Source organism: Alligator mississippiensis, chromosome 1, assembly GCF_030867095.1.
Source record: "Alligator mississippiensis isolate rAllMis1 chromosome 1, rAllMis1, whole genome shotgun sequence".
NCBI lineage: Eukaryota > Metazoa > Chordata > Crocodylia > Alligatoridae > Alligator > Alligator mississippiensis.
The window spans coordinates 165944374-166507232 of NC_081824.1; the positions used below are offsets into that span (position 1 = coordinate 165944374).

The 562859-nt window shown below is 43.2% G+C and overlaps 9 protein-coding genes and 1 long non-coding RNA gene across 20 annotated transcripts; 5 read left to right on the top strand and 5 right to left on the bottom strand.

Annotated features, from left to right (window-relative positions):
• Positions 1 to 4736: 4736 nt before the first annotated feature.
• On the bottom strand, positions 4737 to 14841 carry LOC132244608 (uncharacterized). Its single transcript, XR_009456216.1, has 3 exons — positions 14737 to 14841; positions 11792 to 11902; positions 4737 to 5270 (listed from the first exon to the last, which is right to left on the bottom strand). It is a non-coding gene; the product is annotated as an uncharacterized LOC132244608 (long non-coding RNA).
• Positions 14842 to 35207: 20366 nt separating this feature from the next.
• Positions 35208 to 60689, top strand: LOC102576815 (rhodopsin, G0-coupled). The gene is made up of 4 exons (XM_059724203.1): positions 35208 to 35256; positions 36351 to 36556; positions 52949 to 53048; positions 60517 to 60689. Exons 1-4 carry the CDS (start codon positions 35208 to 35210, stop codon positions 60687 to 60689), a joined length of 528 nt encoding a protein of 175 aa, XP_059580186.1.
• Positions 60690 to 63065: 2376 nt separating this feature from the next.
• LOC132244612 (visual pigment-like receptor peropsin) lies at positions 63066 to 69996 on the top strand. Its single transcript, XM_059716342.1, has 2 exons — positions 63066 to 63292; positions 68066 to 69996. The coding sequence occupies exons 1-2, from the start codon at positions 63074 to 63076 to the stop codon at positions 68504 to 68506; spliced, it is 660 nt and encodes a 219-aa protein (XP_059572325.1). The 5' UTR covers positions 63066 to 63073; the 3' UTR covers positions 68507 to 69996.
• A 45188-nt stretch (positions 69997 to 115184) lies between these two features.
• Positions 115185 to 228342, top strand: VIT (vitrin). Of its 6 annotated transcripts, none has more exons than XM_059716378.1 (19): positions 115186 to 115458; positions 163469 to 163539; positions 167891 to 167956; positions 168836 to 168992; positions 172125 to 172258; positions 177575 to 177652; positions 184352 to 184432; positions 186547 to 186753; positions 188205 to 188255; positions 195138 to 195176; positions 195279 to 195335; positions 196344 to 196406; positions 203371 to 203418; positions 213594 to 213656; positions 216466 to 216613; positions 217085 to 217188; positions 219184 to 219410; positions 222771 to 223308; positions 224931 to 228342. In XM_059716378.1, exons 2-19 carry the CDS (start codon positions 163509 to 163511, stop codon positions 225107 to 225109), a joined length of 2271 nt encoding a protein of 756 aa, XP_059572361.1. In that variant the 5' UTR covers positions 115186 to 115458; positions 163469 to 163508; the 3' UTR covers positions 225110 to 228342. The 6 variants fall into 6 exon arrangements, with proteins under 6 accessions (XP_059572362.1, XP_059572363.1, XP_059572361.1 ...); XM_006272877.3 differs by having other exon boundaries at positions 222771 to 223284; XM_059716379.1 differs by lacking the exon at positions 203371 to 203418 and having other exon boundaries at positions 115185 to 115458.
• Positions 228343 to 234683: 6341 nt separating this feature from the next.
• STRN (striatin) lies at positions 234684 to 333053 on the bottom strand. 3 transcript variants are annotated; one of them, XM_059716367.1, is made up of 19 exons: positions 332702 to 333053; positions 315631 to 315734; positions 301278 to 301351; positions 297425 to 297503; positions 295692 to 295859; positions 287174 to 287309; positions 280560 to 280695; positions 275460 to 275570; positions 273065 to 273151; positions 272349 to 272492; positions 267543 to 267679; positions 260941 to 261116; positions 259403 to 259450; positions 258401 to 258522; positions 257376 to 257543; positions 254031 to 254171; positions 245999 to 246103; positions 244419 to 244505; positions 234684 to 244327 (listed from the first exon to the last, which is right to left on the bottom strand). In XM_059716367.1, the coding sequence occupies exons 1-19, from the start codon at positions 332969 to 332971 to the stop codon at positions 244158 to 244160; spliced, it is 2463 nt and encodes an 820-aa protein (XP_059572350.1). In that variant the 5' UTR covers positions 332972 to 333053; the 3' UTR covers positions 234684 to 244157. The 3 variants fall into 3 exon arrangements, with proteins under 3 accessions (XP_059572350.1, XP_019356098.2, XP_059572358.1); XM_019500553.2 differs by having other exon boundaries at positions 245999 to 246106; XM_059716375.1 differs by lacking the exon at positions 273065 to 273151 and having other exon boundaries at positions 245999 to 246106; positions 332702 to 333052.
• A 3266-nt stretch (positions 333054 to 336319) lies between these two features.
• Positions 336320 to 418553, bottom strand: HEATR5B (HEAT repeat containing 5B). Of its 4 annotated transcripts, none has more exons than XM_019500601.2 (37): positions 418451 to 418553; positions 415147 to 415272; positions 414837 to 415005; positions 413046 to 413257; positions 409856 to 409964; positions 408369 to 408518; positions 406574 to 406745; positions 404100 to 404257; positions 402226 to 402475; positions 399837 to 399992; positions 397687 to 397937; positions 397117 to 397228; positions 395708 to 395860; positions 395284 to 395383; positions 394617 to 394726; positions 391951 to 392114; positions 390920 to 391095; positions 386815 to 386920; positions 385535 to 385725; positions 382940 to 383099; positions 381554 to 381743; positions 380219 to 380388; positions 376843 to 376987; positions 375751 to 375990; positions 375258 to 375509; positions 373649 to 373830; positions 368773 to 368841; positions 364457 to 364633; positions 362070 to 362307; positions 359770 to 360030; positions 357716 to 357843; positions 354963 to 355107; positions 352398 to 352682; positions 349261 to 349485; positions 344792 to 344943; positions 339962 to 340175; positions 336320 to 338108 (listed from the first exon to the last, which is right to left on the bottom strand). In XM_019500601.2, exons 3-37 carry the CDS (start codon positions 414960 to 414962, stop codon positions 337804 to 337806), a joined length of 6234 nt encoding a protein of 2077 aa, XP_019356146.1. In that variant the 5' UTR covers positions 414963 to 415005; positions 415147 to 415272; positions 418451 to 418553; the 3' UTR covers positions 336320 to 337803. The 4 variants fall into 4 exon arrangements, with proteins under 4 accessions (XP_019356146.1, XP_014455530.1, XP_019356145.1 ...); XM_014600044.3 differs by having other exon boundaries at positions 352398 to 352667; positions 414837 to 415024; XM_019500600.2 differs by having other exon boundaries at positions 414837 to 415024.
• A 107-nt stretch (positions 418554 to 418660) lies between these two features.
• GPATCH11 (G-patch domain containing 11) lies at positions 418661 to 429689 on the top strand. Its single transcript, XM_006272875.4, has 9 exons — positions 418661 to 418881; positions 419735 to 419821; positions 420508 to 420734; positions 422217 to 422258; positions 422339 to 422459; positions 423049 to 423139; positions 423885 to 423995; positions 424713 to 424794; positions 428467 to 429689. The coding sequence occupies exons 2-9, from the start codon at positions 419769 to 419771 to the stop codon at positions 428520 to 428522; spliced, it is 783 nt and encodes a 260-aa protein (XP_006272937.1). The 5' UTR covers positions 418661 to 418881; positions 419735 to 419768; the 3' UTR covers positions 428523 to 429689.
• Positions 429690 to 431284: 1595 nt separating this feature from the next.
• EIF2AK2 (eukaryotic translation initiation factor 2 alpha kinase 2) lies at positions 431285 to 482113 on the bottom strand. The gene is made up of 17 exons (XM_059716395.1): positions 481855 to 482113; positions 481488 to 481690; positions 479510 to 479618; positions 471801 to 471921; positions 466652 to 466842; positions 453831 to 453957; positions 452469 to 452539; positions 451144 to 451207; positions 450073 to 450107; positions 449852 to 449923; positions 449286 to 449405; positions 444786 to 444896; positions 444500 to 444692; positions 441719 to 441844; positions 440984 to 441082; positions 436697 to 436759; positions 431285 to 436588 (listed from the first exon to the last, which is right to left on the bottom strand). Exons 1-17 carry the CDS (start codon positions 482088 to 482090, stop codon positions 436469 to 436471), a joined length of 2061 nt encoding a protein of 686 aa, XP_059572378.1. The 5' UTR covers positions 482091 to 482113; the 3' UTR covers positions 431285 to 436468.
• Positions 482114 to 491593: 9480 nt separating this feature from the next.
• On the bottom strand, positions 491594 to 511110 carry LOC102560705 (sulfotransferase 6B1). The gene is made up of 7 exons (XM_019500569.2): positions 510582 to 511110; positions 503025 to 503137; positions 502536 to 502625; positions 501757 to 501883; positions 498634 to 498728; positions 494321 to 494477; positions 491594 to 493840 (listed from the first exon to the last, which is right to left on the bottom strand). The coding sequence occupies exons 1-7, from the start codon at positions 510772 to 510774 to the stop codon at positions 493710 to 493712; spliced, it is 906 nt and encodes a 301-aa protein (XP_019356114.1). The 5' UTR covers positions 510775 to 511110; the 3' UTR covers positions 491594 to 493709.
• Positions 511111 to 521170: 10060 nt separating this feature from the next.
• On the top strand, positions 521171 to 526117 carry NANP (N-acetylneuraminic acid phosphatase). Its single transcript, XM_006270049.4, has 2 exons — positions 521171 to 521382; positions 522346 to 526117. The coding sequence occupies exons 1-2, from the start codon at positions 521293 to 521295 to the stop codon at positions 523066 to 523068; spliced, it is 813 nt and encodes a 270-aa protein (XP_006270111.1). The 5' UTR covers positions 521171 to 521292; the 3' UTR covers positions 523069 to 526117.
• The last annotated feature ends 36742 nt before the right edge of the window (positions 526118 to 562859 follow it).

The following is a 562859-nucleotide window of genomic DNA, read 5'->3' on the forward strand; positions in this document are numbered from 1 at the left end:
TAGGAACTAGAGAACAAAATACAAGGGATCTAGTAGGGTAAAGAGAGGCCTTCTTTATAATGCCATCCAATAATGCTGATACCACAGAGTCCTCCACCGTCTCCATCCAAAAAAGGTATAGGGCTAACCTAACTCCTATGAGGAAGAATGTGGAGGAACAGGTGATGCTGAATATGATATGTTATAAAGCATGTTAAGAACTAAAAGGTAAATGGTGCCCAGAAGCAAAACTGAAAATAATAGATGGTCCTTGAAGCACAGGAGAGGGCTATGAATTCTCAGTCCCAATGAGAAAAAAAACCTCCAATTACCTGGGTATTTCCAAGGGGAATGACATTGCTGTGGTGTCACTAATCATTTTTGCATATGCTAGAGAACACTACCCACAGTACAAGATAGAAAGAAGCTGAAAACTTAAACACAAGGCTGCTGTCCCCAAGAAAGTATAAACTGAGAATACAGATGGTAAATATTTGCCCTAATAATTCTGGTTTGAAGAGTTGCACAAATGACTAGGTAAGAGAAAAGGGCGATGATTGGACCTGATACAGACTAGAACTTTAAGAAGATGCTCAAAGAGAAAAATACATGGGAAAGGAGGGGCAAGAATCCCAGGATATCCATGCAGTTGAATCTGATGGTAGGATAAAGGTCTGCTTTCCAAAGTCACAGATAAAACACATGTAAAGATAGTTCGGACACAAGAGAAGACTTTCATGAATAACCAGGAAATTCCCTAGACAGGCTGTCAAGAAGCCCCCGGCTCAAAATATTTTGTGGGTAGGAAGATAAATATGTTCGGAACCTTCCTAATGGGAAGTGAAAGAGATGAAAATAGGGCTCTGGCCCAGAAAAATAGAAGCAGAATGTCTCCCAACTTTGTTTAGGAGTTACCAGTAAGAGGCAGCATAGGATTCAAAAGAAGGCTTTTGTCAGAAGTAGAAAGTTCTCCATCTTCTTCACAGAAGGTGAAAGTACACTGAGGTTTCAGGAAGCAAAACCACTATGACTTGCCTGAAGCAGGACCACCAGGGAATTTTTAAGTACTTCTTGATCTAATTCATTTCTCCAGGTCTGTCATCACTGAGTAGTTCATGAGGTTCCAAAGGGAAAGGACGGAGACCAAAACTAATTAATGCTTCCAAAACATTTTAGAGGATGAAAAAATGGGTATCTTTAAAACCTATGAAAAAGTCATTGCACTAATGCAAAATGTAAAGTTACACTTATTTTTCGCTTCATCTGCCTTGTTCTAAATGAGTCCAAGTTCCTTGTTTTTAATAAATAAAAGGCTAATGGGTTCAAAGTTTCTTCTGTAAAATCCCACTATTTATATATGTGTATGACTATTTGCTCTCTAATACAGAGGGTATACTTTTACTTTGGTTATAAAATACTATATTTACAGTATATTGGCAGAAAGCTGGTTGCTATAAAATATCAACCTAAATTCTGTGCCAGAATGCAGTTTCTACACAAAATGCTTGTATTCTGTGACATAACGATGCTTCTGTTAAGACTGTTCATGTGATGAAATAATGTCTGTGATGAAATTCATATTCTTTACCACATGGCGCAAATACCTGGGTTTTATAAACAATTCTTTTGGCAGCTACACAAAAGAACCAGTAGCTACCTAATGTTAGTCCAAACCTCAGTTTGCTTTCCCAGAAATTGCATCCTTGATGCCTTTCCCAGATTTGGAAGAGAAAGTAAGGTGGCTTGTCCAAAAATAGCATTCCCACTACCTTTCCAGAATGTGGACATTCAGGTTATATTCATATATCCTGTTCAACAAGGGAATTCTACCATTATGTAAATCAAGTGTAGGGTGTTTTTTTTAATCTACTTCTTAACAGATGGAAAAGTACTATTCAGAAGTAAACCAGTTCATATAACATAATAGGGAGGAGTTTTGCATTTTCCTTCTCCTCTAGCAATTTTGAGGTAAGAGATTGCGGACTGTGATGTTTTAATATATGGGGTAACAGAAAACAAAAAGGTATGCTTCTGATATCTTATAATAAAAAAACAGTTTTGGGAGGTGGAGAACAGGCTTACAAATATGGATGCTTATTCATAAAATGTTCACACTTATGTTTTGATTAGACTTAGTTGTGTGCTTTGTGGAAAGTTCTCGGGCCACTTGCAATTACATTTTTCTGGTAGCATTCATAATGTAGTAAACACTTTCCAAGCATAAACCACAATTAAGTGGTGCCCAACACATTGTCATGTCCACAGGAAATGTCATCTGTTTTCCCACTAGTCCAGGAAGACCATGCTAAGCTGAGAAGCATGAGTTAGGGTCTAGGACAAAATGCCTTTGCTTTTGATGATCTGAGGATCATGCCCCAACCTAAATGTGGCTTTATCTGTAAGACCAACAAGAAGGGCTGCACTAGACAGGGGGCTTTTATTGTTTATTTATTTATTCATTTTTCACCTCTAACACTTTGGTTTGAGTGCAAACTGATCATAAAACACAACACTTTCAGAAGTGTTGAATTCTCTAGCTGTGTCCAGATGAGCAGGGGCATACAATCTGTGATGCCACAAACCTCTTTGTGCCACCACAATGGTCTGGCTGCTGGCCTGGCCTCCATGCTGCCCCTGCTGCTCCAGCACACCACCAGGACACCAGGTAAGACTGCTGGGGCCAGCACAGATGCTGGCCCCAGCCTCCAGATTTCCCTGGCTAAGGAGCTGATAGGTGCTGGGCAACAGCAGTTTACCCATTTGCAGTTTGTCCTGTAACAAAGCACATATGCAAGGGCATGCGCTGAGGCAATTTGTGCTGCTGCAAGCATACCCCCCTGCTCATCTGGACACAGCCTCTTTGTGAAGATATAGAGGTCAGTACATAGTGTTAAACAGAGAGAACCTGTTTATGAATAATACCTTTAAAGGTTTTAGAAGAAAAATATTATTATGTAATAAAAGATACCACACTCAATATGTTATGCATGGTACCTGTTTGTGGTGAAGGACTTGTTTTTTTATTTGCTAATATGTAAAAGTATTTATTTCACTTTCATACAATCTGTATTCTGCTCATTTACTTTTTGTTTCTGCAGTTCACTCAGTTTGAGATATCCATATACCCTGTAGAAGTCAACTATGGGTGTGTCTACACAAGACGCGTTAATGCTCATTAGCCTAATTCAGTGCGCATTAAGGGAACATGTCTACATGTGTGCATCCTTAATGAACATAAAAAATGGTGAATTTAGGCTAATCACACCTAAGTTTGATACCTGCAAAGGCAAGTATCAAATTTAGGCGCGATTAGTTAAAGCTCATTAGCACATCTTTAGACACAACCCAGCACTAACTTTAGTGCCAGCTCTCTCCAGCCACTCGGGAGCCAGCCTGAGCCCAGCCCCAGGGCTCCTGGATGACTGCTTGTCCTCCTCCAGGACTGGGCTGCTCTCTGGCAACCCCTAGCTACAGGCTAAAAAAGCCTGCAGCCATTTTGTGCCCTGGGGCACACACACCAGAAGCCTGAATGAGCCTGTTATCTGTACAAGAGCCCAGCAGGCCCCGTGTGCCCCCATGCACAAGCCACAGACTGCCTCTGCCTGGCCTGTCCCCCTCCACAGCTGCTGCTTGGCCACAGGTGAGTGTTACAAAGGGCTGCAGCTTGCTGTGCCCCTTGCCCAGCCCTAAGATCCCCCCAGGGCTGCTTCCTGGCTTTCTCTGGCAGCAGGGGCAGCACCTGCTCCCTGCTGCTGCTCACCCCCAACTGTTTCCTGTGCTTGCAGGTGCTGTAATGAGGTGCTTCTGCTGTGTGGCTCCCAGTCCCTGGTCATGCCCCTGCACCAGGCACTGGTCACAGCTGTCCAGGGCTGCCTATGCAGGGACAGCCATGGAGGGACCCAGAGAGCTGGCTCGGGATTACCATGTCATCGTCCTCCTCCCCATTGAGCCCTGGCCCTGCCCATGTGCACGCACCTGTGCCATCCACCAGGGTCCCCAACTGGCCCCAGAAGGAGGTGTGCTACCTCATGGCACTCTGGGGCCATGCTGAAGTGCAGAGGCAGTTCAAGTGGGGCAGGTGCTTGAATGCCCACATTTATGAAGCCCTGTTGGGTGGAATGCAGGATCACAGGCATTCTTGGTTGGTGCTGCAATGCCACATAAAGGGCAAGGTCTTGTGGGCACAGTGGATGGCTATGACCGACTTCAGTTATCAGTCTGGTGGTGCCCAAAAGATCATGTTTTTTATGCAGCAGCTGACCAGCATTTTGGCACCCTGGGAGTCAGACCACACCCCCGTGAGTGCGACCAGCACAGGTAGCTTTCCTGAGTCCCTCAACCCACCCTGACACCTCCGGTGACATGTCACCTTAGGAGTTGACCTGGGACCCTCAGAGTCCTGCCCCATCCTCCTCCCCGGTTGCTGCATCCACTGGGAGTGTGGGGGAGCCCTGTCTAGTGGCTGCCTCACCTTCAGCACAGCCCCAAACTGGCACAAGAAGCAGCCAGCTACAACACTACCAGCCACCAGCAGTGTCAGCTCCTCCCCAAGCAGGGGATAGGGCCTGGCAGGGTGCTGACCCACCATGCACTGCGGGCTGTGGACATGAGGCACAGCTGGATGCCATCACCAATGGGGAGGCCCATACTGAGCCACCAGCCTCACCAGCCCCAGACACAAGGTAAGTCCCCACCCCTGGCCCCTGCCCCCACTCCCTGCCTGGCCCACCTGCATACCCCTGGCCCTGAGTTCCCCCCCTCCCCTCAGCACACAGAGAGGTGCAACACCATTCAGAACTTTTTTCAGCAGCCCATATCCCTGCAGATGGGTGGGCACAGGCCTGTCACATGCTGAGGAAGGTGTCGATGCCAACAGCAATGCCCTCCTTGGTGCAGGGGGCAGGGATGTGTAGCATGGTGACAAACAGCCCTCCAGGTGGTAGCGGAGGTTGCAGGACAGCCTATGATTGCCCCAACGCCACTGTAGCTCAAGGTCCCAAACCAGGAGACCAGGTGTGCCTGGTGCACCAGAAGGATCATCATTAGCAGGACATACTGACTCAGGCACCCCTCCATCTGCACAAACAGCTCATCATGCGCCACCCAAGGAACACACAGCAGGGGCAAGCTTGGGGCACAGCAGCAGTGCAGGAAGGGGAAGGGTGGCTCTGGGGTGCCTCCCCAGAGAGGCCCCTGTGGAGGGCAGAGGCACAACCACAGTTGTCTGGGAGCCCTGCATGCACTGAGCCCAGGGGATGTGGGATGGGTCGCAGCACATCAGAGCAGTTGACCTGCAGAGAGAGAGGCAGGGAGTGAGGTCTGGAGCCACGGTAACAGATACTGCCAGCAGCCTGGTCAGGCTCACCCTGAGAAGGGGCTGGGGGAGGCAGGCTGCCTGGGGCCGGCACCCAGCAGCCCACTGGCCCTAGGGGAACAAGGTGGGATAGGGGTCTTATCCAGTGGCTGCCAGGGCCCAAGCAAGCCAGGCCTACCTGGCTGACTTACTATGGTCCCTGGGCACCTGTGCATGGTGAAACCCTGATCTGAGGCCAGGCAGCACATCGCCCCTGATGCAGAGCATCTTATCTCTAAAATGTTGCAAACACTCACAAAAAGCTTCTGTCTCTTGCCTCTGCAGGGCCAACATCTGGATGCAGGAGAGAGCCCACCAGTCTCTGCAGGAAGGCCACCTCAGGGCCACTGCGACCCACTGCTGGAGAGGTCTGGGATGCACTGGCTGCACCAGCGGTGCACCAGGGACTGTACCCTGCTGCTTCAGCAGCTGATGGTGGAGGAAGCACAGGAGCAGGCCTGGTGGGTGGAGGATATTGCCAGGGTGGAGGCATGAGACCTGGTGCAGCAGAAACACTGGGCCCGCATGAAGGCCCTGGAGCAGAAGCACCTGGAATAGCTTCAGCAGCAGAGGGACACTGACTGCCAGGCCTTGGAAACCCCCCCCGGCCCTGGCACCCATATACATATCCCCTGCTGCCTGGTCCCTGCCTATGGCCATGCAGGGCCCCTGGGTCCCATGCGCTGCCCTACAGCAGGCCCCCACCTTGCCCTGGGAGGCGGTCCTAAGGCACTTCCATCCTGCCAGACCCCTAGCTCAGGCTTCACCCTGGACTTCCCGCCACCTACCTGGGCCTGGCCCCACCACTCTCTCCCACACAATGCAGCCGAAGACCCGGACCCACATGAGGCCCCCCACATGCTGTTGTCACCATTGCCCCTGGACCTGCAGGGGAACATCCAGGGTCTGGGGTGCTGGGCACCTGCCCTGTGGTTCTGCCCCCTAGGCCTGGAAGTGTAGGCCGCCCATGAACCCCCTCCACTCTGGTCTTGAACAGTGAAAATATTGTAAATAGTTTTTAATATGTATATAGTTTGCCTCATGTATATAGTTCATCTCTTGTAAGTGGGTTTTTTATTATTGGTGGGTGGGGAAGGTAGTGGAGGGGCACTGCTTGTTAAGGGGGGAAGGATGGGAGTGTGGGTTGTGAGGGCAATCCTTTTTTTTTGTTTGTTTCACCCATGTGCTGAGGGTGGGCAGAGGGTAGGGGGGGTGTGGGTAGCAGGGCAAGTGGGCTGGAGCAGGGAGTGCAGGAGGAGGGAGTTGGGCAGGGCCTCCTGCAGCATGTGCCCTGGCCCCTGCTGATGGGTGCACAGCTCTCTTGGGGTCTGTGTAGGATGGGAGGGGGGCTGCTGGGGCCAGCAGGACCAGCACCATGGCAGCAGGGGGCACTGGTCATCACTGGCAGGATCTGGGCTGGAGCAGTGGGGCACTGGGTGCTACTGGCAGGGGCAGAGGCAGGGGTAAACCAGTTTGAGATGCTGTAAGAGGCACACTGAGAATGAAATAATGTTCCCCATGCTGCACATTTGCAGCTCAGGCTCAGTATTTGATACCTGGATTTCCAGGTATCAAATAAAAACACTGCAGAGAAAAGCAGTGCAGAGCACAGTTCTCCACCATGCCCAGAGACAAGCAGGGGCTCGGGCCTCCACATGGGGCCTGTAGAGGCAGGACCTGGCCTGACATAAAATGTGGTCCCTGCAAGCAGTGCTGGCCTTCAGGTGACAGCCCGAACAGCTGCAGGGCTGCCTGAAGCTGCACAGCCCTGTGCAGCCCTGCACTGAGCCAGGTCAGTCCCACAACAGGTGGCACAAGTGGGGCCGGCTCTGAGGTGATCAAAGCCATGCCACACCACTGGGGGCTCTGGCCTCAGTGGGCCCTGAGCACCCCATGGCTGCTATTGCTGCAGGGGTAAGCTGTGGGCCTTGCAGTGGGGGAGGGGGCCTGCGGGGGAGCTGAGACCCTGTGGGGGTGCATGTGTGCCATGCAGGGGGGGATGTGTACCCTGTGGGGGGAAGCTGTGGCCCTGTAGTGGGGAATCCGTGGGCCCTGCAGGGGGGGCAGTCCGTGTGCTGTGCAGGGGGGCTGCACCCTGTGGGGGGCAGGGGACCCACCCATCCTGAGCAGCCCCCCCTACACAGCTCCCCACACCCACAGGCCCCCCACAATCCACCTACAACACCCACATCCCCAAGCCACCCTACAAACCTCTCACCCACATACCTAGCCACAAACCCCCACACAAGCCCCTTCCCCTCCCAAACCTCACCTCCACAAACCCTATACCCACCTGCAAATTCTCCCCCCACATTGTTTTACACTTGCAAATATATCAATAAAACATTGCCCTCTCTATATATAGTGGTGCTTAATTTTAATAGTGGAAGAACACTATTTGGGGTATTTTTATAAGAGAATTTGGGTTTCTTACCAGAGAATTTGCAATTCATAAACAGGGAACACCAGGATCTCTACTAGTGAGACAAGTGGTGTGACCCATGCAGAGGAGCCTGCCCAGGGCCAGCACTGGGGACCCAGCTGGAGGACAGACCAGGTGGCTGACCACTTGGCCATTTGGGGCCAAAAGGACCTGCTATGACAGTTCAAATTGGGCCACTGCAAGAAGCACCTCTTTTGGGCAATAGCTGCCCAGATGGCAGAATGGAGGCACCCCATCCAGGTCTGGCAGGGGAGCAGCCTTGGGGCCGCAGGTCCAAGGGGGCAGATGCTGTCGCAAGTGGCAGCAGGTCACAACCAGGTAGCAGCCCCCATTGCAAGACTGCTGCAGTGGGTAGAGGGTGCATGGGCCACTCCAGGTTCGGGCTGCTTCAGCAGTTCAGCTGGCACCAGGGGTAGTGTCCCCAGATACTAAGTGGCACAAGCTCTGGCCCCAGATCCAGGAGTAGCTAGGCAAGGTTATTTTGCCCCAAGTGGCACAACTTGCCCCACACCAAAGTGCATGTCTGGGCATGTGCACTGAGGCACAAATCCCTGGCTCAAATTTGTGTTACTCCTGTTTGAGCTGCTGCAAGCACATGTGCCTACGTGTGTGGACATGCCCCAAGAGTCCAGATTGCTTGCCATTTTCAAAGCAGAAATTTCAATTAAAAAATTGGACAAATTTCCAAGAAGCAGAATTGGATGAAATAAAAAATATTTTAAAATATATATTAATGGTGTAAGTAATTTCCTAAGACATTGTGGTATGTAATCAGTTAATGTATGTTGATTCATAGTTGGAAAAAAAAAGTGTCAAATTTGGAAAAAACTCCACAAACTTTCCCACAGGTTTCCTAAGGCCTTGTCTGTGATAAATTTCATATTTAGGTCAGTACTGAAGAATATAGTAGCTTTTACATGATTTTAAGAATTTCATGTGTGTCAGTATTTTTTCTCTTTAATCTACCTGTGACAGGTGCTATTAGTGTGCAACATTGGAGGCCCTAGGCAATTTTCTTGGCAAATCGCTTTCTTTGGCAGCTTCCTAACTTTTCTGTGCACGTCAGGGAAACCAGGTGCTTGTTAGACACATAACATCATAAACTCCCTGTCCCACATAAATCACGGTTTTTATGGTTCTTCATTACGCTGTACTGGAAACACCAATAAGTTAAGTTCTAATGTAAGACTGTCTCATAGGCCAGTGCATACTGCAATGGTATTTGGCTCATTTTGCTGGTCAGTAAAACAGTTGGATAGTGATTAAATAGTTCTTGCACATTTTAGCATCTTAAATGGAAGCTACCTACTGGAGTACATCCATCATAAATCACATTTGCATGCCACCTGAGAGATCTCTGGCTGATCTATGGATTTTAGAATACCCATGAAAAGTACTTTATGAGCCTGTCATATCCCAATCCTGTCATTTTGTTACTCACTTCAATCAGCTATCTTGATGTATTGATGGTTTCAGAGGGAAGCTGTCTCTAATACTATTCTAGCAATATATGAATTAACCCTTAAGAACCATCAGGCAGATTAATTATTTAGGAATACCTGTAGGCTACATATAACATCCAAGTGGTCAATTTCTCATAGATTCTCTAAGATGTTGCTTGTTCACAGACTTAATGGTCTGAATGGCACTTTTCACTTGCACCAGTGTAAATTTGCAGTTGCTTAAATAAAGTCAGTGCAGTTACTAAAGATTTACATTAACGCCACTGAAAGTAATGTTAATCCCATGTGTCTATGACAGTGATTCTTAACTAGGGTGCCAAGGCACCCTGGGATGCTTTGAGATCCTTTTCATGATGTTGTGTAGTATTTTCACTGTTGGTATGCAAACACCTACACCTGATTCACAAGACAAACCCATGGGCTAGGTACAAATATTTGGGGATGTTAAGGGGAGGTTAGATCATGTTACAAATAGCAACCTGATCTAAGGTGAATCAGGATGGGGGGGGATAATGGGGAGATTGTCAGGATGGCAGCAAGCAAGCTGGGGGGACCAGGGGCCTGTGGGGGGGGGGGGATCAGGTATAGGCACAATCCATTGAGGGGTGGGGAGTAGGTACAATCTGTGGGGGGATGGGGGAGCAGGCATGATCTGGAGGATTGATGGGGCAGCAGGCAATCTGCAGGGGATAGAAGGGTCAGATGCAATCCACGGGGGCAATACAAGGGACAGATGTGATCCACAGGGAACTGGAGGGTGATCAAGGGTCCACAGGAGGGATAGGGAGCCAGGTGGGATCCACAGGGGGAGTGGGAGGGGCAGGTGGGATCCATAGAAGTTGCTGTCATTCAGGAGGATTTGATGGGATATGGGAGGCTCATGTTGTCTGTGGAGGGGCTTGGGGGAGATCAAGGACTATTTTTAGCCCTTCAACTCCACCCCCCCTCCCCCAGTGAATGTATAGCCCCAGCCCTCCTGCCCCTTCCCCCACTGGGACTTACTTGCTCAGCTCCTGGCAGTGGTGAAAGCTGATATGGCAATGGCACCCAGAGTGGCCTGAGGGTTGGGATGTGGTGGCTGACTGGTTTACCAGGGAGGGCTGGAGTGAGGGGTGGGGGCTAGTCTGGTGTCAGAGGCAAGGATAGAAAAAGTGCAGCCCTGGGGCTTGGGATGGTGACTGGGCTTTCCCAGTCCTGGGGTTGCACATGTAACTGTACAGAAGTTCCATGCCCCGGTCTAAGCTAGATCAATTAAGTTTGAGTGTACGTTGATCCAGGTCTATCTTATACTGGGTTCAGCCATTTTTAGACCAGTCTGTGTGCATGGAACTGCTGTGCTCTTAGACTGGATTTCTTATCCGGGTCTAAGTGTAATATCTGCAATGGGAGCAAGCTAAGTTAGATTGGGTGGCCATTTTGAACCTGATCTAACCTCCCCTAGACCCTGCAAATGTCTGTACCTAGCCATGGATTTAAAATAAGAATGAATAATGTCAAAAACATTTTGACCTGCTATGGTTTTTCAGTTCTTTGCAACAGAAGAGTTGCTCTATTATTTTTCTTTAGTAAAGAAAAGAGTGAAAATGAAGAGCTCTCATTTTCCCAGTGGTACCTTGAGGCTAAGAAGAGGTGTCTCAAGTTTAAAAAAGTTGAAAACCACTGGTCTATAGTATGTGCATTTCAGGGTCAGATTCTGTCCCTCTTAGTGTGTGTTGGACCTCTCTCAGACAAGTAGCCCTAAGAAGGTCTTTTTGCATCGTGTCTGAAAACAGCAGATGAACTCTGTTTTCATAATGCCAGAATATTTTCAGAGTAAGGTCCTGTTCATCATGAGTAAGGGCAGCAACATTTATATGAATTGGCAACCACATTCATTGTTTTAAAAGACCATCAATTTTTATGACATTGTACTTGCTGTCCTGCACTGTACTGGGGAAAGGTAGGCAAGGTTGTTTGAGTATATGCGATATCTTTTTTTAGACCGAGTAGTTGGAAAAAATAACGAGACTGAGAAGGATGTGTTTGGGCAGTTGACACCCTACTCACGGCAGATACCTCCATTGTCTGGACACTGAGATGTTTATAGTAGGACAAGAGAAGCAGGTAGACAGCAGGAAGCAAGACTTAGAATTAAGATCAACGTGAAATCTTTCCTTACACTCCCTGTAGGATTAATGTCTAGGCTATTACAACTAGGGCAGTTGGATTCCCTTCATTGGAAATTAAGGGGCCACATGCCTTCAGAATCTGGCTTCCAGGGAGGATTTACCTGTAATCCATTCTGCTTCCTTACTGCCCTGTTGTCTGAAAGTAATTGGCTGAGGAATTAAGGGCACAGCCAGAAATACAGTGAAAATAATTCAATAGGATGTAGAAAAAATCTTGTAAAACCATTTGTACTGAAATTCTCCCACTCAGTATCTGAGAGGTACATCCTCTGAGGTGTTTCAACAAAGCCCCACAGCACTTCAACACCCCTATGCTCAGTTACTGTTAAACATTTAGACTATCATATCAGGCTGAAGATATCTTTGCCTTGTAATAAATCCTTACATTCTGAAACACTTTGTACCAACTTCTTTGGAGTCACAGTAATAATCCCTCCTAGACTTTTCTGTAGAAATTCAGAAAGTTCAGCAACATTATGGCCTGAAGCACCATCAGCTGAAATAAAAAGAGAATAAAACACACTCACAGACTCAGAGACAAAAACATTTCAAATTTAGGTGCCATGCATCAAATACTTCAAAGGTATATCACTAAACTTGGAAATAGCACTTTAGTGTTTGGACTTTCAGTTAAAAGGGATTTCCCAGGGAATCTAAAGAAGTTCTATATTGAAGGATAATCGCTAGAAATTAGATCTATTTAAATCCTGTGCTATCATTATTACGATTGCTATTAATAATCATTACAATCAATAACTAAGTTTAATAATTAATAAATAACACTGACAGCATTATTTAATATAATTAATAATTATATAATTTAATGTAATGAAACAATGTATATATCAATATCATTATATAAAATTACATTAATTCATATATAATTAACATGCTGCATATTAACATGTTATCGTTGATGTTATAATATGAAATTAATGAATTATGTTAAATTGATGTTAGTATTAGTAGTAATGAACTGACAATGACTCAATTGTATCAATACTGCCTCTGTCAGCATAGGGCTAAATCTACTGAGGTACTTAAGCTGTGTCTACATGTGACAAAACAGTGCTATGCTGTCTGGGACTGGAAACGATATAATTACACTCATTGTATGGACAAGACATTCATCTGCCTAGGCTACTATCTGCTGTTTCTCAGCAGGACTAATTGCTTGAGCTGAAACACTATGCTAATATAGCTATACTACTTCCAGTACCTGAGTTAGCTTATTCCCTCACCCATCAGGATGTAAAGTTATTCTTATTCTTTCCTTTGTCCAATGAACATTTAAGAATTTTATACAAGTCAGATCAGTCTCCCAGGGGTTGGGAGTTCAGGTCTATGATCCAGTATATCCAGAGGGTTTCTAACATCCCAATAAGCATTCCAATCTGCATCCAGCTGGAGGGTCTGATGGCAACAAGGTGAGGTTACTTGTGGCAGAGTAGCTCCTACAAATATGACAATGTTGCAACCTCCACAGTACAGTGAGCATAGGATACCTCCAAACCCTAGTCCCCACTGCCTTGTGGGTACTCCTGGGTTGGAGGAAGGCTAGGGGACATTACCCTGGCAGAAACATGTTCTCACTTAGGTGTTAGGCAGTCAGCAGCAGTTCTTATCTGTTACTGTTTGGCAGAAGCTACAGCCATGGAGGCACTGAACATCTGGACTTGGTCTGGCCTTTGGATTCTGCCTCAGTGGTCTAAAGCAGGGAATCTTGGTCAGCTTCCACTCCTCCATACTCTTGCCTAGGCATATGCAAAGGTCTTGGAGTAACGGTCACAGGACTCTTTACAAGCAGATTCATCAGGCATCTGATGATCTCTTATGTGTACATCATGATCCAGAGGGGGGATGGTTGCCTACTAAATGTGTATTACAAAAAAAAGGTGGGGGCTGAACTGGCTTTGATTGAGGACTAGGTTTAGAATCAAGATCTGCTGCCTACCTACAGGATAGTGCTTATGGCTGTGAATTGTAATTAGAGGAAAGCACCTCTCTGAACCTAATTTTCTAGAGGGCAGAGGGAGTGTGGGGAGGAGAGGGGAAGGGAAGGAGGCTTAGCTCCCACTGCTTTCCTTTCCAGGCAGGGGCAACACGTAGGGTATGCACAGGGGTGCATGTGCACCCCCTGACTGGCCATGCTCCCTGTTTAGCCAGCGGGCAGGGAGGCAGGTGGAAGCACCAGTGCCCCCACCTGCACTTGCTGGCCAGGAAGCAAGGCCATGTCACTCCGAGAAGTGCCCATGGGAGTCCTGGAAGTGGCACAGCTGCTTTTACGGTGAGTGAGATTGGCCTCCAGGGGGACCCAGGCACCAGACACCCACATTTCCAGGTAACTTTTGTGGCTTACCAGTATGCACTCCGGCATGAATGCCACATGCCTCCAGAGGCTGCGGGGGGACACAGCAAGCTCTGCAGCACTGTGCTCCATGGCAAGCTCCGTGGTGAGATGCCACAGCAGCTGCCAGTGGTGATTTTGGATTGCCCACAGACGCCGCTGGTGATGTCAGTGGCAAGTGGGGGGGGGGGGTGGCAAGCGGTGACCACCTGCAGGCACTGCCATCAGTGTCAGTGGCGCCTTTTCTCAGGGGTTGGACTGCCACGCTCAGGGAGTGCACATGCATCCCCTACACATCTCCAATGCACTCTGGCTTTGATGAATCCCATTCTCAGGTTCCCGAGTATTGCTATGCATTTTATGGGAGTCTGGGTTACTAATGCAGGGAACTTAAAAGTTCAGCATTGCAAGGCTGAGTCATTGTCACCTTTATGGATTTATGCCATAGTTACTAAAAACTCCAGGAAATGCCACTGTAACAGGAGGGATGGCAGGGTCGCCGTGCTGGCCCCTGTCGCCTCCTCTACTGTGCCAAGCTTCAGACTTGCACCCTCTTAATCTCGCCCGCCACGACTTTGATGATATCTGTGTTTTTATAGGGAGGCTACCTCTCTTTCACTTGACCACAGTTCTCCTGCTCCGGGTGTTCTGTATCTCTAACCCTTATGGGCCTTCTCTGTATGCCGCCCTTCTCACTAGGGCGGTCTCTGTACTGCTGCCCCTCTCACTGGGGCTCTCCACACCCACACTGGGGCTTCTCCATAATGCTGCCTCCACACCAGGCTCTTTCCTGCAGTGCTACCCCCACACCAGGCTCTCCTCTGGAGCTGGGGTCCTCACTCTACCGTGAGTCCCCTATGAGGCCTCCTCCATCCCCTTATAGCCTCACCCAAACCACCAGTGTAAACAAACTGCAACATAAACACAAGCCCCTGGGCTACAAAGCAAACATAAGCCTCCAATTAAACTGTACTCAGGCCTACCAGGGTTCTCTGTCACCTAGTGGTGACCAGCTCTGCTTCTCTTTTCTTTTCTTTCTGGCAGGGCAGTTCCTTCTGCCTTGGCTGCTAGTAGGGGACCCCCTAGCCTCAGCTCCTGGCCTTTATAAAAGCCAGGCCTTGCCCCTTACAGCCAGCTGACTGCTGGCAGGTGTGGGTCGTTTGCCGCCTCCGGTTGCCCTGGCAACCCACAGCTGTGCTCCTTATTCCCTGCTAGGGCTCTTTCTCTAGCAGTTTCCACCCTCTAGGAGCAGGGCACCTCAGTGCTCTGCGACAGCCACCATTGATGCCCACATCATTTTCAACTCTTACATGTTTCCTCCCAAACATTCTAATATCCAAATGTACTCAGATCTCCCTGCCCCTCATTGGTAGTTTTACTTTTCCTCTCCTTTTTATCAAATTGCCTCATTGCTGCATCCCTTACTCCTCTCATTTCCCAGGTCTTTTTGTAAACTTACCAATTAAGCATTATAGTCTTGGTGTCATTGGTAAATGGATCACCACTGAAGCACTCAAGGAGAGAGATAAAACAAGATAACTGCATTGAAAGCACCAGAAGGAGACTTGTGTTCCCTCAAAAGAATACAATTTGGGAACTATGAAACACACCAGGAGAACTTGCCAGAGTTCTAGGTTACAGTGAATATGACCGCAGGAAGAACAGAGGAATGAAAAGTACATTCTCTCACAGGGACAATCTGAAGACCAGAAAAAACAAAAGCAGTAATGGTAAACCAGGGAGAACAGTATACATAGGTATGTGGCTTTATCTCTCTGTTGCATACAAGTACTGGTAAATTATCATATAGCTTAGATGGAAATTGTTCCTGAAATTGTAACATCTCTGATTCCAAAAAAGGCTTTGTAGCAAGTTTCCTTGAGGTGCTTTTGACTCTAACAGTGTATAATAAAAGACAGAGGGACCATGAAGTTGTTAGGAAAAGCTGAGGTTCAAAAAGAATTCCAAGGCCAAAATATACTCTGTACTACACTGTAAGCAAGAAGAGAAGGGCAATACCTGCTTAAAGTATTTAACAGTCAAGTGGTCTCAGATAAATAAGTACCTAGTGTCCTGGAACAGTGTATGTGAAAAATATTGTCAAATTGCCTCTGGACTGTGTAAAAGATCTCTGGGTTGAATTCTGTGTAGCTACAGATGCCAAAACAACATTTGCAAAGCCAAACTTGTACAACTGGCCCTAGAGAAAATTGATCAAAAAACAGGAACTGGTTAACCAGCGTGTTCTATCACCAGTGGCATTGTTTGGAAATGACATTGCCCATTTTATGTGTTCTGAAACAGATTGGCACTGTATTTGTTACTCTGGTATAAGGGATAGCCCCTCATTACCTGGGACCAATATCCACTTCTAAAATTCTAAATTTTTTTGCACAGCAGGAGATCATTTATAACCTTAAGTTTGTCTCAAGCTGATCAGAGTGGTAAAATGAGAAATAATCTTAAATATACCTGGCTGTTAATACTCAAAAGGGTTTGTTCTGGTATAATTCTGACAGGTGGTCAGCTGTAATAGATTTGGTATTACTGGTGCAAATTGATTGATTAGTTAATGGGATGGAATAATCGTTTTAAGTGCAAATGAAGTATTTCTTTGCACTGAGCTTTGGAATAGCTACAGCACTATGGTACTCTTGGATGCCTATGCATGTGCTTGGGGTTGGGGAGAGGCATGTTTTAATTAGAGCAGTTCCTGGAGAGTTGCTCTAATTAAAACACTGCAGTCTCATGTGAAGCAAGCCGCCACGCAGTGAAAAATGGCTGTGGGACACTTTAAAGCTAATTTGGAGATCTTTAGTTAAAGTGTTCCAGTGGCTATTTCTAAACCTGCAGGGGCTCATACATATGACGCTGCAGTGATGTTGGAGTGTTCTAATAAGAACATGTCAGAACACGTGTATAGGCTTTGTTTCTATGCTCTTACATTGTGTCTAAGCTTCTATATCCCCCCTAGAAAGGCTTTTAGAAGTCTGTAGCACAAGTGGTAAGATTCATGCAATTCCTCGTTATACGTATGTGCAAGCTTTCTGCTATGAAAGTATTTCTATGCTGTGAGAATTACCACAGACAACTCTTGGTATCCTGAAGTCATGAGCTAAATGGATAAGAGTGAATCCAACCCATGTTTTCCCTGGTATCTAGCAAATTCAAGTAATGCAGGTTTTAGTGATTCCATATGGCAAACTTCAAATCTAGGTATCGTATCCAGCTTCCAGTGAAATAAATGACAAACATTACTATTCATTTCATTGGGAGCAGTGTCAGCATGACTGATGGTAAACTTTATTGCTTTGCTGAGGCACTGGTTTGATTCTAAAGTTGAAATCTAAGGATGCCTGTACGTGAGCTCAGAGCCTCCTCTGACGAGCTTAATTAATTGAGTCTGTGTGAGCGTGGCAATTACCACGTTCTTGCCAGCCTCCACATCTCACATATCAGTGTCTCCACTCTTCAAAATGGCAGTGGGGGCACATGAACTAAAGCTTGTTGGATGACCTTTAGTTCAAGTGCCCCCGCTGCCATTTTCAAGCATGCAAAAACTGATACACGAGACACTGTGGCACTTTAATTAGAGAGGCTCTTGGAAGTGGCTTAATTAAAGCGCTGACTCACCCCCTGCATCCCAGCATGTGTAAAGGTGCCTGAAGCAATTAGATTTGCCAATCAAATACCTGTAGTTCACATAGTCAAGCTTATGTATTTCTGAACAAATCAAACCTTAGTCTGTAAGGTTGAGGAGGACCGGATTAGAGTGCTTCTGGAGGGGCTGGGTGTGTTCAAGTCAGCAGGTCCAGATGCTCTCCACCCCAGGGTGTTGAGGGAGCTAGCAGGGGTTATTGTAGGGCCCTTGGCATGGCTTTACAAGCACTCATAGTGCTCGGGCCAGGTGCCAGATGATTGGAAGATAGCCAATGTGGTCCCCATCTTTAAGAAAGGGAGGAGGGAGGACCCAGGCAACTATAGGCCCGTCAATCTTGCCTCAATCCTGGGGAAACTCTTTGAGAAGATCTTCAAAGAGCACATCTGTGATGTGCTGGCATCGGAGATGATGCTCAGGGGCAACCAGCACGGTTTCATTAGGGGCAGGTCATGTCAGACCAACCTGATTGCCTTTTACGATCAGGTCACAAAAGCATTGGATGCAGGTGTCGCCGTGGATGTAGTCTTTCTGGACTTCAGCAAGGCCTTTGACACTGTCGACCACCCCATCCTCATTAAAAAACTAGGCGACTATGGCATCAATGCCTACGCAGTCAGATGGATTGCTAATTGGCTGAAGGGTCGTACTCAGAGGTGGGTGGTGGACGGGTCATATTCGACCTGGGGGGAAGTGGGCAGTGGGGTCCCCCAGGGCTTGGTCCTTGGGCCCGCACTGTTCAATTTCTTTATCAGCGATTTGGACAATGGGGTGAAAAGCAACCTGTTCAAATTTGCTGATGATACCAAAATTTGGGGTGAGGTGGGCACGCTAGTAGGGAGGGAAAGACTGCAGAAAGACCTGGATAGGTTGCAGGGATGGGCTAACAAAAACAGGATGCGTTTCAATACAGACAAGTGCAGGGTGCTGCACTTGGGCAGTAGTAACCGGCAACACACTTATAAGATGGGAAACTCCCTTCTTGAGACCACGGAGGCAGAAAGGGATCTTGGAGTCATCATTGACTCCAAGAGGAACATGGGCCGACAATGCGAGGTCACGGTCGGCAGGGCTAACCGGACCCTATCGTGCATCCGCAGGTACATCTCAAGTAGGACCAAGGAGGTGATCCTCCCCCTCTATGTGACACTGGTCAGGCCACAGCTGGAGTACTGTGTCCAGTTCTGGGCACGCCACTTCAAGAGGGATGTGGACAACATTGAGAGGGTCCAGAGGAGGGCCACCCGCATGATCCGGGGACAGCAGGGCAGACCCTACAACAACAGGTTATGGGACCTGAACCTGTTCAGCCTTCACAAGAGAAGGCTGAGGGGGGACCTGGTGACCATTTATAAACTCACTAGGGGGGACCAGAAGGGTTTGGGGGAGACCTTGTTTCCCCTAGCGCCCCCTGGGATAACAAGGAATAACAGCCACAAGTTGTTGGAGAGTAGGTTTATATTAGACATCCATAGGAACTACTTCACAGTTAGGGTGGCTAGAATCTGGAATTAACTTCCAAGGGAAGTGGTGCTGGCTCCTACCCTGGGGATCTTTAAGAAGCGGCTCGATGCCTCCCTGGCTGGGGTCACTTGAGCCCAGTTTCCCTCCTGCCCAGGCAGGGGGTCGGACTTGAAGATCTACAAAGTCCCTTCTGACCCTACTTCTATGATTCTATGATTCTATGGAGATACCATCTATTCAATCTATAGTCAACATTGGAATGGCATTCAATGGCATTCATTTAATGTAGACAAATGCAGGGTGCTGCACCTTGGGAGAAGGAACCCACAGCATACATGCAGGCTGGGGAGTTCCCCTCTTGAAAGCACAGAGGCGGAAAGGGATCAATAATGACTCCAAGATGAACATGAGCCGCCAATGCCAGACCGCAGCCAGCAAGGCCAGCCATACCTTGTCATGCATCCAAAGGTGCATCTCAAGCCGGTCCAGAGATGTGATACTCCCCCTCTATGCGACATTGGTCAGACCGCAGTTGGAGTACTGTGTCCAGTACTGGGCGCCTCACTTCAAAAGGGATGTGGCCAGCCTGGAGAGGGTTCAGAGGAGGGCCACCCGCTTGGTGAGAGGGCAGCAGGACAGGCCCTACGAGGAGAGACTGAGGGACCTGAACCTGTTTAGCCTCGGCAAGAGGAGGCTGAGGGGGGACCTGGTGGCTGCCTACAAGCTCATCAGGGGAGATCATCAGCAAATAGGAAGAGCCCTTTTCTCCCCAGCACCACCTGAGGTGATGAGGAACAATGGTAATAAGCTGATGGAGAATAGGTTTAGGTTAGAGATCAGAAGGCAATACTTTACAGTTAGGGTGGCCAAAATCTGGAACCAACTTCCTAGGGAAGTGGTCCTCACCCCTACCTTGGGCAAATTCAAAAAGAGGTTAGATGATCACCTGTCTGGGGTCTTGTGAACCCAGCATTCATTCCTGCCTGTGGCAGGGGGTCAGGCTAGATGATCTGTTCAGGTCCCTCCTGACCCTAGCTACTATGAAATTATTATGAAGGATAACTCTTTTCTGAATCTAGGGAGCATTGACTTACTAATTTTAACACTAGGGTATTTTCAGGTCAGCTTTGTCTTGGACAGTATTTCTCAGAGTATGAACCTTATATCTTGAATCATCAGTTTATTAATTATTATTAATCATGTAAATGTAAAAACATCAGTTCGTTGATCAAATTTATCTACAGCAAATATTCTAGTTAGGAACTGAACACACAAATGCAGACTTGTAAGTAATGTTCATAAATAATATTGAGATCAAGTAATTATATTAGAGTGCTACAGATTACCCAAAATTCTTATTTAATTCATTTATAATCATCAGTTAGCTATTCCTTAGTTCATCAAATCTATTTATCATATTTCCAGTAATTCTTCAAGATGTAAGAATGCAATTGTCTTAAGGAGTATGGTCCCTGCTATTTAATCTATTGGATGTTAAAGGGACCGGTATATCTTATCAAAAGAATTTGCTTAAAGCTATATTTTGAGGTTTTCTTAGCTATTATTTTTATTCGGGCTTACAAAGAGAAGCATGCATTTAGCAGGAATTAAAAAGAAACTCTGTATTTATTATAAAATCAAGTGTAGTTATTTGAGGTCAAATTTTTAAAAAGTGTGAACTCAACAAACTAACTTGTAGCTACCTATATTAAAGAGCATAAATAGCAATAACATCTCTGAAATGAAAGCTCAATTCTCCTTCTCCTTACTCCTGATACTAGGGGAAGAGGGAAGCATTTTCCACAAGCTGGTCCAAGTGTTAATTGGCATTTCTGACTGGTGTTTCTTTCATGGGTTCAGCAACACTAACATCCCACATAATGACCTCAATGTTATACCATATTTTATTGCAGACAACACACCCCAACGTATAATACAAACCTTATTTTTCAAAAGCAGAATGTAGTCAAAAAATCTTTTAAGAGTTGTGGAGGCATACAGCAGGGACAAAGCCTTATCTTCAGTGGACTCACCCTCCTTTTCTTGCTTAGGCTGGGAAACTAGAACAGAAAGACCAGAAGCAGCAAGCAGACAGCAATATTGCCCTGAGAAAGATTAACTTGATTAGTGGAACATCAAGACCATTACAAAGAAGAGAAAGTCATTAACACCTGTGGAGAAGAGAACAATGAGCCATTAAGTCAATTGATTCCCTTGGTTCCTCAATAGTTATACTAAAGCTACTGCACTGTGGAGCAGGAATCAAAGCAAGATGCTTCTATACCCAGTTTGGGAGGATTGAGGTGGACCAAGGTATATGCTGTATGCATGAACATATGGTATATCTTAATTCTAAGACGCATAGAAGACTCCACACTTTGATTTCTATTGACTGTTTGCAAATTGTTCCCAACTTCCATCTTTCCTATGATCACCTCTTACCAAAACTGGTCAACTGCAGCCTCAGCTTCACGACAATCCACTGGCTTGGGAATTGGCTCTGTGGTCAGACCCTAAGGGGTGGTGGTTGATGGAAGTCAATCGTTGTGGTGCACTGTGACCAGTCAGGTCCCTCAAGGCTCTGTCCTTGGGCCTATACTATTCAACATCTTCATTAATGATGTGGACATTGGTGTCAGAAACAGACTGGCCAAGTTTGCTGACAACACCAAACTGTGGGGTAAAGTGTCCACACCTGAGGACAGGACGGCGATCCAGGCTGACCTTGAGAGGCTCAGCAAATGGGCAGAAGAGAACCTGATTGTGTTTAACACTGAAAAATGCAAGGTTCTCCACCTTGGGAAGAAAAACCCGCAGCATGTTTATAGGTTCGGCAGTGCTACACTGGCTAGCACTATGGACGTAAGGGACTTGGGGGTCATGATTGACCACAAGATGAACATGAGCCATCAATGTGATGCTGCAGCTAGTAAATCAAGCAAAACACTGGTTTGCATCCATAGATACTTCTCAAGCAAATCCCAGGAAGTCATTCTCCCGTTGTACTCGGCCTTGGTGAGGCTGCAGCTGGAGTACTGCATCCAGTTTTGGGCTCCACAATTCAAAAAAGACCGTTTCAGGCTGGACATAAGGAAGAACTTATTTTCTGTCCAAGCCCCCAAGGTTTGGAATAGACTGCCTCCAGAGGTGGTTCAAGCACCTACTTTGAACACCTTCAGGAGACATTTGGATGTTTATCTTGCTGGGATCCTATGACCCCTGCTGATTTCCTGCCCTTGGGGCAGGGGCTGGACTTGAAGATGTTCCAAGGTCCCTTCCAGCCCTAATGTCTATGAAATCTATGAAATTTATTCTTAAATCTCCCTGCTACCATATTTACCCAAATCCAGGACAACTTCAAATTTAAGATTTTCCCTCAATAATTAGATTCTATATATAAGGGCTGTGAGAAGCTTTGGGTGCTGATTTGACTTGGAGGAGTTTTGGCCTGATTCAGCGAATCAGGAGACCAATAAAAGGGTCCAAATTAATTCGGAAAAGATTCGGAGAATTTCAGAGATTTGGGCAGTCCCCGCTCACTGCTGCAGAGAGCTGGACCTGGAATCTGCGCTGATAAGTAGGGGGTGGGGGAGGGGGGGACCATGGGGGGACCCCGCCAGGCCCCATCTCCTGCCTGCTCCCCCAACCTTTCTGAGCACCCCTTGACCCCCACCCGCTCTCCCAGCCCCCCCCCCATGGTTGCCCCACCCAGCACCAGCTCCTGGCTCTTTAAAAAAAAAAAACTCACTCACTTGTTGCTGCCAGGTAGGGTGGGCAATCCCTGCTGCCTGCTGCTGCCTACTTCCCCACACTACATGGGGGGCTCTGCCATGAGCCCCCATCCCCCACCTGCTCTTCCAGCCCCATCCCTCCATGTCTGCCCTGCCCGGCCCCAGCTCCCAGTTCTTAAAAAAAAAAAAATAAAAAAAAGCCCCACACTCACTGGATGCTGCAGCAGCCATCAGGGCTTCCGGGGATCTCCAAATCAGATTCAGCCAAATTGATTCGGGACAGTGATTCGAATCACCAAATGGAATCACTGTTCCCCGAATCAGCTGAATGCGAATCCAAAACAAATACTAGCTGTTTCACACAGGCCTACTATATGTGGAAAATTATAAATTTATTATAATTTTCTATTTACAGAAACTAACTATTGGAGCATCATTTTATATTCATCCCCACCCCTGCAGTGGGGAAAGCAGTGGAAGGGGAGCAGGCAGCCTAGCGTCTGCCCTGCCCTACCACTTGTTCCCCCTTCCATATTGCCTTCCCCCTCATACCACTTGTCCCCCTATCGCTTATCCTATCCGGTGGGTCTGGCTCTGGCCCAGGGTACTGAAAAACATGATAGCTCTAGTCCCTTCCAGGCAGTAGCAGCAGGGGCAGTCTTAGACCCAGGCTCAGCCCCAGCCTTGTATCAGAGCTGGAGCCAAAGACACAGCAGCTCCCTGCTGCTGTGCAGTATCCCCTGTACTTCCCCTTCTACCCCCCACCATGCAATCTCCCCTGTGCTTCCTCCTAGCCCCACACTGCCCTTCCCTGTACTACACAGTCTCCCCTGGGTTAGGACTAGAACTGGAGTCTGAGCTACAGCAGCTGCCTGCCCCGTGCTGTACTCAAACCCAAGATCAGGTTTCTTTTTCTCCATCTTTCATTGTTAAGAAAGAGGAAGAGTTCATGTTCAACCAGAATGGTGACTCTTAGATGCTTAGTGGGTTGAATACAATCTTACTATGTTTCAAATGGTGTCTAATTGGTAGCTCTGTGGCAGTCGTAATGAGTCTATATGAGTCAGGTCCAAATTCGTTTTCTGAAGTGCTTCCCTTATTGTGTTTGAGGCTTTTTTATAGGATTTTCCTCTGCTAACTAGAGTTGGAAAGAGCACTCCTCCCTGCCCCGCCCCCCAAAAAAAAGAAAGAAAAGAAACTTAGGTAGCTTAACTTAAAAGGTGGAAATGGACTGATGACCTTTACATGGGGATTCTCAGCTTCACAAAATCTTGGCCCAGAGTTTGAAGTCATCTCAGAGAAGTGCATTAAAGAGCAAGTGAGAGTAGCACTTGCCTAGGTGCTCCTATCAGTTTTTAGTTCTGTAGAAAGTGTTTCTACTGTCCTGTGAGAGGGAACTGCATGAAGGGAGTGTGTTGGGGGTCATTCCCTCTGCATTAGCACCTACAGTACTTTGATAGCTGTGTATTTTGAAATAATGAGGATGTTTTCCCCTTCTTCCTGTTCTAAAGTGCTGGCAGTACCTTTTGTTATTAAAATTTTGGTTTTCTTTTCCTCTCTCAGGATGATGGCCATCTTAACACATGAAGGAAAAGCCTGAAGAAATGTATTCATCTGCAACAGAATAGATAACATCAAACCATTGATTTATAATTAAATTATTTTCTTCCTCTGGCCAAGTACAGGAGCCTGAGGCTGGCTGGCTGCCTCGCACTGTGACATGCAAGAACAGGTGCTCCTGCCCTGGGAAAGAGGGGAGGTGGAGTAGCAGGATAGAGGCACTGAGAGGTAATAAAACTCTGGCCTACTCATTTGAATTCGGGTTTTCTTTTCAGCACTCCAGTTGCTATTACAGGAGGGGTTCAAATATGCATATAATGCCAAATCTGGGTGTTGCTTTACAATCTATAAAGGGTCTGACTCGATGCATTTATGTGATGTACAAGGTTAATAGGCCTGAGAAGAAAGCCCGTTAGCCCTTTAAGAAGCAAAGGAGGCTGGGATTACCTGCCAATACATGCTGAGCAAGGACTCTTTTCATCAGTTCAGGCTGGGGACACTAGGAGTAGGACCTAGATAATTTTTTACTAAAGGAGGCTGGGAAAACCTCACTCAAGGCTAGGAGAAACTGCTGGTTTTTTGTGGTGTTAGCCTGCTCTAGTGACTGAATGTAACTTTCTAAAAAGCTGTCACTAGACTGTATTCTTTTCTCTCTGGTGCTCATCACCTCAATGATCTTCCTGTTCCATAATTTTCAAAACTGAGGACCAATAAAGCAAAAACTTTGCTCTGTTACTAGAAGCAGGCCAGTTGAGCAGATTCTGTCATCATTGATCATTGCTACAGACTATATCATTAACTAACTCCGGGATTGGCAGGGGTGCAGCACCCCCAAAATCAAATATATGTTATTTAATATCATCTCTGAGGCAAAATGAAAATGTTGATTTTTCTAATTAACAAGAGCCCTTCCTGAGAAACAATTTCACTTGGATAGAAACAAACATTTCCTCTGCTGTGTTTGATTGTAAAGTCACAGTATTACTCAGTGACACTTTTCTAAACACTGTGCGGTTGAGTATAGGAAACTCACTTCTTAAATAAATGGCTCCACAAAACCTCATTCAAAGTCAGTTAAAGTTTTAATTGTCTTCAATAAGGCCCAGAGCAGGGTTTTTATAGTATGTTTATAGTGTGCACACACATGCACATATGTATCGCTCAGACATGTATATTATGTATGTATATCAAAGAGTTTATCAGGCAAAAAGACTATTGTTCCTTCAAATAAAATGATAAATCATTGTGGTAATACATGTGAGTATGCTTCCATGTCAGTATATGTTTGTGTGTATATGTATATTTGTGTGTCTGTACACATGTACATGTGTACACATGTGTACACACTGACATGGAGGCATACACACATGGATTTCTACAATGATATATCACTTTATTTGAAGGAACAATCATCTTTTATATGCTCTTCCAGTCACTAAAGGCTTTTTCATGTAGCACCAGGGATATAAGGAAATCTGTTCCCTGTGTCTGGTAACAGATTCACTAGCTGTATTAATAGATAGGATTAGCAAATAAGAACAGGTCAGAGGACTCAAAGCTCTTTCTTGTCTCTTCAGATTTCCTTCTTTAGTTTATCAGTCTCAGTGCACAGCTTCCTAGAAGACAGGGAGCAGAAGTTTAAGGCAAAAGCCATTTTCATTTTAGTGGCCATTTGATACTTACTACGGGCGAAACGGGCAAGTTCTGGGTCACAGGCTTGGCTGAAAATGTCTCTCCAGTTTTCTCCACAGGCACCTTGGAGGAACAACAACATCACCTCTCCAAACAGAGAGGCTGCTGTATCAGAACAAGGAGAGACTATTATAGGCTCCTACCTATTGGCTTTAGGTATGTACTATATCTAAGATGCCTGGTGAATTTAAACTCCTTTAAAAGTTTCGTTTAAAGTTTAAAGGGGTTGCCTTTGGAGTTTATTGATAAAGAAGCAAGATAACATAAGCTGCAGCTTTTTTCTTCAGCTGTTTCAACACCAAGGAGTAGCACTGTTTCTTTAGGAATATAATAAATGATCAGTGCAGCAACATGTTTACTGGTGGCAAAAGGGTAAGATCTTGTAGGCCAAGATATTCTTTTAATGTTCAGGAAGCATGTAAAAAGAAAAACCTTGTGGAGAAAAAATAGAGCATTTCCTTATCTCCTCAAAATGCCTCAGTACAAGTGAAATAGTGTTCTGTTATTTCCAGAGTTTTAGCTTCTGCTAATTGAAGTTTCCTCTTTCATAAACTGATTGACCTTCATTCTAAAAGTAAGTACTAAGGTTTTTTGCTCCTATTTGTGCCTGTTGGATACTGTTCTAAAACCTCAGTCCACTGATAGTTAAAAAGCTTCTTCTAATTCTACTTATTTTTTCTAATATCTTATGCACATTGAAAGAGCTTATTTTGATCAGATTCTGTTAAGCAGAATACTAGACTATTTTTAATAAACAATAATCTTAAAGTCTAAATATATGATATGCAAGTTACCTAGCAAGATCATATTATAACGTCATATTAAGACTTTGAAAATAAAATATTATATGACCTCATTTTGTTTCTGAGGCAACTTCTGAAATATTTATATTAGATTCAGGGCAGAATGATGAATAGTTACAGCATCTGTTATTGGATAAGCAAACTTTATGGAATTTCAAAGACTGTAGATGTACCAAATAACACTCATCTCATATCATATGGAAATGCAGAAAAGGTCACTTTTTCCAGAGGATTATTTGCAATGACTTAGGCTTATTTTTATCAATAGTGATGTGTTTTAAAAAATAAATGAAACTACATATTAAAGATGTGTATAAGGAGATCTTAGTAACAACAGAGAAGTACATATGTATAAAAATTCAGAAACAGGTTTGTAAATCAGTCAAGCTCAGTAGACTTTTCTTTTTCTGAGCTTATCATATATTCCCCAAGTACCACCAAGACCTTGCAAACCATCAGCTGATGCTAGGAGAAGAAACCACGTAGCCATCATGAAGAGGTTGTTCAGCTTAGGGTGCATAAGCCAAATTCATGTATAATCACCTGTAACATTAGTCCAACTAAGACACATTATGGATGTGGGAAAAATGTATTGAGGTGAAAATTTTTGCATTTGGAACTTTGCTAAAAATTCTCTTGACATTACATCAACCAAAAGAGTCCCCTTCTCACTTTCCCATTGCCATATTGGCTCTGCTTTGCAGTAAGGCTGTGCAAAACAGCACCATTCTGCTTCGACTTCCATTTCGATGGAACAGTGTTTCATTTCAGTTTTGTTTTGTTTTGAAAGCACTGTTCCATTTCGTTTTATCAAAACTTTCGCAGTTTGGATGCTGTTTTGATGCTTCACCCATAGGCTATTCTGCACCCAGTCAGGAAGATCGGTGCTGCTGCTGGCCCCAGCCCATACCCAGCACCGGAAAGATCAGTGGTGGGGGTGGTAGTGAGCAGCCAGATGCGAAGCCGACGGCAGCAACGCAGAGTAGCCACGGCCACTCTGCCTGGCTCCTTAGGGCCCCCCAGTGCGCGGGGCCTGCAGCAGGCACCCAATTTACCTCCACTAGGGATGGCCCTGGCTGCCACTGGCCCCAAGAAGCAGAACCAGCTTCCTGTCATCTGGCAGGCAGATCAAGGGCCTGCACCCCCAAAAGGAGTCCAGCACAGCCCCGCAACCCTCCTGGGGGTGTGGGCGGGCCCCCAATCTGCCTGCTGGATGACAGGAGGCTGCTGCTGCTGGTGGGACTGGTGCTGAAGCCAACTAAGCCTGGCTTCAAAACTCAAAACATTTAGAAACTTTTGAAACGTTTCAAGAGTCCTTGTTTCATTTTGAAGCTGTTCTGAAGGCTTTTGTTTCATTTTGATTTTGTTCTTTTAAGCTCAAAACTCATCAAAACAGTTTCAAAATGAAACACCAGGCAAAATTTCATACATCCCTACTTTGCAGTGCTAAAAGTAAAAACATATTTATACCATTAAGTCAACTAATATGATTTTAAAAGCCCAAGGAAGCAGTACCCTGGCATTAGAAGATCTTGTTTTTCACACTTGCACTCTTCTGATAGTGGAGTCAGTCAAAGACCTCTAGGGCTACAGTGCTAAATTACTGCTGCTGCTGCTGCTCTTTGGAGCCTAATTGCTACTCAGAGAATATAGCTTGCTTTGGAAGGACAATCGTTCAGTGCATAAATATTATATTCAGGTCTCTGGATTTCTCTAGGGCATCTTAAAAGACTACCTGCTTAGGAAGTACCCTGAATTTTTATATTTAATATCTAGCAGTTATGGTACAGCACGGTATTTGCTAATGGAGGTGCCCTTACTCTCTTGGAATCAAAGATTTCAATTAAGCTGCTGGCTTGTTATAAAATAAATCTTCTACCCCACATGTATCTGAGGGATGTTAGCACTCCAAAGCTGTACCCAGGACTCAGTCTTACTCCCAAAAGATATCAGGACACCTAATAATCTGTACACCTCCACAGAACAAAATGCAAAAAGCTATTTTTTGGGTAGGCCTAACCAAACAAACAAATCAAGCAAGCAAATATAAGTCCCTTCTTCTTACAGGAAGAGAGATAATATATTTGTATATGTTCAACTTTTGGAGGTCCTTGGACATCATGATGATGAATGTCATATATAGAATCAAAGAATCGAAGGCCATGAAGAAATGGGACTGGCAAGATCATCAAGTCTGGTCCCCTGCCATGGGCAGGAAGTTATTGGGCTTAAATGAGCTCAACAAGGTGCTTGTCCAGTTTCATCTTGAACACCTCCAAGGATGGCGAATGCACCACCTCTGCTGGGAGTATGTTCTAGATTCTGGTAATCCTTACAGAAAAAAGTTTTTTCTTATGTCCAGCCTAAATTTTCCCTCTATTAACTTGTGCCCGTTGGTCCTCATCCTCCCTTGAGGTGCCTTCCTGAAGAGTTTCTCCTCTAGATCTTGATGCTCACACCTAATGTACCTGTAGGCAGTTACCAAGTCATCTCTCAGTCTTCTCTTACTCAGACTGAACAGGCCCAGTTCCCAGAGTCTCTCTTCATAGGGCCTATCCTCCAGGCAACTAACTATATGGGTGACCCTTCTTTGTACCCTCTCAAGCTTATCCATATCTTTATTGAAATGTGGTGACCAGAACTGAGCACAGTACTCCAGCTGTGGCCTCACCAATGCCGAATAGATGGAGAGAAACACCACTCTGGATCTATTGGCCACACATCAGCTGATGCACACCAGAGTTCTGTTTGCCTTTCTGGCAACCTCATCGCACTGTTAACTCAAGTTCATCTCCCCGTCAGTTGTAACCCCCAGGTCCTGTGCCAGCCAGTGGACCACCACTCATCATGTAGTTATCGTGAAGATTCTTCCTACCCAGATGAAGAACTCTGTACTTCTCCCTGTTAAGCCTCATCTGATTCCCTTCCACCCATAAAGCCGGTCTGTGAAGGTCATCCTGGATCTTTACCCTAGCCCCTGATGTGCCCATGTTTCCCCACAGCTTTGTACCACCCGCAAATTTAATCATTGAGTTTTCTACTCTCTTATCCAAGTTGTTAATAAATATATTAAAGAGCACAGGTCCAAGCACAGGTCCCTGGGGGACACCACTGGAGATGGCCCTCCAGAATGAGGCCATCCCATCAATTAGGACTTTCTAGGATCAGCCTCTAAGCCAGTTGTCCACCCACCTCACTGTAGACTGGTCCAACCCAGTACTCTCCAATTTAGTTGAGAGAATTTGTTGGGAAATGGAATCAAAAGCTTTACTGAAGTCCAAGTAAATGACATGAACCTCATGTCCTTTGTCCAGATGGTTAGTTACCTGGTCATAGAAGGACACCAGGTTTGTCAGGCATGATCTACCCTCAACAAAACTGTTCTGGTTACTTCTTAATACCCCACTAGTTACCAGTTTGTAATTGATGGCCTCCTTAACAAATTTTTCAAAAATTTTTCCCAGGACTGAAGCCAGACTGACTGGTCTGTAGTTTGCAGGGTCATCTCTCTTCTCTTTTTTGAAGATAAGTACCACGTTGGCTCTCTTCCAGTCATCCAGGATCACTCCCGAGTTCCATAACTCTTCGAACAGCTTCACCAGTGGCCCTGCTATAAGCTCAGCCAGTTCTTTCAGGGCTCTCAGATGCAGGTCCTTTGGCCCATGTGTGAAGGTACATGGACAAAAACTGGGTTTTTCTTAAATTATATTAAGTCCAGACTGTGAACTCCTCTTGTTGCCACCCAGAAACCTTTAGACTACAGTGCCACTTGTAATGGGAATCACAAGCCAAGGTTATGAGCAAATAAGAGTAAAAAAGCCAGATCATCTGCACATATGATAATGCTGTTTATATCTATCAAATGATTTTTGGCATGCCAGCCACTATTCTCAACTTTCACATTTAAGTAACACTTCATTTACAGGGCTACCAGAGTGGAAAAGTATGAGGTGACTATTCTATAGCAATTTACCATTTGCAGAAATCCTTGCAGTTCTTTAGTATGGATTAGGTATTTGTGTTAGCTATGTAACTTTGGTATTTTCTTTCATTGGGTTAATTTTTTCAGCATCTCACATTAGACTCAGTCTTGAAAAAGTGAAACATTTTGTCTGCATTATCTTTCTAAATTCTCGTAGTTGGCTTAGCCCTACTTCCGAAAGATGAATGGGTACTTTTCCATTGCTAAAATGTCATTCAAAGGATGTGTGCCCCGCCACCTCATCCTTGCATTAGCTGGTCTACACACCCTTGAAAAAAATAATTCTACTCATTTGTACTAGAGAAGAATTAGAAGAATCATTTTTAAGTTTAAATCACAGAGCACTATTTAGATTTGCTACCCAGACATACTTGCTAATAGATCTGTCAAATGTAGAGGTGGACAAATTCTGCAATATATTTTCCACATATATTAATTTGGATTGTTAAACAAATTTCTCTGTTGACCTCCTCTGGTGACCTCTTGAGGTTCCCTCTGGCCATGGTTTTTCTATGATTCTATGTACTGGGTTTAGAAACAATATGATCTTATCCATTGTAGTGTAGGGTAAGAACCAGGCTATGGACCCTTCATATTTGGACTACCTTAGTACTTTAACTCCAATTTTTAATTTACGTTTTTGCAAATCTCTTAAGTGCTCCTCTATGCATCCCAAGTGTTAGAGATGGCAGAGCAAACTGTCTACTTGCCCTCGTAAAAAGAACTCCCTATGCCTCTGAGAGTGCCAGATACAAGGTTTTTCTGTAATTTTGCCACCTAAAATGCCTGCATTCATTCTAATGTGATCCATAACCACTGTTCTCTTTGTTTCCCTCATTCTTCAGGTCCAAGATTTTTTTTCTTGTAGTTTGAAATCTGAGAGATATTTGTGTTGTTCATGGGAGTAAGTCTCCTCTTCTTTCTTATTTATCCTTTAACCTTTTAACTGAAAAATTCTTGTCATGCTACATGCTACAAAAAAGCATTCCATGTATTTCCAGCAAATGTAGTGTGCTCACATGAAATGTAGATATTGGTAGAGTTCTAATAGAAAACCTCCTATACCTTACATGGTCAGAGCCCTGTACACTAAGGTATTTGTAAACTTAGTGCTCCCTGATGCTGTGCCTGCCATTTTAACAGTCTCTTGATGCTGATAAATAATTTCCCTTTCCCACTCCCTTGACAACTATCTTTCAGGGAGCAGAGCAGACATATGCAAACAAGCTGTACATGCTTTACAAACTACCTTGATATATCTGCAAAGCAACCAGCCTTCCAACCACCTGCTGTGTTTGCTTATAATAGACTAAACCAGAGGAAAATGCTGGATGCTAAAATACTTCCTGATTGTTACTGAAGTCACCACATTCATGTAGCCACAGGAAACTGTATACTCATTTCAGCAATTGTATACCCATGTCACCTAGTGACCAAGATAAAGATGTATTGTTGTTGTTGTTGTAATTTACTTACAACTGTTAGTATTTTGGAATAAACTGTTTTCCATTTATTATTATAGAATGCCCTGCAATTATCATTTCTCACTTAGAAAAAACATTGGTATTGTAACTGGCAATGGTTTCACTAGGTAGCAAGTCACTAGTCAAAGCTTCTTTACACTTAGAAGTTAATTTGGGGTAAGGTGGGTGTGAATTTAAAGTTCTTAATTAATCCCATGTGTTGACACTCTTATTATAGAAAACCTCCTGTCCATCACAGCGCTTCAGCCAACTTTAATCATTTGCAACGCAAACACCAATTTACTGAACATAAGAATGTAAGAACATACACATTGCCATTTACTGAATCAGGCCAGGGGTCCATCTTGCCCAGTATTTTGTGTCACACAATGACAGAGTTACACATACTCAAGAATATTAGAACAATAGTTGTTCTGTAGAAGCAGAACACGTGAATAACAGAGATTATCTGATAGTTTATATTCCTTCCCAACTGTCAACTGCATAAACCAACTTAACCCAACCCATCATTCCCTATGTCCAGGGAACAAGAGCATCAGTTTCTTGGCTACAGTTTCTGTGGTTATAACCATGATGGCTCTGCCAGTGCTGAGGCAATTTAAGATCCTCGTCTTTCTTGGCTGTTGAAGGCCATCAGAGAAGTATTGGGTTCTTTACTGGCAGAGATTCTTTGGAAAAGGCTGGTTGCATATTATTTGAAGGAAGTTTGAATGCAGCTTTTACATAAAGAATCATCAGTCAGCATTAAGTACCATCTAATGCTGCATTTTCCCTTTTTGAGTAAGATTGTGGAAAAGATTGCAATGAGGCACAACCTCTGATTTAGTTTCACTGAGCTGTGTCAATCTGGCTTTGGGAGAGAGTATGTGTTGGCTTATGAGCTTTTCTTTTGATGAATGAAGATCTTTGATACCACCCATCACAAGGCACTGAGTCACATGACCTGCTGGAAGCAAACTATACTTCTTCAGTAGTTTCATTGCTTTCTTTCAGAGACTTTACCTAATTCATCTGTGTGCTTAACTCCTCTTCCTGAAGAACTTTCAAATGTGGGATAGTACAGAGTGTCACTTCTCCTATCAGTGTACCTTTGAGACTGTTAAGGAGGTTGAGTAGAGGCCTGATGTGTAGCGTTTTCAGTAAATTTTGACATACGATCCGATGTCTTCCTTGTCTGAGATGTAGTTCAGCATCTCAGCCAGTGTCTAGCTGAGATTGGGACATCGATAAGAGCAAGCCATCTGAAGCTCATCCATGATGACATTATTTTGGGCTAGAGGAAGCAGCCACTGAAAATGGTGGAGGCAGTATGAGTCCTTTGATTGTGGGACTATGTCCACCATTAGTTACTATCATTCGCAACACAGGGATTATTTTATCTGCTCTTCAGTAATTACATTATGGCAGTAAACCCAGGCACCTTTTTATTATACCCTCCTGGCTAGGAATTTAAGACCTTTCCTTTGGGATACAGACTTTGCTACAATTTGCTTTGTTTTTCTTACCACAAGATTAGACTATTCTAATTTATTTTGCATAGGGATAAACCTTTAAAACTATTCTGAGTCTGAAGCTGGTGCAGAACTCACTGCACCACTTGCTGAGGAAAGCACTTCAATTGGAGCACATAGTGCTTTGGGGTCTACACTAGCTACCTGTTGATCTCTGGGAAGAACTATTTGTTGTAGTCTAGAACTCACTTAATTCTGGGCCTGGACTTACTAAATAACCACCTTCTTCCCCATGTCATACTGCCACAGCAGAGAGGAACTTGATCATCTTCTTAACAAAGAGAGGCTGTAGACAGATAGTGCTAGTGAAGGCTCACAGGCTGTGGAACTCCCTCTACTGCCTACTCTGAAAGAGCCCATATTTGGTGACTGTCCAGGGACACAGCAGAAGATACCTGCTTGAAAGAGGTTTTGAAGAAGACTGAGGCCATGCTTCCTGGAATGGTGATGGGATGAAAAGGAGCTTTTGTATGTGCTTGATTGGCTGAGATCCTATTAAGGTAATTTTGAAGTGGTAATCACATCCTGAAGTGGTAATTTTCATACTGCTGTGCTTTTATTATATCATTAATGATGTGATAGAGTGCCTAGAGCCTTGGACAGCTATCTTTTGTTGTTGTTTTAATCTACACAAATAAGGTAAATATTATTTTATATAATAGACTATCCATTGCAGTTTTGGCTACCCTTAAACACAGTCTGGCAGCTCTAGATGTAGAGTAGTGAGCAACCTAGGGTCAGATAGCTATTTGAAGACCACCTTTCCAGACTTTGTGATCATTTGCCTGGGGGAACCTCTGTTCTTTAACTTTTAAACAGATTTCTCAATAAACAGGTATTGTTAATGTAGTACTTCATTATAAAGTCAAGGGAAAATTCTGCTCTTAAACTTGTGAAAGTCTGAAATAATGTCATTGACCCACTCAGGTTCTTAGCTGCTTGATCACCTAAGCTGTTTTAGACTACTAGTTAATTTTGTCCTTTAGGAGTTGATTCTCATGATTCTGCCCTGCTATTTCCATTATCTCAGGTATCAAGTTTTTATCCTGGTAAGTACTATTCAGGTTGATTTATCTTGGCAGTAAATTGTGCAGGCTATTATTGACCTTGCATATTTAGTACTGTATAACTGGACAGATTTCTGAAACCTTTCTGTTCTCTTATGCTCTGAGTGGTTTGAGCAAGGCCATTCAGGGATATTCTGCAGTATCCTCTGTCCAAAAATTTCTGTTAGCACACTACTTAGCATAAAGTCTTCTAGTAAGTAGATGGTTTCCACCTACAGCCTGAATTGGAGACTGAAGGCTCTTTTTCAGATAGCAAATGACTGTGCTCATCAGGTTTCTGAGATGGCAGCCCTTGCTAATAGAACCCATTTTTCATATACTACAAAGTCAATGATATGCTATATACTGTGTACTTTGGATCTGACCCATAGCTCATAGATGTTAATGAAAAGAGTCTCTTTGGCCCAGTTTTTAAGAGATGTGTAGGTGTTGCTTTGCTCACTACTGCAAGACTTAAGTGATTTATGATATGTCTACACTGGGGTCACAGAAGTGATTTGGCATGGTAGACCCAAGCCGCTTCAGTGAGACGGCTAGTGGTCCCCAACTGAGTAATGTAAAGCTGGCTTAGGTATCTCCACACCATAGGTGACTGGTAGGGAGGACACGGGGGGCACGTTTCCCCCCTGAGACTGGCCACCACTGCCAGCTTCTGTGGACGGTTGCCACTTGCCACCCCACCACTGCTGCCACCGGCTTCTGTGGGCAGTTGCTGCTCACCACCCCACCACCGATGCTGCCACCCACAAACTATGCCCCCTCAGTCTCAGAAGGCACGAATCACCCATGTTCCACACAATGTTCTGACTAATACCCTAAAATACCTGATACAAGTGCCAGACTGGTTGTCAGCAAATTCAAATATCCTTCTTTTACGTCCTTGTCTTTAAATTGTGGAATGTCAGACATCTCTATATTGTGACTGTCTGAAAGGACACAGCATTCTATCTAAATAAAAAATCAAGCTTTCCAGTTTCCAAAGGTTTGTTCACTTAGTCTGGGAACCCAAGACATTAGACTCATAAGGATGTTCTAATCAAATGGATTAAAATGTGTGTTGTTGAAGAATATTCCTATTGAGTGATTGTCTCAGGGAGATCACAGACTGTTCTGTAGAAAGCAACTTCATCTTTCTGGCTGAAACAAGCAATGCTTCCCTTTTGGGTGGTCACTTGAACACACGGTTAATATGCATTATAGAGTGATTGTATATGACATGCTTTTTGGAGGCTGATGCTTTTTCGGCAGAGTAGTTCTGGTCTCTGTTCTCTCCAATCCTGCCTCCCCCCATTTTTACTCAGAAGTACTTCCTACATCCCATCTCTTGAGAGACTGTGCAGTCAGCAAGGGCAATTCTCCATACTTGGAAATAATGGTTATTACCATAGTAGACAGCTCCAGCTCCAGTTCTTTCTGGCTGTCTACTTTATTGTCAAAGTAACTCACTTGTTAATTTCCTACTTCTGATATATCTCATTATCTAGCTACTTAAGGGGCATATCCAACTGGAATAAAAGCATCTGGTATTCTTTGTTTTTAATTAAATAAAACTTCCATCAGTGTATGGGCATCATGCATTTATGTACCCTGCTATTTCTTGACTATTTTCCCCCCTTTAACATGCGTATACTTTTTTTCTTTTCAGGATGGCTGTCTTGGCTTGGAAACAGTGTTGTGATTTTTGTTCTCTGTAAACAGAGAGCAGTCCTGCAACCCACGGATTATCTTACATTTAACCTGGCTGTCTCAGATGCTAGTATTTCCTTGTTTGGTTATTCTCGAGGGATCATTGAAATCTTCAATGTCTTCAGAGATGATGGATTCATTATCACATCAATATGGACTTGCCAAGTAAGGATAAAATAGTGGATGAGTTAAGTAGAAAAAATAAGTACTAATATTTCCATATGTATGCTATGTATAATAACCACTCGGGGTTACAAGAGGGAAAACAAATGATGAATGATTCTCCCAAAGTTCAGCGTTCTGATTGTTTCAGATAAAAAAAGGGTTAAGCAGACCTTTTGACTCCAACAGCCCATCAGATTAATGTGATTAAGCATATACCATTTCCTGTAGCCAACAACACACAAGGGATTGATGTGCCTAGTATCACTTCTAGCCATCTTTGATGTCCTAGTCTGAATGACCAGGTTCTCATTTATAGCAGAGTTGACTGGGGGCTATTTTTATTCTGAGTCTGGAATGAGTTTTTTAGCTCATGCTTTCTTGAGCCATAAGAGGATGCTTTGAATGCTCTTACACTATACTCCAGCTTGTTTCAGATGTGCACTCAGATTTTTGGAAGCTTATCTAGATTTACTTGTTTCCAGTCATGATCTCTCCACAGAAATCCCTCATCCAATGGGCTTCTAATGCTTCACTTAACATTGCCTTGTCCCGATGGAAAAACTTCATAAATCAGATGTTGTTTATATTGCAGTTGTAATGCCCAGTGCCTCAGTTTGGGTTCAAGACCAAAAAAGTGGTTCCTCAGAAGAAGTTACTGTTCTTATACATTCTTACCCAACATCTTCAGAATAATTAAGTGGGCTGCATTGTATCAGTTCAGTCCAACAAATAGCACACCAATAGTCTTCATGGTGGATTGGCTCTATAATTCTAAAATTTCACCTCCCAGAATATTTAAGTTGGAGTCCAGAGGTAAACAATAAATTGGAGAGATTGAAAATATCTAAATCAGTTTTCTCGTCCTTGAGGAGAAAAATAAGCATGTATTTATGTATTTAATTATCAGCATGCACTTTTGACTAACAGATTATTTCACTGTCATGCTTATACTTGTGAGAATTTGCACAATGTTTTACATACTTAAGCTAAATACATGAAAATGTGAGCTGATAGGAAAAAGGGTTTCCCCCAAACCTGACTTTACACAGTTCTCCACAGCATCCTTGGTTGTTGGGAATATTTGAGCATCCCATGGTTTCTTTTAACATGCAATGCCAAGTTTAGTGAACAGATTGGATAGGAGCTGCTCCAGTTGCAACTTGATTTCCCAGACATCTTTGTCCCCTTCCAGTCTGACATTCTCCATGTATGTTTAGTACAGAGAGAGTCTTGTTAGCTCTCTTCTAAAGATGGACATTGGAACAGCAATTCTGTTAAATCTATTTAACTATGGAGTTTTGTTGACTTACGTGTGCAGTTTTCCAGGAGTGAATAGAATAACCTTTTACTGTGTCTGTTATTCTCTGAGACATGCCACTTAGTGGTAAGGAGTACTCACTCTTCTCCTTAGGGCTCAAATTTCCATCTGTTTGGGGAAAGAGTAAATCATTTTGCGTGTGATGATCACAATTTTGTCTGCTACCAGGTCCTTACAATGCCAAAAGTATAAGACTCTAAAGCTTGAGCTAAAGAGTAAGCTTCCTAGCAGAGGGCTATAACAGAGGGTGTGGACAAATGTAACATACATACTGGCATCTGTATAAGCTGTTATGAAGAAACTGTTATATCTGCATAGTCCTGTGAGAGTACAAGTGGAACAAAACCATTGTAACTTACCCCTGTTTCATTCAAGGCTACTGTAGGAGCATGCAGATGTAACAGTTAAATTGGAATAGCTGACGTGATCTCCTGAGTGGCAGCTTCTCCTCCCCCTTTAGAAGTGGTTGAAATAAACATCACGTAACATTGTGATCATGAATACAAGCAGACCAATAACAACTCTGGCTAATAAGTTACTAGACCAATGTTATTACATGTAAATAGCACTCTGGTCTTTATTTGCTTTTCACTAATACTAGGTACTTAGGCCTATTTGCTTTCTAAAAGAGGTTCTGATATAGGTTCATAGAAAAGTAAGGCTGGAAGGGACCTCACAAGGTCATCTAGTCCTGCCCCCTGCTTAGGGCAAGATATGACCATTCCGTCTTATTTAATACGTTCTTGCACTTAAAGCTAACCACAGGGGCTTGTCACTGTACCTGGAATCTCTGCTTTTGTAACCTTTTTGCTGTATTGCTTGACTTTGGGTGATCCTGGAAAAACATCCAGAAACTTCAGCCAGGGCTCAATACATACCTGGAGTGGTCAAACTGTTTTCTTCTTCTTCTTCTGACTTCCCCTCTCTGTATCTCCCCCAGGTAGAGGAAGACCACTTCTTCAGGTCCTGAGAGTGTAGTGTGTGATTCATGGGTATTTTGGTTAACATTTGTGAGAAGAATTATCTTTATAAGAGCCCTAACCTGACAGGGACACCTCTGAGGAGATAACATGGAACAAGATAGTGATTTCCAATAAGAAGGCATATATCTGAAGTAATGCCTTTGAAATCAATGGAGTTATATTGGCAAAAATGTTAAAAGAATCTGGCCTCTCATAAATAATGTTTATGGACCAGAGGTTGACCTTTCTTCTACTTTTACACTTGAATGGAATTGCTCCAGTATGTTTTAATGTTAAATAGCAGTAGCAGTAACATTAATAACATATACTATTACATTTTTTTTAGTCTAAAGGGCAAGGAAAATTAAGATAAAAACCATTCTACAAGAATTTTCAGCCTATGGTATATTGATTAAAACATGTATTTCCCTACAGCATGTAATTGGCTACAATCTTAGTAAATGGTTTAAATATTTACGCATAATTATAGTTAGATGGAAAAGTACAGGTAGGGCATCATTTCTGTTTCTCACATATAAAATAGCAATTCTAACACAGGAGCAATTCAACTCATGGTCACTGTAAGAAGGGGAATATTTGTGTGTTACTGGATGAAACACTGACCTCCATTACTCCAGTATAATCAACCTGGAGAGATTCCACCAATGGCACTGAAGTTATAGCAGTATTATGCCCAGGTGCAACAAAAATCACAATTTGGCCCATCTTCTTGGCAGGACAAGTAAACACATGGCTTGATGTCAAAGTTAGGTGAGAGATTGTGTAAATATTTCCTTGCAATTAGTTCATGTAAATAACTGAACTAAACAGAATGTATCACACACGATTCTTTTTTCCTGTTTATCAAAGAGCTCAGTCAACTTTTCATTTAGAAGTGGAAAATCAGAGAAGCCTCTGATAAAAATTCCTTTGCTTCATAGACACAGCTTGAATTAACTATCATTTCTTGAGTGATAAGCAGGATGCATCGGATGACAGAATGTATGCCTTTTCCTGCCAAGGTTTCACTCTGTGTCATCAAAAGACAAGATCTTATCCACACCCACATTCCTTTTTCTTAAATTTGACAAAACAGAATGCAGGGACAAGAAGGAAACACATGTTAACACGTTAAAAAATTTACAGCCATAGTATGCCATCAGTTTATATGCAGAATCCCCACTGAAAGCAATGGGGGTTTTGTGCAAAAAGCTAATGATACAACTTGAGCCTCTGTGGACACATCTACATGTGCATTAATGCATTTTTCCTAATGCGCATTAAATTTAGTACCTCCAATGTGAGGTACTAAATTAATGCACATTAGGCCACCCAAATGCGCAGTAGAGCAAGTGCACGATTTTGATGCTTAGTACATAGTAGTGTATTAGCATAATAGCATGGTTTTTTATGTGATGCTTTAATGCACAGTAAAATAAGCTACTGCACATTAAACACATGTAGATGCGCCCAGTGTACTTTAAGGCATGCAAAGTGATTTGGATTTGTTTGTTTACTTTTCTTTATTTTGGGGGGAGAGAGGGGACTTGCTTTGCATTAAGCTCATTCTAGAACAATTCAACACCTCATTAAAATAATAATACTCTTGCAACATGATGCCCAAACGTGATGTGCCTATTACCAGTATATTTTGAACAATATTAGAATGAACCCCCCTTGTTCAGCCTTGCGGGGAATATGTGCCTCTCAGTCAGCAGCCACTTGAGGTCAGATCCCGCTTCCACTCCCTCTGAAGTTCCTCTACCTCTGTTTCTTTCCTGCTTCTCCCAAAGGTCTCCTACTGTTTCTCCTTACACTAATAAGCTACTAAGACCCTTAATCCCCAACAAGTGCATGTAGTCAAATCACTCTTAGCATTCACAAGCTGAGACCAGGCCACAGTGGAAAATACATTTGCAGTCACTGATACTACTATGTTAGTAGGTCCTTTCAGCCCAAGTCAGTTTTGGTGCCACTAATCTGTCAGTTGTTCTTTTTTGTCATTTCTCTATCAAGTCAGGCTCTGACATATTATTCTATGTGTTCCTAGCCTCACTAGCAGCTATGGTTGCCATTGGTCCTGTTCTATACTGGACTGTCCTGTTTTTAAATCCTTTGTCCCCTGCCTGTTTCTGAATGAGGACTGGACTGCAAAAAGCCCTTTTTTCCAGTTCATTGTTGGAAAAATATATCAATCATTTGTCCTCATGGTTCTTTTGGCTGTGCCTATAGAGGTAGGATGGTGCACAGCCAGGAGGAGCAGGGTTCCAAGCCAGGACGAGAAGGAGGGAGGTGGAGGATCCCATGGGGCTGCTTCTATGTTATGTGTCCAGTGCAGAGCCTTGCTGCTGATTGGCCGAGGGGCCTGGTCTCCCTATCCTTCACTGTTGATTGGCTGAGGAAGAGGCAGCCCCATCCCTCACTGCTGATTGGTAAGGAGGCTGGTGGTCCCACCCCTCCCCAAGGGGATGACGTCCTGTGGGAATTCTAAGGCTGCAGCAGTGGCCACCTTGCTAGCAGCCAGTCTTGATTCTTCCCATCTGAAGCTTTCTGGGATTGCTATTTGGGCAGTGTTGTATACATGCATACAGGTGTATCATCAGGCCCCTGTCCCAGCTGCCTGCAGTGGGTTTGTTTGGGATTGAGAGAGTGGTCGGGGTAAAAAGGTAAGAAAAGTTTATTGATCTAACAAACACTAATTACACAAAGCTTAACAACACAACAAAGACAGACAGTAAATCTCTGAGTCAGCAACTTATCGGCAGTCCCTTTTTATGCCTGGTATACGACAAACCTCCCAAAATCCAGTGAAGTCAGGCATCCCCAATCTACGCTGTCCAAAGGGGTACCAGGAAGAACTGTGGCAATCAGTCTTCGGGCTTCTCAGGACCCACAGCCCCGCCAATTTCCAGGTCTGCAGCTTCTCTTTCACAATGATAGCTTCCTTTGCCACGCCACTTTCCTTCAGCCAATTTCCGGACATGCCAGCAAATTTATAGATCTTTTTGAGCTAGCTGTTGGCTTGCAGCCAATTATAGTTCTATACTACAAACTTTCCTTATATGACTAAGCAATAGTAGTACAAGCCTTTGCGTTTTCCTTATATGATTAATTTTAGCTGCGCCATTGCTAATGAACCTGGCTTTAAGCTATGGCAAAATACATTAACAAAATACAGGAAATGCTTAACCACAACGGCTTCCTTTTATACTCTTTCTTCTATCTATAAGCATTCCACAATACATAAATAAGCAGCAGAAAAACAGGTTTAACCCTCAGAAAGCTGGTTTAGCTGTCACAGGATGCCTCAGCAAGCACTCTTTTAAGCAGACAGTATTTTGCTGTCAAGAGACATGACCAAGTCACTGCCACAGGCCCCTTTTTGTTTTTCCTCACTTGGCCACTGTCACTGGGCCAGCTGCTTGATTTACTTTGGCTTTCCACCACAGTCTGTTTAACTAATTTTGGGGGTCTTGTTCTGATTAGGCAGTTTTCACTAGCAGGCACATTTAAGGTAGCTTTCCTTGGTTAATGTAGTCAAGGATACATACAGGTCTAATATTATGTATATTATAGATATGTGTGTACACACACATGCATGCACATGCACAGATATATGTTTTATCATTCCTGACATTTGTAAAAGATGAAAATAACCCAAAGTCAAATCATAAAACTGGCACTAACAGCATGAACAGATATAGCTCATTTAGCTACACCCAAGCTATTTTTAAACTAGAATATTGCTTTCTTTGGGGCAGGAGGCAAAAGGAGAAGCATGGGCAGAAACTTTGGCATCATAGATGATTGTTTGGAGTCAGATCACCTGCTGGTGGTAACTGGAGTTTTGCCAGTTTATATCAATGAAGGGTTTTTTCTATTTCTTTTTAATTAGAAACTGTAGCCTCTATTGTCACTGTGACAGTGAAGCTATATATTTGTGCCTAAGAACTGTAAATAATTTGAGAGCTCTGCTTGGTTGCGGTACAAGGTTGCCCTCACATCATAATGATCATCACAGTGTAAGCAACAAGAAGAAGAAAGGGGGAAAATCAGTGGGCATCTTTACACGGACTCCAGGAGTGGGGCAGGCATTTTAATGAGAGTGGCTTTCAGAAGCTACAATAATTAAAGCGCCTGCAATGTCACGTGTATTCAGCATCCCATGCTTTTAAATTTTAAATATAATGAGCTTTAGTTAAAGCACCCCACTGTAATTTTGAAGCGCAGGGACGCTGAATATATGAGACACTGAGGCTGCTGAAATGTGCTAATTAGCACGCTCCATTAGACTTGATTCATTGCGTCTGCTTCAATATGCTGTAGTTTCATGTCTACAGGCACCCAGTGTGCGCACAGCACCAGAACTGTCTAATTTGAATGCTTGTTCTAGTATTAAATCTCTTGGGTTTATAAGCTCTTCACACAACTTTTCTGTTCCCATTTTCATGTTTGTGAGATGGAACTAATGCTGAACTATGTCATTTCTATATGGTTATACTTAATTTAGAACCTGTTAGTGTGTTAGAGTATTCTAATTTGTTCCTTTCCCTGTGCATCAGCTACATTTTGTTGCCAAAGCGTTATATTTACAGCCATGTTCTCTAATCTGCTAGTGCTGAGCTGCAACACATCACTGATTTTTAAGCAGCACTTCCTATTCAAATCAGAAAATCAGTGTGATGATGTAGTTCCCCACAATTTGTACTAAACTAGATTAGCCCAAATAGTGCATTACCATCTTCCAGTTTTGCCACCTCACATTCTCTCCTCTTCCAGCTCGTTAACAATTATATTCGATGATAACAGTTGTAATAAATTGGTAATTTATTCCTTTTCTTTATTTTCTCCCAGTTTAGATCTGATGAATTCTGTAACACCTTTCTGTAAATTTAAATTGTTACTGAGCCTTTTTCCCATGAACATTGTCAAGATTTGAAAGTATTTTCAAGGGACAGTTATCCTAATTGAAATGCATATTTACTCAAAAAAAATTTTTCAAATTCGGGGTCTCATCCATAGACAACTGATGCCAGTGAAAAGGTATCTGTTGGTTCCAATGGGTTTCGGATCAGGGTGTCTACAAGATTTGCCCCATTGTCTCCACATGATTTTTTCCACAGAAAAGGATGATCCCTCACCTCCAAAAAGAACAGGGGATACAATCCTCTGACAGACCACAGCTTCTCAAGTGGGTACCAGAGGCCCAAAGTAATCAGTACAACTTTGCACTTTAGGATCCTCCCAGAATTCTGTGATGGCTGCATAGCTTCACAGTACACAAGCAACAAATGAGGGGGGTGTCATCTTTGACTATACAATGTGATTGTGAGTCACTTGCTGTCCTATTCATTCCATGTTTTCCTAGTGACATTTACATTATTTCTCCTCTTCTCCAAGTATTTCAACCTAGTGTGAGGAACAGCCAGCCATATTAATATAACAGAAAAGCTTCAAATCAGACATCCCAGCCAATCAGACAGTCACACACCCTGGTTCGAAATTGCTTGTAGCTGATCTGCATCTTAACTCTGCTGCCCACTCTTATGTCTGAAAGCCACATTAGCAGCTTACCAAAAGAGCCACCTCAGCTGTAGGCATTCAGCCAGCAGTAAGAAGTGACCTTTTGTTAACCCTGCTGGTGGCAGTGTGGACAGCTTCCCTCCTGCCAAGAATCAAGCCAGGGAGCTGACAACCACACGCTTTGTAGAACTCAAAGTGGTGGCCACGCTCTGAACGCCAGCCAGGTTCTGAGCAGCTGGATCAGCGAGGCTGCTGCCCTGGGTGGCTCCTAGGACTACAGGTAAGGCTGCTGGCCCCAGCTTCCTCTACCCACCCAGGTCACTGTGCCACACTCCAAGGCACGTGCAGGGGTGTGCCTGGGGACAAACAGCAGCGGCACACATATGTGCCACTGCTACTTTTCCAACAAAGCTGTGTGCCTCTGCACATGTGCATGCAGCAGGACATACCCAGTGGGTCTGATTTAACACCCTTTGAGGTCAGTAGAAGTCTTGGACAAACCTTATGGGAAGAGTGCTGTGAGAGCAGAAGTTGCCAAGGGAAGACCTTTTAGTTCTTTATTTGGTACATTTCTTATTTCTCTCTACAGCCATCCAAATGGGCCAGATGCTTTGGCAGTGCTTCACTCTGGGTCAGGAACATTTCCAGTGTGTCTGGTTCAAGGATGGCAAAGGCTACTCCTTGTTGTTGTTAAATCTCCAAATGACCGTACTCTGATTTTTCTCAAAGTTTTGTATGCCCTGTAAAGGCCCCTTTACTTCTTTTTGACTTTGTGAGCAACAACTTTAAATTGCAGTGGTATAACTGACTTAGCAATTGTATATATCAAGGAGGCATACCCCAGTCATATTGTAAGAATACAAAGGGTCATAGTTCTCTCTGACAAATATTTCCTCAATATTTGCCATTGCAGCAGCACCTCATAGAAAATACGTGTCAATCAATAGCTCATCCAGATATGTCCTTTATTTTATGAGTATGTATTAGTGATGTTATGCTTTGTGGGGAAAAAATAAGCCCTCATCCTGCTCTCAGAATGTATCACAATAGTAGTTATTGTCTAAAGTGCATTGTCTACTTGTGGAAGTATAAAAGTGTCTCTCAACCAAGTGTCTCTCAAATCATTAAATATGCCAGTTTTCTTATAAAATACATTTTTGTCATGCAACACGTTCTTCATTGCTGTGCAGATTCAAAATTGTTGTCAGTTCCATTGAGGACAAAGAATAATGCTTTGATTTCACTCAATTTTCTGTATAAGTGTTGTAATGTTAGATAGCCAACATGGCTTCGTTGCGGGTAGCTCTTGCCTGACCAACCTCATTTCCTTCTATGACCAAGTGGCGCATCACCTGGACATAGGGGGAGAGGTTGATGTCATATATTCGGATTTCAAAAAAGCCTTTGACTTGGTCTCCCATGATGTCCTCATGGTAAAATTGGGGAACTGAGGCCTCAACAACCTCACAGTCTGATGGCTGGGGAACTGGCTCCATGGTCAGACTCAGAGAGTAATAGTCGATGAAAACAAGTCAACGTGGTGCATAGTGACCAGTGGCATCCCCCAGGGTTCAGTACTCGGACCAGTACTCTTTAACATATTCGTAAATGATCTGAATTTGGGTATCAGAAGCGAACTAGCTAAGTTCACAGATGACACCAAATTATCATAGAATCATAGAAGTAGGGTCGGAAGGGACCTTGAAGATCTTCAGGTCTGACCCCCTGCCTGGGCAGGAAGAAAACTGGGCTCAAATGACCCCAGCCAGGTAGGCATCAAGCCGCTTCTTAAAGACCCCCAGGGTAGGAGCCAGCACCACTTCCCTTGGAAGTTGGTTCCAGATCCTAGCTGCCCTGACTGTGAAGTAGTTCCTATGGATGTCTAATATAAACCTACTCTCCAACAACTTGTGGCTGTTATTCCTTGTTATCCCAGGGGGCGCTAGGGGAAACAAGGTCTCCCCCAAACCCTTCTGGTCCCCCCTAGTGAGTTTATAAATGGTCACGAGGTCCTCCCCTTAGTCTTCTCTTGTGAAGGCTGAACAGGTTCAGGTCCCGTAGCCTCTCATTGTAGGGTCTGCCCTGCAGTCCCCGGATCATGCGGGTGGCCCTCCTCTGGACCCTCTCAATGTTGTCCACATCCCTCTTGAAGTGGGGTGCCCAGAACTGGACACAGTACTGCAGCTGTGGCCTGACCAGTGTTGCGTAGAGGGGGAGGACCACCTCCTTGGCCCTACTTGAGATGCACCTGTGGATGCACGATAAGGTCCGGTTAGCCCTGCCGACAGTGACCTCGCATTGTCGGCCCATGTTCATCTTGGAGTCAATAATGACTCCAAGATCCCTTTCTGCCTCCGTGCTCTCAAGAAGGGAGTTTCCCATCTTATAAGTGTGTTGCTAGCTACTACTGCCCAAGTGCAGCACCCTGCACTTGTCCGTATTGAAACGCATCCTGTTTTTGTTAGCCCACCCTTGCAACCTGTCCAGGTCTTTCTGCAGTCTTTCCCTCCCTGCTAACGTACCCACCTCTCCCCATATTTTGGTATCATCAGCAAATTTGAACAGATTGCTTTTCACCCCGTCATCCAAATTGCTGATAAAGAAATTGAACAGTGTAGGCCCAAGGACCGAGCCCTGGGGGACCCCACTGCCCACTTCCCCCCAGGTCGAGTATGACCCGTCCACCACCAACCTCCGAGTATGACCCTTCAGCCAATTCACAATCCATCTGACCATGTAGGCATCGGGGCCACAGTCACCTAGTTTTTTAATGAGGATGGGGTGGTCGACAGTGTTAAAGGCCTTGCTGAAGTCCAGAAAGACTACATCCACAGCAACACCTGCATCCAATGCTTTTGTGACCTGATCGTAAAAGGCAATCAGGTTTGTCTGACATGACCTGCCCCTAATGAAACCGTGCTGGTTGCCCCTGAGCATCATTCCCGATGCCAGCCCATCACAGATGTGCTCCTTGATGATCTTCTCAAAGAGTTTCCCCAGGATTGAGGTAAGACTGATGGGCCTATAGTTGCCCGGGTCCTCCCTCCTTCCTTTTTTAAAGATGGGGACCGCATTGGCTATCTTCCAATCATCTGGCACCTGGCCCAAGCACCACGAGCGCTCGTAAAGTCGTGCCAAGGGCCCTGCAATAACCCCTGCTAGCTCCCTCAACACCCTGGGGTGGAGAGCATCTGGACCTGCTGATTTAAACACGTCCAGCCCCTCCAATAGCACTCTAACCTGGTTCTCCTCAACCTTAGGTCTTGAGGCATTCCCCTCGAGTCCATCTTGAATCATGGTGGGGGAGTCCCCGTCCCTGCACAAGAAAACAGAGGTGAAGAAGGGGGAAGTACGGTTGTACTAGAGGGTAGGCTGGGGATTCAGGCCAACCTGGACAGGCTCACGAGGTGGGCAGATCAAAACCTGATGACATTCAACACAGAGAAATGCAAGGTGCTTTACCTTGGGAGTAAGAACCCACATCATACTTATAGGCCCGGCAGTGTCCAGCATCCCTTGAGGTGCCCAAAGTCACACTCCACCAGGGTGTAGATCTGGCCCAGGCACCAGTTGAAGTGGGCCTGGCAGGGGTCCAGCTGGGTGGTGTAGGGCCACATAAGTCAGGGCAGGAGTGAGTAGGCACTTAAATTTAAATTTTCTAATCTTGTAGCCCAGGGGTCAGCAACCTACAGCTCATGGAGTGAGCCAGACTGAGGAGTGAGGATGGGGAAAAAGTCATGTATGTATTGAAGCATGTTTTCAAACATGTATTGAACACAACAATTTGCAAAGCACGCAACAAAGTGCAACCAAAAATCTTCATCTAAGCTAAGATACAGCCCAGTAAAATACAGCATACACAACTTATTCTAACTCAGGGGTAGTCAACTGGGGTACACTGCTCCACGTCCAGCCACATTTAGTACTTGTATAAATGTATTTTTAACATGTTTCCCTTTAATCTTAGTGAGAACTTCGAAAGGAATAACACTCAAAGAAAATAGCACCGTGCCACAACCCCATCCACTGATATAGCAACCCCCTTTGGAGTTGTGACCCACCGCTGCCCTACATCCATAGGCCAAATCCAAAGGTTCCATGAGCTGTAGGTTGCCGACCCCTGGGCTACAAGATTAGAAAGTTTAAATCACTAAGTAAGAAAAGATGTGATTCATGATCTTGTCTTCCCCAAATAGATGGATCCTGTTACCTGAAACCCATTTTTTCCACATTTCCCCTTCATCTTAGTGAGAGCTTCAAAAGAAATAGCACTCAAAGAAAATAGTCAATATTTTTAAAGTCAGGAGTATGTTCCATTGTTTAGTACTTGTATAAACAAACACTAAATGACTGTAGTAACTGCAGTTACTGCACAGTAGCACTGCCAAACAGCTTTTAGGTGGCACTGACTGTACAATAGCTCGTTACAACTGTGCAGCAGCATCGCATTATGCTTCCTGCCATGCAACACTACTGCGCAGTAGTAACAAGCAACTGTGCAGTCAGCATCTCATGTAGATGCGGCCACTATAAATATATCTGTCTTAGAGATGGGTAACAAATATTTTCATTAGATTTGACTGGAATTTGTTTTACATTTAATACAAAAAAGCCAGAGTTTGTTCAGTTCTTAGACATACTCTAAGGACTCTCTTTTAGTTCCAATTTATTTATTTATTCATTTAGAATATTAGCAAACTGATTTATTTGGTTTTATTTATTCAGCTCTGAGAACCATTATCTCTTACTTATATGTCAATTGGGTGTCATATTAAATTTTTTAAAAATATTAACAGCTGGCCTCTTCTGACGAGTTTACCACGTACATCAAAATCTTCACCCCAAGTCTAGTTTTCCTTGATCATAGATATATTCATTACATTTTGCTGGAGTAAACTGAAAGGACAAGTAGGTCAATGGAGAAGTAAATGCAATTCAAGAAACCACAAGAGATTAACACAATCTGATTTGTGTTGTCTGTCCTGAGCACTGAGCAATGCAGTTTTACTGGCTGATAATGGAAAGATTAGTGTTTCAGCCTAAACTGATGCATAGTAACTACTTAGGCAATCTGGTTTCATGCCATTCTCACTCTATGAAGCTAAGTTTAGAAACACTGAGCTATATTTAGCTCTTTATCTTGTTCAAATCCAGGGTAATGCAGTGAAATCAACAGGGATATACCCTATAATTGAAGTAACTAAGAAGAAAATTAAGCTCATTGCTAAAATTGTTTGTACATAGAAGATTCCTGAGACTTATTTCCTGACAGCAAAATTTAAGCTGAGACTTGGAGTGCATTGTGAGCATTGTACATTTTAAATAATGTAGCTGAATGTTAATGCAATTTAAAATAAGGCATGGGAACAATAAAGGAAAATAAATACATTTTTCTTTTGTTCACATCTTAGCTTGCAGGCAACCAATAAAATAACAAGCGCAAAATGGAAATGTCTGCATAGCAGGGGGAACATTTTTTGTGCATTGCTGAAAAGCTTTTAAGCATGCTAATCTGTTAGCAAATTTGAAAAAAAACTGTTGGAAGCAAAGTTAAAATTTGATAAATGTCCTGATACTGTCTGAATTAATTCATTATCTAAAAGGCCTACAGTTCTTTAATTCCACTCTGAACAACAGGAATCACTAGGTTACATTTTGAGGACATTTTGTACTACACTGAAATAGGAAAAAGTGTTATGATAAGGGAAGGTAAGAATGTACTAGAGGTAGAAGAAAAGGAAAAAGGAATAAAGAAATGAAGGAGAGGAAAAGCATGCATTTTAGCTTTGCAAAATTTTACTTGTACTCCTGTTTATTTTAAGTATTTCTCTGGGGTATCTTAAATATCCTTTATATTTGGAGAAAATTAGGAATTAATTTCTTTACTCTGAATCCTTATATTAGTACCTCTGGCTATCAACTCAAGATCCTGTCAGCATCTTCTGAGCTGCTAGCTACTTTGGTGCTCTTGTACTGTCCAAGATGCTACCTGTGCTGTCTTTTTTAAGTGTAAAATGGAGTTGTTTTTTCCACCCCTTCACCACTTTGGCATGTTTCTTAAGTAGATGGGCTATGGCTAGTGCCTTATCGCTCCTTTTCTTCTTCAGAAACACCTCTTCGTTCCTCCCCCAGGGACCCTACTAGAGAACACAAGCCTTCATTCTGTTCTCAGTAACATCATTGGAAACCTATGGTAAAGTCTATGGAGTTGCTCTTAACTGACATAAGTGTAACCAACTTCATGATCTAATCCACTTTCCAGCTCATAGAACGTGATAAAGCCTATTTGGGAATCTTTCTACTAGTGCAGGAATGTCCCCTATTGTACATATCTTTATATTTTTTCCAGTTTAGTTTTATATGTCCCAAGTGATGGGGCACCCATCACTTCTCTTGTTTAATTTCATAGCTCTATTCTAATAATGCCCTGGTGCATTATCTTAAATGTTTTATTTCCCTCCTTGTTGTTTTGGCCTCTTGGCTTTTATTAAATCCAAGGAAAGATGGTCCAGTAATTAGGACACTACTCTATAACTAGATTTTCTTGGTCAATTGCCTGCTCTGCCATATGCTTACTGTCTGGCCTGGTCTAAGCCACTCGGGTTTATATCCAAAAGCAAAGGCAAAGCATTTAATATGATCATAATGATCAACCTTAACATTCTCAAAATGAAAAAAATGCTGAAATGTACAGAGTCTTATGAAACATTGATTTTTCTGAAAATCCATTTTTCAAAGAAAGCTAGTTTATTGACAATTTTGCTATCAGCTCTGGTTATGATAATACAGTATTATTCTTTAGATAAGAAAATGATAAATACATTCCTGATTTCCTGATAAAATGAGTTTAATCATTTAGTGATTAAATACTTAATCACTTTGTTATTGAACTCCATCATCTGGTCATTGAGAAATGATGGTCTAACAGTGAGGAAATGAGGAGAAGGGAATGACAGTCATCTCTGGAAGGAGAGAAATGTATATAGTCAGATCTTCAATAGACACATATCAGCAGAATAGTGATTAACATCCAGTGAGGACTGAGGCCTGGCACTTTGTTCTGTATTTAGTTTTAAATCTTACTGCTGTTTTTCAAACTTAGTTGTGGGAAGGTGGGGGTTACCATTCACTTTGTAGGTAAGATAAAACAATAACTCATCCTATTCCTTAACCCCATGCTGTATGGATTTACAGTGGCTCTTGGCTGTGGGTTTGTACACTACTGGTATAGCATGGGGGAAAGTGATAGCTGTTTTGCCTCCTTAAGCCAAATGAGATACATGAAATATACAGAACATTTGCATTTCCAGGTATTTAACTAATCCTGGGAACAGACAAAGGGCCAAATTCAGACAAATGCAGCCTGGAGTAAGTGGGTGCAACATCCATGGAAATCTGTGGGCCAAATTCCTTTGTGATGTAAACCATGGTTAAAGTTACATGTTGAGTTTAAATTGATCATAACTTAAATGTGTTAGTCAAAATAGCACATCCTGCACAGGCTCAGTACTTACTGGCCTACAAAATGAATATAAAAATACAGTGAAACTTTTAGTAAGAAAAAAATTAGCACAAATATGCATGATAAAGTACCTTTGCATGCCACTCTCCCCACTCCAATACATTTTCATTTATATCTACACCATCCATGGTGTTTTCAGAGCCACAGTGAGGCTTGGCATAAATGGGCCAACACAGAGTTGTGCCTATTCACTCAAGGACTGAATTTTCCCCCCAGCATAATGAACTTGCCTCCTTACAATCATTTTGGTTTTGGCAACCATCGATCCTTATGGATCATGGTGTATGCATGAGAGGTCACCCAGACCTTCAACACATTCATTCAGTGTTTTACACCTTTTCGTTTAATTCTCTTTTGTTTCTGCCAGTCGGGGGTTTTTGGAACGTGCCCTTACATGTCTGACTGCTTCTTTAGTGTACATACATTACCTACATGACACAGCACATCTCTAATTTTGGAATGTCTCAATTGTTTGCTGACCATAAAGATGCTAATGCTTCATGACATTTTTTATTTCACTGGTATTTGGTCTTTTTGAAAGACTTGTGAGAGCCTTAATAAGCAATGATTGGAGCAGCGCCAATCCATCAAAGACAGAAACACCCAATTACCGGTGGGGGCACATTTCTCACAGGAGGGCCACTCTCTCTCCAACCTCTCAGTCCTGATCCTCAAGGGAAATTTACACAACACATCCCAGAGACGAGCCTATGAGCTCCATTTCATCAACCTGCTGGATACTAGAGATCAGGGACTAAACACAGACATTGGATTTTTGATACATTACAATCTGCCTGGCAACTGACTCCCCAGCCCAGCCCAGCCCCTGGCTTCTTTACTTTTCATTCCATCCAGGAAGAGCACACACCAACTGCTGCAGCTTCCTTAGCCTGATGAAGGGTTTTTGAACCCGAAAGCTTGCTTAATAACTATTCTCCAACCATTTGGGTTGGTCTAATAAAAGATATCAAATTCACCCAAGGAACCTTGTCTGCCTTTTCCCCCCCCCGGGGCATTCTGCATGTGACTGTGGTAACAAGGGCCCTGTACTATTTGTTTTTTTCCAGATTGATGGATTCCTGACACTTCTTTTTGGCCTGGCTAGCATTAACACTCTTACAGTGATCAGTGTGACACGCTACATAAAAGGCTGCCATCCTGACAGAGGTAAGGTCTTTACACCATACACACTTTTAGAGGAATGACAAGAAGTGTTCGCCAAATTCTGCCTTTTTTTTTTACCTTCATATAAGCCTTGAGTGACTTCCTTGAACTTGTGGAGGTTTCACTAATGCCAAATGCATGCACAAAAATTCAAAATCAGACTAGATGTGTATGCCAACAGGGTGCCAGGCAACGGTGTACTGAAATATGCCTTGCCAACTCCATGCATGCTAGCTCCTGAACTGGAAGCAGTATAGCCCTGTTAGTGCGGTTTCTTCATCTCCACACAGCATTATACTAACACAGCTGCCCTGCTTCCAATTCAGAAACAGAGGGAATGTGGACGTGCCTTGTATAGTGCAGACATACCCAATAATGCCTGGTAGAATCCTGTTTCCATCAAAGCTTTCACAGTCTGGGTATCCGTTAAGCCTTTCAAAGTAGGGTACTTAACTGATGCATACATTTATCTATCTTGAATTATATGAAATTTAGGACAGTTGTCAACTGTTGGTAATATCCTCAGCATAGATTACTGCCTTCTGGAAACACATTTTTGCCCTTAGTGGTGTTTTGCCAGCTTCTGCCTGCTAATGGGACTTTTACCTGCTCACTGCAGGCACTGTGAACTGGCTTAGCTGCCTAATGGGACTCTCGGGCCTAATTCTCTCCCCACAACCTCTCCACTCCTATCCGGTCTTGAATTTCAAGATGCCTCTCTGAAATTGTGTCTGCAATGTACCAGCACTATCTCAAGATCAGTAGACCTCATTCTGATCAGCCAATGAAAAAGGATACGATGTGAGATCAGAATCAAGCCCAGTACCTTTCAGGCTAAATTTATCTTTAGAGATAGACTTTTCTCTGTGGCTGTAGGGAACAGGACTGGGAGCAGTGGTTTTAAACTACAGCAGTGGAAATTTAGGTTTGAGATTAGGAAGAACTTTCTAACTGTGGGGGTAGCCAAGCATCGGACCTGGCTCCCTAGAGAAGTTGTGGAATTTCCATCCCTGGAAATTTGCAAGAGCAGGTTGGACAGACACTGTAGTGGGATGACTTTAGTCAGGGATAATCCTGCTCTGATCATGAGGCTGGACTAGATGACCTCAAGGGCCAAGTATAGACATTACACTTTTATTTGTATAAGTGATCTGAAACTGGTCTGTACCCATAACAGAACAGAAGTTCAACACACAAAACTGGTCTATAATCATAACTGAACAGAAGTTCGGCACACATAGACTGATTTGAAAATGGTGGAACCTGGCCTAAGATTTGCCCCCTGCACCAAACGGCAAATATGTGTTTTGTTCACTGCCGATTTAAACTACACCGATTACAGAAAACGGCGTAACTTAGATTGATTCAACCTTGGGCTTTTGGAATGTCTGTACCTAGCTAAGAGGTCCTTTCCAGCCCTAGTTTTCTATTATCCTATGACCCTATGATTTTTCATCCTAGTCTTTCATTCCATTCCCTCATCTACCTCCACTGACAAAACAACTCTCCTTTTTCCCCCCTCAGCTTCAAATCTTCCTGTCACCTTTGCCTCTCCTTGTCACCCCTCCCTTCTCTAGTCCCCTGTCTAAATCTTGTCACTTCTTCCCTTTAACCTCTCAAAAGGTCTTCATGATTCCTAGTGGTTAAGCCCTCTGTCAAATACTGACTCTTTATTTTCTAATAAACCATGCATTTTTGTAACTTCCATATACTCTGGCTTTGCTGAATTGCCACGGTTAAGTATCTCCCTTTACTACTGTTGAACATCCCTTTGCAGACCTACGTTTATTTCCCGTCCCTTAATCTGTTAAATGCATATACTACTTGTCCTCACCAAGTCCTACATGAACATGCCACCATCACCCATTCTGTTCTCATGCCTGTATATGTTCCACTGATGCCTGTCAATCATCCAACAACACCTGATCATTGATGCCCTTCTCCCACCATTTATTCTGTACTGCCTGTTCTGCTGAAAATTTTCTTCCTCTAAAAATACTCACTCCTCTGCTTCAAATCTCTCTTATAACCCTGTTCTCCCAACCCTCCTTCAGTCATCAATAATCCCCGCACTATCTCGTAACTCAGCTGTTTTCCAAATTCTTATCTTCATCATGTGTGCAGAGCCAACCCCAAGGGTGTGCAGGGCTTGGGGCATATCAGCCTGTGCAGGGCCTGTGTGTGTGAGGGGAGGGGGTGGCGAACAGTTGAAGCACAAAGCCAGCGGCATGTGGTGGCTGTGCAGAGTGGTGGCGCAGGGCCCCCCAAAGTGCAGGGCCCGGGGTGGTCATCCTGATTCACACCCCCCCACCCCAAGGAACAGCTCTGCGTGTGTGGATTGGGCCCCACAGGGTGCATCTAGATGTGCATGGATGTTTGGTTCCCCGGGGACAAATAGATATTCAGGGGTCAAAAAAACCCACAGAAAAAAAATCTAGCATAGAGCGTGCTTGACCAGCAGGCCCTTGTAGCATGGAGAACACTGGACTGTGCGGTATGTGGTGCCGCATACCTCATGACTCTGGACATCTCCACGCGCCCACAGGGGCTTAGGTGCAGTTTGTGAATCTTGCATAGGTTTACTTGCCTAAATACTCAGCACAGCCAAGAGAACTGATCATACACAGTGGCAGTGGTTTTCTGGCAAAAACGTAGGCACCTAGGAGTCTTTGGCCACCTAATGGAGTTAAGTGAGTTTCTGCAAATCACTCTTGACTTCAGTGTTTCAGTTCCTTTATGAGCCTTACCTTAAGTAACTGGCACTTTAATAATGTCTTGTGCTTTGAAGCAAATTAGTATTTTTTGTCACGTCTTCTTTAGGGACTACCTTACCGCTGGCACCTTGAGAGCCAAATTAATAGCATCTAGGGTAGCAGGATCATACACATGTGGGTTAGAAACAGACATTACATATAAACCAGTGTATGTGATCAGAAACCGGTTTAAACCTGTAATAGAACGTAAGTTCAGTGCACATAAACCAGTTTCAAAATGGCTGAAACTGGTTTAAGATAAACCTAGTTGAATGTAGTATCAGACTTAACTGATTTGGGTCAAACCAAGTTATGCAGTTCTATCCCAGACCCCTTCCTGGTTTAAGTTAAATGAGAGTCCCCCATATCCCAGATGTTTTGCAGCTCTGGGCTGGGCTAGGCTGTGCTCTATGGTGCAAGGAACAGGTTGGCCCTGCTCCTCTCCTCCCTAGCCAAAGCTTTGGGGCAGACTGCAGGCACAGCAGAGTCTGCCTGGCTTCCCTTGCTGCTGAAGCAGGAATTTCCCACTCCCTCCCTTCCACAGCAGGGACTGTAGCCCCACAGACCCAAGGCATGTGGTATGCTAGCTAATGCTGAAAAGTGTCTGTGTGTGTGTCTCCAGTTTCACTGGGACAGGCAGACAATACACTGTCCCCTTAGGGCTTTTTGGAGCTAATCAACAGGTGAGCTGGTACTATCCCTCCATTCCTTTCTTGGAAAAAGCTGTTTAAGAACAGCTTGAACTAATGAGAGAGGCTTTGTTTTGCTGATGAACTGATAATACAGTGGTTTGCTGATGGGCTGATAACACTATGGTTTTATCAGCCCCTCATGCTGGTTTACAGCCCTGTCAGGTTTACAGACAGGGAGAGGGAGATTGAAGAGCTAAGTACCATTAACAGATGCATGCACTGCACCCCCTCAACCCTCACTTGCTTTGCCTCAGAGTGCTAGCTGGGGGCTGGGGGCTGGCAACACTCCCAACCCTTAAGCAGTGAGCCAGGAAAAGCCTGCGATGGTGCAGGCCAGGGAGGAGGTTTAAACCCCTCCCTAATCCTAGCATCCTGCCCAGGCCTATGGAAGGGAAAGGAGGGCTGCTCTAGCACCCCCTGGCTTCTAGCCTGAGCCACTGCAGGCATGTGCATGCATTTCTAGAATGAAAAAGGAATGTCTATCCACCTCCAAATTGATTCAAGCTTTGCAGATTAGACTAATCTTCAAAGATTGAATCAATTTAGGCTCAGGCTTTTTGAATGTCTGTCCCTGGCCCTAGGGCCAAGCTTCCAAGGCCCCTGCAGTGCAGATGAAGTAGGGTTACCATATGTCTGGGTTTTCCCAGACATGTCCTCTTTTTTGGACACCTGTCCTTGTGTCCAGGTGGGTTTTTAAAATGCGAGGAAATGTCTGGGTTTTTGCTCTTCCTCTGCTTTCCCAGGCTGGCTGCTTGGGACTGGGAGCCACAGGCAAGGTGATTGACAGTTGGGGGTCACGTGCTCTATGCGCAGGCCCTGGCAAGTGTGTGTGTGTGTGCCCAGAGCTGTGTGGGCAGTAGGGCTGGGGGGACAGGGGACTCTGGGTCAGGAGTGAGGAGCACCAGCAGAGCTGGGGTGGGGAGCTGCGGGTCAGGAGTGGGGTGTGTGGCAGAAGGCCACCTCTGTTTCTCCCAAAAAACTCTGCTCTGTGGCAATTTGGTTAGGATGGGCCCTGCAGAGGGTACACACCTTACCCTATCTCTTTAGGTAACCTGAGCTGGATACATTCCTGAGGGAGCGAGGAAACCTGCTCCCTCTGCCTATGTGACTGGCATCACATACCTGGGTGAGGGGCTTACTCCCTGGGGAGCTAGGAACTGCCAGTCTGCCCAGGAACTAGTGCTGCATTTTAAATTGGTTGGCTGGCAGCCAACAGGTGCTGGCCTCCATTGGACCAGGTAAATGAGGTCATAAGGGCTATATAAATTAAGGACCACCCAGGAGGATGGGGCAGCAGCCATGAGGAAGACTCAGAGAGAGAGAAGAGCTGGACCATCTGAACCTTGTTCTCTCTCTCTCAAAACTCATGATCAAAGAACTGCCTGCCTCTAGAGGGAATCTCCACCTGCCTCTGGATGCTTGTGAGTAAGCTACCTGAGATCTAACTAGATATGTAGCTTGCAGTAACTCAGATGCGTGATCAAAGATTACCCAGCCATGCCAGTTTGCTCTATGGGATTTCTCTGATATTGCTGTACCATGTACCTTATTCCAACCCTACCCCTTGTAACCAATAAAGTTCTCCTTTGTACCTAGCATGGGAGACTTATTGGGAGTGGGTCTAGATTATGCCTTGGGGTCCCCTTGGTTCGGCTGACTAAGGGAGACCATTGCTTGTGCTTCCAACTGAGAGAAGCACCTCCAAGTGATTGAAGTGAGTCAAGTACCCTCAAGGGCTACTAGGCCTGTGTTACCCAGGGGCCACAGAGCCAGAATCAAGCCCAGCCCTGGGTGGTGGCAGTTTTAACCCCAGGCTAGTGGGTGTGCTCCAGGAATGGGGTCAGCCAGATGTGAAGTGCCCCCAGGGAGACACTCAGAGCCTGGAATGTAGTCGGGTGCAGTGAGGTGGGTGGCTCAATGCAGGAACACTCCCTACTGGCCCACCACAAGGTACACTGGCAGGACTGGGGGGAAGGGGTTTAGGAGTGTGGGGCAGAGGCAGGGCACAGGCATATCACTGCCCCTTCACAATCATATGCCCCTTCCCCTCTCCACCCCCCCCCCATGAGTCCTCTTTTTTGATCCTGGAAATATGGTAACCCTAAAATGAGGGTACTTAAAATATCTACTGTAATGATAAAAGTGAATATTAAAAATAGAAGTCATGCTTATATTTAATGGAAGACTTCTTATTCCGCTCCAGGAATGTAACAGGGTATAAATATATTTATTTTTGCTTTAAGGCTGTTGTACACAAATGAATGGTGTAAAGGGTCAGACTCTTCCTCATATAGCTTATTATTTCCCTTTCTTGATGCTCCTAACTGCAACAACATTTAGGGCCAGTGATATAGATGAGCAGTGGCAGAAGCATTAGATACTTTGTCACAGGCAAACTCAGAAACTAGCCATGGAAATGATGCTCCGTCATCCCTAATGGTGCAGGGAGCAGGGGGTGATTTGGAGAAACTGAAGAGTAAGGGAGGACAAAGTGGAGGGTAGAGAGGTGCAGTGAAAGCAGTTTTTGTATTTAGCAGATAGCATTATCCAAATGTTCCTTTCTGTCCAGTGGCAGCAGGTCTCTAAAATGTGTGAATAAAAAATGTTTTTGTCTTTTCTGCACCACAACTCACAAAATACCATAAAAAATAAGAATGGGAAATCAATAGCTTTATTGATATAAATATCCAAGATGAGGTTTCCTGTGCAAAGCTTAAAACATAATGGTCACTGCAGAGGTATTCACAGTGTCCTCATGGGCTGCACTTAATGACACTGGGCTGATTTAGAATCAGTCCCAAACCTGCAACTCCAGAGAAAACAGTGAAATAGAAACTGACTATTGTTACCACTGTCCTCCCTGCTGTATGGAAAGCAAAGATTTAAAAAAAAAATTAATACTATATTTTCTTGCACACAACATGCACCTTTACCCCAGAAGACAGCTGCTGGAAATTGAGGTTCACATTATATACGAGGCAATAAATAATAACAGTTTCTACCTGTGCCAAGGAAAATTAAAGTAATGCTGCAGTTCTGGAAATGGGGCTCCCTAGCTGCTGGCTGTGGAGCCTTTCTCTTTTTACCCAACAGAAGCTACAGAAGCTGCTACGCAGTTACTTACTGCTACTTACCAATATTTGCAAGGAAAAATTATTTTCTTCATTCTGACCTTCAAAAACAAGGTGCATGTCTTATTAGGGGGCATTCTGTCCTCCTCATCTCTGCTTTAAAATTGTAATTTATTCTAAATGTATTCTTAAGTGTGAACTCATAGAATTTTACTTCAGTGTTCAAAAACATTTCTCAAATTTTTTGGTTTGAAGGCAGGCAAGAGAAGACCCTTTGTTAGCAAATTCCACAAATTTCCACCAGATTTCCAAGTAAGCATCTTTTTGCCTTCTCCCCTGTAGAACACTGACTTGATAGGACAACTTTTTCCATTACTAAAACTTCCAAAACTTTTTAAAACCAGTCCATGATTTTAGGGGATTTCACTTCTCTTCCAGGCTTTTGCAATTGTATTTTTTTTTCCCTTTTCAAGTTAGACTTATACTTTCCTTTCTTCTCCAAAAAAGGCAAATAGATGGATTGTTTTTATAGTCTTATCACTGAATTTCCTAATTCTCTTATTCGCTCCTCTAATTCAGAACACACCTAATATATTCTATTTTATTGTATCTCCAATACTGAATATTCAAGTCACTGATATATTTTCATAGATTTCATAGACGTTAGGAAGGGACCTCACAAGATCATCAAGTCCAGCCCCCTGCCATAGGCAGGAAGTCTGCGGGGATCAAATGAACCCAGCAAGATAAACATACAAACGCCTTTTAAGTGAGTCCAGAGTAGGTGACTCCAGTTTACAAGCATTTTTTTTTTGAGAATTATTGAAAGTAACTTAATTTTCCCAACTAGTTCTCCCTGCTTGTAAAGTCTTTACAGTCGTTTGATGTTCATCGATTTTGTCAGAAAAGGTGCAGTCATCTAACCATTGTTTCCGCACTATGCTGTGTATTTCAGGTAACTATATCAGCAACAGCAATATTACTGTGACACTTTTTCTCATTTGGATGGCAGCTTTCTTCTGGTCAGTGGCTCCGCTACTTGGATGGGGAAGTTACATAGGTAATGGATTTTTTGCACTCATGCCCTCTCCATATGCCGACACAGTCAGCATGTATTTGCATAACTGAAGCTGCTTTCCTTTCTTTCTTGCTGTTTTTTGTATAGCAGATTATTTATTAATTGGGCCAGGAGTATAATTCACAAACAATAGTTTATTCTAGGAATGTTGCCTTTTATGACTGTGTTGTGGATATATCTTAGAGTTCAACTATCTTCTGCTAATCACTGCCTTTGTTAGATGGATTGCAGAACTGATGTGGGGCTATTATGTCCAGCTTTATATATTCTTTCCAATATTTATTGCTAAGATCTAACTGGGCATATCTACACATGCAATTCATTTGTAGCAATAAACTCTGGCCCATATTGAGCCAGAGTTTATTGCTCCTGTGCATGCCATTTGAACATGCACCCAGGACCACAGCACATTGAACTGGGTCAGAGCAGCCCTGGCTGGCAACAGGTCAGGAGGGTGTGCTTCAACCCAGCTCAGCATGCTGCAAAGGGGCTGGTTGGGGCATGAGGGTACTCCAGTGTGGGCCCAGATGGCAGGCAGCCCCCACACTAGAGCACCTTCATGCCCCAGCTAGCCCCATCAGCATCTACATGTGCTGCACATGAAAAAACTCCACAGCTCAGGGCAACACAGAGTAGTACTTGTAAATACTTGTAAAAAAACTCCACAGCAGGGTAGTTACAAGTACTACCCTGCTGTGGAGTTTATTAGTTTCCTGTGGCCTAACAGGGCTGTACATGTAGATGCCAAGACATTTACTGAGGAGCTAGTTAGGAAACTCCACAATAAATGTCTCACATAGTTGTGTCTACTGAGTATGCTTCCAAAGTCACTTTCTGATCGGGACTGCCAGACATGTTGACCACCCCAGAGCATCCTTCTCTCCCCACCATGCTAGGGCTTCCAGGTTTCCTCTGTGGACCCAGGACCCTGAAAGTGCTGGAAATCCTACTGTAGCCAGGAATCAGCTACCTGCCACAGGGAGCTGGGAACCTGGAAGTTCTGGGAGCCCTGATAATGTGAACTGCTTCAGACAGGCGACTCCTCTGCTTCCAAATCCTCAGGCCAGTTGGCTCCCCATGCTTCCTACTTGCCAAGCAATGAACCTGAGGGGCTGGCTGGCCTGGGATCAGGAGGCCCGTAATTCCCCAGTCTTGAGGCATTCTGTACAAGGGCAGTTAGGTATCTAAAGATCTTGGTTGTCTCTGATTTTTAAAAAATCCCCAATTTTTGGTTAAAAAAAAGTAACCCCAAATCCACATATATTAGTGGTGTTTCATTTAAATCATGGAAAAATGTGGATTTGGGGTTTCTTTTTTTAAACTGAAAATTGGGGATTTTTTTTAAATCAGGGAAAACCAGGTTCCCTGCTAAAGATGCAGGTAGGTGCTAGTGAGATTTAACAAAGTGCCTAAACATGTCAAGCATCTAGCTCCCATTGACTTTCCATTGCATACCTATCTGCTCATATACCTCTGTAAACCCAATGAGACATCTAGATACATCTTTGGCTTCTAAATACCTTTGTTTGAACCAGTTTGTTACCCAAGGATCTGTAGCTCTTCAGGAACTGCAAAATGTGTGTATGTTTTGGTTTAAATCTGTCCCATGTCCTATTGGTACCTGGGTCTTTCCATGTCTTCTTCCATGTACTGTATTGACTTGTTTGCTTGTGTGTGGCCAGTGGAGTCAAATTCCTTCCTGTGTAGAATTGTCATGACTGACTCACTTCTTTTTTAAAAGAAAGCACAATGATTTAATTCCAGCCATTTCTATTTTTGCAACATGTCGATGAACATGACAATTGATATTTTTAAAATAAATTGGAGTTTTGACTTTGTTTATTATTATTTATTTATTATGTTATTATTACCATGGAGCAAAAGATAGCAAGTGGAAGAACATAACTCTTAGCATTATCAAACCTAAAAACTTAATAACTTTTTCTAAAACTGGAAATTACAGTATCCCAACTTACAGCAGCTTCTTCATCATAGATTTGTAGTGAAGATCTATATCAAAGGCAGGTTGGGAGCCAGCATCAAGTCCTGTTGCCACCTATGATGTCTTGGAAAATAGCAGGTGTAGGGAATTATGTCCTACTTCATTAAATTACCATAATCACTAAGGGCAGAATTCTATTTCTTTTCTACCTCGCTGGTCACATACCTGCCCAGTCAATGCATAGCTTACTGACCATGTTCAGTGGCTATGGAGATGCTTGCATGTCCATACTGCATGGGGTAGTAGATTCACTAACTGGGCACAAGAGCCAAAAATGTCACTTATGTGGCTAGAAAATTGTCCTTTGGGGATGTGAAGTGAAATAGAATTCTGCCCTAAGTTGTCCAATTTCTAAAAAGAAAAAGTACATGTTTTAAACCAATAAATCAAATACACTAGAAACCTAACCAAATATTCTGTTTCCTAGATCGCATGTATGGAACATGTGAGATAGACTGGGCAAAAGCCAGTTTCTCTACTATCTACAAGTCCTACATTGTGTCCATTTTTATCTGTTGTTTCTTCTTACCTGTGACCATCATGCTCTTCTCTTATGTGTCCATCATCAACACTGTAAAGTCAAACCACACGCTGAGTGGAATGACTGACCCAACAGACAGGCAGAGGCGACTAGAGCGAAATGTCACTAGGGTAAGTTGCAATGTTTACTCTATTTGTAGTACACAAGAAAAGAAAATAGATCTGGCACTCAATGTTCCTGTGTGGTTTAAGAAATGGTTAATATTCAGTGAAGGAAATAAAAACTTGCTATTAAATTGGAATAAAATGAAAGAGGGAAAAATGACATGCTGTCCAATGAAAATATGGAGAAAGGGAAACTGAAATACCATATTTGTAGGTTGCCAAAACTATGCGGGCCTCACTTTGCTAGTATTTGAAGTTCCTTACTTGGTCCCTTCATCAGGCCCCAGAGCAGGGGGCCTGATGCCCTCCACCCACGGGTGTTGAGGGAGCTGGCGGGGGTCATTGTTGTGCCCCTGGCCTGGCTGTATGAGCGATCGTGGTCCACGGGCCAGGTGCCTGGAAATTGGAAACTAGCTAATGTGGTCCCCATCTATAAGAAAGGGAGGAAGGAGGACCCAGGAAACTATAGGCCCATAAGCCTCACATCGGTCTTGGGGAAAATCCTTGAAAAAATCATTAAGGAGCACATCTGTGAGGGGCCAGCAGGGGAGATCATGCCCAGAGGAAATCAACATGGGTTCATCAAAGGCAGGTCCTGCCAGACCAACCTGATGGCCTTTTATAACCAGGTAACTAAATCCCTGGATGATGGTGTCACCATGGATGTAGTCTTTCTGGACTTTAAGAAGGCCTTTGACACTGTCTCTCACCCCATTCTCATTAATAAACTGAGCAACTGTGGCATTGATGCCTACACAGTTGGATGGGTCAAAAATTGGCTGATGGGGCACACCCAGAGAGTGATGGTGGACAGGTCGTACTCGACCTGGTGGGATATGAAGAGTGGGGCCCCCAGGGCTCGGTCCTGGGGCCTACACTGTTCAACATCTTCATCAGTGACTTGGACGAGGGGGTGGAAAACACATTGTCCAAGTTTGCCAATGACACCAAGATGTGGGGAGAGGTAGGCACGCTCGAAGGGAGAGAGAGGCTGCAATTAGACTTAGACTACAGAGGTGGGCGGATGGTAATAGGATGGGATTCAATGTAGATAAATGCAGGGTGCTGCACCTTGGGAGAAGGAATCCACAGCATACATACAAGCTGGGGAGTTCCCCCTTTGTGAGCACAGAGGTGGAAAGGGATCTTGGAGTCATTATTGACTCCAAGATGAATATGAGCCGCCAATGCCAGACTGCAGCCAGCAAAGCCAACCACACCTTGTCATGAATCCAAAGATGTATCTCAAGCTGGTCCAGAGAGGTGATACTCCCCCTCTATGCGACATTGGTCCAGCCTCAACTGGAGTACTGCGTCCAGTTCTGGACACTGCACTTTAAAACTTTGTGGCCTGCCTTGAGAGGGTTCGGAGGAGGGCCACCCACTTGGTTGGAAGGCAAAAGGGCAGGCCCTATGAGGAAAGGCTGAGGAACCTGAACCTGTTCAGCCTCAGCAAGCAGAGGCTGAGGGGGGATTTGGTGGCTGCCTACAAACTCGTTAGGGGAGATCAGCAGCAAATAGGAAGAGCCCTATTCTCCCCAGCAGCACCTGGGGTGACGAGGAACAATGGCCAGAAGCGGCTAGAGAATAGGTTCAGGTTAGAGATTAGGAGGCACTATTTCACTGTCAGGGTAGCTAGGATCTGGAACCCACTTCCTAGGGAGGTGGTCCTCGCTCCTACCTTGGGTAAATTCAAAAAGAGTTTGGATGAACACCTGTCTGGGGTCATGTGATCCCAGCATGTGCTCCAACCAGTGGCAGGGGGTGAGACTAGATAATCTATTCAGGTCCCTTCTGACCCCTAATTACCATGAAACTATGAATCTGAGAGGCAATTTGGTAAAGTAAAGCTAAATATAACAAGACCTGTCCTGAACAAATCAAAAGAAAACATTGCAGTGTGTTCTTTTCAGAGGCACCCTAATGGCACGATTTAAAAAAAAATGTTCAGAATTAACCTAACTCCAGTTTAATTTATGTTAGTAATTTTACTAAAAGCTGAGGGCTTTCAAAATCCCCTTATTAATTGTGTTAAACCAAGACAAAGTAAGAACCAGGGGTGGATCCAGATGTGGTACAGTGATCGCACCCTTTTTTCAGACTGTGCTATTGGAGCAGCAGCCAGAGACTTTTTAAGTCCCCAAATCAGGTAAGACTCTTCCCTCCTCTCCTTCCTGCTTTGCTCAACAGCAGGATCCCCTCCCCTGTGCACAGCTGCCATTTTCTCTCACTGACCCAGTGACCTGGGGGTACTCCAGAGCTGCGCCTGCCCCGCTCCAGCCAGATTGTGCAGGGACCCAGGCTCAGCCCAGAACAACAACAATAAGAGCAGGCAGGCAGGTTCCTCTAACCTGCCTGGTCTTCCTGAGTGTTCCCCACCAACCCAAGAGCAGGTTGAGGAGGGGGAACCTGCTCGCTGCCATCACCACAGTCAGTGCTGCTGCTGAGGCTGGCTCCCCATGCAGCCCAGCTGGAGTGGGGCAGGAGCAATGCTGGAGCCCCTCCTGCCCCTGAATCAGCTGGAGACAGTGGCTGTGGCAGGTGAGCAAGTGGGGAATGGGAGAGAAGGGGGCATGCTGCTGAGCATGGTGGGGGTGGGATAACTAGAGTTGTGGAGGGGAGCTGGGAGTCTCACCTGATTTGGAGACTTTAAAATCAAAAGCTGGGAGCTGAGCAGCACCGGAACCTGGGAGCTCTCTGCTTTCCCATGCAGCTGGGGGCTGGCTGGGAGCTGTCCCCTTTCTGGGGCAGCTCCTGGTGAGCACTCAGCTGGTCAGGGAAGTCCCGGTGTAGCCTGGAGCTGGCCAGGAGCTGTCCCACTTCTGGGGCAACTCTCCACTAGCTCCTGGCTAGCAAGGGGTTTTCCTAGTTGCAGGGGAAAACCACTTTTCTATCAGGGGGTAGTACTCTGGCTCATGTAATGCCTCCCACTTTCACTTCCAATGGGAAGATCTTGGCTATATGCCGACTTTATGGAAATAGGAGATTCTTCCCTAGCTTGCTCCTGTGGACATACAGGTGAGGGCAAGTGAAACTCGGGGGCATCCAAACCCCAAGCCTTTGGGCTGGGGCCTACACGTAGGATACCTGTCAAAGGACTTGGAAACATCTGAAGCCCCAGGGAGGGGTGGAGGATGTTTGCTGGTAGTAGGGCCATGTATGGTTCTTGAATGACTCACAGATTTGGAATTGATTTAGCTGATTTGACTTGGGACATGAAAATTTTTCCTTAAAAAACAAGAAAGAAAAAAGGACAGGTCTGGGCCAGCCCTTGGCTGCTCAGGGATTTCCCATTCCAGCGAGGGAGCTGTCCTTGAAGTAGGACAGCTCCTGGCAAGTCCCCAGCTGTGCAAGGGAACTCCTGCTGGACACGGGGCTTGTCTCCATGTGCACAGGGTTGGGAGGGCTCTGCAGTGGCAGCTGTCTCCCAGTCCCAGGCACATCAGGACCCCACCCCAGGAGACAGCTGCCGCTGCAGCCAGCAGAGCTCTCCTGGCCCTGTATGCATTGGGACCATGCCCTGTGCTCCTTGCCAGCCTCTGGGCTAGCACCCTGGAGGAGCCTGGAGTTCCCCCTGGCTGCTGCAGGAGGCCAGAGCAGGTTAGGAGCAGTCCTGTACCAGTCTGCACCCAGTGGGAGCAGATTTGTTCCCAACAGGAGCACATGTACATGTGCTTGCAGGGAAAGCTTACTGCACAATATTTATAGCATTAATAGCACATGTAGATGCTCCCTGTGTATACTAATAACTATACAATAACATGGCAAGGAATACATAAATGCATTGCCTTTGCTAACAAGGTTCTTTGGGTAAATCTGATATCTTTTATTAGACCAACTAAATAGTTGGAGAGCAATATTTAAGCAAGCTTTCGGGGTCAAAAAAACCTTCGTCGGGCTAAGGAAGTTTCAGCACTTGGTGTGTGCTCTTCCTGGATGAAATGAAAGGTAAAGAAGCCAGAGGCTGGGCTGGTCTGCATACAAGATAAGCAGTCAGTGAAAATGACTTTGCCTTTGCTAAAACATTCTGTTCACATTTTCTGTAGAAAAAACGTGATTTTTAGTTGTGGTTAGTAGAGGTGGTCAGGAATTTTCCATGAGAATGATATTCTCATGAAAAATTTGTTTTCAGCAAAAGCAGAATTTTCTCCAGGAAAATTTCAGTTTGGCTAAAAATTTTCAATTTCCTGTTAGAAAATCATTATCAGAGCCATAATTCATCCACTTGGCAGCAGATGGCAGTCCAGGGCTTCCAGGCTTCATAGCTCGCCCATAGCCCAGTAACCAGAAAACTGGGAAGTTTGTTTCATGTTTGAAACACTGACATATTCCCACTGTGAGAATATGACACCATTTCAGTTCTCAGAAAAAAAAAATCAAGTTTTTCACTTTCCATCCCAATTTGGAATTACACTTTTTCTGAAAAACTGAAATTCTTTTCACAACTAAAATTCCATTTCCTAGCAAGAATCATTTTTTGGCAATATTGTTTGTATTCCAGTAGCCACTAGAGGATTCAGCTGAGACCAGGGATATGTTATCCTAGGCACTGTACAAACAAAGGTTGGGAAAAGAAGCAGAGGCATAAAGAGGTGAAAAATGATCTGTCTAAAATCATAGAGAGTATTAGCCAGTGGTATAGCTGGGAGCACAACTCGTTTTTCACTCCCTTCCCCATGAAACTGCACCACATGCTTACTCTGCCTTACTCTTCACTGCAACCTAGCATCCTATACTGTGGGAAAGTAATTAAAGATTTTTTTTTATTCTGTCTCCTAGATTTCTATTGTCATTTGCACAGCCTTTATCATAGCCTGGTCACCATACGCTGTTATCTCCATGTGGTCTGCCTGTGGCTATCCTGTGCCCAATCTCACAGGCATCCTTGCCAGTCTTTTTGCTAAGTCTGCCAGCTTCTACAACCCCCTGATCTACTTTGGCATGAGCTCCAAGTTCCGGAAGGACATTTTCACCTTGTTGGGCTGCACCAAGGAAATCAAGGACCCAGTGAAGCTCAAGCGCTTCAAAGACCTCAAGCAGAAGCAAGAGCTTTCTCAGAGACGAGAGAAATATGCTGCGGATGTCCAGCCAGTCCCAAGTCCTGATTCGGGGGTGGGGAGTCCAAGCCAGACCCCACCACTGGAAAACCGAGAAGCAAATTTTGGTACCTTAGATTCAACATCTAATAATAACCCTGATGTTGAATGTGACAGGCTATAAGTGCTGTGGCCCTTTAACGGGTGCACACATTCTGCATACAGAGAGAAGGGAAACACCTCACTGCTTGGGAGCAGCTCCCGATTTCCCATTCCATCTGGCCCTTAACATAGGTCTAATGACAACTCCTCCAAGACCTGCAGTAACTTAAGATGTATGTTAATAACCAGATATAATTCTTAATTACATGTAGATTATATAATACCATGCCACAAACTGCAGTGGTGGGCAGCCACAGGGATATCCTTTTCTTCTGTAGCTACAGTAAAGCACATGCGATTTCTCTATTTAGAAACATTGTTAGGTGGCAAAAATCATTAATATTTCATATCCGGATCATATTAATTAGGGAATTGCAGTTCTAAAAGCATATTTTCCCATCCCTTTTACCTGAAAATAGTCCCAGCTTTATCCCATTGCTCTGGCCCCACAGCGCTGCATTGACTCAGTGGCTAGAAGGAAACAGCTCCTACCACTATTGCTGTAATGCTGCCTGGGGAGCTGGCCACTAGAGGGCATACAAAAACTATGTGCTTTCTACAAGAAACTAATTAAATGTTACCTCCATGATTATCCCAGACTACTCCAGGGCAGGGAAATGGGAGTAAGAGTCCTAAAATCTCACTGCAAATGAATGTGCTTGCAGCCAAGTCAGTGAAGGCTAACAGACAAGTTGCTTGTAATATTGGCATCTTCTGGTTTCTTGCTGTACTACAAACATTAGCTTCACACCTTTCCTTATTAACCTGCTAAATTATAGGAATCTTTCTTGATTTCTATGGTGAACAGAGCATGAGCATAACATTCAGACTTATAGAAACCAGCCTTAATTTTGTTCATGCATCTCCAAATTATTTTTTTGTTTAATTTGGCTATTATAGCAGAGTAAAAAATATTGCACAGACAATGAAACTAGTGATTATGTTCTTCTTACAAAAGGCATAAATAAAATATGGTTTGAAAAACCATTTAAAAGACCCCACCTTTATTGAATCAAAGAAAATCCCATTATAAATACAAGGGATACAAAACCAATAATTAGGTAGGCTACTGTATTAAGTTCTAGTTAGAGGCAGTATTTTAAAAAGCAAACACGGGCTTCTATCAGTGAGAAGGCTGTTGCATGCTTTTGGCAAACTCTGCCTATTTTTTCAGGCAATTATAGAAAATGAAAATGAGCAGAGACATGTCTATGTTTCCCATTGTTACAGCTACCTCCTATTCAAAGACTTGCACAAAAATAACTTATCTATCAATTTGTGAATGCTTACAGTAAACACATTCCCTTTGTAACATTTTATATTCACACATTCATTGGCAGCTGACTGTTCCACATTAAAGAAGAAAAAATAATTAGCAAACCTCATTGCAAGTTATGAATCTGTGGAATCTCTCACTGTCCAAATATATTATAAAAATAAGTTTATTTTGTAGAAGTATGTTTTTCCATATGTGTTTCTTGGGAAAATTACAAAAAAATAGTCCACCTTAATTTCCTCCAACAGTATATTTATTTTGAGATTTTTAATCTCTGATTTGTGTTTAAAAACAAATTTACTTTATAAGCAATAATAATGAACTAAGATGGCTTTCATGGCCACAGATCTGAACTGAAAGTGTATTCATTTTTGCGGAAAAGTTTTTAGATTTGGGCTCTTTTTTTTCTATTTTATTACCATAAATAATTAAAAGCAAATAGGGGAAGTGTTTGCTTCTTGAGAAAGATGCATGCCACAACTGCTGAAGCGAAGACAACCAACAACATATTTACAGCAAAACTCCACTCTGATTTGATGGACCCATGCAGGGAGAAGTGGAATGGGTGAAAGGCCCCATCCTAACAGCACACCAAAGACTCATACTATGCAATGTGCTGCTGCTTTCAAATTAAGCATCAAATGTTCCAGCTGTTGCATATTGCTTTCTCAAGTATCCACATTAGCTGTTCTGTTGATGGGCCTGACATATCCCATTAGGACCTGGCCGACATTTAAGGCACTGGCCGACATCATTGCAGAGCCACTGGCAGGAATATTCGAATGCTAGTGGCGCACGGGCTAAGTCCCGGAGGACTGGAAAAGGGCCAACGTGGTCCCCATTTTCAAAAAGGGGAGGAAGGAGGACCCGGGCAACTATAGGCCAGTCAGTCTCACCTCCATCCTTTGTAAAGTCTTTGAAAAAATTATCAAGGCTCACATTTGTGAGAGCCCGGCAGGACAAATTATGCTGAGGGGAAACCAGCACGGGTTTGTGGCGGGCAGATCGTGCCTGACCAATCTAGTCTCTTTCTATGACCAGGTTACGAAACGCCTGGACACAGGAGGAGGGGTGGATGTCGTATACTTAGACTTCAGGAAGGCCTTCGATACGGTATCCCACCCCATACTGGTGAACAAGTTAAGAGGCTGTGATGTGGATGACTACACAGTCCGGTGGGTGGTGAATTGGCTAGAGGGTCGCACCCAGAGAGTCATGGTGGATGGGTCGGTCTCAACCTGGAAGGGTGTGGGCAGTGGGGTCCCGTAGGGCTCGGTCCTTGGACCGATGCTCTTTAATGTCTTCATCAGTGACTTGGATGAGGGAGTCAAATGTACTCTGTCCAAGTTTGCAGATGACACAAAGCTATGGGGAGAAGTGGACACGCCGGAGGGCAGGGAACAGCTGCAGGCAGACCTGGATAGGTTGGACAAGTGGGCAGAAAACAACAGGATGCAGTTCAACAAGGAGAAATGCAAAGTGCTGCACCTAGGGAGGAAAAATGTCCAGCACACCTATAGCTTAGGGAATGACCTGCTGGGTGGCACAGAGGTGGAAAGGGATCTTGGAGTCCTAGTGGACTCCAAGATGAACATGAGCCGGCAGTGTGACGAAGCCATCAGAAAAGCCAATGGCACTTTATCGTGCATCAGCAGATGCATGACGAATAGGTCCAGGGAGGTGATACTTCCCCTCTATAGGGCACTGGTCAGACCTCAGTTGGAGTATTGCGTGCAATTCTGGGCGCCGCACTTCAAGAGGGATGCGGATAACCTGGAGAGGGTCCAGAGAAGGGCCACTCATATGGTCAAGGGCCTGCAGACCAAGCCCTACGAGGAGAGACTAGAGAAACTGGACCTTTTCAGCCTCTGCAAGAGAAGGTTGAGAGGCGACCTTGTGGCTGCCTTTAAGTTCATCACGGGGGCACAGAAAGGAATTGGTGAGTATTTATTCACCAAGGCGCCCCCAGGAGTTACAAGAAACAATGGCCACAAGCTAGCAGAGAGCAGATTTAGACTGGACATTAGGAAGAACTTCTTCACAGTTCGAGTGGCCAAGGTCTGGAACGGGCTCCCAAGGGAGGTGGTGCTCTCCCCTACCCTGGGGGTCTTCAAGAGGAGGTTAGATGAGTATCTAGCTGGGGTCATCTAGACCCAGCACTCTTTCCTGCTTATGCAGGGGGTTGGACTCGATGATCTATTGAGGTCCCTTCCGACCCTAACATCTATGAATCTATGACCCTCATGGGCACCCAATACCAACCAGCCACCCAACCTGGCATCTTCCTAGTGGGTTGTTGGGTAGCAAACAGTTTTGCTCCACTGTACACCTGTGACTGAGAAAGGAGATGAATAGACTCTAGGTCCCTATATTCCTTTTCCCTGGTGCACTCACATGGTAAGAGCGAGCCCATCACATACAAAGGACTGATGTGGCAAATCATTGTCACTCCAAGTGACAGAGCCTTTCATATTCAAAAGTCAGTTACAGGAACATCTTCTGACTCCACTAACAAGAAAGCTGTATTTCAAGCTAGTACGTGTGCATTGGTAACCACTGTACAAAGCACACAAGCATTCACATGAACAAACAAACAGCAAAATGAAATGATAAAAGTGGGAAAAGGAGTGCTGGAGAGGAAGGTGACAGAAAAGGAATGGAGAAGGGGAAGAAGTAAGGGAGGAAAACAGGCAAGAGAAGCAGTGGCAGCAGCCAGCAGAAGATGTGTTCTCAAAGTCTTGGCCAGGCTGCAATAGCAGCCCCTCTTGCAAGTCTGTGTGAGGCATGTCATGAATGTACAAGGCTTCCAAGGAATAAGGCCGCCATATAGGGGAGTTGGGCAGATGGAAGGAGGCGGGGATGCCAATACATTCACCACCCCGGACTGCAGGTTGGCAGCAGCAATGCCGTGTTTGTCGCTGAAGAGTTGCCCAAACAAAAAGATTCCAGACCTAGATGCATTGAACAGAAGCAGCAATTCTCGTCCTTGCAACTTCACACAGACCTCAGTGCATGACACAGTATGGAAAAAATGTTCAGAATTTGTGACCCTGCTTCAGGGCATGTAAAATGTACTTCATGACTTAAAATATGTGGATTAATAAAATTAAATTTAAAAAACACTTTCCACAAATCCAGCTTTGTGTGTGTGTGTGTGTGTGTGTGTGTGTGCACGCACGCACATGCTCTCTAGTTTCATTTCCCTGTCCTTTATTCTTTTTTTTCTCCAAAAAAAGAAACACACTTATGACTAAAGCAGCAGCCAAGGACACAGAAGAACTAGACTTTATTTCTGGCTCAGCCGCAGACTTTCTGTGAGATGCTGGGCAAGTCAAACATGCCAGAACGTTCAGAGAATTTGCAGCAATGTCTGTGTTCCTCTCTCTGTGGAAACATTGCTGCATTTATTTTCACAATTTCTGCATGAAAAAGGAAAATATTATCTTCTTTTTTACATATGGAGAATTGACACACAAAGGGATAAATTTCCAAAAGTGTTTAGGGCACATATAATGAGAAATTAAAATATATCACTCTTTCATTCTTGTTTGCTCAGGTGTGCAGGGTCATCTATAAGGGTGAGAGTGTCCCCAGTCAGACCATGTTATAGCCTGGTGTTTAAGGTACTGTCATTGTAAGTGGGAGATGAGGAGTTGGCAACCTCCAGCATGTGTGGCATGTGAAGCTATTTTGCTTGGCATGCCACAGCTGGCTCAGGCTCTGAGCAGGCCCCTACTGCTAGCCACGGAGTCCAGGCTTCTTGCACCAAGTGACAGGGAGGCTGCAAGCAACTGCACCAGGGTCTGTGGAGCCCTGGATGGGCTCATTGCCACCAGTGGGTGCACATACACCTTAGGTTAGACAGCGGGGAAGGGGTTGGGGATGCACTGCCACAAGGATTAGACCCCTAGTGGTTCCCCCGCCATCTACCCCTGGCACACCAGCCTCTTACAAGTGGAGGTTTGGTGGGGGGGTTGGCATTCTGCTCAAAAATGTTGCTGACCCTTGCTTTACACCTAAGTGGGAATCCATCCACTTCCATGGTAAGTGCACTAACCAGTAGGCTCTTCAGTACCACAACAGCTGGCATTTTTGAGCTGAGTGATGTGAACATGCCTAGTGAATTGGCACGTCTCCAGCACCTACCTGGCTAGCAATGAAGTGGAGGCAGGAATAAGCGGCTAGGCTGTCAAATTGAATTGTTTCGGCACATACTAAGAAGCCTAGTGTGGGGACCTTGGGAATTTTGCAAACCAAAATGGAGGCGCTGCCAGGACTTTGGCAGCTTCTGGGATTTCTGGCTTGTAGAGCAGGGCCAGTCTGGATAACTTGTTGGAACTTAAGCACCTATCTTCATTAAGCCCCATTCAGGCACTTAAGGAACCAGGTTGGATCTGGCTCTGGGGTTATTTTTGGATCTGGGCCTGGGTTTATTTCTGCATCTTCTGGTCTGTAGGCTAGATCCACAAAGAGAATTAAGCACCTAAGTCCTATGCTAGAAACTTTTACTGATCTCTTCAGAATTCCCAGCTCAACTGGTGCTTAAAGATTTAAGTACCTGAAGTCCAGAGGTTCCTAAATTCCTGCTAGACTTGTGGAGAGTGTATTTCAAATTACAGTGAGATAACTAAGACAGGGTCAACTATTGAATGATGAAGATAAAAGAACTATTGGACAACTACCTGATTCTTTGAGCACCAAATCCCCTGTTCACTGAATAAGACAGGCTTCCTTTGAGGAAGAACATATGGGATAACATAACAGAAAACCACTGAAAAATATACTATTTGTACACATGTAAATGGGATGAACTCAAGATGCACAGGCATGTTGGCTTCATCTGTGCTAAAGCCTTTGATGATACTCACTTTCTCACTTAGCATGCCTATTGACGTGCTTGTTCACGTTCTAATTGAATGCTCCAGCATCACCTCAATGTCATGTGTATTAAGCCCCCATACATTTCAAAATGGCCATAGGGGCTCTTTATCTACACCTTGTTGAATGAGCTTTAGATAAAGCATCCCATGGCCATTTTGAAATGCACCAGGGCTTAATGCACGTGATGGTGAGCTGTTATAATTACAGTGTTTTTCTGGGAGCCACTCTAATTAAAATGCCCCTCCCATACACCCCAGAGCACATGTATAGGCTGCCTTAGATCTGTAATGGTTGGCCTCTGGCTCCATTATGAAGAGATACATGAAATGGATCTGTGTCTTTAACAGCCAGGCTGTGCTGTCTGGAAGGGGTGGTCCCTTAGGCTATATAAGCCTAGCTCCTACCAGAGCATGGCAGAAGGGTTGTGTTAGTGGACAGAAGAACTTCAGACTAACACTGAAGAAAGATACATCCTGGAGACTGTTGGTGAGTAGGCCTGCAGAAAGCCCACCAGTGATAGAGGAAGCCTGTGGAAAGACCAGGACTGGAATAAGTCCAGCAAAGACTGGCTAAGTTTGGAAGCACCCCAGTAATGGGAGCCTTGGCTGAAAGGCAAGGGAGCAGCTGTAAGGGGAGCAGGGAAGTGATAGTAGGAAGCTCCACAGGAGTGACAGGTCTCTTTAAGGAGTTTTGCTATTTATCTTATTTGGGGGTATTTTCTTATTTGGCAGAGTGAGCTGTTTTGGGGCAATCCTGGCCTTTCAGACTGTTTGGGTAAGCTAGCCAGGTGGACTATTTTGATGAGCATGCTATTTGGACTATTCTGGTGAGTTGTTTAAACTCTTTGCAGGGTGGACAAAGTCCAGTGTGCTGCCCTCCACAGGGACCCTCTCAACTATATGTGTGTTTTCTTAATGGGACAGTCATAATGCTCTTGGGCCTTACAATATCAGGAGTTCAAGAGAGAAAGCAGAAGCTAGTGACAGCCAAGAGCCCTTTGATGTAAAAGAGGAGTGGCACCCAGACTGATTGCCTCTGACCAAACTGAGGGCCTATACTAAGCCATGACATCAGGGTATGCAAGGTGAGTACACTAGGCACTTGTGTGGTCAGGTGGGCAGGCGGGCAGAAATTGACCTCTCAGGGAGAAAGATGCATGCCACAACTGCTGAAGTGAAGGCAACCAACAGCACACACTCAGGGGAAGTAGTGAGCCCTAGCACCTCGAGCCACACACTGTCATGTGGTTCCCATGGTCTAAAGAGATCCTGGCTAGGACAGTGGTGTCCCACCTTCACAGTTCTAATATTTCATGTCCCAAATTTTATTTGTGCAATATGTTTTATTACTACATGCTGCTGAATTTCAGATCATACCTGATATAATTTTGACTTCTATGTCCTACCAAAAGGTAATATGGCTGATTTCTTGATAGTAGGAGATGAGAGCTGTAATAAGCAAACAGCATACTACCAAGTTGGAATCTCAGCTTAAAGTATTGTCTTCTAAGAATGTAAACCTTACTTAGAAGAGGCCACAGAGCTCTGTTGTAAGTGATGAAACTGGTGCACCTCTAAGTTTCAAAGTAGATGTTTGATGCTATGTATCAAAATACGAGAAATACTTCAAATTCCTCATGGGCTAACAGTTCTGACAGTCAAAAAAGGGCATGAATTTTGCCAAAAGGGCCATTCAGCGCTTTTTCCCCCCAACCCAAGCATAACTTAAATGGGCTCCTGAGCCCATCTGAACAGTGGCACAGTTCTGGAGCATAAAGTTTGGGGTTTGGGATGGAGAGCCAAGTCCCTGTTTCCAGGCCTTACTTCAATCTGAGTGGCTGGAGTGCCTAAGTCTATGAGTATCTGGGTCTAGCCAAAATCTGGTCAGGTCACCAAGCAACATTCAAGGTTTGGCTCATTCTCCTGCATGTTGCTAGCCCAGCAAAGCTGCGTGTAAAGTGGATTGAAGAGTGTGAAGTCATAGGCTGTTAGCCAGCTTGTTGGACTCTTAATCCTCAGCTTCTTGGTTCAAAAACCATGGCTGCCCTCCACAGGGACCCTCTCAACTATATGTGTTTTTTCTTAATGGGGCAGTCATAATGCTCTTGGGCCTTACAATATCAGGAGTTCAAGAGAAAAGAGTGCCTAGCCCTGGTGCTCTGTAGCTCAGGGGCTAAGTGTTGTGTTGGGGAGAGCAAAGGATGTGATCATCCCCTTCTTGCTGGACAGAGGGCCTGCTCAGCTGCACCCTTTTGTTTTTCCATATTTGCAGTGACTGCAGTCCTTCAAGCCATACTACGTAAGGAGCCCAGGAGAGAAATGTGTGCAGCCTGGGTGCTCAGTAGCCCAGGGGTGGTTTTGCAGCTGGTAAGAGACAGAACATTAGGTAAAGGCTGACTTTGTCCCTTTCTTTTTGGGCATAGCAGCCTGCTATTCTCTTCAGCAGCTTTGCCACCAGGGCTACTGGGACTTTTTGGTTTTATTATTTCCCCCCTGATTCAAGCATAACTCATATAGGCTCCTGAGCCCACCTCATCAGTGTCCCATCTCCAGGGCTGTATGTGTCTTCAAAATGCCAAGCATCTATATGACTCCATAAAAACCATGGATAATGAATATGATTGTTGACAGCAAACTACAAGGTGCTTCTGTGATCAGTCTTTATTTCATTGCAAGTGGAAAAACAAAACAGGGTCTTGGTCCTGTTTATGTTAGAAATTATTTCCTGCCATTTATATTCCAGTTAAGTGAGTTGCAGGTAAACTGAATTTATAAAATTAAAGCTTTGAGAAATGTTTGAAATATCGCTTTTCTGCTTTCTTTTATACTATTGGCTTTGGTCTATATTTAATTTTCAGTGTTAAAGCATTTCTCCTGTGGTAAGTACGGACAAAAAGCCTGAGGCTGAATTGATTCAATCTTCGCAGGTTAGTCCAAACTGTGTAGATTAAACTGATAAACAAGTAAACAGACATTCACTTTTGATTCTGGAAATGCAACCATATGCCTTCGGTGGTCCAAGCCAGAAGCTGGGGGGTACTAGAGCATGCCTTCCTGCTGGGATGGAGCAGACAGCCTGGGCCAAGGCTAGCCCATCCACCCTGCAAAATATCCAGGGATGCTGGGGGACTGTGAGTTAACTTAAATCTGAAGGGGACCTGGGCCAAAAATTCAATAAACTGATTTAACTTAAATCAGTTAAGTCATACTACATCCACCCAGGTTTATCTTAAACCAGTTTGGGCCATTTTGAAAACGATTTATGTGCACTGAATTTCTCTTGTGTTACAGAATTGAACCAGTTTCCAATCACTTATACTGGTTTATATATAATTTCTGTCCCTAGCCCTGGTGAGAAAAGGTATCTATGGTGTAATACACTACTATGACCAATCCATGAAAAGCAGAATTTATATTCAAAAGTGGCCTAACTCTAGGGCTCATCATAGTTTCACTGAAGCCAATGGGAAGTTTGCTGTTGACTTCAAGACAGTCCAGTAGGAACCATGTCTACTGAAATTGTAACAGTAAAGTGTTCTTGGAATACATGGAAAGATGAAATTTCAACAGCATGTGCACTTGGTCTGTTGGAGTATGTTGTGGTATGCTGCTCTTCGGATAGCTATAACACATCAGAAACAGGTGGATATGGTAAACCAACTGATCCAATTTTTCAGATCAGAAAAGCAGAGTCCTATTGCTATATATTCAATTGCAGATCCAGTAGAAAATGCTGCAGGGTTCCTATTTTAAACTAGCAAATTTTCCTACCTCATTTATGTTGACTTAAAGATTGTTAATACCTGTAAGGGTAGGGTTCAGGTTTCCTAGCATGAGGGCATTACAGAGAGGTCATCTTTTCCTAGATCTTTACAAGGAAACTTAGTTAATCTGAATCAATCTATAAATTCCGATAGTAGCCCAGGAAAAAAAGGACCATCAAGGAAGTTGTGGACACATTATTTTAACCTATGGTTACCATTCAAGACTTTCCCTGACATCTGGATAAACTCAGCATGAATTAAGTATTCACAGCAGGCTCAGGAAACCAGACAGGTCTGTATGCCTGGGCTCACCCTTTAAAAACCACTTTGAACTAGTCACAATTATTTCAGGCTTTGTTAGGCAGGCATGGGACAATCTGACTCACTCAGCAACAAGCTCAAAAACAAATAATCCAATTAATGAAAGAAGCAGAGTGTAAAAGCATTTGGAAATGTTTGGGACCAGCACAGATAAGCAGCCAGTACCTCCCTCGTGCAAAGTTTCCCTGGAACAATGGCTCAATGAGGCCCCTTGTTAATTCAATGGGGACAGAGGCATGGCCGCTCTTTGAACTCCATGATACTTGAGCTGTGACATTTCACTGGCACTCACCAAACAAGTGGGGAAAAAACTGAAGAATGGCACACAAGGCAAACATGTCAGGGTGCAATGAAACTAATTCCAGGGCCAAATGGCAACATTTGCAATTGCTGCCTACTTCAGAGTCTACAATGAAATCCAAGCAACTCACAAATTACATAACATTTTCCTAGCTGTTCAAACCAGTCCTTGTTAGACACGGATGAAGGAATGTCAGAAATTATATTTAAAAAAAATATTTCCCTTTGACATGTTAGGGGAAACAACCTCATTTATTCGTAAGATCATATAAACGGGGACAGTCTTTCAGATATCATTTTGAAACATGATTTTTGAAAATATCAAACCTGTTTTACCCTAGTTACTATGCTGATAACATTCAGCAGTAAGTATCTTTGGATATGTTTGGAAGGCTCACACACTCGCCCCCACCTGCCTGAACAAAGAAAACTCAAGGCATCAGCTCAAATTCCTTAACAGCATTGCTCTATGCTTGATCCTCGGTGCATAAGCCCTTGCAGCTAAGAAGGCTTGTGACTGTTACAGGCTTCCCTTAATCACAGTTTTCACTTAAAAAAAAATCATTCGCTAGCCTTTTTCCTGGCAAACACAGGACCAAATTCTGTCAGACTTACATAATGGCACATTTTGTATGTTTATGATCATGCTACAGCTCCTAAATGTGCCCAGATTGGCACGGTTCCCCTGACAACTTCTCTTCCCGGCTTCATTCTTTCCTGCCATACACTACCACCCAAGGATCTTAGCCTGTAGTCATGTTCCCACCAGTCATCACCTGCCTCTTTCCTCTACCTCCTCCAGGACCAGGGGGATATTTAGGTGGCAGCAGTCCTCCATATTGTCAATGCAGACATTGGTACTTAGGTTTTGCATGCCTACCAGTAGTACAAATCAAACATATTTAGCCAGAGCAGATTTTCATCACGTTTACCTGAAGCTATAGAGTGAAATCCAGACCTTACTGAAGTCAGTGGCAAACATCTATTTACTGTAGCCAAGATCTTACACGTGGAGTCTCATGGTGGCAATGAATGACTAGATATTTCCTACAGTCAATGCTGCATGCTGATGAGACCCCTGGAGACACACTCTTCCTTTGCAACAGAGAATGGATGTTCAGAATAATGTGATGTCACCCACATGGCTACTTAGCTCTCAGGAATGTCTGTAGGACATGTCTGTACTTGGGCAAAGTGTGTGAGACACTGATTGTGAGACACGAGGATTTATTGACGTTATATCTTCTGTTGAACCAATTGCACAGTTGGAATAAAGTTAGACAAGCTTTCAAATGCAAGACATTCTTCATCAGCTTCCTAAGATATTGAGATACTTGATATTCTCAGGTCTGAGATGCTGATTGTAATAGTAAACCATGAATCAGTGAATACTGACTTTATCATGTCACCATGATATTCATGCTAAAATAGAGAGTTTCTTGAGCAAATTGGCAGATGACACAAAACTGGGAAGGATTAAGAATACAGCACAGGAATGCAATTCAGAAAGATCTTGGAAATTTAGGCTTGAGCTAATGGGATGTAGTTCAGTGCTGACAAATGTGAGGTGCTATGTCTTGGGAATAATCAAAATCATACATGTAAAATGGGTGACAACTGACAGGATGGCAGCAGTTAGTAGTCTTGGTGGATCACAGACTCAATACGAGCATTGACAATGGGTAAGTTTTGACAGTGGGGGAGCAGAACTCTGAGCCACTGCTGCCCCCATTGCTACTGGGTGCTGGCTTTGACTGGGCTGCAGACCCGCACCCTGCAGTCAGTGCAGAAATCACACCACTGACCCCACTGCTTTCAGGCCCTGGCTCTGGCTGGGCCAAAGCCCTGTGCTTGTGTCCCACCAGAAATCTGGGGCACAGAACTCTGGGGGTGCATGTGCCCCCCATGCCCTCCCTGATGCATCACCAATGAATATGAATCTGCAGTGTGATGCAGCTACACAAATGGCAAATATCATTTTCAGATGTATCAATATATGCATTAGGTGCAAGACATGGGAGGTGATAGTACTTGGTGCTAGTTAGGCCTCATCTAGAATATTATGTTCAGTTTTGAGCTCCACATTTTAAAAAGGACACAGAGAAGTTAGAGCGGGTCCAAAGGCAGGCAACAAAAATGATTAATGGGTTGGAAGGAAACCCATATGAAGAAATGTTGAAAGAAATAGGTATATTCAGCTCACAGAAAAGGCGCTTAAGAGGGGACATGAAAATGGTCTTCACATATCTGAAGGGCTGCAATAAGAAAGAAGGACAGTACCTTTTCTTTCCTGCTGCAGAACGAAGGACATGGACCAATGGCTTGAAGTTGCAATAAAGTTGGATATCAGTAAAAACTTCTTCACTGTTAGAAGAGTGAGGCAGTGGAATAGACTGCCTAGGGAAGTGGTGAAATCACCATCATTACAGGGGTTTAAGAAGAGGTTGGGCAAGCAATGGTCAGGGATGATCTAGGAGTATCTTTATCCATGATATGTTATGGGTATTTCCTACTATTCTGGGTTTTGCTGGTTGCCCTATGGGGCTGGGAAGGAATTTTTTTACATCTTGTTGCTACAGGTGTGAGGGGTTCATTTCCACCTTTCTCAGAAGCAATGAATGTTGGCTGCAGCCAGGGCTGGGGACTTTGAATGAGGTGTGCCAGTGCACCTATGTGGATGAAAACCTGGAGGTTCCTGGCTAGAGGGTCTTGCCTCTCTGCTCAGGGTCAACCTGATCACCACATTTGGGACTGATTGCATAGTTTTAGTAATAGGTTGACAAGGATTTGAATGGGATGGTTTGGATAAGGACGATCTTGCCTCTGGTAAAGGGTTGGATTAGATGACCTGCAGAGTTCTCATCCAGCCTTACTTTTGCATGATTCTATAATTCTATGCAAAGTAGACTCATTAATAGAGAATTTGCCATAATACTGGAGCTATGATGGTCCAGGAAATATGCAAAAGGCAAGGATTTTTATGGGTGATGGATTTTATGGAACCAACTACATGGCTGGGAGAGATTTAGACAAACTTTTAGTTACAAGACATCCTTTTTCACGTCTGAGCTGAGGACTTGCATTTTAAAAAGGAAAATGTACCGTGGGTCCATCTACACATGGCACAGTGTTACTGCACTGTCATTTAGTACTTGTTTTAGGAAATACTAAGTGACAGCACAGTAACATCTGTTACTGCACCGTCCCAACAGTGCAGTTATTTTTAGCAACTGCATCACCGTAGCGACATGCTATAGTGAGGTAGCTCATCGCTATGGTGATGTATCGTCAGCATCATGGTTTGTGCTCACTGACGCCACGTCACCATAGCGATGAACTTTAGAATCACAGAAGTTATTAGGCTCAAACGAGCTCAAGGAGGTGCTTGTCCAGCTTCCTCTTGAACACCTCCAAGGATGGTGACTGCACCACCTCTGCTGGGAGTGTGCTTCAGATTCTAGTTACCCTTATGGAAAATAAGTTTTTCCTTATGTCCAGCCTAAATTTTCCCTCAATTAGCTTGTACCCATTGGTCCTCATCCTCCCAGGGTGTGCCTTCCTGAAAAGTTGCTCCCCTAGATCTTGGTGCTCACCCCTGAACAGGCACACTTCTGGGAGTCACTCCTCATAAGGCATATCCTCCAGGCCCCTAATCATATGGGTGGCCTTTCTCTGCACTCTTTCGAGCTTATCCACATCCTTCCTGAAATGCGGTGCCCAGAAGTGGACACAGTACTCCAGCTGTGGCCTCACCAATGCCAAATAGAGAGGGAAAAACACCTCCCTGGGTCTATTGGCAACACGTTGGCTGATACATGCCAGAGGTCTGTTTGCCCTTCTGGCAACTTCATTGCACTGTTGGCTCATATTCATCTTCTGGTTGATTGTGACCCCCAGGGCCTGTTCAGGTGCTGTGCCAGCCAGTGGACCACCATCCATTGTATAGTTAGCACAGTGTCTCATGTGGATGTGCCCAGTGGCTATCAAAAGAAAAATTCCCTAGCAATGAAATCTGTTGGACTGATTAAAAGTCTTCCAACAGAGCTGGAAAAAAGTTTTTCAATACAAGGTGCATGCAATATTTCTTCTTACATTTACAAAGTGCCAATACTGAAGTATATGGGTACCAAGAACATCACTCATATCTATAATTTAATCATAGGTCACCTCAGTTTACCCATGCATCTCAGTATAACATCAGTGAAGGAAACTAGAGTTCCAGTAATCAAAAACTCATTTCAGAGCTGATCAATCATAACACAAGTGCATGTTTACATTTCTACATTATGGCTATGGTAAAAACACCAAGATTTCTGATCTGCCATCATGTTTATGAAGTCCAGGCTTAAAAGTTTTGCTTTATGTAGTGACCATACTAATAAACATAGACTGCCTTTAGTTAATAATAGATCTGAAGATTTCTCACTTCATGGTTTTCAACTCTTCAGTAGATAAGACCAGTTTGATTTGAAGCAATTAGTCTGCTTCTGTGGATGCAGTTAGAAACATGAGGGATCAAATATACACTAAGTTTTCCAGGGAAATGTAATACAATTTCAGTGGTCATGGACAAACTAAGGTAAGATAAGAGGCTATAATCATGATGATTCTTTAACATACAAATTCTGGAAAATAAACTGCATCCCACAAGATAAAAATCCTCTTCTGATCTTATGTTTTACAGCACAGCAACATGCTTTAACTAGAACTGGGTGAAATTTCTCAGAGAAATAATTTATTGACAAGAAAAATACACTTTCAGAGCAACCAGATATAACCATGAATACTTTTTGGCTGGAAAAACTGAGGTGATGCCCAGATCCTGACTTGCACTGCCCATATGCCCTGATCCTGCCTCACACCACCTGGATTGGGCCTTATGCACTCAGGCCTAGAGTGGCTAGATCAGGCTCTGCACTGTGCCAGCCCAATCTAATACTCAGGGCCACATTGCCCATTTGCCAGGCTCCCCACGGGTCTGGAATTTTGGCAGCTGGGGAGGGGTAGTTAATGTTGCCACCACTCCCCGCAACCAAATTTTTGAGTCCATGGGGAGCCCTGCAAACTGGATGACACAGCTCTGTGGGCCAGATCTGGCCTTCAGGCTAAGGGTTGAACATCCCTGCCCTCATAGAAAAGAAGGTAGTGAGTAGTGGAAAGGGAAGCAGTAAAAGTACTATGTACACTTGCAATATATTTGACCTTTCTTTTGAACAGATTTGAATGTTGTATAGTTCCATAATGAATCTTTTCAGTAAGCTAGCACTGTTCAGTTGTGTTGATGTATCACGGAATCATAGAAAATTAGGGTTGGAAGGGACCCTAGTCCAAGAGGTCATCTAGTCTAACCTCCTGCCCAAAGCAGGACCATCCCCAACTAGATCATGCCACTCAAGGCTTTGTCTATCCAAGTCTCAAAAACCTCCAAGGATGGAGCTTCCACCACCTCTCTGGGTAACCTGTTCCAGTGTTTTACTACCCTCCTAGTGAGAAAATTCTTCCTAATATCTAACCTAAACTTCCCTCACTGCAACTTGAAACTAGCTGAAGGCTGCTATTAAATCTCCACTCAGTCTTCTCTTTTCTTGACTAAATAAGTCCAGTTCCCTTAGCCTCTCCTCAGAAGTCATGTGCCCCAGCCCCCTAAACATTTTTGTTGCCTTCCACTGGGCTCTCTCCAATCTGTCCACATCCTTTCTGTAGTGGGGAGGCCCAAAACAGATATGGCCTCACCAGTGCTGAACAGGGGGGAAGAATCATTTCCTTTGATCTGCTGGCAACACACCTACCAAGGCAACCCAGTATGCCATTAGCTTTCCTGGCAACAAGGACACACTGTTGGCTCATATTCAGCTTATTGTCCACTGTAACCCCCAGGTCCTTTTCTACAGAGCTGCTGCCCAGCCAGTCAGCCCCCAGTCTGTACCAATGTGTCGGATTGTTCTGTCCTAAGTGCAGCACTTTGCACTTGTCCATATTGAACCTCAAGAGATTTCTTTTTGCCCAATTCTTCAATTTCTTCTCTCTGACTCTTAACCTACTCTCCAGCATATTTACTACTCCCCCCAGCTTGGTGTCATCTGCAGACTTGCTGAGGGTGCACTCTATGCCATCTTCCAGGTCATTGATGAAGACATTGAACAAAACCAGTCCCAGGACTGATCCCATGGGCACTCCACTTGATACTGGCTGCCAACTAGACATCAAGCCATTGACTACTACCCTCTGCACCTGATGGTTTCACCAGTTTTTTATCCACCTTACAGTCCATTCATCCAACCCATACTTCTGTATTCTGCTGCCTATTCAAGCATACCAAAGCCAGTTGTGCCCAATCTCAGGCAAGTGCTGAAGAACTAACTAAAGAGAAGCTACCATAGCATAATTTCAACCACAGTGACAGAAAATATAGTTAAACTCTTCAAATAAAATTCTGGCTCCCCTGAGGTCAGCAACAAAATTTCTTTTGACTACAACTAGAACCCATGTCTCCTGTTTCTTGGGCAAATGACCTAACCATTCAGCTACTGGAAATAAAACATGGGAATATTGTCTTCCTCTGGCATCTAAAACCTGGGTTTCTGACTGTCTGTGTTTTTGTGGCTTAAGACACAGATACACGTCCAAAACAGATGTGCCTGGCTAGCGTGTAGCCTATTGTGCATTCTCAGTCTAGGCATACATGCTTACAGTACAAGGGAAATAGATTGGTCACCTGTGTGTCAGTGCCAAAAATGCCACTGGCATGGCTAGAAAACCACCATATAGGTGCACAAAGGGAAATAGAAGTCTGCCTGTTATGTCTAAGTAGACATGTATGAGAAAACTTGAGCAGCAGACAGAGCACCTGAGTTTAAAGCGCAATTGTGGCAGTGTCAGGTTCTGCAGAGATGGAAAAAAGCTTAGGTGCATTTTCAGCTTATGCAGAGAAACCCTCCCCAGCCTTTCTGGTTTGTTTACAGTCTTTTTTGTCACCCAAATAAACCAGATGAAGCAAACCTCTGGTATGTTCCCTTCATACATGTGAAATCTTTTAAAGCAAAGAAGATCCCCCTTCTACAGGATTTTGGATGTAACTCTTGCATTTCCAGTTTGCTAGGTTTTTTTTGATTGGCAGTCAATCCTCTTCTGTTTCTTCCTTGAATGAATCCAAGCTTTTGGCAAAGAGAAGCGACAGAAGAGCCTAGATTTTTGGAACGTTCTATCTCAAACTTGGCAGATAGCAGGCACCTGACATCAGGAAACAGTAGATTTTTACAACTACCCAGAAAAACATCTGAAGCACTAATAAGAAGTGACAGAAAAAGGCATCCGTGAGAAGACTCTTTTTTATTAGTTCCGCTGAAAAGCCGCCTCAATCAGCAGAGGAGCAGTGTTTGATGGAGGGGAAGCCACTTGTGGTTGAAGCCGGGGGAGGCTGGATTCCACGAGTTCTTCTCCTGCCACACCTGAGCTGTGGTGGGATATCAGCAGCTGTAGCCACAGCAGCTCCAGGGGAGTATCCTGCTTCATGGAGTCTCCCCTGAAAACAGCTTGGGCCACCAAAGAAAAGCTAAGGGGTCAAACATGTGTTTCATCTTCTTGTAGGCCTTCTGTTCTGTGAATGTCAAATCATGGAACAGGAACTAAGTAAGATGTGGGTATGCAAAGCCAATTTCAAAGGCAGTCCTAAATAAAGGAAATAGCATGCAAACAGGGGCTCTTTGGGAATCCTACAGAAGAGAAGTAGACTGCACACACCTGGAATTATGCACAGGGAACAGATTTGGATGCATCACACCAAGAATCTTCTCTAATCATTAAAACAAAGACAAAACTACACATTGCCCCTGCAGGGCCAAGTACAGCACAGTTACTTTCCAAGCAGTTGATTGAACTAAACACTGATAAAAGCTAGCAGGAGAGAACAGCATAGTGCCACTGTCTGCAGTACAGCTATCATTCACTTATAAATGGGGACCAAGAGACTCCAGACAGAACAGGAGCAGATTATAATGACTTTCATAGGCTGTTAATCACATAATCCAATACTGTTTTATTGTTGTGTCATATTCCCGCCATATTCTACTTGGATTGTGAGTTCTTTGGGCAGGGAATCTTCTTTTTTGTTTTGTACAGCACTGAGCACAAAGGGCCATAGTCCAGGGTGAGAGTGCCTAGGCAGTGTGGTATAGCTTAGTGCTGAGAACCCCTTTCTATTAAAAGGTTGGCTCTTCTAGGTCCTCTAAACTGCATGTGCTTTCTCAGATCACTCTGGAATGTTTATACATTTGGGGATATTTGAGTAAGATGTTCCCTTAAATGCTCCCCCAACCTCCAAACAGGTCTGAGCTTACCCAAGTGGTCTCAATTGCCCAATAGCAGGGATCCAGGCTTTCCAGTAGCCAAAGAAAAAAATGCAGTAAAACCCAGATTTTCTAATTTTAAGGCAAAAAACCTGGAGTTTCTTCTTTAAAAGAGAAAAATGCAGGAAACGGAAGATTGAGGCCCCCAGAGTGAGGGAGGGAAGGAGTTGGGCAGGGCTGGGGCTGCTGCCCAGCCCAGGCGGTGCGTGCGGCTTGGGGTCCAAACCTAGAATGCACAGCCACAGGCCTAGGTGGGGAGTGGGACGGAGCTGCAAGTGGCTCATCTGGGGGGCTGTATGCCCAGGGCGGGGGTAGGCTGCCTGCTATGGGCTTGGGGCTCCCCACCCTACTGTCCTCCTCCTGGGCACCTCTGCAGCCCAGCGGGTGAGACCCAGCACAACAGGATAGAGTGGGGTGGGGAAGTTTGGTGCTGCTGTCGCAAGCCCTACACCACCATGGCAAGGCACCCCTGCCCACCTGGCAGCAGGGGGTTGGTGGTATAGAGTTGTGTCCCTCGCTACTGCTGGGCAGGCAGGGCGCACCTCCTTATGGTGGTGCAGAACTCCCTGCAGCAGCACCAAGCATCCCTGCCCATCCCCACTCTGCTCTGATGTGCCAGGCCTTGCAATTTATACTTTATTTTTCTTATGAACTATTATTTTGTTATAGGTTCTATGAAATCTTCCTTTCAAAATCATCTAGTAATATTTCCTTTGATTGTGAAAGAACCCAGGTTTGACTGGCATAAGTTATACATGGCCTGATTATGGTTCGATAAACTTGAAGCTTTGTTTTCTTTGGGATGAGCATGGGTGACAGGACCTTGTGCAATGCAACATAGGCTCTATTTCCTGCTTCCATACATCCTTTAATTTCTTCCTTTATATTACTATCCTGTGATATGATAGAACTTACATACTTGAAGTGGGTTGCTTGCTTAAAATTTGTGTTGTCTATTGTTACATGAGGTCCCTGATTTACTGCTGTCCTATTTGCCAGCAGATACTAGGTTTTATCCAGGTTCACTTCTACTCTAATTTTCTTTACTTCATTTGTTAGTTGAATATACAGAGCTTCAATCTCATTCCCATTTTCACTTATAAGAGCTACAGCATCAGCATATGTGAGGACTTTATGCTCTCCATTCATTTAAACTCCTCCCCTCATGCTGTTTATGCTCCTGATTATTTTTTCCAGTGCCATTTGAATAGGCAAGGATTTTTTAGGATAATATCTTTCATTGGACCAACTATGTAGTTAGGATAAAATTAGACAAGCTTTCAGATGTAAGACGTTCTTCCCCCAGTAAGCTTAATTTCAAATTGGGATAGTGTGTTTTGCAATAGGTTGATGGAGTTCATGCTTGGAGTGCTGCTATTTTGATTCCTTCCTGTGCTGCTGGTGTGCTGCCTGTGAGGTGGCTCTTGCGATAGCTGACTCCACTTTTTCTTCTTATCTTGGATGCCTGTCATCAAATATCTTTGGTAGTATGTTTGGGTCTGCTGCATAGTAGGTATGTCTCCAGGTTAATGCTTCTCAGTTTAGTAGCGTGAGTATCTCTTGTTTCATCTGATCTCTTCTGGAGTAGGTTAGGTAAAGGAGACGGTTTCTCAGACTTTCTCCAAAATTCTCCTGAATAGTTGTGTTGCATACAGGGAGTTGTGTGTGTTAGCTAGAGGACTGCAGGTGATGAGTCCTTGGGATTATGTTATTTTTCTTGCACAGACTGAATAAGATGTCTCTGTGAAGTCTGGCTTCTTGTTTCTTTAGGATATGAATTTCCAGTTATAGACACTGGATTTCAATATCATCCATGTTACAATAGTGTAAGAGTGATGTTGTAGCTATGATGGTACATAAATTATGCGAGAGGCAAGGATTTCTTAGGGTAATACCTTCTATTGGACCAACTATGTAGTTAGAATAAAGTTAGACAAGCTTTCTAGAAAAGAATGTCTTACATTCGAAATTTTGTTTAACTTCATCCCATCTACATAGTTGACCCAATAAAAGATATCACCCTAACAAATCCTTGCCTCGTGCGTAATTTCTGGACCAACATGGCTACAACATCACTCTTACGCTACTGTAGTTTGAATAGGATCAGGGATAGACCATCTCCCTGTCTCAGTCTGGTTCTAATTGGGAAGGAGTTTGATTTTCTTCCATAGGCACCAATTCTGTTTCTTGATTCATGCATACAAACTTTAATGAATTCAATCAGTTTGTTGAGAATTCTTAATTCATCTGGTATTTCCCACAGACTTTCTCTGCTTAGCTTATCATAGGTTTTCTGGAAGTCTATGCATTGAATGCGTACACTTAGATTAAATTCCTATTTTTTTCAGCTATTTGTCATGGGCTAGGTACAGACATTTGGGGAGGTTAGATCACATTTAAAATGGCCACCTGATCTAACTTAGTTTGTCCAGGTGCAGTCCTTATACTAGTTAGGTGCATCTTTGTGCCACCTGTACAGAAGTTCAGGATAGTTAAATTGATCTAAAAATAGCCAACCTGATCCAAGTTAACTCCTACCTCCAAAGTACACCTAACTTAGGTTAGGTTGGCCATTTTTAGACTACTCTGTCCCAAACTTCTGTACAGTTCCAGGTGCAGCCCCAGCCCTGAGGCTGAGCTTTTCCTACCCCCTCCCTGGCACCAGGTTATTTTTAGCCCTAGCCCCTACCTGCACCCCCAGAAAGACAATGCCCTTCCATGGACCAGCCAGACCCACCCCCTAAACCCCCCAAACTCCCCATTCCATAAGCTGCTCCTGGTGCCAGTTTTACAAGTGTTCACCAGTGCCAGGAGCTGAGCAAGTAAGTCAGGGCTTGGGAGGCTGGTCCCAGGGGGCATGGGGGAGGCAAACCCGCATCCCCTGACAGACTCCATGAGCCCCCTTGATGCCCCCCAATCCCTCTCAGACCACAGCAACCCTCCTCTGCCCCATCTGCCCCACCATCTGTCCACAGACCTTGCTTACCCTCCCAATTCCCCGATCCCCCCCAGATGCTGCCTGCCCCCCATCCCCCGGTTCCCCCCTGCAGACCCTGCTTGCCCCCTGATTCCTCTGATCCCCCCCACAGACCCCACCTGCCCCCAATCTCCCTGAAAGCACTGCATGTCCCCTAATCACCGCTATGGGTCCCGCCTGCCCCTCAATCTTCCCAAGACCCCCTGCCTGCTAGTCCCCCCATTACCATTTACCTTAGATCAGGTGGTCATTTTTAACTCAATCCAACCCCCCCCCCCAAATATATGTACACACCCTTAGTGAGAAGACTTAGTCCATTGTCAATCTATTATTGTGGAATCCACACTGGTATTCTCCCAGAATTTTTTCTGTGTAAGATAGTAAGTGTTGCAAGGTGTTAGAAAATACTTTGTAAATAGTTATTAATAGGGTGATAGCTCTGTAATTTTGACACTCCAGTTTGCTGCCTTTTTTGAAGATGGGACATATTAAGGCTTCTCCCCATTCATCAAATAGAATTGATGCCTTCCAGATAAGAAGAACTTATGTATGGATTTGTTTATAAAGCTCTTCCCCTCCATATTTTATCATTTCAGCTAAAATACCATCACTTCCTAGTACTTTTTTGTTCTTTGGTTTTACTATAGCTGTTTTTATTCTGCAAAAGATGGTTCTTCTATTTTTGATTCAGCCGATGAATACTTTTCTTGTTCTACTGGCACTGTAGATGTTGGACAGTTTAATAGTTCTGCAAAATAATCTCTTCATTTCTCTACAATTGCTGTCTTGTCAGCTAGAAGGTTTGCACTGATGGCTAATGTAGGTGCTTAATGTCCTTGTTTGTAGTTCCCAACTACTTTATAGAAATTTATTACATTATTTTTCTGTATTGTCCCTTGATTATCCTAGAGCTGGTTTACCAAGTGCTGACTTTTTTTTGTTTCTTGAAGCTTTTTTTGTTTCTTGGATGATTTCTTTATATTCTTCTAAACTTGAGCTCATGTCCTAGTTTGAGTTTCACTAAAAGAGCTTTTGCCTTACAACTTCATTTGATTTGTTGCTTGCATACCTTTACTATCATACCATCCATTTCTTCTGATTTTCTCTTATATCCCTACTGTTTTTTTCTGTACTCTCTTTGATGACAGTCTTTATGTAGTTCCATTGATCATTGGTACTTAGAAACTCATTGTTATTTTTGCTCATGTTTTCATTCATTTCAGAGAGTTCTTAACAGGCCAGAAACCTGTTTTTAATTTCTACTTGACATCGTTCAGTCACCTTTGTCTAAGTTGTTCTATGTCAAATGTATCTGTGTTCTGCAGGATCCTATGTCTGCTGCCCACTTTCAATCTCATTTCTATTCTTCCTTTTATAAGAAAATGATCTGTGTCTAGAGTTGCACCTCTGAAACTTCTTTTATTTCTCAAGCTGTTTCTGTGTTGTTTTCTTTAAGTATAGGATCAATCTGGTTTGCTGTTCTTCTGTCTCAAGATACCCATGTTTATTTGTGTATGTTTCTGTGTGGAAAAGGTTGGTTTGCTAATAATCATATTTTTGCTTGAGGCAAAGTTGATAAGTCTTATCCTATTTCCATTGGAGGTTTCATGCAGGTTTTCTTTACCAGCCATTTGTTTGTGTATCTGTTCTGTACTGGCTTTTGCATTGCAGTCTCCTTGTACAATCTTGAAATCATTTTTGATATATTCTAAATATAGGTGTGACTCTAATGCGCATGAACATAGAACACAAGAGATGCAATACAGGGTCAGACCAGAGGGGTCTGTTTAGCCCAGTATTCTGTATCTCAGAGTGGCAGACTAGACACCAAGTGAAAAGTATTTATGCAGTGTATATGCAAACTGACCTGTCCCCTGCCACTATTCACTGACAGCTTCCAGCATTTAGAGGCCTAGGACGTCCTAATGTGGAGGTTGCAACGCTATGTTTCCACCTGGAGTAGTCAAAGTCCCTCTCCCTACTTTCCCATGGAGCTGGGATTTGGAGAGTCCCACCTGTTAGGGTGTGCCTGGGTCCATCTACCTTGCCTCTCTACATTTTCCAGGATCTGAAGGAACCCTACTCATTTAAGCAGATGTGAGTTCTTCTCCCTGAAACTCTGCCCCCTTTCCCCCCCCCCCCCCAAAGAGCCTTGATCTGGTCTTCTCATCCCTGTAGGTGTGTCAGAGTCACTCTACCAGCTCCATGATACAATTTGGGGTTGAGAGAGCCCAGACTGAGTAGGTCATAGCATTTGAGGGAGATCTGGACCCTCTACCTGGCTCCTGTTGCTGTATGAAGTCCTTTCCCTAACTTCCATGAGCACCAGCTTTAGGGAAACTCCTGCATAATGCAAGCTCTCAAGCATTGACCTAAGTAGGGAGAAAGGAAAGCAACCACCAAAATGAATGCTTCATGGGTCTCAAAGCTGTTCTTTCAGCTGTATTCAGCTTGTTCATTGCTTGCAACTGAGACAAATGGACTTTGTTCCTCTCTGAAAATCTGAAGGTTGGCTCTTCCCAGTATTCTAAAATCCATTTGCTTACTCAGACTGTAATTTGTCAGGAGGAAGGGTAGAGTTATTGACACAGGTTTGGACCCTTTGAGTTAGGAGTTCTAAGACACAGTTCCTCCATATTAAAGCACATTACTCAAGCATGCAAGTGTTGTTTGAGATTTACCTTGACTTCAGCCAGGCTTTTGACACTGTCTCCCACAATATTCTCATTAACTAGTTAAAGAAATGGAGACTAGGTGAAATTTAATGTAAGGTGGACACATAACTGATTAGATAATCATATCAGTGAGAAGTTATCAGTGGATCAGTGTGTATCAAGTGGGATTCCCAAGGAATCTGTCTGGGTCCAGTATTATCAACAAGGACAAGTGCCAAGTCCTGCACTTGGAATGAAATCAGTGCATGCACAAATATAGACTGGTGAACAAATTGTTAGTTTGTACTACTGCAGAAAAGGACCTGGGAGTTACAGTAGACCATAAGCTGAATATGAGCCAATAGTGTGCTCTTCTTGCAAAAAATGCCAACAGCATTGTATTACAACGCCAACAGATGATATTAACAGGAGTGTCACTTGCAATTCAAAGGTAGTGATTCTTCCCTTTTCTTCAGCACCAGTGAGGCCTCATTAGGAGTACAGTGTCCCGTTTTGGGCCCTACACATCAAGACAGATCTGGGCAATTTGGAAAGAGTCCAGTGCAGAGCAACAAAAAATTGTTAGGAGCGTGGGAGGCAAGACTTATGAAGAAAGGCTAAAAGAACTAAATTATTCAGCCTGCAGAAGAGAAGACTGATGGGGGATTTGAAAACAGTCTTCAAATATGTGGGAGGATGGAGATGAGCTTTACTTTTTGGGAAAGGACTAGGTGGGAATGCTCCTCTTGATCCAGTGGGTTTTGTGGAACCTAGGGATTCCCCCACTGATGCTTAATTATCAGGACTGGGGACTCTGTAAGCCAGTTCCTGTGGTCAGGTTGCTTGGGGTAGGGACTGCTAGAGCAGGCCAAGCTAGGGTTAGTATTAGGTTTAAGTTTAGAGTTTGAGAATGGGCAAAGTTTGGAAGATGTGCTACCAGAACTATGTTTAAGGCACAGGTAGTTAGGGAAGTACAGGTTAGGGAAGTACAGCAGGGAAGCAAGATGGAGCCTGAACACCACCCTCCCAGAGTTGGGGTTGGGAGAGCTCCTGGTGTTGTTAAGGTAGCTTTTCCCATTTATGCTTAAGGTTGCACCTGCTTGAGTGGTGAATGAGTGGAGTGCTTGAGTGGAGTATTATTTAAACTTTTCTTTTATATTTAGCCTTATTTAACCATTGCTTAAGTTTTGTATAGCTTCATTATTATTTTAACTATTTATTTTGCTGGTGTTTGCAATATCAGCTGGCCTTGAGATGTTCTCACAACTTATAGCCTCTCACAGGCAGCTTATGGCCTTGAGCTTGCTTGTATATTGTTTCTTTCCTTTTTTATCACTGTGAGAAGTTTTTCTAACATAACATAGTAATAGCTTTGTTGCCAGCTCATATTAACTAAACTTGGCATTAACTACCTGAATCAAAGGGATTAAATGATTGGCTATGTTAATGAAAGGTGATAAGAGGAAACCAATGGATAATGCGCAGATTAAGACACTGGAAAAAGGGCCATATTAGGAGGTGTGCATGTGATGAGTCTGTTGAGCAAAGGAATATGCTGACAGGATAAAATATGGACAGTATGCTAATTGCAGGAATACCAATCAATGGTACTCAGAAGCAAAGAGTCATCAGAGGAGTGAAGTTGAAAAATAGCATAAAAGCATGCAGCAGGAAAGTTAAGTGTGTGTTGTCATAAATCCAGCCTTCAACACCTGTCTGGATTTTGCCAGTCATAAAGATTATCCACTGATTGCACCTTCTGCTTTCGGGGACTGGTTGGCCACCATTTCTATGAAGCAGTGAATCACCTGGAATTATTGGGTGAGATCATTGTACTAAATGTTTTTTTTTCTCTCTGTATATAAAAACTGCTAAGATAACATTTGTTGTATCAGTAAAGCTAGGTTTTAGCTGAACTGATATGTGTTTTTTGTATTTCACATCCATTTAAGTGTTAATCATGCTTTAATGATCCCTTAGTGCTATCTGGTGGACAGTGATGCTAACAGTGCTAGGGTCAGGCTCTGGGGTTGGAAGGCTACCCTTGCTCCAGTGGATTTTGGAGCAAAGGGAGCCCCCTTGACCCAGTAGATATTGGAGCAAGGCTCCCCTTGCTCCTTACTCAGGGTCCAAGCTACTGGAGCAGCCTATGCTAGCTTGCCAGGCTGCCTCATATCACCTTCATAACTCAAAAAGTTTACCTCAGTTAATCCCCATGCCATGCAACACAACTACACTTGACTTAGTGATCATGTTTAGAATATTTTTGCAGAAAATTGCTAACAGCTATTGCTAGTCCTCGGGGAGAAGGGGGTTGCATCAGCTTGTCAAAGGATATACCTTACTACTTTTATTTCCTGATTTTCATAACTTTGAGTTTTTGCTGAACTCAGTGTGGTGGAAGGACACAAGATATCACTAGGTCACGTGAACTTGGTATCAATGAAGGCTCTTGGCACTGAATAAGAACATCAGATGTGATCTAAACAGAATCCATAATTAACCCTGAAGGCACTGACAGAAGAAGCTAAAGGATAGAAGCAATGTGATGGCAGATAAGACACAATGAAACAAAATGACAGCTAACTAGTTAATTGCTATCCACACATCACAGCGCAATACAGAGGCATGACTTGGATTAAGACAGGACTGAATATAGAACTCCTGTGTAAGGTACTATAGGTACTCAAAAAATTGTATACCTTATGATTTTACTAATGCACTATAATTACTATCTCTGTGTCAGATCACGGAAACAAAGCAAATGATTGAACACTAAGCTTCACCCCAAAGAAAAATTAGTGCATGGTGTAAGGGATATGGTGCAATGTCATCTGTCTGGCACATACTTATTAGTTTATTTAGAAGGGTCCTATAATTCGAGGGGCCCTATTTTCTCTTACCCCAGTATAAATCGACTAATTCCACTGAAATCAGTGGTTAGAACTCTAGCAGCAGAGGCACAATAACATGCATATTTTTCACTGGCCATGTATGTCTTTACTGCAAATGTAGGGGATCCATATTGAATACACCAACAGAATTGTTTAAAGAATAATGAATTTTCCCTGAATAGTTGAAACAAACAGTAAACAGGATCCTTTCCAGTGGTCAAGAAACAGACCAAAAGTCAGCACAGTTTTTAGTTTTATTAATAACTCAACAAATGTTAACACAACAGAAACCTTAAGCTTCTTCCTTGAAGTTACTGTTCCTAAGGCTTCCCTCTAGAACTAGAGAGACCTTGCCCCCTCCCTCATGGAAATGATAAGCCACTATTGCCACCATGAGAAAGCAAGGTCCTGTCAGCATTTCTTTGCAATAACCCATCGCTTGGAAATACTATGGATAAAAGGCAAAACTGGCCCTATTCCACTGATCTATAGTATTTTTTAGCAGGGATATAATTTTACATTAAAAACCCTGTTGATTTCATGCCTTCTGAATTCCATAGGGCTTTTCTATGAAGAGAAGCAGACAAGTGGGCTCCTTTCAAGCAGTAACATGTGAGGAAATGGCTGCACTTTTAGTAGAGGTGGGTGAATAATTCATAATCATCTACCTGTTAGCCTGTTTTGCTAGTCTAGAATCACCATGAGCCAACCCTGATTTCTTCTAATTTATATGGCTACTTGAATTTTATTTCACAAATATTTTTTTAAAATGTGTCATAAGGATCATAAATATTTGAAATGCAGCCTGAGCTGCTATTTATCTGTAAGAAGTCACATCACTCACTGATGTGATAAAACACCTGATCCTTGCCTGGATTAGTGACCAGAGCTCCTGGTAGCAAGGACAAATTTTGCTTTGAAATGAGCTGTTCACAAGCTGTGCACCAGTAATGGGGCCTGTGTAAGTCATCCCAGAAAGTAGTGAGCACAGAAGAGTGACCTTTAAAAAATCATATGGACATTTGCAGAATGTATCTTTCCTACTATTCATCTTTCCCAAATTTTGAATCCTTTCAGCAAAGTCACACTGTCAAACTGTGGTTTTGCTGGCAGAGCTCTGTGTGTGTCCCCACTCACAGCTCCCCCAAGGCAGCAAACTCTTTTTTACTGGTACAGCAACACCAGCTCTGTGAGCAACAGAAGGCTTCTGCCACCACAGGGACTGTATCCAGCATTGCCAAATCTCATGAGAAAAAAAGCGGCACTACTTTTAAAAACAAGCCCAACCTATTTCAAAGAGAGGGGAATGGCAATGCTTATACAAATTCCATATTTTTTTAGTAGTTCTAGTTTTGTTGCATATAATATTAAAGTACACATTAAAATATTAAAATAGATTTGTGTGTACTTATATTATTTAAAAAGGTCATCTTCGCTTTCTTCACGCTCCATGGTCTCCATTGTCATCAGATGCATTCCATTGCCATCAGATACATATTCTTGCTTCGGAGAAATTGTGCAGCAAATACCTAGTCTTCGTAACCGGGGCATGCAAGCTGCAGATCATGGCTCTGCCCCAGCTTCTTGCAGCAGTGACAGCATGGTCCGGAGTTGGGGCAGAGCTGCTATCTGTTGCCTGCACGCCCCTGCCCGGGGCATGCAGGCTGCAGGTCACAGCTCTGCCTTGGCTCTGGACCATGCTGTCACCATCACAATCTCAGCCCAGCCCTGGAGCAACTCCCTGCCCTGCAGCACACCTTGCCAAAGCTGCTGGGGCCTGTCTCCACAGAAACCCCAGCCCTGCTTTATCACAGCATGACTGCTGCTGGGGTCTCCATGTAAACCAGCCCTAGCCATGCCCAAAATAAGTGAGCTCCAAATAAAACAAGCCCCAAAAACTACAACCCATGACTCTCAAAAAATGTAAAGCAACTTTTTGAAAAATCAAGCCCAATTCTGCTTATTATAAGCAGACTTGGCAACACTGACTGTATCCAGCACCTGCACTTTCTTCCCAGGATGCACTGCACTCCCTGTAAGCACAGCTGTTCGAGCTGTGTAGTTGTACACAGCTGTGCAGTTCTGGCAGGAGCTGCAGGAAGCCATTTGAGGCCATACAGGTAGGGATGAGCTCTGGTGACTTCCCAGTGGCAGATGCTGTCTGCTGGCAGAACCCTACTGACAGAAGGCTTGGAATGGAGACAAGCCCTTCTGCACCTAAATCCAGGAGAGGGCTTTATGGTTGTGAATTCAAGCAGAGTGAAACACTTCCTTGCAGTGCAGAGTTAGGTGCCTAAATCCCTAGGATGAGCTCCCTGCACTAGCTCTAGGCACCTCCCTGCTTGGCGACCTGGCTTTTGTGAATACCATTCTTTGGCATGTAAGTCTCCCCGTGCAACTCAGAGCTGTGGAATCTACTAAGCAGCTGCAGCACTGTCTTTATGGGGCTCTAGCCTCTGGCAATTAGGCTCTCAGATATACTTGCATCCTAAGGAGCCTAAATAATGTTATAATTTTTGGTCCTTAACCCTGTGCTGAATTTCACCAGCAAAACACAATTCTTGCTTTTCCTTCTTGTAGGTTTTTTTTTTTTTTAATTGAAGATATGACAAGAACATCCTTGAATTTCTCCTTCACTTTTCATATTTTTGCATGCTGTTATAGCTTGTTCTTCTTTGTAAAGTGCTTTGAGAGCCTCATATGGAAATTACTACATGTTATTACCCTAGTTTAAAATCAGCGACAAGTTTTTCCGTGATATAAAAAATCTTCAGACTAGGAGTCAGTGGCCATATCTACATGTGTACCCCACTGCACAGTTGGTACTACGTAGTAAGGCTGTATGAAGCTCTGGGTGCTGATTCGATTAAGAGGAGATTTGGCCCAATTCAGTGGCCTAATCTCCAAATCCGAATTGAACCAGGGGACCAGTAAAAAGGTCTGAATTGATTCAAAGCTCTCCAAATCCTTGGAAAAGATTCAGAGAGCTTCAATGATTCGGGCAGTTCCCAGTGGCTGCAGCAGGGAGCTACAGCTGGACTCAGAGCTGGTAAGAAGTGGGCGGGAGAGGGGGGCTGGAAGAGGGAGGAGGGGACCATGGGGGCATGCCTGCCAGGCCCCATTCTCTGGCTGCCCTGCCTGCCCCAGTTCCTTGCGCTTTACAAAAAAGCCCCACTCACCAAGTGCTCCTGGGTGGGGGGGGGGGGGAGGGGCAGTCCCTGCTGCTCTCCAATGCCCTAAGCTGCATGGGGGGGGCTCTGCATGAGGCCCCCGACCCCTCCCTGCTGTCCCAGCCCCCCCATGACCCCAGCTCTGGCCCTTTAAGAAAAAAACAAAACAATAAAAGACTTAGGACTCACCAGCTCCTGCAGTAGCCTCAGGGCTTCGGGGGGCTTGGGCAGAGCCCCCACCCCCCAGGGTGGGGCAGTGGGGATCACCCCCTGCCGGGCAGGAACCAGTGAGTGCAGGGTGAGGTTTCCTTAAAGGGCCAGAGCTGGGGCAGGCGGGGCAGCCATGGGGAGGCTGGGACAGTGGCGGGGAGTCAGAGGGCTCATGCAGCTCCCCCAATGCAACATGGAGCAGTGGGGGGCAGCGGGGATCGTCCTCCCACCCGGCAACACCCGGTGAGTCAGGGCTTTTTTTTTTCAAAGTGCCGGGAGCTGGGGCAGGTGGGGCAGCCATTGCCAGGGCTGGGAGAGCGGGTGGGGGAATGGGCCTGTGTGATTCAGATCAGAATCAGATTCGGCCTAATTGATTTGGGACAGTGTTTTGAATCACCGAATCAAATCACTGTCCCCCAAACTGGCTGAATCCAAAGCGAAAAGTAGCTGCTTCGCACAGGCCTACTACATAGTCATTTCAGTACCTGCCAGAACTGTGCAGTCCTGGCAGCACATGGGTTGTTTCCGAACATACTGTGCAGTAACAACAGGCTACTGCACAGTTGCAGCAGCATCACAGTTAGTACCCGCCAGTGCTACGGTGACATAGCATCTTGTGTAGATGTGCTTAGTAGGCATAAAATACAGTTTTCTCCTTGGGATTTCTTATGGAGCTTTCATGTTTTCACTTACACATGTGTGCAGGGTATTTCCCATGGCCCATGCCCCCAGCGGTAGCAGGAGTATGGCGGTGATGGCGGGAACACAGCGGTGGTAAGCAGGGGAGCATCCGCAGATGCTACCGATGCTGTCAGCATTGGGAGGCAGCGGGTGGCGAGCTCTGACTGGGGTCAGCAACCACCCGCAGCTGCCGCCAGCAGCATTGAAGGCAGCCAGTAGGGATCATGGACTGCCCGCAGATGCTGCCAGCAGTATTGGCAGCAGGATGGTGAGCGGCAACTGCCCACAGGTGTTGCTGACAGTGTCGGTGGTGCCTTTTTGCAGGGGATGCACTGTCACGCTCAGGGGGTGCACGTACACCCACGTGCAACCCCTATGCATCACCCCTGGTGTTTCCAGCTTAACTGTGCATGTGATTAGGCAATTTATTGAAAGTCATTTTCTTAACTTAGGGATCAGAAGGCATAGCACATCTTGCAAAATAATGCATGGACCACAGGATTTATGCATCTAACAAGATGTGTTGAGCTAAGTTCTCCTTTTTAGATCTAACAAAAAAGCCAGGTTTCTTTCTCTTCTTTTGCTTTCAAAGTTGGATTTTAAAGGCTTTCAAACTGTATTTGATCTTTCTGTGGAATTTACAGGAAATTTAAGACCAAGGACAAATGAGTCTTCTTTGCTAATATCTCTCTGCATTACTAACTTGAAAGCAAATACAACTCAACTCCCGTGATACATAGCAATGTTTAACAATAGTCTCTGTTCTTAAAGTTTATAAAAAATGAGTGAGTGAGACTTGTACTCTGCAAAAGACTGCAGAAACTCATGTCTAACGGCCTTCTGCTCCACATATACACAATGACAAAATGCACAAAAGCCAGAAACACATGTGGCTCCTACAGTCAAATGGCATGTGGCTAGGAAGACCACTTTTTCCAAACTGAAAGGTGGGGTGCATGCATGGGCAACTGGTGCCTTCTGAGTCTGGGGGGGCACCCGCAGAAGCTGCCAGCAGTGTCAGCAGTGGGGACAGAGCTGGCGAGCAACTGCAGACACTGCTAGTGGCATTGGTGGCAAGAATGGCCCTGTCGGGGGCGGAAAACGTGCTCCCTCATACCCTCCCTACCAGTTGCCTATGGATGCCCACCTCCCATGGCACAGCTGCAGCAGAACCAAGTGGAGTCTGTGGGGGGCAGGGGCAGATGTGGGCTGCCTGCTGTGGGCTTGGGGCTCCCCACCCTGCTGTCCTGCCCCTTGGAGCCTCGCAGTAACCATGTTGCCACGGCAAGGTCCCCCCCAGCCACCTGTCAGCAGCGAAGGGCACAACACTGAGCTGCTGCAGCTGGGCAGGCAGGGAGCGCCTTGTCATGGTGACGTGGCCAGCGCAAGGTTCCCAGGGGCAGGACAGCAGGGCGGAAACCCCTGAGCCTGCATCCTCCCCTGCCCCATGCATAAGTCTGGGCGGCATGTACACTGGGGAGTGCACACAGCAGTGCAGAGCTGCCTCCCCACCCCCTGGACAAGTCACCTTGGCTCCCCACCACTCCCCAGCTGGGCCCTGTGGATGCACATTTCTACCCCAAGCTCCATGCATCACCTCAGCTGGGCAGTGCCTCCAGCCCCAGCTACCAACCCTACCCAACTCCCTCCCTCACTGTGGGGGCCTCAATCTGCACCCCGCATCCATAGACTCTCCTGCAGGCAGCTGGGGATGCTGCTCTCCACCACTGCCTGGGGCTGTATTCCTGGCCATGCACATGTGTGCGTGCACACACATGAATGTGGCACCTTCTGTGTCCCATGCCCCTGCAAGGGGCAACCTGCCATTTCCTGCATTTTTCCATGGTGAATGGAGAGCCTGGATCCCTGCACAACACTGCGAATCCGGGACAAATGCTGTCCCAGAGTCATGCAGCCTGGGATTGGGACTTGATGTTCCCATTTCAGGACTGTCCCATACAATTAGGGATGGGTAGTCACCCTACATGTGGCCCAGTGTCTTCAGGCTCTGATAACATGGGAAAGTGCAGAGCAAGGAAAAGAGGCCATTTGTAGGTAGGGACAAGGCAGAACCAAATATGTTCATCCTGACTTTTTAGCCTCGCTGGGCATACAGCATGTGTAATAAATATTTTCTATAAAATGCCTGCTTCCCCACCCTCCTGCCCCCACCATGTAGCCCTTTCACTGACAGTGCACTGAGTGTATTTGTTTAGTAAGGATTTTTTTTTTGTTTGGGAAAATTCTAGTTGCGGTCTCAAAACACCCTACAACCTACTGGCACTTTGGGGTGTGTTTGTACTGCTGCCCTGGAACGCTTGATGGCTCTGCTGGGAGGTCTGCCCTGCCTACCCATTCCCACTCTGAATAGGCCAAGCCTGGACATGAGGCAGTGATGCTGGTTTGGGGGTCTCTCCCTGCTGTCATTCCTGGTCATAGAGCAGCAGCGAGCCATAGTCACTCCAGAAAGCAGGGCAGATATGCACCGTTATAGACTAATTGAACCAGATATATTTAGAGGGATGACATGAGTGTTGGTTCACAAAAACTTATGTTCTTTCTCTATATCTTATTGGTTAGTCTGTAAAGGTGCATCTCTACCCTGCAATCTCAAGTATGCCAGAGACAGAAGGCTTGAGAACTGTGGCAGGGGCACCTGCAAAAGCAGCTTCACTGCCTCATTTCCATGCTTGTCTTGGGCAGAGTTGGAGTGGATGAGTAAACACTCTCTTAGCAGCATTATCCAGCACCATAGAGGTGGTACAGCTATGCCCTTTGGACTAGATCTTATTTCACTTTATGCCCCCGAATGGCACTGTCCCAACCATCACTAATGATCACTAATTGGCTGGAGGGCCACACCCAGAGAGTGGTGGTGGACGGGTCTTACTCGACCTGGAGGGATGTGGGCAGTGGGGGTCCCCAGGGCTTGGTCCTCAGGCCCGCACTGTTCAATATCTTCATTGGCGACTTGGACAAGGGGGTAAAAAGCACCTTGTTCAAATTTGCAAGATGACACTAAGATGTGGGGAGAAGTGGGCACACTAGAAAGGAGGAACAGGCTGCAATTGAACCTAAACAGGTTACAGGGGTGGGGGGATGAGAACAGGATGGGTTTCAACACTGACAAGTCCAAGGTACTGCACCTGGGGAAGAAGAACCAGCAGTATACCGACAGGCTAGGGAACTCCCTTCTCATCAGCACAGAGGTAGAAAAGGATCTTGGAGTCATTATGGATGCCAAAATGAACATGGGCCACCAATGTGAGGACACGGTCAGCAAGGCTAACCGCACCTTGTCATGCATCCACAGATGCATCTCAAGCAGGTCCAAGGAAGTGATCCTCCCCCTCTATGCAACATTGGTCAGGCCTTAGTTGGAGTCCTGCGTCCAGTTCTGGGCACCGCACTTCAGGAGGGATGTGGCTAGCATCGAGAGGGTCGAGAGAAGGGCCACTCGCATGATCAGGAGTCAGCAGGGCAGGCCTTACGAGGAGAGGCTAAGGGACCTGAACCTGTTCAGCCTCCACAAGAGAAGGCTGAGGGGGAATCTAGTGGCCATTTACAAACTAGTCAGAGGGGACCAACAGGCATTGGGGGAGTCCCTGTTCCCCCGAGGACTTCCAAAAGTGACAAGAAATAACGGTCACAAGCTGGCAGAGGGCGCTACTTCACTGTCAGGGCGGCTAGGATCTGGAACCAACTTCCAAGAGAAGTGGTGCTGGCTCCTACCCTGGGGCTCTTTAAGAGGAAGTTAGACGAAGACCTTGCTGGGGTCTTTTGACCCCAGTACTCTTTCCTGCCATGGCAGGGGGTTGGACTTGATGATCTGCTCAGGTCCCTTCTGACCCTATCAACTATGAAACTATGAAATCATGGCAGTGCCATTTTTTGGCACTTAAATGCAGTTTGCAATTCCATTTTACCCTCTGGTGAAACAGAATCACCCTGGACACCGCTGTACATGCCTGGAACAAAATACAGAAGGGAGTGGTCCTGTGTTTTACCTCAATAGCCTCACCTGGCAAGCAGGGGGCCCAGGTTTTAGGACTTTGCCCCCACCCCATTTACTGAGAGGAGGTTTGAACCTACATCTCTTGATTATCAGGACACTACTGTATGCACAGGCTAGGTATTATCCTGGCTTCCTCACAGAGCTGTCCCTCTGGGAGGCCAGGAAGACAGCTAGCCAGATGATGTGTGGCTTGGTGAGAATGATGCTGTTCTGGCAGAGAGCCTGGGGCCTTGCTCCTCAATAGGGAAAAATTTTCCCCACCCTACTGTGATCTGTTTAGGAGACGGGGGGGATGACATGAATAGGACTATTGTTATACATGGGAGGCTTTTACTGGTGCCCTTAATCAGTTGGCAGAAGCAAAAGTGCCTCAAGCTGTGGCTGTGCCATAAAGGTGACAGGGCTCCATCCCCCATTTTCACCAGTTTTATGATTTTACTCCAGGTCAGTAGGGGTCTGACCACTAATACCTAGAACGCTCCTTAAGATCAGCCAGGCCTGACGGGGTGCACCATTCACAAGTTACTGTGTATCTCGGGGATTTGGGGGATCCTGCATGAGGTTATGAAATGGCTGCTGGGATCTGTGCAGGGCCAAGTACTATGTTTTTCAATGTGTAGCACCTTCCCTTCCTTGTAGCCTTTCCATCTCCCCGTGTTGGCAAGAATACCAAAGTGTGACAGCCCAGAAAGAGAGGTTCATAAAACAGAGAGGGTGGTCTCCCCATAGGTAACACTCAGCCTGGAGAGTAAGCATGCTCCCACCATGAAGTGAGGTTACCTTGGCAAGACTTACCTGACCAGGCTATGATCTCCTGATGAGATTGATTTGAAAGGTCACCTGACAGAGGGACGGAAAGTTTATAAAACCCACTGAAATTAGTAGAAGACAGGTTTAAAACTAACAAGACAAAGTACTTTTTTATGCACTGTACAGTTAACTTCATTCATTGGGACTGGAGGTGGTGGAGGTAGTGAATTCATTGTGGAATTCATTGGGACAGGAGGTGGTGGAGGCAGATAGCATAGCCAGGCTCAAAAAGGGACTAGACAAATGCATCAGTGGTAGATCTACTACCAGCTGTTGAATAGAATAGTTAGACATATTTCCTCTAGCATCTCTAAGCCAATAACGGTGGGTGTCAGGGAGGGTATTGAATAAGGGCTCAATCCAGTTTAGTGCTCTCCCTCCAAAGCATCCACTCCTGCCACTACCAGAGACAGGATACTGGGCAAGATGGACCATTGGTCTGATCTGGTATGGCACTTTTTATGATCTTATGTTGTTAGGAGACTGGCTCATTATCTTCAGTGAGGTCCTGGGAAAGGGGATTTTGTAGGAGTCTGAGGAGTCAATACTGGACCCTGGGAACAGGCCATGGGTTCCCACTGTCCAGCAGCCTGTACCCTAGGATTGTGTCTGCAGACCCCAACAGAGGAGCAGTGCTTAAACTCCAGAAAGTTAAAAAGCCGGGGGATCTAGGGCCTGCATTTCCTGGTGAGCTTCCAAGGGGCAGGCAAATGCAGAAATGCTGTCAAGTTGAATGAAGGGCCTTGGCAAGCTGGGGCAAAGAGTCACAAACACCAAAGCTACTCTGCTCCTGCTCTAATGGTAGAGCCTCCCAAGGGGCAGCAGGCTGCCAGCCACACCACGCTGATGAGTTCTGGTCAGAATGAAACTCTTGTTGACCCACAGTTTGCTGCCCATTATTCCAGACAGATGCTGGGACATTAAGCTGATTCCTCGATCAGCAATTTGGCTGAGAGCTTGTTATATCGGCAGCTGTCTATGTTTTCAACACTGTTTCTATGATCATTGTGGATGAGGACCAGTTATCCCCTGTGCTAAAAAACTGTGCTGTAAAACAGGCCTAGATGAAAAGAGGAGCAGCCTGTAGTACAACAGGAAAATTGGAAGACGTCCCTACTTGCCTTCACCCGGGAAAGTGTAGGAGCATGGTTTGAGTGGGAGAGGGGATCGGCCCTTAATTTTAACTAGGATGTGGTGAGTCTTTGTAAAGGATTGCCTGCAAGTAGGGTCCTTATGAACTCTTGCAGCTATCCTTTATAAGATGCAAACTAGTAAAGAAAATAAATTAACCTCCCTATTAAACACACTGGCAGTTCTGGCCCTAGAGTTTGTTTGGAAACTTGTAGGTGCCAGCACGGCACTATGATTCCAACTTGTTGCCTCCAGAAAAATCCACATTTTGGACAGACTTCAGTCCCTAGAGCCAAGGTTAGAGAAGACATGGATAAGGGCACCACAGAGAGGATGTGTTCAGTTTCAGGGAGGCAGGCACTAGCCTACCACTATGAAGTGGCTTTTACTGGCATCCCCTCCTCACTTTGACACCTGATGCCCTACAGAGAGTAAACAGTAAACACACAGAGAAAATGGTCAGGAAAAACAGACAGACGACTGTTTTTGGATTCATATTTTACAGGCCTGATTTACAGTGAATACATGAACCTTATCCACAGGGTAATGGGCATCGTGAGCCAGAATGAGTCCTAGTATGCATGGGGAAATGAATTAACAGTGACAACTCTAGCACATGGCCTACACTGAAAGCACTCACTTGAGTAGAGAAAACAAATTGTATAAAAGTCACTTGGATTCTCTTGAAACCAGAAATTTGTCAGCTTCCCCATTGAATTTGACACTGCTGAAACATTAGATTGACAACCTGCTCAGTAGGTAAGTTTTCTCAGAAATTGCTTGTGTCAATGTCTTGATATGTATAAAAGGGAACATCCCTGAAAGTGAATCATACCAATCCTCAAAAGACCCCTTCTCCGCACAACTCTGGGCTCAAGATGATCAAAATCTACCCCATTTTGGGGGGCTTGGTTTGGTTTTGTTCCTAGACTGAAACTTGTTCAGTCTCTACACATTATTATTTGCGGTAATTAGGAGTTCTGCCAAAACAGTGTTTCTCAAAATAGGATTTGGTTGTGGTGACTCTTTTACTTCTGATGGCAGACTGGTAAGGTGCAGACATCACAACCCACCTCTATAATGTAGCAGCTTCTAAAGCCACTGCACCAATTTTAGTTTCAGATGTTTTAACAACAGGCTCAAGGTCCATAATTAATGCAGATTTCCTCCCAGACAAAAACCCCTGGAATTTCCTGGTTCCAAATATAGTGGGCACCATTCAAGCCTTGACATTTACTGGTCACTTAAAAAAATACAGCACAGAATTTGACATTCTCTTTTCTAAATATGGTATAGGCAGCATTATGAGCATATGGGACAAGTAAATGCAGCTCCCTGGTAAAAGTCAAGCTTTTTGACACTAACTGTGTAAGATTGAACTTTTTTTGGTTAACGCCCAGAATTCAGCACTTTTACGGACAAAAATGAAGTACGTATTTTGGAAAAAACCAAAACAAAATAAAACAATATCTGAGCGTAACTTCACTCTGCTTGGGTCAAAAGCTCTAGAAAAAGAACCAACTGCTAACTGCCCCGTGCCCTGCCTGTCTGTGGCCAAAGCACTGCATGTTAAGTCATTTTAAATTACTTTCAATATATGCATACTCTACGGTGGATAACAGTAACTTCTTGGTTTGTTCACATGCCTTTTTATACGCAGAAGTCCAAACCAAAATATATTCTCCATGGAGCCATTTGACTTGTTATATAGAAAGATTAGGTGAAAAAAATTCTATAAAAATTTACCAGAGTTAGGAAAAAAACCCAATCAAATTAGTGATACCTAGACAGTTAAACTGGAAACTGGTTAGCTGTCCTTTGGAGACACTCAAGCTTTCTACATCAGTCATATGACTTGTAGCTGAATAAAGCATGTTTCTTCTTTTTCATCCCTAATTCAGGTTTTTTGAGCTGTTTCAGGAAAGATTCCAGGGCTCTCAAAACACTTTCCACATTTTCACCTGAAATGAGTATATCACCTGGGCAGGTCACTGAAATGAAATATCGGACTAATGTTTCCTGTAAGCAATATACTTTTATAGCTGAAACACTAGCCATCAAAGAGGAAAGATTTCCCCTTCCATATATCATTGTGGATATTTAAGGCAATGTATTTACAAGACTCTTACTTGAGCGCCACCTGCTGGTAAATTTGAGAAATCTAATTTGGCTAATGAGTCCCCTTGATAACTTTACAAACACAACTAGGTTTTCAGATTTATATCCAAGACTACATCCAACCCAGTGTAGTCAATTAGTTGGTAGTCTCTGGATATATTGCTGTCACCATCCTGCTTAAGAAAACACACCATAGGTCAAATTCAATCCTTGGGTAAGTGTGCAGCTCTGTTAAGGTGATTGGACGATAACTTTATGATTTTCTTTGGCCCAAAGGGTGCTGGTCACTCAGAAAAATCTACAGATGATAAAGCAGCTTTTCAAAGAAACCTTCTATGTTCGCATAGCAACTACAGCTGTTCATAATTCAGTCTTCATTTAGCCTTCTCAAACACAGTGTTGTATTTAATGTAAGCTTCCCAGGACATTGGTTACTTTATTTGCCCTGGGTCAATCTAGAGGTACGTGCTTTAACCAGTTAAAGCCAAACAATGATGGACAGAACACTTAGTTACCATGTGGTACAAATTATAGCTTTTTCATTTTACTGTGATTTCCTTGCCCCCCACCCCCACTAAATTTCCTTTATGTATAGGGACGGTAATCAAGGCAATGTGTATTCATACCACACTTACAGTTTGAGAACACATTGCCTTGATTAGCACATACCTTTTTTTTCATATGTTCTCAGAAACCAAAGAAACTACAGGCCACTTATTTACATGAGGCAGTCATTTATCAGCATTTAAATGCAAAGAAAAAAAATTCTTTGTGCTGAACCAGGCTGTTTACCCACAACTCTTGTGCCTACTTAGTTTTGCTCAAAATGTTCTTCTTGAGTTCCCTGTTAGTGGAATCTGGAGTAAAAGGCTTGAAACTAGATCTGATGACATCAGAAAGTCCTAGGACTATGATATTGAAGTATGTCTTGAGATATGAGTTCAGTTTTTGGGTTCAGAGATATGTGTGACCTTGAAGAAGTTTCTTAATTTTTCTGCATTTGCCTCTGTGTAAAATGAGGTCTGCAATTCTTGTTTACCCCCCAGGGCTACTGTGATGCCTATGTAAATGCTTCCAGTTCACTGAGCTTGGACATGGTTTAACTTGCTTCCTTGGTTTTAAATTTCCCACTTGCAAGCTGTTAAATAATTCTTTTCATTACTTCCAAAGTGTAGCCCTCCACTCCCCTCCAGCAGAGCGGCACTGTTTGCAAACTGAACACAGAGCTGGGAGTCAGCAGACTTGGGTTCTTCTAGTTTAAATATTGACTTGCTGTGCCATCTCAAGCAACTAGTACTGGGATAAACTTTCTCTGCCACATTTTCCCCATTTGTAAAAGAAAGATTATTGTCCCTTCCTTGTCCTTTGCAGAGCGTAGATTGAGATCCGTGGATGAAAAGCACTGCAGAAATGAAACACATTATAGTAGGTTTAAAAGATTAAGAGACAGATCTAATAAAAGACTTAAGCTGAATTTGGACACCTGAATCCAAAACTCCTAGCTCTGATAACTCCCATTCAACTGCCACCAAACTATGGAGATACTTGAGCTCCATAGGCACCTTACTTTATTTTAGTTCCTTAGGTCCTTTAGGTACCCAAAGCTGTGCTGTTAAATCTGCCCAGAACTATTACACTCTTGACCTCATTGCAACTCTGAGTAATATACCTAAACTCCAGGGAAAAGCAGGATTTAGGAGTAGGATTTGCTTCTCAACTCAGCAGTTCTCTGTCGGGTAGCTCTAGGCAGCTCCTAGCTCAGCAACTCATTTTGGATCCTGGTCTGACTCTCCCCATGTACTGCGTGGCGTGCTTGGATACTTAGGGTGCCTGTACACGAGCAAGGAGGCTGCTCCGACATGCTGCAATTCCAGCACTTCAGAGCACACTTGATTGAGTCCATTGTAGCGTGGCAATTACCACCCTCCAGTGGCCTCCTGTGTCTCATGTATCAGCATCCCTGCGCATCAAAATGGCAGTGGGGGCACTTTATCTAAAGCTTACTTGATGCCTCAGCCTACTTCAGCCTGAGGACAAGAAGGCTGAGAGGGGACTAGGTAGCAGCTTACCGCTGCACTAGGGGAGTACATCAAGGGCTCGGTGAGCAACTGTTCGCCAGGGCACCTGAGGGGAAAACCAGGAGTAATGGCCACAAACTCCTGGAAGATCAGTTCAGGCTCAACATTAGGGAAAACTTCTTCACAGTCAGGGTGTCCAGACTGTGGAATAAGCTCCCTCCAGAGGTGCTGCAATCATCTACCCAGGAAACCTTCAAGAGTAAACTAGATGGTCACCTTGCTGGGGTCACCTGACCCCCAGTTGTCTTTTGTGCTTGGTGCAGGGGGTTGGACCCGATGATCTTCCGAGTTCTCTTCTGGTCTTACCATCTATGAATCTATGAATTTATAATCTATGCTCCAGGTGCTTTTATTAGAGTGGCTTCTACCCCCCTCCCCGCCACTCCCAGAACACATGTTTCAATGCCCTTAGAGATCTGGAGTCCACATGAAGAGTCAGGTGCCTAAAAGTTAGGCATCCAGATGAGTGTGCATGTGTGTTTCCCCGGGGTCAAATAGCAGCATCACTGGGGACAAATAGTTGTGCCACTGCTATATTTCCCTAGGGATAAATAGTTGTGCCACTGCTACTTGTCCCTGGTGTATGTCTGTGCACTTGTGCTCTGGCATGTGGCAAATTGCCCCAGGTGGAATAGGGGAGGCTGGGGCTAGCAACTAGGCTGGCTCCAACAGCCTTACTTGGGGTCCTGAGGGCCCCTCAGGGCTGCAGCAGCAGCAATCCAGGCACGCCAATCCTGGCCAGCAGCCGGAGTGTGGCTCTGGCTGGCCAGGTTCTGGTTTCAGGGGGCACACATTGCAGTCACATGGGCTGCCCTGCTTTTTTTTAAACTTTTTTTTTTTTTTTTTTTTATAGATACTAGGATTTTCTGATATCTAATTTTGGCTCCACACTGCAAATATGCAATGTGGAAAACCTTTTCACATGTGCTGCATGTGTTTTGTAGCACCTCAAAAGCCTTGATCACACTGATTATAATATCCAAGGTTCATTCACCTGCTCCTCTACCAATGTTATATATGCCATCACTTGCTTACAGTGCCTCTCTGCTGTCTACATTGGACAGGTGGGGCAATCCCTACATGTAAGAGTGAATGAACATTGATCTGACATCAATTCCAGAAAGACTCAAGCCTGTGGCAGAACATTTTAACCTCCCTGAACATCCCATTGCTGACCTCAGAGTAGCTGTTCTTAAATGAACTAGAACAGGAAATTGGAGAACATGAAATCATCCACAGGCTGGATTGTGATAAGTATGGTCTAAACCAAGATTACAGATTCTTATCCCATTACCTGGATTAACTTTTAGAACCCCTATGTTCCTCAGTGGGTTAACTGCTTTGTTTTTCTCTCTCCTACCCACCTTGGCTCTCCTAGTAGTGCCTCCTGCTATATCCTCCCCCTTCCTTATACTTTGTATTCTAAACACTGCTTTCTATCTAGAAGCTCTACTTTCTGCAATCTCTTCATTCATCTGATGAAATAACTTGCTGCATATGAAAGCTCATGCAGTTCATGATTTACTTAGTCTACAAGGTGCTAATCTATTCTGCCCTTATTCTTTTTGTCCATGAATATTTGAATAAGTTAACCTAATAATGCAGTATGAGACTACACGAGGGGATTCAATATAGTATAATGGTTTTTGATGCATTGTGAAATGTCAAAAAAAGTAGAGTAATGGTTAACTATTAAAAGACATTGTTTCTCATTTTAAACAATATAAGCTTACACCATGTTTGGAACAAGGGCAATCAGGAAACACACGTTTTCTTTTGAATTCAGTTTTGTTGGAGGCAAAGTCAGATCTGAGACCATGGCACTGTCACCTAGCTCCACCTGTGCAGAACATGCAGATGCATAGCCTAAGTAGGTCATGCATTGATCTTTGGGTGACCTCCTACTTGGGAGCATGCTCAGTTAGCTCTGAAGGTGCCAGAGAAGATTACCTAGTGCACAAAGATGTACCATGTGCAGAGCCCTGGCATGCTGGGTGCACTATCCCTATAAAGGGCTTTGATTGATAGGAACTACACACGTGATTGGAGGAGTGTGAGTGGGCATGTGTGTGGTGTGACTGATTGGTTTGTTGGTTTTTTGGTTGGTTTTGTTGATCAATATCTGTGAGAGAGAGAGAGAGAGAGACTGTCAGTGTGGTTAATGAATCAAGTGGAAGTGGCTTTGCGGTGTACTGGTGCATTGGTGTGGGTGCTCGTTGTGTGGTGTTATGTATTAGGCTATGCTGTGACTGTGGAGGTCTGACAAGTTGTGCACACCCTTGGTGGCGAGGCTGCTATAGAGCCAACATTCATCCCAAACGACCGCTACCTTTGAGACTCCACCTGTCCTCACGGCTGCTGGTCTTCTGATTGTGATCTCCCAGTGAGAGTGGGCAGGGCTGCCTCCCTGGACTCTTTCTCCTCTGGTGCACATAGTGCATAAGTAGCAGCTCTGCACCCTTAATGTAAGTGTCACCTGTTCTTCCTCCTTCTCTTCCCTCGTTCCAGTCACTTCTCTTCCCTAAAGTGGAAGGAAAGCTGCTATCGGATCATCACCTCGGCATGATCTACATCCACTGTGTTCCGGCCTGGCGGAGATCCAGTGTTGATTGAAGTTTTCCCCTCATTTAATACATTTCATACCCATCCCTGAATTAATAATGATTCTAAGGTTCTAGTGTCTGTGGGGGTTGAATTGTAAAATAGATATTGTATCAGTTAGGTCTAGGTTTTTAGGAATTATAAGGATAATTTTACTGGGTGTGTATTTTGTAGTGTTGTTACCTGCTGTACTTGTTCTCTGAATCATTTATACTTACCTGTCATCATCAATAAACCAATTAATTTGTTCCGCTTACATCTCAGTGTATGTGAGTTTCCTTACTTAGTCATAGTACAAGCCGGATTGATTGGGTGGTGATAGATACGCTCTGGTCAGTTTGTTAGCCAGTGAGGTGGGGGGAGGGGGACCAAAAATCACCCCACTTGGAACCAGACTATTGGGCCAGCCATTAATTGGGTGGTGCTAATTAGGCACTAATTACGTCCGGGTTCAACAGTTTCCTGTACTTATGGGGATTCCTTATCTTAGATGGTAGCATTCATACTTAGCTAAAATATAATATCTGAGGCTCTTTTCACATAACTTTGAATATTTAAATGGGCATTGTGAATTATGATTTGCATTCCTAACTTTCTGGCCCATGACATTATGAAGTGATAACCTTTAAAAAGGGCTCCCTTTAAATGATGTTGATGGACCTCCTGAAGTCTCTTCCAACCCTAATTTTCTATGATTTCCCTATAAGATTTTACCTGTGAAGGAACCTACTTTTTGTTTGCCTTTCAGATAGAAATGCTCAGTCGAGCTCTTTGGACCATTTGTGGGTTTTCTTTGACTTTGTCATTTCATTATGAAAATGAGTGATCATCAGGGATCCAGGTTTTCCATTTCCCACAGGAAAATGGAGAAGAACACAAGTTTCCCCCTTTACCAGAGGAAAATGTGGATTTCTCATTTCAACAAAGAAACATAAGGATTTTGCATGTTTGCAATGAGCACTCTGCAGGCTGGCAGTGTTTCAGCCTGCAAGGGGTTGGGGGGGAGCGGTCAGGCAGGGGGCACCATGTGCATGTATATGCACATGGCCACCAGGCAGCCTGGAGAGCAGCTCCTGCATAAGTCAGAGGCAGATTGAGGCTCCCATAGGAAAGAAGGGAGGGAGTTGGGCAGGGCTGGGGGCTTGGGGCCCGGGGCCTGGAATATGCAGCTGCTGGGCTCTGGCAGGGAGTAAGATGGGGCTGTGGGCGGCTCATCCAGGGAGCAGTTGGGGGGCTGGCTCCCTGCCGCAGTGTGCACTCCCAGGGGGGCAGGGAGCCAGGGAGCTGTGTGCAGCACAGTGGTGAGCCCAAGCCCGCAGCGGGCAACCTGCACCCACTGCTGCCATGGGCTCTGCTCCAGCCGTGCTGCCCGGGGAGGGAACTGGGCTCTGTGCTCTGCTTTGCTGCAGCAGCTACTGCCTCCCACAGGTGGCAGCCAGGACTTGGGCACTGCTGCAGGGGGCAAGGGGATGCACACCTGCATCCCTGGCCCAGTAGAGTGGGGGGCACCAGCAGAGCCAGGGGGCTGCAGTCTGGGAGTGAGGGTTCTGGACCTGCATTCTGTGAACTAAGGGGGCAGGGGGGGCTCTGATTTTCCATGATAAAAAACCCAAAATTAAATACCAAAATGTATAGGTATTTAGAATTTATTTTATTATAGTGACTGAGGCACTGGTAGGCTTCCAAACTGCTTTAAAACTGTAAATATATCAATAAAACATTGTGTTCAACTAATACCTGTAAATATAGCAGCCTTTCATTTTAATCATGGATTTGGGGGGTTTAATCGGAGCATTTGTGATTTTTTTTATCAGAATATTTGCAATTTTTTGTCAGGATAAACCAGGATCCCTGGTAATCAAAGCATATATATATATTTACTTGGTGCATTAAAAGATCACTTGCACAAAGCTAAAAATGATTGGCCAAATAAATAGGGGGAAAGAATTTAAACAGGATAATGTGAATGACCATTGGGAGCGGCTTAAAAAAGAATCCAGCCACAATCCCAAATTAGTTTTCGTTTCCTATCTTTACTTCTTTATGGTCAGATCCTAACAACCTTTCTCTGTCGCTGTCAGCCAACCATTCCTGGAGTAAGATGCTACATGGTCTGAGTAAGGAATTAGCATCTGGCTGTAAAAAGCAAGCTTTTTTCCTTTTAAATCTAGCTCACTGTTGGCCTATCTGATATTCGAGTAGATTTGAGGATTACAATGTATCTCAATCTAGTTAACTGTAGTCCTTTTACTACAGATGCTTAAATTTTAACTTCTGTGTAGCTGAAGTGGACAGAGAAACTAAAGAAAATGGAACCAAAACATCAAACAAGTGAGTCTTCACTTTTAAAAAAGCAAAACTTGACAGGTCTGACAAGTGGGAACACAGGGAATACAGAAATCCCTGCAGAAAAAAAAAGTGGGAGGGAGCATAGATTTAAAAGAGGACCGCCTAATTCAGCAGCTAAATCAATGTAAGGAGCTCTGTATGTCTGTGTGTGAGAGAGGGGGAGATAGAGAAAGAGTGTGAGTGAGTGTAATGTGCCTTTTAAAGTGCTGGGAGCTTGATGGGAATGTTTGATTAGCTCCTCAGAAAGAGAAAAGGTGTCCAGGCCTCCTTTTTTTTTTGTCTGCCTCTGATTCTTTAGAATAATGTTGACTGAAGTTTGTGTTGCAGAAAAGCTTGGAAAAAAATAACACATTCATACTGTGTGGAGAAAAGGAATAAAAAGTTACATACCTCAAGCAAGGTAATTCTGATGCTATCCTCTATTCTATTGCTCTGTTTACTTGGGGGAGGGGGGGGGAGCTGTTTTTGGTCACTGTTAAATATTTTTTCATCCTTAAGAAAGTTGTGGAGGGTTTTTCTCACCCCCCCCCTTAACATTAGGCTGTGCATGTTATGAGAGGTCCTGAGGGAAAAGTGTCTATGCTGTGAAACTGTATTCTAAATCATTTATACTTCAGAAATAATTTATGAAAGCATTAAGCTCTCACTATAAAAGTGTGTACACACACACCTCCTTAAGAATGAGGGTTTAACTGAATCAATAATTGGGGCTGTACTCTAATTTCTGTACTACTTTTAAAAGATATTCCCCTTCAGGGCTCTCTTTTCCCCCTTGTTGCTCAATAACTTGTGAACAAGTTGTTTAAAGGAAGCATGAATGGCATCATTAATTAACCCTAAGGTAGCACTTAGGCATACAAATCACTGTGATATGGTAGTGAAAAATTATTTCTATCAGAGACAGATTATGAAATCCCCTGGTGGATGGATAGATATGGATGTACGAACAGTATAGCAGCTCCATTTGACATGTCCTTTTATGCTGAATGCTTGTTCTGCTGGTGAGACTCGAAAATGAATAGCGTTATCAAGCCTGCCACAGCTGCTCTGCTCTCCACAGAGAGATTGGATTCTTGATAAGTCTTTAAAATGTGATTTGTGTCAGACTAGTACAAACATGAACCGAATGCCCCGAGCAAACATTTCACACAGTGAGTTCTGAAGTTAGTCAGTATTTTGCTCCTGGAAGTTTATAATAACTGTGCCACTTTCAGAGCAAGAAAGGAATTGCAAATTACAGTGACATATCTTTTCCTTTAACATAACTTCAGAAATTAAAATGATCACCCAAAGCAAAAAAATCCTCCAGCTAAAATAAAGGAGAGGATATAGCTGAAAGTATGCTTCACAGCTGTAGTTGTCAACCAATTGCAATGAAACCCTAAACTTTGGGGCTGTAATTTTACAATATTGGCCTGGATTTAAAAGTATCCAAAATCTGACTCTGGTCAAACAGCTTGTATGTTCATATTTTCTACAGACAACCAGGTCCTGCAGCCCTCCCTAAGGCAACATTGTCACTGTTTTTTCAACTAAGGGGTATGAGATTTAGCCCTTAAGAAGATGCAAACAGCTGAAGGCAGAAATATCTGCATTACAATCCTATGATGATTTCTCAGTATTAATTTAGTATCTGATTTTGAAGAGACTCATTTCTCTTCCATCTTTATCTGATCTATCAAATTGCTTGCCAAGGCTTATACCTGATATGAGGAAAAATATACATTCTACCTTTTTCTTGTTCAAAGGAAGTAGCAATGCTAAATTAAAACAAAAATCTTAGTTCCCCTTTCAACATAGTGTAAAAATGTATCTTATTTACATCTTGTATATTAATTTTTTTTCTTATCTTTTTAATTATAATTATTTCTATGCTTCACTTATGAAGATCCATTGATAAAGCTGGACCTGGAATTTAAGTAACATTAGTATTAAAACTTCAGTTATATCTGACCTTACACTGGGAGTTAAAGGACCCTTTTTATAGCCCTCTATGCCACAAAAGCACCACCATAGGGAAAGCAAGGTCTAGTGGTTTTGGGGAGTAGTCTGGGACTCTCCAGATCTGTATAGAAGTTCCTGCTCAGCTACAGACTGTGTGTGACTTGTCTAAGTCACTTAGAATGAAACCTTAATCTCATTGAAGTTGGAATCAAAACAAGTCTTTCTGTTTCTCAGTTTCTTATCTGCCAAATAGAGATCCCATCTGGGTGTCTGGAGACTGTGCGCAGTTTTTTTTTAATTGTATAATGTAAAGAGAGTGTAAAGTTGGCTAGGGTCTGTAGGTCACAGTGGCTGTGTCCAGACAAGTGCAGCCGTGTGGTATGTGGCGCCGTAGACACATCTGCAGCACCACATGCCACACATTCAGCTGGACTCTGTGCTGCAAGGTAGCAGCATGGGGGCAGGTTTTGGCCTCCGGAGATCCCGGGATCAAAAAAACCTGCACAAAAATAAAAGTGGCATGATGCATGAGAGAACAGTACACACTGCCCAAAACTGGAGCCTGCCATTCAGAGACACACCCCAGCTGCCGACCAGGCTCTGAGTGGCAGGATTGCTGCTGCTACATCCCCTGGAGACCCCCAGGGCCCGAGGTAAGGCTGCTGGGGCCAGCCTAGTGCTGGCCTCACCTGGGGTAACCTGCCATGCGCCACAGGGCACATGACACAGGCGTTCCCTGGGGACAAGTAGCTTGTTTGTTTCTTGTCCTCAGGGAAACAAACATCAACACTTGTGTGGACGTGCCCAGTGGGCATGTCTACACATGACACTAAATGTGTAGTAGACTAATTCCACTGTGCATTACTGTGTCACAGCAAAAGCTGTGCTAATGTGCTAATGCACAGTAGAATTAGTCTCCTGCACATTAGTATCACTAACAAGGCCTGTGCTGGTGCTCCTGCGCATTAGCACCAGTTACTGTGCATTGAGTTAGTACCTATTATTACAGACACTAAACTTAATCCACAATAGCTACGGCACATTAATGCACACGGAGACATGCTCAGTGAATGCTGTCTGGTCCATTGTGATGGAATTGTATATTGCAAGCTTTGGAAAAGGGGTGGGCAAAATATGGCCCATGGACTGGATTCAGCCTGCAGAGGGGCTTTGTCCAGCTCACAGTGGGTCCCTTGGTCCTGCCTGGCCCAGGCGCTGTCTGACCCTGGCACATCCTTCCACCCCTGGGCATGCATGGCTGGACTGCCTTTTTAGGCAGCCCAGGTGGTGGCAGCTCCTTCCAGCTGCCACCACCATTGGTCACAGCCCTGCGATACCGGTGGAGGCCCGCACAAGCAGCCCTGACCCAGCGCACCCTTCACCTGCTCTGGACTCACACATCCAGGCTGAGTTGCAGCTGTGGTGGCAGCTGCCAACCAGAAACTGTTGCTCGGCATGAGGGAAAGGAAGCTCCTCCCCCTTACTGCTGCTGGGCCCTTCTTGTTGCAGCTACCCAAAACCCACACCGCACTGCACCAGGCTGCCCTGAATCTCTGCTGCCATCACTACCACCTCTGGGCTTCCCATTGGGGCATCAGTGGCAGTACAGAGCAGCTGCAGGGCAGCCTGGGTGGTGGTGACAGTGGTGGAAATGCAGGGCAGCCCAGCACAGTGCAGGCTCTGGGAGACTGCAACAGGAAGGGCCTAGCAGCGGCAAGGAAAAGGGGTTGCTTTTCACCCATGCTCAACAACAGTTTCTGCTTGGCAGTTGCTGCTGCTGCTGCTCAGCCTGGATGAGTGAGTCCAGAGCAGGCATGGGGCACACTGGGTCAGGGCTGCATGCACAGGTCTCCACCGGTACTGTAGGGCTGGAGCCAGCAGTTGCAGCAGCCAAAAGGAGCAGCCACCACCTGGGCTTCCTAGAAAGGCAGTCCAGCCACAGAGCTGCCCCAGCCCCGCTGTGTGCCCAGGGGGTAAGAGTACATGCCATGGCTAGGCAGTGCAGAGCAGGCATGGGGCAGACTGGGGCTGCGTGGTGTGGGCAGTGGCGGGGAGGTACCACAGGGTACATAGGCTCTGGGCTGTTGTGGGGTGGGGACGGATGCTGTCTAGCTCAGGGGGCATGCATGGGGGCATTGGCAACATGTAGGGGTGCACACAGGTGCACGTGCACCCCCTGAGCGTGGCAGTGCACCCCCTACAAAAAGGTGCCACCGACACTGCCAGCAGCATCTGCAGGCAGTCAGTGATTGCCACCAGGAACCGCCAATGCTACCAGTGGCATCGGCAGGTGGTCGCTGACCCTTGGTTGACACTTGCCACCACCACCCCCCTGCCACCAACAGCGCCAGTGGGAGGTCCCTGGTTACCGCTGCTGTGCTTCTGCCGCCGCTGCGCTCCCACCACCACCAGTGCTGCCATGCCCCACCAGCTGCCAAGGGCCTGTGTCATTCATGCATGGGGGACTCCTATGCACACCCTACCATACCTACAAACTCTGCTGAACAAACCCCACAACCACACCCTCCCCCATACATAATCAAACATGCCACAAACACTGCACCCACCCACACCCTATACCCCCCACACCTCCCACACACACCCACACACCTCTGGGGGGAGGCCCACTCGCTGTTAGGTGCACACACCCCACTATACACACACAACCACAGACACCCCCAGCCACCCTCCCCATCCACACACCCCACAGCCCCCCACAAACCCCATACCCACCCACACACACCCACACATCCCCACAAACCCCCCATACCCTCCCACCCACATCCATGCATACCCCCACACCCTACATTCACATCCACACACACAGCCCCCCTACAAAACCCATACCCACCCACCCATACTCCCCCACACCCCTCCATCCCCCAGTATACAAGAGTAAGAGTTCATTTAAAGCTATTATGCAATCACCTGTATATACACAATGCACACACACACAAATCTGTACAAAACTATTTAAAAAAATAAAATTAAAATATGTTATTGTGGATGTTTGATTTTTAGAATATAATCTGCTTGTTTTTTTCTGGTTCCAAAATGGAAAATTCCCTTCCCAAGAGGAGTACTTCCTGGGACAAGGGGAGGCACTTCCAGTGGCAAAAGCCAGGGGCTAGGGGAGGTGGGACTTCTGGTCCCAAAATGGTGACCAGGGGGCGGGGTGCCTGTCAAGGGGCAGGGCCACCCTTGAGGCCCTCAACAGCTCACCAAAACTCATTAAGTAGCCTTCCAGCCAAAATAATGGCCTGCCCATGCTTTGGAAAGATAGCGATGCTGCAATTCCAGGAGATTGGTTGTAAGAGCCCAAGGAACCATTTTGTCTCTGTGGGAACCCTGACCCAATCAAGAACTCATTCTAGGGCTCTTATAGCTTGGGCTGTAGTTTAAAAATCATGGTTCAAGTCTCAGAAAGTGTGTCTAATGAGCTGTAATTAGGGCACATTAAAAGTTGAGTTACCTGTAATACAGGTACTACCATAATGCACCATCATCAATGCTACTGTGCATTAGCAACATGATTTTTGGTGATGCTAATGCACAGTAGACTAATTCCAGTGTGCATTAGCACATTAGCACAAGTTTTGCCCACCACGCTAATGCTCAATAGAAGTACTCTACTGTACTCAAAGGGTCTCCTGTAGACACACCCAGAATGTAGTATTTCATTGCTAGGTAGGAGCAACTAACTGGCTACTTCATTTTTTTTCTCCTCAAATGAAAAGCAGATTACCTCTGTGTCCATCATCAATATATATCTGCCTCATATAGTGGGGAAGAGAAGCTGTGAAGCCAATTGAATCCTTTTATTATTATACAAAATGAAGAGGGGAAAAGGGCTTTTTGAGGAGATAAACTTGACTCAGCGATTCTAGAAAGAACAATAGTGCCATAAATTATAAATATAGGATAATACATGCAGCAACTAAAACTATTGGGCTAAATTTGGCCATGCTTACTCATGCTGAGTAGTAACTTATTCGATAAGGAATCCCATTGTCAGTAAGCGCGTCTAAGCATGAGTAAGTGTGATAAAATTCAGATGGGACTGTGGACAATGTATTCACTGTTCTCGCAGCAATTATGACAGAGAGACTATAATTATTTCTCTAATGACCAGCCAAGCAAGATAACACTGATTTTGACTATGTTTAGAAAACAATTTCTTACTAAAGATTTCCAGCCTGTTCCCTTATAAAGGAGATCGCCATCAACTTTGGACCAAAGTGCAGTCAGTGGGTCCTTTGTATCCAGTTTCCTTTATTTATTGTCTATATCTCAGTGGGAAATCTTGTTTGCATGTCTCTCCCCCATTCCTATTCCTTCACACCACATAAGAGGGCCAGAGTGGCATAAAAGGTTCCTAAAATCCCTGTAATCATCTGGGAAAGGATTCAAGGCCTGCCCCCCCCCCGGCCCTCCCCCTCCTCACAGGTATACATTATGAAAGATGCCACAAAACTGACTCCCAGGGACTTCCTTATAACCCCCAATAACAGGGCCCCTGCTGGGGGCAGGGACAAGATGTGAGGAACATGCTGGGGATAGGACCACAGCTTGGAGCACGGCCTGGAATCTCCAGCGCTGTGGTCCACAAGGCAACCTGTGCTAATTATACAGGCCCCCAAGTGCAGAAAAGACCCATGTATATACTGTTATCCAAAGGTGTAATTTCAGACTGGGTAGACCAGCCGAACTGCCCAGCTTGGGTTCTGAAATCAGCATAGGCTATCTGACAAAGTATTTATCTAGATTGCATTACATTTAGTGTTGATAATTGTAGCTACACTGCTGGTGGCATGTGAACTAGTCAGTTTAAAACTAGTTTAGGTATGTTTATATAAACTGAAATCCCAACTTTGGATTGCAGTGTAGCTAGACCCTGAATTACACCTGGTTTCTCTCAGGTCCTCAAAGCAGGCTAGAATTGGGAAAACACAACAGTGGCTTAAAGCTATTGTATTCCTCCCCCACCCCCATTCCCGCCCCCCCCCCCCCCCCCCCCGCACACATGCGCACACACACACTGGGATGTAGGTTGAAGCTAAGCACAGACTCATCTCTCTTCTTTGCAATGGTGGCATTTCTGACAGGCCAGAAACACAGGCCTATCAGTTTCCTGGCTTTCTCAAAAGGAAAAGGGTGAGATAGTTATTAGAACAAAATGTGAAGAACCAAAAATTTTTTGCCAAAAAGGCAGTATCAGTGGTAACTTTTCAATAAAAATGAGAAGTATTTTTCTTTAAAATATGTTGGTGAAATAACTTTACTAGTTGCTGTTTTTGTTTGCTCAATTCAGTCCTACTTGCCACCAACTCAACCCATGTGTGAAGCTAAAAACTCACTTAAAATCTAGTTAAACCAGCTTCAGTTTCAAAAGTTTCAGTACCCAAATCCTTAATCTGCAGGTCTTATCATCATGATCCTCTTGTTAACTGACTCAGTTCTTATCTGCATTTCTTCCCTTATTTTTATCATTTCTCTCAGGGCTCATGGATGTTCATATGCCACATGTGGCTTTGAGGGGCCATTGTGATCTTTGTCAGTGTGTGTGGTGCTACGTGTGTAGCTCATTCTCTTGAACATCTGACATTCTTTTAAAATGTTTTTCACACCTTCTGCAGTAGAAAACCTGCTCTTCTGTTTGATTATCTCATTTACACACTGGGGCCTTAGCTCTGCTTAGTAACTCTGGAATGTCATGGCAAATCTAGCAACTCATTTCTTATGGAAAAAAATGCTGCAAGATGTAATCGTGCACAGATAAATGTATCCTGGAAATTTCTGAATGGTTTTGTTTAGCTGCTTGTGATCCTTGCGTGCTCCAACCAGAGTGTACCATAGATTTCCAATACCTCTGGGCTTTCATACATAGTAACATGGAGAATTTCATGCTCTCCAAAATCACTTGTTTACAGGAAAATTTGAAGTGCTGCAGCCGCCTCCACAGTGTCTCTGCCAGGCTCCGTTAGGAAGTCAGGAGGCTTCATTTGTTCTATTTTTGCCAAAGATGGAGTCAGAAACAAATAACATGTAAGAAGGGTGTGGCATGCAGGACAGCTGGCAAGAGCGCTGTGTCCCCTAGCTGCAGTCACGTCACGTGAGTTAGTTACCTAAGGGTTAATACTCTGTGACTCCAGTGGTATTTTTACAGTTACTAAAACAGCTGAGGGCATCCTATGTGTGTCTTGTCCTCAACCACCTTATTAACCTTCCCACAATGTACCTGCAGCTCTCACGCATAGTCACTCCTATGGACTTGGTGGGAGAAATATTGTAAGAAAGGAATGTCTGAAAGAAGAGAAAGCCCGCTTGGAGATTAAGCTGACTATGAAGAAGGGGAGAGGTGCAAAAAATGAGTGGGAGATGGTTCGATCTCTTCCATTACAACCAAAATGAGGTGAAACAGCTGTTGACTGCTCCAAACGTGCATGTGAAACGAAGTGTCACTGCAGCTTTTTGGGGGCACATGGATCCATTATGAACTGAAAACAGACAGTTAACTTTATCCCAAAACACAAGGTGACAAGGAACAATTTTTTTCTGTCCTGGTCAGCCAGATCCCTTTATATACAGACTTTGGGAAAATCATCCCACCAGCTTTCATCTCAATGGGTGCATCCAGACGAGCATGCACATGTGTTTCCCCTGGGGACAAATAGCAGCGGCACAAATATGTGCCACTGCTACTTGTCTCTGGGGAACACTCATGCACGCATGCTCTGGCACACAGCAAGTTGCCCTGGGTGGGGTAGGGGAGGCTGGGGCCAGCACCTCGGCTAGTGCCACCAGCATTACCTGGGGGGCCTGGGGGTTTCCTGGGGCTCCAGCTGTGGCAATGTGGTGCACAGAGCCTGGCTGGCAGCCGAAGCGTGACTCCAGCTTCAGGCTCCGGTTTCAGGTGGTGCCACCATGAGTGGCCTGCTTTTTTCTGGCACATATATTTTTGACACCAGGATTTCCTAGTGTCAAAGAAACCCACTGCACTGCAAATTAGCAGTATGGCACACACGTGTGTGTGTGGCACACGCAGTATGCAGTGCTGGAGATGGGTCTGCAGCGCTGCATACCGCAAGCGTATGCTCATCTGGACATGCCCAATATGTTTTGCTCTGAGGCATGGCATTTAGGACTGTGATGTTCCAGACTCGTATGGTCTACACCTGCTATTCAGACTGTTGTCATGTACAGGAAGAAAATAAAGCCAAATATCAGAATTTCAACAGATGTTCGTTGAGTTATCTACTAAAACCAAATTTCAGAACAAACTGCACCCAGATAAGCAAAAACATTACAACATTCAGTTCTATAGTGTGGGGTTGGTTTCAGTTTGCAATTTTCCAATAGAAATTGCATACTATATGGCCCATAATCGCCTGCCCCCATTCATTCATTGTGGTAAATACAGTTTCAGGCTTTCCTTTAGGTTTCCACATGGGAAAGATGCTTCTAGCAGCATTCTAATTTATCCCTACAAAGAAGTCAGAACTCTTGGTAGAGGTGATATCTTTTATTTCATGATATCTTTCATCCAAGCATCAGCAAGTACATTCCAAACATGAACTAACTAATGCTGAAGTGACTGTCAAAGGCAAAAGAAAAAAATCCCATCCTTCTACACTGTCAGTTTTTGACTCAATGACTTTAGGAACTGTTGCTGAAAAGAGACAAACACTCAGACCTATGTAACTGTAAACTGAAGTTACCATTATCAAGATGATAACAGTTTACTGATTTCACACACTAAAAGGCTTTTTAGTTCTATTACTTATTTGTAGGGAGAACTCTTGGTAGAGGTGACATCTTTTATTAGACTACCTAGATAGTTGCAAAAATGTTTTCTTTATTTGCAAGCTTTCGGGCTCAGACACCCTTCCTCAGGTGAAGGAGAATGCAAAGATTGTAAAATTTCTCCCAGGTAGAAATGAAACTTCATATTGCACAGGAGAAATGAGGGATGTTATAAGTTCCCATGGGTAGAAAAGTTCATTTTATGCAAACAAGGCTTAAATAAAAGTTGGGGCAGTCTATTTACCTAAAAGGTGTCTGAAGGCAAGCAGGATGTTGAATTTTGCTTCTTTCTTGCTAAGATGTTTTATATCACACAGGAGTTGGTTGAAGGAATGTTTCTCCTGGCTAAGGCAGTTCTGTTGTGTAGACGTTGTTTTGCAAGTATGTAAATTCAGCTCAAACTAAAGGCTGCTAGAGTAGGGTTGTTAGCCTCCAGGTCTCAGGGTGTGGAATTTTGTTTCTTTTTTGTAAAAATTATGAAGTTTTCATTTCAAAGTGGCTAATTATTATATCTTCCATGTTTCAGGGACATAGGTTGTAGCTGTGTTGGTCTACAGGCAAAAGCAGTCAGAACTCTTGGTAGAGGCAATATCTTTTATCAGACCAACTAGATAGCTGCAAAAAAAAAAAAAGTCTTTATTTGCAAGCTTTTGGGCTCATGCACCCTTCCTTCATGTGAAGGAGACTGCAAAGATTGTATTTTTTTTCCCAGGGAGAAATGAAACTTCATATTGCACAGGAGAAATGAAGGATGTTATAAGCAGGGTTTTCTCTCATTAAAAAAAATCCCCAATTTTCAGTTAAAAAAAAAAAGTAACCCCAAATCCACATGTTTTGAGATTAGAACGAAATACCACTAATATATATATAGATGACGCTGGACACAGATATAACAATGGTATTTTTTTGGATATTGTTCATTTTTTCAAAACTCAAAATAGTTGATTTAATAAGGAGGGGATAGCATGAACAGCAGCAAGAACAAACTCCCTTTAGGGAAATTGCAGAGTCATTTATCAGAATAATACAATACTGTTGAGCTATCTAGGCCAGGGCCAAATGTTCACCACTCTGTTGCCATGATGGTTTGTAGGTCCAGCCCAGATAAAAGACTCTATATATATTTCATTTTTTTTCAGAACATTAGTATGGTACTGTGCACACTGCTGTAAGGCTGAGTTAATTAACCTGGGCATAGAGCCCTGGGAACACAATTACCCTTCTTCTGGTTCAGGAGGTAGCATATGCCACCTGGCACGGCAAGTCAGTGATATCAAAATTCCCATAATGTTTTGTGTTCTGCTTCAGTGCCAGCAGGGAGCATTGGCTAATGATGAATAAACCTCCTTCCTAGAGCTCCTACATGGTGCATTTGAAATAGTGTTGCATAAACAAAAATGAAAACTGGGAAGGAGGGAAATCCCACAATGTTTGCCAAATGGAAATAATACAGTTATTCTGAAAGGAAATGTTGTTTCTGGATTCACAAAACATAAAGGGTAATGTTCTGTGCTATACAAGTATATAGCCATCTTTTTATTTGAAATAAGCTACGATGTAAAAGTAAGATTAAATTTTGTGCTGTGTTTCTATTTTGTGTAGTCATGCAGCACAGAAATAGACTTAAACTTGTGTGTGTCGGGGGGGGGGGGGGTGTTACCTTCTATACATTCCCTCTGCTTTCTGGTTTGCTAAAGGCATTTAAAAAAGAAATCTCCATGCTCAGTAACCCATTTCTTGGTATTAATGACATTGTCAATTACTGTTTTATCTGAAATTACTGGTGATCGACTTCCAGCCCGCTGCCCAGAACCAGCCAGTGGGGCCCAGTGGGTCTCCCCACAGGTCTGAACATTTGGTGGCAGAGGAGTGGTAGCAGCGTTAATTGCTACTTCCCTTCTGCCAGATTTCCAGACCTGTGGGGAGCCCCTCAGACTGGATAACCTGGCCCTGCATACTAGATCATGCTAGTATACAATGGGACCAGTGCATCAGGTTACTCTGTAGCCAGGGATGGTGCATGGGATAGGGCCAGCATCTGCCCAATCAGACTGGCCCCACACTTGACTTAGCTCACAGACTGACCCCAGATCAGTCATCCAGCCCATAGGGCCAGAAGGTTCAGCACCACTGTCTCAAACCACTCTCGCATACATCGGGGTGGCGGGGAGGGGGGAGGGGACAGTATTTTGAATCAAGTTTCTGATCAGAGTTGGGAGATAGCATCATTAGTAATACCAACTACAAGAGATTCTGGTTTAATCAGAACTTCAGCTTTTGGGTTCGTTCTTTTATAAACTTATCAACACACTTAAGGATCTCTTCTGCTTTTGATCTCACATGTGCCATTATAGGACATATATACTTATATCAAGCAAAGAATAAACATCCTAAATCTTCTCTGAACTTTTCCTTCTGAGCTTCTATAAAGAAATGTCAAGTTTTGTTTGAACATGTAAGAAAAATTCATAAACTATCCTTAGGGTGATGTGCAATTTCTTCATGGAATTGGATCTCTTAACATAAATTCTTTACTCTTAAATCAAATATGTGCCTTCAGGGAAAAATCTGACATAGTGCAGTAGTTCCTAGGTCACTGGCAGTACAAAAGTGTGTGTACTCATTGTGTTTTTATTTTGTATCCAGCCTCAGAAAACATACATTGCATTTAAAAAGTCCAATTTGACTTGTTAAAACTGGCTTTTGGGGTAAAAATAGAAAATGGTGCATTTTCTAGAAAGAAGAAAACAGAATCAGAGAGAGTATGGATTTCACATACTGAACCTAGCATGGCCCTTAGGTCTAGGCATATTGCAGGTGCTTTCAGTTTTCTTATTTAGCCCTTTCACCTTCAATTTCTTTCAATCTGTATTGAGTAGCAGTTGTGGTAGAGACATTAGTGACCTCTGTCAAGTTCTTATGTTGAGGCATGTTGGATATGTAGTAGAACTGGTTTAAGATAAGGGGGAGGGGAACCTCCACATCTTTTATTAAGAGATAGGAACATTTTCAACAAGCTCCAGTGTGCACTGGCAGAAGGGGTTGGTTCACAGGCAACAAGGATGGAGCCAACATACTGTGGAAGGAACAGGCAAGGTGGACAGAGTTACAGAATAAGTCTGACACCTGAGTAAGAAGTGTGAGGAAGAAGACACATAGGGGTTGCTCACTGGCAAATGACTGGCAGTGGCAGGTATGTCTGGGTAGAGTATCTGCATTGCCTCCATGGGGCACTTGTACATATAACAGAGGCTTAATCCCCAAGGTTTTATTCTATGCCCCCTAAATTGAAATGGTGGGGTATAAAATAAAACCAAGGGGACTAAACCATTTAAATTTTTCTGTCATGTTATGGCAAGGGGCCTGATCCTTTTTTTTCCCTGTTGGATCCAGAGTCTGCCCATGGCCAGAGGATGAACTGCTGGTGGGCCAAGTGGACCCTGAGCTCCAGGGAGCCCCGGTCCTTCCCTCTGCAGTGGCAGCACCACCCTGGCCAGGCCAGGTAGACTGCTAGTGGGCCGGGTGCTTCTCCAGCTCAGAGGTACCTGATCCAACTTCCCTACGAGCCTGCCCAGGCTTCCAGAGCCTTGCATGCTGTCTCTGCCAGCTTCTCCTGCCTCCAGGGCAGCCATCCCCTCTCGCACCACCTCTCTGCAGTGCCCCTGAGGAAGCCAACCTTTTCCCAGGTGGCCCAAGGCATCCAGTCAGCCACAGCCAGCTGCTAGAAGCACAAGCAATGAGGAGTCTGATCCTGCTTCTGGCAGAGTCTGCCCACTCCCTCCCTGCAGCTAAGGGGTGAGCTACCAGCAGGCTGAATGGCCCCTGGGCTGCGGGGACCCCAGTCCATCCCTCTGCAGCAGCAGCACCCCCCAGGGCCACTTGGGTGGGCTGCTAGCAGGCCAGGTGCTGCCGCAGGTCAGAGGCAGCACCCAGCCCGATCCAACTGTTCCCAGGAAGCAGTGCCCAGTGGGCTTCCAGTGGGTGGGCTCAGGAAACAGTTGGATCAAGCTGGATGCTGCCTTCAAGCTGGGGCAGCACCCACTCTGCTAGCAGTCCACCCAGGCAGCCCCAGGGGGTACCACCACCACATAGGGAAGAACAAGGGTCCCCCACAGCTCCAGGGCTGCTTATTGCACTGACAGCTCAGCCCCCCTGCCCAGCCACAGGGGAGGCATGGAGGCTCTGAAACAGCAAGGATCAGGCTGCTTCCCACTTGTGTTTGAAAACAGAGTCCTGCAGCTGACAGGATGGCAGGATGGGTGGGGCCACCAGGGAATGGGCTGACTTGCCCCTGCGACAGTGCAGAGAGATGGCAGGAGGGCAGCTGGGTGTGCTGGTGGCCATAGAAGGAGGTGGGGATGGTGCACACGGCGCTGGAAGCTTGGGTGGGCTCAAGGAAGCATTGGATTGAGCACCTTCAAGCTGGGGCAGCACCTGGGCAGCTAGTAGCCCACCTGGGCTTCCAGAACCCCATGCACCATCCCTACCACCTTCTCCAGCCAGCAAACCCAGCTGCCCTTCTGCCGCTTTCCTGCACTGCCTCAGGGGCAAGCCAACTCATTCCTGGGCAGGCACCAGGTGTCCTGCCAGCCACAGGACCCTGCTTTCACAAACAAGCAGCGAAAGGCCCAATCCTTTTTTTCTGCAGAGCCTGCTTGCCTCTCCTGTAAGCTGGGGGGCAAGCTGACAGCTGCATCGTTGCAGTTTGCAACATTGCAAACTGAACTACATCCAAATTTAATTTAGTTTGCAACAATGCAAAGTCATTTTAAAACCCCCAAAAGTCTTGCATGTGTACACTGCAATGCCATTAAGCCACACAAAATGACATTTTCATTGTGTACATGTTTATGATGTCATGTGTACAAGCACCCCACGATGCCAGCTGCAGGCAGTAACGAGGATGAATATGCTTCCCAACTCATGGAGAAATAAAGTAGCATGCTTGGAGGGACTCATCAAGGAGTCACTGATGTGGTTCAGGACAGCTGATGCTGTGTAAAATAAAGATTTTCAGCACAGTGATTGGTTAGACAAATGTAAGCTTTGATCTAAATAAAGCTCCCAGCATGCTATAAAAGTTACAAATCAAACCTAAGATTGAAATATTATATGACATATTAACCCTTATAGGAAATGGTTTACTGAAGCTCCCAGATTTAGGCAATCTGGATATTCCCAGGGATGTTTTCTTTTCAAGCAGGTAAAGTCTTCCAAATGCATTTCTTCTTTTACTGGAAGGGGCAGGTCAGGATTTAACAAAATTGTTGGTTTTCTTCCCTGAGACAAATGAAGGCTATAATCATTGCAGTTTTATTTAGGCTATAAGACAGGCCTAGCAAGATAAATGACACTGGAGTTTCACATAAATTATCTTCTTTTGAGAGAGACTCTAGAGAAAACACACCCTGATTCATCACTGTGCTAAACTAATCATATGTTGGTTTAACACTATGCAGTTTCATTAACATGAAACTGGCATAATGCAGACCCACTAATTATTTTTTTAAACCTGATCCTAAATTGCTGGGTTTATTCCTGTTTAACAATCCTAGGGTGAACGGGGCTCCACTTCAGTGCCTCTAAATGTGTCTCCCTGCATATCAACTGCAGGAATAGAAGCACTGTCCTGGCCACCACTATAAAGATCCAGGGACGGCCCATGAGGCACCTGAAGGAGAGCAAGAGCTACTTCCACCTGTGCACACCCACTGACCACTGGCTCAGATAAATGCCAGAAGAGACCATCTATAGGATCATGCAGGATGCCCACAAATATGATTCTTCCCTGATGGTCCTCTGGTAGAAAACTGATTTCCTAAACACCTTCCTCATCCTCTGCATCACGTCCATACTGAAAGTCTCGGCAGTCCCCAAGACACCTCTCAAGAAAGTGGATGGTGAAATCAAGCAGCTCCTGAAGAAGTGGCTGAACCTACCTCTATAGGCCAGGAACAAAATCCTGCACATCCACTATTGGCACAGGGGTGCCAGTGCCTCTCATCTCAGAAACCTCTGCAACATCACAGTAGTCACCCATGCCTTCCACCTCCTGACCTGCCGTAAGCAGTGTCATTAGTAATGCCCTGAAGGAGACCATCAAGAAATGGATTGCCAGGCAACAAGGACCTGGCCATATTTCTGAGAAGGTTGCTGGAAGGCTAGTTCAAGCAAACTAACCTTCCTGTGGAGTCAAGCTCACAATACCACACGGTGCCTCAGGAAGCACATCCATTACTGCTAGATAAGTGCTGGTGACTCTTGCTGCTCCCAGCCCCAGCTGCCAACTGCATCATTGTTGCTCCCCGCTCCTCAAGTCCAGACCTGCCTAGAAAGGTTTCTGAAGGATGCCATGCAGGCCAAGTACATCAGTGACCTGAAGGCAAAACCCAACCAGAGCAAAATTGAAGGACTTTGATGGATGTCAGCAACCATTTCATACCTCATGAGACCCTCATACCCTTCACAGACTAGTTTTATCCATCAAGCCTGTCTCAACTGCCTCTCGCTCAACAGCACCATCAGCTATGACCACCAAAATAAAAGTGTGGCTATGCGAGTGAGACCCTGCCCCATATTTTGTGTGGCTGTAAGCCCAACGTGAAAGCATAGCAACTGCATCACAACACTGGACAGGACTGGCCAGTGAGACATCTCAACATCAGTCGAGACTATAGCTGGGAATCATGCTATCCCAGGCTGCAACAGCCAGCTGCACCCAGATATTGTTATAATAGATGAGACCAACAAATGATCCTAATGTTCAATGTGTCTATCCCCTTCAAGAACTGATGGCAGGCTCTTGCTGAAGCCCAGGAGCAAAAGCTGTAAAAACACAGGCCACCTTGAGGGAGAAAGGATTTGGTACAGACTGATCATTGGGGCACTTGGAGCCCAGGACCAGAGCAATGAGAGTATCTTGTGAGCCTGCAGAGTACCCTCCACTATGCAAAAATGATAAGATGCCTCACAGTATCCAATGTGATAGTCAAGGGACATCTACATAGAGCATATCATGTCCATCGCCAGTATGAAGGTACCCAATGGAGACCATTCACCAGAGGTGAGAGTGAGGGGATGGACAGAATGCCCCCTCCTCCCAACATACACACACAAACAATAGACCTACAGAAACTGTTAATGCCTTTGAATATTCCCTACCCCAGCAATTGTACACCCATTGTCTAAGAATATCTTACCACCGTACAACTCTGTACTGATGCAGTTACCATGCACAGGAGTTTACCAGTCTTCTTATCACTGCATGGCACTGGAGCTTCTTAATCCCTTTAACCCAAGCTAATGTAGGCTTCATACATAACTGTATGTTTTAGAGTGTGTCAACATGTACCAACTGTGTACCCATATAGCTATCAGGCCCAGAGTCCTATATTCCATTCCAACTCTACAAAGCCATAAATAAGCATAATTTTTAACATTTTCTAGAAAAGTTTTATACCTGTATGACCACAACTATCTTAGCCTAACTTCTACATCCAAGGCTGCGTACAAATACCTCTTAGGAGCATAGTAACAAGGGTGTTTTCTAAACATTATCTCTTAACTGGTGATTTGCTAGCCTGTTGATATGGGCTAGATTCACTATTTCTCTGATCCAGAGGCCAGCAATTTATGGCCTATATGCTGGATCTAGCCTATGGAGACATTGGATCCATCCCATGGAATGGGGGGTGGAGTGGGGTTTGGCAGCATTTGGCACTGGGAGATCGGCCAGGACCTAGCATCAGCCCATCTTGGACCTGAGCTGGATCATTCTGCCTCACCATCAGAAAATGCTGCCAACCACTGCGCTGCACTACACTGCTTTGGAAGTGCACAGGGTTCACATTATGGACAGAAGTAGCTAGAAGAAAAATCCCTTTTGTGTGAGGGAAGTCTTTGATGCATGAAGGTGGCAAAGCAGGCATTGCCACCTCCTGCTCCAGCTGTGTCCTCAGCTTTGACCAGGGTATGCTAATACTCTTGCTGAAACAAGAGGTTATTGAATAGATGGTCTTGCTCCTCTGCTCAGGGTCTGACTGATTGCCATTTTGGGGGTCAGGAAGGAATTTTACCCCATGGTCAGTGTCACAGGGTACCCCCAAAAAAGTTGGTATACCCTGCCCTATGGGCAGTCTACCCAGCCTTGATGTTAGTTGTTATACAGAGTGCAGGAGCCTACCCTGGTCATCCCAGGCTACATGACTCTTGACCTCTTCCTCTGGGCTCTGGCCACACAAGGACTTTTGGCTTCTCTTAGGCCCTGATCCTGCCTCAAGCCAGTGAAGAACTCCAAGCTCCCCCTGCTCTAGCAGTCTCTGCCATGGTCTACTTCACCCCTCTTGAGCCCTGGCCCCACACAGGCCAGTTGAGATTCCTAGGGTCAGTCCTCCAGCGGTCAGCCCTCTATCTCTGTGGGTCTACCCTCTTGGGGCCCTCCATAGCTCACTCCCTCTCTCTGGGCTTGCTTGGTGCCCTCCATAGATCTTCTTAATGCAACCCCTTCCTTCTCAGGGCTCATCTAGACCCCTCAATAGGCCCACATACTCTGCCCCACTAACTGGGTTCACCCAGACCCTTTACTAGGTCTCCCAAACACTCAGCCCCTCTCTGAGGGCTCACCTGGCCTCTCAGTCAGCCCATGTGCACTCAACCCATCTCTCTCTGGGACCATCTGGCCCTTCTAATGAATGCGGGTGAGAAAACTTACTTGAATAAAGATTCAATGTAAGTGTTAGGAAATCTCATTCTGGAGGGTCATTTATAATCATAATTGAGCAGGGTGCAAATATGTACAGAGTTCATGGCAGTACAACAAGTGTAATCAGAATCTTCACTCCAGTTATGTCATGCACCAAAATTTACACACAAACAAGGTTTATTGAAGGAAGAGAAATGGATTCTGGATGGGATCCAGCCAATCCATTTTTTTTGTAGGTTACTAAAACTCAGTCCTCAATGTTGCTTCAGTGGTGTGCACTCTACTAATTTAGGATCTTTCCATTTATTATAATGAGAATTAAACCAGACACTCAAAAAATGTGAAGTGTACTTCAGTGTCAGAGGAAGTGTGCATCTGTGGATAAGGCATGAAGTTGAGATTCAAGACAGCAGGGTTTTTATCCCAGCTCTGCCATGGGTGGAATCTGATATTGGTTAAACCATTCACTTTTTTTTACCTTTCCCTCTCAAGAAGACAATAGAAAAGAAAGAGCAAGCCAAATATTAATCCTTTAACATAGTACTGGAAGGTATTTGGGGCCAGATCTAGAAAGGGGGTTCATAGTTTCATAGTAGCTAGGGTCAGGAGGGACCTGAACAGATCATCTAGCCTGACCTCCTGCCACAGGCAGGAATGAATGCTGGGTTCACAAGACCCCAGACAGGTGATCGTCCAACCTCCTCTTGAATTTGCCCAAGGTAGGGGCGAGGACCACTTCCCTGGGAAGTGTCTAAAGCCGGGGTGGGCAAAATATGATCCACGGGCTGGATCTGACCCACTGTAGGATTTTCTCTGGCCCACGGCAGGTCCCTCAGCTCCAGCACAGGGCGCAACCCAGGCATGGCAGCTGGATTCCATTTCCTGGCCACTCCAGCAGTGGTGATGGCTCCTTCCAGCTGCCACAGCTGCCAGACCTCCTCACACTGCCCAGGCACCCCAGCCCATCAGCTGCACACCCACCGCCAGGGGTAAGACACAGACGGGCTGGGATGGGGCTGCAAGCTGGTGGGGAGTGATGTCTGGGAGCAAGATGGGCAGGCAGGGGCGGGCAGGCTCCAGGATCTTGGGATGATGACAGCTTGGGTCCAGGGTTTGGGCCAGAGCTGCAGTCCACTGCCTGCATGCCCAAGTGATGGACATGCGTTCTGCAGGCAGGCGCATGTAAGGAGTGGATCACAGCTCTGCCCTAACCCTGGCCTTATGCTGTCACCCCCACAAGATCCCAGCCCTTGCCCCAGACACAGCTCCCTGCCTACCCAGCTGAGCACCCTTCCCACGCGACTCCCAGCTAGTCTTCATGGAGACCCTGGGATCATGGGGTGGTGACAGTGTGGGGCTGGGGCCAGGACAGAGCCCCAGTTCTGCAGGCAGGGATGTGCAGGGAGCAGATCATGGGGAGCAGATCATCGCTCTGCCCCAGCCCTGCACTGTCATTGCCCTGTGATCCCACTGTCTCCATGGAGACCAGTTGGGAGCTGCCTGGGCAGTGTGTGGGCAGGTGGAGAGATGCATCTGGGGCCAGGGCCAGCATCTTGGAGCAGTGACAACACAGGGCTGGGCCTGCAGCAGAACTGCGATCCACTTCCTGCACGCCCCTGCCCTGTTGTAGGGGCAAATGGGCAGTGGATCATAGCTCTGCCTGGGGCCCCAGCCCCACACTGTCACCACCCTGACACCCCACCCTGTGATCCTGGCTTCACTTGCCTGTCCCACTCCCGAGCACTACTCCCCACTTGCTCGCAGTCCCATCCCACAGAGGGAATTTTGGTGAGCTGTTCTACAGGGTGGAGCAGGGGGGTGGACTGAGGGGATGCTGCCCCAGCCTGCAGCAGCTCAGCAAAACTCCCTATGTGGCCCACAGGTCCAAATAATTGCCCACCCTTGGTTTAAAGCATCCAAAACTTAGATCCTCAAAATACCCTGGATACGACTGGTAAATGTATGGTTTTTTATGAGACCAACTAAATAGTTGGAAAAATTGTTCTTTGCAAGCTTTTGCGCACCAACAACTTTCTTTGGACATAGGGAGAGTCACAACACCCCTGGATGTAACTGAACTTTCCAGGTGCCTAAGTTTCTGACGTGGAAGATCCCTAGCTGCCTGAAAGGTATTCCTGATGTGCATCAGTCTTATCAGGGCTGAGTACCTCAGGGCCATCTCGTGCATAAGGTCAGATTGGATTTGCAAACAAGGCCTTATCTTGTCAAGGAGGCTGATCCAGTAGCCTTCTCAGACCAGGCTTTTCCAGATAAACTCATATAGAAATTGGGGAGAACAGTGATTAATTAATTGAATTAATCACCTTTTAATTTAAAAAGAAAAAAAATGCAGCCATATAAAAAGAAAAAGGCCTCTGTAAGTAATCTGCCTACATCATTAAGGAAAAGGACAGCTAGTCATAGAAGTTTTGCAAGCTACACCTTCCCTTCTGTTGTTGGGCAATATAGCACAGAACTGGAAGGTGTTCAGACAAACGTCTGAGTGCTACCTTACCAGCTACAGGGGGAAAAGAGAAAAAGGACAGTCAAATCCTCAGTTCTTGCTTGCTATGTGGGGAGGAGGCCCTCACTGTTTGTAACATCTCTACCTTCAAAGAAGGCAAAAATATGCAGTTAAGTGTAATACTATCCAAAGTTGAGGAGTAGTGAATACCAAAAAGAGAATAAGAATTGAAAGACATATTTTTATATGCAAGCAAGCAACAGGGAAAGTAGAGATCAGGATGTTACTGAACTAAAGAGACTGAGTAAGACCTGTTTCTGGGAATTTAACAGAATTTCTTATTAGAGATAGGATTATTTGTGGCATTGCAGACACTGCATTATAAGGAAGGCTATAGTTTAAGGAAAACTTATCCCTGGAAAAGATTATCCAAGTGTACAGGGCAGCAGAAACTGTGGAGGCCCAGGCTGCAAAGCTGAAGGCAGCAAAGAGGGGTCACCCATGCAGTAGGCATGAAACAATGCGGCTGAAAAATGCCACCTTACAACATGGAATTTTCCACTGGTAAGAAGGCACTTCAGGAGGTAACATTTTCCACTGGCGAGCAGGCATGCACCAAATATGGAAGGCGACATGGCCCCGAATATTGTGCTGAATTTGGAAAGCCCTGTCTTAATTCTTACAAGAAGAACCATTTTTTCAGGTGCTGTCGATCCCAAACACAAAAACCTTGAGGTTTCTCACATACAGCTGAGAGCATACCAGAAGAACTGTGTATAAATCTGGTGGAATCAAGCAAAACCAATAAGAGGGACTGGGTTTTGCCAGTGGAAGTGCAAGGAACAATATTTTTGTTTAAATTGGATGCTGGAGCTCAGATTAATATTTTACTAGAGCATGAATACAGAAAATTAAAATTGAGACCAAAAGTGCATCTGACAAGCATCAAAATGATCGGCTATTCAGGAATGAATATACCAGTGAAAGGGAGGTGTACTTCTAGCATCCAAGCTTGGATTGCTAACATACAATTCACTGTGGTACCTAGGGAGGTGACACCAATTTTAGGTCTGGCAATCTGATAAAAATGAGTTCTAGTTAAGCATGTGCTTGCAGTACAAGAAGATACAACATGAATGCCTCCTAATGGTAGTCTTGGCTGTAGCAGGCAAAATCTGGATAATCTTAGAAAGAAACCAGTTGTTCCAGAACACAAGAAGCAATGATGTCTTTATGAAAAGAAATGTAGCTACAGACACAAATGCAACACCATCATGCAGAAAGAGGAAATCAGCCGCAGCAGCCTGTAGCTAATGAACTTTGTGCTGTATGCAGAAGCACAGCTGCCCAAAGTACAAGTCTATTAGATCCCACTACAACTGAAGTCTACAAGGATTTGGAGGAAAAGCTTCCCACCAAAAACAAATTGGAAACCAGGTTGGATATGTAATCATTTCAGCAGGAAAGTGAAACCTCCTGAAAGACTCATAGAAACTTGCTAAAAGAGCTGCAAAAAGAGGGAGAATAGGAATGCAAGTGATACTGACTCACTCCAGAATGACAGATTAGTAACCTTTCCTCTGTAGCTGAATGTTAATTGATTTTTGTACTTATTTTTATGAGAAAAGATGTTGAGCCACCTGGCTCAACAGAGACATGTAGGAACTTCTCAAAAAGAAAGAAGAAGCGTACATCCAATGGAAAAATGGTTTGGGATCCAGAGGAGAGTACGCTCATGCAGCCAGGATCTGCAGACACAAGACAAGGAAAGCCAAGGCATCCATGGAAGTCAAGCTGGTGACCGAAATTAAAGATAATAAAAAATCCTTCTATAGGTACATAGGGAGCAAAAAAAATTAAGCTCCACTGTGGCATTCCTACAGAACACAGAGGGGAAGCTCACAGTTGACCCCTGTGAAAAGGCAGAGCTCCTCAACAATTACTTTGCATCAGTACTCCTGAAACCAGGCAAGAACTGGTCACCAGACCAGGGGTGCCAAGAATATGGCAATGATAGTGATCCTCATAAAATCAGTCCAGAACAGGTGAAGATACTCTTAGATCAATTGGACACTTTCAAGTCAGCTGGTCCAGGTGACCTTCACCCAAGAGTGCTGAAAGAGCTGGCTGAGCTCATAGCAGTGCCTCTGGCGAGGCTGTTCAAGGAAACATGGAACTCAGGAGTTGTCCCTAATGACTGGAAGAAGGTGAACGTTTTACCCATCTTTAAGAAGGGAAAGAGGGATAACCCGGCCAACTATAGACCGGTCAGTCTGACTTCGGTCCCGGGGAAGATTTTTGAAGAAATTGCCAAGGAGGACATCACCCACAAGTTCTCATCTGGTGGGGTACTGAGAAGCAACCAGCATGGCTTTGTTGAGGGTAGTTCATGCCCAACAAACCTGGTGTTCTTTTATGACCAGATAACTAACCACCTGGACATGGGACAGGACGTGGACATCGTCTACCTAGATTTCACCAAAGCCTTTGATAATGTTTCCCATGAAATCCTCTCAGTTAAGTTGGAGAGTACTGGCCTAGACCAGGCTACAGTGGGGTGGGTTAGGAACTGGCTCAGAGGCCAATCCCAACAAGTCTTAATTGATGAGGTGGCCTCATCCTGGAAGGCCGTCTCCAGTGGTATACCCCAGGGATCAGTGCTTGGGTCCGTGTTCTTTAATATCTTTAATAATGACATGGACAAGGGAGTGAAAAGTGCAATGATTAAGTTTGTAGATGATGCCAAACTGTGGGGACAAGTGGGCACATCAGAGGACAGGTCAAGCATTCAGGGAAGACCTTGACAGGCTGGCCCTATGGGATGAACAAAACAGATGAGGTTCAAAAAAGACAAATGCCGTGTCCTTCATTTAGGTAGGAAGAACCCTCACCATATCTATATGATGGATGGTGGTACACTGGCTGGCACTGCATCTGAAAGGGACATAGGGGTGACAGTCACCCCAAAGATGAATATGAGCCACCAGTGTGATGAAGTCTCCAACAGAGCAAATGGAACTCAGGCATGCATTAGCAGATGTCATCAACAGATCCAGAGAGGTGCTCCTCCCCCTCTATTTGACGTTGATGAGGCCACAGCTGGAGTACTGTGTCCAGTTCTGGGCACTGCACTTCAGGAAGGATGTGGATAATCTTGAAAGGGTACAGAGAAGGGCCACCCTCATGATCTAGGGCCTGGGGGGCAGGCCTTATGAGGAGAGACTTTGGGATCTGGGACTGTTCAGCCTGAGCAAAAGAAGGCTGAGAGGTGGCTACAAATATGTCAAGGGAGAACACCAGGACCTTGGTGAATAACTTTTCAGAAAAGCCTCTCTGCCTCAGAAGACACAGACCAATGGACACAACTTAGTTGAGGAAAAGTTTTGGCTGGACATAAGGAAAAATTTCTTTTCTGTACGGGTAACTAGAATCTGGAACACGCTTCCAGCAGAAGTGGTGCAGTAGCCATCTCTGGTGGTCTTTAAGAGGAAGCTGGACAAATACCTCGTTGAGCTTGTTTGAGCCCAATTACCTCCTGCCCATGGCAGCGGACTGGACTTGATGATCTTATAGGTCCTTTCTGATCCTTCTTTCTATGATTTTCTATGTAATAATAGAAGTTACAATTTAGAGAGGCTCCCTAACAGGAGACTGAGAAAGCTGGCAATTGGAATGATGGTCTCTCAGGTCAGTTAGAGACTGAAGATCTGCAGAAGTTTACTTACTGCTCCACAAATAAAACTTGCTTTTTAGTTCTTCTCATTCATATATACCTGCATTCCCTAAACCCAGTGATTACTACACAACCCACCCAGAGCATTGTGCTGCTGCAGCTATGGAAGGTATCCAAGCTAGTTTGTTTAAATCCATCTTAGGTATCTCAAAACCACACTAGGGACTGAAGTTACACATAAACTGGTATAAGTGATCAGAAACTGGTTCAAATCTGTAACACAACAGAAGTTGAGTGCACATAAACTGCTTTCAAAATGGCTGAAACCAGTTTAAGATAAAAATGTAGTATCAGACTTAACTGATTTTTGGTTAAATCAGTTTATTGAACTTCTGTCCCAGATCCCCTCCAGACTCAAATTAACTCACAGTACCCCAGCATCCCTGGATGCTCTGCACCTCCCCCCACAGCACGCTCTCCCCTTTACAGGGTGGAAGGGCTAGCCTGCCCCACTCCCTTCGCAAGGTGGGCAGGCTAGCCTTAGCCCAAGGTGTCTGCTCCAGCCAAGCCGGGAGATGTGCTCTAGAGCCCTCTGGCTTCTGGCCTAGGTCACTGCAGACATTTGGCTGCATTTCCGGAGTCAAAAGTAAATGTCTGTTCACTTGCTTAGCAGTTCAACCTATGAAGCTAAGACTAACCTGCAGATTGAATTGATTCATCCTCAGACTGTTTGACTGTCTTTACTTAGCCCACACAACAGTCTGCAGTGTAGACATATTCCATGTCCCTGAGATGGGCAGGGTGAACACATACCCTTACCTCAGCATTTACTATTGTCTAATTTAGCCCCCTACTACTTCCCCCCACTGCTGTTTGGTGCCTAACTCTCTGTGTAATATATAGGCCACCTAATACTTGCCTGTAAATTTTGCTGGGGTAGCAAAGCACCTACCAGCTTGGAGCTAGTGTTTCATATTGCACTGCCAAAGTTCCCTTTGTGGATTTAGCCCTAAGAAACTAAGGTAATGAAGATACTAGTGGAGTATAGGTAGAACAGAAAACCAGGGATAATGATAGTGGCCTCTGTTTATAAAGTGCTTTGAGAACTCCGAATAAAAGGGCCTATAAAGCAAGGCCCTATATAGTAGCTGCTAACTGTTATTACTAATCAATTATTAGTGTAAAGAACTTTGCTAAGAAAATCAAAGAAAATCAAACAAATAAATATATACATCATTACTATCTCTTCATATTTTCCAAGATATGTACTTTTAAAGGTATTATGCCTTTTACTGAGTTTAGACATCATAGCCAGTCAGATATTTGAGATAACTGCCATATATATGCCTGCTTATGTAGATGGATTAAGAGAATATGAGGGTTGGATGTAATTTACCAAAACTGTAATATCTAAATGGAAGCAATGTCTCTTGTATTTAAGATTTTCACTTTCATGTTCTGGGCTTTGAGGATCTGTGTGGTGACCAGCACCATATGTGAGGCCTGCTGTTATAACCAGGTGCACTGAAATAAGAGGCCATCAGCAAATTAATTGTAAAAGATAACAGTGTAAATCAATGCAGGCATGAGGTGTTAGATGTGTAGTTATGTTGTTCCTTTATTTTTGTACTGTGAAATGCAGAAGGGTCAAATAATGTGCAAAGAAAATACAAAATCTGAGAAGTGAGTTGCTGTATCTCCCATTAGAACAGAAAGAAGGCAGTTGATAAAGTTTTTTTGACATCTTGAATGCAACCAAAAATGTAACTAATTTTTATGTATAAACCTTTGACTTATGCATCAAGGCCAAAATACGCATGCCCACATGGCTGATTTCATATTACCAAGAAAGATGCATAAGGGAGAAAATATCGTACTAATATGGGGCTAATTATTAGGGGTGTGTGAAGCGGGCCCTATTTGATTTGGATTCAGCCCGAATCCGGGACAGTGATTTGATTCATTGATTCAGATGACTATCCCTGATTCGATTCAGCCAAATCTGAATCTGAAGATTCGATGCTGATTCAGCAAATCAGCAATTCGGACATAGACAGAAATTTTAAAGTTTTTTTGACATACCTTGAGGTACCAGAGGAGCTTGTGAAGGCTGCAATGCTGGGATAGATGTAACATCCCACAGGAGCATTTGGGGGGGGGGGGGGGGGAGGAGGGGTGCTCCACATGCTTAGTAGCAAACCCAGAAGTGGACTGGAAGTGCTTCTGGTCCACTTCTAGGTCTGCTGCCAAGCACACTGGGGAGCCCCCTGCCCTTCTGTAGGATGCTCCATGTACCCCAGCATTGCAGCATTGACAAGGCACCTGCTACCTTGAGGTATGTAGAAAAAACATTTAAAGCTGCGTCTATGTCCAAATCGCCGAATCTTTCTGAATCTCTCTGAATTGATTTGGAGGTTTCCAGTTCGATTCAGAGAGATTAAAGTGTCCTCTGATTCGATTTGGATTCAGAGATTCGGCCACCAAATCTCCACTGAATCGAATCAGGGACCAAAGCTTTGCACTGCCCTGCTAATCATGGTAAAATAAAGCCTATTCTCACTAACATTCATGCTACCAGCAAACCTAAAACAGAAAACTTGTCTCAGCATAAAACTGTTCATTTGGTAACATAGTGGCATGCAACTGGAACAATATATTACAGGATTTTCTTTAACATTCTTAAAATATGCACACACATGGGCTCTAAACCTCAGCAAGTCACGTGGGCTCAAGGACTTGCCAGACCTGGATCCAACTGCACGATCAGAGCCATAGCCATCCTTACTTGCCCCAAAGAAATGCCATATGATTCTGGCATGTTGTGCTCTTTAAAACAGGAATAGTTGGATTCCATGCTAGTAAGCACTAAGGTTCTGTAAAGTGGGCCCTATTCGATTTGGATTTGGCCCAAATCAGGGACAGTGATTCAATTCATTGATTTGGATCACTGTCCCTGATTCAATTCGGTCAAATCGAGCTTTAAACTAGGACAACAAGCTTTAAACTAGTTTTGCCAGGGGACAGGGATGCAGAGGAACATGAGGACACTTCGTTGTCAAGCCAGGTGACACGCACAAGTAGTACCCAGGTAAGTGACAGGGGCCAGGGCAGGCTTAGGAACAAGGGGGCAGCACGTGCACCTACAGGAGGCCTCAAATGCTTCTACACAAATGCTTGAAGCACAGGAAATAAGCAGGAGGAACTCACCCTCCCGCTAGCTAGCAAAAACCCAGACCTAGTGGGGCTCACAGAAACCTGGTGGGATTCTACCTATGGGTGGGCAGTGGACATCAAGGGCTACAAGCTGTACAGGCAGGATAGAGCAGGGAAAAAAGTGGGGGGAGTAGCACTCTATGTCAAAGAGCAATACATGTCCTCAATGATCAGGATGGGTTCGGAAGAGGGGCTAACTGAGGTTATCTGGGTAAGGATGCAAGGGGGTCATGGGGAAAGGGACTTGATAGTGGGTGTCTACTACAGACCACCTCACCAGGGGGATAAGCTGGACCTGGAATCCTCAGGTCAGGTCATGGAGGATGTAAATTCAATGGATGTAGTTGTCATGGGTGACCTAATCTACTCAGACATCTGTTAGGAGGAGCAGTCAGCCAGGTCTGACCACTCACGTAGGTTCCTAGCTGGGATACAGGACCTCCACCTAACCCAGGAGGTGCATAGTCCCACCAGGGGAAATGCCTTGCTGGACTTGGTACTTGCCACAGGCGACGACCTGGTGAGGGGTCTGCGGGTACTCGGCCACCTGGGCGACAGTGATCGTTGCCTACTGGAATTTACTATCCAGCGCAGGGTGATGAAAGCAAGCAGTAAGGCAAAAGTCCTTGACTTCAGGAGGGCTGACTTCAATGAGCTAAGAAGATTACTAGGAGAGGCATTGAGGTCTCAGAGCTTCAATGAGACAGGAGTCCAAGACAGGTGGTTGTTCCTCAAGGAGACGATCCTCCAAGCTCAAAGGGAGTCAGTCCCAATGCTCACCAAAGTGGGAAGGAGTGCTAAAAAGTCCCCATGACTCGGCAAAAGCATCCAGGAATGCCTGAGGGCAAAAAAGGAAACGTACAAACAGTGGAAGCAAGGGGCTATCACCAAGGAGGATTACACCTCCCTTGCTCATGACTGCAGGGAGGTGTTAGGAAGGCCAAGGCAGAGATGGAGCTAGGGCCAGTGACCAGAATTAGAGATAACAAAAAGTCCTTTTTCAAATATATAGGGAGTCAGAAGAAGACACTGGGGAACGTGGGGCCCCTACAGGGCAGACTTGGAAATCTGGTGATTGCAGCTAACAAAAAAGCTGACCTCTTTAATGAGGTCTTTGCCTCCATATTCCTGAACAGGGACCAGGACATTTTCCCCACTAGGATTATGGATTGACCCAGGGGAGGCACCGCCATGCCTAGGGTCAGAGACGATCTGGTTAGGGAACTGTTGGCGGGGCTGAATGTGCTTAAATCAGTACGTCCAGATGCTCTTCACCTGAGGGTGCTGAGGGAATTGGCGGGGGTCATACTGGGGCCCCTGGCACGGCTGTATGAGCATTCGTGGGGCTCTGGCCAGGCCCCAGAGGACTGAAAAGGGTCAATGTGGTCCCCATTTACAAGAAGGGGAGAAAGAAGGACCCAGGTAACTATAGGCCAGTTAGTCTCACCTTGGTCCTTGGGAAGATGTTTGAGAAAATTATCAAAGAACACATCTCCAAGGGCCCAGCAGGGGAGGTAATGCTCAGGGGCAACCAACATTGGTTCATTGAGGGCAGATCCTGCCTGACTAACCTGGTTTCTTTTTATGATTAGGTGACAAAGTCCCTGGATGAGGGCATCAAGGTGGATGTAGTCTTTCTGGACTTTAAGAAGGCCTTTGACACTGTTTCCCACCACATTCTCTCACAAAAACTAAGTGACTGCGGCATTGATGCCTACACAATCACATGGGTGGCAAATTGGCTAGATAGCTGCACCCAGAGAGTGGTGGTGGACAGGTCATTTTCAACTGTGAGGGATTTTGGCAGTGGAGTCCCCCAGGGCTCAGTCCTGGGGCCTGTACTAGTCAACATCTTTATCAGAGATCTGGATGTGGGTGTGGAAATCACACTGTCCAAATTTGCTGATGACACCAAGATGTGGGGCGAGGTGGGCACGCTGTGGGGGAGGGACAGAATCCAGCTAGATCCACACAGGTTACAGAGGTGGGCAGATGAGAATAGGATGGAATGCAGACAAGTGCAGGGTGCTGCATCAAGGAACAAGGGTGCTGCATCAAGGAAGCAGCAACACACCTATAGGCTGGGGAATACCCTTCTTGTCAACACAGTGGAAAAAAGGGATCTTGGAGTCATTGTTGACTCCAGGATGAATGTGAGCCGTGAATGCAAGAAAGTGATCAGTAAAACTAGCCACACTTTTTCATGCATCTACAGATATCATGCATCAAGCAGGTCCAGGGAGGTGATCCTTCCCCTCTATGCGGTGTTGGTCAGGCCGCAGTTGGAGTACTGCATCCAGTTCTGGGTGCCACACTTCAAGAGGGATGTGGCTAGCATTGAGAGAGTCCACAGGAGGGCCACTCACATGGTCAAAGGGCAACGGGTCAGGCCTTACAAAGAGAGGCTAAAGGGCCTGAATCTATTCAGCCTCCACAAGAGAAGGCTGAGAGGGGATCTGGTGGCCATTTACAAACTCACCAGGGGGGGACCAGCAGGAATTGGGGGAGGCTCTGTTCCCCCGGGCATCACTGGGGGTTACTAGGAATAATGGCCACAGATTGTTAGAGAGAAGGTTCAGGCTAGACATCAGGAGACATTACTTTACAGTTAGGGCTGCCAGGCTCTGGAATGGACTCCCAAGGGAGGTGGTGCTCTCTCCAACTTAGGGGTCTTCAAGAGGAGGATGGACAGATATTTGGCTGGGGTGTTATGATCCCACACTCATTCCTGCCCGGGGTAGCGGGTCAGACATGATGATCTGTTTAGGTCCCTTCTGACCTTTCATAAGCACTGTACAATTATGAAGCTATGGATCCGAATGTGAAGATTCAATGCTGATTTGGAGAATCACCTTGCTGGGGTCGTTTGACCCCAGTGCTCTTTCCTACCATGGCAGGGGGTCGGACTTAATGATCTGTCAAGGTCCCTTCCGACCCTACAAACTATGAAACTATGAAACTGAAATCAGCAATTCAGACATAGACACAGCTTTAAATGTTTTTTTCTACATACCTTGAGGTACCAGCGCAACTTGTGAATGCTGTGATGCTGGGGCAGACTGAGTGTCCCACAGGAGCATGGGGGGTGGGGGGCCCGCCACATGCTTGGCAGTGAATCCAGAAGTAGACCGGAAGTACTTCAGAGAGATTCATATAATATCCACTTCTGGGTCTGCTGCTGAACATGCTGGGGATCCCCCCAAATTCCTGTGGGATGCTCCATGCGCCCCAGCAACACAGCAGTCACAAGCTGCTTGGTATCTAAACGTATGTAGAAAAAACATTTAAAGCTGTATCTACGTCCAAATCCCTGAATCTTTCTGAATCTCTCTGAATCAATTCAGAGATATTAAAGGGTCCTCTGATTCGATTCAGATTTGGAGATTCAGCCACTGAATTGGGCCAAAACTCGGCTGAATCGAATCAGAGACCAAAGCTTTGCACAGCCCTAGTAAGCACCATATCACAACCTGAGGCCAGGGCTACACTTGAGAATGTTGCAGCTTACCTTACTGGGTGGAGCAGGACCTTTCAAGGAGGTTTTGAGCATACTTATAAAAATCTTCACAGTGCAAAGCCCCCAGAGCATCAAGCATCACACCAGTTTTATGAGAGAAAACAGTTACCACCTCTGCTCCAAACGTCACAAAGGTTGTGTAAAACATCCCTTTTTACCATTTAAACCGAGAAAAGGAAAATGAAATCCTTCAGTTAAAATAGAAAAACCTTATGGTCTAAATTAGTAATAGCTAAAAAATGGTAAAAATGTCTAATCTTAAACTATGTATTACTGTGCAGAGCTCGAAAAGCATGTATAATCCTCAGCTTGTTAAAGATTAAAAGTATTTCACATGGTAACAAAAGGGAAGAATGAGCCATTAGCCACAACACGCTGGTTGGATTCGCTGTTATCTTTAACTCCAAATGTAATTGACTGTTCGCTAACTCTAACATTTTATCAGACTGGAAAATCAAATTCTCCTGGAATTTGCACAGTATTCTGCTTGCTTGCTAGTGTTTGCAAATTATTTCAGTCCGTATTTGTCTAATATGGCCAAAGCACAAATGAAAGTAGCTCCATCCTGACCTAACTCCTGAATGAATGAGCATCTTTGAGCAGCCACAACTCCCTCTGAATTGTGACCGAAACCTCTGGAGTTACCACTGTCTTGGGGGTGGTGTTTGAGTGCCCAGCTTAAGATACCTTCTAATTTTCACAGTGTTGAGCCCAAATCAGTGGCAACTTTGGCTTCAGTGACGCTAATTGGCGTGTGCTCAGCACACCTCAGGATCCTGCATCATATACCTTTTGTTGCTGGGATTGCATTGAAAGAAAGGAAGGACCAGGACTGCTCTGATAGTGGGAATAGCAATTGGCCAGGCCTACTGTTGTTGATACAAGTGGAAGGAGTATATGATTTACTGTTAAACTAAAACACCTAACTGGGAGGGAAAAAAGCAGCTGAATTGGGTTTTTGTCACTTCTTACTCTTTTGGAACTCACTATGATTCTTATTTCCTTTGACAGATTAATTGTGGAAGTACATGATAGATAGCATTTTAAAATGGTTTTCTTCTAGGAAGTGAGCTAGAGTTCTTCATGTGAACAAGCATTAGTAGCAAAACATTACTGTCAATAAGCTCATTCTTGACATTAACATGACTGCTATTCAAACATATTATAGTTTGTGGGCATCATATGTTGTTCTATAAAGGATACAGTCTCTTTGTCATGATTGTTTTCCCTCTGCTAAACAGCCGTCCAAAATACAGAAAGCAGCTCCAGGTCCTTTAACTTGTTGTCTCTAATTATTTAAAGTTTTTTGTTTGTTTGTTTGCTTGCTTTAATCTCAGCAATTCTGTTTACATTCTAATCCAAGTTTTGATATAATGGTCATGAAGTGTTTTTAACTTGCACTGGATAGCTAATATTCATGGCAGTGTGCTGAAAAAAAAAAGAGGCAATGGAAAATTCAACCTATCTGAAAAGATGAGTATACTAAATTTTGCTATTTGATTACGTTTGTGTTTGCTGTAATTTCATTTCAAGAGTTGTAGGAAAGGATTGTAAGAATAAGTAGGATTGTAAGGTAAGTGGTAATGAGGAAGGACTACTACCTAATGATGCTGCTAGTTGTCTAGAAGAGCACAATGGGCATGTTCATTGATCCAATGTTTTTCATTCTCTGACTTGTTTACCAGCAGAAAATGGATGCTGTTGGCTTGTGTCAGGAAGATTATTGAATAAGGTTATCAATTATACAGTCATGAAACATCAGCCACTTGATATCTAGTGTCTTATTTTTGTAACCCTCTGTGGCAGGGCACTATTTGTGCCTGCCACTTTAAGACCTAGGGCCAAGCGGCCAGCAGGTGCTTAATTGCGGTGGCAATTTTAGAACTCTGGCCGCCCATATAAACAGGGCAGTTCGCTGCTGGCAGGGAGGCAGCAACATTGCCTGGCTGTGATGCTTTCTGGAACTCACTGGAGGTGAGGGAGGAGCTGTAGGGGATGGTTGGAGGCTCCTGGTTCTGGGCATGACCTAAAACTGTACCCTGCCAGGAGTGGGTGGCCTGGTGGGGCTCTCAGTGGTGCGGGAGCCCCCAGGAAATGCCAGGCCAGTTACCACCCCGGTGAAAGGAGGGTCAGGGCACCTTAGCCCCAGCTCCCACAACCAGGTGGGTCACCCGCTAGTAAGGCCCAGAAGGTGGACCCAGGAGTGAGAGTGGGGCTAGAGATTCCGACCTGATCAAGAGAGTACCCTCTTGACTGGTCTGGGCAGGGGCCAGGACCAGAATGGTCAGAAGGGCCAGGGGCCCACTGTAAGGGACACCCAGAGCTTGGAGGGCCTGGGGTGCCTGGCTGGCCTTGGAGGTAGGGTCAGGGCCTGTGTGGCCAAAGGTCCTGGGGGAAGGGACCACACCTGAGAGGGGAAAATAGTTTCAGGAAGCCTGAATGAAGGCGGGGTAGGCCGTCTGAATGGAGGGATCAGGAGGGGTCCTGATAGGAGGATTCTGGGGTCCAGTGTGGGGCTGGGGATGTTGATAACAGCTGGATGCTATCTGCAAGGCATGGGCTGCGGTGTAGGGAAGGTACGGAGCCGCAGATAGCGCTCCCTGGCATTGGGGCACAAATGGGCAGCCTCCCGCCTTAATTAACAACAATTAATTAAGTAACATCAAGGCATGGCGGATGAGAAGGCAGGCGGTTGGCCCAGAAACAGGTGGGCGGGGCGTTGGCAAATCAGCCCCGAGAAGGCCCCCTGTTACACCCTCTTTGAACAAGTATGTTGCTTAACTAAAGAGAGAAGAGTAATTCAAATAATGAATGGAATGAAAGACCTTGTACATGAATACCAATTCCACAATCTTTTCTTCTAAATCCTGCATCTACCTTTTCAACTCCATGATTCTTTTCAAATATCTTACTTGCAATCCTGAATTTGCTTTTTGAGATTGTAACCAGATCAGACTCCAGACATGCCTGGAACATCCCCTGGTCGCCACACAACCCCTATCCTGCTTCAGCTGTAGGGTGCCCTTTCCTTCTCACTTTCCTGCCGTGCCTTGATGTAACTGTTTGATTGGAAGGGAGGCTGCCTGATGGGTCCTAAAGTGAGCCTCAGTTCCTCTAGATGCCAGCTAGTTCTCTCAGGGCACCTGTTATCCTTAAGGGTTAATCATGGCTTCTGACCTCCCCTACAGCCATGCCCAGTTAATGACTTCAGTAGGCATTTGGCCCCAACCCAATAGCAGGCCACTTCAGGCCTCTATACTCTTATCTGGGCCTCAGCCTTCCCAGCCTCAGCCCCTTTTCTCTCACTGGCTCTCTCAGCCTAGGCCCACTGTGCCTGACCTGGTTTCTTGGTTCTAGCCCTTGGCTGTCTAATCTGGCTTTGTCTTTGCCCTGTCCTGGGCAGTACATTTGCTGAGTCTGCTTAGACTCCTATACTCCCTGGCCCTTGCCTCTGTCCTTTTCATGCACAGGACCCCCTGGCCCTGGCTCTGCCCTTCCTTGGCACTGAGCCCCCTGGACCTGACCCGGCTCTTGCCTAATCTAGGCTTCAGTCTCTCTCTCTGGGATTTAAACTCCCTCTCAGGCCTAAGCCTATGTCATGCCCTGACTCAAGGCCCCAAGCTGGGCTCTAAGTGCTGATGTGCCCCTGGCACTTCACTGTGGGTTAAGCCACCATGCACCCCTCAGGTGCCCCACTGTGGCCTCAACACACTGCCCTTTCAGCCACTCCCAAACCACCAGGTGAAACTGGAACCCAGGAGTAAGCTTTCTGGCAAACACAACTAAACCCCTTCTGGGTCCAAACATAAACAGTGGCTACCTGCCTGCATAACAAGGTTTCCCCTTACCCCAGGTAATATTCCAATGTATGGTATCAGCACTCTATTCACTTTCCTCAAGACAGGCCCAGTGCCACCTAGAAGAGCTCCGACAGTCCCCCTGCCCTGGAACTCTTGCCTCAGCAGCCTCTAGGGCCAGACTGATCCTTCTGGCTCAGGGCCTGCATTTATATAGCTTCTTGGCCCTGCCCCATGCCAGTCAGATGCCTCCCTGGGCTGCTGCAGGTGCTTCCTGGTTCAGCTTGCTGGCTCAAGTTCAGGGTGACTTATTGCTGCTGGTCTGTGTGCTCTTATTTTGTGTCTCATGCAAGGCACCCTATATGCTACTGGAACACATCTAGTTCTGCAGCAAGTGCTTGCATCAGGTAATTCCTTGAATACCTAGTCCCTGGAAGCTCATAATGAGCAGTTTTCCCTGCCTGAGGCTCTCTCTGCTGCTCCTTCACCCTTAAAGTAACAGGGGCCTTTGGCTCTTTGTTACAGAGATGCATCTAGATAAGGTCTAAATTAATCACAAGCCACTGAACCTGTTGCAGGAATCACTGAGTGAAATTCTGTGGCCTGGGTTATACAGGTGGCCAGACAAGATGATCATGATTATCTTTTCTGAAAAACAGCTACGACTTTATCCAGCTGAAGTCCTACAAAAGGATTTCTTTTGTGTACTCTGTTCATTTTTATTTTTAATCTTACCTTTATGATGTTATAATAAAATCACTCCCACCTGTCTAGTCTCATCTATATTCCTTTCAAGTTAAAAACAATAGGTCATAACATATCCATATCTTAACTCTGTACACTGTTTTTCACTGCAAAGTATATTCTCAGTCTTGCGGTAAACGCTCTTTCACAGTATTCACGGATAATATGATTTTACTCTGCTCCGTGAAAACGACTTCGCAAATGTTGAGCAAATCATTAGAAACAAGCAAAAAAAAAGCTGAAAGATGACTATACAGGGATGATGATAGCCTGTTCTTTGTGGCTGCAGGACCAGGACAAAGAAAAATCATCTCCAATTGCAGCAAGGGGAATGTAGAATGGATATTAGGAAGAATTTTCTTACTTTGACAGTGGTTAGTGGTCAAGCATTGGAACAGGCTACCCAGAAACAGGGAAAGATCCAGGATTTTGTAAAGGGGTTCAGGGATTCACCCTCCACTCCCAACCTCTCTCCCACCACTCCCCACTGTGGTGGGCAGTCTGCAGTGCAAGAGCAGCATCTGGGGCTTTAAGTCCCTCAATCAAGTAACAATCTTCCCTTCCTTCCATGCAAAGCAGCATGTCCTCTCCCCTCCCATTCCCCTTTCATATCTACTGCTGCTGCTGTCCCCAGATCACCTGAGGGCAGAAGGGAGGCTCCAGAGATAGTGGAGGCAGGAGTGGGTGGGTTCCCTTTCCCTGTGTCTGCTCCCAGTCTGGCTGGGAACACCCAGGGGGACCAGGCAAGGGAGAAAAACCCACTGCTGCTATCCCTGGCTGAGCCCAGCTCCTGAAGAGTTAAGCTGGAGCAAGCAGCAGTGGCTCTGGAGCCTCCCACCATCTCCAGGGTAGCTAGAGATGGCAGCAGTCATGGGTAGGGAAGCGGGGAGGTGCCACTAGGCATGAAAGGAAAATGGGTAGGGAAATCTTACCCAATTCAAGAGCTTAAATAAAGTCCCCGGCTGCTGCTCCCACAGCATCATTGACTGAAAGGAGGGTGCATTCAAGCTGCTGCATCTCTACACATGCCCCAAGGGTCAGTCTGATCCTCTTCCCTTGCCCGATCTGTTACCCTGCTTTCTGCTTCCTTCCCTTTGCTCCCTGCCCAATTTACTGCTTTGCTTTCTGTTTACTGCTTCATCTGCCTCTGTGCTACCTGTCCCCTTCCCTGTTTGCTATGTGCCACACAGAGGCCTGCATGTGCCACTTGTGGCACATTGGCCACCCCTGATACAGGTATTATGGTACTTCCATCAGCAATGCTTCCTTACATGGTGCATAAATCAATCAGTCTGTGGAGCTAGCATTCACAAGCAGTTACTGAGCAAACAGTGTAGTGGCATTTCAAAGGGCTTTATGTGAATGCATCTGAAGCTAATGCGAAACCCATTGGAATGGGGGTCCGGACCCCATTGGGGGTCCAGCTCTGGTGAGAGACACATGGGTGGAAGCCCATCATGCCCCTGTGAGGCCAGGACCCCCAGGAACATGTGGTGGATGCCGACCTTGACCCCCCAACGCAGCCAGGAGGTAAGTGGCGTCCACGGTGGGTGGGAAGTACACAGCTGTGGGAGGCAGCTGAGTGGAGTCAAGTAGGGTCACACCCCACCTCGGTCCTACTTGGCCCAGCCCCCCAGGGAACCACACGGCCCCAAAGATCCCCTCCATACTCAGGCTCCCTCCTCCCGGTACCTCTGAGGCCTCCACCCAGACAGACCCCATGGTTCCAGCCTCCGCTCAGATGGGGCCCCTGGCTCTCAGCTGTGGGGGCTGCCTGGCACAACTGCAGGCACATGGCATCAGGATCAATGACACCTCTCCTTGTGAGGTTTGCTCCATATTGGAGTCTCTGGAGTGCCAAAACGGGGAGCTCCAGACTGCAGTGCAGAAGCTGCGTGCCATCAGAGATGGTGAAGAGGAGACTAACTCCTACCGCCAGGCCCTTCACCTGAAGAAAGAAAAGGGAAGAGCTAGGTTGGCTGCCAGGACAAGGGTGGACAAGGGGAGCTCCCATGTTGTCCAGCCAGGGGTCCCTTGGACAAAGGTTGTCTCTGGCCCCAAGGCTCGCTGCACTAGGGTCACCTCCCCCCTGGATCTTTGCAACAGATATGAACCCCTCACAGCACCAGTAGATTCAGAAGAGCTGCCAGCTCCTGTAACTGAGAAAGAAATGTGACCAGCTACCATCCCTAAAAAAGAAATGCAGTGTGGTCATCGTGGGAGAGTCCCTCTTGAGGGGGACAGAGGAAGCCATCTGCCACCCTGACCCCTTAACCCGTGAGAATTGCTGCCTCCCAGGGGCCCATATCCAGGATGTAGCTGAGAGGATCCTAAAACTTATCTAGTCCTCTGACCACTACCCCATGCTCCTTATCCATGTGGGCACAAATGACATGGCTCAGGGCAATCCCAGCCAGGTTATGAATGACTACAGGGCTCTGGGAGCGGGGCTCAAAGGGTTGGGAGCGCAGGTGGTTTTCTCCTAGATCCTCCCAGTTACAGGTCACAGGCTGAGGAGGGAGAGATGAATTGAAGAAGTGAAGAGAAGACTGCAGCATTGGTGCCATTGTGATGGCTTTGGCTTCTGTGACCACAGTCCGCACTTCAGAGAGAGAAGCAGCAGTTTGCTGGGAAGGACAGCTTCCACCTCACTCCACTGGGGAAGAAGCTCTTCTCAGCCAGAATGGGTGACCTGATTGACTGGGCTTTAAACTAAGTTTTCCAGGGGATGGGTGGATAACTACCAGTGCAAGCCCACCAAGTATCAAGCACAAAACAGCAGGTCAGGCTGCTCAAGGGAACCCACTCCTACCCCAGCCCAGGGATGGGGCTTTTCTAGGAGTCCAGGGAAGCCTAGGGCTTCCAATGGCAAACTCACTTCCCTGTATACAAATGCCAGGATCCTGGGGAACAAACAGAAGGAACTGGCCCTTCTGCTAAACAGAAATGACTGTGACTCACAGGAATAATGGAGACCTGGTGGGATTCCACCCATGTTTGGACCACAGGTATAGATGGCTGTACCTTGTACTGGAGAGATCGTGTTGAAAGAAAGGGTGGGGGTGTAGCTCTCTATGTGAAGGAGCAGTACACTTCCCTACAAGCAAAGATTAGCACCCAACGAGGGCGACTTGAGACCCTCTGGGTTAGAATATGAGGGGAATGTGGTGAAGGGGATATAATAGTAGGAGTCTACTACAAACCTCCAAATCACGAGCACAAGCTTGACCACGAATTCTCTAGGGAACTGGCTGAGGCTGCATGTTCTCGGTGCATGATTGTCATGGGAGACTTCAACTACTCTGACATCCCATGGAAAGAGCACTCAGCCAAATCCGATCAGTCATAAAGCTTCCTCACATGCATGGATGAGCTCTACCTGTCTCAAAAAGTGTATGGGCTGACATGAGGTAAGGTGTTGCTGGACCTGGTACTGGCCAAAGAGGATGATCTAGTCAGCGACCTCAGAATCAAAGGGGAGCTGGGAGACAGCGACCACAAGCTGATTGCTTTCACTAATCATTGCAAAGCTGGCAAGTCAGTCAGCAATGCAGAAGTCCTCAACTTTAGGAAAGCTGACTTTCACAAGCTCAGAAGTCTAGTTGTCAAGGTCTTGAGAGGCCATGATATGACAGGGATGGGAGTCCACAATAAGCAGTCACTCCTTAAGGAAGCGATCCTTTAAGCACAAGGGAAATACATTCCAGCCCATAGAAAAAGTAGTAAAAGGGCTCAGCAACTCCCTTGGCTCAGTAGGGAACTCATGGACCTCCTGTGCCTAAAAAGAGAAGCTTATAAAGGATGGAAGACAGGAAACACCACTGAGGAGGAGTATTCAGCACTGGTCCGCACCTGCAGGGAGTGAACTAGGAAAGCCAAGGCTGTAACTAAACTCCAACTGGCTACACAAATCAAGGACAATAAAAAGTCTTTCTTCAGATATGTGGAAAGTTAAAAAAAAACAACTAGGGCAACACTGGACCCCTGCTAAACCAAGTGGGGCAGCTGATAACCAACACCCAGGAAAAAGCCAATCTTCTTAACAATTACTTTGCTTCAGTCTTTCACCAGCCCAAAGGGACCACCCTGCCTGACACGATGCAGGATTACCAGGGTAAGGGCAAACATACGCTCATCATTGGCATAGATCTGGTGAGGAAACACCTTGAGAGGCTGGACATCCACAGATCAGCTGGTCTGGATGGGTTGCACCCAAGAGTGCTAAAGGAACTGGCTGACATCATAGCGCAGCCACGCAAGGATAGCCTGGCAAGAATATTAGAGAACTCATGGTGCTTGAGCGAGGTACCTGAAGATTGGAAGAGGGCCAATGTGGTGCTTATCTTCAAGGAAGGGAGGAAAGAAGATCCAGGAAATTGCAAGCCAATCAGTTTGACCTCAATCCCTGGAAAGATCTTGGAAAAAATCAACAAAGAAACCCTTAATGACAGGCTAACAGAAGGCAACATTCTGAGAGAGAGCCATATGGCTTCGTTGTGGGTAGGTCTTACCTGACCAATCTCATTTCCTTCTTTGACCAGGTGACACATGTTCACACAGGAGAAGAGGTTGATATCACATATTTGGACTTCAAAAAAGCCTTTGATCTGGTGTCCCATGATGTCCTCATGGCAAAATTGGGGAACTGCAGCCTTGATAATCTCATGGTCTGATGCCTGGGGAACTGGCTCTGAAGTTGCACCCAGGGAGTGATAGTTGATGGAACTGAATCAATATGGCACATAGTGACCAGTGGTTTCCCCCAGGGCTTTGTTCTCAAACTCATACTCTTTAATGTATTTATAAATTATTTGGGCTCTGGTGTCAGAAGCTCGCTGACAACACCAAACTATGGGGAAATGTGATCACACTTGAAGATAGGCTGGTGTTCCAGGACAAGCTAAATAGACTTGCAAGGTGGGTGGATGCATCTCAAGCAAGACACAGGAAGTCATCCTCCTGCTGTACTCAGCCTTGGTGAGGCCGCAGCTGGAGTAATGCATCCAATTCTGAGCTCCACAATTCAGAAAGGATGTGGAGAAGCTTGAGAGACTCCAGAGGAGAGCCATGTGCATGATCAGAGGGCAAGACAGCGGGCCTTATGAAGAGAGGCTGCGAGCTATGGGACTCTTCACCCTGGAGAAGCATAGGCTCAGAGGTGACTTGGTGGCAGCCTATAAGTACGTAAGGGGTGTGCATCAGGATCTGGGGGAACGCCTGTTCACCAGAGCACCCCAAGGGATGACAAGGTCCAAACTGCAAGACTGTTTTAGGCTAGACATAAGGAAAAACTTCTTTACTGTTCAAGTCCCCAGGGCCTGGAATAGATTCCCCCCACAGGTGGTGCAAGCACCTGCTCTGGACACTTTCAAGAAACATTTAGATGCCTATCTTGCTGGGATCCTTTGATCCCCACTGACTTCCTGCCCCTTGGACCTGATGATCTTGTGAGGTCCCTTCCATCCCTAATGTCTATGAAATCTATAAATCAGTTGAACATCTCCCATCAGTTTCTGTGGGCCCTGGATCAGTCCATTTGTGAGTACTGCACAGAAAGCTACAATAAGAATCAATCTTCTCACCTTCAGTAGTGAAGAAGGGAGCAAGGGAAGTGAACACCCACAAAGAATAGGTGAGGGGCAGAGTGCATCCTAAGAAACACCATCCCCCCCATACACATACACACATTCTCACATACTGCTCTTGAAGGACCCTTCTTCCATTAGTGGAGTTCAGCGGGCATTTAAAGGGGAAATGTGCGTGGGATCACAGTGGTGTAGAGAAGCAGCTAGTTCATGTGGGATGCTTCCATAGCAAAATTAGAGAAGTTTTTTCGTGATTCACCATGGGGATTTTGCAGTGCAGTGAGGATTAATTCCCTTGGAGCATCATCAGGTCTCCACAGAAAAAAGAGTTATGTGCAGCCATGGTGTGGGAGCTGCAGGAGTAGCCCTGAGCCTGAAACAGCCACACTGCACTAAGGAAAGCAACCAGGGCAGGCTTTTTTTGTGGGAGCCCACATGAAAGTGAAGCACGATTTCCCCAAGGATCTTTTAGCTGTTCATAACAGGACGGCTGGAACCTGCAATCTAGTCATGAACCCCAGAGTCAGGAGCACCAAAGGATGACTCCGGATCATTCCTGTCTACTTTTTTTCCCAATTCACAGATAGGTTTTTACCTTTGGAAAAGAATATTTTGGTTTCTGGCCATAAGATAAAGAGGATGGAAAGAGTACACAGAGAATGAAGAAGCTCCGTAGATAACCTCGCTTGATTGGCAAGCCACATTATTGAGATTTTAGACTTAACTTGGAAGCCCAGTCTCAAAAACTAGCCTTTTTGGACCAGTGATGTGTTCTAGTGTGGTTGTTTTCATGTTCCTAGGTTTCTTTTTAAAGAAACACTCAGCAGGATTTTACATTTACATGCATCTCTGGAATGATACATTTGAATGAAATAAAATGTTGTGTCCTAATTCTAAGCTAGAGACAGCTTCAAGAGGGCAAGCTGGTGGTATCATTTCAAAGGTATGTGTGTGTGTGGTGGATTTATGCTTTGTATATAAACCAATATAGGCATTCTTGGATTCTGATTTTACCAGCACTTGTTGCCTATGGCATCATGTTAAATCCAAGGCCCTGGGTGTTTTTATCTAGTGATAGGAAACCTTGAAAAGGCTCCAAATTTGTGTATGACCTGGACAAAGTTCCAGCAGATGTTGTTCAAGCCCCAGTCAGCAAAGTAGGCTAAGAAATCTCTTACAAAGCTTGGCACGCTGCTGATAAAAAAAGGTTTCAACCAAGAAGTTTAAAATAATGATCAGACATTACAGTACTTCAAAAATGGTTTTAAAAATTCACGTCTAAAAATGAAATTCTCATTAGAAGTGGTTTATCTTGATGTGTTTTTCTCTTGTCACTAAAACTCATATTTTTGCCTACCATCACTAGCCAGTCATTTAATCTTCTTGCCAAACCTTACCAACTCACTTTAGAAGCACTGCTGCATCACTATATAAATATCCCAGAAAGAGTGCTGTATCAATAGCATGATAAAGATTCCAGACAAACAATAGCCTGCAGAAAGGGAAAGAGATCCTTATCATGGATCATTACTGATGGTAGAATAGCAAGCTATTTTGAATCATCTCTAGTCTGTCCTTACTGGGTGACTGCAGCTAACTGCTTGTTAACTCCATAAATAGGACAGGGTTGGAAGGGACCTCAAAGACATCTAGTCCTACCTGCTGCACAAATGTCTATCCAGGCTCTTGAAAACCTCCAGTGAAGGAGATTCTACAGCTTCCCCGGGCATCTCACTCTATTGTCCTGCTGTTCTTAGTTAGTAAAGGTTTCCTGAGATTTGATCCATATCTGCTAGGGGTGTGCAAAATGGACCCTATTCAATTCTGATTCAGGTACAGCCCAAATCAGGGACAGTGATAAGATTAGTTGATTCAGATCACTGTCCCTGATTCAATTTGGCCAAATCCAAATGTGAAGATTCAATGCTGATTTGGAGAATCAGCGATTTGGCCGTAGACACAGCTTTAAATGTTTTTTCTACATACCTCGAGGTACAGCATGCAGTTTGTGAATTCTGCAATGCTGGGGTGGATGGAGCATCCCGCAGGAGCGTGGGGGGCCCCCTGCGTGCTCGGCAGCGAACCCAGAAGTGCACCGGACGTACTTCCTGTCCACTTCCAGACATGGGGGAGAGGCCCCAGCATGCTGGGGGATGGGCCCAGCACACTCCCCGGCAGACCTGGCAGTGGACTGGGAAGTGCTTCTGGTACACTTCCGAGTCTGCTGCTGAGTGCGCTGGGGAGCCCCCTGCGCTCCTGTGGGACGCTCCATATGCCCCAGCATCACAGCATTCACAAGCCTTCTGGTACCTTGAGGTATGTAGAAAAAACATTTAAAGCTGTGTCTATGTCTGAATCGCCAAATCTTTCTGAATCAATTCAGAGGGTCCTGATTTGATTCAGGGACATTAAAGGGTCTCCTGATTCAATTCCAGATTTGGAAATTGGGCCAAATCTCCGCCAAATTGAATCGGTGGTCGGAGCTTCACACAGCCCTAATATCTGCATTGCAGTATTTAGTTTAAACCTTGTGTCCTTCCTGCCTTCTGTGGTAAGGGAGAACAATTTTTCTCTATCTTGTTTATGGCAGCCTTTCAACATTGCTATTGCGTCCTCATTAGTCACCTTTTTTTCCAAGCTAAACATAATACACAGCTTCTTCAGCCATTCCTCATGCATTCCAATCATGTTATTATTTTTGTCATCCACCTCTAAATCTTCCCACAGATGGACTGGCCCAAACTTGACACAGTAATTCAGCCGAGGCCTAACTAGCATCAGAGAGTTGGCCTCCTCCAAACAGTTAGGCCAACAGTACTGTTGCCTCCTGCGGTTTGTGCACAGTTGTTTTGTTAATGCAGTCCCAAATTGCATTTGCTATTTTAAAGACAGCATGACATTGTTGATTCATGCTGAGTTTGTGATTCACAGTAACCCCCAGCTTCTCGACAGTGTCACTGCCAAGCCAATTATCCCCATTATATGCTTGTGCATCTGTTTTTTCTTTCCTATTTTGTAGCACCTTATATTTGTCTTTGTTCGATTTCATTTTGTTGCCTCCATAGCCCAGATCTCCAGTTTACCCAGAGTCCTTTGAATTTTAATCCTGCCTTTATTCCTGTCTGGCATCCCTCCATGTTTTGTACTATCTGCAGATTTGATCTCTATTTCTGCATCCTTGTCATTATTAAATAGTGCTGAACCCAGAACAGAAACAGAGCCCTGTGGCACCTCATTTGAGAGTTGCTGCCAGTCATTGAGGCATTGACTTAGCTTTCACAGTTATCCAATCAATTTTATAGTCACCTAATAGGTATTTTACCTACCCCACATTTCTCTAACTTATTTAGATGAATGGAATTTTGGGACTGTCAGAAACCTTGGTATGTTATGTCTACTGCATTTCCCTTATCCAGCAAAAGAGTTACTGCAATCAACAGAAGTCATGTGGTTTGGCAAGATTTATTCTTAATAAATCCATAGTTTTATAGTTTCTAGGGTTGGGAAGGACCTGAACAGATCATCAAGTCCAACCCCCTGCCCTGGGCAGGAATGAGTGCTGGGATCATAACGCCCCAGCCAGATATCCTTCCAACCTCCTCTTGAAGACCCCCAAGGTAGGGGAGAGCACCACCTCCCTTGGGAGCCCATTCCAGAGCCTGGCAGCCCTAGCCATAAAGTAATGCCTCCAGATATCAAGCCTGAACCTGCTCTCAATCAATTTGTAGCCATTATTCCTTGTTATCCCAGGTGGTGCCCAGGGGATATGTGGTCTCCTCTAGGGTGCTTGTACACATGGCAGGGGTTTAGTCCCCTAAAGTGAAACAGTGGGTTTTTAATTGCAATGATTTCAATTTAGGGGCTTCCATCACTGTCATAGCAAGGGGCCCAATCCTTTTTTTTTTGTGGAGACTGCCCACATCTCCTGTGGCCAGGGGCAAGCTGCCAGTAGGGCGCAAGCTGCCCCCCCTGAGTTGTGGGGGGGCCCTGGTCCTTCCCTTTGTGGTGGCAGCACCCCCAGGGCTCAGGCAGGCTGCTAGCAGGCCAAATGCTGTCCCAGCTCAGACTTGGGGAACAGTTGGATTGGGCTGGTTGCTGCCTCTGAGCTGGGGCAGCACCCACCTGCTAGCTGCCCACCCAGGTGGCCTCAGGAGATGCCACCATCATGGAGGGAAGTACCATGGGCACCCACAGATCAGGGCCCACCAGCAGCTGGACCCCAGCTGTGGGAGAGATGGGCAGGCTCCATTTAAAAAAAAAAAAAAAAGGATCAGGCCGCTCACCACTTTTTTTCCCCAGCAGAGCCTGCTTCTGAGAGCTACCACCAGGCTACACAGCCCCTGAGCTTCCTTCTGTGGCAGCGGCATCCTGCGGGGCCACCCAGATGAGGTGCTAGTGGGCCAGGGGCTTCCCCAGCTCAGAGGCAGTACCCCACCAGATCCAGCTCTTCCCTGAGCCTGCCCACTGTACGCCCACTGAGCACTGCTCCCTGGGCAGGCTTAGGGAAGAGTTGGATCTGGTGAGGTACTGCCTCCAAGCTGAGACAGCCCCTAGCCCACTAGCACCCCACCTGGGTGGCCCCAGGGGACATCACTACTGCAGAGGGAAAGACCGGGGCTGTACACAGCTCAGGGGCAGCTCACACAAGCAGGCTCCACCAGGGGGAAAAAAGTGGTGAGGGACCCAATCCTTTTCTTTTTGCAGAGCCTGCATGCCTCTCCTATGGCCAGGGGCCTTCCTTCCGAAGTGGTGGCACTCCCTTGGGCCACGCAGGCAGGCAGCTAGTGAGCAGGTGCTGCCCCAGCTTGGAGGCAGCACTCAGCCCAATCCAACGGTTCCCCAAGCCCAAGCTGGGGAAGCATCTGGCCTGCTAGCATCCCACCCAGGCAGCCCAAGTAAGCGCCGCCACCATGGAGGGAAGGTTCAGGGTCCCCCACAGCTCAGGGGGTGCTCAGCTCACCAGCAGCTCATCCCCCGGCTGCAGAAGATGCGGGCAGGCTCCATGGAGAAAAAAACCCAAGGATCAGGCTTCTCACCACTTCTGCCTTCAGCCCGCTCTCCTGAGGTGGGCGGCAGGTGGCGGGTGGGGTGAATTGTCAAAAGGCTGCAACATTACAAATGGCTACATTGTATACTAAACTACATACAGATGTGGTTTAATTTGTAATGTAACAAACTCATTTAAATGGTAAAAAAACCCTGCACATGTACAGAGTGACACAATTAAAGAGCAAAAATGAGCAATTTTTGTCACATGTACAAGCACCCCTAGTGATCACCTCTTTCTCCTACAGCTATTTATAAATTGTCTCTTACTGGAATTTGTTGGAATAATTTCCCAGGTGTTGGAAGTCAGGCTGACTGCTCTATCATCAGAGGTACATGGCAAAGTACAGTGCAGTGTTTTTCTGTGCTCTCTCTAGAAGAAAAATAAATTAATATTTATGGCTGAAAGAATATATCAATGTCTGCAATGCAGTCCATTACTACTGGCTTCAAAAATGTGTGTCTGGGGTGAAATTCTGGTTTCGATGAAACAAATAGCAAAGCTCAGTTACTTACACATAGCCAAAAATTAACCCTTGGAGTCTCTCCCACTATTTAAACATGAGAGCTATAGTAAGTAAATGATGTATATGTTTTAAGGCACACCTTTTCCATAGAAAAACTCAGAGGGCTAATCAGCAGTGCATAGTGGTACCTCCTCACTCCCCTCCCCCTCCCACTGTTGGCTACAAAGGACCAACTCACAGGATCATCATAAAATTCTGGTTTATTAGATGGATGCAAAAGTTAGATCATAAACCTTAGGGCTGATCCCCTCAAACCCACACACATTCATGTGCACACACACACTCACAGTAGCTAGCTATGAACACTAAGCACCAGTGTCAAGATATACCTATCCCCAAGTGCTAGAGTCTGTCGTTGATGGCCAGTCAAGGATTCTTTCAGTGCGATGTTGCTTCAGAAGGGGGTCACCGGCTGGTCCTTCTGGCTGGGCAGGTGGGGTGCTGGTCAGGTCAAAGAAGGCACCATTGCGGGGGGGTCATTCTTTGCTGCCTTTTATCCCTCTCTGGTAGACTTTGCCTACTCCCCAATTTTCGGGCTTACCCAATGCAGGGGGTCATTGACCTTGTGGGACATCCCCCTTGGTGGTTGCTGGATGGCAGCTGTCAGCCCCAAGGGTCATGCCCTCAGGTACGTGCAGTCCGTTGATGAAGTTTGACTAATTCACTGCTGTGATGAATAGGGCTCTGGGGGCAGTTGATTGGTGGGGTATTCAATCCCAAGAGTCGGTCTTCGGCATTGATTAGTTCAAAACAGGGTTTCTGTACCTTTAACAGTGAAGTTTCAGGGAGTTCCTGGCTCTGTATTGATCTTTTCCTCTCCTTAGTCTGTGGTTTCTTAGGTGTTAAATGCCACGTGTTAACTTGTTATCCTCATTCTGGGACTTGCTCCATACAGAGAAGCAGCAGTCTGATTCCTACCCTTGCTAACATTGTTACATGGTACAACTTACTTTTAAACTTAAAGTACATTTGTTACAGAGTTAAAAAGCATAGAATATAAAACATAAAAGGATGAAATACCATGGCACATACAACAAATAGACCAAATACAATGGGGGGTTGGAGGGGGGAACATACTGATGCAGAATACTATTTTATACCCATAAAAGCATCTACAAACTATATTTTTATTACAGGTACACCTTATATTCTATAAAAATAATAATATAATAAAAGAAGAAGAGGGAGGGAGGAAGAAAAGGTAGAAAAGAGAAAGCATCCCCAAAAGGGGGCAAATACTGTAAAAGGGGCTTTTTGCCATATGGAGAGGCTTCATATTGGAGCTGGGGGGGGAGGGAGGCAGGCAAAAAAGTTTTCTTGCTACACCACCACCCAGAATAGCTATAACACCCCTGAATGCAAATGCAATAGCATTGATTTTTTTTTTCCCTTTCAGTACACCCCGTTGAAACTCTTGGACTTTGTTTTTCCTCATCATGAAGGTGTCAGTTATTGCAGTCATTTTGGGTAAGTGCATAGTGAAAGCCTACACACCCAAAGATTTGACAGGTCCTCACAATTTAGTGCTGGGCCAATGATTTGTGGAAAACTGGAAGCCTTCTTTAAACTTTGAAAGTCTGAATGATCTCAACACTATGTCTCGGTTGACAACGTCGTTCAAATATTTGCTGAGAAGCACTCCCCTAAGGAAAAAAAATGAGGTAACAGCACAAAAAGCTTTCCAAGATGGCTCAACAACTCTGGAAGTGGATTTGTGTTCTCCAGTGCAGGCTGGTCAGTGGCTACAGGATTCCTCTGGTCAGTTAGGCCTGCTCACTGCTGGTTGGGTTCATGGTAGAAGATGTGGGGGGTCCTGTCTCAGCAATTTTAACCCAATTTCTTGACTTTTCCACACAAAAAAATTTAATCAATTGACCACTAATTAATTAATTGACGATCTCTAGATCTCATGTGGATTGCACATGGGCTATAATGAGTACATCTATGGTGGGATTGTGCTGATAAAGCTAGACTCTTGGGGCATCTTTACACATGTTCTGGGGTGGGGAGGGGTGTTAGAGTGGCTCTGAAAGCTCTCTATACAGCATGCTACACTTCAAAATCACAGTGCTCCCAACACCATTTTGAAGTGTAGGGACAGTGAATACATGTGATGCAGAGGCTGCTGAAGCATGCTAATTAATCCAGCAGATTTGATTAATAAAGTCTGCTCCAATGCATTCTAATTAGAACGTGTCAGAGCAGGCATCCAGCACATGCATAGGTGCCCTTAGAGACTAAGTCAGAAGGGTGCTACTCTGCCCTGCCTTCTGCCTTTGTTAGGAGGTTACTGAAGAAATTAGAGGTCAAAGGGTAGAGTGTAATGGTGGGCACTGTTCCAGTGTTCCACTCTTCCATAACAGGGGTCAGATTTCCCATCTGGCATGAACTGGTCTCAGATTTGGTGGAGTTGGTGGAGAGCATGGCAGAGAGCTGGTTGCTGCTTCCTTTTCTTCACTCATCCATCCTCTTTGCAAATTAAAGCCAGATCATGCAAAAAAGCAGCCATTAAAGGATTTGAATCTATCCTAGGAATCAATAGAACTTGAGGCATGGCTCACAGTCTAAACCAGTAACCAGTAGTACCCAACCTTTTGGCCCTGTAGGTCAAATGAGTGGTGCAGGGTCAGTCTGAAGGCTGTATCCAGTATGTGGACCCAGTGCACAGGGTTGGGCAGGCATGTGGCCCCAGCCCCACACTCCACAGCAGGCCCCAGCCCCAGGGCCCACAGATCAGATCTGGTTCTGCACACTGGATCGTACCCCATACCAAATCACACCTGAGACCCTGGTTCCATGCACAGGGTCATGTTATCTGGCCCACAGGACTTGGAAATTTGGGAAATGGTGTCAGTGTTAATTGCCACTGCGCCCCACCACCAAATTTCCAGACCCCTGGGGAACTCCTTGGGCAAATTGATGTGGCTCCATGGACCAGATTTGGCCTGCCAGCCACAGGTTGAGCACCACTGGTCTAAACAAATTATATATACCTATCTGAGGAGAAGTACTACCTCCTCTCAGTAAACTCCTCCAAGGGGAATCAGCAGATATAGAAACAAAACAAAAAAAAGAAATATGGGTGTTAAGACTTGGAAGAGGGATAGATTCAGGGAATAGAAGGAATTACCAAACTGCATGCAAAGTTGCTAATTGCTTACTGAGTCTCATGTAACCTTATGTGGCTGTAAAATATGGAGATTGTATAGAACTGCCAAGGAAATCTCTGGCCATGACCTTCTCCATTGTGAGTGCAGAGAGGAACAAACCTTGAATAAATTTGTAAAGAGTGGGGAAATAGGAGGATATACTGAGGGAAGGCTACTTGGCAAGTTCCTTTTTAGAATATTTGGCTCATCTGTAGTGAGTGTCCTATGAGGCATGTGAGGAATCAGCAAGAGGGATCCATATAGCTCAGGGGTGGGAAAAATGCAGCCTGCAGGCTGGATGCGGCCCACCAGGCCATTCTATCCAACCCGTGGGGCCCCTAAAAAATTTAGAAGTTAATATTTATCTGCCCCTAACTGCCTGTCATGTGGCCCTCAATGGCTTGCCAAAACTCAGTAAGCAGCCCTCCACCCAAAATAATTGCCCTCCCCTAATATAGCTCAACCAAGATGTGTACATGGTACAGCCAAGGAACTTGAAAAGCACACCCAAGCAGTGAGTGTTTCAGTGCACAGAAGGCACTGTGGTCAGGCTCTATGAACAAAAGCAAACCCAGATGGGAGAGAGGGAAGACTAAGGTGAGAGTGGGCTTGTCTACATGAGATGCTTTACTCATGATTAAAGCAAATTACTGTGCCGTAAGTATTGGCATCTACACATGCAGATACTTACTGTTCAGTAATTTGCTGTAATCAAGAGTAAATTTGCTACCTCTAAGTACAAGTAGCAAATTTACTCACAAGTAATTATTGTGCAGTATGGCACATGTAAATGGCCAACCAGGAGCAAATGTACTCCCAGTCAGTTGGGCAGCAGGGGGCAGGAATTTGCTCCCTGCCCCTAGGAGCTGCCTGCTGCCTGGGCAGGCTCTGTTACTGGAGCCTGGGTGGGGACAATGTCCCCTTCCCCAGTAGCAGGGAGCTCCCAGCCCCCAAACTGCAATTCTTCTCTCCCAGCCCCACCTCTGCAGCTACAGAGATTCTTATCTCCCAGCCCCAGTTCTATAACAATGGATCCAGGGCTGGGAAACAGCAGGGATCTCCCAGCCCCCACTCCCTGATTGCAGAGGTGGAGCTGGGAGATAAGAATCTCCAATCCCCTGCTCCGGGATCACAGTTGCGGAGCAGGGACTGGGAGCTCCCTGATGCCTGGGCAGGGGGACATTGTCCCTGCCTGTGCTTCAGTGGTGGAGCCACCCCGGCAGCAGGCAGCTCCGAGTGGCAGGGAGCAATGTCCCAGCCCCCGGCAGAAGACTTCTGGCCTAATGCTCCCTGCCAGCCCCTGGGCTAGCACCCAGGTGGAGCCTAGAGCTCCCCTTGGATGCTGGGGGGCAGTGCAGGATTGGTGGAGGCAGGAGCAGACTACTGCCAGGAGCAGCAAATCTACTCTTGCTTCCCCACATGTGTAGATGCCTACCCAGGGTGGGCTTACTCTAGAGTAAATTACTGTAGAGTAAACCCACCCCATTGCATTTGCACATGTAGACATGACCAGTATGTAGCTAATAACCACAGTATAGTGCTTTAAAAAGAAAAATAAACACAGGGAAATGAATATTACAAATGGCACCTGGTCAGCCAATGGACATCCAATAACAAATGAGAAAATATTTTAAAATGTATTTCTCATCATAACAATACATATCCCACTTACCATTGGCTGTGTCAAGGCATAACTGGGTCTTCAACACACTAACTGAGACAGGATACCGGGAACTACCAAACCAGATCAGGCTAGTGCTCCATATCGTTTGGCATCCTGTCTTCCTCAGTGCGCCATACCAGCTGCTTCAGGAGGGTTCTACAATCCCTGTTGTGTGGTATTATAGCAAGACTTGCTCATCAGGGAAATTTTCCTTCTAACAGACCATCCCAAGCTCCTCAGCTAATTGTTAGTTTGCCATAAGGCATGTTACGTCCCTGACATTTTTTGTTCTATTAAACATAAACATGGAAGGTTGCATTAGTGTAAAAGTGATGCTGTAGCCATGGTGGTCCAGAAATTATTCAAGAGGCAAGGATTTCTTAGGGTGATCACTTTTATTGAACCAACTTTTATTTGGGATAAAATTAGACAAGCTTTTGAATGCAAAATGTTACTCCTTGCAAATGTCTATGAGTTTCTCATATCTGCTGAGCACTTGGACTCAATAATATCTTCTGGCAGCGAATCCCTCACGTTAGCTGGGGGGGGAGGGGGTGAGAGAGAGAGTGCTTGTGTGTGATTGTGCATGTGTCTGAGTGTAAAAGTGATCCAGCAAAGTCCATTTTTACCCTTTTGTGAAAAGCCCCACCCAGAGCAAAAGCCATCTTAAAGCAGACTTCACTTTAGATTTCTGTGTAGAAAATGTCAATTTAATTTTTATGATGATTCATCCTGGTTCTAGTACAATGGTTTCAACCTTTTTTCACTTGTGGACCCCTAAAAAAACTGGAATGGAGGTGTGGACCCCTTTCAAGTGTAAGTGTGGGTATTCACATACTTTGATCATAGTCATCTTTCATGGACCCTTTAGACATAGTCTGCAGACCCCCAGGAGTCCATAGACCACAGGTTGAAAACCACTGGTCTAGTAACTCCAAGTATAGGGGCTTCTGCTGACTGGTGCTGGCAGTTACCCATTTGCCTGACATTGTTTTCTTTGCCTTAGCTTTGTGTCTGACCTGTGCCAGTGCAGCTAAAGAAGCCACAAAGAAGACCAAAAAGCCCAAACTCTGTAAGTAGTCCCTCTAGCATGCCAGCATGCTTTACAATAGGAGCACTTGATGCAGAAACAAATATGAGTGAGGCTATGATTATCTCTCAACAACTCCTTGGGCTTCTCTAAAAAGCAATTAGAAACATACAGCAATACACAACCTCTCTGAACATGACTGCACATCTCATAATGAAGTGACACATCAGAGTGAAATAGGTCCAGCAAAAGCATACTGCATACTCAAATACCGCAATGAAGAGCATGGTATAAAAACCTAGGTGGCGAGGCATTGATATATTGTAATGAGCACACAGTGAAGTGAAATACACATATCTTAACTCCTGCGAACTGTGTGTTCTATGTCCCAAATACAAAGATGTGCAATTTCTACCTACAGTCCTAGGAGGAAGTTTCTGTATGTTCAGTTTTGCCAGGCGAGTTAAAATGCAAGCCTGCTGTTAAGTCGTGGGCTCTAGCTGTGGCATTTAATCATAGCCTTACCTTGTGGGTGATACAGAGCAGCCTGGCCACAAGGGGAGTCCTGGAAAACTGTCTTATGTGTGCACAGTAGCTCCCTGCCCTCCCTCACTGTGTGCTACAATCTAGCCCATGGTGATTTGAGTCTTTAACATGGGAGAGTTCAGTGGAGATTTTCCATTTAAAGCAAGTTATACTTGGGATAAATGATGCCCACTTCCTCACTCCATTGTTAGTGACACTCACATCCCTTGTCTTGTATTTTTAAGCATTATGTACAGGCATTTCTGGTGTCCAGAGACTGTAGCCCAAATGCACGATGAATGGCACGCATAACACCCTATCACACAAAATTGCATTACATGGTTACTCAACCATGAGGATATTAAATCTCACTTTACAACTATTTTACATTCACAGACGTCCCTCAGATCGACTGTGATGTCAAAGCTGGGAAGATAATCAATCCAGAATTCATTGTAAAGTGTCCACCCGGATGTCAAGATGTAAAATACCGTGTTTATGGCACAGATATTTACGCTTCTTTTTCCAGTATGTGCGGTGCTGCTATTCACAGGTCAGACAATCAGTCCAACAAAATGCCAGTATAACAAAATGGGCTTTGAGGCTTACTAAACCGTGCTGGTGGACTTGACTACAGACTGCGATTTTATAGAAAAAGAACACGAGAGGGACATTTATTCTATATTGGAGTATACAACCTCCAGCCTGCTGGCCAAATGCAGCCTGCTGAGCCTTGGCATCTGACCCATGGGGCTACCCATGAGTCAGGAAATTTGGCAGTGGGGGAGTGCTAGCAATGAATATATCACATCCCCTCCCTGCTGCCAAAACCCCAAAGCCCCCTCTGGTGGGTTGGAGCTGAACCATGACCCTCCCCCTGGACATCCAGATTGGGGCTGGGCCCTGCCTCCTTCCCTTTTTGGAGACCAGGTGAGGCTGGACCACAGCCCCTCCTCATGCACAGTTTGTCTGGGACAGCCAGTGCCCCTGTCCCCCTCCCTGACAGATCCAAGCCACGCAATGCCCCTTTTGCTCCCACCTGGCCAAGTTGGGGCTGGGCTACACCCTGTGGGGTCAGGCTGTGACCCTGCCCCCATGGAACTGGATCGGGGCTGGGCCATGCCCCCTCTTGCCCCCACGGGGCTAAGTCATGTTCCCTTGCATGACTGGATCAGGGCCAGGCTGCCCCCCACCCCCAGCCTCGCTGAGCCTGCCCTGGGTGCCAAACTGAGTCTGCTGGCTGGATCCAGCCCATGGAAAGACTGGGCACTGCTCATCCAGCCCACTAGACAAAAAGGTTGAGCACCACTGGTCTATGTATGAGATCAAACTTAAAGTGCTGTGCACCCTGAACATCCACTGAAGTTATTTGTTCTTAAGGGTATTTATCAGCTTTACAGAAGAGCTTAGAGTTTTCCAGATCACCCAGATATGTGTAGTAAATAACTATTTGTTGCTGCAATATTATTTTTACATACATGTATGTATATCACAATGAGTGATAGAGTAAAAACAACAGCAATATCAGTAGTATCATGGGATTGGCAACAGAGTTGAGCGTGTGCTTTAGTAGGATTGCTTGAGCTGGAAATACCCTAAGAGCATCCACTGACAGCCTCCGCTACAAGTACTGAGTGATGTGCCCTCATGCCACAGAAAAAGGTACAGGAAGGGAAACAAGCAACTCTGTTAGGTTGTATCTGCTACACTGAAGTGCCAACAGCTCATTAGTGGAATATAAGTTAGTTCACTGACACAGCACCATCCCACAACCTCCATATCCACTTAGAAGTGCAGCTGTTGCTTCACCCATTGTTTGGTAGTTAGTAACCAGGAATATTCAAGATTCAGGGTTTTGTGCCTTACATAGACAATAATTTCCAATAGATGTACTTTAATGCCATTCAAGAGAAGTCCAGTATTGACTTGGAAAGGAATCACTCAATTAATCTTTCAGGATTTCTTCTTTTCCTTCTCCCCACTTCCAGGCTTTGAGTTCTCCTATTCATATTTTGGCTTGGTTCAGATCTTTTCAGATGTGATCTGATGAGATCATAGCCCCAAATGGCATGGACAGCTTAATTGACCTATTAGATTGGTTTTAAATTAGGTAAAATGGGGCAAGGAAGTTAATACAAAAGACAAGTTTGGCTTAGTAGGGAGCTCTTCAATGAGCTAAAACACAAAAAGGAAGCTTACAAGATTGGACAAACGACTAGGGAGGAGTATAAGAGTATTGGTCCAGCACACAGGGATGAAATCAGGAAGGCCAAAGTGCAATTGGAGTTGCAGCTAGCAAGAGATGTGAGGGTAACAAGAAGGGTTTCTACAATATGTTAGCAACAAAATACATATTCACAGAGCAACTTTTTCACAAATGGACTTTGAAACCCAGGGGAACCTCAGTATCCTTTACCTCCCCCGTACAAGATGAAGTTTCTTTTCTACCTGTGAGAACTTTTCTTTGAACTCTCCTCTACCTGACGAAGAGTGATTGGACCCAAAACCTTGCATGGAAAGAAATTGTTTTGCTACTATCTAGCTGGCCTAATAAAAGATATTGCCTCAAGCCCAAGAATTTTGTCTGTCTTAGCAACAAAAGGAAGGTCAGGGAAAGTTTGAGTCCCTTAATGAATGGGGGAATAGATAAAAAATGATATTGAATATCTTAACTCAATCTTGTATTGACTCACACCTGCCTAGACACACACACACGTATGTATCTATATGTACTGCTGCCATCTGCTGGCTGGAATTGTATCTGCTCTTAAGTTTGGAAGTAAATTGCTGTTCACAAAGGGAAAAGAGGTTCCAGTTAGTCTGAAGTCAAGCAGAAGGCAGGGTATATTTGCATCTTATAGACTAACTGAATCAGAGATGTATAAGCTTTTGTAAGCAGAAGCTTACTTCATAACACAGATAGCTACCTCTCTTTGGCTTTACAAAAAACATATCACTCCCTCAAGTATTTGCATACAATTACCATTAAATACAATGGGAATTGTGCATGAATATCAGAGTGTAGAATATCCCAAAGAGAAAAGATAAGCCTAACTTCAACTACTGATGGTGAAGTCATTTTCTCTTATAACTCAAAAAAGGCAAAAACCTATATTTTGGAACAGTAAGTTTCTGTTTTCTAGAAAACCCATTTGTGTTTGGATTTGTTAGTGATGTTGTCTGTCTATGGTATATGAAACTTGTGAGTTTCCTTTTATTTTTCTTAAGATGACAAGAATATGTTAAAACAGTCAACATTGAAAGGAGAAGCCTCAACTTACTGTAGCTTCCTTCTCATTTTACTGAAGCCAGCAGGGATCTGCAGAGTATAATACAGCATAGAATTCAACCCTTTGCTTACAGATGTGCAAGTACTTAAATAAAAATAGACAAGTGCTTTCCCTGGGCTGTGCATGGATGGAGATAGATAGAATGCTACCCCTTCAGTCACATCATCAGGTCTGGCTCAGAAACACAGCTGTCTGAAATAGATAGTCTCTCTTATAACAAACTGAGCTTTCCATTGTTGAAGAAATACAAACGTTTCTCAGCAGCAAACTTCCCCATATTTCAGTGAAGACTGTTATAGGATAGTATGTCATTTAAAAATGTTCCATATTTCTTGGATGGTTTTGTTTCTAAGTTTCTGTGGCTCCTTTCTGATTTCATATTGCTTTCTTTGTAGTGGTATAATTGACAACTCAGGAGGGAAAATCCTGGTTCAAAAAGTTGCTGGACATTCTGGTTATAAAGGGAGCTTTTCCAATGGAATTCGATCCTTGTCCCTACCACGCTGGAGGGAGTCCTTCATTGTTTCAGGTACTGCTGAAAAGCGAAACAGCCACTTCAGTTATGATTTTAAGTGATGTGGACTCTGTAAAAATAGAAGCTGACATCTTTATATCAGCTAACCATGAAAACAGAGTGTTTCTTCATAACCATAACAAAAGACTTTTGCTACAGTTATTGGCTAGGGCCACTGGTACCAAGGCTCTTTATTGAGCCCAAATACATATGGAAAAATATATGCTGGTAATTTTGAATTTTAAAATAGAGTCTTAAGCTGAATTGCGAGAAACACCACCAGTGACCATTTTTCTTAAGCAATACCCTGCCTTAGGAGACCATATCAGTATATCCCAAATGTCTTAATTAGAGTTCTGATCCACTTCTGTTAAGCAACCAATTTCTGGAGTTCCATTAAGTTTCTATTTAGAACACGGTTCAGTGTCTTGATTTTCTCCCTCTTCATATAAAGTACAGCATTCGACCACTTACACTAATTTATATTTGTAAATTCAGAGGGTAAATTAGTCCTTCTTGCACATTGGTAGAGTAATCTACCAAGTAGACCTAAGAGAGTCTAAAATTAGTGAATGGAGATCTGAGTTAGGGTAACTAATTTACATTGTTAGTGTATCTAACTTACACTGCTTTGTACATAACTTTTGCATTTGACTTGTATTTCCATTGCTTGTTTAAAACTAATATAACTATGTTGTGAGTAGTTCAGACATGACTTATGGAAAGATCAAAATAGCCCATATTACACAGGCTGAATATTTTTGTGAACAATTTGTGAATAGCAAATAAGGATTAGGAATATGATCAAGCTTCACTGTTGCTTGGAATTTCCCTGAGAGCTTCTGATGTTCTTTTTTGCCTCAGTCTACCAGCTCATGCATAGATCACATTAGTAAAGAGTTTTACTTTGGAGGTTTGGAAATTTCCTGTCATGGCTGAAAAGCCTTTGGCATTACCTTCTTATGAGAGCACATCCTAACTCTGAATCATAAGTGGGAAATTGATTTTTCCCCCTGCTGAATTGCTGCTCAGCCACTATGCAGTCAAATTTCAGTGGGTGCATCTACATGTGTGCTTTACTTCACAGTAGACTAATTTGCTGCACAGTAAAGTGTCATCATCTACATGTGCATGGCAATTAGGCTGGTGTAGAATAATTTACTGCACCATTAGATAATCCCACCATTAGACAAGTACTGTCTGATGGCAAAGTAAATTACTGCGCTTAAATCCATGTGTAGATGGTGACATCCAGATTAGTTTACTTCAGCTCAAATTGCACTGGAGTTTATTCAGTCACATTAACTGTATATGTAGATGTGCCCACTGTCACATAACTTCTAATTCTGCATATAGCCACCCTTGGACCAACACCATGTAATACATGGTGCAGCAGAAAACTGGAAACACAGATAGGTAGAGCAAGATTAGGTATATTGAGGCATGATATCATTCGTTCTGCATGTCTTTCTTTTGACACACTGTGAGGTGCCTCCTTAACATCAATGAGACCATGGACAGTCCATGAAGTGGCTTGTGTAGAACCAAAAAAAAGGCATATTTTAGGGAAGGGTGTCTTCACTAAGCCTTCTGAAAATATGACTGGTTTCTGAGGAATTTAAAGGAATGAAAAAGTGGGAATCCACAACTTTTCATCCTGTTGGCCTGTGTTTGAATACACACAGACCCCACTTTCCACAAAGAAACATTTGTTACAGAGCCAATTACAAGAAAATAATGACTAGAAATAAAATCTATCTTCTAAGGCATCCTCTGAGAACAGCTTGGAAGCTTTAGCTGAGTCACCTGTATGTCAATCAACTTCATTATCAGCAAACCATAATGTGTATGATATTGTACATTGAAAACATGCTGGTGGCTTGCTTTCAGTCAGGAGACTCTCATGAGTAGTTTGTGATATTTAAAACAATGAATAAACATCTGTAGATAACAGAAGCATAGCATAGAAAAAATGCACCCTGGGCAGTTTTCTTTCACCCCTCCTCACTGCCCTCCTCCTACCTTCTCGATTGCAGGCAGAGGAACACAGCAGAGAGTCAGGAAGTCTCATAAAGTGCAAGGCATTCTGGGAATCATAGGGAGACGATATATATGCTGGTTTGTATTCTAATTAGAACGTGCCAGAGCAGACTTGATTAATTGAATCTGTTCTGCATTCTAATTAGAATGCTCCAGAATGGCCTCGTCATCATGTATATAAGCCCCTGTAGGTTTTAAAATGGCTGCTGGGCTGCTTTATCTAAACCTGGCCAAATGAAGTTTAAATAATGCATCCCATGGCCATTTTTAAACCCGTGGAGGCTTAGTACACATGACAATAAGGCGTTTGAATTAAAGCAGATCTCCAAAAACCACTCTAATTAAAATGTTCCCCCTCCCCCCAAGCATGTATATAGGTAGCTATAGTTCTCTAAACTAGCAGGGGAGTTCACTGCTGCCAAGGGAAAACTATCACCCTATTTTTTTGCCACCAACCCCTGTCCAGAGGGCAAAGAAAATCAGAATTTGATGGGGAAAAGTGGAGGGCAGCAGCAAACTCCACTGTTGCTCTACACCACTTGACTCTGAGAATGCCTTGTGCTCCAAGGCACCCACTGCCAGAAAGTGTCAGCAGAGTGAAGCAAGGCAGCAGGCAGGCAGCAGTGAGGTAGGCAGCAGTGAGCAGCCCCAGAGTTAGGCACCCCACTGTGTCCTTCTGACACCCCTCCCTTTAGCTATCACCTGGGACATGGAGCGTGGGAAATACAGCTTGTTCACTGGGACTGAAGTAGTAAGCACACTAGGCAGTATGAGAATGAGCTGATATTCATGATCAAGCTCTGAAATGTCTTGGCACTCATGAGAATGACTCCATTCAGATTCATGAAAGTTTTGTGGCTGCTATGCTGGGAAAATAGAGCCCCAAACATCTGGGTCTACTTGTGGCAAGTCAGATGTGAGAAGATGAACAGTCACCATCTATCTGCTGCTGTTTCCAACTTACGCCTGCTCAAAAATAATCTGGTTATTTTAAAAACATGTTATGCAGAGTCTTTGAGGGACATATCAGTGTAAGAGCAGCACTATCATCATGCTAAAGATCAACTTTTCACTCAAATAAGCACTTAAACAGATGTCTGGACCACATGTGAGAGACAAACTGTTGTCTATTAGATCAACAGTCCTACCAGATACTTCTGCTTATTTGCTTTCAAATACATGAGAGTGTTTGCAGATGTGTTATTTTTTATGTGTATGTGTGTACGTGCATGCGTGTGTGTTATACATTATATATGCCCTCTATATATTTATATATGAGTTATATATATATATATATATATATATATATATATATATATATATATCTCATGTTATTTATATACACATATGATTGTGTGTGTGTATGTGTGTGTATACACACACATATTTAATACATATACACATATACATACATATGTATTATACATGTACACACATACACACACATACACATACATACATATACCCCTGCATGAGTCAGGGGTGGCTGATATATCTTACTACGGGATCAGCAGTGTGAGTTTGAACCTTCCTCCAGGTTTATGCCAAATGCTGCCCCCAAGTAACCCAGGCATAAGTAGGCTTCTGGGCTGGGAAAGGAAAGCAACTGGACATGATGCTAGTTAAATCACTCCATGGCGTGCTGGTGATTAAGGCACAACAGCTTCTGTGATTGCTAGTTCAGTGGGTCAGCACAGAGACCTGGGCAGACTTGGACCTACTTTTGAAATGAGGGTGAAATGTTATCAAATTACCTCCCTCACCTGTTGATCCTCTCTGTTAGAACAGAACAGGCTTTTAGAGGAGATAAAATAAAGGAACCGGGGGTGCCAAAGGTGGTACAACTGGGGAACAAAGGCAGTATCTTTCCAACTCAGTTGTTAACCTTCTTATATGAAGCAGGCCAGATTTACTCAGACTCGAGCAGGCTACTGCTGAGTGTGTAACTAGTCCCTCCTTTTCCCATCCACAGAGGATACCAGTTATCACCCACCCCCAAATGCAGCATGAGTTGTAGCTTCTCATTCATTTTGGTCTGAAGACCTATGGTTCAGTCCTCAGTATTTCAGCTGAAATGCCAGTAGAGACCTCTGGATGTTAAAAAAAAAATCTATTAAGTAAGCAAATAAAGCAAGGCTGAAGAAACATGTCACTACTTCAGTGTGAGAGAATAGACTCATAGAGCAACTCAAAAAGTCGTTGGCTCCATCTGATCTGAGGCTGTGGCCTTGGTGCTAGAACTTATTGATTCAGTGCCTTTCCATGGTAGTTTCTTCTTTCAGAGCATCTTTATAAGTGAAAGCTTGAGCAGTAATGTCTTCACTGGCAAGTCCCTTCTATGGCTCAGTGAGGTTCACTGGCAGAAGGAGATGTAATTTACCTCTGTATATTTTTATCCCAACTTTTCTGAATAGAAACATGAAGGTATCAAAGCTACTGGCTATGAAGAATTTGCAAAGCAATATATATGTATCAATAGGAATGCCATCGGGTTTTGTACTAAAAAAGCTTGTGGTAGATAGTATAACTGAACTTTACCTGTTTTCAAAGGAAGGACCCTCATGTTCAATCCAAATATAGCTACCCTATGTCTCAGTACCCAAGCATGGGATTCTGTGTCATTATTGTAAATGACTGTCATCAGCAATAGTAAATCATGAACCTGAGGTTAGAGAAGAATGTCTTCTGGTTAAAGAGGAATTCCACATCAGAGAACATTTATAATTATAAGGATAGTTTTGCACTGAAAGGCTGCCTAGGAAGGTTGTGGGATCTCCCTTCACTGAAGATCTTTCAGAATAGATGCCAGGGGTGGTCTGGAGTAAGTAATCCTGCCTTTCTGCAGAGTGGGGCTACATGACTTCTTAAGGTCCTTCCCAGCTTTACCTTTCTAATATTATTTCTATCATTTGTTGGTTCTTGAATTAATATTTTACTTGCTTTCCTGATTTAGGCCTTGGTGCCCAACAGCAAAACAGTTCTGAGATACAGTAATGGAATGAAGGAGATGCCAGAAAAAGCGAATAGGGGGTGGGTTTAAGAGCCTGATTCTGTACTTTTACATTTGTTTGAAATTTTGCCATCAGAAAACTTGGAATCTTTGGTCAAGAGCTTCTCCTCTGTGTGTCATTTTAAAAGTAATGTAGCTATTTATACCATTTGTCTCTGTTACATTTCAAGGCTTTGAATCTATATTGTTGTGAATTAGGTGTGTATGTGCATTATATATATATATATATATATATATATATATATATATATATATATAACATGTATTCTCTTCTTTTTCAGAGGGCAAACCAAGAAAAGGTGTGATATACCCACCAACTCTTGAATATTCTTCCTCAAAAAGCTCAACTGTTAAATCAGGCAAGTAATTAAAAGTGATATTCCCTCATATATTTGTTCATTATATACATATAATGTTGGCTGATGGCATAATCTGCATAATCTGGCATAATCTGCCAATCTGCCATCATAATTCATATTCTGGAGTCTGGAACAATGCATCATCGCTTGGCATTAACTCGAAGCAAGTATTCTACTCAGCTGCACATTACTGCATGTGGATGACATATTTACATTGGAATGCATGAAACACGTCTATTGAGAATGCATGGCTCAAAACTTGTACATTTAGCTTGCAGTGCACTTGCACGCACATTTGAATGAGCAAGATAAACCACTGGAATAGGTTACCTGGAAAGGTTGTGGAATCTCCCTCCTAGGAAGCCTTAAAGAGCAGATTACACCAATACATGTCTGAAACTACTTAGTAGGGCTGTGCGAAATAGCACTGTTCCATTTTGCCTTGAGTTTTGACAGTTCAACAGAACAGAGTTTTGTCTCGAATTTCATTTTGAGTTGAAACAGCTGTTCCATTTCATTCCATCGAAACAGAAAGGCTGTTTTGCCACTGTTTTGAGTTTCGCTGGGGGTGGGGAGTCAGACCAGCTGGTCTGATTTCCAATCCCCAGTGCTAAATCACCCAGCTGAACTGCTTCCCTGACCCCCATGCTTGATAGCGCTGGGGGCAGGAGGCAGCCCAGCGGGTCTGCTTCCCGGTGCCCTTCACTTGATCGCGCTGGGTGCGGGAGGCAGCCCAGCGGCTCTGCTACCCTGCCCACCGTGCTTGATCATGCCAGGGGCAGGAGGCAACCCAGAGGGGCTGCTTCCTGGTGCCCCACACTTGATCGCGCCGGAGGCGGGAGGCAGCCCATCGGGTCTGTTTCCCTGACCCCCATGCTTGATCGCACCGGGGGTGGGAGGCAGACCCTGAGTTGCCTCCCACCCCCGGTGTGATGAAGTGTGGGAGTCACGGAAGCAGACTCGCTGGGTTGCCTCCTGCCCCTGGTGCAATCAATTGCGGGGGCTGGGGGTTGGGGAAGCAACCCCGCTGGTTTGTATCCCACCCCCAGTGTGATCAAGTGCGGGGGTCAGGGAAGCAGCCCCACTGGGCTTCCTCCCACCCCCGATGTGATCAAGCGCGAGGCACTGGGAAACAGACCGGCTGGGTTGCCGCCCACCCCGGCACGATCAAGTGCGGGACACCAGGAAGCAGCCTGGCTGGACTGCCTCCAGCTCCCTGCCGGATCTTGCACTGGGGATGGGAAGCCAGGCCAGGTGGACTGACTTCCCATGCCCAGCCTATGGTTGAAACATTTCGACTTTCGAAACGTTTCAATCGTCCTCGTTTTGTTTCGAGGCTATTTCAACAGCCTTTGTTTCATTTCAATTTTGCTGTTTCAACCTTGAAATTGGTCAAAACAGCATCAGAACAAAACAGCCAGTGAAATTTCGCACAGCCCTACTACTTAGTCAGGGATGATCCTATCCTGAGCCCAATTTTTCTCTGATTCTAGCCATATGTCCAGGTATAAATATTCAGGCTTGTTTCTGCATTTTAAATGGATACACAGAAATCACAGGCATGAACACAAGCCACACTTCTAGAAGAGAGGCCATGCTCTTAAACATTTTGGCTTCTCCTAGAAAAAGTAAAAAAAAAAAAAAAAAAGTAATCCTCCTATTACTTCCCTTCCTATGCCCAGTCTGCCAGCTTGGCCAACTAGGCCATTTGCCACTACAGTTGGAGTGTCAGACTTTACAGCAGGGGTAGGCAAAATCTGACCTGTGGGCCAGATATGGCCTGCCAGACCATTCTGTCTGGTCTGTGGGGTCCCTAGAAAATTTAGAAAATTAATATTCATCTGCTCCTGGCTGCCTGTCAAAGATGAGTGTGGGGAGGTAGCAGGGGAGGGCTATGGGGATCATCCCAGTCCTTGGGGTTGGGCCAGGCCAGGCTGGCTCCTGCTGAGTCCCACAGCCCAGCCATGCAGCTGGGAGCCACGTGGTGCAGGAGCAGCTGGTGGGCGGACAGGGAAGTGGTGAAAGCAGCTGCAGGCAAGAGGGGGGTGAGCATGGGAGCAAACAGGTGTGTGGAGTGCAGCTATAGCTGGGCAGGAGCACGGAGTCTGCGCCAGTGTTCCAGAGCCAGTGCTGGTGGGGCCCAAAGCAAAGCAGAGGAACACAGGGCCCAGGCCAACAGGGGCTCTGGAGCTGGGCTGGCTCTCCCCTCTCCTTGCTGGTGCAGCCTGGCCTGGCTTCATAGACCCCTGCCGGCCCAGGCCCCGCGCTCCTACCACCTTGCTCTGGGCCCCACCAGCTCTGGCCTTGGGACACCAGCACAGCCCCATGCTCTTGCCCAGCTGTCTCTGTACTCTGCACACCTGCTCACTCCCACTCCCCACCCTGCTGCCACTTTCACTACTTCCCTGCCCACCTGCCAGCTGCTTCTGCACCATGTAGCTCCCAGCTGCATGGCCAGACTGCAGGAGGATGGAGCCCGCGCCCATACCCCAGGGCCAGGAGCGGGAGGGTGTGTGTGTGTGTGTGTGTGTGTGCAATGAGGGAATAAGGGATGAAGTGTGTGTGTGTTCATAGGGCAAGTCCCACACGCCCACCCCAGCATACATATGAACCCACACTCCCCTCACACTGCCATACACGCAGACCCCCCCACACCCACTCACACATCCCAGCCATCCTCCCCCACACACAGCCCCACACAAACCCCATACCCACCCCCAACATATCCACACAAACACCCACATGCACCCACATCCCCCACACCTATCCACCCCTCACACCCCACATACCCACGCACCCACAGCCTCCCATAAACCTATATCTACACACCCCCACAATATACAAAAGTAAGACTTCAGTTTAAGCTATTATACTATCACCTCTATGTACACTACACAAACATGTGTAAATCAAGACAAAAATATTTTTTTGAAATCAAATTAATGAATATTGTAGATGTTTGCTTTTTAAAATATAATTTGGTATTTTTCTGATCCCAAGACAGCAAAACCCCTTCCTAAAAGGAGTACTTCTGGGCGCAAGGGGAGAGACTTCTCTTGGCAAAGGTCAGGGATTAGAGGGCGGGACGTTTGGTCACAAGAAAGCGACCAGGGGGCAGGACACCTATCAAGGGGCAGAGCTACCCATGAGGCCCTCAACAGCTTGCCAAAACTTGGTAAGCAGCCCTCCGCATGAAAAAATTACCCGCCCCTGCTTTATAGTGTCAATAGGCTCTGAACAGTGTAACTCAAAATGCAATTTATGCCACTAGTGTCCCAGTCTACCAGGAGAGAGAAATGCAGTTCATAGATTTCATAGATTTCATAGACATTAGGGCTGGAAGGGACCTCAGAAGATCATCGAGTCCAGCCCCCTGCCCAAAGGGCAGGAAGTCAGCTGGGGTCATAGGATCCCAGCAAGATAAGCATCCAGTTTGCTCTTGAAGGTGTTCAATGTAGGCACTTGAACCACCTCCAGTGGCAGGCTGTTCCAGACCTTGGGGGCTTGGACAGTAAAGAAATTCTTCCTTACGTCCAGCCTGAAACGGTCTTGTAGTAGTTTATGACCGTTCGACCTCGTCATCATCCCTTGGGGCGCTCTGGTGAACAAACGTTCCCCCAGATACTGGTGGTCACCCCTGATAAACTTATAGGTGGCCATCAGATCACCCCTGAGCCTGCGCTTTTCCAGGCTAAAGAGCCCCATAGCTCTCATCCTGTCATCGTAGGGTCTGCTTCCCTGACCTCTGATCATGCGCGTGGCTCTTCTCTGGACTCTCTCAAGCTTCTCCACATCCTTTTTTAATTGTGGAGCCCAAAACTGGACACAGTACTCCAGCTGCAGCCTCACCAAGGCCGAGTACAAGGAGAGAATGACGTCCCGGGATTTGCTTGAGAAGCATCTATGGATGCAAGCCAGTGTTTTGGTCGCTTTACTAGCCGCAGCATTGCATTGCAGGCTCATGTTCATGTTGTGGTCAATGATGACCCCCAAGTCTCTTTCTTCCATAGTGCTAGCCAACATAGCACTGCTGAGCCTATAAGGATGCTGAGGGTTTTTCTTCCCAAGGTGGAGAACCTTGCATTTATCGGCATTGAACACCATCAGATTCTCATCCGCCCACTTGCTGAGCCTGTCCAGGTCAGCCTGGATCACCCTCCTGCCTTCTGGTGTGGATGCTTTGCCCCAAAGTTTGGTGTCATCGGCGAACTTGGCCAGTCCGCTTCTGACTCCAGTGTCCACTTCATTAATGAAGATGTTGAACAATATGGGTCCAAGGACAGAGCCTTGGGGGACCCCACTGGTCACAGGACACCACGATGAGTGACTTCCATCAATTACTACCCTCTGGGTCCGACCACGGAGCCAATTTTCCAGCCAGTGGATCATGGTGGACCCAAGGCGACAATTGGCCAGTTTCACCAAGAGGTGATCATGGGATACCAGATCGAAGGCTTTTTTGAAGTCAAGATATATGACATCAATCTCTTCTCCCTTGTCCAGGTGATAGGTCACCTGGTCGTAGAAGGAAATGAGGTCAAGCAAGACCTACCCGCAACCAACCCGTGCTGGCTATCCCTTAAGATGTTGGCATCAGCCAGTCCATTAAGGATGGCCTCTTTAATATACTTTTCTAAGATCTTCCCCGGGATAGAAGTCAGGCTGATGGGCCTATAGTTAGCCGGATCCACTTTCCTCCCTTTCTTGAAGATAGGCACCACATTGGCCTTCTTCCAGTCTTCGGGCACTACACCAGAGCGCCAAGAGTTTTCAAAGATCCACGCTAGAGGCTGGGCTATGATGCTCGCCAGCTCCTTGAGTACCCTGGGGTGAAGATTGTCAGGGCCGGCTGACTTGATGGTATCTAGCTTCTCAAGATGTTCCTTCACGAAGTCAGCATTAATGGAGGTCAGGGGATCACCCTCACCCGGACTTCCCTGTCCTGTAGCGGACATGGGCGTCCCATGGGACTGATGAAAGACCGACGCAAAGTACCTATTTAATAGGTTGGCTTTTTCCTGGGCGTCAGTTGCCCCATCTGGTTCAGCAGGGGTCCAATGTTGCCCCTGCTTTTCCTCCAGCTCCCCACATATCTGAAAAAGGACTTTTTATTGTCCTTGATGCTCGAAGCTAGTTGGAGTTCAGTTGCAGCCTTGGCTTTCCTGGTACGCTCCCTACAGGACCGGACCAGTGCAGAATAATCCTCCTTATTAATCAGCAGCCTCATTCAAATCTCACTTATATGTACAAAATACCAAAGATGACCTTATCCATCTGCAAATCATTGATAGACATTTTATCGGCACTGGTCTCGTATTATGGAGCTTGAACTAAAAATTTAAGACTTGCAATGGATGTACTAGGCTTCTAAGATGAAAGCCCCAAGTCACCAAAGGCACTGATAATAATTGCTTTACCTAACACAGTGTTTGAAGAGTCTTCCAGTTTGTTTCTCCCAGTCCTATTTCACAGGAACCAAAGCTCTAACCTTCTGAAACAGTCTTCCAAGCAGACTTCTTTGTTACCAGTGAAATGGTGCCCTTTTGGTAGTCACAGTTGAGTCTTGCAGTTGAGCTCTCAAGAGCTTTGTAAAGGGTGTAAGATCCATCTCATAATAGAAGTCTATGACTTCCTTATCTGAAAAGATCTGATTTACAACATGAGCACATTACATGGCTGGAAAATTAAGCCATGTAGCTAGAGAGAGTCTTTTGAGTATCTCCTTCTCCTTTCTAGTGAAAACACCCATCTTGTACACCTGGTTGGCTGCCAGAACTGTGATTCTGGCACCAGTCTCAGTAGAACCATACTGCCTGATATCTTTTGTGTTCTTTAAAGCAGCTGATGCATTGCACAGCTTCACAATTGGGTTGGCTGTGCAGCAGCCACTGGAAGTTGCTGCTGCCCCTGTGTGTGGCAGGTACCCAGTCATGTCATTACACCTCTATTATTAACCCTGAAGTACATTCTATAATAGGTCAGTCCTATTGGAAAAGCTAAGAACCAAAAGAAAACTAAAGGCCCAAACCTTAGATATATCAAATATCTTTTTACTCAAAGGAAGCTATGCACATACTTAAGTGCTCTGCTAATCCACAGTCTCAGGTTCTCATGCAGCCTTCAGCACGGAAGTCTGCAGGTGGCCCCTAAGTGATTTGTTATTGTCAGGCATTAACGAGTTATGACTGTACTTCAATTGGTAACAGGCATACTGCATTCCAACACTACCTAATTTCCTGGTGTACTCCAAGACCCAGACCCTGCTGGTACTTCATTGAGCCTGTGAGTAGTCCCAAGGTCTACAGAACCATCCATAAATTCAAGGACATAAAAGATCAAGGTTTAATAACTGCATATCAGGAATCAGAAAACTCCTCTGTGTTTTGTGTTCCTTCTCAGGGAGCACAGTTTTCAATTAAACATTGGAGTTTTGTGGTGCTAGTCAAACTCTGTATTTTTTTAATTAGTTCAGAAAGTCCCAATGAAATCAAGTTTTGAGTAGAGGACAGCATAACTTAACCGCATATTACTCCCTGGATGCAAGTCTCAATATACTTTTCCAAAGCACAGCACAGACTGCAGATATTACCTTGTTTGTAGCTAGGTACCGTGGTGACTAATGCTCTGTAAATAGGAGAAAGGCTTGAGATGGTTTTCTCCTAAAGCTACATTCTCATAATGTGCGCTATTGTGTTTCAGAATCTAGAAAGTCAGAGCAAGATATAAAATTTACCAAGACTATTGACACCTCTAATACATCAGAAAAGTCATCTGAACCAGGTATGCCCTGGGAACCTCAGTGAAATTTAGAGAGGGAGTGGGTCTGCTTTCCAGAACAAGTGGATTCAGTTTTCCTTAGACAGACTAGCTTTTCAGCCTAAAGAACCTGCAGCTGGTTACCTAAACTGGATTGAACACTGTAGTACTCATATAGTCTTCCCCTTGCTCAGCTTCCCTTCTGGGTTCTCTTTCCCAGCGACTGCACTACTGCTGCTCATATAAGCTCATATACACCAAAGGGCATGCAAGTTTGAGGAAAAATACCAGGATATCCTAACACCACAGCTTTTGAGGACAGCAAGCGCAGCAAAATCTGAAGGTTGACGTTGTGGCTTTCAAACACTTCTTACAGAGCTGGGATGCAGGCAAGGAGCGCTAGTGCCCATACAACAACTCTCAGAGTTTTTGTGGCTGAGGCAGATATAATATCCATAAGAAGCTCTGGAGCTGAGTACACAGCCATGATCACTGATACCCTCTTAAAGGATCAGGTGTATTTTCTGTCACTCCCTCCTGGCCCAGGAGTAAAGGGAGAGAGCCATGCTTCCCCACACAGTACAAGTCCTCCGTGGACATTTTAAGATTCTAAAATGGCAATCAACTCTGCATTTCTCTCATCCTTGCAAGCTGGGTAGATAAATGTCAAGAGTATGCCTTCCCTGGAGCACAGAGGTACAATATTACACTGAAAGACTTACTGGCTACGTCTATACAGCACAAGGAGGAGCTGTGTAGAGATACTTGACTAGCTCATTCAGTCTCAATGAAGTGCTGTGCTAATGCGGCTGTACTGCCTCTGGTACCTGAACTACCACAGGTATCTATCCACACAGCACTGCATTGTAGCTGGTAGACATGCCCACTGCGCCCTCTACATTCCCCTGGCAAGGCAAGGTTCAGCTCAGAGGGAGCCATTACACTGAATTTTCAGCTAACCTGTTTTGCTTTTTCTTCAGAGCTTTCTTTCAGTATTATCCTAGTAAAACTGCCTGAGATTGGAATTGTTCACTGGCCAGCAGCAGATAACAATTAATCCATCAGAAAGTGTCATAGATTATGCTTTTCACCATAAGAACATACCCTCAACAAAACACCAGGTTCTGCAGAGATAGCCATGAATAGGCTGATTAAAGATAAACAATGCTGTTTTGATCCCCCAAATGTCTCTGCCTTTCCCTGGGGACATGGAATTTTGTTGAAATGAACACCTGTGTGGAAGGAACGTGAGATGTGATTTTGTGGCATTTTTTCTAGATGGATTGAAATGACAGGGTTGAGGGTTTATTTTTAAAGCTGATGAAATAAATGATAAGCATAGCTATAAAAATATCATTTCACAGTGATATTGAGGAAGTACCTTTGACAGCCAGCAAGTTAAAACTGGTCTCATTCCACCTCCACTTCCTCTCCTGTTGCAACTGTGGATGTCCACATTTTTGAAAGCACAACCAGGTTGAAATTTTTGAAAGCACAACTTTAGAACAATGCAGATACTTCTGAAATCGTGCCATCCCCCACCTCACCTCAGCAAAACATCAGTGATCGACGTGCTGACATTGCCACAATTACCTGAAGCATTGTTCCTAGAGGCTGCCCACCCCTCAACAATATTGTGGTACTGTGGTAGTTTGATGTCTTTTATTTTTGGTCTATGATTCACATATAATCATTTTTTATTACCACTACCAAGGTGATTTACATTCATACAGATTCCCTAATTGCCAAACTTTGCAGGGAGAGCATGGCCGTGGAAAAGAAATTATCTGCAATTGGCTGTATCAGCAATGTTGTGATTCTGAGGCAAGTTTGTAGGTCTTCCTATCAAAAGTGGAGAAACTGAAAGAGAAAAAACTAGGTCATGAAAACTGCAAATTAGCTCTTGATCACTTCTCTCCAGAGAATTATATAATACGACATCACATCAAGATGTAAGTGAGATATCCACATATCAGTGAAGGCATTAATGGATATGATGCTTATTTGCAGAGGGAGAGCCCAAATAAACCAAATGGGCCAATGTGTTTGCCTTTTGAAACAAGTGGACTCAGGTGATGTTTCTATGTGTGCCACATGTATCATATTGCTACACATATCATATTATGAAATACTTACAGGGGAAACATTTCACAAAGATTATCGGACCACTCCAATACCTTCATTAACTACACAAGTTACTACCACAACACCGGCACCTACTACCGCAGCAACAGAACCCATCAATGTAACACCAAAGCCAACTGCACCCCTCATGACAACCAGAACAACAACTACTACTGCTGCTGTCAAACCACGACCTCCTGTGCATCGGGTCAGGGATATAGGTCAGTAGAACAAATGTAGGACTTTTTTTCTTGCCTTGTTAACCTGTAGTCTTCCTAGTATTTCAAGAATAAGTCCTATATTTTATTGGGTCACTATTTAAAAGATCATCACAATTGATTAAATAATTCAGTATAGAAATATGAATATTGGGTAAAATATTTTATTTTTGTGCCAAGGCTGAGATGAAACTAGTGTGATAGAGTGCTCATATTGACCTCTGAGAAGCTACAAAACTCCTAGAGATGTTTTTCTTAAGCATCTGTATGACTGTAGGCACATCTACACAAGATGCTTAATGCTCAGTAGATTAATTCTACTGCACATTAGCATGTCACAGCAAAAGTAATGCTAATGCGCAGTAGAATTAGTCTACTGTGCATTAAGCATCACAAAAAGGCTGTGCACTGTTGCTACTGTGCAGTAGTGCCAGCTACTCTGCATTTAGTTAGTACCTTATATTAGAGGTACTAAACTTAATGCGCCATAGCAACGGCACATTAATGCACCTGTAGATGTGCCTTGTGTTTTATATGTGGACTAATAAGAGGTCAAAGTAATCATCTTGGTTCATCAACAAGTTGATATATAATCGCTTCCGTAAAATGGGCTATTTCTGGAAATTTCTTCAATACAACTTATTCTTACTTTCAATTACATTATACAAAATATGAAAAGAAAGTCCACCAAATGTCATAATTTTCAAATATATATTATTCAACAGATATTCCTCTGAATATTTTGGCTAGCTGTTACAGCTGAGCTTGATAATTCAACAAAAAGATTGGAAAGTCACTTATTTGATTAATTACACAATAACTTGTATTTTTGCAATTACTTTTCCCTCAGTCCTATTTGGACTCTTATAAAGAAAAATATTCATAGTTCTCTAATTATGAACTTGCTTGCCATGTTTTTCCTGATCCTTTCCTTCCCTCTCATTCAAAGGGCATGTATATTGTTTCTATAGCTTAATATGCAGGTGTCAAACATAGCCCACAGAAGTGGGTCATTTTCACCACAGTTGCCAGAAACCAAGGAGTTAACACTCATCAACCCACTGGAGCTCCAGTGTCAGCATGGCCAGCATCCAGGTAGTAAAGGTGGCTACCAAATTTAAGTTTTTTCAATTGCCATTGACAATTAAAATCAGTCTTTTTTCACCCCCTGGGTGCTGGCCAAATTGATATTATAGTTCCAACAGCTGTTATGATGGGGACTGAGCAGCAGCACTGTTAATTCCTTGGCTGCTGGTGCTGATACACCAGCTACAAAAAGCACAGCAAGAAGCTTTGCAGGCTGAATCCAGAGGTGGGTCATCCAGCCCACAAGAAGACCCACAGTCCAGATCTAGCGCATGCAAAGCTTTGGAGTCTAGATCTGTCCTGCCAATTCATTTGACACCTCTGGTCTAATACGTTTCAAAAGAAGAAACTCTCTTGTTTCTGCCTAGGTTCTAGCGGTGTCCACCCAGCTTACTCATCTGTGGCAGCTGCAGCTTCAAGTAAGTACAGTGATGGTGCTTGTGGTTTGAGGAGTGGATAATGCACAGAGTAGATCAATAACTGTGCAGTGACACTGTTAAAAACTGGAATGTCACCTTGGCCCCACTAAAGCCAATGGCAAAGCTGCTCCCAAGGCGCATCCAGATAAGTGTGGCCGTATGGTATGTGGCACTGCAAACAGGATTGCAGCACCAGATACTGCACAGTCAGGTGTTCTCTATACTGCAAGATATCCAGGGGTCAGAAAAAACCCATGGAAAAAATAATGGAGCAGCACACACACGGGCAGCAAGCACCACTGAAAAGCAGAGCCAGGCCTCCTGGAGCTGTGCTGCAGTTGCCAGCCAGGCTTTCCTGCTGCAGCCCCCAGCACCCCAGGTAAGGCTGCTGGGCCAGCACAGTGCAGGTGCGCCGCTGCTACTTGTCCCCAGGGAACCAAATGTCCACGCTCGTCTGGACACAGTCCCAGGTTCTAACAGGGAGCTTTAGCAATTCCTTTGCAAACCAGGAGCAATGCTATGGAACAAGGGGGCCTAAAACAAAGGATTTGAATCTGTATTTAGACAAAAATAGCAAAGATAGAGCTTATTTTTCAGGATGTTGACCACCTTCCGCTCCAGGGAAGCATCTTCCCTGAGACATTCTGGGCGCATCTACATGAGCCGCCTGCTGCACAATTGTTACTGTTCAGTCATTTAGTACTTGCATAACCAAGTACTAAATGACTGCACAGTAACTGGAGTTACTGAGCAGTAGCATCCCACCATGCTTGCCTAGTGCCTCTCACTGCGCAGCAGCTCATTATTACTGCGCAATAGCATTACATCACGGTTTGTGCCCAGCGACGCTACTGCACAGTAGCGCTACTGCACAGAGCTGTTGCACAGTAGTAATGAGCTACTGTGCAGTAAGCATCTCTGGGTATGTGCAAATCTCTGGGTATGTGCAAGTTCTAGATGTGGCCCCTGGATATGTGCAAGTTTGGCATAGGTAAAAGATAGGTCTTGCAGTACTTACATCTGTTTGAGACTCTTGAGATACTTAAACCATGTTTGATCTCCTCTACTTTGCCGCCCTCAGACTAAAACTTAAATTCTGCTCTTACATGTTATACTTCAGACAGTAGAATAGCTATTTAAACATGCTCAAAGAGGGATGAGAGCTTTGAAAAACTGACTTCAGTCAGGCCAATGCTCTTCTGAAAACCTCAGACTGTGGCTCAGAATATGGTAAAAAATATAGTGTTATTCCTGGCTTTGCATTTGTGTTATTGACAACAGCATCATGGCTGGTCAAAGTTTCTTCTTCATCTTGATCCAGAAACCTGCTTCCTTTCAAACCCACAAGCTGTAATACAAATATTTGGAGCAGCTACCCATACAGTGTATAATTACTCAGCTGGAGAGTAAAAAAAAAAGAATATTTTCAAATGCTAATTTCAAATATTTTCAAATAATATTTTCAAATTCAGTTTCAGGTCACTGAATTCTGGTCACTACTGAGTATATGGGTCTTAGACAGTTGTCTCATTCTCTCACCCTTTCTGAACACAGCAAGCTCAGTCCTGCTCTCAGATTCCCTATAAGTGTCACGGAGAACAATGGAAATTGTGATCTTGTATCCAGGACCCAATCCAAGACATATTGGCTTCTTTGCTGAGGGTGACATGTCATGGGATTTGATTCATAAGATTTTTTTTTTGGTTGCTGATTAAATGAGGCCAATATTTCAATTGTAAGATGTAGAAAAGAAAAATCACAACTACACTCTCATTTTGTTGCATTTTTCTATTTCTTGAGAGACATTACCAGTGCAAAGGCCAGACCTGAGGTAAGACTGTAAGAGCCCAAAGTGGTCTGTAGTATAGCATGCATCAGTGCAGAGGGTGGTGGGGCACCCACAAGCGGCTTAGTAAGCTGCAATCCTGCTCTTACTGATGTCAACAGGAGCAGGAACAAGCACATTAAAAGTTTTAGGAAGTTGTCCAGTACAGTAAGTCACAAGATGTGACCTTCTACATCATTTTCCTGATCTAATGAGAGATTCCTTCTGGAGCCTAAATGCTTAATTGTTTTTTGAAAAGTCTAGCAATTTCCAGAATTTTTATTTTAAAGAGTCTTTATTTTAAACAATTTCTTATGCAGGACCATCAGACTTGGCTCTCAAAGGCCACGGTCGTACATGCATTCATTACTCACTCTTATGGTTCAGACTAGAGGTTCTGAGGTTGATCGGGTTTACACCACAGTTTGACTTACCTGGATTTTAAAAGCAAAGGGCTCATATAGACACAGCAGGAGGAATCAAATGCCCTCCTGTTTCTTGGCTGTTGAGATCTTTCATATCCAAATACCAGTGGGCTTTGGGAGCTCATCTTCAAAACGCACATCACAACTGAATGCCCATGAAACAGTGTAGTCCAAGTAGTATAGCTGCGGCTGCAGCTGCATCTATTGGGAAAGATATTCTGCCATTTCTAGCCACTGGCATTAGCAAGATTTTATAGTACTTAAATCAAAAGGTGATTTATAGCTTAAAGTCTCCCAAAGGAAAAAAAAAAGGCCCCTTGTTACCTCTGACTATCCTTGTATTTGCGCTTCTTTCCTTATGGTCTTCTGTATTTATTTTCACCATCTTCTTCATCAAAAGAACATGAATTTTAAAAGTAAAAAATAAAACATAATAAATTCCCCCAAATTTTGTATCTAAAGTTAGACTGCTCTAGCTAACGATATGGAGTGGAGCAAAAAACAATGATGCAGACCCACATGGGCGGCAGGATTGATCTCTCATATATTTATGGCATGACAGGCCCCATACATGATTCTCTGTGTAAAGCATATGACCCCTGGCATGTTTGGTTTTCTAGAGGAGTGCTGCAGTACTCGCTGCTACCCATAGTTTTTATGATGCCAGTGGGATTTTATCCACAGTTGTAAGTGTTTGTAGCAGCAGGTCTAAAGAGTGGATCCAGGTCCTGCTAAATAAGTAACAATTTTCTGTCCAGATTATTGCTTCTGCTGCTTTTTTCTTATGCCTTCAGCACATGGTAAAGTCATCAGATATCATGAGTAGGGGAAATGCCCTCTGCTTTTTTTTTCTCAATGCGCCCAACTTCACCACAGACCCTAGAAGGAGCCGTGCAGACAGATTCCTGCTTCTCTGAATGCTGAAGCTCTTCAGAAAAGCAATAAAATAATCTGTAGTTGATTTCAAAGACTAACATATATGGAGCAGTCCCTGTTTGGGAAACTAATGAGACCTGCTAGGTGAGGGACTGGTGATAAATTCATATATCAAATATGATGTTGGGAACCAACCCCTCTTCCACCTGGCAGGCGTTTCAGTGCCACCTCACTTGAGTTGCTGAGAAAACATTAATGCAAAAGGGGAAGGAGCCATTCTCCTCACTGTTTTTTGTGACTTGGTCTTAGGGCTAAGATATAGCCTCGCTTCTCGGCCTCTTGAAGGCTCAGATCAAGTATAAAAGTAAACATGCTAACAGTTTTTCCAAGACTCAAGCAGGATAGAGCAGGCTCACGCTTAGATACCTAACTCCTTGTAGGCACCTACTAGGTTTATACCCTTTTCAAATACCAGCCTATTGTACTGGTAACAAGGAGCATGGTCACATAGCTAAGGCACTGCCAATAGCTTCTGATGTGTCCTTGGGCAAGTCATTACGCTTCCCTGTCTCCTTTCCAACTTTTGCCTGTCTCATCTGACTATAGCTTTTCAGGGAAGAGGCTGGCTCCCAGCCTGGGCCTGCACTGTGCTCAGCAAACAGACTCCCCTGTCTCTAAGTATTATCAAAATAATGCAGGTGCTATAAGCAGCTTCCTAAATTAGGTGGGATGTCTGCATAACGAACTTTCTGGTAAGCCTGTTCTTACTGATTGTGCTCTGTTCCACTGCACATGCGTGTGCATAAGCCTTCCCATAAGGAGCAGAGCAAGAAGAACAGACTGTGCTGCCTGCCTGACAGCACCTTCACACTCATGCTAACATATGCAGGAAGGAGTGGGGAAGGTCTCTGGCCTGGCACTGAGTGAAACACCTGGAGTTTATTTTTGGACCTTGGCTCCTTCCCTGAGTTAACATGAACCACTTGCCCTTCCAGAGACTGCCTGTTGGCACAGCTGCCGCAGCTCAGGCGTATCACACCCCTCGCACCCAGTTCACTCACTCTCACAGGGATGCTCTTTCTCCCTCCAGCTTCCATCGCTTTGTATGGTCCTGCCTCTTTCCTGCTCCCAGTCACAGCTTCCTGTTGCTTGGCTGTATGGCTAAGTTGGCCTCCACATCTTCACCTCGCCACAGGCCTGGCTCCCAACCAGAGGCTGGGATCTGGTTCCAGCTGCAAGCTCTGACCAGCTCCCTGGCTTGGAAGCATTTCACTGACTTCAGACCTGGAGAGCAGCACATAAGTGACATGTTCAGCCTGGTCATGTCTAATCGAAGCCTCACAGAGCTGGGCTTTCGTTGCACAGTTAACATTCATTCCTGACATCTCCCAGCTCCACTCTCTGGGCTTTGCTGGGCTCTCTACTGTTTACAGCCATGGCACTGATTCAAAGTGAAATCTTTCTAACTTGGACAATTAAAAGGTCCAGTTACTGCACTATGTTCACATTTGACATTCTTCCTGGGACTCGCTCCGACCGACTGGCAGCCTCCACACGGTCAGTCACAAACGTCGCCTTCCTCAGCCTCCTGCTTGCTCAGCGCTCAGGTTTAATGAACACCCGTCCACATCCACTCACCACAGGGCTGCAGACACACAGGCCTGTCTTATATTTAAAACAAGGACAACCCTTGTAGGCACTGGAGCTACGATTCAACCCCCCCTGTTTGTCCTGGCTAACGAAGGCTAACAGAACTAATGTGGGGACATTGGTAACATGCCTTTGGGAGGCACAGCAGGCCTGAACTGCCTGAAAGCCCAGTGTTGTTGAATGGAAGATAGAGGGCCAGGCTGGATCTGATCCCAGGCAGGGGGTGTGAGGGTCGGGCAGGGTGATGCCAGTTTGCTGGGTTAGACTTCTTTTGATACTGATTTAATAGGGGGCCTTTCCTGTTTAACAAATGACTCTTTTACCGTGTTTCTATTGGCCTCATAAATAGTGTTAAGTAAACATCATGAGTTCAATTGTGGCCACCCCACCATGGGGGGAGTTCTTCAGCTCTCCCTGTGTTAATTCCATTCAGCCTTTTTGGCACATGCACAAAATCTCTACATTGGAAAGAGTCTTCACAAATGTTTTGTAGAGACCCTGCTGCAGAAACAGGTGTTGTAGCCCTCAAAAACTCAGCCTGATTTGCTAGGTGTGACTGCAGATCTTCTCCACTCCTTGAGCCAAAGTTACATGCTGACAGAGTTTAAAAGCTCTGCCAATTTTGCCAGTTAAGCTTGTCAGTTCCTTAAACAGGATCTATCTGTCTCCTGGAGCTCTCACGCTCTCTAGAGAGTTCCTAGGGATACCTGGAAAGGGAGCTATTTGTGCCAGGGAATGTACAAGCCCTGGTAGGTGGGTCGTGAAGGTTCCCGTTTGTTTTGGGCTGAAGCTGTTTGCCTTCCCTAGGTTTTGCAACAGTAAGAATTTATGGAGCAATCAGATTTTCAGAGCATATCGCTCAGGCTTTTTCCATGCAGGGTATCTTCGGCTGTTGTTCAAACTTTCTCTTGGGGCTTGATCCAAAGTCCATTGACATCAACTGAAGGATTTTTGCTGACTTCAGTGGGCTTTGGAGCACACCTTTTCCAGGGACATCATTAAAACTGTGTTTTTGTTTGTGAGGTCTGTCACACTTCATGCTCAATCCCCTACTCGAAAAATGCCTTTTCCCTGTTAAACTCTTGTGGGGGCTCTGAATAAGATATTTCAGGCAGAAATCAGCTCTCCCCATGAAGATGTTTGTTGTCTCAGTTGTTTCGTTGTTCCCTATTTGAATGTGGCCACCTGCTGCCCTTTGGCTTAGACCAACAATTCTCAAACTGTGGGTGGTGATCCCAAAGGAGGTCACAACATTAGTGGCTGGGGTTGTGATAAATGTGCCCACTGAGATTTCTGCACCCACAGTCGGCTGTAGGGCTGCAGCCAGGCTGGACCAGCTCCAAGCAGGAGCCACCTCTGCGGCCCAGCCAGTGGGACCCTTTGTGGGAGGAAGTGCTGCACCACCATGGCCACCAAGGTGAAGCACAGCAGCAGTGGCAGCACAGAGCTGTGCCCATGCTGCTGCCAGGTGAGCAGGTGTGGTTCCTCTCACCATGTTCCCTCCCCACCATGCTGGGTCCTGCCCACTGGGCTGTGGAGCCCCTGGGGGAAGGGCAGCACGGAGGGGAGACCCAAGCCTACAGCAGTCAGCCTGCATGCTCCCTCCCCAAGGGCTTTGCTCTGGCAGTGCTGCCCGCAGGGTATGGACAGGGCAGGGGTGGGAAGCCGGGCTCTGCATTCCCCTCTGGCTGCAGCAGCCACTGCCTCCCGCCAGTGGCAGCCAGGACTTGGGCGCTGGGGGGGCGGCAGGGGACTGTTGGCCCTGGCCCTGGGGCACCCAGGGGGGCTATGGGTGTGGAATGAGGGGCACTGGCAGGACCAGGGGGCTGTGGTTGGGGAGTGAGGAGCACCTGGGGTTGTAAGAGGCTGTGGGTTGGGAGTAAGGGACCAGGCTGAGGAAATGGGGTCAGAAATGGGGTCATGCTGAGGAAAAGTTGGAGAAGCACTGTCTTAGACTGAAAATACTCTACTGCAGTATGAAAAAACTCCATAGACCGGTCATTAACTCTGAGAGCTGTAAAAGGAAATTAAATGAAAATCCAAAAAAGTGACAGTCTTGAACTAAGCAGAATATAAATGACATTTTTCGTTTTAATGCCTACCTAGGGCAAATCCAGGCTGCGCAAGGAAGAGGGCAGAATCAAGGTATGTCTTAAATTACTAGACACATGATCATGTTAAATAAATAAAATAATGCAATTCTTCACATTGAAGTTGTCTGTACTGACCAGTAAAATGTTTTCAAAGCACTCAGGGGCACTTCCACCTATGCAAGTAACAGAAATGTTCCTCGGGCCACTACAGGTAAAAGCTTTCAGTCGTTGTTCAAATATTCCTTTGTACCTTAACATACTGCACACATCTAATGAGTGTTGGTTTATCTCCTAAGTATTTTTGCAGCAGGAGCTTCTAGAGCAAAAGAGATCATCCCTTTGTCCATCTGTCAGGGCTTCAGTCCTAGACCAGTTGCCAACCAAGGTTAAAGAGCCCAGTCTACCCTACCATGAAGCAGACTTTGCTCTGGCAGCTCCTGCACCCAAGCTGGTTCCAAACATACTGCCACCTACCGTTCCCTTGGATTAAACCAGCGAGACTGAGAGGGGGACACTGGTGTGTGGGAGCCCAGAGTCTCCATATATGCTACCAGGCCTTTCCACCCTGGAGAGGTCACTCCAGCTTCACTTTATTTTCAAGCAAGGATTACGTTCAGAGAGCCAATGTCTCATTTGTCATAATTCTGTTGTCTCAAGAGACAGACAGATGCCTACTACTTTTCTAGCATCCTGCATTGCTATCAAATGTTACATTGATTATTGCCCTGCAATATGTTCAATTAGGACATTTTAAGATAAGCCATGAAAAAAGAAAATAAACTCATAACTCTTCTCTGCCACTATAAACTATTCCATAAGTGTTCTCAGTGACACTTGCAATGCTAAGAGGCTTGTTCTGGACCAGGCCTCAGTTCCCTCTCATTCTTGGGCCCATAGGCCTGGTCCTGACAAGCACTGAGTGAGTACCTTCTATTCCCAGGAGTCGAGTGAGTTCACCATCTTGCAGAAATTACTCTGCATCCTAACAGCTGGCCTGGTTTAAGTGCCTATAACTACCCTGAACAACTCCCACACCGACTACATCTTAACTTGTCCCTTTGTTTTTAAATGGACTTCTGTATTTATGCTTCTTCCTCTACCTTTTCCATTGGTCTTTAAAAGAGCACATAGAGTAGTAGTTTCAGGGCTATTGTGTACCATGTAATTACATTTTTCTCTACTCATCAATTAAAGTTAATCCTTTTGTTAAATTACACAGGTCTTCAGCGCCAAGAGCCTGTTGCAGCCTTCCGTAAACCTGCTGAGCCCCCACTCAATCTGGGTAAGTGTTACTTTTAGAATTTGCCATCCACCCATTCATTCTCTTCCGTTTCAAATGTTGCTATCCCGGATAACTTCATGGGCAACATTTCTCATTATTCTCATGCATCTCACAAGAGCATCATGTCACCAGAATAGTAGTGATCACGTGTGAATCAGTAACTGATGTGCTCTAGTTAACAGTTGTAGGAATGAAGTTCTGCTGCAATGGCCACAGTTTCCTTTGTATTTCTCCAAAATGAATGTCAAAGAGTGCAAGACTGGCTAGCCCAGGGGTGGCCAGCCTGCAGCATGGGTATCCCAAGTGGCGTGCAGCAGACTGGGGGGGTGAGAACAGGCAGCAAATAAGACAGGAAGCCAAAAGCAGAGAAGCAGATTGGGCAGGGTAAGGGATTGGGATAGCACTTGGGCCAGTACAGGGTTTATTTGTGTCAAAAGGTTGACCCTCCACTGGTCTAGCCAAAGCGTCTTCTGTATCTGTTGGTACTAGAAACTTCTGCAAACTGTCTACAACCTCAAAGGCTGTTCCTGATACTGAAGGATAATTATCTCCCTTGGTTTTGCCTACCTCTTAGCTGTGCTTGGACTCTGTGACTCTGTCCAGGAAGCAGTCCAACCCTTGGGACTGCTTTTCTGATGATGCCTGGAATATTCCATATCTGGAAAGCCCTGGATGTTTGGTTATAACTCAGTCAAGAGCAGAGACATAGCAAGATATTTCAGCACCTGGGGCAGAGGTGGTGGGGTGGGAGGGGGGAATACACGGGACACTGAGAGCAGGAAGGAGGCCAGGGGGAGAGGCAGGGAAATCTTATCTGCCCCTGCTCTCTGATCTCAGGTAGCAGCTGCTACAGCCCCAGATATGCTTCTGGGCAGAGGATTATACTCCCCATTGCAGAGCCTCGGGGGACCCCCATTCCCCTTGCTTCTCTCACTCTCCTCCTCCCCAGATATAGCATGGGGATGTCCTTGCCTAGCTTCCTATGACTATCCCTGCCATGGAAAAGACTCCTGGGGGCACAGGGGCCATACCAGCGTCCCCTGTACTTTGGCACCCAGCACTGGTGATCCCCTTGTCCCGCCCTAGGTACATGATTGATCAAGAGAGATGGGACCTATGTCATTAGCCTGAGGACAGGGTTTTAATGAGGGGAGGAAGGTACACACTGGTGGGTTTTGTATCAAAGAAGAGAGAAAGTTTGTAGATTTAAAGGATAGAAAAGGCCATTTGGGTGATCTAATCTGACCTCTTGCCTAATTCAGGTCAAAGAACCTCACCAAACCAATTCTGGATAACGCCTAAGTCTTACAGTTGAGCTAAAGCATATTTAAGATGGAGGCTATTTTTCCTCTTATCTTCTCTTTTTCCTTCACTGCTACTCCCCTTGCTTCTCCATTTCCTCCTCTTTAACATTCACCCTTCTGTCTCTTTGACAGTGTCTGTCATACTTATTCATTCTCTCCATTTGAAAAACTTTTAACCTTTTATTTCTCTCCTCACACCTCTTTTTATTCTCTCTTGGTTCTTCATCCTGGCCCAAACCCAGTGTCCATTTGTGGTGCAGGAGAGGTGAGCAGAACCATGGGCACCAACCTGTCTCTGTACCTGTCTGCCTGTTACGTTAGGGCAGGAGAGCTTCCGATCCCAAAAGCCGATGACGGATAGCTCAAGGGATTTTCAAAAAAGGGAGGAAGGAGGACCCAGGAAACTATAGGGCACTTAGTCTTACCTCGATCCTGGGGAAGCTTTTTGAGAGAATTATCCTTCCGCATGGCCACGAGGGGCCTGCATGGGAGGTTATGCTTAGGGGCAACCAATACAGGTTCATTAGAGGCAGGTCCTGTCAGACCAACCTGGTGGCCTTCTATGACCAGGTCACAAAAGCCTTAGATGCAGGGGTAGCGGTGGACGTAGTCTTTCTGGACTTCAGGAAGGCCTTTGACACTGTCTCTCACCCCATTCTCATTAAAAAACTAGGGGACTGTGGCGTCGACACCTTACACAGTCAAATGGGTCACTAACTGGCTGGAGGGCCGCACCCAGAGAGTGGTGGTGGACGGGTCATTTTCGACCTGGAGGGATGTGGGCAGTGGGGTCTCCCTGGGCTCGGTCCTCGGACCCGCGCTGTTCAACATCTTCATCAGTGACTTGGACGAGGGGGTAAAAAGCACCTGTTCAAATTCACAGATGATATTAAGATGTGGGGGGAAGTGGGCACACTAGAAGGGAGGAATAGGCTGCAATTGGACCTAGAGAGGTTACAGGGGTGGGCGGATGAGAACAGGATGGGTTTCAACACTGACAAGTGCAAGGTGCTGCACCTGGGGAGGAGGAACCAGCAGCATACCTACAGCCTGGGGAACTCCCTTCTCGTCAGTGCAGTGGCAGAAAAGGATCTTGGAGTCATTGTTGATGCCAAAATGAACATGGGCCGGCAGTGTGGGGACGCGGTCAGGAAGGCCAACCACACCTTGTCATGCATCCACAGAAGCATCTCGAGGAGGTGCAAGGAGGTGATCCTCCCCCTCTATGTGACATTGGTCAGGCCGCAGTTGGAGTACTGCATCCAGTTCTGGGAGCCGCACTTCAGGAGGGATGTGGACAGCATTAAGAGGATCCAGAGGAGGACCACTCACATGATCATGGGGCAGCAAGGCAGGCCCTACGAGGAGAGGCTACAGGACATGAACCTGTTCAGCCTCCACAAGAGAAGGCTGCGGGGGGATCTAGTGGCTGTTTACAAACCAGTCAGAGGGGACCAGGAGGCACTGGGGGAGTCCCTGTTCCCCCGAGCACTCCCAGGAGTGACTAGAAATAACGGTCACAAGCTGGCAGAGGGTAGTTTCAGACTAGACATCAGGAGGTGCTACTTCACAGTCAGGGCGGCTAGGATCTGGAACCAACTTCCAAGGGAAGTGGTGCTCACTCCTACCCTGGGGGTCTTTAAGAGGAGGCTGGACAAACACCTGGCCAGGGTCATTTGACCCCAGTGTTCTTTCCTGCCCAGGGCAGGGGATTGGACTTGATGATCTGCTCAGGTTCCTTCCAACCCTACCAACTATGAAACTATGAAACTATGAAGAGAGCACATCTGCCTGGAGACAGACTTAGAAAAGAAAAGGAGCCCTGCTGTAGACTAAAGGAGGTGAAGGTAGTTTTTAATCTGTGAGAAAATGTTCCTAAAGAGCAGTGAGCAGGATACTGAAATTTCCTTAAACTGAAGTCAGTAGTCAGTATTTTAATTCTGCTAATATTTTTGTTTTAACATCCTAATGTTTCCTCAAGGCAATCATACAGCCGAAGTCCCACATCATGAATGATTCTGTTTTCCTAATCACAGGGAAAAATATTGGGCTTAGAGTGACTTTTGCCATCCTCATCTTCATCTTTAGCACTAATTTTTGGCAGGTCAAAGATGTCACTTCTAGCCAACTTCGCCACATGATCAAAGAGAAATCACTGAACAACTCTGTGCTTTCTTGGAATAGCGTTTTGTTTATCTTGACTGCATGTTTCTTGTGAAGCCAGGGCCAGTTCTACAGTCTTGGCCGGGTTCTCAAGGACCTTTTGGTCATCGGTCTGAGGCAGATGCAATGGGGGGAGCGGTCACTTAACAATATACACTCTAATAAATTAATTTTCCTCCCAAGCATCTTCCTATGCTCCTGGAGGAATTTCATTTCCCCTGACAAGCATCAAACCCCTCTTGACAGTCTTCATGCTCTCAGGGATTTCACTCCCCCGTAAAAGTTGTTTGAAAACTGTTCAGGACTCAAAAACTATAGTTTTACTTGGTTCCAAAGGTCAACAGGTTTAGGATTCACATCACCTTGATCTGTCATTGTGTGAAAAATCCTGGCTGCTTTCAAGAATGCTATTATATCTCTGCGTTGTAAATTTGGTACAGAACTTTCCTTACCAGCTGTCTGGTAATAATCCCAAAGAATAGGACAGTTTATTGTCACCGTACTGTTCTCCCTGAGAGCTGAAGACTCGCATTTACTAGACTAATCCATTTACAATTGGCCAACTCAAATTTTGTCATTCGTCATCTGTTTGTTTGTTTGTTTGTTTGTTTGTTTGTTTGTTTGTTTGTTTAGAAGGAAAAGGCAGGGTTTGCTCATTGGCAGAACCATGTTAAAGGCTGTAAACAATTATGAGATTACCTAACAGAGCAGTATGCAGATCTCAGTATGACCTGAAGCACTTTTATGTAGTTAGCTATCATCTGACCAGAACGAGCAGACGCAGCTCTTAAAAAGCATGCATCCAAAGAAACCCCACCAGTGCTCCTTCTGACAAAAACATAGTTGATTGGTCTTTTCCATGTCATAATCATTTGAATCATAGGTGGAAGAGAATCCGTTTTTCATTCTTGAGATTAAATATTCCAGGGAAGTTTCAAGGAGCTCCAGTGCTCAATTCATACATAAAGTCATGGGCTGAGCACAAATATAAGGTGGTTATGGAAACTAGGCTTTTTGTCTGAGAGACAGGTACATTCCCTTGTACTGACATTTTTACTTCAGCTGGTGTCACCTGATGATTGTGAGGTATGCATATGAAGCATGTGTCCTATCTCATGCTGCGATTTTATCTTACCTTTTAATTATATAAGCTCCATAAATTTTCTGTTGCCTACAATGTGAAGCTTATGGTTATGGATCTTCCACATACAAGTTTACTTCATTGAAAGCCATTGGTTTTAGGAGCAATGAAAGTTAAGTTTGGCACTCCAATAACTAATTTTGAACAACAACAAAAAATGACTGCAGCCCATTTCACCATCTGTTGCCTAAGAAGTCAGTCGCCCCTTTCAATCCTTTTACAGTCTAAATCATAGATTCATAGATGCTAGGGTCAGAAGGGACCTCAACAAATCATCAAGTCCAGCCCTCTGTCTAGGCAGGAAAGAGTGCTGGAATCAGATGACCCCAGCCAGATGCCTATCCAGCCTTCTCTTAAAGACCCCCAAGGTAGGGAAGAGCACCACCTCCCTTGGAAGCCCATTGCACATTTTGGCCACCCTTACCGTGAAGAAGGTTTTCCTGATATCTAGGCTAAATGTGCTCTCTGTCAGTTTGTGACCATTGTTCCTCGTTACCCCAAGGGGCGTCCTGGTGAACAGAGCATCTCTGATCCCTTGCTGCGTCCCCCTAATGAATTTGTAGGCAGCCAAAAGATCACCTCTCAGCCTTCTCTTCCAGAGGCTGAAGAGGTCCAAGTCCCTCCATCTCTCTTCATAGGACTTGTCCTGTAAGCCCCTAACCATATGAGTGGCCCTCCTTTGGACCCTCTTGAGTCTATCAACATCCTTCTTGAAGTATGGCACCCAAAACTGGACACAGTACTCCAACTGCAGTCTGACCAATGCTGCATAGAGGGGAAGTATCACCTCCTTGGTTCTTTTTGTCATGCATCTGCTGATGCATGATAAAGTGCGGTGGTTAGCTTTGCTGATCATTTTGTCACACTGACGACTCATGTTCATCTTGGAGTCCACTATGACTCTGAGATCTCTTTCCCCTTCTGTGCTGCTGAGAGGGTCACTTCCCAGCCAGTAGGTGTGCTGGATATTTTTGTGCCCTAGGTGCAGCACTCTACACTTGTCCTTGTTGTACTGCATCCTATTGTGTACTGCCCACTTTTCTAACCTGTCCAGGTCTGCCTGCAACCTACCTTTCAGAGTGTGCACTTCACCCCACAATTTAGTATCATCTGCAAACTTGGACAGAGTACACTTCACACCCACATCCAAGTCACTGATGAAGATATTGAAGAGTACAGGTCCAAGGACCAAACCCTACAGGACCCAACTATCCACAAACCCTTATTCACCATCCATCCACACTCACCAAGACTTGCCTTTGTTGTGATACCTGCAACACTCAAGTAGCTGAGGGGGCCAACGCAGGAAAAAAACCTCTGACTGTTCTTCTTTTTCTATTTCCTTCCCTCTTGCTCACTCCCCCGTTCCTGCCACTCCATCTCACCTTATCTGGGCCACTAGATTAAAAACACAGTGCAACAAAACCAGCCTCCCCTGCTTCCTTGTTATATCCAGCCCTGTTATAGCAGCCTTTTGCCTGCTTTTGTATCCTTTAGCTCTGAATTCTAAGCATTCAGAGTCTCCAAGGCAGCCACCTTTGTGAGAGCACTGATCTTGCCATTGAGCTTGCCATCTTTATGAGGGCCACTCACTTCATTTTGTGCATGAGGGATCCAGTTGCAGAGGTGAGATGACTAAGGAGCAATGTGGGGCACTGGTTTGCTGAAGTGGGAACCTCAGTGGCCTCCTACCCCTGGCACAGCTCTTCAAGGCCTCATGGCTTCATTGGGTTGGCCACAAACCCAGGGAGATGGTCTCTGTTGTATAGAGTCGAGGATACAAAGGATACAAAAGCAGGCAAAAGGCTGCTATAACAGGGCTGGATATAACAAGGAAGCAGGGGAGGCTGGTTTTGTTGGCAGAAGTTATCTAATTCCTTTGGTCTGGGAAGGGTACCCTTTAATAACCAGTTATTAGTCTGATACCTGCTTCATTCCCTCCTTCACTAACAAAGGAACTTCCATTATCGTTCCCGCTCACAACTGCCCCATGAGATCAATGCAGGAGTCAGTGCATACTAGGGGGTCTCTGAAGGATTTTTTGGCACAGGCCAGCCCAGCCTTGTTCCAGTGTTAAAGAAAATGGGTAGGACAGAACTGATCTAAAGACGCTCATTTAATGTCACGATAAAGATTTCTTACATAGAAGCAGAGACAACATGAAGCTACTAAATGGGGGCAGAAGTGTGTTCATAAAGGTTTCTAGTTTTACTGATGCAAAAAATCTGACTAGTTTCTCTCAGGTTTCCTGACTCATGCTACACATTTACTTCTCTAACTTGTGCATAGTGCTTTGTAACTTCAAATCTTTTTCTCCTCGGAAGTAATCATGTTTCTTCTCTTTTGTGTGTGGAAGCATTGGAAACAGACTTGTGGAAACCTGGATTGAGCCTTTTTGAAGCAGGTAAATATTTAAAACAATAAAACACATCAGACCTGTCAGCTTTCTACGTCCCTAGGGAAACTCACTATTAATCAGGCCCATGACAGTAATAGTAATAATCTCATTTCATGGGAGTAATTGAAAAAAAGGATACAGGGTGGCAATTGACCTGTGGGCCCTGTACTTGAATCAGTCTCAAATTAGTCCCATTTTAGGAAAGCTGGGAAAAGGGGCAAACTGCACTGAGGAAAGGGGCTCTAGATCCTGAAATATTAATCATCGACATGATAGGAAAAGTTCAAGCTCCAAAGCCCACCCAAGCCTAGTTGGCCCAGTGGACTAGTGTAATGAAGGCACACCAGCTTCTAGAGGCACTCAGGGGACTGATGGGGCTGGCATCACATTCAGCCACCTTTGGACTCCACGGCTTGACTAGAACTTATGAAAACCCTATCCCTGAGGCATTTGAAAGTGGACTGTACAAAACATAAATGCGCATTGGAGGGAATGGTCCCACGCTACAGTGAAGCTGTATTATGTACTCTAATATCTTTGATTTGTTGGTATCCCATTTGTGAAGCTGTGTTTGTTGGTGGTAGCCAAGGTAAGTCCAATTTCAAGCATTTTTTTATTTGAAAACTCTTACTTACTTCAAAGCTGAAAGATGAAGAAAACTTCTATTAGTTGCAATGAGTGACATAACCCATGTACATTTGATTGAAAACACAATACATGAGTCAGGAAAGCTGATTTTATATCCCAAACTCTGCATCATCCTTTATGTGAACAGACTTCCCTGCCGCAGAGGTGGCAGGCCAAGTCAAAAAGAGCAAGTTTGACTGCACCTCGTAGGTAAGTTCTCAGTCTCTCTGGAATGAGCTGCAGTAGTGAGTCCAGTGAACTGGATATAATTTGGAGGAAAAAAGAAAAAAAAAGATGGGTTCTTTTAAACTTGATGAAACACTGGGGGCATGAGTTAGGGGTAGCCGAGTTCTTGTTAGCATTTTCTCTAACCCAAATGTGCTTGATGCATTCAGGTTGTCACTTCAAAGGAAGAGTTTTTGGCTTGCATGTATCAACTGCTGTCTTACTTAAATGAATGGAAGGTTAATGGGCATGGACAGCTGTGACAACCAGGGAAGGAAAGTTTAATTAGCATAGAGTGAGCTGCCTGAATCCTAGGCTGATATTCCCATGGCAGTAATGACATTAAGCTGCACTGGCAGAACAGGGAGGCTCATACAAACTGACCACTTCCCCAGTTAGCACAGAGATACATTTGCTTGGTGAACTTATTGTTACATGGAAAATAAATCAGTGGGCTGACCCAAAGCCTTCTGGAAATGTTACGTTCACATGCAAATAAAAATGAACTTGGCTGCCTTGTCTAAGGCTGCATTTTAGGCAGCTACAAAGCTACTTCTGTTGTGCTCAGCAATGGAGACCAGCCTTTCTTAGGTGCAGATCAGGGGGTGAGGCAGTTACCTCTGAGGCTAACTTAACCACATTGTTTGGTGGCTTAAGGAGGAGGGGAAATGACTGTAATGAATTAGTATTAGAATTAGTATTATTTATTTGATCTATATCCTGCACTTTCCAACAAAGGCTCAGAGTGGCTCACAGAATAATCTATAAAACAGGAATGTGACAAAAGAACAAAATAATTTAAAAGTGAACTAGAACAGCCATGTAAAGCAGAGACCCCCCTCCACAAACAAATATCTCTGATTACATCCAAAGACTCAGAATTTGAGTCTAATATTACATTGTGTGTTAGTCTCAAGCTGTTTTATGCCATGCAAATAAGGAGTACAGGAGGATTTCAGATAGATGATACAGAGCTAGAGCATATTAAGTGCATGATGCTAGCAAGTACAAGGCTGTGGAAAAGAAGTGTGATGATCATGTATTATTTAAGAAGTATTATGTGACTATACAAGTATTCCTCACTTAACGTCATCCTGGTTAAAGTTGTTTTGTTATACATCTCTGATCTATTAGAGAACATGCTCATTTAAAGTCGCACAATGTTTGGTTATAATGTAGCTTGGATGCCACCTGCTAGTAGGTAACGGAGGTGACGTAATTGGATGCACTTAACATCCTTTCACGTAAAGTCACACTTTTCAAGAGCTTAACTATGACGCTAAGTGAGGAGTAGCTGTAAGTAAAGGCTGCATTAGCTTGTCTATGTAGAAGAGGACAAGCTGAAGTTTGTGTGTATGAAATTTAACTCTGTTGTTTCCTGACTGTTAAGCACAATGTGCATATCAGCCCCTTGTCCTGCAGACATCCAAGTACATGTTTGTTTAGAGGGTCATGTCCTGTGGGACCAAATCTTCACTTCCTTCTCCTTGTGTTAGTTATCATTACTACACATAGGGAAAGCAAGTACAAAGTCAGTACCTTCCAAAAGAAAACTAGGGCACTTTAGTCTCACCAAGCACAAGTGTGCATGACTACACAAGGGGCAGAACAACAAGGAATTGGGCTTTCCTGAGAGAAATGCAAACTGGGTGGGCTGTGTACTATTTATACAGAGTGAGGTTGGATCAAAGCTAATTTTCAGGGAAACCTGGAGTAGCACTTTACCTCTGAGTAGTGCTTCCTCTTCCAACAATCAGCTTTCTACTCCCAGCTGCTTTGGGGGAATGGGCTCTTAAAAATGAGCTTAACATCATGTTTGTTTTCTGATAGGATAAGATGTTCTACCATTTGCCATATGAAGGAAAGCAGGAGCACCACATTTTACTCAGATGTCCAAAAATGCTCATTTTTAGGAAGAAACCAAAACTGGAAAATCGGAACCCTAAAGCTGAACTTTTCCAAAAGTACTGAACTAGTAAAAACAGGGGATGAGAATGGAAACTTTCCAGGGACCTTCCATAGAATAGCCAACACTGCTCCCTTGGTAGTTAATTTCCCTGGCTGGTGATTTCTCTGCAGATTGTCTTTCCTGATCCAAACCCCCTTTTCATTGGCACTGTGTTGCTTTCTTTCTGAACTCTGAACATTGACGCCCTGTCCTTTTAGGAATTCCCTCGTAACAACCATTTGGTCTTTTTGCCTGTTGCTGACTCATACGTTTTTTTATGCCTGCCTCAGCATCATTGCCATCGTTGGCTCTCAGCCCTTTTAGCCCCCTCATCCCCTAGAGAGCTTTCAAACAAAGAACTACACAGAAACTTTTATAAGCCATTGTTATTTACAGTCTGTCACCAGTATAAGTACAGACTTTGTTGTTACTTCTAAAATACCAAGCATGTTCCTCCTTTTGGAACACTTCAGCAATCTTCTCTTGCTTTTGTTTTTGAAGCAAAGCAATAAAAATTCTACAGTGTTTATTATTTAGAGGGCTTCATGGCTGAACACATTGCTTGTCATACCTATCCATTGTATTTAGAAGATAACCATCTTTAAACACAATTGGACATCTCCTAGGCTTGCTCCCACAAAAGCAATTCGGGTCTGCTCACCAGGCCCACGTGCAATTTGTGACAGTGTGAAAAGTGCTCTTTCACCAAACACTTTAAAAAAACAGATGCCCTTTCATGTACTATCCCAGCTGCCTACACTCCAGCCTCCTCCTCCACTTGTTGACTTGAAGGGCAAAGCCAAGCAGACTAGACAGGCAGGATTCCACCTTGGGACACCGCAACAGCAAACTACAGCACTCTCCCTACTGCTTCCACTACTGAGCCAGTGCCTTATGGGAGAGGCACAAGAATGATGACATTTTACTGTAGATTGAGAACTCAGCTCCATGTACTTCTAGAAAGCAGGATCCAAAAAGCACCCTATGGCTGACAGGAAAATGAGTTGTTAGAAACCCAAAGATACCCATGACAGTGTGGGAGCTGAGAATAATTGTGCATTGAGACATGTCTAAGTTGGGCACACATGCATACACACACACATGCTAATGCCCATTCCCAAGGGCACTGGGAACATGATAGTCCTCTAAATTGGGATCAGGTTTGATATCTGTCAACCATGGATAGACTCTGCTTATAAGACTAGTTCCTTTACTAGGTAATAATAGTATTTCCTCATGCCTTTCTCTTACCTTGGCATCATTTCTCATAATCTGCTTCTGTCCTTTTCACAGGTTACTCCAGCCCTGGCTAGTCAAGGGAAATAAAAAACAGTGCGAAGATACACTGTATGGGGTCTGAAATTGGTCTTTTGTCTAGAAGGAGATCAAGTTCCATACATACTTTAGTCTTTCCAGGAAGATAGTGATTGTTTCCTTTTGGAAACAGTTTCTCCATTCCCACAAGATTTTTTGTCTTGTATTTCCTCATAGACCTGCAGATGGGTTTTTCTGATGCAAAGGACTCAGAAAGAACACGAGTCAGAATGGATTGAACACTATGGGTGCGTCCAGGCAAGCCCGCGTTTGGGGTTTGTGGCACCACAGACCCATCTGCGGTGCTGCAAACCACATGTGCCACACATTCAGGGGGTGGCTGCACTGCTAATTTGCAGCACAGTGGGGTTTTTTGAAAAAAAATCCACACCAGAAAAAAGTAGGATGGCATATATGGGGGCAGCATGTACTGCCCAAAACCAGAGCCTGGGTAGCCAAAGCCATGCTCAAGCTGCTGGCCAGGCTCTGTGCACCCAGATCACTGCTGCTGCAGTCCCAGAAGGCCCCCAGTACTCCAGGTAAGGCTGCTTGGGCCAGCCCAGGTACTGGCCCCAACCTCTCCTACCCCACAGATTTGTGCTGCTGCTTTTTTCCCCATGGGAACCGCACACCCCTGCTTATGGGGATGCAGTCTATGAGTTCCTATTTGAAATCTCTGGACTTATCCTGTGAATCATGTTTACCACCTAACAGTGCTAACATTGAGTGGCACCCTTGAGAGGATTTCAAGGCACCCTAGAGTGCCATGACACCCTGGTTGAGAATTGCTGGTCTGCCATTCCTGCTAAATTGGATATGTAGGGTATGGATACACCAACACTTGGAGCCCTATTACAAAGGAAACTGTTTTAAAAGGGCAGCAGGTTGTACCTTCTAACTGTTCTGTGTGAGCAAACTGAGAACAATTCAAATGCAGCAAAACCGCTCCAACACTGACCTTGGATGACAGAGCATTAACGCTGGAGCCAGTTTTGCTACATTTGAATTGTTCTCAGCTTCTTTGCACATAACAGTTCGAAGATAACAGTTGCTGCTCGTCTGAGACATCCCCCTTTTGAAAAGGCTGCTAGTGTTCCTGTGTCCACACCCTTAGGATTGAGATACATTAATTGTTGTTGCAGTAAAATGTCACCAGGTGGCACTGTGAGGGATAGCTTCCTAAATGCAGATTAAGAGCAAATGTTCAGTCTGGGGAAGATGGCATGTTGTTCTTAGTATTTGGCTATGCAAGGCACTGACTATATCCTGAGCCTTGGTCTCTGGTTGGAGTCAGTTTTTGAGACTGTGTTGTGCCCTAGCAACTGCTAGACTGAGATTTCTGAAGGAAGGAATTTCTTGCTATGATTATGTATGTAGGCAAATAAAGCAAGTTAAATTTAGAATATATTCAGATTCTGTATCAGTGAAAATTCCTGGTCAAAGATGTTGTCTATTGAGACTTCTGTGATGTAATAACTGATAGATAAAACCAGATTAAGTATGTATTTATTCACTTACCTTAAGCGGCAACAAACAAAAGCTGATGAGAGATTTTGATGTCATGTGCAGCTGTATGTGGGTGGTTTCTCTTAAAGAAGTATTTTAGCAGCAAAGGTTCACAAAGCAGTGAAAAACTCGTAACATAATATGAAGGGATTTATTTATTCTGTTGTAACACTGTATTAGATCTGATTGTTCCTGGTTGTTTAAAATGGCACGCATGCATACTAGCATTAGCTCAGAAAAAGAGCAGCTAGAGTTTGATGTAAGAGGAGCAGGGAGCTAGAGACAACTTCTGTGAAAACCAGAACCAGGGCTTGGAGCATTTTGGTGTTTGTTTCTTTCAGAACCTGATTTCACTGCCTGCGTCTACATGAGATGCTGACTGCGCAGTAGCATCGCATGGTATGAAATGTAACAAGACGCTACTCTGCAGTAGTAACGAGCTACTGTGCAGTAGGCATCACCAAGAAACCTGTTCAGGGATGCTACTGCGCAGTAACTCTGGTTGCTGCACAGTCATTTAGTATTTATGTATGTAAGTACTAAATAACTGCGCAGTAACAACTGCACAGTCAGCATCTCATTAGATGAGGCCCCTGAGTCCTTCCTGTCTCTGTCCCTATTTGGTCTGTTAGAGCGCTTGTTGCCTTTGTGGTTAGTCACAGTGGGCTAAGGCAGGAAACAGGCCAAGCTACACGTTATGTCTCAATAACCACATTTCTATTAAATGTTTATCATCTCTTGCATGTAGAGCATCTTCATGATGCAGCAAAAGCCTTTTCCTCCCTGTGTTTTTTGGTGTTTGGTTCATCAGTTAGGATTAGACACAGAAGTGTACAAGGGGGGCAAGGTAAGAAAGCCTCTCAGTGACATGCTTCAGAGAAACTGCAGCAGAAAGGGGCAGAGCCAGTCATAGTACAGCACACGACAGTCTAAACACAGCCCTCTCCCTTCTGGATGGAAAAGGCGAGCTGTGCTTGGCTGCAACACTTTTGGCTATGTCACGTTTTTCTGAGTTAACGTACCCATGTCAGGGAAGCTTTTGCTCAAGAGATGAGACAGTTAAAGGCCAGGAGGTGAAACTGCATCTGCAGGAAGATGCTCCCCAAAAAAGATGGTAAGGCACTCTGTGTGCCAAGAGTGGGACCACCTGGGTACTGTCTTAACTAGTGCTGGGAGTCTGAGACACTCATGGCAGCCACCTAAGGTGGGGGAAAGTAAGCTTCCTTTGCTCTATCCCTAAGCTAGTACTTTGTCTCAGAAGTGCAGAAATGAAAAATGTTGCAATAAGAAATGGCCAGGCAGAATCTGTGCTAGGACTTCTGAAGTGTGTGTGCTATAGCTGCTGCACTCATCTCCCATTTAACAGCATGCATTTTCCTGTGTCCCCATCGAGTTTCTAAACTCATCGGTATCTTCATTCATGTTAGATGCCCCATTAAAGTCAAAGCTATCGCAGCTCTCCTCGTTATGTGGATAACCTATGTCTTTCTACTGACACAATTTGATTTGCTTTACTGGACAGAGAAACTCTGTCACCCCATAGTTTCTGAACTCTTGTTTGTAATTAATTCACCCTTTTTATGTTACCCTCTTGACATTCCCCTTTTGAAGTCTGTCATGTTTCCCCCACATAAGTGTCTGTGTAGGTCTGTAAGAGTCTGACATACTTCTTACATTGGAATTGGTCATTGTGGCTGCCTGTAGACATGCTGGTTTCTGTCCTAATTAGAACATGTCAATCAAGTCTGCTCCACATTCTAATTAGAATGCTGCAACATGGCCTCACCATCATGTGTATTAAGCACCCCTCCCCCCATGTTTTATAATGGCTGCAAGGGCACTGTCTCTAAAGCTTGTCAAATAAGCTTTAGTTTAAGCACCCCCATGGCCATTTTAAAATGTGGGGGTGAGGCTTAATACATGTGATGGTGAGCCATTTTAATTAGACCAGTTGCCAGGGAATGGGTCTAATTAAAATGGCCCCTCCCCACCCCTTAGCATGTGTACAGGTACTCTATAATACCAGTTTGCAGGATTTTGTTGATATAATAAACCAGTAGCCGACCCATTACAAAAAAAAAAAAATCTACTGCAGTATTGCCCCAAATTAATGCCTTGGATATTGTACGAAGAAATAGCTATTTCCTGTTTTGCAAAACTTAGGAAAAGCTGCCCAGGCATTCAAATCATTAATTGATGTCCATCTGAAAATTTTTGGTTATCATAGGGCCACTCCTACTGTGATCCAGTAATGTATCTCAAGGACATATTCATTGTTCAGTGAAAACAGAAATTTTTCAGGCTGCTAGTTTAGAGATTCTCCCACCCACTGGATCTGACTGAAAACCCCTTGAAAAATATTTTAATAGGGCTCTTTTTGTTGATTTCAATGAAGTCTGGACCAGGCCCCAATTTTTCTTTCTGCCTCCAAAAGAATAAAACCAATCTCTTGGATTGCTCCTAATGATTGTCTGCTTAACTGGATATAATGTGGTTGTGTCTCTCTGCTCTTTCTTTTATCTCCATAAAAGAAAACAGAATGTTAAATGACCAGTCTCTCCCCTGTCTTGAACCTTGTGCAATGAATTTAAATCAGGGCAAAATATATTACTAATGCTGGCAAGACTGGTAGATTTTTTACCCCCTTTCCATTCACTTTTCACAGATGTAAATGATTGCACAAGGTAGGAGGCAGTAGACAATCAGACTTTGATTTCTCCTACAATTTCCCTTCCTTTATAACATCTAAATTGGTATAATAATCTCTCCCCCTCCCTTCAGTTGCTGCTATTTTGAGCAAAGCATGGAAAGTGAAATGTACAGATTTAAATGTAAAATGTACAACTTTTGCAACAAATTATAACTATTAAGAATGAGCTTCTCTGAGAGAGAGATTCCGGAAATGTTTCTTTCCTACATCTGCCTCTGTAGTTTATTTCAGTGAGGTGGTGATTGCCACCCCTAGAAAAGTAAAATTAATTACCAGTGTCATGGACACAAAATAAAACTGTGCTCCAAAGAGGACCCCAGTACAATTTGTACTACCAGACTGGGCTTTCATTTCATTGTTGGTCAGGTGAGTTATTGCTTTGGAGAATATGGAGTTAGGAGGATAGGATATAAAGGTAACACTTTCTCTCCAGTCATTTGGAAGATTACTAAAAAACACTTCTCACACTTAATCTCTGTCACTAAAAATCACAAGAGAGTTGAAAATATCACTTTGGGAAAATCCAGCAGTTTAGAGAAGACTGGAAATAACTTGTGCATCTGATCAAGAAGCCTTCTTCCCTCCCATTTTAGAGACTGAATGTGATGTTCTGTTTTGATAGTTCTTCTCTGCCCATATGATTTCAGGATTAGTAGATGGATATCTCCAGTAGGCAAGAGACCAAAGACGCAGTTCAAAGCCAATATAAAGAAACAAAATAACCTGATCCCAGTTCTTTCCTTTTTCAGTTAGCTGGGGAAGTGGAGACAGAAAACTGCTTTTGCTATCTCCAGGGAATCCTACATTTTACCTCTCCCTCTACCTCACTGAAGAATCAAACTCTGAGTTTTTCAGCAAAAATAAAATGTTTGTAGAGCTATTGTTCATGATGGCCTACTGCTGCCCTGGTGCATTTTGTCTGTGGTTCTGAAAGTAGCCCATTTTGCAGGGAAAAAAATTAAGAGGCACAAGTCACAAAAACATACTTCTGGTGCTCATTTTGTTATTTTACATTTTACCTATGCTAACCAGAAGTAGCACAAACATTTTCCAGAGCAATCTCCTTATCCACAAAAGGGTAAGGAGTTATGAGGTATTTGTTACCTTCTTCCCTTCAGTGAGTATGGTGCTGGGTAGCCACGTTAGTCTGAAATCAGGCTGAACACAGGGCAGGGTGGCATCTTGGAGCAGTAGTTTTCAAGCTTTTCATACTCAAAGCATCTCTGAGTAATCTCAAGACACATCTTGATAGGCTCAAGGCATCCTTTGGAAAATGTGATCTCTTAGTTTTCCCTCATTTTGGGGTACATAAAAATACTAGAGCAATTCTGCTGCTGCAAAGAGCTCAGAAAGACCACACAAGGGCAGAATGTTTTGGACGCTATGGATTCCTATTTGAAATCTCTGGCTTTATTTTGTGAATCATGTTTGCACACCTGACAATGCTAACACTACTTGGCACCCCACAGCACCCTAGAAAGGATCTCAAGGCACTCCAGGGTGCTACAGCATCCTGTTTAAAAGCACTGCATTAGCGACCGACTCATTCAGGGAGGCATGTGCTTTCACAAACAACAGCCTACTTCATCAGCTGCTAGGAGAGGATGTACCAGTACTCAAGTGGTTCATTGAGGGCTCTTGGAAGGGTTACACCTCTGAAGAGACTCTTTGCTCCCCTTTGTTTCCCTCTCAAAATGAAACTTAGCATCTGATGAAAAGGTGATTGTTTACTCTAAACCAGTTAGTCTCTACCTAAGGTACCACCCTGCCCCTCCTCCGTCCCATCGATGAGGTCAAACTCAGAACAGTTCTTGTGGATTTGTCGACTAATCATTTTATTGTTCTCTTCAGGCTTCAGTTCCAAGGAAGAATTGAATCCAAAACCTTTAGAGCCTGTTTCCCAGGGAAATCCAAGTATGTAAATCAGAATTAATTATGTAGCAATGGGGGGCTTTTTGCTATTACATGTTATATGCTTTGGGTGGAATAAAGTAAAATAATTTAAATGTTAGCTACTAGAAAAACTTATTGCAGAACACACAAGCCTTTGCAACAGAATATTGGATGTACTTTTAAGGTTTCTGGTTTGCCATGGTCCATGTTTCTCTTCTGATGTAAAACTTCTTTGTGGGGGAATATAGCAACAGAGTCTTGATTTACCTAATGTTAAATAAGATACTGGCAGTTAAAGATCTGATATGAAAGGCAGATGAATTCCACCATCCAAGAACATAGGGCTTGGAAATATGTCAGGCACAGAAGAGTTTTGATCTGACAGGAGGAAGATGCTAACTGAGGCTCTGGGATTATGCACAGGCAACTGAGCCCTGGTAATAGGAGCACTCCTTTCATCTGACCTGTCTGATGGAGCAGGTCGGGCTCCTGGAATTGGGGCTTCATTTCTTTTGCAACAGATTTAATGGAGTGAGTAAGGAGTCATGCAGAAAATGGAACCTGTGCCCACAGCAGGAAGAGAGGCATATTGAATCTAGAAACCCTCACTCTTATCTCTACAAAGGCATAGCCCAGAGACCTCTGTGGTCTGGGAGAATTTACCATTGAGTTCAACAACCTTTGCATCAGGCTTAGAGGAAGCAGCGAAACTGAAGGAAAGCAGAAATTCAGTTAGAGAGAAGACAGATTCAGTTTCACCACTGACAAAAACCGTTCTCCGAGTTGCCAAAGCCCTCAGCTCTCCACTTACACTGCCGGCAGCTGCTACCATGCAGATGTGGATGGCAAGTACCAAAATTCTGTAGCACAGGGAAATGTTATAGCAGCACAAACTACATTTAAAGGGGATTTAAAAATAAATATTTAAGTGAATGTTGTCATAATCCCTATGTTTATTTCTATTACTTAAATGTTTTAATGTCTTGTCTGTGAATGCCAGCTGTATCTTATAGTGTCACAGTAATTAAGGGGCCTTAGTACAGAGTCTGTTTAGGTTCACTCTGTTGCCCTTGGCTCTAAAACGCGCAAAGAACCACAGTTTCATGACCAACAGTTACAATGTAAAATGAAATTAGCAGGTGTAACAGAATCAGAATTCCTGTCCTTCCTATATTTATAAGTCACTTGGCTGGCTCCTTTCCCCTGATCGGGCCACAGAGCCTGTGTTGCTGAATTCCTGTTAGCTTTTCTTGCAAATCTGAAAATGTTGGGAACATACTGAAGTCTTTGTCATGCAAAGGGCTCATAATATCTTATTTGTCACAGAGAGTAGTCTCACAGAAGTCAATGGCCTTTCCTAATTTCTATACAAGGCAAAACATGCACATGATCAGAACCCTTTAAAAAAAAAAGGCCTTTTTCACATAATCAGATCACAGGATAGGATTTCATTTTAAGAAGCTGAAACCTCTGGATAACTTGGTCCTTAATGCAGGCTGTATTGTAGGAGCCTATCCTTGCCCCATGCTCACTTATTAATGACCACAGTTCTTTGTCATGCTTCCAGCATTTAGGATTTGTGAAATTAGAAAAACAACAGCCAAGCTACTGAGAAAACTGAAAGTCATTAGATGGGAAGTCAGTTACATAATCTGATAGCAACAATTAGTACTGTGTACCATTTAGGTTAATTTAGAATTAAAATATACCCATTCTTGTTAATCTGATTGGTAGGAAGTGACATTAAAGAGTAACTTGTGGTTTACACTGAGGAAAAATGTTAATTAACACTGTAGTTGAGCCAATTTTAGTCCCATTCCAGTCAATGATGTTTCTTTGCCCATTGACTGATATAGAGGTAAAAATCAGTTGGCTAATGGCTGCATATGCCATTTGCAGAAGAATATGGATATATCTAATGTAAGAGGGAAGAGTTTGGTTAGGCTAAGCATGGCTTTTTAGAGTGCAATTTTTAGTAGAATGAGCCAATACAGTAAGGCCAATAGTTGCATATATGTATTTAAGGGTTTGAAATTAAAGTAAAAAAGAGCCTATCCTAGATGTGAAAAAAAACACAAGGTTGTCATCCTTGGGATAATTCTACCTCAGACCACAGTCGCTGAAGCCTTCAGTAATACCACAAGCCACATTTCTGGAATTGCTTTCATCAGTGACTTAAAGAAAGTGCAAAAAAATAGCTACACAGAGGAAGGTAAAATCCTCAGTAACACCTATTCATAGTACAACAGGTTTGGGAAACAGATGGGCATGAGATGCACATTAACGTACTCCCAGTACAATTCCAATGGCACAAGAGATCTGCAGGGCTATCCCAGCCCATGGTATAGCAGCCATGAATAGGAATGCACAGCAGCCTAAGTGGCCCAGGGTTGAGGAATCGGGTCTGTGCTTCACCTGCCCAGCCTACTTTGAGGGAAACCCTGGAAGTTTTGCCATTTATTTCAGTAGAACCCAGAATTCAGCTTCAAACTGTTGTTGGAGTGAATGGATTTTCCCCAACCTGCTGATTAGGATTAATGTTACAGGTGATAAATCATTGGTGCTATATCTGTTACAGTGATTAGGCCAAATATTAGCATAATTGGGTGAAATTCTATGACCTGTATTATGTAAGAGGTCAGGCTAGATGACAAAGTTGCTTCTGTAAACAAGGATAGACTGATTTGTGTGTGGGGTGTTTCCACTGTGGGATAGGTTGCCAGGTACAGATGAGAGACTTTGATTTCTTGTAAGATAAAAAGCATCCATTAAAGAATAAAAGTACCCAGCAATGCTTGATTCTTCTTTTCCCCTCTATGTCTCATCTTAGACTGCAAAGTTGATTTGTCCTTCTTGATTGATGGGAGCTGGAGCATTGGTAAACGCCGCTTTCAGATCCAAAAACAGTTCCTAAGTGACGTGTCTCAGGCTCTTGATATTGGTATAGCTGGTCCTCTCATGGGCATCATCCAATATGGGTAAGAGTGACTTATATTTGGTAGTCTGCCAGTTAGATCTGCCTCTACCTGAGCCTGCAGGAGTGTTCTACCTCTTTCTATATTAGTATGTCATAGTCTTACTTTTTATTAGAGTTTATTTTCAATGACAGAAATGACCTAAATATGTTAAAATTCAACCTATGAAATGTAGGGGGAAAACAGATAGTTTTATTCTATTAGGAAAAATCTACTTGATTACCTTTAAGGCTTGAACGTATGTAAAAAAGTTGCTGTAGGTTGGACTAGATCGGGGTAGGCAAAATATGGCCCTTGGGCCAGATCCATCCTACCAACAGATTTGATCCAGTCCACAGGTGGACAGCCATTGACTCACTGGATCTAGCCCACGGGTTCCCTTTGCCCAAGAACATTACTAAATCTATTATAAATGGGAACATGCTGCACGTGAAACAAAAATTAACAGCTTCTTTCTTCCTTTTGACCCATTAGTGATGACCCTTCAACAGAATTTAACCTCAAAACTTATGCAAACTCCAGAGATCTGAGAAATGCCATTGAGAAAATTTCACAGAAAGGAGGGCTTTCCAATGTCGGTATGTGACCTGGGCTTAGCTGCTTTGATGCTATTTACCACAAGGAAGAACAAAGGGATATGGAATCCCACTTTTGGTAGACATACAGGCTAGGGACAGACATTCAAAAAGCCTGAGCCTGAACTGATTCAATCTTTGCAGGTTAGTCTAACCTGGCTAGGCTGAACTGGTTTAAAACCAGACAGACATTCTCTCTGGACTGATCAAATTCAGGCACATGCCTGCAGTGGCTCAGGCTAGAAGCTGGGAGGTGGTAGAGCAGCCCTCCCTTCCCTTCTGCAGGGAGCTGAGCTGGGTGGGGCGTGGCCAGACCCCAGCAGGACTCGCTCATTAGGGAGGTCTGCCTGCATGGTCCCAGGCTTTTTCCCGCTGGCTGCTCAAGGGGCGGGAGTGTTGCCTCACCAGGCAAGGGGGGAGAGGGAGATGCAGTGCATGCATCTGTTGATGATGCACAGCTTTTTAATCTCCCTCCTTGTCATCATACTTTCTGCAACAATATGACAGGCAAGCAAGCCAGCTGAGGGCTGATAATGATAACAGTCTTTATCACCCAATTAGCAAAACAATGGCCTCTCTCCATTACTTCAAACTTCTTAAACAGCTTACTGGCAGACCTGTTGATTAGCTCCAAACAGCCCTAAGCAGTCACTGTTTTGTCTTCCTGCCCCAGTGAAACTGGAGAGAGAGAGACACACACAGACATCTCTTGGCAGTAGCTAGCATACCATGTGTCTAGGGTCCATGGGGCTGGGGTCCATGCTGTGGGAGATGGGAGGAAGGAAGGGAGGGAGGGAGGGAGAAAGGAAATTTCCTGCTTGAGTAGCGAGTAGGGGAGTGGTAGGGCAGAGGGAAGCCAGGTAGACCCTTCTGTGTCTTCAGTCTCTGCTGGAGCCTTACGCAGCATTAGCTAGCATACCACATGCTGGCTATGGTCCATGATGTGGCAGAGAGGAAGAAGGGATCTCTGCCTAAGCAGTGAGGGGGAGGGGGGCACAAGGAAGCCAGCCGACCCTGCTGTGCCTGCAAGTTTGCCAGGGAGCAGAGGGGAGAGGCCAGCTCTGCTGTGGAGCACAGAGCTCTGCCCAGCCTAGAGAGCATGCTGGGATGCTGGGGGACTGATTTAATTTAAACCAGCAAGGGGACTGGGACAGATATTGCATAAACTGATTTGACCCAAATCAGTTAAGTCTGATACTAGATTCCACCAGGTTTATCTCAAACCAGTTTCAGCCATTTTCAAATTGGTTTATGTGCACTAAACATCTGTTCTATTACAGGTTTAAACCAGTTTCTGATCACTTAAACCAGTTTATGTGTAATGTCTGTCCCTAGCCACAATCCCTTTGCAGTGCCATGAGATTAGCCTTGGGATCTGATGTTCCAAAATATGCCCCTAACACCCTGTGGTGCATATACTGCTGTAATACTGACAGGAACATTGCAGCTGCTCTGTCATTCCACTAGAACTCCTTGGAGGTCAGATGGATTTTAATGCTGATGACTTTGGTGCTAGCAAGGGGAATGTTAAACCCACAAATGAAAAAGAAAAGTTATTCTATTTAAAAAAAAATCCTAGTTCTATCTTTCTTACCTCATGGAAGGTTGTGGAATACAGAGAAGCTCCTAGTTGGATGGTGACACATTTCTCCATTATCCTTAGCAGCAGCAGCCACTGGCATATCTGAGATACTTGCTATCTTTGGCAACCCATCAGAGATTGTGTGAAGGGCAGAAAAGGCTTATGATATTTGTTACTCTAGTAGTAGGGTAGATCAGATGCTTACAGCATCAGAGGTCTTTCCCTATCTCTGTAGCTATTTCAGCTTTGCCTGCAAAAGCACATCTCAGCAATGCTCTAAGTCTTTAATTCAACCTCTGGCTAAAGATCAATGAATAACATTAGCTACTAGAGTTTAATATTCCCATATATTTATGGAGAGGCAAAGCACTGTGCATAGGATAAATCCCCAACTCTATACTGTACTTCTCTTCCAGGGAGGGCACTTTCGTTTGTTAACAAAAACTTCTTTTTGGATGCCAATGGGAACAGAGGTGGAGCACCCAATGTGGCCATCGTGATGGTGGATGGGTGGCCTACTGACAAGGTGGAGGAGGCCTCCAGACTGGCTAGAGAATCTGGAATCAACATTTTTTTTGTCACCATTGAAGCAGCTGATGAAAATGAAAAGCAGAACGTTATCGAACCCAACTTTGTGGACAAGGTAGTGGCAAGCAGGATACAAGTGGGTTAGCTTGCAAAGTCTTCCAAAGTTCTCAGAGTGTTTAGTTTCTAAGAGTCTGATTATAGACAACTCGTAGGAGGCACCATCTCCCCTGGTTGTTTCTTCTTAAAGGTTATGGCTTCCCTGTTTATGTTGACCAGATATCTATGCAACATACATGTGTTAAAAGCAATCAGCAAAGCAACAGTTCAGAATTCAAAATTATATCAGTCTTGGGTCTATTACATGCTGCCCTTGCTAGCAAAGTCCATTTTTCTTAATGGCTGCTGAACTGAGAAGGATCCTTTCTTAACACAAGAATCAGAATATCTGATGAAGTAGCTTGTTGCCTACAAAAGCTCATGCCTCTCTAAATCAGTTAATTTCAAAGGTGCTACCCTGCCTGCTTGGTAACACAGCTAGATGCCTCTCTGGCAATATGAGAGTCCCCTAAAGGGGAAAACCATAGCACTTGGACTCTAGAAACTGGCATAAAACAGGCCTTGTGAGGAATAAAGCTACCCCAGCAAGCAGGTAGGCATCAATAAGTGAACAGTGGAAGTCTTTTCCATCTCTTAATTCCTACAGTATTGTATTCCATGAATCACCTCAAATAAGCACACATACCACTATGGCTGTGTGTAGCTTTTGCTTATAGTCCAGCACTATAGAATTAACAGTACACAAAATAATGAAGTAACAGAAATACCAGCCCTAAGAATTCCCAGCGCTCGGATTATCATCCTCCCCGTCTTTTGAATTCTTAAATGATTGAGCAGGTAGGAAGCTTCAGTAGAAACTAGAGTTGTAAACTGTAATATGAAGAAGCATATGAAATAATTTATTCATGATTGCTATTCCCAACTTGGGGATTTTGTGTGTGTGTTATGAAGTTAAACCCAACAGATGGAAACGTGAAGTAACTGTATTGAAGACAATGGAGTTACTGTAAATATACAGTCCCATAAGTGGAAGTAAGATTTTATCCTGAAGTTATTATTTGTGCCCTACAGCGTTTCTCCCATTTAGTAAAATTGGAGAAGACTTGTCAGTCTATAAACACGTCTGTGGATTTCTGCATCAATAAAGCTGCCCAAGCCAAGATCTCAGGCTATTAATCAGAAAACAAAACTTTTGACCCTGGCATAAGATTTCTGTTGTTTAGTTTCAGTATCTTTATTTTGAATTTTCATTAAATCCCTAACTGGGGCTGAGGTAATACAAGGCATAAACCTAAAATTTCCAGCTTCCTTGAGCTGAAACGTGTTGTGGAGTATAAGTTAGCAGCCAGTTTGGGGGTTCTCTGTTTACCATGGATGCTATACCTCTGTCATGGCACTCTGGAAGTGTACAAAAGATATTTTAAAAACATCTAGATATTTTTTCACATTCTAGCCAAGAGCAGCTTTATTTTAAAACACAAGACTTTATAGTCGGTTACTAATACAGTTTGATGAAGGCTAAATCTGTAGGTATTCTGAAATTACATATGTCTGATATATTAATGGTTAAGGCATGTCATCCAATGGCCATGTGTCCAATTATTCTTTTTCTCATTTTTTGAATAAAAATCTAAAAGTGACCAGACCTTTTTGTATGGTGATGGTATCTTGAAATGGCCACTACAAGGCAGGTTTAGTTAGGACTTCAGTGATATGGAAGCATCCACATGCACATGCTAGCCTGAAATCAAGCTGGGTGTTCAACTTGCTTTTATGAGAGTTCTTTAATGAAACCAAACCCAGTCTCCATAAGAGATCACAGAGTGCAGGCATATTAACTACTTAAGATAACTGTTTAATAAACTTGTTCATCATCTCAAGTCTTTTTCTCATAAATAAAGAAATGTCTTGTTACATTTAGAGTAAGAATAAATCCCTACACATTTTACAGTGTGGATAGGGAGAACATGGATCCTCTGCCATTGCAGATTGGCCCCAGTACTGGATGCCTATTTAAACAACACTGCAGGGTGGAGCCGGAGGTGTAAAATGCCAGAGCAACCAGGGTTCAGGAAGCAGAGAGAAAGTCAGTAGGTATTTTCAGAAAGCTGCCTTTCTTGGATCAACACTAAAGATGATTTTGTGCAATTTCCACTGTCAGTCTGCCATGGAACACATTTCCTCTGCATTTCAAATCCTGCAATGCCGCACGCTGGGCTGTCTCCAGTCAGCACTTAAATTGGCCTTTAATCTCATTTTCATTTCATTTTTAAAAGGCAAAGCTTCAGTCAGTCTCTGTGAAACTGCCAGAGACAAAAAGGAAGAAGGAAAGCAGGGGACTCAAACAGGAAGGCAAAAGATGGTATCTTGTGATTGGGTGGGGCAGAGTGTCAAGGTAAAAAGAGCAGCAATAACCGAAGAGGATAAACATGGGCAGGATATGCAGTGAAGCCTAAACCAGCACATGCAGCGAGTCACTCACAGCTGTTGAAATATAGGTTTGCTGAGGACAGAGGCAGCACCACAGAAACAGCTGCCTTGTCCTCTGTGGAAGCTCAAGTGCAGAAATACAACCGGAGTTGTCAAATGCTCTCATCACAATGGTTGAAACATTAGCACCCTAACCTAAACCTTAAATGCATCTAACCTTGCCTCCACCATAACCTGCATCCCCTCTGTCCATCCAACCACCCCTGTTCTACCTTCTCTTGATCCTTCTCTTGTCAGCTCTGGAAGACCCTCTTCAGACTTGCTCCCCATGCACATTCACTAAAATAAGCACTTATGGCTCTTGGCTAAAAAAGATTAAATTTAATTTTAATTCTGGAGCCAACAAAATGATGAAAGCCTATCCCCTTAGACTTCCACATCATCAACACACTTGTTTACAACATTTCAGTTGTGTAATCCTCTCTTGTGGCTGAGATGACATGAACCCAAAGCACTGCAGCTTGACTCGGAGGAGCCAGGCTGTTTGCAGGGTTGAAAGGTAATGGAGCCTCCACTTATGTTGAAATTGAGAAGAAAGGATGTAGAGAGTCATTGCCAGACAAATACGGAAATCCAACAAAGACACTTTTCCACAGTGAAGCTGCAGCAATTAAGTGAAGACATTTGTCTGAAAGAAATCTGTGGTTTTGCCATTGTGTCTAAGATTTAGACTAAGTACTCCAGAACCTGTTCACAACCCCTCTGGCCACATTCAGTGGGTAGTAGAATTTCAGACTGAATTTATCCAGTTGAGATAATTTTGATCATTCCATCACATGTTCTGTAACTAAAGGGGTAGGAAAGCTAATGCTTTAGTTGAATGTAGATGATTATTTTGACACCCCCCTCCCACAAGAAACCTAGTGAAATTAAACTAAATCCTTATAATGGTTGATGAATGCTCTGTTACTTTTGCCTCTCTCTCCAGGCTGTATGTAGAACAAATGGCTTCTATTCCATTAATGTACCAAGCTGGTTTAGCCTACATAAGGTAGTCCAGCTCTTGGTGAAGCGGGTCTGTGACACTGATCGACTGGCTTGCAGTAAGACCTGTCTAAATTCAGCTGACATTGGGTTTGTAATAGATGGGTCCAGCAGTGTTGGCACTGGCAACTTTCGCACTCTTCTCCAATTTGTGGCCAACATAAGCAAGGAATTTGAGATTTCAGATACCGACACCCGGATTGGAGCTGTACAATACACATATGAGCAGAGGCTGGAGTTTGGTTTTGATAAGTACAGCACTAAGCAAGATGTACTGAATGCCATTAAGAGAATCAACTACTGGAGTGGAGGGACCAGCACTGGAGAAGCCATCAACTATGCCTCTGAGCACCTGTTCAGCAAATCCAAGCCCAATAAGAGGAAGATAATGATTCTCATTACCGATGGCAGGTCTTATGATGATGTCCAGGTGCCAGCCATGACAGCTCATCAAAATGGTAAACTAGTGCTCTTCCTTCAGGGTAATTGACTCCGCCTTGGTATAGTACCTTAACATTTATCAAGAAAAGACCCATCGGGCACAATTCTGTTTCACTTTATGGAGCCAAATGACAGTTGTCCAGCTGCATAAGTGCTATTTTTGGCGCTTACACATTGTTTATGATTCTGTTACTCTGGTTGAGTGGATATGTAAGTGTGCTTAGTGAACAGTTGGCTGTGCATTGGGCATGCAGATATGCAGCTATGTATGTATGTGCATACATGGATGATGCATAAATCACAAAACTACCTAGCAGAAACCTGTGACTAGCAGGTGTTAGATGGGAGGAGTGGGAAACAGCTCCCATATTTTAGCCCCAATACAAAAGTGGTTATGGCCCTTCCCACTTTACCTAGTGGGAATTTGAATGTACATATCTCCAACTTCCTATACCGGTGCTGTAACCACAAGGCCACAGGTTAAGCATTATCCAGAACTCTCTCTAGCACTCCTGTTGAAGCTGCCACCAAAACAGATGCAGGGCCAAGAGAAAGAGAGCAAGCTAGGGTGTATGTGGGCCAGTGAGATGACAACTGCCCTGGAAAGCAGCAGGTCATGTTCTAGCTTGGCCTCTTGTTCCCTATGGGATAGAAATGTCTCATCCATTTTATCAGCTGAGAATTGCAGTGATTCAGGCTCAAAGAGCAGGGCTAGATAGGGGACTAGCTAATTCTTGGCCTGTAGCATAGTCTTTAGAGCACTGTGCTTGGATGCAGACTCAAGCTCTCTCCCCTGTGAAGAAGGGGGCTTGGTCTCCTGCTTCCTGGGCAAATACCATAACCACTCAGACATTGGAGCTAGAACACGGGAGGGCCTTTATCCTGGTTTCTCAGGACTTATACTCTCACACGTTAGAAGCTACATGCCCACATGGCACTGGTATTAGAATCGTAAATTGTGTTTAAGTGCCACCTTCACAACTGGGAAACTGCCCTCTGGGTGCCTGAAAGGAACTAGAGTTTTGCTCTTAGTTTTCTATTACAGCATACTATCAGAGGAGATTTGCAAAGCCTACCATACTTTGCAGTATGGCCCACTCAAACCTGATCAAGACTAGGGCCTGGTCATAAAACGGAGGGGAAACCTCTAAGAAAACATCATAGTCTGGAAGAGCAGATGTGTTGTTTATAAGCTTACTTTTGATTTCAGTTTATAGTAAATGCACACTTTGCATAGAACTATACCAACTACCTGTATAAGTCTACTATTTTAATATATTTTTTGCCATGTGAAAGACTTTTTGAGACCAATTTGTTCCTTCCCCTCTCTACCCTGAATACATGCTTCTATCCCTGTGTTGTAGGTTTCCAAAGAATTATAGAGCAATTCCATCACAGGAACAGATTAAATCAGATATAGATGGCTTTCTGGTGTCCCTTTCAAATTTTCCATTCTAGGCAGAGTGAGAGTAGGGGCAAAATAGTCATGAAATTTAGATAGAGGGAATAAAAAGAGTCTCCATTGTACCTTTGGATAGCATTTTTCAAGAGAGACAGCCCTTCCTTTTTATGTCCTGATCATTACAGTTTGCAATATCTGTCTAGTTTCAATGCAATGGTTATTTTGAAATATATCATCCTCAAGCTCTGGCTTTCTTTACAGGAGTCATAGCATACTCTATAGGAATTGCATGGGCAGCCCAGGATGAATTGGAAGCCATTGCAACAGACCCGGATAAAGAGCACTCCTTCTTTGTGGATGAATTTGACAACCTCTACAAATTTGTTCCCAAGATCATTCAGAACATTTGTACAGAGTTCAATTCTCAGCCACGAAACTGATCAAATCAGGCAAAGTATCATACTAACGCTGGATCACTGGGTGTCTCACAAAAGATGCACAGAATGCTATACAAGTAATGCCAGCTATGAGTCCAAGATATATCAGCAGAGTAGTTCCCTGGCATTTTTGCGTTAACAAGGTTGATCTCAGCTCTATTCTCTATGCATGGTAATGCTCTGCTAGACTGATGTTTTTCCTTTTTGCAGGCTTCAAAACTCTGTTCTGACTGGAGAAATGCAAGGTACATTTAGGATCCTTGAGAAAAGAAAGGACATGATTCAGATTTGTGGTTTTGAAATGTGTTTCCAAAACAGAGGTTTGCAAAGCAGTTGTCAGTATAAAGCCCCAAGCTCATTTGATTCATGCCATTGTGTGCTGGAGAACCCCCTTAAAGAAGTCCTCTACCCCTTCCCAGTGGTTCTCAAATGGTGAGGTGTGAACTACTGTGGGTCTGCAGAGCACTTCCAGGGATTGCCCAACCTGCTTGTTTTAGTGGGGAAACGTTTAATCTTCTCACTGATGCTTTCTGCTAGTTGGCCAGTCCAGATCTTTGACCTTCTAGAAGCAAATCCTGAACACCTGTCTCTTAAGCTCTATACAGGTTTTTTGGGGGTTTTTTTAATCTGTCAAATTTCATTAGAGTATATATATTCCACAGTGACCAGGTTTGCAAATCAGTTAGGAGGGAAGAACCAAACTACAATGGATCAGAGCAGCTGAGAACAGTGGCAGCTTTAAACATCTCCTGATTATAAAGAAGCCGTAGCACTGTTGGAGAAGGAGCAAACCACGAACATACCAAATACAGAAAATGTAAACAGAATCCCCCACTTCCCCCACTCCCCCCCCCCACACACACACTTTCTCTCTAATAGCATTTGCTTTTAAAATTGTCCCCTTAGCACTGTTCTGATGTTACTGTAATTTGCCAGGTGTCTGAGCTCTGTATTTTCAACAAGGGCTGGGAGAAGAGATTTTAGGGAAAGGGTTTTGATTATAAAATGGTCCACAATTGGGGGTTGGGGGGAGTTTTGAGGACCACTACACCACCACCCAGGCTTGCTTCATTTTGGTTCCACCTGCAGAATGAATAGTAAACAAGAGCATGAAGAGAGAGGATTACTCAAGGGATGCTTTTGTTAAGGATTTGAGGGATGTTATTTTAGTGAGTTATTGATTTTTGTAAATACTGGCAGAAATAAGATTTCCAGTGTTGGAACCATTCTGTATATATAGTACTTAGGGTTGAGTACTATATATTCTCTGGCTCATAGTATATGTATTGCACTGCTTTTGACCATACCAGCTATAGGTGGCTGGCTCCTCATTGAAAAAGGCATGATAAATCATCACCAAGAAACAACACCAGGGGTGACACATTAGGGAGAGGCTTGGAAGAATTATACTTTAATTAGGAAGTGCAGTTGTTATCTGTTTTTCTACTCAGTGGAACTTGAGAGAACAAGTTCATTAATCACAATTTATGGACGGAGAGGAGAGAAGAAGTAAACGTGGGTTGAGCAAGCAAGAGTGTCTAGCTTTGTGCACTGCAGAAGCTGGTGGGAGGCAAATATCTCCAGGCATTACAGCACACTAAAATAGAAATGGTTGAAATATCAATTCTGAGTGTATTTGCACATCACACCTTTTACAGTCCCCATGCTCTGCATAAATAAATTATCTGCCATCTTTAAAACCTCCTTGTGCAAAAATGTTAATTAAAGTAAATGAATAGCTAAGGAGACATCTGGGTTTGAAAACGTTGGGCTACAATTAAAGAATTGGGCTACAGTTAAAGAATTCCCACAATAAGCGATACAAAAAAAATCAATCTGGGTAGTACAACTGCTACAAATTTGTTTAATTTTATAACTGGTAGTCTTATTAGGAGGAGCAGTTGTATTATATTGGGAATGGTCAAATCCCTTTCTCTTCTGGCAGAAATGTATCTCATTCCACTCATTTAATTCATACAATTCATTTAATTCAGTACCACAGATAGAAGGCATAAGGGTCACTGCACATGGATAAAAGATGTGAAAGTTAGTGGTAAAAGGTTCGAGTCTTGCAGTGTTTTCCTCCTGTCTTAAAAGTAACAATAAAAATTAGTGATAAGGCAAAATCTTCTCAAATCAGAGCAGCAGAACCCCCCACCCCCTTCTTTAAATCTTCAGTGTTGCTGCTGACAGACAATAAAGAAGCTTATATGGGCTAGACAAAACTCAAGACTCAAAATTGAGTAAGAGAAGTGTGGACCAATTACCAGATTTACTGGTTGAAAAGCTCTTTTGCCTTCTTAAAGGCTGGCTGAGAATCCTAAATGACTAAGGAAAGGGCATATTTAGCTCCGTGTTTTAGCTTCTCAGCTATTCTTCATATTACAGTTTATTTTTCAATGCAGCAAAATGTCACTGCATATTTAGTTCAAAACAGAATGTACTCTACCAACAGAGTAGATACTAAGATACTTCCAGGTTGATTGCTTCTTCTCTGTTAACAGTACAAATACCAGAGAAGTTAGGGAGTAATAATTAGGTCTGTTTGCATGCTTAGGAAATATATTCACTCCTTTGCACATTTTAATCTTAAAAATAGCAAACTCTTAAGCATTTATCACAAGAGTTTTAAAATATGTTCTTACAAGTAGCAGTCTTGTGGCCATGCCATCCTCTCTTCAAACATGCAAAGTTGGTCTTTAAAAGGAATTTAAGGGTTTGGATTGGGTTGGGTTGGAATTTTTGTTGGTTTAGCTCCGTTGAACAATTATTCTCTATGATGACTGAACGACACATGGATTTTGGCGATTCTCGATATGATTTGTTAGGTTGCCAGATCCAGAAAAGTAAAAAGGATTTGAATATTAAGAATGCCTCAATGTTGATATCATTTTAATAAATATGGCAAATGTAAAGGGTTTAAAGGGCATATTCTACAAGGATTAAAACTACTGCTAACCACCAGGGGAAATATAATGCATGGACCCAATGCCAAATGTACTATTGTATTTTCTATTCTAATTGTTGACAGCATCCAAAATAGATAGTTCATGTACAAAAAAGCCTTGGAAAGAATATTTTGGTAAAACATGGGATAACATGTACATCTTAAGTTTTTGTCCTTGTATATTTGTTTGAGAAGGAAGCAGAGCTCCTTTTGTAACACATGGGCTATTTAAAGAGCTTTTCATAATACAAGTTGCTAAACCTTTTGCAATAAAAAACCCCAAAAGACATGCAGTTCATGTTGTCTCATACATTTGAGATTTACATTTTCCCCCCAAAATGGATAACCAAACATTGCTGTTGCAATTTAGTTTTTAAAATAGAAACAGGTCTTTTCTATATCTAATCTGTGAAGTTCAGCAGGAGCCAAGGTATTATAATCAAAAGATTTTTGAAATTTCATGTTCAATGTACTCAGATAAATTACATCAATTGCTGAAAACCGTGCGCCCAACAGTATAAACTAGCAGAGCAATAGCTTAAGAGGAAGCAAAGGACAACGATAAGACATTTTTACATGATGCCAAAGAATCAGAAACATCTCTGTGAAGGCTCAGGATTAAGCACAGCCAGAGTAGAAACACCTGTGTGCTAGTCAGCCAAACACCCTTCCTACTGTTAAACCAGGCAGACAGGCGGCTGTGGCATATTTCACCCCTTTTAGGAATGAAATCAATATGCCATGTATGCTGATAATTACCAGATACATTTTGGACCTGCGTAGATGGTGGGATTAGAGAGTTATGGCTAAACCGATTAAAGGATTTGGATGTCATCCCTCAGCGTTGTAGCATTTTAACATTTAGGCACCTTGCTCCTGTAGCAGGAGCCAGTTTGTTAGATTTCAAGTCTCTCTCAGACGTCACTGGGGGCTGACTGTACTGCTGCTACCCGCGTGGCAGATAGTGCAGCCCCATGTGTGAGAGCTGCCCGGGCTTGGAGCTGCCCTCTTACACCTCTGGGTCTGAACTCTCTCTTCCCTGGAGCTGTGTACATAAGCCTTTTCTGTCAAAAATGGTGGTTATGGAGCTGCTGCAGCTCCCTCATTGCATCTGTAGTTTCAATACATGGCTAGTCAAGAGATCAAGAGTTCACTTTCCAAGCCACCTCCTAAGTCACATGGGGGCACCATCCTCCTCCCTGCTAGACAGGGAGAGTGGGGGGGATCCGGGTTTCCTCTTTGCCACAGAAAAACATGGATTTTCTCCTTTAAAGGACAAAAATGCAGGAAGCTGCGAGTTGCTTCAGGCAGGGGGGGAAAGCAGGACACAGCAAAAGTGCCACAGCCAGGCCCCCAGATTTCTGCACCACAGGGGTGCGGGGCTGGAGCCTGGCCAGACCAGCTCTGCAGCACAGCAGACAAGAAACACCACACTGCCATAGCTGCCAAGGTGAGGTGTGATGGCAGTGCAGAGTTGTGCCCCCCACTGCTGCTGGGCAGGCAGGAGGCACCTCACCTTGGCAGTCATGGTGGTACAGTGCTTCCTCCCATGCCAGGTCCTGCTGGGCCATGGAGTTGGCTCCTGCCAGAGCTGGTCTGGTCGGACTGCAGCACTGCCTGCACCCCACTGTGGGAGCAATCTGAAGTGGCACTCCCCATCCCCCTGCCACCCAACATGTCACTTGTGCCCACACACCCCGTTCCCCTCACACTGGGGGCCTGGAGGCAGCAGATCAGGAGTGAGAGGCACCAGCAAGGCTGGGGGAGGTGGGGGACTGTGGGTTGGGAGTGAGGAGCAATGGCATGGACAGAGACAGGGCACTGGCATATTAGGGCTGTTCAGCACCACAAAGCAGCAGGGAGGAGAGCTGCAGCTGGACCCACATCTTAGTGAGTGAAGGGGGGGCAGAGGGAGCTGATTTCCTATGAAAAGCCCACCCAAATCAAACACCAAAATATATAGATATGTAGAACATATTTTATTATGATTGAGGCACTGGCAGGCTTCCAAATTGCTTTACAATAGCAAATATATCAATAAAACATTGTGTTCAACTGATACATATACATATAGTGGTGTTTCACTTTAATCACAGAAAAATGTGGATCTTGGGGGGTTTTAAAAATTGGGAGAACTTGGGATTTTTAAACAGAGAAAACCAGGATACCTGGTCATCACAAAAGTGGGAACAATAGGAAAAGGGAGGAGGGGGGAAGGGGATGTCTTACACAAAAGGTGGGATACTCTGACTTACACTCTTGCCTAGTGAATATTATTCTATGCAGAGCAGTGCAGGAGAAGGAAAGTGCCTGCAATGCAGAATAGCCTGGAGACTGGTAATATGGACACCCTTCTGGGAGAGGACAAAAGTAGGTTTGAACTTCACATTGTGGGTCAGTGCTCTAAATAATGAACTATAGTGGAAAGTGGCTTTGGATGTTTGTAATTTTAGACTTAACTGCCTAAATGTTAACTATGTTTTGTGGATTTAGCTCATCTTTCAGCTCCAAAAAAACAAGCTGAACTGAAGGGAGAACTTCCTGAGCCATGAGCTGCACAGCTCTTCCTTGTAATAGAAAACAACCCTTATGCACATAGATGTGATGTCACATTTGCTTTTTCTGAGTCGACTCACAGAGTAGATGTTAAAGGCTGGAACAATTCCCAGAGCAGCCATTCACAGGATTTTCCAGAATATTTAGAAACGACATGGATAACAAGCAGAACCCAAACTGAATTTTACTAACTGTACGTAGACATGTGAGGCGTAGCTATAAACCCGCTGCTGCAAGTCCTTGAGATATATGCGCTTTGTTTTAAGAAGAGAGTACACTCTTCATCCATACTACACATGGGTGTCAAGTCCAGTTATGCTCACCTGATATCTGTCTTCTTTCCTGGACTTGAGAGAACACTTGATAGAAACGCTACAGAGCAGAATTCAAACAAGGAAACCTTATTTAAAAAGCCACCACTTCCAAGAAGGGATCAAGTAGAATGGATTGAAACCCTTTTGTTCAGGTAAAGAATCCCTGAGAATGACACCAACTGGACATGTTTAATTTTGAGACCAGAAAGCGTGGTGGATGCCATGTGGACATGCTGGGCCTAGACTGGAAGGCTGATTTAGCCACAAAGCCTGAAGGCCTGTGCCCATGTTAATGACACCACTTACAGCTCAGACAACACAGAGAACAGACTGCTTCACTGAAGTTAGCCCTGCAGGATGCTCATTAGTGAGAAGCTGCATAGCTAGCACAGGGATAACCGGTAGAGGAAAGAGATCTTTGTTGTGTGCCAGGTTGAGAACAACTGATGCATCATCTACTTTGGGTAGCCTGGGGTCCAAGCTTTTCATTATCTCTTTTGGGTTGTGTGTGATTTTTCAATAGCCATTCTGCATGGGTCCAAATGTGACTTGGGAGCTGTTCTTCGACTGCAAGTCCCACTGGTTGGTCAGAGGTTCCCCTCTTCGACCAGCAGGCAGCACTTGCCCCCTGGCTGCTGTCAAGCTGCACCTGCTGTTTTGTGCAAGTGCATTTGCCATAACTGACTGCATGACTTCAAGATGGGGGCTTTCCAGCTCCCCAGGTTCTTCTCCATGTTTCATTTCAGGCATCCACAGAAGAGGCTTCTTCGAACTCCTGCTACTCTTATTCTCCTGACAGGCAGGCCAATTATTTCTCCTTTTTCCCCTTTCCAACTTCAGCTCCTACTGCATATTCTTTATATTTAAAGAAGGCTTTGAAATTAGTTAGACCAGTCCTTCCTGACACCACTAATACATGGGTCACCACATTCAGACAATCTATTAGCCAATCTAAACCGAAGAAAAAAAATCAGAAATGTTATCTTGACATCCTGGATAGGAAAAGCAGATTTCATGTTGTGTATTATCTTAAACTATATGATGCACTCTCTCTGCAAGAACAAGTTCACTATTACTGGTAGGCAGAGAAAAAGCTATTAAAAGACCTATAAGCATTATGTCATTTCTGAACAGAATGAGTCAACTAGTCTCTCTTAAAACTCCCAGACTGTAGAGGACTAGCTTTCTTTGACAGGTCACCTAGGTATGAATGTATGTTCATGTTTCTGAGATCTACTAAACTCAGAGTTAATTTTTATCATCCAAGAGGTCTCAAGAGGATTTTTTGTTCATTTCCATACCTTTCATAATATCTGAATAGAATAAAATCTTCGTTGCGCCATTAAGTTTGGCCATTATTGCCAGTAAGACCATCTTCATTTTAGCAGCTAGAACAGCAGTTTATAAGCGGTATAAACTTCAAGGTCAGTTCATAAACTAACTCTTCAGAACATTTAGGAGAAACTTGCCTGTGTGGACAAGTTATTACTAAATATTTTACACTTTCCTTTGAAGGGTCCAGTAGCAGGTTACCATTGGAAAAAGGATACTGGACAGGACTTGCTTTTGTTCTGAGCTGATAATTCCCTCCTCATCCCCGGCCTTGCAGGAACATGGGTGGGGATTGGTAACAGGACCTGTTCTCTCACCCACAGAACAGAGACAACCAGCTCTAAGCACAGGGAACGCTGGATGGACTCAATAACAAATTAATGTTTCCAGTTTTATGTAGGTTCCTGTTCTGTCTTTACGCACCATTGTTTTAAGCATCTTCCATGAAGTCGTATGTTAAGTGAGATGACTGCCATTTTCCCCAGTACCCACGCCCAGTGTTCAAACATCTGCACCCCAACAGATTGCACCAAGGTCTTTAAAAACACCCTCCCTGCAAACCAACACACACCAAACAGAATCAAATCTTTCTAGAACGCCAAATACAAAAACTGCTGATGCTTCTATTGCCACCATGAGCAACACCTCCACCACAAAACCATGAAAATCCAGGAATCCTACTAAGGCCCATCCCAATACAGAATGGGTCTTGCCAGACAGCTTCACAGTAACTAACACAGGTGAAATCAAAGTAGTATTGGGTGCATCTACATGCGCAATTAGTGCAAAGGAATAAACTCTGGAGCACTTAGAGTCAGAATAAACTGCTCCCGGGTGTAATGTCTGCACATGTGCCTGGGATAGCAGCAATCTGAGCTGGGGCAGAGTAGCCTCAAGCTGGCAGGGGGCATGGGAAGTCAGCCCCAGGCTCTGGACAGTGGCATCAGGTGTCAGAGGAATTGGTTGGGGCACAAGGAGCTAGTGTGGACTAGGCAACAGGAAGCCCCTGCACTTTAGCACCCACATGCCCCAGCCAGCCCATCACTGTCTAAATGTGCATTTCAGTGCAGTTACTTGCTCCACCATAAGATAATACGGTCCCTAACAGTACTATCTTACAGCTGAGTTAATTTACTGCACCCTAACACCAGTGCACGTGTAGACAGTGACGCTTTACTGCAGAGCTATTTAGCCTACTCCAGTCAAGTGTATGTGTAGATGCGCCAGTTATGCTACAGAATGAGTCTAACAGAATACTGCACCTAACAAAAGATTAACAGAAATACCTTGTCACCACACAGAACAATTTTTCTATATCACCATTTCATCTCTGACCACCCAATCCTTATCCTCAAAAGAAACCTACACAGTACCTTCAGAAGATAAACTTTACTAAACATAAAAATTATAGACTTCACAGAGTTGTGAAGAACAGCTAACAGAGAACTGTCCACTTCTCTTTCTAGAGGTCCATGGTTACAACAGCAGCATGGGTGTGTCTACGCACCACCCTATGGCAACATTGTTACTGCACTGTGCTCTAGTATTTGCTTTTGGAACTGTTAGTTTTAGGGTTTTGGCATGGTGCATGGTTAGTTTTATCTGCTACTTCATTGAAGCATGTGCTAAAATGGGGGAGCACACCGCTACAGCGAAGTAGCTGCCGGTCACATGATAGCTACACTGCTGTAGCATGTTGTACATCTCTGTAGTATGTTGCTACAGCAACATAGGGTGACATGTAGACATGCCCTATGTCTACTGTCTGTCATTCTCTATCATCTTTTCCAGCCTCAGAGAAACTGCTATGTTTGTTACAGATGACAATGTCAAATGCATTATTTCTTGTAATTACTGGGCACACCTACACATGCGCTTTAATGTGCAGTCACCTATTCTAACGCGCATTAAAGTATCACCTAAAAAACCAGATTATGCTAACATGCAACCTAATGTGCCTTAATTTAGTATCTCACATTTGAGGTATTAAATTTAATGTGCATTAGAAAAGCCACATTAATGCTCATTTAGACGTGCCCACCATCCATGGCGTGTGTCCCACAAAGGCCAGTTACTGTGTTTGAATGCATATTTGCGTAATTCCCATTGAATACAGTGGGAGAAGTGTGAAAAAAAACTGCACAGTATAATGCAAGATGCCACAGGTATCAAGATGGAATATATGCAAGAAAGCATATAGCAAGGGGAGAACGTACACAAAGTATTAAGAATGAATATTAAGGTTGATTATATGCTAGCCAGGAAAGGAAAACGTAATCCATATTTTCCTTTAAAGCAGCAGATGCCATTGTAGACTAAACCTATGCATGTACTTGCTCTTCCAGTGTGGCCCTCCAGTCTTGCTCATTGACAACAACATGCCTGCATATTTCTTAAAGTAATAAAGCAGAATTATGGACACAGTACCAAATGTTGAAAAATAGTATTTATTAGCACCCAATTTACATAATTATATGATACAAATGAAATTTACTTGCTGCTGTAACATTAAATAAAGCTGCTCTTAAAAACCATTGTTTAATTTTGGAAGTCCAAGTGATTTTGCTCAGCATAGAATGTGGGTACAGTATACAGAGATTCCACTTCACTACTGCCAGATCAATGTAAGTACCTGCACGGTTACCTCAGTGTTGTCTCATTTTAAATTACACACTAATATACGCAGTTTTATATAAATTTTAAAGACAAAATATTTATTTGGCTTATCAGGCAAGTGAATGTGACTTTAAATACAATCTACCCAAGAAGTTCCACAAACAGCAGTTTCACTGCAATTCATAAAAGGGGAAAATTCAAAAGAGCCCCAAAAGAATACCAACATTTCTTTAAATGACCATTACCCTAATTTTCTAACTTTGCAGTTTTATACATCTAAATCTAATATTCATAAATACTGAATTACTAAACAAATATTACATTTTTACTCTGATAATAGAATACTTTCATTCGAACGATGATTTCGAATTTACTACATGATAAAAACTTCTCAACAGTTTAAAGATTAAAATGAATCATTAGCTTTCCCAACCCAACTTTATGAATGCAAGTGAACCTTCCTGAAATTAAAACATATGCATCAGAGTCTTGTTCCTAGGAGAAATAATTCCTTTGCATTTATTTAAACAGAAAAGAAAAGAAAGGAATGTGCGACTTAAAATAACATTAACTTTTGTGAAACAGTAGCATGTAACACAATCAAATTACTATGTTTAGAAAAATTTTACAACAATCTCATACTGAACCACAGACACAAACTGGCAAGCAGGCAATATTACTCAGTAAGCAGGTATTTTCCACCTGAGCCATTACTTTGCAAAACACTTGAAGTCTGACACTGTTTCAAAAGTAGTCATTCAAAACCGGTTGCAACATAAAATACACAAATTCATGTGAGCTCAACCTAAATTCCCTTTGTTTTCAGGGATGAGTTAGCATGTCACTCTTGATGATAGGTACCCATTTATTTCTAATATATTTGTTGGGAGAAGCGACCCAAAGTTTCATCATTAAAAGTGTGGCTTTGGTGGCCTGTATATTTATGTTTACCAACAATAACCTAAAAGGGCACTGTGAGGAAGTGTTGGTTTTGAACTTAACTTTATTTTAGGAAAAAACTAAAAAGTAAAGGAATCAAAATAAGAGGCTGCTACATTAATGTTTACAAGCAAATCACCTTCTTAAAATTGCTTGTTTTTAAATTATGAGAATCATTAGTTCCATAGGCAAAGAAATACGTCTGAAAGTTTTTTTAATTTGAATCTCTCTCAAAGATGTCAAGTGAATGTACTTACATAAAATGCATTGTGGGTGCTGTATATGCTGACAACAGTCTGGATTTCACCAGCGGTTAATAAAAAACATGGTGCCACATGAACAACGGCTATATTATGCTGTCCATCTCCTACAATTTGCTTAGATGCCAGTTTTAAGGAAGCCATTGAATATAATATAGGATTCCTTTTCAGTTCACTTGGGCTCCAAAGCTACAAGGTATTGTTTGCCAACATGCTCATTTTGTATTTTCAAATGAAAGTTGCCTCAGACTATTAGCGCAGATGTGAGGGCCTCTGAAATGTGCTTGCTTTTCTTGTAAGTGCCCAAAACAACAATTTTGGGAGTCAATCTGAAAACAAGTTACATTCAATTTCCATAATTTAAATCATAGTTACAATAAAGAAAAAAAATAATGATAAGATAGCCAAAAGTCCATCAGTTATCACTTATACAATATTTTTGGCTGCTTTTCATAAGTAATCCATGAAAGTAATGAAGGTATTTGGTTTGGCAAGAAATTCTCCTGTGCCTTCTAGAAAACTGTAAATCCAGCTGTGTACCTCTTAGCTTTCCAGCTTAATACTTTGGTGCTAGGACCACAGCCTTTTCAAAACAGAGTGCAAGTAATTTTGGGAGCTTGCGATTCAAACTGAATGAAAGCAAACAGGACTTTTAGGCCTTGTCAACATAGGGCATTGAACATATTAAAAAAACACATTACCCTGTTCTTACTGGGCCAGTACATGGCTTGGCAGTGGAGACAAAGGCAAACTAGTTTAAAAACCAAAAAACACACACTAGCTCAATTAGAGACCTACATCTCTTCTACCAAATAGCTATATTAATCATGAGCTACATAAACCCAATTTACACCGTTTGCACCACTGCAACTGAAATAAGATGTTCAAAGTGAGGTCTTACATGGTATAGTTATTTCATAAGTTTCAGACAGACAGACAAAACAAAATCAGGCTGCCATTATTATCCAATGCAATTCAACCTTCAAAGCAGGACATCTGACACTGAAGAGATGTTATCGGTCCATGAACATGTATTTTATAAAGAGGAGGGGAGGCTAACCCAAGAATACAGAAAGGTGAATACTCAGGACAATAGATATATTAGTTAACAGAGGAAAGTCATCAAAGACAAACAGAGGGATTGATTTCACAGGAACAGTCCCACTGGTGAAATAGGAGTAGCTGTCTGAGTAAGGACTATTACACAAGGACTAGAGAGCTGACTCATGTCCTGTTTTTTCCCTCGTACCATCCTAAATTTCACTTTTTTGTTCTATTTCACATAAGATCATCCTTCAAAATGTTGTTCTACTCTAGCAACTATTTTTCTAGTTCCCACATGTAGCCTGATGGTAAAATGTTGTTTGCTCCCTTTCCACAATCAGTCAATCTCACTGGCTGCATCTACACAAGCACTTTTCTGTAGAGTAGGCTAATTAGTAGCTGAGTAAAATGTCACTGTCTACATATGTCACAGTATTAGGCTGCAGTAAAGTAATTAACACTGCCATAAGATAGTCCTGTCGGGGATGGTTGGGGACAGAGTATGGCAGAGTAATTAATTGCAATTAAATGCTTATGTAGATGCTGGCCATGGGTGTAAACTGTGCTTGGTTAAACCAGCCAGCAGACTCCTCCTCCCTGCTACCAAGCCACGTGACTCCGCACTTTCAGAACCCTCATGCCCCAACCAGCCCCTTCACCCCCAGTGCCACCACTCAGAGCCCAGGGCAGAGCAGGGACCATGGCATAACCTGCTCTGCCCTGGCTCAAATTGCACCTGTCCTGGGTGCACGTGTAGATGCTGTGCCCAGGAATAATTTACTCAAGCTCAAACTGCTCTGGAGTGTATTGCTTCAAATTAATTACATGTGTAGACACACCCACTGAATAGTAGCTTACTAGTTAAGGGTTTAGACTAGGAGATTGCAGGTGATTTTTTAATCACTAATAGTGCTCCTCTGCAAGACTAAACCCATTAACAGGTTTTCAGAAAAAAGTCTCATTACAAAGCTATTCCCTGACAATTAACACAGGGAGCTATAAGAGCTATAAACTTTCAAGTTTACCATGTCTACAGGTTTGAGAGAGAAAGTGACCTAGCCATGTCACATATTATACCTTTCCATAGTCGGTACAGTGTATGTGCATGTGGGTGTTTTCATTTCATTATTCAATTTCTCCATTTTTGGTAGCTGTGGTCTATTTTATTTTCTAATTAGCATCCCCAAGTTTTAGAATGTATTTTTTAAATGCTGCATTATAGACAGGTGAGTGCTTTTACAGTTATTTCCATAAATCCCTTATTTTAATAATTTTAATGAACAATTCCATATCACATATCAAAAAACTCGAATATATATATGTCTGTAGTTGATTAATAAAATTACTTGGAATTCTCATTCACATCTCATGAAATAGAAACATATACAAATATTTTACTCATTTTATTATTACACATGAGCTGCACTAGGAAAAAGGCCAGCTATATTTTAAAGCTAGCCTTACATGTTTGATTCTGCATATATTTTTATGGAATGGGAAATAAATGAAAAATACCATAATCCTTCATGTAACACAGATTATGATAAAAATCCAGAAAACAATGGAAATTCAGAATGATGGTTTAAAGCCTATCTTGCACTGCCTCCTTCAGATTAAGATCCAATTCTAACAAAACAAAAGATTAAGGCCTGATTTGATCCTGAAAAGTTTTCTGTGTGTTAGACTGAAAGCATGAGCGGTCCTGCTGAAGTGTCTGAGGTGTGTCAGCCACAGCAACACTGGGCTTTCCAACATGAAAAAAAGAACAATATCAAGTTTTATTTTTTAAATTTAAATTACAAACATACATAGATTTCTTGCCACCTCTGTTTAATGGTATAGTTTCAAATCTGAACAAATATACTTTTAATTTGATAATTCTGGAATTTAAAGTATTCTGAAGCAGGGAGCATCATAAAATATGGGTAATTAAATTACAGAGACTCTCAAAGTTCTAACATTAACGAGTTCTTTCTAGCTACTGTTTCCAGTGTCTTCAGGTCAAATTTGGAATTGGCTTCAAGCCTTCATAATTCCACCTTACCCAAATAAGTGACACACATGTAAGTCAAAGCTAAATTTCACCTCTTGATCTAATCTTCTCTGTCATCATAGTCTAATGAATAATCTGGCCAATTATGTCCAGTCAAGCCAAATGACCATCAGCAATATGCCTTGAAACAAAATGCATTTAGAAAGCATCTTCTCCAATAATGCCACATTGCTTACTAGCATCCAGTTCAAATCTTGACCCTTGGACATCAGAGAGTCCAAGAAGGGCATTGCCATGTTCATTTAGGGTCAATATTCACACACTATTCTGGGACCATTTTCAAATATCTCTCTAAAAATTTAGGCACCTAAGCAATGCCCCATCTTCTAGTCTAACACTGGCCACAAGAAGTTTGAAAATTTGATCTCCTGGGATGTACTTGTTGCTGCAAAACAAAATGTATCAGCAAACCCTTCAAACTGATGTCCAAAACACATCACCAAGCAGTGACTGGCATTATTTTCAAATACACGTTTTTTTGAAAGTGCATGAAAAAAAGTGTGCAAAGTGATGTCTATGCCAATTAGTGAATTTGTTTTCCTTTGGGATGAGCTAAAACTCACCTGTGATCCAGCATCCCTATCAAAAAATGACATAATTACTGTATAATAAACACACAATTTATGCAAATTCCTGATTTCTACTAAATTCCTGCTTTTTCTCCAGTGACAAAAACTCCTGAGAATTGTGGAAAAGTGTGAAAAAACGTATGATGACCATACGCTGGTAGTAGTAGAGGTAGTGTGGAATTACTTTCTTTTTTTTTTTTTAATTGAAAATCACAAGTTTCTATTTATTTGGAATTTACAGCCCTAAAAAAAAAAAAAAATCAGGCTTATGGTTTGACTGCACAGCTCAATACTGAACATTACACGCTTAGAGTCAAATATATTATGCTAGGGAATACTTTTCTTGTGACATTATTTTAGTCACACACTGTACCCTAAGGACAGCTACAGTAAGAGGAATTAAAATTTAGAAGAGCTCTTTCTAATATGTATTCTTATTAAACTCTTCACTTTTATCTAAAAATAAAATCAAAGGCAACTTTTTACCATAAGAAGACTAGAGATATTTTTAATACTATTTAGGATTTTACTTGGTATGTCACAAAGGTTTGTCTCTGGCACAAAACATAAAATGGATTCTGGTACTTCAGAAGTGAATGGAAGATTTTCCACAATATTTAATCCAGGGTGTATGTCAAATGAGTCCAACCATTTTGTGAAAGAAAAGATTTTTAGGCATATTAAACACACAGAAAAGCACACAAGTTACCCTTGCAAACTGGAAGTGAAGTAGGACAATGTTTAAACCTAATGGATCATTTACACTTGGTAAAAGGAACTAAAATTTTTTCTTTTCAATTGACTTCACTAAAATCAGTAGCACACATTATTATCCACCAAATTTCTAAGAATTAACCTTAAAAAAATGTGCCATGTGAATCAAACGAAGTAATGGTAAAAAGTAATATAACAAACTGTGCACATTTTGAGCACAAGGGTAAGTTTTGGGTCCAACATTCGCTTTAGATATTCTAGAACATTAATTTTATCAACTGTATTTAATTGAGAAAAGCTGCACATATTAGGGTACAGAGACAAATATTAAGTGGCCCAGAAGGACTATAAACATGGATCAAAATAAAAACAACAAAATTAAATTAATATCAAAACTCTGAAGGTGGATCCATTGGGGGGTGGGGGGGGGGGGGGAGGAGGAGGAAGGGGGAATTGTGAGACGCATGGAAAAAGAAAAAGAAACCTAGGAGGCAGCAATGCTGAACATAGACAGCAGATGGTAAATTAGACTGGCTACATTGGCAAGAAGGCCAACTGTTTTAATCTGCCTAAGCAAAAGAACCACATCAAAGTAAAAAGGAAAGTTAACAGATCCTCTTCCGGTACTGGCTTTAGCTCTCACACCTGGAATGTTATGATCAGGGCTGGACACAAAGTTATGCAACATCCCTTCCTTCCCCCCTCCCACCCCAAACAGCATAAAGAGTTATAAAAATGATCAAAGGCTGGAGAGATTTTGCATGTGACAGAAGAAGGAAAAAGCTAGCGTAGCTTGGCTAAAAGACAACTAAGGAAGCAATATCTTAAGAGTCTATGGGTATCTGCTGTTTTGAGCACTGGGAGCCTTCCAAGGGAATTCACAAAAGCTAATAATGCAGGACATATGTAAAACCTCACTGGTCAAAACATTACTAAAACACACACGGTTATAACCCCACTTTGGTAAGCAGATGACTAAACCCAAGAAGTCTTTTCCACCCTTAACTTCTATGATGGTGTTCAGAAGAGCTGACAGGCTCATGCACAGTACCCTGCAATTCTACAAGTACTTGAGCAAGTACAGCAAAGAGACACTGACATCAGTTAGACCAGCACAAAAATATATACTTCACAACCTCTTTGTAAGGCTACATTTGTTTTTGTTTTTTGTTTTGTTTTTTTAAAGGCACCTCATCCTCTAGCTATTGCCAACTTTTCAAGATTCATTTCAGTTTGAGCAACAGCTCAATAGTGAGAATGGAACATCTTTCAATTCACATTTTAACAGCCATTTCTTACATTCAAATTGTAATCAGAACAACAGTCTTTAAAAACAAGCATGCTGGCCGATTAATTATGTACAGCATTTTAAACAACTTTAACTACATATTATATTGTGTAAGCAAACAGCACAACATTCATTTCGTAGTCATACCATTATCCTTTTTATACACAAACTCAAGAGAACTCTTAATACTAAAACATTAAAATGCATCCAAAGTAGTCTTCTCTTACTAGACACATTTAATACATGTTTACAATATATATATACACATATATAATATACATAACTTTTAGAATTTTTCAAATAAATTTTTGTAATTTTCTTTTCAAAAAGAAATAAAATAATGACACAGAAAAAAACAAGAGTCAAGTACACAGAAGAATTTTCACAAAATTGAATGCTCAGTTTTCAGCCAGCTTTTCCCCTTTTCACCATAATCAAAACGTATTATAAAAACTAAATTATCTGAGTTACCATTGTCATTGTCATCTGTTTAGTGCTAAAAATTCTAAATTTATTTAATGGAAATATTGTACAACAGTGTCACAAACAAATGTCTGAATATTCTGAGACGTGAAAGGTATCCCCGGGTATTTTTGCAATAAAATATAATATCCTGCAAACCCAAATAGCCTAAGTCAACCCTGCATAAAGCAATGAGGTTAATCTAAATTCTGGGACTTTGGCAGACTGTGGTTTCATGTTGAAAAGTCTCTCTAAAAATGGAATAGTTTCTTTGTCTCTTTCAATGATTCCTATTTTAATTGTGTCAGTTTAAAAGATGAAAGATTTATTAACTAACTTCTAGTCTTACAAAGTCAACCTTCAATTTAAGGGTTCTTTTTTTCCTCATATCAACACCAGCAATACAGAATATACAGGACACATTTTGCCTTCCGTGCCACTTGAGGGCTACGCCTGCCTTCACAAAATTGATAGACTAGTAACATGAAATCTCATTGATGATGCTCAGTAGAACAGAACCCACTTGGCTCTCTCAGCTCTGAGACTTTGAAGGAATAGATGGTAAAACTGGTTAAAAAAATTACTTCTGTCACCCAAGTCTACAGAAAGCTCTGGATACATCTAGGGAGAAAATCTGTTGAGTATAAAAGGTGCCCTTTTATATGGATTCGTTTTTTTATACAATAATCATATTTTAAAGATCACTGGGACAACATGCCCAGTACAGTGGGCACGTTAAAAAAGCTCCACAGGTTTCCAAGTTAGGGAGTATTTTCTAGAAATAGTAGAGTATTTCAAAAAGGTAGTACTTGGTAAGGGCACCCCACTGCATTAACCTAAGAGAGAGGCTCAGGCAGAACACTACATATAATGCTTTATCCTTAAGATGAAGTAACAAAGTTCAGTCATACTTAAATGCCCAGAGTGGCAAGTTATCAGGTAGGGAAACGATAAACATTTATTTATTAAACTATACTAGAGATTGCTTGGGGAGGTTGTTATTTCTTGCACATGACAGGGAACAAAAAGGGACCAAGAATGATTAGAAACATGGGCAAAAAACCCCAACAAAATGAGAATATTTCTTGTGCCTGACCTCCAACAACAAATAGTATTATAAATCTGAATAAGTTAATTCACTATTACAGTATATACAGACTGTTTTAGTCTGTCTCGTTAAATGTGACTAGTCTAAGGGCTAAGCTTCTAGCCACTTGCTAACACATTCTTTCAAAAAAATAAATTGTATAAATTTTCTGCAAACTAAATATCCACTGTATAACAACAGATTTAACAAAATATTACTGCATTAATATTTTTAAAAATTAGTAATTTTCTTTTAAACCAGATTTACCTTATGTAGCAGCCCAGTGGCTGAGATTAATTATCTGCTATTCTCTCTAAACTTTACCTAGTCTCTAATGCTGAAGGGATGAACAAGTGAAGTTCCTGTAGTACTTCAAAGGGAACTTGAAAGGTCATTTTTTCAAGATGCATTATGTAGTATAGACCTCAATGAGAACTACACTGGGATTTCCTTCCTCCCTCACCCTATCCTCCCCTGCCTCCCTCTGCCCCCCCAACCCCACCTCTATTCTGTGCGGCTATCAGACTATTACTACTTACTTGCCCATCCCTCCACAGTAACCTACACAGTATTAACAGAGAATATATAGACTGAGTTTCACCCAAGACCTGCCTGAATGAAAATATTCACACCCTCAGAAATAAAAGCTGTTCTTTTGTGGAGTATTTGAAACAGAGAGTTTCCAAAGCTCAAAGCACCAGCTGAGCTCACAGAAACTGGAACATACCTTAATTTAGAAAAAAAGAGCACCCTGCAGAAACTAGACCATTACAAACATTCTCTGAATTGTAGGGCATTTTTGCCCCCTTTCTTCTCTATTGTGCAGCTGGTTAGATATATACAAGCTAGCGCTGGAGGGCAAGCACTATGTCATACGAAGACCTTAGCTAGGGCATCAGCTCCTGCACTGGCAATATAACATTTGGATGGGTGGAATGCCACATCATGAATGGACTCATCAAATTTTTTACGATGAGCAGTAAATTCTTGAATGCAGGTCTTGCTTTCGAGATTCCATAAGCGAATAGAACAGTCATGACCTACAGAGAGGGGGAAATTTTTTTTTGTAATTGGAACTGAACATGAAAGCTATTATGATAAAAGGAAGAAATTGACATGTGAGATACTTACTGCCAGACATCAAATACAAGCCATTTGGATCAACAGCTAAACTTGTGACTGCATCTAGGTGGGCTACCATAGAATGGATAAGTTTTCCTTTGAATGAAAAAAGAGTCCATGTTATTTTTCCTATCATTCTTTTTCATAATTCAATTTAACTTGGCAATTTAATATTTTGTATGACTCCACTGAATCTAAACAAAAAGAACATTTTGATTATGATCTCTTACTTATTCTAAGTCCTGTCACATAAACTATTAAAATAAAATCCTGTCTGTGCCTGGCTGAATTTGTTTATATAATAACTCATTTTCTACTCCTGACCTTCCTAGGAGGTCAACCATACTGATGTCAAGAACTGTGTTAACCCACTGTTGCAAAATACTACTTGCTGTAAGAGAGGTTTCCTCTGAGCTTATGCTGTAGCCATATAGGATGTATACATTCCTACTTTCTAACAGATTCAGAGGACAGTTGCATAACAATAAGTCATGACAGGGTGTGTGCTTCAGGCAATCCATGTGTCCCCAAAACTTAGCCAGCTCTGCTACTGTATTGCCTTTTACTGCTTATTGCTATTGCAGCAGCGACATATTTTTTCGTAAAGAATATGTTCTATTAGAAAAATAATTAACAGAAGTAATAAAAGAAAACAGGAAGAGTAGGGGGTAAAACACTAACTCTAATATCAAAAAATACTTTACGAAACAGGTTTTGTTTTCCTCTTTTTGGCCAGCTTTGCTCCTCAGATCCCTCTTTCTCCCCCTACATGGGCACAGGTGATGGTTATTTTACTGTAAAATCTGCAGTGGGCATACTGAATAGTTTGCAACTCAGCTCTTCAGCCATGGATTGTTGTGTAATGGCAGCCAGGCTCATGCAATACTGCCATTCCACTAGACAGCACCTCCTTAAAATTCTAGGTTATTTTAAGTCATCACCACAAATATAGCACTCTATATATGTTATAATAAATCTCTATATAGTTCCCAGTTAAGTTAAAATCAGTGCAATTGCTCTTGGAAAAAAAGATGAGTAGTTTCCCTTTGTCACAAACACTGCTGAAGAAATGCATCAAATCAGAAGCAATATTAATGGTACTTCACAAGAGAGCTGCGCTTCCACTAACAGCCCAGCAGTACTAAAGAGGTGCCCAGGCTGCCCGTCACTGTCTACAATGATTCAATGACGTGTGACCAGAAGGTAGATAAAACAAGCAAATGAACATTTTAGAGAACTATGAGGTAATGTTTCCCAAGAATGGAGCATCAGACTAACTGTGCCAAAAATGAAATAGGGAGTTTCGGGGGGGAGGGGGGGGGGAGGAGGAGAAGAATCACTATTGTCTGAGCCATTTAAAACCAAAAAGATACAAAACAGCAGTTTAAGTTTTCTAACACTTCCTCTGAATGTTCCAAGTGGATAGCCTAACTATGTGCTCCAAAAGTGAGACAACAGTCCTGTCACAGAAGTCATTAAGTCCTTGATGCCTCCTCTAGAGAAGATGAAAGGCACCAGTTAGAATTAATTTTTGTTTAATCTTAGGTTTGTGTAACCACTAGAGCTAGCAGCTGGAGAAAGATACACACCTGTATTGTTGTCATAGAATTTGATGTGCCGGTCTTCATGGGCAGTGATACTAATAGGAAGAGTTGGATGACTGATGACTCTGTTTATCTGGCAGGAAGAGTTAACTGCTAATTTAAAAAAAATGCATGGTAAACGTATACAGGTCACGAACTCCTTTGAAACACTACTAAAAAGTTTAGTTAGTTCTATGCAGAAGTTAAATCTCCCACCTCTATAAAGGGACAGTCTCTCAACTCATAATTACCTCTGTATTAGAAATCATTTAGGATGAGAGAGACAAGTACTTTGCAAGTACTTGCAAGTACACTGCCTTACGTGAATACTTGACCACATGTTCATTTATATGTTGTATGACCTATGCATGTGGATAAGCAAAGCCCACATTTTCAAAAATGGCTAGAGATTTGGATGCTAAAAACTTGAGAAACCATCTTAGGAGATGCTTGTTTTCAGAAAGTTGAATATCCATCCTCTGAAAAATTAAGGCAATATCCCACATTAAGAACCCTAAACCATTAATCCCTTCTGAAAATTTAGGCCACACTCATATTCTATAATTAAGCAAGTGCACACACAAGCTACTGTATGCAAGTTTTACAGGAACAGTTTTGAATAGCAGAATAACTTAAGAACAGAAAAGTCACCAGGTAAATTATGTTGATTATCCCAAATGTAAGGGAATAAAATGTTTGCACTGTAACACACATTAATAGACACTTGCCTGTCACACAGTTTACCAAAAAAAACCCCAGAAGTGTTTTCAATATTTGAATGAATTTTTCTTCACATCTTTCTATGATTTTACAAGCAGTTCCTTGGTAACATAAGACAAATCATGCAGGCCTCAGGAAAATCAACATTATAGGTAGTAAGTTTTTAGAAACATATATAGTTATCCTATTCCGTATATACTATAAATGTTCATGATCTTTTGACACACGGACTCAAATTCACTGGAGAAAAGGAATTCCTGACTTTCTAATAGTATCACTTCCTCTTCTGACCCTGGCAAATATTTAAAATATGTGAAACAAGTCTAGGATTAACTATTCTATATCCTGCCCCTTATAATAGTATTAACTGAGACGCAAGAAAAAACATTATTTGGCAGGGTTTGTTTGTTTTTTTGAAGTGGTTAAAATGGAAGATATTTGGAAACACACTTTGTCAAAAGTAGTTTCAGGAAGGACAAATCAGTAAGCAAAGTGTAGGCAGATGACATTTAAAACATTTCACAGTTTAATAAAACTCACTCAACACTGAGATGAAACATGGCAGCAATGCAACTATGCACTGCTAGGCTACATAGACCTCCAGTGATAGCCTTGCTGCTTCTGGTGAAGCAAAAAGAGTTATACCCAGTAGGTCAGGAGACCAGTTTTGCATCCTCTGGTAAACTAGAATTCTGGAATTGCGGTGCAAATTACACAGTTTTACATATCAAATCTAAATGTAACCTATGACTTGTTCCATGACATCAAAATTTTAATATTAAAAAAAAAAGCATTGATTTTATAGTGTGAAGTCCTACCATACTCCACTAGGATTTCTCTGGGTGCAATAGGTTAATAAATATCTGAAGGGTGATAATAAGAGACAGAGATAGATTTTCTGTGGCTGTAAGGGACAGGACTAGGAGCAATGACCTCAAACTGCAGCAGGGAAAATTTAGGTTGGAGATTAGAAAGAACTTCTGACCATGTGGGTGGTTACAAACTGCCTAGAGAAGCTGTGGAATCTCCATCCTTGTCAATTTTGAAGAGCAGGTTAGACAGTTGCTTGGCTGTGATTGTCTTAGTTAGGGATCATCCTCTCCGAGTAGGGGGTTAGACTAGATGAGCTCACGAGTTCCCTTCCAGCCCTACTTTCCTACGACTCTGGTATCCAGACTGTTCTTTCTATTTTGACAAAATCCTCCAATGGAAAAAAAAGCAGTACTTTCTATTTACAAACCAGATTTTTTTCTAATCCTTATGGAAATAAATGCTAAGTATATTGGCTTTTCATACTCTGGTGCCAACTCAGGTGAAATGCCCTAAGCAACACTGGTCACTGTCTTAAAAAACAGTGCAAATTAGGGCAGATTCAGAAAAAGGCAACATGAATGAGGGAGGACATGGATAATTCTCATATGCAGACAAATTAAAGCTACCGGGATTGTTTACAATAAAAAAGAAGTGAAGTAGTAGAGACAAAGTTATATAAATGTCTTTCGTTGTTTTTTTTTTTTAAAAAAGCAAGCTTCTTTGAGTAGATGTGGTATCTTTTATTAGACCAACTGAGTTGTTGGAAAAAAGTTCTTAACAAGCTTCTGGGCACAGTTAGCCCTCTTCAGGAATAGGGAGTCTCTGTTGTTGTGTGACTCCAAGAAATGACAGAAACTAAGTGTGGCAGGATGTCAGTGAGTTTGTAAATAGGTAGAAATTAGAAAGAGAAAAGGTAAAGCAGAAAGGTAAAGGAGAGAGGGGAGGGGAAAGAGAGCAGGAGGGAAAAAGGCTAAAGGGGGACATTACAGTGATAGAATACAAGGTAGAAAAGAGGGTGTCAGTGAAAAAGGAAATAGTTGGAGATCAGGAAACAGAAATGAGAGAAGCTCAAAGTATGTGAGGATGTAGTGAAAGTATAAATAGGTAGAAAGGAGAAACAAAAGATTAAAAAAAAAAAAGACAAAGAGGGTAGATTAGAGTTTCTGCTCTCTTTCTTTCTTCCTCTCCTCTCAAACTACTCATAATAGGGAAGTAAGGAAACATTTGATGAAACAAAAAAGTGACCAATTCAAAAATAAATAAAAGGAAATACTGCATACTCTGTGAACAGTTAAGTCTGTGAAAACAGAAAAGTAGTGAAGGGGAAGAATAAAGGTCACTGGGCATATATGCTCCTATGAAAAATATCCCAAACTGTTCTAATTAACAACAGCCAGGGAAGGTTCTTTGGGTAGAAGTGATACTTTTTTTTAGACCAACTGAGTAGCCTTTTCCAACTACTCAGTTGGTCTAATAAAAGATATCACATTTACCCAAAGAACCTTGCCTGCCTATGCCCTTAGACCAGGCTTGTCCAAGATACAGACCATAGGCTGCCATGCGGCCCGCCAAGCCATTTTATCTGGCCTGCAGCAGTGGCGCAGAGCGCGGAGCCGCCGCCGCGGAGCACGGGGTGGCAGCAGTGTGGAGCTGCAGCAGCGCCATGGCGAGGCAGGCAGGGCCAGCCCGCAGAACCCAGCCAGCAGCGAGGGGAGGGGAGCTGCTTACCCCCGCAGGGCCCGGGGGAGAGGCCCCACGCAGGAGGCCAAGCAGCGGCTACTGGCACTGCCGGCCTGCGCCTGCCCCCTCACCCACCTGCTTCAAGCAAGCCCCACTGCCCTGCCCCACAGCAAGGTGGCGCCTGCTCCCCTGGCCAGTCTCCCCCCAGGCGCTGCGGCTCTCCGGGCCCGGTCGCCCGCACGCGAGGCCCCGAGGGGGCCACTTCTCACTTGCTGCTGGGGATGGGAGGAGGCTGGCCAGGTCTGCACCAGCCAGCAGAAGGGGCGGCGGAGCCGTGTGCCGCTCGGGATGCGACGAGCCTGCACCGGTCAGTCCTGAGCGGCACATGGCTCCCCCGTCGCTTCTGCTGATAGATGCAGACCTGGCCGGCCTCCTCCCATCTCCAGCAGCACACGGGAAGCCGGCTTCAGCTGCAAGCTGCTTTTCCTGGCCAATGCCAACCCAGTTCTGCCCAAGCGGGTCCTGAAGCACCATGTCAAGCCGGGAATGACACCGGCAGACCAGGCAGGCCCCAGGTTAACGCCAGCCTGGCCCCGCGGCTTCTCCAGCACCAGGTCAACCTGGTTGTAGCCAAGCAGCTCCTGCAGCACCATGTCAACCCAGGCATGCATGCCATGTCAACCCCTGCAACTTCATTGGTGTCAAAGGTCACGTGACATCACTTCGTGATATGATACCACTTCCTGTGACATCTCTGAATATGGCTCGCTGGCCCACCGGGTGATAAAAAGTTCATGATCTGGCCCCACATTGAAAAAGGTTGGACACCCCTGCCTTAGACCAACATGGCTACAACCAAAAACTCTTATTAACAATAAATTTTGGGGGAAATATATTAAATATTATGCTTCAATATTCAAACCAAATGTCCAGTTACTAGAAATAATCTACCAACTCCAGAATTCTTACAACTTCCTGGTACTGATCACTGTTAGAGACTGGATACTTAAGTAGGTAGATGTGCCTTTTTCCACATGGTCAGTGTTATGTCCATATAGCAAAACAAATCCAAAAAATAAACCCAATCAACCACAGGAAGTCTGCATAAAAGTGAAACAAGCCTATAAGATTATAATATAGAGTCTTATAACTCATTTTAATATAGTAACTGCATCTTTTCCCCAGGCTAGTAGACTAGTAAAATGCTACAGTGAATAAAGATTAGAGATTTTTTTTTGAAATTGCATGATTTGGAGCGACTTAAATGTCAGAGGAAAAGCAACCAGGGAACTGGCTAGTCCTCTACAACATTCACATACAATTGTGAGAAGGGGAATTGCAAGGACCAGAAATCCTAGTACAATCACGGAAGTATGATGCCATTTGGTATGATAACACACTTGGTAGGTAGGATGGTTCCTATGACTGGAATACCATCATGGACAGTTACAGCTTGTTCAGGAGGGACAGGCAGGGGAAAGCAGGAAGTGGTTGCTTTTATATACGAGACATACACTTGTTCTGAAGCACAGTATAAAATGGAAGGTAAGTCTGCTGAAATCTATGGGTGAAGTAAGAGGTGAGAACAGCAAGGGTGATGTCATGGTGGAGGTCTGCTATAAACCACCAAACAAGAGGAAGGAGGGGATTTTTCCAGTTAATATTTGAAGATACAAACTGCAGGACCTGATGCTAATGGGGGATTTGAATTATTCTGACGTTTGCTAGGAGGGCAACAAAGCAGCACACATGCAGTCTAGCAAGTTTAAGGAGTGTGTTAGAAAACGTTTTGGTACTGATGGAGAAGTCAAGTAAAGGAGGGGGGAGGGAGCTCTTCTCAATCTGCTGCTCACAAATAGGGGGGAACTGACTGAGAATCTGAAGCTGTAAGACAAGGTGGGTGACAGTGACCACAAAGTGACAGATTTCAGTATGGTAAGCTAAGGAAGGCAGGAGAGCAGCAAAATAAGATGACTGGATTCCAGAAAAAGCAGACTTTAACAGGTTTGGGAAACTGGCAGGTAGGAACCTCTGAGAGTCCAATGAAACAGGAAAAGGAGTCCAAGATCTTAAAGGGTGCAAAAGCAAGCTATCAATACAAAGAACAGGAAGAGCAGCAAGGGACTGGCCTGGCTAAACAGGAAATTTCAGTGAGTTAAAACTTAAAAAAGAATCTTACTGAAAAGTAGAAACTTGACCAGACTACAAGGGATGAATAGAAGCAGAGGCATAACTGGGCAATTTTGCACCCTGGGTGGTAGTGCCAAATGGGACAGTGAATTAGGCTGCCAACTGGTGAAACAGCAGCAGAAGGGCTATTTTTGCACCCCCACTAAATTTGCACCAAGGCTGGTGCCCCAGTCACTCCTGCTTAATTATACCACTGAATAAGAGTATAGCACCAGCATGCAAGAAGGTCAGGAAGGGCAAGGCACAAAATGAAATTTGGGTAGCAAGGAATGTAAAAGACTACCAAAAAAGAAATCATTCTACAAGTATGTTAGAAGTAACAAAATCAAGGAAAGTGCTAGGAATGCCCCTTCCTGAATGAAAAGGGCAATCTAATAATGAATGCTGTAGAAAAGGCTCTTCTCCATATCATTTAATGCATTTTTTTTACTTCAGTCTTAACAAATAAGGTCACATATCAGATGACTAAACATAGGGGACAGCAAGAATAGGAGAGAAGATCATCAGCACAGGATAGGGATAAAAACAAGTTGGAAAATACATAGAAGCTGGACGATTAAGTCAGCAGAAGCAAACAAAATTGGCTGACGTTTTTGCAGAGCCACGGGCTATTCTCTTTGAGAACTCATGGAAGTCCGGTGAGACCCTGGACAACTGTAAGAAGGCAAGTGTATACATATCTTTTTCATCATCATCATCATCTTTTTTTTTTTTTTTTTAAAGAAAAAAAGGGAGTGGGAGGAGGAACCAGGAAATTACAAATCAGTCACTCTAACCTCAATACTTGGAAAGATTATGGAGCACATCATTAAAGAATCTATTTCTAAGCACCTAGAGGATAACAAGGCAACTGAGCCTTTTGCGAGGTTTTTAACATTTTCTCTCAGGACGCTAATTAGCAAGCTAAGAAAATACAGTCTAGATGCAAATACTGTGAGGTGGATACAAAACTGGTTGGATCATCATGCTCAAGTAGTTATCAATGGCTCAGAGTTGAGTGTAGGTTTCCAGTAGGATTTCAGAGTTCTGTCCTAGCCTTGGTATTGTCAGATATCTTTATTAATGATTTGGGGAATGGGACTGCAGTTAGCAAGTTTGCAAATAACAGTAAGATGGATGGAGATGCAGACTCTTTGGAAAATAGGTCACGATTCAAAAAGTATGTTGATAAACTGAAGGAAGTGGTCCAAAATTAAATGAATGAAATTCAATAAGGATTGAATTTCACAAGAAATGCAAAGAGACCTACAAAAAGGAGCAGAGCAGAGTCCTGCATTTAGGACAGAGCAATTAACTGTAGTCTGGAAAAACTACAGGCTTGGCTGCAGCTCTTCTGAAAAGGAAATAGAGGTTGTAAGGGACCTCAATCTGAATGACTCAACAGTGTGCTATTGTTACAAAAAACCCAACAGAAGCATCACCTGCAAGTCAAAGAAAGTGGCTCTTCCACTCTCTTCAGTACCTGGTAAGGCGTCACTTGGGAGTACTGTATTGTGTCCAGTTTTGCTCACCATGCTTCAAGAAACACGTAGACAAATTGGAAAGCAAAAAAAAAAATTCAGGTCTGGTAACACAATTTACAAAAGGCTAAAAGAATTGGGATTATTCAGTCAGGAGAAGAAAGGACTGAGGGCAGGATTCGTTAAGTCTTCAGATACAGAAGAGTGTTATAAAGAAAATGGTGATAAGACTAGTCCTTGGCCACAGGGGACAGGACAAGAAGTAACTGTCTTATATTAGAACATGGACATTTAGATAGGATATTAGGAAGAACTTTCCAGCTATGAGGTTGTGAAACATCAGAATAGACTACCTAGAGAGGTTGTGGACTCTCATCTCCTTAGAAGCTTTTAAGAGCAGAGTAGATGAACACTTGCGTGAAATGGTTCAGCGGTTCTCAACCTTTTTTGTACCAGGACCCACTTGTAAACTTCGATGGCCAGTCCTGACCCACTGCCCCTCACTCCTGACCCACTCCCCCCAGCAACGCAATGTGTAGGGCAAAGGGGAGGGGGGGACGTGCAGCCCCGTGCCTCCCCCTTCCCCCCCAGCAGCCCCTTGTAGGCTGGAGTTCTGCCAACCTGCAAGGGAAATACTGTGGTTTCCCACATTTTTCTGCTTTGAAGGAAAATCCATTTTAAAGTTGGTTGATTCGTTTATGTTTTTTTGTGACCCTTTCATATACTCTTGTGACCTACTTTTGGGTAACGAAACACCAGTTTAGACGGAGCTGATCCCAGTCTTGAGCATGGGACTAGACAAGATATCCATATGAGGAAAACTCCCATCCTATTTTTCTGATATTTGGGTTTTGTTATGGGTTTCCTCATCTGAATCCTTTGTATTAAATATTTACTATCATCACAATCCTCTAAAAGTTGTGATAACTAATTTTATTGGACAAATTCCAAAGATGCAGTACTTCTCCCCAAAGAGAAGCAAGTGATTCATTCTGCTGTTGCTGAAGTCCTGCAGGAAGGAAGTCCAGTGGATTAAAAATAAGTTATCGTTGTTTCTGAAATTCAACAAGTGCATTTCCCTTCTATAACCCAACATGATATATTCTGCCTATTGTTTGGTAAATTGAGTATCATCCCCTCTTAGGGGAAAGCTTCTATTCCTTTTGGATACATACTGGTATCTATGCTGGATTCCAATGTCAGAATTCGTTGTCGTGTCTCCATATTAAAAATGCTAGTGTGTCCACTGTTAAACGATGCTACCATGAGGCTTGGGTCACTGCTTACAAGGTCCACTGATGAAGGGATTCCCATTTCTAGAGACAAGAATAATGTTATAATTAGATTATTACACAATGGCAAAGGCAAAAGAATGGTTTACAATTTAGCTTAAAAATGTTCATTAATATGAAAAAAAGTTGCTAATGTGGTCCAAAAATACACATTTTTCACTATTATTTGAAAAGTAACTGGAAACTTAGCAGGCTTCTGTATTTATCATCATCATCATCATCATATCAGTATCTGAATTTGGTCACCCCATTAGTATTCTATTGGTTTATTACAGGTTTTTATTATTTTGAGAGAGACTAAGGTGCCAAAATCCAAGCCTAGCGTCCAACTTGGTCACTAACCTTATCTGGCAGATCTATGGCCTCATAAAACATTCTTTGCTAAAATACTCTTAACTGGATTTTAGCTGGGGTGGATCTATTTGCAGTCTGAAGTCCATTTGATAAGGAAGGAAATCATTTCTTGAATGGAGCTTTAAGACTGATTTCCAAACAACATAAATAAGATAAAACAAAAACAACATGAGCAGGTAGCAACCTGTACAAAGCAGGTAGCAAAGCAACCTGTGCAGGTAAAATACAAAAAATTGACAGTTGTCAAAAATACTACTAAGATGGAGGTCCTTATGAACACCAAGGGGGAATGCGAGTAGTGAGGGATGGGAGGCCCTCAAATCATAGTTTTTACACCCCTCAACCTCTATAACACTAAGTTTTCCAAGTTGCTCCTATGTACTGAAAGTTTTTAGCATAGAAAGCTATGTATGGGACAAAAACCTTGCTTGTAACTGCTTCCCAATCTTTCTGTCATGACTACTTCACCTTCCCCACCATGCCTGAGGTTGAGGTCTTCAAAATCTGAGAGCAAGAAATGAGTGCTGAATTATCTTCATTAAGCCATTTTAAGGTGTGAAAGAATGGAGCCAGGCGCCAGTGGGGGAGGTTGCTGATAGAAGTGGGACTGTGGAGTGAAGCATGAAAAAGTAATGGAAAGTACCCAGAATATACTATGAAAGTATACAGGAAGAAGTGTTCAGGGGTACCAACTTTCTATCTCCATTACTGTGAACACAGAAAGAAAACCTTGCTCCAACATAATCACTAGAGTGTACTGATTTGGAGCTCTCTACCTCCATATTGTTAAATGAACTTGAAGAAAAAAGTTGGGAAAGCCAAAAAGGCAATAATAAGATAGGGTATTTTCCCTCCACTCGTATAGTGAAAGGAAGCACACCAACATCTCTCTAGAGGCTTGCAAATTGTTAAACCTAAGGAATCAGATTATGGTCATGAGCATTTTGTAGAGTCAAGTCAAGCTATCAGACCATACAGAGAACAGAAATTCTTTTTCACAAGAGGATTCCAGCATGTCAAAGACGGAGTTGATTCTGAAACTCAAAATTTAAATTTGCTATGAAAAAGAATAATAAAAGTTTTGAAATCCATAACTATTTTTTTCCCCAAAAACATGTATTTTGCCTGAAAGTCTGCCAAAGAAGTGGGAAGTCAAGCTGACAGGACAGATTTCTGACAACTGCAAGTGTAACCCAGGCTGGATTACATTAATTTGTGTTCTCTGACAAAAAAGTAAAAAGTTCTTCTAAGAGAATATCATACCTCCTTCAGTTCAGTATAAATTAAGTAGCCTAGGTAAAATCAGGAAGAGTATATCTTGCAAGTCTAAAAAGATGCACATCTGCCTTGGATAATGCAGCATCTTTAGATGTTAGTCTATTTGTGTCAATAAGTCATTCTGTAAGGTCTATTAAAATAGCTACCCATATAAGCTAGGCCATAAGCATTAAAAAACTGGTCTTTTGTAGTTCTGCTCAGCCAACACAGCCAACAAATTTTGCTATATCTGTTTGTGCAGTGTTGGGTTTTGAAGTGGTTTTTTTGTGAGGGGTCAGCGAAAGGTTTGCTAAGCTAGAGCAGAAAGGGCTGGCCATGTTAGTGTTAAGTCAGGCACAAGGCAGGACAAGATGGCATTAGAGACTAATTGATTCAGAGGAGCAACAACTCATTCTGTCAGCACCTGACCTGCAATGGTAGTTACTCCTCTTCTCTCAGTCTCCAGGAAGGGAGGAAGCAGCAGGGCAATGATCCCTGCAAGTTCCCTAGATGGAGATGTCTCCTGTCTGTGGGATGTGCAAGCAACAGCAGCTGCCTCCACATCTACTGACCTGGTCTTCAAGGAGAAAAGGAGCAACAGAGCAATGCTCCCTGTGTGTTCTCCAGATCAGAGAGTTCTCAGTCTGCGGGACATGCAGGGAGCATACCCCAGCCACCCAACTCCTCCTGGTCTCACAAGTCATCTGCTCCCCACATGCCTTCTGGTCTCACAAGTCATCTGATCCCCACATGCCTTCTCCAGACTGGCCCGGCAAGTGTTTCTCCTGCCACTCACTCCTCCTAATCTGGAAGGTGTGTAGCTGTGGGGAAGCATACAGGTTTTCATACCTGCACAGCACTCTCATGACAGCAAGATATTACTCATTGAGCAAAGAAGACCCTTCCCCCAAACCAGGTGCATTTCCTGTGGGAAAAACTGAATGAATGCTGGTATGCTCCTAGTTCCCATCAGAAGAGCAGCAATTCCCCTGGTAGAAACTAAATAAATGCCTGTATGTGGCCTGTTTAGCATGAGTAAAGTTCCCCTTTCTCCAAGTAGTGGCTCCTATTTTTTCCCATTCCTTCAAGCCTGACACAATGAAAAATGTAGTTATTTAAGTCCAAACTACTAACTTGCACATTATTAAATTTTCAGTAATTCAATTACAAAAGCTTTCAAACTAGTATAAGCCATGATCAGTAAAACAACACATACTAAAGCAAACAGCCTGCTTTATTCCACATGCCTGAATATAGAAATCATGACGGCCTAAAGTTTTCAATTTTAGGAGTATACTTAGATCTTTATTAAAGCATTTAGGTGAGCGGTCTGCGTTTCAGAGATACTGAAAATACAAGGTTCTTATGGATTTCAATGGCTTCTGGAAGTATATTTTTTTCTCTTTGGCCCTATTCTACTAATGCTTTTTCCTGAAAAGTAGGAATCTGTTGGAACTGGTAGCTCTAGCTGAGGAATGACCCAAATTTTTCTGCATGAAAAATATTCACAGTAATAAACCTATGAAAAGAGAATAGAAACACTTTTATTTAAGAAGAGAAATTCGGACAGCTTGAACAGTGATACCATAAGCTTTAAAACAGGAAATTATTCTGTACCTTGATTATCATTGAATATATTAAGAGCTGGAGCAATTTCTGCAGCTTTCCATAAACGTATAGTGCCATCTGCTGAACAGGACAGCAAACGTTGGTGCGCTCCACTATAAACCAAACCCCATACTGCATCTGTGTGGCCTACAAAAGCACCTCTTAGAACAGAAGGATCTGTGAACAAAATGTCATAGGAAACAAGTTTCAAAATAAAAGATAAATCAAATTAAGTTATACATTAGTACACATACAAAATATTAACACCACAGGCCCTGGCTGGGCCTATCACGGGAAGAGTCTCTCTTTTTGTAGTATACTAGTATCCAGACTTCACCAGGGCATCTGATATTCAATTTTCCAATTTTCTAATGGAAAATGAATTTGCAGTTATGCTTCAGAAGGGGGCAACTGAAATATTAAAGAAAATAGTTAAAACATGAGCTCCGATTAAAAACTCTCAAACTACCCCATATAACTTCAGAGTGTTATAAAAGTTGATTAAAAATGCAAAATCACCCAGATATCAGGAAACAATGAAATTTTGTCACATATAGATGCAGCACAAACAGTCCCTTGCATCTGTTCATATAAAATTACAGCACGCTTAAGTAGCTGAAGGCACAACAACTAAAATATACATTTATGGGGATAGTGAATATTCTTGATTTGGGCATCTACAGCAACTTGCAGATAGTGCTCACAGCTCTCTCACTATAGGGTCCATTATTTTTTTTTAATTTTTTCAGTCTCCTAAAACTGTCAGAGAGATAGGGAATGTTAGAATACAACGTATACAACAGGCCTAGTATGTTTCTCACTATAAATATGTTCATAAATGTTATGATAACACCCATTTTGTTAAAAACAGGCAAGTTTAATTCTTTTTGTTGAATATTAAAGCAGCAGTTTGCTTAGTGTCTGAAACCAACATTTACCTTTTTCTTTCTAACAAAGCACTGCTATGTAAAAAAAAAAAATTGATAATGCTACTGACATAAGAAATTTCAGGTTTTTGCTAGACAAAAACATACCATAAGAATCATAGGGATCAATATTTGGGTTTGTTGTATTCCAGCCATGGATGAGACCATCAGTTCCTCCACTGTAACACTGCTCCCCATTATTACTCATGACCACACAGAGCACTGGACCACTGGAAGAAAAAGTCCACAGAAGCAAGTTATCAATTACAACTATTTACACAATATCATAGGGACCATAGGCTCAGGTAACTATATTTTTGAATATATAGGATAGTTTTCATGAAAATAACGTAAATGGTTTTTATATTTTAGTTCTCTGCAGACAGCTTCATCAAGTCAAATCAGTCAAATCAGTCCTGTGGCTTCTGCAAACATTGGGGCACCTTAGATGCTGTACATCATTGGTGATTCTTTGGGCAAAGTGACCTGGTGCTGCCCATCTCCTCTCCAGGTATGGATGGCTGTTGGCTCACAGGGAGCTCATCTACCTTTGACAGGTCTTGTTTTTAGTCCTGTTGGGTGACCACACACCCTCTTCACGCAGCCTAGCTCAGGTGGGAGCACTGGTTTAGTTGCTGAAAACCTGACCATAGATCAGGTTGTACTGGTTTACACGGTACCAGATAGCAGAACAAGAGAGGCCTGGTTTGACAGCATCATACTGTAAACTAATTCAAGTACAAATCCTGTGCTGCAGCAATGAGCAAAACTAGATTTGCACCATTTGCATGTAGGTTTTTCTCTTTAAAATTGTAGCTTTAACAAGCACCAACTAGAATAAGAATAGCCAGACAAGACACAAGCATACAGAAGCATTTAAAAATAATGTGGAAGCTAAATTAACACATGGAATGAGTAGCAATTTTTTTATTGTTATAGAAATATATAAAACGTGTGTATGTGTAAATATAAAAAAATTAAAAAAAAAATAAAATAAAATAAAAATCGGCTAGTCATTCCATGTATTCCATATGTAGAAATCAATTCTTGAACAACTCTGAACAGTGTTTTATTTCTCAGAATTAAACAATGATTTTGTCAAATACTTACTTATGTGCTCTGAATGTATATATAGGTTCTACATCAAGTGAAGCGCTCCTGAAAAAGAAAAAAGGAAGAAAAATAATCACAGAAGAGTCTGACAATTATCTGATTATATACAAATGTTCCTAGAAATACATGAAATAAGGTGCTGAAACAACTTTAAATTTATTACAAATTCCTATGGAAAATTTTCCCTCAACTCTGGTGATACTTTTTCTTTGAGATTCAACACTAGAAACGTTAGATTCTAAGAAGCCCCCAGATGAAAGACGATTAGTCATGAACAACCTCACAACAATAAAAGTAGTTGGTGCACAAAAAAGGGGGGGGGAAGGAAAGAAGGCTTTCAAAGGACAACAGACTTTTTTATATCACATTCTTTCCCAGCATAACAAAGTGGGAGGTAATTACACCTCTAACTCTGAGATTAGTTATACCAAAGCCCCAGGTGAATTTATAGCAGCCTAGGAACTGCTCCAGATTCCATCATCTGGTTACTCTCCCTATGACCCCTCTCCACGGAAGACTGGAGGAGTACAGCATACCCCAGCTGCGTGAGTGGCATGCGGCAAGTCAGAACGGCAGATCTGGCCATGGACTCCCCAACTGTGCCAGCATGCCTGATTCAGTGGCTACTCCAGCTGGTCTGGGACCCATGCTGCATGCAGTACAGATCCCAGGGTGGCTGGAATGAGCACTACATGTTCAGTCCAGCCAGACCAGCAGCTACCATGCATGCGGTAGCCACCCTGGCCAGACCACACTGCAGGTGGCAACCCACCCCAGCAGTTCTGGGACTGTCTTGCAGATGGCACCTGCTCCAGCCAGTCCAGAACTTGCACTGCATGAACAGCCTGCAAATGCCACATGCAGTGCAGGTCCAAGACTGGCTGGAGCAGGCGCTGCATGCGCAACAGTCCTGGAGCCCCTGATTTGGGGGCACAGCCCACAAGCTGTGTATTGGACACGAGTGCTCTAGGGACAGTAAGAGAGAGCAGTGTTTTTCCTGGCTATGGTAGCTGTATCTCTCATTGGAAATTCCCAACAGGGAGGACCCATTTAGTCCCAGCAGCGCATCAGAAGCAGAGTGCACCAGACAATCTGACATCACATACACCTCTATTTTTATTTATATATGCAGAGACACATGCATATGCATAAAAGGGTCACCTTTTATACATATGGTCGTCTAGGATATTAGTATAGCATCTATATGGAATCACAATAAATCAGATTTGGTATAGTAAAGAGTCAATTTTAGTAAAAATTGTATTTCATAGTAGAGTAAATATGGGAATCAGAGGATTTTCAAAAAGAAAAACAAAAAGAGATTAATAGTCTCATATAGGTCCAACATGGTCCATATTTTTCCATACAATAGAAGACTCCCCGCATACTGAAATCAAAGGAAGGACTTCAACTGATTGATTCCAATGAGTTGTATCAAGTTCCCAATATCCTCCCATTGTTATTCCTTCTCTAAATGATTATTTAGGTTGTTTTAACAAATAAGAAGCAGGTAAATACATTTTTTTAAATCATACTTTTTTGCTGGAGCTGTTTTTTGTAAATTCCACATTTTTAACGTATGGTCCTCAGATGCTGTTATTAAAACCGGTTCCACTGGATGGAATGCCAGGCCTCGTATCCCATCAAAATGGCTTCTCAATGTGAACTTGGGGTTCCAAGTCTTCCTCAATGCATCCTTATTATTTGCTATCTATTGGAAAGAAAAAAAAAAACCCCAAACTTTTCATTAATTTGGGAAAGCAACAACAAAAGAGAAGTTAAAACTTTAACCTGTTATTTATGGAATACAACTTAATACAGCAGGTCCTTTAACAATTCTTTATTTACCATAAATGCGGCAACCCTAACATAATTATGTAGCTAGTATTAAAAAGGTAAATTTATAGGATATCCGTTTACCTCATCTTTTTATTTAAAAAGGGCAGCTGTACTTTATAAGCAGAATGAAATATGACCTTAAATAACAAGAACTGATGACTTTTCAACAATGAAAAGTAAGAGCTTCCTATAAAAAAGCAATCATCCCATAGCATGCCCCTGCACCTATGCAAAATCTTCTGTGAGGTCACGTGTATACCAGTAATTCAAATGTCTTCAAGGGAAGAAACCTGGGCTAGGATGGTTTAGATACAAGTGATCCTGCCTTAAGCAGGGGTTAACCTTAGGTGGTCATATGGTCCCCCCCCCCTCTAGCCCTATTTTTCTATGACTATTAAGCATTTTGTTAACAAAGTCATATGGTACTAATGCTCAAATAAAAGACAAATTAAACTGGGAAGAAAGATGCTTCTTTCAAATTTCAGTCACATGCATTTGTACATTTCGGCAAACTCTGGATCATGTAGGTGGTCAGTCTCCCTATTCTAGCGGAGGATTAAGTTCCCCTAGATTGAAACGTCCGCTTTGCACAAATTTGTTGAGATCTTGAGAGAGGGAAAGGGACTGGAAGAGGAGAAAAGAGAAGGAAAGAGGAGAGGTGAGAAGGGAGAAGATGACATGCAGACAAAGAAACGGAAATAGCTCTACAGTGTTTTCTTCCCAGAAGGAACTGGTTTTCACAGCTCAGTGAACAATACCAAGGACCTGTGCACCTGATGTTGGGTGCCATAAGGCCTACTTGCCTCCTGCACCTCTACAGGAGTTGGGCTCGGTTAAATCTCAATTACTCGATCAAAAGAATGTTTATGGCAGCTACAGCTACATGGGGTAACTTTTATAAAATTCTCTCACACAGAATAAGAAGTGAAAGAAAAGAAAATATAGGCACAACATGAGGAGAACAAATACCTTGGAGAAGCACCTCATAGCAAACAAATGGTCTTTCGTTTGAGTGAATTTCTATTTTTTTAAATCAATACATCAATATTTTTAATTTCTTCTTAGTTTTTTCCAAAAATAACTGACCAGAACAAGAGAAAAGATACTGAAAATATAAAAGCACCTCAAAGGACTAAGTGCCTCTGCTCTAAGAAAAAAAAAAGGGTGAGGACAGAGAGTAGTAGCTTCACGTAAGAGCTAGCAACTGTCATCTTAAACTAAATATGTTTGCATTATCAGTTCACTCCACTTGGCCCATATTGGGCACCTCTATACCTGCACTTTAATGCACATTAGCTTACTTTAAAATGCATCAGACTGTCACAAAAAAACCTGTGCTCTTTAGCTAATGCACATTAAAATAGGCTAGCACGCCCTTTTCTAGTACCTCACAATGGAGAACATTTTTTAATTAGAGCAGCTCTCGGAACGCAAGTGCCCAGAGCATCTCATGTCAAATGAGCTTTAGATACAAGTGCCCTCACCTCCGTTTTGAAGCACAGGGACACTGATACACAACACACGGAGGCTGGCTGGAGCATGGTAATTACCATGCTCCAGTAGACTCAATTCATAGAGTCTGCTCCAGTGCACTGTAGTGACAGCACATAGGAGCAGTCTCTGGGCTTGCATACAGGCACCTGGAGGTACTAAAGAGTTCCCTGCTAAGCCAAGCTGTTCTTCTGCCATACTTGCTAGTCTTCTTGTGCTTCAGGATGGTTTGTTCCTGAACTCTCAGTAAGTCTTCTTTAAAGTACAGCCATCTCTCCTGGACTCCTCTCCCCCTCAGACTGGCTTCCCACGGGATCCTGCCCATGAGTTCCCTGAGTGAGTCAGGATGCTTTTCTGAAGTCCAGGGTCCTTACTCTGCTGCTCTCCATCCCTCCTTCCCTCAGGATCCTGAACTCTATCATCTTGTGGTCATTGCTACCCAAGTTGCCATCTACTTTTACATTCCCCACCAATTCTTCCCTGTTTGTGTGCAGTAGGTCAAGAAGAGCACAACGCTGGTTGGCTGCTCCTGCATCAGGAAGTTGTCCCCAACACTCTCTGAAAACTTTCTGGATTGCCTGTGCACTGCTGTATTGCCCTCCCAGCAGACGTCTCGTGAGAACCAGGGCCTGTGACTGGGAAATTTCTGCCAGCTGTTTGAAGCCTCATCCACCACATCCTCCTGGTCTGGTGGGCTATAGCAGACCCCCACCATGACATCACCCTTGTTGCTCTCCCCTCTGACCCTAAACCAGAGATGCTCAACAGGCCTATCTCCAGCTTCATATGGGAGCTCTGGAAATAATATGGCTCTTTTACATAAAGTGCAACTCCTCCTCCTCCTCTTCTCTGCCTGTCCTTCCTGAACAGTTTGTACCCATCCATGACAGTGCTCCAGTCATGTCTGCTCCCACCAAGTCTCTGTCATTCCAATCACATCATAGTTCTGTGATTGTTCAAGGACTTTCAGTTTTTCCTGACTGTTTCCCAGGATCCATGCAGGCACCTGAGGTAATTAGTTCGTTGCCCTGATTTCTCAGGAAGTATGAGCGCACCTTCCCACTGTTTCCCCCTCCTGCTTGCTCTTCCTCCAAGTCTCCCACTTCCCCCAGGGCTTTGGTCTCCATCCCCTGGCAAACCTAATTTAAAGCCCTCCTCACTAGCTTAGCAAGCCTGTCTGTGAAGATGCTCTTCCCTCTCTTCATCCAGTGGATCACATCTCTTCCCAGAAATCCTTCTTCTTGGAAAAACATCCCATGGTTGAAAAAGCCAAACTCCTGCTGGCAACACCACCTGTGCAGCCAGGTGTTGATCTGAGGATGCACCTGGTCCTTCCTGGGTCCTTTCCCTTGACCAGAAAGATCAACAAGAACACAACCTGAGCCCCAGACCCCCTCACCTTTGCACCCAGAGTCCTGTAGTCGCTTTTGATATGATCAGGGTCTCCCCTGGCAGTATCATTGGTGCCCACATGGATAAGCAGCATGGGGTAGTAGTCAGCCAGCCAAATGAGCCTCAGTAATCCCTCCGTGACATTTCAGATCCAGGCTCTGAGCAAGTAGCAGACCTCCCAAGACAACAGGTCATGTCGGCAGATGGCTCCTGCAGAAGGGAGTCTCCAATTACCACCACCTATAACTTCTTCTTGGTGGCAGTCATCTTGATCGTTCTCACCTTGGTGAGGCCTGGATTGTCTTCCTCCACCAGTAGAACATGTTTCTCCCTCTCTGCTGCTAACACTGCATATCTGTTCTCCAGACAAACTACTGAAGGTGGAGGTGAAGATCTCTGCTTACTTCCACCCTCTTGGGCGTCCATGTCTTCCCTCTTCTCAAGTGCTGTGTCTGGCATTTCTTCTTCCAGTCCTGGAGGTCATAGATGTACGGGAACAGGGAAAGAGCCTGATCTCCAGCTGATTCACCCTCCCTTTCCTGCATAACTAAAGCAGAACCCCTAGCTGATGCTGAAGACAGGTCTCCATAGGTAGATCTTTTCAAAATTATAGTGTCTGTGCTAAACAGCTAAAGAGGCTGTAAAAGAGAGAGACCAGGAGCAACTAGCAGACAGCAAAAATTTCCCAGGAAAGATTAGGCTGATTAGTGGAACATTAAGTCCATTCAAAAGGAGAGACAATTGTTAACATCTGTAGAGTGAAGAATAATAATAGAGGCATTAAATCAATAGATTCCCTCAGCTACCCGAACAGTAATACCACTGCCACTGCAATGAAAAGCAGGATTCAAGCCTCAGGGCTTCCAAACCTGGGTGGAAAAATCACCTTCCTCACTTAATACATGTACCCCAATTTCAAGGGACTGATTTTGGGGAAAAAAAGATGTGTTGTGTGTGAGAACATACAGTATGTAGTGCAGGCCTTCACAGCAGATCATATTTATTTTTTTCCTCATACAGTATTGCACGTGGCATTTCTAATGGTCTCTTTGGCCAATCTACCTCAATCTCCAAAAATGCACCTGGACATCCCAAAACCTCTAAAGTAAGAAAAGTTACTTCAGTTCTAGTAAAATAGGCCAGTTCCCTTTTTTCCCCCCTCTTTAAATTACCTGAATGGATTTTTGGATTTCACAAGTGGATATAGAATACTGGGACTGAAGGACTCGGTCAGTGTTTCCAAAATCAGTATTTGACTTAGACGTGCCATCCAGTCAGGACATCTAAATGAATCTACCATCACATTGCCACTTTGCAAATCCCACCAATGATTGCCACTGCTCAAGTGAAATACTCATCTGCTACCTTAAATCTCATTTAATTCCTAGGTCTAAAATTAAAAGACTGACCCTCTCAGACAACCTGTAACAGTGATTCCCAAACAGTGGTCTGTGGGTCATGATGCTCACTCACTTTGAGTTTTCAATTAGAAGTCTGATCAGGATACATGGCAATCTACAAGGAATTTTGAGCCTGACGGTGGTCCGTTGGTTGAATAAGTTTGGGACCCAATGCTCTATTTAAAATTCAGGAAAAATCCTGCTGTTAAGCACCTGATTCATATCCAGGTTCAGAAGCAATGCTACGACGTGTGAATAAACAAGTAACTCAGCTGGGAGTTACTAGACAGGCTAGTCTACAGTTAAGAAAAGATTCTACATCTTGTTGACTAAGCCTCCAATGAGTTTGAAAGGCAAACTTTATGGAGAAAATGTGAACAAGGATGAATGTTAAAGGGGCCAGCAATAAGAGGGTTACCCTCAAAAATAAAAACCTGAAGAACTGACACGAAAATGCAAGATCACCAAATAAGTAGTCCCAGAGAGATGGTTAAAAGTAAACAGCTAAAACACACTTTCCTAGAAAATAGAGATTTTAAAGAAATGTGAAAAAACTGCCCCATGGCCGCAGATCAGCCATTTAAGGTGACATCTGTGCTGCCCCCGTATGCTCCAAATGGAACCGAGGTAGTCAGGATGCTCTGCAGGTGTCCTCCCTACCACTAGCTCTTCCTTTGATGTGCTCGAGTGCAGCAGGGTGGGGATTATTAATGCATTGAAGTCCATTCTTCCCATGTATCATTAAAGCTCTGTTAATTTTGGCTGGTGCTGGGTTACATGTGCAAAATGACAACATTACCTCTAAAGGTTTTGGCTTTCTATTTCTAAGGTCTATCACAGGGGTCAGCAACATTTTTGACTGGAGTCCCAAAAAACACCCCAACACTGACCCACACCTTGACTTGGCATGCCAAGGGCAGACCACAGAGAGGTTAAGAGGCACCTGATCCTCACTGCTGGCAGATGCTACACACATGCATACATGCCTCCAGGCAGATGGTGGGGGAGGGGCTGGGGTTACACTGCCCCATCCCCTTCCCCGTCCCTGCATCCCAAGGCAAGTGAGCAGTTGCCACCAGCACAGTGCTAGTGCCAGTGCTCCAGAGCCCAGTGCAGCTGTTTTTAGGCTTTCTGCTGCCTACTGCAGCAGCCCAGAGCCTGGGGCTGGCTTTGGCAGGCAGCTGGGAGGCTGCATCGGGCTTGGGAACCCCAGCTGGGCTCCATATTAGTGACAACTGCATGTGTGCTTTGGGGTTCAGGGCAGGGAAGGGGCTCACCCCTCCCTCACCATTCACCTGGGGGTGCATGTGTGGCCATTGTCATGATGTCCGGCCATGGGCTCCAGGCAGCTGCACCAGGCAGCCAGGAGGCTGCAAACAGCTGCACTAGGCTCCAGAGCACTGGCACCAGCAGAAGCACACGTGCCTTCAGGAGGATTGTGGGGGAGGGGCTGGGGTTGCATTGCCCCAGCTCTCTTCCCCGCCATCTGCCCAGAGGTGCGCATGCAGCTGTATGCAGCCTCCTGACTACAGCCAGCTCGGGTTTTGGGCAGCAGGTCTTGCAGCCTCCCCACCACCTGCTGCAAGCAGCTCAAGCTCCATGGCTGGTGCCAGCTGCCTGGAGCCCAAGCCAGCTGTGGTGTGCGGAGAAAATGGTGTTGTGTGCCATGCAAGCAGGGGGTTGAGGACCCCTGGTCTACCTCAAGACATGCAGACCACAAAGGAGGTGAAGTTGTGGAGGCAGTTACTAAATGCAAAAGGAACAAAACACTTAGGAGGTCAAGCTGCCGACAACCTCTTTAAGGATAAAAGAGGACAGGAACCTTTATTAAAAAGGATTATGTTACATTTTGCAAAGCCAATTTTATATGTTGTATTTCCTTTGTTTTAATGTTTTTCCTGCAGTCTGCATATATGCAAATTATATTGACTTCAGCGAGAGTGTCACTCATGTACACGTAGAGTTGTTAGAACCCAAGATCAATTACTGTGAAGTACAGTTTACAAGATACTCACATCATATGTTAGTGAATCTGCCTCATTGGCAACTGTGAGGCCTGCCAGTTCTCCAAGACCCAGCTCATTCTCAAGTGCTTCATCTGCTCCCATAATGAATGATTTCCCTGAAGTAGGAGGGAATGTTAAAGCTTCCACTACAAGAAAAAGAATACAACAAAACTCATGGGTTTTTGCAGACAACTTAACAGTTTTTGTAAATAAATATAAAATTACATTCTGCTCTGTAAAATAATACCTCAATTAATAACCAGGGACAAAGGCAATATAGGCGCAGAAAAGCACAAACAAATTCTAACAGTAATCACAATCCCAAATCTACTAGTAAGCAAACTTTTTTAAATGCATCACTTTTAAACCTACACCCCTGAAGTCTATGTTCCTCAAGACTTTTAAAAGCAAGTCAGGACACAACAAGAGAGAAGACTACCAGGTACATATTTCAGGAATTTAAAATGCCTAAAGTATTAGGGGGCCAATGTTTCTGGCAGGCATGCCATAAATTAAGCTTACGGCCTCTTAAGAGACATTCCATTTCCCATTCTCTGTCCCATGTACTGCTCTGATTTTTGCTCCCTGTCCTGTACTCCCTTGCCTGATTTGCTGCTTTGTTTTCTGCTCCTTGCCCTATCTGCCACTTTGTTGCTTGCTCCCTCCCTGATCTGCCATGCCACACACAGAGGTTGCCTGTGCCACTTGTGGATACCTCTAGCCTCAAGCAGCAGTACTCAACTTTTTGGACTGGTGGGTCAGATGGGCAGTGCCTGGTCCCTCTGCAGGCCGGATCTGGCCAACGGACCCAATTCAGCACCCAGGGCAGGCACGGTGTTGCCCTATGTGGCCATGCAGAGGGGGGCAGCCTGACCCTGTTTCAGCCATGTGGGAGAAGGGGGCTTGGCCCCACCCCAACCTGGCCCCAGAAAGAGGGAGGAGGCATGACTGCTCTGATCCAGCCCTGCAAGAGTGGGGGTATGGCTTGACCCTGTGAGGGGAAGGGGGCATGGCCCAGCCCTGTGGGTGGACAAGGGGGTGTGAGCTGGCCCTGAACCAGGTGCTCTGGGGGAAGGGGTATTTTCCAGCCCCATGGTGAAAAGGGGGTGCAGCCCAGCCCCAAAAAGGGAAAGAGGTGTGGCTCAGCCCCAATCTGGACATGCAGGGAAAGAATTGTGTCCTAGTTCCTACCTGCCCTGCAAGACTCATGATTTTGGCAGTGGGGAGTGGTGTAAGTACTATCACTGCTCCACCACTGCCAAATTTCCTGACCCATGGGGAGCCCTATGGGCTAAATTCCAAAGCTGCGTGGGCAGCATTTGGTTTGCAGATCAGAGGTTGAGCACCCCTGGCCTAAAGTAATATAGAAGGACACAGCTCTTTCCTCTGCTTCTCTACACAACTCACAAAAATGAGGGAGCAGAAAGAAAGGAACATGAACATGTTTGTGAGGCAAGTTTTGGAGAATTTCAAGTACTGACAAAAAGTCTCGACTTTTCCCTCCTTATGCTGCTTCCACAGCTATCCAAGCACATGTCCACACTGCTGTCACTGTAGTTTGTGTTGACATACCCAGGCTAGCTCTAATTTAGCGAGCTCTTGTATTAAGAGCAGTGTAGCTGTACAATGCTCAGCACAGGCTGCAAAATCCGTAAAAATCCGGGTGAGTGCTTGTGCAGTTAGCTATGGAAGCACTGAGCTCCATGTGGGCTACACCAGGAACAGAATTAGAGATAGCTCAGTTGTGTTCATGTGAGCTACAAGTCACTGCACTAGACATACCCTCAGAGACTATGGACGAGAAAGCTAAGTATTTGAATCCCTCTTCCATAGAAAGCATCTGACTCAATGAAAGAAAATTGGGTAAAAAAGTACAAACTGAGATGTTTGGACATCATAGTCATGGGATGTAGACAGACTTGACAGTTGTACTTAACAATTAAGACCTACAGGCAACGTTTACACGAGAGACTGACTGCACAGTAGCCTGTGACAACTGCACAATAGCGCTGCATTGCAGAAAGTGTGACATGACAACCATGAAGCAGTCACAAGCTACTGTGCAGTCAGCATCACGAAAAAGCTGTTCCTCAGTGCTACTGTGTAATAATGACTGCAGTCAGCAGCTCATGTAGACAGTCACAGATAACAGTTATACTGCTTATTAAATTATACTAGTATAAACTATTCTGATGTTGCTCTTCGCTGTCTGCTCCTGTACATTTGCATTCTCCCTCTTGAGATGTGTTGAGAATTCTCCAAATTAGAGAAGTGGAAGAAATGCACTAACAAAATATGAACAGTCAACATACCAGTCTACCTCAATAACCTGCAGCATTTTTACTGAAATAGAGGTGTTTAACTGGTTTGTGGTGGAATTTTTTGTGCTGTTGTCTAAGGGATCCTTTGAATTTGATACTTCCTCACTTTCTACCACAATTTTATGAGACCACAGGCTCCAAAAACTGTGTTCTATGTTATTATAAGCATACACACTGATGTCAAATTCATCCTCATGTGTATACTGTATTTCCAAATTTCAACTGATTGCAACGTTTGTTTTGCTATGACATGAATACTCTCTCAGGTGGAAAAGTTTCAAGGAAACTAGAACTGTTAGGACTGTCTGACCTTATAAGGTTTTTATTTCAGATGGATAGGAACTTTTTCCCATGGATCTCTAATAAACTATTCCTAGATGGACTTGTTAAACTGGTCTCCTATTATCCAATGCCATCAACAAGCTGATTCCTCTCCCATTTCATTGTCTTCTTAGTGTCTTGACATGCAACATATTCAATGTTCCACATTAAAAGTGCAGAACATCTTCATGGCTGGCTTGCCATTTTAATCGCATGATAAATTGGTTGAACATGCAACATGTTAACATGATTCATGCAATAAATGTAATACCTGCCAGTGGCGCAGACTTGCCCATTTATCATATGGTTCTCTGAGCTTTGACTGCATCTAATTCTTCTACACAACTCCTCTCCAGTCCTTCTGCAATGTGACAAACTGTCTGCCTTAAGTGCCTTCATGCACTTCTATAAATCTGCAACTGTCTGTCTTGACTTTTCTAACAACATAAAAGCTGTTTGCCCTATTCTTCAAGGCTCTACACAACTTCATCCCATCCAAATTTCTGTCTTTGAAATCAAAAACATCTTTTTTCTCCTTTGCTTTACTACGTTGATACCATCTTATTCTTCCATTTCCATTTATGGCTTATTCTGTATCACTTCATGCACCTGCAAGTTGATTTTCAGGAGTGATAACTTCTCCTCTTTGCCTTTAGTTTTGATGTTCTTCATTACCAGTTGCCAGAAAAAGTTGCTGCAATTCTCTAGAGGACAAGCATAACCTAGTACAGTGATTCCTAACCAGGTTACTGCAGCACCCCGGCATGCTGAGAGACCCTTTTAAAGGTGCCACAGTACCCTGCAAGAGTAGCACTGTTGGTGTAAAACACCTACACATGATTCAAGAGCTAAATCAAGAGATTTCAAGTAGAAATCCCATAGTGTTAAAAATACCGTGACCTGCTGTGATTTTTTTAATTCTTTGCAACAGGAGGATTGATCTATTATATTTCCAGTCAAAAATGGTTGAAAGCTAAGAGGTGCCTAGAGTTTAGGTGTTAGAATCAAGGAACCATTTTCTCAGAGCTGCCTTGACTAACAAGAAGTGCCTTGAGCTTAAAAAGGTTAAGAACCACTGGCCTAGTGTCTTCACTGAAAATCCAGCACATTTTTCCTGAACTACTTGTCACCATATCAGAGAGCATGCACTCTAGGTTCATGTACTGCATGTTGGATTTAAAACAGATGCAAATAGATTTTGTATATCATATGTATCAAAGGAGGGTTGGGGACCTTAGGTTATTATTAAATGAATATTCAACTGCTATCTTTTAGTATTTCACTTTGTCTAATGAGAAATAAACTAGGCTTTTTTTGGTTCTCTCTTTTTACAAAATAAACTGATTCTCTCTGTTACAAAAAACATAAAAATCAAATGCTGTCTCCTCTCATGGGTGGTAAAAGCCAAAATAAAAGTTTGGTGACAGAAAATGTTCAACACAAATTCCCCCAATGTTTCAAGGTGTTGCTAAGTTACAACAACAATGTTTTGGGGTAGGTTGGGGGGGGAGGGGCTGTTGGTTTTTTTTTGTTTGTTTGTTTTAAGGCAAGTGGTTCAGTGCCACAAAGACAACACCTACATCTCAGATTCCAGGGTGGAAAGCCACACATCACCGAGAATCTCAGATACAGTCCCTAAAAACTTATGAAAAAGGGCAATCTAAGTAAAATTACTGCTCGTCCTCTCTGTAATTCTGGACTCTGTCACTACAAGTATTTCCATGGGAGATACAGCCTTTTGTTTAACTGCAAATTATCTTTCACTAGGTTTTCATTGTATTTAAATATATATTTTAAAAGTAATGGATATATATCATGCATGGGGATAGGATGACTTTGTAGTTAAGGCCTGGGACTCGGTGTCAGACTAGTGGTAGAGTCAGGTGTCTCTCCTTACTGTGACAAACTTCAAGTAGGAGTATCAGTCAGTGACTTAGGGCTCATATATTGCAAAACCCACATATGTCAACTGAGCCTTTTCATCAGCTTTAAATGGTTTTAGTTCAAGTCTTTAAATCTCTCTCAATTTTCCCCATGAGGGCAGATAATATTTACCTTACTCATAGACATCGCAAGGCTAAATTAATATTTTTAAAGCACTCTGATACTCTTAGATGAAAAGTAACATTCAAGTTCAAACTGTAGATATGCACATGCAGATTTAAATACTTGCCTTCATCTGTCCTGTTTATCTCATGCTCAATAAGTCTTGAGCTACTGGGTCTAGAAGGTGGCGCAACAGACGGCTGTAATGAAGGGAGATCATCAACATCTCTCAAGTTTGCAAGCATGTCTTGCAGCTTTGACCTGTTGGGCCCTAACCAAGACAAACAAAAGAGTGAAACAGTTTATGTAAACAAAACTGGCAGCCATGTTACGCATCACATCGAATACATTACATCAAGACAAGCAACAATGGATCCTATCTTTGATTATGATATTACCACACAAGTCACTAATGAGCAGCTATTTCCAGTAGTAACTAAACTTCCAGCATGAAATGAACTTCTTGAAAAGAAAATGATGAAGCAACTGAGGTATTTGTATGCATATTTTCCCCCACATTTATGAATTTACACTATTACGTGCATCAAGTTAAATACAACCTCCAAATAAACTCATAGCAACAAAATGATTTTTTAAAAAAATGCTTTATTGCATTCCTAAAATAACTGCAAATACTGTGAATATTAAAGTTTGCGTAACATGATTTGTGCATCATTTTTAATACATTTGTGAATATTTTAAAATTACTTTGTGCAGTAGTGTATAACTGTGGTCCTACATAGTCTAAATGATTATGGTACTTATATTAAACAAATCAAATTGGATTCATTGGCTTACTTCCTGAAGCTACATGTGGTGAAGACCCATGCCCTTTACACTTACCTGTGCTTTGCTCCATCATTTTCCCACATCCCTGTTTTGACTGTTTTATATAGGATTGAGGCTGAAACATATCTTCGGTAGTTTTTCCTGTTGTAAGTTTAATTAAGAATGGGAAAATCTCTTACCCATAGTCCAATATGTTTTTTTTTCCCTAGACCAGTAAATAATACAGCTATTTTTAAGCAGGTTAACATAGAAGTGTATTCTCATATATATGTGATGATTTTATTATACTACTTCATAGAAAATTTTACTGCAGCCTTGCAAAATCGTAAGTTTTCTAAACCAGCTGCAAATCCACTTTGCCCACCCTTACCATAACAATGATAAAAATACTAGACGGTATTTTACTTGCTTGTCTCAGAGCATTGCTTGCTACAGGCAAACAGCAAGAAAGATTTTGCAAGACTGTTTTACTACAGCATCTGATTTATAGTAAATGCACAACATTTTACTGAATAACAGTTCAGTCTCTAGATACTCATCTATGTTGAGAGGAAAATTACATAAACAAATTTCACATCTCAACAGTAAGAAATTTAGTCCTTTAGAGTTCTACCCTGTGCCCCACCACTTCCCCACGATTCTTTTGCTCATCACTTTTTCACTAAAATCATGAACAGGTGATAACAGGTTGCAACTCCTCTCAATTTCTAAGTTCATGCCCTTTCAACAATGGTTTCTCCATGGAAAGATGCTTAATTTCTGTACTGCAGCACTCAAGTTCAGCCCTCCATCGAAAAAACATGACACTGAGCCGTACTTATAATCCTTCTGAAGTAGCATAAGGTACCAAAATGCCAACTTTCATCAGGCACTTTGCTCATTAAACATGCAAAGAAAAGTTGATGGTGTCTGTGCCTAAATTAATGATAAGCTACTACAATTTGATAAATTAGAATAAATGCACTCAACTGCTGGAGAGAAAAGTACTCATTTTGATTTCTTAAGATGTTTTTTAGAAAGTTAAATATTTATCCTATATTTACACTAGGTATCATATAAATGAATTTTAATTTCACAGATAAAGTAATTGAACTAATTTTCTGTGAACTCATGCGGTATATTATAGCTCTATTTTAAATGTAAGAAAATAGTTTATTGAGCAAAACTTTGTGATGCTTAGCTTCTTACCAGGCTTGCATTTTCTTCAGATAAATCAAATGTACTTAACTAATCCAAACTGAAGGACATGCAGTTCTCTCAAAAGTCATTCATATTTTAAATAGATTCTTATACTGATAAGTACTGATTTGGTTAGTTTAGCCTGTACTACAATCTCAGAACTAGCAATTACTGGGTAGTTACTAATCACAATTAGCATTTATTAATTGCAAAACAACAAAATGAGGCAACTAGAATAATATGATGGAGAAGAGCTGCTGTTTGCACGACTCTACAAACATGTATTAGAATTGAGTTCCTTTACACTAATAAGCATCTTCCCACAAAGGGAGGAGTAATGAAACAGTCTTCAAATTGCTCATTGAATAAGGTACAACTTTTTTTATACTTCAATTTTCCCCAAATTATTCCCCCAAAATTCTCAACACAGCTGTAGGTTGAAAATAGTGGCAATTTACAATTTTAAACATTTAACTTGATTCTGAAAAGCTTTGATGCTTATGTTGTTTTATAAAACAGGATTTACAAAATGGATTTGCATTTCAAAAGAGGTGACAGACAAGTATGACACACAGGGCTAGAAACTGTATTTCAGATGCTGGATCAGCTATTTGATCTTAATCAAATACGACACTTAATTGTTAATTCTACAGATAAAATGATAATTGGTCAATACGTCCTGTGACAAGTAGGCAATAAGATTTATTTTCCATTTCGAGCCCTGCATAACAAGATACAGCAGCATGACTTTCATGTTGTGATTGCTAAGTAAAACAGGGGTAGAAATTAATTTCCTCCTTTCCTTCTCGCCACACCTGTCTTCTCCCACGCCCAAAACCAGCTAACAAGATACTAGAAATGTTGTATTGGGTTTTGAAAAAATTATTTACCAGACTTCGAAACTGGTCACCCAGCCAAACGAAATAAAGCTTCTATGTTTTACTAATTAAGACGTACAGTGAAAGTAAAGAATCCAAATAAACATTTAAATGTTAGATGTGCACAATCCAAGTCCAACACAAATCCTTTTGAATTCAGTCAACACTAGACTGGAAAAATTATATCCCAGGCAACATCTTTCTACTTTCTCAGGCAACTGGATTGACTACCATTAATTTCAACCCCTGAAAATTGATGAACAACAGGAAAGCAGTCAGGAGCAGCAAAGTAAAAGAGTAAGTAATTTCAGGAAAACATTGAAAGAAAGATAGAATTAGGGGTGTGAAAGATGTGGGATTTATGATTTTAAGGTGCAATGTTTTCCACTTACTCTTCACCCCTTTTTTCCCCTTGCGCTCCTTTTTGTATTGTTCCTTGAGTTTGGTTATTACTCCCTGGTCCACATTCCAGGCTTCAGGCATGAGGCACTGGTCTTCCTTTTCTAAACAAAGTGAAACAAATGAAACATATCCTTTTTCAATAATGTCACTAAGTAATTTTTACTGAAGGAGGTAGCAGCTGTTGTCTATTTTATTTAGGCCTTCCTTTTTAGACGCACAGAAATAGCACTGGTTGTGAATGCTATAAAATTGCTATTCACACTGCAATTTTTTTGTCCAGAATTTTTTTTTTAAGACGACAATAATTTTGAGATTCAATTTCACATGCCTAATCGCTCTACCAAAGAAAGCGGCACTTTGAACTGAAGCAACACCTGCTTGGGGATTTATTTCTTTCCGGTTACAAGCATGGAATATCTATTCTGCTTCAATATTATTTTTTACCAGAGAAAAATACTGTATCCATAAGTAGCAATTATATTTCTTATCTAAACCAACGCTTGAAGTCTGGGTGCTGTGTCTGAATTTCATATTGACAATCCTAGTCATATGCTATCATTGATATTGAAAAGTAAGTTCATGTTATTTTGTTCAACCACTTAAAATTACATTTCACCAAGCCTTCAAAAAACCCCTTAAAGTAAAAAAAAAAAATGTGGTTTAACAAATGACAGGCAAACTGAGTAATCAGTCCCCCCAAAATTTAGGAAACTGCAGTGAAGGCAGCAGCATGCATATATACCCGAGCTACCTCTGTATACACTAGCTCCAGAATATGAGTAGGAGACTGATGTCAGTATGACAGTGCAGTTGCAAGCAAATAAAACTTCTGAGAATAGGGCTTAGGTATTTCTGCATGTTGTTGCCTTGTGCCTTTAGACTCCAGTATGATACACTGGCATGAACAAAGTTAGTTGGAGGTATCTTGAAAATGACCCTGCATTGTGCCACACAGACAGACCCAGAATGTCCAGTGATCAGAACATGAGGACTGAGTTAGGAAGTCTTTTACAAAGCTCTCTGGAATTGTGTTGACACATGAAATAAGCCACAGACTCTCAGATACCCCAGCTGCAAGACAGGGGAAAATACTACTTACCAATATGTGTTACCATGCTTTGAAAATCATAATGAAAGGTTGACTGTAAGCATATTAAACACATTTCTTCCAGCACGCTGAAAAAATGCACCACAACTGCTGACTGTTACATACAGCTGAAAGTCATGTGCAGTACAGTTCCTCCATTTACATATTTATTTTAAATTAGGTTTATTTTATGACCATTCCAGTTGTTTACTTGTTGGTAAAAAAAAAGCTATTATTTGAAGACCAGACCTTCTTCATTACAATTTCTTCCATAATATTTAAAATTTGTTCCGTATCCCTAACACCCAATTTGCTTTGAAAACAGGCAAAATGATCACCTGCCTTTAAAAAAAAATATTTTGCTAATGGTTCATACTAGATCACTTGGCTATGAATGGTCTGTCATTTAAAGCAGCAGTTCCTAATCTGTGGTACGGGTATCACCAGGGGTACACGGACAACCTTTCAGTGGTACGCATTAACAGATTTATCATAACTTTATGACAAAAATGTGCTGCTGGTACTTAAAGGCTGAACTGAAACATTTGCTGGTGGCACTTAAGGTTGTATCATTTTAAACTGGTGGTATGCAACCTGTCAAGAGTTTGGGAATCACCGATTTAAAGGGTATATCTTGGATAATCTACACACTGAGAATGCATATTTACAGAATGTCTTTACACAAAGATAACTTCTGTTGTTTCAAAAAATCTGACATTTAAACCTAAAAAAGAAAACCAATTTACTTTGCACATGAATAAACTACACCTTTTTATTAAAAAAATTAAAAGCAAGAACTTAATCTCTTAATGGACCTTTTGTGCTGGAATGTCCACAAGGTTGTCATATCCTTTTGATCTGTGCACAGATAATAGATTCTATACATAAACTGTTCCCCATACATGCTTCTGGGGAAAGGAAAGCATATCAGCTCTCCGTAGAGTATGTCTCTTCTCCATTGTCAGCAAGTCTGCATATTTTTCTGGGGGCAGAAGGCAAGAAATATCTCCAGAACTGTAATAATTAGCAGAGATAGAAGGAAGAGGGTAGTTTGCACAAAAGGGCTTGGGCTATGACAGATGTTATTTTGGCAGTATGGCATGCAAAAAGTTTGTGAGAATATAGGGATAGTAATACTCAGAAGGAAATGAGGTGGTAAGCGGATAGGAGAGAGACACAGAGGGTGCGTCTACATGTGCAATTAATGCAAAGCAATAAACTCCAGAGCCATTTCACCCAGTCATCTGCTCCCGTGTGCAGTCTACATATGCACCTGAGACGGCAGCAATTTGAGCCTGAGCAGAGAAGCTTTTGGCGGGCAGATGGCGGCATCAGAGTGGCTAGCTGGGGCATGGAAGTGCAAAACCTGCAGAGCTGTGCAACTAGGTGGCAAGCAGCCCCCCACACTTTAGCACCCTCAAACCCCAGCCAACCCCTGTCACAATCTACATGCATGTGTCAGTGCAGTTACTTACTCTGCCGTAAAATAGTACTATCCCTGACAATACTATTTTACAGTGGAGTTAATTAATTACTGCACCCTAATACCGGTGCATGTGCAGATGGTGATGCTTTACTGCGGAGCTAATTAATTTACTCTGCAGTACAGCACAAGTGTTGATGCACTCAAAGAAAAGCTAAAAGTGAGCAACACAGGAAGATAAATGGAGGTATTCTGAAAAAAGGCTTTAACACAAAGAATAAGGGTGGTGACATGACGGAACAAATGTCAAAACAGGGTCACTAAGTGAGAAGTGAAACTGAAAAAGCTGAGAAGGCAACACAATTAATTAGAAGAATGGCAAAAATTAACTTAGTTTCTCTCTCTCTCTCTCTCTCTCTCAATAAGCAAGGCTTGGGCGGGTACAAAACTGGCCGGGGAGCAGAGATTAATATCAAAGAAAATGGCAATGAAGATGCCGCAACTGTTAATAAATAATGCAATTAAATACTTAATCAAAATCACAACTGGGAGAAGTGCCAAGGTTTGGTCACTATTTGAAGAAAAATAACTGAGTTGAGGAGATAGCATAAGGGGATAGGTTTTAAATAAAAACAAAAACATTATACACAAAAAGAATATGAGAAAACAAAAGAAAAAAGGATACAGCAGTTTTATTATTTAAATTATATGTATAAATTAATCCCAATCTATTTGATGTTACTGGGCAGGCTAGAATTAAGGGTTACATAGTTATCTTTTACTTAATACAAACAATAAAAAGGACAGTTGAAAGAATGCAGAGTAGACAGAATGAATATCTGCTTTGAATGCTTAAAGTAGATATTGTTAACATATACGGATGATGAAATGAAATGAGCTAAGGTGAGGTGGCACTTCAGTGTTTGGTGGAAATGGACTGGTATTTTGAAGTTAGAGAGAGAAGTGTTAGCTGACTGTACTTTTCTTCTCCAGATTAGAGATGAAGTCTTTGCTCTCCTCAGGCAAAAATGTTTAAACATGTAGGACATAGTTGGCAAAATTGTCAGTAAATTATTTCAGACGTAAATTCTCTATAGCACACCTCTGGTACTATGCACTTGAGTATCTCTTGCATGTACTGCGTGTCATATTTAATGAAATCTTACAAATCATCTTAAACTAGTATGTAAAGGTTTTATAATTTGCAGACTGTTCACTGGCTACTTTTAAGTCTTTAAATTGTGATCAGTTATGGCAATCATAGCTGTTTAACACATTATTACTATAAAAGTACTTAAAATTGGTTATAAAAATGTGCATCAAAGCTAGAAGTCCATTTTTAAACAACATTTATATCTATATCCTTCTGCTTCCAATATACTAAGTATTTAGATTATATTAAATTTAAATTTCAAGTTTCATTTAAATCAAATTTACATAAATAAACTACTAAATGATTAAAAATGGCAGATCCAGGAAAAAGTTTATGTAGACAGGCCATTATAACTAATTACAGGCTGTGATATAAATAAGCTGAAAAAATCTTCTGTGAATCTAATTTCAAAAGGATTGAAAACTTATGGCTATAAAATATGCCTTAGTATTTACTGCTGCATAAAAATTGAATATTGCTATCCTATACAAGATACCCATGACAAACATTTTGCGTTTTTTTTGTTTTTTAGTACACTTTTAAAAATATGTGTTGGGCTGTTCCCAATGGAAGACAAAAAAGGTGGCAAAGGTGTTTGAGGCATTAAAATAACGTCTCACAATAAGGCTCCTACTGACAAATGCCAGCTAATTACATTTCAGTGAAACAAATGGCAGTTACAGTACAATCCAAAAGCTGAAGAGATAAAGTTATAATCATAACAGCAAGCAACTTCCAGGATGGCTTTCAAGGCAACTATTTTTGGTAAAGCAGCAACTTTTAAATATACTGACCCAAGGGAATTCCTGTAGCTGTATTTAAATGTACTGTGATGTTATGCATTTTATCCTGTTAAATATCTACGGTGTCTAGCTCCCCAGGGAATCAATATTATGATATTGAAAAATGATGTCCAATCATAACCCTAGAAACCTCAGTGGAATGGCATCTGTAAAAATGGGTTGGGCCATGAGATGTACAGCTTCAGCTGCCTATTTGTACACTGAACACACTAAAATTAAGTCATTATGACTCGCATTGCTTTCTCCATGGAAGATAAAGAAAGGAGAAGTTTCAATGCCTCTCATGCTCCTGTCCACAATATATTGATTATATATGTTGATTTATCATACTCCATCTATGGAGTCTGAATAGATGGAAATAATATATTGACACTCCACATGCAAATATTTAAACTGCATTTACAATATGCAAAATAGACAACACAACTCAGAAAGTGAGCTTCTAAGAACCTCTGCATAAAAGCTGGGTATAGAAAGGTAATAGTAAAATAAGCTTTTTAAAGAGTCTCAGTCTGCCTTCCAAAAAGTTAGAGTAGGATTGTTTTGGACAAAATCCTGGCAAAATAGTAATATGTATGCTTAATCCTCTTTTTTTTCCTGTGCAATCCGTTAAAATTTCCTTACCCCAGTCTGTTCCATCTCCTGAACTTCTGGATTCTCCATCTCCTTCATCTGATGTAACCAAGAAATCAAATTCTTTCAAAGCTTCTTCTGTATCTCGATCTTCACTGCTATCAGACAGCACTCTTTTCCTCACAATCTAAAAAGAAACAAAGAAGGGAATTAAACTAAAATCTATTATCTATCTAACTTTAAAATGCCCATCTTCCTTACTCACACATGGAACCCTAATAGATATATTTTTCTCTGTTTTTACTTACTATCAATCAACACATGGGTTAATATTTTGGGTAGGGCAAAGTGGATACCACACACATACTTCAGTGTTCAAATATTAAGTCAAATTGAAAATTCTGCCTTATAACAATCTTTCTGCTTCAAGGCAGTTAATACTCATCCTTTCAAAAGAAAAGGTTATACTAGCAATTTACAAGAGCACAGATTACAATTAATTTACACAAACATATACACAATTTAAGCCCAGAAGACTGCAGAGTTCTTAGTTCCGTCTCAAGAAAAATTCATAAAGTTGAACCTTTACAAAAGGCTAAGCAGCAAATATCATGGCACAGACAGATGTAACAACTGTATTGATACCAAAGGATTATAAAGGATGTTAAGATTAAATGACTATGTCTGCATGATCCTAGTGATATAGCTGTAATGAAACCACCCCTCCCTTTTAAAGCAGGTAACATGTAGGTTTGGTCATACCCTCAGTGACTGATCTAAATCTGATTACATCTCTGGAAATAGTATTTTTGATATTCAATTTCATCTCCGCGGGGGCAATACAGCTAAAATTGAAATTTCAGAGATGAGTGCATGAGGTGATCATGGAATTATTATTGCTCAAAATCATCTTTCCTGGGCAAAATCATTTGGCTGTGTCTAATGGCTGACATTTAACTACTGTTACCTCTACTTTTGCCATCTACATGTTGGGTGTTCCTTGATCACTTTAAATACTAGCTTGATAACTTGCTAAACTTATAAGATAAGCATTTTGAACTTCTCCTAAAGCAAGAAAATTGGCTGGTTAAGCTACAGTTGTTTGGCTGACATGCAACTCAGATGCCACTAAAACTACATTAACAAATCTATTTCAATGGAAAAAAAAGATGTTCAACATTACCCATTTCACTTAAGACCTTATTAAAAGCCATCACAAATAAATTCAGCATACAGGCCTGCACTCTCTAGCTCATGAAGAGACATTTCTGTTTATTCTAATCTGGCGAGAAGACTTCTTCACAGCTCCTAAGCCAGAATCAATTCTAAGATCTAGAAGAAGAGTAAACATTCAACTTAAACCTTGTTTCCTTGGCTTGCACACTGAATAAACTGTATTAAAGCTGATTTTACCCAGAAGTCGCAGACATTACCTCATAGGCCATGGGTTAGTGGCAACAAGTTTGACAAAGATCCTCTGTAAAAGCATGTCTTAAAAACAAAACAAAAAACCAGCAAACCTCATTTATACAGTTATCTGTTTCCAAAAATTAATGATGGCTCTATCATGACTCAACTACAATTTTTAAATATCTTTTATATTAAAAAAAAAAAAAAATATATATATATATATATATATATATATATATATAAAAATAAAAATCAGTAAATATGATTTTTTGGGGGCCCAAACAAAAAAATACATTAATTCTATGCACCTCAGATTTTTATCTGATTGCTTGGGACACCATTAAGGTGGCAACATTAATTGGAAAGGTTAGTTATTTTACAAAACAAAAAAAGAATGAACCAGGCAAAAAAAAATCCCCCCAAAAGTGTTGTTATTTTTGTAATACTTTTTTTCAAGTATTCTGCATACACAGCTCAGAATGAAATGTGGCAACTCAGTTTTGGGATGCAGCAAAAATCTTTTTTTCCTGCACATGAGTATTACAGCTTTAAGGCAATTTCTGGAAATATTCAGAATCAAATATGTTCCTAATATAAAGTCAGAAAAATTAAAATGTTTAACTTCAAAACAAGGCTGAAGATTGAATTAAATAGTGTGGTCTTTTTAACACCACCTCCCTCACATGCACCAGCTATCTATCCATTTTATGCAATGACTATTAAATGTAAAATGCAGAAACACCACTGGGGAAAATGAGCTGGGGCCAGAAGACAGCAGCCTTCCCCTTGTAGCGCGGTATCCATCTCACTGAGCCAGTCTCCCACTGGCTTCCTCTCCACACGTATGTCCCTCTGGACTACCCACTGAGCCAGTGTTCAGAGGGAGCTGAGGATGAGGAAGCTTTTTACTCTAGTTTAGGTAACTCCAGGTCAATCTTGACAGGCTCGGAAAATGGGCGGACAAAAACCTGATGGCCTTCAACACCGAAAAATGCAAGGTACTCCTCCACATTGGGAAGAAAAACCCGCAGCATGCTTATAGGCTCAGCAGTGCTACACTTGCTAGCACCACGGCTGAAAGGGACTTGGTCATGATTGACCACAAAATGAATATGAGCCACCAATGTGATGTTGCAGCCAGTAAAGCGAGCAGAAGTCTAGCTTGCAACCATAGATGCTTCTCTAGCAAATCCCAGGATGTCATCCTCCCGCTGTACTTGGCCTTGGTGAAGCTGCAGCTGGAGTACTGTATCCAATTCTGGGCTCCACAACTTAAAATGGATGTCCAGAAGCTTGAGAGGGATGGGATTCATCGATTCATAGACGTTAGGGTTGGAAGGGACCTCAATAGATCGAGTCCGACCCCTTGCATAGGCAGGAAAAAGAGTGCTGGGTCTAGATGACCCCAGCTAGATGCATATCCAACCTCCTCTTGAAGACCCCCAGGGTAGGGGAGAGCACCACCTCCCTTGGGAGCCCGTTCCAGACCTTGGCCACTCGAACTGTGAAGAAGTTCTTCCTAATGTCCAATCTAAATCTGCTCTCTGCTAGCTTGTGGCCATTATTTCTTGTAAACCCCGGGGGCGCCTTGGTGAATAAAACCTCACCAATTCCCTTCTGTGCCCCCGTGATGAACTTATAGGCAGCCACAAGGTCGCCTCTCAACCTTCTCTTGCGGAGGCTGAAAAGGTCCAGGTTCTCTAGTCTCTCCTCGTAGGGCTTGGTCTGCAAGCCCTTAACCATACGAGTGGCCCTTCTCTGGACCCTCTCCAGGTTATCCGCATCCCTCTTGAAGTGCGGTGCCTAGAATTGCACGCAGTACTCCAACTGCGGTCTGACTAGCGCCCGATAGAGGGGAAGTATCACCTCCTTGGATCTATTCGTCATGCATCTGCTGATGCATGATAAAGTGCCATTGGCTCTTCTGATGGCTTCGTCACACTGCCAACTCATGTTCATCTTGGAGTACACTAGGACTCCAAGATCTCTTTCCACTTCCGTGCCACCCAGCAGGTCATTCCCTAGGCAGTAGGTATGCTGGACATTTTTCCTCCCTAGGTGCAGCACTTTGCATTTCTCCTTGTTGAACTGCATTCTGTTGTTTTCTGCCCACTTGTCCAACCTGTCCAGGTCTGCTTGCAGCTGTTCCCTGCCCTCCAGCGTGTCCACTTCTCCCTACAGCTTTGGGTCATCCGCAAACCTGGACAGAGTACATTTGACTCCCTCGTCCAAGTCGCTGATGAAGACATTGAAGAGTACCGGTCCAAGGACTGAGCCCTGCGGGACCCCACTGCCCACACCCTTCCAGGTCGAAACCGACCCATCCACCATGACTCTCTGGGTGCGACCCTCTAGCCAATTCGCCACCCACCGGACTGTGTAGTCATCCAAGTCACAGCCTCTTAACTTGTTCACCAGTATGGGGTGGGATACCGTATCGAAGGCCTTCCTGAAGTCTAAGTATACGACATCAACCCCTACTCCTGTGTCCAGGCATTTTGTAACCTGGTCATAAAAAGAGACTAGATTAGTCAGGCATGATCTGCCTGCTACAAACCTGTGCTGGTTTCCCCTCAGCATAATTTGTCCTGCCGGGCTCTCGCAAATGTGAGCCTTGATAATTTTTTCGAAGACTTTGCCAAGGATGGAGGTGAGACTGACTGGCCTATAGTCGCCCGGATCCTCCTTCCTCCCCTTCTTGAAAATGGGGACCACATTGGCCCTTTTCCAATCCTCCGGGACTTGGCCCGTGCGCCACGAGCGTTCAAATATTCCCGCCAGTGGCTGTGCGATGACGTTGGCCAGTGCCTTCAGTACCCTCGGATAGAGCTCATCCAGGCCTGCCGACTTAAAGGCATCCAGTTCTTCCAAGTGACTCTGCACCATCTCAAGGTCTACATATGGCAGTCTGGCGCCTTGCTGCTGCCTCTCTACAATCCCAGTGAGAACCTTGTCTTGCCCCTCACTTAGGAACACTGAGTCAAAGAACTCGTTGAGGCGTTCAGCCTTGTCCCTCCTGTCCGTCACCAATTGCTTCTGCCCATTTAGTAGGGGTCCTAATTCCTCCCTTGGCCTTCCTTTTACTCCCTATATATCTAAAAAACAATTTCTTGTTATCCTTTACTTGGGATGCCATCCTCAGCTCCATGGTAGCTTTGGCCCATCTAACTGCCTCCCTACAAGGTGGGATGACAAGGTCAAACAGTCACAAACTTCTCCAAGCCCATTTCAGGCTGGACATAAGGAAGAACTTCTTTACAGTCCGAGCCCCCCCTGGAACAGATTGCCGCCACAAGTGGTGCAAGCACCTACTCTGGATTCCTTTGACAGTCAATTGGACGTTTATCTTGCTGGGATCCTGTGACCTCAGCTGACTTCCTGCCCCTGGGGCAGGGGGCTGAACTCGATGATCTTCTGAGTTCCCTTCCAGACCTAATGTCTTTCAAAATCTATGAAATCTATGAAGCTCATGGAAAGTAGAAGATGTCGGTTCAAATGCCACTCTGGCTAAGGAGGCAAAGAACCCGAGTCTCCTTCTCCCTCACAGTCATTCATTTCCGTTTTTGCCATGGTTTACAATTGTTTTTTGCAACCAATGCTTCAGGAATCTGTACCAGGTAGTGTGCCTTCTCAGATCTTTCTGAGCATGCTTACACAGCTGACTTTAAATGAATAAGTACTACTTACCTGCCTCAAGTTGACTAGGAGACGTTAATAAAATCTTTACATGATCTGGTGGGCATTCATAGGCCAACTCTAAAGTGATTATGCTTTTTCTTAGAAGGGAGGTCCTGGAAGTTAGTGATGGAGTCACTTTGGAATCCCCCAGGGCTCCACTGCATCACCCTTTCTGTTCAATGTGTATATAAAGCTGCTGGACAAGACTATTCAGAGATTTGGAGGGAGGTGCCATCAGTATGCTGATGACACCCATCTCTGCTTTTCTTCCTCATCTGACCCAGGCCCCACAGTCTCAGTCTCTTCCCAGTGTCTAGATACACATGGGCATTGGATGTGGATGATTTGGTTTCAGTTTCAGTCAAAACTGAAACCAGACAAAACAGATGGTGGTAGGTGGATTGCACAACTTGGCAGGAGATTGAGAACCTTTCAGAGAGGCGGTTCAGCTTCCCCTTGTCACTCACATTTGCAGTCTTGGGGAGCCCCTGTATCCTCTGCTGTACCTGGATGGAAGTTTAGGTGCCATTAGTGCTAAGTATATCTTCCATCAGCTTCATGGGGTGAGAAGACTGATCTTTTTTTTTTTTTTCGAGATTCAGATCTGGCAACAAACATCCATGCAACGTGCTCTACATGGGACTGTCCTTGAAGACTATCTGGAAGATGCAGCTGGTGCAAAATACAGTGATCTCCCTTTTGACAGGGTTGGGTTGCCAGGAGCACAACTTCATATGCTCCAGAGTCTGCATTGGACACCAAAAGCTTTTCAAGTAAAATTCAAGGTGCTGGTTTTGACTCATAAGGCCCTAATCAGTCTGGACCCTACATATCTAAGAGGACCAGCTTCTCTCTTATGTCCCATTGTGATCTCTGAAGAGAGCCGAGAGCAATTTCTTGCAAGTGTCATTAATGCGGTGAGTCAGCTTGATGAAAAGATGTGGGAAATTATTTTCACCAGTTGCTCCTTAACTCCAGAAACCCCTCTTTCTTGAGGTCCACCAGAGCCTGAACCTGGACATCTTAGATAGGCATCTAGCTGGGGTCATCTAAACCCAGCACTCTCTCCTGCCTATGCAGGGGGTCAGACTCGATGATCTACTGAGGTCCCTTCTGACCCTAACATCTATGAGTCTATGAATCTATTCTGGTTGCATTTAGCAACCAAAGGTAGGCTGGGATATTGGTTTGATGGGTTCTGTTTTATGCCGATGCTCAAATTTCTCCTTCAATTTGTTTTGTTCTCTTGTTCATTCTCCTGTTTTATAAGTTATTTTGTCCTCTCACTCTAAAAGCCATACATGCAACAAACAAATGGGGGAGCTGAATTTGGGTGTTAGGGACAATTTTTATGTTTTGAGGAAGCAAGCTTACCCATTAGGCATAAATAAATAGAATTCATTTGTTATGCCCCTGTTCTCATATTACCAACTAGACAGTCAGATGTGAGTGCATTTAACCATTTGCCGATACATACACATTTGGGGATGTACATCATGCAAATGTGCAGCTGTAAGGGATCACATTAAGCTCTTATCAACTCACCACAAGTTTTTCAATTGGATTTTTTGACCTACCGTTGAAGTATCAATGATTGTTTTCTCTCTTCCTTCAATGTCTTCTTCCTCATCTTCATCACTGAATTCTGCTGCTGCATTTTCAAGAAACTTGAAAGTCTCTAGCAGAGAGGCAGAGTCGGTCAATTCTGGTTTTCTGGTAACAAGAAAACAACAAAAAAAAGAATAATGATCATCTACAAAGTCTTTCTTGCATTCATCTGTTTTGCTTTTTAGTGCCCAAGAACCCACAGGATAAAAATAAGTCAGTTGGTAAAATTGGACAATGATTATATATAATTATGTTTGTGGGCAAAACAATGTAATATTAACTGTAGGTTATTTTATTACACCCTCTAATTATACCATGCTTAGCTGCAATTCCCAACTCAGCTGCTTCAGTTTTTGATGTATTTTAAAGTAGCTTCCATCTGACAAAGACACAGATGACAAACCAGTTTCAAAACAAGCACACTTGGTTGGCAACTGCAGTAGAGCGGACCAGGGTAGAATAAGCCAAGGATACTAATCTAACTTCACATACACACAGAGGTACGGTAAGACTTCACTGTTATTTATGTCCTTCCATCTTACTAGGGAACAAAATATGCCAGGCTCCAGGCCTGTCAATCAGGCACATTTGAAAAGTGCTGAATTTGTTCCTGTAAAATACATTTAATGGAAAGCAAATGTTTAATTCTGTAAAACATATCTTTTACAAACGTTGCTTTTTCAGTTTTAGCAGAAATTCCAAGCGTCTCTAAAGCAGGAACGATAAGGGTTGCTATGTCAACAGCTGAAGAAGAATCCAAGCAGACAAAGTAATGTTGGTAAGCATACAGTTAAAGCAATAATAAAGGAATAAATGCAACCAATTTATGAGCCCTACATGGAACGAGAATCTGTACCAAAGTCAGACAGACTTCAGACAGACTCATACTGGGACAGAACTCCAAAGATTTTGGTAGAAAAGCAAAAGAACAGGTAGAGACAAATGACACAAGTTCTGCAGAGGAAGAAAACATGAAACCTAAATGGCCAAACCATCGAGCAATCTGCCTGCAACTCCTACAGCTAATACCCAAGGTTCTCTCTCCATTGGTAATCACAAATTTTTTTTCCTACTGTTACTAATAACAGCTTAATATATTTCAGTTGCAGGGGTGTAGGTTGTAGCCGTGCTGGTCTGAGGACATAGGCTGACAAGGTTCTTTGGGTGAATCTGATATCTTTTATTAGACCAACTTAAATAGTTGGAAAACAATTTTAAGCAAGCTTTCGGGTTTAAAAACCCTTTGTCAGGCTGAGGAAGTCTGCAGTTGGTGTGTGCTCTTCCTGGATGAGCACACACCAACAGCAGAGACTTCCTCAGTCTGACGAAGGGTTTTTAAACCTGAAAACTTGCTTAAAATTTTTTCCAACTATTTAAGTTGGTCTAATAAAAGATATCAGATTCACCTAAAGAACGCTGTCTTCCTATATTTCAGTTAGCATTTTTGAGAAAAAATAGTGTGTCTTTGTGCATTTGATAACACTTTAAGGACAGTAACTTTTACAGTCACAGGATTATACTTTGCTGTTGGTATGGATCTTTCATATAGCAACAGGAAAAGAACATTTAATCTAAATAGGCGATTGTAAAAGCCAAGAAATTGGCAGGAGTACTTGAAATCACTTGTAATTCACACAAAAAAGAAAACCCCTTACCTGTTATACTAGAATACTAGGCGAAAAAGAAGTTGTAAGTAGTTGCAAAAATGAAACCAGAAGTTGAAAGCTGAGGTTGATGTGTGAAGTGCAGTCTTGAGAAAGATGCAAAGTTGATGCAAAAGAATGACAGAGGCAGCCAAAAAAATAGGGAACTGCTGCACTATGGCAAAGAAGTGAATATGAGGCCTGGCTGGGGCCGTGTCTTCCAACTACTTTCGCTGACTTTTTTCCTTTAAAATTATACCATGGCCTAGTATTGCATGAATACTTTTCTCCTTCAGAGCCAGGTAGCCCCCCTGGATCTACTGCAGATATGACTAAACTGAAAGATTTCTTCTGAGTTGTATTTCATATGCTGCTTTAATAATTTCAGATTTGGAACATGTTTAAATCCTACTTAGGCTAATAGACAATTTATCATCTCCCCAATTCTGACCTCTCAGTACTCCATACATAGCATTCATACATAGCATAGCCTACACTTAGCCTTACTGGATAGCACCACACTAGTCAGCTAAACCTTCATTTCCTGTTTCAAGCTGCTGTATAAAACTACATGGCTCCAGATTAAAGAAAAAAAAATTAATTGGTTTAGGATCTTTTTAGTTCAAAAAGTAACTCAAAAAGTTACCAACACAAAAAGGCTCTCAAGGTCTAAAATTTTAGAGGCCACATAGATCCAGGTCTGAACTGTGAAAAACATGGAAATTATAGGGTAACACTCACTTCTGCATGTTAAAAGGTGATGCTACTGAGACCGCATACTGCAGATACTTTCCTTTGCTTCTCTAATATGATTTCATAATACATAATAAATTTAAATTCAAATATCTTAAACGGATGCTGAAGATAAATATTGTCTTTGTAATCACACCTCAGATTTTTCCATTTATTTGTCTTTCTATTTGCCCACCCTAGCTCTTGGAAGACTTCCTGTACTAATTTTGGGGAAGGACACTATAAACTTCTCTTGAGACACAATGTCACAAAGCTATCAGTGTCTTTTTGTGGTGGGAAGGAAGACCATGAAGTGTTAGGTTGCGAGCAACTAATCTAACAATTAGTATCCAATACCAAAAGACAGATCGTCTTAAAATCAGATTTTATTGATAAAATTACAGAAGAAGAAAGAAAATCCACAACATAACCGTTAAAGAAAGGGCTCACTGTAACCTAACCAAAAAAATATGTATTTCTAGGGGATCAAAACAGAAGACTCTTTAGTGCACTAGAAACATTTCATGACATAACCCAGGAAGGAAGGAGCATGTGCTAGCAAACTGTACCTGATACAGTCTCCCAAACCATATCTGTGGACTCAGTCCTCATCTACTATCAAAAACTGGGTTGAGGCCATTATATCTAATACTGTCTTCTCATGGTATTAAAATTCTTATAACCACACAATGAGATCCAGGCCCTGTATTATGCAGCTTAAGTGAAGATATGGAAATAAATAAAACATGTAATCACCATACGCAGTTATGTGCAAGGTAAAAACCACATTAGACAGGCCAAACAGTATTCACAATCTTTTTGAAAGTTTTGTTTTGAATTAGCACACGGTATGCAAGAAACAGGCAATGCACACTAAAACCAGGAAGTAACACTTGCAAATTGCATCCAAACCATTTTGTAAGTTTACCAACTGAAGAGACTTTCAGACTATACAATGTAATGTCCCAAGCATACATGCAAAGATAAGGCTGTTTGATTAGGTTAGATCACTGCATCACAACAAATCGAACAAACTTTGTAAGAAACAACCCACTAGAACGCTTGGAGTAACTTACAAAAAGTTACTTCCTTATTAATGTCTCGTCTTCCCTGCCTTCCTCACCCCCATTTCATATCTTTCTGCTTCTTCCTCCAAGCCCATCAGAGACTTGTGTGAGGTTTCCAAGAACAAGCTGCAAGCCTTAAGTCATAGTTCTGTACCAGGGGCTTCTAAAGAGAAGCTGCTATCACTGGCTCCACTTCCCACTGGATTAATGAAAATGGGGCTTCAAGGAATAAGTGTCTCATAGCAAGGTGTTGCTTTTTACTTCAATTATTATTCAGAGATCAGCTATAAGGAACAAGGGCAACAGTGTTCCTTGTAGAAGCCATGCATAAATGCATTTGTTGTTAATCCCTACTTTATTTTGTAGCTCTGCTTAGGACAGGGCAAGAGACAACCAAGGATAAATAAAGAAAGGGAAGGAAGAGGGGGGAGGGGAAGAAGTGATTTTTTAAACTCAACTAGATTTCCAATTTTTAATTCATTATGCATTCTAATACACACACTGTTTGGAAATTATTTTCTTTTGCAGATCAGTAGTACCAAAATTTGAAAGGTTTAATTTCTTTAATAAACCATTTTATAAGCAAGGAGACGCACAACACTACATACGTCCATCAGCCAGTAGGCACAGAGCAGTTTGATTAAATGTGTAAGTGCCAAGAGGATTTACGGATGCATGAGAGTTATTCAGGTAATCTGTTTTTGAAGTAGAATGATGGTCACTTGCTTAAGTCTTCTTTGGAATGGTTTGTTTAACTCTAGAAATTAAAGCCTTAAGAAATGTTTCATTATAAGCTTGATAAGAAGTAGGAGCATAACCCATTACATTTTTAACTGAGGTTTCTTTTCTTACGTGCAAGAAATGTAAGCAAAATCAAACAGTACAATAAAAGGAGTAGTTTGTTTTTAAAGGAAGACTGAGTATAGCCCAGTTAGCCTTAAATTTTTCTTATTTTTTTTTCACTTTAATTAAAAAAATGTTAAACTGTTGGAATGAACTTTCACTGGCCATTTAACTACAGCTTCTAATCTCTGAGTCCCCTTATCAAGTACTAAACATAATAAATTATTTTGGTAATATATATTTTATTCCTTTTTCCATTTCCATTTTGTTCCATTATGATGTCTATTTCTGTCCACATCAAATAAATACCTCAGAGATTAATATAGACTGACCAGGACTCAATTAAAGGAAGGAACTAATTAAAAATGAGGTTAATGCATTAAATTAAAAATTCTTTCATGTCACATAAGATCATGTTGTATTTGGTTGAGACAGTTTTCATTCATTTGTGTTTACAACATAGATCATTTAATGGAAAAAAAAAGCACCCATTCCTCTCACTGCAGGCTTTCCCCCACCAACTTTTCAGTTGGTCTAATAAAAGACATCACATTTACCCAAATAACCTTGTCTGCCTATTACAGGCATTTTGGAATTTTACATTATTAGAAAGTTAATTTTTAGTATTTATTTCTGAATTCATTCATGCCAAGGAGTGGTACTTATCTTTTGTAATGCAAGTGACTTGATCTGAAGAAAGTGAATATAGATCCCCTTTAAAATACCATGAGACAAGTAGGAAGAGGATTAAATCAAATGTCAAGTGACCAAAATAATGTTTTCATCTATGGAATCAAAATCTTCCAGGAACACTCCAAATCCACATGGTGCTCTTGAATGTTAAAGTTTTCATGAGGTTCTGTACATTAGCAGATACAAACGTGTCAAAATACAGGTACCTGGCTATATGCGCAGTGGCTACTAATACACAGCAATCAAGTTGCTTTAACTAAGAAAGAGCAGGTTTAACTTAATATTAGTTTTTGAAACTGGCATTATTGTCAGAAAAAAGGACAAAGCGAGTATTGAGCTTAGAGAAAACAGCCTTGTAGACCACACCATTCTTGGCAATCCAACTTCATGTGGTTAGGAAGATGAAACCAGCCAGCATTACAGCTTTCTGAAGTACTGAGAACCTCATAGATCGAGTTAAGCATTTTAGAGTAAAAAAAAAAAAGAAGCAAGCAACTATCTTCCTATTAGCACTACAGTAGAAATGCTGCTTATTACTCCCCACCCACATGGGCAAGCTGAACATCTGCCTCCTATCAGAGTCCCAAGAATTCCCAGCTGCTCCTCAATCCCTAAGGAAAGGCAAGTACTTAGAGCCAATACTATGGTGCTTAATGTCAGAATGCTAGGTCTTTAATGCAAGTATGGCAAGATATGGCACAAGAGAGGGGCAACTCCCTATTTATTTTTTTAAGTGTACCTACCAGTTTGTCTCTCTTCCTCCTTCCCTTATTCTCCACCCACAAGATTTTTCTTTCCTCATTTCCCTTAATTGCTTGCCTGTTCTTCTAGCCATTTTCATTTGTTCTTACTTTGCCACAGCACCACTCCTCTTCTTCTACTATTGCAATGATGGCATGCCCTCTTGTTCAGTGCTGCTCCTGGTGCCTCCCAGCTCAAGTTCATTCTGGCTTTAGTATTCTCCATCCACACTCCATATACTGTGGAAGTGGGAAGGAAAAACAGCTGAATCAATTTCCCACTTTTGGGGGAAGCAAGTAGTTTGGGACTAATAAAACATCTCTCTGAGTGCTCTGATCCTCCCTATGGGCCAGTGGACTGTGGGATAGGCATTTAAATTCATCCCACATCTGCCTTAAGTTTAGGCATATTACAACTTACACTTCTTAGAGGCTGTGCTGCTTGGGTGTGGGGATTGGCAGTGTTAAGTCTCTAAAGGCTGAGCAAGCATTTGGACTGGAATTGGCACATCCTGTTTGTCCTGAATCTCCAGCATCTACTTGGCTCAGGTGCTCTCTCTAGTAGAGGTTGCAAAAGCAAACAGGACCTACAATCCACATGGACTAACCAAAGGGTAACACCTTATCTGGGGCAGAAACACCTCAGACAACTGATGACAAACCTCCTCCCCTCATTGTTGTCTGGTCTCCAACCTGACTCTGTTGTAAGCAAATGACAATGTGGCTAGAAGAAGGTAGAAGGTGAGATATCATATAGCACCAGTCAGGAATTACAAAATTCTGCAGTATTCACTAGTCCAAAAGGCATTAGCAGTCTTTTGCCTGGAGACATATGGAATACCTCCTGCACCAATAGGCACAGGATGGTGGCTGAACTACAAGTATCCAAAATATTCACAACACAGAAGACCAGTTTTTCACTCATCGCTGCAAAAAATTCTCTTCAATCTTTCAGTAAAAACCAGACTTCCCTTGCTGCCAAAGAAACACAAGCCAGCCGGTTTGAACTAAGATCAAGAGACGCATGATAAACTGTGAGCACTGAGACAATATTGAAAAAATGTCAGAAAACTCCACTTAGAAATTCCTCTACTGCAAAAGCTTAGGATGTACAGACCAGCTGAACCAGAAAGTTTAGTTGTGTACCATACGTATCCAACATTCAGGTGCTTAGCTAAACATTTTCTGCAGCTTTCTGCAGTGTATCGCAAGTGAGCCGAGAACAAAAAGGTCTTCGAAGAGGATGTACATTAACATCAGACTGCAATGGCAAATCTTGTAGAATGACAATATTCAGTCAAACATGATATTACTGAGCACCCACATCCAGAATCAGCCTGCAAATCTAAAATGTCAACTCTATTTATATCAGATCTAGCACTACCTAAAACAAAAGCTCATGGAAGACGTATTACACCACAATATGCATAACCATTAGATGGAGGTCAGAACTGATTTGATGAAGGAGCCCAGACAAATTATCTGTCATTAGCTCCAAGGCTCATCGCCTCTCAGCCTTAACAGGTCTCTACAAATTTGCTGACTCAATTCCATTCCCCATGCAAAACACCCATCACATAACCTCACTATCTCTAGCCATCTTCAATTAAAAAAGAAAAATTAAAATAACAACACGTACACATAGGAATTCCCACTGACTGTAAAAAGGACAGGCTTCTCCCATTTTTTACCCAAGACAGATACCACCCCCTTCCAGCCTGAAAGGGTGCCCCCAAATTCCCCATCTCACAACCTAACTTGAAGTATATAATTAGCTCACGTTCATTGGGTAATCTTCCTAAACACAGACCAGCTGCTTTACTGGCTTGGATTACTGTAATCAATTCTCTTCAGATTAGGAAGCGTCACAAAGCAACACTGTGCCTTGGAATATAGTGGGAACTACAGTCTCTGCTACATTTAAACTGTACTTGCTGTTGAAACAAGAGGCAGAGTCAAAGATTAAACTCCTTGTTGGCAATGGTGCTGCCTACTGAAGTAAAACTCTTACTCTTTCTTTAAATCTAGCACTTTATAAACTATTGTATTTAAATCAGCAGCCACAAACTAATTTTGCTGGAATGTCTAAAAGCAAGCTTTCAGAAGCATTTTAACTGTAATAAGTTTCTTATAGAAAGAGGAAAACAATTTAATAGCTGAAGCATACACTTTATTTTATTCTGTCTGCCATCTTTGTGATGGTATCAGAAATATCAAGAAAGTGACAGGCATGCACATGTGGAAGCTACCAGCATTCTCACGTATTTATTAACATAAATGTCAGCAGCAAAGTTGAAGATTTATGAAAGTTGGAAGCTAGTTATGCATATTACAAACATTTCCAGATGCTGTAAAATCCTTCACCTTACACAGATTATTTAGTCATCATATATGGCATCTTATACCATAATATCGAAGACTATATTACAATTTTGAGAGTATTATTAAGCCAAAGGAAAATTCTGTTGGCCCAGCAACTGACACATTCCTTTCAGCATTTAAAGAACATAACCTTAAAGTCTTAATCTCCTCTAGTGTCACTTAACTGAAATAATAAATTACTTCTTTATGGAAATTTTCAATAATTAAAGTGTGGTTTCCACGTTAATACTTAACTGTTTAAAAATTAAGTTGGCTAGAAATATTCAGTCAGTTTGGAATCTAAAAAGAAAAGTCATAAAAATCTTTCATGCAAATAAAATCTTTCACAAACAAATAATGATTTACACACACATTAAAAAGGTAACATTTGTCATGTCTAGAACTTACCCAATCATTACGTTTTCTTTAATCTGGGCCTCTGTGCCATTTACCATTGGCTCTTGGTTTTTGTTATTTTCTCTGTCTGAGGCATCATTTGAAAGGCCCAACAAAGCTCGCACACGTTTTGACTTCACATCCAGTATTGTATCCGTGTAACCCACTTCCTGTAGATACCTGTAGGAGTAGAACTCATGCTAGACTTCCATGCAGATCTGTGTAATTTTTATGATTATTTAAATCATTATATAAAAGATTCTCCCTAAACTCCCCTCCGGTACAATGCTTAGTGAAGTATGGTGCTGTGCTAATGAAACATTATAATAAATTGTCTTGTACCAGCTGCAGAGGGAATCGTTTCTTGTAGTACCAGCCTGTACAGTCACTGAGAAAAAAAATCAAAGAGCCTAGTAGTCAGAGGTTATACAATACGTTATTCATTGCATTTACCAAGATAGATAGAAAAAGAACTATGAATAAACTGTAAATGATTTTTAATTTAAAATAACCCCAAACCGTTTCATACACAGTATAGCTATGTTGTTCTTTATAGGAATTTCATGAACATCTAAAGTAAAATTTAAAAAATCTAACTTAAAATCTGTCCCCTAGATACCCTTTACACAAAGCCTGTACATACCTACTGTGACAATTTCCTACTCTCTGGCTCTAGTTATGACAGTACAAACAACTGTTTTTATGATAAAATATGTATATACACATTTGGTAGTACCCAACTGTTTTGTTAAACTGGAACATCCATGCAGAATGTGAATTTGGCTCATTTACATAAAGGGGTGACAGCTAAGGCTTAAATGGTTCATTGAGCCTTGGAGTCAGAATATCTGAAGTGTAAAGCTGGCTGACATGGATATGCAGATAGGTAATCAAGTTAATCTGAAGTCAAGCAGAAGACAGGGTAGATATGCACCTTATAGTGTAACTAAGTAAGATATATGGATATGTGGCACAGCCTTGTGCAAATCCCTTAATCTCTCAGCCCTGAATCTGTAAAATAGGTTTAAAATACATATTCTGGGTAAAATACACATTCTTTGACCACAGATTTGGGGATTTAACACAGAACGTGTCTTTTCCGATATAACCAGATGGCGATAGGACATGAAGGGAGTTCAACACATACCTGCCCATAGGAAACTGCTTCTGAGAATGCACAATGAACCAAGTCCAACTATGTAGCATGAAAAATAATTGCATTTACTAACTTAGGTGTCTAGGAGGTATGTGAGTAGCACTAAGATCTGGGCTTTACACACTTGCACACCATGGATATACAACAGATGGACTCAGACATGGACCAAGTAAGACTGTTCCATGGATGTGTTAAGAGTTAGTCAAAATTAGAAAAAATGTGTAAACGTGAAAAAACCTGAAATGTAAAAGTTGTTCTTATTTCATATGGTTCTAGAAGGAATAATCTTATCTCTTGAATTTTTGCTAATTTTTTTAAGGGAAAAATAAATTTTAAAATTTCTCTAACCTCTTTTCCCTGTTAACCTTCCTACAACACCCACCAAAAACAGTTTGTTTCAAACTGTGAAACTTACCAACACTTCTAAAAAACTTTCTATGCTGTAATAGCCCTTCCAGAGAAGGTTAAGCACTCACACTAACTTTTCAGGAAAGAAAATCAGAGGGAAATATTAAAATACAGTAGTCAGATTCAATGTTGAAACCTTTTGGTCTAGCTCCCATCTTTGAAGGTTAATTGTGACACTTACTGTCTCAGCAGCTGTCGCCCTTGTTTCCAAATTAGCTGACTATTTTGTTGTGGCTGAACCTCTGTTTCATTCCCTTCATCTGGAAAAGATTGTTTCATTAGAAAATGTTTTCCCATTTTGTATTTAAAAGAGGATTTGAGTTTAATTTAAGAGCAAGTCGGACTGAATTTCCACTTCAACATTAAAAACACAGTTCAAAGAACTTTAAGGCTGACTTCCTTTCCTTTTTTCTGTGTCCTTGTTACAAGCGATTTAGCAGAATTCACAGATTTGTTGGAATCTGACAGGACACACTATGAGCACTTCTGCTACGGTCTCGAACTTGTGACCCAACACCTGGGCTGTCAATTGTGTGCCTTAACACCCATGCCACCCCAGCCCTTTAAGACTGATTCAAAGTAAAAAAAATAAAATAAAAATCTAAGTGCTATGGAACTGACTATGGAACTACTGTATCACTTGTTTTAAGAGTGCTGATGGCAGTCTTTATAGTGTACAAGTTATACTCGTCATATCACCTGACTTATGGCTCGCACCCATCACGTCATCAATGTAAAACAAAAATCTCTAGATATACACGCTTTTGAAGAAAAAAAATTGGAAAATCCTTTTCCAATTTCTTTTTCTTCAAAAGCATGTATATCTAGAGTTCTGTATTAGCATTAAGTGCCTCAATCAGAGTTTAAATTCATATAAAAGAAACTTTTGTGGTTTCACTGGTAACTGAATGGTGCATCAATCCTTACAATTTATTAAGGATTTCATCACACCATTATGAACTGACATCAAGTTCCACCCATACTTTATTTTTTGTAGTGAAGGGGGAAAAAAAGATGCGACTGATTTTTGTTGATGTATGCAATTTTCTTCTGCCCATAGTTATTTCAAAATCTATTTAGCAAATTTTCAAAATTTTCATGCCCAAAGGTCTGGATCTAATGTTATTCTGTAAAAACCTGCAGACAAATTCCAATGTCTGTTCTACAAACCTTTAGGAAACAGAACATATTTAGAAGCTGGCTAAAGATCCTTATGCATGGCCAATCAGATAGATTTAATATATAAAACAATGGGTTGAATAAGTATGTGATGTTCAGGGATGGGCAGTGACCTCTGTACCTAATTTAAGCTTATATTGTTCAAGTAAAAAAGTCCAGGTTTGTTATCTACTATTGCAAACTCATGACCTACTACTATATTGCTCAGCAGCTGAAGGAAGAACAGAGTAACACTGTAAAAATATAACTAGACAACCAAAAGTTTCTACGTTATAATCCCAGTTAACCACTGATTTGATATGCAGCTTTGAGATTTCCATTTTCAAGAGTGGGATTAATACTTTTACTTACCAAAGGGACCAAGAATTAATTGACATTTATATAGCACTTATGTATAAAGTACTCCATCTGTATGTTAAGTACTTTGTGACCTTGAATCTATAAGTCTGTCCAGGAATAGCAATGAAAAAAAGTTTACACATTGTTTTCTAAAGACAGCTGGATCCACCCTGCAACTATCAAAGCCTGTTATAGGTAAAAGACCATTAAACATCAAGCCTGAAGAAAAGTTTGTGCTATATGACCACTCCTGAGACTGTAAGCTTTTCCTTTGGAGGCCACCTTGGTTAAATGTGAAGTATAAACACCCCAGAAGATAGAACTGTACTACCCCCCCCGCCAAATAAATCCCATTATCCTTTACAGTTGAAAGTGAAGAAACTTGGACCACTGGCCAAATAGGTCAAATGAGGCTTTCATGGGGATGTTGTGTAGAATGCAGAAAGTGGATTGTTCTGATTAAGAGTGCTTTCAGCAGAATTACTAGAGAATCCAAGATTTTAGACAGAAGCCAAACAACAGGGACTTTAGGTTGAAGTATTGTAAAGATTTGCCTCAATGTTCTTCCTACTTTTCAAGAGAAACATGTAGATAGGCACAGGGGTTTAGGTTGTAGACGTGTTGGTCTAAGGACATAGGCAGACAACAAGGTTCCTTGAGTGAATCTGGTATCTTTTATTAGACCAACCCAAATAGTTGGAAAATAATTATTAAGCAAGCTTTCGGGTCCAAAAACCCTTCATCAGGCTAAGGAAGCTTCAGCAGTTGGTGTGTGCTCTTCCAGGAAGAGAAACTTCCTTAGCCTGACGAAGGATTTTTGAACCCAAAAGCTTGCTTAATAACTATTCTCCAACCATTTGGGTTGGTCTAATAAAAGATATCAAATTCACCCAAGCAACCTTGTCTGCCTATGTAGATTGGCAAGCATCTAACGCAATAAACAGAACTATCATGGACTACAAGGGTTATTCTGATTAGGAGCTCAATTCTGATGGTACATGCTTATGGTGCAGGAACCTCTAATCTTTTGGCAGCTACAGGAAGAATACAACGGGCTATTTCTCCAGTTCAGATAAGAGCACAATACCTTAACTTGTTAAGAAACAAGTTGCAATAAAGTTCAGAACTAAGGCATTTTATATATATTTAGGAAAAGACAAGTTGCATGCCAAATTTGACAAGCAGATGTTTTCAGACTCTTTTTAGCATACAGCTATGCAAGTCTGTTCACCACAGCATATGCAGATATACCAACTGTGTCGCTAAACTGTTTACCTCTGGCTGATCCTACAGCGATGTAAATGTAGCAAGACCACTTTCACTTCAACCCTAATTCACTTCACTTGCTTACAGGGGTCAAAGTTAGGGAGATTTAACTCATTAGCTAAACAAGTCTTATCATGACGTCTTATCATAACATATGATATAACAAGACTTAGCAAACCTAACAGTTGTAGTGTAATAACTGATGCATGCTCCTGTGCAGTAGCTACTACCCTTCCTCTTTTAAAGAGGCTAAAATGCAGTTTTGTCCATATCCTAGGACACATTTTCCTCAGCAAATGGCATGGCTGGGGTCTGCAGGGACCACGTTCATGTACACTTTTTAGTTGTACCAGAGAACAATGTTTTAGAATCATTTCTCATTCCTTTTTCTTCTTGAGGACTTGATCCAAAATCTGGATCTTAGGTTAGAGACAAGAAAGGCCTTTTGAATAATGTTTGTTGTGCTGACCAAAACAAAAAGGAAATTTTAATTCTTCCTTTTCTTCAGCTTCCAAGTCATTCTATTTAGTTATGCGAGAAGTCCATATTCTGGAGAAATGAATAATTAAACTATTATCCAGTGAGGAGATAATCCTCAGAGATCCAGTGAGGAGTTATTCAATACCAGCAGAGTGTTCGCTACTTGTTATATATTTTCCAGTTTTTATTAGTTTTATAAAAACCCAGTAATATCCATCTACACCTTTAATTTATCTCTAATTTGCATTTCTTTCAGTTTTTCTGGAAATCTGAAAAGACCGTAAATCAAGACAAAATGCATTATGCACCACATACTAATTACATTACATTGGTAATGCAAAATAATTATTCCAAAATAATAAAGTTCCCAAGATACATTTCCCCCATACTTTTTGCCATGCCAGAATTTTCTTAGTTTAAAAAACAAAAACACCCAAGTAATTCAGAATTTAAATTTTAAAATGCATTTAATCTAGAGCTTACCTTTTTACCCAAATTCATTTGATGGCCCTATTACAGAATATAGATAAAACTCATCAAACCCCCCACCCTGTAAAAAACCCACCCCAAGAAACTAATGTTTTAAAAACTACTTTGACAAACTACATTAACATCTAGCAACACAAAACATTCTATCTTGACTAGTCACCATGTGTCTATTCCTTTTTTGTTTACTACTTTATCCAATTATCACCTAGCTACCTTTTACAAATTGTAGGTAAAATTACAAGAGAACTTTAAAAATAATTATTTCAACCTTAACTTCTTACCAGAATCATAGTTTGGAGGCTTCATATCTCCCTGATTCAGCTCTGTGCCATATTTTAATTTGTGGTATTTAGCTCTGAAAATAAAGAAACAAAAGAAACCAGGAAATCTATTAACACACTTAAGAAAAGTTTGTAGGTGCTGGGTTTTTTTGTTTTTTTTTTAAAAAACCACTTTGCCACCCACCCCAAAACAGTCATCCAGATGATTTCAGATGAATTTAGGTATGTCCCTATCCTATAACTTTACTTACTTGAGCATTCAAATAATGATAGATATTGGTAAAAAAAAAAAGTCAGTTACATGATCATATGCATCAGACGCTAAAAAAGTATTCTTTGCTACAAGGAACACATTCCTGTTGTTCCTGTGTTTCCACCATTTGTTCTCACTGTCACTCAGCTAAACGGAGGTCTCTGCCATCTACATCTATTTCAAAATATCAGTCAATGCTTACCATTCCTCCACTTTTACCATACATCTCTGGGGTCAATTAATCAGACACCGCAGCCAGTTTCATTAGCCCCACCCATGCTTCCTGCCAACAGCCTTAACACATTTGTGTTGAGACCAGTCCTGAAAAGAGGTCTATGACAATGTGTTAAAAGCCTCTAAACAGTCAGTAGTTGGTTCAGAGCTGGGTTCCCAAACCTGCTAAAACTCTGAATGGAATTGTTGGAAATATCATATAAAAGGTACTGTAGCAACAAGCTCGACAGAACATACCAAAAAGGACTACTGGTTATAATATCTTGCTTTTGCAGGGCCAGTATCCAGGTACTCAGGCACACAAAAAACTACATTTCACTAGCATGACACAAGTATCACATGTGCATATCAAAGGTTATGGCAAAAAATGAAGGCAATATATGCATCCTTCTAACCATTTTGGAAGTCAGAAAATAAATAGACTAAGACCTTTTTGGGGGGAGAGGGAGAAATCACATTAACTTTATAGAAAAGGCTGAGAATCAAAATCAGATCTGCTTATTTCAAGACCCCCATTCAAATACTAGATCGTGCTTTCTCAAGTACAGTAGAGAGGAAGATTCCTACACACTGTGGAATGAGAGTGCTAACTAGCAAATCCATACACTTACTCATATTTTGATAATCTAAGAGACCGACAAATAACTGCCAAGACAGAGCAGTCTCAGGATGGGAGCTCCCCCTTTACCATCTCCACAACCCTGCACATAAAACACAGCAATCTGATGGATTTATCCACTGTTCAATGTACTGATCCAAGTATAGAAGATAAGCATTTCTGCTAACATCTCTGCGTTAAAGGGACTCGTATTGCTCAATCTCCAATGACATTTTGTATTCCTTGTTTTTTCACTGCCCCCCACTTTACTTTCATTTTTATATATGTAATAGCACAGATTTAACCAACTTATAGAACTCAATATGTTTGAAAAATAATGTGCATGAAAAGGAAAAACCTGTTATCACTGAAATTCCTCCGGAAGATATATACATTATAACAGCTTTAATACATGAGCCAATGGAAAGACAAACAAATGAACAATCATCATTTTCAATGAGGACCTCAAAAGTATTGAGCTTCAGGCCCTAGACAAAATTTATCTAATCTTCAGGCTATGCCTCCTATGCAAGTCAGAGATGGGCTTTTGTCTGCTTTAAACTAGTTAAGAGACCAATAATTTTGCATCTTACTGTTTTCTATAAGCAAACTACGTTGAGAGAGAAGCTATTTTAAGAGGTTCTTTGTATGTACCATATTTACCCAAATCCAAGACAACCTGCCAATAATACGATTATATACATGGAAAATGTATAAAATTTGTTATAATTCTACATATACAGAAACCAATTATTGGAGAGTAATCTTAAATTCATTAGCCCAACCTGTGCTGCAGTGGGGAAAGCAGTGGTAGCAAGACAGGCAACCTGAACTCTGCCCAGTGTCTCCACCCCCTGCCCCTGCCACCACTTCCCTTCTGGTTCAGGCCCTGCTGTAGCCTGGCGAACAGAGCAGGCTGTCCCAGCCCCAGCCAAACCACACAATAGCTATTGTGGTAGTGGCAGCTCCAGCTGGGCCCGGGAGCTGAAGCCTGGATTGCAGCTGCTGCCTCTGCCACCGTTACTGGGCTAGGCTGGGGATGGAAAAACCACATGCTCTGTGCCCCTGGCTAAAGCTGGAGGGTAAGCAGCAAGGGCAGAGGGAGGGGAAGAGGTGGCAGGGTCACAGCCAAGTCATAGCAGCCACCCTGTACCAAGAGGGACCTCTTCCTACTCCATTCCTTGTTAAATGGGAGGGGGGAAACCTTGTCTTAGTAAATATGCTATTATGAGACAAGCAGAAGAAATGATAATAAATGAGAGAGAGGGAGTACTAGAGGATTAAACAAAGGTTCCAGTTCCACTAAATTACCTCTTTTCTTCATTGGTTCCAAGTTACCTTCAGAATAGTCTCCCTCTCACCTGAATTAGTTTTGCTTACTTGTTCTGCTTGATCAAAAAAGCTCATTATTTCCATGGAAATGGCGTGGTGGAAGAAACATCTGGTGCCTTTCATGATTATTTTAACTTTGGCATGGAGAGAACCAAAGTAGGATTTGAAGCATGAAATCTGCTTGTATTTATAAATATATGTTCTTTGATGCTGCCACTCTCTCTTTCACTAAATAGTTCAGGTTTGTCCTATCCTTTCCTAATAAAGTCAAATGGAAGTCTGTGAAGAAATTAAGTCAGAGTGCTAATTTCCTCAGAAAACCACCTTTATTTCAATTATAAATGAATATTCTATTTAATTTTGGATTAGAACGGTACCAGCAAACTGGAGAGAGACAAGAGAAGCAACAAAAATGAACGACTAAAGGGACTGACTTTTGAGGAAATATTATTTGGCTGAACAACAACAGGTAGGGAAAAGGGAAAAAAGAAGTTTATACAAATTAGCATCAAGCAGCAAGAAAAAAGGAAGGCACAGCAAAGCAGAACTAAGAATAATGGATTTAACCTAAGAAATTAAAATGTATTTAGTTTTTCCCTAAAGGTATTTACTTCCATATTTCCAAACTGATATTCACCTGGCTATCACGTACCCCTGCTTCCAGGCAATTAATGAGCACGATCAACTACTCAAAACCTTAACAAATGCTATGCAATCTACTAACCCTGGACGGCTTTTTATTGACTGCCTATACAGTCTTTATCAAGTTATAACAACTAAACTAATTTCATTTCATTTTTTTTTTAATATTTTAAAAATGAATTATAGTTTTTAAGTAACCTTACTTACACCTAGATTATGAGATCTATTGTGTTACATTTCTTCCTTTCAATTGATTTCTTAGTTTTATAAAATAAGCAATTAGTTTGGTTTGTATGATTTAACTATACTTGGTTCCATCAACCAGATATTCTATCAATTTGCCTTTCAATTTTATTCATAGTTTCATAGTAGCTAGGGTCAGGAGGGACCTGAACAGATCATCTAGCCTGACCCCCTGCCACAGGCAGGAATGAATGCTGGGTTCACAAGACCCAGACAGGTGATCATCCAACCTCCTCTTGAATTTGCCCAAGGTAGGGGCAAGGACCACTTCCCTGGGAAGCTGGTTCCAGATTTTGGCCACCTTAACAGTAAAATATTGTCTTCTGATCTCTAACCTAAACCTATTCTCCATCAGCGTATTACCATTGTTCCTTGTCACCCCAGGTGGTGCTGGGGAGAAAAGGGCTCTGCCTATTAGCTGTTGATCTCTCCTGATGAGTTTGGTGGCAGCCAGCTCCCTCAACACCCTTGGGTGGAGGGCATCTGGACCTGCAGATTTAAAAATGTCTAGCCCTTCCAGAAGATATTCTGGAATAACTGATAGAATAACTGATATTCTATCAGTTTTCCTTTCAATTTGCTTTATAATGTTTAGGTTTTATTAATTACTGATATTGGAGACTTAGACTAATTGCAAGGACCACTGCTTTTAATCCAGTATGGATGTGATGGTCCCCCACCCAACTCACCTTGGCACTGCACTCCAGGTGGCTAGGCCACAATTAAGCCAGCCGGCACCACACCAAACAAGGAAACACTGCCAGTGCCCAGGGCCTGGAAGCAACAGACTAAAAGTGGGCCTGAAGATGGATGAAGGGGGAGAGCATGCCGGAGTGCCAGAAAAGGAGCCAAACGCTTTCCTTGCTGCCAGAAGAGACCCGGCACTTTCCCTCAGGGCGAGCGCACACATCCTGTGGTCAAAGTGCCTGGGGAAAACCAAGACGTGCACCTCACAGCTGGCCTAAGGCTGGTTGCTTTCTCTGGGGCAGAAATACCTGGGAAAGCACTGAAAGTGTCAGTCACTATCGGAGCACCAGGGACACATCCAGACACCAGCTCACCTGATGTGACCAGTGAGCAGTGCAGCCCAGAAGCAACAGCACTGCCCACTGCACAGAGGACTGTATCGAAGCACCCAGGTCAGGACAGCCCACTGGGACCTGCAGGGGCCAAATGAAGATAAACTCCACCTTGGGGGGCTCGCTGATAATGTATGGCCAGCCAGGGTACCTGCAAGCTCAGAGTTCGCCAACAGGAGACCGGGGAGCTGTGAGCCTTGTGCAAGCATGGCAAAGGGCAGTGGCAGTGCCTAACAGTGTTAGGATGGGGAGAACCCATGCCAGAAGGCTGCCTGCAAGGAGGCAGAGACAGCCTGAAGGTGGGTAAGCAAAAGATATACCAGGCACCAAATCAACCCATGCTCAAAAGGGGATCACTAGGCGTGGGGGCACTGTCGCCCTACCCATTGCCCAGTCCAAACTATTTACATTAGATTATCGGTTGTGATTCTTTGAGAAATACAAGGCAGCAGCAGGATCCTCACAGTCTCCATTCTCACTGGGCATCCAGCACAGGAGGAAAAGCCACGTCATTGTGCCAAGATGCCAGAGCTGAACATAACACCTGAATGGGAAGGGGTGGAGTGTAGCAGAGGAGGAGCACCACAGAAAACATGCCAACAGAACTGCACCTGAACCCTCAGGGCACTGATCACCACCTCCAGACAAGCAAAGGTATATCCTGGCATGAACATCAAGTCTTGCTGGGCAAACAGGCCCAGGTGCAACATGACTCAAGGGGGTGGGACACACCCATTGGTGACTACAGTAGGTGTGAGTGTCACAATGGCCTTTTCTATTCCTCCAATTCTCCATGAATCAGCATATCTGCAATTAATTCCTCTAAAACTATAATCCCCTGCTAACTTATATATGACCATATTTAAGCGTTCTCTTATGTGGTTTTTTTTTCTTTTATATATTTTCTTCTATATCTGGTGCCTTCTTTACTACTTACTTGACCTCTGCCTCCTCTCAAATTAATTAAATTTCATTTGCATCTTCAAAAGTAGATCTGCTTTCATGGGTAAATTCTTCTTTCTGCTCAGTATTTTTTAAAAAATCCTTCTAAATCCATTTTGCCACAACAATTATTTTAATTGAATTTCCCAAGTCAGAAAGGACCTATATCAGACCTGCTGTATGTCAGAGGTCACTGAAACAATTGGCCTTAATATCTGAATAAAATAGACAAAAGCATTTCATGCCACAAACAATCAGCAGGAGAGATGGAAGTACAATCAGTAGCCCTAAAGGGGCAGAAAAGTGATTAGGTCACATATGCCCTGATAACCCTAGCAGACAATCCCACCCCATACTATTAAGGGCAAACCCCCCCCCCCCCCCCCAGGTCCCTCCTAATTTGACTAATGAAATCATCCTTTCCAATTCCATCTTGCAATTAGTTGGACTCAGGGAAAGTTGCACCAACCACGCATCTGAGAGAGAGGATTCTTGGTACCACATCAAAACAGAGGACCACTCTATTTGATGCCCCACCTTCAGCTGAAGCTAATTTCCAGGGATTCAGAGAAAGATGGAAAAATACAAAATGAATCTGGCCAATCACACAAAGAACAAAATTCCTTTCTGACCTCTGAAGGGAACTGGCAAATGCCTAACAGACAACAGGCTGCACCATGATATTTGATTACAGTCACTGTCTTAATGCAAGCAACTCAGGCTATCCCAGCCTCCCTGGCCCATGAATTAAAAAGATGAAAGTAGAGATTCATACGTTCAGGTTCTAGAGCAAAGAAGAATCATCCAGTCAAATTCTTTCTTGATCCTCTGCAATAACAGGCTACCAGTATCTCTCCAAGAAGCTGGGCTGGAATCTCATATTGTTTCTTCACCTTTTTCTTGCATGTTTTAATATGCAATCTTTATTTCTTCTCTCTTTCTTCAAACATCAATACATTGTTTCTTTTAACCCCCCAAACACTGAATTTTAAAACTTCACATTCTTGTTAAGCCACTACCAATAGGTTCTTTTCTTTGAATTTTTCATTTTTTGATGCTAATTTTTTTGCAGCTTAGCCTTTTATATTTCCCTGAACTATTTCTGCACCAAGGGTGCTGACAGACATGGGGAAAAAAACAAAAATAAACAAAAAACCAGTGCTTTACCAGAAGAGAAACTGCGTCAGTTTGACTCGGCTCCCCAGCATCTGTATAGCTCATGAGCTTCAGCAGGGCTTCTTGGTGCTTTATCTAAAGCTAATTCAATCAGCTATTAGTTAAAAGCGCTAAAACCCCCTTGTAAGCACAAAAGTGATACAAGTTGACACAATTCGTCTTCTGGGCACACATTGCACTCAGTGCAGGGGCATGCCGAGCTGAAAGTACAGCACTATTTCCCAGTCCCCTACCCATCTGTCAGCACCCCAAGAGAGTTAACACTTCCTCACTCATTATAGCACACCCACCAAGTTTAAAACCCTTCAGTTTTTTGTCTGGTCTTTGAGCTCTAACTAACTCCAACTGAACTATTCTTATCACTGGAATTAAAATTCAGACATATTGTGAGTAGCAACATATTTTGTATTATAACTACCTATATTGTTTTTGTTCTTCCAATAAACAAAGAAAACCAAAGTTCTTCTAGTAACTATGGCACTTAGTCAAAATCATAGGCTAAAATTTCAGGTAGAGGTGGGAGGCATAACAACATGAACAAAGTTCTGCTTAATTAGTTTCACCTAAAAAGTGGATTTAGACAAAACATAAGATATCAAACTATCTATGGATATCAAATCATCACACTAAGGAGTATTTGTGCAGCCAATAGTATGTAGAGGCCAAGGAATTAAGAAGTTGAAAATAACTGGCTTGAACAGATGCTGCTTTATCAAAGTTAATTTCCATCTGCAAACTTACTTTTGCAAGTAATTTGGAAGATATTTTTGGACTGTGAAGCTATGTTACTGAGTAATCCTAGTTAAGATAAGAAGGATAACTACAACTGCTTTTGCTCTTTCACTTTAGGTAATTTACTGGTTTGCTTCATTCTTCTTTTCAAAATATGCATGAGCTGCCCAGCTGCTTTGCAAATAATACAGGTGGCCTATTCAATATGGCTGCCCCAACATTAACAGTTCCTGAAGGTGGGGAAGAATACTTTGTTAGACTTTTATATTTTTAAACTCAAGATAAAAAAGTGCGTTTACCAACAGACTAATTCATAAAAGGGAACTAGTTTGATTCCAATCAAAAAAGGCCACTATGTCTTGGAAAACTTTCAGTCTCCAGTCCTGAAGCATTTGATCCAGCTGTGCAGAGAGAGCCTGCCAAACATCCGTAGGAGAACAAGAAGGAGTCGCCAGACAAAAAGATGTAAACAAGAAAGACTGCCAGGAACAGCACTAAGAGATACCCTGCCCAGGGGAGAAGGTGCCAGCCTTGCTTTGACCAGATGCACCATTTCAGAAAACACATAAAAAAAAACTATTTCTAGCAAAAGTATCATAAGAATTTAGTACTTCAGTTAAAAACAGTCTACTACAAGAAAGGAGGTAACAGATTGATTAATCTTTGGACATATCCTTAAGAAAAAGATCAGTATGTTCTAGTTCCTCCCAAAAAGAACAATTTAAGCAAGTAACAGGTGACTGAGTAATTATCGATTATGTTATCCTGAAATGTGGAAACAGCCTTACACTGCAGTCTGCTGGATGTTAGCAAAACTACAGCAGAATTGCTTTCAAAGAAAAATGAGTGCTTAACAATTAATCTCTCTTCCTTTGCAAGTTTCTTTTGCACTTTATGCATTGACTCAATCAATAAAAACCACTGTGTACCATGTATCATCACTGAATAAAGCATAGAATTAATAATCTAAATATCTTATGGCTGACCAAATCTTTGTCAGAGGAACAAATCATGATGCTCTATAAATGAAATATAACCCTAATTTTCGAATGAGGCACTTAAAAAAAAAAATCATGAAGATGCCACAAAACAGAGAACAATGACAATGCTCAGAATTAGTTAACTGTTTACCGGGGGGTGGGGGGAGGTGCTGAACACCCACAACGCAGAAGCTTAGCTCAAGGCTACGTACTGCTCAGAAATCCAGTGCCACTTATTCCTTGCTCTTGGACTCCTGAAAGTGCTGTTAATCAACCTTACTAAGGGTCACCATTCTATATACTGGCCAATGTCTAATAAGTTTAGTCTTTTGCCTAGTACAGATTTTATAAATTGGGGGTGGGGGTATACAGCAAGACTGAGGGAAATAGCTTCCTCCTCTCCCTCTCCCCCCCACCATTTAATTTTCCTTCTCAGTCTTGCTTTCTTCCACCCTCACCAAAACAGGCCAGGAATAAGGTTTCTCTCCTTTCTGCTCATCTGTCCTTTTTGACAGGCATGAGGCATGTCCACACCGCGTTCATGGTAAGCCCAGAAGTATCACTGAGAAGCATGCCAAACCTTAGAAGCTAGGCAGTTTAGTGTGGGCCAAGCAGCAAGTTTCTGAGAACCCAAAGGGCTCTGGCTACATGCTTATGGATAGGCTAAACCAGCTACATTGCTAATTTCTGGATTTTGGAAAGCTCTTTGAGTAGGTATGGTTCTCCACAGCTGTCATGTGGTGTGTGCCAGACCCAGAAGTGGATGTGTCGCCATCAACCCTGTACTGGAGTTAGAGCTGCCACCCTAGCATGAAATGTGTTAGCAGCAGCAGCTCCAGCTCGGGGTATGCGGAGGAACCTGGAGCTGCCGTCACCAACACTGGAGCCACAATGTACCTATGCGGAACCTGGTCCATGAGGAGCCCTGGGGTCTGAATACAGGCTAGGGCAGGAGGTGAGTTTGACACCCCCATTCTAAACTGTTAATAGTTGTTTCATGCTACAAATTAGCCCCATGCCCTCTCCGAGCACTACTCAGATCCCTCTATGCTGTTTTATCTGTGGCTGTTTTCTGCTTCCTGCCTGATCTGATGATCTGCTTTCTGCTCCCCGTCCTATCTGCCACTATGGTGCCTGTCCCCTTCCTAATTCAACATGTGCCCCAGACACAGGATGCCCCAGCCACTTGTGGCACCCATGCTGCTGACTGGCCACCCCTGCCCTGAAGTGCAAGTATTCAGATGGTTAATTTACTTCAAATCTCACTGGATGCAACTGTGGGCATTCTCATTACTCATATGAATGTTTAGCCCCTACTACACTCTTAGCTAGGATCTTTTCAGGAAATGAGATCCAGGAGTTACGTATGCATTCTGTTAAAAACAAAAATCTTTTCACTACATTGTAAAAAATTACTGCCCTCTAATTTTATTTTCATTTTCTAGTCTATTGTTAGCCTCCTCTTTTAAGAGCCCTTACACTTTTCAGTCACTCCTCAAATGTCCCTCCTTTCCATGCCTCTAATCACCCCCCTCCTTTTCATTGGCCTAACACTTCTGTTATATTCTTTGATATAAGGTAACCAAAGTAGAACATGTTTAAGATAAGACAGTTCCATTAACTTTACTTCAGTGGCTTCATTATATTTTAGCAACATCTTCTGATTCTTCTTACATTAGAAGTTTGCCTTTTTGATCACCGTTACCCTAAGCAGATTCTTCTACTGAGCTATCCACAAATAGGTGGCTAGAATTAGTTTAGACCTTGGTACATAAGCAGTTCATTGCTTTTCATTTCTCAGTGAATTGCAAAAGCAACTGTACAGCTGAGTAATGGTTTGTTTGTTTGGGGTTTGTTTTTTTTTGGGGGGGTAGTATCTCTGAAGTTGGTTTGTTTTTTTTGGTCTTGACTAAGCAAAATAATTGCATCATCTGCAAATTCTGCAACCTCATTGTTCTCCTACTTCTCCATATCACTGAGACAGCAAGAACTACAGGTCCAACTCTAGAAATTGTCCATTTTCAGTGTGTCAAAATTTACTGTTTGATGCTTTTCTGCGGTTTAGAAATAAATTCTCTTTCATAAACCCAGCAATGGGTTTACTTAAAATTAGCTTGTATAGGATCTAAGTCCTTTTATTTAAAGCTTTTTTATTTAAAAGTTATCAATTCACTCTCCTTTACCCACAGCTTGGTTGATGAGGTCAAGTTCCAGAAGATGGGGAGAGAAGATTTTTCTTTGATGATAGTAAGGTTTTCACATCATGCTCATCACACCATGGAATTTGCAACCCAGCAAGGTAAAGAACCTAATGTGGCTTTAAGCAATGTTCTCACCCTCCCAGTTCTGTTTCCAGAGTGTCTGGCATAACTGAGTTCAGTAAGCCTGTTTGAGCTATGGCAGCCTGTAGACAAGCAGTTCCCAACTGCAGTGCCAGAAGACCCTTTCAAGGGGACTGCAAGCCAGGTAGAACTGTCCCATGCCTCATGTGGAGCTGGACCAGGAAGCAGCTGAAGCAGAAGCAGGGCCATTAGCTTTATCAGATAAACCTAATGCAGGTAGGAATGCCCACCCTGCCACAGTCACTTCCTGCTCCTTGAAATAAAGTTTATCTCCAGGCTACACCTGCATCTCCAAACTGCTGTACCACCACCACTGACAGCAGGTCAAACTACCTCAGAAGGTCAAGATGCACTGCTCTGGGCTATCCTTCAGGTAAGAAGGCTTCCTGAAATATCTGCAATGCTGATTAAAGCAGTCCCCACTGTTGATCTTACTCTTAACTACCTTTTCAAAATCTGATCTTTTAAGATAGGCTTTGGAAAACAGCCCTATGCCTCCCTTACACAGAACTTTCTCCAAAGCATTCCTCCCCTGCCTGGAGAGGAGGAATTTGTGGCTACTTTATGTAGCTCTGGCCCCTTTACACGAAACAAAGGAAAAAGAGTAGAAGCAAGGATCCTGCCCTCTGTTTAAATGACTGCTTCCAACTATTCAACGCTAACTGAAGCTCTTTGGTTTAATTTCTAGCATCACATCCATCTTTTTTTAATGGAACATGTAATTTATTACCCTTGAGGCTGTGGTTTCCAATTTTAAGATCTCACTTTTTAGAAGAATCAGCCACTTCATTCAAAACTCCTGTAAGAACTTTGATAACCTAAATAACAAGTCAGAACCTCAATCTGTTTCAGAATCTCCCTCTTGACATTCTTACTGTACAACAGTTACGAGTTATTACCTGAAATATGGGGTGCAGTTTGATGCTTAGAAACAAACCAACAAAGCGCTTTTCATTGGTATAGTTCTGGAAGAAACTCATCATAAAGGTACCTCACACCAAATCCCCTCCCATAAACTTCTTTTGCTTCAGCAATGATACAGCAAAAACCAGAAAGGAATTACCACATAATAATGACAGAATTACTACCTCAATCATATATATATATATCTATAAATGCTTGATTGTGTTTGTATGCTTTCATGGCAACTATAAAGGCATCTTAATCTAGCACAACCATGACAGTACACAAGAGCCTTAGTTTAAAATAATTCACTTCTATTTATTTTACTTATGGCTTCGTATTATCTTTGGTTGACAAATAGTGTATTAATAGCTATTACTAGTAGTAATAGTAGGGTTAATATTAACATATGGACAATACAATTATTTATTGATTTAATCAGTTATCAATAGTAGTAGTAGTAGCAAGATTTTACACCAGACTCAAAAACGTTTATTTGCTGAGGAAACAAATATCCTATCATTACCAAAAACGTTATTTTACAGAATACGTGGTCTGCCTGCCTACGGAATTCTTTTAGATCCTCTCATCTTAAAGAGGTTAAAACCCTGCACCCTCAACAAGTCTGTGGATCACACCAAGCTGGGGGCGGCGGGGGGAGAATTAGTAGATATGCTGGAAGGTAGTTAGAGCTAGGATTCAGAGAGACCTAGACAAATTGGAGGATTGGACCAAAAGAAATTCGTGAAGTTCAATAAGGAGAAGTGCCAAGTTCTGCACTTCAGAGGAAACAATCCCATGCACACCTGCAATACAGGCTGGGGACTAACTGGCTAAGCAGCAGCTCTGCAGAAAAGGATGTGGGGGTTACAGTAGACAATAAGCTGAATACGAGACAGCAGTGTGGCCTTGTTGCAAAGAAGGCTAACACCAGACTGGGATGCCTTAGTAGGAGTGTTGCCAGCAGATTGAGGGAAGTGATTATTCTCTTCTATTCTGCACTGGTGAGGCCATAGCTGGAGTATCATGTCCAGTTTTGGACCCCCCCAGTACAGACAGGATGTGGACAAATTGAAGAGTCCAGCAGAGGGTAATGAAAATGGTTAGGGGACTACAGCACATGACTTCTGAGGAGAGGCTGAGGGAACTGGGCTTATTTAGTCTAAAGAAGAAAAGACTGGGGGGGGGGGGGGGGGAAGAAGATTTAATAACACCCTTCAACTACCTGAGGGGTGGTTATAAAGAGGATGGACTGTTCATATAAGAGAACAATGTTCTCAAGTTGCAGCAGGGGAGGCTTAGGTTAGATATTAGGACAAACTCACTCACAAGAAGCTTAGTAAAACACTGGACCAGGTTACCCAGAGAGGCTGTAGAATCTCCATCATTAGAGGTTTTTAAGATATGGGTAGACAAAGCCTTGGCTGGGATAATCCAATTGGGGATGGTCCTGCTTGGAGCAGGGGGTTGGACTAAATGACCTCCTGAGGTCCCCTCCAACCCTCATTTTCTATGATTCTATGAAAAAAAAATGGGTAACAATAGAGTTCAGAACACGAAAAAGTTAACAAAAACTGTATTAACAGACCCCTTACTTTAGAGAGGACCCCTATAAGAGATAACAATGAACGAGTGACATGAGAAATACAGAGAAAACTTCTACTCACTCCTTCAAATAATGCTAGGGGACAGTCAGGGGAAAAAAATAAAGGTGGCAACATTTAAAACTGATCAAAGTAAACAAATTTTTTTTTTACCCTCAAAAAAGGGATCTTGGAGTCATTATTGACTCCAAGATGAACATGAGCTGCCAATGCCAAACCACAGCCAGCAAGGCCAGCCATACCTTGTCATGTATCCAAAGATGCATCTCAAGCTGGTCCAGAGAGGTGATATTCCCCCTCTATGCGACTTTGGTCAGGCCACAGTTGGAGTACTGTGTTCAGTACTGGGCGCTGCACATTAAAAAGGATGTGGCCAGCCTGGAGAGAGTTCAGAGGAGGGCCACCCGTTTGGTGAGAGGGCAGCAGGACAGGCCCTAGGAGGAGAGACTGAGGGACTTAAACCTATTCAGCCTCAGCAAGAGGAGGCTGAGGGGGGGACCTGGTAGCTGCCTACTAACTCATCAGGGGAGGTGATCAGCAAATAGGAAGAGCCCTACTCTCCCCAGCACCACCTGGGGTGACGAGAAACAATGGTAATAAGCTGATGGAGAATAGGTTTAGGTTAGAGATCAGAAGGCAATATTTTACAGTTAGGGTGGCCAGAATCTGGAAGCAACTTCCTAGGGAAGTGGTCCTCACCCCTACCTTGGGCAAATTCAAAAAGAGGTTAGATGATCACCTGTCTGGGTCTTGTGAACCCAGCATTCATTCCTGCCTGTGGCAGGAGGTCAGGCTAGATGATTTGATCAGGTCCCTCCTGACCCTAGCTACTATGAAACCATGAAACTATGAATTAGCCTGTGGAACTTACTGCCACAAGAGCTTTGCAAGACTAGAAAAAAAAAAAAAGTTTATAATATTCTTCAGTAACTAAAAGTTTTCATCATTTAAAAACATGGAGCTGTGAAAGAAAGAAAGAAAAAACTGTTGATGCTGAGGCACAGAAGTAGCCTTATTTTTGAGGGTAGGGAGGAAGCCTGCCTTTGAGAAAATGTGCTCATGAATACCTAATGGAGGATTGTAACGCACCTTTTTGGAAGCATATGTTGGTGTCAGGATATTGTACAAACTGGATTAATGTCCTGATCTGGTACAACAGTTCCCATGCTCTTAATTACCTATTTGAAAGTTAGACCTACAAAGAACTCTTTTCCTTCAATAAGCCACAGTGGTAACAGTATTTGTCTCTTAAAAATGTGTAAGATATTAAAAAGAGTCATTAAAGTGAATTACCTTTCCTGCTTAAGAGCATATTCCAGCATTTTGATTCGCCGCACTAGATCCTTCTTTAGATTTTCTTGTCCTTTCCTTTCTCCCTGGAGGAAGGCAATCTGAGCCTGAAAAAGACAACAGTCTACTTAAACTCAAAACACAGCAAATTGTTCATTAAATGTATTGTTTTTATTAAGACGTGGATGATATCTTAAGGTCTGTGTTATGGCACTGTATTGTGGAAACAATTTCAAAACTGAATCCTGCTTATGTTTTTTGAAAGCAGCCTGACTACTACAAACAAAGCAGAAGTTATATCAAGTATATGCTTAAACAGACTCACTCTTTAAACCACAGACTCATTACAGATTCCAAAATAATACATTAGAGTTAAATATATAGTAACTTGGAATAGTGTCTGACGAGACTCATTTGGTCTCATGAGTAAACAAACATTCAAGTAATGACAAGGAACAGATAATTTAGCATTCAAAAGTGCTTTAGGAAAGAAAAACTGTTTGGTAATAACATGCAGGGGAGAAAGGCAAAACCTGTAGAATGATAACAGAAGTATCTACAGAACATCTAATCTGTTTGTGTCAAAGTTCAAAGTTTTTGAACGTGTCAAAGTTAAAAAAGAATCCTTTAAATTTCAGCATATTAAACTTAAAGGGAATTAAAAAGCCAGCCAGGGAGTGCAGAGCCTTCACTAAAGTACTTCAGTAAGATACTATAGTAACATACTGTATTAAGTGTCATGGTGATTGTACTAATACAAAAAAAGTTGTCTAGGTGTTTTTAAAGACAGAAATGACAACTAGATGCTTAACTCTCACTGGCTTTACATATAAAAGTGGTAATATAATATACTCATGCCTAACCATGAAACAGACCTCCACAAACATGCTCTAGCACAAGGCAGGTTCTTGTTCTCTCTCTGGACCAACTTGTGGAACAGAGATGCTTGTAGCCAAGCATACCTACAGGCATCTGCTCTTAAATGGCTGCCACCAGTCTTGCTACCAGCATCAGCTGTCCACACATACAGACAACACGCATATCCTCGTGAATCAATTCCAAAGCTTCTGACATGTTTACTGAGGAAAATTAAGCAGAACGGAGGGCTGCTAATCTGCAATAGAGGGCTGTAGCTGTAGACAGGCAAACCCTTCACCCAAATTAATCCCTGCATTGTATCTTAGTCTTATGGAACACAGTACCAAAGGTAACTGGTATTTTCTGTGGCCATTTTGGTCTCAATCCCTCTGAAACCAGGTTGTAGAAAGCAGCATCCTCAGGGAATAGACACTCTGTCTCAGCCTGACACGGTATTGAAGGGAGTCACTTACAAAGTGACACTGTACACTAAACTAATGCAGTAAGCTAGGCTAGTCCAAAAGAGGGTACGATGGCTTACTGAAATGGGTTTACTGAGCAACCCCCTCCAGCAATGCCCTGGAAGATACCAGGAGAGGTAAGTAAGCTGTCAGTCTGTAGTTTCTTCTCTTATGAAGTCACAGTCTACTTGGGAAAATATGAAGATTTAATTTTTTTTTAAATCGGCTAAAATGCGATATCTTTCATAGGTCAGGTATGCAGGTTGCAGCCATATTGGTCTAGAGGAAAAGGCAATCAGGACTTACGGTAGAGATAATATCTTTTATTAGACCAACAAGATTTTTGTAAAAAAAAATTCCCAATAATATTCCCAATATTTTCCCAATCTGGAAGCAACTGTGGCAACCTGAAACTTGAGATCCTGCTCCTGCCTTTATTTCAAGGTAATTTGTATCACCACAGATCCTCACAGGAGGTGAGAGGCTCCATACCAGCTATGAACTGACTGCCCAGAGGAGTTTTCCATCTATTGACTCCTTTGTGAAATTCTATGAAATATGAACTTTCATTTCTACCCAGGAGAACTTTTACAGTCTTTTCTCCAAAGCTTAACGAAGGGTGTTTGTGCCCAAAAGCTTGCAATTAAAGAATTTTTGCAAAAATCTGAAATCTTTAAGTGCATCATCTCTAGCAAAAGAGCTGGCCACTGTCTAGATGAAGACCTATGCAAGCATTTAAAATGTAGTCAGGTCAAGGAGTTAGACAATTAAAGCTGCTGGATTTTGAAAGACCCCACCATGCCTGGAATGTTTAACAGTCTAATTCCATTCCACTACCAAAACACTGATTCACAGTTAGAACTAAATCGTTACAAGACCCACTTGCATAATTCTTGACACCTTTATACAAACTCTCCCCCTTCCATCCCCTCATTAATCCGACTCCATTCCTGTATACAAAACTAACAGCCAAAATAAACACTAAAATCCTGTAACTCTCCGGTACCCGTGACGTATATTTCCGGATTCTAAACTGTATTAAGACTGCATTGAAATAATCATATACTCAACTGCTCTTCCATGTAAACAATTTCTGTAGTCATGTGACCATAAGGAAGTTACGTGACCATAAACTTGGGGGAGGCAGGGTGGGAGCAGCAGTCTGCACAATTACAAATTGAAGGGCAAGTGATCCATGAGACAATATCTGCATTATATGGTATGCAATACAAAAAACTGAATGCCTCAGCTCGGGTTTTAATGCACACACGCGTACAAACAGATTTCTTTATACTCTTCTGCACATGACAGATTTTTATAAATGAATATATAGAATCCACAGATTATTTCTTACCACAAGAGCTGTAGAATAAATCAAACCAAGCCTGAATGTTTTGACAGTGTGCAAAGTTAAGGAAGGAAGCCCCTTAGTTTCGAATAAGGAGCTTGCCAAAACTTCTTAGGCTTGGCAAACACACCCAAACAGGTTTTTCCATAACTGGCCTTCTCCATGGTCTGAATGCATAACATTTTCAAGATAATGTCATTTCTAAAGTAGCCTGAGGGGCTGATCCAAAAGCAGGAACTGCTGCTTTCCCTGTGGGTGGAGCACATATTCTATGAAGCGTTCCTAGCCCCTGCTGGCTCAGCAATGAAGAATCAAAAGGCACAGTCTCTCTGAAACTACTCCTAAACTAAGAGCATAAAAATGCAGTGTTAACACAACTTAAAAGACACAGAATCAGAGATAAACATAATCAGGAAAAAACAAATAAATATTAAGGTACTTACAGTAACTTTATCCAGTGCTTTACAAAAATCTAGTATTCCATTTTATATAGTTTCTATAGTTAAAATGTTTAATATTTCCTTGAACAAGAATCAAGAGCTGTGGGTGCAGCAACCTAAGTTAATATTACAATAAGAGTCTTTGTTCTTTTATTCTCTGCCAATTAAAAAAACCCAAAACAATAGATATTTCTTGTCAACAAAAAAGGAGGAAAAACCTGCTTCATGTTTAGTAATGTTATTGCTTAACTGGCCCTAAACAGGTCTGAAGGTCTCATGCCTGTGAAGCCAATGTGGGGAGTGGTGAAGTCACGGTTCTGGTAGTACTGGGCCAGAGATAGTACTTTTATAAAAGTTATCCTGAGGCAACATCACCATAACTGTTTATATTCTTGGATATATAAAAGATTGTAATTTAGTGTAAAAGAATTTCCAGAATATTTTTCACTAACAAATCTATAAATCCATAGGATCTAAAATTCACTCCCTTCTTTCCCTCTCCCCACCCCACCGTCCCCCCAATATGCAAAAAAGTTAAAATGTATGTTATTTGAACCTAAGCTTTAAAATAAAATGCTCAAAGGAAAATATATTTGTATCAAAAGTATGTATGCATGTAAATTATTGACACTGAATATTAGTTTAATCTATTCTAAGATGGCTTTACAGAACACTTCTGGAATCTGCCAAATTGATAGGAATTTTCAATTATTAGTATTTAGTAAAGATGTCTCCAAACATTAACTGCATTTACAACAGGGGAAACAGCTATCCCTATTTTACAGCTGGGTATATATATGTAGGTCAGAAGTAATTTAATTCAGAATTATGACCCAAAATCATCATCCCTGGCTCCCATTCATGCATTCCACCCACGGAAAGTGGCCCAGCTCTCCATCCTGCTTGTAACACATTTTTATCAGTTTGTTCTAGGATCCACATCCAGGACTGGTCCTACACTTAAAATGGCAAAGCAACACAGAGATTCAGAGAGAGGAAGCAGGCTGAAATTACTATATGGCATCAACAACAAAAATCTCATTCACTTCTGTTTTTTATTTGGGCTATTTTCTAATAATTTTACTAGGAGTGATCACTGGAGAAAACACTCCTCCTACACATTGAACACAATCCTGTTAAAAGTGTTTAAATAGCAGCACTGAAATTTCTCACAGAAACAGGTTAGACTAATGACAAAGAATAACTTCTTAAAAAACTTGCCTACTTATGAAAGATAATGTTCCATATGAGGACTTGTACTAGCTATGCCATATTAACTCCCCATATGGAAACCTAGGTGCGCTACAGGTGCATAATGTAGCTTGGCTCTTACTTTCAAAGTGAGGTAGGCACCTTACATAGCAAATTTTAGTTTGGGATGGCTACTGTGCTCTATCCTCCCTGTGCGGATAAGTGCTTTTCCTGGACTGGGACTCCTACCAGTTTTCCAGAAACCTTTTATTTTTTAATTTTGGGGTATTATTTCTGTTCAGGTAAAAATACACTTGTAAAATAGGAATTATACAACTGGACTACAGAGAATGGATGGTGAGGGAAGTACATATGACCTGAAAGCTAATTTCATATTTTTTGAGTCTAAAGGGAAATGCAATACCATTTAGGAAAAGCCAAATCAATTACAATATTAAAAAACTGCATTGGCAGAGTTAATAAAACATTTCATAATTGACAGTTAAATATATCATTGGAAATTATTTTAAAAAATTCATTCTATTGCTTACAATTTGCTTACTGTTTTAAGAGATTTTTAAGCATGCTTTGTATTTTCTTAAAGCCAAACATATTCAGATTCACAACTGTAATACACAGTGCCTTGGCAAAAGCAAATGTATTTTGATATATAAAATGTAATAATGAGAACCATCACATCCCAACAGTTTACCCCTTCTCTTGGCTTTTCTGCATTTTTTTGTCTTTTAAAATTCTAGGTACTTTCAGTTAGGGCTTGTTTTCAATTTTGGACTTGAAGGCCAAAATCTTTGCTTTTGTCAAACAATAAGATAATGTTCCAAAAAAAAAAATCATAAAATCACAGAAAATTAGGGTCGGAAGGGACCTCAAAAGGTCATCTAATCCAACCCCCTGCCCAAAGCAGGACCATCCCCAAGTAGATCATTCCAGCCAGGACTTTGTCAAGCTGGGCCTTTGCTTCATCACCCTCTTAATGAGAACTTTTTTCTTAATATACACCCTAAATCTCCCTTGCTGCAACTTGAGACCATTGCTTCTTGTCCTGTTATCTTTCACTCCTAAAAACAGTTCAGCTCCATCCTCTTTGGAACCACCCTGTAGGTAGTTGAAAGCTGCTATCAAGTCTCCCCTCAGACTTCTCTTCTGCAGACTAAATAAACCCAGTTCTCTCACCCTCTCCTCAGAAGTCAATGTCAAATCTGACATGGTCTTTTCAGAAAGCTACAGGTATTATACAGTGCCTGTTATAATTTACAATAATGAAAATCAATACAAAAGTAAAAATGTAAGTTAAAATAGATGACTTTTTTTCCACAAAAAGTGCAAAGTTATTTATGTGGAACAGATAACTCAACATGTCAGAAGATCACCATTAGCCTATGTATTCACCACAATAAAATGCGGTTATTGTCCTTATTTCAGTTGATTTGCATCAGCTACACGACCCGTACAATGTTTAACTTAATGTAAGATTCTTGGGAAAATTAACTATTTTATGTAACTAACCATCAATACAACCTAAGATTCAGTTTTCTAAAATCTTCATTTCTAATAAAAATCAGAGATGGAGAAAACCTGATAGGCCATGCCGTCTATGCTTTTAGGACTGCAGGCTGTTCAAGTAAATACCTTATTTAATGAAGGTTAAAGCCAACAAACTATGAAATCAAGGATACTATTCAATAGATTTCTTCAAAGTCAATTTTCTCTAGGTAGTCAGCTTTTTATTCATCATTTTCACTAAACTGCCATACACTGTTTTAAATATTTTTTTCCAAATGTCAATGACTGATTAGCCAAGTGATATACACCAAGTTATTTAATCATTCCCCACAGCCAAATCCCTCTAGTCCCTTAATTATTTCTGTAATAAGCTTTTTTTTGGAGGATATTAATTTGTTTTGAGCACCGACCGGCATGCTCCTCAGCAGATGACACGTACCCATGAAAGGCCAAAGCAGCATAAAATCCAAATATGATACTAATAATATAAGCAATAAGGGCAGTGACATGTGTCACCCAAAATACAGTACATCATAAGCCAATATTGAAAGATACCCCCCATTAACTTATTGCATAATTTCCCACATGAAGCAAGGGTAGAAACAACGGCAAGGGTTTGAATTGCCATTGATCGATTTAAACTAACATGATGGAAGTTCTGCTGCTGAATCAATTGTTCATATTAGGGAAAGACAAATTAGAATAGATCAGAAGAGGCAAAACCAGACGACCCATTAACAAAATGAACAAGTGAATCGCCCAAGTGGAATGAGTGCTTGCAAAGGCAATTAAGTTAAGCTTTGCCATTGCTTCTCACTCCTACACCCAAAAATACCGAGTCATCCACACTTACTTGAAACTCAAACCCATACTACCGCTCCAAAGTGATTACAGTGATAACTGTTTTTGTACTTGCTTAATGGCCCCCCCAACTGCAAAGCTGCTTATTACTTGTGCCACTTTAACTCATATGCTCTACAGTCCTGTCCTAGGTAACTGCCTCATAGAGAAATTTCTAAAATATAGGCTGGCTATGAAAAAGGCAGCCTATTCGAAGTGCTATCATGAATTTAACCCCTTCCTCCTCAGAAAGGCTATTTATAGCATATACAATATTATGCTGCAATGATATACTATTTTCAGGTAGACATGAAATCTTCTATACCAAGTTATACCATTACTACATATAGAATAGACAATTATTATGACGATGACAAAAGTTAAAGATCAAGGAGAAAATCATCTGTCAAAATTCCTACTGGATGAAGGAGAGGAGAATGAGGAGATGACAACTGTTGAATAATTTATGAGAAGCAAGATAATTAGTAAAACAGCTGCTGGTCAACACACATTCAAAAGGATGCAAATTTACATTAGAACATGAAAAGACAGCCAGACAGGAGAAGAATGCTCATTCAGAATGAACCAAAGATTTCTGTATCTCAGGGGCTTGGCTTTAGTAAAGGAAACGCTGCATAGGGGAAAGGCGGGAATACACACTAGAGCAGGGGCGTCAAACAGCTTGCCACGTCTGGCCCCCACAGCCCAGTCATCCAGGTCTCAAACTTTTGCTTTGACTCTGGCTGCAATGGCAGACTTCCCACAGCGCCAGGTAAGTGTGCCTTGGCAGTGCTGTGCCTCCCAGCAACACTCTGAGAAGCCTAGCACAATGGCTTGCTCCCAGGGTGGCAGCCAAGTACCCAGGGTTCTGGGCTTCCCATAGTGCTGCTGGGGCTCTGGCACCGCAGCTCTTACCCACATACTTAGCTGCAGCCATGGAAAAAAGCCACAGTGCAGCTAGGGCTCCTGCATCATGACTATCGCTGGCTTGGCTGCCAAACACCCAGGCAAGAGCTGTGACACTGGAGCCCCAGCAGCACTGTAAGAAGCAGCCCAGTAGTATGGCTTACTTCTGTGGCAGCAGCCAAGTGCCCAGGATACCAGGCCTCTTCCCACTGGGTTACAGATGGGCCAGAGCAAGTGCCACATGCACTGGATCCGGCATTGGGGTGGGGAGGAGTCCAGGGGCCCAACCGAGGCCACAGGGCTAAACAAGTTTGACCCCCCCCAATAGAATTTGGAGTGTAGCCTATGTATTTCCCTCCTTCCCCAAAGTATCAGAATATGAATCATGTAAACCTCAGTGGGTTAATCTTGCAATAACAAATTCAAATGTAACATGCAACTATGTTTTTCAAAGGGACTGAAGAGGGCAAAATGGATTATCTTACTCCTGGGAAACTGATAAACATAGGTAATTACAGTAAAGAAAAAACTGCACAGTGAAAAAGTCAAACTTTCACTTAAAGAGGTCCAAAAAACTGTTATTTAGGAAGCCTGGGTACTAAGAAAAAAACTTGATTCAGCTCCACTGGCTCACTTCTGCATTTCCCAAGCATTTGAAAATAGAAATATCAGAGTCTCTTCCCCTCCCATCATCACTCCTAAGCCAATTCTAGTATTCCCTCACTGAGAAACGTGGGAATGGATGACTGATGAGACATGGCAGCCTGAGTCAGCATGCTAAAAATGTGAGTAGGTTTTCCAATTTCTCTCCCTTCACCTCTACGTCTGCAAGCACAGATTAATGTCAGTTAAAATCAGACACGTGGTTTTTGTTTTGTTATAAAATAAAGTGAGGATACAAGAAAGAATCATGACACTTGTGGTTTTCTGTTTGGGAATTTCACACAGCTTGCCCTAGAAGTAATAAATGATGCCTTGGTTTTTTTAAAAGAGATGTAATGAAGGTCAGTATCAAAAGACTAACTAAAATGTCTTGGTCAAATAGAAGAAACAAAGAGAGATCGGTATTAAATACATACCAGCTCCAGTTATCACAACGTACAGAGAACGTTATAAAACCAGTTATAAAAGTAAGAGTTCAGGTATCTAAGGTCCCTCCACAAAGTTTATTAAACACACAAACTGTTACACTTAACACTTTGAAATGCAGGTTAACTGTAATAGCATTATTGGTGAAAAATTCAGTTTTTATATCTACCTGCAAAGTTTGAAAACATTTTATTTGTAAATCAGTAATATTCCAACTACATACTCCTTGCCAAGATCATGTTGTAAACTACGAAAACTCTTAGACAAACACAATTAGACAACACCTTAATAATAAGTACAAGTATTATTTTCACATAACGTAGTACTTTTTTTTTTTTCGGATAGTTCAAAGGAGAACTTGCATAAAGTTGGGTTCCACGTACGCATTTATTTTTTTTAAGGAAGGCAAATGCACTAGAGATGCATCAATATATCAGTTGCATATCGGATTGGCACCAATAAAAGGAAGATTAACATCAGCAGTAATTGACTTTTTTGGCCAGTGCAGCTGATAATGTCAGGGACTACCGCCTTAGGGTGGAATAATTAACTGCAGTGAAATACATGGAGACAGTGACCGTGGGCATAAATTGCGCCCAGTCAGCCCAGGCAGCAGGGGGCCAGACTCCTACATGCCGCCTAGCCGCGCTCAGCACTCTCATGCCCGTCAGCCTCTCTGCCGCCCAACCCTGCCACCCAGAACCTGAGGCTGACCCCCTGAGACTGCTGCCAACCCAGGCCTGCTCTACCCCAGCTCAAAGTGCCGCTGTCCTGGGCTCACGTGTAGACGCTGCTCCTGATGCGCAGTTTATTCCAGGTCAAAGTGCTCCAGAGTTTAATCGCTTCACATCAACTGCACATGTAGATGCACTCAGTGACTCCTTACTTGTGTAGATGATCGTTTACCTACACAAGGGGCGCGTCTACACGAGACTGTGTACAAGCCGAATACTGAGCAATAGCACATTGCAGGACTCGCACTGCTCACATGCTACTGCACAGTATTATTAGGCTACTGAGCAGTAGCATCACTTATAAGATGTTTGCCAGTACTACTGCCAGTAACTCTGGTTACTGTACTTTTATTTAGTACTTGATTATAGAAGTAACTAGCAAATTGCCTGTCAAGAATGATGGGGGGGGGGGGGGGAACGGAGTACTGCCACCTAATGCCCCATGCTGCCACTGTTCTGCTTCTTGCAGGGAATGGGGTGTGGGAGCAGCTGGCCTCAGCTCCCCCACCTCGCCCCCTGGAAGTGGCACGAAGGACCGGACAGGGGGTGGGGGAACTGGGGCCAGCACCTGCTGGCCTTGGCTCCCCCCACCATCTAGTCCTTGGTGCGGTTTCAGAATCACGGCGGCACCCCCACCCCCCATGCTTGGAGTACTCTGATTGGCCGATTCCATCAGCCAATCAGAGCACGAAGTGTTACGGACAGACAGACAGACATAGGCTTTAATACTCTTAGAATAATATTAGATATAAATGTGCAGTAACATCTCCTATAAACGCACCCAAGTAGTCCCACTCGTTTAAATAAGACTAATCATGAGAGCAAGTGCTCAGTGAGAATAAGGAGGAAATCAATAGACAACTCTCTAACAAAAATGAGATAAATGACAAGCTTCCATTCTCTGCTTCAAGTGAATGCTCCAATTTTAATGTTTGCAACTGAAAAATTAGAGTAAGGAAATCTGCCAGTTACTTTAAGTCTCATCTAGCTGCTTCTTTCCAGACTAAATACGAATTTTGCAGCCGCTTAAATACTTCTGTCACTTCGTCAAAGCTCTTCAATCTTCAGCCTGCATTTGAGAGACTAAAATTAAATAGAGTGCCACAATCTTCCACTTCCTCTTCCCCTTCCAAAAAAATGTCACTCATCACTGTCTTGCTTTTGTATACAATTGTTTCTTGCAAGCCATTCAACTTCTATGGGTTATCCCTCACTTCTGCCTACACAGGGCCCTAAACATTCAGAGCACAATTACCATGTTTAAACAGTACATCTGTTTTTAACAATATTCAGCAGCTAATAATTGTTCAAATGTTACTTCAACCTGTCTTTTGCTGTCCATAATTATTAAATTCTTCTGGAGTTTATACCACCAAATACTCAACTTAAAATTCTTGGGGTAGAGGTAATATATTTCATAAAAAATATTACCTCTACCCCAAGGTTTGTCTGCTTATGCCTTTAGACCAACATGGCTACAGCCAAAAATATAACATAAACAACACACTTTCCATTTGTCTTGCCATATTAATATTTCAACTTTTCCCAAGTATCTCTGGATTGAATTTACAATGAACATTATCATTCTACGAGCATTTACATATTTGCCATCATCTGAAAGTCAGCAGACAGGAAGAGACAAACTTTATTTTGATTAAGCAACTACTGCTATTCACAAGCACATTATAAATAACCACAGCTATCTGGTTCCATTACCCCTTCTCCTACTATAGCTCCCTTGGCTCTTATGGCACATTCTCCACCTATCTCATGAACAGAACAGCAAAAGCAAGAGGAGCCAGTCCTAACCCCTTTTGCCATATCAAAGAACTCTGGATTCAAAATTAATCTCTAATGTGCCATTATTGTAATCCCCTCCAATGCAAGCAGTACCCTTCCATTACAGCTGTTTGATATCACCTACACTTATTTTACTCCATGACAAAACTTGGTCCTTTATCTGCTGGTTGCTTTGAGGCATCTTTCCAAAAGCTTCTTTAAAACCTAAGCAACAAGTGCGTCTCCTCAGTCATCTTTATTCTATTATATAAACACAACACTCTCTTACTGATTTGCCCATATTCCACCATTCCCAAGAATTCTATTATCTCCACCCCTGCCCCCACCAAAAATAAGCCGTCTATTGTTAACAGTGGAAATTTTAATAGCAAAAGGAATCAGGGCTAGGACACTCCTTAGAGCAGGGCCTACATATTATGAACAGGTATTTGCTAAGAATGGTTGAGAACTGAGTAGTAAAGCGTATCAGGAATTATACAACAAAATACTTTTTTGGACAGAAAATGTCAGTTTGTTGAAATGTATACATACATTTCTTTGGGGATGCTTTGGTTCATAGGCACCAACTCCACGGGCGCTCCAGGGCTCAAGCATCCACCAAAAAAAAACAAACCAGCAAGTACTTAGCACCCACAAGACATGTCAGGGGAGCTAGGATGAAGTAATGCACTGCCTCTTCCGGGCATGCGTGGGGCTTGGTGTGTGAACGGGGAAGTGAGCACCCACTGGCAAAACCAAAGTTGCGCCTATGCTTTGGTTTGAACAAAGATGATATTTTCAGGCAAAACCGGAGGAACCACTTGGATGCTTATCTTGCTGGGATCATTTGACCCCAGCAGACTTCCTACCCCTTGGGCAGGGGGCTGGACCCAATGAACTTGCGAGGTCCCTTCCAGCCCTAATGTCTATGAAATGTTTGAAATCAGAGGAGAGAGATTCACCCACACTGAAAAGCCAAAAGCCTAGGGGCTAAGGCTTTCACCTGGAATGCAAGATATATGCTCAATTCTCTGCTCTGACCAATTAAGGTCAACCAGTTAGGCACACTGTTAGAGTCCATCTCTTGCTTTCTCTGGTCCAATGGACATTTGATTATTCATACAAAGTGGGATACCTCAAACAGCAATAATCAAGGGAGAACTTTCTGGGCTAGAGAACAGATGAATACTGACCCCCAGGCAAAGATGGGAGAGATTAAGTTCTGTGCGAATCAGATCAAGAACTTCACCACCTCAATCTTCATCTCAAGCAAGTGCTCTGCCACCAAACTATTGGTTATCCTGGCACAGTTTTTCATGAAAGGTTCATTGCAATGCAGAAAGAAAAAAAACATTGAAAATTTAAAACCTTTCCTAGCCAGCTATACTAAGCAGCTGCCAGAAGAATCTAAGACATGCAAAGCTATGTGAAAATTCTGGGAAATCACTGCTGCCTGCAATTACATCAACTTCCATTCTCAATAATAATACAGGCTACATGAAAGAAAATCACCCCAAACATCTAGGAGATAACAGAACAAATAATATGCAGATTACATTTTATAATCAAGAAAAGACTCTGTGCTTAAAAGCTCATGTAACATCTCTCCCACTATACTCTTGGTCAGATAAAAGATCTCACCAATAACTTTCTTCTTATATATTTCCTGTACCATTGCAGCTACAACACTCCAACTCTACTAATTTTAAAATATCATTTGTCAATGCCTCTTAAATATCATACTCTTGGCATTCTGTCTAGACACAAATATTTGCATGGACTGAAAACCAACTAAACTATTATAAACAAAAATCAACAGTAAACAGCACAGTATATGCCACATGGATAGTGGATAAGCAACAAACAGACATGCATGAACTTGTTTTAGGCCGTGAACAGGTGTTTTCCTAGTGGTGGACATTTCTGAGAAATTCCCAGTGCCAGAACTGTTATCAGGGAGGGAGAAGTACAGGCATTCAGCCTATAACCAGCCCCTCTCCTCCACTCCACCAGAGGATCCTGATCTGGAAAAGGCATGGAGAAAGCACCTATTCCTGGGACATCAGAGCAGCAGGGAAAAACTCTGTTTCCCCACACTGGAGACACCAAGGTCTGGAGATAAGGCATTCCAGTCCCCTCCCAGACCGGTCTGGGAGTGAACTGCAGCAACAAGACACTGCCTTCCACATGAGTCAGTGGGCAGTTCCTGGTCTGGGGCAGCACAGGTAGCACTGCCCCACTTCTTCATTCCCATCCTGGGCCGGAACTGGGAAGGGAGCATACAAGCATTCACTCTCAGGAGTTTCTCCAAGGGAAATCTTCCAGGTTGACACCCGGAGGATCTCCCCCCCCACTCCCAACCCTGAAAGAGGACATGTTTTCCCTGGAAGAACTTGAACGAATGCTTGTAAGCTCATTTCTACCAGGAAATCAGGGATTCTCCCAGTAGAAACATAATGCCTGCATGTGGCTTTAGTCCTGATCTTACTGAAAGTTTTGATTATAGTTGGGATCCATGTTAAGGAACAGCATATTCCTGAAATTTGCAAGTGATGTTAATGTGCAGAATTCAAGAACGTCGGGGGGGGGATAGCATGGGTGCTAAGGCACACAATTGACAACCCAGAGGTTGCAAGTTCAAGGCCATACCAGAACAATCACAGAGCAGCCCTATCAGATGCAAATGAATTTGTGAATTCTACTAAATACATTATCACGCAAGGATGTCAAAAAGGAAAGGGTAGGGGGGGATAAGAAGTGTGATAATGTGAGCAAGAACACTAAAACAGGACAGAAGTTCACCAAGACTAATCATGGAAAAAAATATGGGTTAATAAACATGATGAGACAGACAAGTCACATTTGATTAATTAATTATTTACATTTGATGTCAAAACCATCAAATATAACTATGAGCATTGAATCATACAAGTGGCAAGATAACTATGTCTCTTCATGGATTTAGTGGGAGTGAATCTGGAATACTGCATTTAAACCTCAAAAATCTCATTGCAAAGGAAAATTTTAATAAACTACAACAAGGGTTCCCAACCTTTTTAGATTGTGGACCACAGTGACCGTGGACCAGAAGTGACTGAGGACCGGCAAACTGCAGTCCAGAAGTGGAGCGGCAGCCAACCCTAAGTATACTTTTATACTGAGTATAACAAAGGGTTGGCTGCCACTCTGTAGTATGCTGGCCCTTCTGGACTGGCAGCCAACCCTCCTGTAGACCAGCAGCCAACCCTTTGCGGCCCAGTACCAGGCCATGGCCAGGGGTTGTGAACCTCTGAACTAGAACATAGCAATGGAAGTGAGAAGTTACAGTGGTACTGATGAGATATTAAGAAGTCTAAAATATAATGCAACTAACCTGTAACTATGGAAAAGAAAGCAAAAACACAAAAGCAGTAGACAATATCTGAAGGGTGCATGTGCCTTGGTAGGAAAGGAGGTAAGGTTAGGAACTGTGGAACATCAGGAACTTGTGACACAAGGCATCGCTTAGCAGGAGAACAGGCTCTCAAGAGAAGTGATAATTTAACGTTTAAAACTGAACTGGATGAAAGATTAGTAAACGTATACAGAACAAAGAATTATTTGACATCAAGGGAAAGATACTATACCACCTCAAAACTTCTATTAAACACTTCAATACAGGGCAGCTTCAAGGCTAAAACCAAATTCTGCTTACAATTCAGGCAAAAAATCAACTTAAAAAAAAGTTATTAATGAGAATAAGGGTTGTTGGTTATTGTAGCCGTGTTGGTCTAAGGACACAGGCAGACAAGGTTCTTTGGGTAGATGTGCTATTTTTTATTAGATGTATTTAGTTGGTCTAATAAAAGATATCACATCTACCCAAAGAACCTGGTCGGCCTAATGAGTATAAGGCATTTGACACAAACTATCAATGCAGATGAGAAAGCACTGAACTGTAAATGGTCAGGATGGAAACTATTGCTTTCATGTTTACAAAAGAGGCAAAGAATGTCTCACCTTTTCACTATCACTCACCAACAGATAAGTGTGGTTGCAACTTGTGGCAGTGCCAGTCAAAGATCATTATATAACCTGTTGAGAGCCAAAAGGCCCAGTGACTGAAGCAGATAACCTGTACTGTACTTGGTTGTATTCCAAATTTTGCCAGTGATACAATGTACAGCCTCAAAAAGTAGTTTAGGCTCTCTACCTCAGTTTCCCCATGTAACCTATGCATTTAACAAGCATTATAATTTCTTGTTTTTAATCCCTTGATGAAGAGTGCTTTGCACGTGCAAAATATTACAAATATTAAAATATCTAAGACAGGGGTGTCATCATCGAGGGGCCAGATGAAGATCGCTGGAGCAGTAACCAGGACAAATTAGGACCAATCCACTGTGCAGCGCCTGCGGCTCTGGGTTCAGCTTGTGCCATGTGTAGCACGTGCTGGCCCTGGGACTTGCTGTGCATGTTGTGTATGGGGCTGGTACATTGGAAGGGGTTGGTACAGGGCACCACATGCAGCCCACACCATGACCCTCTTGTGCCACCTGCAGCGTTGGGTCCAGTCCAAGCCCTGGACGCCCTATGCCACCTGCAGCTCTGAGTCCCGCCCACACCCCATGCCAGCCCTGTGTGTCACATAAACAGAGAGCCACAGGATTGGTGCATGCAGCATATGGAGCAGGGCTGATCGCAACCACTCGCACTACACAGGGGGCCAGCAGGAGGCATAGGCTGTATACAGTACCCGCTGGACCAGCCCTTTTCACCGGTTCTGCATTGGTCTGACCTGGATTGGTTCAGGAACAAGCACATGGGGCTGGTCCAGTGGTGCACTGCATACAGAGCACACCCCAAACAACACCCTGTGCTGTGTGCAGTCCAGTATATGCACCACATTAAGTGTGTAGGGCCGGGGCCGGTGTTTGGGACCAGTCCAGCAAGCCATGGGCTGGATCTGGCCTGGGGGATGCATGTTTGACACCCCTGATTTAAGAGTACTGTGGAAGACTGTTTCCTTTTCACATTTCCATCCTTTACACCTATGACACTGAAGAGACAGACAGGAACCTCAGGTGAACCTATCTATACTGCTATGACTCCACGAGGCACCTGGCCTGCCGGACACTCCTGCTACCCACGTGCCAGCCATGCAGGCTCATTTTCAACAAGCTTGCTATCACCAGCTGCTAAAAGAGCATCTTGGTCAGGTCGCTTGCTGAGAAATTCCTCATAGAAGCTGGGACCCTTGGCTCCAGCTTAGAAGGGTCTCTCCTCTTTCCCCCGCCTCACACCTATCCAGCTTTTTTTAAATTCACTTACAAGACAAAACTGTCCCATCCCCATCCCCTCACACAGAGACCCCTGCCCCCACACGCAGCCAAGATGCAGATGACCCATACACAACCCTTATTAAACGCCAGGCCGGACCCCTGCCCAGGCATAGGGAAGCTCCTGTGTAAGTGGGGGTGAGTGGTAACAGGTGGCGGGCAGCTGAGAGCACCAGTGCTGGTCATAAGTTGGGTCCCTTGGAGCTGCCCGCTCGGGGGAGGCAACGGGGAGGCCCCCAAGGAGAGAGGGGGAGAGGAGTGGGGAAGTCCTAAAGAAGGAAGAGAGAGAGGCCCCCAAGGAGGGCAGGAGAAAAGGGGAGGTCCCCAAGGGGGGGGCTCCCAGGGAAGGGGGGGGGTCCCCAAGCCCTTTTCCCGTCCCGCCCCGCCCCGCCCCCATCCCCTAGGGCCGGACTTGGTGTTGGCACCGCCCCCGCAGCGCAAGGCAGCTCCGAGGCCCCTTGGCGGGGCCGGGCCGGGCCGGACGAGGTCGGGCACAGCCAGCGGGGCGGGAGGAGGGCAGCCCGGGGCTGTGCCGTGCCGTGCCGTGCCGGGGTCCCGCCGCCCTTGCCCTTGCCCGGGCCAGTACCTGCAGCTCGGCGCGCTCCGCCTCCCACTCGGCGCGCTCCGCCTCGAAGCGGCCCCACTCGTGCTGCAGGAAGTGCAGGATGCCAGGCACACTGTATTGCGCCCGCGCCGCTGCCGCCGCCGCCGGGGCCGCCCCCGTTCCGGCCCCGGCCGCCGCCGCCGCCTCCCCCGGCTCTAGCCCCGACCCCGGGCCCGGCGGCGGCGGCAGCAGCAGCGCGTTGTTGTTGTTGCTGTTGCTGAAGAAGACGCCGGGCCCCGCCTGCTCGTCCATGGCGGCGCTGCCGCCCCCAGCCCGGCGGAGCACCCACAGCTCCGGGCGCGCCCCGCCTGCCTCGCGCCCGCCTCAGCGTCACGGCGCCTGACAGCGCGCCGCCCCCGCGCGCTACCGCGGCCCGGCGAGGACAATCCCCGGCCCCGCGGCATGCCGGGAGGTGTAGTCCTCGGGGTGCGCGGCCGGCTCCGCCCAGCTACGTCACACGTTCCGCGCCGCTCCTACCCTGTTGCAACCTGCTGAGCTGCCGCTTTCCTTGCCCTTGCCCACGGAGGACAGACAATCCCTCCCCCGAGCCACAGAATCACAGACAGTAAAGGCCGGAAGGGAATTCAGGGGGCTGGTCCTGCTCCAAGCGGAAACTAGACCAGGGGTCAGCAACATTTTTGGACAGAGCGTCAAAAACACCCACAACTTCAACTAGTAAGATGTTGGTGTGGCAGGGATGGAGGACGGGGGAGCCACGAGGGACCCGATCGTAGCTGTTGCCGTGTAGCCACGGCCAGGCCTCTCAGACGTTGAGAGAGGCCCAGGCCACTTCCATTTTTTTTGAGGCTCAATATACAATGCAATAATTTGTAATAAATGTTATTTTTTTTTATTTAGCAAGTTCTTTTTTAGCTTTTTTCTAATTTCAATCCTGTCAGTATATCTCTGGGTCTGTATATATAACTTCATTTGGAGATAACATCAAAAGTCTAAAATTGAGGCCGTCAATGAGAGGCCCAGGCCAAATGGCCCTCCTGGCCCTGCCTGTGATAGGCCCTGGCCTTGGCCCTGGCCCCTTCCCCGCTAATCAACCAGAGGCAAATGCCTTTGAGTGCCACACTGGCATCTATGCCAGGGGTTGCCAACCCCTGAACTAGACCCTCCCAGCCAGGGCTTTGTCTTCCACGGCGTTTCACCCCCTCCTAGTGAGGTTAGTCCTAATCTCTTACTTAAACCTCCCTTGCTGCAACCTGAGACCATTGCTCCTTGTTCTGTCATCTGCCACCACTGAGAACAGTCCAGCTCCATCCTCTTTGGCACCCCGCTTCAGGTAGTTGAAGGCTGCTATTAAATCCCACCTCAGTCTTCTCTCCACATTAAAAGAGCCCAGTTTCCCCAGCCTCTCCTCATAAGTGATGTCCCCCAGCCCCCTTACCATTCTTGTTGCCCTCTGCTGGACTCTTCAGTTTGTCCACATCCTTTCTGTAGTAGGGGGCCCCAAAACTGAACACAGCCCTACAGCTGTGGCCTCACCAGTGCCAAGTAAAAGGGGAAGAAGAACTTCCCTCAATCTACTGGCAATGCTCCTACGAATGCAGCCCTATATGCCATTACCCTTCTTACCAACAAGGGCTCGCTGTCAACTCATATTCAGCTTATTATCCACTGTCACCCCAGGTCCTTTTCTTAAGAGCTGCTGCTCAGGCAGTCAGCCCCCAGCCTGTATGCCTGAGGGAATGTCTCACCCCCTTAGGCCTGAAGACAGCACTAATCCCCTGCATTGCTGCAGCTCCCCTGGACCTTGCTGAGAGTCCGTTCTATCCCCTAGGAGGGAGAGGGACTCAAAAGCCCACTGAGCCTGCTCAAAGGTCTACTCCAGAATCACACAGAAAGGAAACCAAGAGAGAAATTAAGACTTGGAAACTGGTATTACACCTAGACAAGTAATGTTAGCAGAAGGCAGTTCTCTTCCAGTTAAGACAGTAGCCATGGGCCAAGACTAAGTGAGGCCACTACAGCCTGAAAGTCCTGAAAACACGGAGGTCACCAATATAGTGTTGACACAGACTAAACATCCATAGAGAGCCACTAATACAGGAAGTACTGAAAAGTGTCTTTAGAGCCCTTGTTGTGCTTAGTATGTACACGGGGAATGCTAGGGTTGGCCTAAAGAGTGGTTCCTGTTGCTCATACATTCAGGTCATCTTTGTTCTCTCCTTACCCAGCAGTAAGAGATTAGTGCTGTGTTTGCACATGACACAGGCTAAGTGATCTCTGGGTGCTCAAGAGGGGGGAAAAAACACTTGGAGTAGCTTGAAAAGAAATTAAGAATATAGGGGGTACTGAGAAGATGGACTAGTAAAGAACTAAAGCAAACTGAATGGAAAGGGAGCAAAAATAAAAGGTGGAGGGAAGAAGCGAAGGAAAGGGAAGTTGGATAAAAAAAACAGTTACTTTGGAGGGAAGCTGGCACTGTATAAAGGAACATAAAAGAAAGGCAGAAGAAAAGTTGGAGAAAGAGGAAATGCAAAAGCATACGAGACATTCCAAGTACTCTTCTTCTTAAATCAAATGACGTTTGTTGCCAAAACATATATATAAATCAAGCGTGTATTTTTCTGCAGTAGGAGCAGGAAAAGGACAAGACTGTGAAGACAGGAAACTTGAGAAACCTGTTTCTAAAAATGGAACCTGGGAGCCCAGGCAGTCTGTGTACAATGTAGAGAAAAAGGCTCTCTCCTTTACCCACCAGTCTTTTTCAGGGTCTGTTTTCACTTTGCTTAACATTTTTGTTCATTTTACATTTTTACTGACATCCTACAAGCCTCCCACTATTGTTTGGCCAGCTACAGATCTACATTCTTTCTAAGATTTGTTTCTTGTCTAAGTCTTCAACCATTTTTTTTTGAGAAAAACTAAAATCTGGCTAAAAATACTTAGATAAAACAAGATTATTTTACGGAAAACTAAAAAAGACGAGGTTTCGTCTGAAGTAGCTGCTGTTCATATGTAGACACCTATGGACGTTATGTTGCCCTAGCACATCACTTCAGCGATGTAGCATCACATGTAGACGTGCCTGATGTCTCTAGTCCAGCTCTGTAGAACTAAGCTTAGAAGTAAAGGCACATGCTATGTAGTAACTGTTTGTGGGATCACATGACTTCCACCATTCCTCTAATACTGGTCAGACAGCATTTTGAATTGAACACTTTTCAGAGTATTTAACACAGCAATAAAAAGTTGAAAGAACACTATCTGATTCTTGAGGAAACAATATAATTACAGTTCATCTTGTCCTTCCCTCTTGTATAATTTGCATAGGGCTAAATTATTGGCTTCTCAGAAGAAAGAGGTAGGTAAATGACCACAGCAAGATCAAAGTCTACACCCATTCCAGCCAAATGCCTATCGCATTCAATTGTTACTGTTATTCAGATCCTATTTTAGGTTCAAACAATAAATTTAAAAAAAAATCAGGATCTGCTTCTCTAATGCTGTGGAAAAAGGACGTGGACATGGTATAAGCTTTCCCAGACAGCAAAGATTAAAGCACTAAAGTATGCCCTGCATTTGTAAGCCAAGGACTTCTAGGTTTTGACACAACAAACCAGAGTCATATAAAAGAAGTTCCTGATCTCTGCAGAAAACTGGGAAATTTTACTTAATACGAAAGATATGAAAGTACAGAGATTCTACTACATATTAAAGAGACATAGGAAATGATGCTTTAAACATTTACTTCAATAAAATATTATTCTTCAATATTTTCCCAGGTATGCCAGTTGTAGAATTCCGTTACCAATGAAGGTAGCACTAATACACTTACTAAATCAAGGTCCTTGGCATAAATGTTTGTCTTGCATGCAGAGAATATATGGCTCTATGCTTTCCACATATTTCTGACACTAGAAAGTGTAGGTGAAAGCTCTAGTTGCCTTTTTAAATAGCTGCCTGAAGAGAGCTCTCCACCAGCCTTTTCTGAGGTCAGCCAGGAGAAAGAGTGCAAAGGCTTCAATTATGGGATCTAATCTTACAGCAGGATCATAGTGCTCCTCATCTGAGAGCCCAGGTCAAGGGATAGGACTGATCTGCAGTATCCTGCTGAACTAGGAGAAGTGAGTAAAGTAGGAAAATGGTTTCCCACAGGCCCCTCTGCTAGGGGCAGGGCTGTCCCAGTGTGGGAGGGTGAATCGGGGCAACCACCCTGGGCCCCACGCTTTGGGGAGTCCCATGGAGCTGGGCAGAGCGGCCGCGGCGACTCTGTGATGCCGCCAGCTTAATGGCCAGCTGCTCAACACCGCCCCCCTGAATCTGCTGCTGGCTTCCTCACATCCAGGGGCAGGGCCCCGCACAGGCTGATTTGCCCTGGGCCCCACACCCTGCTCAGGTCGTCTCTGGCTAGGGGCAAATTCCACAACTATGGAAATGCAGATAGTATGGAGTCCTATTTGTAAACCCTGTTTATCTTAGATAAGGGTTTGGGCTCTTTGAGTCCTTTCGTTCATGGAACCTAATCTGGAAAGAAAAAAATAACGCACACAACTGAAGGCATCTCGCTTATTAGCATGCTTGACCAGAAAGGATCAAAACTCACTTGGAACATGACTGAAACATTTCAATTCCAGCTTTTTTAAATTCAATGATATGCAATGGGCTCCACATTTTTTTTTAAAGAAAAAAAAAAATGTATGTTCCCACACCTGAAATTCCCAGAGATAAAATGGTACGTACTGCATGTTCATTTCTCCTCCCACTCCCTTCCCACTCTGTATGTTGGCAGAACATGAACTAGCTTTTTAAAGACACATTTGCAAGGTTCAGGGTCACTGCTCTAAAAATAAATCACTCAGTTTAGCAGGATAGACTATGGATAATCTGGTGGATAATTTATAACGTACATTCACAAATATGATCACATTCCATTTTTTAAAAATCTATACAAATATTAGTAACACTACTTCCCTTATAATGCACAGATTTCTAATAATTACACATAAAGCTCTATTAGACAGCCTTCAACATACAAACACAGACTTATATGCAGTAGTACATCAGGAATGATGTAGTGCTTTTGACCATTTAATTGTACGCATGATCCAAAAGGAGTAAGTCAAAATAATTCAAAAAAAGCTAGTTTTAAGTTTAATTGTTGGAGCAGAATGTACTGTGGGTGGTGGTTGCCTGGCAGCTGCTTTTGCTTTGCTGGCTTGACTTGCTCGGACTGCAGTTTCCAAACGTATTTTCAACTCTGGAGCAGCTCCCATTACTGTCTTGAAAGCATGTGGATAGAGGGGACCAATGTGCATTAGATTCTGAAGTGCAAATTCATGAAGATCTTTTGAAGCTGCAGATGCAGAAGCAAAGGCATTTTCATTCAGAAGATAAGAAATCAGAGTTGGAACTAGAAGAGCAAGCAACTGGACTCCTGAAAATGAAAGAATACAAAATTATCATGTTAAAAGGGAAAACACAAGTTTAAAAAAAAGTTAAAACAAGTTAAAAAAACAACACAGCAATAATATACATATACATAACTGAAAAGAAGATGAGATTACTTTTTTCCTCAGTTCATCTTGTTACATTTTCTTACCAGCATTAGTACACTTCGTTTCCAATCTATCCATCCACTTCACTGGAGAGATTACTGCATGACCTAATATAGCTCACATTGATAAAATATATTACATTTATAAAGTTCCCTGGACAATACAATTGCCCTATGAAACAAGAATGTGCCTAAGACACCAAACTGAACTTTCTGATGGAGCAAGTAGCTGAGTTAATTTCTATTCCCAGTCTGTCACAGGTTTATTTTGCAATTTTGATCATAACAATTACTGTTTGGGCCACAATTTACCTGTCTATAAAGGTTCCAAACTATTGTTCTCTTACATATAGGAGTCAAAGTGTATCGTTCCTGTATTTTGAGAGACCAAGACAAAAGTTGTTTTGTAACTAGAAATTCTCAATAGGTATTAGCTTTACTTTGATGAAGAACCTCACTGTGGGTGCATGTGCACGTGAAATTAATGCGATGCAATAAACTCTGGCACATATTGTGCTAGAGTTTATTGCTCCTGGGAGCCATATTTACATGTGCAGTCAGGACTGCAGCACACTGAGCTGGGCTGGAGCAACCTTGGCTGGCAGGGGGCCCAAGAGGTCAACCTGCCAGTCCAAAGCTGCTCCGACCCAGCTCAATATGCTGTGGAGGGGATGGCTGGGGTACAAGTGCTCCAGTGCAGGGCTATCCGGCAAGCAGCCCCTGCACTGAAGCCCCCTAGTGCCCCAGCCAGCCCCATCAGCATCTACACGTGGATTGTGGTATACTGAAGAACACTGCTGCAGGACAGTACTTGCATTTACAAGTACTAACCTATGGCAGTGTTTATTAGTTTACTGTGACCTAATAGGGCTGCACATGTAGACATGGAGACTTTACTACAGAGTAAACATCTTGTGTAGACACGCACTGTATCTTTAGCAACTCCACTCCCTTAGGACTTTGGTTATACACTTCACTTAAGGAATTATATACCTGATAGCAATAATCCTCCCTCTATAGTTATGTACTGGTTCAGCAAAAATAGCCGTCCTCAAAATCACCAATATCCTAGAAATCTCCCACCCAAGCATTTGTAATCCCATCCATGCTTAACTTGTGAGATCACAGCCCAGAATGGTATGGATATTGGAGAAAGTGTCCCTGGAAAAATGACAGCAACTGCACTAAAGCAGGCTCCTTTATTACTTTTTAGCAATCTAATCAAAGTGTTTATTTTAAATATATAATATGACAGTTCATACATTTTAAATGTAAAATAAAACATATGCTTTATAACAGACAAGGTTTTTCCACACAGGAGTTACCAGAATAACACTATTTTTTCCTGCTAGTTTGGCTAAATACTCAGATACCTTGGTAATGAGGGTAATATTGGTACCAAGCCTGAGAAAAAAAAATTGGTAATGGGTATGCCAAAGTGGTCAGTACTAAAAGATTTAAAAATAGGACCAGTTCATAGCCTAGACACTTCTGTTTGGAAGGTTTGCTTTAGCATATAAGAAAAACTGAAATGCTAGTGCAACACATGACACTATACTGGGTCAGTTTGATACCTGACATTATACCTTTTGTGATGCAAAACTATCATACAACTTGTTTTTGCACCATTTCAACAACCACTTTTAAGTGTATCATCAAATCCCCAACTGCAACAAGCTGGTTGTAAAATACTTTTGCTTCAGAACTATTAGTGTTCTAGACAAGATACTTACTGTTCTTCTCTTCACCAAGGGCAACCAACGTTTCCAGGACTTTTATTCCCTCTTGGACTGCTAAAAGCTCTGTATTGCTGTTAGGGCGGTTCCTTTCTACAGCTTTCAGTTTCTCAACCATTATCGGTGCCAATGAATGGATGTATGGAGTTGACAGAGCACGGTTAGTGTGTTGGAACACAGAAAGTAGAAGCTGGTAACACTTGGCTTGGACCTACTCAAGATAAATACATGCATTAACTTATGAATTTAGAAATCTGCATTCATTTATTAACTTAAGAATCTGTAACATAGTCCAACACATATTTGTGTGTTTAAATGAAAGACATGGAGACAAAAAAGGGAAAAAAATAAAGGAAAAAAAGACAACCACTGAAATAGGAGAAAACAGCAAGACTAACAGATGGCTCAACTGCTAAAAATACTGTTATTCAAAAATGAAAAGGATGCCAAATAGAAAACAAATGTAGGAAACAAGGGTAATAACTACATGAAACTCAGTAAGGAGATTAGTATTTTAATAACTATTCTTAAACATTCTGATCAGTCACTATTGGCCACAGGGCACTGGCTGTATACATTTCAGATCTGCAAGCAATAACACTGGTTGCATCTGAGAAATCTGAGTACTGTATTTGAAAGGCCCTTCCAGTTCCACAAGGTTAAAGTGATCCCTACCAAAAACAGACAAGACTAGTTGTTTCAGATATTTACAAAACAGTCAGTGTTCAGAGGAATGGCTAACTGATACCTTTTTTGATCTTCTAAAATGGTTTCAATAAGGAGACCTCAGTCAATATATCTGATCTGGATTTTAAAAGGAATATTCCCAAAATACTATATAGGAACAAATGACGAAGTATGGCCTTGAATACAACAGGACACAGATATCTAAGAGCTTGGAAACTGGTAATACAAAACAGGATGAGTTACCCAACAGGGTCTTTTATGGATCAATACTGTGAGTAGTATGAAATATATTAGTGACTTTGATAAGATTTTGTGGTGACAAAACCTGTGCAGTAAAAGATAAGGTATGGATTAAATTGAAATTGTAGAACTATAAAAAACAAGAGACCTAATTAGGTCATCTTGCTATTTATGCAGCATCAATTCTCTACAACATTATTTACTACAGCCCTCTAAATTTAATTTTTTTGATCCTGATGCGACAGGGTTTCATCAACTTCCTTCTGAATGCTGCCCAATAAAAGTCTGTGACAGTTGAGAACTTATGATGCTGGAATTCACATCACTTGTTGGACCTGATACAGCCTGAATTTCCTGATCTTCAGGCTGTCACAGAGCAGATCTATGCATTTAGGTGGTTATGGTGGTTTTAGAAGTAAAATGATATTTCTTTTGGGCAATAATATTTTTTTAAAAGTAACGTTTAAAAGTGTACTTTAAATAAATTATTTTAAATAAATTCAGCTTAGTTTTTATTTATGCACTTTTATCATTAGAATGCACTAAGTTAGAAATGCAGCTACTGCAGTTAGTTTTTGGCTGAAAAACTAAATTGAATTATACAGACAATGCAATCCAGAGCATCTTCTCCTTGTTGATGTACCAAACAGTGTGGACAGGCTGTGGTTGGTATCAAGCTACTCTCTGTCACTCACCAAACTGCTAAGGATACTCAGCATGGCTGGATGAGAAAGGCAGGGAATTTTATTTCAGGGAACAGAGAATTGAACTAAGGACATATACAGAGCAGAGTAGGGATCACAGAAAAGCAGAGTTGGAAAGGACGCCATCAGGTCAGCTAGCACAGCCACTTGCTCAAAGCAGAATCATCTCTGACTAAAGTATCTCAACCAAGCATCTATGACCTGCTCTTGAAAATCTGCAGGGATGTATAATCCACAACTTCTCTAGGTAACCTGTTGCAATGCTTGATCACACTCGAAGTCAAAAAGTTCTTCCTAATCTGACCTAAATTTGTTCTACTGCAGCTTGAGGACATTGCTCCTGTTCTCCTCCCCTGTGGGCACAGAGAAGAAAAAAAAATCTAGCTCCATCCTGTTTATAATTTCCCTTCAGGTATTTGAAGACTTATCAAATCCTCTGCAGACTTCTCTTCTCCAGACTGAATTATCCTAGCTTTCAGCCTTTCTTCATAAATCTTGCTTCCCAGGTCTCAAATCATAACTTTTTAAATCTTTATTATACAAATATTAAAAACAAACGGTGAAAGTGCAAATGTATGCGGTCCTCCCAGTGGCCACAAATGAAACATCATGTCATCAGAGACTGAAACCCCACCACTTATCTAATAGTTTGTCACGTTCTGCTGGACTCTTTCCAATCTGTCCACTTCCTTTAGTATATGAGGCCTAAAACTGGTGACAGAACTCCAGGTGGGGCCTCATTAGTGCTGAGCAGAGCAGAAGAATCACTTCTCTTGATCTGCCAGAGAGACTTCTGTTAATACAACCCAGTATTGTTGTTGGCTTTTCTTTTCTGTGCAACAAGAGCACATTGTTGGCTCATATTCAGTTTATGGTTCACTGTAGTCCCCCAGGTCCTTCTCTGCAGTACAGCAGCCTAGCCAATCATTCCCCAGTCTATTTGCAAGCAATTATGGGATGGCCCATGTGCACAACTTTGCATTTGTCCTTGTTCAGATTTCTCCAGGTCATTCTAGATAAATACCGCTCCAGAGTGTCTCACTACCCAGTTTGAGGTTATCAACAAATCTGCAATCAATTCCATCACCCAAATCATTAATAAGGTTCATATAAAAATAAGGGATTTAAAGGCTCCTGGCTCAGCACACTAGCCCTCTCGATTTGCACTGGTCTTCACCAGAAGTCCTAGAATTGTGATTACTCAGCTAAATGAAGAGACATGATATAAAACTGTTTTCCATTTTAAGAACTCCAGCAAGTCTGTCTTTGGTAGACTTTCAGCATGGTCAGAGCATACGACTCCCCAACTTCAGCCTGGAGAAAGACAGTTTTGCTGCAGAGGATTTTCAGACCTCTTTTTGGTGCCACAAACTATATACAGTGAACATTAAAACATGCACCAGCAGCAAAATTTGGACTTCCAGGATTTTCCGGTAGGAAAAAACATGGAAAAAAAACCCAGCACAAATGTTACAAAAAAGTGTGCGCTGGCACAAATGTAGGCCTGGCAGTCTGGAGCAACGTTCTGGCTCTATGCTGTCCTTATGCTGCTGCAGCACGACACCAGGACATCGTGTTATACTGCTGGGGCCAGCATAGGTGCTGGCCCCAGCTTCCAGCTCTCCCTAGCTGAAAAGCCACGAGGAGCTGGGCAAGGGCAGTTTGCCCCAGGTGAGACAATGCGTCCCCCAACAAAGAGCACTTGTAGGGGCTTGCGCTTGCAGTGGCACAAAGTAGCAGCACAAATTTGTGCCACTACTACTTGTGCTGCTGCAAGCGCATACCCCTGCTCATCTGGACATGGCCTATAGGTATACTATATAGGAAAACTCCATAAGCAGTAGGGAAAAAGAGATGAGGAAGTTTCATCCTATATCTATATATATGGATTGGCAGTATACTGAGAGAACAAAAAAACTGGATAATGAGAAGAAAGGAAAGAAGTCCTGAGGAATTCCACATGAATATTCTACGTAAAATAGCACATTCTTAGACTAAAGACAGATGTTTTTCTTCTTAAAAGGAGATCAAGGAAAAGAGTCCTTTCAGTGTCTTAAGGCTTTGGGAGCAGAGAGAAGCACAATTTTAACATGGAAATCTACCACTGCTAACCTCTAACCTTCGTAACTAATACTTCCAGCTAGCTCAATGATGTCGTTGCCTGGGTAAGAAAAAGAGTTGACAATTTTCTCTATCTAAATCTGCTAGTTTTAACTCTTAAGCAATCAGTAGTTACTTTAAATGCAACTATAACTGAACTGTTATTATTAAGTGAACTATCGACTATGAATCTCTGGATACCAAGGAAGGAAGAGCAAAACAGATGGAGTCTGTCAAACCAAAAGCACAAAAGTCACAAAAAAGTGTGAAGAGACTTCAGGTCCCCATCATATTAGTTTCTTAGGCTGGGGAATAGGTGTGCTAGTGTAAAGTGATCTCTCTGACCTGGCATTCCTTATGGGTTATGGAATAAAATTACATTTTATAAGTTTCTATCTGCATATCTGACTACCCACAAAACAAACTGATTTCCAGATAACTAAAAGTAGGTTTAATTTCACACTACTTTGAGCCACACCTCGTTAAAATGTATCGTATTAGCAAAAGTTCAGCTGAGATGATAACTTCAAAAGATAAAGAACACAAGCGAGTTCAGACACGTGAGTCACAATTTTAGATCTCCTCAGATACGCACACACAAATTACGTAACTGCACACCTAAATTCGATTTGTACATTTAATGGGTTTTGATGAGCACGTAACAGACGCACAAATTTTGCACATGTATAAAATGAGGATCACTAGAAACGAGGGGCTTCATTTTTATCCCTTGAGAAAAGAGTCAAAACAGTATTAGGGAAAATGGGGCTAACAAACAAAAACAGATGTCTTTAGCCACATAGGCTTTTCCTCACCTAAATTCATATATATGAACAAAGATAATTTTCTGTTTAAGGATTTCAGAATCTAGCATAAGGTAACTTGAAACCCCTAAACAGTTGCTTAGGGGCTCGTTTGTTTTTAACAAATACCATGGTGCAACAGTTTAAAATTATGACTAATTTGACATGCAGTACCCGATTAGTTTTTGAAGGAAAGTCATTACAATTTTCAGGAAACTCAGAAAATGCAGTATACTTATTAATTAGTCTTATAGCAAATATCTATGGGGTATGTTCCCAGGTGATGAGCTTACCCATGGATCACAGGAATTTAATGCATTTTTAAATCTGTTCACACAACCATTCTGTAAGGACAGCACTCCAATTATTTCTGCACTTGCGGACCAAAGGAAGAGAGCAATAGCTGTTAGCATGCTTACTTCATCAAGAACAGGCTTAGAGGCCTCTGAAAAACAAAAAGAAAAAAGCAGACTGTTAGCTTATTCTGAAAAGGGTTTAGAATCTGTTTAGTAAATCCTACCGCACCAGGATAAATTCACAATGAGGAAACATGCTGGAAACAACTTCAACTGCATACAAATATGCATCTATTCAGTACCAGATCTGCATTTTGATCATCACAGACAATGACTGATATTCCTCAGTTTGTTTAAATGACTAGTCATCTGTTGTAAAGTGTTTCAACATTTCTAAAACTTCCACCTATTAAACCTAAATTATTCAAGCTTGATCTCTGACTACAAGCATTTTTTATGAGTTTTAATATTTAAACAAGTAAATTAAGCTACTTTTGGGCAAGACTATCCAACGAAGAAATATGTTTCCCATTATTAAAATATTCTTTTAAACATCATCTGCAGCTGAAATGGCTGAGGGCAGAAACCCAAAATCTAGCGTGGTAAAAGTCTGCACTGGGAAGGGCCTTGGAGTAGTCTAAATAAACACTGGTTTTGATTTGACTGATTTTATAAGCCTTCTGGAAAAAAAAAAGCACATGCAGTACACCTTGTACATATTCTTCTTTCTAAAAGGGTAAAGTATTCAATTCCACAGCATACTGAAAAACGCACTGAAGATATGCAAACCCAGTGTTTTGTATATCAGTGTGGCCCTGACGGCTAGACGGACACACAGGGCAGCATGAGGCTGAAACTCAGTGGGCAGGACCCAATTTTGGCATGCAGGGCAAGACCTGAGGTGGGGCAGTGTGGAATACCAGGGCTCAATCCCAGTGTGCTGTGCCTGATCCTAGCATGCAGGGCTGATACCAGCAAGTAGGGCCAAAGTGAGGCCTGATCTGGATGTACAGGAGCCAGCTGCGGCCACATTGGGCCTGATTCTGTCATGTGAGGCCCAATCCAGGCCACAGAATGGCCCTGCACCACTCATCTAGCCCACAGGGCCAAAAGGTTGAGTACCACAGGTATAGATAACTTAATGCAATAATTCACTTCTCTCAAATGTGCCAGGGAGATGGTACTGTTTAATAAGCTCAACTGTCCCTGCACTCTCATTTGTATTTTTGCAGAACTCTATTCATTGCCCTGTTTAATCTTCATATGCAGACAAAGGAATGCAGTGAGAGAATTCTGGCTGAGGTACCATCACTATGCAAGTGACAAAATAAATAATAATGCAACTCTGGATCACTTTTCAGCACAGACAACAAAAACTCCAGCCTCTTTGCTCTTCCAGTGCAAGGGCAAGGTAGGGGCCTAGATCAATCCAAGTTGGTTAGTTTATGAAAACAAAATAGAGATCCTCTTAGTGGATGAGTCAGGGGTATGATTTTCTTATTACTGAAAAGGTACATTCAATCCTTTGTCAAGCATACTTAGAATCAGTAAGCGGTTTTTGCACCTAATTTTACCTCAATTCCCTATTGGTCAATGGCTAACTTCCCCACCAGTACTCTGTACAGGAAACCCTTGCTATTCGTGGGTTGGTCATTTGCAGTTTCAAATATTTGCGAATGTCGAACCTGCATCTTAAACATGCTTCAAGGAGCTCCTCGGGAGCTCTGTGCTCGCCACTACCGCCACACTCCCGTTGTCACCAGAGCAGCCGCAGTACCTTTTTCGCAGATTTCACCATTCACAGGAGATAGGAGAACATATCCCTTGCGAATGGCGAGGGTTGCTTGTATTATGCTATTGTAAATCTCCTTTTCCATTCTGAACCTTGCTACAATTATCTATGCCTGGCTTGTCCAACATATGGCCTGCGGACCACCATGCGGCCCGCCAAGCCATTTTCTGAGGCCTGAGGTGCTGCGATGAGAAATGAACCTAAACACTGTTTACTTTCATTCCCACCCCTTGTCCCTCCCCCAGCCCCTCAGCAGCTTCCTAATGGCTGCTGAGGGGCTGGGGAAGGGACAAGGTTCCCACATGCACTGTCAGCTTGACGTTGCCGATGTGGTGCAGCTTCTCCCCTCCCCCCTCATTTCACGGTGTTCCTTCCTAGCCCCGCCCCTCCCTTCCTCATTTGCATGCCGGCCCTGCGGGCCACGTGGGCTGAAGCAGGTCGTGGTGCAGCGGGCACGGGGGGCGCAGATGCCAGCTTGGAGGGATGCTGCGGCCGGGCCTGTGGGAGATGCTGCTGCTACTGTGGCTCTCAGGGTGGGAAGCTGGCACTACTCCTACCTCCCTGCACCCCCCACGCTTACAGACATCACGCTGGGGGTCGTGAGTCATGGGCCCCAGGAAGGGAGCCCTGCCAGCTGGGATCAGGCTCCGGCTGCCCAGGAGGAGAGGGAGCAGGGGGGTGTCCCTGTATATCCTGCACCCCCCTATAGGGTCCCCGCATGTCCCCCTGGCTGCTGAGCCCAGGCGTGCAGGTGTGGGAGCATCCTTGAGGCCGCCCAGGTGGCAGGGAAGACACGGCAGGGTCAGGCGGCGCCCCTTGACCCCTGCGCCCCCAGGCCGTGGCTGGACAGGCCGCGAGAGCGCCCACTCCTGCCGGCCCACTGGGTGATAAAATGTTCATGATCCGGCCCCACATCCAAAAGTTTGGATACCCTGATCTATGCCCTTTCTACCTTCATAATTGTATTATTATTACATTCTTCATAATAAAAAATTATATGAAACCTATTACACCACTTCTCAAAGCTCAGCTGGTTTCCAGTTTCACTGAGGTATGATTCAAGACACTAAGTTTGATCTACTGCAGTGGTTCTCAATCTTTTTTAGATTCAGTGCACCCCTCAGAAAATGCCACCTCTTAGTTTTCCCTTGTTTTTTGATCATACTGTACTAATCCCACCTTTTACCCCCAAATTCTTAAGTATATCATAGAATCATAGAAAGAAGGACTGGAAGGGACCTGTAAGATCATCAAGTCCAGTCCCCTGCCATGGGCAGGAAGTAATTGGGCTCAAACGAGCTCAACAAGGTACTTGTCCAGCCTCCTCTTGAACATCACCAGGAATGGCAACTGCAACACTTCTGCTGGAAGCGTGTTCCAGATTCTAGTTACCCGTATGGAAAAAAAGTTTTTCCTTATGTCCAGCCTAAACTTTTCCCTGACTAGCTTGTGCCCATTCGTCCTTGTCCTCCCAGGGGGTGCTTTTCTGAAAAGTTGCTCTCCCAGATCCCGGTGTTCTCCCTTAACATATTTGTAGGTGGCTATCAAGTCACCCCTCAGCCTTCTTTTACTCAGACTAAACAAACCCAGATCCTGAAGTCTCTCCTCATAAGGCCTATCCCCCAGGCCCTTGAACAAGCAGGTGGCCCTTCTCCGCAACCTTTTGAGCTTGTCCACATCCTTCTTGAAGTGTGGTGCCCAGAACTGGACACAGTACTCCAGCTGTGGCCTCACCAACACCAAAGAGAAGGGGAAGAACGCCTCTTTGGATTTACTGACTACAACTGCTGATTCATGCCTGAGTCTTATTTGCTATTTTGGTGATTTCATCACACTGGTGGCTCATATTCATCCTCTGGTCAATTGTCACCCCCAGGTCCCTTTTGTATGCAGTGCCAGTCAGTGGACCACCACCAATCTTATAGATATGGTGAGGATTCTTCCTACCCAGATGAAGGACCTGGCACTTGTCCCTGTTGAACCTCATCTGACTGCGTTCTGCCCACAGGACCAGCCTGTCAAGGTCATTCTGGATCTCTGTCCTGTCCTAGGACATACCCACTTGTCCCCACAGCTTGGTATCATCCGCAAGCTTAATCATTGGGCTTTTCACTCCCTCATCCAGCTCATTGATAAAGACATTAAAGAGCATGGGCCTAAGCACTGATCCCTGGGAGACGCCACTGGAGATGGCCCTCCAGAATGAGGACACTCCATCAATTACCACTCACTGGGATTGGCTGCTGAGACAGCTGCCAACCCATCTTACTGTAGCCTGATCTAGGCCACAAGTCTCCAACTTAACTGAGAGGATTTCATGGGAAACAGTATCAAAGGCATTGCTGAAATCTAGGTAGATGATGTCCATCTCTTGTCCCATGTCCAGCTGGTTAGTTACCTGATCATAAAAGGATGCCAGGTTTGTTAGGCATGACCTCCCCTCGACAAAAACATACTGGTTGTTTTTCAGTATCCCACCAGTTTGGAACTTGTGGTTGATTGCCTCCCTTGACAAATTTTTTCAAAGATTTTTCCCAGGACCAAAGTCAGACTGGTCTACAGTTAGCAGGGTCATCCCTGTTTCCTTTCTTAATATATCCTATGAAAATTGTATGCAAAATGCATAAATTCGCCTCTCCATTAAAAGCTGCTTCAGTGATGGTAAATCGCTTACCTGGTTGAGAGTATTCCAAGATAGATGCCAGAGTGCTTCGGATTAGATTGGTCCACTGCTTTTGAGTTTCATCAGTCTTGATGACTGGAAGAGTTACAATAGTTTTTATCCCCTGGAGAGCTGCGCTGACTGGGGGTGGAACCTGATTATCCACTGATTTTATTGCTGTTTCTTTCAACACTTTTGTAATCAAAAACAGGATTGTGGGTAATATCATCATGCATCCTGAAATAAAAAAACATCGTACGTTTCTTTCTGTGAACTTTAACAAATGGTATGGTATACAGTCTCTTAATCTTTCCCCAGAGGGGCATCTATTGTTATCAACAAATATGCCAAAATCTACTATAATTCATCTAATGATGCATGTAATCCCATATTTTAACAATTAACAAAGGAATTTGTTGTTCTATTCTGAATGTACAGTATGATTAGCTTATTCCATTTTGCAGGAAAAAAAAAAAATCAAGATTCATTTGGTCAGACAGAAAGGACAGGAGGCAGCACAGCTCTCACCTACACGGGGGAAAGACTTGGACTCCAGTCCTTGTTCCAAGGACTGTAAACTAGAGAAAGGGTGCTTGTAATAAGAACCAAAACCTATGACTTCTACCCTCCCGAGTGAGTGCTGTAAATACTTGGCTTGTGTCATGCTCACTCTTGCCCCAGTGCTTGCTCCTAACCCAATGAATCTCGCATTCTTTTCTGCCAAGTGGAACAACTTCAAAAGAAAGCACTGACATTGCCCTACCCTAGAGCTGCCAATAACTTCAGAGTCAGGGTACTCTCTAGAAAGGCAGCAGATACAGGTTTTATCCCCTCAGGCAGAAGATGAAATTGAACTTGGTTCTCCCACATTCTTGGTGAGTGCTCTATCCATCAGGCTTTTGTATAAAGGAGATACCACTACCATCTTCTCCTGGCAAAGCAGGAGCACCTGTGTGTTTTGCATAGAGTCCAGTTCTGTACATTAGGCAAGCTCTGAGCAAATCCATTGCATTGGGCCCTTCAAGGGACATAGGCAAGGGTATTCACCCAGCTTGTGGCTCCAAAGGAGCTAAGATGCAAGACAGGAACCAAGTTGCTCAAACCCTAGCACTACTAAGGTCCCTGACAAAGGTTACACTTAAGACACAATTAACTGGTTAATCACATCTTTAGTGCTTTGGCCACACGTTCATTCAATTAAAAGTGTGATAAAACCAGGAAAAAGTGGCAAAGATATTACACAAAATATGAATTAACAACTTCATGGCTAGCTCCTATCATACCTTTAACTGAATTTGTGGCCATTGCTCCTAGCCTCCAGGGCACACTTGAGAGGCTGGCAGCACTGATCAGCTGATCAGCACTCCCAGGTGAGGGAGCACGAGCTCCCCTTGGCTGAGAGCCTAACCCAGCTGATGGAGCTCCCAGCCATGGGAATGCAAGATGCTTCTTCCCCACCCCACTGCAGCTAAGAGCTCCAATTACTGACAGGGCTCCCAGCTGCAGGGGGCCACCATGAACCTCTGTGGCTGGGAATCCCATCAGTGATCATGGTGTGCCCCTGGGGCTGGGAGCAGTGATCAACTGACGGGGCTCCCAGGCACAGAAACGAAGACTGCCAATGTAATATGGCACGATGGGATCTGATGCTCAATCAGCGTGGCATGGCAGGAAGTGCAATTGTTGAGATCATTCATCCAATCCCATTTCACCTTCTTTTTAATATTTGTCAGTGGCCTAAATTACATGCTTCTGTGCATATACAGGAGCCAAAATATGAGCAACCAGGGAAAGTTTGTGTCAGTAGGTTCAGGCACCTTAACAAGTTATGAAGAAGTTATGCGGATCATACTTTTGGACCTAGGGGCCAAATTTTAGCCAAGGCCCTTTGTGATCTAGCTCGAAACCTTTTCTAGTTTTCAGTTTCCACATCTGTAATATAAGGATAGCAATGCTTCATTACCTCTCAGGGTGTTGATAGCACAATTTTATGTAGGATGTCTGGGGCATATAAATATTTTAGGTTATTACTCTCCCTTCCCTTTCATCCCAAGGGGCACCAGAGATCTCCTAATATACCATAGGTGTATACACCATAGGTATATACATCCTCTTTTTTGCAGCCTCAAAACAAACGCGTCTTTCTGGCTGAGAAAGCCCAACCAAAAATTCCTTTCACAGGTTATCAATAATTCCTTAGCTGTCCTGAAAGGTCCCTGCTGAATGTTAGAAGTTCTCCATTTCACACGGGGTGAAGGCACTACTCAAGCACGCCTCGTCTCAGACATCTCCCAGAAAGAAGGCAGGGTAAAGTTGTTTCTTTATAGGTCTGCCTTTTTAGACTCAAGGCATGCCTTCGAAAATGTAAGCTCTTAGTTTTCACTCATTTATGGAAAACTAATATAGCAAATTTTTTTCTTGAAAAGAACTTGGAAAGAGCACAACAGGTCTGAACGGTTTTAACACTATGATTTCCTATTTAAAATCTCTGGATATCTTATGAATCATGTTTGCACACCTAACAGTTCTAATATTGTGTGACACTCCGCAGCATCCCTGAAAAGATCTCAAGGCACCTCAGGTTGCTGCAGCACCCTATTGGTGGAACTCTATCTCTGCCTTCTGTCTGACTTCAGACTGGCAGGGCTAACTACCTCACATCCCCCAAAAAGCAAGACAAAAACCCGGGACAGATATCAAGCCTCAGCAGCCTGCACAGCAGCCAAGGGCTATGGGCCAACTCAGAGACTTTATTTTAAACAGAAGTTATGCATGGTATTCATCACTGACTTGGACAAGAGCTCAATTATTTTAAGTTCTTTGCCTAGAACTGTTATTTATTGGTCCCCACATCAAGAGGTGCTGAAAATTTGCAGTATCTGTAAAATGTCTTGCAAACTTGAAGGAGTGCATAAACAGGGCATGCAGTGCAAGTTTCAAAAGTGCACTCCCCTGATGTCCTCTGCTCTGAACATTATTCTAGAACTTAAGCCTTGACATCAATAAATCAGCTTCATTTTACAGTGGTCTGCAACAGATAAAATATATAATTACAGCAACAATTGGGTATTGTTAAGACAAACACAACTGTGCATGTAATATTTCTCATAAACACATTCATTTTTACATATTTAGGTATAATACAGTACCAGCAGGAGAACACAAAGAAGGCAGGTCAGATAGGATAGTAACTGTTGCAGCCACAAGACGAGAACTTTCTTCAGACAGCTGGAGCTTAGTAGAGACATGACTTGGAGAGTCTGACATTTTTGTACTTAGCTGTGGCATGTGCCGTACTAAGATAAACATTAATAATTCCATAGCTGCAAAGACGAGAGATTTTCCAGGCACAAGACCACCACTCTCACCACCTTCTCCTAACACAAGACAAGTTTCTTTTTCCTTTACGTCCTCTTCATCTGCAATGAAAGATACTTGGGGTACAATAAGAAAACCATAACAAATATTACATAAAATCATTGTAAGAGTGAGTAGCATTTTGAGAAAAGCTAGCAGTTCACAGTAATTTATGATAATGGAGCTGCTAAATAAAATAATACTTTTCAAATTAAAACATAGTTAAGGATTTTAAAATTGCCTTAAAGGTATTGTGATTACAACTGACTTAAAAATTACATAGACTCCAGAAATTAATACTTAATAGTTACAACATAGCATTTGAAGTTTCCAACTTTTTTTTTTTTTTTAAGTCCCATGTAAAATTATAGCTGTAAGATGCCAACTTCTGTATGTTACAAGAAAGCGTCATGTGAAGTACACTGACATAGATTTTCTTTCTTTTTATCAGTAATAAGCACATAACCCTTAGGTAGAACAAAATATTGAAGTGCAGTATGACTCTCCAAAAATGGCATCACGCGATTGTCTTTCTCAATTATTCCAGTATCAAATGTATTCAGTTTAGAAGATTGTCTTCCCCAATTGGCACATCTACAAGCTGCATCTTTTTCTTCTCCTGCACCTCAGTAATAAAGGTTTGGTAGGTTAAAGTAGGTCTATATAGCCCGACTGAATTTAAAATGGCTTCAAGGAACAACTGGTACCACAGCACCTGAGACTGGAAAGATATAAACAAACTTTGCCTTTGTACCACCATAAGAATCATTGTGGCAGCACAAAGCCTAAGTAAAGAGAGATCCATGCCCTTGTTGCACCACAGACACTCAAAATTGTGGTCATGACACTAGCTGGTATTACTTGTACTGCATTTTTGTGACAGATGTCTGTTGTTTTATGATAGGAATGTGCAGGCAACCTGGAGCTGCCCATACACTCCTGCTGTCCCAGACAGGTTCTCCCAGGGCTTCAGTGGCCTGGATTATCCACTTCCAGAAGCATAGCTTGAGAATCCCCCAGCAGGAAATTCCCCAAGCATGCACATTGTGTTGCTGTACCCAGACGTGGGGTGCACCTCTGAAAATGAGGAAACGCTGGAGTTCCCATTTACAGGGGAACACCCCAAGTCAGTTCCCCATTTACAGCTGACGTGCAGGATCAGGCCCCTGAAACCCCAGGACCAGGACGGGCCCAATCCTATGGGGCAATGTTGCCAATGAAGCCGATCAACTCTGCTGGGACACACCCTGGCACAGCTCATCCTGCTCCAAGGACAAATGTCTGTTTATAGCCTTAGAGTCTTTTAATAAAAAATTCTATTGATGACAAAAAGGAGCAGAATGCTGCTCAAAGAGAATAAAGGGAGCTTTACCTGATCACAAGATGACAATGAACTACCAGTGTGATACGACTTTGAACAAAGCCACTGTGATCCTAGAATATATTAATGATTACTTCCAGTAGAGATAGAAAAGTATTGATGACAATGTACATCTGAAATGCCTGTGTGTAACTCTGGTTATTTGCAATCAGAAAATAATTTAAACTGGTGCATTTACAAGGGAGGAATTACTAAGACCAAGGTGCACAACCACTGGTCTAGGGGCCAGAAAGCCATATTTTCTAGCCTGCAGGGCTCCACACAGGTCTGAAAATTTGGCAGCACTTCCCTGCTGCCAAATTTCCAGACCCATGGGGAACCCTGCAGGCCAGACAGCATGGCCCTGTGTGCTAGCTCAGGTGAAATGGACCAGGGCAGCATAGGGTCCAATCCAGGCATGTGGGGCAGGGAGGCATAAGACAGGATTCAGGTAGTATGAAGCAGGACCATGGGGCCTGATTTAAGAGCAACCCCAGGGATCCAGTCCATGGTTTGATGCTGCACCACTCATCTGACCTGTGGGACCAAAAGGCTGAGCACCACTGACCAAGACAATCTGGGGAAAGGTGAGTAGTTTCATAAAACAGGAGACTAAATAGTCTAGCAAAACAAAGGATGAGAGAGGATACAACTGGCCTCTATAAACACAATAAAAGAAAAGGAAGCACAGAAACAAATGGATACATAAAAAGGCCATTAATAAAATGCAAGCTGAAAATCAGAAGATTCCAACTATGAGAGAAATGAGATAAAGCCTACCTGTACTAGCAGGGGTCTTGTCCCTGATACAGGAAGAACCCTGCTGGTACAATATTCATTTAAAAAAAGGGCATCTATAGCTACAAACATACTGAAAGGATCTGTATAATAATTTTTACCTACAACCACACTTTCATAAATTTCAGTTCATCACCCAATTCACTATTTTCCTCTGTTAAGGCAAACGGTTTTACATTTGTTATATTTAAAGTCTTACTCAGAGTGTTTCTTTTTTCCTGCAGATAATCTTGAGCTGCTCTCACTATCTGCTGGACAACTCCAGTAATGAGCAGCTGGACTGAGGGAGGGTCCCATGTCAATAAAAGTCGATGCAGTACACTTAGAAGTTCAACACCAAGGAGCTGGGATAAATTTAAAAGACAAAAAGCATTTAAAGAAAAATAAATTAGAAGTGAATGGTTCATAAGAGAAACAGAAAAAATGGTTCTGACCAACGTACTATTGTTCTTAGACATAAAATATATTTTCAGTTTTAAAAAGGCAGTTATTTGGCACACACCAAGAGCCAGACCTTATTTCAGCTATTAGACAGCTAAGCGTAAAACTATCCCATCCTGTTCAAGTCTTGAAAAACTATTGATATAAAAGGTAGATATCACTGCTAAAGCTAAGATTACAGTGTGTTACACAAGCAGTTGCTTTAACAGGTTTTCAAGGATGTAAATGGAGTGGAATAGGACTGCACTTAGGTGCTCAAGATTACTTGGACATCTAATAGATGGAATAGACTCTGACCCTATTTATTTTACAATTTAATTTTGAAAAAAATATCTTTTGAATACAGCCTGCTCTGCCCTTTAACTTGCTAAATCATTTCCTTACTCTAACACAAATGCTTTTCACTCATCGCAATCCCGTATTTTCAGAAGTGAAAACTGGTTAAATCTAATTCCAAAAGCAAAAGACAGCTCACTGTGATTTGTACTTGAGAAACATGAGAGACTGCTGCTCCAAAATGCTCCTCTCTTTTTTTTTTTGTTTTCACTCTAATGATTACATTTTGAAGTAAAATGTAAAAGTGCAAAATATCTGCAGACCCTCCTGCCTGACAATACTTAAATAAATGTATCTGACCGAACTCTGTGGTCTCTTCTTTTGTTTTATTCACCCTAGCTAGCTTGAAAACTAAGTTTACAGACTTCTGGAGAATATGGAATGCTGCATACTGATGGGAAATCTTCTCATGGCCAAAGAAACCATTTTTTAAGAACTGCACTCATAGAAAAATAAAGGCGGTCATGATATAACTTCCCCAAAAACTTATCCAGCAGGTTGAGTATTTTCTAAACACAGCATATTGAAAAATTAAATCCCTCGTAAACACCATAAGTTGCTAAAAGACGACGACCTAGGAAAACTAGGGCCCCCATCTACGCATTACAATTATGCTGCAATCAACATGTTTTGACTATTAGGTAATTGGCAGCCCCGGGCTGAACAACCCAGGTTTAAGACTTGAGGATGTCTGGCCAGGGCCAACAACCAACTGACTGTCTGCTGGACAGCCGCAGGTTAACTGGACCCAAGGCTGTCCAGGGCTGGTCCCCAAACAGCCCTGAGTCTTGAAATAGACTCAGGGCTGTCCAGGGTGAAGCCAACCATCAGCTGACTATTGGCCTTCCTTGCATGTGGGGCTGCAGCACCTAGCTTTCAACTTGCCGGTGCAGTGAGAGGCCATGATTATGATCCCAGGCTCTCTCTGAACTGACAAGTAATGATGGCATGGTTGCTCCCTGATATCAAATCACATCTCCTGCCATGCATACATGGGGCAAGGGCCTAACTGTTAAAACACATCTTGGACATGGCTGCGATATGTAAGCAACGAACGGTATTTCACTAAACCCACTGAGCTCATATGATCAGAAATATCTTCTGAATATGGTAATGCATTACAGCAGAGTACGGGAAAACAGAATCACTCATCCTCAACTCTCCAGAGCTACAAAATTAAAAGGTTTGGGGTTTACTATTTTTGCTCTGTACTACTAGTCTTTCTACAGATTTCCATGTTCATTTCCCAACAGTGTTTTCTACTCTACAACAGTATACAAAATAAATAAAGGAAAAACGTAAAAATCTATTCATTTGCTAGGATTTATTAGGCATTAAAGAGGATAGAGTAAGTAATGATCTTGACACTGACTGCAGTGCTATTAAAAATTAAAGATAATCTGCTGGTGCAAATGGAAAAGTTTTATGCTTCCCTGAATTTTCCCTATTCTGCACAAAAATCATCCTGGGAACCTGACTTAATCCCATAGCCTCCAGGAAATAGTAATCTCTCTCTAATGATAAAGACAGAATTTTTCTTTGTTGGGTATACAACGCATACATGTCTGTACCTAAAAGAAGGCAACATGTTAGATACTGAATATAATGACGAAAGAGTATTTCCAGTATAGCTACCCCGTATTTTTGGCTAAAAAGCTGGCTTTTATTCAAAAATGGAACCTTGGAAACAATTCAAGTTTTTTTCTTTTTAGATTGAAATTTTAAATGGAAAACATAGTCTGTTTGTTGCTGTTCATTTTTAAGTTATTTTAAGGGATATTTTTTCCTACTCAACCCCAGGCATTTTTTTTAAATCATTTTTTAAAATTAAATTTCACAAACACTTTTTAAAAATAATGTCACAGAATGGAAAATGATTGATTTTTTTAAAATCAGATCATTACAAGAAACCAAAAGAATATTTTTGGTTTTTTCTAAGTTTTGGTAGCTAGTTCTGCCTAAGTTTTTTTATCAGCTCTAATGATCACAGACACAGAAATATTGCATAGATTAATCACTGAATATCTATATTGTATGTATACACGTGTATACATGCACACATACACTTCTATAAATGGTATTTACATATTATATATACATCATATCACATGCATATGATGTACATATGTACAATACAGCTGTCTAAAAATATACCATTAGACTTGTGTACTATACCTGATCCTCTGCAATATGGATTCTAGCACAAGGGGAATCCAATAAAGTGTGCAGGGCTTGTAAGCAAGACGTGACATGTTCAACAGGCTCCTCAGGCCTAGGGGAGCAGAGGAATTGTATACTAACACCTGAAAAGAAATAAACTTTGTGTTTTGTATCCAAAGATAGGGGTTGCTTTTTACATCAGATTGAAATTATAGAGATCCTTATGAATTCAGAAAAATCAACAAAAGTAATAAAGCATATTAAGGAAGCAGATATTCTAAATCCTAAGAAAACTGTACATGTGGACACTCTCATAGCCTTCATCACTGAAATCACCAAATGCTTCATTACTAATAGATGTTACAGTGGCACTGTAAAAGTAGATAACTACTACCTTCAAATCTACAGATGAGACACTGACTGCAGTGCAGGTAAAACCAAGGACTTGTCCAAATCTTCTTCTTACTGAATAATGTTCTCTAGATCACAATTTTAAAACTATTAACAGATTGTAGTATGTAGACTTGTATTTTGTCATCTGAGCTATATACAGATACCCAACACATTTTTATCTTTGAACAATAGAAACAAAGTCTGATACAAATCTAATCTGTTCTGATTCCATTAGAAATACATGGGCCAGGTCTTTTTCAGAGCTACAATTATTTTTTCTGAAGAGGGGGGTTTCCAGGCTTTGCACTAGAATGGATGCAGGAATCAAGATAGATGTCATTTACACTAGATGCAGGAGTTGAGGTAGATGTCATTTACTTGGATTTTAAAAAGGCCTTCAATACAGTGTCTCATCCCATTCTTATAAATAAACTAAGCGATTGTGACGTAGATGATTACATGGTCAGGTGGGTGGTGAAATGGCTTAAGAGATGCACCCAGGGAGTGGTGGTGGACATGTTGGTATTGACCTGGAAAGATGTGGGCAGTGGGGTCCCCAGGGTTTGGTCCTTGGACCAGTGCAGTTCAATATCTTCATCAGTGACTTGGAAGAGGGCGTAGAGAGCACTCTGTCCAAATTTGCAGATGACATTAAATTATGGGGCAAAGTAAACACAAGGGTAGGCAGGAAATGGATTCAGGTGGATTTGGACAGGTTGGAAAAGTGGGCAGAACAGAATAGGATGCAGTTTAATACAGCTAAGTGCAAAGTGCTGCACCTAGGGAGAAAGAATCACCAACACACATACAGATTGGGAGATGATGACCTTCTAAGTAGCACAGCAGCAAAAAGGGATCTCAGAGACATAGTAAACTCCAAGATGAACATAGTTGTCCACGTGATGAAGAGATAAGTAAAGCTAACTGCACCCTATCATGCATTAGCAGGTGCATCACAAACAGGTCTAAGATGATACTTCCCCTCTATGTGGCATTGGAAAGGCCGCAGCTGAAATATTGCATCCAGTTTTGGGCGCCGCACTTCAAGAAGGATGTGGATAATCTTGAGAGGGTTCAGAGGAAGGCTACTCTATGGTTAGAGGCCTGCAGGTAAGGCCCTGTGAGGAGAGATTGAGGGACCCAGCCCTCCTCAGCCATCTCAAGAGAAGACTGAGAGGTGATCTTGTGGCCGCCTACAAATTCATTGTGAGGGAGGGGGGGGTGGCACAGCCACAGCAGCAAGGAATAGAAGATACTCTACTTACCAGGGCACCCCTTGGGGTAACTAGTAACCACAAACACAAATGGCCACAAACTGACAGAGAGCAGATTTAGATTGGACATCAGGAAGAACTTCTTCACAGTAAAGGTTACTAAAATCTGGAATGGGCTTCCAAGGGAGGTGGTGCTCTCACCTGCCCTGAAGGTCTTTAAGAGGAGACTAGAAAAGCACCTGGCTGGGGTCATCTGACCCCAGCGCTCTCTCCTGCCCAGGGAAGGGAGTCAGACTCAATGATCTACTGAGGTCTCTTCCAACCCTAAAAATCTATGAAATCTATGGATAGATGGGCCATTTTCAATATCATCAAATATCATTAAAACATTAAGATAATGATATCCACTTAATACCACAAAGCAGCTGTATTTAACTTTGAAATGTAATCCATGGCTCTTACCTAAAATCAAATGCATTCTATCTTTGTTTATCTCTGGCAAAGATTTAGTGGTAGGTGGTGTTCCAGGTGCCTGGTTTAACATAATGGATGTAGCACGTTTCTGAGAATTAGGCATTGCCGCAGCAGCTTCTTCTGTTGACTCGGAAGTATTAAATCCTGTACTATTTAGCCAGAGTGCCACTGCATGCAGTATTGGAGCCCATGAGTTCCGGTAGTGCAATCTAGCTGTATCAATTGTCTCTGGAGTGTAAAATGCTCCACCTGTTAAATTATCAAACTAAATGTTAACTCACAGAAAAAGAAACAGCCATTAAAAGTCTAACATCTTGTGGTATAGTGGCAATGACAGATCATGGGAGTAACAGGAAGTACCTACACATCTACTTGACCCTCTACAGCAGGAATGGGCAATTATTTCAGCTGGAGGGCCACTTACCCAGTGTTGGCAAGCTGTCAAGGGCCACATAGGTAACCCCATCCAGGGCCATCCTGAGCGGGGGGGAGGACCCACATTGGGGCAACTGCCCTGGGCACCATGCTTTGGGGGGCCCCACAGAGCCAGGCAGAGTGGCCATGATGACTCTGCACTGCTGCCAGCTTCACATCTGGCCATTCGGCACCCCATCCCCTTGCTGCCGAATCCATCACCAGCTTCCTGGTGTCTAGGGGCAGGGCCCAGCACAGGCTGATTTGCCTCGGGCCCTGTACCCTGCTCAGGTCGTGTCTGGCCCTAACCCTTGACAGGTGCCCCAGCCCTTGGTTGCCATTTTGGGACTAGAAGTCCCGCCCCCTAACCCCTGACCTTTGCCACCAGGAGTTCCTACCCTTGCCCCCAGAAGTACTCCTTTCAGCAAGGGGGTTTGACATCTCGGAACCAGAAAAATACTAAATTATATTCTTAAAAAAAAAAAAAAATATCAAACATCTACTACAACATCCATTACTTTGATTTCAAAAAAATATTTTTGCCCTGATTTACATGTGTTTGTGTAATGTACATAGAGGCGATTGCACAATAGCTTAAAATGAAGCCTGACTCTGCCAGCCTGGGCCCTGTGCTCCTGCCACCCTGCTCTGGACCCCCGCTGGCCCTGGCCCCAGGGCTTTGGTGCGGGCCCTGCACTCCCGCTCAGCTGTCACCGTGCTCACACCTGCCTACTCACTGCCACTCCCCCCTGGCCTGTAGCCACTGTTTCCCCACTTTTCTGCCCAACGCCACCACTTCTCGCCACACCGCGCCAGCTGGTCTGAAACCACGTGGTTTCTGGCTGCACTGCCAGACCACAGGACTCGGCAGCAACCGGCCCTGAGGACTAGGGCAAACACCTGTAGTCCTCCCCTGCCTCCCTCTGCCCTTTTTTAGCTGAGTTTGCTGGAAGGAGGCACGGAACAGCCCCATGGTTGCCAGGCCAGAAAGAAGCCTCTGCTAGGCAGGGGGTTCTGGTTGGGGGATCAGGGTGGGGCAGGGCCAGGCAGGCCTTCCTGTGGCTACTGGGTCCTGCTGCTGGTTCCCCCTGGGTCCTACTGCCACTGGTGCCTTGTCATCTTTGACAGGCAGCCAGGGATAGATAATAATTCATTATGTAAATTTTTTAGAGGCCCCATTACCCAGATAGAATGGCCTTGTGGGCCAGATCTGGCCTGTGGGCTGTATTTTGCCCACCCCTGCTCTATAGGCATGGTCCTGATTCACCATACAACAGGACCATTCAACGTCTTAGTGGATAAGGGCTGCATGACACCCAGACTTCACCAGCAAGGGCCATACTAGCACAAACCTTGGGTTCCCTGGGTACCCCCATGTTGCACTGTGCATGTGGACAGCCCCTTCACTGCATCCCAGATGCAGGCATTCCAGCCTCACTCTCAAGTCCCCCACTGTACCGCACCTGCATGGGCACCCTGGGCTGTGGACTCCCCAGTAGCACTACAGTGCACACACCACAAGCTGCAGGTTCCCCCAAAACACTATGGGTTGCGCCTTGCCACACAGCCTGGCCCCATGGATTAAGTACTGGCTTTCTGCAAGGCATGATATAAATGTCACCTCAGATCTCAACTCTGATATGGAATATTTCATTCCAAATTGTTGAAGAAACGCACACAACATACAGGCAAGCCTTAACATTTCTAACTTTTTTTTAACATAGGTATGCAATCTAGTATGCCATGTTATTTTGTCAAGTTTCTGCAGGTACAAAATTGAAAAGAGGTAATTATTAAAAGAGTTCAAAACTCCTTACTGAGATATCTGTTCTGTCCTTTCACTAAAATTTAAAAAAAGAAGAAGTTATGCTTACCATCTGGTGGAAGCTGACTAGCAAATTCAGATGGTAACGTTAAAAGAGCATAGTCTTTGAGCACAGCTAACCAGAGGCGACTAAGTGTGGGTAGTTCAGGTTGTACAAGCGTTATCAAACTGTCTGGTGGGAGCTCATCCACAGCACCAAAATCCTCTTCATCTTCATTTGTATTCTTTATGGCTCGATTTGGTTTAGTTTCCGCTTCTTTTTTTATCTTCATAGCTACAACATAGACCTATAAACAAAATGCATACAAAAGTTTAGATCATAAAACCATTAAAAGAAAAGGAGAAGTCTTTTCTAAGGGAAACAAGAGATTCCACACTAGGTGACCCCTTGGGTTTATCAAAAAAAAATTAGATTTTTTTGTGCAGTTGAAGTCCTTAAAAATTATGACAAAATTTACCAGAATACAATCTGCAAGAAAAGCAGCAAAGCTACTAACCTTTATCTGACCTTATTTCAAGGTAAAATTTGCCAATGTTCTGGACATGGTACAAAGCCAATCTGGCTACCTAGACTTTTACCTGAAAAGTATAATTTATGGTTGTTCTGACTTCTGAATAAATGTAGTTAATTAATATAACCTCTCAGAAATACTCTGAAATTAGTTTAAGAGTGACTAAAATCAAATGTAGCTTAATTTGGAGTATTTCTAGGTGTAGATCAGGCTTCATAAGAAAAGCTATTCTTTATTTTTGACTGTTTGCTGTTGTTTATTAATAAGAGTAAATATGCAGATATGCAGTAAAAATAAAATGTGCTTTCAGAGAAGAAATATAACAGAAATAAGTGTCCCCACACAACAGATGCTTTCCTTCAAAAAATAAAAGCTGTAAATAGCTTGATTAACACAATGGGATGAAGTGTTAAAACTTTCTCTCTCTCAAAAATAATCTCCAAAAGAGTAAACGTATAAAAACCTACCATATGCTAATATGACAAAGACAAACAAAAACCCAACCTGCGTTCCATTTCTTGCTCATTCTTTTCAAAACACTTGTGGCACTCTATATCACAGGGGTAACATTTTAGAAAGTAATTCAAAATGGCACTTGTAACTCAGCTCACACAACACAGACTCTTAAATCAGGTACCTCTGTTCTTCCATTACAAGAACATTTTGCATAGGGCAAGCTGTTTCAGAAATGCTTTAGTAAGTCTTGGATCACTGACTGTTCCATTTGGCACGGCACCTTCTGGGGTCTATGTTACAGTCATCCCATTATACATGCTCAAAAATACACCAACATTTAAAAGGTTATGCATAAAACAACACTCTGAGGCAAAAGCTAAGTGCACTATCACAATTAAACACAAGACATTGAAGTCAGCCTAAACTATTTTACAGCAACTTTAATATAAATTTAATCATTCAGAGCACTTGAAATGACTATATATTTTCTGTGCAACAATGTCTTATGCTTACTATCTAATAGTACTTTGTATATATTTTTGGTTTGATTTTCAGAGATACTAGGCTTCTACCACTTCTACTAACCTTAGCAGTAGCGTTTGGAGCTAGCAGGTAGAAAAATGGTCTCATTTTCAGACAACTGTATGAGATTATACATCCTAATAAGGCAACACTGCTCAGTGACACATTCATATAGTATCTTCTAAAAAGTCTCTCTCAATCTAACCCATGTGGACATCGTAATAAATTATTTGCAATACAGAATGTTGCATATAAAATCTAATTTTTAGGATACTAAAGATCCCTAGTATCTATCATTCCCAAACAACATCTAAGCAGACAGATAGCTGACTATGCATTACCAGGAGAATTTCTTATTAGTCCAACATACTATTTCAGTGGTTTTCAATATGTGGTCCATGGACTCAGAGGGGTCTGCAGACTATGCATAAGAGGTCCATGAAAGAGGACTGTGATCAATAAAAATTATGTGAATATTCACACTTGCAATTCACAGGAGTCTGCACCTCCATTCAAAATTTTCAAAGGGATCCACACCTTCATTTGAAATTTTTTAGGGGTCCACAAATGAAAGAAGGTTGAAAACCACTGCACTTAATCAACACATTATTTTTTTAAGCCATGGGTATGGACATGGGGAGAAAACAGTAAGCATTTGACAGAGACGAACTGTGGATAGCAGAGGCTATGAGAAGAGCAGCAGCAGCGAATGATACAACAGAAGTAGCATAAGAATCACAGATGAATTCAAAGGAAAGGAACTGAACCCCTGTAGTGAAATGAATGGATGGACAAGTAGAATTAAAGACCTGAAGAAAGAAGAAGACAGTCTCTGGAAAAGATGGCAATCTTTGGGCTGACTGGCTAGCTAAAACAATGGGATGAGCTGCAGCTATGCTAATGAAGCTAAACTAAAAATATGAAGGAAACAGCAACAAATGTTCACCTCAGCCCAGGCTTTCAGGACCGCTAGTTTTTCCATAGTGGTGGCACTCTCTCGGTAAAGCTGGCTTGAAGACCCCTTTCCTGCTTGTACTCTCAGGGAGGAGACGAGGAGATGGTGAACTCTACGAAGATCATTCAGGTCACTTACAACTCCACTCCCTATCCATGTACTACATACCTGGGCAAAAATAAATTTAAACTAATCAAACTGATAAAAGCTCAAACAAATTCAGGGTATCTACAATTTATGCAGATCTGTGTAAAAAATGTAAAATATATGTTTATCCATGACTCTCAGTAAATAGAAGAACAAAAGATTTTATTCCATCTTGGGCGTGTTTACCAAATCATGCAAATACAAGTTTGTCATTGCACTTACTTTCAATTATGTACTTAAACAGTAGTACTTAAAAAAGCACAGTTATTTACAGATTGTTTTTAATCTATCTGATGTGAAATTATGTACCGAATGCCATCAAAATCAAAAAGGAAGAATTAAGCACATTGACTTGCAATTTAACACTGTTACAGTATTTTAAGTGTTTATTTATCCATCCATTTTACTGTGTCTGTACAAGATTTTCTTCCACTACCATGTCCTGTAAAAGGTACCACCAAAGAAGTGTGATGAGGGAAGGGGGAAGACATGAATTTTGTGGGTTTTTTAATTTGTAACAGGTCCTCAAGTTTCAGGCATCCTGCAGATCACCTGTTCTTGTGTAGCACCATGCTCCTATAACTGGCATCTTAAAATAAATCAAAGCCTCAATAGTACAACATAGATTTCCAGTGGTGATGGTATCTGTGACAAGTGAGGCAGCCGCGGTACAATTTTCACCCATTTCATTTTTAGATAGCATGCAAACATAGCACCCATCTTGGCCAAACAAATCTGAAAAACAGTCAATTTGTTAGCACCTGGAAGACAAAAAGGGATCACTAGCAGGCAGCAACTAGTTGCTGGGAACAAATCACGCTAAACTAACCTGGTCTCCTTTGGTAGGACAACTGGATTGTTGGAAAATGAAAATGCAAATGACAGGAAAACCTTATTAAGGTCCAGATTTTAAAACAGTGCCACGTGACATACCCATATTATTAGCTGGAGAAATGAGGAGTAGCAGGGAACTACGTTGGATAGAGATGACTGAAAGACTGTAGGCGATGAACATTCATTAATGGATCAGCATCAATTGGAAATATCAAAAGGAGAGACCTGGGCTGTTCAACATTTTTTATTAAGGATCTGGATGAAAGAGCAGAGAATGTACACATCAAATTTGCATGTGGCACTGGATCTTGGAGAGATAAAAATGTAGTTTTGGATTTTAATTCTATTCACTGTCTTGAAAAAATGGCAGCTCAGCCAAGAACAAGAAAGATAAATCTTTGTACAAGTACAACATGGGAGAGAGTTGGCTGGGCACCAGCACTGCCAAGAGTGATCCGAGAGTTACAGAGGATTGCAAAACAAACGTGAGTGAACAATATGATGCTGTAGCAAAAAAGAAAAATGCTATCATGGATTACACTAATAAATAGTATAGTATCCAAGCATTAAGTAATAGTACTGCTCTATTTGGCCTGTTTTTGGTCATTTGTGGAAGGAGGTGGGCAAAGATCTAAGAGTGAAACAATGTTTTGGGGGTTAGAAAATAAGCTACATTAGTAAAAGGTGGAAGAAAAAGGAAAGGTTAGCCTGAGAAAAGAAGGGTGATGTGAAAACAGTTTTGAAATATATTAAAGTGTCATAAAATGACAGCGATGGTTTCCACAACTGCTGATGGTGAGAGAGACAGCAAGGTGTGCTTATACTACAGAAAGGAAGATTTCATTTTAGACAGGGATGATTCTGCCTTGAACAGGGGGTTGGACGAAATAGCATCTTGAGGTCCCTTCCAATCCTATTTAGGAAGTCAACCTTCAGGACAAAATTCTTAGATGTCAGAGCAGTTAGGGTACTAGAAACTGTTCCTAGTTTCTTTACTGGTCTAAGACAAGACAGGCCAGGGATGGCTTAGGTAAAGTAAAGCTTGCCTCTGTACAGGGACCAGGATTATGTGATCCCTTAAGGTCTCTTACAGCGCAATGATTCTAAACTTTGAGATAGTTATTAGCTGTATCTAAACTAAACTGAAACAGATTACCTTCCCTGAAATATTTCCTGAAGAGTGAGGTGGGGATATTGCTTTGTATATATACTCTTGCATATAGTTAAGATTACCCTAGACTGTACAGGTTCTCCCCACAACATTTAATGGCACTCAAAAGATGGGAGAGCAGCTTCCCCTCACCTATGATTCAAAGATGCCTAAGTTTCTCTTCCACATCTTTATTTCAACAGGTTCTTCAGGTAGGTGGAAGGGAACAGTATACGGTGGGCTTCTTCCCAAGTAGTGAAATTTCTGTTCTTGTACCAGGGTCATATTACAGAGTGATTTTATACCTCTCTACCTTCTAGAAGAGATGGCAGCAGAATGTTTACCCCCATGTTATCATGGGAGGGAGCCATAACAGAGCCATCACCCATTCCACTGTAAGTACTATGCAGCATAAACACAGAAGGCAGGCAGTGGAAACAAACGCAATGCAATGCTTTTAATTCAGTGCTTTTAATGCAATGCTTTGCCATGAGAAGGGCAAGTGACAGCATCTCCCTTGGAATAAGGGCACTTCTTTAATTCCAGTGGAGGTTTGAGAGAGGCATATGGAACAAGAAACACAGGGTTCAAGTTAAATCAATGCCTCTTTCTTTGCTTTCTAGCATAATTGGACCCAAAAAGAGAATAATTTTCTGCACAGATTGCCAATTTTTTTTCCTGCTTTGAAGTAGTTTTGATCAAGACTGTTTGCTGTGATGGGAATGGTTAAGATTTGGGGTAGCAATAGGGTTCTGCTAACAGAACCCCTTCTGCATTTAGAGATCTAGGTCCATGGAAGCTTTTCTCAGACAAGGGGGAGACAAGAAAAGCTCTTACAGACCTTAAGGTTCTTGCGACTTTGGAAAGACAATTTCCCTTAAAGTAAATACAAAGTCAGCCTAGACAAATACAAGCACAAGTGGATAAAACTTATTTTTAAAAGTGTGCAGGATATTCTAAGGTGCTGCAAAAGACCCACATTATAGCACCACCAAAATAAAACAGAAATGTCATTTACAGTAGCCCATATAGGCCCATCTGAACTAAAATTCACAAGCATATAAGATCAAATGGGGTTGCATAGAAGAGACAAGCTTGTGATAATAGAAAAAGTTTTAAAAATTAATTCTCAAGGTGCCGCTTCAAGCTCCTCATCCCTGCATTCAACGTACAAGTAAACTTTGACAAGGTGAAGGGTATAAAGAGCAATAGCAGTAGCTCTAGCCCCAACTCTAAGGCCCAGGCCTGATGCTACTACCACTGCAACAGCTGCTACATGGCTAAGCTATGGCTGGAGGCAGCATGAGCTCCAGGTTCCCAGCCCTGGACCAGGAGTGCCCAAGCAGGAGACAGAGTTGCAAAGAGAAGGTAAGAGGTGGTTGGGAGGATGCAGGGGACAGGCAACAGGGGGGTGCAAAAAAAGGTTGGAGGGACAAGCAAGTGGTGAGAGAGAAGTGCCCAATGATACAGGCACCATGGGGAATGGCAGGGGCCAGGGGAGATGAAAGCAGGATGGGTAGGGACAGCAAGTGGGGGACTTGCAGGCACGAAGGAGGGGAGGTTGCCAGGGGGCAAGTGATGGAAGAGGGAATGGGGATAGCTTCTCCACCACCACCTACCCCCCTGTGCTTGCCCCACAGCTGCAATGAGGGGGGGGCAGAGAACACAACATAAATTTAAGGAAACTATCCAAAATTAGATTCTATACATGGAAAAGTATAGCAAATTAATCAATTTGCCAGGTCTATAATTTAATTTGGGGGGGGGGGGTTCATCCTAAATTCAGAGTCATCTTAGATTCAGGTAAATACAATACTTGTTTTTTAATAGATATGTTGACTCAAGTGTCTCATTTTATATGCAAGTTGATTTTTTTTATTTTAAAACTAGAATTTACACGTAACCATAATTAGTTTCAGAAGGATTAAATAAACAGATATCTTACAGTAATGCTTATAAATGACTTCTGCATTATTGAACAAAATGTGTTACCTAGAGCCTCTTAAGATATTCCTAATAAAGTTATAACTTTTGGATAGGATTGCACATTTTCCAGCAGGGGGGTGTTTGTTAACTTTTATTTTCTCATCTTTTTCCTAAAAATCACAGATATATTTTTAAAAAACATGAAAAGTGTCAAGCATTGACTATAAAGCCTTCGTATTTTTCTCTGTACCTGGCAGGCTTTTGCTGTTATATCAGAAGGGGTATCTTGGGAAAAAGCTGGTCTTAGTGCTGCTCCAACCTACGAAAAATGAAAAAAGAATCTATTAAACACCCTCAATCAACAAATGCAGTTATGTAAAAAAGATGAAAGCAGCCTAGGTTTTCATAACTGCATCCAGATTGGTCCTCGCTATCATCTAACCAACAGAAATCTGTAATAGTATTCTTCTGAAAAAAAATATAACTTAAGCTTCTTTACAAGTAAAACCACCTTTTAAACCAAATTTACCTGTTACATACCTTTGTCATTTTTGTTACTGTAAATCCTTTGCAACAAAACACTGAATCATGAAACTGTTACTATATGTGCAGCTTTTCATACTACAGTAATTATTTCTTTCACTCTTACAGCTTCTGGATTTTTAATATATTCTCCCTCTTTCATTTGGTATCTAAGGTAATATTTTATTGCAATACTGTCATGAAACTTAAAACATCAACAACCTTGAGAGGTAACCGGCACTGCTTGTACACCCCATTTTAAGAACATTCATTTATCCAAGCAGGAATATATCATTCAAAATAGAACACATTTTAAAATATAACCACATGCAAAATGCTTTATACAAATAAAACAGGTTGTTGTACTGGAAAGCTTATGGTGATGTTTGATCAGGGCACCTTACTATAAGCTTTTCAGTACCTATTTATGTCAGGTTTATGTGAATGTCTGGACTTGGTCAAGCCTTTAGATTCTGTCTCAATGGTCTAAAGGTGGGGGGAGGGGATCGTAGGTCTTGGGCAGCCTCCTCTCCTCCACACTCTTGTCTAGGCATATATGTTGAAGGTCTTGGTGCGATGGTTGCAGGACTCAGCAGGAACCTGACTAGACCTCTTATGTGTACACCATGGTCCAGAGACCCAAGGATTACCTGCTTTGTATATGTAAAAGACTGGTGAAACAAGAGGTCTTAGGCTGCTGCCTCAAGCAACTGGTAGCAGAATTAGTTTGAAATTGGGAGATACTTTGGCATATATCAGACTGAACTCAACTGTCCATGGAAGGCAGGGGAGAGATGAATTTTACAGGCTAACTCAGAGGTATCAAACTCATCAGACCCTGCAGGCCAGAAGAGGGGCATAGGGCTGATCTGTGTGCCAAATCAGATGCAGTGACAGGCCCCATGCTCCAGATGCAACATATGCCCCAGACTGGCCCCAGCAGGACTAGGGCTGGAGCCAGGGCACTCTGAATATGGTGTGCAGGTCCAATCGAAGACCCATAGGCAGCACCATGAGCTGAATGATAGGGCTCTGGGGGCTAGATGCGCTTCGCAGGTCACATCTTTGATTCAGTTAACTCATGGGTGTCAGAGATATGTACACTTTTGTGAGCATGAGCTCACTTCATCAGATGCTACGAAGGACTGTGCACACAGAGGCTGTCAAACAAGGAGTGATAAGAATACAAAAGACAGGGAAGAAATGAAGGGATGGGGAAGAGGAGGAGGAGGGAGAGGGGTAATGTTGAGAGAGGCAAACAAGTAATAAAGCCAGAGGGACAGAGGAGTCACAAAAGCTAGTCCAGGTAATGGGATCACACAAGGTGGTGCATTGCTTAACCAAGTATGACACCAAAATTTATCCAAATATATCACTGAATTACCTAAGGTTCGGCATGGATCAGTGATGAGAAATGGGTACAAAAATGCAGGACTTGTGGCGAGACCAACGCTGGGCCATAATCTTAGTCTTAGGTCAGAGGTCTAATTGCCCACTATGCTGTCTTTAGTTTCTTCAAGACAGGTCTCAAAACTTTGAGATTTTCATAGCCAGATATGCATAGGATTTACAGAAATCAGCAAGTTTTAGGCACTCTGTCCAGAACTGGATTATTCGCAACAGCAGCAAGGAGGAAATTTCACAGTTAAAAACAATCAAATTCCTTTCACGGGCACAGCATGAATTGTGCTGTCAGGGATGTCATTAGATTGCATTCCAAACATTTTAGTTGCTAGATCACTCTTCTATTCTGAGAACAAAAGGAAGGAAGCCGAAACAAAAACACAGCAAAAACTTTTTCAGAGTGAGATCCATCAAGGAGTTATATATAGCTGATGACAGGCGTGAAACTCAGTATGTATCATATCAATATATAAGGAGGCTATAGTCCAAGAGGGAATGCAAAAGAACTAGTGGACTCAAGCTCTGGAAGTACTGCCAACACAGCAGTGTCCCAAAAGACAGGGTCACAGGGAACAAAGGTATTCCAATCAAGAGCTGAGGGAAAGGGATACCAAGACCTGAGAGAACCATTACTTGTTCCTGCCAGAAAAGTATATCACAACCTGTTTGTACTTCTTAAAAAAAGTAGTAAAGCAATGGATTCCTACTGTGAAACACTGAAAAAATTTACAAGGAAAGAGCTAAGCCATGAAGCATAACGAGAGCCTCTGTTCCACAGCTGAAAAATGGCCTGAATTTTCTAAGGGAATAGAAAACAAGCTCTGTTGACAACCTAGCATTCAGCAGGCATGATTTGAAATGCCCCAGCTAGAATGACTATCCTACTAATAGTCTGAGATGAATATCTGAGGAGAACAATTCTTTACATTTGGGAAGCAGGAGGCTGCTGGTGGCTTTTGCTATGGTAGTTTCACTAAAGTGAAGACAGCAAATGACAGAAATGCAGGACAAAAATGAAAATCAGTAAAAAGAGAACGCTACCAAGAAGCCTGCAGGTAAACAGAGGACAGGAAGTGAAAGGGTCTGTGTGAACACTGTTCCTGCATTTGTCTTCTTTAGAAAGGATGTAGAAAATGAACCAGAAAACACAGAGAGAGGTTAAGTGAAATAGAGAGGGAGAGGGAGAAAGGGAGAATGTACACACAAAAGAGAATCTGGAGTCAAGCCGGATGGGCTGGGTCCAAGGAACCAGAGCCATACTTATAGAAAGAATGCAAAACTGGAATGCAGAAGGTTAGAGCCAAAGAGAATGGCTGGTAAGCCCCTGCTAGATAATGGCAATCCTGCCCTTAGAAATATTTGACAAGAACTTGACCAGGATAAACCAGAGGGAAAACAAATGAATTTACAGAATATGCAGTTGGAAGAGAACGTAGGTAGAGAAGAGCTGCTGGGTGCAGGAGGTGTAAGAGTTACTTAGGGAGAGCAGACCCAAGAATACAAATTTATAGTCGATGAAGTCAGTGTAATCATGGGACTTTCAACAAAACTGCTGAAGCTATGTCATTAGGTGGAAGGCCAGCACAGGCACTGATCACAACAGCTCTTGGCCTTCACTTCAACAGTTTCTCCAAGAACTAGAGAACAGGGAAGATATACTGCCACCCTCCTTCTCGTACTACACTGCCCTCCCACTCAAAAGGACAATTCTACAGACATTGCAAATTACCTTATGTCACTTCTACTTCCTTTCCCATAAGTTCTTCTACAAAAGAGTATGATCTGGACCAGTAAATTACTCTGAACTGCTCATAATTTTATAAAGTTATATTTAAGCTTAATTATAATAGAAGATTTTATATACAGATTTTGCATATCAACAAAAATGCCATGTCCTTTCATGTTTAAAAGAACTCTAGATTAGTAGGCTAATATAAGACCCAATTTGATAAATAAAAAGCAGTAATATTAATGTTAATTTTGTAAAAGATCACAAAGTCAAGAACACAACAGCTTACCATAGGTCTCCAAATGAAAATGAAATCAATTGTGTTCAAAATGATAATATACTGAGGTATACTCATTTAAAAAAAAAAAAACAGAAACCATAATTGCATTCTTTGCATCTACATGTAGCCCCTACAAATATGTCCGATTACTTTGTTACACTATTAAATGACAACATGGAGACTCATGAGTCTCAATCTATTTTAAAATCTGAAACTTTTGTTTTACTACTACACTTTACTGTTTTATAAATGTCTCTCTCACTTCTGTTGTAAGAAAAATCTCCACTGAAACTGGGGGAAATGAACCAAGACCTTGATCCTGCAAATACGTATAGTATTTAATTTGAATAGATGAAGTCAATAGGACAAGTCACATGTGTAAAATGTTTGCAGGTTCAGGACCTAAATACAGGAGAACAGTAAAATTGACTGTATATACAAAATGCTATTATACACATACACACACAAAGTAACCAGACAACATTTTTTTCCAGTAATACTAATCTTAGCTATTATTTATTGGTCACAAGTAACGAAGTCAGGCAGATGAAAAATGTTAAATTGCCTGCATCCTTTTATCTCTCATAACTTCCCTGTAATACAAATTTCCCTGTAATACAAAACTTCCTTCATTCAAATTTTAAGAATGAAGAAACTAAGCTATCAGGGGAGGAGGACTGAGAGATTTCAGCAACCTCACACAATAAATTAGACATACACAGGAATAAAAAAAAACTTAGAACTTTTTCAAATTTTCTTATTGTGTTCTCATAGATTCCTGGTCTGATTTATAGAACAGAACCATATCCATTAATCCCCAAGAAAAAAATAGGTGTATTAGATTCATTCTGGAATGGAATCAAAATGTTCTTTTCAAATTCTAAATTCTACCAATGAAACGGCCATTACTGTTGCCAACACTTAAATGTACCACATAATATTTAGCTTTCAAGAAACATGGCTCTTGACTTTTTTTTTTTTTGGAACTTCTACCAGTTACTAAATTGTAATTAATAGCTGGAACAGATACAGAAATAATTTTAAAGAGGTAAATAAAATGGTTTCTTCAGGACATTCTCTCAAACACAAAGTTCCTTCACAAGTCATTTAAAGTTACAAAATGTTCTCAGAACTGACACTAGCACACTGGCAAAAGTACACAATTTCCTAAACATATAAAGAAGGTCTCACATTAGCCTGGTACTGCTCCAGTATCACATGACCTGGAAACTCTGGCTCAGGAACCGATGCAAATTTCTTGATAATGTCTTCAAGTGCTTGGAGACCAGCCATTCTCAGCTGGTTGCTGTGATCAGTTGCAGCCATGAATGCCATACGAATAAGGTCAGAGAGATGGAGCACTAAAAAGTCATCTGAAAATAAAGATGATAAAGCCACTTACTAAACTGAGGTGACGTACAGAGATACTGTAACTATGCAACTACTTCCCTGTAAGATGCAAACTTCACACAATCTTAAGAATTTATATGGCTTGGGAAAAAAATTTCAGCAAACACCCTCTTCTTCTGATTACTAATAAAAACGATAATTTTGGAATTTTAACGCCATTTGTGAAAAACGCCAGAGTTATAAATTTTAAGCAAAGTAAAAGAAAACATGAAAAAATGGCTTTGTGCTTTGAGGCATGTTATATTATATAAACACTTTGCAAATATAGTTTGAAGGACTTGTACCTTATGTCCACAGAAACTCTAACTTTTGCAGTCTTAAGCCTACAGTGACATCTACTGGTTCAAGATTGTCTGATCAACTTAAAAAATTTAGCTACTATACAAAATTACTAATTATTGCAGGTAACAGTATTCTGAGATTAAAAGGGTATCAATGTCTCCCACCTCTCAGAAAAAAAGTTGGATCCAAAAAAGTTTCTGGACTTCTATACAGAAATCTGTGCAAAGCTGGCAAGAAAGGTGCAGGGGAGAATCTAGCTACATTTTATTTAACACCTTACTCTTGGATTCTAATACCACACATCCTACAATTTAAAAAGATTCCCCTAGGTCATTAAAACAACTAATACAAATTAAGAGAGAAAGAGTAATACCTGCAGACATTATTTTCCAAGATTCAAGATTTTAAAATGACTTATTTGGTAACTGGCTTTGTAGGAACAGTATTGAACTCTGGGCAGGCCCCTGCCACCCACTATGGAGCCTGGGCAGCTGGCAGCAGGCAGTGGGGAAGCCGCAATCTGCTGCTCGAAGGTCTGCAGAGTTCCAGCCCGGCTTATTGTTGGTGGCTGGTACGCATGCACCTCTGGGTGGACTGTGGGGAAGGGGCTGTGCTGCTACAAGGATCAGGCCCCTTGTGGCTGCCCTGCCATCCACCCCTGGCATGCCAACGTCTTACAAGTTGAGGTTGGGGTGTTTTTGGCATTCTGCCCAAAAATGTTCCTGACTCCTGAACTACATATTTCCTCATAGAAAAATAATGGCTCACCAGAAACTGATGCACAGAGGCATGATACTACTGAAGCTGGAGTTATGGTCCTGCACGGCACTAGAATGGTGCATATATTTTGTATTTTCACATACATTATAGAGAAATGGGGACTTGCAGCTATAAAATTGGCCAATGAAACTGCTGAATGGAGAGGTGCTGATAAAAATGGATACCTTTAATAAAGTATTTAGTTTTTCATGGTTTGTGTGGAAAGATATCCCTGTCACATACAATACAGTTTCTAACAACTCTTTTTTTTTTCTTTGCGAGTATGCAATAACTCTTCACAGTTAAATTTAAAGTAAAACAAAAAAGAATTGCAAATACTCATGCTTACTTTTGGGGTTTTTGAGTTTAGCTGAACGGGCCAAGGCCAGATCAAAGTGAGCCTTATTTGCATTCTCACACAGCATAATAACGCGACACAGGCAATCAGCAGCAAACACACGAGTGGCCCAGCGAGGAGCCACAGAAAGTTTTGATTTATCTTCTTCACCCAGCGTGGTAAACATTGTATCATCATCCATTTCATCTTTTTTCTCTGATTCCTCATCCTTTCCTCCTCCCAAAGGGGCTGTAGTGCTCATGTCTACAAGGCAGTCATAAGAGTTAGCAATTCCATTGTTAGTAGTTATGTTTTTTCAGACATAATTTACAGTGAGGAGTTCTCAAATCATTCATTAAATTCAGACTTAAATTGTTATTCCTAAAAGAAGCAATGGTACACAGAAATGAAGAAGAACAAAAGAAAGGAATATTAGTAAGGACGAAGGTCCTAAAAAGATATTAACCCTAAGGATACAACAGTACTCACAATGTAAAATGCTTACCACTAGAGGCTGCAAGGACATCCTTACATAACATCAGCCAATGGGAGAGATTTTCCACTGCCAGGGATGAAAGCATATGTCCCAAAGTATCATGAATATCAGAACACAACTTTCGGTCCGTCTCCCGATCTAACATTCCAAAAAGAACTCCCTCGAGGCCAGTTTCTGTTATATTAACTCCTTGATGCTGGGAATGAATGTCCCGCCGGGAACCAATTCCTGGTACAAAAGGATTAATATCTGCAGAATGATCAAAAGAGAACGTTTTCAAAAATAACTGAAACTATTGGGCCTTAAACTAATAAGTACCACCAGAAACAGATATTCTATAGTCACTCTTAGTTGTACATAGTTCAAGAAGTGAAACACAAATTCCTAAACACATTCATTTTTTAGTAATTAGATTCTGCCAGGTACTGAACATCTTCTGTGAAATATTAAATACAATTAAGATAATGGAAGATAAGCACAGCTAGTGCCATGCAGGAAATATTCAACATGGTATCATTACACCCTAGCAAGAGTCTTCTGAATTAAGTTTTAAATGTGCCACACAATACTAAAACATGAAATTTGGTGAGAGCAAATAATTGTTCACTTAATGTCAGATGAAAGACAGCAATAATAGCACCAGACTGAATATAAACAACAACCACCAAAAAATTACAGTAAATTTCTAGACATTTTCTTGACAATTCGAATATCACAGTAGGAATCAATTGTTGTGAGCATCCCCACCTCCTCCAGATAAAAATGTATACAATAAATTGCACATAAGGATTGGGCCAACTAGAAAAACTGGTAGATTAGGCATGTTGCAAATAGATCAGGTCAAAATTGGGTACTGCCTAATCACATAGTATTATCAAATCCACCTTCAAAACCAGCAACATTATGGGGAACAAAATGGGAAGGCTAAGGAATAATTTAAAATATATAAGGAGGAAAAATTAATCTACCCAATCATTTCTAATGATCCAGACTGCATTAAGTTCCTTACTTCTAGCTGGAAGTACAGAAACAACAAGAAACTCCATCAGATGGTGGTGGTTTACTGACGCAAAAATAAAAAGGGACACAAGAAACACTTACTCATGCCACAGTTCTCTCTGTCTCCAGCATTTTTAGCTAAGCTCATGGCATATTCGCACACTTCCGCAGCTTCCCTCTGTGCAAGCTGTCGCAAACATGCAACTGCAGCCCGGCGAAGTAGCAAGTGGGAACTGCACAAATGAACCTGCAATCAGAGCCATTATAAACTGGTAAACTGTAGTGTACCTGAACTATTACTGATTAATGGCAGGCATGTTCAGTGAAATAAAGTACAACTTGTAAACAGTTACAAAAAAGTGAATAACTTGCATAAGATACTAAAATTAAAACAAACAAACAAACAAACAAAAACAAAAAACCACACTTGGCTGATGATGTCAATTAAAATGGACAAGTTCTTTAACTTACTGAATCACTGCAGTTAAGCCCCTAACGTGATTACATTCTTTGGGCAGGAACTTCTGCCTCTCATACACACACAGGGCACCACCTGTAGCTTCTTACTATATTTCCATGGACTATGGATCATTCCCTCTCCCTTCGAAAAAAAAGCCATCTGTAATTTCTTCATGGGATTAACACAGATGTAGTTCCATTCTATTTCTCCATTTCCTGTTAGGTAAGCACTTTCCCTTGCATCATTCAAAAACCCAACAAGTTAACTAAAGGGAAAAATCTGAGCACAAGTTATAAGCTCCCAACACATCACTCCATCTTCCAGAAAAAAGCACAGAGAGAGAACTTAAAATGGAAAATGGAAAGATCTTATTTACAATATTTAACATTAAAGTTTAAAAAAGGGTGTTGAACTCCAGCTTGAGACTAAAAGTTAAGGCAAGCAGTGTGCCACTAGAGCCACAGAAGAAACTTCAAAATCATCTCTGAGGAACTAGCTCCCCATGAAAGACAGTGAAAGATGTGACAAACCAGAGTAAAAGACAATGAAAGATCTAACTTGAACCAGAGTAAAAGGTATTCACACTCGTTTTGCTTAGAAGACCATTCTGAAAGAGCACAGTTTTCAGCAGTGCTTGGAAACTCCAACTGGGGCCTGCTATTCCTAAGATTTCCTTGCCCCTTTCAGCACCCAAATAAAATAAACAGACTTGTAAAAGGCCCACCCATTCAGCAGTTCCCATTGCTCTTAGATGGGAGTAGCTGGGTGGCAAGCAACTCTAAAAGTCTGAATGCTTTATTTAGGGATGTGCACAGAAGGGGAGCTCTTTGGAAAAATCTAGCCTCCTAGAGGATCCAACTGTGAGCTGATGGCTGCTGAGGACCTTAGAAAATCTGATTTAAGAAGTTCACAAATAAGTACTTTTCACAATGGGGTTTCCAGAGTTAACAGTGGCCATCCAGTTAAATAGTACTAACATTTATGAGACTGAAATTACAGGGGCAGTGTTTGACTGACGACGCCAGTTTATATCACACTTTACTACCAGTTATAAACTCTGAATACTATGTTCTTATATCCTATTACTGAAAAAACCTACACTTTTCAACAGATGGATGCCACCAGCAGCAGCTGAACCGCACATGACAACTACCATTAAAAATGTCCACTTTCAGACATAAACCACAGCGTACACCATGCATGCCCAGAAGTGCTCCTCAGCATGAGAGCTTTCAAATGTCTGTGCTAAGTAAAATTTGCCTCTAATCCCTTTTGAAAAAACTGAAGTACAAGTAAATATTTTTCTTCCAAAAGGATTCTGAAAGTTCCTAACTTTTCTTTAGAGGAAGTAGCTGTAGAAGGAATGGTATGTTTTTCCACAGGGGAGAAGATAAAGAGCTCTCTTTTAGAAAAGAATTCTTGCCTTCCCCTGGAACTTAGTTTTTAATAAGTTGACTACACATTTGCTTTCCCTGAATTAGCGTGCTATGAGGATGGAAATTATTTTCCTGAATGAAAGGTCATATATTATATGAAGTATTTTAACAGTAGGCCTTTATTTCATCCGTGAATATCTAAAGATTTCAGTACAGAAAAACAGACTTTAACATGGATCATCCTTATGTTGTCACAAAGGAAACAACAAAAAAAAACTTTGGAATTTTATTATTGGAAATATTACCCCCTGCCTTTAGTTTCAAAAGATGATTATGACAATGAAACAAAAAGGCAAGCAGAAATCTAAAAAGTTTTATGCAATAAATTGGTTTAAGATGGTTTCATAAGAAAATACAAGTTTCTCATTGTTTTGTTACAAAACGCTGTGCATATTATTACTTAGCAGAAGGGCCCACCTAGCTCTGTTTTGGATGATGACTCCTTCACAGTGAATTTTGAGCCCTTTGACATGCAACAGAGGGTGGGGACACAGCTTAACAAAGTACTGGATTCCAAAAGTGGAAAAGTAAATTGAAAGGGGGATACTCTAGGGCAGGGGTAGGCAATGTTTTTGGCTGGAGTGCCAAAAAAACCCACAATGTCTACCTTGGAAGGTGCCAGTGTGCTGACATGCTCGAGCCTGGAGCAGATGTTTGCAGCTGGCACACAGAGCCCAGTCTGCTTGCAGCAGGGCTTGCAGTCTCCCAGCCGCATGCTGGGAGTAGCCTGGGCTCCGTGGCTGGCAACAGCTGCTTAGACCCTGGGCTGGCAGTGGTGTGCTGAGCAAAATGGCCTTGCATGCCATGCTTGGCATGCGTGCTGGGGGTTGCTGACCCCTGCTCTAAGAAAAGACTGGGCAGATTATGCAGAATCTGCGACAAAGTCCCAAATCCTACAGAAGTAGGTCCTTTGGATTGATACCATTATGAATCCTTCCGTGAACTCTGTGAAGAGTGTGACTCGCAAGGCAAGGGATGATTTGTAAGGGAGGGTTTCACCCTCTATCTCAGTTTTCTGAATTTTGTAGCATAGGTATAAAAATTATACAGGTATATACAACTCCAAAGTATTCTTAAACCTTTAAGGTTACAAACTTCCCAGACTAGTTGACATGAGACAGGAGCTGCTAATGTCATGTTTAGAGGCATAAGGGTAAATGTCAACAGAGAAGCAGGATGGGGAGAAGAACAAGAGAGACTACACTTGACTACAGTAGATGGAAAAGTCCTACATTCACATGTACACAAACACAAAACTTCCTTCTTATCCAGCCACACGAGGCAGGATGATTCAAGGTCATTCTCTCTCTCTCTCTCATGTATTATTTTATATACTTGGAACATGTTATATTAAATGAAAACAAGGGCCCTCATTTCTCTGAATAACATTTTTAAAAGCACCAAACTGACTACAGTCCAACATCCTTTTATTGGCTTTCAATGGGATGTGAGCTCCCATTTAGTTCCCAAGTGCTTCTGAAAGCTTTTCTTCTCAAGTCATATACATATCCCCCATATACTGCTAAACATTTCTGCTGCCCTTTTTAAAACAAAGGAAAAGAGGGGCCCATTTTACACTTACACAAAGACTGGGAACCAGACTAGACAGGTTAACATGCCGTGGTGCGAACATGTGAAGCTGCTGAAGACAGGATATGGCAGCTGCCTGAACAAGAGAGTCGGAGTGATCTTGTGTGATGGCACACCCCACCAAGCAGGAAGAGCGGATTGTTGAAATGGTGACACCATTACCTACCAACAGAATAGAGCAAGATGTCAATCCAATTCCAAAACTTCGAAGGAGCAGAATCTGTGCACAATTAACATACAATTTTTATTTTCTGAATTCTCAGCTCAGGTTACCAACCACATTATTTCAAAGATATTCTTGTAGGGAAGATTTCCATTGTCATTATTAAAAATAGATTTGGAAGTTAAGAAGTGTAATCAGTAAGGTTGCAACTAAGACACTGTGTCAAAGATGATCCCATATCTATGGCTCCACATCCCTACTGCACATTAAAATAAGCCATTATACTTGGATTTCTTTCTAAATTGGATCACATACCTCCAAATAAATACAGTGTAAATATAGTAAAAAGTAAACAGTCCTAAGATTTTGTATAGTATATCAGTACTGGAATTAAATAACTTTGACTCCATTTTATAAGAACATCAAAATCCATAACCACAGTTGCAGATCTACAAACCCAGCCACAAAAATTTTCAGAATAGATGCTATGCAACGCTAACTACCTAGCTGTTCTTAAGGAAAATATCATTTACCTCTGATACGGTCCCAAACTAGTATTTCTACCAAGCAAAACAGTCATAGATTGGAACAGGTCAAAAATCTGTAACATCTTTATCTAACTTAGACAGACAGTATACCATAAGGAAACTGGATATTGGTACAGTTAGAATGGGTACAGTTAGGTTCTTTGTGGAAACTTAAAATTATTAATGTAATTACTTTTAGGGCCTCTCAGTGTTCAGGCAAAGGCATGATAAGATCTGATATGTGATCCACACAATCCCTGCCATGCCACATATGCATGGCAGGTGTGATCATGGGATCCAGCATCAGGTCCAGTCACACTTTCTTGTTGGTGCAGCTCCCCCTGCATCAGCAAGTAGGAAGCTCGCATGGCTGCAAGTCCCACAGCTGACAGGACTCGCAGCTGCAGCAGTGTCCCACGTGTTGCTGTGGCTGCAACAAATGGATCATGGGGGGGAAATTATGGAAATAACAGCACTTGATTAGCTGGTTGATCATGTCTTAAGTGTAACATTAGCTGGGTTCTAAAACTTCTAAACATTCCAAAAATGGTATGTTATATGTTAACTTTATTTTAACTAAAATAATTTTTCTTGCAGATTAACACTCACATTGTTTTTATTGCAGATGAACACTCACCTTGCAGCTCAGGGCCAACTGTAGTTATGATAGCTCCAAGACATCGGCCCAAACACTGATGTACTTCTGTGTGAGATGGTGGAACTGTCAAGAGCAAGGTAAGAACTAGAGATAGAGTAGGTTCCACATATCCACGGTACATTGGCCCACTAGAGTCTACAATCAAGGCAAGTGAATGTAGGGACCACGTCTGTGGAGTGGGGGTGGAGAGAGGGGGGAAGACAAGGAGAAGAGAGGGAGAGACAAAAAAAAAAATAATAATAATATTTTGCTTCGTTTAGTGGCCTTATTTAAACTGGACAGAGCCATACCAGTACTGTTAAACATGTCCTTTGTATTGAGGAATATCTTAATGCCTTGAAAAATGCATCTACTATTCCTTGCTACAAAATAAGTTTGTGATTTTTTTTAAACAACACTATCATAAAGTATACAAAGGAACAGAAATAAATCTGCATATGCCATACCTTTAAAAACTGAACTTTACCTAGCTTCTGAGTACTTATGGAAATTTAAAAGGGTTTCTAGTTTTAATATATAAAACAAACAAACATCACCAAATAAAGCAAGTCTTTTGTATTACCATGGGGTGGCAAGATACATTTAGAGAAACATTATCATAATTACAGTGCCAACTTAAAGATTACCTTCATTCCTGTTCTCTAAACTTAAAAAACAGATGAGGGTGTTTGTCTCTGTAGTTACTGTGAGCTCCATACACTAAATTCTGAACGATCAAATCATCTCTGAATGGTACAGCTTCCTCCTGCTGGGACATTATAGCTAGGAACAACTTCAACTAAGAGTTTCTTCAGATTAATGAGGAGAAAGAATGAAGAAAAGTCTCCTGATGTGGTGCAGCTGCACTGCAATCTCTTAAAAACAATAATTTCAGGCAAGACATTTTTTCTATTCAGAAGTCATTTTATTATTCCTCCAGAGGTTCTTTTAATTCTTGAACTGATTTTTAGCATATATTTACTTTCCCTTTAAGAGCCAACTTACATTTACTCTTCCAATTTAAAAAAAATATATATATTTTTATTAAAATGATTGTTCTGTAGGTTTTACTATCTTTATTTACTAGTACTGTAAAGCCCCTTAAGATAACACAGTATGATAAGGACTTTCCTAAAATAATTGTTGTAAGTCAGATTAGCTTCTTCTTGGAGAAGATACTCAAAACATTCCACCATAAATTAAGGGAATGTTAGGACAAAAAGGTCCTCTCTCAATTAAAACAAACTTTTTGCAGCATGATCTGTTCCTTTTTTGAGCTCCTATAACTTTCTCCCACCAAACTAATGATTTAATACAATGATCAGACATGCAATGCATTGCAATCTGGCACCATATCGAAAACATTCAAAATACATTTTTTTTTACCTGGACTTCAGGTGAAGTGCCATCTTGAGCCAAGGCCAACAGAATACTGACACTGGTTTTCAGATGCTGTCCAGAGCCTATTCCACCAACGTAACGATGAAGACAGCCAAGAGCCAATGAATGACCAGTTCTTGATACAACATCTCGTGCGGATTTTAACCTATCAAAATTAAACCATAAAAATGATGAAATCTGCTAAGTTCGTAGGTGAGGCAAGTATTGTCCAAGTGGTCATAAGAATGAATGAAACTGAGCTCCCATCAGGACTACATTTGTTAATTAGAAAAACATTAAGACTTTTAGAGAAGCCATAGCTAAAGGAAATTGTTTAAAACTTTCTGATTATTAACTTCATAAATCCAGTTTTTTGTAAAAATCATATGGACTCCTCAAGAATTTCCTTCTTGCTTCCTGGACAGAATCTGATATTTTAGATAAAGAATATTTTTAGATACATGATATTCTTAAAATGCTTACTCTTTGCTTGACACTGCAATATCGCCATGATTTGTCATACAAACTCATTGTGAAAACTGTTGCCAAGTTTACAACTGTTCCTGAGGTAGAATATGAAGAGAACACACAGGACTACAGAGGAATAGAGCTGAACTATCTGATACTGCCAGGTTAGTTATTAAAATATCTTCATCCGAATGTTTCCTTTTCTGTTGGTGCATTTTATGACTTTTTAAAAAACAAATCTTTTGTTTGAAAAGAGGAAAACAAGAGAAAGTTTTTAAAAGGCACTAGATTACATAAGCAATGACATGTAATCACTTTTCTTTTAGCTCCCACATTGCAACAACAGATGTGACACCCATCAGTAATAAGGCTAGGGACCACTACTGTCTACTAGAAGACTGAAAGAATGAACCTTCCTCAAAGAAGCAAGTGAAGTATAATTTCTTTACATTCAATATGCAAGAAGTTAGCATTCTGTTGACAGTATACAAACTAATAAATTACACAGCTTCAATAGATAACACAAAAATAATTAAACAATATGCACAGATGAAGGAATTAAATTAAATGGATCATGGAGGACAAATAATGGAGATAACAGCACTTGAAGAATCATGGAAACTCAAGAAATTAAAACTGGAAAACTTACAAAACTTGAGTATTATAGGAAACAAGGTTCAAATTATGAGCACTGCTGAAAAATCTTGAAAAAAAATTTGAATGCATGAAAATAAGCATCCTGCTGAAGTTCCTCAGAACACTTAGGCTAATCTAAAGCAGTAGTTCCCAACCTTCCCAACCTCCAGGCACCTATCTGAAAATACCAACTCTTAGTTTTCAGTTGTTTCTTCACTATGAAAAAGTAATGGAGCCATTCAAGTTTCTAAGTTCCTTGTAACAGATCACAGTTCAGAATGTTTTTCACACTATGGAGTCATATTTGAAAGTTCTGGGTATACCTTACTTGAATGCTTTCCAGTGCTGATACTGCATGAAACACCATGGCACCCTGAAAAGGATCTCAGCACCCTAGTTAAAAGTCACTGATAGAGGATTTTGTTAATAAATTACTGTTAATAATTTTTACTCCTTTTATTAAGACTTTTTATCTTGTAAACTTGGAATGACAGTATGTAGGAATATTGCTGAACACAGAAAACGATGTGGGAAAAATCTGAAACTTCTCCTATAGATTTGAATACCGGTTTGTCCAAGTTGAACAAATCAAGGGGTGCAACTCTAGGTATCTTTCCCCTTACTTAGAACAGAAAAGTGCCTAAAGAAATACAAAATCCCCAAATATTTTAATCTATGAAAGTTAGGATTATTCTCTCTTTATAAACAAAATGTTGCATTTTTTTTTGCACTTCTGCAAAAGAACAGAAAGAGGAATATGGGACTCAACTGAATTTTTTTAGGACCAGATAATAAAAGCATTAACTAAATGGAAGCTGACTTTGAAAATGGATCATTAAAAGATCATTTTCAGTTTTAAAGTCAGGCATGTTAATCTGAAGTCAGGCAGAAGGCAGTTTAGAAACTAACTGATTCAGAGAGAGATGAGCTTTCCAAGCAACAAATTACTCTGCTGGGTGCTATGCTAATCTGATAAAGTAGGTCATTTCCTGCAAAAGCTTGTGCCTTCCTGAACCAGTTAGTTTCTAATGTGTCATCCTATCCTACCTTTTGCCAGTTTAAAAAAAAAACAAAACAACACACTTTGGTACAGTTTACTTGTCCATCTGAAAGAAAAAGAGATGTCTCACTTTCTGGAATCTGTGGCACATACCAGATCTCAGCAGGCCAAATGCCAATGATGTGGAAGGAAGGAAGCAACCATGGGACAGTAAACAAGCTAAATCATGGATGCTTTGAGTAGTATTGATAAAGTGGGTCCATCTTGAAATATATAACATCCATCTAGGTTCCAGGTATTTAAAAATCAGTCAATGCTTACTTTTGGTAACGACATCTAGAAAAGCTCAGGATCTACAAACCTAGTCAGGTTTGCAAAGCCTAAATTACATAGCAAAAAGGAAATATACTTAAAATATGTGTCCTATTAAGCAAAGAAAATTCCAAACAACTTTGAACGTTTATTTCCTTTCTTGAAGCAAAGTGACAACAACTTACTTGTCAAAGCTGTACTGAGCCATTCTGGCAATGAAAGTTGCTTCTCCAACTACCTGAGCCATTCTACCAAGAGCCTCTCCTGCTGCACATCTCAAAATAGGGTTAGGATTGTCAAGGGCTCCCATAACCAAAGTCAGAGCAGATTTGCGAACTTCTTCTGGTCCTAACGTGCTTTTATTCTCAGCTAAACCCTGTATGAAAAACAGGAAGCAATATTTGAGCACAAAGAGTAAAAGTTTTTTGTCTCTTGCTGAAAGTTAAAATATATTAAGCTAATAATCTTACAAAATAATCACTAATAAAAAGGGCTAATGATTTTCTACATGAAGGTTTAAGGCACAGCAGGATGCATCTTACATTTCCCACTGTAAAGAAAATAATTTAATATCCACTTTTCCTGTAATTCTTTCAATGGTAGCAACCATGCTAGTATTTTCAGGGGGAGGAGAGTTATCTTTTTATTTTAAACATAAGATAATATTAATATATGGCATAATATAAACAAAGAAATAGAATGGGGACTATGTAAACACTCAAGTAAAATCAAAACAAAACTCTACTTCCACTTTAAGAAGTAAAACTATTAGCTTCCTCCAAAATCAAGAACAGTGTTGCAAGGCTCTTTGCTAATTGTTTTTGATGAGCCATGTTCAGTGTGGGGAGTGTGCGCAAGCTACAACTCTGATGCCAAACCTGAGTAGCTGCCTGTCCCAGGCACTAATAGTCAAATACAAGATAAAGGCCTTCACCCTCATGTTAAATGGGGGGGGGGTGAGGAGGCTCATCATGGATTTGAACAAATACAATACTTGTAACCATAATTTCTCTGTATCTCAGTTTTCCATTTGTAAAACAGTGGTGATAGCATATCCTTATCTCACAGCAGTGTTGTAAATCTAGATGCTTTTTCATTGATGAAACACTCAGTTGCAGTTAAAAAAAACAACTCAGGAAAAAATTAATAATTCCACCTGCAAAGCTGGGTTTGAAGCATGGGAACATACCAAAGAAAAAGAAAACAAAACGCTGAGCAACTGTAACATTAAATAAGCAACCTCCATTCTCTGCACTGAATGGAAAAAGGGATTCCATTCAGTGCAGAACGGAGTTGGGGAAAAAAGCAGACTTAGATAATGTATCATAATGTATACACACAGGAGGGCATGTCTTCACTTTTGAATGCTTCATTTTTAATAATGGTCTTTTAACAGATTTTGAACATAATATAAATTCCATTTCAAATATCAATATGGCTGAGTTACATATTTTAAAAGTTTTACCTTCAATGCACTGAGAACAGCAGTGAAGATATTCAGCTGCACAGCTTGCTGTCGAACACCTTTAGCCTGTTTGACACATTCAGCGAAGTGATCCAACATCTGTAGTCTAGAACAAAGCAAAGAACATCATTAAAAATGACTCTTAAAAAAAAAAAACAGTGAAAAAGAGTGAAGCTAAAAATACTAAAAATAAAGTGGTTGAAGGGTGAGCAAGGTGCTGCATTCTGTATTTTGGCTGAAAAATGTATTGGGCCCTGTGAAAAGTTTTCCTTGTTTCACATAGCCTGAGAGCATGTTGCCAAGCAGAGAAAGCTGCTATCTCTGGCTGACAGTCTTCTGGGCCTTTGAGCTAAACCAAAAGCAGTAGTCACCTTTAAAGACACCACTATTCATAGGTGGTAGGGACTGCAAGGTATTTGACCAAATTACCTGAAAATTATGGGAACATGAAACAAGAATCACTTACCTGCTCCTGTCTGAAAAAGCAATGCCAGAAGAAACAGGCATGGGGAGATTAATTCACACTTTCTCTGTCCATCTCCAAAAGAAGCTGCTGGGAATTTAGTGGAGGGGGAGAAAATATGTAACTTCCCTTTTTCTTACAGATGCCAGGAGCAGGAAAGATAAGAAGTACCTGGATCCCTGACCATTTAGACAGCAGTGGTTTCCCAGAAATTGGTCACAGTGTCATTCACATGTAGACGGACCTTACAACAGTAATACAAGCTATTTTCATCTGACAGCTGAATTAGTTCCCTCAGCTCTATCTGCAAATACATGCCAATCTCCTGTAAACAGTAGCTAATGCAGAGTGAGACGGTCTACATAGCACAAATTGTTCCTATAGGGAATGCATTAAAGAGCAGTTCTACTCCAAAGTGACTCAGATCTACTTTTAGTCTGTATTTAGTCACAGTAGCTACATTTAATGACAAGGCATTTAGTAACATCTTTTCACACCTGCTGTTTTTTCAGTGCTAACATGAAACACGGGTAAAAGAAAGCAAACAATCATGTTCCCCTTTGGAGATTTATTCAGAGAAGTGTTTTTAAAGCATCTACAAATCAGCAATAACTGCATAGACCAGAGGCAGTCAAAATATGGCCCACGGGACACATCTGGCCCGCCAGACCATTCTATCCAGCCGGCAGGACCCCTAAAAAATTTAGAAAATAATAATTTACGCGGCCCCAGCTGCCTGTCAAAGATGACAGGAGACAGGGGCAGTAGGACCCAAGGGAAGCCACCGGCTGCGTTCCCAGCTGTGCAGCCAAGAACCACATGGTGCAGGAGCAGCTGGTGGTGGGGTGGAGAGGAACAATGGCAGCCACAGTCAGGGAAGCAGCACGGCCCTGCACTCCCACCCAACTATCACTGCACTCCATGCACCCGCTCACTCCCACTTGCCCCACCTGCCACAGCCATTTGCCTGCCGCTGCCACCACTCCCCTCCACCCCCCTGCCAGTTGGCACCACGTGGTTCCTGGCTCCAGTGCTGGGCCGCGGAAAGCAGCGGGAGCTGGCCCAGCCCCGCGATTCTCAGCTGACTCCACGCAGTGCTAGCCAAGCTGGTCCAGTTCTCGCTGCATCCTGCAGTCTTTGCCGTGCAGCTGCGATGTTGTGCCGGAGCAGCAAGCAGGGAAGGGATAGGGAAGAGACAGAAGGGCAGTGGTGGCAGATGCGGGGAGGGGCTGCAGCAGGAGCACAGGCCAGCCAGGAGCAGCAGGACAGTGGAGCCCGGGCTTGGAGGAGCGCTGCAGGGGGCTCTGCCTGCTGCAGGGAGGCTGTGGACAAACTTTCTCCCTCCACACATGCCACAACCCTCCCCAGCCACGCTCCCCCCACACCTACCCACAAACCTATACCCACCCCCCACAATATACAAGAATAAGACTTCATGTTAAGCTATTTTATGATCACCTCTATGTACACTACAAAAACACAAATAAATCAGGACAAAATATTTTTTGAAATCAAATTAATGAATGTTGTAGTAAATGTTTGAAATTTAGAATATAATTTAGTATTTTTCTGGTGCCAAGATGGCAAACCCTTGTTGAAAGGAGTACTTGCGGGGGGGGGGGGGGGGGGGGGGGAGGGGAGGGGCGAAGGGAGGGGCTTCTGGTGGCCAAGGTTAGGTGCTAGGGGGTTGGACTTCTGGTCCCAAGATGGTAACCAGAGCACAGGGCTACCCTTGTGGGCCTCGACAGCTTGCCACAACTCAGTAAGTGGTCCTCCACCCAAAATAATTGCCCACCCTTGGTGTAGACCAAATAAAGGGAACCGGGGGCCACAAGTATTCCTAAGGGCTTGATCAGAAGATAGCAGCTGCACAGATATTGTAAGAATCTGGCTTGCAGAAATGCAATTACTGTTTATGATATACTAGGACAAGGCTGCCCAACTGCAGTCCCAAGGGCCTTGCCCAGCTGCTACTTCTCTCATTGTTCTGACTGCAGCAGTAGTTGGGGTCTCCTCCCTCCTCTGGCTTCCATATCCTGCCCCTATCCAATGGGGCAGGACTGCATGGTATGGCACAGCCCACAGTGCTGGAGGACCCCACAGCCCAGGGCACCCATATAGTGTGGTGTCCCAGGGAAGCCTGTGGTCCAGTGTGCCCATGTGGCATAGGGCAGCAGGAGAGTCTGTGGCCAGGGAGCTGAGGGTGACTCTGATGCACTTGCATATAGGATGCAGTGTGGGAATGCCCAGGAAGCCCATAGCTCATGCTGGTATGGCCTCAGCTGATGCACCTCAGGGGCATGTAGTCCCTAGCTGCTTAAAAGTTAGACATCCCTCCTTGGACAGAAGGAGAAAAAGATGCTAACTTGACCTTCAGATCCCAGTTTCACTTTTCAGAATTGTAAATTAGGAAAACCAGCTTTTAGTTCTAAACCAAACCTGTGTGATCTGGAACCCAATCAGATTAAATGAATACAGAATACCACAATCCAAGTTTTAAACAGTTAAAATTCAGGACAGATTCACTCTTTGAAAAACAACACAATTCTCTTAAAACAGTGGCTGTCAACTGGGGGTATGCATACCTATAAGGGTACTTAAAAGGGTCATAGTGGTAAGCAGAACTCCGCGTGCATGTGCGCAGCCACAGCACAGAACATGGGCAGCCAATAGCACAGTCTGGCCACATGGAGAGCAGCTGGGTCTGGCTGGTAAGTTAGTTGTGGGGGGAAGGACTGGGACTGGGGCGGCCAGCTGGGGTAGGGCATGGGACTGAGCCACGTGAGGCGGCTCCTGCCACTACATGCACCCCAGGAAGGCATAGGGGGCACGTGCCTCCAGATCTGTGCATGGGGCAGGGTGGAGCAAGCTGAGGTTAGGGCTGCGCCGGGCTCTTCCTGGCAGGGGCTGGGCTGCGCTCGGGGCAGGCAGTGGTTGGGAGGGTGGTTGGGGGGAGTTACAGTGAATTCTAGAGTGGCTGCAGCCCCCCAACCCCCCACTCCCAGAGGCCCTGGCAGTGAGGGAGGGAGTGGGGATGGGGCAGGTGCTGCAGAGCTAGGCAGAGTCTACGGGGCGCAGGGCAACGGCGGCTCCCACCACTGGGAGGGTATGGGGCGCGCGTGCCCCTGCATGTGCACATGGGGCATGGCAGGCTGTGGGCCAATGTGGACTGGAGTCAGGGCAGCACTGGGCTGTTCTTGGCAGGGGCTGGGAGGGGGGTTGGGGGGGCTACAGCCCCTCCCATAGCCCCCTCTCAGCGATGCTGCTGCTCACCCTGAGCACAGTCCGGCCCAGCCCCCACCAGGAAGAGCCCAGCACTGCCCTGGCCCCAGCCCACCCTGCCCCGTACACAGATCCAGGGGCACGCGCCCCCCGTGCCTTCCTGGGCTGTGTGCAGCAGCAGGAGTCACCCTCCCCCACATACCCCTCCCCGGCTGAGCAGCACCTACCCCTGCCCCCCCCACTCCCGGGCCTTGATCTGCATGCCCCCTCCCACCTTAAAAACAAGAAAAAAAATCTAAAGGGGTACAGGAGGTGAAACTTTGAGACAGAAGAGGTATACTTGTTAAAAAAGGTTGAAAACCCTTGTCTTAAAAGAAGAAAATGTCCACCATCTCCTGGAATTGCACAATTTAGACTGACCTGTGCTTGTAAGAAACATGAGGAAAAACCACACCAAAGAGAGCCACAGAGGCATCTATGACTGATACTCCAAGGGGAAGGGGACCAGGCACTGCTTCACCAGCAGGGATGCGCAAATAAATAGAAGATGGATCGTGTTCCAAAGCACCGCTTCCAGAGGCACTGTTTGGCTGAAGCTGCAAAATGCCACAAGATATGAATACTTTCCAAATACATCTTCATACATACATCTTGTAAACTAAAACTAGGAGGTAACCAAAACTGGACATACAACAGCTTATAACTAGAAAACATATCAACAGGAGCTCTCCAACTACTGTGTCCCACTTATCCACATATTTGTCTACAGTACCAGATAAATCCCTGGAGTTTCAAAACAGTTAATAGTTTGATGCAAATGTAGTTTCCATCACTGTTGTGAATGTTAAGACAAGTGAATTAGAGACAGGCTGATCAAATTTGGTTCTAGTTGCAATTACAACTATAAAAGTTGCAAAGTGATATTTCAGGAGAAAAGAAAATCTTAATTCTCTCTTAACTTCAGTGGGAGGTGGAAAGGCAACATTATTTATCAGTGTAGACAGGAAAGATTCCCAAAGTGGACAAAATTAAAGCTTTTGAGATGGTCCTCTTTGACATACAAATATTTCTATAAACTCCTCCACTATTATATTATATAATTCCAAAATAATATGCAGAAAAGTAGAATTTGTGATACCTTGTCTGAAAAAAATGATGGGACTCTTGCCAGATCTAGGAAAATCTAATTAAACTTTAAAAAAGGATAGTTGACTAGCCACAACTTTGAACTATATAATATTCTTTACTAACCTTTCTTTGTATCTAGTTTTATCACAAATTCAAACTGAACTCACTAGGCTTTAAACCTATATAATCTTATAAAACAGGCTCAGAAATCAGGAGCATTACTACTCCCTTCTAATCCATATTAGGAGTAGTTTTTAAGAGTTCTGGATTTTGTTAAAGAGTGCCAATGTAAAGTTTAATTTAATTTTTTTTATTTTTATCACCTGGTCTTCAATTGATTTATGATCCGTCTCCTGCAGCCAAGAGCCCAAAAGAACACTGTCATCATAATGGCAGAGAGATCTGAGAAGTGATGTAGTTGTATTAGCAGAGTTGTCTGTTAAAGTAAATTCTGCCACCAGCTCCCGAAGAAGTGCATTAAATGATCCTAGAAAAAAGAACTGTACATTAGAGTTGATCATTTTTGCCTCTCATATAGCAGCTTTCATCAATGGATTTATTCTATAAATTCAGGCAATCAGCAATATCCTGATTTAACAAATGGAGAACTGAAACACAGAGAAGTAAACCTGACTAGCCCAATGTCAGGAACAGAACTGCAAACAGAACCTAAGAACTCACTATGTCCAGAACCAGTCCCTTAAACCTAGAGATCATGGCAATTCCTTCAAGACTACAGTCCCAATTTTGGGAACACCACTTCACACATGGTGCTGCTAAGTTAATTTAAAGTACTTGGGTATTACTGTGAGGAACTGCACAATCAGAGTCTATTTTTGTAAATATTATAAAGTAGCACACACAAGCCACAGCGGAAAAAAAGAAATGTATTATTGCTCTTTGTCCAATCTAGAATGCTAGCATACTTACTCCACAATGCAGTAAATTTGCATCCAAGTTTAGCAATAACTGACATGCAAAGGGAAAAACAAAATAAAATAACTGCTTCTGGACCAGAACAGATGAAGCATTTGAAAAATGTATTATAAATGTTATGTTTTGTGTATATATGCTCCAGGAATTTTTTTCATTTTCTAACAGTTTAGATACCAATAGAGTAAGTGATCCATAATTAAAATTCTCCAAGAAAATGTGCTCTGCAAATAAGTAAATGAGAAGGTTGTCCAAACTGCAATTTTTTCATGATTATTTTGCAGACAACTTGTTAAATTTCCAAACACCTGAAACATATTTTCCTCAACTACATCTATTCTTACATTAAAGACTTAGAAACCACACACTTAAGAAGTCAAGAAATGCAGAGTTAAGGAAGAATACTCCGTCTTAACTCTACTTTCCATACGTACCTTCTAATAAAGGGATTCTCAGCCTCCAACCCGCTGGCCAAAGGCAGCTGCTCACAGGGCCGAGAAATCCAGCTCTTCAGGCTACCCATGGATTGGGAAATTAGGCAGAGAGGGAGCAGTGGCAGTACTGCCACCCCTTCCTGCTGCCAAAATCTCAAGTCCCACAGGGCAGATCTGAGCTGAGCCATGATTCTCCCCCTACATGGCCAGATCACAGCCAGGCCACACCCCCTTCCCTCTGAGCCCTAGGGCTGGGACCAGGCTGCACCCCCTTCCTCCCACAGGGTTGGACTATTCCCCCTTCCCCAGCAGGCCTGCATCAGGGCCAGGTCACAGCCCTTCTCTGCTGTGGGGCCAGGATAAAGCGAGCCCAAGCCCCATCCACCATGGTAGCTGGATCGGGGCCAAGCTGTCCCCTTCCCCGCTCTCTGCAGCCAGATATGGCCCCACCAGAGCCAGCCAAGGGAGGGATTGGGCACTGCCCAGCCTGCCTGCCAGCCAAAAAGGTTGAGCACAACTATTCTAATATGTTCCCTCTTTGTATCACTTTATTTTACATGTTAAATAATATGTAAAATAACAGTTAAAATTCTTTAATGCCATTAAAACAGGAACTGGATCACATGTAGCAACTACAGCCAAGCCAAAACATACAAATCGCAAAAATAAATAAATTTACTTGTGTAATGCAATTTGTTATATAATAAGATGTATTCATTCATTAGGGTGTTTCAAAAAGTAACAGCAATTTCAAAATAAAACTTTTGTGTGTGCGCAGTTATTTACGAGACCACAACACTCCTTTACAGTCTTAAACAATAAGTTGGACAACACCACCATCAGCACTGCCCACTGCTGTGTAGTTTTCCACTTAACTGCACACAAAATGGTTATATTTTGAAACTGTCATTACTTTCTGAAATGTGCTTACACATTACATACTTTGTGAGCTATGTATTGTAATATGGAACACGCAAACTATTCATCTAAACCAGGAATGTCAAAGTCAGCCCATGCCTTGCAAGGAGCCCTATGTTCAGGGTCTGGTCCAACTAGATCTGCAGAAGAAGTGGAGGCTGCAACAAGATCAGAAGTGGTAGCAGTGGGGCAACAGCCATGGGCCAAATGACTGCTTTCAGCATAAGCAGAGAGGCAAGCATCAGCCAGGGGCTAAGAGGTCCCTTACCACAGGAGAAAAAACAGAACAAGCAACCCAGCAGGTTGAACAGGGATATGTCAATACCCCCTGCCACCAAGGAACATGTCTAATAGGGCAATGGGACCATGCATTATGCAATATGCCTCTTCCCAGCACTACCCATGCCCTCAAATTCCCTGGCCCACCAGTACCCTAGCAGGCCATATATCTGACACCCCTAATCTAAATAACCATATTATATTTAAGAGCAAGGAACATAGTATTTGAATGTTAGAAGATTTCTCTCTCTTATAGGTATTATCTTTTATTTGGAAATAGCAATATGGAATCTTCTTATTCCTGTATTTATACTAAAATGACAGAACTTTGATATCTGAGCCTCAAGAACCACTCCCTAAGATTACATCAAAAGAAACACCTCGTACATGTTTTAAAGGAAATTACCATATATATCGTTATTTACCTTCATAAGTTTTTGGAGGTAACAAAGCCAAAATGTCATAAAGTCTTAATCGGACCATAGCTGCACTAGCTTTAAGATGAGCTCCATGGGCTTTAATAACTGATGGAATACTACAGTGTGAAAAAATAAAAAGAGTTTAAATACAGAAATATACAGCATTTACAAAATTTCTTTGCCAGGTGCATTTCATAGCTGATATAATAGTAAATAGTTCAGGAAACTATTTGGAGCAACACATTTAATTTATCAATTTATTTTCAGATGTAACAATACTTAGGGGACCTTTATTAATTATAAAATTAGTATTATATACCCTCATATAGAATCCAAATGTAATAGTAAATCACTATTACTATAAATGTCCAAATGGTCCAAAATTTAGGTTCTTTAATAATAAACTTTCACAAAATACTTAAGACCTAAATAAATATTTTCATTAAATTTGAAGACACAGAACTGATCAGTAATAAAAATAGGTTAAGTTTATTCTTAAATATCCTTTTTGAGTGGGAAGAGCAGAAAAACTGCTAATATTTTAGCTTATTAAATGTGTTGAATTTTGATAACTTTATCAGTTTATAGCAACAATAAGGATAATTTTAAATCTATTTTAAATGTCCAGTTAAATTAAGCAGAGAGATGGAAAAATGTTTAAGTGTCTACTTACTGTGACATCATTGTCATGGCACATTCTATAGGTGTCATCAATTTTCTGATTACATCTTCAGTAAGCAGTTCAGGACAGTGGGCAACAAAACTTCTCATAGCTAATAATGGAAAATTATTTCAATGCTTTATTGAAACAGAAATGGAAATTAAAAATGACACCAATTAACCAAAATAGGGATATTAATAGGTTATCCATTAAGCAACAATTAACAAATCTATTTGTATTAACCCTATAAATGAGGTAAGTAATAATAAATAATAAATTATTAAAAGTAAATAAAAATTAAAACTTCGTTTTCTTTTTCAAATTTATTTTGAAAAAAAAGATGAAGTTACAAAGTCTTTGTTATTTGCAATTTTGAAATTAACATGCATTTAATAAAACAACACAAGAACTTTGACCACTTCTTTCTAAGTCTTACCACACAGAGCTCCAGCACGACCTTCCAACGTTACTTGCCATGTAAAAGAATCTCCTCGTGCCTTCTCTGCTTCCAGCTCCTTCAAGGAACGAGGAAACACATTTCTCCATAACAGCAGCATCTTCGGTAGATGGTACCGAACAACTGAAGGACCTAACCAAGAAAATATTAATCTGAAAATATTAATCTGAAACTGCAGTACCTATTTTTAAATAGAAATATACTGGGAATTTATAAGAACAAATTTGAAAATGTTAAGAACAAAAAACTGAAACCATTTCACTTTAGCAGATTAACGAAGGGAAAAAAAAAATTCATTTCCCAGTTAAAAGTGCTTCAAATAAATTGCAATGGTATGTTTATTTTTTAAATTACAGACACATCTATTGACTTTGAGTTTAGTAACGTTTTGTTTTATAATTTGAGGCCAAATTTAAGAAGCCAATGTCCCTCTGAAAGTCCAGATTTTCATCAATTAATGTATGACTAACAGCTACCAATCTTGTTTTGGTCTTTACTTCATTGTATTCTTAGTATTCTGAATAAGACAAGTTCTTTAAACAACCTTAATCTCATTGTATTACTATTAGAAAAAATAACTGGTAGGTATTAACTAAATAACTGAGTGGTCAGTTCTTCCAAAAAGTTCTGTAAACTATAAATAACACTCCTGCAAGTTATTTTTTATATTTAAAAGTCTAGAAAAGGATAATCGAAGTAGTTAAATGCATCATTAGGCATTCTTATAATAAAATGTTACAGGTAGGATTATTTAGATAAGAAAGAAAGAACTTTAGGTGGAACTTGACTGAGATCAAACTATTACAGTGCACTGAAAGCACCAAAGTCCTTTTTATCATGTCTCCTAAAATTAAAAATTCTCTCAAGAACATGGACATTTAAGAAGAGAATACTTAAATCTTCTCACTATGTAATTTATTTACAGAACCCAAAGTCACAGAACATCAGAGCCAAATAATGGGTTGGATTTCAAGAACTACTGCTAGATAATGTTAGGACCTTTAATACTTGCATTTGAGCTCGAGATGTGACATACTGAAATGGATAATGACATCTTGTACCGATAGGAGCAGAAAATAAGTCCCTTTCCCTACTATAGCATGCATTACTTATTTAGGTAAGGTACATTACTGGTGTGGAGAGGTTCTCCTTTCTCCACATACCAGTTATGTGCTGTTGCTAGAGGAAGAACTCAACGGAAGATAACAGCACTATGACCTGGTATGGTAATTCTTACTATCTTTCTGTTTTACACTTAAGTACTAATACTCCTCCTGTCCCCTAGCATTAGACTGGTACTGGATTGCTACTGCACAGCAAACATTTACTGAAAATCCAAAATGCCAGACAGGTTTAAAACAATATTAAAAAAAACTACTAGTACAAACCTAAAGACATAAGTGCTCCAAGTAAAAGCCACCCAGCTTGAGTGCGCTGTAAGGACAGTCTGCTGTTCTGAGCAGCAGTTCGTAATAGATCCTCAGCAATACTTACTACCATCTGCAACGATTATATACAATAATGGATTTACAATGCAAGTTAAATCACTTAAAGAAACTATCAGAAAATAGCTGTTACTTGTGCTATAATATAATGTAAAGATGTCTTCAAACCAGATAATTTGTGTTAAGAACAAATCACATGTTTCTTGAACAAACAACAAAGTGTTAGCAGTGATGACATGGACAACCTGTCTATGTAATCAACACATTTCTGACTGACATCCCAAAACACATTTCCATTAAACTAGAAAAAAGAAAACAAATCTGGGAAACACCTAATTTGAAATACAGAAGCTCATGGATTTTCTAACTATTTATCAGGTATGGGTTACTATCAATAAAATTTTAATGGTCAGTATTGCACAACTTGTAGAATTACATATTTCTGGATACAAATATCTTTAACTACTGTTATATACTGTAGCTACACAGACTAAAATTGCACTTTTATCTCACCTTTCCTTTTGCATGAGGAATACCTAAGGGACATTGATGTACTCCACCCAGTAAAGCAGCCATTGCAAAACTATAGCCACTAACAGCTTCAGGAGAGGTCTTCAGATTGTTGAGCCGTTCCGCACATCTGTCCAGAAACGGAGTCAACTGGAAAGGCAACGCTACAGCTACACAGCGCAAGCACCATGCAGCAGCAAGTCGAGCAGCCATGCTTGGATGAAGGAGAACTGAGGTTACGGTCTCCAGCAGCCCTGTGAAAAAATATAGTTTGTAACCATGCAATCAAAAACTGCTTCCTTATTACAATGTACATGGGTCCAAAATAAGGTTACAAAAGCAAACTTAATTCTCACATTTCCAAGCATGTGAAGCGCTTGACTTTACAACCCACATCTTTTTAGTATATTTTTTGTATGTAAATGCCAATATTCAGTGCCAGATTTAGGCATAAACTAAGCAAGCTTCACTAAGTAAGCTTCAGCTTAGGGCCTCATATTATGAGGGGCCTATAAACCAAGCCCCGGGCTGCGAAGGGTCAGCTGCCAGACCAGAAGTGACCGCAGACCAGCAAACTGCAGCTCCACAGAGAGACTGTGACTCCTACCACAGGGCCCGCAGCAGCTGCGGTTGAGGTTTGGGCCCACCCCCCGGCCCAGGGGGTGGAAGCATCTTTACTTGTGTTCTGGCCGGAAAGTCCGGCCACAGGGCTCTGCGTGGTGGTCTGCAGTTTGCTGGGCCGCAACATAAAAAGGTTGGGGACCCCTAGCATAGGGGCCCAACATGTCATAATCCAGCCCTGCCTATGTTTTTAAAGAAAATAAACCGAACAACAGAATTTCTATCGATGGCATCATACTGACCCCCACATAGTATACCAGAAGGGTTGGAACTGTCAGGTATGCAGGGAAGACCTCTGACACTTGAACTAATGAAGTAACTGATAGTGGTAACAGGCTGTAATTCTATATGTTGCACAGGGGATAAGATCCATGTTGCCAGTGTTCCACAGACATTTGCTAACAAACGATTAGTGGTTGGAAGAGACAGGTTTCATTCCAGGTTCTGGATGGGATTGCATGCTACGCACAGACTCCTTCCAGTCTTTCCTTGTTACAATCCCATCTCTTACTCCACCTACAACTGTAGTGATTGTTTCCCCATTTTCTCTGCACCCTATGATGTTCCAACCTAACAATTCCCAGTGTCCACATCTCTGGGCCATTCCTTGGCCCACTCTGTATACTACTCCTCAACCCAAAGTCAGTCTCCACCCTGCATCTACTCAGGCATTTTGTCACCCATCCCACCCTTCCAAGGAAGGGTCACCCTAGATGTGCTCACTTTCCCAATCTATTCCCTATGCCCTAGCTCTTGTCCCACTTACACTTGGAGCAGGCTGCTTCCCCCACCTTACTGCATGGGTACCAGCAGGGACAACCCCGAGGACAGAGAAAAGAGTTACCTTGTCCCAAGGTTCGGTGCCCCACTTATAGTCATGGGAAGCAACTGTAAGAAAAGTCTGCCTCAACCCCAGAGAATGTAGAAGGTCATACGTGATGACACTTTTCAGAGATGTTGTTACCAAATTCAAATTCTGCTGAAGGTGTGAGAACTGAGATGTTTAAAGTTTAACTTTGCCAAATGTGGACTTTTTTTTTTTTGGGGGGGGGGGGGGGGGGGGGGGGGAGCAGGCAGCAAAAAGATGTATGCAGAGCACAAAAGCACTCACTTCTAAAATTTCAAGAGCAACATTTGGAGATGACAGATTTTTTTCCCCCAAGTAAAATGCTGTAAGACCAAACAAAATATTTTTCCTTGATATTATGACAGAAATGCTGAAACACTTCTGCTGAAATTCTCCAAACACTTAGCCTGAAACAGAAATCCAACACAGAAAATTTAGCGTCTTTATAATGGGAAGTACTGAATAACTTGAATTACAGGAGGTACAAATAGCTCCATCTCTGATGAGCGCTAGGAACCAGAAAGAGCAAACTCACTCCAGTGTTTAAAGTTGTAATTTGAATCAAAATGCTTTGAATAATTTTATAAACTTCATATAGACCAGTTTTAGTTATATCGATTTCATGTTAACTGGTCAATATGTCTTATGAAATGCTACATAGTACCATTCAACTTCACTTTCATACCTATGGAGGGTTCTTGAATAAGAGGAGATGCAGTGGCATTCAAGCTCTGAACCAAACTACCCAGCTCTTGAAGGGCACACACCATCACATGTTGGCTTGCAGCTACATCAGCAGCTCCTGATTTATTTTCACTATTAGCATCATTCACTACTGCTTCTGGAAAAAAGAAAATCAAAATATCCTACTAAACTCTTATCATTTCACACTTGAATGGATGCACATAAAAATCACTACAAGAGAGAAAGGAAAAATTAAGGTTTGCAGTTACATTAAAAATGCAAATACTCAGTTTTCTACCTCTGAAGGATTGGCAAAGCAAGTTAATTCAGTAAAAAGTAACATCTTTACAGTTATCAGCAAAGCCAAAGTAAATTGCCCAGCAAAGCATCAAGTTACAGCAGAATCTCCGAAATTACAGGGGGTGCCATTAAAATTAAAAAAGCCATTTGACTGAGAAATGGAGAGTTATAAAATGTCAAACATGACTATGAAAAAAACAGACATGCAGAACATCTATATGTATACCCATATATGCAAAATATGTGGGAATAACACTATATTAGGAGTTTGGGATTCTGTATTAAGAATCTATATGCACGCACATGTGGACAAAGAATGTGTAACCAAGCTTACAAGAAAATGCAAACTACATTAACACTAAAATAACAGTATGAGACAAATGTAATTTGATGGATTCTGCTATGTATATTTCCATGACATCTATACTCTGATTCTTCCCCACTGTCTCAGCAGCAACACCTTGGCTTAACAAGCTATGCTCTGTGATAACACAGAAAAGATTTTGGTGTCTATTGGAGTCTTAGCAGACAATAAAATAAGTCTGATCAGGAGTGATTTTTTAGTCACAATTTAAATCTCCACCACCCCATAAAATAGCAAGGACTGATCCCTAATAAGGAGGTACCAATTTGAAGTTTTCATTTCATCATTCTCGCACCGTGGGCGACTAGTAAAACAATTTTTAAAACAGACAAAATTTGGGATACTAGGATTTTCTACTAACTTTGACTAAGTAAATTTGCTATGGAAATCATTGCAATGACATGCAGAAATCTCTGCTACTTAAAAAAATTAGTCTTTAGAGTAGAACCAAGCTATCTGGAAGACTTAACTCAACCTTGACTGAAAAAGTTATCTGAGCCATTTTGGAGCATAACTACAGTAATAATTCAGTAATACAGTAATCAATAGAGAAAAATACTGACTTGTAGGGGTGCACTGATAGAGATTTTGGGAGCCAGTACAAATACCCGATATTTAAGGAGGCATGCCAATCCAATTTCCGATATAGCCGGTAAGTCTGGTAAGCTCCAGCTGGTAAGTCTGGTGTGGTGGAAAGGGAGCGGGGAGGAGCAGATCAATGCCCCCCCGCAGTGAGGGAGGGGGCAGAGGAAGGGGCAGGCGCTGCCCAGCTGACCTGGAGCGGGCACAGGATGAAGCCGCAGTTTGGGGGGGGAGGGGTGGCTTCCGCTGCTGACTGCACCCCGGGAGGGAGCCCGGGGGGGGGAGGGGGGGGGCACGGCGGCATGTGTGCCAGATCTGCGCTGGGCAGGGCAGGCAGGCTGGAGCCAGAGCTTTGTGGGGCTCTTCTTGCTGAGGGCCGGGCTTGGAGCAAGTGCCAGTGGCACTGGGAGGGGACTGCAGCCACCCCAAATTTTGCTGCAGCTCCGCTCCAACCATCATCGTGGCCAGCTGCTCGGCGCAACCCCGGCTCAATGCCCTGCTTCCACCCACACGCCAAGGAGAGCTAGGGCTGCGCCAGGCAGTTGGCGATGGTGGCGCTGGGAGCAGAGCTGCGGCAAAATCTGGGGTGGCTGCAGCCCCCTCCCAGTGCCACCAGTGCCCACTCCAAGCCCAGCCCCAGCGAGAAAGGCCCCGTGCAGCTCCAGCTCCAGCCCATGGCTGCAGTCCACCTGCCCTGCTGCATGCAGATCTGGAGGCACATGCCCCCCGCCCTCCTGGGGTGCAAGCAGTGGCCGGAGCCACCCTCCTCATGAGCTGCAGCTCTGCCCCACGCTCGATCTGCCCTGGCTCAGCAGCACCTGCCCCTGCCCCTTCCCTCACCGCATTGATCTGTCCCCCCCACGCCCCTTCCTCCCCTCTCCTCTTCCACTACACCAGACTTACCAGCTGGAGGCAGCTCTCCAGGCTGCCAGCTCTGCTCCTCAGTGACTGAGTGCTGTGCTGCAGCTGCACACAACATGGGCATTTATTGGCCAAATGATCAGCCCCATCAGGCCAATTTCCAATACAGCCACTTTTCTTTATAGCGATACTGATCCAATATCGGTGCACCTCTACTGACTTGGAAGACAATGACAAACATGGGCAAAACTAGCGGGCCATTCATAAGAAAAATGGTTCTTACCTACTGCCTTCATTTGTTTACCAATGGCTTGACAAATATCCTTGGCAGCTGCTATCTGTGCTTTCTCCCCTAATAAACTGCCAACAGTTGCTCTCAGGATAAAGGAAACACATCTTCGAGAGTATACCGCCTCCACATGAGTCTGTGTTGCACGGGGATGGGAAACTAAATCCAGAACATGGGACAAGAATGTAGCAAAGTTGCGCTCCAACCACTGACCTCCTAGTGTTGTAACAAAGACAACATAGGCCTGTAGATACAGATACATATACAAAGTGAATATAGAAACAAGAGGGGATACTTAGTATTCAAAGAAAAAAAGATTAATGGTACATCTGTACTGAAAAATATTTTCTAATAGTTGTGAATGAGGAGAGCAGAGAAAGCTAAGTTAAATTAGCTCCGTACACCATAGTGAGACTCCTCCCAGTAACCAAGCTAACTCATTGTGCCCACAATATGCTACATTGTGCAACGCAGACATAACCTCAAAAGCATTTCAGGAAAATCCAATTAAAAATGCACATTAACTGTTTTTTTCTAATGTTTTCATTTCAGACATGGCAAGTATATGCAGGATATGTTGTGGATAACTTGATCTAGTTCTTTATAGAAAATCTGAACTGGGGATTTAATTAAATGCGTGAAATTGCTATAAACTGATAAAATGAAAAAAAACAACAACCCCAAAGTCACTGAACACAATATTTTGCAAAATGAATGCTCTCAATCACTACAAATGTCACATAAAGACAGGGAGGTATGGGCTGGGAATGAGGAGGGAAGCCTCACCTACGTGCGAGACGCGGAGAATGTGGGTAGGAATGGAAGGGAATATGGGAGAGAGAAAAAAATGTTGTCTTCTGTTATGGCTGTGAACAGGGAATGAAAAGCAAGGTTGGGTTGGGCAGGGAGAGGGAATACTTTCCAGCAAGGGTAGCATATAAACTAAATAAATAAATGGTTATTTATTTAAAACTGTAATTCCACATCACACCAGTTACGTAGAAGCCTACTATAACAGTGATATACATTTTGTCCATTACTTATAAACCATAATTCTAAATTATGATTGTGTTCTATATTTATAGTCTTCAAAATAATTATGGCATGTGTAAAAGTACAAGGTGTTATATAATCATGAAACGTAACAAGATGCCTGGGGAAAAATGGAGCACACTATTCCTACCCTCTCCAGTTTTAAACTAGGTAACTGTGACCCCTCCTGCACCCCAGCAGATCCCAATACAGAGGCACCTTAGAAGAATAGATGAATTTAGGGTACACACTTTATCTAGAACACCAGCAGGTAGCCAGCACAGATTGGGTATCGGTGTGATGTTCTCCCTAAAGGAAACACAATTTAAACTACGAGCTGCATTCTGAACTATATCAATTTCTAAATAGTTTTAAGGTGTAGACAGCACCTGAAGTACTCTGTTATTTAAGGAACTTTTCTTGTATTTACTTACAAGAGCCAAAAATCTCAACCTGTGGTTATCATATATTGCAATTTAAAAGTAATAATTAAAAAATTCAACCACTACTGCAAGTTAAGCAAAACATTTTAAAAGAATATTTATGCAGAAAAATTCACCTAATCTACCCAAATCACTAGATAAGAAATGAACCAGTGTGAATTCATAAGCTAATTTACAGAAACTACTAATTGACACAGTATATGGCACGGTTGTGCACTTGTAAAGTTTTGGGACAAACAAGGGAATCACAAATCCGAGATTTTTTTTGTTGTGTTTTTTTTTTGTTTTGTTTTGTTTTTTTTACACAGAGACCTGTAGCTAGTGTAATACTGTTCCTCTATTTTGAAATGAAGAAAGAGAAAAAAGAGAACTTCTAAAAAAATTATTACAAACCTGTGTGACACCAACTCGTACTTCTCGATTGACAGACCCTCCTACTTTTAACATCTCTCCACCACTCTTTAAGAATCCAGACCCTCCTCGCAAAAACCCTGTGGCCATGAGTTCTAAGACTTCCTCAAGTGTAGCCCTCCTCACATTCTGACGCATCACTTGTGGAAAGAAAAAGGCAGTATTTCAATCAGAGATATAACAAGACCTCAACAGCAATGATTTGGAGAGTTCATTAACTATTCACACCACTCTTGCAGTTTTCCAGCTTCTGCTTCCTCTGTGCAAAAATGAAGTTTATTTCCTATATATGGGGACTTTTTACCATCTTTCCCTGAGCATGATGAAGGGTGCATGAGCCCGAAAGCTTGCAGAAAAAAAAATATATTTTTTGGCAATTTCTCAGTCGGTCTAATAAAAGGTATCATTTTGGAACCAAGAGTTCAAAATTTTTGCATTTCTTTTTGTCTCAGATCAACACAGCTACCACATACATCCCTGAAACATGGAAGATGCTGAATTTTAGCCAAAATCATCTAATTTCCAGCCTATTCATGCCCTGTTTATATCCAACTGTTCTTGTATCAATACTGTCCATTACTTTACTAGTTCTTTCCCCCCCACTCAGTACTTGCTATCAAGGTATATACAGAGAGCAATCATGTCCCTTCTTGGCCTGTTTCACTACACTAAATATATCCAGCCTTTTTAGTCTTTTGCAGCATGCTCTCTATTCCCATTATCACTCTAGTAGGCTTCCCCCGGTTTAAAATATTTTCTTGAACAAGGGTGACATGTGCAACTGGTGCCTCCCAAGTCTGGGGGAGCACTCCCCCAGCATCTGATCACCAAGCCACAGGCAAAATCAGAAGTCCACTTCTGCTGGCACTTCCAGGGGATGCATGGTCTCTCCCCTATTCGTCTCCAATGAAGGGTGACCAGAACTATACATAATGCTCCCATGGAGTATTATAAGTGCCTTGAACAATTACATACTGTCCTACCTTGACTAGAAATTTCTTGATTGATCCATGCAAAGATCAAATCTTGTATCTTTCTCACAGGTATATCATATTGGCAACCAGTCATCCTGTGATTCAACTACTATGCCCAGGTCCCTCTGCTCCAGTCATTTTTAGCTGATGAAGTCCCAGATTACAAGTAGTTCTTACTCCTTTCCACCCCTTTTTCATATGCATACATAACAACTTACTTATGTACGAGACCTGGATTTTTTTAGACCTAATGGCCAAACAGACACATTGCACCTGTGCTAGTCACAGAGAAGATATCAGTTCAGATGAACTAAGATGTTTCTACCAAAATGCTTAAATAATAAGTCAGAAGCACTGGCCCACCTCAGACCTAAGCTGGGTTGGTTCAGCTCACCACTAGTTAATCATTGCCAGGTACCAGTCTAGTATAAGCCATTTTTTTGATGCTGTCCATGGAAAATATGCATAATCCTCCTTACTCTAGGAGCCTTGGGTTTCTACAATGATAACCTGGCTCCTCTCTGTACCTGTGCTAACTGTTTGACTTCATTCAGAGTCTGACTAATCTCCTATGGTTAATGTATTTATTTCTTGAGAACTTCTTTGGTTTTTCTCTCTTCCATGCTCTTTGAGAGTTCAGCTCTAGAGTTTCTCTCTTAACCCTAGTGTCTGGGTTTCCTCAGAGCATGCCCAATCTATTTCCATTTTTTTTAAATCCTCCTTAGTGTCACCAGACCAACTCACAAAACTATTAAACGTTAGGAGTATACAGAGGAGAAAAAGACAAGTATATCAAAGAAAAGAGTTTTCCTTGCTAACTAAGGCTACAAACAGATGTTGCTTTTGTCCTAGGATAAACCATTTTACCCTAGGACAAAATGCAATCCTTCAAGTAACCATGTCCATTGTCCTAAGATAAATCCTAAAAAGGCTCACAGGATAAGTACTTTATCTTGGGACATCAAAGTCCACCTGAATAAGTAGCCCAGAATTGCTTCATTGAATCAATGACAGAGAAGTGGCTGTGCATTCAGTCACTCACTAAACCGTCATCAAAAGGGTAATGTGTTTACATACCAACCCCAGGATATTTCTGTTCTCAGACAAACACAGACACAGTTTGTCCAGGTACAAATACAACTGTCTCTGCCTAAAATGCTGAGTACGGGAGGGTGGTTTGGTCACTGGCAGCATGCAGGTGAAGTGACTTGTATATTATGGGTCTGGATGGATCACGTTTGAGGTCCTGGTTGGCGTGCCTTTACTTTTAGAAGTTTTGTGTTTTATGCTAGCAAAATGCTTCAAGTGATTTATTTCTTCTACCTCTTTATGTGAATATAACTGGATATGCACAGACTTAGCTCATTTTATAACTCATTTTAGTTTACTGTACACTAATTAGAATTGAAGTCTACAATGCAAAACAAAAATGTAACTCATCTTCCCTAAAATCTCATGCAATGTGATTTTATAAGGCCATACCTGTTGCTTGCTTTGGTATCAATGCTGTAGCCATGACAGTGCCTAAAAGCTTTGACACTGCAACACGTACACCGTAATTTGAATTTTCCAAGGCCTTAAAGCAGAGTGTTGCCACATTTTCTAGTTCAGCTGTCCACATAAATACAGCTTCATTCTGTAGTTCCAGCAGACACTGAGGACAAATAAGAACTATTGAATACTACTGCACCCTTTTTCCCCCCTTCTGACAACTAATACAATCGCACAGGTTACACTTATCTAGTAAATATTCTTGTTGAATAAGCTACCAATTTCTCAAACTGATTTCACTTTCAGCCTCCTTTGCAAACAAAAATATAATGAGCACCTGAGACACAAAAAGGGATTGAAGAGTTAAACTATATACCCTATTACAAGGCTTTCAAACACAATTCTCACAGGCCAGATCCAGACTGCAGAGATGCGCTCCTATGGGGCCTGGGAATTTGGAGGCAAGGCATGCTGACAAAACGTGGAATAGCAAGCCCCATTAGGGTCACATGTTGGTAGCAGGGTACAAGCAACAGCCCCATTGCTCCTGCCATCAATTATCCCTGTGCTGCTATGTCTAGATCTGACCCGAGGGGCCAGGTGAACTTGACATTCCTGACTTACTGTATCTGGACAGACTGTATTGGTCACAATGAACCAAAGGCCTCCTCAATTTTGTGGAAAAAGTTTATCCCACCCTCTATTTTAAAATGGGCAGTGTATACAGTCTCCTTAGTCCACAGAGATTTTAACACTTCACACTAAGACTTCTTGATAATATGGGTCTCTCTCTACTACAACCATATTCCTTCCTGTATACGGACTAAGACTGTATGAGTCCTGTGTGTGTACATTGTTGTTTTAAAATAATTATGTCATAGGATCAAGTGAAAAATGAATATGCCATACACTAAACAGGTAATAGCCAGCTTAAATACTGTAGGACCAGGGGAAAGGTTGTTGTTTGAGGATTACTCTAAAATCTAAAACTGCAATAAAGTTTAGATGTTGGAATGGGCATGGGTTAAATTACAGCTTCATTTTTATTGCTAATATTCAGAGTAGAATAAGTAAATGAGAGTGTATTGTTTAGTTCATGTCTTTTTACCTTGACTAATCTAGTTTTAAATGACTAGGAGACTGGCAAGACTGGTTTACGAGAAACAATTAAATGAATTAGTCATGAATACTAACTTGCCATAATTGATCAACAAATAAGAAGTAACATGGATATAACCTATAAATATTTAAAGGACGTAAACATCAGCTTGCAACAAAAATTAAGGCTGAACATCAGGGAAAAAAATCTTCCTAATGCTGAACTCTATTAGAAAGTAAGAACATAGAAATAGAAGCCACATTACTTAGGACATGACTAGTAAATTGAACAAGGCCCAGAATACTGTACTGCACAGATCATTCCTGCTTCTGTAGCTCCAAATTTCTATGAAACACCTTTAGAAACGGAATTTAATTTTTTCAAAGCTTGCATCCCCAAATGAAGGTGGCTCCTCTCTGTATCATGAATTTGCTTCAAAAATAGTTTATTCTTACTAATATCATACTAATTACAATCATCTATATAGAAAAATATCAGATTTAATGGAAACATACAAAAGTTCTCTCATGAACATTTCTTACCATATGAAACTCTTTCATTCTTCCAAACAAAATGATTAATGAAAACTTAAGCAACTGAACAGCAAATTTTGTCACTTTCCTCATATAACTGCTTTTGGGGCACAAGGGAAACAAGATTCCTAAACCTTGTAAAAACAATACCCACCTTAGCTACTGCACATCGTACAGCCATAGATCTATCTGTCAGCAGAGATCGCGCATTCTTATAAATGTCACGATGGCAAGAAGCCGCTGCACCGCCAAGTCCATTTAAGACTTTTTGTAAACTCATTAATATTTCACTTCGACCCTGAGACTGCAAGTAAGAAAGCAAAGAAAAAATAGTTTTTAAATCAGCAGCACTCAGTAATTTTTTGTCCCCAAGTATCAGTATTATAGTTCTATCATTGTTCTTTTTCTGCAGCTATACCTACAGAGTATAAAAACTTCTTTTACTAAAGCCCCTTAAAATATTTTGGTACTGAACAACAATTACAAACTTACTGTGCAGCACCTGTAATAGCATACTCTATACTTAATTTTGCGAAACAGTCTCAGTTGTTAAAACAGATCATTGTGTAAAGTCCATTGTTTTTGGTGAGCACAGTAATACACCTCCCTGCTAAAAAACTAACAGAAACTCCCCAAGGTCTCCAATTTGTGCAGCAAAAGCTGCCTCTCCTGTTTCAAATACTAGATGTGTATTGTACATAGTGTATTAAACCGTACATTCAATGAGAAACAAGATTTAAATGTAGTGCACATGTGCAAGTTATTGTTTTAACCATGAAAATAGTATTGCATTAATGCAGGCGATTTTTTTGCATTTTACTTCATACATACAAAAAAGGGAAAAAAATATGAGCTATTTAGTTAGTTTAGCTTACAAGCTTCTTCAGCAAAGTTTTTAACCAGCCAATCCCCACTTACCCTGGATACATATGTCAAACATACGTATTGATGCATATGATTTTTAAAGCATGTTCTGTATGCAAACATCAAACCTATCACAACCACAAACAAGGGAACCTAAGAACGGAAGCGCCTCCTGGGCCATTGAATCTAGTTCCCTCACATTTGCAGGCAACCATTTATCCAAAAGATCTACAAGATAAAACACTCTTGACCTCTCTCATACCCAGAGTCATAAAAAAGTCTACAAAAATAAAAGTCATAAAACAGTTTATAGCCCTACAACAAGCCTCAGGCAAAGAGCAGAAGAAACAAGGGCATTGCCAATGCCTTGCCATGACAGTGACAAGAAATAGGTTGGTTAATATAGACTCAGATGATCCTGGAAAGTGATCTGCACCTTTTTTACAGAAGAAAGCGGAGATCCCCATAATCGTCTCAGTCATAAAAGGACTGAGCACTGGACTAAGATGAAAAGACAAGAACATGCACCCCAAAGACCAGTACCTGTTACAAGGATTATGTTAGCTTGTTCCACTAGCAATTAATTGTTAAAATATTCAAAATTTTAAGCCAGTTATACAGTACAAATAAACATGCATCTTTATATTGATATGGGCTGCACAGGTAGCTACTTGCCCAGTACATAAGAAAAGCATGAAGACATTTTAACTGAAAGTAGTTTGGGCCTTAAAGAAAACTAGGTTTGTAGCTCTAAGATGACACATTCCTGTAACTTACCTCTGCACTTTTCAGAGACTTTAAGAGATTGTTAACTGTTTCTGGAAAAGAACTGCCCAGCATCCTGCCCATTTTCTCATAAAATGCTCCAACACATGCCACAGCAGCCCTACAAAGAAAAGACACTGCTTAACAGCTTCCTTTTCAAAACGTCTAACACATTACTTGAGACAGATCAGCCTAGAAATTACATTTAAAAATACATTTCTCTATGTTGTTAATTATTTTTGATTATTATAAAACTTTACTATGCACTAGCCACCATATTCATTATTCACTGTGAGCACTTCACTTAGCTGAACATTTTTCTCTCGCTAAGCTTACGGGTGCAGAGATGCATCTAAGCGAATCCAGAGGCAGAACCCCTTAATATGCACTTATGTGTTTATGTCCTTGTAAGATGAAAAACTTTAATGATTGCAGAAAACATTCTCCAGGAAAAATAGCTTCAAAGCTACACTGTTTATATTTTGAGGCCTACTCCCTGCCAGCTACAGGGACTGGCAATCTATGGTCCGCTGGTTGGATCCAGGCCACCAAGCAATTTCATCCAGCCCTTGAAACGGGGACATAGTTAGCATTTTGGCAGAGGACGGCTGAAAAATAAATCTATGGTATACTGGCAGCCAGGGGGAATGAGTAGCAGAGGAAGTGGCGGCAGTGGCCAGCTTGCAAGTCGCATCTGACTTTCGGAATGAGCTGAATTATTTTGACCCATGACTCCAAAAAGACTGCCAACCCTTGGTATAGAAAATTTTACAATGCATGTAAGATTACAAACACTCTTAAATCATTACATTTATGCATGTTTTGCACCCGTACTTTCCCCTATGTTTAGATACTCAAATAAACTGAAGGATTTTAAGCTATGCTGCGTTTCAATTAGACATGCACACTGTCAGTCCAGCAGCTTAACAGGCTTAGCTCCCCTGCATGTCAAGGCTGTGGACATGCAACTTGATGTCACAAAGGAGCTAAGTTTCTCAGTTTAAAATCCTTGCTAGATGCTACTTAGGATGCTCAGAATTGTGTCTTCCATCACTGACAGCATAATTATCCACGCAGTTTCTTTGTTTGTTACAAACTTATCAAAGGACTTACCTCCTCAGCAAGAACACATTGAATTAAAAGTACTAAACTTAAACAGCCTTTAGGTAATCGAACAGTCTGTTGCAATATTATGTGGGAAAGTAACTATTTCAATTTCTTACTTCACAAAAAATTGCCCAAATTCTCTCCCCAAACATCCAAGCAAGGATAGTTTCCACCCAAAGAGTATTTCTGATGCTACTGGCCCCCAGCAGCCATTAAGAATTTTATGCCTGATCCCCCAAAAAATCATTCCTCCAGCCATAAACATCACATGCAAAATACTGCAGATCCCAACAGTGCAACTGCAGGTGTGCGGGGAGCCCAGCACAGGGACCAGGTCCCTCAAAGGACACTGCAGACATTAGGAATGGGGCAGCTGTGTCCTGGACCCCTGCCCCATCAAAATAATCTGCGACTCAGACCAGCTGATTGAACCAAGACCCAGGGCTGCCCCCCGATCTCGAAGATTAACTGATCAACAAGGTCAGGCAGGTGGCAGCCACTATACATGCCACGCATCTATCTAATTTAAAGCAGGATACAAACCAGCCACAAGATATGAAACATCTTTGTGTCTGATTTGCCATTTCATCTCACTATAAATTCTTTGCACAATAAACTGTAAAACGCCCATATACAATTAACATGTTAACTGTGCAATAAATATAATGCCTGCCAGGGCGGGCATTGTTAAACATACTGCTACAGCAGTGCATTGAAGTCAGTAGGAAGTTAGGCCCAGTTCACTAAATACTGCATAAACAAATAGAAGTAGATTGGATTTTTTTTAAACACACTCCTAACTGAAGCTATAAATCATAGCAAACTGTTTTAAAGCTCTAAGTTACTAATAGCGAGACTGGAATAGTATCTGAAATGTGAGCTGAAACCACATACACACTTAGCGATGATTTATTCAAGAGACATATACTGCATGCCACAATACTGTAGTTTTCAAACTGTGCTCTGCAGAACCCTGGGTTCTCCGATACGTCGCAGAGACTGGGTTAATGGTGGAGTGGGTAGGGAGGTGGTGCACCACTGCTGCCAGGCTGGGTTGCTTGGCTCTGTGTCAGTCTTTACACTCAGTGTAGGGGTCCCGTGGCAGAAGAAATTATAAGAAAGGGTTCCATGGATTTAGGAAGTTTGAAAACCACTGCTATAATAGTTAAACACAGGCAAAAAAAAAAGTGCTTGTTTTCTAAGTACATAACATTAAGTAAAAGTTCCCTCTTAAAATAAATAACATTTTTTAGAATTCAACCTGCAAGTTGTCATATAACATTTCTGGACTGTGCCTATAAATAGGGCCTACCTAAATTGTGGTCTCACGTATTTCATAAACCATGAAACCTGGGGTTGCCGGCGAAATGCATGAAAAACCCCTAAATAAAAGTAAGTTTTTATTCAGTCTGCCCATCCCGGGCGGGCCTTACAGCTTGCTGCTGCTGACGGGGCAGCACAAAGGAGGCAGCAATAAGATGGTGGTTGCCCCCGCCAATACAGCACACAGCGGGTGGGCCAGACAAAGGGCAGCCAGCAGTCAAGATGGCAACTGCATCCTCATCCCTTTCCCCCCACCTCACCCCCCCCCAGGCCTCTCCACCCATCAGCACTGAGGGGCAGGAATGCCACAATATCGGCTCTTTGTGCCAGGACAAAGCTACAAAAATGGCTTTGACTCACCACAAGTTAAGTAGGTCCCTACCTATAAATACTTTTATAAAATTACAAGTTGAGGCATTTCTCCATTGTGTTACCAAGCAGTTCACTTTCCTTTAGATGGCACAAATAAATATTAATTCTGACAACAAAATATCCCCTTAGCTAGAAGATAGACCTTTAACTTCCAAAGAGCCATGTGGACCTTTGTCTACAGACTTCTTTTCACACTCCCAATCCTGCTCTTGTTTTCTGTCATTCACACAAACTAGCAACACATATGTAACATACACACACAACAAAGTTTCTGTCCTCTCCCCAATCTGTCTTGTAATATACCCATCTATTTATTAGACACACACACAGAAGAACTGGTACTATAAAAAACAATTTTCCTTAAAAACCATTACTACCACCCATAATTCATTTTACTTACAGTTTGGTTGGTAAGTAGGCAGCAGTGTCATCTTTACTTTTGATAATGTCATTACACTTGTCAAGTGTCTGAAAAACCGTAAATGTATCTCCAATGCTGTACAGAGCTGCAAGATTTTTAGCCAGTAATTTCCGTGTGGGTGGCCCAGGAGAACTGCTGATAAGTCCTGTTAGCTGTTCTACAAGTTTCTTTTGTTTTTCCTTGACATCTGTCTGTTAAAGGAACAAAAGTGGTATCTTTCCATTCATATGCAATTCAACATTTCAATTAAACAAAAATTCAAACTATACTCAATGCTAGCAAATATAGCTATTATATGAAAAGCAGATATATGGTTGCTTACTGAGAAGTTATTTCTATTCTCCATTATCTATTAGCAGTTCATGAATAGATTTCTAGAAAATCTTGAACACTTCAAAGACTTCCTCTCTGCCATTTTTTTCACCTTCTTTCCTCACCATCAGAAGTCCCCACACTGGAAGGGAAGTGCTCTACTTTCCCAAATATGTATCATATTACTGAAGAACTGCAAAACCTTCTAATTCAGATGTATTTAAATGTATATAGACACTTAGCACACATAATGAGGAAATAAACAAGCATAGGTAACTACAATACTCCAAGATTCAAACTAAAGTATACAGATTTGTTTTTCTAGTTTCATAGATGCTAGGGTTAGAAGGGACCTATTAGGTCATCGAGTCCAGCCCCCTGCCCCAGGCAGGAAAGAGTGCTGGCGTCAGATGACCCAGCCAGGTGTCTGTCCAATCTCCTTTTAAATACTCCAAGGAAGGGGACAGCACCTCTTCCCTTGGAAGTGTAATTCCATACTTTGGCAAACCTCACTGTAAAGATTTTTTTCCTGATGTCTAGTCTGAATGCGTTCTCTTTCAGTTTATGGCCATTATTTCACCCCAACGGGCGCCATGGTAAACATCGTATCCCCTATTTCTTGCTGACCCCCCTAATGAGTTTACAATCACTCCTCAGATTGACTCTGTTGGCAAACGCACAATATAATTAATAGTCTTTGGCATTTTAACTAATTTGGAAGCTAGGTCACAGATGCTGAATGACAGATGTTGAGTGCAAACCTGATGTAGCAGGGGAAGGGCCAGACTGCTTGAACACTCTGATGTGACATAGGCAAGCAGGGGGCTACACTTCAAAGTGAGCTGCGGGCACTTAGTTAAAACCTGTGAAAGCCAGAGACCCTATAGAACCAGGAAAACATCCTGAGACATAGAACATAGAAGTCGTGGAAGACATGAAAGGGGTGAGAGATGTGCTGTTATCAAGGTAACCAAGGAGTAAGAGGGGTACAAAGATGTTTCATCTTTGCCAAGGCAAAGATGAAACCTGTGGGACCACCCCCACCAGCTATGATGGCCTGTGGATAACCCAGAAAAACATTCTGAATGCCTAGCTGCAGACTCTATCCTCCGGACTACCTAAGACTTATGCAAAGTTTCTGTTGCGTCTTGCCTTAGACTGAGTTGTGTGTTGTTGCTGTGTCTTAGTTGGCTATGTCTTAGATTAAGTGTAGTTTTTTCTGTTGTTCTTTGTCTTACACTTAGAACTGCAAATTGCTGTGCTCGATAAATGCTGTCTTCAGAGAACAGACTATTCTTATCCAGGCATTTTCATGACTTCGGTGTCACCACCTAAAGTCTAATATTAAAGTCCAGTAACAACTCTTTGGTCTTACTGCTACAGTATAAATGTCCATCTGGTATCTTTAATGCAAATGAAATTATCACAGAAGTTGTGAAATCAGGGGGAGAAAATTACCTTGTTAGCAGCTACCAGAACTTTATCCAAAAACCGCAGCCACTCAAAAATAAAGACTGGTCTCTTTGCTTCTGTGATCTGAACCAAAGCCTCTTCATTTAGCAACAAACTATGAGCTAGCTCCATCTCTAGTTAAATTCTGATTTTCCTGTAGATTCATGTATTCCCTCTACAAAAAAAAACAGTTACTGTAAAACAGTAGATAAAAAATATGTTAGTAAATTGCAGTGTTCAGCATAAAACACTATGGTATCAAACCATAATCTTACATACATTTCCACTGAACTAGTCTCAAAGAAGTCATACTCACATGTTTAAGATTAGCCACAAACATGGGTATTTAAGAGATCAGGAACCTAACTGTTAAAAGTAGAAATTCATACAGAAATTCCTCCGAAATCTGAATCTGTTTCTGGCCAGAATGATGTTAAAGTCCCTGTTAAAAAAAAAAAAAAAAAAGCAATGCAGAGAGAAAGTTACCAATCCGATAAAGGAACCCCCCTTATTCTCATCTTCCCAAAAAGATAGCACAAGGAGTATCAAAATGATGTTGTAGCTATGACGGTCCAGGAAATACAGGAGAGGGAAAGATTTTTGTGTGCAATATCTTTTATTGGACTAAATGCATGATTGGGAGTCTCAGTATCCACAGACCCTTCCCTTCTTTGTGGCTTGAGGAATGAATTTAGCTATCCCTTTAACTTCTCCAAGACACTGGGTAGGCTGAAGAGCACACTATGGAACAATCCTTCACAGTTTAGGAAGCAGCAGCCTTTGGTTGGCGGGATTCAAGTCTTTACACATTCTGGCTGAGGGCTATCTCTGAAGTAAATAGCCAAGAAACTGCATTTCACAGAGCCAAAATGGCACAATTCTATAAAACATGCATTTCACCAAGTGTAACTCCATTCATTTGCCAGACCCCTCACAAAACTAGGGAGACATACTCCCAGATCCATACATCTCTGCTACAAACAGCAGCTCCACATAAGTAGACAGAGCATGTGCACCCCGCAAATAAATTCAGAGCAAACCATATCAAAGCACTGCTAAGAACTATTATGATATTCCACCAAAAAAAACCCCTAGGACATAGGCAAGTACAGCACTGCTGTGAACATAGTTACACGTGTAGGACTTTGCGGTGGAGATCGTAAGGTAGTCCAGGTTAATTCTGCAATTAAATCAGTGGTCTGCAGCACAGTAGCCACACTGTCTCTGAGCTACCAAGCAGACCTTGAAGAATCTATTGGGCACAGCAATACCAAGGAATATGCAAAGAACAGGTACAGCTATGAGCAGTCATAACAAGATTATCCTCTAATCTCTTCCCATAAGGCCTCCAACTAGAAGTGAGCAATTCCCAGGGTGCAAAGGAAAAAAGGATTTTCCCCACCCAAGTCAAAGGCAAGAATGAATGGATCTATGGTTGGGGTAAGATATTCCATACGTGACAAAGCAAGGGAGGTTTAAACTGGATATTAGGAAAAATTCTCACTAGAACAGTAGTGAAGCACTGGAATGGGTTACCTAGTGAGGTGGTGGAATCTATATCCTTGGAGGTCTTTAAGGCCCGGCTTGACAAAACCCTGGCTGGGATGATCTAATTGGGGATGGTCCTGCTTTGAGCAGGGGATTGGACTAGATGACCTCCTAAGGTCCCCTCCAACCCTAATATTCTATGATAATTCTATGATTCTATAAAAGCTGAGAGAGGCAGAAACATTCCCAGAGGTTTCCCAGGTCCTAGCAACCTGGGGTAGGCAAAGCTTCTCTAGCAGCCTGCAGACCATGCATGTGCACATGATCATGATGCAAACAGCAGCCAACATGCTCACATCCAGCAGAGCATGGATCTTCTAAGCAGGCAGAACGTTACAGAGAAAACACCTTTGATCCAACTCAAGCAGCATCAACAAAGTTTTACCAACTTCACCCATTAAGGGGTGTGAAAAAAAACTAATTTATCTATGTCAGCAAAGCTACAGGAGTGAACAGAGTTATGTCAAGAGAAGAGTGCTTTTGTTAGCTTATGTCATTTAGGGTAATGATGAAGCTACACTGTCTGAAAAATGTATCAGTATATGCTGCATCTAGACAAGAGGGCTTTACTATCACAGCTATACTGGCATAGCTATAGGGGCAGGGCTCCTTGGGGGAGACAAGGTTTCAGGGCCCAATGTAGGAATTGGGCTAAGGTTTTTGCTAGAGGTACACCAATAAAGATTTTAATGGCCGATACTGATAGGCGATGATTAATCAACCATATCAGCCGATACTGATCCAATAACCACTGTTCTCCCCACAGAATTTAAACTTAGTCTTGCCCATTGCAGGGATACAAAAGTCTCTCCAAGCTTCGTGTTTCATGGATCCCAGTCCTACCTTCAAACAGGACAGCAATGAACTAAATGGTATTATAATGTGTAGGCCCCGATTCTACACATAAAAAACAATATATTAAGACATGCAGGCAGGCAAACCAGAAAGTCATGGACAAGTATCAGAAATCTGATGCAGTATTCAAAGAAGACAAAGGGTAAGTTTCCACTGAATTCAGTTAGAATTGGTGCTGGCTCTGGCTTTGTCTATGGACATTCTGGGCAAAGTACTTACAACTAGAAAGTGGGCAAAATGCATCACAGAAAATTAGGCCTGGAAGGGGCCTCAGGAGATCATCTAGTCTAACTCCCAGCTCCAAGCAGGACCATCCCCAGTGCAGAGCAGGGGTGTCAAACACACAGCCTGACAGGGCAGATCCCATGCATGGAGCTGCTCCTGGCTACTAGAAGGTACAGTAAGTTGGGGCTGGGGCCTGCCATGGTCTCTGGGGCCTTGAGGGCCAGCGAGGACTGTACAATACTCAGTTGCCCAGTGGCTGCCTGCCCCGGTGCTACTGGTACTGCCTTGGCCAAGGCCTGCAACGACTCAAACCGTTGTCAGCCAGGGCCTCAGCTGGGTCTGACATCCCTGATGCAGCGAAACCCAGTTGGCCAAAACCTGGGAGTATCCGACAGCCCTAAGGCAACTGGCAGCAAGTACCTAGCACAGCCAGGCTCAACCCTGTTGGCCTCGAGGTGGCCCTGGGAAAGGCCGAGCCCGGCTCTTTCATTCACTTCTGAGCTGCAGGCCCATTGCAGAGAGCAGGGAGCCACCGCCCCAGGCAGGAGGGCACCCCTAGCTGATCCTGCCAACCACCTGTCCTTCTTGGCACAGTCCCCTGGGTCTATCAGTGCAGAACCACCCGCCTGGGGCAGGACATCGCAGCTCTGTGGGCTCTAACGGGACAAGCTGCTTTATCCCGGGATAAAGCATGGAGCCACTGTCCCGGGGTAAGCGCTGCCAGGCTGGGAGAGGAAGCAATAAGCGCACCACCCCCGTGCTAGCCCGGATTAGAAAGGCGCTGTGTGCACGGCTGCCCCGGGATTAGCGCTGCGTCCCGTGTCCCCCCCTCCCCCGGCATTCCGCGGCGCTGAGGTCCGACTCAGAACGACGCTGCGCCTGAGGGACGGCCCCGCCCCACCCGACTGCGTCATGTCACCCCCTCCCCCAGCTCTTCGGGGGGGGGGGGGGGGGGCTAAAACAAGCCCCCCGGCCCCTTAGCGCGGACTCACCACCAAACCCGGCCCCGGCAGCAGCTGCAGGAAGGGCCGGAGTTGAGGTGCCAAGCGGGTGCGCAGGCGCACTAACACATTCCGGGAAACTGCCGGGGAAGGACTGCGCAGGCGCAAGTAGCTGCCGCACGCAGGTGAGGGGCGCGGGGTAGTTCTGGGGGAAGAGGCGGTTCCTGCGAGGGTTCCTTCCGGGTTGGGCCTACTCCTGCGCATGCGCTAGCCGGGCCCGGTGTAGGTGGGGCGAGATCACGGGTTTGGAGTTGAGGGCATCACTAGACACCGTCGGGGCTGCCCCGCGGGCCGCCTCCTGCACGGCTGGGCTGGGTCGGCGGACACACCCTGAGAGGCGGTGGCGGCGGCGGCTGTCCCTGGGGATGGTTCGGTTTGGAGCAGGGGGTTGACCCATCTACACGTTCATGAATGCGCTTTAGGTAATGTATGTTAAATCTAGTACCTCCGGGCATTTATACCTTTTCATCCTGCGATAGGCTGGAGCAAACTCAATGGATTGAGTTCGCTCTGCACGCGAGGTGACGTGCAGTGTGCCACATGCACTTGTGTAAGCGACAAAATGTGTCAGCACACAGAAAATGATGTTGCGCTTTTGAAGTAAAGTGCTTTATATGTGTTTTAGTTCAGAAGCACACTGCTGCTGTTTTCTTAGTGCTGATGCTCATTTTGCTACTTGTACAACTGCAAGTGACAAAGCACTGGGTGCTTTTCAAAGTGCTCTGCACTGCTGCAGCACTTACATATGTAAAAATGCCCTCCATTGTGAGGTACTAGAAAAATGCACACTAGCCTATTTTAATGCACGTTAGCTAAAGAGCATGGGGTTTTTTGTGGTGCTTTAATCTGCATTAAAATAGGTTAATGCACATTAAAGTGCACTGTAGACCAGACCTTATCAGGTCCTTTCCAACCCTCATCCTTTATGAGTCTATCTGCCCTGTGGAGCTCCACATAGGTGCAGAAATTTGGCAGCAGCAGTTAACATTGCCACCACTCCCCCAAATTCCCAGCACTTGGGGAACCCAGGCTCAGTGGGCTGGAGGCTGAGCACTACTGAGCTAGGTTGTGAGGGGCAGTTAAAACCATAAATAATGCGTGGGCTGGATAATCCATCAAGTATTATGAAATTGTTGTTAGTGTCTCCATCTTATAGTATTTTTGGCACTGATCTAGTGCTATGTGGAGCAGTGAGGGGTTTTTTAATCCAAGGCAGGCTCCTTACTTCCTTTGCAAAAGGAAAACGGGTCATTAACACATTTTCATTATATATAGATAGGAGGATCTAAGCAGGGCAAAGATATTAAACATGGGAGAAGAGGAGGAAGATGACTACATGTCTGACATTTTCATTAATACAAAGTAAGTACGTCTCTGCATCCAGTAGCCATACTGCTTTTTTCTGTAATGTTAGGGAACAACCTAAAGCAACCAGGCAACTATCTAAGGGTCAAATCTTCACACAGGTTGCAAGCAGTGTTTTTGTCCAAAATGAATTTAGGCCCAAACTTCTAAAAGTCTCGAGCTAACTAGGTGTGCCTATTCTTGGGTTCCCAGCTTGACAGTTTAGAGACTGGTGAATCATTCCCATCTAAAACTAAAAAAAACTAAAAAAGGTCTTTATTCTTTAGGGTTTCACATATATATGCCTCAAGCAGCCCAGATTCTTCTCACAAAAAGCAAGAATGAGATTTGCCCTGAAAGATACAGTAATTATAAGTAGGAATTTTTAAAGAGGAAGTGGAGTGACTTAAAAAATCTGGATAAGTGTAAACAGGTTATTTGTTTTTCAGCTTAGGTTTTTGTTCTGTATTCTTGTTGCCCCTCTGCTAAATTTTCTGCCCTTGCAGGGGCTGTTTTATCATTAGAGTTAGAATAGAGAGGCCCAACCTGCTATACCAGTATTTAACAGGGATCTGTATCAGCCACCAGAAGTTGCTTGTTTTATATTCTCACTGTCTTGATTTACTGGTGTATACTGTTATGACATGTTTGCTGTTCCTCAATAACAATAAAACAAACAATATTTTTGTTGTTGTTCCTTATAGACAGGATGTAAGGCCAGGATTGCCAATGGTGAGGCGTGTGAAGGAAACTATTCAGAAGGAAGAAAGGCAGAAAGAAGCTAATGAGAAGAACAGACAGAAGAGTATAAAAGAAGAAGAAAAAGAGAGACGTGACACTGTGTTGCAAAGTGCATTAGGAAATGAAAACAAAGGCTTTGCTTTGCTCCAAAAGATGGGGTACAAAACTGGCCAGGCCCTTGGCAAAACCGGTAAGTTTGTCCACTTGGGACCATTTTTGTGTGTGTGCCGAGTTTTCAAAATGTGAGTTTCAAAGGATACCATGATCTGCTCCACTTATCTCTGGGTGAACTCGATAAATAGCTCTCTAAGAAAAAACAGCTATTTATAACTGCTTCCTTAGCCCTGCAAAAAAGAAGAAACAGCAGCTAGGCAAGGGCAAGCCTTGAAAAATTGTTAGAGTAGCTCTGTAAGGTGTAAAGCTATGCCAGACATGTGGGCTAGCTCTGCATGCTCAAGCTGTGGATCTGAAAACAGTACAGCCATGTTAGTATATTCTACCTGGGCTAAATAGCTCTGTTGAGAAGCTAAGTGTATTAACTATATGTAGTGCCATGCTTCCAAAGCCATATTGCTTCCAGTTCGTGCATGTGCAGATCTAGCTTGGATGTTCCTACCTGGCACAACTTTGCACCTTATGGACCAGGGATGTCAAACTTGCCCCCAGCTGGATCCGGACTGCATGGGTTCGTCTTGGACCAGGTCTGCAGGGGCAGCAGCAGCTGCAGCAGGCCCAGGGCTGAGGACTTAATACCGATTGCCATGTCCCTCAGGATTCAGGGACCCCAAATTCTGTGGCAGACTTTGCCCCTCTACTTCTGCTAGCCTTCCTGGTCAGATGGACCAGTTCCACAGGCTGAATTGAGCTCAGCCATGTGTTTGACACCCCTATTGTAGACACACATACATACTTTTAAATACAAAAGCATGAGCGATATTGGGGGATCTGAAGGAGGAAGACACTGTTCTTGCTTCTGCCTAACTGATATTTCAGATGTGCTTAGTGATTCAAAGGAATTTTACCACTTGTGACAGGGCCCAGTCTCTTTAATTTGTTGTTCTTTCCAAACTGGGAACTTTTAAGTACAGCCAGAGGTTAAAGAGTCAAAGTCCCCAATATATACCAACTTGCATATTGAATCTGGAAAGCAATTTGCGTCCATTCCCCTTCCTGCACTGAGACACAATGAAGCAAGAAGGGCAGTTAAGACTAACAATGCTGTAACACTTCTGGATTAGGATCCATTGCTCTGTATGTTTAGATCCTTCTGGATTCTTTGCACTCCACAGTGACATTTTGCAGCTGGTTAGGGAAATGTAAAGTGTCCTGAAATACTCATATGAAAGCTGCTACAGAAGAACAGTATGTTGTTATTGTTATTAAGTGCAAAAAGGGTGACGCATCAAATAAATGCCAATCTTGATGAACTGAACAGCATCCTGTAAACAGCCTACATCTCTACTACAGGAATACAACAGAGGAAGGTAAGGCACGTGTGATTCAATTTGGTTATTGTCAAAAGAACTAAATATAACTTGATGTTGGATTTATCAATTTGCAAAAGACCAGAAATATTGTTTGATCTCTAAAGTTTGTCTACCTGGATATGCTTCATCTATGGTTTGGTGCGAGACCTAACTGCATAAACTCTTTGCTCTTTTTCCCTGTGCAGGAAAAGGCATTGTTGAGCCGATTCCACTGAACATTAAAACAGGTAGGTGGCGTTTATCTTACTTCCTTTGTTGGAGTTCAAAGCTTTCGAACTGCTCACACTGGTATTTTGAACTTGAATAGGCAGAAGTGGGCTTGGCCATGAAGAACAAAAAAAGCGGAAAGCTGAAGAAAAGCTAGAAAACTATAGACGGAAAATTCATATGAAAAAACAAGCAGATGAACAGGCTGCTAATCAGTTTAGGTAAAACAAAATCCTGGCCACGTTTTCTTGTGCATATATTTAGGTAATAATAATAGGATCCAGGTTTCATTCTCACAAGCATGTTACAGGCATTCTGTTTAAGTCCCAGATTTGACCATTGTTTTTTAAATGTGCTGTCAATTCTGAATAACATTTGTGCAAGTGAATGTGTGCTGAGATTTGAACTGTACAGGAATTGCCAATCATTTTTAAAGAATGAACAGAGACTGGTTCAGATGCATCAGAATTAAAAGATGTACATTCTCTCTACAGCACCACATACTATTATGACCAGTAATGCCAGTGCCTAGATTAACAAATGCAAATACAAACTCTTCTTAGAGACTGGTACTTAACTCAAAAGTCTGTCTTTTAAAAGACTATTTCACAATGATTTATGGAACACAAATGTATGTACATGCACAGATAAACACACGCATCCACACTATTATGGCTCTGTTTAGGACAGTTTGCTTTGATCCTCTTTCAGAGAATTGTCTGCATATACCAAGACACTAAGTTACTGATGTAGGAAACCAGTGAGCGTACAAATATAAAAATTCCTCTGTGTGATCTACATTTTTAATAGAGTAAGATTCAAAAACAAGCAAGAGGAACGTAAGATAGAAGGGGACCTTAGAAAAAGCCAGAAGGCCTGTCAGCAATTAGACTCTCAAAAGGTGAGACTGATTAACTGTTTTGGGGGTAGAAGGATGATTTGTAGGTTAAAGTTGGCTGTATAGTAGTCAGTCTTTCTGGAGCGAAATATTTCAGTCATTAATTATGACGTGATATTAAATGTTGCTTGACTGAGGTGGTGGCAGTGTTTGGGCTTGGAAGTACATATCCTTACACTCCAGCACTGTGTCCCATGGACCATTACAGCTCACATAACAGAAGTTGTACATCCTTGGGTTAATTGATCATTTGCTGTTTGCCTTCGTCCTAGTAGTTGTCTGGTTATAAGGGTGAGGGAGGTAGTTGCCTCAGTCAAGGCTGCTCTCGCCATCCTAGTTGAGGGAGAAATAGCATGATAATTGGATTCAATAAACTTTAGGTGTTTAAGTATCAAAATGTTAAAAAGGGTTGTTTACCTGTTGGAAGTAGATATTGTCAGTAAAGAGAACCGATGGCAGAAGAGAGTGGTTGGTGGTATAGTCTGACACTTTATCAGATCAAAAGTTAAGTTAACATCCCTTTTAAATTTGCTTTAAAAAAGCCTTAAATCCACAACCAAGCCTACCTGTGGTCCATTGTATTGTGTTTTAGCAGTTTTACACCACGTCTTCTAATCTAATTATATTTTTATAAGCCTTATTATAAATGTTACTTGGCTTAGCTATTACTTGCATCAAGATGCTTACATCTGCCGGAAAACCCTTTTGAGAGAATTTTTTTTCTTTTAATCTTTGTTTTATTTTTAAGGACATTAACATTCCCAAAGAGATTTGGTACTGGATGGAATCAGAACCAGAGGAAGAAAAGGATGAAGAGAAGAAGGAGGATGAAAATGAATATAAAAGTTCAGACTTAAGTGTGAGTCCTGACCCTAAAGTTAATATGTAGCTATTTTCCTTTGTGAAATATTTACATATATATGTATTTTCAAAACTGTAATAAGTGGTATCTTGCAAAGAGTTCTCACAGTACTGTTAGAAAGAATACAAAGCACACGTGTGCTGATTTGTTAAGAAGAGCATATTAGAAAATAAACACCAGCCACATTACCATTTTAGTTACGCTTTTCAAAAGGAAATAGCAATAGTTTGGGGTGTCTTATTTTCAGGTGTTCAGCTTGACACCTTAGAAGGGTCTGTTTCTTAGAAGCATTGAGTAATTGCTCAGAAGCATCTCAAATTGGGCATAGAAAAATCACGGTTATTTTTGAAAATGATGAGCTTCATGCCCTAGACTTCACTAATGTTGTCAGTCTTGATTCAATTTGCAGAGGAGACAAGGTATGAAAAAACCCACTAAAAGCCACTGTTCCGTTAAAATAAGGCAGCTGGCTAATGTATTTTGGCTGTCTTTTAAATATTCTTCTTTAGTTGGAAATGGGGAAAACCACCATCGTTTGACTAGCCAAATGTTCCATAAGCTGCATTTAGGGATCTCTGTTTTCAATGTGCTAAATTACCTTCTGATCTCCTAGTCAGCTCAGTCCTAGCACAAAAAAGCTAAGAAGGGACAGTAGTTCAAAAGTGTGCCATGTAAAACCTTCTCAAGCTTTTTTACTTCTCTGTGTATCAATAGGCATCAGAAAAGCTACAAATCCTAACGGCCTATTTAAGAGGGGAACATTTTTATTGCATCTGGTGTGGAACAGCCTATGAGGGTAAAAGTAAATCTTTCCTATATTTAAATGATTTTCCTTTGGTTATGTTTCTGAAACCATATTCTGCATTTCTTACTCCCTCTTTGTCCCAGCTTGGCAACATCGTGCTAGAAAACATTTCTCATCATGCTTACGTATGCCAACAATGCAATTTCTTTTCCACTTTAGCTGGTTTGAAAATAAGCATGGGCAATTGGTACCAACCAAGTGAGAGGTAAAAGTATTCCCCAGTACTCAGCAGAGTTGGAGCTCTTCAGCAGTTATTACTGTATAATAACAATTCCTTGTGTAATAGCAGTCATAGGCACTGACTCTGGGTACTCCAGGGCTCAAGCACCTACCAGGCCACTTGCAGATGTTAAAAACAAGCTCCCTCCCCCTGCCCCCCCCCCCCCTTTTACTGAAAGAAGCAGTGTGTTACTTCTACCTAGCTTGGCAGTGTCTGTAAAGATTGGGAACTTCAGCAGGGGGGGTTTGGGGCTTCTATCTAAAGCTGATTCAATCAGCTATTAAAGGGGTTCTTAACCTTTTTTATCAACTGTACCCCTTCTGTCAAAGTTTCAGTTCATGTACCCCTTTATATATTTTCCTTGTTTTTAAAGGGGGGTTGGGCAGAGAGACCCCCACGGTGAGGGAGGGTGCACGGCAGGGGCAGGTACTGCTCAACCAGGGTGAGCTGCAGGATTTGTCCAGGAGGCACAGGGAGGGGGTTGGCTCCCACTGCTACATGCACCCCAGGAGGGCATGGGGGCCGTGTGCCCCCAGATCTGCACGCGGGGGTGGGAAGACTGCTGCTGCAGGCTGGGGCACTGGGCTCTTCCTGGCAAGAGGCTGGGCTGGGCTGCGCTGCGCTATGCTCAGGGCAGGCAGCAGCAGTGCTGGAAGAGGGGCCACAGTGAATTCTGGAGTGGCTGCAGCCCTTCCTGTCCCACTTCCACCCCCAGCCCCACTCCCATAGGCCCCCGCTGTGGGGGAGGGAGTGGAGCTAGGGCTGAAGCAGGGGTAAGCACTGCCCAGCCGGGGCAGAGCATAGAACAGGGCTGCAAGCGACTTGTCTGGGGTGTGGCATCTCCCACCACTGCTTGCACCCCAGGAGGGCACAGGACGGTGTGGGGGAGCGCAGCACGAACCATCCCCCACCAGGAAGAGCCCAGCGCGGCCCCAGCCTGCCCCGACCTGCCCCATGCACAGATCCAGGTCCTTGCGCCCCACCCCCTGTGCCTCCCAGTGTGCATGTAGCAGCTGGAGCCACCCCTGGCTGGGCCCCCCCTTGCCCCAGCCCCACTCCCTCCTCCCCACAACAAACTTACCAGCTGAACCCAGCTGCTCTCCACGTGGCTGTGCTTTGCTGGCCGCCTGCATGCTGTGCTGCAGTTGTGTGCACACCCGGCATTCCATGTACTCCCTATGACCCTTTTAAGTACCCCTAGGGGTACATGTATCCCTGGTTGACATTCACTGAGCTTTTAAATACAAGTGCCAAAAAAGCCCCAAAAAAGTGCCCGGTCTTTACAGATGCTGCAGAACTGGGTAAAAGTTGCATGCTGCCTCTTCTGGGCATGTGTGGAGCTCAGTGCAGGAACCCATTGAGTTAAAAGTAAAGTGCCATTTTTCTTGTTTTAGGGGGATTTGTTATGCCTGCAAGCACCCAGCAGAAAAAAACAAAGTTGGTGCCCATGATAGCAGTAGCTAGAACTATGGATTTAATGCAAATAGGCAGAAAATGTAACTGTAGTTTTAGTGTCTTGAGGGAGACAGCATTATGGGAATTATCCTTGGGCTAAGACTGATGATATTGTTGTACAGCTGCTGAGAGCATGTCCAGATAAGTGCGCGCACAATTTTTTCCTTGGGGACACATAGCAATGGCACATGGTTACATCACTGCTACTTGTCCCCAGGGAATGCCCATGCACATGTGCCCTGGTGCACAGCAAGTTGCCCCAAATGAGTTAGGGGAGGCTGGGGCCAGCACCTATGGCCTGGCCCCACAGCCTTACATGGTGTCCTGGGGGCCTCCTGGGGCTCCAGTGGCAGCAATCTGGCAGCAGGGAGCCTGGCTGGCAGCCTGAACATGGCGCCAGCTGGCCAGGCTTGAGTTTTGGGTGACGCACACTGCCGCCACATGCTTCACCCTGCTCTTTTCTAGCATGGGGGGGGGGGGGGGGGGTTTGACATCGAGGTCTCCCGGTGTCATAAAATGCCCATGCTGCAAATGAGCAGCGTGGGAAACACCTGCATGTGTGGTGCGTGGCGCCACATCCCACACGTGCGCTCATCTGGATGCACCCTTAGAGTACCAGCTGCTGGTCTAATGATGTGCTTAAGAACAGAACCTTCAAATAAACGTAGACTAGACAAGTTGCAATGATTGTATGGTCTAGGGAGCCTTGAATAAGCACCTCTTAAGCCACTCAACTGGTAGATACTTATGCAAAGTGATCGCTGTTCTATCAAAGCAGAGTCAGGTGCACTCAGCAGGCTGCTGGATTCCCTTGTATTTCCATCTGTACTTTACTCTCTGCTCTGTAGAAGAGGGTTAAGTGGCTGCTAGGAGAAAAGTCAGATTATGCTATGGCAGAGAGAGACTGACATGAGGAAGGAAAATGGAAACTTGCAGATCAGCATAATCTTTTGGAGGAAGATCTAGAAGTTCATCTGAAGCTACATCAACGTCATACTGCTTTCTTTTGTCTGAATGATTGTGGGCTTGACTTATGTCACTGTCTGGAGGCATGTGCCATCTCTTCTAGCTTTGGGCAAAAAATTTTCAGACATTCCTGCAGGCTAATATTTATATAGCAAGTAAGGCAGCTTTAAAAATGATGCTGTTGCTGAAGGAGCTGTGTGGCTAAAGCTGAAGAAGCTCACTCAGGACAACAGTCTAGCTAGCAGAATTCCAGCTTAGAAAGTGGAAAAGTATTGGGAAATTTTATACAAATGTCTGAAATTGTGCTTTAGAATATTATATGGAATTTATTTTATTTAATACTAGCCTAGTGGTTAAACTTTTCTGCAACTAGAAGTATTGGAGTTTGGGTTTCAGGTTCCTACGTCAGCAAGACAAGGAGTGCTGTTAAGACCTGCTTTTTTCCCTTGCTTATTTAATGCAGGGCTATCCAACTTTTAAGCCTGGGGGCCACACAAACAGGAGCCACACACTGCGTGGGCTGCACCAGGCATGTCGCAGGCCACTGGGCTGCATACTGTGTGGGTGCTCCTTCCACATCCCCACCACACTGCATGCCTCTGCAGGCACCCTTCTCCCCCACACCTGCTAAACTGCAGGAGCGTGATCCCCTCTGCCCAACCCTGACCCCCCCAAGCAGTGTACTGCACTGCCCCACCTTCGGGTTGGAGGCAAGAAGCAATAGCTAGAAGAGGGAGGGGAACTTGGAGATTGGTGCAGCGGCTAGGCAGGAGCCCAGGAGCCACAAATTAACCCCTCACGGGCCACCAGTTAGAAAAGCCTTGACTGAGGGAACACTATCAGAATTCACATGCAAGTCAAAACTCCTTCTGGAATGAACTGGTTTGTACTACTAATTCAGAAGAAAGGTGATGTTCTAACCTAACTAAACTCCATTTTCTTCTTATTTTAATATTCAAGAGTTACACATCTTTTCTTCCAGTTACTGGAATACATTAACCTTTTTCCCTCTTGCATTGTAGATTCAGAAGACTTGTCTTCAAACTGCCCTGGAGACAGTTCTGTAGCTCATGACTAAATTTTTTCTAATAAAAAGAATTCTGGAAAAATATGGAAAATTCACTGCCATGTTTAAAAGGATTCCCATGATTCATTCAAATCAAGCAGGTAGAAAGGCATATAGAGCAATTTAGACCAGGGGTCAGCAACATACAGGCCATATCTGACCCGAGGAGCCACTGGATATGGTCCACAGAGCTGGAGGGATTTGCCTTTCTATACTTGTGTGCACACTGAGGCCAGGCAACTTCCAGTTACATCGGCACCGCAGCAAGGGAACAGGGGGCTGGTAGAAGTGGTGGACATGGGGAAAGGCCCACTGTTGAAGTCACCCCGCTCATGTCAGACCAGAGCCATGTTGTTCTTGACCCAGGGCTGTAAAAGGTTGCTGGCCCCTGATGTCTTTCAGTTGTTCGTTTCTGGATAAGAAATGCCATTTTTAAGCTCCTTTTTCTTAAAAGGACATTTTTTAAATGGAAGCTAATCATGTAATCCCTATTAGATAGTGAATTCAAAGTTACCTGTATTATTGGTGCTGCATAACTTAGGTGCAGGCAGGATTTATGAGGTTCTCACCGCAGTTCTAGTAAATTAAAGACTGACCAGCACCATCTCTGCAATTGCAGTCTTAGACTTCTGAGCACAAGCCCCAAAAGCTCTAGGAAGTTTTGGCATAGAATTTCTGAAAATCTTTACATGGAGCTGCCTACCTTCAGAGCATAAATTCACTTTCATATGACTATGGATACATGGAGGCTTCAAATGAAAAGTACCTGTCTTTAGGAACAGGTACCCAAACAACTGCTTACAGCTTTCCTTAAAGCAAAACTGACCTTTCATTTTTCAGCATAAAGCATGGAACAGACTCATAAAACTCAGCTTCACAGGGAAGTGAATAGTAAAGTAGATTAGTGCTTATGCTGGGCAGTGCTAGCCAATTCATTTATTATGTGTTCTTTGCAAGGTTGTCTGCACTAAATTTCAGTTAAGTTTATCCTTGGTGAACATAATACAGCCAGAAAAATGAATGTTGAAGAAAGAAAATGTGAATCTGCACAACAAACATTTAAAATTAATCAGTAACTTCTGCCCTATGTAAATATTGTTGTTTGTATGGAAACTTCTTCAGTATATTTAGTAACTTTAATGTGTTTTGTTCATCATTAAATACAAATGTTTGTAAATATGTTTTTGTCCAATTTGGTTTTATCCAATCAATGTTAGCAGTGTTGTCAGCAAGCAACATCTGGTATCATAAGTAATCCCAGTTGAAAGAAAAAAAAACTCATTTAAACAAGCTAGCTATAACTATAAACCAGACCCAACAAGAATTCTGGGTCTCAATATTTCCACATAATTTATGGTAGAAAGGGAAAGTGATGTAATAGATGTTACAAACTCATCCACGGGGGAGGCTTGCCATGGTGCTGCCACTTCCCTAAGGAACAGACCAATGTTGCCCTGAGAGAGCTCTCTACTCCAGCAAGCCTCAGCTCTGCTGTCCTTGCATATCAGACCCTGCAGACAGTAAAGGAATCTGCCAGCTCTAGGTGCTCTCTTCCCATTTCTGGGTTGAGAAGAAATAGGTCCCCCTCTCCATAGAGGATCCTAACCTGAAATATCACTTGCCAGAAATCACACTTTCCACAGGCAATCAGGAAACAAACCACAAAAGGATTTTATTAGGATGAAAGAATTAAAAAAGCAAAATAAGCTTCTTATCCTTATCTGGCTACAGCTTAGCCCCTTCTGAGAGACCTGCCAGTTCTTAAATCAGCCTTCCTGCTGACTCTGCCAGTCCTGGCAACGGGTCATTGAACCCCCAAAACCTGAGATTCACAGACACTGATTCTATCTTAGCTACCCTGTAAAAAGTACAAGGCCAGCCACCTCTCCACCCCTCCCTGCCCAAATCAGCATTATTTTAACGCTCCTAGTCACCAGAACCCTCCAAAAAGTTTTGGTCTAACAGCCTGAAAGCTTGCAAATATATATATATATATATATATATATATATATATATTTTGCAACTATTTCATTGATCTAATAAAAAATATCACCTACTAAGAGTTCTGAGTATTTTTGCCTGTAAACCAACATGGCTAAACCCTGTATCCTTGGCCTCCCTGAGACACCTGGAGTTCCTCTGGCTAAAGGGCCATTATTCTCAGTTGCCTCTCTATTGTGAAGTGGATTTTCCCCATCACAGGCAGACAATGCTTTCGGTGTGCACTTAAATACTTCACATGATTATCTTCCAGTTTCACTATTAAATACACTTATATCAAATATAATACACAGAGATAATGAAAATCACCAAACTGAACCCAGCTCCACGCTAGCTACAAACAGAGACTAAACACCAGAGGAGTAAATTAGGACATCCATGTATGCCAGATAGTGAACCCCAAAGGTGACTCAGTTTTGGGATGAATGTGACAACTGACATGTTACCACTATGGTTCTTCTGAAGTTAATGAATATGTGGCTGAAGTGTGTCATTAAATTTCGTTGCCAGTAGAGAACATGCTAGTAGGATATAGGCCTGACTCTGAGGGGAAAAAAAGTTAAAAGTAGTTATTTTCTTTGTGCCACAATAGTCTCACCTGCACTTTGCGTCACTAGGTTACATAAATTAGTCTTAAACAGGAAAGTTATTTTCTTTTAATTGTGAAGAAAGTGTTCATATTCATTAAAATATAGTGAAATAAAAATAATCTTGTTTGTTACAGATGAATGCAAATTTAAAACACTGACTATGTAAAAACAAACAGTCACAGATTAGCAATAAAGTTTTTTATTACTAGATTTCAACAAAGCACAAAATTAGGAATGCATATGCTACCATGTATCTTTCAAAAAGGCATACAGTGATTCATTCTGATAGACAAACGGATTGCTAGTAGGAAAGCAGGACTGGATGGCACCTCAGGAGATTATCTTGGCCAACCCCCTGCTGAAGGCAGGATCATACAATTATAGAACATTAGGATTGGAAGGGACCTCAGGCCACCTAATCCAACCCCCTGCTCAAAGCAGGACCATCCTCAACTATATCCCCAAGCATAGATTTCATAGACATTAGGGCTGGAAGGGACCTCAGAAGATCATCGAGTCCAGCCCCCTGCCCAAAGGGCAGGAAGTCAGCTGGGGTCATAGGATCCCAGCAAGATAAGCATCCAGTTTGCTCTTGAAGGTGTTCAATGAAGGCGCTTGAACAACCTCCGGTGGCAGGCTGTTCCAGACCTTGGGGGCTCGGACAGTAAAGAAATTCTTCCTTATGTCCAGCCTGAAACGATCTTGTAGTAGTTTGTGACCATTCGACCTCGTCATCCCTTGGGGCGCTCTGGTGAACAAACGTTCCCCCAGATACTGGTGGTCACCCCTGATAAACTTGTAGGTGGTCATCAGGTCACCCCTGAGCCTGCGCTTTTCCAGGCTAAAGAGCCCCAGGGCTCTCAGCCTGTCATCGTAGGGTCTGCTTCCCTGACCTCTGATCATGCGCGTGGCTCTTCTCTGGACTCTCAAGCTTCTCCACGTCCTTTTTGAATTGTGGAGCCCAAAACTGGACGCAGTACTCCAGCTGCGGCCTCACTAAGGCCGAGTACAAGGGGAGAATGACGTCCCGGGATTTGCTTGAGAAGCATCTATGGATGCAAGCCAGCGTTTTGGTCGCTTTACTAGCTGCAGCATCGCATTACAGGCTCATGTTCATCTTGTGGTCAATGATGACCCCCAAGTCTCTTTCTTCCATAGTGCTAGCCAACATAGCACTGCCGAGCCTATAAGGATGCTGCGGGTTTTTTTTCCCCAAGGTGGAGAAACTTGCATTTATCGGCATTGAACACCATCAGATTCTCGTCTGCCCACTTGCTGAGCCTGTCCAGGTCAGCCTGGATCATCTGCTTGTCTTCTGGTGTGGATGCTTTTCCCCAAAGTTTGGTGTCATCTGCGAACCTGGCCAGTCCGCTTCTGACTCCAGTGTCCACATCGTTAATGAAGATATTGAACAATATGGGTCCAAGGACAGAGCCCTGGGGGACCCCACTGGTCACAGGACACCACGATGAGTGACTTCCATCAATTACTACCCTCTGGGTCCGACCCTGGAGCCAATTTTCCAGCCAGTGGATCGTGGAGGACCCAAGGCAACAATTGGCCAGTTTCTCCAAGAGACGATCATGGGACACCAGATCGAAGGCTTTTCTGAAGTCAAGATATATGACATCAATCTCATCTCCCTTGTCCAGGTGATAGGTCACCTGGTCGTAGAAGGAAATGAGATTGGTCAAGCAAGACCTACCCACAACAAACCCGTGCTGGCTATCCCTTAAGATGTTGGCGTCGGCCAGTCCATTAAGGATGGCCTCCTTAATAAACTTTTCTAAGATCTTCCCCGGGATAAAAGTCAGGCTGATGGGCCTATAGTTAGCCGGATCCACTTTCCTCCCTTTCTTGAAGGTAGGCACCAATTTGGTTTAGATAGGATAACCCCTCTCTAAACCATCTCAGACAAGCATTTGTTTAATCAGTTCTTAAAAATTTTGAGACCAACCCTCTCCCTTACAATCTTTTGAAATGCCTAAAACATCAAAACACCCTTCAACTTTTCACAGGTAAAGCATCGAAGTGAAAACACTGAAATGTGGCTACAAAAAATTCAGAAGTGCTTAAAATACATAGCTAAATTCTATCCTATGTTTTAGCCCAGGGGTCAGCAACCCCTGGCACGTGTGCCGAGCATGGTACACAAGGCCATTTTGTTTGGCACACCACTGCTAGCCCAGGCTCTAAGCAGCTGCTGCCAGCCACGGAGCCCAGGCTAGTCCCAGCAGGCGGCTGGGAGGCTGCAAGCCCTGCTGCAAGCAGACCAGGCTCTGTGGGTTGGCTCCAGCCGGGAGGCTGCAAATAGCTGCTCTGGGCTCCAGCATGTCGGTACTCCGGCACCTTCCAAAGTAGACATTGTGGTTTTTTCAGCACTCCGGCCAAAAAACGTTGCCTAACCCTGTTCTAGCCTAATGTTAACAGCCAAAGTGAATACTGTCTTGGCTGTCTTGGGGGTGGGAGGGTGAGGGCATTGACAAACCTTGCTTCTGCCAGGGTTCAAACTGGGACAATATATCTCACTTGTATCAATACAGACTTCTGTACATGTAACATGTAAAGCATAACAGCTTCTGTGTGCTTCCAAACAGCAGCCCTTCCCCTCTCCTTTTGTAGGACCAGAGTTGGGATAACATTGAAAAGAGGGAAAGGCTTGGGCAACATCGATGGCAGGAGACTATTTTACTGAGCTCTCACTATGCCGCTCCACTCTACTGGATGTGCCTTCATTGATTTAAAAGCACTACAATCTCCCCTAACTACAAATACCATTCCTTATAGGGTTTGGTAACCAACAGTACAACTAAAGGCAAGTGGGGCAGCAGCCTCAGGCACTGATTTAAAGCAGGTGTTAGAATAATGCCCCAGCCAGTCTTTGCCACAGCAGCCCTGCACCACCCAGCCTGAGGAGCCATGTGCTGGGACAACCCGGGTAAGTAAGACTCGCATCCCATACGGCAGAAGAGTTTTGCCCAGGGCAGAGAACTCACACGTTATGGCCATGCTGGTATACAGATGTAGGTGCAAGTAAAGCAGACCAGGTGGATGTAGGGGAGAATCATAGAATCATAGAATCTCTGTTGGGAGTGTGGTGCAGTCACCATCCTTGGAGGTGTTCCAGATGAGACTGGACAAGCATCTTGTTGAGCTCGTTTGAGCCCAAAAACTTCCTGCCCGTGGCAGGGGACCAGACTCAATCTTGAAGGTCCCTTCCAGTCCTTTGATTCTATCATTCTCCCTTTCATCCACTTGGTCTGTTTTACGTGCCTTCCTGGAATTCATCTCCATACTAAGTCTAATGCAGAGCTGTGTCGAAACCACTGAGTTAGTTCAAGTAATGGAAACTGGACACCCATGTCAGGCTCACATTCCACCTATGCTAATATGCCCTTCCTAGCCAAGTATATTAGCCTGTGTGGAGCACTGCAGTGACAGCTCCTCATGCCTGCCTTACCTTGGGTATCTGTACACCATCACACTGCATTATACCTGGAAACATATTCCAGGTGCCACACATGATGATGGAGGTAAGGAGTATCACAAGGTATGTCTATAAAGTGACCTTGTGCTGAGATAGGGCACCTCTGAGCTTGCTAGCTTCTGAATGGGAAATGGCAGCTGAATTAGTATGGTACTGCAGGCACACCAACAAACTTTGCTGAGGCACAGCTGAGCACTACACTGCTTTGGGCTTGGGAGTCAGCACACGTAGAGCAGATACAGCACATCTACCCACAGGCTCTAACCATGAGTAGTCATAGTTTCATAGTTGGTAGGGTCAGAAAGGACCTGAGCAGATCATCAAGTCCGACCCCCTGCCATGGCAGGAAAGAGTACTGGGGTCAAACGACCCTGACAAGGTGTTCATCCAGCCTCCATTTAAAGACCCCCAGGGTAGGAGCCAGCACCACTTCTCTTGGAAGTTGGTTCCAGATCCTAGCCGCCCTGACAGTGAAGTAGCGCCTCCTGATATCTAGCCTGAATCTACCCTCAGCCAGCTTGTGACCATTATTTCTTGTCACTACTGGTAGAGCTCGGGGGAACAGGGACTCTCCCAATGCCTGCTGGTCCCCTCTGACTAGTTTGTAAGCAGCCACTAGACACCCCCCCCCAGCCTTCTCTTGTGGAGGCTGAACAGGTTCAGGTCCTTTAGCCTCTCCTCTATAGTCAATAGAGACTGCAGGCCACACTGCTCATCGCAGCTGCTACTAAAAGGATATCTTAGACCCAACAAAGGGGCCTTAGGTGGGGTAGATTTTTCATTTCAGATTCAAATCCCAGGCTTCTCTGATATAAACAAACCAATAAGTACTGTTAACTTGGCACATCATCAAGCTTCTATGGAGCTCACTTTAAAATTCCTTTGAGAATAAAAATGAATTAAGTGACTTTAAGTTCCTCATACTGTTTGAAAAGCTCTCCTAATTTACTGCAACACTGTTTAGCAACAGCAATTTGTTAGTATATTACCTTTGTGGTATAAAGAAAAATTTAAATGCTTACAGTCTTTAGAAATGTCTTATCCTTTTTTCATTTGGCACATGCCATCTTCAGTTTTCAATAGAGTATACTACTTGGAATAAAATCAGGTTGTGATGCATTTGAAGAGGCCCCAAATTTTTCCTTCATGTGTTAGCATCAGCAAAGCTTTGGGAACAGCACTTGTTAATTATAAAATACTATTACAGCTAGGTTACCAGCACAACACAGAGACCTTGTCTGGAGCAGCTTCCAGGCTTTTAGCAGACTCTGAGAAACAATGAAGGCAGCAGAAGCCATAAAAGCCTGCTCTCCAATAAGACTTCCAGTAGTGCAGCTGAAACACTGTTGGAAGCTTTCCTAAATTCTCTGAAATAGAAATGTTCATATTTCTTGGTGACACAAAATTAAATGACTATTATACTGTGACTATGAAATGACTATTGAATTACTGTGATAGAGCAAGCAATTATAAACTGGGAGCAGCAGCAACATTAAGGGTCAGATTTGGTCCCCTCCATGCTTTTCCATACCAGACACCACAAAAAGGAACTTTCCCCTGTTTTCTTCTCAAGTACCATGAACTAGTGCTCCACAACACTGGAAGAAAATGACCCTGGGTCCATGATTCTGCTTATCTGCTTGTGAAAGAGGGTACTGACCACAAGCTCTTAGATGAGAGGAAGTATGAGGACCCCACGCTCTATTTCATTCCAAGGTCTTTGTAAATAGCAATTTGTCCTAATCACATCATAAAAGCAGCTTTCATTCCCACAACCCAAAGGTTTGGTCAAGGGTACTAAATAAGCTTGTTTTTCTCCAGTTTTGAAAGAAATCAATATCCATATCTAAACAGAGTGAGAAAGTTTCTTTAAAAGCAGATTAATGTGTGTGTGAGGCAGTAACACTATTTTTAGAAGTGATTTTCAAAAGGTCCAGTATCTTGGATGCTGCAGGTCTCTTTTTAGGGTCTGCTGAAAGCAGTTGGTCAATGATGTATTTCTGCAAAAGAAAAATATCACGATACAATAAATATAGTATAGGAAATGAAATACTGAGTGCAATTTAATGTGAAAAGCATTTAAAGAAAAATAAAGTGTTCTACTGTACCTCTGCATTAAACTGAGTGATGAAAGCACCTGGAAATGTGCCTTTTCTTATTTCCGGCCACAACTGGAAGTCACATCAAATAGTATTTTAGTATAACTTCCTATTTCTTTAAGTGATTCTGAACCATATAATGTATGAAAACTTAATACCAGTAAATGTAGCAGTATGGAGCCAGCAAGTCTTCAAAATACAGCAGTTATCAAAAAAAGCAGTGAAAATTTGGCTATAAGATGCTTTTTAAAAATACTATGTAAAGCTTTGATTTAGTTCACTTTTCCTTTTGAGAGCTTCATGTTCCATAGAACCTAGTTATGTTAATATTTTGCTCTCAGAATTTTTAAGATTAAAAGCAGTGGCTCTGTACCCCTCCTACCTCATGAAAAAATCTCTGCCCCTGCTGACATCACTGCTACTTGCTCACAAAGCAGATACAAACAGCACTTCTCCCCTCCACTTCCATGCACACATTCACTCAGTCTCTCTCTTTCAAACACACATATACATGGCTACATTGCTTCTAAAACTGTAGGAATCTGAATCAAAAACTGATATTCCAATCAATATTAACCTGGTTTTAGGATTTAGTGATGTTACTGCTTTCAAAAACTGAAGTAGCATGCTCAGGGCAAAGGGGTTCCCCATCCCTGATCTAGAAGGCAAACTTCAGATAGGAAAGATATTATTCCATCCTAATGATCACAGGGCCCAGTCGCATCTTGTACTTTAAACCTATGCACTGTGCTCTGTGTAACACTTAAGCACATAGAGTCTTTAGATCCATGCTACTTTGTGCCTGTTCCGACCTTTTAGTCTGCTTTCTGCCTTCTGACAAGCAAAAGAGTCCATTCTTTCCAGCAGATGTGTCCAAGCAACTGAAGCTTTCTTCTCTATGATGCCTCTCACTGTTGCTCTGATTTTTTTACAGATCATCTTACTTTTAACCTGATTGTGCCAGCTGAACATAAGTAGGGCCCTGAGAAAATTATGGATTTCTTGTAAAAAATTCACAGTATGTGTGCAGATAAAGTATCAGTTTTCACAGAATATTCACAGAACTACCACTGATCTTGGCAAATGGGTCCCAGTAGTTCCATGAATATTCCATGAAAAATGATACTTCCCCCACACACGTGTGGCAGGCAGGCACAAAGCCATAGACAGCAGAAGGCCAAGGATTGCAGCCAGACAACTGCAGAGCACTGCCCACCACAGCAGGTTAGTTGGAGAAGGGGAAGGGGAGTGGGGGAAGGGGGTAGCAGATCGAGACCCCTGCTATGACAGAGAGAATGGGGCAGAGGCAGGGACAGGAGCTGGGGTGAGTGGGGCCTTGAGGCAGGTGTTGGGATGCTCAGAGCCCAGGTGGCTTGTCCAGGGACACGGGGGTGCTCCCGGGGCTGCGTGCATCTCTGGAGAGGCCCAGGGGGCATGTGACCCCCAGATCTATGCGCAGGGTAGAGGTGGCTTATTGCTGCGGGCTGGGCTCTGCATGCTGCTGCTGCTGCTGCCCTGGGAGCTAACAGTGGCAGGCACATGGTGTTGCATGTGGCAGCTGGCTCCCAGGGCAGTAGCAGTGGGGCACAGAGCCCAGCGGGCAGTCCACCTCTGCCCCATGCACATATCCAGGGGGCACATATCCCCTGGGCCTCTCCTGAGGTGCGTGCAGCAGTGGGAGCCCCTTCTCCCCTCCCCACCACCACCTCCCAGCTCTGGACAAGCCACCCAGGGTCTAAGCGTCCTACCACCAGCCCCGGGACTCCACTCACCCCAGCCCCTGCCCCTGTTTTTGCCCCACTCCCTCCCTCACTGTGGGGGGCCTTAATCTGCCCCTGCCCCTCATGCCCCTTCCCTGACTTACCTGTGGTGATGGGCAGTGCTCCACATGCCATCTGACTGCAATCCTGGCCACCTGCAGGCTCCATGTCTATCTGTGCGTGCCTTTCCCCCCTCACTGCAGCCACCCAAAGCCTGCACCCACACTGCCCTGTGGCCCTCTGCACTGCCTCACGTTTGAGAGGGCTAAGCCCTGTTAGCCCCGGCCTTCCACCACCTATGCTCACAACCCTTTAAAATCGCGGTGTGGGGCAAATGTCGTGGTTTCTGAGCAGTCCACAAAATTGCAATATTCTTAGGGCCCTAATCATAAGCAGTCATCTGTAACATATCACATTTTTGTGTCAGCCTTCTAGAAATGTCTAAGTCTCCACTGCATAGAGCAGCCCTAACCACACACTTCCTACAGAACCTAAAAGTTATGTCTAAAAAGATACCCTTTTCCCTCTTTTGACAGGCTTAGAGGAATCTGCTCCTAGCGCCTGATGCACCCAGGTGGTCAGACTCACCTGCCCATGCTTCCTGGCCTCCCTCACTTCCTATGTCTTGCCTGCTACAGCTTGATCTTACAGTATTTAAATGGGCAGGCTGCCTCCAGAAACCAGGGTAGCCTCCTCTTTGGTCCCTTCCTTCATGTTACAGCCCTTAGGGCTCCACTGCCCAAAGGCCCAAACTCCACGAGGTATGTTTCCCTTTTAAGACAGCCCTATTTGTGCCTTAGAGGCTATAATCATGGCCTCCACCTGCCCCGATAGCCATGTCCATGCCTCACAAATACCACTTCTCAGTTGTTACTTGGCGGGGGCCTCCTCCCCCAAACCAATACTGACCCCTCCAGCCTCAAAAAACCTGTCTAGGCTTCAACCTTCTTGGCTTTGGTCCTCTTCCTCTAGCTGAGCCCCATTAGCCTAGGACCATAGCCTCAGACCCTGGGTCCCTGGGCCTCAGCCCTGTCTTGCTCTCTATACCAGTCCCTAGGGTCCCTTACACTGGCAAGGCTGCTCTCACCCTCTATGCTGGCCCCTGGGGGACCTGACCCAGGCAAGGCTGGTCTTGCTCAGCAGCGCCCTGGGGTCCCCGACTCGTACAAGGCTCTACGCTGGACATCTCACTCCCCATATGACCTCCACACACCTCCCACATATGCACAAGCCAGTCCTCCAGTGTTTAAAAACTCACACACAGGAATAATAACTGGAACCCAAAGTGCTAACCCTCTGGTTGCAACTCATTCAAATCCCTCAGGGCTATAACTGTTTCCACAGTCCTTCCATAAGGAGCTGACTGGATTCTCCCAGCTCCCAGGGTACTTCCTTTTCCCTGGCATCCAGCTCCATCCTCAGTTCTTTCACCTGGAGGACTAGACTTCCAGCCCTACCTGAGAAGCTGAGCTTATATACAGCCAAGCCCTGCCCCTTCTACCACAGCTAAGCCCTGACTGCTAAGGGGCCCAGGGGTGTCCGTTCAGTCTAACAAGTTGTTTGGATCCCCTCTGCCCTGCAGTCCTCCCTAGCTACCTAGCAGTCCCAGGCCTCAAGGCCTGGGTCTGTGCTGCTGCAGGTTCTCTCCTAGCTGCTTATCCAAAATTAATCTTTACTTTTAGTAAGCAACTGAGCAGCAACAGCTAAGGAACTGAGCCTGCTCACTGTTCTGCTCTCAGGCAGTCCCATGCAGATTTTACATTCACTTTTGCTGGTTACTAACAGAAATTGCTCTTACCATATTTCTCACATATAATCTGCACTTCAATTTCCAGCAACTGGGGTTTTTGTGGGTTGTGTATTTTTTGGTTTGGTTTTTGTTTTTTGTTTGTTTTTGTTTTGTTTTTTTTGGGGGGGGGAGGGTGTCTTTCACTCACATTATGTTTCACCTTCACATTGTCAACCAATTCCTCCCTGTCTGTGAGCAGCAAGTCAAGAACAGCTTTCCCACCAGCTGACCTCTTGACTACCTGTACCTACACACTCCAAGAACTTGCTGTACTGCTTGTTCAGTGCTGGTCCCTTCCCAGCAGATGTTATGGTACTTAATGATCCCTGTGAGAATCTTGCCTTTTGGAAAATCCCATTATCATGCTCATTATGCTGCAACACTGTTCTTTAAACTAGTGTGCGTTGTATACTTTTTCTGCCCTTCTGACTTTTCCACAGAGTTATTGCTACGTAGACTGGGTGGCTAAAATTAGACTCCTATAAACCGTGGCAGCAGAGGGACAATAACATCTTGCTATTGCTCTGGTGGTACAAGCTCAAGCCCTTCTCTGACTTCATACCAAAAGGCTGCCTGCAGCTGACCCAGCTGTGAGTGCATACCTGATCACTAGGCTAAGTAGTCAAGGGTCAGCTGGGCAAGATGTTAACTACATCACTTCCTTGCATGCTGTTAGCTACAGAAACTGGTACACCTTAAATAGTTTTCTCTTGAACTATTTCTCATTAATAATTAAAAATAACTTACCTTATTTTTTTCATGGGCAGAGGGAAATATCCAGAGAATTTCAAAAAAAATTAATCCTAATGCATATATATCTACTTCCTGTTCATAAGTGTCTCCATCCTATGAAGAATATAATGCAAACAACATTAATCAGGCATGCCTTTTACACAAAAAAAATGCATTTTAGTTAATGCAGTACTTATAAGAGCAAAACTCCCTTTGAAATCATAGGGAGTTTGGCCTAAGATGACTACATGACTGGGACAATATCACTATGAAATGAAATTAAATATCCTACATAGACTTTAAGCCTTCTATAGGGCCATACTGTTAAGATAAATAACTGTTTACATTTTAGAGCTGGGCTCAGACACAGAGCCAAGATTTTCCTAACCATGTGCCAGAGTTACCAAATGTATATTAAATTATCTAAATGGTGGCCTATTGAAAGCCAGTGGGCTGCTTTTTAGGAAGGATAATCATCCCGCTGACTTCAAGTTTTGTAGTACAGGGGACAAAAGTAAGACAGGATCATATCTTTTCCTAATGGCTTTTCCCAATAGTTTTGTCCAGTTTGCTTCAAACCTACCCTGCCTTAAAAGCAGACCCAGGAAACTTAAAGCAAATTGTTTTAGATTTGGTGAAATTAGGTTAGATGATAGCCAAAAGTGAGCTTGCAATGCCAGACTAATTGTGAAGACACTAGGACAACAAGGTTGTATTATTAAACCGGCAAGAACTGTTAAAAAACAGTACCTGTTCTGGGCTCATATATGATTTTGTTCCCTTGTTTTTTGTCCGAGGCTCATCCTTCACTGATGTTACAAGTCCAAAGTCACCTATTTTTATTTTATCTTCCCTTGAAATGAATATGTTCTGAGGCTAAAAAAACAAGTGAAAAATGTAAGTTTTCATGTGACAAAAATTTAGCAGCAAGTGTCAAAGTGTCCCTCTGTGGAAAAATTACTAAACATTCAGGGAAGTGATTAGAGAAGTTACATTTATGAAAAACAAAATTTGTTAATCTGACAGATTTTAAACACACAAGCCAAATTTGAATCCACGACTGCTTCAATGATCAGGAGAGGTTAAGTGTGAGGAAAAGTCAAACAGTGCCCTATAAAACAACACTCTGTTCCAGAGTCAGAAATGAATACTTTTCCTGCACTGCCCAATTCCTTGATGTCAGCAATCCAACTGGCATAGCGTCTCCTCTCCTAGTTTTAATAAATTTAGAGAATTACAGCCTCTATCAAATCTACGGAGTGGATCCAAAACTTTCTTCTCCAATACCAATTGTGACTGTCAATGATGCTACATGACAGAATTGTTATTTTTCTTGTTTTTTAAAAACTAAAAATTACACACACCTGCCTTAAAAGAACATCTTTTAAGTTGCTAAATAGAACAATCAAAATTTAGGAAGATGCCACAGATGTGAAAATCTTAATTCTCGCATTTTCCTAAATTTGTGCATGTGTGTTATGATGCAGTCTTTAATCTCATATTAAAGACAGAGTTACAGACTCATTCTCTGCACTGAATGACCATGCTCTGAGATTGAATCAGGATGGTGTAGCAAAGGGGACTGTTGTCTGTAAAACCTCTTTTTTATGTTGAAGTAGTTGGAAGATATGTTATAAATGAGGCTGGTCACAGCCATAAGAGAAAAGAACATTGCAGGGCTCAAGACAGATGTTGAATGTCCTGGGGAATCCAATTTTATCCCTGCCTCTGCCATGGGATTCCTAGATGATGCTAGGTAAGTCATTTCAATCAAACTTTCTATAGATCATTAATTGTATCCTTCTGAAAAAATCCCACAAAAACAAACAGATCTAGGCATTTCAGATTAGGCATCAAAAGTAACTAGATACTTTTGACTTTAATTTCTCTGTGCCTGACTTCCCCTTCTGTAAAATGAGGATAATAATACTGTCTCCTCCTCTCACAGAAGCATTATGGAAAATTAATTTACGTTTGTAAAAAATTCAGATAATGTAATTATGAACACCATGAAGAATGAGAAAGCAATCCTGGAGAAAGACATGAGCACAAAATGAGCACTGTTCATCAGGCCTACTGTGGAAAAAACCACGTGCAATTCTTTAATTAAATACAATGTTATTAACACATAGACACAAGAGGGGTGAATTAAGGTTGCACACTCAGCATGAATTTTGGTATTTTTTTTGACTACTAAGTGTTTTGCTTGTAGCCTTTGTGCTGTTTTATAATATTTTATATTTACTTGATCAGAAGATTAATATGATTGTTATTCATTTTCTGTAGGGAGTAAAAATTGTGCAAAAGAAAAAAAAAGCATGCTGTTCAAAGTATACATTTGTTTTTATACAGAATGTGGCAATAACTGACATGGATATAAAATGGAATATATATATATAACAAAGAAATTAGAACTGACTAGTATGAACAGTGAAATCTGGACGATTATGCACTGGTATAAGTCATCACCATGCTCTTATTACTCACTACACTGAATACCCAGACTCCTTTTGATTTGTACACAAACAATTGGCTAATTCATCATCTGTTAAAGTGCAAGTAATTCATTCTAAATATACATCCATATTAAATCACAATAGCTTCAGATATTTAGCCAGCTTAAGAAATGCCTTCTATAGCACCTCTCAAAAAGCATTGAATGTTGTTCAGTCTCTCCTGCCTCATCAAAATGATGAATCATTCAGTTTTACGGAATTATTTTCTATTTTGGCAACAAAATCATAGAAGTATACAAAGCAAAAATCTTTAACTGATTACTCCATTATAATCATTTAATTCTTGTTTTGTGAGCCCTGTGATTTTTTTTCTAGTAAAAAATGTATATCAAGCTTTTATCTTTATAATTTTACAGTATTCATCAGGCAAGCCAGATTGTGTACAATTTGTATTTGAAATTTGGATAATATATTTTTATTCATGGTAAATGTCAAATATCATTCTCTATCATGTATTAATATAACACACAGAATATCTCACAAAAAGTTGAAAATGGCTAACTACTAATAATTAGTTATTTCTGAATAATATGTCATCATTACCAATCCCCTTGGAGTGACAAATTAACCAGATTTCACTGTTTGAAACAATTTTTGTTTTCTTCTATGGTATGGTTAGAAAAGGCTTTCAAACAAATCCTTTTTTCTACCACCAGACCAGGAAACAGATTGGGCAACTATCACTATTAGCATAAGGAAAAAGTTTTGTGCAATTCTATTGCCAAAGGAAGTTACGGTACCCAAAAGAGTATGTTTCTGTGTCTGTCACTGGCAATCTTAGGGTGTAGGAACAATTAGTACATAGTATGTGCATGTTAGCTGACAATTCTTTTGTAGAGCTATTAAACAGTGTATTTGCTTGGTTAAGACCTTGCAGTCGCCTAGTTGTTGAAAAAGTCAACTATGATACTTGTGGGCACAATTTTTAAGGATGCACCTGAATAATAAACAACTGAAAATCCAATACTTATCTTTACATCTGTCTACTCATCAAAAAGTGACTGATTCTGCTTACCTTAAGGTCTCTATGGACTAAACCTTCAGAATGAATATATTCCACTCCTTTCACTATTTGTTTAAATATGTTTAGAGAGACACCCTTGTTATGTTGCTTCCCTCTTTGCTTATCAATCCAATCTGCTAGTGTCCCTTTCTCACAAAATTCCATTTGGATGAAAAGGCAAGAATATGATTGGCAATTCCTTTGACTATAAAAGAAAAAATATAAATCAAATCATTAAAACAATTTAGATATTTCAGTTAAATAATGTGAATGCACTGCAGAGTTGATTTTTAATTACCTTGAATTGTTCTCATCAAAGATGAAGTCATCCCCAGACCAACAAGTGTAATACCTTATGATATTTTCATGGCTGAGATTTGATAGTGCTTCTACTTCACGTTTTACTTTACTGTTTAAACAAACACATATTACCATTACTTAACTGAAACATTTCTATAAAAAATTACAGTAAAAGCTCTGTTATCCAGCATCCCCTGGGAATGGGGGACGCTGGATAACAAAATATGCTGGTTAATTGAGCAGCTCGGGCCGCTGCTTCTCCCACCATGTCTGGGGGTCCCTCCACCCCTCCCGCCACATCATCGCCCCTCCCACTTCATCGCCGACCCTCCCGTGGGCCCTGCAGACCCCGCGGGACAAGGAGGCGGGCCCTGCACAGCCCCACACAACCTGTTATGTCCCTGGGCCATGAGGGCTTGGCAGCACAGGCTGCTTTGCGGGATGTGGGGGCTTGGAGAAACGAAGTGCCATGGTGGGCACTTCCGGTTTTATTTTTCCTTTGAAGCCGGCATGCCGGCTAACAGAGCATACTGCCTTGTAAGGTGCCGGTTACCAGAGAGTTTATTGTACTAGAGAAATTAAAAACAGGATATCAAGCAGCAACAATAATCATTACAGTTTCGTATCTCTACTTTGGATTATTTTAAAAGTAGATATACTTTCAAATAGAAACTGAAAATCATGTCTACAAAATGTGTTCTATTCTCTATGCATCCCTGTCCTTTACTGTGGTATGCTCAGTCACTCCAAGTACTGACATTTTTACCCCCAAGAAAACCATAGATAAACAATGTAGAGAGTGGGTCCAATCCATACTAACACAGAAAAAATTAGCAGGCAAAGATTCCAATCTTGTAAACATTAATGCACATAACTTAGTACAGGCAGTCCTCAACTTGCAACATTTCGAGTTACGTTTCACACTTATAAATGTTTATAAATTGACACCGTTTCAACTTTCTGACATCAGTTTCGACTTTACAACACTTGATCCAATGTGATGCCATGCCAGTGAACAAATTCGCTGTATCACTCATCTCCCTGGAGAACATCTGTCCAAACTTCCTTGGACACTTTCTTTAAGAAAGCAGACAAGACTCCAGAAAAACCTGCAGCCGAGACTCCTGAGAAGACTCCAGTCAAGAACCCTTCAAAAAGTCCAACCAAGAGCCCGTAAAAAATTCCAGCAAAGTCAACTCGAGGAAGTCCTTCCAAATTATTATGATCACTATTTACAATATAAATACATTAATGTAGCTATATCATTCATCTATAATTGATCGAGTACAAAATTCTGGGGTATTTTTGGTGAAAATAGGGTATCGGGCCTTGGTTCAGAAACGAATCCCCCATTTATAACATTGTTTCTTATGAGAAAAATCGGTTCCGAGTTACAACGTTTCGACTTACAACGCAGTTTTTAGGAACCAATTATGTCTTAAGTCCGAGGACTGCCTATACCTTAATTTTTGTCTCTATACACAAAGTGACTTAAGTAAAAATATCTGCATTTAAAAAAGACCTGTTGGACTGTGGCATATATTTATTAGAGTAATAGAATTATCATAGAAAATTAGAGTTGGAAGGGACCTCAGGAGGTCATCTAGTGCAACCCCCTGCTCAAAGCAGAACCGTCCCCAACTAGATCATTCCAGCCAGGGTTTTATCCAGCCAGGCCTTAAAAACCTCCAAGGATGGAGATTCCACCACCTCCCTAGGTAAACCAGTCCAGTGCTTCACCACCCTCCTAGTGAGAAAGTTCTTCCTAATATACAACCTAAACTTCCCTTGCTGCAACTTGAGACCATTGCTCCTTGTTCTGTCATCTGCCACTACTGAGAACAGTCTAGCTCCATCCTCTTTCGAATCCCCCTTCAGGTAGTTAAAGGCTGCTATTAAATCCCCACTCAGTCTTCTCTTCTGCAGACTAAAGAAGTCCAGTTCCCTCAGACTCCTCCTAAGTCATGTGCCCCTGCCCTCCCTAACTATTTTCATTGCCCTCTGCTAGACTCTCTCCAATTTATCTACATCCTTTCTATAGTGGGGGGCCCAAAACTGGATACTACCCCAGATGTGGCTTCACTGGTGCCTAATAGAGGGGAATAATTACTTCCCTCGATTTGCTGGCAACACTTGTACTAATGCAGCCCCGTATGCTGTAAGCCTTCTTCAAAGGTACACTGTTGACTCATATCCAGCTTATTGTCCACTGTAATCCCCAGGTCCTCTTCTGCAGAGCTGCTGCATAGCCAGTTGATCCCAAGCCTGCAGCGGTGCATGGGATTCTTCCATCCTAAGTGCACTTGTCCTTGTTGAACCTCATAAGATTTCTTTTGGCCCAATCCTCCAATTTGTCTAGGTCTCTCTGAATCCTAGCCCTATCCTCCAGCATATCTACTACTCCCCCCAGCTTGGCATTATCTGCAAACTTGTTGAGGATGCACTCCCATCCCACCTTCCAGATCATTAAAAAAGATACTGAACAAAACCAGCTCTAGGACCAACCCTGGGGCACTCCACTTGATACCGGCTGCCAACAAGACATTGAATGATTGATCACTACCTGTTCAGCCCAACAATCCAGCCAGCTTTCTACACCACCATCCAACCCATACTTCCTTAGCTTGCTTGCAAGACTGGTGTGGGAGACCATATCAAAAGCCTTGCTAAAATCAAGGACACCACATCCACCAGTATCTCATCATCATAGAAAGAAATCAGGTTGGTCAGCCATGACTTGCCCTTGGTGAATCCATACTGACTGTTCCTGATCACTTTCTTCTCCCAAGTACTTGGAAGTAGATTCTTTGAGGATCTGCTCCATGATTTTTCTGGAGACTGAGATGAGGCTGACCAGTCTGTAGTTCCCTGGATCCTCTTTCTTCCCTTTCTTAAAGACAGGCACTATATTTGCCCTTTTCCAATCATCTGGGACCTTCCCCAGTCACCATAAGTTTTCAAAGATAAGGACCAGCAGTTCTGCTGTCACAGCAGCCAAGTCCCTCAGCACCTTTAGATGTATTGCTTCCAGTACTACGGACTTGTACATGTCCAGCTTCTCTAAATTACTGTATTTTCATCTTATGAATGATTTTAACCTCACCTGTAAACAAACTAAAATCCTTTATTTGAAGAACAGCTAGAATTCACATTTAATTTACTTCTCAGGATTGCAGTTAGAATAAAAAAAAGAACACAAAGCCGGTAAGAAAAGGACGATGAAGCTGTTTAAATCAAGTATTGTAAATAATATACATTGATAGACAGTTATGTCATAACTTGCTTTTGAAGTGCTTAATTAAAATGTACACGAACTCTTGGTAAAACTTTGAAGTAGAACATTCAAAAAGGTTGCTTTAATATTATAAGTTCCTTTATGAGTTTTCTGCTCCCTTGCAGATGTTCATTAAATTAGGGTAGGGGTGGGCAATTATTTGGGCATGAGGACCACATAGGGCAGGGGTTTTTAATGTTTTTAGATCGTGGACCAGCAAACCACAGACTGGAAGTGACTGTGGACTGGTCCATGGACCAGAATTGACTGCGGACCGGTCAGTGGACCAGAACTGACCACAGACTGGCAAACTGAGGACCAGCAAACAGGGAAGCTTCAGCCAGGCAGCTCCTGCCTCAGCATGCCAGGCTCCAGCTCCAGCTCCCCACTGCCTTCCACCTGCTCCACCCACCTGCATGAACGACACATGCGCCCAGAGGCTTGGGGGGCATGGCAACTGCCCACAGGCAGCGGTGGTGGCGGCAAGTGGGGAGCTCCTGCAGGCGGCCACAGCAGTGTCGGTGTGGGGGAGGGAAGGGTGGTGAGCGCCAACTAGTGGTCAGCGACTACCTGCAGACACCACCGGCAGCAGCGGCGGTGGCCAGCAGCAATCGGCGACTGCCCTCAGATGCCACCACCGGTGTTGTCTGCGGTGGAGGATGATGATGGCGAGCAGCAACCACCCACAGGCACCACCAGCAGCTGTGGCAGCGGCCAATCGCAGGGGGTGTACCACCAATCTCGGGGGTGCACATGCACCCACTACACCTTGCCAATGCCTACCCGCAAGTGGCTACTCATCACACCAGGTGGGAGGAGCAAGGGGAGCAATGCAGCACCTGGCAGACTGCCACTGCACTGGGAACAGCCCTGCTAGAAGCTGTGTGTGCTGGTCGGAAGCACAGCACAGGCTGCCCTAGTGAGAACCAGTGGGTCTCAGCCCCATGCAGAGTGCTGAGGTGGCAGCCATGGGCCAGTTCCAGTCACTTGACAGGCCGGATCTGGCCTGCAGGCCATATTTCGCCCACCCCTGAATTATGGTCTTTTCAGTAAGTGGCTCAATGACAGGAGAAACAATGACAAAATTTTATAAAAAGTTTATCCAAATGTTAAAAAAAACTGGATCATATAGAAGGGAAAATATTTAAATTGCTACAGTAGCATTATAAACAATTTAAATGATACTGTTCCCTAAATAAAAGCAAATAAATGTACAGTACTTACTCATCAAGCTCAACTTGTTTAATAGCATAGGTTTTCTCATCATATTTGTGTTTTGCTTTGAAAACATTCGCAAATCCACCAGAACCAATAAACTCTATACCTTCAAAATCCTTGAGAAATCTTAGGGGAGAAAATATAAAGCATTCTTAGTACAATTACGTAACATTACATTTCAAAGGTATGTATCTGACCATCTGACCCTGCAAGGCATGGGGTGACCCCTGAAAAATGTTAGGTGTCATTTACAGGAGCACATCTGCACAGGGTCAAGCACAAGTCTCAAGGAGAGCCAAAATTTAAGCAAGTGTGATTTTTTATATTTAGAAAATACTTCATTCAAGAGAGAAAATTAGAACACCACATTTTGCTAGGAATTACTGATATAAACAAAATAAGCTAAACTAAGGTAAGCTAAGCTAAGATACAGCCTTAACCCCAAGTGTTAGTTTGCATACATTCATTAATACAGTTCTTTCTATCCCACCTTTTTTAAAAACATGCCAACCTGTTAGTGTACTGCATCACTGCAATCACTCATTAAATCTTATGTAAAAGCTTCTTCTCACCTTTCATTCATTGTGTACTTATTTTTCTTGGTCTCTGGATGTGAGAATTTAGGTGCCAGTGTCACTCCTCCTCTTAGACATAAAAGAAAATTTTAAATGAAATCTTGTGTGTGTGGAATTCTATTTTATATATTTGATTTTGACAAGTGAAAAAGCAACTAAACAGGGTTTGCAATATAATGTTAGAACATGTAATAGCTAGATACAAAATAAGTGTGTACCTCTTAGGTTTCACAACAGCATTCCTGGAAATTGCCTAAACCAAAAGAGAGAGAAAAAAAGGACTAAAATGTATGTATTTATTATTTTTACATGGCATTATGTTTCATTACTTATAATATAGCTTAGGATGTGGCTGACAGTTGTCCATAGATATGGTCATGTTGAGTTGCTAGTAATTTCTTTGTATTATACCTCAATATAAATTTCATATGAAAGCCAGGTATAGCATTATCATTCTTTTCAAATAATTTAATTTGCATGCAAAATACAAACACAGCTCCATTAGCTTCCATGGGTCTGTTGCTGTTAATGCCACCCACAAAAATCAGCCTGTAGTATGTAAATAGTAATAATGGAAAAAAATCATGGTGAAAACAAACATTTTATCACAAGCATAGCAGGGCAACTCTGTGCCTGGGGCAGCCATGATGCATAGGGCAGTGTTGGCTGCTGCCATGCCAATTATGGCAGCATAGCCAGCTACTATGTGGCGGTAGCTGCTTTTGTGTCCCCTGACAAAACTGTTACCCAGAGTTGCTACCACAGTTGCCCCTCATTAATTATGTTGCTTCATTTTATAAAAATGATATACATGCTGTCATGCTAACCTTCATGGGTAAAAGGAGGAAATTGATTAACAGCTTTCCTAAAACTCACTTGGCTCTGGCTTTAAGAGGCTACTAAAAGAAATAGCTAACTCTTGTGGGGAAATGTGAAGTACAAAGGAGTTTCAGAAAACTTGGCTCTACACTGTTTGTAGCTTTAAGCCCCTGGCATATCACAATACAAAACTGAAGCCTAGAGCTATTCCCCAAAACAAAATAAACCTCTACATACTACCCTGGAACCCCATGCCAGCAAACCAGATATACTTTTGGAACTTCCAAAATTTAGGTCACAGATGATAGCATATTCTATTTAACCTATGTACAACTTTAATATTTTGGTGATAGTCACAAGCATCTGAGAATATTAATTAACCCTCATATTCACTAACAGAAAATATTAGCAATAGAAACAATAATGATGGACCAAAACAGAATTATGGAAAGAAAACTACCCCACTGTACCTGACAAGATGAAGAACTGTCATTTGTTTTTCCTGTGTCAACTGAGTTCAGAGAGTAAGCAAAACTAGAAGAAAAAATTAATTTAAGAATCTGCTTAAAACATTTCATAAATCAAAACTACAACTCTTGATATAATATAGAAAGGATAATGTGAACAAATTTAAACTACAAAACTTCAGTCATACCATGGTTGTAGTGATTTAATTAGAGTTTATAACAATAACACATTATTTATCTCTATAATGGATTTCATCCAAGGATGTCAATGTGATTTACCATCTTTAATTCAGTTAGGTATTCATCTTTAATTCAAGTTAGATACAGGGAAAAATTTTAGTGAAGTGCAGCCAGCTCACATAGAACACACCAGCTCTTTTACAATGCACAATACAACTGGGAAAATGTGAGTATGGCAATTTTTCACACTAACTACTGCCCTAAGTACTAGAATATTAGGTCTATGTCAAGGGTCTCCGTCCAAGGAAAGGAAAATTTCTCACAACTGACTTTCTGCTAAATTTTCCCTTCATTTTCCATTAATAGGTCATTCCTGCTCATTCATGGCAAATGAAAAAAAAATAGTACTGCAGAAATTATAAGTTTGGTATAAGAAATTAATGTTTCCTTGTAAAGAGAGTCATAAGAGGAAAGAGGCTGCTAGAAAAATCTAATGAAGTGACATTTTTTCTTTCACATACTAACAGAAATGCTTCTAATGGAAAAGAATCAGGAAAAAATGCAGAATCTTTATATCACATAGGCTACTTGCAGACATTAAGAAAAAAAACAAAAATGGTGCTTTACTTTTAAATCTGGTGTGTTCCTGCACTGAGCCCAGCACATGCCCAGAAGAGGTACTGCATTAGTTAGACCCAGTTCACCAAATGTCTGTATAGATCAGGCACTTTAGTGGGGTTTTTTAAATGCTTTTATCTAATAAAAAGCCCCACTAAAGCACCTGATCTATAAAATAAGGTGCCTGATCTGTACAAACAATGCAGAGCTGGGTCAAACTAACATGTTGCTTCTTCCAGGAAAGCACAGGGTTCTTTGTTTTGTTTTGTTTTTTTAAACATCTGCAAGTAGCCATAATGTATACTGAAAAAGTTAAATGTACTTGCATTATTGAACTTCATTCTTGGTTTGTAGAGAAAGAAACAGAAATGTCAAATAAAGTTAATTTAAAAATGTGATTACAAATTAATTTTAAAATGCATTTATTTTATTTGAAGACAGGGTTAGAGATTGCCTAAAACTCTCTCAGGCAGTCTATCTGTAACAAATACACTTTGGTAGGCATCACAGTATTAATAGATTCAACTTACTTTGATACTGACTCACTGGTATCACTAGATTCATCAGCTGTGGAACTGGCAATAGATGGTTGGTCCTCTGTCTGCAAAATAAACAAATTACCTAACATGTGCTGGTCAAAAAATTGCTACTATAAGTGCCACCTTTCTAAAATGGGAAAAATATGCTTAACATAGTACAAGAGGTAAAATCCTCACTCTACTTAAGTTGGAGTTTTTCCACTGACTTCCATGTGGCCAGGAATTTTATTCCTGGTTTTAAATTTGCCTCCCTTTCCACATCTGCAATTAAATATGAGCATAAAAAAGTATGTAAAATGTCCTTTGACCTGATCATGTCCACAAATCAAATAGATATCTAGAGTACATGCTCTCATTCACAGGAGTTAAAAAGGAGGGAAGTGACAAGAGTAAAAGCCCCTTTAAAAATCAGAACATAATAATGATAATAGTTAATTAAAGGGCAAAGCTTTCACAGTTGTCACCTTCATGTCATCATGTATATGAAAAATTAGATGCATGTGCACAAGCTTGTACATATACAAATATATTAACAGAAAATCTAATTTTTCAGTGTGCACACACATGCAATAACTGTGTGAGCAAAGTAAAGAGCAACCAAAATTTGTGTTGCAAATGTAGTTGTATGAAAACTTGTCTCTAAGAAATTTCTTGTCTTTTCCTATCATTTTATTTTCATGTAATAAGCGATGATGAAGTTCATGATAAAGGCAGAAAACTACCAGGGTGATATCAATTTTAAGAAACCAAAGAATGAGGAAACTCAAAATTAAAATTCCAACAGCCACTTAAAAGAAATCTTTAGCATCCAGAATTTCATGCAATCTGTAATAGCATGACACATTCATTAAATGTAATATATTTAATTGTTTTATGTATTAAAAATTCTTCAGTGATGCATTATAGTTACCTTTTCCCCTTGAGATACAAAAATAAAGTTGGGTCTTGCTACCTTTTGTTAAGTTATATATTTTAGTTACAACTCATTTGTTACACAGGCAAGCCCGGGTCTGAGTACACTCTGGATTTTAAAAAATGCATTAGGATAACTGGATAATTCCTTCTGAGATGATAACTTGTGTCCAAGGCTGAAGGTAAGAAAGTGCTATTTATAAACACATGCAGTTGGACAGCTAACTTTAAAAACACTAGTCTATTAAATATAGGAATATAATATGAATTTTACTTATACTACACTGTACCATCATCAATAGAAATCTTTGAGGCAAGGGTTTCTCTTCCCTCAAAATGAAACCTAATATATGTTTTTTAATCAAATGATTATGAAGGTAGATTTAAAGATGGAGGAAGCAGAAATAAAACTTCCCTGTTCAGATGACATGGAATACATACCCTTGAATTTTCTGAATCCATTAACCGGTGATATGCTTCTTTTGCTGCAGCATACTTTGCCTCCTGTTTACTATTTCCAGTGCCTTTTCCATAAACCTTCCCATTAATTTTGCAAGAACAAGTAAACCTGTAGAAAATGTTTAGTGGGAAATAAATGAATATCCATAAATCCTGCATAGCAAGGACTAATTTTAAATGTCACTTACATGAGGATGAGGTTTTAGAAGAATCATTTTTTTAACATTCTTTTATATATTTTTACTTGCAGGTATAAGCAATAATTCTGTCAATTGAGGGGGCTCCCAGCCCCAGAAGTTCTCTTCTTGCTGGTGCAGGGGGAAACCAGGATCAGGCTCCCCCTGCACCAGCAATAAGGTATGGAGTGCATGTTGCAGGGGTGCATGGTGTGCACCCACGGCTAAGAAATCACCGCACCATGGGGAGAGGGGGTGTGGTGCACCTCCAGAACTGGGAGGCTGCAGCAGCCACAGTCTCGCAGCGCTGGAGATGCATGGGATGCTCCCATAGCTGGGACCCTCCTCAGCTGATAGCTCCCAGGCTCAGGAGTGCACACAGGCACCCCCAGCTTGGAGCTCCAATCAATTGACAGGGCTCCCAGCAAAAGAAACCCCTGGCCACACCTTCAATTAACAGGGTGATAGGAAGCAGCTTCAAAGTTATTTCAGATTTCCCTCTATTTATGTGGGTTCTGTATATGTGAATTCGCTCTTACGCGATGAGCATTTTTAGACCGACAATTCGTTATATACGAGGTAAATTTGCTCTTATGCAATCAGCTTAGGTGCCCCCCACCCGCACCCAAGTAGGTAAGTCTGAGGGGGGGAGGGGAAAGGGTCAGGGGGCCCCACTCTGGCGCCAGCTGCCTGCAGCCACTGCGCTGCACCGTGCTCCCCCTGTCCCCACTCACCTCTGCTCCTGGGCTGTGCTGTGCCCTGGTGCAGGCAGCTGTTGTCAGCTACTCCTGGAGCTGCTGCAGCAAGGGCTAGGGTGAGTGCAGACAAGCTGTGCTGTGTCCCGTGCTGCCCCAGGCTCTGCTTGTTCCCACTCACCCCAGCCCCTGCTGCAGCAGCCCTGGGAGCAACCAACACCAGCTGTCTGCACCAGGGTACGGCACAGTCCAGAAGCTGGGGCGAGTGGGGACAGGTGGAGCATGGTGCAACCCAGCAGCTGCAGGCAGCTGGCGCCACCTGCTCTCAGGGCTGCTGCAGCAGGGGCTGGGGTGAGTGCCACTCTGTTCCCTCTGCTTTGCTCCCTTGTGTAGCCCTGTGAGCAGCACCCCTCCCCCCACCCCTTCCCTAGTCCCAGCCTCACTCCCTCCCTCCCTCATTGCCATGGGAAACTATCACTATTTGTTACATTATAAAGTGGGTTCACTTTATATGAATTCGATTTGTGCACCATTCTCTGGGAATGCATGTACCGCATAAATCGAGGGAGACCTGTACATGTAATTTGTGGAATAACTTTGTAATTTATTCCTTTTTTTTTATCAAGCCATTAATTGATTGAATGTGTGGCAAGGTGATCACTTAAGTAGTGATTAATCACCCATTAATCACATTTTAAGCTTAACATGTAGATGGAGCCTAAAATATGCTTGCTCACTTTCTCTCCCTCTCTCATCTGGTAAGATTCCAAACCCAGATGATTCTAAAAACTAATACAAATACACTAAACTTTATTTTAATTACGTAAATCAAAGTTATCCAACTTCGGGGCAGCCAGGGACTGCGCTCATGTGGACCATGGGAAGGGGCCACATGCTATACAGGCCTCCAACCTCCCATGTCACCAGCACTCCCTGCCAATGAGCCACGCCACACAGATGCCCCCCTTACTGCACTGAACAATTGCCTGGGCCCTTTAGGCCACACCATCCTGTCCCACCCCCAGGCACAGGGGCAGGAAGTGGAAGCAAAAGAAAAAGAGAGAGAGGGAGCCCAGAGACCCAAGCAGCAGCGGCCAGAGTAGTATAGGGACTGGCATCCAGCCAGGAGTCCATGGACTACAAATTAACCCCTTGCAGGTTGCATATGGGTGAAAGGCCATGAGTTGGACAGCCATGACACAAACAACCCCATGGGCTTTAGTGGTACTACAATACATCAGCATAGCTAGGGCCTCCACAACCTGAGGGTTAACACAACTATCTTAATCAAGTTAGGATTTTATACTGATATAATTCAGTGTATGGATGAACTGTTTTTTTGTTTAGCTTTTCTCTTTTTGCAGTGAAGACACAGCCCAAACTACTTAGCATCTCTGCAGAATCCTATCCTACTTTATTGTGTCCATTATTTCCTGATGATCTAATGAGTATTTTGGAAGTTTCCTGCTCCTGATACATATAAATACACACGTACACTCTTCATGATATACCAGGTGTGGCCACTTAACCAGTTTTGGTAAGCTGTCAAGGGACACACATGAAATCTTTCAAAAGATATAATTTTAACAAATTATAGATAAAAACAGATCATATATTAAAAATCCAACATCTACTATAACATATTTTATTTCAAAAAATATTTTTTGTCCTAACTTGTCTTTTTGAGTAGTGTATATAGAGGCAATTGCATAATAGCTCAAAGTAAAGTCTTACACTTGTATATTGTGTTGGGGGCTGGGGAGTGGGTGTGTAGGTGTAGGGAGGTGTGGAGGAGGGGATTGGGTATGCATGTGTGTGTGTGTGGGGGGGGGGGGGGGGGGGCTGCCCTCGTGCTAAGTCCCGGGAGCTGCCTGGGGGTGTGGGGAGGTGAGGAGACAGGGGCCGCATACAGCACAGCTTGCCCGGGCAGTGTGGTGCAGGTGCAGTCCACCCCTCCACCATCCAGCTCATAGCTGCCCCCACAGAGCTCCACATGAGGCTGAGCCCTGTCCACTCCTGCCAAGGGTAGTCTGCACCACACTCCCATGCACACCTGCCCCATGCCCACCAGACAGCACAGCCTTGGCCCCAAGCTGTGTATACAGGTTCTTGGCAGGGCTGCTCTTGCAGCCGCCCCTGCTTCCCCGTGCTAGTTGCTGCCCAGAGCGGCACAGCAGGAGCAAGAGAAGGAGCTGCTGGAGGCAGAGGGAGCTGAGCAGTACCCAAGCAGCCACCAGGAAGCTGTACACACTGGCTGGGGCTGGGGCAGTGCCATCAGCAGGCGTGAGGCAAGTGCAGGGGGGAAGCACAGTGTAGGCTGTCCTGGCCAAGAGCAGGTGAGGCCTAACCCGATGTGGAGTGCTGTGGGGACAACTACGAGCCAGATGCAATCAAGTGGCGGGCCAAATCCAACCTGAAGGCCATATTTTGCCCACCCCTGTGCTATAACACAAATAAAATACATAGATAATTGCTTTTATACCTGCCTTGTCAGATTTTCTCTCAGCACTCCAAGGGCGCATCCAGATGAGCATGGTCATGCAGTATGTGGTGCTGCAAACAGTATGTGGCCGCTGCAAACACTGGACTATGCAGTATGTGGCACTGCAAATGTATTTGCAGCTCTATCACACAGTCCGGTGTTCTCCGTGCTGCAAGGCCACGCTGCCCAAACATGTGCTGCACTGGGGTTTTCTCCCACAGATATTTTTGACCCCTGGATATCCAAGGGTCAAAAAAAAAAGGTGGAAAAAAAAACCCAGAGCAACGCACCGGCTAGCATGCACTGCTGAAAAGTGGAGCCACGCAACCCAGAGCCATGCTCCACTGACAGCCAGGCTCCACGCGGCAGAATCACTGCTGCTGCAGCCCCAGGAGGCCCCCAGGTAAGGCTGCTGAGACCAACCTAGCGCTGGCCACAGCCTCCTCTACCTAACCCGGGGCAACTTGCCACATGCCAAAGCACGCATGGCACAGGCATTCCCTGAGGACAAGAAGCAGCAGCACAAGGTGCACCGCTACTAGTTGTCCACAGGAAGTCAAATGTCAGCGCACATCTGGATGTGCCCCAAATGTTCATCTGATACTTTACCTGACATAGTCTATTGTCTTTGTATGGAGTCCAATAGGAGTGGATTTTCATTTTCTGTGATTTACCAACTTGGTCATTTCTGTAATTATGAAGGTATCCACAACATGAACAGTCCCCAGGCTGTCTGAGAAATTTAGCTTTTGTTTCTTTGATTTTAGGTCTTTTTGACTAGCTTCTCCATTTTGTTTTTGGAAATGCCTCTTTCTAAGCCTAGTGTCACAAGACTACTTTGAGGGTATGGACACACATTTACAGCCATTTCAAAAGGAGAACATTTGAAGAGGGGAGCTGCAGACTGAAAGTGTGCAGCAGCTGTTACGTTCTAACCAGTTATGTGTGGACAAACTGGGAAAAATGCAAACATAGCAAAGCAGTGCCAACTTTAACCCTGCTGAACCAGTGTTAAAGTTGGAGCTGTTTTGTTACATTTGTAGCAAGAGTTCCTCCTTTCCTTTTGAAACACTTGCAAATATATGTATGTCCATACTCTGATACAATTCTCCCATCAAACATGTTGAAGTAAATTACCTTGGGATCATTACAGCCCAACAGATCAGTCAGTTTTGGACTTAATATAAAGAAAAATATTTTGATGAATGGAGCTAGCTTGGTTTATGGCATCAAGATTTGTCTGAACTCTGTCCTTTAGTGACTTTATTTGGTTCATGTATCTTTAGTTGCGGAGCTGCTGCTCCTGCAGCCAGCAGGGGACCTGTTTGGCTTCCCCAGCATCCTGTTCACACCAGGCAGGAGGTAGGGAACTAGCAGAGCAGAGGGGAGCTACAGCTAAGTGGGGGCAGGGAGCGTGGAGCTGAAGCTGGAGCTGGCAGCAGCATGCCACCCATGCCCAGTGGGGCGGCAGGGACACAGACCTCCGGTGGGCAGGGTGTGGGTGCGAGGGAGGGTGGAGAGGGCTGTAGGGATCTCCCCACACACACACTTCCCCCCCGCATGGCACACAGCCCTCGCTGGCAGCAGCAGCAGCAGGTGGCCAGTTCCTCCGCCTGCTGTTGTTGCCACTGGGGGATGGGTGTGGGGGGGTCCCCACAGTCCCCCATCCTATTGCCCCCCCACACCACCACACCCCATCACAAACCCCCCTTACAGCCCACCATACACACAGCCCCTTGCCCCACACACAATATATAGGCGTAAGACTTTATTTTTGGAGTTTTTATGCAATCACCTCTATATTTCAATGATGTAAGGAGACTAGTCAGGGAGGCACTGAGGTCCTGGACAGGAAGGGAGTTGGGAGTTCGAGAAGAGTGGTCGTTCCTTAAGGAGATGATCGTCCAAGCCCAAAGGGTGACAATCCCAACACAGATCAAAGGGGTCAAGAGTGCTCAAAAACCCCATGGCTCACCAAAAGCATCCAGGAATGTCTCAAAGCTAAAAAGGAGGCGTATACCCAATGGAAGGGAGGGCCATCACCAAGGAGGATTATACCTCCATTGCTCAAGACTGCAGGGGGGCTGTTAGGAAGGCTAAGGCGGAGATGGAACTGGGACTAGTGACCCGGATCAAGGATAACAGGAAGTCCTTTTTTAAAAACATAGCGGGTAAAAAGAAGGTACTGGGTAATGTAGGGCCTCTGCAGGACAAGCTAGGAAAACTGGTGGTTACACCAGATGACAAAGCTAACTTCTTTAACAATTTCTTTGCCTCCATTTTTTTGAGCAGGGCATCCTCCCTACCAGGATCCCCAATGGATCCAGGGGAGGTGCTGCCAGGCCCAGGGTCAGTGAGGACCTAGTCAGGGAACTTCTCTTGGGACTAGATGTGTTCAAATCAGCAGGTCCTGACGATCTCTACCCCAGAGTGCTGAGGGAACTAGCAGAGGTCATTGTGGGACCCCTGGCACAGCTTTACGAGCACTTGTGGTGCTCTGGTGAGGTGCTGGAAGACTGGAAAAGGGCCAGTGTGGTCCCCATTTTGAAAAAAGGGAGGAAGGAGAACCCAGGAAACTACAGGCCCGTTAGTCTTATCTCGGTCCTGGGGAAGTTCTTGGAGAAAATTATCCAGGAGCACATCTGCGAGGGACCAGCAGGGGGAATCATGCTTAGGGGCAACCAACATGGGTTCATTCAAGGCAGGTCCCGTCAGACCAACCTGGTGGCCTTCTACGACCAGGTCACTAAATCCTTGGACACAGGTGTCGTGGTGGACATAGTCTTTCTGGATTTTAGGAAGGCCTTCAACACTGTCTCTCACCCCATTCTCATTAAGAAATTAGGCAACTGTGGCGTCAATGCCTACACAGTCAGATAGGTCACAAATTTGCTGGAGGGCTGCACCCAGAGAGTGGTGGCGGACGGGTCATTTTTGACTTGGAGGGATGTGGGCAGTGGGGTTCCACAGGGCTCAGTCCTCAAGCCCGCACTGTTCAACATCTTCATAAGCAACTTGGACGAGGGGACGAAAAGCACCTTGTTCAAGTTCACGGATGACACTAAGATGTGGGGAGAAGTGGGCACGCTGGAGGAGAGGGATAGGCTACAACTAGATCTGGACAGGTTACAGGGGTGGGCAGATGAGAACAGGATGGGTTTCAATACGGACAAGTGCAAGGTGTTGCAGCAGGGGAGGAAGAACCAGCAGCATACCTACAGGCTGGGGAACTCCCTTCTTGTCAGCACAGAGGCAGAGAAGGATCTTGGAGTCATTATCGATTCCAAAGTGAACATGGTCCGCCAATGTGGGGACACAGTCAGGAAGGCTAACCGCACCTTGTCATGCATCCATAGATGTATCACGAGCAGGTCCAAGGAGGTGATCCTCTCCCTCTATGCGACATTGGTCAGGCCACAGTTGGAGTACTGCATCCAGTTCTGGGCGCCGCACTTCAGGAGGGATGTGGCCAGCATCGAGAGGCTCCAGAGGAGGGCCACCCGCATGATCAGGGGGCAGCAAGGCAGGCCCTACGAGCAGAGGCTACGAGACATGAACCTGTTCAGCCTCCACAAGAGAAGGCTGAGGGGGGATCTGGTGGTCATCTACAAACTGGCCAAGGGGGACCAGCAGGCTATGGGAGAGTCCCTGTTCCCCTGAGCACTACCAGGGTAACAAGGAATAACAGCCATAAGTTGACTGAGAGTAGATTCAGAATCGATATCAGGAGGCACTACTTCACAGTCAGGGTGGCTAGGATCTGGAACCAACTTCCAAGGGAAGTGGTGCTTGCCCCTACCCTGGGGGTCTTCAAAAGGAGGCTGGATAATCACCTAGCCGGGGTCATTTGACCCCAGCATTCTTTCCTGCCCATGGTAGGGGGTCGGATTTGATGATCTACTTAGGTCCCTTCCGACCCTATCAACTATGAAACTATATACAGTACACAAACACAAATCATTACAAAAAATTTTTTTTGTAATAAAATTAAAATATGTTATAGTACAGAGGTCAGCAACCCCTGGCACGCATGCCAAGCATGGCACACAAGGCCATTTTGCTCAGCACGCTACTGCCAGTCCGGGCTCCAAGCAGCTGCTGCCAGCCATGGAGCCCAGGCTGCTCCCAGCAGGGAGCTGGGAGGCTGCAAGCCCTGATGCAGGCAGACTGGGCTCCTTGGGTCGGCTGCAGCCGGGAGGCTGCAAACAGCTGCTCTGGGCTCTGGCACGTTGGCACTCCGGCACCTTCCAAAGTAGACATTGTGGTTTTTTTGGCACTCTGGCCAAAAAACATTGCCTACCCCTATTATAGTAGGTGTTTCACTTTTAGTATATGATTTGTTTTCTTTCTGGTTCTAAGATGGCAATCCTCCCCTCCCAAAAGGAGTACTTCCAGGGCAAGGGGAGGGACTTCCAGTGGCACAGGTCAGGGGTTAGGGGTGGGACTGCTGGTCCCAAGAGGGCGACCAGGGGGCAGGGCACCTGTCAAGGGGTGGGGCTACCCTTGCAGCCCTCAACAGCTCAGGAAAACTCATTAAGCGGCCCTCCAGCCGAAATAATCGCCCACCCCTTCTCTAGTTCTACCATAATGCACATACCTAACTTTACTCTTATGAGTAAATCAGTAAAAGTATTCACGAGAATGAAGTTACATGCACAAATAAGTGTTTGTATGACAGGGCTCAAAGTACAAACAAGATGTTATGTGGGTGAACACAACAGAAAGGCAGGAATGGAAATGCAAACTCAGATATATTACATAAACATGCTGTTTAGAGCGTTCATAGTTGTAGGCAGCGTTGAGTTGGGGGTGCATTATTTCTTAATTGCTTTTTTGAGTAAACTACGTAAGAGAAAGTGTCACTTTATTGGCTACCTCCAGGAACTATCAATGTTGCGCATTCAAGTTTATTTTCCTAATAAGGCTACTAGTAGCATAACCTATTAGTAGATTTGAAGTCTTACGAGTAAAAGTTTCTCTCTCTATGCCTCAACAGCTATCCCATAAGATTCTATAGAGTCTCTTGTGCATTGCACTATTCCCCCACTTCTAAAACTTACCTTGACTTATCTACGCAGTAGTTAAGTGTGACAGAGAGCCTGGGACACTCTTGTTATTTTAAGAGGGAAGCAGCTTAGGGAGTGCTCTGCAGGACAGGCAGGGCACAGCTGCCAAAGTAATCAGTTAAAGAGATTAGTTAGCAAGCACCTGCAGGAAGTCCAGAGGAGTTACCTGACTGGAAGCAGACAGGACACTGGGAGAAATATAGGGCAGCCCCAGAGGCAGGGCAGGCAGTCTGGCCATGGAGGATGAGCAGGAAAGAGCTCTGTGGAGGCACCTGTGACTTACAGGCAGACTGTGAGTGTGCTAGGCCCTGAGACAGCTAGGGAAGCCAAGGGCTAGCAGCTGATGTTAACCCAGGTTAGAGTTTTGTTAGAGCCATGAATGCTTGTGTTTGTACTTTTGTTCATCCCAGTGACCTGGGGAGGGACCAGACACTGAGTGAAGAACCCAGTGGTTTGGGAGGGAGGAAACTGTGAAGGATGGCTTGGAGATCCCATAGCACCCAGAGCATGGTGCAGCAATCATGTAGAGCCCATGAGGGACAATCCCAGAGTGGCTAGGGGAGGTGTACCTAGTACACCCAAGGGATGACCTCATAGAGCCCATGAAGGGCAAGCCCAGAGTGCCTGCAAGGGGTGCAACAAGCACACAGAGAGGCAGTCTTCTAGATCCCATGAGAGGCAAATCCAGAGCACCTGTGCAGGACACACTGAGCACACCCAGGGGAGCAATCCTATAGTGCTCAAGAGGGGCAATCACAGAGTGGGGGGGGGGGGGGGGCACAGCTAACATGCCCAGTGGGACAATCCCAGAGAGCTTCTGGAGGCACAGCAGCCTGAGAGGGGGCATAGATGGAACAGACAGGCCTAGGACCTGGGGCTCAGACAGACAGCGTTTTTCATTTCACCACCTGCCCGCCCCTCTTCCCACCCCTGACTGGGAGAGGGGCCCCACTGGCTGGGCTGTTTGCTGCTGATTGCTGGGGAAGCAAAAACCATGGTTTTAAATATGCCGTAATTTTTTCTTACCCAGCAATCAGCAGCAAACAGCCCAGCCAGCAGAGCCCCTCTGGCAATCAGGGGCAGGTGACGGAGGAGGAGAGGAAGCAGTGAAATGAAAAACTTTAAAGGAGCTGCTGAGGGGGCCACTTCCAGTATGATTTACCGAGACCCCCTAGCTATAAATAATCTCAATTAGATTATGACCTAAAGAAGAACATCTTGCATTCAAAAGCTTATCAGTCTCTACCCCAACTACACAGCTGGTCCAATAAAAATATCACCCTAAGAAATCCTTGCCCCTCACATAATTTCAATTAGACATTTTGATCTTTGCACTGTTCTTTACTGAATGCACAATGCATGGCACCATGGGTCTCTGTTCATGAATGCAACCTCTGTCTACCACCATAATAAATAAATAAATTATCCTCTCATTTCACCTACATCAATATCATGTATGTGAAGAGGTGCAAGTATTCTACTCTTGGATGACAAGAAACTAGTAAACTCCTACGCTGAGCTGAGAAAAGAAACCTGCCTCTTAAAGATGACCAGACTTGGTCAAAGAGAGAACTGGCAGCAGTTGCCTGATAGTCTAATGGGGTCAGAAGTGTGTAGCTACATTCTCTAATTTGGGAAACCATAAAAAGAAACAACAGGAAAATTAGTATTTTGGTATTTTCTAACCTAAAAGGAATACTGATTCATACCCACACCTGGAAAAAAGGAGAACCTAGGCAACCAAGTTCCCAAACTATTTTTAGTAGGTCTGGGAACTAATACAGTTTTCCCTCGATTTATGCTGTACATGCATTCCCAGAAAATGGCGCATAAATCGCATTTGCCTAAAGCAAACCCAAGTTATAACGTAACAAATAGAGATAGGTTCCCATGGCTGTGAGGGAGGGAGGGATGGAGCGAGACTGGGACTAGGTAAGGGGCAGGGGGAGGGGTGCTGCTCCTGGGACTGCACAACGCAGCAAAACAGAGGGAATAGAGCGGCACTCACCCCAACCCTGGCTGCAGCGGGAGCAGCTGGCACCAGTTGCCTGCAGCCACTGGGCTGCACCATGCTCTGCTTGTCCCCACTCATTCCAGTTCCTGGACTGCACTGTGCCCTGGTGCAGGCAGCTGGTGTCAGCTGCTCCCAGGGCTGTTACAGCAGGGGCTGGGGAGAGTACTGTGCCCCGCACTGCCCGGGGCTTCATTTGTCCACACTCACACCAGCCCGTGCTGGAACAACCAAGGGAGCAGCCAACACCAGCTGCCTGCACCATGGCACAGTGCAGCCCAGGAGCTGGGGTGAGCCCAGGCATGGTGGGGCAGGCAGAGTACAGTGCAGCCCTGCGGCTGCAGGCAGCTGGTGCCGACCGATCCTGGGGCTCATGCAGACGGGGCTGAGGTGAGTGGGGCCATGGCCCTTTCCCTGCCCCCCCGCTTACCTGAGGTTCCAGCGTCGGAGGAGCCACATGATCCCAGGCCAGAAGCCCCTGCTGGGGCTTCCAGCTGGGGGGGGCGGGGACGGGTTGGCTCTGCAGTTGTGGGAGCCCACCAGGCTTCCCCTGGCTCCTACTGTCCCTGGCTCCTACTGCCCCTGGCTCCTGTCGTTTTTGACAGGAACCAAAGACAGAGCCCGCTCCTGATTTACAGCCTCAAGAATAAAGCAGTCCAGATTATACATTATGAGAAGTAAGAGTTCACAAACAACGTATTTTCTCCTTTAAAAGGTCACCACTTAGCACATGGGGGGGCTAATTTAGCTCCCTATGAATACCATAACAGAAGTGCCAATAACTGAATCTTATAAATGAAGAGTCAAGTTATTATCAAAATTAGAACTGAACAGAAAACAAAGAGAGAATTTAGGGGGTCAGACACTGGCACTGTCACAAGCTGTAATATATTTTTTAACGAGTCATATCTTGTTGGTTCTCTCAACCTGACCTTTTTAAGGCCAGGAACTAGAAAAGTGGTGCTGCATTTGCTCCAGTACAGGCAGTCCTCAGACTTTCCACGTAATTGGTTCCTGAAAAACGCATCTTAAAATCGAAACGTCGTAACTCAGAAACAATTTTCTCATAGGAACCATGTTACAAATGGAGAATTGGTTCCTTTAGGATGGTGGATACTGCATGTGGCTGGTAAGTGGTGGAAGGGAAGGGGGAAGGGAAGGAGTGAAGGGGCACAGATCAATGACCCCCAACGGTGACGGAGGGACTGGGACTGGGGCTGGAGCAAGTATGGCCCAGCTGGGACCGGCTGGGTACAGTGGGGTAGTGGGGGCAGCAGCTCCCGCCTCGTCACACTGCTTATCTGGCGACTCAACCGGCAGTTCCCACTGCTTATCCAGGAAGGCATGGGGGGCATGTGCCCCTGGATCTGCGCAGGGTGGGGCCAGGGCTGCACCAGGCTGCACTCCAAGTAGGCAGCGGGGGTACAGTGAATTTTCGGGTGGCTGCAGCCCTCCCACAGCTCCCGGACCGCCCCAATCTAGGGGCATACACCCCCCATGCCCTCCCACTGCTCGCCCAGCCAGGGCAGGGTGGGCACAGGACAGAGCCGCTGTACTGCCTCCGGACAAGCAGCACGCAGTGGCACGTGCCGCCCCCCCCGCCCGCCGGCCCCCCCCCCCCCCGGACAAGCCACAGCTTTGAGGGCATGGGGGGGGAGGGGCATGTGGCCCCAAATTGGGGCACGGCAGGCAGTACAGCCCCTGCTCTGCCCACCCTACACTGCACAGATCCAGGGGCACACACTGCACCAGGCCCTCCCGGACCAGCGGTGGGAGCAGCAGCGAGAACTGCCAGACAAGCAGTGTGCAGCGGCAGGATCCACTGCTCACCTTCCCCACACCCGCTTGGCCCCAGCTGGGCAGCACTTACCCCAAACCTGGTCCCAGTCCCTCCCTCACCACAGGGGGCATTGATCTGCCCCCCACACTCCTTCCCTTGCCCCACATCTTCCACCACTTACCAGATGCACGCAGTATTAACCATTGTAAAGATGAAGTCCATGTCAGAATGTTGAAACAGGGCGCCAATTTATAAACGTCATAAGTAAAATTAGTTGCAACTCAAAAAGGACTGCCTGTACATCAATATTCCACTAACTGATTCACTTATTTTCTATCTGTGGTTTCAGCTATGAATACAGCACCTCCACCATACAAAGACCAATAAACTTCTAGAAATAGAGCCTAAAAATGTCCTAGTCCTTATTTTTCTTCTACCTACTAAATCACCATGACTGGTCCTTTAGTTATTAACAACTGATATCTGGTTGAATTTCTGAAGACTTTCCTAAAAGAATGTATGTAAAGAAATGATGACATGAACCAAATATAGGGAAGAACCAAAAGCAAGTAACAACATTAAGTGCATCTTACTCAGGTAAATGAGGTAATCCAGACTGCAACTCTTCAGAATAGGTAACCATACAGTGGTTCTTCTGTTGATATTGGGACAATAAAGAAATATAGTCCACTCTAGAAGGTGGCGGTTTCTTTTCTATTACATCTGCTAAAGGTGCTGGTGGTAGCAGTGATAGTGAAGGTTGTACATTTGAGGCACTCTCAGGCTACAAAATATATAAAGGATGCATAGTTTTAAAAGCTGCAATTTACTAAATAGCATGAAATATACATTGTCTGAAGGCTCCCATTAGCTGATCCAGGCTCCAGCTCCAGGGGCACACAACAGGCTCCTGCACCATGCATCTCCAAGGCTGGGAGCCCATCAGCTGATCCCAGCTTGCAACTGCAGGGACACACCTGATCAGCAAACAGGTTCCCCGCCAGGAGACTCCAGCCTTGGAAGCATACCATGGTAGCCCCATCAGCTGCAGGGTTCCAGCCTCTGGAACACATGGGAGTCCAGATCAGTTGACAGGACTCCCAGCCACAGGGTGCACCTAGCCATATATTTAATGAATGGCATGATAGGAATCAGCCACAAAGTGATTATACATTTTTGCAGAACAACTTTATTGTGGCTTATTCCTTGTTTATGATGCCATTAATTGCTTTAACTTGTGGCTGGGTTACAATTTAAGGTGTGATTAACTCGTCTATTTAAATGTAAATCCTGACCAAATTCATGTCTGATGACTGTTTGGTGGTTTATGCATAATGAACTATTGCTCACAATGGGGTTCCAACTAATATATATCTTAGTCTATAAAGCTGCATATCAACTCAAGAGGGTCAATATGCAGCTTTTATAGACTAAGATATAAAGAGCACAAGCTTTCATGAATCCAAATTCACTTCATCAGATGCTGTTTATAGTCACAGAAGAGAGATAAAGGTTGACTAGGTCTGAAGACAATGCTTCAGTTTCTTACCTCAGTTCATGGATAAGAAACATATGAAGCAATGTAAAAGAAGGCTTGTTTTGCTACTATTAGTTTAGTATCATACAGATCAAAGACACTGTAGGTCTACAAAACTGGCCAGAATAAAGCTCTTAATGTAGGTTTGACATGGCAATTAATCTTCTTTTGTAAAGATTCATTTGCAATGTCTCTTTCCATGGCAGCAGGGGTTTGGGTTGTAGTCGTGTTGGTCTAAGGACACAGCTCAGACAAGGTTCCTTGGGTGAATTTGATATCTTTTATTAGACCAACCCAAATGGTTGGAGAATAGTTATTAAGCAAGCTTTCGGGTTCAAAAACCCTTCATCAGGCTAAGGAAGTTTCAGCAGTCGGTGTGTGCTCTTCCTGGATGGAATGAAAAGTAAACAAGCCAGGGGCTGGGCTGGGCTGGGCTGGGGAGTCAGTTGCCAGGCGGATTGTAATGTATCAAAAATCCAATGTCTATGTTTAGTCCCTGATCTCTAGTGTCCAGCAGGTTGATGAAATGGAGCTCATAGGCTCATCTCTGGGAAGTGTTGTGTAAGTTTCCCTTGAGGATCAGGACTGAGAGATTGGAGAGAGAGTGGCCCTCCTGTGAGAAATGTGCTCCCACCGGTAATTGAGTGTTTGTGTCTTTGATGGATTTCCGGTGTGCATTCATTCTGGTGCGCAGTTGTTGTTTGGTCTCTCCTACATATCTTCCATCAGGGCATTTGGTGCATTGGATGAGGTATATTACATTCCTGGAGGTGCAGCTGTAAGATCCAGGGATGCTGATGGCTCTGTTGTGGGGTGTAGTAATAGTGGGAGTGGTGGAGATGTGTTGGCAGGTTTTGCATTTCTTGTCATGTCACGGTCTGGATCCTTTTGGTGTGTTCTGGGCTTGAGGAAGTTTGCTTCTGGTGATGAGGTTGGCGAGGTTCGGTGCTTGTCTGAAGGCTAGGAAGGGTGGCTCTGGGAAGATCTTTTTAAGAATAGGGTCTCTTTCTAATATGGGTTGCAATTTTTTGAGGATTTTCTGTACAGGTTCAAGGGAGGGATGATACGTCATAACCAGTGGTGTGCGATTTGTGGGGGGTTTTCTTCTGTACTGCAGCAGTTCTTCACTTGGTATCCAGGTGACTCTTTCAAACGTGCGATCTACCCCTCTGGAGGAGTGTCCTTGCTGGGTGAGAGCCTTTTTAAGATCGGTGAGGTGGCGATCCCGGGTGTTCTCTTCAGTACACATGCGGTGGTATCTGAGGGCTTGGCTGTATATCACAGCTTTTTTGGTGTGTTTAGGGTGATTGCTGGTTCTGTGCAGATATGTATGTTGGTCTGTGGGTTTCTTGTATACTGTGGTCTGTATTTTACCCTTCTGGATACTGATCATTGTGTCTAAAAAGAAGATGTTGTCCTTTCTAAAGGCCTAAATTTCTGTCCAGAAAAACACCCTAATAAAATACTTCAATGTGGAGAACTAGAAGAATTCTTCCGACACCTGCACCTCAAAGAATATTTCCACGACCAAACTGAACCCACTCCCAACAACAACTCATCCTCTGACAACATTCAGGAAAGGATCAATTCGAAAAAGCCCCCCAAAACATCAGATTGGACACCTCGCAGTGGACGAAACCCTAACCTTGACCACTACATTGACTGCTTCAGCGAAAGAATGAACAATGAAATAATCAGCAACACACGCCACCACAGCAACCTCTCTCTACCAGAGAAAAAGGCCATAGAATCTCTAAGATCTAACCACCAAATAGTAATAAAACCAGCAGATAAAGGAGGAGCCATAGTCATCCTAAACCGTGAAGACTACATAAAGGAAGCCAACAGGCAGCTCTCTGACACCACCTACTAAAAAGAACTACAAGAAGATCCTACTTCCCTTTTCACCAAAAAACTCAACAATACCATCAAATCATTTCCATCAAGACTACAAGAAAAACTACAGACCTTGATCCCCTCCGCTACCTAACCCGGGGACTTTTTACATGCTCCCTAAAATCCACAAACAAGGGAACCCTGGCAGACCTATCATATCCAACCATGGGACCCTAACTGAGGAAATATCAGGTTTCGTTGAATCAATCCTAAAACCGCTTGTCACCCACAGAGCGAGTTTTGTACAAGACACTACAGACTTTCTATGGAAACTTAAAAACATAGACCACCTTCCCAGCAACACACTCCTAGCCACCATGGACGTTACCAGCCTATATACCAACATCCCACACCAGGATGGCATCCAAGCCTGCCTTACATATATCTACAGGAACAAGATTACAACCCAGAATACAGACCCAAAGATATTACTGAGCTTATACACTTCATCCTCACACACAACAATTTCACTTTTAATAATCAACACTTCCTCCAGATGATGGGAACAGCTATGGGCACTAAAATGGCCCCACAGTATGCCAACCTTTTTATGAGCCACCTGGAAGAAGACTTCCTTTAGAACTGCACCATCAAACCCTTGCTATACTTAAGATACATCGATGACATCTTCATCATTTGGACTGAAAACCTGCAATCTCTGATTGAGTTCCACCAGAAATTCAACAATCGCCATCCCTCCATCCGACTTTCATTAGAATACTCCAGCACCAACATCTCCTTTTTAGACACAATGATCAGTATCCAGAAGGGTAAAATACAGACCACAGTATACAAGAAAACCACAGACCAACATACATATCTGCACAGAACCAGCAATCACCCTAAACACACCAAAAAAGCTGTGATATACAGCCAAGCCCTCAGATACCACTGCATGTGTACTGAAGAGAACCCCCAGGATCGCCACCTCACCAATCTTAAAAAGGCTTTCACCCAGCAAGGACACTCCTCCAGAGAGGTAGATCGCACGTTTGAAAGAGTCACCCGGATACCAAGTGAAGAACTGCTGCAGTACAGAAGAAAACCCCCCACAAATCGCACACCGCTGGTTATGACGTATCATCCCTCCCTTGAACCTGTACAGAAAATCCTCAAAAAATTGCAACCCATATTAGAAAGAGACCCTATTCTTAAAAAGATCTTCCCAGAGCCACCCTTCCTAGCCTTCAGACAAGCACCGAACCTCGCCAACCTCATCACCAGAAGCAAACTTCCTCAAGCCCAGAATATACCAAAAGGATCCAGACCGTGCCATGACAAGAAATGCAAAACCTGCCAACATCTCCACCACCCCCACTATTACTACACCCCACAACAGAGCCATCAGCATCCCTGGATCTTACAGCTGCACCTCCAGAAATGTAATATACCTCATCCAATGCACCAAATGCCCTGATGGAAGATATGTAGGAGAGACCAAACAACAACTGCGCACCAGAATGAATGCACACCGGAAATCCATCAAAGACAGAAACACTCAATTACCGGTGGGGGCACATTTCTCACAGGAGGGCCACTCTCTCTCCAATCTCTCAGTCCTGATCCTCAAGGGAAACTTACACAACACTTCCCAGAGATGAGCCTATGAGCTCCATTTCATCAACCTGCTGGATACTAGAGATCAGGGACTAAACATAGACACTGGATTTTTGATACATTATAATCTGCCTGGCAACTGACTCCCCAGCCCAGCCCAGCCCAGCCCCTGGCTTGTTTACTTTTCATTCCATCCAGCAAGAGCACACACCGACCGCTGAAACTTCCTTAGCCTGACGAAGGGTTTTTGAACCCGAAAGCCTGCTTAATAACTATTCTCCAACCATTTGGGTTGGTCTAATAAAAGATATCAAATTCACCCAAGGAACCTTGTCTGCCTCTTTCCATGGCAGGCCTTTGTTTCTCATCATATGTTTGGAAGTCAACTAATGAAGGGAGTTTCTGATATCTGCAAATCACTTCTTTAAAGCTGTCACACAGTTGAGAAGCTCCACATAGACAGATGCACTCTACAGAAGACAGTAAAGGGAACTGGTCCTTGCAGAGATAAAATTTACTCCCTGCAAGGCAGGGGAATGCAGAGGCTTTTAGTTTTGGCTTTGCCATATAACAGATACCCATAACTCAGAGACAGTTTAGTGAAATATAAATGATTTCTGCCATGGTTCAGGGGATGCATCAGAAGAGGACAAATTTAAAAGCCTTTCCAACCCCAATGTAAGAATGGTATTTTACTGTTTACTTCACAAAGTCATCTTCTATTTTATATTTAAACATGATATACAGTTTACCTTCCCTTCTTTTTCAATAGATTCCAATGCAGCTTTTGCTGCTGCATCTTCTGCTTTTTTTTTGGCTCGACCTTCAGCTGGAGGGTATTCTTTTTTACCTATTACAGCCTTAACAGTGAACCTGAAATAAAGAAAATTAACTGCTTACAAAATACTGCCAAACCTTGCCATATACTTAAGTACCTTGTCAAGATTTGCTTGTTGTTCTTCAGAGTGTTGCTATGCTATGCTATGAAAGTACTTTGGTATTCAAGGATTTCACACATCTAACTCCTTTCCAAAATGTTTTAGAATTTACACTGAAACATTTTTCTTTAAATATGTTTTCCCCCCCAACAACTCACATATGCATATTCTCCACTTAGTATAACACTTCCTAGGTGAGAAAGGGAAAAGACAGAAATGCCAGCCTGCAGCCAACTTTCCCTTGTGGAGAGACCTGCAATTTCTATAGATGGATCTGTGGCTCAAGGACTGAACTCAAGAACCCTCAATGAACCACGGAAGACATTACCCTTGAATCAAGGGATTGCCGACTCTAATAACACTTTCTGAAAGACGGACTCTTTAAAAAACATATTGCACGGTGGTCAACAAGAGTGGATCTCTTGATACATATCCAAGATACCAAAGAAGATACGTCTCACTACTGCAGGTTGACAGCAGAGAGAGGATGGAGCCTACCTTAGGTCACATGTTGTGGGGTTGCTGCAAGGATCATTTACAAGTTATCACCACTTAATCATCATAAGAATGGTAATCTAGCAGCTTATATATTCTTACATTATCACAAAAATCATAGAAAATCAGGGTTGGAAGGGACCTCAGGTCATTTAAGGCAAGACCATCCTCAACTATATCATCCCAGTTTTGTCTACCTCAGTCTTAAAAAACCTCCAGGGCTGGAGATGCCACAACCTCTCTGGGTAGTCTATTCCACTGCTTTACTACCCTCATAAAAAGATTATTTCCAATATCTACCCTAAACTTTCCTCAAGGCTATTGCTCCTTGTTCTGCCATCTGCCACCCCTGAGAATAGTTTAGCTCCATCCTCTTCATCACCACCCTTCAAGCAGATGAAGGCTATTAAATCCCCCCTCAGTCTTCCCTACTTCAGACTAAATAAACCCAGTTCCCTCAGCCTCTCTTCATGTCATGTGCCCCAGCCCTTTAACCATTTCTGCTGCCCTCTGCTGAACTTAGTAGATTGTTCACTGTAGTGGGATGCACAGAACTGGTCACAGTACTCCAGATGTGGCCTCACCAGGGCGGAATAGAAGGGAATACAGGCAGTCCTCGATTTACGACTTTTCACGTTATGACAAACAGCATGTGCAACATTTGTAAATTTGTCGCAGAGCACTTAGGTGCCCTGCTCCTAAAGAGGGAAAAACTGCCAGGGAAAGAGCCCTAGCAGTAAATAAGGAGCCCAGCTGTGGGTTGCTAGGGCAACCAGAGGAGGTCAGCTGACCAGAAGGGGCAGGGCCTGACTCCCTTATAAACCCTGGGGGCTGAAACCAGAGGCAGTTCCCTGCCAGCAACCATGGAGGGAGGAGCTCTCTGCCATGGGGGAGAGGAGAAACCTGATACAGGAGCAGTATCCAACATTGCTGAGAGTTAAAGGGTCACTAGTAGGATTGAATGTTGTTATAGCCAGGAGGCTTATAGTTATGTTATAGCCGAAGGGCTTGCATTTTGTGTTGCTGTTTATCACTGGTGGTTTGGGTGAGGCTATTAGGGGTTGGAGGAGGCCTCTAGGGGACCCACAGTAGTGTGGGGACCCCAGGGCCAGTGAGGGCGCAGCATTTGGGGTGTACAGACCCCCAGCCCCAGAGAGGGGCAGTTGAGAAGCCCCAGAGAAGGGGTGTTGCTGAGAAGCCCCAATGTGGGTGTGGTGAGCCCCAGAGAAGGGGGTAGCAGTGTGGTGAACCCTGGAGAAGGGGGCAGCGCTACTGGGAAGGCCCCAGAGAAGGGGGCACAGAGAGAGAGAGAGAGACAGGGCTGTGGAGAGCCCAAGTGCCAGAGAGAGTGTGAACACCAGAGAGAGGGACAGAATAACATCCATTACATCTGTGAGGTTTGGGGCATGGTATTGGGATGGTAGGAGCCACGCATAGCCCCTAAGGCTAGGGTGCCCTGAAAGCACCCATTTGTAGAGCGGGACCCACGAGGGGTCCGGGAGTCCACAGGGCAGAGACTACAGCAAGACGTGACCAAGAGGGCGGAAAAGACAGCCTCCCTTACATTGTGTCATCAAAGACATGGCAGACGAGAATCTGAGGGTGCCCTTGGGCCAACTTGGCATGGGAAGGGGGCCTTAAGGAGATCATGGCCTTTCTGCAGGACCCAACCTGTGACAAAATTGATACCCTGTTTTGAGGTTCTGATGCAGGTTTCACCTTTTACCATGCTTGATACAGCTGTGTCCAGCTGGTAAGTCTGTTGTGGTTGGGGGGAGGGAGGAGGAAAGGGTGGGGTGCGTGGAGGGGGCAGATAAATGTCCTGCAGTGAGGGAGGGATTGTAGCTGGGATAGGGGCTGCCCAGCTGGGGGGGGGCAGGGGCAGGCCAAGGACTTGGGGACAGCATGGGACTGCTCCTGCTGCTGAGCACCGCTTTCCAGGAGGGCACAGGGGGCATGTGCCCCTGGATCTGCACGGGTTGGGGGTGGGGCCGGGGCTGCATTGCGCTCTGCTCTAGGTGGGCACAGTGGCACTGGGGGCTCTGCCCTCCCACTGCTTGCCCAGCCCCAATCCCTCCCTCGTTGCAGGGCATTGATCTGCCCTTCCATGCCACTTCCCTCCCCCTTCCCCCACCACCACAACAGACTTACCAGCTAGACACAGTTGTGTCGAGCGTGGTAAAGGAACCAATCCCCAATTTGTAATATTGTTCCTGTGGGAAAATTGGTTCTGAGTTACCACATTTTGACTTACAACTGGTTCCTGAAAACTGGGTTGTGTCATAAACCCCGGGTCCCATATAGCTGAGCCAGTAGGGAGCTGTGCTCCCGAGCCGTGCAGCGCAAACAGAGTGCGCAAACAGGCGCGCTCTGTAAGAGCATGCCGGCGTTTGCGCAGGCGTTCACGCCAGCGGGCGGGCAGGAAGGGCCAGGAGAGACTCCTGTATGGGTAGGGCGTAGACACCAGACAGATCTACAAACAGCAGCTTATAGAATGGTGTCAATGAGGAGTGCTGCTAGGGCCTCTGCCCAGGGGGCTAAGCCTACCCGGGGCTGGTGTGAGGCCTCCACCCAGACCGAGCCCATGGGGGAGCTGATGTCCCCCTACCTCCTGGCCTTCGGAGGATCCCCAGCAGGGTCGGGGGGGGGGCAGAGATTGGGGGGCCCCCACACCTGTCCAGCAGGAGCCTGTTTTAGGGCTCTGGAGGCGCAGGTGAGGGAGCTCCGGGAGGAGGTTAGCAGGATGAGGGGTATCAGGGAGGCGGAGGATGAAATTGACGGCTATTTCTTTTCCCTGCAGGACCAGGCACCTAAGGAAGAAGCAGCCCGGGGAATGCCCTCCACAGCAGAGTGGCAGACGGTCACCACCAGGACCGGAGCTGCTCGCAGCGAACAGATACCAATTCCTCCAGTCCAACTGGAGAACAGGTACGAGGCCCTGGAGACCCTGCAGGAGATGGAAGGAGAGGAGGAAACCCTTGGGCAGGAAGCAACACCACATTCTCCATGCTCTGAACAAGACAAGAGATCCAAGCGGACCCAGAGGAGGAGGCGATGAGTGCTCGTCATAGGCGACTCCATCCTGAGAGGTACGGAAGGGCCCATCTGTCACCAGGACCCCTCAGCACGAGAGGTATACTGCCTGCCCGGAGCAAAGATTCGGGATGTGAAGTAAGTAATCCAGGCCAGGATCAAGACCACCGATTACTATCCCATGGTCCTAGTCCATGTGGGTACTAATGATGCGGCCTGGAGTACCTCTGATTACCTGATGGCAGACTACAGTGCTCTGGGCAGCGTGCTGAAGGAGTTCAGTGCACAGGTGGTATTCTCTTCCATCCTACCAGTGAACGGACGCAGAAGACGGCACGAGAACTGCATCAGGGAGACCAACTGGCGGCTTCGGCAGTGGTGTCTCGAGGCAGGCTTCGGCTTCCTGGACAACGACCCACACGTTACGATGAGGGACATGCTCAGTTGGGATGGGCTTCATCTGTCCCCCAAAGGTAAGCGTGTATTTTCTTCTAGGTTGGCAGATCTCCTCCAGCGGGCTTTAAACTAGGCTCGTCAGGGGGAGGGGAAGATGAGGGCAGGGGAAGCTGTGGACCATCAAACCATGTGGCACCCACAAGGCCAGCCCAGCCTGAAGAAGGAGAACATTGGGAACCTTCAAGCCATGGGGCGGCCAGCGCTACAGCACAGGTAAGCAACGAGAAGGTAAGAAATAAGGGGCCCCTTGGGATTCGGAGTGGGGGGGCAGCAAAGGCACCAGTCGGAGGGCTCAAGTGTCTATATACTAATGCTAAGAGCATGGGGAACAAGCAGGATGAACTAGCGCTCCTGCTTGCACAAAACACCTATGACTTAGTAGGGCTAATGGAAACCTGGTGGGATTTGTCCCACGACTGGGCGGTACATATTGAGGGTTACAGATTGTACAGAAAGGACAGGGTGGGGAAAAAAGGGGGAGGGGTTGCGCTCTATGTCAATGAGCAATATACGTCAACCCTCATCAAGAAAGAAGCAAAGGACGAGGAAGTAGAAGGATTGTGGGTTAGGTTACATGGGGGGTAAGGAGAAAGGGGTCTGCTACAGACCCCCACATGAAGGGGAAGAAATAGATTCGGGGCTCCTGAGGCAGCTCTCGGAGACCATAAAAGCTAAAGAGGCGGTAGTCATGGGGGACCTAAACTACCCAGACATCTGCTGGGAGTCGCAGACGGCAAAGTCCCACCGCTCACGCAGGTTTCTAACCTGTGTGCAGGACCTCCACCTGACACAGGAGGTACATGGTCCCACTAGGGGGAATGCCATACTGGATCTGGTATTGGCAATGGGGGATGACATGGTAGGGGACCTACAGATCGGTAGCCATCTGGGGGACAGTGATCACCTAATAATAGAATTCTTTATAAAATGTTGAGTGAGTAAGGTAACTAGTAGGGTGAAAGTGCTAGACTTTAGGAAAGCTGATTTCAATGAACTCGGATGATTAGTCAAAGACGCACTGCAGAGTAGGAGTTTTGAAGGGATGGGAGCCCAAGAAGGGTGGCTGTGCCTTAAGGAAACGATCCTTCGGGCACAAAGCAAGACGATCCTGATGTGAGGGAAAAGAGGGAAAGGGGCCAGGAAGCTTCCTTGGCTGACCAGAGAAATCCAGGGCAGCCTAAGGGCCAAAAGGGGAGCAAATAAAAAGTGGAAACGGGGAGAAATCACCAAAGATGAATATACCTCCTCCACTCGCGCTTGTAGGGAGGCAGTTAGACAGGCCAAAGCTACCATGGAGCTGAGGATGGCATCCCAAGTAAAGGACAACAAGAAATTGTTTTTTAGGGAGTAAAAGGAAGGCCCAGGGAGGAATAGGACCCCTGCTAAATGGGCAGAAACAATTGGTGATGGACAGGGGGGACAAGGCTGAACTCCTCAACGAGTTCTTTGCCTCAGTGTTCCTAAGTGAGGGGCACGACAAGGCTCTCACTGGGGTTGTAGAGAGGCAGCAACAAGGCGCCAGACTTCCATGCGTAGACCCTGAGATGGTGGAGAGTCACTTGGAAGAAGTGGTGCCTTTAAGTCGGCAGGCCCGGATGAGCTCCATCTGAGGGTGCTGAAGGCACTGGCCGACATCATAGCAGAGCCACTGGCGGGAATATTTGAACACTCGTGGTGCATGGGCCAAGTCCCGAAGGACTGGAAAAGGGCCAATGTGGTCCCCATTTTCAAGAAGGGGAGGAAGGAGGATCCGGGCAACTATAGGCCAGTCAGTCTCACCTCCATCCTCAGCAAAATCTTTGAAAAAATTATCAAGGCTCACATTTGCGAGAGCCCGGCAGGACAAATTATGCTGAGGGGAAACCAGCACGGGTTCGTAGCAGGCAGATCATGCCTGACTAATCTAGTCTCTTTTTATGACCAGGTTACAAAATGCCTGGACACAGGAGTAGGGGTTGATGTCGTATACTTAAACTTCAGGAAGGCCTTCGATACGGTATCCCACCCCATACTGGTGAACAAATTAAGAGGCTGTGACTTGGATGACTACACAGTCCGGTGGGTGGCGAATTGGCTAGAGGGTCGCACCCAGAGAGTCATGGTGGATGGGTCGGTTTCGACCTGGAAGGGTGTGGGCAGTGGGGTCCCGCAGGGCTTGGTCCTTGGACCGATACTCTTTAATGTCTTCATCAGTGACTTGGATGAGGGAGTGAAATGTACTCTGTCCAAGTTTGCAGATGACACAAAGCTATGGGGAGAAGTGGACACGCCGGAGGGCAGGGAACAGCTGCAAGCAGACCTGGACAGGCTGGACAAGTAGACAGAAAACAACAGAATGCAGTTCAACAAGGAGAAATGCAAAGTGCTGCACCTAGGGAGGAAAAATGTCCGGCACACCTACAGCCTAGGGAATGACCTGCTGGGTGGCACGGAAGTGGAAAGGGACCTTTGAGTCCTAGTGGACTCCAAGATGAACATGAGTCGGCAGTGTGACAAAGCCATCAGAAAAGCCAATGGCACTTTATCGTGCATCAGCAGATGCATGACGAATAGATCCAAGGAGGTGATACTTCCCCTCTATCAGGCGCTGGTCAGAACGCAGTTGGAGCACTGCGTGCAATTCTGGGCGCCGCACTTCAAGAGGGATGCGGATAACCTGGAGAGAGTCCAGAGAAGGGCCACTCGTATGGTTAAGGGCTTGCAGACCAAGCCCTACGAGGAGAGACTAGAGAACCTGGACCTTTTCAGCCTCCGCAAGAGAAGGTTGAGAGGCGACCTTGTGGCTGCCTATAAGTTCATCACGGGGGCACAGAAGGGAATTGGTGAGGTTTTTATTCACCAAGGCGCCCCCGGGGGTTACAAGAAATAATGGCCACAAGCTAGCAGAGAGCAGATTTAGACTGGACATTAGGAAGAATTTCTTCACAGTTCGAGTGGCCAAGGTCTGGAACGGGCTCCCAAGGGAGGTGGTGCTCTCCCCTACCCTGGGGGTCTTCAAGAGGAGGTTAGATAGACATCTAGCTGGGGTCATCTAGACCCAGCACTCTTTCCTGCTTATGCAGGGGGTTGGACTCGATGATCTATTGAGGTCCCTTCCGACCCTAACATCTATGAATCTATAAGTCTGAGGACTGCCTGTAATTACTTCCCTCAATCTACTGGCAATGCTCCTACTAATGCAGCCCAGTATGCTGTTAGTTATCTTAGCAACAAGGGCACACTGACTCTCATTCGGCTTATTGTCCACTATAACCCCCAGGTCCTTTTCTGCAGAGCTGCTGCTTAGCCAATCAGCTTCCAGCCTGTATCAGTGCATGGGACTGTTCTATCCTAAGTGCAGGACTTTGCACTTGCCTTATTGAACCTCCTGAGATTTCTTTTGGTCCAATAATCCAATTTGTCTAGGTCTCCCTGAATCCTACCTTCCAGCATACTACTACTCCCCCAACTTGGTGTCATCTGCAAACTTGCTGAAAGTGTACTCCCTACCACCTTCCAGACTACTAATGAAGATCCATTGGCCTCCATTATGAACTTACTTGGGATCATGAGGTGGGCCTTCCTCACTGACAACCTCATACGACACCTTTAATCCACATGCTTGACAATATTCATTAAGCTTTTTCTTAGATGCCATTTTGAACCAACCTGCAAGGGGGGAAAAATTGACAGTGAATGTATATTTTTAGCATTTGTCTCTGCCCCAAGAATATAAGAAAGCAAACACAGAGATGGCAGCCCTATACTTCATGGGTACAGACACAGATCCAGGAAGTGTTTCTGAGCGTAGAGAATTATAGGCTGTTTTGCTACAAAATATTTGTTGCATGCTAAAAGAGGTGTGTTGAGGAGCTCAGAAACAGCCAAGCATGCCAGAGAGAAGAGGTAGAGAGGAAGTGAGGTTCAAGAAATATGGTCACACTAAATCAGTGGTTCCCAACACAGTGCACGCTGGCGCCATCGCCCAAGTTTTCCTGATCAGTAAAAATAATTATTCCATTAAAAAAATGCTGTCATATTGTAGCAGAAAGCCCCCTTTTCCTCTTGCCTGTATTTGCTCTCCCCTCTTTGGATATGTTTCTCTTTTTCTACCTTTTCTTCTTTCCTCTCTCTCTCTCACTTTAAGATAAGGAATTGTGTTTTAAAAGTTGTGTGTGTGCATTTTGTATCTCCTCTTGTATTTTGGTATTTTTATCTATTTGTGTGCCATGGCATTTGTAGCTTATATTTGATACTCCTCACCTTTCAACTAAATGTGTTTTAGTAAGTTATACATTGTAACAAGGGTAGGAATCAAACTGTCCTTCCCTGTATGAAACTGGCACCTGAAAGAGGGAGTGAATCAGTGATTGAATGTGTAACACTGTAGCAACAGGCAGCAATTAACACCTGGAAGCTGCAGATCAACCAAGGGAAGAACTCAATAGAAGACAACGGAACAACCGCGAAATCTGTAAACCTCACTGATCAAGGGCTAGAAGCCCTGGCCTGAGTTAATCAACGCTGGGGACCAACTTTTGGGCTGAGTATCTCCAGATCAACCGCTCCCAGAGCCCTATTCTAAATTCATCAACGGACTCCCAAACCTGCACGTACATGCGGACGACCCCTGGGACTGACAGATGCCATCCAGTAGCCACTGGGGGGGGGGGAAGTTCCACGAGGGTCAATAACCCCTGGATTGGGCAAACCTGAAAACTGGGGAGTCACCAAAGTCTGCCAGGGACAAATAAAAGGCAGTGAAAAGTGACTGTCATTGGCGCCCTCTTGATCTCCAACTTGACCAGACCTGTCCAGCCAGAAGGACCAGCCGGTGACCCCCTTCTGGAAGATAATACCACACTGAAAGAAGCCATAACGACAGACTCCAGTGCTTGTAGGATAGGTATACCTGACTCTGTAGAGTGAGTGTGAGTGTGAGTGTGTGTGTGTGCCAGACGCAAGGTTTATGATTACGGTGTTTCAATCCGCCTAATAAACTAGAATTTTAAGGATCCCAAGTTGGACATTTGTAGCCACCATTATTGATGCCTGCTGCTTTTTCTTTTAAATTCAAATGTGCCCTTGGGCACACAAACATTACGAATCCCTTCCCTAAGTAACGATGGATCCACATTTTTTTCTTTTACCCATCCCCTCCTTCTAGCAGCGGTGTGTGGGGTGGGAGCAGGGCCGGACACAGGCATGGGCAAACTGGGAGACCACTCAGGGCCCAGACAGAAAGGGGGTGCAAAAATAGTAATTTTTTTATTATAACTATCATGATCTCTGGTGAAGGGGGACTAAAAGTTTGCCTGGGGCTGTCAGCAGTCTAGGTAGGGTGGGAGGGAGGAAAAAATTTGTATTAAAAGCTTTTTGGAAGCTTGGACTCCAGCTGCCTTGTGGGGTCGCGGGGCCAAATCTGGGCCAGTTTGGGGGAGATGAGGACCTTACAGCATAACCCTCAAATGTCCCCTTCCCCAAAGAAGGCAGGGCATGTTGTGGGCAGAGCAGCCAACCCCGCCCCGCCCCCTTTACCTGTGGCAGGTGTGGGCGCTAGGTCTGCGCTGGTCAGTGGGATGTAGAGATCGGAGGATAGCTCTGCCCAGAGGCTTGGACGATCCGGCCTCAGGCAGGGGCTGCACCACACGCCAGCCCTGGAGGGCGCTTCCAGCTGCTGTCCCACTGCCTGCCTCCCACTGGATCCTGCCGGAAAGCTCCTCACGCAGCTGCCTCCTGGACTAGAAAAGGGCCAAACCTTGAGCAGGGTGCTCCCGGCGCCCCACTCCTGCCCCGCTCCCCACAGGATCCCCAACCCGGGGAGGGCGGGGAAGTGGTGTCCTTCCCACTGCTTCCGGGGGACCCGCTCCTTGCACCACGAGGCCCGGACGGTGCAACCACTCACCGCCGCGCCACTCGCTGCAGCCGCCCGGTTTCGTTTCCTGCCGCCGCGCCCGCCCTTCCCGCCGCGCCGGGAATCGAAAGCGAAGGCGCGGAGCAAGCGGCGCAGCCCACGCCCGCTGCGCCTGGCTCGGACGAGCTAGGGCTGTCGGAGGGCGCGGTCTTCCCCCGGCCGGCCCCGCGCGGGAGGCGCGCCGGGCAAGCCGAGCCTGGGCGAAGGCACACGAAGCCCGGGGGCATTGCTGGCCCGTTAGGGCCGGATGAACGCAGGTGCCTAGGGCCCTAAGTGAAGAAGTGCTTATTTTTACGTATTGGAATGGAGTGGGGGGGAAAGTCATATAAAAGTTTCTCTCTTCACCTGGGGGCCCACGAAAGGGTGAATCCGGCCCTGGGCCCTGTTCCTCCAGCCAGAGGGTGTCAAGCGGAACCAAGTTATGAAGGAGCCGCATGTTCAGAGGATGACACAGCACTTCCAGAGCACAGGGGGCCTTTAAAGCATCGCACCCAAATGCACTGATGTATTCATTAGCCTCAGACACGCATCTCCTCCACGACAGCGGTTCTCAACTGTTTTTGTATTGTACCAGGACTAGGGTGGCTGTCATAGAGGACATGCCTGTGTCCTGCTACTCTGTCCCCTATTGATACAAAACCCCACACCTTTATGTTCTCCATTTTTCCTCTTCAACAAAAAAAAAAAAAAAAAAAAAAAAAAAAAAAAAAAAATAGGGGACATAAAGGCATCTGGTTTTGTAGCAATAGAGGACAGAGGACAACCAGACTGCCCTCTATGATGGCCACCCTAACCAAGACCCATTTGTAAACAGCAATGGCTAGTCCCAATTCAGTGCCCCTCACTCGCAACCAGCTGCCCCCCAGCCCTCCAGTGTGTGGGGCAGGAGGGGCTGGAGCTCTGCCAGCCTGCAAGGGAAAAGCCACAGTTTCCCACATTTTTCTCCTTGAAAGGAGAATCCATTTTTAAACTTTGTTTGTGACCCTTTCATATATTCTTGCGACCCACTTTTGGGTCATGTTACCAGATTTGCCCATTACTTTGGGGTGTGCTCATTTATTAGGGATAGTTTCTAGGGTCTTGGTAATTCTGTCAATGTGCTGCTTGTGTTACTATATGGAGCTGCATCTCTCCCTTCTTCAAGCCCTCACCCCCAATGAAGCTATCTTGCAGGACTCAATTTCAATGAGACTGGGTTCCTCCAGTCACCAAATCAGTCATACACACAAACACACACAAATTAACGTGACACGCCTGACCTGGCCGGGCTGATCAGCATGGACAGGCTGACACCCTCATATGCCAAGAATCAGTTCATCAGAGCAACAATAAACTGCAGTCAGACACAAGCACACAGGTAAACAGAATCCCTCTGAATCCGGCTGGGTGTCCAGCTGACACCCTCATGGGCCAGCATTCAGTTCATAAGGGCACGTCTGAGTCAAACTGGGTCAATCAGCCTGTACAAGCTGATCCCCTTATGTGTTTCAAACTCAGCACGTCCCAATCTTTGGCCTCTTGATGAGCAGACCCCACAGTATTTTTGGGCTTCACAGGGATCTTTAGCTTAGGTAAAAGAAGCGTTGCTGCAGAGCACGGGAGGAAAGAGAAGCAGAGAAGGAAAAATATACCCAGTTACTACCAGTTTGACTATAAAAGTTATTTATTGCTAAGCATATGAAATATATAATAGTACTAGTAGTAATAGACATGCAAAAGAAAAAAAAAAACAAACACAGTTACAATACTACCCTGGTTTCACTAAGTATTTGGGGAAACTTAGCTCAAGCTTAACTAATACAGTTCAGGTTCAGAAATCTATGCCTAGAGAGAAAAGAGAGAGAGAGAGTGCTGGGATCTCACCAGTCCAAGGTACTCAGGCTGCAAAGCTGACAGGCACAGTCCTTGAAGGGAGATGATCTGTTCTTCCAGCGTCCCAAGAAGAACAGGGAATGGTGTCAGCACAGGAGTTTTCTTCTTTCTTTCTTGAGCACTCACACTTTTTACAGATTTTTATACCCTCAGTTCAGCTGCTTCAAAGCATCCTCAATTGTGTAAATCATTGTCTTTTCTATTGACAAGGGGTTATCTGGTTTGGAACACCTCAAGAAACTGACTGATAATCAGGAAATACATAAGATTAGGGAGTAACCAAATACTTGGGAGCCAGCTTGAAATTCCTATGGATAGCAGATATACTGATGGGATATCTCATGGGTTCTTCAGAAACAATAGATAGCCTGCAGCATCAGGATTTTGGATTTTCACTTGTTGTGAACAAGCCTCAGCTTAGCATGACTTTTCCAGATCTTATTATAGTCTTTTAACAGACTTATGACAATTATTGGGGTGCTCATAACCTTTTGTGGAGAGGACTCCCACCAGTCATCTTGGGAAAAGTATGACAACACCTGTGATTAGGGCTCCAACAGGCTGGACACTGCAATGAACCCTTAACCATTGTTCAAATGTTGCCCCTGCCCCCTCTGACTCGGTCTCTTGCCTCAGCATTCCCTAACCCGGCAACCGAGCTTTAGTCAATCAAGTTTAAATAGGCCTCCCATAGTGGGACCGGGAAATGTACGGCCCAAGATGCCTATTAAACTTAGAGGTGGGGGTGTGTGTGTGGGGGGGGGGGGGGGGAAGGGAGTCCTTTGTAGATCCAGATTAGAACTGGTCTGATAAATGCTGAGCTGGGTGTGTGTGAATATGGGTTGATTAGCATTTGGAGCACAGATTCCCCATCATGCAGTGCTCCCCTGCTTCTCTGGTCCCAGCATTCATTGCAGTCTCTGCTTCAGGCTTTCTGTTCTCCATCTCTCATGTAAATGAATGGTCATCAGGTTCTATCTCAGATGCAAATGAGACCTAGGGCAGTTGTTCCACCCTTGTCAGCCTTATCTGGAGGGTCTTAGGTGTGTCTCTCACTGCCTCTTAATCAGTTTTGTTTATGTAGAGAAGGGGGGGGGGGTGAATCAGACAGACTGCATCCTGTGCCAGGGTTCCCAAGAACACACAGCTGAGATGTAACAGTCATGACCCGCAGGTTGAGAAACACTGCTCTAAGAGTGCTAGAACGCCCATTCCTACAGCAGATGGATGGGCGAGTAGGGATTTGTGGGTAGACCAGCAGCCTTCATTAAATCACACCAATCAATAGTGAGTTCACAAGTTTCAGTATTTGCAAGTCTTTAAATCTACCATGAAAGTCATCTGATAATTCAGGGACAGTCACACTGTGGCACATGTCACAAGTGCCATGGGCTACCTCTGCATGTGGCACTTGCCAGACTGGGGAAGAGCGCACACAGCACAGACACAGATGAGGCAGGGAGCAGAAAGCAGAGCAATGGATTGGGCAGGGGATGGAAATCTGAATGGCAGTCAGGCCAGATCCAGATATGCAGGCACATGTGGTTTGCAGCACTGAAAACCTCTTTGCAGTGCCACAAACTATACCTGGCATGTTAAAGCATGTGCAGCACTGCAAATTTGCAGTGTGGGGGCAAAATTTGTTACTGGAAATTCCAGTAGCAAAAAAACCACTATGAAAAAAGAAGTGGTGCGGTGTATGCCACAGGAGTGTGCACTGGCAGACAGAGGCTTAGTCCTTCCAGAAGATGCTTTGGCTGCTGGCCAGAGATTTTTTTGGCCAATACTGATGGCTGATTATTTATCAGCCATATCAGCCAGTATTAATCCAATTGCAGATATGCAGCCAGGCAGCTTGGAGGGCAGTGTCCGGTAAGTCTGTGCGGTGGAAAAGGGCATGGGGAGAGGCAGACTGAGGCCCTGCAGTGAAGGAGGGAGTGGGACTGGGGCTGCAGGTGGCTTGTCGGGGGATGGGGGTGGCAGCTCCTGCCTCTGCACACACCTCCAAGGTAGACTTGGGGGGCATGTGCCCCCAGATCTGTGCGCAGGACAAGAGCAAGTTGCCCACTATGGGCTCAAGGCTGGGGGGATGAGCCAGAGCTACACTCAGAGAAGGGAGGGTCAGGGGTGGGGTAGGCAGTGGCAGTGCTGGGAGTGGGGCTACAAGGTGGGTTACAGCCACCCCAAAGTTCACTATAGCCACCCCATGGCCCCCCCTCCCAGCATCACCACCACCTCTCCAAATACCGCCTGCCCCAAGTGCAGCCCCAGCCCAGCCCTCCCACTTGGAAGAGGCTGGCACAGCCCTCAGCCCACCCTCACCTCACACACAAAATACCCTTTATGCCTTTCCTGGGGAGCACGCAGAGGCAAGGAGCTGCCCCCTCCCACCCCCTGCATCCCCCAGATCAGCCTCCCATGGCTCCATCCCATGCCCCACCCCACCCAGGCTGAGCAGCATCTACCCCTGCCCCAGCCCCACTCCATCCCTCACTGTGGGGGCCTCAATCTGCACCCCTCTATGCCTCTTCCCCCACACCTTCCCCCCTACAGACTTACTGGTTGGATGCCACTCTCCAAGCTGCCAACCTGCGTTCCTGGCCACGTGACCCAAAGTCAAATGGGGGTCCAAAGTTCAGGGACTGGGTACACAGGCTGAAACACTGGAACAGGCTCCAGGGAAGTCACACAGACAAGAGCTACATGCAGACTGAGGCTATTTTGTTGCACAGCGGGGGCTAGGTGCTGCCAAAGCTCCTAAGAGCAGCATTGGAACCAAGCAGCAGGCTCAGGCTCAGCTGGTCCTACTTAAGGGGTTGAGTGTTAGTGACCAAGTTGCCTGACTGCCATGCTAAGGCCTTACAGGTGTAATGAGACCTACCTTTCACCACACCATTGTAGGAGTTCTGTCCACTGCAGTACTGGCAAGTTTACCTAGCGAGACGCTAGCATTCTCCAATGCATTCTCTAGTGCATTTGTTAATTCCATGCGTTGTTTCTTTAAGAGCCACAATGCCTGCCATTTCTTTCTTTACATTTCCATCTATTCAAATATAGCAAACAAATATTACTAGTTGTGGTTGGTCTTTGAATTTGTCAGCAGAACAGATCTCTTATATGGGCCTCTTTAAATTATTGGAAAACATTGGCTGCCTACCAGAACTCAGTCAGCATAATCTACCCTTTCCATGACAGAATGTGGGGAACAGTCAGCTATAGGGGATCGACATCCAAGGCTTTTGAGATTCAAAGCAGAGTCAAGCAGGGCTGTGTCTTTGCCCTCATCCTATTCAAGATTATCTTCTCTTCTTCTGACCTACACTTGAGATGGTATAATCAGCTTGAGCTCCAAGGGTGGCTGCAACACCTCCTAGTGGTCACACACTTCTTACCCTGCTCCAGCTCTAGGGTGCCCTCCCCTTCTCACTTGTCTGTCATGCCCTTGATGTAATTGTTTGGATTAAAAGGGGGGCTGCCCAATAGGTCCTAGAGCAAGCCCCAGTTCCTCTAGCAGCCAGCAGGTTCCTCCTGGACTCAAGCCTGCCCTTAAGCTGAATGGGCACTCTTGGCCCATCTGTGCCCCAGGACACCTGTAAGTCTTAAGGGCTAATTACATGGCTCCAACTGCCCCTTACGCTACCCGTCAACGATTTCAGTGGACATTTGGCCCTAGTTCAGTACCAGGCCACCTCAGGCCTTTATACCCTTGTCAGAGCCTCAGCCTTCCTGGCCCCAGCCCCTTTTCTCTTTCTTGTTCTCTTATCCCAGGATACTGTGTTGGGCCTAACTGCTGAGTCCCAGCCTGAATCTTAGCCTCTCGGGTTGGACCTCACTTAGTAGAAATCTGATCAGTGGCCTATGCCCATCTAAGGCTGTCTCCACCCTGCCTTGGGCACTGAGCCTGCTCTGGCTCCATGTGGGCACCTGGCTCCTGTCTCTGCCCCTCCCATGCACAGGATCCCCATGGCCCTGGCTTTGTCTTCCCCAGGCACAGGGCCCCCCAGCCCTTGTCCAGCTCATGCCCCAGCTAGGCTTCAGCCTCTCTCTCGCTCTAGGCTTGGATCTCCCCCTCAGGTCCAAGCTTGGAATCAAGACCCCCAGGAGGGCTCTAAACACTAGCATGCCCCTGGCACCCCACTGTGGGTTAAATCCCAGGTACCCTGTCATGGCCTCCATTCACTCGCCTTTCAACCACTCTCAAACCACCAGTTGAAACTGGAACCCAGGAGTAAGCTTTCTGGCAAATACAACTAAACTCTTTCTGGGTCCAAACATAAACAATAGCTACCTGCCTGCATAACAGGGCTTCCGCTTACTCCATGTAGAACATCAGCACTATTCTGTGGCATGAGGTAGAGAGGAATGCATATGGCTTTTTTTTCTGTTCACCTTCCTCAAGACAGTCCCAGTACCAGCTAGCAGATTTCCTACATTCCCCTTGCCCTGGAGCTCTTACCTCAGTGGTCTGCAAGGCCAGATTGCCTCTTCTGGGCTAAGCCCTGGGCTTTTGAGTCTTTCCTTGGGTCACCTGACCCTCTGCTTCCATCCCTGGCCTGTTAATCACTGTCCACACCTTAGGCAGACAGTCATCTTATTTAGATCCCTTCTACCATCAAATCTGTTCAGAGGGGCTAGACTGACCAGCAGGCCCTGGGCTCCCTTCCTTTTCTCAATAATGGGTCAGGGGCCCTGTTACAGCCAGACACTGAAGGAATTTTGTTTTCATACGTGTTCAACTGACATGCTTTAAAGTGAAGACTAAAGTGCAGAAAGTTTTGATTCGTGAGCTGCCATTTGCTGATGACACCGCACTGCACTGATAGCCCACACGGAAAGAGACATTCAAAGCCCCATCAGCCTCTTCACTCGCCCCTGTTAAGAGTTTGCTCTTATAATCAGCCAGAACACTGATTCACCACCCATGATCACAAGTTGTAAGTAAATCTATATACCTTGGCCATATTGTTACCAAAAACCTGTCCCTTGAGGCTGGACTGAATACCCACACAAGCAAAACATTAGGTGTCACAAGTATGCTGAGGAAAAAAGAGCTCAACATGCAGAGGAAAGAAGAAACCTCAGGAAAAACCTTGTACCACATTTAGGACTGTTAGATACGAACTGCACATGTGACAGTGCAGAAGGGGCTGTCATTCAAGAATTGTACAACCAAACCCACAGATGTTCAATGAGCTGATACCTCACAAGGTACAGTGCAAATCTACTGGCTCAAAAGACAGACAGATGCCTATTGAGGATTGGTCTTGGATATCTTGACTTATCTGATGGATCACATGGTCAAAAACCCAACAAAACAAATATATAAAAACTGCTTCATGCTTATTTTTATCTCCACTATCTCTTTTTCTTGCTTTTATTTTAAAAACTGTCTCCTACATGCAATGCACTGTCACAAGACACTTTGGCCCCAAGTACAAACTAGCCAACCTCCACTGGAGGATTCAGCTTGAGGAGGTGGCACCTTACAGCGGTAGAGCTGAGGAGGTGAGGAGAGAGCCACAGCAGTATAAGGGAGAGGCAGCATGCATGGATGAGGTCCTCTAGTAGTGGGATGGGTGAGGCCACTGAGTGGTGGAGCAGGGCACCTATATAGGATAGCCAAGACAGAATAAACTGACACAGGAGAGGCCTGGCTCAGCAAGAGGTCTCACCTCTATGAGGAGGGGTTTTAGTTCCCTGTAACAAGCCAGGGTGAATAGGGATGGTATTGTTGCATTTGAGTCAGGTCATTATCCTAGCACAGTGGTTCTCAACTTTTTTTCTAACCCCTCATTAGATTCAAGGCACCTCTTGGAAAATGACAGTTCTTTGTTTTCACTGTTGTTTTCGACAATGGAAAAAACAATATAACACTTCTTCCATTGCAAAGAACTCAGAAAGACCACAACAGGTCAGACTCTATTTGAAATCTTGTGAATCATGTTTATCTTGTGAATCATGGTTGCTAAGTGTTAATATTATGTGGCCACAGCCCCTGGTTGAGAAGCACTGCCCTAACATGACAGGATATATCTCTGTGCTGTTCTGTGGCAAAAGGTGACGGGAAATGCATGTGGCTTTTTCTTCTGGCACTGACTGGGAACTGTGCATGACTTGCAAGGCTCAGTTTGCAAGGTTATACATGACTTGCAAGGCTAGTTTAGAAGGTTTTAGATATATTTGAAGCACAAAGGGATATAAATCTTTGTTCTTTTCTCCCCTTCTAGGCTAAGTATAGACAGTCAAAACTCCCAAGACTGACTCAATTCAATCTTTGCAGGTGAATCTAAGCTGTGTAGATTGAACTGATAAGTGAGTGACAGGCATCCTCTTTTGATTCCAGAAATGCAGCCACATGCCTGCAGTGGCTCAGGCTCAGAAACTGGGGGACACCAAAGCATGCCTCCCTGCTTGGCTGGAGCAGACAGGTTGGGCAAAGGTAAGCCAGCCTACCCTGCGAGGGGCGGTTGTGGGGGAGGTGCAAAGCATCCTGGGATGCTGGGAGACTATGAGTTAACTTGAACCTGGAGGGGATCTTAAACCAGTTTTGGCCTTTCTAAAAGCAGTCTATGTACATGGAACTTCTGTTACGTTACAAATCTAAACCAGTTTCTGATCACTTATACCAGTTTATGTGTAATTTCTGTCCCTAGCCGTAAAGAGCCCTCCATCTGCTTCCAGGATGGAGAAGGGTTTCTGCTGTTTCCTTCTCTCCTGCATGCTTGGCTGCTGTAAGGAAAGTATGTTTCTGAGCTGTCCTATTCTTCTTTCAGATTTCTGGTGTTCTCAATTAAGAGGACAGTCCAGTTTATACCCGCCACCTTCTCCTTGCTTGTAGTTTTTTTAATAAACCAATCTAGTTCCACAGAATAAGTTTCTATGCCTTCCTCTGCTGTATAATGAGCCAACAGTAAGTTTAAATCCTGTCTCCCACTGGGCTGGCCTTCTCTCGCAGAATGCTACAGCTATGAAGAGAACTTAGGTCACATGTTAAAGCTGTCCTAAAGGTAAAAGGTATGTAAAACACAAATTCACTAAAAAAGCAGATATAAATTCTGGATTTTGAGCTGATGGCAAGACAAGAAGACAACCAACAAACAGAACAGAGGCTTGGCATGAGTAGTAGACCTCAAACCTAAGCAAGCTTTGCATAGGGAGATAGATGGTCCAGAAGTAAACTTAGTCACAAGATCTGCTGTAAGGGATGAACAATGGGACAAAATATAACAACTACCAGCCTTCTCAAAATGAAATATTTAATTTTCTTAGGAAGAAATGGAGAAGTAAAAGTGTTAACAGCTGCATTAGGTGACAGCAATTCCCTAGGGATTCCCTAGGTATTAGGTGATGTAAGAGTAACCTGAAAAGACAACCTATTAGAAGTTGGGAGTCACCAGACAAAAAGGTTCAAAAAGACAAATATGGATGAAGAAATATGAATACATCACCTTTGATGTGTGGAAGGATAGATATGGTATCACTGATGAGAGAGATGGATGATCCTGCTGATTTGCCTGTCTTCATATCAGTCTCAATTAGCTTTGCCCCCCATGTAAGGATCTTTGCATGATCTGTGTTCTCCCCTCCTCCACATAAGTATCCTACATTCTCTCCTCATATGTTTGGGGCTATGTGTACCCTCTCCATCATGCTGTCTCCCAAAAATGCTCTTTCCTTGAAATTTTCGGAATGAATAAGTTGCAACATTTAAACACTATTACATTACATCCAAATAGAAATATATTATTGAGTACAGGACCTCACAAGCTTGACCAATTATTGGAGTTTGGTCATAAAATACTCTTCACTACAGCATCATTATAGATATGCAAAGCCCATTGCAAAGAGGCAAAATAACTTCAATTTCTACAGGTTTATTTAGTTGACAGCACAAAAAAAAAAAAATCTCAAGCACAGCAAAGACCCAGGAACACCTACTGATTTACTATCAATGAGCAGATAGAGAGGGGAAAACACACAAAACCAAATTTACAAGTACCATGAATCAATACCAAAGTAAGTTCCAAGGTAATGTGTGACTGAGGTGGTATAGTGATCCAATTCATAGTTGCGAAGGCCAAAATGAACCATTCGATCTATTATGTATATAAGATAGCACCTGCTTCCTATTCACAGAAAAGAAATCCATAAATTTTGGCCTTTTGCTACACAGCTTACAATTCTCACTAACACTGATTTTAGAAGGGTTGAGAAAAGAGTGATAGCTACACAAACTATTACTCGATCTGTTTTTATGCAGAGAATAATGATGCGCACAGGGAGAAAAAAGGTTCCAGCAGAGGGCAGCAGTGCCCCAGCAATTACCTCTTCCTCTACCCAGAGTGATGCAATACACCCTAACACCTTTTGTCCAACAACTCTCCCAACTACACAGTTTCCCCTATATAAGATATCAAAACAAAACCTTGCCTAAGATACTGGTATAATTCATGGCTGAAATCCTTAATGTTCTGAATCAACATCAGACTTGCCATATTTATCTGGATTTGATGTCCATGTAGTTTAATGTCTTATCTTTGAAGGTGACTAGTACAAGATGTTTCACAGGAAGGTGCAATAACTTCTGCAGCAAATAGAAGTGGAAGATTTCCCCTGTTCCCACAACAGTTATCTTTGTTAGTAGGAATTGGCATAAGTCCTGAAGTACAAAGCAGAAGACTTAATATCACTTTCAATTTTTTTTTTTGGTCTTTCAAAATGCGTTTATCTTATCTCCACGGCTTCCTTGATCTGAATTAATTATACACAACCATAATTATATGTTGTTTAAAAACGATTTCCTTTTATCAGCATTAAATATGTCATCTTTTAATTTTATTTGATATACTAATATCTCATCCCTCTCAATATACTAAGACAATAAACAAAACCCAAACAAAAAACCTGGAATTTCTGACTTCTTGAGGACATATCTTGTTTTATACTTTAGTTGCACCTCCTTGTCAATATCTCTTCAATTGATTTTCTCCCAAGTCTTTAATCACCCTTCTCTGAAGCTCTTTTAATTCATTATTGTTTTTAAATGGTGGGAAGAGGATCATATACATTATCTCAAACAAAGCTAGCCCATTGATTCATAGTATTTAATTATTAATATTGTCCTCCATACCGTTCCTTCTGCTCCATACTACTTTGCTTGCCTTTTGAGATCACAGCTGTACATTTGGCCGAGGTGTGCATAGAGCTGTCTGCAGTGTTGTCAAGGTCCTATTTCTACACTGATACGTTTCATTTAGAACCTGATATGATATAAGCAGTTAAACTTTCCTGACAATATGCATTATTTTGGATTTATCATCAATTAACTGTATTTGTCTTTTCACTCTGTTTAGCTCTCTGACATTCTTCTTGGTCTTTACTAAATGCCTTTTTTCAGTATCAACTTTTGCTGCTTTATCAGTCATCCCCTTTTTCTAAATCACTAATAGATTAAACGTCACTGGATCTTACATAGAATGCCAATGCACCCTCCTGATAGACTTCTGCAACAATAAAAAATTGATCACTAAACTCCTGAATAGCACAAGAACCTCATACAAGGTATCAGACAGCACAAGTTGTATAGAAAACCAAGTCAATTACTGAAGATGGGTCCAAAGCAAAATACCAGGAAAATTTTAAGGAGCTTGAACTTTCAAAATGTTTGGATGTGGAACAGGGATTAATATGGATTAATGGCAGATCAAGAAAATATTAGTAATTTGAAATAGCTGTGAGTACTTTAGTATCCTAGCCATATGTTCTTAAGTTCTTTTGCATACGTATCAATGAGGAAAAGTTGGTCTTAGTGACTTTACAGTGCTTTCAGACTTTTTATTTTGCTAATGAATATGTGGAAGTCTAGATTACTTTGATCTAGGATTCATGGCATATTTATTTAGGACAATCATATTTAATAGTAAAGTAGGTACTGTTGTTGAACACATGGTAACATAATTCTGATGTTACAAGATTTAGAATTTGCAGTATACATCATATTTTAACACTGCTCCCAGTTTAGTTCCTGCTAAGCACTCTTCAAATTTTGCATCCATTTCCTGGCTCTGAGCTTCAGTAAAGAGGGTCTTCCAATCTTGAACAACACCTCAGAAACAATGAAACAGACAAATTAATATTCCTCAAAAAAGCACAATTCAGATAAAGAATATTGAAATGTTGACCCAAGTTGTTGAAAGATTGACCTTATTACCTCATTTCAAATCCACATGTTGCTTATACAAATGTTGGCAGGATTCTTTAAAGTGAAAGTCTTACAGTGACTTTTACATGCATCTCTGCAAGCACCTTTTATAACCAAGAGATTTTTCCCCCCAATCTCATTTTGAAAGAATAGCAGTAGGTGCTTCAGTAGTCAGCTAGTTTTGAAAATCTTTTTTTCAAAAGATGAAAGTTAATTTTCAGCCATGATTCAAAAGCATTAGTCCTGCATTTGGGACCTCCCAACAGAGCTCACACAGGGCACATATCTTAATAACTTAAAAAAAATAATAATTAACTCTCTAGATCAACATTTATTTGATGATTTTTGGATTGAAACTTGAGTAATCATGCTATAGAAATCTACCTTTTCTGAAAATAATAGGACCAAACTTGCCATGTGTTTCTGCAGATTTACTGCTCATTGACTGGAAAGTGGCATTTTCTGCAATAGATTGCATCTTTTCCTCAGGCAGAGTCAAACCCAAAAATGCAGCTATTTTTTTCACTCCTTCATACAGGTTCTGAAAAACAAGAATGTGGTGGAATCAAGTCAAAGTGAATATGTCTGATCTTTTCCTGTACTGTTGTATCATATTAACATATGTCATTCTTACATAAGCCACAACACACAGGATTAGAGTATTAAGTTCAACCAAAAAAGGTTGTGGGAAAGGTGATTATTTTAGATAATATTTTATAATTCCCTCTCCAAAACGGAAATACAGGAAGGAATCGTTCTTAATATTTTGCATTTTTCCTAATTATTGCAATTGAGGAGATTTTTGTGTAACAGCAGGAACTGTTATTGCAGAATCTTAAATTGTAAGAGTAAATGTACACATCCTGTAGGTTGAGAGATCTGAGGATACAAGGGAGTGCTTGGGGCTGGAGGGAGCAGGAGGAGGGTGATCACAGGTAGAGAGCGGCTCCTGCATCTCTCTGCAGGTAAGTCTATAGGTAAGGGGGCATAAGTGACATGTGGGGGGGGGGGGCAGAAGTGGGTAGACTGAGGTGGCAGTGGCAGCAGCTCATCCCGAGCCCCCGCAGTGAGGGAAGGAGTGGGGCAGGGTTGGCAGCTAGGGCTGTGATCGCTGCCCAGCTGGGATGGTACCCGGGGTGGGAATGTGTGGCCAGGGGGCCTGACTGGGGAGCAGGAGAGAACCATGGCTGGCTCATCAGGAGGGCGGGGAGCTGGCAGGGGGGCTGGTTCCCCACTGCTGCACACACTCCCAGGGTGGGGTTGGGCACCATAGGCAATGTGTCTGAGGGGCACATGCTCCCTCAGATTTGTGCACCCACAGCAGGGCACAGGCCTGCAGCCTGGCCAGACTGGTATGGGCAGGAGCTGCCTCCGTGGCCCAGTAGGCGGGACTCAGCATGGGAGGGGTGGCAAAACTAGTTGCCGGTGCTGCTGCTACTGCCAAACCCCCCATGCCAGCTTCACTGCCAGCAGTGCAAGGACTAACGGACTGGGGTAAGGGGCACTGCTGGAGACAGGGGGCTGTGGTTTGGGAGTGAGGGGCACTGGTGGGCTTGAAGGAGGTTCTGGCTTTGGAGTGAGGGGCACCAGCAAATAAGGGCTGCTCACACCACAAACCAGTGAGAGGGATAGCCACAGCTGGACTCATGTCCCGGGCAGGGGTAGCTCTGATTTTCTATGATAAAAAAACAAAATCAAACACAAAAATATATAGGTATTTAGCATTTATTTTATGTAACGATTAAGGCTTTAAAACTGCTTTTAAATTGTAAATATATTAAAGAATAAATGTTCAACTCATACCTATATGAGTGGCATTTCATTTTAATCATGGAAAGACATGGATTTTTTTAATCAGATAATTTTGGATATTTAAACAGAGTAAATCAGGATCCCTGGATATCACCCACAAAAATTGCTTCTTGCATTCTAAATACCTATACATTTTGGCATTTGATTTAGGGTTTTTTATTATGGAAAATCAGAACTCCTGCTGAGACCACTCTGTACATTCCAGAGAATTATACAGAGAAAAATTCAAAATTATGTGCAGGAAAACTCAACATTATGCAAAATGCATTATTATTTTTTTTTATTTTTATTTTTTTTTTACAAATTAAACTAATGTAACACTATTTGGGCTTTGTTTAAAATATATGCAGGTACTTCATATGGCTGGGGGTGAGTGTGAGGTGTATGTGAGGGATTTGTGGGCAGGTGTAGGATTTCTGGGGGAGTTGTGAAGGGGTAAGGGAATATGTGGGATTTGTGGGCAGGTGTGGGGTTTGTGGGGGCCTTGTGAATGGGTGTGCGGGGAGTGGGTGTGGGAGGGTTGTGCACAGGTGTGAGGTTTGTGGAGGGGTTGTGAAGCAGTGTTGGGGATGTAGGTGTGGGGGGAGTTTGTGGGGAGGTTGTGAAGTGGTGTGGGTGTGTGTGTGGAGTTTGTGAACAGGTGTGGGATTTGTGGAGGGGTTGTGAAGGGGTGTGTGGGGGGAGGGGTTGTGGTACACAGCCCCCACCACCGGCAGCTCAGCAGTAGCAGATGGCGGGCCCTGGGGGAGCTCATGGCCATGGAAGGCAGAGCCCCAAGCAGTATGCACCTCTGGCTGAGTCCCAGATCTTGGACCTGCTGGGCCAGGCCAGCTCCATGCCACTGGCGCACACCTTTGAACCAGACCAGGCTGGCTCTGTGCCATAATGTAGACCATGGCAGTGCAGGTGGGTGCTGCAAACCATTGGGCCAGATGGTCTCCATGCCGCCATGTGCACTCCAGCGGGAAGCTGCACATGAAAGCAAGCAGAAGCCCACCCACCCAATGGTGCACAACTTGGTGCCTCCATGTGTGGCTTCCCACCCAGCCCTATGGCATGCAGCTACCAGTCCATGTGCTATCGGGCTGAGCTGGCCCTCCACGCGGGGCTTCCCATGGACACCTCCCCACTCCCTTAGACCCACACACCTGCATCATGCTCCCCACTCATCCCGCTATCTCTTCCCACAGCCACCAACCCTCCCCCCCCAGCCCTGGCAGTCACCAGCATCTGCACTTGTCCCATTGGACCCCCCCACCCCTGCAGGTGCCCCCAATCCCTGACCTGCAGCTCTCCTCAGCCCTGCCAGAGGGGGCCTCCAGCTGGCCCCCAGTTCCCCTGCAAGTCCCACTTACCTCAAAGGCTCCAGGAGGGAAAGTGAGGCTGAGCCAAACCCCAGCTGACTGAGAGTCTCAGGCCCCACACCTTCCCGCTCTCCCTTCCCCCTTGGGACAGAGCTTAGGGTTTGCCGCCCTTTTTGCGAGAAGCTTTTGCAGGCTGGAACTCTGCCATCCTGCAGAGAGCTCTACAGAAGTGGAAAATCTGCAAATATCTCCGTTAAAATTAAAAATCTTTTTTTCCCTCTGTTAAAAGGGAAAATCCAGTGTTTTTTTTCCCCACTTTTCCATGGGAAATGGAAAACGTAGATCCCTGATCATCATCCTAACAACAGTGTAATTTAATTGTTTCGGGGGTCTCACAGACAATGGGGCATGCTTAAAATGAATTAGTTCCATCAGTGTTTCATGATCAGGGTCTTTGTGCTGAGAATGAAAAATGGGAATGGGTTATCTAATCACATGTCTCATACAAGACAAGCAGAAACCAGAGTATATTCACACCTTATAGACTAAATCAGAGGTGCATAAGCTTTCATAAGTGACACCTTAATTAATCAGAAATACCCAGAAGGAGATTTTAAAATGGCTGCTACATCATGCCTGCCTTCTTCATCTTTTGAAAATAGAGCACAGGAAAGCATAATTTGCCTGGAACAAAATGGATCTGGACTGGACAAGACACTGAGAATATACTAAATGAAGCAATTTTATATCAGATTTAACTAATGACTGTGGCAGGATACCATCACTGAACACTCTCCCATATGGATGTACAGTTTACCCCTTAAAGAAAGCACCACTTCTCTACTCCCTCTAAGTTGTTCCAACAACATAAGGGTCCCCAATAGTTAAGTCAGTATCTCTCTTCCTCATGTCTGCAATTATTTACAAAGTCCACAAGTCAAAATATACCCTCATCTTTCACAGTTTACTCACCACTTTTGGTTCAGAGTTCTGAGTTATGTTTCTGATGAGCCTTTCCTCTAGGATAGGGGTTTCAGACATTCAGCCCACAGGCCAAATACAACCTGTGGAAGTGGGTCATCTGGCCTGTGGTGATTTTTGCTATGGCTGCCAGGACTACTGTACTGGCACAGCCAGCACCCATTGGATTAACAGAGCTGTCACTGCAGTTAGGCACCTTCTCACCACCCCTGTTTTTCCACCACCAAATTTACCATTTTCAATCACCGGTGGTTACAAAAATCAGCAGCAGTCAGTGACAGGGGTGAGCCACAGTGGCATTAACTCTCTGGCTGCTAGCAGGAAACATGACCCACCAACTGATCTGCATTTGATACCCCTGCTCTAGTAAAATTGTTCTCCACTCACTAGCTCTTCTAGCTGTTACCTAATATCTGCAGAATTCTAAGTTCCAGACTTTCTATTTGTGACCTAAAAGGAGTCTTTGAGAAAAACTGATGCAAACCTACTCCTTTCTTTCTCAGATCCTACCAATGACCCTAAAACCACCCAAACTCCCTATTCATCCCAGCTCAATGGTCTGATATGTCTTTTCAATTTCTAATTTATAGTAAAAATCACCTCTTTCAGTTCTTCATATGTGATTATCAAAATATTCTCATCATCAATGTGTCTGTTCCAAGCAAGCGCATGGTCAAAATATGAGCTCCAGCAGACTGAAATTGAATAGAGCAAATACAGTAAGTCAAGGAAATTGAATATTTATTCAAATTAGCACTTAGATTTAATTTATATATGAAGTTCATTATATCATCCTGGAAAGCTTAGACTGTCTAAATATTTCTGCAGTCTGTTCTTACTACTTTTCTATGAAAGACCTTATCTTAGACCTGCAGTTCCCAATCTGTGGTACGGGTATCACTAGTGGTACGCAGATCACCTCTCAGTGGTACATGTTAACAGATTTATTATAATTAATTTATATGACAAAAATTTGCTGGTGGTACTTAAGGTTGAACTGGAAAATTTGAGGGTAGTACTTCAGGTTGTATTGTTTTAAGTTGGTGGTGCGCAATTTGTCAGGGTTTGGGAACCACTGTCTTAGACATCATTTGTTCCAGGATTTTTTTTCACTTTCTTTGCCCATTTTTCTTTTCAAACCAAACAGTAAGCTTCTACCTGTCAAGTTAAAGTAAATGTTTACAACTAATTAGTTCTTTAATATCCTTTAAAGTGATCAGGAATAAAATAGTGTATAAATATTAGAAGAGTGCATGCATCTCCTATCACATAACCTGGCTGACACTTATCAAGTGTGAAAAAAATTAAAATGTAAAAGCACAAATATGTTTAAGGTTCAGCAAACACCATATACAGGATTTACTTAAGTGAAGCTTTTAGCCTAAACAGAGTTATCACATGCTTAAGTGCTTGCAGAAGTAGGCCCTTAAGCTGAATTAAAAATTAGTTTCAGCCAGTATATTTTATTTAATTAAAATATGATACAGATCCTATGCTGTAAGTTTCATTTAAGTGCAGCAGCAAGAACTGTGGGGTATTTTTTCATGGTTGCTGATTCTCTGTTCAGTTTAGCCCAAGCTTTAGTGTAATTTAAAGTAGCAGTGGTCCCCATATGTGAAGCGGAGATAGCCTCTGTATATAGGCCCTTTACTAGGATTTATAATGGTACAAAATCAAGTATGCAAGCTTTGTATGAGCTGGAAGTTCTCCTACTCCAGAGGTTTTTCAGTTGCTCAAATCCAGCTGCTTTCTGGCCTCTTCACTGCAAAACAGTGTAAAAGGGGTTGGAACAAAGAGTAAGACTGCACTGAAACCATATGTACCCCACACATTACAGGATAGATGTTTCTCTATGTCCCTTTCAACCCTGAGCATTGTAAAAAGGGTGCGTGAAATGGGCTGTATTCGATTCGGATTCAACCCAAATTGGGGACAGTGATTTGATTCGTTGATTTGGATCAGCGTCCCAATTCAATTCGGCCGAATCCAAATCTGAAGATTTGATGTTGATTCAGAGAATCAGCAATTCAGACACAGACATAGCTTTGAATGTTTTTTCTACATACCTCAAGGTACCAGCGCAGCTTGTGAATGTTGCGATGTTGGGGTAGATGCAGCATCCAACAGGAGCACAGCAGGGCTCCCCCACGTGCTTGGCGGCAAACTCAGAAATGGACCACAAATACTTCCGGTCCACTTCCAGTTCCGCCGCTGAGCACGTCGGGGTGGACCCCCGTGCCCACCCAGCTTGGTGATCAGCCGCAGGGGGACCCCCAGACCTAGGAGGCACCAATCGCCAAGCCGGGGAGGTACAGGGGGCCCCCCAACACACTCCCCAGTGGACCCGGAAGTGGACCGGAAGTACTTCTGGTCCACTTCTGAGTCTGCTGCTGAGCACACTGGGGAAGCTCCATCCACCCCAGTATCTCAGCATTCACAAGCCACCTGGCACCTTGAGGTATGTAGAAAAAACATTTAAAGCTGTGTCTATGTCCGAATCATCAAATCTTTCCAAATCTCTCCCAATCAATTCGGAGGGTTCCGATTCAATTCAGAGAGATTAAAGGGTCTCTTGATTCGATTCAGATGAGGAGATTCAGCACCATATCAGGCTGAATCTCTGTCGAATCAAATCAGCAACCGAAGCTTCTCACAGCCCTAAATTGTAACATAGTTCATTTCCTGATTTCATAACTGCTGTGGCACTGCAAAAATAATAGGAGTAAAAAGCAGTCAAATACATTTTTAAAAAGGAAAGAATGTACAATGTTTCAGGTAAACTTATCAGCAAATTACTAAAAACCCTGAAACCCATTTGAGAACCATAGCAGCTAGCATAACAAGGGGATTAGAGTGAGCCTGGTGTTAAAATTCAGTTCTACTCTGAAAAATGGTTGTATAAAACATGGTTCTGACTCAGATCTTACTCAGATCTGTTTCCCTTCATGTAACCAAAGCCATATCTACTGACTTGAATAAATAAAATATTGTTTTACCCCTTTTTACTCTGGTAGCTCTGCAGAGCTGAAGCAGTTGTGGATATATGAATGGAACCTATTCCATTTTCCATCACTGGAACAGCATGCCAGCTTGGAAGTTCAAACTTTTTGGAGGTGTAATGTAGCCTCAAGAACTGCCATCATTGTTTGTGGTGATGAAGCAGAAGAATGGAAGAATTCAACTTGATTCACAGTCCCAGCTTGAATTTGAAAAACTGGCAGTTATAAACAATGTTTTTATTTTTTAACAAAATACCTTTCATCTGGAAATAACCAGGTGCATCTACATGGGCATTAATGTACCATTGCTACTGTGCATTAAGTTTAGTTTCTCTAATGTGAGGTACTACATAAATGCACAGTAGCAATGGTGCACAGTCTTTTTGTGATGCTTAATTGGCAGCAGACAAATTCTACTGCACATTAGCACGGTTTTTGCCATGACATGCTAGTGTACAGTAGAATTAGTCTACTGGGCATTAAGTGTCTCATGTAGATGCACTCATATACATACTGATATGTATATGGTACTCACAATGCCATTTTTATTCTATAGTAGAGCTTCACTTTAAATTGGTGTTATTCTCATTGCTGTTCTTACCGGGTCTATTTGAGGCTATTCCCCACCAGGTTATTTTGTATTTGTATAATTATAAATTGTATAATGAGTGCACTATTAAAACTATAGCTAAGAACAAATATTGCTAAGATATAACAAGTGTACCTTCTCCACTTATGAACTTTTGAAAGAACTCATCCCAGGAGCTCATAGTTGGAAGCACAGGATTGTTGTTATAGAAGTGGTAATAGGATACAGCTGTATCTTTTGGATTTCGAAATACAACCACTACCTTTTAAAACAGGAAAGAAAAATGAGTCTTGATTACAAGTAGCCTGTGTTAAAAACATATTCATATCTTGCCAGGTACACTGTATGGGAAAACCATTATTGCTCAACAGAGCTCCGCTAAAGTCAGAGGAAGCCTGTGGAGGCACAAGATCTGCCTCTACAAGTATACAAACTTGCCTGCAGGCTAGGCTTTGTTTCTAAATTTCAGTTCCTGTACATAGTTTCATAGTTTCTAGGGTTGGAAGAGACCTGAACAGATCATCAAGTCCGACCCCCTGCCTTGGGCAGGAACAAGTACTGGGATCATAATACCCAGCCAGATATCTATCCAAACTCTTCTTGAAGACCCCCAAGGTAGGGAAGAGCACCACCTCCCTTGGGAGTCCATTCCAGAGCCTGACAGCCCATTACTTTACAGCCACTCAAGTAGGCATAAGTCACCATATTTACTGTGCAGTGTAGACAAGCACCCATACTGTACAGTAATTTTGGTTACTGCACAGTAAATGCATACATGTAGACACGCCCTGTCAGAATAAAATGCATCATGTTCTACAGAAGCCATACAGAGATCAACTGACAGGAGAAAATACGAATTATCTCAGAAAATGGATAATGTCAAGTTGTCAACCCTTATTAAAATAGTCACTTACCTTAGCCTTTTTTTCAAAGACAGACTTTGGAATATTATCATAATGGAGATGTGTGTAAAAAACTCGTGGAGAAGATGAATCTTTTATTTTCTAAAGCAAAACAGAAGAAGTGTAAGCAAAAAAAAAAAAAGCCATAAAACTTCTACCTCAAAGATGCTGACAGTTTATGATACTGATATGTTTACTTTGAAGTTAAAAAAAGGGTGCAAGTGTCAGATAGTGTTTTCTCTCCTTTTCTAGGCTTGAGGTTAGGGTTAAATTAATATTTTTCTTTTTATCATCTCACACTTAGTTCTGTGGTTCAATACTTTATGCTAAGATTTCCAAGAGTAACAGAAATTAAGACAGAATCAACTTCAAATTTCCAGCATGAAAAAACATCTATGATTTTGTAACATGTTTTGTTCTAATCTGGGTTGTTAAAAAAAACAGAAACAATTAAAAATACTGGATGCTAAAAATACATTTCAAAATTTGGTCAATGTTGACCTGAAATTTTTCTGGCTTTCCAAATTCAAGCATCATGTGTTGCTCCAGTGTGGGTGCCTCTTTTTGAAGTGAAGCTGTCAAGTCATTTAATATCTTTTTAACCCAATTAGTTCCTGAAATAGAATAAAACAGTTTAGAGAAGGAAATTAGGACTTCTAAAATTGTAACCTGTGAAATATCCAGGGCACCTGTAATTTTCCAAAAGAAAATTGTGATTTTTAAGTTGATGATATCTCCTTAGTATTGTATTATAGGTGAGAATGGATTTCCTGTACTTGTTGCAACTAGGGGCACGTCTACATGAGACGCTACTGTGCAGTCTGTGCATTAGCAAGTACTAAATGAAGGCAAAGTAACTGGATTTACTGCACAGTAGTGCCAGCGAAAGTCTTTTATGTGACACTACTTCCCAGTAGCCTAAAAATACTATGCAGTAGCATATTAGCACTGTCTGTGCTGTGACATGCCACTGTGCAGTATTATTCAACTTCTGCACAGTCAGTCATATTTTCCAGGGCAGCTGTCTTTTAGGGTTTGCCTTTATGCATATAATGCCTCCAATAGGTACTTTGGCTGCTGCTTCTGCTATATATGATAAATAGGCAGCAGCACAGGAATATGGTGGAAATAGTTTAAAAAAGACCACAGAATTCTTGTACTTTCCATTCAAAATTGAAGAGCAAAGAGAACAAGTGAAGATGATTAATTAAAAGCTATTCCTGCAAATTCTGCAAACTGCTATATATTCTTTCTTTATAACCCTAGTCAGTTAAGGGAATTCTTTTCACTTTAGGGCTAGGGACAGAAATTACACACAAGCCAGTATAAGTGATTGAAAACCAGTTCAAATCTGTAACACAAAAGAAGTTCAGCATACATAAACTGCTTTCAAAACGGTTGAAACCAGTTTAAGATAAACCTGGATGGATGTAGTATCAGACTTAACTGATTTAAGTTGAATCACTTTATTGAACTTCTGTCCCAGTTCCCCTCCAAATTCAAGTTAACTCTCAGTCCTCCACCATCCCAGGATGCTTTGCACCTCCCCTATACCCCCTCGCAGGGTAGATGGGCTAGCCTTAGCCCAAGCTGTCTGCTCCAGCCGAACAGGGAGGCGTGCTCTAGCACCCTCAGCTTCTGACTTGGGCCACTGCACTTGTGGCTGCATTTCTGGAATCGAAAGTGAATGTCTGTTCGTTCGCTTATTAGTTCTATCTACATAGCTCAGACTTCAATCTACGAACATTGAATCGATTCAGAGTTGGGCTTTTTGACTGTCTGTACTTAGCCTAGATGTGAAAAAGAACACAGAAGCAACTGACTCAGGGATGCTCAGTTGGGACAATAAAGAGCATCAGCAGTAGAATAGGTGCCTTGTAGGAAGACTCGCTATAAGGCTGAAGAATAGCGAGCAGGATTCCTCTCCACCTCAGCATAAGAGGGTGAGCAAAGGTGAAGAAAAATATTTCAGGAGAGTTCAAGAATGGAAATAAAAAAAGAGAGAATTGGGGAGAATAACAGATAAGGTGAACAGAAAAAAAGTTTGATGGAGGATACTTGAGAAAAGGGAAAAAAATGGAACAAAAAGGAAGATAAATTTGAGGAAAGAGCTTCCAAGAAGTTAAGGAAAACCCAGATATTTAGCATATCCCCCAACATTTTGATGGATCCAAGATCTACTTCATCTTTGTGATAGATTTAAGATCTTGGAAGCATGGAAGTTTAAAAGACCATTATACTGAGATGTCCCAGATGCAGGCTACATATGGTTTATAGAATAATAATGAAACATGCATTATATATAACTGTAAGATCTTGAATTACTTGGAAATAACTAATGCAAATCATCAGGCAAGGTAACAAGTCTGAATGGCTTTGCCCTATGAGTGAAATCACAAATCCTAGTTCAAAGGAGCCATACAAACAATTAAAGTGAAGGTTATAAGGAGACATACCCAAGCTGGTGTGGAACATAAAGAAAAACAGTCCAGAAATAATAAACAAACAGGTGTGTGTACTGAACACAATCCCCCACTCCCTGCTGCGCAGGTCCCTGCGCTCCACAGGGAGTGGGGGGAGCCCCACCCCCTGCTTCTGAGCAGAATCCAGCACGGGGCTTCCTCGCTGCAAGTGCAGAGCTGCAAATGCGTGGCATGGAGCCCCAGGAACAGAGGCAGCCAGCACTGCACTGGGGACAAGAAGCACAGCCCTGTGCAGCCTGCTTGGCTGCTTCTATCCCTGGGGCTCCACACCATGCACCTGCAGCTCTACATTCATAGCGGGGAAGCCCTGTCCTGGATTCTGCATGGAAGCAGGGGTTGGAGCTCCCTCCACTCCCGGCAGAGTGTGGGGACCTGCGCAGCAGGGAGCAGGGGAGGCAGCAGGCTCCAGTGTGGGGATTGCTCTGCTGCAAGTGCTGGAGCTGCAGGCACAGGAAACAGAGTCCCAGTGATGGGGCAGACTCCACTCCCTCCCCCTGCATAGCACTGGCTGGAGCCACGCCACGGCAGTGGGAAGAGAGGGAGGAGGGGAAAGAGTTTCCCTTTGGGGTTGGGCATCCATGTGTGCCAGGATTGCTCCTCCTGTCAGGGAGCCACTGGGGTGGGCCTGCTGGGGCCTGGCCATGCCCCTGATCCTCAGCTCAGCTTCCCTGTGGAAAAGAGGACTGCTCTAGCAGTCCTGGGCTTCGGGCTTAAGTCACTACAGGCATGTTCTGAACATCTATCCACTTGCAAACTGGTTCACTCTCTGCAGGTTAGACTAGCCTGCAAAGACTGAATCAGTTCAGGCTCAGGCTTTTTGAATGTCTCTCTCCAGCCAAGAAGAGTAACTGTATTTGATTCTGATCCATCACTGGAAAAAAGCCACTTTTGAGAAAAATCAAGTATAAAAAAAATATATCTGGCATTTTTTCCAACATGAAAGGCTTAAAACTTTCAAAAAAAAAAAAAAAAAAAAAAAAAAAAAAAAAAGTCCAGGCTTCAGCTTCCATGATCACAGCCCACTCTTTGGTGAGGGAGGCAGTGGGCTGCTGGGAAAAGACAGCCTCCACCTCACTCTGCTGTGGAGGAGGCTCTTCTCAGCCAGACTGACTGACCTGCTCGACTGGGCTTTAAACTGAGCCTGCGGGGGAATGGGGGGAGTACTGCCACTGCAAGCCCACTGGGCAGCTTTTGTAAATCCAGCAGGCTAAGACACTCAAGGAACCCACCCCTGCCCCAGCCCCAAAGCGATCTGTAGGAAAGGTAAGGGCCCCCAATGGGGCACTTATATGCCTGCACATGAATGCCAGAAGCTTGGGGAACAAACAGGAGGAACTGGTCCTCCTGCTAAGCCAAAAGGATTATGATCTCATAGGGATAATGGAGACCTGGGGCACTCCACCTATGACTAGGCCACAGGTATAGACGACTATACCTTGTACAGGAGAGACTGTATGGGCAAAAAGGGTGGGGGGCAGGTAGCTCTCTATGTCAAAGAAAGCTATGCGTCCCTGCAAGCTGACACTGGCACCTAGGGGGGATGACTGGAAACTCTCTGGGTCAAAATCCATGGCAAACAAGGCACAGGAGACACAATAGTGGGGGTCTACTACAGACCTCCTAACCAGGATCAAGAGCTTGACCAGGAATTCGCCAGGGAACTAGATGAGGCTACGCGCTCCTGATGCATGGTTGTCATGGGAGATTTCAACATTTCATGGGAAGATCACTCAGCCACATCCGAATGGTCGCAAAGTGTGTATGAGCTCTATCTGACTCAAGAAGTCCACGGACCAACGAGAGGCAAAGCACTGCTTGACCTAGTACTGGCAATGGAGGATGACTTAATCAGCAACCTAACAATCAAAGAGAAGCTGGGTGACAGCGACCATGAGCTGATCACCTTCACCATCCACCATAAAGCAGACAAGTCAGTCAGCAAAACAGAAGTCCTCAACTTCAGGAAAGCTGACTTTGACAAGCTCAGGAGGCTTGTTGGCATGGCCCTAAGTGACCATGTCCCAAAGGGGAGGGGAGTTCAGGAAGAGTGGTTGCTCCTCAAGGGCGTGATCCTGAAAGCACAAGCAACGTCTATCCTGTCTCAGAGGAAAGTCAGCAAAAGGGCACAGCAGCCCCCTTGGCTCTGCAGGGAACTAGTGGACCTCCTGCATCTAAAAAGAAAGGCCTGTAAAGGATGGAAGGCTGTGAACACATCACATAGTATGTGATGTTGCAACCAGCAAAGCAAGCAAAACTTGGCTTGCATCCATAGATGCTTCTCTAGCAAATCCTCGATGTCATCCTCCCACTGTACTCAGCCTTGGTGAGGCCACAGCTGGAGTACTGTATCCAATTCTGGGCTTCACAATTTAAAAAGGATGTGAAGAAGCTGGAGAGAGTCCAGAGAAGAGCCATGTGCATGATCAGAGGGCAGGAAAACAGGTCTTATGATGACAGGCTGAGAGCTATGGGACTCTTCAGCCTGCAAAAGTACAGGCTCAGGGGGCACCTGATGGTTGCCTATAAGTATATAAGGGGTGTGCATCAGGATCTGGGGGAATGCTTGTTCACCAGAGCACCCCATGGGATGACAAGGTCAAATGGTCACAAACTCCTCTAAGACGATTTCAGGCTGGACATAAGGAAGAACTTCTTTACTGTCCAAGCCCCCAAGGCCTGAAACAGGCTGCTGCCAGAGGTGGTGCAAGCACCTACTCTGGATTCCTTTAAGAGTCAATTGGACATTTATCTTGCTGGGATCCTGTGACCCCAGCTGACTTCCTGCCCCTGGGGCAGGGGGATGGACTTGATGATCTTCTGAGGCCCCTTCCAGCCCTAATGTCTATGAAATCTATGGAAAAGCAAAGTTTTATTGTAGCTTCTGAAACAGAAATTAGCATTGGGCTGAGAACACCCCTCCATCCCCAAAAAGATTCTGCTACTTCATACATTTGTAGGACACGTTCCCAAATCAGATAGCAACCTGGATTACAAGAGTTAAATCTCACTGAGGTTGCAACTGGTGTGTGTGTGTATGTGTCCGTGCGTAAGAAACAGAGAACCAGCCCAGTTAGCGTTAAACTCATAAAAACACAAGAAAAGGGGCTGATTAGTGCTTAAATAATGAGTTCTCCTGGGGAAAAGAATGGTTGGCTCTGTCCTTGGTTGTTTATATTTTATTTATGTTGAGAGCATGTGGCTTCAGGTTTCATCAGTTTATATTAGCTTGGCTGGACAAGAATCTTGTAAATAAACTGAAAATCCCAGAGAAAAAATAATTTAGCCTGGGTCTTTAATTAACTTTTTTTTCTGCAGTTGCTCAGACAACAGCTCGGAGGGAAAAAGTTAGACATACTAGTTAGTTTATTTTATTATTTGAAATGCACAAAGGGAGAGTTACACATTTCAGTCTTTTTCCACCTGTGCCTATGTTTTTGGTAGTCTAGCTACATTTTCTGTATCAATGTAATGGTGAAACCTTTAGCTAATTAGATTGCTTTCCATTTGCCTTCTTTTGTCAAGCAAACTCCTTTCTTCCCTCACATCCTTCTTCAAAGTACATTTCCAAAAAAGCCTTTCAGAACAACTGTTCCAAGTCACTATCAGTTCTGATGCTGGGATTTTCAACTGTGGTTTATTTTTTTTAAGTGCACAGCCACAGAACAGAAAAAAACAACTGTGCATCTCTCCAGAGAATGCACTCATCCAACCTGATGTAGAGAATGCAAAGTAATCACACCGAGTGTGGGATCAGCAGCCCCAAACTGACACAAATACAAGGCTTCCAAAGACACCATTTTGACCATTGTTTCCCCTTCACTGTTTCCAGCACAGTTAAAGGGAAAACACTTAGTTAAGAAGTAGATAGTTGGAGTTAGTATGCAAAATTCAGTTAGTTAAACAGTAAGGCTGAAATATAATTTGCAAAAATGCAGTTTATGCACCTAATCAGGGACAGATTCAGAGGGATGCACGGGTGCACTTGCTTTCCCTCCCCCCCCTTGATTCCTGCTTCATTCAAAGTTTAAAACCACCTGCCTGGCAGTGGCATTTCTAGTTGTGCAGGGCTGGCTGAGGGAGTCACTTGATCTCATGGCTTATTACAATCTACCCACTCCCTTCCAAACTCTCCATTCCACAGGTGTTACAGATCCACTCTTCTTTTTAATAGCCTTGAAGTTCCACCAATCCTTTGTTCTGCAATTCTGCTATCCGTTTGCTGCTCCTGGTAATAAAACTTCTATTTCACAACCCTGCAGATTATTTGTTTTTTGCTTCGATCAAACTGAATAACACAGACGTAGGCCCCTAGCATATTGGTAAAGCTTCTAGTTACTTTAATCAGAGAAAAATATGTTGTTTTATATGGGATGCACCTCATCATCTGCACCCCCTTTCTGCCCATTGTTAGAAATTGTGTGCAGAGAAAGGGGTTTCCTTTAGCAATAGGGGAAGCGCAGCCTGTACCTTCAGGGGCCCACAACTTCCTGTGCCTTATTTGGTAAACCTTTTTAAAACTTTATTTTGATTGGAGCTTACGCTGCAGGTAAAAGAAAAGTTACGCAGTACTAGTCATTTTCTGCTAAAGCTTTGCGCATGCGAAAATATCATGTAACCAGAGAATATAAATACATGTGTAAGAGTACAACCGGGGCCCCTCTGCCTTTTCTGAGGTGGAGGGACCTTGGGCTGAATAAACTGGAAAGACCACACCCTCGTCTCCTGCTTATTTGAGTTTCAGCTGGGAAACCAGCCCCGTTGGGGTCAGGAGTATTCGCAGGTGTTCCCTTTCCAGGTTGGGAGCTTAAGCAAATAATTTCTCCTATACCATGCACTTAACTGATATGCACATAACCAATGTTTATTCCAAATACACAAGTCAATGGACTTGGATTTGAGTTGTGTTATACATTGAAGCAAATTATGCATTTTGCTGGAATGCGTATAAATGGAGTATGCTGCATGCTCTGAACTGCCTGGCCTTTACTCCCATCGATTTTAACATCAGCAGAACTGGGCCAATATTGACTGTTTTTGAAAATCCCACCCTAACTGTTCTCTGTCTGAACAATCTTGCCTGTGTCTCTTTTATACTAACCTGTGCCTTTTATGTTTTATAGCTCTAATTAACTGTGTTTAAGAAATGAGAACCTTTGGAATAATTCAGAGTCTGATTTGGCTTCCCATCTATCCACCACATATAGTACTGCATATACATAAAAAATTGAGATACGCTTGCTGTAGAAACCAAAGAGCTTTGAAGTGCTGGAGCTTTGTATTATTAAGCTCCCCATGGCTTTGTACAATTCTTGGCATTTAGTTTACTATAGCGAATATCATTTGTCTGCCCCAATATCCAGGTCACTGCTAAATTAAATACATGCATCTAAAATTATATGAGCTACACAGCGCTCCCTAATACGTTGGTTCCCTGTGGTAAGTAAATGAGGCTTTACTTACAAGCAGCATTTTAATTTTAGTGCTTTTCTGCATTCCTAAAAATGATCATATGTTTGGCATCTATGAAACTTTATTTTTGTGCATGCACATGGGTACACAAAAGGTCACTACTCACCGGATTTTGGATAAGCAACAAGAAACACATCATCTTTTCTAACTTCCATCATGTCCAGTGCTTGGAAGGTTTCTGCACTACACAATGAAGGGTAAAACACCCCTTGGTAGGTAATCAGCAGCTCTTCAGACTTTTTCCTAGTAGCTTCTTCAATAAATCTCTCTATTTCTTTAACAGCTGGGTCGCTGGCCATGGCTAGAACTTGCTGTGTGCCTCTTGCCAGAATCTCTCGCAATTGATAATGATTTCTAGATTTCTTTAGTTTGTGGAGGTGGAGTGAGGAACTCTCGATTGCGTAATTTTTTGCTAACTCAATGTCTGACTGTACTCCTCTTGCTTAATGAGGGAAACTACAGCTAAAAAAAAAAAGCCTGAACTACAAGCCTCTGCAGCATGAACTTTTCGCCTTATATTATAAAGTGTAACTGCTTTCGCTATGTATTGGTATTGTAGATTACATTTAAATGAAGCTTTCTCCAGATAGGAGTGGCGAGTAAACAAAACATGACAATTGGAAGGAGGAGGAGCATCAGAAGTCTTGCCCCTCCACAAGTCATGATGATAAGAAAGTTTCTTGACCTAACACCCTTGCTGTAATTTTCCCCTTGTGTAACATGATCTTTTAAGGGGCAGCCTGGGATCTAATGCCTTGTTATTTTGGTTTGCGTGAGAACCAAGAGTTGTAAAACTGGGTGAGTCACATCAATAGTGAGTGAAAAGCAAGTGAAAGGTTGGTAGTAGTTGCTTTTCCTCCTTTATAGGATAATTAACATCTTACTGTGGAGAGACTGACATTTTTATATAGTAAAGATTTTGCATATTTTTTTCTTTTAAGTCTATTACTAATGCACACATCAAGCTCTAATTTGGCCAAAACCTGACAGCCTCCATAACTCAACATTTCATATGAATCCCTCCACATCAGAACCTACTACTGTCCATAGGGAATTAATACAACCCAATCAAACCCATATTCCAATATCCTTCACCCATAAAACAACTTTACCGTGTCCACTCTAAGGCTAAAAACAGGTTGGATTTCTCAGGACAAAGCCTTTAATTCTAGCATTCTACAGTCCATTATCCCACTTTAAGTACCTGTGAAGTATCTATGATAACATATTACCACCCAACCCCCCAATCCAAACTAATTCAAGTTTCTGTATTTACTTGAAAAGAAATTGAGGGTCCCCTCCCCCCCCAAACAACATAGGAAAAAGCCCCTCATCATCTTATGTTTGCATGTAAGGAAACCTTATTAAACCCATTAAACTATTGCCAAACTACTGTCCCTCATTAACTACTGCCAGAAGCAGCATGTGCTTAGTAATCAAAATTACATAAGAAGTTGATTAAATGTAGCTGACACTGAGCACAACTATAGGGTGACCATAAGGAGAGGGTGTATCTACACAAGATGCTCAACAGTGAATTAGCATAGATAACTGTGAAGTAACCACATGCTACACATGCACATGCTTACTTCACAGTAAATCTCCCTAATCCCGAGTAAATTTGCTACCTGCAAATGCAAGTAGCAAAAATATGTTTGTAATAAAATAGTTTGTACTATGTACAAGTAGGTACAATAGTGCGGCTTAAAAGCATGTTTATGGAATCTGTGCTAAAACTTGCAACAGTTTAAATAAAGGTCAAATGTATCAATTCTGGATGAACTAAATCTATGGGTACCTGTAGTAAGTAATCTGCCTGCATGTGGGAAGCGCACACACACCATGCAATGGTCAGCTCTCACTTCATCTCCCTCACTGCACCATGCTGTGGACTACCCCAGTGCCATGGTCTGGTCTGGTCTGGTCTGGTCTGGTCTGCTGCCCTGCCCTGCCCTGTGTGGATAGGAGCAGGGAGCTAAGGCTGAGAGAGGAAGGGAAAGCAATAGCAGCTGAACTGCTTAGGAGAGTAGTGGCCAAGTAGGAGCCTGCAAGGGCCGCACATTAACCCTTCTTGGGCCCCATGTGACCTGTAGGCTGCCAATTAGACAGCCATGGTCTAGCACACCTCTGCTGTATCATAGGTCAGTAAGTTTCACCCCTACATTAAGGGCAAACTTAAGTTAAATGTATTTATTTAGTCTTCAGGAGCATGACATGTATGCCAGATGTAACAAATAAGGGGAAAATGTGCCAGCATCCCAAACCCCTGCTATGGTCTCACGATCTTTATGTTTTTCTTGTGGAAGGCAACAAAATATCCTGTTGCTTGCAAAATGTCCTGCCCACTCTTCTAAGTAGTCTGTCTTTGGCTAGGCATGGATGATCTCTTGGGCTTGCCTTAGCTCTGTCTGATACGAGCAGAAGTTGTGTTACCCATCAGCTCTGTGTTCTTGGGAAACCCTGGCACAGGACACAGCTTGTCTGACTCACAAAGAACTCTTCCCCTTCCCCACCTCTGCCTGAACAAGAACTGATTAGAGGAAGAACTTACAGAAGACAAGGAAGATGCAGTGGGAGACACAACAAAGTTGATAGAAGTGAAGCAACTCCTGGGTCTCATTTGCATTAGAGACGGAACCTAATGACAACTCATTTAAATGGGAGATGGGACAGGCATGCACCTTCATTAGCATTCAGGGTGGAGAACAGAGATTCCAAGTGTTGCACAAACGGCTAGTTTCGTGCCCCTGGAGGCTTTTCCAATATACCTTGAGAGAGTCAAACACACTCAGGCTGGATCCATCTCAACTTTATTTGTTTGCAAACAGATCGACAAGGGAGCTCAATGCTCAAATCCTTGTTGAACCCTAGCCACGCCCGAAGATACATTTTTATACCTCTCATGAACAAGATCCCATTGTGGCAATCTGTGATTTGCTACAGTTTTCTGCAAAGTTTATGTGCAAAGCAGGCAGTAACTAATCTGTGTTCCCACAGGAGTCAGCCTTATCGTGAACCAAGCATTGTTCGGACGGTTCTTTCCCCCTAACAGGACCCCCCCCCCCCCCCGGCCCCGCAGTGGTGGGGGAGAGAGGAGAAGAAACAATTTGCAGTTTACAGTTCTTAGCTGTGAAGCCTTTTGTGTAATGAGATTACAGTTCTCAGCTGTGAACCCTTTTGTGTAGTGAGATGAGACATTTTTGCAACACAAGGCAAGGACCACACTGAATTCTGGGATCAGAAAAGCAGGGGAGCACTGCATGATGGGGAATCCTTGCTCCAAATGCTAATCAACCCACATCTACACACTTGCAGCTCAGCATTTATCAGACCAATTCTAGTAATGACTCCTCTATTTGTATCCAAAACACTAAATCTGCCTGTCTGTATTGTAAGCTCCTTCAGGAGCTACCCATAGCCAGGAGTGATCAGTTTCTATTATCCAGCATATGAGCCATTGTTTACCCATAAATAAACCTAATGTTCTCCCTTGAGCCATTGTTAGTTCTCTACAAAACCCCTACCCAAAGCTCAAGTTTCTGTACTGGTGCTTGGATCCAAAAGCTGCACCGGTTCCACTCCTTTTCTGCCTGGAATCCCTCCATTGATCATGCTGAGCACTCTGCCTGTCTGCAAGCTCCAACAAACACCTGGGAACCTCAACTGGTTCAAGCTTTGCTGAGTGGTGAGACCCCAGCTCTCTCTCTCTTTCTCTGACTCCAGGAACCTGACTTTTATTCCCTTACTCCAGGCACAGCTTTCTAGACTGGACTTTTGCTGATCACTCTCTCTCTCTGCCTCCTGGAACCTGACTTTTATTCTCTTGCTCCAGGAACAGCTTTCTAAACCTGGCTTTTGCTAATCAAACTTGAGCTAGACTTCCCCCAAAACCTAATTGTAACCAGGTAATATTGAAACTGTTTATTTGTCTCTCTTGTATGGCTATTATTACTGGTATCATCATAAGTTCATACACCTGGCAATAAATAACTTTTATGGTCAAGCTGGTTGCTATACTCTCTCTCTGAACCTCACTTACTCTTTCTTCCCCTTGACCTCCGTGTTTGCTCTGCAGCAACGCTTCTTTTACCTAAGGCAAAGATCCCTGTAATGCCCAATACTACAGTGGGGTCTGCTCATCAAGGGGGTTACTACTAGGACCATTGTGACGTGCTGAGTTTTGAGGCACATGAGGGTATCAGCTGAAAGTGTTGAGTGGACCCAGCCTGCTCAGATGTACTCTGTTAGCATGTGTGTATGTGTGTCTAACTGCATTCATTATTGTTCTTCTGAAAAAAGGGATGAACTGAGTTCAAGGCATGTGAGGGTGTCAGCCTATCAATGCTGAATAGTCCGGCCTGACTTGGATGTGCTCTGTGAACCCGTGTGCTTGTGTCTGACTGCATTTTATTGTTGCCCTGATGAACTGAGTTCAAGGCATATGAGGGTGTTAGCCTGTCACTCTTAAATAACCCAGCCTGGCTCAGGCGTGTCCTGTTGACCTGTGTGTGTATGCATGTACCTGTGTTTGACTGATTTGGTGGTTGGAGGAACCCAGCCCCATTGAAATTGAGTCCTGCAAGACAGCTCCATTGCGGGTGAGGACTTTCAGAAGGAAGAGATACAGCTCCATATAGAAACACAAGTAACACAAGCAGCTCATTGATAGAATAACAGAGACCCCAGAAACATACCCCGAATAAATGAGCACCCCCCCCCCAAAGAGATGGGCAAACCTCATAACAGTTGTCAATTTTTCCCTCTGCTATCTGTTAAGTCTCCTTTTCTCCATAGTCTAACTCAGGCTGTCCAACTGGTGGCCAGTGAGCTTATCCCAATCTACGAGCACTTAACATGTGGCCTGCATGCCTTGGAAGCCTCCTGTCATGCCACTCAGCAGAGGAGGGCACAAAAAGCACAGCAGGGGGTGGGGTGACGCAGCCACTTGCCACAACAGGGTCCAAGGGTCCATGTGTAGCCAGTAGACCCTGTTCAGGGTAGGGGGTCATGTGCCATCGGCAGGGATGGGGAGCTATGTGCTGCACCAAAGTTGGACATCTTCGGTCTGGGTCTGGCTTGGCTCTCATGCAGTTTATTCTCTTAGGATGTTTAACTCCACACCTGGCACTCTGGGAGATATGTGAAAGATATATCTTTGGATTCTTCTACTTCTGAGGATGGTACTTCCAAGCTTCTCCTTCCCTAGTCTCTTGTGGTCACTTGACCCCATTGTATTGCCTTGCAGGAGCTGCTGGGGTATTGACTGGCTAAGGGTATAAAGAAAATCTTCTCTATCCCCAGTGTTTTGAAAGATTATCAGCTATTCCTTAAGACTACCAACCTTATCTGTCACGCCCCCATGGTGCTAAAGGATTGTTAAAGCATAATTAACCTGGAGTCTAACACGGAATACATCCCATACAATTCAACCTAACTAAAATCTAACTTTATAATGCATTAAATGCATTAACAGTTTCTACATAGAGAGAAAGAAAAACATGTAGTTCAGTAGCCTCACCTAATCCCAGATATTACTGTACTTCACAGAAAAGGTGGCCAATCAGTTCCTGAGATCAGAGAGTGGTCATCTGTGGTTAATGGCTGTTTTTCAGTCCAGATGTTGTAAGGTGATGACACACACCCAACTTCCTTGTTGCCTGCCTGTTATGCTTTTTTTTTCTGATGACACTTCATTTCCAGGTACTATTGAATGGTTTCCCTATGATCATCATATTGTTCATGTTCTTATCCTATCATCATATTCCTTTGTTCCAACAAGCCTATCATATGCACACATCTCAATTTGGTCTTTTCCCAGGGTCTTAATTTGGGCATGCCCCAGACTCCTAATTTGGTCTGTCCATCAACTCTGGAAATTCCAAGGGCTCTGCAATTGGGCACTGTTCAACCGGTCCCCTCTTATCACCTTTCATTAACATATCCAATTATGTCATCCCTCTGATTTAGTTGGTTAATGCCAAGTTCAGTTAATTTGAGCTAGTAACAAGACTCACACTATAAACACCGGTGTTGGTAATGTTAGAAGAACATAAATGGCTTTTCACACTGATAAGAAAAGAGAGAAACAATGTGAAAGCGAGCTCAAGGCAACCTCAAAATGGAGAAGAAAAGTTCAAATTATAAAGAGGCTATATAAAAACTTAAGCAACGGTTAAATAAGGCTGAATATAAAAGAAAAGTTTAAATACTATAATTCACCACTCAAGCAGGTGCAACTAAGCTAAATATGACTAGCTACCCTAACATTCTCCTCCATAAAGACAACCGGCTTGCAGTTCACGCAGATTATGGTGCCTCTCTCCTCAGGCAGGTAAAACAAATGACACTTGATTTCGATCACAGTAACTGACAACTCTGTCCATCCTTGTTGCTGAGTGTATCTATAAAGCAAACTGCCAGTTTCCCTTCTACAAACAGCCAAAGGAATTTCTCTGTCAGCACTCCTGATTACTATTTGGTTGGTGACTAAGGCTTTCTGGAGTTCAGAGTTTTGAGCTGCAAGATATTCTACATTGCTGATTACACAACTTTAAAAAATAATTAGTTTGGGGCATCTGTAGTCTACTTGCATTATTAATATTGATATAATCTTGCATTTGGAATTCCTTCCCTCTGCAATGCCATTCAGGTTTTCAGGCTGTACAACTTATACACAGACTCCCTATACTCAGCTAATTAAACCAAGTGATATAAGAAGACAGACTCTAACATTGTTACTGGCAGTAGAGTGAAAATCACCTGCTCCATCAACTGTTGACTGAAGACCTGAATAGATAGAGGCTTAAGAGCCTTAGAAGTCATAAAGTGTTTATACGTGAAGCCCACAGGCTCCTGGAAGAGACTGGGAATTCATAACTAAACCTACAGGCAGCAACAGAGTGGGCCAACCATTGGGAAAGGTCAGACCTATTTCTACAGCATTTTATACCCAGAGCAAACGAGTCCCACACTGGCACAACCTTGACAGAGAAGTGTGGGTCAAGTTGAATAGACTGAGATCTGGATGTGGATGCTTCAAAACAACATTTCACAAAATGAACATCTGGATAGCTCCCTGAGTGAATGCAGTATCCAACAAACAACAGAGCACCTAATTGAAAGCTGCAATCTTTACAAATACTCAGATGGGGCAGATGGAATCTGCATATTGAGCAATAATATCAAACAGTGGCTCATAGATATGGAAGTTGATATCTGGTGCCATATTAAAGAGAGAGAGCTGTGGATATGACCCCCAGAACAAGGGTCTGAACCTAAATTATTAAACAGGTCTATTTTCCAGAATGTGATCACTTATGTGAAGACGTCATGTCCATTAAAACAAAACACAGCATTTTAAGAGTAATATTTTCTCAGTATCTTTCACTGCTTCCTCACTCCAGTGACAAATTCAGTTTCTTTATCTCCATTTGTGACCTTTTGTCCCATCACCTCATCTAAATCATGACTTATTTCTACCTAATGATTCTCCTCTTTTCCCACAACAGTGTCTGTCTTCTCACTCAGCAAAGTCTGTACCTCTTTCACCTTCCCCATCCGTCATCCTTTACATGGACTCTCTCCACACTATTTCCTCATTCCTTTTTCCATAGAGCCTGTGACTCCCTCTCTTCTTGATTGAGATAGCAAGAAAAATCCAGAATTAGAAAGAGAGTGCTGGATGCATGCATCAGCTATATATTTACATTCCTAACACGTCTACTTTGGAAAGGGATGCTTGCCACATACTGTGTGTTATATTTAATGAAACAGCATGCGCTGCCCTCTTTGTAATTAATTGTTCAAAGTATATCTAATGTTGCAAAAGAGCACTATACAGATTTCAGCTAATTTAAGCAAATTTGAAATAGTTTATATAGCTTAACAGATCCTTGCAGAATCTAAATATAAAAACAACTATAATGCATGCCACTGGTAGGCTCCATTGTATCTGTGACTTCAAAGCTTTTGATGCACTAGTTTTCTTTAGTCGCGGGAGTGATGATCTTGCCATGTACATTAATGGGCTCAGCAATGAGGACTGAAGAAGATTATATTAACCATATTCTTGGCCGTACAAAAGAGGAAGATGATCAGTTAACGACACCAAATACATCAGCTCCATAAGTGCCAAAGGAAAAAAGAAGGTTGAAAATGCAGAGGGAGCAAGTCTGACTCAGAAGCAAATCACTTATTTTAGTGAAAAATGAAAAAAAAATTGCATTTCTACCACACACAGCACAAAAGCTAATGCAGCATATTTTGATCCAATGATCCTAATAACATCTTACATACAGACACAACATGTATTTAATATACTTAAACAGAATTAACATACAGCACAAGATACTTAAATATTTGATGTCTCCATAACCCCTACATATACAGGAATCAAACCTTGAGAAAAATAGTAAGAAGCCATGTCTATGTGACTAACCAAGCACTTGCTTTTGCATGGAGCAACACATCTTGTGGCCCATACCACAGGTATTTTGCTGAGTATGGTCTGAGGTGGGCTACAAGATGTGTTCCATACTCCTGTGTCCCATATTAATGGGAAACCCTTAAGGAATTAGTCAGTTGCCTGTCTCCCCATTGACCCTGAAACAGGAAGCCGCTGAAGATCACCACATTGTGAAGCATGAAAGCCTCAGTCAGTTTAGTCAACTTCTCAGACTTTAGCAGCAGCCTGGTACTAGATTGGCACAGATTATGAAAGGCTGAAAGTTCTTTCAATTATGGTTCAAGATTTATATGCTGCAATGCAGGCATATGGGAGAACAATTTGCAGACTGATGAAAACCTGGCATAGGGATTGGAAAGGTATATTGGTGCTATAGAATTAATTATGGTTTTCTTTGCCTGCAGGTGGCACTAAAATGACATGTATGCCATCAATTGCTCCAAATACATTGTGATGGCCTACCGCTTTCAGGAAAGCAAGTCAGGTGTGGTGGTCACCATGACAGGAACTTCATTAAAAATTTGGATACTTTTTAATGTATTTTTAAATATTCAGGAAATGCTGAAAAACAGCTGAAGGCTGTGACACATTCAGGAACAATGTTCTGACACAACGATATAACAGTAACATAAGAGGGATGCTGTAGTTGTAATGGTCCAGAAATTATAAGGCAAAGATTTCTTAGGATGATGTTTTTTATTGGACCAACTATGTAGCTGGGATAGTTAGACAAGCTTTCAAATGCAAGCCATTTGACCTGAGGAAGAATATCCTGTATTTGAATGCCTGTCTAATTGTAGCCCAACTACATAGTTGGTCTAATAAAACATATCACCCTCAGAAATCCTTGCCTCTCAGAATGATGTAATTAGATACACGAACTGCCATTTACTGGGTCAGACCATAGGTCCATCTCGCCCAGTTTCCTATGTCCTGGTGGCAGACAGCAGACGCTGAAAGGTATTGAACTGGGTATGACCAGGGTTTTTTCCACTGTTCCTCTCTCACTTGCAGCCTCCAGCATTTAAGGTCTAGAAAGCTCCAATTCAGAGGCTGTATCTCTATCCCTAACTCCCATGCTTAATAGCTACTGATGCCCCTCTCCGCCCCAAAATTTGTCCAATTCAGGGGTAGGCAACCCCCAGCCAGTGTGACACACAAAGGCATTTTGCTTGGCATGTGCACCTCAGAGTGGATGGCAGGGAAGGGGCCCGGGCTGCACTGCCACAAGTATTGGGTCCCTTGCAGCTCCCCTGCCAACATCTTACAAATCACGGTTGCGGGTGTTTTTGTCACTCTGCCCAAAAATGTTGCTGACCTCTGGTTTAATCCCTTTTTGGGACTGAACAAACACTAACGTTAGCATTTTCTTGTCAAGACAGACAACTCACATTCCCATAAAAGTAACGAGAGGCACCGTGTGGTGTAGGACAGCCACCAGAGCATGGCTGTTGCTTCAGCACGCCCTGGTCACCAGTCCTGAGAAGCAGGGTCACCAGCAGGGCCACACAGGGGATGGACAAGGGGCGGTTGCCTCTGCTATGTCCAGAGCCCTTCTCGTAACAGAAGTGTCATTTAAAAGAGGGTCAACAATTTCCCCATGGAGTCCTGCTACTCCTTTGGTCTCAGCCCCCTTATGGAAATGCTCTAGTGTCAGGTCTAGGACAGTGAGAACCATCCTTTTCCTGCCTGCTCTGTGACATGGCTCCTCAAGACCGGTGGCTTAGGGCCGATGGTCACGCAGGACTTGTTACCCTCTGCAAGGTCTGCAAAAGATGCAGGCGGCTTTGAAGGTCCTTTGCTGGAGAGGGGAGTGTGCCATATATGCACAGGGGGTTCCTCATGTATCCAGGCGGTCAGTGTGCTACAGGTGGTATCTTTTATCACACCAACTAGACCGTTGCAAAATGTATTTTTTATTTGCAAGCTTTCAAGCACAGACGCCCTTCCTCAGGCATAGGGGAATGCACCCATGGTCATTTCGCACCCAGCTGGCTGCCCTTGAGAAAAGGGCTGCCGAGCTCTGCGCCCCCCGCCTAACCGCTCCCCATACAGCACAGTAGCCGATGGCCAACGGCCGCGCCAGCCTACGCCGCGGCGCATGCGCACAGACCAGCCCCAGACCCCCGCCCTCCCACGAGGGGAAGCACCTGGGGAACTCAAACGGAGCTTACGGCCCCAGCACATAGATGCAGGTTCTCGCGAGAGTTGACCTCCCCGTTCTCCTCCGTCCCCCATAGGCTCCGTGGGCTGGAATTCCCGCGAGAGCAGGAGAGTTTTGCGAGACGAGGGCGGAGCTGCGTTAGTGTCCGCGAGCAGTGGCGGTTGCAGCAGTGTGAGGCCGGGCGGCGCTATGGGGCTGCAGGGCGTTAAGGCCGTCTTCTTTGACCTGGACAACACGCTGGTGGACACGGCGGCGGCGGGGCGGCGCGCTATCGAGGAGGTACCGACCTAACGGTCTCCCAACGGTCCTTGGGGTGGGGGAGCCAACGCCTGCCCCTCTCCCCCCGCGCAGGCTCTGGAGACCAAGGGTAGCACCGGCCCCGCTCCTGTGGCAGCAGGAGGGAGCTGAGGCCGCGCAGCTTCAGCCCTCGGTGAAGCTAGAGGGCTCTTTTCAAGCGGGATGCCACATTGCGTGGGGGTAACAGCCACCTCTGCCTAGCTGAGCCAGCAGCTTTCCACATTCACCTAGTTATTGCATCTGTTTCTTACACAAGTGTGGCATGGGAGCGCTGGCGGTTTAGGAGATACAGAAGAAGCAGTGGTACGTCTTATTGGGCCACTTGGCAGAGAGATCCAGCAACTCGGTTGGTCCAGTAAAAGATGCCGTTTAAAAAAGGCTCTTGCTTCATAGTGTAGGGCCCTGCTACGCATTCGTATGAAAGCTGCATTGAAACCAGTCATAAAGTTGTTGCGCTTTTTTGAAGCACTAGCTTGATAGCTGGTTGGCTCTTACAGCTGGGAAGTCACTTTATTGCGCGATAATGACGTGGTATGTGTGGCCGGCCTACGTTTATCGTGCGATTTGCCAGTCAGTTGTGTAGTATATGTAATGTGTAGCAGGGGCCTAAGAGAGCATGAAAGATTTGCCACCGATCTAAGGACTTCTTGTGAAAGCACAAGATATGTGTGAAAAAGGATGTAGTAACTTAAAGTGCCTTTGAGAAGCATGGAGCCATCCTAGGTGCTTTCTGGTGGAGCACAGCCATAGGTGCAAAGTAGATAGGGGCCAGACTCTACCTTCCTTACTTATGTTGGATAATACATTAATGGAAAAAGTTGTGCTTTTTTTAATGGACTTGTGGCTGCTGGAAAAAAGTACGGCTGGTGATGAGTGAAGGTGTCAGTTGTTCTTGAATGCATAATACACCATTGAGACCCTCTTTCTCCCTTTCATTTGCTAAAGGTAATAAGCGTCTTGCAATCCAAACATCACTATGACGAAAGAGAAGCCCGCGGTGTTTGTGAGAAGGTCCAAGCAAAGCTCCTCAAAGAGTGTCATGATCCAGCAAAGATGTGCATTACTGATCTAAGAATTTCACATTGGGAAGAAGCTATACAGGAAACAAGGGGTGGCGAAGTCGATAGAAATCTGGCTGCAGAGTGTTATTTCCTGTGGAAAAGGACACGCCTCCAGCATCTTGTCCTTCCAGAGGATACAAGATGCATGTTAACTGAACTTCGAAAAATGGTCCGCCTTCTTCTTTTAACTAACGGAGACAAGCAAACGCAGAGGGAGAAGATTGAAGCATGTGCCTGTCAACCGTATTTTGATGCTATCGTTGTGGGAGGAGAGCAGAAAGAAGAAAAACCAGCACCTTCTATATTTCATCACTGTTGTGATCTCCTTGGAGTGCAACCTGGGGAGTGTGTCATGGTTGGTGATTCCCTAGACACAGATATTCAAGGAGGTTTGAATGCTGGTTTGAAAGCAACTGTCTGGATAAATAAAACAGTGGTAAAGCCTATAAATACCTCCCCAGTACCTCACTATGTCATTTCTTCTGTTCTTGATCTTCCAGCACTCTTACAGAATATGGACCGCAAAGTGAATGCTAACCTAGAAAATAAAATGGCTAGTATTAATGAAATACATGACAGTTCCACTATAGAATTGCAGAAATGCTAAGTGCTTTGATTGATAATGCTCAGGTTAAAATTTGGCTCTAAAAAATGTAAACATGATGTTTACTTAAATGGTGGATGTGTGGATATTTGTGCATGGAGTTGAGTAGAGGAAAAGTATAGAAGATTCAATCTAATACTTACTGCTTGAAAGTTTTTGAAAAGGAAAAGCATAAGTGCAGTTCTCTTAAACTGTCTACACCTGGAAATTATTTTGACAGACTGTTTCTTAGGCATGTCTGTCTCTGACCTAAGTCTCTTATCAGTCTCTCTAATTTCATAATGAAAAGGGGAAAAAAAGTGTTTTGATTTTTTTCCACCCCCAGTTAGTTCCCTGGCTTACAAGTTTAGCTGGAACTCTAATTGTAAAGATTGTTTGCAGTGTGCAAAACAGGAGAAGTCAGGAGAGAGTAAATCTAGTAAACTTTCATAATTGAATATGGAAATTCTTCTCCAGAAGAACTGAATTTCAATATTAAAAACATAAAAATGATGGGATCCAACATGTCAGGATGCTTTAACAAGTTTTGGCTTTGATTTTTGAGGGAAAGTGAGGTAAGGTTTTTCAGTTAATTTTGAGAATTGTTGCCCTTTTCACAGATTCCCTTCTCCCCGCAGTGATTTATTTATTTATTTTTAATAGGACACCTCCCTGGCAGAAATACATGTTCACTTCAAAACTTCCATCTGTATAGGGGACCATTTATCAGAGATACTTGATGGATCAGTTTTTGTTATACTGCATTCATACTAAGTATAATTGTAATGCAAGTTATAATTCATGTAACTCCTGAGCTAAGTGACTTCACAGGGATATTTTCAGTGGTCTTCATACAGTTTTGTTGAACATATTTTTAAAGCTTATGCCTCTATTTGGTCTGGTTTTATTGGTGAATCTAACTAACCATTTTGCAGACTTTGGGCCTGATCCTTTACTTGGCTGGGGAGACTCAAGAGTCTGCTGACTCTGATCCAGATGTGAGATCAGGGCTGTGGGGGGCTCTCTAACTGTATGTTTGTACAACCTCTCCTAATTGCAGGTTCTAAATGTCTTTACATTTTCTTCAGGTAACTACATATGGAACTAGTACAAGTAAATGGTTTACATCATTCTCTTCTAGAAACTTTAAATGATATTGCATGTGATAAATGGCTGTGGGTCACCTTTTTCACTGATTTTAGAAGATTACATCATTAAATACTATACAGCTACTGTCCCCTCACAAAAATATTAATTTAATTTTGTTGTACTTTGGTTCCTTTGTGATAAAGATCTCTGTAAAGGATAGTTTTTAAGATTTTTCTGAAGACAAAACTGGTCTTATTTTTTCCCAAACTTGAATTTTTGGGAAAGCTTAATTTAGATTTTTTTTTTTAATTGAAATTTATATACTTCTGTGAAATCATGGAATCTTTTTAATGTTGTAGCCAAAGATGTCATTACATGCTGACAGGTTTCATGTTTTACAATAATGCTCATGGCAGTAGGCATTGTGGTATTATGGATATTTTTTGTGAGTTAGCAGAAAAATGTTTTGCTGACTTCGAGAGTCATAAAAGACCAGCACAAAGCACAGAAACCTACTAGAAAGCAGGGTATGTGGAATGGCTTGTCCGTGTGAGACAGTTGCATTAGTTTAGCAAAGCATGCATCTAAACCAGTTAAGTTACGTGAGCGTAGTCTCTTGCACTGAAATTCTTATTTTGGTTGAAATAAAGTCCAATTTGGTTAGCCTAACTTGACTGAGATTTAAGATAAATCAAAATAAGTCACTCTTTATCTAGTACCTCCTTTAATAAATTGCTTTTCAGAAAAAATGTAACCAGTTCAACTGAAGAACTAAGCAAGCTTCAAGGAACAGAAAAGCTTTTAGTATATATTAATGTTTGTGGGGGGTTATTTATTTTTTTTAAAACTAGGCGTATGAGGAGGATTATGTAAAGGGGAATAAAAAAGCATTGAGAATGTTAAATGATGCTGCCAAAAGAAAATGTTAGTGAGTGGAATTGTTGGATTGGCTGTAAATTTCTTTTGGTACTGAACCATCCTAATTCCAAGTGTTTGAGTACTATAACCACTTAGCTTTTATGACAGTTAAAACATTGGTTGTTTGTCTGGCACCACGCATAATGGCATCTTAGTCTGAGAGGCGTTTATATATTTGTGTAGTAGAGAGGTACAAACTGTAATAATTCATAATAATGTTCATGGACTCAGGTAGCTGTTGTAAATTGTCACCACTCTGTTGATTTCAGTTGAGTTTCCATGATTTATGAAAGTTGGGATCTGGTTCATACTCTCTTCTTGCCAAAGTATCATTCTGACTTAGGTTACTGAGCCTGCTTAATGTCTGGACTATCTCATTCTGTTTTACAGTGGAACATTGTTATTTTTGTTTTGCACATGGCCAGTCTTTTCTTAAATCTAGTCATAAAAGAAGAAAAAAAGCACTCTTATTGTATACTCAGGTGATACACTGGTATGCAGTGGCCAAATAAATATTTTTCTCTCATTTCCTGAATACTGTACCAGGCCATCAGCCTGCACTTACGCTACTTTCCATTGTTAGTATGCTGCTATAAAACAAGAAAAATGTGAAAAACATGGAAGAGGGGAAAAATGTAAGGTGTTTACAAAGAACCAGTCACTTAATCTAGATAATATAGTATAAGGTTCTTTCAGCAACTGGGCTGAGTTTTCTTGAAAATAAAAAGTTCTGGATCATTTTCACATCTGGAGCAGCAAAAAACCAGAATAGTGAAACAGTTTTATTCAGTTGATTTCTATTTTTGTGTCATGACTATGACCCAGAAAAGAAAATAAATGACTTGACTAAAATACACTGCCCAGAAACACTACTTGAAAACAAGGAATTCCATATACACCTTTACTAAAAATGTTTACCTCGAGATAAGTACATTTCTAAGGGAAACAATCTAAAATAGTTTTGAATTATTTTTGGGGGGGCCATTTATTTAACATGGATAAATGAAAGGCTTTGGTTTTTTTTAATTGTTGATTTAAAAATAAATTATGTACTAATTTAAGAAAATATCTCCTGTTTTTACTTGGTTCTCTTATTTCTATGGATAACTATATTTATCATGTTTTCCCTTAAACATGGCCTGTTTTTCAAAAATAGTATCATAAAGCTAGACTTTTAAAACCTTGTACCTGATTTTCAGAGCTGCTGAATATCTGTGGGTACTGTTGACTTCAAATACAGCTGTAATGATTAGACACTGAAACAAAGTTATATTTCTTTAATCTTTCTGCAGCTAGCTCTGTGCAGTTGTGGCAACACTCATTGCTATCAGTACTTGAGCTAGTTCAAATATATGTATGTAAACTACAGACTCTGCACTGTGGACATCTCTTAAGTCATATAGGATATTACTGCACTGCAGAGTTAACTCAGTGATTGTCATCCTGGTTAACCTCTTGGACTGGGCATAAGCCACAATGGGCAAAGTGAGGCCTGAGTTCCTACATCTTCATAGGCACTACTTTCTTGCTGTTTCTGACACTACTGTCACAAGTCCATCCCTGAGTTCTTTATGGAACAAGTTGCCAATCCTCTCAGCAGCCAGGGATGAGGTTATTGTGGGAAGGCTTTGGAGAACCATTAGCACTCAACTGATTTAGCTTGCAAAGTGAGGGGATAGCCAGCCTGAGTAAAAGCAGAATGGGAGCTCTGACCTGTACCTGGCTGGTCCATCTTGTCCTATTTGAAAGCGGCAATACACTTGGGTGAGAGGTTTTGGTGTGTAAATGAGTTGGAGAGAGAACAAGAAGGGACCACAATTCATCATGGGTGCTGTCGGGGCTGAGGGGCTGTGGCCAGCAGCCCGGGCACGTGGGCCGGGGAAAAGGTCGGCACGGCGAACTAGAATTAGGCACTGACGCGTAGAGGTTGATTAAAGATTATTTTACTTACACCGTAGATGGTCACAGTGCAGGCAGGAAAACTTTCTTGAGTTGCAGTTACAGACAAACACAAGTGGAGTTTGCTAGGCTCCACTGAAGACACACAAGCGGAGTTTGCTAGGCTCCACTAAATGAACACGATCAGAGCTCTGGATACCACTCATGGAGTTTGCTAGGCTCTGTGGAACGACCGAAATGAGAGTTCGAAAGGTGACTCTCCATGAGCGCACAGGGTAGGGTACGTTGAGGGATTGTGTGGTGACGGGGAGAGGCTAGAGGTTGATCAGGCCCCTGTATCCTCCTCTAAGGCACACGCCGAGTTTGTTAGGCTCCACAGCGCACTTAGAGTTCTTCACGAGATGGATGTGAAGTCCTCCAACTTGGGCGGAAACTGCTCAAGCCTCTTACACGGCTAGCAAGCCAATCGCTAGCTGCCACGTGGGTATAGTTTAGAAACAGCCAACAGTGGGAAACAAATTTACATATGGGTGGCGGGAACTCCTTTGCACCAGGGTTTTCTCTACGCAACTGAGAACTGCACTGTGCAAAGAAAGCTCCATGTGGCGGGAAATAATTCTGCCGTGCCGAAGCACACACACAATCATACCCTTTGGGTCATGACAGGTGCATATAAAAGTAATATTGAGTTACTGCTAAGGGTTTTGGAAGGTATATTAAATCTCATGTTTTGGGGAATAAGCAAATCCTTAATCATTGGAGATAAGGAATACTTAACAGTTTAATAGTGCTATTTTCCATAAATCAGAGTCCAAATCAAGCCCAGGGGTCAGAGTCTGAACATTCCAGCATGCAAGTCGCTTTGTTTTGGCCAGTATGGATCACACCAAAACCTTCAGTGTGTACATCTAGGCAAGAATATAGATGAGGGGAGGCTGCCTTGGGCCTACCCTCCGCCTTTTAGACCACTGAGATGGAGTCCAAAGGCCAGGCCTTGTGCAAATGTTCAATGCATCGATGGTTGTAGCTTCTGCTAGTCAGCAACAAATTAAAGCTGTTGCTGATTGCCTAACACCTCAGTGATGAGGCATTTCTGTCAAGGTGTTGTCTCAGCCTTTTTCCAATCAAGGAATGAGCCCCATGAAGCAGAAGGGGTTAGAGTTTTGAAGTGCCCTCAATTTGCCTTACTCTGGAGGTTGCAATGTTGTATTTTATAGGAACTATCCCACCATGAGTAGCTCTGCCACATTGCCACCAAGTCCTCCAGTTGGATGCATGCACGTGTGCACAGGTACACTAACTGGATTTTTGTAGTTATGTACACACACACTGCTATTAATACAGATTAATATAGCCAAGTATGTTTTTGGTTTTTTTGTTTGTTTTTTTTAATAAGAGCACACTGGGAGCTTGTTCAGTTTGTGGTCCACTAAAACCTTTCTGCAGTACTGCAGCCTAGCCTGTCACACTTAAGTCTGTTCCATCTCAAGTGCAAGATTTTGCACTTGTCCTTCATACATTCTATTCTATTAATTTTAGACCATTTCTCCAGTTAATTAAAACCATTCATGTTCTTAATGTCATTACTGATCATTTTGGATCCTTCAAGATCTGTTACTTTCAGGTAGTAAGATCAAATTAGTAGGCCTTGAGTCTTCCAAGCTATTCCATCTGATGTCAATGGGATTTACAGGCTGCAGAAGTAGACTGAAACTCATTGTCTGTATGTCTGTGGTTGTTGCTAGGTCAATGGCTAGTGATTGACGGTGTTTATCAGGGCCATCCATCCCTAGAGGGGGCGAATCAAGGTAACGGCCCTGGGCCCCATGCTTCAGGAGGCCCTGCAGAACCAGGCCGGCTTCATGTCCGGCTGCTTGCCACCCTCACCATTGCGTCCAGGCCCTGCACCCTGTTACGGTCATCTCTGGTGTTATACATGTGCTTCCAGGAGTGGAGCATGGGAAGGCAGTCCAAGAGCAGCTCTAATTAAAGCACCCAGAACATCTCATGTATCAGTGTCCTCATGCTGAAAAATGGCAGCAGGGGCGCTTTAACTAAAGCTCATCAAACGAGTTTTAGTTAAAGTGCCTCTGCCGCCATTTTTCAGCATAGGGACACTGATGCATGAAATGCTGAAGTCTGCTGGAGTGTGGTAACTACCATGCTCCAGCAGACTTGATTAATTGAGTCTCCTCTGACACTATAATTACAGTGCACCAGAGCAGCCTCACTGCTCATGTATAGGTGCCCTCAGTGACTAAATTAAGGCTGTTCGCATGATGTTGATTGTGCACATTTATACTACTTGTTTGCTTATCTAACATTTTTTTGTTTGAATCTATCTTATTAATATTAGTTTTACTGTAAAGTTGCCTTAAGATTTTTAACTAAAGGCTTAGCTGCATGTGTTTTCCACCTTATTTCCCTGTTAAAATTGCTATCTGGGAATCAGCTGTATACAATGAGATGTAAAAGAGGAACAGAAACACAATCTGTGTTCTGTACAGTGTTTTCTCTTTCTTTTGTGCATAGCTTTTATTTTTCAACCAAACCTTGCAACAGATTGATTTTGCCCATTATAACTTGCTTTCTAGATCACACTGTATACATACAAGAGATGCAACAATGCAGGGATGATGTCAACTGTGCCTAAAGCAAAACTGCAGCTTTGTGCCTATGTTGTGAGAGACCCAGATATACAGTAACACGTACTGTCCCCACATTGTCAGAATGTTTGGTGCCCTATCTCATTTAACTAGTATGGAGTTGCACAGGAGAATTCTAATAGATTTTGCTCAAGGGCCAGGAGCCCTTGCCTTAATCAGGAGGTCCTTCCAGCCTTATGTTTCTATGATTCTATAACAGGAAAGCATAAGGGGTGTTCATTTTTATTTTGTATGAGTAATTATACCGTAAGAAGGTGAGATCTATGAGGAATTTCAACATTTAATCAGAGGCCCCAATCCTACAATGACTTCCATATGGGCCTTACCTTAAGAAATAATTTGTACATTGATGTCCCACTGAAGCCAGTAGAACTACTCATGTTTAAAATAAACATGTACATAAATCTCTGCAGGATCATAATAAAAACATACTTTTAAGGTTCTCCTTTTTTTTCCCTTCCTTGTCTGATCCTTTTGCTAACATATCTCAGGCACTTGTGTGGTTAACTATGTACTCTACGCTTCCTAAAACAGAAATACAGTTAGAGTCTGAGAAAAATTTGGCAAGAGGTTCCAGCAGAAACAAATGGAAAAGTTCCACTTTCACACAGAACATGAGATGAGAATCTAAATCTATCGCTGTCTTGCATGGCAGGTGTTGCTGGAAGTATTTGTTTAAACTGTGTTTTGTTTTAAATAGGCTTCCTTCTGAAAATACTTCTCTGTGGGTGCACTTACATGAGACATTTACTGAGGAGTGCCTAATTAGCTCTGCAGCAAAGATCTCGGTGTGTATGCATGTGACCCTATTAGGCTGCAGGTAACTAATAAACTCTGCAGCAAGTTAGTACTTCATTGCCGGATAGCCCCGTGCTGGAGCACCCTCATGCCCCAGCCAACCTCTCCACAGCACGTTGAGCTGGGTCAGAGAAGCTCTGGGCTGGCAGGCTGACCTCCCAGGCCCCGTCAGCCAGGGCTGTTCTGACTTGGCTCAACATGCTGCGGTTCTGGGTGCGCATTCAAACGCAGCACCTGGGAACAATAAACCCTGGCACGATATGCGCCAGAGTTTATTGCTGTAAATTAATTGCACATGTAGATGCACCCTGTATTACATAGCCTGGGAACATTTGATCTCCCTTGCATGGAAAAGGACTGCATTTAATCACACTTGGATATCACAGCTCATAAAGGACTAAGTGAGATATTTTTCCCACAATTCAAATACAATTTTGCTGACTTGCTGCTCTTAGAAATAATCTATGGGGAAAACTAAATATTAATAATTCTTTTAATATTTTAATACATTCTAGGACTTTTCTCCACATACTCTAAGAACAAGATGTTTCTATTGACTCACAAAAATTCTAGTCAAATTTAATGATACATGTTTAAATAAAGTATTTAAAATTACATGGTACTATTAGAAAAATATTTACTATTATAATTTATGTCTAAGTTGATCAAAGAAGAAAGAGAATTCTTATCTATGAATTAGCATTTTTAATCTTTACATTTTCAGCATATTACTGTAATGATAAAGATGCATCTCTGAAAAAAACATGGAGAATAAAAGTTATCATTGTAAATTCTCTTTGGGTTCTCATTTATATTATGTCACATTGTTCTGGAAAGGAAGTAGCTTGTTTTCTTCATATGCCATATGAATAACTCTGAGGACATCAGTCTGAGTACAGTGCAAAAACTAAGGGACAGAAAAAGAGTCAGTCTTTTCCAGTGGATTGGATACTCAGAGTCTGGGAACTGGGTTATAGCCTTGTGTAGGTTGTAGCCTTGATCTGTCATCATCATCGGCAATCCCTCACAGTCGAGGATGATTGTTCATGATTGTATTATCTGTGGATACCGTCATCAACTTGTGGAAGACTATTGCCTAGGATCACCCCAAATGGAGGAAGAGTCCGCTGCAAGAATCTCAGTACTTCATAACCTTACAGTGATGACAACAGGAGTCAGAAAAGTGGAAGCGGCAGAAACAGTGTGTTGCGGATTGAATCAAGAATCCAGAACCACCATCCCACATGGAAACACGTGCCTGAATTACAACAAGAGTCACTTAAAGTACCTGGGCCTTAGTTTCTTCATTTTTTGTATTAGCAGTCATGGTTGGTGTCCACTGAATGTGAAGTTGTTATACATAAGATCAATGTGCTTTCAAGAAAGGGAACTGGTGGGGGAGGAGGTAATCTTGCCTCTCAGTTTTATAATGTTTAAGCAACGTGGCAAGTTCGTCTTTATGTATCTCCACATTATTGATAGTTTTCTTGTGTTCATGATAAAAAAGTGTTCCTCTGGGTAGCCATGAAGAAGTTGGCAAAAGATAGAACAAGAGTTCCTGTAGCAATAACCAGCATATTTATTTATTTGATTTCTATGCTATTCTCCCCCCAGAAAGGCTCTGAGTGGCTAACAATAAAAACAAGACATAAAAATAGATACAAATATTAGAAACGATAAAAAAAAATCTTCAGACAGGTTTTCATTAAATGTGGGTCTGTAATATAAAAGAAGATATCAAGTATGCCACTATAAATTGTGGTTTTCTTTTAACCCTTGAAAACTAAGAATTATAGTTAATGTTTCTTTTTCATATTTTAAAATAAATGTTATCGTCTACCACTATAATGTGAGAAGGGACAGCATAGCATTTTTGCCAAAATAGTAATGGTAACAGTTTGATGAGTCTTTCTGCATAAATCATTAACATTTTGTTCTCTGTTTTCCTATCCATTTCATTGCTAATACAGTGTTTAGTATTGTTAACACTGCATATTTTTATGGCATGTAAATCTTCCAGAGTGGGGAGGGGTAGGATTTATTAGGATACCAGCAGTGAATGGGTTGATAGGCTTTGTTTTTCAAACTGTTGATGCCTTCCATTGTATTTTGTTGCAGACATTTAAATGAGAAGGGTCCTGAACATTCTAAGTCTTTTTTTTACTTTCAGTAAGAAAATACATCAAACACATAAACAGGTTGTTTATTTCTCTTTCAATAAATGTCAGTGGGTGAAAATGCTGTTTCCCATTATTCCTATCATGTCCACCTAAGGGATTTCAAAGGTAGCTAGCATCATGCTATTGAAGATATCCTAATATTTTCCACATTAATTTGTGACGGTTTTTAGGTCTCTGCCAAGAGTGGTCAATCTTTTAACCAGAGACTCATCATTCATCCTGTTTTCTGTTTGTTTTATGCTGAAGAAATAGCATGACAGAGAATTTTTTAGCACAAAGTAAATCTAACAACTATGACATGGTTTTGTAAAGAGTTTGAACATGTCATCATTTTAGCAACATAGAGAAATTAGGATTGGAAGGGACCCCAGGAGGTCATTTAGTCCAACTCTCTGCTCAAAGCAGAGCCATCCTCAGCTATATCATCCCAGCCAAGACTTTCTTTAGTCAGGTCTTAAAAAATTCCAAGAATGGAGATTAAACAACCTCTCTGGGTAGCCTGTTCCACTGCTTTACTACCCTCATAGTGAGAGAGTTTTTCCTGATATCCATCCTACATCGCCCATGCTCCAACTTGAGACCTTTGCTCCTTGTTCTACATCTGCCACCACAGTCTAGCTCCAGCCTCTTTGGAACCTCCCTTCACGTAGTTAAAGGCTGCTACCAAATCCCCTCTCAGTCTTCTCTTCTGCAGACTAAATAAACCCAGTTCCCTCAGCCTGTCCTCATGAGTCATGGGCCCCAACCCCATAACCATTTCTTTTGCCCTCTACTGGACTGTCTCTAATTTGTCTATATCCTTTCTATAGTGGTGGGGGGCAAAACTGGATACAGTACTCCAGATGTGGCTTCACCAATGATGAATAGAGGGGAATAATCACTTCTTTTGATCTGCTGACAATGCTCCTACTAATGCAGCCCAGTATGCTGTTAGCCTTTTTCACAACCAGAGCACACTTTTGGTCATATTCAGCTTATCGTCCACTGTAATCCCCAGGTCCTTTTCTGCAGAGCTGCTGTTTACCCAGTTGGTCTCCAGCCTGTACTGGTGCATGGGAATTTTCCACCCTCAGTGCAGGTATTTGCACTTGTCCTTATCGAACCTCATGGGATTTATTTTGGCCCAATACTTCAATCTTCTAGCTTGTTTAAATATAGCCTACCCATAACATTTATTTCTGTTTATTTCTCTATAGAACTATCAGTACATATGACCCTTACAGGGTGACTAGAAGGCCGTTATCTGGAAAAAATCTCTTTTTTAAAACTTGACTTCCAAAACCCTATCTTTTGTTGGTTTTATGTTTCTAAAATGTTGTAGGCATTTGGCAGTATTTACACAGTTTCTTATTGGTTAAAATATATCTCCAGTTTGAGTATGAGAATTTTAATTTAATATAGCTTCTCCCCGCTTAACGCCATAGTTATAGTCTTAAAAAATGTGACTTTAAGTGAAAAGATGTTAAGCGAATCCAAGTACGTCACTGTAGTTACCTACTAGCAGGTGGTGGCCAAAAAAACATTATAATCGGACATTGTGCAACTTTAAATGAGTATGTTCTCTAATAGATCAGCAACGTAATAACAAAACAACGTTAACCGGGATGAGATTAAGTGAGGAGTACCTGTACTTAATTGTGGCTTTGCGTGAATGTTAATAATGCTGCAGTGATTCTGTCCTGTTGTATTATTCGTTATAATGGGGTTGATAGTGAATGCCTTATTGTGGTGCCTCCCATGAGTAGCTGTAAAGCAAAACTAAAAGTCACTAAACTAAAACTTTCACCTTTCCAATTCTGATACATTATACTTTCCAATTTTGGTATACTGACTACAGGATGAGCCAGAGAAACTTTTCCTGTCCCTGAGGGGAAAGCTTGACTGTTCTTCAACTTAATGTTGAAGGCTATATCTTGCTCAAGCATTCAGTGCTGAAATGCATCACCGGGGAAGTGAAACCATATGCAGTCCTTCTACAAAAAAACATGTAGAGCAGCTACTGCAGATGAAGCTCTCAGGTACAGCCTTGCAGAATCTGTAGCTAACTGCATCCATGGCCTTGCTACCTTCATCAGAAACAACCTGCCGTACACTACCGAGGGACATAACACCTCTCAGAGTACAATAGAATGAAGCGCTGTCCAGGTCAATGACATAGTCACTGTCAACATAAATAAGTCACCCTCTCTGCTGTGTTGTCAATCACATCCCTACCTATTTATGACCAGTAACCTTATATGCAGAATACTTCAAATGTCAACATCAAGGTTGGGGATACTCTGTTAACAGAGACAATCTTTGTCTCATGGCAAACTTGAATGCTATTACCCTCATATATGACCTGAAGTAGCCATGTATCTTCCACTATGGAACATTCAGACAAACCCAGATCTTGCCTGGTGGAAGAGCAACTCAAGTAAAATATCAATAAGAAAAAGTACTTGACAAATTTCCATTGTCCCAGCACAGACTGTCACTCATCAGTACTAACAATATCTGGCTACCCCATCCAAACCAGCTCCAAGATGGAAGTTTGGGAAGGTAAACTGGCAGAAATACCAAAGGCTGACCAACATGAGAGGAAACCAACTAGGGGAGGCATCAGAAACAAACACTGATCAAGACTACAATACTTTTACAAACTGCCTAATTGAAATAGCCAAACTCTGTGTACCTGGAGGCTATAGAAACCATTATGTGCCACACTGGGATGAGCAGTGCGAAGAGCTCTTTAACATCAAGCAATACAATGACCCTACAACCACCGAAAGAACTACAGAACAGCTGGCTACCACACTGAACAATATAAAAAAGGAGAGATGGCTTACTACCATAGAAGGATTGGATATGACCCACTCGAGCAGACAAGCACAGAGCACCATTAACCAGCTCACAGGCAAAGGCACCAGAAGCACGCTGAATATCAGAGTAGGCAACCACATCCTTCCCCATAAGTATCGCCAGAAATTGTTACACTAAAAAGCTTGCCACTGTACTTAACAGTGCACTGAGACATAACAGGCTGTACAACTTACACACAGATGCACTCCCTTTAGTTGGGCATTAGACCAAATGATATAAGAAGACAGACCTTAACATCATTACTGGCAATAGAAGCAAGGGATGACAAAAATCACCTGCCACATCAACTGTTAACTGAAGACCCAAACAGATGGGGGCTAAGAGGCTTAAAAGTCATAAACCGTTTGTACATGAAGTACAAGATGAACATCTTGGACAGCCCCCTGTGTGAATGTGGTATTTAACAAACAGCACAGTACTTAATCAAAAGCTGGAAATTTGACAAATACCCAGACAGGGAACCCACACATTAAGCAATAATACCAGACAGTGGCTCATAAATTTGGAAGTTGATATCTGATGCCATACAAAAGAAGAAGTCATTACAGTAGCCGGCAAGAAACAGCTGTAGTAGGTCTGATTTTTCCACTTCATCACAATGCACCAACATCATGAGCTGAAGAGAAGAGAGTTTATACTAAAGTGAAGCCAGTGCAAAAACAGTCTTCACTTATGCTTTAGGGACAAGAATTTTAAAATGAGTTCTGCACAATTACAGGCCTACATTTGTGTGCACCTCATTTATATGTACACATCTATAGACACATCCTCAGCTCTCATTAGACTATCTTTGAGCCACACAAATACATGTGGTCAAGAAACTTCAGAGTAAAAAAGGAGAAAAAGAAGATTATATTCTGGCCTTTCCTGAAGGAAACAACTGAAGCCCTATATTTAGGACTCTTCAAAATACATTGGTAAAAGCACTATAAAGTGACCTAGGGAGCAGTTCTGTATTTGCAGGGCTGTGAACTATCCAACAGGTAGATTATATCTCTATCTTTTATGATTCTATTGCCATGGTATTGCAATGGACTTTGATATTCTTAGCCTTTTATCAGATGTACCTGGCTATTTTACTGGCTGTTTGCATACAGAAATAGTATCTTTGATTAGGTAATCATGTTAACTAGGGTCACGATTTCCCACCTAACTTTTTTTTTAATGTTTGAAATAATTGAAAAATGAACAAGATTATGTCACTTGCTATACATCTTAGGTTTGTTACTTCATGAATGCTTTTCATTATTTTCGCATTTTTCTCAATAAATGGCATTAGAGGTTTGTGAAGTCTAGCTATATGTACAATTTATTTCTATCACCCTTACAACATCTAGATGTAGCAAGTGAGATTAGGTCCCTGTTGTATGAAGTACTGTAACTGTACAAAACTACCTAATACAATAATCTTTACCAGGAAGGGTTTATAGATAAAACAGGTAAAGAAAGAATTAGCATCTTCATTTTAAATGTGAGAAACTGAGGCCCCTGATGGATGTTAATTTAATGGTAAGGTATGATCTGAATCCAGATTCCAAAAATCAAGCATCCTGCCTTACCATATGTTATACCTGCTTTGACCTAGCTGAACTGGGGGAAATTATTGACTGACCCTGTTGAGCTGTGTGCATACAGGGCTGCCAAGCACCTAGCTCTGGACTTGCCAATTGGCTCCCCCTCATTCAGTATTTAGAGACCCCTGGGCAGTTCCAGCAACCCTGGTCCCCATGCCAGCATTCAGTTGATTGTTGGCATGGGAACTGGGGCATGCCACACATTCAATTTAAGGTGCCATACAAACTTGTTACAAAAATATTCCACATTATATGTGGAACACCTTTGTGGCTGCTTTGACATTTTATGATGCCATAAATTGCCTGAAAATGTGGCATGTTGTCATTTATGACATGGTTAAACAGATCAACCATGCCATAAATGAAATGTCTGCCAGCACCCTGAAGCATAGCAAAATTCAATGAGTTGTCCACAATTACCTAAGAAAGAGTTGCAGAGCTAAGAATCTAAGAATTTCTTGCATCCAAATTTGGAGGTTTAGCTATAACAAAATCCTTCATCTCCAATCCCTATTTATAGATCATCAATACAGAAGATGTAGAGTAGCTTTTGTAATTCATCAAAAGGGAACACGTCTTAAATTTCAAAAAGCAAGATGTTTGCCATCCTGGATTTACTGGTGAGAAACAGCATCCACCTAAAAAAAGGTCCAAGTCTATGTTTCTCAAGTTGATGGGGCCAATAAGTTTTCTTTTATTTAATATCATTGTGAGATTTATTTAAAAAAGAAAGAAGCTGGTTATTTCCAGTATGGTAGACGTAACAAAATAAATCTATCTGATTATATGCTGCTCACATATACTGTTTTTTCCACCTACATTAAAGCAAACAGCACAGTTATGCTTTGTTTCTATAAGCACATCTCCAATGTTTTTCTTTCTGTCTATACTGTAACTGTATACACACATCGGGAAAAAAATAATTTTTATGTGTAAAGTAAATGCCTAAATCCACAGTTAGGAACATAGAAATAACTTTATATTCAGAGCACTCACATCCCAAGCTACTCCAGTGGGAGCTGTGCTTGTTCATTATCTCCCAAAACCATTCGTTTGCAGTTTGGTGTTTAGAATATGGATCTAGGAACCAAAATTTTAACACCCAGGTTTGAGAACACAGATATCAGTTTTAGTGCATTTTCCATAATGTGCAGTAGGTGGCAGATTAGGACTGCTTTTCTGTTTCATGCTTTCTACCCACTGGAAACACTATTTTCATCTTCTACTCATTTGATTGCAAAGTCACTTTTATGCAGTGAGCAGGCAATATACAGGGAGAGAGATCCTCTAGAATGATCTTCTGTTTTTTAAGTGTTTCATATGCATCTATTGTTTTGCAACTCCTCTCAAAATCATAATAAAAAAAAAGTGATATTTGAATGTAGTTTTTCATATTCGTATTTTCTCACTCATACATTTTACAGAACATTTTTGGAGAAAGGCAGTTATTCAAATGGCCAGGGTAACCCCTTTTACCTCTTAAGCTTTACATCAAGGGCCAGGAAAGCTTAACCTGGGCTCTTCCTGGTGACACCTGACACTTGTACTTCCAGCACCATCCTCCTTTGCAGCTCCTGCCTCCCCGCCATTTAAGGAGGTTGCTCAAGTCCCCTTGCCTCCATTCTGGTTTCCCCCCGCTTTACTGAGCCCCTGGGGCTGGCATGCCACACTTAGCAGCAGCCCATGCCACTTGAGGCACAAGTGCTGGAGGTTGGCCATCCCTAATATAGGGTAAAAGAGAAAGAACTGTTCTATCATGCCCCATTACACTTCTTTGACTTTCATTTTGAGACTGAGCAAGCACACATGTGAAAGTCAGAACTTTATCCACATCATTATAGCTGTGTCTTGTTGATGCAGAGGTGCTTCCCTCTTTACCCGGCAATAGAGAGGGGGAGCTCTGTTCATGGCTCTGTGCAATAGTCTGGTATAAGACTTTGCACAGAACTTGCTAGAAGTCTCCAGAGCTAAACAAATGGAGGCCCTGCTAATTTTCTATTTTTTAAAAAATGTCTAAAGTTTGAGACTGAGTTCATGAACAAAAAAGAATGCACATTTAATTTGCTGTCTTTTCCTTTTACTCCCCTCCCCATTTTTCAAGGTGAAATACTGCAAAAGTGAAAAGCAGCATTTTCTTCATCAGTTGAAAGGGTTGGGGGGGGCACCTGTTGCCTTTAAAACTTCGTTTTTTAACTTAAAAAGTTCTCAGCCAGAAGATCCTAGTCCCTTCAGCTATCCCCCTGTGTGCCCCCTCTCATTTACTTTTGCATGCTACATGACCTCATCATTGGGTTTCAATGCAATCTCCCCGAATAATAATAATAATGAATTATTATGTTTAGTTTTGGTAAACCGTTAATTTTTTTTCTAAGAAGTGGGCCCAGTTCAAGTTACTATTTGTCTTTTGTGCCCAAGATGACAAATTTAGTAGATTTTTGTTTGTTTTTACACTTATTAATAGTCAAAAGCTCTAAATCTAACTTTTATGGAGATTCTAACAGGTCATTCCAAGCAAAGTAGTAGCATTTGTTAGTTATGTTTGCTCCCCTGTATCCAATTCTAGTCATATTTACACTAATATAAATGAAATGTATGGCTGCAACTGTTACACAGGTGTAAGACTAGTCTAAGTAAGAGGAGAATCAGGCCCTCTACTTGTTAACTAATCCTTATCATCTGTGGCTGACAAATGAATTGACTCTGCACCGGGGTTATTATAGCAAAACAAAATCAGGGGTGATGGCCTATGATCAAAGTCAGTGGGAATTCCCTTTGAGCAAATAAAGCAGCTGTTCCACCTCAGAAACTGAGAGATCACATTTACCTGGAATTCCCCAAGATGACTCATATCTGGAAGGCAGCAACTACTCACTCAGGATGCAGCAATCTGTAACCCTATCCCGAGTTCTTCCCTAAGTTCAATTTACTTAATGCAAGCTGTTCAACTTGTAAGTGGCTGGGGTTGCACACCCTTGGAGAAGCACCAGTGGGAGCCACACACTGCATGGCATGGGCTGCACCAGGTGGAGCAACAGGGCCCCCAAGGCTGCATGCTGTGTAGACACTGCCCCTGCTGTATCCCATACCTGGACAGGTGACCCCCAAAGCTGCACCGCATGCTCCCCTATATATTGCCTGCTCCAACCTCATCTTCATCTTCTTGTACTGCACCACACTGGAGGGAGCAGCAAGAAGTACAAGTTGGAGGAGGGAGGGAAAACCTGGAAACTCTTGCTGCTGTTGCAGCTGCAGTGATGGGGAGCAGTGATGGCCTGGGAACTGCAATTTAACCCCTTGGGGTCTGCATGTTGGACAGCTCTGCTTTAGTGCACTGCTTCTGACTCCACTCCTTCAGTTGCTGGTAAGAAGTTAGAGAAGGCAGAACTGGTAGAGCTGAGCACAAAGCAACGGCAACTAAACCTAGCATGATTTTCGTGCAATTCTCAAGTCCTTGGTGATGAGGTTGTACACAAATCAATATACTGCTTTCACTTCCTGTTTAGAAAATATTTCATTATGTTGCCTCTATACTGCAAACTATAAGGAATTTCAAATTCACTAGTAATGACCTCTGATCATTCACCATCTTGATTATCATTTAAAACTTATGAGCACAACTGGCACCACTGGAGGAATGGTCTCTGACATAACGTCAGGCCCTAGCCCATGCAGGTAGGAATGCAGGACCGGAAGGACCTTTTATGTCATCATGCCCAGCCTCCTGCTGTTGCAGATACCTTGTCATATAATCCAATTCAAACACTTACCAAGTTCTATCTTAAAAATAAATAGGATTTTGCACCCACTATTCCCACTGAAAAAGCTGTTCCAGAACCTTCCTCTTTTAATATCTAGGATCCTTTTAAATTTCCAACCTAAATTTATTCATGGACAATTTATATGCATTTATTCTTATGCCAACATTGTCCTTTAGCTTAAATAGTTATTTTTCATCCCTTGTGTTTACACCCCTGATAGATTTATAGAAAGCAGGCATATCCTCATACACACTGTGACGCAAGCTAGACTAAACAAAGTTCTTCTAGTTTCCTCTCCATGATAATCTCTCCATCCCTGATCATCCAAATAGTCCTACTTTGCCCCTGTCCATCTTTTGAGTTCATCTTTCTTGAACCTGAGTGACCAAAACTGCCAACACTATTCTAGGGGGGTTCACAACAGAATCTTTTTTGCTTTTCTGTACATTTACATTCAACAAGCACAGATACATGAGTTTTCAAATAAATTGCTGTACAATATAGAGTACCGTAATAAATGAGTATAGAATCATGTAATAGTTATTAATAAAGAGCTAGCCACATATGCTTTCAAAATAGCCCCCCAAAAAACCAATACGGATACTGCATAGCTCTAGAAATCTGGATAATTATAGGCCCTGAATCTGCAAAGATTCCTTCATGTGCGTTAATCCCCTTGAAGCTAATAGAAACCATAGGTTTAAATTTAGATTGTGTCACAACCCAGTGATTTTGGTGCCTCGGCACGATGGAATTTTCCCGCCACATGAGAGCCTCTTGCACAGCAAAGGGTTTTTGTTGCAACAGAAAAACCCCGGTGCAAGAGAGTTCCCGCCATTCAAATGCAAATTTGTGTCCCGCTATTGGCCAATTCTAAATTATTCCTATGTGGTGGCTAGTAATTGGCTTGCTAGCTGTTTAAAATTTCGCGCGACTTCCGCCCAAGTCGGAGAACTTTGAGCACGCTGCAGAGTGCTTCTAAAAGAGATCTGACTTGCGGCTGAGCTGATTGATAGACTGATCACATATCGATTCTTCTCCCCGTCGCCGAGCGCAATCCTCGACGTACCCTTTCCCCGCCGGCTTGATTTGTGGACGGATGAGCTGGCCTGAGCCTTGCCAGCTGGAGCAACTCACATAGTTGTTCAAACAACCGGACCGTCTGCATCGCAGCTACAAGCGGCGTAAGTAAAGTTTTTACAACCATTAAGCTTTGTCTGCCTATCCATCTACCAGCCCGCCCAGCGAACGAATAATTTCTAAATCACCTCGAGTCGGCTCCGGCTGTCCGAGACATGGCGACGAGGATGGGATCTAAGGGCACGGTGATGGAGATGAACCTAATCGGGTGCTGCCCCTGGCGCACCGGGACCCGCCGCGTAGAGAATGCAAACAATCTATGGGCGCATATTGCTTACTACCAGGCGGTAGAAGGGGATGAAAGAAATATTGATGGCTACTTCTCCGTAAAGAGAGAAGCAGTCGTGAAAGAATGGAGAACTAAGCTATCCCTTGGGGAGTTCGGATGCATAATGGGGAGCGACCGGGTCTATTATCGACCCCTGGAGGAAACATCAACCATATCCTTAGCTGGGGTAAAGGCACGGAAGGCAGAAAAGCTGACCCCCGCTCAGGAGTTCGCTCAATGCACCTGATACTTAAGGGAAGGAGGGGAACCCACCCCCATGGACTGGTTCAACTGTCCGGATTTGGTGCCTGGGTCACGGGGCCGTGAGCTCCTCGTTCAGCTCCGGGAGGATCTGGAAACTAAGGGCCGTCATGTGCCGAGATGGGGTCTAACTAAATGGAAGAAGGGAAAGATGATGAATGTGCTGTTCCGTACAGTAGTGGGTCTACTAAGGGAATACGCAAATTTAGAGGCACAGATGCATATGGCGGGTAAGGAGTCGCTGGAGCGGACAGCAAAGAGCTCCGGAGCGAAGCTTATCAAAAGCACCGGCCGTATGATGCCGCTAGCAGAAAATGGCGCTGAAAGAAGCGCGAGCCATCCGGGGAACCCGGAAAAGAGGGGCGGAGTTTCAGAAGACCCGGCGGGGATCCGCCTAGCGCCTCCGCCCCCTGAGGTGACGTCATTCCGAACGGCCCCGCCTCCTTGCCACGGGGAGGGGGCAATGGGAGGAGGGATGTACCTAACACTCCCAGATGAAGAATTTAACTCTTTCTCTGCCGCAGCTCACCCGATAGCTGTGATGAAGCATATTGCAGATGAAAAAGGTACTAAGCGTACCACTGTTATCTCCCGCACACGCACCCGACCAGAAATTCAAGAACTTTGTAGAGAATCTAAAATAAAACCAGAAGACACCTCGGCCATGTGGTTACGATGATTAATAGTGGAATTTGGATCTGACACTTTAGACAAGGAAGAAGTGAGTACCCTGACCCAACAAGCGGCATGGAGCGGAGGGCGTGCTACCGACTTGAATGTGGTCACGGACAGTGCCCACTGGCCCATCCCACTCCCGGCGCTCATAGTGGGACAGGTAACCCACAAATTTCATACCTGGCATGAGGGTCGCCCGCAGAAGGCTACTGCAGAGCAACTCCTCCTGGCCATAGTCGGGGTGTCATATCTTTCATGGAGCCCGAGAACGAATCCAATGGGACTAACAGCAGTCCAACGCAAAGAGAGATGGGCTCATCACCATCTATCAAACCCCGGGGCAATTCCAACGCCCCTGGAAGCTATAGATGCCTGCGTGGAGGTATACGGAGGAGCAAATGCCGTTACACTCCGACTCTTTTTGAACCCAATGGCGGGTCAACCAGTGGGAAATCTCTTAGGCCATCTCCCACGACTGCAGGCACTCATGAAGCAAGGTGAAGAAGCTTCTGATGATATAAGGGACCGACCTTCAGCACACCCAGCCGAAACACTGAGACCCAGACATCAAGAGTTTACCCCCCGGCGAGAGCCATGGTGGTCACCTCCAAGAACCCCGAAGGAAAGAACTACAAAGGAAAGGAATATGTTTGGTTTTCTTCTCGCCCGCTCCGGACTTACAAAGACTCAGTTGCGAATTTTGGGAGAAAGGGCCCAGTGTCGTCTGGCCAAAACATTAGGATTCAAATTCTAAGACCCACCAAAAAAAGAATAATGGCCGTCGGCTCCGCCGGCAGCCTTCTCCAACTCAAACCTGACCCCACTGATCCTCGTCCATACGCCGAACTCGCTGTTTACAACCCTACCGATCCGGATGACCAACAACAAGTATTCTTCCTTCTCGATGCTGGAGCTCAAACCAATGTGATTACCTCAATGATACCTCACCAAAAGACCACCAAAACGATCAAGGTACAAGGGCTTAACGCTATCGCCGTTACAACGAAGGTCAAGTTTTGGGTCCAGGGCCACCGATACCCCCTAGAGGCTGTCCTAGGGGGCATCAACATTTTAGGGATCCCGGGGATAAGAGCGCTTGACCTTAAAGAACAAGTGCTACAGGCATTACCCATTATTATCCCAGAACAGGATTGGCATCGACCAATGCTTCGTAACACCTCCACCTGGTGATATCGACCAATCCCAACTAAGGGTTCTCTAAAAGAGTCCCTTATTGACCTTTTGCGGCGACTCGAGTGATGAGGCTGTATTAAGACCGTAACTGCCAGCACCTACCTGTCATCAGGATGGGGAGTTGCGAAACCTGGAAAGCCTAACGAAGCCCGGCTAGTCGTAGACTATAGAGAGGTTAACAAAAGATGTCAAGTACTTCAACAACCTAATCCTTCTACTCTGCCAGAATGTACGTTTGAGATGGCACAGTTCCAACAAAGTAAGTGGGTCGGAGTCACATTGGATCTAAAAAACATGTTCTTTTCCATCCCGATAACTGACCCGGAAGGAATACTAAATATGTGTATTGATGGCATTATGTACAGGTGGACGGTTTGTCCACAAGGATATCGCAACGCTCCGTCACTAGCTACTGGTGCCATGAATAATACCCTAAAGAATTTTCAAGCCTCATACTCTCTTCCCCCAGAGGAGGAATTGAGAATTTGGAGTTATGTCGATGATATTGCCATCATGGGTCGTGATAGTTCCGTAGTTTCTAGTATAGTCAACCAACTAGTCGCTCACCTTCAGAGTGAGGGATGGACGATCAACGAGGAAAAGTCATGCCTACATCCTGTAGATGACATCACGTTCCTTGGCACTCGATACATCGGTTCCATCTGCCACGGAATCTCGCATGATGGTCCTAACATCGATCCATTAAAAACATTCCTCCCTGTCATTAAGAGGCATTTTCAACAGCTTTTGGGTCATTTGAATTGGTATCGGCATTATGTTGGACCCAGTGATTTGACACTCCTCACCAGATTGCAGCGACAGATCCGTAACAAATCCCGAATGTCTGCGCCCTGGACGAAAGGAGATCAGCGGAACCTACTTCACCTGCTAGCCACGGTTAAAGATACACAGCTCCATGCCATCGATCTGGGTCACTAACCGTAACCCTTGGGTTCACCACAAACCATGTGTGGGCTGTCGTGCATAACCCTCGCGATGAGCTAGTATACACGGCCCATAAGACGCTTCAAGCGGCACAACATCGATATGGAGCTGTAGGAAAAATCCTCCTAGCTGAACAACTGGTGGAGCCATTAGCAAGGGGGCATGGGACGTTACGCACTCCCGGTGCCACATTGTTACCCTTGCTGGATGCGGAAAAAGTCGACCCGCATTTTAAGGGGGAGTCTAAGACCTGGAATATGCTAGTGCTTACTCACCATTACAACTGGCGTTGTTGGAGGTTGGAAGACACGGCACCCGATCCAAGCCCAGAAGATGAGGAGAAGGTCCCTACACTGTATGGAACTTCTGCCCCGGCATGGATGGCCTCAGATGGAACCTCCCGACACGGCAGAGGCTATGGGTACTATTGCAAAGCTTGTAACGATAGGGAAATATTTCAAGCTGACCCAGATGATAATTCGGCCCAAAGATGTGAATTGTTAGGATTCCTCAAGGTACTAGAACATTGTCTGACACGTCATAACGACTCGCTCCCCGTTCCAATCATCGCAATACATTTATAACATTCTTACCGGTACAGCTTTTCCCTCCGAAAATTTGAATGATTGGCAAGACATCTGGAAAATGTTAACTAAATTTGTACGCCTCCCGTTGGTTAGACACGCTAAGTCCCACCGTCTGGATACTGATCCAGTACATGAGGTCATTGATAAGCTCTTAGAAGATCCACTCCGGACCGACATAGTCTTACCTATCACATCTACCTCCGGTCCTGAAGTAAATCCATTGCTCGCGTGGCTTCACGAAAATTGGGGTCACCCAGGACCACGGGCCTGCCATCAACGTTGGTGCCGAACCCTTACGGAGCCGGCCTCATACGGAGCTTGGCGCGATTGGGAAAAGGTAGCTCAGGCCTGTGAGATATGTGCAAAAGAAAAGTGCCATAGAACCAAACATCAGCTCGGAGCTTTCGATTCTTCACAGTTTCAGGCAGGAAAAGTTTGGCAGGTAGATCTGCTAGGACCCCTCCCAGGGTCTAAGCCGCCAAGGATTAGTTGTTGTTGACTTGGGAACAAGACAGTTACAAGTTATTCCCTTATGAAAAAGCAATGCCACTGCTGTTATTTCTGCCTTAACTGCTGTATTTGCCACCTGGCAACCTCCTCATGAGATTCAGTCTGATGGGGGACCCCCTTTTAACTCTAACGCTCTAGACAGATTTGCTCGTCTTCACAATGTAGCCTGGCATCTCCATCTGCCATATCACCTGCAGTCCAACGGCGTTGTAGAAAGACACATAGGCCTGTACAAAGAACAACTTAGCCTCAGAGGAGGAGGGACGTTTAAAAACTGGACTAAATTCAATCATGATGTTCTCATCTCGCTGAACACCGCTAAACCGTTATGGGACGAAGCTAATGTCCAGAAACCCCCACCTTGGGAACCCAAGTTCCAGCCAGATGAGTTAGTGTGGATCTCAATACCGCACCCCCATCAGTCTCATCCACAAGTTCACAAAGGAACCGTTCAACGGTCAGGACAATATCCTAATACCTATTCTGTCCAATTAGAAGAAAAGCCGGATCGTCCTCCTATTATCGTTCATCACAACTGGATGACTCACCGTTCCCCCAGTATCCTTACAGTGAATCCAGTTATGAATCTCTTTTGTTTTGTGTTGTTGTTTTCTTTCTTCACAGGTCTAACCCCAACAAAAGCAGTAATCCACAACTGCCCGATTGTGAGATTCATCGAGTACCAAACTACAGTTCATTCGAGTCAAAAGAGTGATGGTTGTGAAGGAGACACTGAGACGGTGAACGTCCATTCGCTCAGGACTTACTATAACACTATTCTCTCTCATTTTATTAAGTATTTTATTGACATTGTCTGTTAATAGGAGAAGACGGACTGACTACTAAACGAGGGGAGTCCCAAGCAGATGTTCTTAAATCAGACGATGATCAATAGTTGTTGTTATATGTTCAAGTTATTGTATTTTGTAATTTGTTGAAAAGACCGGTCTATCAAATTGTTTGTTTGTACACATATATTTTATTGGTTGTTAAAGCTTTGCCAGGTCAGTAAATCCTGAAACAAAGATACCTTATGATGTGCTCATGTGTCTAAAATTCCAGTTGTGCCGTCGGCAAGGGGGCATGTCACAACCCAGTGATTTTGGTGCCTCGGCACGATGGAATTTTCCCGCCACATGAGAGCTTCTTGCACAGCAAAGGGTTTTTGTTGCAACAGAAAAACCCCAGTGCAAGAGAGTTCCCGCCATTCGAATGCAAATTTGTGTCCCACTATTGCCCAGTTCTAAATTATTCCTACGTGGCGGCTAGTAATTGGCTTGCTAGCCGTTTAAAATTTCGTGCGACTTCCGCCCAAGTCGGAGAACTTTGAGCACGCTGCAGAGTGCTTCTAAAAGAGATCTGACTTGCGGCTCAGCTGATCGATAGACTGATCACCTATCGATTCTTCTCCCCGTCGCTGAGCACAATCCTCGACGTACCCTTTCCCCGCCGGCTTGATTTGTGGACGGATGAGCTGGCCTGAGCCTTGCCAGCTGGAGCAACTCACATAGTTGTTCAAACAACCGGACCGTCTGCATCGCGGCTACAAGCGGAGTAAGTAAAGTTTTTACAACCATTAAGCTTTGTCTGCCTCTCCATTCACCAGCCCGACCAGAGAACGAATAATTTCTAAATCACCTCGAGTCGGCTCCGGCCGTCCAAGACAGATTGCTACTTAAGTTCTTCGTTGAAGCAAGAGTCCTGTGTTGGGCAGTGTCAGGATGGATAGTATTGGAGGCAGTACCACCCAACCCTGGTTATTTGAGTAATGTATTCATTCATACCTAATATTTCAGCAGAGGGGCCCTCTTTCATTTTTTGCACATTCATGTAAACCCTCAACCCCCCAGTGTTTCCATACATTTCTACTTTGTGATTTCTAGATAAGTCAGTTCTCTAGCACTGTATTTTCTTAGCACTAAATTACATTAGAAATCTATGTTTATTCTTGGGAACAAAGCATAGAAATTATTAAAAAAGACTGGTGAATTAGCCATGCTATAACAACCAGTGTCAGGAGTACCAGTCCAGCATTATAAACAGCAGGGGCGTCAAACGCCATTGGCCCCCCTCTGGATAGATCTAGTCCCATCTTTAGTGGCAGGGTGAGCAGCATTGAAGGGGCAAGCAGTGTCAGGGAGCCACAGGTTAACACAGCTTCTCTGCTGCCAACACATGTCCTCAGCAGGGTTCTGCCCTTGCTCATACTACCCCTGAATTCCCTTCTGGAGCCCTACAAACTTTATCTTTGACACCCCTGATACACCGGTGATGCATGCAGACATAGCAAATACCATCCTATAGACAGACAGCTATTTTTTCCAAAATGGAAAATTACAAAACCATTTTTGTCATTTTACATCGGGAACATTGATGTAAACCAAGTTTAAAACAGAATTAATAGTGTCCACACTGTGTTTTGCCCTGGACTGAGGGTGGAGCAAAAGTCAGGACCCATAGGCATTATAACATTATAACATATTTACTCTAGTAAATGTTCAAACTGGCTACCATTAACTTCAATACATCTCAACTCTCTTTTGAAATGATGCTAGGTCTTTTATTTTGTTAATTTTTGTGGTGTTTTTCACCTGAAAGGGACAAAACACAAAAAAATCAAGAAATATGTTATAATGCCTATGAGTCCTGACTTTTACATACATTTAAAATTAGCCCTTTTAATTAAACCAGTGTAACTTTCAATATGGAGAAGAGCATAAATATAAGACCATTCAAATTACTCTACTGGGTCAAACGAAGGGTCCACTTAGTCTTGAATCCAGCAGTGGCAGATGCTTTGATTTTTAGAAGGGCAGGTATAGAGTAATCCATTCCCTGGTATACCCTCCCAGTCCCTAGCAGCCAGTTTCATCCATCCGTAAATATGTCAAATCTTTTTGCACCTGGATGTTTTACTGGCCCCTACAACATGCTATGGTAGTGACTGCTACATGTTAATTATGTGTTGAGTAAAAATACTTCCTTTTTTAAAAAAATCTACCACCTCGAAATTTCACAGGTGTCCCCTTGTTCTTGTATCAGAGAAAAAAAAGCGTTAGTTAGTCACTTTTCACATATCATTCATGAGTTGATACATCTCTAGCATATTCCTCCAGTATCATCTTTTGTCCAAGCTGAAGAGTTCCAGCCTTTCAGGTAAAGGCCTAGGACAGGAGACTATAGGTCTGAGAGAGGATTTAAGTCAACCCTCATAGTGAGGTCAGGAAGAGACTCTAAAGGGGAATGAAGACTCCAGAAATGGATTATTTTGTGTTTGCAGAGCATGTGAAATGTCTTTAACAGTCACTTTAAGGGCTGCCGAATTTTGATTTGGGTGGAAACCTTGTAAGGTTGTGTGATATTTAGTGTGATATTCAATGATGAAAGAGGTAAATCTGGTTTATTCTGAGATGAATCGATTAGACAAAGAGTGATAAACCTTGAACAGAACAGTTGTAGATGTTTCCTCTGGCATCTCTGAGTCAATAATGGTGGATGCCAGGGTGGATGCCAGGGTGGATACTGAATAGAGGATAGATCACTCTAACTGCAGGGCTTCTTAACACCCAGTCCATGGACCACATCCAGCCTGTGATGCTGTGTCATCTGGCCCACAGGGCTCCCCACATGTCCAGAAGTTTGGAGGCAAGGGAGCAGTAGCACTAGAATTTCAGTGTGTCAGAGCAGTCTCATTGCTCATGTATAGGCACCCTCCATTGTGAGGTACAGTACTAGGAAAATGCGCGTTAGCCTGGCTTAATGTGCATTAACTAAAGAGCATGCTTTTAAAGTGATGCGTCATGTGCATTAGCCTATTTTAATGCTCATTAAGTAAACAACATGGTTTTTTTAGATGTGACGGGCTAGCTGGCAGTGACCTAGCCCAGGGGTTTTGAAAGGGCAAAAGATGATTAGAGGACTTGGGATTCCCTTTCCTCACCAATCAGGCACCAGAGATTCACCCCTCATGTTCCCTGATTGGCCCCTTGGGTCACCCAAGGGGGGATAAAAGGGGCAGCATGGCTGACTCAGGGGGGAGACCAGTGAGGGACTACAAGAAAGGAGGTTCAAAGAGCTGGCAAGAGCTGAGCCAGTGGGGTGGAAACAGTTGCCCCAGAAGAGCCTGAAGGAGTGGGACCTGCAGGCAGCAGTGGGACCCTCAGCAGCACGGCGTGTAGTCGGCAGGAGAGGCTTCCTGCTGCGCTCCAGGATCCCCTATGAGAGGCTGTGGCCAGCAGGAGAGGCTTCCTACAGGGCTCCAGGATCCCCTACGAGCGGCTGTGGCCAGTGGGAGGATCTGAGCAGCGACCAGACAGGTTCTCAGCTCGGCGTCCAGCTCCTCCAATCAGAGACCAGGCAGCTCGAGGTGAGGCCGGGGCTCAAGGAAGGTCAAGACCCCTAGCAGCTTGGAGCAGTATCAGCACTGGTGGCTGTGTGGCAGTGTTCTTGCCTAACAGGTGGGAGATCTGACTTCAAGCCCCAGCTTGGGTGAGTGAGCTAACAAGTTCCTCTTGCAGGGAAAGGAGCCATTGTGTTCTCCCTCTCCAGGTACTTGGGCCCTATATTTCTTTGTCCTTTGACATTTTGTATTTTGTGCCTTTTTATATTTCCCCAACCAGTATTGTTTGCTTTGCTGTTTGTGTTTTATATTTTGTTAACCCTGTCTTTTGCCAATGATTGTAAATGTCTAACCTTTGTTGAATCCTGCCCCTTGGGGCATTGTAGTGTCCACTATACCCCCTGATTATGCCTGTTATGTTCCCAGTATTGTTCCCTCATTAAAAGGTATATGGTTAAGTCCCCAGCGGTGGTCTGGCTCTGCTCTATAGTGGGAGGAGAGTCCGTATACCTCCCACAGTGCTTGTGTACCTGCTTTGATCCCTTCAATTGGAGAGGGGGTACCTTTTGGAGTACCGCCCAGGTTACATGATGCTTTAATGCTCATTAAAATAGGCTAATGTCCACTAAAGCATATGCGCAGATGCACCCCAGGGGTAGAAGGTTGCATCCACTTTTGCCACTGTCAGATATAGGATACTGGGCTTGATGGAACATTGGTCTGACCCAGTATGGCACATCTTATGTTCTTGCATTCTTTAACCAGCCATTCTAGTGAATGCTATAAGAATGTAAGTATAGACAGCTGTCTTTAAAAAGCCTACATTAACAAAGCAGGGATCTCCATTTTATACACTGGAAATGGCAATCTAAAGATACACCTAAATCAACATTATCTGTTTGTTAAATAGTGACAGTATGTTGAATTGTGTATGAGGTATGCTCCCTACCTTAAGAAGCAGAAGACCAAAAGAAATAAACTGAAATTTAGCCATTTTTATGATGTATAAAGAACAGACCTTTAGCTCAGAGTTTCCATATTGATGATCAATAATTAATCATTCATTCTCCTCTAAAATAATAAAAGAACAAACACCTTTTACTAGATGCTAACAGTTCCCATGTTGAAGCATTCCTACCTTCAGCTGGTATATATTGACCTAAGATGAAGCTCTACCTATATACATGATGGACATTCCTCATCACACTCAAAGCTTCTTCAGTCCTGCAATGCTAGACTGGTACAAGGGATAGGGCAAATCCTAATTTCTCTGGGGTTTTTTTAAACACAGAAACACCTAATGAATGTTTCACTAATTTAAGAGGAACCATAGAAATTTCCATCATAGATCAGATAGACAGTTCCGCTTTTCCAATATCCTGTTTCTGACAGTTTGTCAGTAGCAGATGCTTTACAGGGATAAATATAAAGCTGCCATAATGGTTAATTACGTAATAGCATGATTGAAAGAAGGTTCATCAAACACCAGGCAGCACTTAGTTGACTAATGTCCTGAAGCAAGATAACTGATACACTTCGTACATTTGAAGATTATTTTAATTCTGGATAATATTTTTATTCTTGCCTAGCATCTAATCTAGTTTTGCATCTTACTAATACTTTCTATGAATTCTACTATTGCAGGTCCTTGCCTACCTTTGACAGTGATTTCCACATACTGGTTTGTACAACTCATAAGTTATATTAAAATGTTGTCTTTTAGTATCTTTACCCCTTGTTCTTCTATTTCTGGTATTCTTAAAATGAAGTAAGCATATCCCTGGAGGTATGTGGCAAACCTCCAAATGGTACAAAAGAGGAAGGAATGGGAAAGTAGAAGGGAAAAGGAAAATATAAATGGAAGAAAGAGGGGAAAAGAAGAAAAAAGGACAACTCTACAATTTCTCTGAAGTTGTTGGAGAAGTTAGAGAGTTATACTGAAAAAGTGTTATTTTTTATTATCCCTAACATGGAATCATAAAGGGAACAACTGCTTTCATAGTAGCATGACAAACTTAAAAAGGGATACATGACCGAAGAAGAGTTTGCAAATCCTTGTTGTATTATGATAAAGTGCAGAGACTAAATTCACTTCAATTATTTTATATCCCTCCACAGTAAAATCCCTGTTTTCTGGGATTTTACTAACTGGCATTTCTAGCAACCAGAATTTCTGGCCAGCTGACCAGCCAGACACAGGGAAGCTCACACGTGGCTGCCGCCACCCACCATGCTGCACTGCTGCCAATCCCCCTGCCCCCCACTCCACGTGCAGCTGTCACCACCCCCCACCCCCACTCCACGTCTGGGCTAAACCCTGTGCCCTCAGGTAACCAGCATTTTTACATTACTGGTATCTCCCATGCCCAACTCATGCTGGATATCAGGGATTTTACTGTACTATGTCATATTTTTGTCTCCTTGCTAAACTAAACAGCCCTTATATTTTCAATTGCTTTTCAAATAGAAGTATTTTGGTCTCCTCTTTCTACTTCTTCTATATTCCTTTCAATAAACCAATAAAATGTTCATTATTGGTTTCACTTACTTCCAGGCCAATTTCTTGTGTTAAAAAGAAGATAGAAATATTAACTCTGAGGTGTCTAATTACATTCAAGCAGGGAAAACTCAAAGTTGGCTTCTGGCTTGATTTGTCATTATCATTACTGAGCAGTCGGCAGTTCTCTGAGGGGATTTTTTTGTTTAAGTGCTGCTCGTTGGCCCAATTTTCATCTACAAAGGCTCCTTTCATACCCAACTTTAAGGCTCCTTCAATTGGCGGAATCGTTTAAAAGGGCCTTAATATACAGATCAGGCCCTTATTTGCATATAGGACCCATGTCAAATTGCCCTACAAAGAATCATAGAAAATTAGGGTTGGAAGGAACCTCAGGAGTGTCCACCCCCCTGCTCAAAGCAGGATCATCTCCAACTGTATCATCCCAGCCAAGGCTTTTTCTATCCAAGTATTCAAAACTTCCTTAAAAACCTACAGAGAAATGCACCAATAGATTTACATAAATATCAGCTGATTTATTTTCTTAGTAGTTTGATTTGGAAAGGAACTATGGCTTGACAAGTTCCTGTGCATATTGCACAGAATCATCATACACCATGCTTGGGTAAATAGAAAAAAAACTTCCTTAGAAGGAAGCACAAGGTTAAATTACCATAGTGTATAATACAATGTAATCTATCAGATTTTCACTCTGAGATTCAAGCAATGTTCTGTTCTGCATAATACATTCCATTGCATGGTAATTATTTAAAAAGCACTGCATAAATAAAATAATAATTTTTAAAAATCCCTCTTTTTGCCAGTCAGATTTTCGTTCCAATGCAAGTGCTATGGTTTTTAGACCTAAGTGATTGTATTATCACTGAGCCACTGACACACTTAAGAGTTAGACTGAACTTTTACTTGGTGGCCTGTGAGTCCTCTCAGCCCAGGAAGTAGTAATCTACGGTGTTGTTTTTCAGACTCCGTTTACTTCAAACACACTGTTTGTTTTCCCAGCCTTACTGGCTGACACATGTAAGGACAGGACCATAGTTTCCTCCACTCCACACCCTTGTGTTTCCTAAATGTTCACCTGCTTGCACAGGTGTCTTGTAGAAAAACAAAAGATATTCTTGTCTGCATCTGGACTCAAGGAGCTTAGGGGTCTTGTTCATGAGAACAGAGGCAGGGGTTTTTCCTTCATGTGCCTCCATGGGTAAGTACAGACAGTCAAAAAGTCTGAGGCTGAACCATTTCAGTCTTTGCAGGTTAGTCTAAGCTGCAGAGATTAAACTGAGAAACAACACAACACACATTTACTTTTGATTCAGGAAATGCAGCCACATGCCTGCAGTGGCTCAAGCCAGAAGCTCAGGGGCACTACAGCACAGCTCTTTGGCATGGAGCCAGCATGGGCTGTGTGTTTGCTTTCTCTTCCTGCAGCCCCCAAGGTCTCTGAGATTTGCAGTCCAGAATCACAGCAACAAGACTGCAGGATTGCTCATCACTTCTTCCTGCTTCCAGGCACAGGCAGGGGTTGCTTCCAGGTGCCTCTAGGATTTGTAGTCCACAGTTACAGCCAGCAGTAAGTTTAAGTGGGGGAAAGAGTGTTTAATCTCCACCCTGGCCCCAGACCCCGCCTGGGGTTTGCCTTGAGGGAGGTGGGGGTGGGGAGTCCCTCCCCCGCTCTCCTTGTCTGCTGGAGCAGGCAGACAGCCCAGCCCAGCCCAGCCCAGAGCTGGAAAACATCTTGGGATGCTGGGGGACTTTGATTTAACTTGAACCAGGAAGGGGTCTGGGACAAAAGTTTCATAAACTGGTTTGACCCAAATCAGTTAAGTCTTGATACTACATTCAACCAGGTTTATCTTAAACCAGTTTCAGCCATTTTTTAAACTGGTTTATGTGCACTGTGCTTCTGTTCTGTTACAGGTTTAAACCAGTTTCTGATCACTTAAACCAGTTTATGTGTAACTTCTGTTCCTAGTCTATCTGACTAGGTACAGTTGACTCATGTGTTGGCCATAAACATCATTTCCCAGTGAGACTGTTGTTAAAGAAATACTGTACAGGAAGATACAGCTTTGCCAAAGCTTATTTCATTTAATGCAATATCTCATTAAAAGACAAACTTACTAAAAGGTACAGGACATTTTACAGAAACTCTTATGGTTTCCATGTGTTTTCTTGTGAATTTCATCTGGTTAAGTAAGTATTTGATCTGGATACTATCAGACATCATCACATCTTTATTAAATCCAGTGACAAAGGAAAGCCTCACAGAAGCTGAGACATTTCTGGAAGAGTTAAAATTGAAACAAAACCAGGAAAATGAAATAAAATGGTGCATACTGCTTATGGACTGATATAATAATTAAATGTAATTTATTTTTACAACTGACTACATCAAAGCTTTTCTTTATTATACTACTTCCTCTGTGTGAGGTAGCTGAATTCTCACAGATAGCTTTTCCATTGTCAAGCACTTCTTCTTATAGGAGGATTGTACTTTTGGATAAAACTTTTTTAAATTAAAAAGTTCTAGGACTCCTCCAAATACTATGCTGCCATAACCCATACTTTAAAATTGCCTGTGAGGCATAATAAATATAATACCATGCTCATGGATACCCCAGCACTAAATGTTAATAACGGTCTATCTATTTCCATACTGGTTTATGACCTCGGAGACATAATTATGCTGTAATGGTGTCATTATTAAAGCTAATTTCTGAGTAAAATATATGCCTGTAATTTTCAGCTTGCCATTCCCTTCTGTATGAGGCTTGAGGGACAGTTAAAACCATGGGTTTGTGAATATCAGCTTATCCCCACCCCTGTTCAAATACTATTTTCATGTTTAGAAAAAATGCAGCAATAACAAACCTAGCTAAAATTTCCGATTATAACAATTTCTGGTCTACTGAAGTGTAAGTTATTCTGCCTTTGTAGTTTGTAATGATTACAAGTGCACTGTGATAAAGTCCAAAATTACTATTTAAGGTACTGGCAATTCACAAAATATTCAGTGACAGAAGATATAACAAGTTTTCATACCAGGGTATTTTTAATAGAAAGATAAACCTCTGACCAGATGCTTTTGATTTCCCAGAGTTTACCAGGTTCCTAAGTTTAAAAGATGACACCATGCTATATTTAGATTGCAGGGTAACAAGATTCCATATAACGTATGTATTAGAGACAATGATAAGTGAAAAAAATTAAGAGGCACTAAACAAAAAAATAAAACTCACAGTTCAATGACAAAGAGCCAGAAGAACACGCAGCAGAACAGTTCTCTTGACAAGTTTAGAGGTTCTGGTAGTCTGCATCATCCATCACTAGGGTTAGGTTATGGCCCAGTGGCCTTTTTTATATAGTAGTGGTTTCCAAAAATAAAAAAAGAAGTGACATCCAAGGCTTTTGAAAAGTTAGTACTGCTGCAGCCCCTAATTATCCATGTCACTGCCAGGGTATCACAAAAAAACAATAAGATTCATACCAGGGTCAGACGAAATACATGCTCTGTGTTTTCCTTGCTCCTATATGCACCATGACATGACAAGTATTGAAATATATCTTTCTTGTCAAAATTTTCAACAGTGGCTCAGTACCTGTATCATTTGTGCACATGTTTAAAACACTTTTAAGACTTATTAATTCAAACCCTTATCTCAATACTTACATGTACTTTACCAATGTCTTGGAAGCCACCTTATTTTTTTTTAAAATGGGGTAGAATTCATCCACAAATTGACTTGAGCAAAGAAGTGACAGGATGAATATAATGAACGGACATTTTAGACACATCTCTTATGGAGTAATTCAAATATCTGTTGGATTATTAAATAAGTTCTTGTGGGGTGTCTTTCTAGGTTCTCCTAGTGCATCCATCACCATAACTTCTAAGGGAAAATCTGCATTACATCTTTCCTTTGTATTAGTTAAATTAAAGCCTTGAGGGCCCAACACAGATCCTGTCTCTGTTGTACTAGCTGCTGTCTGTGCTCATAATAAAGAGTTTGTTTCCAAAAGCTTATTAGAATGTAAGGGGATAAATCAGTCAGAAGTCTCATATTATCCCAGTTTTACAGATGGGGAATTGAGGTACAGAAAGATTAAGTGGTGTGTCCAAGGTGACACAGGAACCTGAGCATCAGAGCAAAGAATGTTTTTTCTCCCAATTAACATGAGGCAAGAAACCCCAGTGCTTTCAATCTGAGTACAAAGTGGCAAGGAGCTGTTGTGGTTCCAGCTCCAGGGTTGGGGCTGGAGCTACAGCTTCTGCCTGCCCTCCCGCCCCCTACATCCTGCTACCTCTGCCCCTGCCTCTCACCCCCATAGCCTTGGGCCCCTGGCTCTGTTCCTTTTCCTGCCCCCCCCCTCCCGAAACCTCAGGCCCCTCATCTCTTCTCCCTGTCCCCACAAACCCACACTATCTGCCCCTGCCTGCCCCCACTCCCAGTGCTTATGCTTACTTTGGGTATGGCTCCAGCAGTTTCTGTCTCCGCTGCAGCCAGAGGGGAGCATGTTTGCAGTGGTAGCAATAGCAGCAGGAGCTCAAGCCAGGCCCTGAAGCCAGAGCTGGATCAAGGGTAAGCAGCAGGAGGAAAGTGGGGAGCAGAGGCTTCAAGAGGGGAAGACGAGAAGGAAATGGGACCCAGGCTGTGGGAGGGGGGCAGCATGGAAAAGCAAAGATATGGGGGGAAGCATGGGTGGGCCGGTGGTGGGGAGGACAGGCAGCAGGGTCAAGGTGTTGTGGGGCAAGTGGCAGAGGTCAAGCCCCAACACCTGCCTCCTCCACTGCCTGCCCCCTATTGCCTGTCATCCCACCCCCTCCCCACCTCCTGCTTGCTTCCTGCCTTCCCCATTGCCTGCCACCTTCACTGCCTTCCCCTCTGCAGCAGTGGAAGGGGTGAATTTAAGATGACCCTCCAATAACTAGATTGTACACATAGAACATTATAAAAAATGTATGTATTTTCCAGGTAGAGAACCTAATTATTTGGGGATCATCTTAAATTCCCGATTGTCTAGGACTGGGGTAAATATAGTACTTTTCAATAAAAGAGGGGTATTGCAGCAGCAACATGAAAAAGCCATTAATACTAAGTCTCAAAGTACTTGTTCTCGGTTACAGGAAGGTGCTGTTATAACACAGAAAAGTGCTGTTATGAAGATGACTTCAGGAAACAAACTAACCCATGAATCCATTGATGTTGCAGAACTCCAGACACAGGAAGGTGAACCTTCATGGGGTGGGAACCACATATGCTAAGGGAAGCAGGACAGCCCGTGAGCAGGTGTAACACTGGGGAGTCTTCACAGCATTCAAAAGACTGAAAAGATACATATAGATATTCAAAAGATATCTTGCATTACCTACCACCACTCATACGAAGTAAAACTTCTTACTCATGTGTGTGTCTCAGGAGGTAGGAGGTTCTGTAAAGAATTTATGTGTGGTTTATAGCCAGGATGAATGGAAACTGAGCTGGATTATAAACATGCCTCGGTTTGCTGTTGGTGCTGTTTTACACTTGGGAAAAGTACTGTTCTGAGAATAATGAGAGTGTTGTCCACTCCAACAATTCCAAAAACCTCAAATCAGACCTCCCGCCTCCCAAATACATTAGATGAAGAGCACAGACCAGCTGCAGATGCTTCCTCAGTCTGACGAAGGGTATTTATACCTGAAAGCTTGAAAAGAAGAATTTTTCCAACTATTTGAGTTGGTCTAATAAAAGATATCAGATTTACCCAACAAACCTTGTCTGCTTTAGCTTAACATATTATTTTGTATAAGCTATGCTATGCTATATGCCACTTTGTTCTTCATTTGCTTTCTAGGGGAAAGCAAATTTAATGATCATTTTGGGGTCAAATCTAAATTCAATCTTGCATTCAAACAATGCACATATAAAATGTAATCCCTCTAAGTATCTAGGGAGACAGATTCGACTGATTCTCTCCTAACTCATGAAAAGGGGACACTACAGTTCTCCCATTCTTCCTTCCTGCCCCTCCTCTCTTGCTGACTCCCTGTCTGTTTCATTCCTCCCCAGAGGCAGATTAAGATTCATTGGCGTCCTGGGCTTGCCCCCCCCCCAACCCATGCCTTGCCCTGCAGGCTCCATCCTCAGCTGGCACAGTGGGGGCAGAGGCCTGAGTGAGACACACTGCCCCCCAAGGCCTGGGGCAGGAGCCATGGCTGCCCCGACCCACAGATCCACACTGGAGTCACTTCCAGGGGTGCACAGCCACTGCCCACTGGACATGTGCAGTACAGACTAAGTTCAGGAGACAGTCTGTCGCTCCACCACAGGTCAGTCCAGCCGCAGTGGTGCCCGGCAAACAGCACCTGGCAAACAGTGGGCACCTAGCCCGGCTGCCAGTTCATTTGTGCTGAGGCAGGGGCCCCTGGGCCCAGGCCCAGCTGGCCCGTGCATTAATCTGCCTATGCTCCTCCCTCACTCATTTTCTACTGCCACATTCCTTCACACAGTGTCTTGTGACACACTTGCCTCGTGCAATCACCATTCCCATATTTTCCCTCATTTTCCTTACAAAATCTCCTACCCCTTAATCACCTCCTCTCCTTGCATTCTTAAGCGCCTTCTTCAGTCTCTTGCCAAGACTCCCCATGGCCCTCTTTCTCTCAGTGTTACTGCAGCATTCATCATTTTGCTGCCGCCCCTATCAAGGGGATGAAAAGCAAGCTTTGGTTACTTAATTGCCACCATCCATATAACAGCCCATACCTCCTCCTGAGTTCAAACGGAAATGGTTGCTATACTACTATAGAACTGGAACAGCCAAAGATCACCTCATTAGGCAGCCACAGATTTTCAGTCTCCAGGGTGATTTTTTTCTGCTTTTTTGATAGCAAACTAGACAATAACTACATTTCAATATTTGCCACTCAGGAATATCAGATATGATAAAATGATCATATAAAAGGCAAGTTTAGTGATGACCCTTCAGAAAGTGTAAATGCTTCTAAGAACTCAGTGCCATGCCTCAAGTTTTTCCATGGATGGCAAATGAATCACAAATCAGCTATATCATAGCACTGGCTGAAGTCAAAAACACATGCCTTCCATTTCTGCTAGCTTTCATTACGCTGGACTTGGAACAAGTTGTTCCAAATGAATACAATGCAGTCCTCAGTGGCATTCAAAAAATATTTCACCTTATGCAGTGCAAGCAAGCAACAATGAATTCAATCAGACTTTGACATGTGGGATCATTATGAAGACATCAAAAGTCCTAACTTTGTCCTTCATGTTTTTGGCCTGGGTCAGATCCTTAGGTCAGATACTCCGTCCTCATCCTTTTATGCCTTTTCAGCAATATGCCAGGGATACAAGACAGCATAGCCAGAACACATCATGCTGCCTTAGCTTTCTGGCCATTTATTGTAGGTTGTATAGAAGACTAAATACAGTTTAAGCTATTTAAATCAAGCACTTTATACTTCAGTTTATTACCATCACGTCTGAAGGCTGAGTAAGCCAATCCTTTGTTCTCCCATAAATATAATTTTCTATTACCAGGAAGCATTGCCAAGGCTTTGCTGGATAGGTTTGGTAACACCCGTATTCTTTTATCTTTACTTTCAGTTCCCAAAGCAACCAAAGAGCCTAGGCAGTGCTCTAGGCAATATTCCAGTGCCAGCAATACCACAGCTTTCAGAAACCTCTTCCCCTCCCCTCCCCATATCCTACCCTTAATCTGCATCAAAAAGCTGTTGTCTATTTTATAGCACTTTTTCTCATACCCCCAAAATACCTGGAATATTAGGTCTTTCCACAAAGTTAACACAATTATAAATCAGGAAACATATCATCATTATAAATCAAGAAAAACACCATGTGGGTCCAAATTTGAAACTGGAACAGTAAAGCAACAGTGCCAGCTAATTGTAGTGAAGTCATTAGAATGTAAACACATTTCACTTTAAATACACTCATTTTCTTCAGTGGTGGTGAGCAAGCATCTTGTCTCTCCATTGAAAAAATCATAAGAAAAATGCTGCAGACTTTCTACAAAATGTCTTACGTTGCTGTGAAAAAGCAAATTCATGCTGATCTTGCCACTAATATTTTTTGTACTGAATCCATTTTTAAGAAAGTTGTAACAAGGGTTATGCAGAGAAGTGCCTTTCTGGCTTTGTCTAGTTCACTCTCTTGCTCATTCCTTGGTTCAGGTTTTATCTTTTTGGTTTCCTGAGCCTCTTTGCTTCACCTTTCACATAGCCTTTTAATTTCTGATTCCTTTTCTTTAACACGTCAAGGCTCACTTATGCCTTTAAAATTAAAAGCAAGACGCACAGAATGAGACATTTACCAATAGATGGGAAGAGACTTGTTGAAATTAGCCTCAAAACACCCTAGGAAATAAAGTATTATTGTTCTCATTTTATATAAGAGCTAAGTGACACACAAATGTGGGTCCAATTCTGCTGCTACAGCTGTCCATAGGATTTTTATCATTCTCTTCAATGGGCAGACCAATGATAATTGACTTCAGTGAAAATCCTTTTACTGATCTCATTGAGATCCAAAGTGTGGAAATGCTAAGAAAAGGCTTACTCCCACTCCTTTATCCTGAATGTAAGATCCTATATTGACCAAAGGCTGTATTTGGAAAAATTGTGCTTTATAAACAGCTTTTATAACGGTGTAAGCCTAAAAGTAAAGTCCTAATTAGGCTTTAGCCCAGCTAACCCATTCAGCTTCTTGCCTTAAGAGCAAAAAACATTAAACAAAGAGACATTTAGCTGTTTCCTTGTGTGGCATATTCAATTAGAGCAGATAAAGAAATTAAATAACTTCCTTCTCTTGTACGGCATAACGAACCTGTGTAATTGCGCATCAGAAGGCTGTCCTGCAGGCCATTTCATGGTATTATATCCATGTTGATTCACCTGAGCAACAGCCAAGCTCCGCTTTAATCTGCCAAAGCTCTTTTTAGTTTGAAGAACAGCCAAACACACCCATTTGGGCAGACTTGGAGTATATGATGCCTGTTATTTACTAGAAGAGGCAAACAAAGCACCAGGTACTTTTCCAAGATAAATCTTCAGTACAGTAAATCTGCCACTGTCAATTCACCATCATTTTGACTGTCCACCGGAGCTCCTCCACTACTCAACTATCAACTCCTGATAATTTACCACTATCTGCATTCCCCTTGGAGCAGCAAATTCATCAGACTTTAATATGTGCACTAAGTGACATTTTAGTTTATTTTTTTAATCCTTCCACAGAGAGAAGGGATAAATAAAGCAATTAATTTCCTTTTTTAAAATCAAACAGAAGAAAAGATGTGTGTAGGGCAAGGAATAACTTATGTGTGTATACAGCATTTACCAGAATGGGATCCTGGTTTAGGACTGAAGCTTCTGGGGTGCTACAGTAATAGAAATTATAACGATTAGACATTGTTATTTAATAACTGCCTGAGAGGTATTGACCAGGGACTTGACCTTTTCAGTTATTACTGGTGTTTACCTTCTGCATAACGGGGCTGTCAAATATCACTATGTGGGAACTACAGCAGCTATTCTTCAATTGATGATGGAGCAAGAGTATATCCATTGGACATCAATCTCTTCCATTGATTGAAAAACATAGTAGAGAATTATCAC

Coding starts and splice junctions, on each gene's coding strand:
- LOC102576815 (XM_059724203.1), top strand. CDS start 35,208: ATGGTAGACCCAAGCCGCTTCAGTGAGACGGCTAGTGGTCCCCAACTG. Junction 35,257..36,350: donor GGCTAGTGGTCCCCAACTGA/GTAATGTAAAGC, acceptor TTTTCTTTTCAG/GATGGCTGTCTTGGCTTGGA. Junction 36,557..52,948: donor CATCAATATGGACTTGCCAA/GTAAGGATAAAA, acceptor GTTTTTTTCCAG/ATTGATGGATTCCTGACACT.
- LOC132244612 (XM_059716342.1), top strand. CDS start 63,074: ATGTATGGAACATGTGAGATAGACTGGGCAAAAGCCAGTTTCTCTACT. Junction 63,293..68,065: donor TAGAGCGAAATGTCACTAGG/GTAAGTTGCAAT, acceptor TCTGTCTCCTAG/ATTTCTATTGTCATTTGCAC.
- VIT (XM_059716378.1), top strand. CDS start 163,509: ATGAAGGTGTCAGTTATTGCAGTCATTTTGG. Junction 172,259..177,574: donor GGAGTCCTTCATTGTTTCAG/GTACTGCTGAAA, acceptor CTTCTTTTTCAG/AGGGCAAACCAAGAAAAGGT. Junction 188,256..195,137: donor TGTGGCAGCTGCAGCTTCAA/GTAAGTACAGTG, acceptor ATGCCTACCTAG/GGCAAATCCAGGCTGCGCAA.
- STRN (XM_019500553.2), bottom strand. CDS start 332,971: ATGGACGAGCAGGCGGGGCCCGGCGTCTTCTTCAGCAACAGCAACAAC. Junction 259,451..260,940: donor AAAACAGCTCCAGCAAAAAA/GTATGATTTAAA, acceptor TTTCTTTTTCAG/GAGCGCTTCACTTGATGTAG. Junction 258,523..259,402: donor TATACATTCAGAGCACATAA/GTAAGTATTTGA, acceptor TTTTTCTTCCAG/TGGTCCAGTGCTCTGTGTGG.
- HEATR5B (XM_019500601.2), bottom strand. CDS start 414,962: ATGGAGCTAGCTCATAGTTTGTTGCTAAATGAAGAGGCTTTGGTTCAG. Junction 399,993..402,225: donor TAAACAAATGAAGGCAGTAG/GTAAGAACCATT, acceptor TCTTTTTTCCAG/AAGCAGTAGTGAATGATGCT. Junction 357,844..359,769: donor TAGAATGCATTTGATTTTAG/GTAAGAGCCATG, acceptor ATTTCTTTTCAG/GTGTTAGTATACAATTCCTC.
- GPATCH11 (XM_006272875.4), top strand. CDS start 419,769: ATGGGAGAAGAGGAGGAAGATGACTACATGTCTGACATTTTCATTAAT. Junction 419,822..420,507: donor GACATTTTCATTAATACAAA/GTAAGTACGTCT, acceptor TGTTCCTTATAG/ACAGGATGTAAGGCCAGGAT. Junction 423,140..423,884: donor AGCAATTAGACTCTCAAAAG/GTGAGACTGATT, acceptor TTTATTTTTAAG/GACATTAACATTCCCAAAGA.
- EIF2AK2 (XM_059716395.1), bottom strand. CDS start 482,090: ATGCCCCCGGGCTTCGTGTGCCTTCGCCCAGGCTCGGCTTGCCCGGCG. Junction 466,843..471,800: donor CTATTGAAAAAGAAGGGAAG/GTAAACTGTATA, acceptor TATATTTTGTAG/CCTGAGAGTGCCTCAAATGT. Junction 436,589..436,696: donor TCACTCAGTTTAATGCAGAG/GTACAGTAGAAC, acceptor TTTCTTTTGCAG/AAATACATCATTGACCAACT.
- LOC102560705 (XM_019500569.2), bottom strand. CDS start 510,774: ATGGCCAGCGACCCAGCTGTTAAAGAAATAGAGAGATTTATTGAAGAA. Junction 502,626..503,024: donor GAAAGCCAGAAAAATTTCAG/GTCAACATTGAC, acceptor GTTTTGCTTTAG/AAAATAAAAGATTCATCTTC. Junction 498,729..501,756: donor AAAGTTCATAAGTGGAGAAG/GTACACTTGTTA, acceptor ATTCAATTTCAG/TCTGCTGGAGCTCATATTTT.
- NANP (XM_006270049.4), top strand. CDS start 521,293: ATGGGGCTGCAGGGCGTTAAGGCCGTCTTCTTTGACCTGGACAACACG. Junction 521,383..522,345: donor GGCGGCGCGCTATCGAGGAG/GTACCGACCTAA, acceptor CATTTGCTAAAG/GTAATAAGCGTCTTGCAATC.